Source organism: Pyrgilauda ruficollis, unplaced genomic scaffold (genome assembly GCF_017590135.1).
Source record: "Pyrgilauda ruficollis isolate IOZ18807 unplaced genomic scaffold, ASM1759013v1 scaffold55, whole genome shotgun sequence".
NCBI classification, from domain to species: domain Eukaryota; kingdom Metazoa; phylum Chordata; class Aves; order Passeriformes; family Passeridae; genus Pyrgilauda; species Pyrgilauda ruficollis.
In genome coordinates this window covers 6,208,615-6,766,828 of record NW_024527155.1, presented here as the reverse complement: position 1 = coordinate 6,766,828, position 558,214 = coordinate 6,208,615, and the positions used below count along the sequence as shown (strand labels likewise).

At 41.0% G+C, this 558,214-nt stretch overlaps 4 protein-coding genes across 7 annotated transcripts; 2 read left to right on the top strand and 2 right to left on the bottom strand.

The window, feature by feature from the left end:
• The first annotated feature begins 16,402 nt into the window (after positions 1 to 16,402).
• LOC121360931 (mucin-5B-like) lies at positions 16,403 to 49,393 on the top strand. Its single transcript, XM_041481115.1, has 33 exons — positions 16,403 to 16,466; positions 18,469 to 18,736; positions 19,147 to 19,261; positions 19,885 to 19,975; positions 20,803 to 20,912; positions 21,124 to 21,340; positions 22,253 to 22,378; positions 22,850 to 22,967; positions 23,824 to 23,962; positions 24,997 to 25,107; positions 26,314 to 26,383; positions 26,799 to 26,936; positions 27,021 to 27,185; positions 27,700 to 27,794; positions 28,558 to 28,684; positions 29,428 to 29,683; positions 31,225 to 31,277; positions 31,699 to 31,799; positions 32,552 to 32,703; positions 33,128 to 33,266; positions 33,354 to 33,467; positions 33,983 to 34,162; positions 35,406 to 35,645; positions 36,304 to 36,460; positions 36,618 to 36,746; positions 37,095 to 37,221; positions 37,920 to 37,963; positions 39,492 to 42,104; positions 42,990 to 43,210; positions 45,898 to 46,020; positions 46,120 to 46,218; positions 46,589 to 46,711; positions 49,256 to 49,393. The coding sequence occupies exons 1-33, from the start codon at positions 16,403 to 16,405 to the stop codon at positions 49,391 to 49,393; spliced, it is 6,963 nt and encodes a 2,320-aa protein (XP_041337049.1).
• A 3,249-nt stretch (positions 49,394 to 52,642) lies between these two features.
• LOC121360945 (toll interacting protein) lies at positions 52,643 to 77,880 on the bottom strand. 2 transcript variants are annotated; one of them, XM_041481145.1, is made up of 7 exons: positions 77,631 to 77,880; positions 70,782 to 70,931; positions 68,643 to 68,825; positions 67,451 to 67,603; positions 65,450 to 65,540; positions 61,686 to 61,706; positions 52,643 to 56,106 (listed from the first exon to the last, which is right to left on the bottom strand). In XM_041481145.1, the coding sequence occupies exons 1-7, from the start codon at positions 77,661 to 77,663 to the stop codon at positions 55,892 to 55,894; spliced, it is 846 nt and encodes a 281-aa protein (XP_041337079.1). In that variant the 5' UTR covers positions 77,664 to 77,880; the 3' UTR covers positions 52,643 to 55,891. The 2 variants fall into 2 exon arrangements, with proteins under 2 accessions (XP_041337079.1, XP_041337081.1); XM_041481147.1 differs by lacking the exon at positions 61,686 to 61,706.
• A 39,290-nt stretch (positions 77,881 to 117,170) lies between these two features.
• On the top strand, positions 117,171 to 417,945 carry BRSK2 (BR serine/threonine kinase 2). The gene is made up of 19 exons (XM_041481170.1): positions 117,171 to 117,264; positions 266,534 to 266,628; positions 315,003 to 315,088; positions 327,095 to 327,235; positions 337,472 to 337,588; positions 347,923 to 347,956; positions 348,836 to 348,904; positions 351,816 to 351,962; positions 359,213 to 359,244; positions 364,677 to 364,841; positions 365,578 to 365,675; positions 370,682 to 370,832; positions 384,523 to 384,583; positions 388,895 to 389,102; positions 390,244 to 390,292; positions 394,942 to 395,065; positions 396,990 to 397,170; positions 397,826 to 397,915; positions 417,408 to 417,945. The coding sequence occupies exons 1-19, from the start codon at positions 117,171 to 117,173 to the stop codon at positions 417,581 to 417,583; spliced, it is 2,118 nt and encodes a 705-aa protein (XP_041337104.1). The 3' UTR covers positions 417,584 to 417,945.
• A 15,973-nt stretch (positions 417,946 to 433,918) lies between these two features.
• MOB2 (MOB kinase activator 2) lies at positions 433,919 to 543,515 on the bottom strand. Of its 3 annotated transcripts, none has more exons than XM_041481151.1 (5): positions 543,282 to 543,515; positions 444,085 to 444,245; positions 442,783 to 442,876; positions 436,553 to 436,677; positions 433,919 to 435,243 (listed from the first exon to the last, which is right to left on the bottom strand). In XM_041481151.1, the coding sequence occupies exons 1-5, from the start codon at positions 543,296 to 543,298 to the stop codon at positions 434,933 to 434,935; spliced, it is 708 nt and encodes a 235-aa protein (XP_041337085.1). In that variant the 5' UTR covers positions 543,299 to 543,515; the 3' UTR covers positions 433,919 to 434,932. The 3 variants fall into 3 exon arrangements, with proteins under 3 accessions (XP_041337085.1, XP_041337084.1, XP_041337083.1); XM_041481150.1 differs by lacking the exon at positions 543,282 to 543,515 and adding an exon at positions 488,360 to 488,412; XM_041481149.1 differs by lacking the exon at positions 543,282 to 543,515 and adding an exon at positions 463,614 to 463,782.
• Positions 543,516 to 558,214: the final 14,699 nt, after the last annotated feature.

Genomic DNA, 558,214 nt, shown 5'->3' with positions numbered 1-558,214 from the left:
TGGTGCAATCCAGCCAAATCCTCCTCTCCCAGCCCCTTCAGCTGAAGCCAGAAGACTGGATTTGCACGGCCAGGACAAAATTTGGATCACAGTCAGCTTCAAAAAAAAAAAAAAAAAAAAAAAAAAATTAGCATCATTGACACTTGAAGAAAAGTCCTGCTTTATTTTAGAAATAAGTTTGAAGTCTTGCTTTCTCCCAGGACTTCTGTTCCACCATAAACACTCTAGACAATCAACATTACTACAGTGACACATATATGTTGCTATTTTTTTACTTCCTGTAGTGTTACATGTACATTTCACTACACTGCATGTAAGGCTGATATGCCAACAACCATGTTAAATTCTAAACAAGCACTTGTAAGCAGCAAGGGGCCTGGGTCTCCAGGGGTTGTTCCCAGCAGAAAAGATTGGTCCCTCTGCTGTTAGCATGGGTGTGTTTGGGGCTGTAATGGTTGCTTGTTGGCAGGAATTTGCAGGGTCCTCCACTTCTATCCAAGCATGTAATGTCATTAGCTGCTGGTAGTGGACAAAAAGATCTTCTAACTGGAAAAACTGCTTTGCCCTTGAGTTCTGCAAAGGTTGAGAGTAGTTGTCATTTTATCTCAGATAATAAATCTCCTATTCATTTTGACAAAGGCTTGGGTGTTTAACAGCGTCACACAAACTGAATCTATACAGAGCAAACAGTCAGACAGAGACTGCCATTGTGGATGAGTTGTATTGCCTTCAGTCTGGTGCCTAAAAATGTCCTTGAAGCATGGTCTTGACTCTGCCCCAACACAATGCACATGCTGACAGATCAGAGCCTTGTAAAATAATTGTTGGTAGATAAAGTAAATCCTCGTCAAAAATGTACTCTCTGATGAAAAGATCAATAGAAGTAATCAAGACAGGCTGTTTGGGAGCCGTGTGAAAGCTGTAGAAACAGAACAAGGCTTCGGAGTTTTAGCTGAAATATTTCTGCAAAAATCACGCAGCAGCATAAGTAACGTTTCTTTAGAGGAAAGAATGAGTAAAAAGGAAATGGCAATCCTAGTCTGTTTACTCTCTCTGTCTCTTTGTTTTTCTTTTTTTCTCCCTGCCTTATCTGGTGTATTTTTTTGTAGTTTTCTGATTGCATTTCATTAAGAGCATTTCCATTTCATGGCTGTGGGGTACTGGTTCTTAGGTGTCAACTCAGCAACATTCTTGAGAATTTATAAAACTCTAAACTCGTGAATAGCTGTGTTGGAACAGCTGGGATTACTGATGTCTGTAAAGTCAGATTCTATTTAAAACCCAATTCCATTCCACATACTTCTTCAGAAAGGTAATTTAAGGGCATAGGCTTTTCAGAACAAACTAACTGCGTGCTTTGGCATTAGCTTACCCTAACAGCTAAGACCTCCACTCACATGGACCAGAATTTTCCTGTGCTAAGCACTGTAATATCCTATGCTCTGAATCAATTCTTTGAAATATGCACCTGCATGCTTTGCCAAACTAGATTAGAGTTTAATTTTGTTTACGTCTCTCTGCATTGTCCTATTTTTTATTTATTCAGATATTTATTAAGCCATGGTGGTGCCTGTAGAAGAAGAGCATAGAATTACTCTCTGCTGTATTGTACAAACAAGAAATGTGAGAATTCTTAGAGATAAAAGGTAACATAAAGACACGGAAGAGAGGAGAAAGGGAACAGTAATAAGCATCTAATGTTACCTGTGCTGTTTATGAAGCTTAAAGGAAACAGACAACTTCTTGAAACCAGGATTTTGCTAGTTATTTCTGTAGTGTGTTCGCTGCTCTGCTAGTTTTCAGTTTTCAATAGTCACAGTTTTCATGGAATGAACAGTAGTCACCAAACAGAGGGAGGGATCAAAGTTGACTAGTGACAGAAATTTTTCTTAACCTCCAGCAAGCAATGTCATCTAAAGGAGACTCTGAGACACAAGGATGTCCGTGCACCACCTCCAAGACAAATAAAATTCAGAAGCATGACGTCCTTTTCATGGCTTGCCCAGAACAGCACAGAAAGCAATTCTTTATACCAAGTTGTTTAACTCTTTTAGTCACATAGGCCAGCCAGTATCTTTAATTGTAATTTAATTGTAATTTGATTTACTTTGTCTCCAGGATCTGGAGGATCAAATAGTGACATATCCCATTCACTTTTTCATTTGCTGCCATTTCATTTGCTATCTCAGCTTCCTCACTCATCCACATGCACCCACTTCCCTCTGACACCTTTCTACCTTCATTCATTCCAGCTATTCTCCCTGTATGATCCCCAAGGCCCACACTCTTCTTTTCCCCTCTCTCCCAGGCAGTGCTGCACTTTTCACCTCTTCTTTGCTTCTCTAAGAAGAAGCTGACACACTCATAATCCAGTAACAGCAACAGCAAAGGCCAAAACAAAAGGTGTGGTGAAAACTCATGTGCTAGCAACAGCTGAGCTGCAAGAGGAAGTCACAAAGAGCATGAAACTGGCCAGTCTGAAGGAGCTTTTAAAGCAAGGTGAAGGTCTTCTAAATTCCATTTTGTTTTCTTCTTCTCTACTGACTGCAACCATGACCCATATGCCCTTTGTAACAACAAACAAAACAATAACAACATCAACAACAAAACCAACAACAAGAATTCCATGGAGACAGTGCTCTCAAAAGAATCACATCAAGCTCCCCTGAGCAGAGGTTTGTGCAGTATTCAAGGGTGTTCATCAGAATTATCACTTTGTGCCTGCTCAGCTCTTTCCTTCATATTCTGTGGCCATAGCCACAGATGGGGTATTGGTTTGGATGGACATTTTCTCTCATGTACTTGTGGTCATGCTTATACTGAATCAGGGTGGAAGGAGTTCTCATCTGGTTAAAACCAACATCAATTTACTTACTGTTCTTGTCTTACACTAGTGTTGGGGTAAAAAAAACCCTTCAAACTTATTAGCAAAGCAAACATGTTTATCAGAAGGGTTTGATTCTGTTTCCCAGTGTCTAGTTTACTTTCCTGCTGAATTACAGAAAGGTTAAGAGTTTGATTTGGCATCCATTAAATGCTTTACTGCACAATAGAAATACCAGGATCTCTCTGAGCTAAATGTAACACCCTAGGATGGCATCAGCAGTTGTGTTAACAACTTGATTTCTGGTCAGTTCTAATGGAAAAGTGTTTGGTTTTTCAAGTGCAGTTGACAAGGCATGATTTTCACACATAAGCAAGTCCCCACCAAATTCCATGGTGATGCTTTGTTGATTTGTTAAATGTTGATTTGTTAAGTGATATATCCAGCAATTTATACTCTTTCTACATTCCCACTGAAGTATTTCCACCTCCTTCTTCATAAAAGCCTTGACGGAAGTGTATCAAAAGTCTATAAAGAGTCAACTTAAGAAATTACATTTTTAGAAAAGAAATTTCAAGGAGTTAAAATTTTGAAAAAGCCATACCATTTGGAAAGAGGGTCTTTGCATGGAAAATATTGTGCAATCTCATCTGGCAGTGCTATGAAGATATAAGAAACACTCAGTAGCAATTAAAAAATGGAGTCAGTTATGTTCAAGCCAATGTATAACTGCTTGTTCAAGATATTAAATCATAGCAGTAGATATGCAGTCATTCAGCTGCTGTGATTATACATTGCATTGTGCACTGCCTTGGGATAGGAAGCACTTTGCTCACTTAGTAAGGCAGCATGGGAAAGGATACAATCATTAATAAAGTATGCATTATTAAAGGATTAATAAAATTTATATGAGCTCCCATAGAAGTTTCATCATTGATTTCAGTGGGAGGTCAATAATGTTCTATGAAAATTAAAATCTTATCCAGCTCTGAAAAATAGAGGATAAAAGAGAGCTAGGAGGTTAATCACTAAAATACAACTGCAAATTCTTATGTTTTAGCAAATTAGCATGATTTAAGAAAAATAAAAATTTGCGTAGAACTTTGTCATGTCTTTCATTGTCTGGATTTCTGGACTACAGAAAAAAATACCCAAAGACAGTTCTTCTCCCAAGGCATTCTTCATTAAATCAATTCAGATAATCTTCCTGCCCGTAAGCCCATAGGAATAACTTTCCCACATTAACTTTCAAGGGCCTTTGAATAAAAAATAGTCTGAGGAAAATTATTTTTAAAATAAATTTTGATGTAGAACTGACTAATTCACATGCATAAATATAGTTATGTTCCTTTCACTTTATGAGCAAATATTAGCTATAATAGTGACTAATTAGCGGGTACACCCAAAAGAACAACCATGAGAGTTTCTTGACATTCTATTCAATTCTCCTTGGTTTCAAAATATAACATGCCAAAGGTTTTGCTCCATTCAGAACTTTCATATGGATTTGATCCACAAATACCCTAGTAAATAATTCCAGAGCCAGATGTCTTTTTGGGTACAGCTAATGTCTCTTATGTACAGAATGAGCTCATTCAGCTCTTTCATGACTGGTCAAACTGGAAATTCTTTCCCAAAGTCTTACTTGTCTTTGATCTTGATATGTACAGGATTTTGTTAGGAAATAAGAAGCACTAAATGCAAAAAACCACTGGATTGTCCAGGTGTGTATACAGCAAAGTCTGTTGTTGAGACCACCTTACCCCTTGCAATTAAGGTGGGTTTATTTTAATCCAGCACTATGTTCTATTACATACAAGAGTCCCAAGAAGCGAAACACTTCTCTTCCATGAGTGAAACAAGAGAGCATTAGTTACTTTGCTCAGATTAGGACAACATCAAAGGTATTTTAATTTTCTCCTAGTGTCAAGGTATAACGAAGTCACTGCAGGCAGAAGAGCCCATTCCTACCCTCAGCACACCAGAATATGGGGGAAAGGGTTTGCATTTAAAATTATCCATTTTCAATAATTAGGTTTTTTACTCAAGGAGCAACCAGCATTGATTTTCTGTCAGAATAGAATAGAAATGTAAAATTTGTTAATTTCTTCTTGAGACACTTATAATAAAAATATTTAGCCAGGGATAGAGACAGAAATCAGACACACAGAGACATTTTGCATTCTACATCATGAAGCTGATAGCAAATCCAAGGACTCCTGACTCTCAGCAGACTGCCATATCCACCTACTTGAGAGACAAAAGTCCTACCAGATTCCTGCCATTACTTTGAATCTGAATTGGAGCAAATTTATTTTGATACTTTTTCTGTTAACATTTCTTGCATTATACATCAAGATTATTACTGTAAATTGTGTCCTATCCACATCCAGACTCAGACTTTAACAGAAATGCCCAGTTTTTGTGTTGTTGTTTCCTAATTATTTCAAATGAGTTGGAAGTGGTTTGAAACAGTTCAACTGCTTTACCTACCCCATCAAGAGATGAGTTGTGGAGGATGACAGGTTGCTTAAATCACTTCATCTTAGTGCAAGGCACAGGATATATGAATTAAAATATTATGCTCAACATAGACACACAGCTACACTATCTCATCGCAGCTATGGGCAGTATGCAGTATGGGTATGGGATACCTTAAGAAAAATGAAAATATTTGTATCCTCCTTTTTCCATTATGATAGAAATTTCAAGCACTTCTATATGCAATGCAGTTTAATAAGCTACCTTGATATTACTCATTATTTAGATGCTCAAAAGAATAGAGTTAAGAGGTTTAAATACTTATTTCAGCTACCATAAACTGACTGCCTGAGATCCATCAACATTCTGCTTTGACTGGCCCCTAAATACCATATGCAGAATAGCAATTAATTTAAACCAAGTGTGAGTTGTTTTGCATGTTCTTTCTGTTTGTAAAAAACAAAACTTAAAATTGCAACTCACCTCAGCAGTAAAATAATAACAACAATCAGTACAGATGTATTGCTCTGGAAACCTCTTGTTGCAACTAAAATTAGTCAAGCAGTGCAGTCAAAGAAGCACCAAGATTCTTACTTTGAATTGTGTCCTGTCCATGTTTAAACACAGACATAGGCAGAAATAACCAGATTTTGTTTACTGAGTACTTTAAATGAGTTGTAAGTGGTTTGCAAATCAGTTCAACTGCTTTATTTACCCCAGCAGTGGCAGGCAGCAGTCTGCTGTCCTGTAATTCTTGCTTTGTCTTAAAATAAAGGGTGATGCCATGATCTGTGGAAAGCAGAAGCTTGCTTACCCCTGTTCCTGCTCTGCCCCTCTCACTCTGTTTGCTGGCTGCAGAGCACCCTCCGAGAGCAGGCGCTGTTCTCAGCCCAGGGCTCTCCTCCCAGTGTCCGGCAGTCACCATGAGAAATGGAGAGCACTTTAACAGGCACAGCCACAAGGGTCACAGTCCCTCTCCTTCATGGAAGTGGCAGCTCTTGTGTTGCCCTATGTACATGTCAATGCCGAGGGATTTGGAAAATCCTACTTTTAGGAAGCATTTTAGGGAAGACGACTATACGTAAGAAAAGGAATTAAACTAGAACACTGATTCCCTGTTCCTGAGCAGGCAGAAGCACATTTAGCAATCTCATGGTGACTTTTAACCACTAAAGAGGATCTCTGAAATTTAAATAGGAAAGAGTTAGGAAAACAAAGATGGAAACAGAATTAGTAAAGGCTGGTACTGCAGCATTTAGATGTGATACAAGATGAGTACTTGTATGAAGACCTAGAAGCTCCCTCCAAGAATTTTCAAGCCACAAATATGTCATCTATAAAACATACCATTTTAATGTACCCAAGAATTTGGAGGAATAATAAATCATAAACCACTTTTACCACTTTTTTTTTTTTCAAAACTATAGAAAAATAATTAAATTCACAATGGATAATCTTGCACAAAAAGATGATGAAATTTTGGAGCCAGGACATCCACTGACAGGAACAGACAGAATGATAAGCTTGGCTCCTCAGACAGAAGGTCAGCTGGGCCTCTAAACTCAGTTTGCAGATGAGAGTTAAACTTAGAGCCTGAACCTGCAATCCTCAGACTGAATTAAAAGTCACCTGCCAATATGGGCACATCGTAGTCTGTCAAGCTTTGAGGATATGTGCAGCGCTGATGAGTGTGCTGAAATCTGAACAGTTTTACGAAGAACATGTGCAGAAGTGACTCATCAAGTGTCACTGAGAAAGCATCACAAGGAAAAGTACACCAAAATATGTTCAACAGCAGATTCTGAAATAGGCAAAGAAATAAACATACAAACTCAAGACTAGTTTGGGAAACTAAAAAGTCATTAAAATGAGGGGTATATGCAATTACTGGGACAGAAGAAATAACGATGACAAGCTTGTGAAGAAGAAAAACAAAAGAAAAAATTGAACTGTATTGAAATCTCCCACCAAGTATTCAAAAGGTCAGATTTGGCTCATGTAAGTTATTAGTATACAACAGAATAAGCATTTTATGAAATAAAAAATATATTTCTTTATTTCCTTATGAAATAAAGAAAAGGCAAGGCAAACCCACAATAGTGCCAAATAGATAACAAAATGCCAAACAGATAAGAAAGTATTGGTGGTGATATTAGTCCAGAAAGGTCCAGAAATTAGTCCAGACCTCAACACTATGCACAAGAGGAAAACAAAGCTGAAATCCTGCCAGATGAACCAAATGAGAACTATGAACATCATCCTAATGCTGTGAGAACCAAACAAATACTGGAGGTGAAAAACCCAGCAGCTTTCATGCAATGGATATTCATGATATACAATGGAAAAGTTGTGCTTTCAGCTGAATTAAGTGCCCTGTTGTGCTGGCTTGTATGCCACGTGCCAGCAGACTCCTCAGCACAGGTTTCCCACAGGGCCACAGCCTTCTTTGGACATCCACCTGCCCTGGTGTGGGGTCCTCCATGGGCTGCAGGTGGATCTCTGCTCCTCCATGGATCTCCATGGGCTACAGCGGCACACTCTGGGCTGCACCATGGCCTGCAGGGGAATCTCTGCTCCAGCATGTGGAGAACTTTGTCCCCCTCCTTCTGCACTGACCTTGGTACCTGCAGAGCTGTTTCACATATTCTCACTCCTCTGGCTGCAATGCTTCTGTGGAGTAATTTATTTCCACTTCCTAAATATATTGTCCTAGAGTCATTTCCAGCATCACTGAAGAGCTCAGCTTTGGCCAGCAGTGCTGGCTGGAGCTGCCTGGCGTTGGCTCTATGGAATGTGGGGGAATCAACCCTATAGTCCCCCTGCTATGAAAACCTTGCCACACCAAACCAATACAACAGTGAATTTAAGGACATTCAACATGGTAAAAGTGATTAATCACATCTCTGGGCAGAGAATGCATCAAAAATAGCTCTGAGGAGAAGGACTTGGGGTGTTGACGGTGGGTGTGAGAAGCTTGACATTCCAGATGTCAAACCAATGGCATCCTAGGCTGTATCAAAAGCAGTGTGGCCAGCAGCTCGATGGAGGGGATTCATCTGGAGCACTGCATCCAGCTCTGGAGCACAAGAAGAACATGGACCTGTTGGAATGAGTCAAAAGAAGGGCTACAAAGATGATCAGGGAGCTGGAGCAACTCTCCTGTCAGGAAAGACTGAGAGGGTTTTTCAGCCTGAAAAAGAGAAGGTTCTGGGGAGACCTTAGAGAAGCCTTTCAGTCCCTAAAAAGGGCCTACAAGAAAGCTGGAGAGGGACTTGTACTAGGGCAGAAAGAGACAGGACAACAGGGAATGGCTTCAAACTGAAAGAGGGAAGGTTTAGATTAGATATTGGGAAGAAATTCTTTACCATGAGGGTGGTGAAACACTGGGACTGGTTGCTGAGAGAATCTGTGGATGTGCCATCTCTGTAAGTGTTCAGGCCAGGCTGGATGGGGCTTTGAGCAACCTGGCCTAGTGGAAGGTGTTCCACAGCAGGGGGTTGGAACTAGACAAGCTTTAATATAACCACACACACTTAAGGTGTCACTCTGTAATTAAGGTACATGGGCTAATATTGCTGAAAAATGAGGCAAGTTACTTCATTATTTCTAACCTTCACTGCTCTTAGCTCTCACCATTTTTTTTTCCCATTTAGACAATCTAATCTCCTTAGAAAGTTTTCTTCCACTTTCCACAGTACCTTGCATAACCAGTTCTAAAATTACTGTAACAAAGTAAAAAGTGATAGCAGTATAGAACACAGAGTTCATCTGCCATGCACTGCAAGAGTTTAACTCTCTCTGCACATGATTTTCAGCCTTGTTTTCTCTGGAGAAACCTCTATGATTTGGGCCACATTTTACTAAAAAAACCTAGACTGTATAATTTATTCTAAGAACCAGGGAAAGGAGCCCATGGCCAGAGAGCATCCAGCATTTTCTTCCACAGTGGCAGTGCACATATTTATTGTGGGGAAGTTAACAGAGCGTTGAAAGAAAGGGTGGAGAGTGAATCCCTGGGAAGGGCTGGAAAGTAAAACCCTGGGGAGTAACCTGTAGACTGATGGAAGGAAAGAATGACTGAGGCTATCAGACAGGTGAGAAAACTTCAGCAGGACAAGCTGAGGACAGCAACTAGACCACTACAGAGCTTGGGGAAAGGGCGTGCCGGATCCTCTGCTTAAGTTAATACCAACTTCGTTGACGCTAATTGCAGGCTGTCATTATCTTACGTTACTTTCCACTCCACAATGGGCTCTTCTCTGACCAATCCAATTCTTTCATTTTGCCAGTTGACATGGCAAGCAATGGCTTCACAGATCTGAGGCACAATGCCTGGGCACAAACCCAAGCCATGCACAAAACCCGGGTCCCAGCTGCCTCTGGTTTATCACACTTGTGAGGAGGTACAAGTTCTTATCTCTACAGGAGCTGTAATTTGAACACAAACGGCTTGATTTTTGTTCAAATGATTTGGGTTTTTACTAAGAGCCTTACTACTACCACTACCTAAATTCTGAATGCTTACCTTTGCCACCCTCATGTTACATGATCTACTTTCAGGTTGTAATTATGGTATATATAGTATATATGATATTGAAATTTTATCTGGCATTTGCTATTTTAGATTAAACCAGTATAGTCAATGTCACAAGTTTTGCCCCTACTTCTGTGCAAGAAAGCAAGAAAAAAAGGTTAAATTGGAGATGTTATATCCATCCTCAGAATTATTTGATTGATTGTTACAAGAGGTACTTTTAGTGATCAATCCATTGGTACAGATTTTTGAAACAAGACCAAAATGAGAGAAGAATATTTGTCAGCCATATCCTTGGCTGTTGCAGTCAACTTCCAATGACTGCCAATAACTTTCCTATAACTGGTGTCTGTCATCTTTACAGATCTATCCTGAATTAATTGCAATGGAATTAATACAGAGATGTCAAGACAAACTTCTGGTTTTTACACATGTTAAAACTGAGAAAAACAGACAAAAAATGCACTAAATAAATAAATGCCTTTGACATTTCCCTGAAAATTTCCTCTTGGCAATGAAAGTGCTTTGTTTTAGTGCCAGCCAATACCAAAAACTGTGGTCCCTTGGCATATTCCTGATAAAAGTTAACAGTAAAAACAGCTGCTAAGTTTCTGTTATTAAAGCACTTCAAAACTTGCTTCTGGAGTTTCTTTCCCCCATACAACTGTAGGTGAGAGCTTGTTCCTATGTAAACTCTTTTTACTGTGTTATCTGGGAAACTGAGAAGTCCTTGAACAACTGTTTTTTAATCTATGTGAACCACTTGAAGCAATTCTTGTGACCAATGAACATGTTTGCTTAAATCCTTGTAATTTTTGTGATACTTTCATCTACAGATGTGATTCCCCTAGCAACCATTAAAAAACAAAAAAACCTTAGAGCTTTCAAAATTTCATAAGCCACCTAACAGAGTGACCTGAATTTGGGTGGGACTCAAGGATGTTGAAGGTCTCTTCCAACCTAGTCACTATGTGAATTCTGTGAATTTCTTCTGCACCTGTTAATGTTATTAACAATTTCATCCACTCCTAGGGGAGGAGAGGGAGGAATAGAGAGGCTGTAAGGTTGAATAAGCTGAATACTGGAACATGTCTGACCATCCCTAGAGATCAAAAATCTCAGACTCAGACTGAGCAGTAGCAATCAAAGCAATTCCAGAATACAGATAGGTTTGAGCAAAATTCCTGGAGAATATCTTTTGAAGAACACCTTTGAGAACAACTGGGATAGCCTTCTGAATAACCACTGCGCACTGCTAAATGCTTAGTGGAATAACATATTGAAGGCTGACGCATTGCTTTGGTCACAAATAGTTATTAGAGTGAAAATTAAAAAACTGTCTTAGAAAAAGAGAGGAAGTGCTTGATAGTAGCACTCTGCCCAGCAACAGTCCCCATAAAAGAGACAGGGCAAAAGAGAAAGCAGCCTTGACCCCAGTGACACTCCTAATCATCCTAGGTGTGGACATCTTCATCACCTTTACCAGATGAGTATGAAAAGCATTGATTGCCCCTCAGAAAGCTCATCCCTTTATCATATTCCCTTGCTCTTATACAGCCAGTGGAAAACAAGAAACTCTCTCTGCATGTTTCAAAGCAGCACAAGAAGATCCTGTCTTTCTGTTATGCCCCTCGTGCAGAGGTGGGTGTAACTGAGAAGGGAGGCAAGCTCTGCTCCTCCTAACCATCACAAACAGCCTACTGCTAAAGGCATATGCACCTTGGTTGCTGAAAGCCAAGTTTGTTGGGTGGCTCGTCTAATTGTGTAAGTGAGACTAGAGTATATTTGTTTAATACAGCTAGCTGGTCACGTAAACAAGAAACCATTTGCTTTCTCTATGTACAGATGAATTTATATTCATTATGAGTACTGGCACAGAATAAAACAATGTTCAATGGGCAGGAAATGCAGTATTTTCTTTTCTCCTGGTTTGCTGAAGCATAAAGATACAGATTTAGAGTGTGTAAACAGCTTACTACTGATTAGGAAGATGTAACTTTATTAAACATCCTGGACATTTTGACAGAGAACATGTTTTATACTATAGCAGGCCAAAATGTTGACTTAAGTACCCCAACATTGCCATAGCAAGTTTCCACTGACTTCAATCCAGAAATCAAATCCAGATAGCACTCCATAAAAAAGCTATTTTTAATTCATTTTGTAGCACTAAATATGTGAGGCTCTGATCTCTTTAGAGCTAAACAGAAGTGGAAATAGGGGTTCAACTGGAAGAAATGGAAAGAGAATTACATCATTCAATTCAGTAACTCCTGAATGGAATATTGTATTATACACCCTATTCTTTTACGGAAATATTTTTAAATGTATAATTGCAGGGTAGGATTTTGGTAAGAACCCAAGGGACTTAGGTTATGGCTGTGATCCCATTTTACAATTAGAACACCTTCCCGAGGTTGTGTTCTTCCCCTCCTTCAGAAGAAATGATAAACACAAGCAGACATTGTTGAACTGAATCTTACAGACATTGTAGAAGGTAAAACTGTCCCATTTTACCCAAAGAAATTCCTTTCTGCCTCTCCACACATCCTAGTTTTTGTGGGTTTTTTCCTCCTTACTCCTGAGGCTCCCCCACCCCAAATTATATCTCCCAGATCCCTCTGGCTAAATTCCCCACTGAGCAGCAGCCTTCATTCCATTCTTTATAATGGAGGTTTTTTAAATCCATCAGCTACCTGCACTCTGGAAAACTGTGAGAAGGCTAAAGCTGAGGGTGAATTGAGGAAAAATGATGCATATACCAAGTGCTGGACTGGAAATTGTTTTTGCCAAACCTAGCAGTTTAAAAGAATTGTTTCAGTAACTTTGAGTAGTTTTGTCCATCTTTCACTGTTAAAGTAAGATCCATTGACCTAGGAAATAGACAGAAATCTGCTCGGAGCAACTCATCCTACCTCCAATGTCAAGCTAAAAAAGATAAAGTGACAAGAAGTAGAAATACTGTCTGCACTTATTGTAGTATGCATTTGTTTCTGCTTTTGAAATGATTGCCTGGTAAAACTGCAAAAAGGCAATGCTCAGAGAAAAAAGGTGTGTTAAACCTTTAATGGCAAGCCTTATACCCTTGATTCATTGCCTGTTTAACTAATTTGTAGTTCTCATAGCTCTGTGGATGTGAATGGAATTAAACAAGAATGATTCTGAAACAATGTAATCATGATCACAGACAATAATCAATCTTTTTAGTCCTAGAAAGCTGCCACGAGACTGGCTGGCTGGCTCCTGATGTTTTCTATGAGAAGACAAAACCAGAGAACTGAAAAGTAGATTTTAAGGTTTAAGGCCACCTCTAACAAATGCAGGACAGGTGTGAGTGAATCTTTCTCAGCTGGGTGTCTGATGCCTGTCAGTGCCTCACACAGGGGTTTCCATGGCACACACTGAGTGGCCACATGAGACTGCAGCAGCCTTCAAGGTTATTATTCTGTTCTTTTTACAAGATCAGCTGCCCCAATAAGCATGGAGGGACTTCTTGATGCTGGGTCCCCACATATTAAATATTCCACAAATTTCAGAAATCAGTGGGGTTTTCTTTTTTTGCCAAGGAGTTGCCTAGCATCAATTGTAGTACTGAAAAACTTGGAACACTTACTTGCCATCCATCTGCATAACTGTAAAGCAACACCAAATTAAATTTGTTCCAGGACCTGTTATTTGTGGAGGAGGAGTTGCATTTTATTTGCAATCATTTCTTTACTAGATAGAATCTTAAAATGTACATACGTAAATGTATTTACTCCTCCCAAAATGCAAATAGTGGCCAGTTCTGAGGAAGGAAGAGCATCCTCTGTTTACCTGTTCAATAGCTAAAATCCCCCAAACCTCACCTTTCTACACTCTCTGAATCAATCTGGGACTGAAGCCAAAGTCACCTACTATATAAGTGCTACAAAGCACAGGTGAACTGCAGTCCTGATCAAGTTTAGACCCAACATCCTTGTGCCAAACTCCACTCAAGATGGGGTTTGGCAGGGGGATATTGCTACCAGAATGGGCTTTCCTGTTAGCAGTTTGCTGTATCCATCAAATAGGTAAGAAATTTTCTTTTTTATTGGGAAAAGAAAAAATACTCTGTTTAGACCTAGTAATATATTTTAAACATCCGTACTAATTGATTCATATAAGAGGTGGCTGACAAAATTTCTTTATATATTTTCATTTTAAATGTCTGTCTATTAACTGGACCAATTTAATATTGCCTCAAACTTCTGTATATAACTACATATGGAAAGTAGCCTTGAAGATCAAATCCAAAAAAAACTCTAATTCGTGTCTTAAAATCTCAGATTTTCAGTGTCCCATATGCCTTAAAAAAGCATTTTATTCCTGTTGCATTTTGTATTAGAATTCATTATGAATGTTATGGTTCTTATGAAATCTAAACCACTGCATTTTCCAGTAGCTAGATCAGACCACTGGTCAATCTTTTTCAATATTTTGTCACCTACCAGGGGCTAACACCAGATTTTTCAACATTTCTTGCAACTTCTTTTACAAAAGAAACCAGGAGGGAATATTCATATGGCAGGGATTTTCAGTAACTAATTTATAATACCCTATGCAAAATATTTATATAAATTACAGATATTGAGTATGAGCAGGACAGGGACACCACAATCTATTACTTTGGGTGGGGTTTTTTCACCTGTCAATATTATAGTGATCAGGGCTGGTCTTGGCAGTTTTTATTATTATGAGTAACCCTGTTAAGTTGATGGGACCAATCAAATTTGGGCTACTTGCAGGAGTACAAGCTTGATAAGTCAGTCCTGTTCATGTACAGTAATTTCTGGCCTGTCAGCTGACATTTTAAGGTCTGCAGATTGCCTAGGTAAATTTATCTTGCATATCATTTTCAAAATATTGAGAAGTGCAAATATAATTTAAGACTGCTTTATAGTTTGTGAAATAAACACTAAATCACTGTCCAGTTGATCTGTATTGTGCTTGGAAACACAACGGTCTCGTAGAGTATAAACTTCTGTTTGGAGTTACGCAGTGTCGGTCAGAATGTTTTCAGCCATTCATGGAACAAGAAAGTTATTTCTCCTGTGCAGTGCTAATCTGATAAACTGCTTTGACAAATGAGTGGTGATTAGACAGTGCCCAGCAAACACCTCTTTATTTGAAACACACCCTGTGGGAAATATTTTCCGATATCCGGACTAAAGAATAATGGTCCCATCCCATGCCATCTCCGCAAACATTGTGTGACTGCCTTTATATTTTGTGTCAAATATTAACTTTTATAAACTGGTGACAACAATAAATACCAGCAGGATAGAGACTTTGCAGGATGCATCCAAAAATTCTTAATCATTAGGTTGGTTTCCAAATTATCAAATAGTAAATTTCTTACAACCGAGAGACATTTATTTTTATAACAGTAAACAACGTGGCATTGTGTAATTGCTAAACAAACCACTGCAGGTAGAATTTCCTTGGGAATGATGTATTTGCTAAGTAAACAAAGGCTCCTGCTGTTTCCTTGAGAAAAATTAACAGAACAAAATGCATATATAGATCTATTTTGCTCTGTTACAAAGGCTTCTGCACTAGAATAAACAAACCTTCTGTGATTCTATGCCTGCCGAGATTCCTATGGATGTGTAATGTGAAAGCAAACTTCAGCCTATTATGTAGAGTTAAAGAGGTATTTCTCTTACCTGATCTGTATCAATTTTTTCACCAATTATATTTTCATCAATTATAATCAGTATAAATTAAAATGATGTGAAAACATTTACTTAATGTTATTATCTATGATACTCAAAGATGAGCAGGAAATGGAAAATGGTTAAACGCTGTCCCACGTTACTTCTTTGCACATCACTAGCAGTCAAGCACAAAGTAAAATGAGAAAAGAATTAAAAGCTTCGAGCTGAAAGAAACTGCATGCACTGCAGCAATTTCTAGCTACGGTGGGATTGCCCAGAACCCTCTGCTCCAAAGCCAGTAGTCTCTTGGGGCTCTCTTTGTGAATTCTTCTCACCTACTGTATGAGGAAAAGGGGGCCCTAACGTAGGGAAAACTCCATAGGCAGTTCTGCTTTGACTGAGAAATTCTCTAGACACCTACAGTGCTCAATCACATAATCCAGGTAAGGATTCAGATATTAGTCATTTCATCTCTTAAATCCTGTGAGGATTTAGACTTGGCAGGTTAAAGGTACCTATTAGTCAATCTGTTAGAAGCACAGTTATCACATCCTGAGTGCATTCAGTCCTGCACAAAATAAAGTTGCAACCCTTCAACTTTTACAGGAAATGCCTGATATATTTACTTATAAAATCCAAGATCTTAGAATGTCAACCCAGGAGGTCAGGGTCAGTCTTTTTCTAGGAACCAAAGCTGTTCCAGAGAATATTTGTCAACTCTCAAAGTCTTTGCTTCAGGTGTTGTAGCAAGAACCCTTGGTCAAATAGCTTTACAGCATGATGCTTAGTTTTCTGCAGAGGTGAGTTTGAACAATCTTTGAGTGAGTAGATGGGTAGAACAGGAAACCTGGTTCATCAGGTTACTTCTGGGTTACTGCTCAGGCTATGGCCCTTGTACTGTCCCTCAGAGGCTCCTGCTTGTACCCAGCTGTAGAGCAGATCCAGATCCATGATGGAGGCTTCCCGTCTGCTCCCTGAGAAAAGGCCCTATGCTTAGGCACTAAAGAAACTCATAACATTATTGGATGAAGCTTGAAGCCCCTTGATTCTTTCAACCACTTCCATGCCTTTTCTTGTAACCTAGCTTCTACACAACAATTTTAATAAATGAACTCACCTGCATTTTGTGAATTCCTCCTGTATTGTTTCACATATTACTGAGATCTAGTGCAGCAGTGACATAAGGGGTGTTATCCCATTATTAGAACTCTTGCAGTGAGTTTTGAGAGAAACAAAGAAAGCAGATATATGTTATTTGGGTTACAATATGTTGTAAAGCATATTACAAAATACATATGTTATTTGGATTAGAAACTTTGAGTATTTGTAATAGAACGTCTCTTTCTATAATAACATTTTAGCTTTCTTGAGGAGCCTGTTTCATTTTTTCCGATGTGATAAAGGAGACTCTCCCCTGTGTTTTACAGAGTTGTATCTGGGTCCTTTGATCCTAGCTAAATGCTTTGCTTTAAAAGTTCAGGTACAGGATATTACTCTTAATATGCTTTTCACAATTTTTTCACAGGAGGTCATATTGGAATCCAAATAGGAAGTCAGTTCTCTGGGGGTCTTCTACAGAAAAAGAATGGTACATTTATTTATACTGCATATTTGTATTTATTTGCTACATCCATACTGAATAATAAAAATGCCTTAAAAAGACCCCTCCTTAGCGTATTGCCAGTGGTGCCAGATGAAAAGAAATGTTTATTAACATCTCTCTCTCTCTAAGAAGAGCAATATATTTACTAGACACCAGTTACTAAGTTCACACACACATATTACACAGTATGGCTATATTTGAATGATCATAGTTAAATAAGAAAACAGATGTGTTTGTAGAGGCTGAATCCATATCTGCATGAACATGTACATATAAAACCAAAGTGGTGCTTGGTTCCTTTTAAAAAAAGGAAGTGAGACCACTTTGGCCTGCTGTGAAATCAGTGGCTGATGTTGGGAAACCAAGAAGCCAACCCATCCTCTCTGACTTTTGCCATGTAATGATTTGTGTCTGTCCTGTACAACCAATGTGTGTCCATTTTGAAGAGTTTTCAGCCCCTTAATAGAAAAATATAAAACAGAGAAAAGGTGATAATTAAGGTTTTTATTCTCTCCTTAGAAAGAGGAGATGTAATGAGAAGGCAACTTTGCTTTTGTAGCAGTGAGAGGCTAATTTAATACAGCTTAGCCCTTTGTATTGTTCTATGTCTCTGAAGAATTCCAATATTCTAATGAAGCACAGTTTCATAAAAAGGTCAAAATTAACATGTAAAAAATGCAGAACATCACAGCTGAAAGCAATTTTCTTATGACTTAAGTATCCTGAGTTCAAATTTTATTATCTGCTTTTAACCTGTGTAAAATAAAACAGGCTTAACATTGTTTCCTTGGGTCTGGCATATTAACTCCCTAGTCCTTCCTGGGTGTATTCTACATGCAAATTTAGGTATTGTTGTGCTAGTTTTTGATTTCTTTCTTATTTCTTTTCTAGCTTCTTTCAAAATTTCAGCTAGCTTGAACATCTTTCCACCACTGCTAACAAATCTAGCAATAACACGTAAGTAAAGGAAACTAAGTGTATTCAGTAAGTGTTCAGTTTTAGGGGGTACAGACAGAAGACTTTAATATAAATGGGGAAAGGTACTGATAAAGGAAGCCATGGATAATTCAGAAGAGAAGCATGGTGATTAGAAATAAACTGTTGTCTTAGCTGAAGTGAAGGTGACTAATTAAGCTCTAGCTGAACATAACTGTAACCATTTGTAGGGTATATGAGTAAGAGATATGAGTGATGAATGCATACACAGCTGTACAGTGGTTAGATAGAAAACAGCAAATGGAGATAGGCAGGCAAAAAACATTTAGTGAGAAAATGAAGCTTTGGACAAGCTGATTTTCCCCATGTGGAGGCTGGGGATTTTAAGTAATTTTTAACAGCCAGTCTTAATTCACAGCTGCTAATCCTGCTCACAATGGCCGTGTGTGCAGCACGTGGGGCAACTTCCACTTCAAGACCTTCGACGGGGACATATTCACCTTCCCTGGGCTCTGTAATTACGTTTTTGCCTCCCACTGCAACGCTCCCTATGAGGATTTCAACATCCAGATTAGGCGTGAAGTGGTGGCAAACACTCCAACCATCAACCGCATCACCATGAAACTCGAAGGTGTTGTTGCTGAACTAACAAAAGATGCTGTCATGGTTGATGGCAACAGGTAAGTTCACTCATAACACTGCTTAGGTATCCACAGGCTTTTTTTTCCCAATTATTGCCAAGTACGTTGGTGTGTTTAGGGGGGAAACAATTATGTATTCTTTAATAGACCTGACAATTTTACCAACATAAATAATGAATAAAATGCTATTAATTCATGTCATACAAAATAAATCCTTCCCTTAAGGATTGCCTCAAAAATAAAATTTGGATGAAATGTTCTGAGAAGCTGGATCCAAATTTACATCCATATTTGATAATGCTGGACCATCTTATTTCATAATTGCTTTTCTTTCCCAAAAATACACTATTTTTGAATTCCTACAGATGGTGGACACCAGAAGACTTTCCCTTCTTCTTATCAAACATTTGGATCAGAAGCTAACTAGCATTCTTTCTGCCTTTTCCCAGAGTTCAACTGCCATATAGTCAATCTGGTATTACGATAGAGAAGAGCAGCATTTATGTAAAAGTTGGCAGCAAAATCGGTGTTGTGTTATTGTGGAATGAAAAGGACAGCATTCTGGTAAGAACTGCTCCTGGACCTGTTTACCCCTTCATAGAACAGAGCTAATCTTTGATTAGGCTTGGCTCTACCTGTTATGGGGGTTGCTACTGCCTTCTTATCTCACACTGTTGAGCAATTCTTTCTTAGTAAAGATAGGCTTGCATCCAGGTAGTCCTAAAGAAAATTACGTGAATTTATACCTAGTGGATGGCAAGCATCTGCTTAAAACAGGATGAAAAATCACTTTCATTGTATCATTAGCTATTAGTACTATTAGTATTATTATAGGGCCTAATTACCCCTTCAAATATATTTTTAGCAGAATTTCACTCTCCTATGCCTTCATTTTTTTCTGTGGATTTGATTTTCTTTCTGAAGAATCAATAGAAAGTGGCTAAGGATAGTATAGATAGTACAGTGAAATTTGAAGTGTGTGTCAATAGTATCAATAGCTTGGACTCAGCAGTCAAATCTAAGCTGTCTTTATTCCACCCTTCATGCTTGAATTTAATTGCTAAATAAAATTCCATAGATCTGACAAGATATACTAAGAGACAGCAGATGCAACTGTTTTCTCTGGTCTTGAATATATTTTAGAATATTTATACTAACTTCTGTCAACTTGCTATTCATCATTGTAGCTGGAATTGAATGAGAAATATGCCAATCAGACTTGTGGACTTTGTGGTGACTTCAACGGCTTTCCCATATACAATGAGTTCATTTCAAACAGTAAGTGTTTTAAATTTAAAAAAAAAGGTTTATGGGATCTCCAACGGGCTGACATCATCAGCATTCCTCTTTCCCATCCTGTCAAATGGTTTACTCATAAGATATGATTCAATCTCTATTTAAAAATATGTAGTAGAGAGATCAGATTATGTAAATTAATGCTTTGAGTGTAAATGTAGTACTGGTGCTAACAAATGATTGCATATCTCTTGCTTGCCACTGTTGTAAACCATGATGGTAAAACTAATCAGGTAACTCCATAAAAATGAGCAGACTTTCACTAATAAGATAATTAAATATAGAAATATATTCAATAAAACAAAAGGCAATTATATTTTCTAGACAGTACATTTCTAGTTTCATTTTTGTCTCAAAATCCGTATATCCACATTTCCCTGTTGATTTGCATAATCTTTGTAAAATCTTATATTTTTAACTATTCCCAGCTGGAACATTTTCCTAAGCCTTGTCTTACAACAATCTCCATTCTCCAAATTCTCATTTAGATCTTTTTTTTTCCTCTGCCCTGAATGGGCTCAATATAATCTGAATAGGGTTTGTTATTTTTCTGGGAAAAATCTTAGTGTGCATCTAGATGTAATAGGCTGAGAATTGTTTTCCAATGTTTGCTTTTTCCAGGGTGCTGTACAAAGAAAATTGAGGTAGTGATGTAGTGCTTCCTTTGGAAGAGGTGCTGATCACATTTAGCTTAAGGGGGCTAACTGTCTTGGCCAGCCTTGACCCAAATTTTGAGAGAAAAAAAAGATAACAGGCAGTTGCTTTGAACAAAAACCTCTGATCTTCATTATTAAACTTCTTTTCTACAGATATTAAGATGACAGCCTTGCAGTTTGGGAATATGCAGAAAATGGATGGGCCAACAGAGCACTGTGAAGACTCCACTTCTATCCCGACATATAACTGCTCTGATAATCTCGTAAGGATCTTTTGACTTTCCTTTTGTTTTTCTTTCAAATTTATCCGTTCCCTTCTACAACTTCATACAGGCCAATAGCAAAAGCCCTCAGGCAACAACAACTTAAAGAGAGCTATAAAATTATGTTACATAATAATTACAAAAAATAACAATACCAACCCCCCCAACTTCTTTCTATTTACTGAGATTTGTCTATTTTTTTCCTCCAAAGGATGACATATGCGAGAAAACATTGACCAGCTCTGCATTTGCAGACTGTAATGACCTAGTTGATGTTGAAGACTACATCAAGACTTGCCAAGATGACTTGTGCCGCTCTGCAGAATCTAAAAACAGCACATGCATCTGTGACACCTTTGCTGAGTACTCCCGGCAGTGTGCTCATGCTGGTGGGCAGCCCCTGGACTGGAGAACTTCAAAACTGTGCCGTGAGTATCGCTGGAGACAGCCTTACTACATGCTCAGTAATTAATAAACAAGCTCTCAAATAATGCTGAGGATGCAGGAGGAGTTACAGCCTGTTCACGACTGAATCCTTTAGAAAATTCTGATATATAAGTTCCAGCATGAAGACTTTGACAAAAGAGCTAAGGATTTTAATGCAAACTGAATTAAACACTACCAAAACACTAACATGGATACTCTAATGAGAGTCAAAGTGTAATTTAAGGAACCGGTATAGTGAAGGAAGCAAATAAAGGAGAAACAAGAAGGAAGAATGAGGCAAGCTTGCTTGCTTGCTTGTATTCCTGATTCTTTTCCTCATGATGGCTCTAGCACTTGTGGTTCTCAGTTAGCTGATTGGATCTTCACAGGTGTATGTCTAACTAACCACCTGTTTATCTCCTCTTGCTTGACAGTGATGAGTATGTATTAATTTAAACATATACTTGATTATGGGGTAGCTGTTTATAGTGTCATTTGCTCCAAAACAAAAGCCCATGAGGTGCTACTTGTCCTTCTGATGGTATCTCAAAATGCAAATATACTAAAGTTTTAAGAATTTAAGTCTTACATTTCACTAGGAGTACAGGTGTTCATACAGAAGGGAACCTTCAGTAGAAACAGACCTTGCTGGCTTTCTGAGGTTGTTACCTTGCCGTCCCCAGAAATCCAGTCATTGAGCCAGTTCAGCACCAGAGTAGTGGAATGCACATCTCAACTGTACCTCAACTGTAAAACAGGGTTAAACTTGCAAATTTTGAGAGCTAGTGGTCAATTGCAGTTTGGTGTGGTTTTTCTAAATCTAGCTTACAAACTTAGATGGATATAAATATTTACATGTATAGAGAACTAGAAATGCTTTAGACTGAAAAAAAATCTCTTCCTTTAAATTTCAGCCAAGAAGTGTCCTTACAACATGCAGTACCAGGAGTGCAACTCCCCCTGTACTGATACATGCACGAATCCTGAACGATCTCTGTTTTGTGAAGAGCACTGTATTGATGGCTGTTTCTGCCCTCCAGGCAAGTCCTTAAGTACTCACATCTCTGATCTCAAAGAACAAGAGCTTACCTGTAGGTTCCATGGGATTTAAGCCTCATATAGTTGCATTTTTCACAGCTGCAAGTGACAAGTGTTTGTCACGTGTCAGCTGAGAAAAGATGTGTGAATTAATTGCCAACACATGTGCAATATTCAGAAAGCAGGAAAAAAGAACAGCAATGAGATCAAGACTAATCTTTCAACCAGCCACCTATGCTACAACAAGTCCCTCTTTCAGAGCAGGTGGAATTTAAGAATACAAAGGTTGAATCCTTCCCTCAGCAGGCTGACACAGTCCTGCTGTCCTCAGCATTACTGTGTCCACTCACAACAACTGCAGATCTCTTGCTAAGAAAAGATTTAGGATTTATAACAAATAAAATGGTGTATAGGAAATGCGTCTTTAATTGATCAAGGTTTTGTCTTTTTTTTTTTTTTTTTTTTAAATTTAGGGACTGTATTTGATGACATCAACAACTCTGGCTGCATTCCCCAGCAGGAGTGCTCCTGTATTTACAATGGCAAAACCTATGCTACAGGAGCTTCTTTTTCAGAGCCATGCCAGACCTGGTAACCTTTGTTACTTTTTAAACTCACTATTTCCTCTCATATATTTAATGGGTTTAATAGTTTATTATATGCAGTTGCATCGCTGGTAATTGATGTGTGTATTTAACTGACCGCTTCATTTCCAAAGCACCGCTAAAGAACATTATTTGTTTTATTTAGCAACAGCCATCACTAGCTTTGCACTCTATCTCATGGTGATCAAAGCAAGGATTTACAATGTTTAGATTTCTCACCAGTCAATTAAAATGCTTCCTCCTTGTTTATTTTGTTCAAACATTTGAAATTCTCTGAGGGGAATGAAGTTATAGTCATTAATGTATTTGCAAATATTTATTTTCTCTCGAGAAAGCAAGGGATGACACAATACAAGCTCAATTTCACAATTATTAATCCTGTACCTGTGCTCTACCACATCAGCTTTGAAAATAGACACAGTCTGCATCAGGAGCAGATGTGGAGTTACCTTTTCTTATTTATTAGTCTATGATACATTTGTATTACAAAAAAAAAACAAAACAATGACAAAACAACAAAACCACCCAGAAAATATTTTAACTTGTCGTTGTGCTTTATGTTACCTGAAAAAATCCACACAATGATTTATCCAAAACCTGTTTTGGAGAGTTCACCTGTCCAAAGAAGGAAAACAATCAGATAAGCAAGGAGAATGGTTACCAGAGAAATTTATTTTAATACGATGCATCACAAGTTCACTGCATTTTGGAAACTCTTAAACCTGTGTATCAAACCACAGCTTGAAGGAAAAAGCAATAGCAAAGCAGCTGCACCTAACCGCACTGTATGTCCTCTTGTTCTGGACCACTCTTACTGATTCCACCCAACTTTATTCTTCCAGTACCTGTAATGGAGGCCAGTGGAGCTGCCAAGACAAGTCATGCCCAGGAACGTGCTCTGTCGTGGGAGGCTCCCACATTTCCACATATGATAAGAAGCACTATGATCACCACGGAGACTGCACCTACCTCCTCTCTAAGGTGGGACTCAGAGGATACTTCTAGGTCATAAAGCCTTATAGATTTATAGAAAGAAAACACTTACTAAACTTAGCACTTCTGACATACCGACATTAAATTCCCTGCCACTTAGCCAGATGTTTCCTACGCTGCCGTTTCACTGACAATCATCAGGTAATTATTAGGATGTCATGCAACCGTGTGCGGTGCTCACTGGAAAATGTCCAGTTCTGTGAGAGAGTAATTGAAGAGCACTGTCCTTTTAAGAATTTGCCTAGTGTGCAACCTTCAGTACAACTAATCTAGCTCTCTTACTGGGTTGCATAATTTTTGCCATGTTACTCTGTTATAAGGCATTTGGACAAATGGTACAACTCTAAAAATTACAGTAACTGTTCTTAAAAATAAAGATTACAAACCAGCCTTTTTTTTTATTTTTGCAGAGTTTAAATACAGAAAAACACTTCAAGTTAATTGATGCATTCCACTTAGCTTTTAAATGTTTTTAAACATTTAAAAATAACTCAAAATAAATAGAAAATTTGGAAATTAATTATAATTAAAATATTTAATTACAGACATGTAGGTGAAATGTTTTGATCTTTTTGGGGCTTTTTCTGTTTGTTGTTTGCTTTCCTTTTTCCCCACCTGCACCATTCAGTAAATGGAAATAAAATATTGTATGTTACTGTTCACCTAAAACATATTTTATCAGACATTTTTGTCTAGCATTGATACCAGCTACAGAAAGATGAGAGTTACAATAGAATTGAATCAAACATTGGAAGTTGTCATGAATAAAACCACCAAATACGAATATGGATCTCCATCTTGACATCCGTATGGATACAATCAATAAAATCCAGATTCTACATTTCTTGTTCCTAATAATTCAAACAGGGAAAAGTTGAATCTTCAGCCAAGAAAGCTCTAGAATTTGCTACAGTCTGTATCTTCTCCAGAAAAAGAAATACTTCTTCAGAATTGAGAGAAAATTTTATAGGGAAAACTTCTGTAATTAGTCTTCTGTGAAATAACTTGACTTTTTTTTCCAGGACTGTAAAGATGAAAAATTTACCATCCTGGCAGAACTACGCAAGTGTGGCCTGACCGACACCGAGACCTGCCTGAAGTCAGTGACCCTCAACATGAATAAAGGACAAACTGTAAGAATGCAAAATAAGCACAATAAAAATACGGGGAGAAAAGAAACTAGGGCTTAATCAGTCAGGCAGCTGCATTTCTTTGTCTGGTTTTCAGCATATGTATGATGAGTAGATGATATTTTTAATCAAGCGAGAAGAAGTGGATTTTGTTAGGAAATCAGATCAGCCATAAATTTGGCTTTGTGGAATTTCATTAAGAAACACATTGTACTCACAAAGCAGAAAAAAGCTATTTTCTCTGCCAATTAGATGGGAAAAGACCATGGGCTTCAAGGTTAGTAATTATTATTACAACAGTTTGTGAGGTAATTAATCACTAAGATGTGTTCAAAGAAAACAAGATAATGTAATCTCCTGAAAAAGCTGAAAAGGTCCCTTTAAAAGTATTCTTTTCTGGCAGGGAAAATTAGTAAAATGTACCAAGTATAAATAAGGGGGAGGTGATATCACAAAGATCTACCTTTTTATTGAATATTGGTTTAATTAATATCACTGGGGTCCTCTTCATTATTACTCTTTAGACTATAGTTATTTTTCACCCATGGCTGGCATGCCAGAAGGCCAGCCTGGGCTACATCCAAAGCAGTGTGGCCAGCAGGGTGAGGGAGGGGATTCTTCCCCTCTACGTTGCTCTGGGAAGACTCCCCTGGAGTGCTGCATCCAGCTCTGGGCTCCCCAGCATAAGAAGAACATGGACCTGTGGGAACAGGTCCAGAGGAGGCCACAAAGACTAACAGAGGGCTGGAGCACTTTTCCTGTCAGGAAAGGCTAAGAGAGTTGAGGTTGTTCAGCCTGGAGAAGGGAAAGCTCTGGAGAGACTTCTAGTCCCTAAAATGAGAGCCTTTCAGTCCCTAAAATGGGCCTACAAGAAAGCTGGAGAGGGCAAGAAAGCTCTTTCCTAGGGCACAAGGTGATGTGACAAGGGGGAATGGCTTCAAACTGAAAGGGGGCAGGTTTAGATTAGATATTGGGAAGAAATTCTTTACCATGAGGGTGGTGAAACACTGGGGCTGTTTGCTGAGAGAATCTGTGGATGTGCCATCTCTGTAAGTGTTCAGGCCAGGTTGGATGGGGCTTTGAGCAGCCTGGCCTAGTGGAAGGTGTCCCACAGCAGGGGGTTTGGAATTGGATGACCTTTAACAGTCCCTCCCAAGCCAAACCATTCTACGATTCACAGAGTTGCCTTTTGTTCCTCTTCTTTATCAGATCGTGGAGGTCAAACCTGATGGCGGTGTGTTTGTGAACTCCATCTACACCCAGCTGCCCATGTCAGCAGGTAGTTTTTTCCTCTAACAGTAAATTACATGAGTGCTTTTGAAGTAAAGTGGGATGTTTGGTGTCATGCTGGACAAGCACAGGCAAGGGTTCAAACAGTAGCAAACAGAATTTACAGTCTCCTGATTTGATTACTCTCAGATTTACTTCCTTCTCACTGCACAAAAGTGAAGGCAGAAGACATCTCTTTACCTCTTTTACCTCTTTTTTTGTTACTATCCCTGTGCTCACACTTGCTTAGAAATAAATTTTATTTTTGTTTCAAGAACTAAGGATTGCATGTGATATCTCTGACCTCCAGATCTTTGTTTCACTTCTGAATTTGCAAAAAATGCAATAGAATTTAAAAAGAACAGTATTGTGCTTTCAGCATTTGGCCTTGTTCAGAAAGTGACCATTTTGTTTCTCATGTGTAGCTAATGTCACCATGTTCAGACCTTCCTCATTCTTCATGATCATGGACACAAGCTTTGGCGTCCAGGTTGAGGTGCAGTTCACGCCCATGATGCAAGTGTTTGTGCGTCTGGACGCTTCTTTCAAAAACCAAACTTGTGGTGAGTGAATGAATTAAAGAACTCCTTGATCAATGTCTTTTTTTGTAGTCAGAGCAGTGTAAACTTTTCACTCCTTTTCAACAGGTCTCTGTGGAAATTTCAATAACATCCAAACTGATGACTTCAAGGTCATAAGTGGAATAATTGAAGGAACAGCATCAGCATTTGCTAACACATGGAAAACTCAGGCTTCATGCCCTAATATCCAGCAGAGTTTTGAGAATCCTTGTGCACTCAGCATTGATAATGGTGAGTGCTTCTTAAAATTTCTTCTGGTTTGTTTTTTTCTTTTTGCTAATCTCTAAGGAAAACACATCTGTTGGAAAGCAAAGATAAAAAAATAAAGACTTAAATATTTGATAAAAACTTACATCTGAAATCAGAAACAAATATTCAAAATGAACGCACTGAAGATAACTAACAATGTAAAAAAAGAGTGACAGAAGCATAAGTGAAGCAAACTGCAAGGTCACTGAAAATAGAGTAGATGTCCAAGCTGACAGCTTGGTGTCAGAGAAGTGGATTACAGGATCATCTTTGGAAATCTTTAATTCATCTCCTTCAGCAAGTCCTCTGCTTTGGTTTTAGGAACCATGACCCACAAGCTGAGCAAAAAAAAAAAAAAAAGAAAAAGAAATAGACAGAAGAAAAAGAGATTTAATGGAATGCCAGAACTGTCTGCTCTAGGCCAGGGCAAGCATGGGTTTGTGACTAATGACGTACAAAGAGTAATGTGCATTTTTATTGTGTCTTCATTTCACAGAAAAATACGCTCAGCATTGGTGTGGACTGCTCACTGACAGCACAGGACCTTTTGCTGCTTGTCACTATGCAGTGAATCCCGCTGTTTACCACACGGTACTTTGCCCGACTGCTTTTCCCTTTGGAAACAATAGAAATAGGAACTGTTCCAGACATGTCTTAGGCAATGCCTGTATCCCCCTGTGCTGCAGTACTTCCTTCTTTCAACATGTGTTTCTCTTTGTAACATTATTTCAGTTGTCAGTCTTGGCTTCAAGATCCTGACTTGTTTGCCGTAGAAAAGGCAGCTATTTACTCCGGGGTGGTTTTACACATAAGCCAGATAGTGTATTTAAAGGCATGTCAAATGCTTGTTTGAATATCAGTCAATTGTTACCTTATCAGCCTGGCATCTCATTAATGACTGCTTGGAACAGAAAGCCCATTACCTAATTACCATCACTCTGCTATCAACGCCTTGCAAACCACTTTTCTCACTAGGAGTCACCCTGGTGTTGACACTGGTGAAACGGGGTGTCTGGACTGCACGTTGTGAAAGAGCTTTGGATGCCCTTGTGCAGCATATCCGCTGAAAAGGTTCAGAGGACCAAGAAGCTGCAAAATGTATAACAAACTTTAAGACCACTATTTCCTAATTATAACTGCAGTAATTGACTGAATTTTCATTACCTGCATTTTCCCCTGCCAGGAACCTTAGACAAAGACTAGAAAGTGATGAAGCTGTCTTACTGTTGTCTATGAGTGAGCATATCTGAAGAAAGATTAAGACTTGAAAGATAAAGTTCACTGTTTTTTTAAAATATTACCAGCAATGACAATATTACCAGCACTGGGACCTTATTTTTTTCTCCATTCTTAGAACTGCATGTTTGACACCTGTAACTGTGAAAATAGTGAGGACTGTCTGTGTGCAGCTCTGTCTGCCTATGTGAGAGCTTGTGCTGAAAAAGGAATCCAGCTGCAGGGATGGAGGACTGATGTCTGCAGTAAGTACTCTCCACATTTCCTAAGAACACACATCAGTAAAAAATGCTGATCAGAGATTATTTTCTACTTATTTCTAGACAAATCAGTAAATGATGAGGACGGCATTTTGTTAAGTGCACTCCTGGAGTAATTCTCTGCTGTCCCCTTAAAATCAATCCATTGCTGGCAAGAGTGAATATGAATAGAAGGGAGATGTGGTTTGATTATGAAAGGGACTGTTTTTATGGAAGTGCCTCCACCTGTTTCTGTGCAACTTAAAGAGTTTCACTACAGCTTTACCAGTATCACAAGTTATTGCAGAGATAATGTGTTGTATTAGAATAACAGTACTAATAATGTCAAACAGAACACTTGCAAATTCATGTCTATGAAGCTGCATGCTGGGTTCTGCTTACCCAGTATGTCTGTTTTCAGCATAGCAGATGACATTCAGGAAGACATCTTGTCACATTCCTCAAGAAGTTTAGGCATCTTGGCAATGAATGGCAGCACCAAATGGAGGTTTCCTTCTGAACTTCCATTTGAAAAAAATCTTTTCTTCTTTGCATGCATCTTTTACTCCACATGTGCAATAGCTTTTCAGATCAAACTCTGAAATTATTCAGAAATACATTTACATGAAATATGCAACATAAGCAGAGGCGTATGTTTACATGTTATTTCTACTGCCTCTGATTTTTCTTTTTTCACATGAGAATTTACCGTCTGGAATTAACAATCTATTTTATTTTCCTCTCTCCAGCAAAATACACCACCTCATGTCCCAAATCCCTGAGCTACAGCTATACCATCTCTTCCTGTCAACCCACCTGCCGCTCTCTGAGTGAGCCTGATGTCACATGCAACATCAAGTTTGTCCCAGTTGATGGCTGCACCTGTGTAAATGGAACCTACATGGATGAGAGTGGCAAATGTGTGCCTGCTAATGAATGCCCCTGCTACTACAAAGGATCTCCTGTACCATTTGGAGAAGTGGTCCATGAAAGTGGGCGTGTATGGTAAGTAATCTTTTTTAAAACATTCAAACAATGTGTATTTTCTCATTGAAGTCTGGAATGTGTAGGATGGTTTCACCCTGAATTTCAAAAGAATGCTCTATTTTCAATTTCTTCAACTTCAAGTTCTTTTAACTTTATTTTCAACTTTTACAAATGGTACATATTCCTCTGAGTTGCAGGATGGGGACAGAGAACAGAATGGAGCCACTACAATGAAAAGTGAAATGGTTAATGACCTGTTACACCATTTATATGCACACAGCTCTATGGGCCCAGATGGGGTCCAGCCAAGGGCACTGAGGGAGCTGGTGGAAGTGTTCACAGAGGCACTTTCAATCATGTGTCAGCAGTCTGGTTAACCTTGCAGGTCCTGGTTGACTGGAGGTCAGCAAATGTGATGCCCATTTGCAGTGTGGGCCAGAAGAAGGATCTGGTGAACTGTCAGCTTGACCTTGGTGCCAGGGAAGGACACAGAGCAAATTGTCTTGAGTGGCACATACAGGGCAAACGGGATCAGGCCCAGCCAACATGGGTTTGGGAAAGGCAGCTGCTGCTTGACCAACCTGATCTCCTTTTATGACAATGTGACCTGGTTAGTGGATGAGGGAAAGGCTGTGGATGTTATCTGCCTGGACTTCTGTAAAACCTTTGACATTAGGGAAGTGATTGTCCCCCTGTACTTGGTCTTGGTGAGGCCACACCTCAAATCCTTTGTTCAGTTTTTAGCCTCTCACTACAGGAAAGGCATTTTGATGCTGGGGTATGTTTAGAGAAGGGCAGCAGAGGTGGTCTGGAGCACAGGTATTATGGGGAGCAGCTGAAGCACCTGGGGTTGTTTAACCTGGAGAAAAGGAGGCTCACTGAAGACACTCACATTCTCTAAAACTAACTAAAAGGAGGTTGTGGTCAGCCTCTTTTCCCAAGTGGCAGGATGGAAGGAAATGGTCTCAAGTTGCACTGGGGGATGTTTTGATTGGATGTTAAGAAAAATTTCTGTACTGAAGTGGTTGTCAAGCACTGGAACAGATTTCCCAGGGAACTGGTTGAGTCACTATTCCTGCAAGTATTTAAAAACCATAGAGATATGGCACTTAGGGACATAGTGTAATGGTGGACTTGGCAGTGCTGGGTTAATGGTTGGATTCGAGGATCTTAAGGTTCTTTTCCATCCTAAAGTTTTCTATGATTCTGTAATATTTCTAGATTGATAGGGCAGTTGTACTTTGGTGCATTTTTTATTTAATTCTATAATCTTTCAAGTATAAAATTACAACAACAAGAGGACATCTTATGAGAATCTTAAGTAACAAGCAATGGCATATACGCATTACAACCTATGAATTTTCCTGCTAAGCAACAATGGAATCATATGAAAGCAGCACATGTAGTGGTATTGAGACACGTTCTTTCCTGAGACTGCAAAACAGGTTTTTGGAATTCCTTTGAAAATTCTGAAACTTGACAAGGGATAAGTAGCTCTCAATCTCAATATTTGGTTTGAGAGGAGATAATAAAATAGATTGTTTTGCCCTCTCTCACAGCACTTGTGTCCAGGGAAGACTGAATTGCATTGGAGCACCAAATCCAACTTCAGGTAAAAATAATCTTCCACTTACTTTTTTATCTTTACCAGGTCTTGTACAGAATAGTTCATAGAATTGATTCTTCTTAATGGATTTTTAATAGAAGCATTTCTCACTTAATCATAGTGCTACAATTATCATAGAAGGCAGGAGTGAACTAGATTAATCATAAAACCTCTTTTTACATAAAGACTTTTTATTCTATTTTGTGGGTTTTTGTTTTTTGGTTTTTTTTTTTGTTGTTGTTTTTTTGTTGTTTGGTTTGTTTTTTTTTTTTTTTTAATCCAGTACTATGTAGTAAATCTAATCAGCAGGTTGAATAGGGACAACAAACTCTACTAACTGAAATAGGGAATTTCCAAAGAACTTATAGGCGCTTTAAACAGCTACAGCTGTGGAATAAACCCTGTGCAACTTTTTTCCTTCCTCTAGTCTGTGAATCTCCCATGGTCTACTTTGACTGTCAAAACAACACAGCAGGAACAACAGGAGCAGAGTGTCAAAAAAGTTGCCAGACTCTGGATATGCAGTGTGTAAGTGTTTCATGGCCCAACGAAACGGTGCTTCCAGGTTTTGTCTGTGCTCTTGTTGCTGAAGTCATTATCTGTTGGATCTACTCCAAACCTACAACACAGATACATTATTCTTGTAGCAGAAGCCCTAAAACAATGGAACCCTTGGATCAAAATATAATAAGAAATATCCAAATTAATTCTTAAGATTAGTGTCTACCTTTCTTCAGCTTCTGCAGGTAACAGTAACTAGTAGTGAAAAATCTAGAGCTCTACTGCTTATTTGCCTTCTTTAGGAAAAGCTAAAAATTGGCTAGGAGAAATGATTCTTTCTCATACCATACTGCATCTAATCATGTTACTCCACTAAAGTTCTTGGTAGCCACATGCCATTTCATGAGTAAGTACCATATGAGATAGATTTCAATACAACTCAGCTAAACTGAAAAAAATATTACTTGTCTTTCTTTTAAAAGAAGTTCATTCAGTCACAAAACACCCACTACAAAGTGCAGATCCAATGTGTTTTAAATTCCACAGGTTCCAGCAGAACAATCAGGATTGGTAACATTTTTCTTTGACAGATTTATATTTTATTAAATCTATGGCTAATAACTTTTTTGTTCCGTTACCCTTTAATTACTTTATAGTTCTCTCCTATTTAAGTTGGGCAGCAATAAGACCATATAAGGCACCTTTAATGAAAATTATTCTTCCTTTTTCTAATGTGATCATTTCACTCTAAAATTATGTTTTTCTTTTATCTTTTCCAGTATAGCTCACAATGTACATCTGGCTGCATATGCCCAGATGGGCTTGTGTTAGATGGAAAAGGTGGTTGTATTCCTGAAGAGGAATGTCCATGTATTCACAATGAAGCCATGTATCAGCCTGGGGAAAAGATCAACTTCGACTGTAACACCTGGTAAGTATATCTGCAGAAGTAGCATTCCTGATGCCATCATTTGCCTTTCTAAAGACCTTTTATAGTAAAAGATTTGGATTGCAAATCTTATCAGTTGATGGATTTTAGATCTTTTCGTTTTGGATTACACAGTATGAGAAGGTTGCCTTCTGATATCTGTCAGATGGCCAAAGCAGAGAATGGGAGGAAACCTTTAGGACTACAGGGTTCATTAAGTACCTAGTTTTGCAGTTAAGGTATTCAGGCAGCAGAACAGAATTTTCTTTAGTTCTTTACATTAAAAATGTAAAAGAGTGTTTTATTCCCAGAAAAAATATAGCATTTGGCAGGGATGGGTTGCCAAACAAATATTGATTGTTCAGATATGTCTACACAAAAGAGTAAGTTGTTTTGTTATTAAAATATTTAATTTTTTTTTTTCTAGTGTATGCAAGAATAGGAAGTGGGAATGTACCAAAGATCAATGTCTGGGCACTTGTGCTGTTTATGGAGATGGTCATTATAATACCTTTGATGACAAAAGGTTCAGCTTCAATGGAAACTGTGAATACACACTAGTCCAGGTACTGATAGCTAGCAGTAGCAAATGAGAGGTAATCTTGATCCTATCTGTAAAAATAATATATCTTTAAATGTTATTCTCTATCCAGGACCACTGTGGGAAAAGTGGCACAGTCAATGGAACCTTCAGAGTTGCCACTGAAAATGTTCCCTGTGGCAACACTGGGACAACTTGCTCAAAGTCTATCAAAGTTTTCTTAGAGGTAAGAAGGTTTTGCATACAGAGCAGTTTTGTTTTGTACCTGCTAAGGCTGAGGAGAAGCCTAGATTTCTACTGCTTCAAAGAATTTGGAAAATATTTTAAAAAGCAATTCAACTATTAAATTAAGTTTACATCAGGTTCAAGTGAAATATTTGGTAGATCTTCCTACCTTTCTATGTTTTCAACTTCCCACACTATCTTACATCATCCTTGGGAAAAGTAAAGGTCTAAAGGCAGAAATTTAGCCTATTGTGTCAGAAGATTCTTTTATTGTATGCAATGTAGCTCCTCCATGACAGTCAAAAGACACTTTTTAAACATACGCCATTCAAAATATCTGTTACCACACTTCCAGGAACCTGAGATTTTAATTATATTGCTTTGATTTATTGCATTTAGATTATTTGTTTTCATGATCTAAACTATTCATAGTACTCTTAAAAGCAGAAAAACATGTTTGAGAGCACTGCTGCAGCTACTGAGCTCATTTCTCCTTACCTTTTCCTCCTGTTTCAGAGCTATGAGCTGATCCTTAGTGAAGAGCGTGTCAGTGTCGTAAAGAGGGGACAGAATGACGAGGTGCCATACACAGTCCGCTATATGGGGATGTACCTGGTAATTGAGACCAAAAGTGGACTGATCCTCATGTGGGACAAGAAAACCAGCATCTTCATCAAGCTCAGCCCTGATTTCAAGGTGCGGAACTAGCAGTTCAATGGCAATTTACTGTCCAGGTTTGACTGGGTGTGAATCTTGTTGAGACCCTGCCAGGATCCCACATAGTGATGTCTCTAGCATTCCTGCCATTCATCCCACATTGCTTTCCATTCCACTGGTACCTCAGGAAGCCTTGTCATCATACTGCTGCCATTCTGAGCTTGGAAGGCAGCTTCCAGTGCCTATTTGGCCTGACAGAACTTCAGTTGGCAAAACACTATTTTGGACTTGACTTTGTTGAAATTACAAACGAAACCTTGTTACAGGTTATCAGACTTATTAAAATTACATAACTACCTGTGTATAAATCAGCTGAATAGGCTTGATCTTGAAAATAATCCATTGTTTCCAGTTATTGATACACAAATTACCACACTTCAAGAACAAGGAGTGTATAATGAGTAAAAGCCTCTTTTATGCCACCATGTATTTGTCAAGCATATAACTACACAGATGCTAAGGAAAATTAATTCAAATTGTCATACTCCTTCTCTTAGATTATGATATATAAGCACAAAAAACTGTAGTAAATACAGAAATTTCTATCTTAATGCATACCATAATGACATTTAAATTAGGTATTTAAACTAATCATAATTTAGAACCAACTTCTTTCAGTACCATAGGTTCTTTCCCTGCATCACTTACCAGCATTTTTTAAAAACAGAAGTGATATGGAAAGTGTGCACCTTAGTTTCATAGAAAAAGCATGTATTGCAGCCTCTCACAGTTGTACAGATCCATACATTCAGAATGAGGGATATTTCTGGATGCACAAGGAAAATGTAATTTCTTTATATACCTGTGAGCAGACTTAATGGTAAAGACTCAATTAATAGATTAGGTGTCTGAAGTGGTAATACTTAATAGCTGGAAGGTTGTTTTTATATGTATAGCTATTGTATAAAACCGGGCTTAAATGAAACTTTTAATCAGCTGAGTGAGTCCTCACTTCCTTGTTAAAAATCTACCTCAAAGACAGAAGGTTTATGATGACAAAGTTGGTTTTATTGTTCATATTTAAAAGAAAAAAGTTAAGAACAGTATCCTTCTAGCCTTAGTGGTCATATTCTGTTCCTCTATCCCAGAGTATGAAGATGTTTAGGACTGATAGAATGGAATGCCACCATTCTAAGAGATGGACTTCAAGTATTCTTTCAGTCTCAGATTTTGTTTCAAGTTTTCTCACATCTATTATTCTTTTATTTACATCCTTTTGCAGGGCCAGGTCTGTGGTCTCTGTGGAAATTATGATGGCAACAGCGTCAATGACTTTACTACGAGGAGTCAATCTGTAGTAGAGAATGTCCTAGAGTTTGGAAACAGCTGGAAAGTATCCTCTACATGCCCTGATGCTTCCAGTGTCAAGGACCCATGTTCTACCAACCCTTATCGGAAATCCTGGTCAGAGAAGCAGTGTAGCATCATCAACAGCAATGTCTTTGCTGCCTGTCACTCTCAGGTATTACCAGGGCAGACATGTACTGTGGGAAAACTAAGTCTGTGGGTTGTTGAAGGTGCTATTCTCAAAGGTTTTAACATGCATGCTTCGTTTATTAATATGTTTCACTTCAAATTGTGCCAGGAAAACTCCAGTCTGAATCACCCTCAATGGAATAGATTTATAGTTCCTACTTGTAAGAAATAAAAAGACATTTAAAAAAGAAAAATAACTACAAAGTAATAATAATAATTTCATAATTATAAGCATTTCCTTGCAACCTGACTTGAATAACAATTCTCATATACCAGGCAGAGAAGGCAAGCTCAATGAAATAATAATAACACAGGAATGAAGTATCAGCATAGCGTTTACCTGACACTAAATACATAACAAATGTTGTCAGGTAACTGTGCAGTTGCCTAATTTTTTTTTTTTTTAATTAATCTAATCTTACACCAGGATACAAGTCTAGGTTTCTAAAAATCTGTCAATACATTATTTGGATGTATCATTTGGCATCACATCAGGTGTCTTACAGTGTCTAACAAAAGAAAAAGAAATTACCAATGTAGGCCTTTCCTCTGGGATACTACAATTGTAAGAAAACTACTCTAGCAAAGGTAAGAAATCACTTAGAAGGCAGGATGCATAGTATTATATTTCTGTTTAATAACAGGTTGAACCAGCAAAATATTACCAAGCATGTGTGACAGATGCTTGTGCCTGTGACACTGGAGGAGACTGTGATTGCTTTTGCACAGCAGTAGCTGCCTATGCTCAAGCATGCAGTGAAGTTGGTGTATGCGTAGCCTGGAGAAGCCCAACAATTTGTCGTAAGTTTTGTGTCATAAACACTCCCTAAAGTGTAGCTAAGTGTACAGTATCTTACATATGTGCATTAATATCTCACTGTGTCAATTTTTCATGCTTAAGCTGTTGGCTCTTTTTTTGTCTTTCCCTGAATATGTTCAACTATCTGTTTCTCCTTAGCACTGTTCTGTGATTACTACAATCAGCAAGGAGAATGCGAATGGCACTATAAGCCTTGTGGTGCTTCCTGTATGAAGACCTGTAAGAACCCAAGTGGAAAATGCCTCAATGACCTGCCAGGTTTAGAAGGTAAAAATAGCTGCAAGTACCTCCTAGAGGGTACATATTGCCATGTTTTAAATTGTCTTTGATGAAGTATATTTCCTCCATCAGCTGCATTTGCACAATTGAATTTTCTCTAATATCATTACATGCACGTGAATGGAGGCAGAGTATGGAAACTGCAGTAAGATGATCTCTAGGATAAGTTCTTATGGATGGGCTCTGCTGATGCTAGTAACTCTGCATTTCTTCCTAGAGCTATTGCAAAACATAAAGTAAAAACATGATGACTATTAAAAACAAGACCTGCAAATGCATTTGGCGCAAATAAAACCTTTGCTCACTGTATCTCATTCTTACCTTTTCCACCTTCAGGCTGCTACCCTAACTGCCCACCAGACAAGCCATATTTCCATGAGGATCAGATGAAGTGTGTTAGTCTCTGTGACTGTTATGATGATGAAGATGGAAAGATATATAAGCGGGATGAGTGTAATATATGGTAAGACTTAACACACCAACGTCATCATATACAAGGGAAAAAAGATCAAAACTCCAGGGGGAAGTTGTATGTTCCTGTTACATGCAGGATCAGCTCATGATACCTGTGATGAAATAATGCCTTATGATCTAATGCTAGTTTTCCTACTACATTAATAAGAAGGTTTTATGTGATTTTATGTTTTAATGAATTTGTTCCCAATTATATTGTAAATCCTCAGCATTAAGATACATCAAGAACAAGAAGTCCTTTATGACTAGGCTATCTTTATTTCACATTCCTGTGGCAGGAAAAATGTTGTGCCATGAGTGAAGATATTTATTAGTGGCCTGCTTCCAAGGATTTTGTAACATACTTGCATCATTTGAGCATTTAGACTTACACTTTTAGCCTTCTATTTTAGTACAAAAACATTGCAAATGCAAGGGAAGTGTTATGAAGGAAAAAAGGAAAGTCTTCCTTGAGACTTCTACCTGTAACTTAGCATAATATTTCACTTCACTTCTATTTGTAAGTTTGGGTTTAATATAAAGGAAGATTTTGGAAAATAATGGCCAAAAAGGAGCCAAAATGAACAGAATACTCTAGGAATAAACACAAAGTGCCTTGCCTTTTGATGCCAGTATCTGTCAGAAAGATGACTAATAATATTACATCACAATCACAAAATATATGGGTTTTTATGCTTTCTGTTTCAGTGAGTGCACATCAGAAGGTTTACAGTGCAAGTTTGATGATAAAGGTAAGATAGTTAAGAAAAATTATTTAGAAAAAGAAGTATTGGATGCTATCTTTACACAGATGCATGAGCTGACAATAAACTTCTGAATTACAGCCTGCAACTGCATTTATGAAGGGAATAGCTATAAATATGGTGAACTCATCTACAACACCACAGATGGAACTGGATGGTGTTTCAGTGCAACATGCGATGTCAATGGAACGATAAGCAGAAACATCTTTAAATGTGGCATTTTTACAACAACCCCATTTACATTTTCCACAAGTCAGCCCACAACTACTGCTTCAGGTATGCATGAATAATCTTTAAAATTACTCAAAAATATCTGTAAGTAAAAATTACCTGAAAGGCAGAACCTTTTCATCAGTTAACAGGATATAATTTTACTTGAAACTATTGACTTCCACTGGAGCTGCCAGTTCACCTGGCAGCTTTAGTTGAAAAAGAATAGTTAAGGATGTAGAAATGAATACAGCATTTCTTACAAACTCAGTCTCCTCTGTTTTATCATGGTGATCCCAGGGGGAAAATTAATAGAGTTTATTAATCACTGCATCCTGGAGAATCTTCTCATTTCCTTGCAAAAAACTCCAGCAGTTCTAGACCAGCTTCTGAAAACATGAAAGACAGTTGCTGCCATTTCTAAAATTAGTGAGCACATAAGAAATTTAGTTTGAGGGAATGTTTAAACTATTTATAACCATTCTTTGGAACCTTTCATAATTGTGTTTAGTACCCAAATCAACAGTTTCCTTCTACATCTGGAGTACACTGCTGTATTATTCCTGCAGTTAATTTATTACAATGACCAAATTCTGAGTAATTGTGAGAAACATAACCACAAAATTATACTACAGCAAGAACTAAATATTCAAATTTAAGTCTTCTATTAAATAACCTTCATATTGAGAAAGTAGTATCTATTCCACATGGTTATCTTCATAGTGCCAGGAATATGAAGTCTTATTAAAATACATGGAAAATACCTATTAGATTATATATTTCATATATAGTATATCTGTATTCTCTATTATAAAGTACTATATATAAAATACATATATGTTAAGTACATATTTTATATTTATAAATATGTTACGTGTGGTAATATTGAACTAAATAGAAAAGTCATTAACTGGTCAAAATATTTTAAAATCTGCGTGGTTATGCAGTTAAGTGTAAATAAATACAGAGATAATACCAAGGAGAATAAAACCTCCTCTACTTATACCAAAGCAATTGTGTGATCTATTATCTAAGCAGTGACATACTGTGCAAAGGATATCAGATTACCTATATTTAGGTACAGATGTCAAAGAAACTACCTCTACAATAATAAGACAGGCAAAAAGTCAAAACCTACTTTAGAAATGAAATTTGAGACTGCCAAAGCAAGTTCATTAAAATTAAAATATTACCTAATATTAAAAAATTATTTACAACAAAAAGTGTATGGAAGATTAATAATTTCTTCCTGGAACTCTCTTTATTAAGAACAGACAAGACTTATGTTTCCTTTTTTAAATTACAGAAATGACAACTGCAACACCAGTGACAACTGTATGTGTGAAAAATGTCTGTGTGTGGTCAGAATGGTATGATACCACTCAGCCTGAAAACAAAGAGGACAGTGGAGATTATGAAACATATCAAAATCTCAAGGATAAAGGATACAGTGTGTGTACAAACCCAAGCGATATTCAATGCAGAGCCAAAGAACACCCAGATACTGAAATTACCAACCTTAACCAAACTGTAGAGTGTAGTCAAAGCAGAGGATTAATATGCAATAACCAGGACCAAGAATCTAAGCAGTGCTATAATTATGAAATCAGAATATCATGCTGCAGATACATACCATGTTCAGAAGCACAAACTACAACACCCACAACCACAAGCGAATTCACAACTACTGCTGTAGAATCAACACCATTTACAGTACAGACAACAATAATACCAACAACACAAAAACAAGAAAGTGAAGTAACTACAACACCAATGAGAGACCGAGAAAGAACGACGACTCAAACCGAAACATCAGTAACAGCAACAACATCACAATTCTCAACAAGAGGGTACCAAACCACAACTACTGCAGCAGAAACCTCCACTGTGGTAACCCAAGCTCCATCACCACCCAATACCATCTCCACGCTCCCTGAATCAACACTACAAACAACACCGGGCACCACAATAATCTCCAGTACTACTGCCCTGCCAACACAAGGCACCACTGTCACGACACCCAGACCAAGAGTGCCAACGCAAGCTACCACCAGTGCCAGCATCACCACAACCACCAGGGAAAGCACCAGTACATCTACAGAAGAAACTCTTCAAACTGTATTAACCACTGTTGCTATTCAAACAACATCAACAATTACTGCCTCCACCCCTGAAACAAAATTAAGAACCACCACAGGCACCACGGCTGGCCCCAGCACCACAGCCTCAGCCAGAGAGGGCACAACCATCATCACTACCACCACCAGCACCTCTCCGCCTCAGACTGAAGGTACAACCATCGTCATCCCAACAAGAGTGCCCACACCAGCCACAAGCACTGCCAGCACCTCCAGGACTACCGAAAGAAGTACAAGAGTTTCTGCCACCTCTGCTCCAGGAGAAACCTCCACTGTGGCAACACAGGCTACAACATCTCCCACAACACCCTCTGAAGTTAAAATAAGAACCACCACAGGCACCACGGCGGGTCCCAGCACCACGGTCTCAGCCAGAGAGGGCACAACCATCATCACTACCACCACCAGCACCTCTCCCCCTCAGACCGAAGGCACAACCACCATCACCCCACCCACAACAACAGTGACCATGCCAGGCACCACTACTATCCGCATCTCCAATACCACAGACAACTGCGTGGTGGAGAGCTGTGCCTGGACACAGTGGTTTAATGTGGACTCCCCTACACCAGGCAGCGAAAATGGAGATTTAGAGACATTTGAAAACATCCGAGCTGCTGGTTATGAGTTGTGTGCCAAGCCTCAAGACATCAAGTGCCGAGCTAAAGACTACTCTGACACAATTGTGAAAATAATGGAACAGAAATTTGACTGCAGTCTTGACAGGGGGCTTGTGTGCAGAAATAAGGATCAGACTATTAAGTACCCCACCTGCTTCGACTATGAGGTCTCAGTGCTGTGCTGTGAACGAAAACACTGCCAGACAACAGTACCAACCCCAGGAACCACTGTAAGCACCTCGACAACATATTTCCCAGCAGAAACGACCAATGTAGCAACAAAACCTGCAGCAACACCAACTGCTGCCGCCACACTTCCACAGCAAGAAATAACAACCACTGTAGGAACAACAAGTACCCACTCAACAGAAGGAACCACCATCGTCACCCCAAGATACACAGAGCCTATGAAAATACAAACCACCACAGGCACCACGGCTGGCCCCAGCACCACAGTCTCAGCCAGAGAGCGCACAACCATGACCGCTACCACCACCAGCACCTCTCTGCCTCAGACTGAAGGTACAACCACCATCACCCCACCCACAACAACAGTGCCTACCCCTGCCACCAGCACTGCCAGCACCTCCAGAACCACAGCAGGAAGCACCACAACAAGCTCTGCCACCTCTGCTCCAGGAGAAACTTCCACTGTGGCAACCCAGGCTACAACATCTCCCACAACACCCTCTGAAGTTAAAATAAGAACCACCACAGGCACCACGGCTGGCCCCAGCACCACAGCCTCAGCCAGAGAGGGCACAACCATCATCACTACCACCACCAGCACCTCTCCGCCTCAGACTGAAGGTACAACCATCGTCATCCCAACAAGAGTGCCCACACCAGCCACAAGCACTGCCAGCACCTCCAGGACTACTGAAAGAAGTACCACAAGAGCTTCTGCCACCTCTGCTCCAGGAGAAACCTCCACTGTGGCAACCCAGGCTTCATCTCCCACAACACCCTCCGATGTTAAAATAAGAACCACCACAGGCACCACAGCTGGCCCCAGCAGTACCGCCTCAGCTAGTGAGGGCACAACCATCATCACTACCACCACTAGCACTGCCTCCACTTCACCTGCAATAAGATTAACAACCACTTCTGGCCCCTCCGCTGTGTTCACTACCACTCTTTCTCAGTCCAGAAGTACTACAGGTAAATTCTTAAAACATTCTTTTGTCCTACTGTAGAAAATACCCCTCTAACAGTTTTCTTCAACACCACTGTCAGTCCTGGTATGTCCTTGTCTACTTTTTAAAATTTGACAAGCATCATTTTCTTTAGACCAACATTAATATCTGAATTTTGTGGCTTCTTTCCCTAAACCAGTCTGTGATTATATTAACCTATGACCATTTATATTTGTTAAAACGCATAAACAAATTTTAAATCATTCTCCCCCTTTTTTGCTAGTATTTATGTTTCAGCTTAGTTAACTTCCTAGTATTAATACTTCCTTAAAAAGTTGAAACTTTTCAAAACTTTAGAGGTAAATCTCGTCAGATTTGCCAAAGGTCAGATGTTATTCAATGTGCAATGAAAAAATTTCCATAATCTCCACTAGGTCAAATATTTGAATGCAAGAAACATGTTCACTTGGTTTGCCAGAATGTTGAATAGACTTCTTGAAGATGTTAAAATTATTCAATCAAAATTCTGTACCTGCAAAGTAAATTATTACTTGTATTCAACAGCAGCTTCAACTGGTACAACACAATCAAGTCTTGTTACAACAAGGACTCCTGCAACCTTCAGTTCTTCCACCAGCACATCTGTTACATCCAGCAAAATACCTCCATGCTTTTGTCATGTGTTTGAAACTTTATTTTCTCCTGGTAAGTGTCTGATTTTACAATTATAAAAAATTTCATAAGCCATATGAACTCCTAAGACTCTATTTAATTAAATGTAACAACTCAAAATCATCTAAACATAGAACATTTTATACATGAATACACTTAATATTTTTACAATATTTTCTTGTTTTTTCTCCTTATGTGTTTTCATTCTTGTAATTTCTCTTTCAATTTTCATCTGCAGGGGAAGTGGTATACAACAGAACAGACAGAGCTGGCTGTAATTTTTATGCACTTTGCAGCAAAGAATGTGAGATTGAGCCCTTCTACGGGCCATGTCCTCTGACAACTCCTGCTCCTTCAGTCGCCCCCTCAACTACATCACAAGCTGCCTCACCAACCACTGCAACAACTACCACAACTTCAGTAGAAAGAAACTGCACTGATGTCAATCCTGCACGAAAGGTGGTTCCCCTCCCTACTTTCTAATACACCACTGTTGCAAAACCGGACCAATTTCTGTCCTTTAACAGCCAATTGAAATCAACCTCTATGTAGCTCAATAACAAAGTTGGTCGTGTAACAAATGACCTGAGAGCACACAATTATTTAACCTGGCATTACCAGACTTTGAAGTAATCTCTTGGTGGAAAAGCTCACTAAGACCACGGCCAAGACTTTTGGTTTTAGTGAAAGTCATTTACATTTCATAGACATAAGTAGACTAGCTGTGAAATGTAAAATACCATTCTTTTTATGCAGAAGAAAATTTTGTGCTTATTCTTAGCATATCTGTTCTTAAATGATGTGCTAAAACAACTCCAATCTGAATTTTCTACTAATCTTGAGAGTATATCTTAGGTTAAAACTAAACAACTAGGATGAAGGAGCATTTAAAAATAAATAATTTACATATTTTCAGCCTGGAGAGGAGTGGATAAATGAATGCCAGATGTGTGTCTGTGACTCTCTCACTGCTACTGTGCAATGCCAGCCACTCCCATGCCAAACAGCTCAGCAAACAACTTGTGACCTAGGATTTGTTTCCATGGCTGTACTACCACAAAAAGACCCATGTTGTCCTGCATTTGAATGCCGTAAGTATTAAAAATACATGTATAAATAGCACTCCAGTAAATTACATTTGCACTTCTGTTAATACCTAAGGAAGTTCTAATGTATCACAATAACAGCAAAATATTTCTTAAATTTTTCTGTCTCAGTGAACACACAATGATTTTTGGCTAAATATGCATTGAAGCTTTGTTTAAAAAAAATAATGTTATTTTCATTTAACTTTGATGAGAGAATGGGTGGGAGAGCAGAAAAATATTTTGAACATTCACTGGTCTATGTAGTTCAACTATCTTTGTACCTGTAATTATAAATGTTATCAATGAATCTTTTTCATGTTATTAATGGAACATTGGAGCACATTAACATCAGCCTACATGCACCTAAACTAAGATGCATAAATAAGAATAAGACACTAAAAAGCTTAACAGTCAACTACAAGACCAAGTAACACGAAGCAATAGTACAAAGTAAATTGTAATCAATAACTGAATTGACAGTGTATGAAAAGTAATAATTATACTTACACTCTTGCCAGATGCTCATGAAAATAAAAAAATCCTACAGTTATATTAGTTAATTTATTAACATACACTTTTATATACACATATTTTATGTATGTATATTTGTGCAATAGACTAAAAAGAAAAAAGTACCCATAAATTAAGCCTGAAAAAGGAAAGTCAAAACAAAGGAACAGGCAAGTTTAAAGCAGTTCTGTGAAAGACATAGATGAGTTCTGCCATGTTGTCAGATTTACATTAGGTAGGAATACCTTTAGTAGGAATACCTTTTTCCACAGGGTCAATCTTCTGTACAAGCCATGTATTGAAATGTCATAAAGAATCAATAACTGAAGCATCTTTGTTTATCACTTGGAGGCTGAGGGTTCCCAGAGGAAACAAATAATTTAATTTGAATTGAACCAGATCTTGAAAGAGCAGAAAAGAGATTTTTCAGGCATAGCTTGTGTTTCAAGCCATTTCTCTCCACCTCTTCCAGCTGATTTTAATGATAAAGCTTTACATAAACATTCAGCTACACTACATATGAAGTCTAAGCGCATAGGGGGATTGAATTCAACTTTTCCGTACTCTGTGTTACTAACAAAACCTGATAACATCTTGACTTCTCAGGAAGACTCACAATTTGAGTTATTCTGGAATTTATTTTTTGTTTTGTTTTTTAGAACCAATACCTGATGTCTGTGTGATTAACGGAACATTGTACACGGTAAGAACGATATAGCAGTATATTGCTGGAAGTGAAAAGTACATCCTTTCTACCAAAATAAGTCTTTGAGAAAGTTCTTTACCCAGTACCTGTTTTTGGGGGTTTTTCTCTGTAGCCCTTAATGGGACATTGTTTGGGTATTTTAAAGTCAAAGTCAAATTTGTCACAGAAGTCTTCCTCATCGAGTAGTAGAAGAGTGTACCATTTTTAGTGATGTACTTTCTTTTTAAGCTTCCTCTCACTTCTGTAATTAATGACTTTACCAGACAATTTGATGAATAGCCCAAACTCAATTGCTCTTTGAAATAAGCCCAAAAGTTAACATTTTTGATTTAACTGATACCTAAACCCTTTTGCTAAAATTGGTACTTAGGTCATTAACTCGTAATTTAAATATTAGCACTGGAGTATTTGGGGATACATTTCAGAAAGACTAAAATCCATATGTAAATTTAGATGTCTGCTTATGTATCTGCATATGTAAAGACCTATTTTAATGCCTGCTTTTAAATTATAATTGTTTTACAACCACTGAACATAACTTATAGAGGAAAAAATATTCTTAAATGGAGCATTAAAAAGCTGATAAAAAATTAGTACAAACCAATCTTAATTTAATTAATTTACTGCTCTCTTTTACATTGCTTCATTTAGTTTCCTCTTAATATGAGCTTTCCTGCAAGGCATAAAGCCAAAAAACCTCTACATTCAAAGAGAATTTGAGAACTCTCATACTTGAGTTTCAGCAACCTTAGTGGTTCTCAGCAATGCTTTCAACTCTGCCTTTATATTATATAGAAATGTTGTCATTTGAATGTTTTTTTGTTTTTTTTTCTGTCTTGCAGGTTGGAAAGTCAGTAGTAATTGATTCATGTAAGAAGTGCACCTGCAGTTCTGAGAAGGATCCAGAGACTAATGCAAACATTATGCATTGTGAAACAGTTCAGTGTGAGACATCATGCCCGCTGGTGAGTTCAGGTTCTCTAGGCTGCCCAGTCAGCTACAGCAAGACTAGAATTCTCCATCACTAATTCAACATACTTTCTCCTTCATGCCTTTCTGGGTAGGGTTACCAATACATGACTGAGGAAGGAGAGTGCTGTGGGAAATGTATTGAAGTAGCTTGCAAAGTCAAACTCAGAAACAACACTGTTCATGTGCTCAATGTAAGTATTGCATATTCACATCTGTTAGGCCATACAAGGTAGAACAGCTAAGAGTCAACTCATGTCCCTTAATGGTAAAAATAGAATACTGAAATTACTCTGAAAAAACAATGTATCAGCTTTCTGAGTTGAACATTATTTAGAATCAAATTTTTGATTTTTGTGGCTAATGGTTTCTAACTTATGGTATAAGTGTTCAGAGCCAGGATTTAAACTTTCAAGCTAGCTACAGTTTGTAGAACTTCATTTTTGCCACTTGAAAGAAGTTCAGAAGCATCTGAGACTCTTTGAGGAGTGAGAACTTAATCAGCTCAGACATACCTGATCACAATGAAAAAAAACAACTTCTACTTTTCTTATAAAATTTTAGGTTAACGAGATCCTGCCACTTGATCAGTGCAGCCACTACAAATGTGAAAAAATTGAAGATCAGTTTGTTGCAGTCCAAACTAAGAGAGTATGCCCTGAGTATGACCCCGCAGAGTGTGATCCTGTAAGTTTTTATCAGTCTTTCATTGACTCAATTCAGTTTAAATGAACAAGGAGGGACAAGGAAGAATACAACAAATCACTTCCACTGAAGTTGCAGGAATGTCTTTAGAATGAAACTAGGCTTGCTCTATGATTAATAATAAGAAAAGCGTTGTATTTTCTTATGAGGCTACAAGTATTGAAGACTCCTATGGTGAGTACTATTTGTACTAATACAAATCCTTCTTCTTTTACAAAGGATGAAACAGAGATTACATCTGATGGCTGCTGCAAAATATGTAAACGTAAGTAATGCTGTGTTTATGTGTTCTGCCTGAAGAGCACTATACTCAACCTGTAACTATCTTTGAGTGAATGGAAGGATTCTTCACTCATCCTGTTTTCACATAGTCTATTTAAGATCCTGTGTTTCAATGTTTATTCAAAAGAAAAATGCAATTTTTTTTTCCTAATACTGAATAGTACAAATCAAACCAGCAATACTCAGGCCTCTGCATTATCTTCCAAATGCACTTTACAGCCAAAATCAAAGAATAATCTGACAACTCCATATACATTACACAGTACCTATCCCATCACATACTGCAGATTCTCAGTAATCAGACATCAAGCACTTTGAAACTGGTTTACAATTCCTTTAATTCAGAACTAAAGAACTGAAGTGTATTTTCTCTCCTCCCCTTTTTTTATGAAGCTAAAACCTGCAAGCCTTACACCAAAGAAACTGTGATCAGCCATGCTGACTGTGAGTCTTCTGAACCTGTTCAGCTGTCATATTGTGAAGGAACTTGTCCTGGCTCCTCAATGTAAGTTCTAAAAATTCATTTAACATCTCTATGGCTTCCTTTATCTGGTCTGTCAAGTTAATTTATCACCCAGGGGTACTGAGGGAGCTGGAAAAGGTGCTCACAAAGCCACTTTCAGTAATTTGTCAGCAGTCTGGTTAACCATGAAGGTCCCAGGGTTCAGGCCTGTCAGCCTGACCTTGGTGCCAGGGAAGGACATGGAACTAATTATCTTGAGTGTGATCACGGAGTACATACAGGGTAAAAAGGGGATCAGGCCCAGCCAAGATGGGTATGGGAAGGCAGCTGCTGCTTGACCAACCTGATCTCCTTCTAGGACAGGGTGAGCCACTTAGGGGATGAGGAAAAGGCTGTGGATATTGTCTACAGTTATAAAGTTTTTGACAGCACTTCTCACAGCATTTTCCTGGAGAAGCTGGGAACTCATAGCTTGGACAGATGAACTGTTTACTGCATAAAAAACTGTTCACTGCCTGGATGGCCAGACCCAGAGGGTGGTGTTGAGTGGTTACCTCCAGCTGGGGGATGGTCACCAGTGGTGTTTCCTGGGGCTCAGTGTCAGCCAGTCCTGTTGCATATCTTTATCAATAATTGTGTGAGGTTCAGTGAGGCTCAGTGCTGTGTCCTGCCCTTGGGTCACAACAGCCCCAAACAGTGCTACAGGCTGGGGCAGAGGGGCTGGGAAGCTGCCCAATAGAAAAGGACCTGGGTGCAACTGGACATGAGCCAGTGTGAGCCCAGGTGGCCAAGACGACCAAGAACATCCCAGCCTGGATCAGCAATAGCGTGGCCAGTAGGACCAGGACAATGTACTCAGCCATAATGAGGCCATGCCTTGAGTCCTGTGTCCAGTTCTGGGCCTCTCACTGAAGGAAAGTCATGCAGGTGCTGAAGCATGTCCAGAGAAGGGCAACAGAGCTGGGGAAGGGTCTGGAGCACAAGTCTTGAAGAGCAGCTGAGGGAGTGTTGGAGGTGTTCAACCTGGAGAAAAGGAAGCTCAGGGGAGATGTTCACACTCTCTACAACTGCCTGAAAGGAGGGTATAGTGAGGTGGGGGTTGATCTCTTCTCCCAGGTAACAAGTGAAAGGATGAGACAAAATGGCTTCAAGTTGTACCAGGGTTTAGACTGGATATTAGGAAATATTTCTTCACCGAAATGGTTGTCAAGCATTGGAACAGGTTGCCCAGGGAAGCAGTTCAGTCACCATCCCTTCAAGTATGTGAAAGACATGCAGGTGTGGCACTTAAAGACACAGTTTAGTGGTGGACTGGGTAGTGCTGGGTTAATGCTTAGACTTGATGATCTGAAAGGTCTGTTCCAACCTACACGATTCTGCAGAACAGCAACAAAGTTAGTATGTTTATATGATTCCACTGAACTGAATTGGATTCAATGGAAGCAAGAACAGTTTCATTATTGAAGACAATGAAAATCATAAGTGTGCATGATAAGGAAGAAAAGAGGATGTTAAAAAAACCCCCCAAAACCAAACCAAACACTCGCAAAAGAAAAATCACAGAGGGGGTTTTCTGTGTCTTTTTAACAAGATGCATTTTTTTCCCCTGGTGGAACACAGGTACTCTCTTGAAGCAAACCAGATGGAACACAAGTGTGGTTGCTGCCAGGAACTCAGCACCCAAATGAGAGAGGTGACCCTCACTTGCCAAAATGGAACCAGCATAAATTATACCTATCTCTACGTGGAAAACTGCCAGTGTGTGAATGCTTGCTCTTCAGAAACCACTGCAGCACCTGATTCCCAATTCCAACAATCTAGAAAATATGGCTCCCAACTGCAACAGGCTGTATCACTTGGTTCCCAATGGCAACTCAGCTAAGGATATGATCACTGGAAAAAGAAAGCAGAGACCGTAGAGAAGCTGGAATCATGTCTTCCCAAAAATAACTTGTGCTCCTACTTTAACATTCTTTTTTCATGTCTTACTTGTAAAAATAATTAAAAAAAAGGTCAATTAAATTGCAGTGTTTGGGGTTTTTTTTAATGTTACAGTATTGAAGAGTAAAAACAGATAACTGCAAAATACCACATGTAACTTACAGAAATATGCAAGCACATGCTTTACCACAAAACCTGTATTTGAGGTAAAAAAGAATTAAGGAGTCTAAAAAATAAAGCAAGAAAACATTGCAGCTACATTGCCCTTCTTGATCCTAGTGAAAGCATTATTGCATATCCTTTTTATAGACATAATAGTCCTAACACATCTCAAAAACAGGAACAAAGCTGTTTTATTTGATCAATAAAACTTTCAGTACTTTTCAGTTCTGGTGACTGTTCAATACCCATCTTCATTACTTACATGACACAGAGTCCAATGAATGGCATCAGGAAGTTTTCTGACTCAGAGGGGTATATTGTCTAGCCGTCTTTGGGAATACAGCCCTCTTCCAGAACTAGGTAAAATTCCCTCACCCATGTCCAAATAGCTCTTCCCACTGGCATAAGAGGTACAAAGATGAAAAAACTCCTCTTATTTGCTCACTTCCAATTCCTTTAGTTTGTTCCTCATGCTGCATGTACTGTATGTATTTCAAACGTGCTCCAGCATACTCACACATCACAGAGCACTGTGAAGGGTCTTGCTACCACTCCATTGGTCCAACACTGCTGTGTGGCCACCAGGTTTATGTCTAGCAAGCCTGGGTTTAGCCCTTTTCCCCTTCAATCCACTTTAATGCTCTTTCAGCGAGCACGGCACCCTCGTGCAAAGATCTTTGTCTGAGACAGGTGTGCCCAGCTGTTGCCACCAAGTATCGATCTGCTGGTTCTTGTTTCCTCCCTCACCATTCCCTGTAACTGGAAGGATAAAGGAGAACACTACTCATGCTCCTGATCCCATAGTAACCAGGTGTCCCAAGGCCCTGAAACCTCTTCTGATTGTCCTTGGCCTTCATATTGCAAACTTCGTAATTGCCTACATGAGAAAGAAATAATGGGTAATAATCCAAGGGCTGTACTAGAGCTGAAAGTTTCCTCATGTTATCGGTAACCCAGCCCCCAGGGAAGCAGATGACTTCCCTATGAAGTGGGGCTTGCCAGGAAATTGGACCTTCTGTTCCCCTCACTGGAACTATGCCAATACCTTATCTTTCTTTCTTTCTGGAAGCAGTTTCAACACAGTGCATAGGGAAACTTCACCTTAGTGAGTCTTCCTATAGAGATGAACCATTGTCCTCATCATTTGGTTTCCACTTGCAGAGCCTTGTACCTATCAAACAAGGGCACCTGGGAAGGTAGGGTAGTCACAGAGGAGTGTCCTGGCCATACCAGGCTGGAATTTGTAACCATTACCCCCATTACATACTCTTTTATAAATACTTAAAGAATAATTTTACAAATAGCTTTAAGCATTTTAAATCAAGTTAATACTCCACATTAAACTGATGACTATTACAGAGGTAACAAATTTAAACCAGAAAAACATTGTCCTGTGAGTGTTAAGTTCCTGGTAATCCATAGAGAAACATGGACCCCAAAGACCTGGAAAGTGTAATTCACTGGAGTTATTTTATAATTTGAGATAATTTTAAAATAAATTGAATCATCCTTCATTCTCTTTCAATGGTAAATATACTAAAACTTACAAAAATGGTCTATTTTTCATACACTGAGATGTTTTAAAAACATGTTCTAAGTGAACTCTTTGAACACTTCAAACAGTAGTACTTTTATAATTCTCTCATCCATGGAAATGCATATGTAGCTCAGATAATTTTCAATCTACTTGCTTTCCATAAATCCATTTTTCTGGTCTATATGCAAATTTTCCTTCAAAAGTTATAGTATAACCCAAGTATATCTTACAAAATTAATTATGCTTTTTGGCAAGATAGTAAAGAAAATACTTCTAAAATATACTGCTGCATAAAAATTTATTAACTTGGTTTTCTGACTAAGCTTACAGAGGATCTAGAAGAGAAAGCTCAAGTCTTCAGTAGGCTACAACTCAAAACTGCAAAGAAGATTGCTAATATAGGTTTTCATTTTTCCTTCTTATTCTAAGAAAACACATATGTGCATTTCTCCTAGAGGCCTTGCTCACCCTGATGTTCTGAAATGTTTTAATAATTTGAAATATACTGATTTCTCTTTATACCCCCACACATCATCACTGATTAACACTGAAATGAAAAAGCGAATAAAACTACAAAATGCTAAATGGATGCTTCAGCAGCCACAAGAACACCAACATTTTGTTTAAAGTAAACTAATTTTCACTCTTCCTATCTCTCACAGCAAAATGGAGAAATGTGAAAGCAAACTGTAACCTTTGAAGGTAAGTTGGGATAGAAACTGATATTCAAGGGCTAGAAAAAAGCACAATTTTAACATAGTTTTATTTCACAGTAGGTACTCAATACTTTAAGGAAATAAACACAAGAAAAACCAGCTGTGAAAGATTCCTCTCAACTATCATTTGTTAGAAAAAACCCCAAAACTCTTGATTAGGAGAAAAAGCACACTGTGAATGGACAGTAAATCCCAAAATGTTAGCTTGATAACAGTAATACTTCAGACTGGTTAATAATCATCACTGCACATGGTGATGCTGTTAGGTCAGAAAGGGCCCCAGATACCTTTACCATCACAGTACTAGAAAGGGATGCTATGCAAACCAAATCTTTCAAATTAATGTATCATATATTAGCACATAAAGCCAGCTCTTTTTGTAGCAGGAATAGCACACATGGTCCATTTCATAACTCTTCACTTGGACACCACTCCCATCCAGAGTCCTCAATCCTTCACACTGCAGCATTCCCTCCATACCCATGTGCTGTTCTTCCCTCCTCCCCTGCTCTCCAATGCTGTCCCTCAAACAATAGCAGTAGCAGCATCACTACTGCCTTCTTCTGTCCTCCAGACCTGCAAAACCACCATATTTCCTTGAGAAAGCAGCCCCAGAAGAGTCAGAAAGAGCTACCTACCTGTAGAGGAATTCTCAAAGTACTTTTGAGCATTTACTGTTACTGTTCCCATTAAGAAGCAGTGTAATTTGCCAACCAATGTTCAACACTGAATAGAAGACAGTAACCAATACTTGAATTTTACATCAATCAAAGACTCACACTGTGGTGCTCTCCAACAGAGACATAATACACTTTCATTCAGATGGTACATTTATTTAATTAGAATGAAAAAGTTAATGTACTTTAGAGTGCAAGAAACATATCTGGACACTGGACCTCAATACAGAGAAACAATGTCTTCAGAATAATTACAGCAACACAACATCCTCTGTAGGGTATTACATATCAACCGAACAGGCAGTAACGTTTATAAGGGGGGGAATAAACCCATTCAGTACCATCAGCAGATGCGAAGAGCAGTAGAGAAGTTGCAAGGATCTAGCTAGACAAAAAATGTTCCTACCTTTAGCAAGTTGAGGCTCTTGGCAGGACTCAAACTATACTGAGAGCACTAACTTTTAGCAGATGCCTGTCTTACACAGCTGGCTTTAGCTCCAAGCTGCTGGAAGCTGTTGAGCAGAGGAGCAGCATCAAACACAGTATTACCTCATTAGCATTTTCTCAAAAGCTACAATCATGACTGACGATTTGTTTTAAATAGAAAACCAGACTTTCAGTTCCAATACCTTAATTTCACAGACCCTAAAATAAGTAAACACTTCCTGTCTTTTTTCATTTCTCTCCAATTCAAACCTAACAACAAACAGCTCAACTGGAAGGATATGTATGCTGAAAAGCTGAATAGGCTGATCACTGTTCTTTTTAACAAGAGAAAGTAGCACATATTGATGTAAGAGTTTCATCTCTAATGCTTAATTAAATAAAGACAAAAAATCCACAGAACAATATTTAAGTATAGTGTAAGATAATGAAATCCATCTACTGGCCATACTGCTCCTACATATCCTATTTTCAACTCATATTTGTACCCTGTTTTGTGTAACATTTGCCTAGAAAAAGAAATACACACTAAAAATATATCTAAGAACAGGAGTCTCCCTCAGAGGGCCAGAGTCAGTTTATGAATAAACCTGGCTAGCTTAACTTTTGCACTTACCCCTCCTGGCAGTTAGGACTGAAAGGTGGTTTTGTTCTGCGCTTGAAATGGAGCTGTAATAGGATGCAGTACAATTTACCAGCCATTAAGTTGAACCATGACCACTTGCTTTTATGAAAAGCTGTATTATGAATCCCACCATTTTAATATAAAAATTTAAATATGTACATTTTCCCTGAATTGTTCCATCCCTAGCAATTCATGCTATCTATGTAAAAGAGCACAGGACTCTTCCTGGAGGTATCTAAGCATTAAATCCTCACCAACATTCATCCTTTTGGGTCATGATGTCACAAAACACTCTGCTTTTATAAAGACCAAATGCCTCTACACCTGATCAATCACAAAATTTACCATGATTGTAGGGAAGGGGCAAGACTAGTTTATTGAAGAATACCCATTTAACTTTAGAAAACAAAAGCATGGCAATTCTACAACTACAGCACAGAGAACTATAGCCTTGAATTTCATTATTCAAAATCCAACTGGAGGATGTTCAATGACAATTATGCTTTCAATGGGAAATTTAAGATGTTAAGGGATTCATAACAAAACTTAAAACTGTACATTATGAAAAGACAGCTTTAAAAGGTCAGAAACTGAGATGATTTTTGGTGTTGTATTTTAAGTTTCAGTATTACTTTTAACGATTAAAAAAATAAATATTCATGTTCTACTGACAGTGCTACCTAAAGGCTACTTGAATGTAGGTTGGGGGGGATAAAATCAGCTTTCCATCAGATAATAAAGAAAATATTTTAAGCATAGAACATAAAATAAATTTTGGTGAAGAAGACAATATAGGTTGTCATTCCCTATTCCAAAGCTGGCTTTAATGTTCTCATGAATCACTCAAGAGCCTAGATTTCAAGCATACATTCATTTCAACTCTTGAAAATATAAAGGTCTATGGCTATTGTAGAAAGTATTTGAAATCAAACATTAAAGAGACAAACAGCAACATTGCACATCACTGGAAAAATAAATTGGTGCAGACTATTTAAAGTGCATTACTTTACAAAAACAGACACCGCAGAAATTCATCCGACAGGTGTAACTGGTGCATAATTGTATGATTCTGCAGCTCCAAAATCAACTCTTACTTGAAAAAATTACTCTAACAAGAAATACAAACACCTCCTCTGAGGATCAGACTGTAACTCAGATATGTTAAATGGTCTCTCACACAGAATTTTATTTCCATCTGCATCAAATAATAATAAACTGACTACAGCAGCTGTAGTCCAACAAGTCACTGAGCAATTCATAATGCCATTCTAAGACCCTGAAGCTACTTTTCGTGCTTATTTCTTATTACAGGAAAAATATAATCATTTTCCCACTAATGTAAAGCAATAACTTTGCTGAAACATAGGTATAAAGAAAGAAGCTTTATAACCAGATCATAAATATCTGCTTTTTTTAATGCAAGACAACATCTCAAATAATTTTTTACGGCTTCAGTCATTTTCCAGGTATAAGTATCTGTACTTCTGCACTTAACCTTTGAAATAGCCATGGGAATGCAGAAGTAATAGAGTGCAATTAACTGTAGGAGTACATTAGGGCTTAGTCCTGTTCTCTGCTACAGCAATACATACTGTATGAGTTAAAAATTATCTCCTAAGATTTTACAGATACATAACAATACTAGGTGGGAGGACAAAGCCCCAAATGCACACCAGATAATATATTGCTTTAGTGCCCAATGACTAGATTGAATTGAAGATGTCCATTACAAATACTAACAGTACAACCTAAGAAATTTAACTTATTAAATTAAAAATCTTCCATCTAAAATATGTGAATATATCAGTAATAACTAAACACCACAGGATAAGAAAGGGTCGCTCCTTTAATTTCTGGGGGAAAATAGGCTGCTTGCTTAAACCTAAATACTTTTAACAAATCAGCTGTATTTAAACAGCAAACCTTCCATGGAAAGTTTTTTTTTTCCAATCTAACAAACACTAGTAAATCTTGTACTGCATAGAGTTACTTTGTAAAAGCCAGTTTATGAAAAGGGGGAGAGAAAGAAACAAAGCAGCATTATTCCCAATCCCATCAGAATATAGCCACACAGGGCACAGCTGATAGTAAAGATGCTTCACTGCTCTATGGTAGGAGATAAGCTAAACTGAGTATGTACAGACTGAGAAAGAAAGAGAAAAAGATCCAACTGTCCAAGGAGAAAAGGGGTACAATCTGTCACACACGATGCACTAACAGAAAGCTGTTGGGAAATTCTTCCTCTAGCTAAATCCCTGGCTTGGCAAGTAAAAATAAGTGGCATCGAGGACAGGGACTATACAGGAAGTGGGCATCTATGATTCTTCAGCCATCTGAAGTAAGGAGTTGATAGCTGCATCCTTGTTCCCCCTCTGAGCTTCTAGCACTGAGCGGATTACTTCCCTGTCCATGTTGGGAAACATGTCCTGGATAGATTTCAGGTCCTCTTCATTACACAGGTGCTGAGGGTTGACCGCAGGAGGTGGTATTGCCACGGGGACCATGCCTGGATTACAGACTGCAGGCATCCCTACAGGTTAAAAAGAGAAGAAAGAAAGCCACAAAACATACATGAGTGGGTTGGGGGGAAAAAAAAATTAACAAACCCACAACAAAAAAATCCAGTGATTTTGAAGACAAAAGCAGCTCATGACTTGTCCCAACCCACCAACTTCAGCATTTATTTATTTTAACATGCACTCCAGAGATTGCAGAGATTATACCTACACTATTGCAACTGGAAAATATTTTTCTGGAGCAGGTTCTCACCCCAAGGTTATATTCCAGATGTTATAAACTACAGTATGGCAACGGGTACTGTTCAAAATTAAGTACAACTTGCATTGAACAGTTCACACATAATTCACTAATCAAACACTAAGCTCATCACAGAAAGGTGTGGTTATATTTTATTTTAGTTCCCAGTGTGTTTATGTTGTGATGAAAAAATGGTTTTACATTAGCAATATACACAGCTGATATTTAGAAAGACAATGAATGTAATCTTCAGTGTATTCAAAAGAAAGCAAAGAAGACTGGACCACAGAAATAAGGCTTAAGTTCCATCCAGCCTTCAAAGTCACTACGTGGCCAAAGAGCAATACCTCCAGGGGCACACACTGCTTTGTTCATCTCTCTTCCAAAGGACAAAATTCATCTGACCTGTCATTTTTCATTAACTTCTTGTACATCCATGTAAAATAAAGCACTGGCAGTTTACAGAGTTTTAGAAAATGAGTATTCCTATTCCTGTTAAAAGAAATAACTAGACAAAATCCCTTTTTCATCACGTAAGAACATCTATCACTAAGACCATTGCTGAAAACACTACCTTTTGTTTAGTATAAAACTGAAAACAGATAATAGTAGATATCTACATTTTTTTGTTATCACTTCTGAAAATTGTGTATTTCACTTCTTCTCTGTGTAGTTTCAGATCCTTGATGATCTTAGTCTCACTCATTTATGTACTAGCTTCTGCAGTTCTCCTGTAGAATTTCTAAGGTAGGGCAATGAGAAGTACCTGCAGCTAGACAGAATAAAGTTCTAGTATCGGTTCTCTATTTGCTTTCAAGCATTTTATGCACTGTTTCAAAGACTATTCACCTGATATTTTTATAAAGTAGCCTACAATAATTTGAAGACCTTTCTGTACAGTAATGACAAAATTGAGAAATTGTCACCAAAGAAGTATTAGTTAAGATTAGTTAAGATTCTCCTTTACACATACTTTAACACCAGATTTAATAAATAATTTTATTTCCCTTTTATTACAATGAGATCCTTCTGCAACCTGTGGCCATCAGAGTGGCTTAGAAAACTGCTAAGGGTTCTTGTTTTGACAAATTGTCTTAGTCCTCTCACTTTTTTAAGAAATCTGACGCACCTCACCAAAGAGGTGCATCAGATTCAACTCCTTTCATTAGATGAATAATCATCTATTTTTATTTGTTCATCAACTTTTTTAAATGGATATTAAACCACGAGATTACCTTTATTGTATCAGAATATCACATGATAGAAAGAATGCTTAGAAAATAGCATTTTACAAATGCAGCTGAGAAGGTGATATACACAGACCACACTGTTCTTTCTTGTATACTCAAACACCTATGAATTTTAACATACAGGCTTTTCCTACACAACCATGCCACTTCCTCCTAAAGTTTACCGAGTTACCTGTTTGCTTCAAAGCAGGTCATTCTAGTCTTCCTGGGTTTTAATCATTCTACACAATAGAGAAAATGGCTACTTCAAAAATATTTTTAACTGAAACCTTACTTTGCTATCCTCCAGTCCTCAGAAAGCAAAACTTCCTTCACCTGTTATGGTCTCCCATTCCAGCTAGGTTTTCCTGAACTGCCTTACATACTTATATCTTTATCATTACTTAATTACATACATGATTCTAGGTTTTCTGCTTCTTTAAAATAAATAATTTCTGCTTCTTTTACGCATTTGATCTTCAAAAGCTTTGTTACTCAAGCTCATAACCAGTTTAGATTTAACATATAATTTAACACTTTCACATTCCCATATATGGGAGATCTACCAATTTTTGTCAGAAACATACTTTACTGCTTTACTTCACACTTTTTAAGATTCTCTGAGTGTTGGTTTTAGTTTTTTTTTAATTTGGTGCACATTTTCTTTGAACACCTAACTTCCTTTACAGTTTTCAGTTTGCCTGTTTGCTTTCTATATATGACCTTAATTACTTCTCTGCAAGTTAAAAAAGGATGAACTATTTGCATCATCACCATTATACATCTTCAAAATAAGATCTCTTTGAGAACCAGCTTTCATGTATTACGCAGGAGTAGATCAGAAGCTGCTTCTCTTCTACGGAATTCTGACTAACTGCTCAAAAATCGTAACAACAAAGCGTATGTATAACCAAGATAATTTTCAAGAGTGCCTCTTTGCAGCCTCAACTCTCTTAACATGACTGAAGTACCTATGTGATTGAAAATATTGCAATTATATTATACTACTTGTACTCAGACCTAACATCCAAAAAACGAGCAAAGAGCAGTTTCAATACTTACCTTGTCTTTTCAAGATTTTCTTCACTCTAACTATTCAGTCAGAAATGTCTATACTCACTTTAATGTGTAAAAATGTTTTAGCATCCCAGTGACTTGTTTTTTCTATCAGCATAAAAATGCTACATTATAACTTACATTCAAGGCTGGACGAGCTAAACATCAACTCTGGCTGACCAGGTACTCTGAATGAATATAGTTGGACTGCAAGCACTGCACCCAGGATTTCACCTGATACACTCTTTTCTATTTCTTTCCTCAACTTGGACTCCTGTCCTATCTGAAGGGATTCATTATTGATTTGTAAACACCTGTTTATCTATGCTTTTCAATTTTGATTTTAAAATTCCCCTTTTAATCATCCTACATATTATTAGAAGGAGAAAAAAGGAACCTAGAAGCTTTTAAGTCTAACAGACAGGTTGCATCTACTCAAAAAGGTTTATACCGAGTTATAATCTCATAAATTTGTTACCTGCACACTGGAACCATATTCCTGCCCAGCCATCTGCATCACACCTCTACCACAGGTATCTGTCACCTTTTCTGCACACCATAAACCCTGGCTCCACAGCTTTTTATAACCTTTGAACCATGGTCCCTGGAATTCTGTCTGGCACTTTGTGTTTCAACACACAGCCCATCAGACACCCTGGAGGCAAACCACTGTACAGTCCTCACCAGCACTGCAAATACACTTCACTCAATAGCAAAGCATCATTTTGCATTGCCTCTTCTAGAGCTTCAACAAACCTCAGCTCACTCCTCACGCTGCCTACAAACAATGTAGGCACTTAAAAGGGGCACAAGAAGATGAGTGGCCTCAAAAAAATAAAGTTGCAAAGCACCTAAAAGAATTGAGCAACAGAAGTTATGTTTTACTTCTAACAAACTTCCCAAGATTTTTTACTAAGTCATCAACACCCTAATATTATCCAACATTCAGCCTAAACAGTGTATGAACTATCAATACAGGAGGTCAGTTTAAAGTATTAATCCAAATTAAACATTAGGCTCTTTTCTCAAGCACCACAGCATTCTACAGCTTACCAATACTGTTTCAGTATCTTATCAGTGCCAAAATAAAATCAAGACTAGAACAGAGTTTTCCTTACTGCTTTCATCAAAAATAGGTAATCATGAAGTCAGACATCTGGACAGGCAGTACTCAAAAAGCAATTCCAATATAAATAATAAATTTAAGACACAAGAAATTTCTTGTCCATATTGGTTCTCACCAAGAATTTTCAAAACCCATTTTCTCAGCTCTTATAATTTTAGCTTATGCTGTCTACAACAAGACTGCACACAAATGGAGTTAGTATCACCGATTTTTAATAAATACCTCCATGATAAATGCTTACTTTTAATGAAACTCAACATACAAGCTATACAAATACCAATTTAAGAGTACTTTGGGGTTTTCCGCACTCAGGCTAAAAGCATCCATAGTTTCTGATTTACAAAACAGAAAGTAAAACTTAAGCATAAATTTAAAGAACTATGCACTGAAATTTAGCAAACAGATACATATATGCAGTCATTAGAGAAAGTTATAATAAGCTTCCAAATTATCAATTTTCAGTAAAAAGCTGCTTTAAGCTAAAAAACTTCCTATCACTGACAGGTGAAAACTGGAACTAAACAATGTAAGAATCCACTACCAGTGGAATTGTGAACTCCTGTGTTACTCTCAGATATTAGGTACATGTTATAAATCAGAAGAATGGAGCATTGTTTTCCAATTCAGTGAAATGGCAATGGCAAACATGCTGGCATAAGCAGTGACATTCCAATACATGAAACAACAGCAAGTCAGGTGCTACAAGCAGCAATGAAAGCATCAAAGCAGAATTAACAGGGTAAGCTTTTTCCAGCTGCACACAAGGCATTACACACTTGTAATTTTATTTTCTTTTTCAGTCAAGTGCCCTATATTTAATTTCTTAACTCATTATCATTCTGTCCCATCCACAGACTCTTTCAGAGTAAACTCAGGAACCTTCTCAGCATGAATTCTTTCATTTAAATGAAGAAATTGGTAGCTCTTTTCAAAAAAACAAAATAGGTCTTAATGATACTTGCTCTAGGAAAAATCTCACTAATAAAATATGCATACCATCTCATTTTTTAAAATGTTGCTTCTTTGCAAAGTACTGGAAAAAATAAGTGTATGAAACAACAGAAAAATGCTAAAATTTCACTGTTCTGAATAGACTAAATATGTTGTGACAACCCCAACAGTTTTATCTACAGCATCTTTCTGAAATTCAGGGCATCAAGAAGTTGTATCATATCTCACAAGAAGTCATTCTAAAATTTTCTGAATGTATTTGATTGAAGACCAATGCTTTTATGAGAGATAGAGGTGTCACAGCAACTTTGCACAATTCAAAACCAAAAGTATCACAGTAAAGGAAGTCTAAAATGAAGGAAAATTGATTTCCTGTAACGTGATTTGCCTTTAGAGGTCTAGTCAGGTACTTAACTTGACGTGGATGTAAAACAGAAATGCATGAAAAATATGCACTGATGAAAAAAGTGTCACTTCTTAAAAGGAAAGCTTATTGAAAGATTCAGTAATGAAATTAAGACTTAAGACAATTAGCAGGTTGTCTTCTCAGTGTCATTGCAAAACTCAGTTTTTTGCTTTCAAGTTTACCAAAAGTCGTGACATTACTGCTTTTCCACTAATGGTGCAGTAGCCAAACAACTGTAAGAATTATGTTTCTCTTCTAGAAAACCAATACTATCACCTAGTATAGCACGCTGACATACAACAGCTTCAGAAGAATATCGTAACATCACATTATATCTATTAACATTGTCATCAGCAATCAGTTTAACCATTATAGTCAAAGCTGAGCAGATGCCTTTAAAGACTTCCCAACAGGTTAGAGAGGCTTTAATAATTTGCAGAACAGGCATTAAATTGTTCTACTTGTGACAACCAAGTGGCAATACCTTGTTGTACAGTCTGCTGTAACAAAGCTGTTTAGGTGAGTTCATGCAAAGACTCTTGAGTCAATGAGGATGGGAGTGAGAAAAGAGCTTGGAAACTTACCCAGAGCAAAGTACTCAAGCCCTAAAGACAGGTGAAAATGAAGGGACAAGGGGAAAGGAATAAGACATGGGAAAGAAATATTAATCTATTTTTAAAAGGATATTAATTATTTACCTTCCAAAGGTGAAAGTTGGATAAAATGAGGCAGTTGGGTAAAACCTAAGCTACCTAACACTAAAAAACTAAATGCTAATAGCATCTCTCAGCTAATTTGCTTCAGCACCCTGTATAAGTTTCCTAAATGTGTTGTTTATGCAGAAGTAACAATCAGGGGAAATGCTACCAAAATTAGTAAGCCACCAGGTGTTTGCAGCAAGGATTATATTTTACAGACCACAAAGGACAACATACATCCATAGTTTTCTGAACAAACACCAGTAACATCACAAGCTAACCCATGATCCTCCATAAGGACACCTAAAGGAACAATGCACATACAAACACAACCATGCCTCAATGAAAAGTGATATTCCTGACTCTGACAAGGACTCAGAGACACACAGGTTTTTAATGTATTTTTAACATGGGAGTTTATAAAGTAAGTAAAAGCAAATTTCCTATTCATCCCATGAATATTTAGCTAATAAGAAATACAGCTTGCTTATTGAAATAATATTTTTTAGCTCGCTGTCTCTGGTACTCTTCAGTAAAAGAAGACACCGCAAGTACCAGTATATCAAAATAATCAACAGTTTAAATTAAGTAATCTTTAGAAAAAGAAATGGGAAGAGGTGGTAGATAAACTCAACTTCTGTAACAACAACAGGGTTCACAAGTTCGAATTTTTGCATACCCAATCCACAGATACACCACCTACGGTAGCTATAGTTTCTAAGCAACAGTTTGTGCTGTTTTCAGAAGCTTTCAATTTAAAAAATTTTGCAATTAATTACTATGGTGCAAGAATATACTATGTTCTCAACAGAGCTCCATCTACCACCACATGTGAGGAAACGAGCATTATTTGTGGTCATCTGCTTACCAGAGTGACTACCTGCTTGTTTCTACTGTTTACCTCAGCTTGTATGACAGAGTGTAAAAGTAATCAGATGCTTCAGCATTAATCAGAAGTCTAGTTAATTAGAAAGTTAGTTTTGAACAGAAGTTTTCTGTTACAGAAAAACAGCTTGGCCTTTGTGACACACCTAAATTTGACTTAATCATCTCTCTTTAAAGCACAGTTATTTTGGACAGTTAACAACTGTTAAAACTGTCTGGATAAGCATTTTAGTCCACCCACTCCATTTCCATCATAAATAAGGCTTTGATTCTGACAGCCTTCTACAGCAGAATCCCCTTCATCTCAAATATAATAAACTATTCAATGATGCTCTTCCACTCTCCAGAAGGAAAAGCAGAACTTGTTTATTGACTACATTAATTTAGCTGCTCAGGTAAAAAACCTGAACTACAAATATGCAAAGCAGGAACATACTGATGTCCACTACCCTTCTGGAAGCAGTCTCAAAAGGAAGAGAGCAAACACTGTACAGTTACAAAGAAAACGTGTAAACAGAGTGGACCCAGAAGACACAAACAGTTCAGTTGCCCAAGGAAGGCCAGCATCTTCCATGCACCTATCTGAAAGAGTTTACAGAATTCAGAAGGAGCATCTAGTTTAAGACACAGAAAGTATTTCAAAAAACCCCAAGATGTCTTCTAAGATGCACTATTGTTTCCTTTTAAAATTTGAAATTACTTTTATTAAGCCATTAAATGTATGAAACAGCAAAAGTATTATGCAGCCAAGTCACTTTCCAACTCCAAACCTAAACATCCATCTAATTATTATGAGTGGGTCATTGATTAGTATGTAAGTCAAAGCTTTAGAACTCACAGTGCTTTGGCAAATTTTGATGGTATCCACAGAAATTCTAGAACAGCAAACACAAAGCACAGTAATATTTAAAGAGAGTAAAAAATACCAAATGTATGTCAGAGGTGGCTTGTAAAAAGTCTGGCATTTATGAAGTCAAGGAAATACACTCAAGCTTTCCCAGAACAAAAGAGGAGTTCAAATCCAGGGGCGGAACTTGCAATGCTTTAAAAATAAGTCACAGATGCAGGAAGAATTTTGAATACAGAATAGCATTATAGCAGCAATTAAAACTAACATGCTGGATCTTGGTAGAAGGGCAATGCTCCACCAGAGACCCCAAATTCTTAGCTGCTAAAAGGTAAGACATTACTATCACTTGCAAATTATTAGTTATTTCTTCACTTGTCCAAATAGAAAATATTCTCAAGATAAATGATTTACAGAACATCATGATTTGAACGTCCAGTACTTGAATAGCAAGTCTGAAGGTATTCAGTAAGTTTTATCTGTTCAGTTCTACATCTAATTTCAATTATACAGGAAACTAGTCTCTGCTGCATTTCTTCTGTTTATACTCTGGCACAGAAGTTTTGTAATATGAATATTCGTATTTTGATCTATTGAAGAAATTTGTTAGCACTTTCTATCAGATCTTTTAACTCTAAACAAGATGACTGTGTTTGAAGCTCACTACAGAAGGTCTGGTTTACCACAACAGAACCACGCTTTGGAACGTGCTCCAGTTCAAAGCACTTCACTGGCAAGACTTAAAACCCGACAATTAAGCTACAGAAAAAAAACACCTAAAATGAAGCAAACTGCATGTTTTCATCAGGGAATAAAGTATGCAGCCCAACTTTTCCCTATTTTGCTCTAACTTAACCCTGTAAAAATGAAACAGGAGGTATGATTCCTAAACATACCCAGCCTTCTGTTGATGAGGTTTGTTTTTACGGTGAATGGAATTTTAAATTCAATCATCTCCTAGTCTTACAGAAGAAAAATAAAATGTATGTATTTGTTGTGTCATCCCTTAGCACTTTAATTATGTCCCACACACATTATCATTAATTCATAAACTTGCAGGCAAAGAAGTTAAAAATATGTGAATTTATCTCTTACTTTCCCTGGAAAGTACACATACTACTGAACAGACAGCCACAGAATAAGTGGGAGTTTTAAGAGCTGTAAATGAAACACAAACTCAACTGAACTAATCAGTTCCCTAAGTAGGACAAATTCAAACTTATTTACATACTTTAAACTTCTCATCTTTGACAGAAAAATAACAAAACATAAGTTAACACATCTTTTTCTACAACTCCAAAATTCTCATTGAATCAACCAAAAGCACTGACAATACCTGCTGTAGTTATGTAAATACATCAAAAAGGGCTATCTCAGAGCTCCCTAACATTTTTCATTCACTGAGCTGTGAATACTTCACATGCTGTGTAGTGAGTTCCCTTCCAAGAAAGCATCTTCAAAGAACACAGAAAAATTAATCCTGTTGTGGGCTACAGAAGCTGCAGCTCCAACAGCACAATTCATCTGAGGCACTTTCTCAAGTGCAAACAACAGCTTCAGACATGGATTGCCACCATTTGAGTAAGCACAACTTAAAGTGCAGCCTGCTAGACAACTATTCAGAGACCTGACTGAAGTATAAAATAAATACTCAAAAAGAGAAGCCTTCACAACTTGACAGATATTTTAATCCATTTAATCAAACTCATGCAGCTCTATTAAACAGGGTACAAGACTGAAGGCAGACCTGTACTTAATTTGTTCCCTCTTCTCATAAAAACATATAATGGGAAAAGTGGTTAAAGAAAAATCATTTACAGCTTCCTTTACATTCTGAAAAAACGGCAGTAATTTGGTATTTATTTCTGCAATACCCTTCATCTGTAAGGCTCACAGTCTTCAAGCAGAGAAAACATACCTGTTATAGGCACATATCCAACTCCTTGCTGATATACAGTGGGCATCAGGACCACTGGCTGGGGCTGCATCATCATGGCAGCTGGCAAAGACTTGACAGAAAAAGCACAGATTAGAACAACTCGGGAAGTAGCCAAAAAATGCCAGCAATTAAAAGTGTTTGCAAACAAGTCATCACATTGCAAATCCACATTCAAAAGTACAATATGACTATGCTGAGTGCTAATCTATATTAAGCAAATCTCTGGCAAACTAACTGAACTACCATCTTTCAAACAGCAATTACTTTGCCCACGAATCAATAAACACACATCATGTCAAACTCGCCTTTCAAAAGAGTGATGAAATGTTGTTATCAAAACGCATTATTTTAAAATACAGGTTTAATCAGCTTTCATACCTTAGTCTTGTGAAATGAATATACAACATATTCATCATAAATATTAGACAAAATCTGATTTTTATTCTTATTTACTTTTAAAAGCAGTACACTGCTCCTTAAACAAATTTTAGTTTAAATAAATTATTTTTGAGGTAAAACAGTCCTTTAAACAAAATATCAAATTAACTCCATTCCCTTTTACTACCACAATAACTCCAGTTATATTTCAGTTCAGTTTGATCCTTGAAAAATATTTAATATTATGAACAGTACATTAACAGAGAGATAGTTTTCAGGGTTAATTACAAACTCTTTTCTCCCCGGGGTAATGAAACAACTGTTCAGATCTGGGGCAGAATGTGAATTCAAACAGCAGGGAATATCTGTTCCCAGCTGTGCAATGAACAGCAGCTTGGAACTTCCGATGACATACAAGTGCAGTAGGAAGCATTCAGGGCTGCATGTGCTAGATGTTATCCAACAGGTACTTGAAACAAACGCGACAGATGAGAACACCCCAGGAGCTGCTAAACAAACCAGCGGAGGTCTGCAGTTCATGACCAGTAGCACCAAATGTATGAGAAAGGAAGTGAAAACCAATGTAATCTCAAAGAGCATTCCAACTACCCAATAAACACCCAAGATGGAGAAGGATTTCCATTATTCTGCTTTTAAACTGACATGAATTTTTAAAGATTTTGGGGAGAAAGTTATTGTTAGAGTCCATGAAGTTTTAAAAAAATTATTATTATTATTAAACTAGAAATAAGAATGTACCATTTAGGTGAGGATTTCTTTTTTATATGTGTAGTAGCACAATGCTACGGAAATTTTCCTGTCTGACCATCCAGGAGCCACTTTGGCACCGACTCCAGTCTGTAACTGCTGAGACCAAGGCCCCTTTGCAGTGGGTGGCTCCAGTGACCCCAGAGGTGTCCCTCTTGGCTCCCTGCACACCCCACACTCACAATCACACCGGGCTTCCTTACCAGCTCAGTCCTGGGTTTCCCACCATAGTGTCTCTGACATCTGGATCCTTAAAATAATTTAATCATGGTGCAGTAACACAGAAACAGCTCAAGCTGCTGCCTCTAGGGAGGGACCCCTAAGAAAGGAATCCCTGGGTTTTACAGTCTCACAGTCTGTGCACTCAGACAGTCTGGGGTCTCCCTGCTGCCTCACCAGCTCCTGCTGTGTCCCAGGGTCCAGTCCCCTGGCCAGTGCCAGAGGTCCCTGTGCCCTTTGTGGTGCAAAGCATCAGCACCACGTCATGGTCCCTTGCCTGGGGCTCCCACCATGTCCCCCAGCCAGGGCACAACCGGCAGCTCTCACTGCAGCTACACACCCAGCTACCTGCTCTCAGTGTACTCCTCAATAACAGGAATAAGCTGAATTTTGGTAATTGCAAAACAAGACAAATACCCATTTGCCACCTTACCACAAAGTATTTATTGTCTTTGCGAATATTTTGGACTGCTAACTCCCAGGGTTAGGTATAACTATTTTAAATGCCAAAACACACAAACACCAGTACAGTACAACAGATCTACTTCAGTCTAAAATATCTCCCTCCCACTACTTAAGAAGCTTCTCTCCCTTCCCACCCCAAACTTGGCTTACCGTGTATGACATAACCAGATTAATCATTCCTTCCTTGTCATCACCTTGCCTTCCACTCAAGCTATACCATTCATCCTCCACATTTCCTTGTTTCAGAGACTCAGGAATTGTAATGTGTGTCCAAGCAATGCGGTCATCCATTGAAAAGGCTCTCTGAAATATAATTTGAAAAATATTACCAAATTAATTCCCCTGAAAGAAATCCCAAACTTAAAATTATCCTTGACTAACACTTCCATTTTATGCTATTAACCTTGTTAATTTTATTCCCTTTGAAATTACTGAAGTGCCAATAAATATTTTGGCCGTCTCCTTTTCAACAAGGCTGAAGGACACTTTAAGTGGGATTATAGATTGATTGCAGATATTTAATAGCAAGAAACTGAAGACCTGAAGCAGAACACTCTAGAAATACAGCATCCTAATATCATCATAGCCTGTGTGAATCTCATGACATCACATCAGAGGCCATTACATGAGCATCTTCTGTTTACTATGATAGCCTGTGAACTCCAGCAGACAGAAGTACTTATCTGCCTCCCTGTAGCAGCAATGAAACAGACACTTGAACCAACCAACCAAGCCCTCAAAGCAGCATCCAAAAGCCTCACTTGTGTAATGACCTGCTGCAGTCATGCTTTACTACACACAATGAGAGAGGCAGCAAAAAACAGGCAAACCATGACTTTAGCCTTAGCTGTAGCCTCTTAGTTTCTCCTAATAAATCCTAGTGAATACACACACTCTGTAGTTGATAGTTTTATTCTCAGGAATTCCAAACTTGGGAAGGCTTTCAAGCTCTTCCTAGGTTATAACAGCACCAAAGAATTTCCAAGTAAAACAGCATTGTACAACAGGCTATTTTTAATAGGTACAGTGAAGGACACAAAGCTGCAGGGCATTCTGATAGCCAAGAGGAGCTTAAATAGCACTCAAACATCTTTTTCTTCCCTTCCTTTGCAGGCAAGCCTGCTAATGCCCCTTTATCAGCTACCAAAGAAAAGTAACAGTTCTGACACTCTTGGGGAAGAGGAAAGACTTGTGAATTGCTGCTTTTGGAATTCTGAAAAATTTTTATTATCTCCCAGAGAAAAAGTCTGTGCTAAATCATTCCTTTTTTGCAAGGTTTCACCTAAACCTCCATCCAAACTGGAGATGGAGAGGGGTAGAAAAATTATATAGCAGTTCTGACCTCATCAAATATCTCTAGATAAAAGGAGTCCACACCCGGGGGAACAGTGCATTGAATGACTTTGTTCCAGCGGGGGTTCTTGGCTCCATTATGTGCCGTTGGAGTTTCATACACAGCGTATCCCAGCCGTATTCGGCAATATGGATCCATGCGTGTCATGCCGTAATTCTTTGCCAGTTTGGCCTGAAAAGAAAAGAAGCCCAGGAAGTGTATAATACTGGCATTAACTTGAGAAGTTAATTATTATTAGTTCACAGTAAGAACCAAATATTGAACAAAGGAAGAGATTCAATTCTGTGACAGAGAGAGAAGAGTTAAAAAAACAAAAACAGATTAAAACATAAACCAGTAACACCATTAAGTGTCTGGGAGACCTTGAAAAAAGAACACCTTTTAAGCCTATTTATTGTAGAAAATGCACATCTTCACTGTAGCTAAAATAAATTACTTCATACCAAACCACAAAATACGTGATTACAAGTAAAAAGTTCAATTTTTCCCTGGGTATCTGATCTCCAACATACAATCGCAAGTGTAATGTCATAGGTAGACTGTCCTCTTTCACTTAAGATCTTTTAAAGGATGCATTACAAAAATCCAGCACCTTCAAGAATATCACAAAATCGAAAAGCACAACCTGCAAAAGCAGTTCAATTGAGGTAAACTAGTCGTAGTAGACCATACCATACATTTCAAAGTGATTACACACTTATTTTAGCATGTACATTTAACAGTAGTTAATTCAGTGGACAACTTAAGGCCTAACATCCCTATAAAAACAGATGCTGTATAGAATCAGAAGAGATCCGACATGCTTTTGCTGTAACATCAGAAGACTAGAAGAAAACAAGGTGACGACAGTCCTGAACACAACACTGAGTACTGCTGCACAGCTGTGCTCAAGCAGAAGTTAGGCTTTTTGCACGTGCTGTTTCTTTCACCTATACTAAACAGCCCATGATTCTTTATATAGTAAGACAAGTGACAAAACATGGTGCCCCAGGGCATCTCCCACCTAGAAGATATTTACAGAACTCGCAAGAGTCGAGGCTGTGCACTGTGTAACATTCATCACAAAGGCTGCACTTCAGGCTTGGAAAGCCCTTTTCTCCTTCAGGAAACATGCTGGTTCATCAATTCATACATCAGAGTTGGCGAGAAAGGTCTCAAACTGTTTATTGTAAATGTGGACTTAAAAGAAGAAAGCTGGCATCCAAACTGAGCACTATCTATACTCCTGATTTGTGGGATTAGAGAGTTTATCAAACCTTCATCAAAAAAACGGCAATAATCAGCTGTGCTTAGACAAACTCACCACCATTCCTAAATATTTGCAAGGAAAAAAAAAGCAACAAATTACCCCCCCAGAAATGTTTTCTGATCTTCCATCAGTTTATTACTAACAGAATTAAGGCATGATGTTTGATATACTTTATCAACACATTTAAATACAGTATGCTTCAACCAGATTTTCATCTTCTATAGATTAACTGTATCACGGCAAACCTTGTATCCAGAATGCAACAAGTCTCAATATGCAGCCAAGATTCCATAGCATTCCTGCATAAATTCCTAGACAAACAGAGAAAAGTACCTCTTGCCTGCTGTACTGCCATTCAGAAGGACCTTGATAGGCTAAGAGAAGTGTAGAGACAGGAATCTCAAAGTTCAAAAAAGGAAAAACAATATATATGACAATAAGACTTTGGACCAACTAGCTGGAGAACAATTTTGAGGAGAAGGATGTGGAACAATACATAAGGGAACTGCAATTCCCTATAATATCCTCAAAATTACTAATGTCTTCCAATATTAAGTACAGGAACTACAGGAAGCATCTGAACAGAAGTCTTCAGAGAAACCAGTTCACTGCAAAAATCCTCATGAGTTTATTTAATTATGTGCTATAATAGCAAGGTTTACAGGAAATCGCTGCATCAGGCAGCGATGAAACATTAAACTGGACAAAATGCTGATGTACAGAAAAATTAAGCACCAAAACCTTTAAGAATTACTACCCATTTACATGTAACTTAGTAACTCAAATTCCAACACAAAATCTTTTTGTGTCCACCAATTAAAAAAATTGCATTAATTATTTAAAATTACTTAAGTGTACACGGATGGCATGATTTATACCTGTACTACAGTAATACTGAGTCTTCCTACTGTACCCATTGCTCCTCCATACTGTAGCTGCTGAGCTGCCTGGGCATCCAGCTGGATTTGCTGTTGCTGCTGGGTTGGGGTAATGCGAAGAAAATCTTGAGGAAGCTCACCAACAAATACCTTAAAAAAGAAAGAGAAAAAAAAAGAAGACTTTAAACTTTTATAATAGGAAAGAGATGAATATAAGTCAAAGTGTAACAAATTAAGGAGAATTTAGTCTTGTTTTGACAGCATGAACAAAGAACTAATTAAATGACAAAACTGCCAACTCATGTAGCAAATGTTCTTCTTTTCAGAAACAATAATTTACAACATAAGCCTCTGAAAAAAAGTAGGACAGAGAGCCAAAGCTGCTCTGCAACTAAACATTTAAGTAGTCCATACAAACGCCACAACCACTGAGTTTTACAACGCATTCATATATGATATCTGATGGCATCCAGTTCTTTCAATTATTCATCACCCACGTTGTGTCCAATTGTTCCTATTCCAAGACACAGCACAGTGCTTTCATTTGAAAGGTCACTTCCACAGTCACCTTCAAGACAGACTGTAAAACAGGATTTCCTATGGACCAAATCCTGCAACATAATAAAGATGTCCTAATGCTTTTCTAGTGTTAAACACAGCCAGCCTGCAACTAACCTTGGAGACAAAACTGCACCCCATTCAAAACAACAATGTGGGAATTAAAAATCTAGTCTATCATGACAATGAGTCAGGAGAAAAAGTAGTAGTAGGGCACTTTTGTTACATGAGTCAATATGAATCAGCACTCCCCATGGATCTTCTGTTACCTTTACAGTATAAAGGAAAGTTTCTACCCATCACTTGTTAATTCCACAACTCAGGTTGTTTCTAGGTTTTAAACGCTCAGTGAACATTATGAATTCAAATACGCGTAGAGAGATTTTAATTTTAAAATAACAAAGGCCTGTAATAAAATTTTAAAAGGGAAAAAAGTGTCATAGAAAATTTATAATTTAGTTGCGTTCATTTCTGCTGTTTATAGAGTGGATGACATATTTAATACAGAACTGTCTACCTGATGAAGACAAAAGACAACACAATTTCTCATGCTGCAATCCTAAACAAGATTACTCAATCACGTATCTGGCAGATGCATGCCTACAGAACGTAATTTAAGAAGCAGGCAGGCCTTGAGGACATAGCTTTTCAAGATTACACAGCATTTGCATGTCAGCATTGCATTTTGGAGACAGAAATTGCAGCTCTTGCCAAATCACATGTACAACTATTTCGTATGATTATCTGGGAGCCTCAGGATCCTGGCAACAGTAGGAGACACATGCCAGAAAGGAAGTTTATGTGGAAAGTTCAGGAGGAAGCACTGAATGCCTGCTGCTAGGCTGTTGGGAAGCAGAGTAAAAAGGAATCAGTTTTCCTTACAAGCACCTTAAAATTTTATAACTAAAAACCAAAGCAGCTGAAGTTTTAAGAAGCGTAAAGAAAAAACGGGCTAGAAGTTAATAATAAAAGGAAGTTTATTTAACTTTGGCTGGCAATGAGACATGGTGTTATAACAGCCTTCTCACTGGAATACATATCACTTTAAAATAAAACATAATCTATTTAGGCAAGATCTGAAATGGCCCCAGAATTAGAAAGAAAATGGAATTTACAACACAGGAGGTCCCCCTCCAGCCCTGATCCTTAGGAAGTTTCCAATCTGGTACTATCAGCACCTCTAGGAACAGACATCATAAACATTTCCCACAGTCAGAAATGATGGCTGAAATCCTGAAATCCCATTTCCATATTATGCAAGCTCCTTCTGTCAAACTCCCAGAAAACAGGATAGCCTCTTTTTCCATCTTCACCTGGATATCAGAAAGCTGAAGTCATTCACAACAGAAGTCTAATAATAGCTTTCACTTTTGAAATTCTATTTCATAAAAATTAACCAATATCTGTTCTAAAATAAAATAAACAAACTGGCCTCTGTATTGAAGTCCAAAGGGAAAAAGCCCATGAAGGAGACTGACGTTTTCTTACCACAGCTAGGCTGATTCTAGGTTATTCAGTTACCTCACACAAAGCCACACTCCTATCCTAGAACTGCAGAACTGACATACATAGAAACTAAAACCATCTAGTGTTAACTAAGTTAGCAAAAGATCTGAGTGGTAAACCCCTCCAAAAGGGAAGAGTGGAAAGAGGAGATGCACACACTCGTATATTCAGTTCTGACTAAGATTTGGTTCACAGATGCTCATTGAAGGAAATACATTACTCAGTATGTTCTTACACTAATTATCAGCTGACACCATATTGATGGAGACAAATCAGTATCATGCAATCTTCTTATCTGTAAAGAAAACAGGTCAATTTACATCTTCCTCAAAGCATTTAAAAGCAGGTACATAATTGCTGCCTCCCAACCTGAATTAAAAATACAAAGTTACGTAACCAGAATTCAACCACAGTTTTTATTTCAAAAGCAAGGAAAACATATATGACAAGTTTGTGTCACTGATCCTACTCCACAACCACTTTGAAACAAAAGCACTTCCCTCTAATGGCACTTCAGAAAGAATGTGAAATGCAAGCGTGCTCTGTCACTAGCTGCAGAACAAAAAATTATTTCCATTTAGCAACAGGACAGGGATGGGACTACAATTCAGAAGACAAATTAAAAATAAGCCTGCCTTATAATCATTTTCCAATAAACTTTACTGACAGCATTGCATCTTAAAAACATGGATTATCTAGAAATAGAATAACATTGCCCCTCCCATCTGCTACAATCACCTAAGAGGTAGTTTTGTGGATCTTCATAGTAGAATGCTGCAGGTATAAAAACTGCATCTCAACTTCTTCAAACTGAACATGGTGTGATATTCTACAGCTATTTGATGTAACTGAGGATGGGGCTGTCTCAGTCTCACCTTCCTACTTCTTATGCAACAAGAAATGGTGCCAGAGAGTTGTAAAATGGGTCAGTGTAAAAGCCTGATCAGAAGAAACAAGGGTTGGAGGTAAAGGGAATGGGAGCTAAATTGTCAGAACCTTCAACTCATGGCCTGTGCAAGTACTGGCACCTGTGGTAAGGGAGGGAAAGGAACACAGAGCCAAACACAGTCACAAATGCCTCGTGTTACAGAAACATTTCCCTAGACACAATACACTCAGGGAACCATAATTAAGGTTTCCACACTAGCAATTACCATGGAAGTCTAACATGAAGCGTATTCAAAACATCAAAGAGCTTTAAACACCTAACTATTCAAAAATTTCTGACCATTCTCCTTTAAATGGTTTTACTGTTTTTAAGAAAGAAAAAGTGAATGACAGAATGTTGAACTATTATTCTATGCTTTGTACACTGAATTAAAAATTGGTATGAGATAGGAAGCATCCAGACATCCTGAAAGGGCTGATATTTGTTCATGGCTGCTCTTTAACATCTTTGAAAGGCCATGGAGATTAGACGAACTCCCCTACATCAGGAGAAAACAAATCTCATACCCAGCATTCCAAAGGGCAAGAAGGATTACCTGTGGAAGCACAGACAGGTCAGCTTCACCTCAGTCACTGAGAAATTCATGGAGCAAGTGCTTCTGGAAGACATTCCTTGACACATGAAGGAAAACAAGCCAAACATGGATTAGGAAAAGCCCTGGTAAAGGCAGGCTATAAAAGAATAAAAAGCTGATGAGCCATCTGCCTTCTCCAAAACAAGAATATATGACTAAAGAAAGCACAGAAGGTATCAAAGCAGGATCATTACAATGTGAATGGATGGACTAGTGGATGGATGAAAAGCTGACTGAAGCACTGAGCTCAGAAGCTGAAGTTCAGTGGTTAATGACACTGGAGGCTGGTTAAAACTGAAGCAGTTCAAGAGGTCTGTACAGAAACTAACTTATGTGTCTAATATTTTTCATCAGCAACAAAACGTGAAGACAAAAGGCATCCTTATCAGTTTTGAGGATGACACTAAATTTTGGGAGAAATGACTGGTATACTTGAGGACAGGACCAACTAGAGAGATGAAGAATTCACTGATAGGAATTGCATGTAATTCAACAAGGGCAAAGACCTGTACTTTGACCAGGAAAATCCGTGGCACCGGTACAGACAGGAGAACAACTGTCAGGACTACCTGTACCTCTACAGAGGCGGAGAGCAAGCAAAACCTGGATGAGCAGAGGACACTTGCAGCAATGAATCCTAACAGAAAACTGCACAGGATCAACAAGAACCCAGAGAGCGAGCTGAGGAAAGGAAACAATTGCTGGACCACACCTGGAGCACTGTGACCGTTTGGGGCCCAGCAGAACATGAAAAACTATGAACTTCAGGGAGACCAGCAAAGATCCACCAAGAAGGCCCATAAAAAGGGCTGGGTGCACTTGTGCAGCCAGGCTGAGGATTTGTTTAGAACAGAAGAAAGTTAGGATGCACCTTGTAGCAGCTTTCTAGTATCTGTGAAGAGGTCATTGAGAAAACAGACCCAGGCTGTCTTCTGAGATGCAACACAAAGAGAAAGGAGACCACAATTAAACTGAAATGGGGCAGATTTCACATGGAAAGAAAGAGGGGGTAAAAAATACCTGCAAAGTATGGCAGGAACTATGGTATACAAGCATGAGTTAAAAATAAAAGACAGGATGACTGTCCATATGACGTCTGTGTCTATGCCTGGAGAAGCAAAGGCTCCACTGGGGAGATCACAGAGCACCTTCCAGTCCCTGAAGGAGTCTACAAGAAAGCTGGAAAGGGACTTTTGACAAGAGCCTGCAAAAGTTTTGAAGAGTCTCAAGAAAAAAGCTCATCAGAGTCACTATTCATCAAGAGCAGTGACCATCAGAGAAATTAGGAGCAGAAGTCTGTGCAGCCCCAGGTTGGTATTTAATCAAATTTGGAGAGACCTGATGTATTTGCCAGAATGGTGGATAATCATGGAGAATAACCATGAAGAGTAATTTTGGATATGACTGGCTAGATAAGGAATCACAAATATAAAGTTTTGGGTGCTCAGTCTTAATCTAAAGCCTGGTCAAATTGTTTATTAATACTCCAACTTGTAAAAGGTATCACTTAGCAGTCCTTACATATTCAGCTATAGTTTAGATTTAAAAAGGTGTTTTGTTCATACAAGATTACAAAAGTGAAAACATGCTAATTCCATAACATCCTGGAAAGGATCAGAGATATCTATATTCTAGCAGAGTATTTGAAGTAACAGACAGAATGAATTCTGTCTCATCTAAAAAACTAAACAGCAATAAGAAATTTTAATTATACTCCAAGTACGCAGTGTCACAAATGAGAAAGTGCAGCAATAAGACTGGCAACAGGCCACTTTATTTTCTTACCCACATGAAACGACCTTGAATATTTTCTTGCTTGTTCAAACAGAAAGACTGAACTGTTCTCTCCGGCAGTAAAGATAAAAGTGGTTCCCAATCCTTTAGCACCATTTAGTGGCTATTCATTTGAAATGCAATTGTATACAAAAACTAGTAGAATTTTATCTTCCTCTCTGAAAAGAATCAAGAAAGGTTGGAATGTACCATATCAACACTCCCAGCTGTGAATGCCTGCTTAATATTGCATAATTTATTCATTCATTTGAAAACATTCAAATCTCTAAAGTGGGTAAGGAAGAAAGCGTGTACAACAATGTCAGCAGCACATTAAAAAAAAAACCAAAAAACCAAAACCTGAAGCCCATAAGGCCAAAGCTGCATGAGATAAATTATCATATGCCTTTTGCCAGGCTTCAGTCAAGTTTAGGAAACAAAAGATTCCCAGTAGATTATACAGAAGTACCTGGGAAATTCTAGAACAAGACATCTAGAAGAGTAACATTCAAGAAAGACCCGGCAGTTATGATAAATAAAACAAATAAGGCGCTCTAAAGAATGAAACTGACGCCCTATCATATTACTGTCATAAGAGAAGTGACAGCAGTGCAGTTTTTCAAGATTAGCAGTAATTCACCTCACTGTTCTTTCTACAAGGCTGCATAATTTTTTTTTAAAAAGTAGCTGTTTCTACAAAATAAAATACAGCAGTGTAAAGTTACTGCTTTTCAGAAACCCCTCATTTCACCATAAGCAGTATCATACTGTCAATGACCACCAGATCCTTTCAGACAGGAACAACAGCACATCTGTCGAAAAGCTGATGTTGTAACACCTCATATGTAGAACATCCCGGTGTGAGGTATGATTATCCCTGGGCAAAATCAGACACTAACATATTCCCAATAAACTGTCAGCACCACCTCCCAGAAGGCTGGTAAATTGGCTTTACGACGGCTCAGCTCTCGTCCAACGCGCACGCCTACATCCCACACTGGATGCGCCGTCCCAGCTTTCAGGCGGCAGCTCCAGGGACAGCGGCCCGACCGTGCCCCGCCGAGCAGCGAGCCGCGCTCTGCTTCCAAGGGAAAGCCGTTTAGCTCCGGCTCAGTCTAAGTATTTCCCTCCTTGGAAAGGCCTTTGGACAAAGAACAGGCAGGACAGCAGCCGCAAGGACTCCGCGCAGTTAGGAGGGACTTTCCCCTCCCCTTTCCCAAAGCCTCTTCGCAGGCGAGGAACCGGGAGACACGGCAGACTTCCCTCCCCCGCATCCCAGCAGCCTGCAGAAGATGAGAGGGCTTTTCCTCTCCCGCCTCCGGCGCGGCCGGAGCTGGGGCAGGGTGAGACACGGAGCCTCCTTCCCACAGCGGCGCCGGGCGGGCCCATCGGGGTCTCCAAGCCGGGCCTCGCCCGCCCAGCGCGGCGAGCGGTAACAGGAGATACCCCCGAGCGGGCCCCGCGGCGGCGCCGCTCCCGCAGCACTCACCGGGCCCCGCTGGGTGGTGACGGTGGTCGCCATGGCGCCTCGCCGGGGCCGCGGCCGAGACCCTTCCTCCTCCTCCTCCTCCCGCCCCGCCAGGCCGCCGATGCCGCTCCCAAGCCCCGGCCCCGCTCCCGCCGCCCGTCACTCAGCGCGAGCCCCGCGTCACCTGACGCGCCCGGCTCCGCCTCCGGGGCAGCGCAGCGGCGCCCCCTTGCGCATGCGCCTCCGCACGCACTGGGAGGGGCGGGGAGCCGTGCTGCGCGTGCGCTGTCCCGCGCTGCGGCCGCCGCAGCTGAGCGCGGCGCTGCAGGGGCGCTGCAGCCGCTAGGGAGCGCAGAGGCGCTGCGGCGGAGGCGGGGCGGGCGCGGCGCCTCAGGCCGCCATCTTGTGCCCGGGGCGCCGCCGGCAGTGGTGGGTGTGCGGGGCCGCGGGCAGCTCCTCAGCCCCCCTGCCAGCCGTGGGGGCCGTGTGGGACGGGGAACGACTCACTGCCTGGCCTGGCCCCGCCCCAGTGGCTTCCCAGAGCTTGCTGATCAAGCGCAGCCCTTTCCGGCAGAACAAAAGCAGCTTTAATATTCATCCAAGTGCTGCTTCGGGAGATAAAATCTGATTATTTCAAAGCCTATTTAAATAACATAACTGTTTCCCGTTGTTAGGGCTGTTTCCTGTTGTCAGGATCTGCTGTACAATTTTAGCCCTTAATTAAAATTCTAGTGTGGATTTTGGCAGCTGGAAATAGAACAGTGCAATTAGGAATGCTCCAAATATAGCACCAGTGCTTTTTTTTTTTTTTTCCCTTATTTTCCCCTCCACTCTCCACTAACATTTTCTTGCAGTGAGAACAGCGTCATCTTTTTTACTTCATAGAATCCTAGAATGTTGTGGGGTTGAAATGAGCCTTAAAGATCATCCAGTTCCAACCCTCCTGGCAAGCAGGGACACCTCCCACTATCCCAGGTTCCTCAGAGCTCCATCCAGCCTGGCCTTGAGCACTGCCAGGGATGGGGCATCCACAGCTTCGCTGGGCAACCTGTGCCAGTGCCTCACCATCCTACGGTAAAGGATTTCTCACTGATATCTAGGGTAAATTTCCACTCTTCCAATTTGTACCCGTTACTTCTTGTCCCATCACTACAGCTCCTTACAAGGAGTCCCTCTCCAGCTTCCCTGCAGGCCCCTTTCAGATACCAGAATGTTGCTGTTAGGTCTCCTCACAACATTTTCTTCCCTGGCTGAACAGCCTCCACTTTCTCAAGATGTCTTTCTAGGGCAGGTGCTTCAGTCCCCTTGTACTTTCATGACCCTTCTTTTGACTTGCTCCAACAGTTCCATGTCCTTCTTACACTGGGGACACCAGAGGTGTGTGCAGTACTCCAGGTGGGGTTTCACAAGAGTGGAGTAAAGGCTGAGAGTCAATTCCCCACCCTGCCGTCACATTCCTTTTGATGTGCCCCAGGACACGGTTGGCTTTGCGCACACTGCTGGCTCATGTTCAGTTTGTCTTCAACCATCACCCCCAAGTCTTCCTCTGCCAGTACAAAGTCTTGACATAATTACGACATTGCAGTCTTGACATCATGAGGGCAGGATGGAAGCAAAAGAGTGCTAACAAGCTTCATTGGTATTCTTACACCTATAACCCCACAAGCTACGAAATTAGTTTTGGGTGAGTCATGAGCAGTTACAGTTTTACTCACCACGGATTTCATTCCAAGACCTCATCTAGTCACAATAATTTCAAAGAGATCAGTCAGAAGACATTTTTGCCTCTATGAAATTTGTATCAACAGAGAAAAAAAAATAATATTAACTCAGAAATTCTTGAGATTTGTTTTCCCCATCCAGAGATACGCAGTGAATAAATTGAGCTTTGTCCCTTCCTGACGCTGCTGCCACGTTCTAACTTCATTTTTTATTTTCCTGTTTTATTATTATTCTCAGGAAACCCGCATAGAATCTAATAACTTACCTTTATTCACCATTTTAAGAATTTTTTGAAGGACTTGTTAAACAAGCTTCCCCGGCTCCTTGGATCGGTGGCCGGGAAGCGGCGCGGCGGTGGCGGCACCGCCACCTGGCGGACATCTCCGGAACGACAGGCGGGCTCCGGCCGGGGGCGGGCGGGGTGGATCCCCCGCCACCACCGCCGGCAGGCGGGCAAACACAGGCTGCCGGCGTGGTAATTACAGCGGGAATGTAAGCCGTGGGAAAGGTGAGAGAACAAAAAGTCATTAAACCCTCTTATTTGCAACATATGGGCATCGTTAAGAAAAGGTTGAAAGGTAATCAAAGAAGCTGTAAAGACAATAAATTGCGTTTATCTTGTAATAAACATTTAGATATCAGTTTCTCCTGTATCATTCTTTCATTCTCATTTCGAGTCTCTTCTCTGTTCTTCCCAGTTCTTCATCTACTCTTCAGATTTGTGATAGGCCCATTTGCTTCTTTTTATGAATTTTTAATAGCTTAGTATCTCTGAAGACATTAGGTAAAAAATGATTAAAACCAGACAGCTGGTTGTAGATGTGTGGAGGCAAACAAATACGCATTCACATAGTGGGATTGCTTGGAAGTTATCAAATAGACATTTCTCCCTAGGCTGGCTGATGAATGTGAAAGTGTAGATAGCACCTAAGCTTTTCTTCATAAAATCAGAAACCACTGTCTCAAGGTGGCAGAGGAGAAGAGTAACGCACATGATGCTGCCCTCACTGAGGAACAGTTGCAGCAGAATTCCTGCCAAATTAATTCTGAGCTTGTTCAGAAACCCAGAAGGGACACTTCAAAGGCTGAGGAGAGTCTGATGCTATGGGGAAAGTGAGGGAACACAAAGCTCAGGTGGATAATGTCCAACTTTCATTATGTGTTTATTTAGCACTCAGCATTGGGGTCTGAGTCTGAAACCTGTCAGATTGCACTTCAGACATGTAAATGGCAGCAATTACTGTGGTGAGAGAACTACAGTTGTACCTCTGTGAAAATAGTGCACTCTTCAGAAGGTCAGGCCTCCCAGTGTTTTGGGTAAGGTACCTATTGGAACCCTTCAGTTCGGAAGTAGACTTCAAACTCTTCGTTACTTCCTCTCTTCCTCAGGGAAAGCTCACAAGTGAGTTGAGTGGTTACAGTTTATGCCATTTTAAGTATCTAGCTTGATACTGGGGGAGTTTCCACAGTCATTTAACCCCATTGGCTTATTGTGATTTACAAACACAGTGAAGTCACAAGAATGTTTTAAAATATACTCTTAGCTGTGCAAAAGCTGGTGCATAAAAGCAGAGTAATAAATCAGAGTTGAGATTTGTCCATTTCAGAGATATTCACCTACCCTGCAGAGGATCTCACAGTGAACTGGTGAGTTTTGTAGGTATTATGAACATACAAGAATACTGTGGGATGGTCTGCATCGCTTCCACTACTGCCTTGGATCTTGGGCAGTATCAGCCCTTTTTTGCCATGTCCCTATAGGACTTCAGATGCCACACAAAGGGACACTTCTATTGCATGGGAAAAAACATCTTTTGTGAAATGCAGAGCCCAATTCCACCATCATTTCATACACAGTCTTGCCAAACTGTCTTGAAGTTAATTGTGGGCAGAGGTGGCAGTGGAGAAGGCCAAAGGGATCCATTGCTTTGTGGATCCAACCCATATCAGACCGCAAGTGCAGAAGAAGGAAAGGGATGTCTAAGGTTTACAGCTACAGAAAGTCCCTTGGAGTCCTGGTGTGCTGAGCACAGTTTTTTGGGATGTATGCAGACTTACATGGGGTCTGGACACAACACCGAACACAGAACTGGAGAATGCAATGCTAATCTTTTGTTCATGGTGCCAGATCAAGCTTGGTAATGTACAACTGAGCTGAAACAGGAACATGGAAATCCCAGATGGTGTTTGGACTGGCTGTAACAAACAATAATTTCCACTTCAATGGTATACAAGGTACTCACAGTGCATTGCAAACTTTAATTAATCCTCACAGTGCAGTTGGGATGCAGAAGAATTGCATCCCCCATCATGGAGGAAAGATACCTCCAGCATGAAACACGGCAACACTGGAGCAGCACACAACAACATTAGCCAGGAATTTCAGTCAGGATAGTACAGGATCTATCCTGCACTGAGACTTGAAGAGAATAAATTGAAGAGAGAAACAAATACAGACTGAAGATCAAAATCAGCACTGCCTCCCTCCCGACACCGCACCATGAAGCAGAGCTGTTAAACAGCAGGCAGCTTACCACCCTGACAAGCACTGCAGGATTTCATACTCCAGTGTTAGGGCTGCTGATTGAGCCAGACGAGTATTGGCAAACGTGTTGTTGGAGCAATTGTGGGGGCTTCTAGCAGCAAAGCCGAGAGCACTGCCGGGCAGATAATAAGTGGCTATTCTTCAGTCACGCTGCACTCAAAATAGCTTTCCAGCAGAGGAAAAGCAAATTCTATTGGCTTCAACACCTGGTTGAGCAACTTAATAAGGACAAAATTGAAAGTTAGAGCTGAATCATTATTTATTTTATAACTACATCTTCATCATACAGTTCATTCCAAAATGGGAGTTATTTCATTTCAAATCAGGTTTGTGCTAGGTTTTTCCGTAGGTTCATTCAGCACAGAGGTGAGGAGAAGGTTCTTTGAAAACAATTTCAGACACCAGCTGCTTCAGAGGAGGAGAGCAATCTACAGTCATAAGGAGACTTTTTCTCCTCTTTCCCACTGATATTTTTTACAGAAGAGGCACCAATTTTCTGTATGTAAAAAGATTTCTGCATGTTAAATGGCATGCTTTCTCCTAGTGGGTATTTCAGTTTTATGGATACTAGTTTTTATAATTAACAGTGAATATTATGAGGACTCTGCAATAACAGTGGCTTTTAGTAGTGATATTTAGGAGGTTCTTTCCCTGCTTGGCTCTTCCCCTATGTCTTTATATTTGGTGCCTAACTGCCTGCAAGGAAATAATTATTTTCTGTTAGATGTTTAATCACAAACCTTGCAAGGAAATCTGCTGTTTTCCAAACAATGCAGAACTAACTTCGTTACCACATTGACATGATAGAAACATTTCCCAGCCCTAAAGTCCCATCTTCTTAAAAGTCTGTAGCCTATATTCTCTTTGGAAAAGATTATTTTCAAATAATTCAATAGTCTAACTTACTATTTCCATCTTTCCTTCAGAGTATTTCTTGCTGAACGTGACAGGTTGTGGGGGACTGGGCAAGTTGCACAGAAATACTCTCGGTGCCTGCAGTAAGGTTTTTATATGTACTGGCTCTGTTTTCTGTGTGGTCAGATCCTCAGCCTGCTCTGAAGTCAGCACAGATGTACAAAGAGGGTCTGGAGCTCTGTCCAGGGAGGAGCAGCAGTTTTGCCTCTCTGCAGAGCTGCCTTAGCTCAGGCTCAGGGAAGTCAATAGGAGCTGCAGGAGTGCAGCACCTCTGAAAATGCAGCACATTCAGCAGCTTTTTACCTTGTTTCTTTCCAACAACTTCAAAGTTGTTATGGTAGTAGAGAGAGTGCAATTAGATACTGAGTCAGCTTGAGCATTCTCAAACATCAGGACTGGACGAGTTGACATCAGTAGCTAAATATTTCAAGCATTTCCCAACTTCTTCTGTTCACTGATTATTAGGTGTCACCATATAAAGTGTCACCTTAGTGTTCAATCATGTAAGTATGTGACTGAAGATGAAATTAATTTCTCTCTGCAAGGGAGACTTCTAATGAGGTATTTGTCTTTTTGTTTAAAGCTAATTGCTTTAAACACAAGAGAAATAGGCATCTTCTTAGAGTTGCTGAAGATCTAAGTTCAGTTTCTGTAGGTTCTGAGATCTCAGTAAATGGTTTGATCTCTCCAAGCTACCTCTCCCCTCCCAAACAAGGAACACTAATGCACCTGTTGAGTGTCACAATTGTGCATGCTCAAGGGCAGAGTTATCTGTGGCCATGGATAGCGTTTAGGACAAAAGGTCCTTTTGGTCAAGCTCTTCAGCACTTACTGCAACATGTAGTATGCATACTACATATGCAATGAATTGCTGCTCTAAGTGTGGCTTTAACCAAAGTTCTAATAAACTGTAAAGAAGGCAAAAGTTTGTAGGGCACACAGATATAACAGATCAGTGTCACACATATGCTCACGTACCTGTTTCAAGTCAGTTTTTGCTTGGCTTCCCTTCTGCTGCTTATAGCATCGTGTAGCACTTCCTGGCACATATTGGTTCCTTCAACACGAAGGTGGTGCCACCTGACTGTAATTATAGACATTTCCCCTGCAGGAATCCAGCCCTACAGCTATATTCAGAACACAAAAAATGCGTGAATTAAAAATACAACTTTGCTTTTTTTATGTGATAACCAAGCACATAATTTCCTTTCCTTTCCTTTCGTTTTTTTTTTTTTTTTCCCTAAAATAAAGATAGGGAAGACAGAAACATCATAGGATTATCTGAGCCTTTATACATCATTCATAAAGACTGCCAATTGTAGAAAGAACTGCATATGTAGAAAGTGCTGCATATGTGATTTTTCTTCATTCTTGTTCTTTATCCATGACTTACCAGAAAAAAAACTTATTTTACTCTGACCTATAAGTACTGCATTTGAAATAGTTTATCAAAATCGGAGAAAGATTTGTTTTCTTTCCCAGCAGAATTCACCAAACATTTACACATTATCTGAAGTAACAATTTCATGCTGTATAGTACATTTTCAAGCCCTAATACTTCTCTTGGCTCCTACAGAAGCCTCTGAAATTTTATGTAAGACACCCTCAGGTTTCATGTGTATTATGGATACAGGACAGCAGATGAAGCTAGTTGGGAAGATCTGTTGAAAAATGAGGGTAACAAACCCATCTACCCCACTGCAGAGTAATCTTCTGTGACTCTTCTCAGGGCATATTTCTGGAACTCCTGCTTTGTGATCATTTTTCCTTTTTAACTTTGACCCTACCGAGCCTTTGTTTTTCTTGTAGCTTTCCCTGTGGCACCAGGCAACAAGAATTAGGTACCATGAGTGTGTTGCACAGGTGTGATTGTCAATGAGTACCTGGTAGTACAGTTCAGACTACCTTGGCACAAATGCCTCTCTAAAGGCAGTTCATGTCTAAGTATTCCTATTATCTGATAACAATAGTACTTAAAGTCTCTATTTAGATTGGGTTCTAATTGTACCAGGCATTTTCTCTGATTAAACGATTTTTATGTGCACGTAAACTGTTCTGACTGATATTGTTGATCCAGTGTAAGATATTTCTACCCTCAGCCTTGGCCACAACTTCTTTTTACCCCCTCCACTTTGTTCTTTCAACATTTACCTTATCATTTCCTCCTCCAGTTCTGTAATATTTTACTAGTTTAATGCAAACAAACAAAAAAAATGCTCTCAACTATGAAAATAAACATGCCATTTAATATTACTGCTTCATTATACAGTTGGGGAACCAGGATATGGGGAGATAAGTGACTTGCCAGAGGAAAAGGAGGAAGGATGCAGAAAGAAAATTTAGCTCCTCTGAGTCACATTTAACCATCTTAAATTCTTTGTTCTGACTTCATCTTACCTCTGAGTGTTGCCCAATCTTTTATGCTCAAACTTCCCTTATCTAAACTGTATCTCTTCTGATTTCAAAGGGTGGCTTGTCACACAGGACAGGCACGGAAGAGATTAAGGGGTTGTTCTAGGATTTTCATCTCCAGAATTTTTCTCCCCTGCCACTGCTACGAGCTAAAGTGAAAGTGATGCACTGGAATCACAACTTTCCCTTCACCATCTCAGAATCTTTTTCCCTCTATCATATTTGTTCTGTGAACTGTTTGTTTGCCAGCTTCTGCCTGGCAAGCATTGTCTACCTGCTTTGTGCATAAATGTCAGGAATAACTCAAAGGTTCAGCATGATTGCCAGTTGGCCAGCTGCTACATTGGTCTTTAGGATTTAATGTCTCATCCACAGAAATGACAAGTATTTATTTATTTGTGTTTAAAAAGTTCTACTGGCTATTGTCTCTAGATGCACAAACAAAAGCTTTTAGCCAAATGGAAATGTGCACTGCCTGAATAAATGTTCACTAATGAAAGCCCTTCTTGACCAGCCTAAACTAAGATACTGTCCCACATCTTTAAGTTCCTCCATGCTCTTTCTCAAAGTCTGGAGAAAATATATACTCTGCAATCTGCAGTGTGATCTGTAAGTGGAAAAACGTAGAAGCTGACAATCTAGTAGGGAATTGGATTCCAGGATTCTGGATGAAGCACTGTACATTGCCCACTTTCAGTCAGATTAGCACAAACTGCATTTTTTTTGCCTCTTTTGCCTGAAGCAGTGAGTTCTCTTTTGGGTTTTTACTACATGTAGCTATCTACTATAAAATATATTCACACATAACAATCTAATTGAAAAAAACCCCAAATCTATGCTCAGAACCTAAAGTTAACTTGATTTCCAAAACCAGCCTACATGAACTCATGTTTTAATGCACAGAAGGGATGGTGTAATTTCACCCTGCTAGGCAGCTGAGCAACACACAGCTGCTTGTTCTTTTCTGCCCTAGTAAGGGTAGAATCAGAAGGATAGAAGTGGGAAAACTTGTGCCTTGAGATAAAGGGCATTTAATTTTTTTTTTTTAAGGGGATGGGGGGAAGAAGTACAGACAACAAAGAGAGGGGGCAAAAAAACCACGTTAAACAAAACAAAGTAAAAAAAGTGATGCAGAAGAAAACACTTGCTCACCGCCGACTGATGCCCAGCCCTGAGAAATGGCAGTTCATGCCAGCCTCCATCCCTCACTCCCAGTTTTATTGCTGAGCATGGCCTCATGAGGTGTGAGATATCCCTTGCATCGCTTAGGGTCAGCTATCCAGCTGTGCCCCTTCCAAATTTCTTGTGCATCCCCAGCCTTGTCGCTGGTGAGGAAGTGTGAGAAGCAGAAAAGGTCTTGACACTGTGTAAGCACTGCTTAGTGATAATGAAAACATCCCTGTTTTAACTGAAAATCTAAAATGTAACATCACACAAGCTATGTTTAAAAATTTAACTCTCTCATAGTCAGAATTTGTGCAAGGGAAAATTACTAAATGTAGACAGCTCTGCAAAGGCTTTATTCCTAAACTGGTAGTAGTCGATTTTAAATCCGAAGTATGGATAAGGATTTGCACCAGTATATCAAATATATTGCCACTAAACGTAGTGGAATATTGTTACTGATAAAATAGTAACTGGAAAGTCCAAAGCAAACTATCAGCAAAACCTTTGAGATATTCCAAATGTAACGGAAGACACTTTGAGTTTTAACCAAAGAGAGAATCTCTGGAAGCTTGGCTACAGCGTGCTTATGCAATAAGGGGCCAAATGCCCAGGATATGTTCTTATCACTACTGCCAAAATTGCATCTTTCTCAGCTAAGTCTTATAGTTGTCCTTTCACTTGCAGAATCCAAATCCTCTGAACTTCCCTGAGCTTGTAAAGTTCTTCTAATATGTTCCTTAACTGGCGGGCTCTGAGTTTTTCTTGCTCATACACTTTCAATCCCAGTGTCATTTGCAAGCATTCCAAATGTCTCAAATTTCCAAACCTATTTCTTGCTTCTAATATATTGATCTTTTGCTACATTTTATTTTCTTAGCATGGAAAAATATGGCAGGAGATTTCCATGATCTCTGCCTTCAGCTGTTCATTGATTTAATCCAAATTTTTACCCTGCAGTTCTAATTGTTTGACTTGTTTTCTTTGTTTTTCAGTGTGTCCCTGGCATCATCCACTTCTCTGTGTAGGTCTTCTACTGATATCCTCAGTTTGCACTGGCCTGCAGTCACCCAAACTCAGCCTTCAAATCTTCACTTTCTTTCAGTGAGTTCCAATTTCCAATATCCAGTTCTGCTACTGTTTCTCTGAGGTGCCGTCTTTTATTTTATAAGTTTTCATTTTTGAAAGACAATTTATTAACCAGAGAGGTTTTTATATTAGGGGAAGAAAGCATGGTCAAGGTGGCAGAACACTGCTGTGCTCTGATAGCCTCCACCCTGTCCAAGTGTGACATAGTATGGATGTCACTATTCCATGGTTCCAAATTGCCTGCTCCTACTGGATGGCTGTTGCTTGCAAGATGTTGTGGAAAAAATTATCAGAAGGTGTTTTAAGAAAATTAAGAGCTATGGGGTAAAACTACTTCTTTAGAAATCAGTTGAGAGTTAAACAGTGCACAGAAGTGTAGCATTTTTCAGAACAAGAAAGTGTTTAATGGAGTGGTAGGACTGATGCTTTTGGTATGTTTACTGAATGAATATTCGGAGAGCTGTTACCAGCAGTGAAGTGACCCCATTTTTAGATGACATAGCATTCTGCATGTTAGAGCAATTCCAGTTGAATTGTACATGAGATTCTTAGATAACAGTAGCCATTTAGGAGACAAACGTGAAAATCATGGTGCATAGATCGATAAAACAGCAATCCCCATAACATTAGCAGCAGCAAGGAGAATTCATACTGCATTAAAAGAAATGGTAGAGTGAACAAAGACCTAGTGGGGTGTTCTTGCAGGAGAGCTCCTCTAGCCTTCTCTCCTTGGCTCTCCCATCCATCTCCTGCAGCTATCCATGGCAATTTTTGTCCTTGGTTTTTCTCCAGCCTGAGTCTGTGGTTTTGTACCCCAGGTTGGTAGTGTATTTCTTCCATGGCACCACTGTGGGTATTTTCAAGGTAAGAAGCAGCCCAGAATCCTATCATGGTGCTTTTCATCACTCTGTGTTAAATACTTAACTCTTTTGAAAGTGATATATTTTTGTGCACTGTTTAACTCTCAGCTAATTTCAAATGAAGTAATGTAACCCTAATGTATAATAGCTGTATACAGCACTGTCATTGCTATTCTCACACTAGTCCCATCATCACATGCTACAATAACAAGACAAACAGAGCAGGCTGTGTAGGGCTGTCTACCCTATTCTCCAGTGGAGATCTCTGGCACCTTTAGAGCATCCATGTGTTGGAATAATAAATTAAGGTTTCCAAGTCCAGCTCATCAATCATCAGAGTTTCTTCAGTGTGTCTGTCAGCAATTCTTTTGCTTTACTAATCAGTGTCCTTTCTGGGGCAGAGTCCACAGCTTCCATTAGACCAGCACACTCCCACACCAAATCCTCATTGTGGTGTGTCGTGACTCTCCCAGCACTCAAATTCCGGCTTCAGTTTGGTGTGACTTGTAACAGGCTGAGCACATCTCACACCAAATGTGGGTTCTCATTCTCAGTGTCTGGAGGACATACCTTGTTCACAGAAGCAAAGGCAGACCTTCATTCAATGGAGCCTGGGTAGTAGAGGAGGATTTTATTCAGTTGCAATGTATACCTTTTTGTCTGAATGAATGTAGGTGAGCTGTATTAATACAAAGCTGCTTTTTTCCCCCCTGTTTTTTCTTCTGCTTTTTGGCAGTGTGTCTCCCCACCTTTTGAAACCAATTAGCAGGTGGATGGCACTGCAGAACCAGCAACTTTCCAAAGGATCTTCCCTGTCTCTGCTGATTCTCCTTCACTACTGTTACATAATCCTCTCCTTCTGGATGAGTTATTCTTCCATTTTCTGCTGTTCTAGCATGAAATTACAAAGCCCCATACTGAAAATTAGATTTCAGTAGGGATATCAAGTGTATCAAGAATGGCAATTCCAAATGGCCTCAAAAAATACCCTTTTTAAATGTCTCTTGAATGGAAGCATCCACTAATATTGTAGGAAAAACAGGGAGAAAAGGCAACAGGAGCAAGAAAGGTTGTGGTATATTTTGCATTGCACAGCTGGAGCTTGTTAGCATCATTTTCAGTGTGCAAAGTCTTTATTGTTTCAATAAGACCGGGACATGCTGCAGCTCTGTGTGTGGAGTGATTCACTTCTAGTGAAATAACTCTGAACAATATCCCTTTAAACCATATTTCTTTGAGAAGCAGAAAGGGTAGGGGAAGAAGGAAGGAGATTTGTGAATGTGCCATGAATTTCTAGAGAAGGGAAACCTTGTTAGGAGACATGAAATTATGGTCCAGCTTTTAACCCATCCAGGGTTCGCTCATCATAGCTGACCTTCACTGCAGCAGCACTCCACCAGCTGCATAAAACCAAGAGAGACCAAGGAGAGTGGTAAACACTGGAAAATCCTGCTGATGAGTTTCCACCCTCAGTGGCTTCAGGCTGCCTCTTGAGGACTCCATGTGGCAGTTTCAGAAGTGCAGCCTCTCTGCCTGTGAGGCTGTATATTGATGCAGGAGAGAAAGACAAACTCTTGTAGAAAATAGTGGGGAAATATTACAACGTGAGGAGGAAAAGTTCAGCCTTCAAAACTGAAAGAAGATGCTCATTGGACCACTGTGGTTTGTCATAAAACTGAAGAAGAAACATTTACATTCGACATCATTTAATCTATTGGTATTACTAGAAAATAGGTCCAAAATTCTAATTTTGTATTTGAAAGGAAGTTGGAAAGACAGAGTTATACCACAGCTAAACTGGACCTGGTATATTTAAGGATGTATTCAGGAGGTTTGGAGAGGGGATAAATAAAAGGCAGCAAAGAAAAATGCCATGTTGAATAACATGGAAATACTCTATAACAGCAGAAATCAGAAAGTTATCATGTATTTTAAATGCATTCTTTATTCAAGAGAATGATTGTTTATATCAAAAGGAAGTTGTCAAAGGAAGGAAATGAAAATTTGGCCTCAGCTTAATTTCATGCTCCCCTTGCTTTGGACTGATAAGCACCAAATTAACTTTGTGCTAATCAAGAGGTACAAAACATTATAGAGATGGATGATTTCTGCTGATTACAATAAAAAAATATATTTTGTCTGCACATTTAGACAATACAGCAATGCATTTCTCCTAAAATAATTAGTTTTACAGTATTTAAAACTTTTCACACACTAAAGTGGAGAGCCTTGAGAAGCCTTTTTTTCTCTTGTTTCTTCAGACCCCTGTCTTTCCTATCCCCCTTTTCAGTGCTTCTCCACTTCCATTCACAATACAGCAGGAGAGAGAATCAAACAGAAAATCTTGTTGTTCTGCTTTCCCTTTTATCATATTCCATACTTGACCCAAGAAATCAGAAGCAGTTAAAAGCTTCTCTTTCAACAGCCCACTCTGTTAAAATTCTTCCTCTCATTTTGTTTGCCTGAAACTTTGCTTTTTTACCAGCTTGCCATTGAGATTGAATGTGTGTGTGTGTACTTACAGACATTTCTGTGCCCTTGTTCTTTCAGTCAAGTGATATTACAAAATGTCTTTTCGTTTCTAATAGGGTTCAATCATTTCTATAATAAACATGTCCTTCAACAAAATTCTCAACCTTAATGCTTCTCAAATGTCTCTAACGATTTCTAATTTACTGACATTTTCCCCAAGCCCCTCATCAATTTAACTATTCAAATTGCTAACACTGTTAACAATTCCTCAGTCTCCAGCAGACCCACTGCAGACCTTGAAATCCCTCTGCTGCCTCTGCAGACAAGAACACATCTGGATGTGCATCCATACCATGCTGGATCAGAGTATTTATTAGCCTGGCAGCAGAGTCTCATCACCACACAGTATAATGATTAACAGCTTCATTCTCACCATTGCTATCCAGAAGGGCCTCTCATGGGGTAATTTCCTGCCCTTGCTTCTGTCTTACAGTGGGGTAATTTCACTTCCTTCAGCGCATGTGGAACAGCAGAAGCACAAGGGTCTGTACTGCTAAGGGTTCATGGGGAAGATTTTGAGAAACATTTGGAGCTGCATGCCAAATTGCCTTCCAATTTTCTTTGAAAAAGTCCAGATGTCTGTACTTTGGGAAAGATTTGAAGGGGAAGCAGATGCAGGCTGACCTGTCTTCAGACAAGAGCCCAAATTCTCAGAATGGCCCAACATATGCTGCACTGAGACATTTGGGCTGAAGATACTGAGATAAGCTATGCACGACCTTACTGCACACCAGCTGAACTGCTCTTACCCTGTGCTATATAAAAAGCATTTGTAAATGGCTCATGTGTAGGAGACAGTTCAGACCTTGGAGTGTTTTGACTTCCAACTTTCTAGACAAAGCTCCCATTCAGTGGCAGCCTGGACCCCTCAAAATTTCCTGGACAGAAATGCTCCTATCTGTGGTGGTACACATGCAGCTAGCAAAGTCACGTGTGACAGTTCCCTAAAAGAGCGCTTCCTGCTTGCACATGCAGAACAAAGAGATGAACTGCCTCTGTTGACACTGCCACAGTCAATGAAAATAACCAAATTTGGACTGGAGATGAGTGTTCTGCAGCAGATAGCCAGGAGAGCGGCTGTAAAGCAACAGTGCTTCAAGGGGGAATCCCTGCAGAAGCACAGCCCACTAATTAGAGCATGGTAATTAGAGCATAAATCTTTACCTGGTAAAGATTTTTAGAGCCAATGTCTTTAACCACAAATTTCTTGGTAACCAAGCTACTTAAACCTTCTGGGTCTTGGTTTTTTGTTTGTGAATTTATGGTTGAGATAACCATCCCTGGGCAATGTAATTAGCTGGTGTTTACAAAATGCTTTGTGGTACTGTGAGGGATGTTACTGGCTGCATGCAGGGAGTGATTTTTCCCTGGGATAGCATATGTGTTTTTCAGTCTGTCTTGATAACTGTGTGTTCCATGACACTGGGGTATTAAAAATTTCTGAGCAGCTTGAGTGATAGTCTCAATGCCTTTGGAATTGTGGATAACTGTGAAAAGTTGTCCACTGAAAACAGAAGTCTGCTTCTCTGAATTGTATTTGCTTCTTGAAAAACAATTTTGCTTCCATGAAAAACAAGGTTAGAAATGAGTCTAGGAAAATAATGGCAGAATGAAGTGTCAGTTCTCCACTCAAGTAGCATCTTGAGGAAAATAAAAAATATTATTTTGTAGCTCTGATGATTTCCTATGAGGACTACAAAGTTCATAGAATCATAGAATATGCTGAGTTGGAAGGGATCCATCAGGATCATTGAGTTCAACTCCTGGCCCTGCTCAGGACACCCCAAAAGTCACACCACATGCCTGAGAGCATTGTCCACACTGTTCTTGAACTCAGTGAGGCGGGTGCTGTGACCACTTCCCTCGGGAGCCTGTTCTAGTGCCCAAACACCCTCTGGATGAAAAACAGTATAAGGAAGCAGTCAATGTAAGAGATGAACATGCATTAGAAAACATAAGATCACGGTTTAAAGCTCTTGATGTTGCCACTGCATTAACATAAAATCTTTATTTGTAACCTTCACTCTGCCAATCAAAACGAGAAAATTAAGTCACATTCCCTGCAACTTCATGTTGACCACAATCAGATTGTTTCTCAAAGACATGAAGGAACAAAATCATAGAATCATTTGGGTTGGAGAAGACTCTTGAAATCATCAAGTTCACGTGTAATCCTAACACTGTCAAGTTCACCACTAAACTGTGTCCCTACACTCCACATGTACACACCTTTTACATACCTCCAGGGATGGTGACTCCACGACTGTGTTGGGCAGCCTGTTCCAATGCCTGATCACCCTTCCAGTGAAGAAATTTTTCCTGATGTCCAATCTGAACCTTCCCTAGCACAACCTGAGGACAGTTTCTCTTGTCCTATCACTTGCTAGCAGTTGCTTCCTATCACTTGGGACCAACCTCACTGCAATCCCCTTTCAGGCAGTAGAGAGCAATAAGGTCCTCCCTGAGCCTCCTTTTCTCCAGGTTAAACAGCCTCAGCTCCCTCAGCCTTTCCTCACACGACTTGTGCTCCAGACCCTGTCTCCTTATGCTTTGTTGTCCTTCTCCAGACATGCTCCAGCATCTCAATGACTTTCTTGAAGTGAGGAGCCCAGCATTGGACACAGGTTCTGAGATGCCACCTCAGCAGTGCCCAGTACAGGGGAAAATCTCTGACCTTCCCTGGCACCAAGGTTAGGCTGACAGGCCTGTAGCTCTGTGGATCCTTCTTCTGGCTCCTTTTGTAGATGGGCATCACACTTCCTAACCTGCAGTCAACTGGGACCTCCCCAGTTAGCCAGGACAGCTGACAAAATGATTGAAAGTGGATTGGTGAGCACTTCTACCAGCTCCCTCAGTACAACAGGTTTGTGTGTGTCTGAATGGTGTAGCAAGTCACTGACCATTTCCACTTGGATTATTGGGTCTTCATTCTGTTCCCTGTCTTCCAGCTCAGGGCACTAGATACTCCAAGAACAGCTGGTCTTATTATTAAAAACTGAGGCAAAGGTAGCATTAAGTACTTAGGCCTTATCCTTTGTCAATGTGTTTCTCCCTGCATTCAATAAAGGATGGAGTTTCTTCTTAGCCGCCCTTTTGTTTTTAATGTATTTATAAAAACATTTTTGTTGTCATTTACTGTACTTGTCAAATTAAGTTCTAGTTGGGCTCTGGACTTCTAATTTTTTCCCTATATAACCTCACAATATCCTTGTAGTCCTCCTGAGTTCCTGCAAAGTTGATACACTTTTTCTTTCCCATGTTCCAGCCCAGCTCATCTTTGGGCACATGCAAACAGCCTGCTCCTGTGTCTTTAGAATTTTCTTCTTGAAGATTGTTCAGTCTTCCTCACTCCTTTGCCCTTCAGTCTCCCAAGGGACTCTTAAGTAGGGTCCTAAACAGGCCAAAGTCTGCCCTCCAGAAGTCCAAAGCTGCAGTTCTGATGATGCCACTCCTTACTTCTCTGGCAATCACAAATTCCCTCATTTTGCGATCACTATGCCCAGGACAGGCTCAAACAACCACACCACCCACAACTTCTCTGTTCATGAACAGTATGGGGCACTATAGTATGTAAGCTACTCCATGAAAGGGGCAGAGCAGCTTACTTCTCTAAGAAACAAAGAGGAGATTGTCTGGTGCTCAGAAATTAGGCCATGATGCATAAAGGCATTTAGGTGATTGAGTTGAGTGGGTTGTCCAAATGAATCTTAATACATGTATATATATATATCTATAGATAGATAGATAAGTAGATAGATAGATAGATAGATAGATAGATAGATAGATAGAGCCACATGCATAACTGGGGGAGGTGGGTTTTTTAGAATTAGGAAGAGAAGTAAAGAGGCAATCTTATGACTATCTGCACCCCTATTCTGAAACCAGGTGACAAACCACCCTGTCAAATGGTAGTAAAAGGAAATAGGCACATTAGGTTACTGACTCCCAGCCACTCAAGGTGTATTGGAAAGATTGAACCTCTGCCTTCCTTTTTCTGGCAGCTATTCCTTGCAAATGCAGGGGAAGTACTCATTAATCTTCCTCTGTTTGATTTCTGTATTTCTGAAGAATTTTAAATAGACAAGTGGGGCCAGTTCACTTTCCCTTGCAAGGTATTTTCTCAATTGCTTTTTACCTTTGAGACCTTGTGCACTCAAGCTCTTTGCAACGTCTGCTTTAGAGCTCAAATCCTGACTCAGGAGCCCACATCTTAAAGCACAGTCCTCAATATTATGACTGGAAGCAGGAATTACCTATGACTTTTTAATTTTGTCTTTGGTCTATGCATGAAGCAGTTTCTTGTTCTCATTCTCTTCATATCCCTTAAAATAACCTTGGTTTTTTCTGGCTGTAAAAGAAGGACTACTAAGAACAACTTTAAAAAGTAGACTCTGCCTTGACATTAATAATTAGAAGGATCCTTGTAATGATTAAGCATCCTGAGCTATAAACATGCTATCTGCATGTGCCAGAAAAATAACTAAAAATACGGTATTAGATTCTGTACAATCTCTCTCCCTAAGAAACCACTTTGATGATGTGAAACATTCTTGTGTAAACTTCAATGGCAAGAGAGAGAGAGCACCAGTTCTGTTGCATGTGACAGAAGTGACAATGGCGACTTCAAGTTTAACAAGCCCAGTTTACACAGGAAACTGAAGTAATTCTAAATTAACATAACTAATTAGCAGCCTGAGATAACTTAATTGCTATGCAGAACTTCCCAGTTTTAGTTAGCATTCTATATTAACTACTATGTAATTATTAAGGCACCATACTCAGCACCAGCAACTTAATTATCATTAGTATTGCTCCAGTCTCAAGCTTGAATGCCGATGATTAATAAAACACAATTATTTACATTGCAATTGTGGTATTTTAATTAAACTGAAAATGCACTTCATTTGCTTTTTGTCAGAGTGTTAATTTTTTAAATTAAGGTCAAATCTTTTTGTCAAGCTTTTTTTTTATCCCTAATTGCAAGTTAGATAGACTGATTTCTTGCCATCTTAAGAAAACATTGTGACTGTTGATAACAAATGAGTCTGAATAATAAAACAGCCTCAATGCTCTGGAGTTAGGTAATCCCAGTGCTAATAAACAATACCTTGATATGTGTCTTCCATGACTCTTAAGTAACTTCAGTGTATATAATTCCCATTTAATTTTCTTTTAGAATTAGTCTTTGTAAGGGTCAGTTAGTTACATTATGACAGTATTTTGAAGGTCCTGTTAAGACCAAAGAATTTACAGCTGTACAAGACCAAGGGTGAGAGAGGAAGTGTTGGCTTACAAAAGTGAAATGATCTGCTCATTGTCACCTAATATGTTACTGTCAGAGCCAGGAATAGAGTCAAGGCCTCCCAACTCTTATTTCTGTGCTCTGATGTAGATCACATTGCTCCTCCTGTTAGTAAGTTTGGAAATGTCAGTTTTGTGGAGAGGAAGAGGCTTAGTCCCTATTTTCATAACAGTGCTTCTGGCCTTAATAATAATTAAAGATTTTTTAATGCATTTTTGTAACTCTTCTGATTTCAAGGGGTTTCTTTCTGATTTACATTAGTGTTAGATGGGTCAGGCCCAGAATTAATAGCTTTCCTCAGAATGTCTAAACACAGTAAGATTTGCTTTTACAGAGCAAGAGTGATTTCCCTGCCATTACCCAGAGAAATTTACTTTTTATTGCAGCAAGTTCTGCCCCAGTTTTTGCCCTCTGAGAGACTCTCAGCATTAACCATTAGAAACTTTATAGGTAAGCTTCAGTTCTTTTTATATAGCCAGAATTTAACTTAACTCAAAATGTCAATGTGTTTGCCTTGGGGGAGAATAGGAAGGAGAATTACCCAGTCTATTTCAGAGATTAGTCTTACTTGTGCTTGCTTTATTGCTATATCTTCCAAGTTACAGGACTGCAAGCCCAGAGGTGAAATGGCTGAACACTGGATCAAAAGCCAGGGGTTTGGGAGCAGAGTGAGAGAGGATTTGTCAGGCAGACTGACTGAATCCCATGATAGACAGAAAATGAAGACTGGAAAAGATCCAGAGGGGAAAAAATACCTGTCCATTTAGAAAAGAAACAGGTTATGGAAAGGAGGATGCTTTTAGCTGGGCTGCTTAAAACAGAAGCAAGAAAATAGCAGACTTTGGAAGCAGAAGACCGTATAGGAAGCAAACCTGGAAGGTGAGAAGGGGAAGAGAAGGAAAAGTTAAAATTGCAGTGCCACTTAAATGTGATCTAATCTCTGGCCTGGGCAAATCCTGGGCAAACCTGCTCAGCCCAGCACAACAATGAAATGAGTGACTGCCAAGAAAGGGGAAACCAATTGTCTGTCTACAGCGATAATGCAGATATCTCTGGAGCTGTGCATTAAGCACTTGATGAAACTTACACAGGTAAAAACACTCTCAGTCTATAGGGAAGAAAAGTCCATGTCTGCTATGCAGATTTACAAATATGTGCCCAACATTTCTAGTTTTTAGAAATGTCTAGTAAAAAGCCCTGCCACAAAAAAAAAAAAAAAAAATCTTTTCTCCTTATGAGATAAGAATAGGTAACTAAGGCATAAAAAAGAAAAACCACACAAAAACTGATGCAGAAGCAGATCAACAGCTAACATGAAGAAGCCTTTTGTGAGAAAACTCATGCAAGCCTTCCCATCCACTTCAAATTTCCCTTTTACATTGGAAAATCCTCATTTTAAAAGATGTAATTAGTAATAATTGTAGGGCTTTGTGCTCTTGTCATTTGATTCTTCTACTGCCATAGCTTCTGTGAAGCTGCTGTGGTCTTGTATAAGCAAAAGAAGATACAAAGCCCCTACTCCAGGGATCACTTGCTTATTGTTTTTGCTGCAGATCTCTTAATATCTGGAGATTATTTTTCAGTTACTTAAGCAATTCTGTCTGAATTTCAAGACATTGTAATAATGAACAGGGTGAGGACAGGGGATTTCTAGGCCTTAAGATGAGTATTTTTATTTTGTCCTGAAGCAGACATATAAAGTTAGGGATGGCAGCTTGATTGCTGAAGCTATTGGAGGCTTTGGGAATGACAGTGCTTGCCAATTTAGTGAGGAGATAACTGAGCTGATTTACTGCAGCTAAAGACTGGGCTCCATTCTCTAGTGCTGTACAGCCATCACAAAAGTGTCCTCTATGATGGCCTCATTAGCTTGGAAAGATCTCAGCTGAATTCTGCTGCTTAGATAAAACAGAAAGATGCTAAAGCTTTGCTCAGTCAGATTTATTATCAACAGTCTCATCTGTATCTGGTGAGGAGAGTGACTTCTCCTCCAGAGGTAATCCTTGCCAGAGTAATCCCTACTCCTATCACTTCAGGATTACTTGGCTGCACTGCACTTTATCTCAATGCCCCTGGGAAACTCAAGCTGAGGAACAATTCTATGACCAATTTTCAAAGCAGCATTGTGACAAAATTACTATTTCACCAATATTTTTGGGTCTGTAGCAGCTGCTACTAGGTTTCTAAATGGAGTTTAAAATGCTAGGATCAACCTGTAAATCCCTAAATTTATGGGACATAGTTACCACAGGGACTGCCTCTTGATTTCTTTGAAACTGTCCTGGCTGAGATTTCTGGAAACGCTTCAGTGGGAGTTCTCTGACTACAAATGAAAAGGGTCACAGTCAGAATGCTTTTCACAGGGATGGGTTAAGGGCAGGAGATACTTGGGATGAAATATGTATTTGGTAAAAGTGAAAGGAATCGGGTTTGTGCAATTTTACTATGAATTTCATGTATTTGCAGTTCAGAGAGTAGGAGTGAAGAGCATGATATGAGTCCCCTCTGCACAGGGACTTTTATGAACATATATCCATTTAATTACTCCTCTGTACTTAGTGCTTTTGGGGCTAGAGACTGAGTAATGATCTCAAAGTAATGATGCAAAGCACTGTCACCTGAAAAATTCCTATTTAGATTCAGTGGCTCTAGAGACCTATTAAAAGGAACAGCCATAGCAAAAGCACTTGCAAGAAATCCAGGCTAGTTAAATGCTAACTTCTGTATAGAATAATAATATTTTCATAAAGCAAAGTCACAAAACTATGATCTCCATGCAAAAAAATAGAAAAATCTTGAATGCTTTGCATGATTTTTCAATATTTTCTATTAATTTCATTTAAAGAGCCCTTTGTTATGACTATTTGCACCTCCAAATGTTGTCTTGCATATGATGTTTGGCATGTAATATACTTCTGATTTTTAAAAATTGAAGAACAAAAGTTGCTTAAAGCCAGAAGTAAGTTGTCCGTTACACAGTTGAACATATCCACCTGTCAATTCAAGGAGTTCTGTCAGAAGATGGAGCGCTGCAAAGATCTCAAGAGCTTTATTTCATTAAACAAGTTAATACAAAGACAGTCATATTAAAAATCATAAAAATCATAAAAGTAAGACTCATCCCACTTGAATATAAACAACATTTGATTTTGACGTAAACCATGACCATTCAGAGAAGTACACACAGTCCCATGTTTTTTATGCCCAGTTACTTTTGCCACAGCTCCTTTCTTCATAAATTTGTTTTTTTGGTGAATTCACAGGGAAGGTAGAAAACAAGCAATGTCCACCCCTCCACTGTTACAGTATTTGCTTTTGGGTTTTTTTTAATTAGGTTAAGTTTATGTTTATTTTAGTTAGATCTTTCCTAGATAGACCTAGGTAGATTTTCTTTTAGATTGTATATGAAGTGATTGGGGACTTAAGGAGTCTGTCTGTTTTTAAAATTTTAATAAGTAATCCCTCTGGGCCAATTTTCCCATTCTCTTTGTATATGCCAGTTTGAATTTTATGTCTGTTTCTTAGTTCCACATGATATTCTCCCCCTCATTGCCAAGGCTGATAGGTGACTAGCAAAGGAGCTGAGGGAGTTCAGAGCAGGACAGGATGGGCTCATGCTTAAGGTAATCATTGATACCCTGGGAAACTATATTTGTTCCTTGCCACTGTGGCAGTCTTCAGAAAACATGCTGCAAGAGAAGAAGCCACATATTTTACATGCATTCATTAATTGCTTCCTACGCCTTAAGTATCTGATCAGACGAGCTAAGAATTTGCAGCTAAAATTATCATCAGTGAGAACTATTTTCATTTATAATGCCCAACACAAAGTGAAGAAACAATTTGCACTCAATCACTCTGTCTCAATTTCCATCTGGAAAATGTGAACAAAAATAATTAAATTAACAAGACTGTTGTGGGGAAAAAAAAAAGTGTGAAGTACTGGCATACTACAGCAATGACTGCCATGGGAAAACCCACAGGGAAATTAAAAATCATCTCATTTTAAGGATTTGATCCATATTTAGAAAATAAGCAAGATCTGCTAAGTAAAGAGCAATGATACTGAAATTATTTTTATTGCTGGCTAATATTCATCCCTTTTTCACTGAAAGCGGTGTGGTCACCTGAAAAAAAAATTCTGGCATGAGATTGTATTGAATTACAACAACTTAAACTCAGAAACTTCTCAATTTTAAAGCTGTCTGGCCTTTTCACCTTAGTGATGAAGCTAGTGTTATTCATATGATAAACAGCAAGCCCATGGCTGAATACAATTCCAAAAAATTGATTTTTAAATAAACAAATTAAGGACACAGCTTCTATGTAGTACACAAATGCTCCATGGATCATCCCCAAACTTACAGCACATAAGCTGTGAGTGAATTTTCTGATAACTTACAAGTAAATCCATTAAGTAGATTAAGTTAAATTAATTAAAACCAGTGTCCTACCAGAGATCTGTCATCTGTGACACATTTGATTTTGACACGAATGACCTTCCCAACAGCATAGATACAGCCAACTTTTCAGATAGCAAAAAAACTACCATAAATCCCCTCTTTAAAGACATTCAAAAGGTTAGCAATTGTTATAATTATTTAGGCTAGTGGCAAGCTTGAGTCAAGTTAGCATGTGTCAGCATTTGTGGAGATCAAGCAGAGAAAAATTAAATAGGGGTCTGAATGTCTTAGTCTGATCAGGGAAAAGCAACTCTAAAACTGTTAGCTGGCATGAAGACTCAGGAGAGTAATGAACTGGCAGTTTAAATGATGATTAAGCTGAATAGTGTCTGCCAGGAGGACACAAAAGCTCTGTCACTAGGGAAGAAAACCAAAACCACAGCCTAAGAGACTGACAGCTCCTCATCCCAATATCCTCATATTCCTTTTTCTATATCCCCAGAAGATTTGGGAGGAATGCAGGCTTCCTCAGAGCACAGCAAAGCAGGAAAAAACTAAGTTACATGCTGTGTCTGAATTGAATGTCCCAAGAGGGACATCTAAATAGTGTTTGTGTCTGGAAATTGCTCTAGGTAAGCACTCTGACTACTCAATCCTTAGCTTACACTTACATGTGTGACTGAACTTGTGCCTGTGATTCCCTGGATCCTGAGCACTTTCTCATCCTGAAAAATTTTGTCTAATTTTGTCCTTCTCGGCAGTTGCTCCTTTAGGTGCCTTTAGACAAAAACACGGTGAAGATAATATTCTTTCTAGAAAGACCCAGGGGCTCTAGTTTGATTTATATATTATCTTCCTTTTCTTCTCTCTGTCCATGGTGCATCCTCCAGTTGTAAATCTTTGGAAAGCTCATGCCCTTGTGCCTAAGCTGCCGGGTGGAGCAGAGAGATGGACAGTGCCTCAGTGGCCACAGCAGGGAGACACCAGCCCATTGCCAAATCTCAGATGCTGTAGAAAAAGTGTTTTGTTCACATGCTGGGGGTCCCAAATAGCACTTTCATTATTTGGGGTTTTGGAGAGGTTTTTATGCGTAACGTGAACTCATGGATAACCATATATTGATATATTTGGTTATGGTACATTTAATAATGTAACATATTATTGACAGCTTGTTGTGGTTTAACCCCAGCCAGCAACCAAGCCCCAAGCAGCCATTCACTCACTCCCCAGGGATCAGGGACAGAACTGGAAGGGTAAAAGCTGCAAAATTTGTGGGTTGAGATAAAGGCAGTGTGATAGTGAAAGAAAAAGCAGCACACACAAGCAAAGTAAAGCAAGGAATTAATTCACTGCTACCCATGCTCAGCAGGTGTTCGGCCATCTCCAGGAGAGCAGGGCCCCATCATGTGTAGCCATTACTTGGGAAGGCAAACACCTCAACTCCAAAAGTCCCCCCTTCTTCCTTGTCCACCCCTTTCATATGCTGAGCATGATATCATATGGTGTGGAATATTCATTTTATCAGCTGGGGTGAGCTATCCTGGCTGCATCTCCTCCCAAACTTCCCATGCACTCCCAGCTCCCCTGCCAATGTGGTAGCATGAGAAGCAGAAAAGGCCTTGGCTCTGTGCAACCCTGCTCAGCAACAACAAATACTTCTCCACATTATCCGCACGGTTTTCAGCACAAAGTCAAAACACAGCCCCATACCAGCCACTCTGAAGAAAATTAACTTTACCCCAGCCAAAAGCAGCACACAGCTGCAGGGAAGTGGGGCTATTCCTTCAGTCATCACTGATTTGTTGGCAACAGGTCTGTCCACAAGGGATGGTGGAATACGAGAGCTTTGCTACAGGAGCATTTACAATATCCCTGTGTGCCCACTATTTTGGACAGTTGACTCTCTATAAGGAAGTCACTTTTGTACCAGTTTACAGACTGGAGCTGAAAGTATCATTTTTCTTCATGCAGGAAAAACAGAGGCCTGGAGGAAACCAGAGGGAAGACGGAGCTGGAACTCAGAACATGTTACAAATTAATTGAGACAGATGTTTTCATAGAAAAGTTCTAATCCACAATGTAAGTTTAAATTCCTGTAAATGGGAACAGTGGATGCATTGGTTCATAGAGGTGTACAGATTATTTCCCTGATTTGTATACAAACACTAAATCAATGGGATTCCTGTATATGCAAAACTTACTCAAGTCAATTATTACTATTGGGTGTTAGAGTCTGCCTGCAAGACAAATGGCACAAATGTTTACTGAAACCAAAACCAAGGCTACTGTGAAATGTACTTTGAAATCTAATACAACACATACTTCAAGAATGAGTTCACGTTAAAAAAAAGGCAAAATGACAAAACCAGTTTTCAGAAAGCACTGTATTGATAAAGATAACATCTCCCATTATTTGTCTGGCATCTGTGCACTACTGCTTGCATTGCTATTCTACCTCTGTTCCTAAATCATGGCAAAATGTAAGACTTCTATGCTTATTCATATTTCTAAGAAGTCTTGTGTGAGCAGCTGAGGATGAAGGAAAGTTGACTACTATCAGGCAACTGAAGGCAACTGATTTGTTAGCTACCCCAATTTACCTCTACTTGCGTCCTTTCAAGTAGTCCATCCTCACTGAACTTAAACTCCCATAAAGCAACACCACCACCTACAGCTCAAACATCAAACTCTTCACCATATGCTAATTGCACCCCTCTCTGTCCTGAGCTAAAAGCTTTATCAGATCTAAGAGTAGCAGATAACATCTTCTGTAATGCAGTATCACTTTAATTTTTATTATCCAAAATAGAGTTTGGTTTGGGAAAAAAAAAGTAACAAAAGAAACAAACACCTCAGCGCAGTATTTGTATCTGTAACTTTAATTTTTATTATCCAAAATAGAGTTTGGTTTGGGAAAAAAAAAAGTAACAAAAGAAACAAACACCTCAGTGCAACACCACAGTGCATCTTGTTTTAAAAAAAGATCCGTCTCTATGTCTTCATCCTGCATTTTGACTTCTGCATTCCAGGAATCACCATGAAATGTCTTTCTGCCTTGTAAGCAGAACATTTTCATTCCAGAGCAATCCAGGTTCCTCAGAAAATGGCGCTTCTGTATTTCTGTGAAAAAAAATACCTTTGTCAGCAATAGGAACTCATGAGGTGTATGCTACAGAGATTTCTTTTGCTACTACTAAAAATGGATACCTCAGTATAAAAATCATTTTCCTCCAATCGTTTTTCAGTAATTATTTCTTACTTTGGTTCTTTGTCTCGTGCTGCCAAACATGTCTTGGACAGGCTGAAAGGGATACTTCCCCCTCGGTTTCACAAAGGTGGGTGCAAGGCTGCATCGTACAGTTGAGAGAGCCATGGTCTCCGTGGTGACAGTGACAGAGAAAGCTAAAGTCTTGGTACTTGCAGATAATAGAAGTTGAAGGGAAGTAAGAGAGCCCACAGATGATATTCTGTCCCATGGTCTTTATCCATTCCTCCCCAAAGTAGGAAAGCCAATTTGTAAGTGGCTTTTGACTCCTTGTCTGCCCTAGAAAGCTGTGTTAGTGGTTTTTGTATTACCATAGTCTGGGTCTTAGAGAGAACCACAAAAGCTTCAACACAGAAAAGGACAGTGATTACCTGAATTTATTTTGTGTAACCCTGCCTGTGCCTATTTATGCACCATGTTTTCTATTGCCACCAGATGTACAATTATGCAGAAGAATGCATACAAATTGTTCTTAAGGTGCAATCCTAAGCCACTCACGTAGCTGTTTATAGCTTTCAGCACCAAGATATTGGTTTATAGCTTTGGCATTAGTCCAGTCAAGAAAGCTCTGTTCAAGCCTTTTGTACTGTGTTTTCACATGATTAACCAATTCATGTTCAAAGGAGGCTTAAATGTGTTGTTTAAATATTTCAAAATCAAAAAAAAAAAAAAAGAAAGAGTGTGTCAATTTACTAGCAGCTTTGTTTAAATAGAAAGCCAAAAGTTCATTGGAGAGGGGAATTTCTTTGAGGGAAAAGATGCAGAAAGCTTAATAAGATTTCACTTCAAATTTTGCAATCCATGAGGTCCATGGTACTGATAGTAATTTACACTAGCTGAAGTTCTGAAGTTCTCTTTTTCTATTTCCAGACCCTTACAGTATTCATGACATGCTATATATTATATTAATACTTACAGGAATTAGACCTGGTAGTAGAAAATGACTGCTGCCTATGCTGAAAAGTGATTTATCATTAGCTACTTCCATAGGGATCTGCTGTGCAAACACCTAAGCAGCCAACAGTGAAGACCAAGAAGAATTTTGAAAATGCCATTCACAGGTGCTCCATTCTCTGAGGAGCCACGGATGTAAGCAAAGTACATCATCTGTGGCCTGGTTTAGCATTAGAGCTCCTATTACCTGTAACTCTATAGTACCCAACCCACCCCTGCCACTTAGGGGAACCCACATGAGTGTAATGGATCTATTCCTATGTTTACAGGAATGCATTTTTAGGATGGATCTCGGCAGTATGAGCTGTGACACCTGCCTGCCCCCTGACACGAGGATGCCCTGCCCCAGGGGGTTCTCAGTAGAGGGACTTTTAACTTTGCCGTGTTGCCCACGAGAGGGCAACTGATGCACATTTGCACTCGGTGCCTCCGGAATGGGAGGCTGGAAAAGGTGCCCACGACAAGAAGGGAAACTCGTGTACGGGAAGGGGGTGACAGACCTCGCCAGTGGAAGTGCGTTGTGCCCTCCATACAGCTGGCGCTGTACAGACAATCGTTCACTCCTGCGAAGAGCTCAGATCAAGGATTATTGGCCAGCTAGGAGAGCCACCTATGAGATCCCATGTTTGAAACCAGTCATGTGCATATTTGTTTTGCCTTGGATGATAGAGAACACAAAGGCTACATGCTACATTATCTGCCACAGTTGTATGGGTTGCTGGGAATAACTTAAATGCATTGCAGTGTCACTAATGCTGGCAGAACTACCAGCATGACTTCTGCCTGACAGGGCAAGACAGTTTTGACTTGTAATTATCCAAATCATTACAGGTGAGGTTGAAATTTTTTAGACTGATCTTAGTACTCAAACATCTGACTTAGGCTGACACAGAGCTGACTTACTGTGGAAAAACTAGCCAGAAGTCTGCCACTTATAAACAAGTATATTTTGCAGAAGGACCTCTCAAACAGTAGGATTCAGTACAATTTGCCCATAAACCTAAATCTTCTCCTGTCTTTATATATCTTATTCTCATTTGTGTTACTCTGCATGTCCCTGTTGCTGTTATTCCACCTTGAGCTCTATCCAGGGCACCCAGGAGTAACAAGTGTCTTCCAGTTGTGTCACCGATAGCACAATTTTTGCTGTAGTGGGATGTATCTTGACCCTTTTGGTTTTCAACTCTTCATGGCTCTGTCTTTCAGGCAAAGTCTTTCTGCTTGTCTCCTTTGAGACAGTTTGATTTCACATCAGCAATAATCAGATCTCATGACATATCTTAAGTAGCTAAACTTTAGAATAAAGAATTTAGGTTGAGGGTTTGGGGTTTTTTTACTTTTGAGTGTCCAAAGATTCCATGGCTTTTGGCAAGAAATAGAGACAAAAAAAGCTGTATAGTGGCTGTTGAATTTGGATTCCAAAATCTGTTTCTGTTAACTGTTTTCAACCCTCTTTAATTGTAGACCTCTCAAATGATGCTGAGTAAATTATTTTATCTCTCTGTACCATATGTCTGTCTTGGTTACCTGGGGAGAGTCATTTCTGGGAGAGAAATTGTCACATTCTTATGTATGACAAGCACTTTGTAAGAGACAGGTTTTACCCGGGTTTGGACTGCTACATGAAATTGCAACATGAAATCTAATAATCCGTAAATGCTGACATGAACAACATATGTGCAGCATATTCCCTTTCGAAAAAATGTGTTCTCTCTTGTAAAATTGTCTACCAGAATGGAAACAGCATTAAGGCTAGGTTTTGATTTCACTACCACTCATGTTTAGTACTTGGTACATTTTTTAAATGTACTACTTTGGTACATTTTTTAAAATTCTACTTATACTTGCTGAGGGTCTGTTCTTTGGACTTTTCAGAGAAACATGTCACTGTTCCCATCTAAATCCATTACATGTATTTTGCCTACTTCTATTATTCCAGGTCAGGCCTGTTTCACAAGTATTTTTTCCATGTGAGTTGTGTGTTCTTCATTTTAGGTATATTTTGTTTTTCTTAATAGCAAGTGAGATCAATTGAAAACACAATGAAGTGTCTCTTCTATGGCTTCTCTTATCTTGTGCCTTGCAAGTTCTGGGATTGCTAATGTCAGTTTCTGTGATTTATCTCTTGGGGCGAAGTTGTTCTGACCTGCAGTAACAAAGTACATCATTGTTGGCTTGCATGTTATAAAAATGATGCACAATACTCACATCTAAAAGTCAGAATAAACCTTTTACACAGCTCTTTGTCAGTTCTACAAACGGTTGTAGTTAATCGATGCCATAAAACTTTCCTTCAGGCACTGGTATTCAGCATTCACACTGGGAAATGCAGTTTGAGTCTGACATTTTAAATACTGGTGGTATTTTCTAATGAAATAACTCAAGGTTTGAAAATTCACATCAGTAAAGAAGCACAAAACTACTGCCGAGTATTTAAAAATATCTATATCTTATGGAAAATTGGGGGAAAAGACATTATACAGACATTATTGTTTTGCTACTCTTTTACTGCAGACTTTTAACACTTTTTTAACACTTTTAACTTGGCCAGAGGTCTACTGGCTCATCAGTGCATCCATGTAATCATCATCAGCATTAATGGGATCCATGTGCATAAGCCCATGAGGGCATACATTGAAGACAAAATTCTTTTTTCCTTTATCAACATGTGTCATGCAATTCCTGTAATGAGAGAAGCCCTCTATCTTGCTATAACAAACATTGTAGATCCAGCAAGCAAGATTTCAGGATTTCTCCACAATATAATTTTTCATTTTGAATTTTACTGATTTGCCATTCCAAGGGAAAAACAGAATAGTTGCCCAGATGATTTCAAACTGTGGAAATTCCATAGGCTTTTATCTGACATTTTAATAATGAATCACTAGATCGACATTTTCTTACATTTAGGTGTATAAAGAGTAAAGATGGCATTTGGAATTTTGCTCTTGTAAGGCCCTCAAAGAAACAATGTGATATCTACTGAGGACATTTTCTTAGCATTTCCTTAAACTCTGGACACTCAAAAACAGGATGACATAGAGGAAAGGTGTAAAAATATCATGGTGGAAGAGGCAGAGGAAAAAAGAAAAGCCTTCTGTGACTCTCCTCTTATAGAAGGTGCTGTACTGTATTCAGGCAACCCCATGCCTAGAGGCCACAATCTCTCCTTAAGTGTATGTGACCTACAAACCACAGCGAAAAACAAGAGCAGGTGATCTGATTCACTGCTTTTCTCAGGGAATAACTTTTGCCTTGGTAGGGGAAAACTGAAGGAGTTACTCATGCTAATGTGTGCTGCTCCCAAGGGGTTCACAGACCATTCCTCAGAGAAGTTGTGTCCTAGCTTTTCAGGCATAACTGGTGAAAAGGTCAGTGCAAACATTCATTCACACATCCAAAAAAAGACAACCCTTCAGTCCTGTTGTTGGAGTATTTGTTTTTCTCATTTCTAGGCAGGTGGAAAAAAACACTAATGTGCAAAGAATTCATTTCTGATACAACTTTTTAAAGAATCTCAGATATTTCAAGAATTCTCCTCAAGGATCACCAAGTGTATCCTAAAAGCAGATGAGATGGAAATATTTTCTAAAGAGAATTGAAACAAAGAAAAGGAAGCTCAGGGCAATAATGGGATCTTAGACACGTCAACTTTGGACTGCCCTCTTTTAGCTAATCTTAATAAGACCTATGTTTAGGAGGTAGAGAATTTGCCCTTTTTTGTAACTAGGTCTCTGCCAGTGAAGTGGCAAATATCTGTGATACATAAACTCTGGCATGAGCTGGTCTGGCAGCTCGCAGTCAGAGTGATTTCCCCAGTCCATGCAGGCAATCAAAAGCAAAACCCAAATAGCAGGACAGCACCCTATTTTCCAAAGTTTGTTTATTCAACCAGTTTGTAACACTTTCTCCCTGTTCCAGCTGAATAATTTCATCATTACAATGCTGGAATTTGTTTCAGCTTTTTCCATTGCCAGCAGGAGGGGATTTAAAAAGCTCTTTGCTGCTCACCTTTCAGCCATCCTCGTAACTTTCATCTGCATATTGTTTTATTTTGCTAGAGGCTTTCCCAACAGACAGGCATTTTCTCTGAAAAGCTGCATCACCTATGGAGTTAGGAACTGCGACCTTCTGGTGCTTGAATGGTTCTATGGAAACTTCAGAATAGCCTTTACTTTTTCTGTAAAAGGAAGAGTCATTAAAATGGAGTCTTCAGAGAGTCTGAAATACGCTCCTACAATTCTCTGCTCTTTGGGGAGGCAGGGAAAGTGCTTCAGCCTCTATATTCTGGACTGCCCTGTTAAATACCTCATGGACTATGGAGCTGTTTTGTTCAGTTTTTGATGAATAGGAATTGCACTTTTAGCAGCTTTAGCACAGCTCAATGGTCTAAATATTGTTCTAGTATCTACTAACATTTTCTAATATCTAATAACTGTTGCATACAGTACCCAGTCCTTCCAGTCTGAATGCGTTTTGGCCCATGTGAAAGGCTCTGAAGAAAATCAGGGACGTATTACTATTTCAGTATATGACTTTTGTTACTTTTGTTGGGTTTTTTTTGTCGGTTTTGGTGTTGTTTTTGGGGGGGGGGGGTTGCCATTGGTTGTTTTTTTGGTTTTTTTTTTTGGTTTGGTTTGGGTTTTTTTGGGGCATTTTTTTTAATGAACAAATTATTGGTGCAGTTAAGAAATAAATTTTAAGGGAAATTATATTGATTTTACTTAGTGATATAAAATCAGAATTTTGCCCAGTAAAAGCAACCATTTTCAGCAATTCTGAGACCTCATCATGCAAATCTTCAGAACAGCCTCTGCCTTCTTGCCCGTGCAACTGGCACAGGAAAAATCCTGTAGTTCCTTTTCTTTTGATGAACAATATCCTTTGACCCCTTAAATTGTTCTTCACTTCTTCACTTTCTTTCATCAGATAAAACCCTTCCTAGTGCTTTATCCTTGGTTGTGCTGTCAGGAATGTTGGCTGTTGCTAACCTACACCTGCCTTGCCGCCTTCATTCCAACTCCTGTCCTAAGTTAGCAACAACCTCATGTGATCTATCTTCCTTAAAAGCTTATCTTTTGCACTTGCCACTGTTATATGTAGCAATTTGATGAATGGATCAGTTCTGTTCACTGGTGCATAGTGGCCTCAGGTTCCTGGCTCCTTTGTTCTATTTGCCTACTGCTTATCTTGGCACTCTTTTTGATTGTTTTCAAGTAATGCCTTTTGTTTTCTGTGAGACTGATGTGAATGCAAAGAACAAAGTCCTCCTTTTTCACCTCATCAATCTCTTTGCTCATCTTTTACCAAATAAGCTGGGATAGTGTATTTTTATGGAGTGAGGGATCTTTTATCGTTTCGCCATTCCCATCATTGCTGGCCTGTCTTTAAGTTTTCCTTCCAGCATTTTTGAGAACTTAGGGCAGGATGTCCTCTTCTTAAATTCCCAGTGGGGGCTAAATCTGTGAACTTTGTTATTTCCCACTGTGTGTCAAATGCCAGGTATGCCTTATCTTCCAAGGGACACAGCAGAAATCCAGATGACCATTCCTGTCTGAGGGTCATGCCTGTAATTCTCCCTGCAGAAGGAATGGCAGGCTATTGCAACCAAGAAACCAAGTGCCTCATGTAGTTAGGAGACAAGTTATCCAACAGCATAACATACAAAATTTCATGTAACAAAATCCCATGGAGGAGATCAGAGAGCCAATAAGAAGAGTGAGGTGCCTGAATAAGACCCTTCTGCCCTGCACCCAGGCCAGGGGCCATCAGCACATCTGGATGAGCACAGGGGCACAAGGGAGGCAGGAGCACAAACCAAGCACTCTCCAGTCAGCTTTCAGACTTAGGGGGCACTGCTGAGGAGTGGGACATGTTATGAGATGTAAGGGAAAAGCAGTTCCATATTGAAGAGGACTAATTATGGGATGTTTATGGGTGGAGCCAAATGTGGGGAAAGGGGGTATGTTAGGTGACTTGGGGAGGGACAGGAGTCAGAAAATAGAGGGGTAAGCAAGTAATAAGGTGAGTTACCACACTTGGCTAGTCATAATACCTGTCTGGTTATGCTCTGTGCCTGATCAGTGCAGTCTGACCTGTGTTCTTACTGAATTATGTTCTAATTCTTTGCTGGGTGGGGGTGTCTGTGCACACATGTGCATGGGGGTGTGAACCCAGGAGCTGGAGGCAGACCCCAGGCTGGAGGGCCTGTGTGTCTGTGGGGCAGTGACTGATCAAGTGTGGGTGTGTGAGTGGGTGTGATCCCTTGCACAGATCAAGCCAAACCAGATGGTGAGTAGGGAAGTGATCTGGGAGCAAGTGGGGTGAGGGCATCTCCAGGGGCCAGCCCCAGGTGTGAGAGCACCCCCGAATCTCTACCAAAAAGAGCACAAAGGGAGAAAGTGGGGAGTGGGGGGGTCAGATTCACTGGCTTGGGTGAGCAGGTGCCAGGAACTGTGAGATTTGTGACCTGGCTGCCAGCTACTGGGCAGACTGACTCTGTGGTCTAGACAATTCATATTTTTCCTTGTTCATCCTGATCAATACTTTTTAACCTACTTGAAATCACAGCAGAGAAATATAGGAATATTCTAGGATGTTGACTGAATATTTCACCGAACCACGTGTGGTAAAATCTACAGAATTTGCTTTGTTCAGTGTATTTGACATCATACAACTTCAGTGCATGTTGTTAAAGTGCCCATAAAACATCCATGATAGCAGCTAATATGTACTTTACAGTCACTTCTGTATGATAGCACCATAAAGATCATCAGTCACTGATCAGGGTGCACACGCATTTTGTGGCAAAAACTGAATGGATGGAATTGTTCTAAGAATTCCAGAAGCACAGGCAGAAATTGTATTTCTGTTTTCACATACCTGTTTTCTACATCTTAGACACCAACTGCTCTGAACTCTCAGCTCTACTATTTCTGGGCTTCTTGAGCGGCTGGAATTGCTCCCTACAGCTGCAGGATTTCAAGAATTGTGCCGCACACATAATTTTCTTTATTTCCTTTTTGGGGTCTTGAGCATTGATCAATGGACGTTACTTGTCTCAAGGATTCACTCTCTTCTGAGAAGCATGCTCATAATCTGAAGAGATATCTGGCCATCTGTCATGGTGTCAGGATTTTAAGGGAAGACAAAAACAAGCTCACGGGGGAAAAAAAATCTGTTGAGGCACACACAGAAACAACATCTGGTTCAGAAAGTCCCTGAGCTGAAAACAATTGGATCCTGAGAGAGCACTGCAGGCAAGAATCACATACACTTGCCTTGGACTTTTTCTTCCTTACGTTTGTACTCACAGGCACCACTGGAGGTACAGTATTAGGGTAGGTGGAGACTTGCTCTGACAACTGAAGACAGACATTCTTTTGGTCTCTTGTACCACAAAGACAGGTCAGTTACCACAGACCCATCCCCATACTAAAGTGTCTGATTTCTGTCAAGTTTGATTTCTGTCAAGACCCGGTCACAGCTCCATTTAGTGAATGTGAATGTGCCTGCATATTCATATTATTAGGAAACACAAAGCTCAGTGTATTAAAAAAAAAACACTTCATACAGAGGTTTTCACATTGCTGTATTAAGCTGGAAATAGCTTTTTGTTTCTTAATAGTTTAAAAATTCTGTGAGGCACAGGTAATGACAGCAGCAGGCTTGAGAAAATGACAGTAATATTTCCAAAGGAATAAAGAGAGTCCACGGTCCAGAGGAAATGATACTGTGAAAGCAGTTATCTATTTGGTTATTAAACATTTTACAAGCCTTTACCTTAATTCTGCTTGAAACAATGATGATATGTAGATAATAAGCTAGCAGTTCATTTTGTCTGGGTGAGTATTAAAAATTATGTACTAGAATATGTAGAACACCAAGAATCTTAATAATACTAGCTAAATTATTATTAACAAGAGTAATAATGGCAACAACGGCAAAATCTCCAGAGTCTGCCTAAATACTGTCATGGTATAGCTTTGCTGAGCAATATAGACCAGTTTTTAGGAGCTGCCACAGTGGGAGTCTGTGTGGAAGCACTGCCTTCCAGCAACTGATGTTAACTAATTAAGTTCCCCAACACTTGCTACAGTAAGAAAAGTGTCTGAACTCTGAGTGTGTTCTAAGAATTCGAAACACCACCCACTTACTGAAATCCAGTCCTTTCATTTCTTGCAGTCTTCCTTGGCTTCTTACAAAGGCAGTAGATACCTAATGCAAAGAACAAAAATTTTCAATTTTAGACTGTTAACATCTGTTTGGAGATGTTGCAAATTGATATAATTATCCTCAATAAAAAGATTATCAATTTGTCAGCAGTATTGATGACTAAATGTCCCTCAAACACCTGGGTGAGTTTCTTATGAAATATCTATACAATGAGGTTAATTCTCAAAATATCTAAATCCCTACACCCTTATCAAAGGGGTATCATGTGTCCATACATATGTGGATAGAACACACAATTCAGGATGTGATAATGGATCCTGACATTGCAAATGCTGAATATTTTTGTCCTCTTTATTATGTCCTTATCATAACCATTAGCTACTAGGTTATTCTAGTTGGAGACAAAGTCGTAGCTTAAATTCTTCTTACCACAAGAAGACTATTGATTTATTTTTCCATGCTAATTGCATAACTTTATTGGTGACTTTTCTTGGAAGCCTTACCCTTCCTTTTTTTCAGTACTAACTTCACACATATATTCAACTGAACAAGGGAAAAACATTTTAAAAAAAACTTCCTCATGGACTTGTTTTTTCCTGTAGCTTTTTTCATCATCTCATGATCCATCTTGACCCTGAAGGTTTTTATGGGTAAGAGGAAAGGCAATGACAAGCATCTAAAAAAACAAATGATCATAAAGACTTTCCTTAGAGAGAAGCTAGTGTCAATGGGAGTGGGTAAAAAATGCAAAAAAACCCAAAACAAAACAAAAAAGCCCCAATCCTTTGCTCTGCTTATTTTTTCAGAAGTATGATAAAACAGCAAAATTCGAAATAATTTCTTTTTTGTTCACTCCATACTCCAGCAAAATTTTTGCTGGGATCAGTGTTGAGTCGTTCCTGGGAGAAATTAAGTCCTTAAATGAGAATAACAAAAGAAAAATAACGGAGAAAAGAGTACAAAAACCGAAGATTATGCCAATATGCCAGATATACACTTAAGTTTACACTGCTTGTTCATTTAAGCACAAGATTATACAGAATAAGGTCAGGGGAAATCATCCCATATGCATCCCCAAAGATATCTGATATATCCAATGACAGCAGAGTCCTGTTTATTCAAAATACTTTTGGAACATCAAAACATTTGGATAAACAGGGCTTCAAATAATTGAGGGAGTTATTGTATAAGTAATTCACACCAGGGGGACATAACCTAGATTCAAAGGACTGAGTTTCAGATCAAAGGGGTACAGATAAATGGGATTTGGCTCCATATGAACAAATAAATAAAATTTTTGAAAAAAAAAACAAAACCCAAAACATTTGATTATTCAGTATCCAAGAAATGTCCAAGCATTTTTTCAAAAAGAGTTTAGGACAAAAGGTTGAAATTGTTGCAATAGGCTATACAGAAGAATATTCCAATGGAATCAAAATAACACAACTAAACAAGACCAAAATGATATTGGAGGTTTTTGGGTTTTTTTGGGGGGCGGGGGGGGGGGGGGGGGGGGGTGTTGTTTTATCTTCCAGTCAGGATCATATGAACTTCACTAAGTTTCTGACCTTATTCCATTTGTTTGTGTTGTTTTATCTTCCAGTCAGGATCATATGAACTTCACTAAGTTTCTGACCTTATTCCAGCCATGAAACTGACCCATATTTTGTAGCAGAAGGTGGGTATTTGTAACATCCATGTCTCTTAACCAACTTTCCTCAATGCCCAATAGAAACAAATGTGAAATACACAAGTTTGGACTTGTATGGACAACATTGTCTGATTTCTCACCTTTCTATTAAAACATCACCCACATGTAGTTCATCTACATACAGATATCATCATCTTGTATTAAATACCTTTTAAGATACAAATATTGGAATTAAAAAGATTTTGATCTATGCTGATGCTCACTCCCTCCATTATTAATATGGTGGATACCTAATTTATACAAATAGACAATATTTTCCTTTTTGAAGGAAAAAAGGAAATGCTCACATGCTCACATTGCCACAATTCAGCATTGTCCCTTACTGCCTGTTGGGACTTTTTTAAAATTGTGGGAGGGCAGATATTTAGAGAGGAGTAAAACATCAGAGACCACGACACATGTGGATTTCCCCCTGCATTTGATTTCTGTAGCCACGAGTCCATCAGGGAGCGTGCTCCTCCCACCATGGTGCCTCACCTGGAAGGGTCCCATCATGGCTCATAAGCCAGAGGGAAAGGAGATCTTCTGAGGGATGGGGGAGAACAAGGAGAGTTGTGGGGAGCTTGGAGAAATGGCAATTTGGAGTTGAGTGGAGTAGTAAGGGCAAAGTAAACACGTGGAGGGTTGGAGGGGGCAGGGGTTGCCATTGGAAAGACACAGAAGCAGCGCTGGGCAGGGAAGGAGTCCCGCTGGGTGCTCACACACGGCGGCTGTGGAGGGGGAGGCTGAGGAGTGGGGATGCTGTTTTGGAGTTTGCTTACAGGTTGCTGCACTGACACAGTCTGGAAGTGAGTAAAGGTGAACAATAAAGTACAAAGCAGGGTTGGGTTTTTTTTTCCAAAGCAAGTGTTAGGGTTTTGTTTCATGAAGAAATCTGGAAATTGTTTAAGCCTGATTTCCTCCCTCCTCCTCCCATCTTACTAACTCCTCTGCAACCTGCTGGATAGTCATGTTGTCTGTGGTACAGGTAATCAGCCAGTTTCTAGTTCTATAGCAATTTACAAGAGCATCTGCTGTTTCTAGATATAGATATTTTTAAAAGGGTAAATTTCCCTCTTCAAACAAACCCAAACAAACAAACCTAAGGTAGTCTTCTTGCAATGAGCAACAGATAATGATAAGGCTTGTAAAAGCTTTGTCCTCTCTTTACAGGCTCGTCAAGGTTACCTTCCCTGACTTGGGAATTCTTGCTCTGTTGTTTCTCAGTTGGAATTTGAGTAGCAATATCTTGGCCAGTTTTCTGTCTGAAATAGGGAAGAGAAAGTAAAAATGGAACCTGTGTGTGGGAACTTCTGCAGCTTGATATCCCTGGAGACTGGCTGAAACTGTTGCATGGTCCTGAATCCAGAAAGTACATAAGTTTCATATGAGCTTGAAGTGTCTGTAGAATTTCTTCTTTTGTCCAGCTCCCTAATCTCTGAAGGTTAAACACAGCCATACTTGGACGAAAACAGTGAAAGTTTTCTTACACAGCTAGTACGGTGTCTGTGGATCAGGCAATCTGTTCCTATTACCATTAATCCCTGGATTTTCGGTTGCAATTTTAATTAAGAGAGTGGCCATTCAGGTTTTGATCTGTTCATCTAAGGACCTGAAGGTTTTTGTCCCCACCTAATTCAAAAGCAGGTCTTTCACTGAGTTCAGTGGTTACAGAATTGTGCCTGTTATTTTTCTCTTCTCCCCCATAATCCCCCTTTTCCCCCAAGGTTTTCTTTAAAGGATAAAACCCCCAGGAGATACAGGTCCACCAGAACCAAATAGAATCAAATAATTTCCCAGGCTCATTTTTAGAAGTAGCTTTTCCCCCCCCTTTCCTATTTCCAACCACAATCTTGCCTTTTTTTAAATAATCTGGAACTGCAGCTGCAGTGGAGTAGAATTCAGAGGTTAAAAAAAAAAAAAAAAAAAAAAAAAAAAAAGAGAGAAGTGTATGTTTGGGTCTTAATATACATATTGAATTATATTTAATTGTGCCTTATCAATAGGCTGCTGAACTTAGGTGTTTGCTGCTGCCATTGGTCATGATGCTCTGTAGCAGGCAGAGGCAGCAACTGCTGCTGATGGAAAAGAAAAGGTAGTGAAGGAGGAGGGGAGAAGAAGATGGGAGGCGAGGGGATTGGCTGCTTTTAATGTCATTCACAGCTGCGGCCCCGGCTCTTCCGCTGCTCCAGCTCTGGCTCTCCCTTGAACAGCTCCTGGAGAGAACAAGGCGTGCGGAGCTCGGATCACCAGCATCATGCTCCTCGGGCTCGGATCGTAGATCCCCCTCTCTGAACACTGAAACAACTCCTTCGTCTTTCAGCGTCCCAAGCAGACCCAGCGAGAAAACAAGCACGTGAGAGAGAGAGGAAAGAAAGAGGAGGAAGACGAAAATCTGCATCCAAGGGGACTAAAGCAAAGAAAAAGAGTGCTTTGCTCGCACAGCTGCAAAGTGGGAATTTAAAGAGCTGCAGAGAGAGAAATTCCAGCTCATCAGCACATACACATTGCAGAATTACAGATCCAGGTAGAAATGACATCAACAGGGAAAGAAGGCAGCGGAGCTCAACATGCACAATATGTTGGACCCTATCGTTTGGAGAAAACCCTAGGAAAAGGACAGACAGGTTGGTTCTTTTGCAGCAGCCCCGGTGCTAGAGGGAAGGTGCTGTAGCAGCCGGTGCGGTGTTGGGGATGGGGTGTTCGAGGGTTCAGCTTCTCCCATTTGCTGTTTCAGTGAAGATAATATTCATAGGAGATTTTGGCCCTTATTTATTTTTAGTTTTCATTTTAATTCCTTCTTTTCTTACCTTTTTTTCCTTTTATCCTTTTTTTTTTTTTAAAAAAAAAAAAAAAAAAAAAGAAAATAAAAAGAAAAATATCCAGGATGCTTTATGTTCATTACTCCTGCTAATGGGTGTTGTTCTGATGACAGCCAGAGTGCATGCAGAGGAAAAAATAGATGATCTGCTGGTAGTGAATTTTCACATCCGTTTCTTCACTGCCCTACTTAGGAGCATTTTTCTTTTTAATCAAATTATATTGAAATTAAAGGTTCACAGCCTGTAGTACCGAGGAGGTGGTGGTGGTGGTAGTGGGGGAGTCACCAGCAGTATTTCATGACATCATGATTGAAAAGGGTGTAGTCCTTAAGGTGCAGTTGCGGGGGGTTGGTGGAAATATGTACAGTACGTCTCTGGCACTGCCTGCTGTGGGTATTAGCAAATATGGATGGATGGGCTGGTGGTTTTTGTGGGTAGGGTCTGAAATAAAAGAAAAATAGAGGATCGGTAGCAGAATTCATTCTGGTTGTGCTGTGTTTTTGTAGGAGGGGTTGGGAGGGGGGGAAGGGAGGTTATTTAATTATTTTTCTTAAGGCTTGTTTATGAAACTTGCCCCCAGCAGATTTTCCTGAATGGAACAATGGTAAGAAATATTAAAAAGAGGAAAGCGAGTGGAGGGAATTAGCAGAGAGCAGGTGCTTCTGCCCTACATGACATAATTAGATCCCCTAAATGCGTTCAAGATCTGGACTTACTGTTGCTTGCTTGGATAGCATATTCACTTCAAGGGCAGGGGAGTATTAATTGGAAGAAAAAACCCTTAAAAAGAAGCTCAAACGTCTTCCTTCTTAAAATATTTTATTTTTAGTAACAGGTGCAATAAGCAATGGCATCTGGTAAATTCATTGGGTTGGGATCCCCCCAAAAGTGGACTGAGACTTGAGGTTATAATTTAGAGAAGGGGTAAGATCAGCCATAGGGGGGCTTCTTTGGGCATGTGGGTGTTAAGTGTTGTTCATTATGGTGGGACAATAAAACATGATGCATTGTGGTGTATTTTTTTTTTATAACCCAGCCGAGCTTTGCCCATCTGTTGTCTAAAGGATTTAATAGGCGTTTCCATCCCCAGCTGCTGCCTCTGCTCTGCCTGCTTCCTCACTGCCCTGCGTGGCAGCAGCTCTGCAGTCCGCAATTTTCTTAGGGACACAGTCAAAATCCAGATCTTTCTCTGTAAGAAGCAATGCTCTTCTGAGATGATTGATTATAACCTCCCCCCCCACCATCCTTCCCCTCCTCTTCACAACCCCATAGCAACCGTTCAGAGACATGGATGAAGATGACATTGTCTTCTAGTGGAAGTGACTTTTATTTATATTTCTTTCTTTTTTTTTTTTTTTTTCAAAATCTCTTCAGTATTTCAGCTGCTGTAGGTAGTTCTCTGTCACTGTTTTGGTTACCACCTTTATCCTTTGCATAGCTCAGTGGATCTCCTGCAGCTGTGTTCTTATACTAAAATCTGTTGTGATGATGGTGATGAAAATATCCTACAAGAGAAATTATGGTATAATGTAAATAAAACTGTCCTATTTCTGCTGTTTTCCTTTTTAAACACACATTCCTTTCCTGAATACTCCAGGTGATCAAAGAGCCAGCTGTAGATGACAAATTCATTTTTGTCTTCATCACCATTTCCTTTTTTCTCTCTCTCTCTCTCTCACCTTCTCAGCACCCCTCCCTCCCCTTTAAATGCAATTGTGCCTGAGATTCCTGAAAATACAGCTGCATTAACCTTTTGCTCCATGTTCTTATAGCCTGACGTTGTGGTCCTAAAGGGTTATCTGCAGCTTTGGTTATGTTTTTTTCCTCTCTGCTAATCTTCCTATCTTCCTCCTAAGTGATTAGAGACGTGGGGGTGGAGAGAGAAGAACAGGATGTATTTAGAGGCTTGCTGCTGTTGGCCTCTGCAGTTATTCAACCAGCTGGACAAGGGTGAAAGTTTCCTTTTGCAGTTTTACCATATAACTGATCTTTATAGATAAGTCTCTGCTGTCTGCACACATGAATGCACATGAAATGCACAATACATGGTGTCATAGAAGCTGGAGGTGGGGGAAGGAGGAAGAGAGATCTTGAAAGTAGCTGATGTCAGTCTGTGTCTCTCTTTTTATACCCGCCCTTGATTAGTGGAATAATGCACTGAGGTGAAATCTTAACTCAGTATTAAACATACATGGCTAAATATGGAAAGATGCCTTCTGGTCTTCTCGCATTTTCTGTGCTAACCACATTTGGGTGCATGCAGAATGGTATAACCAGTGTGTGGCATGTAGCTCATCCTCATCCTGCTTGTTTTGGTGGGTGAGCAGGCAACCTGCAGCATTTTAGGGAGAGGACAAGCAGTGCAGTAAGGGGGCCTGATTCACCATAGTATATTGGGTATCTTGGCATTTGGGTTGCAGTGGCTTACAGATGAAGGAAGTTGTGATTGTAATAATTCATTTAGAGCTTGACTTTGAAGCTTGGAAGCTTAGGAGGTAATGTTTTGGATTTTTTTTTTCCAAGAGGGTGAGGAAGAGTGAGAAGAAAAATCTGGCAAAATGAAATGATGAGTAGAAAGAAGTGTAAGTTTTGTTGCAAAGTCCTGTCCGTTTTGCAGTGGTCTTCATATCCATCACTTTTATTTGGAATAAAAATTTTTTGACTCCATAAAGTTGTTTTAGATAGGCAGGTCAAGCTTTGCTCCCAGATACAAATGGGTGTATCTGTATAACATGGGTGTTATACAAATGTATTAATCACTCTTACCTGCCTTTACTGACATCAGAAGAAGGGGGTTTGGGAAGGAGTGAGGGTTCACTCATAGTTCAGAGCAGACTTAGAGAGGGTGCCATGGAGGGAGAACTTAATGGTAGGTAAAACTCTCTTTGGTTTTCTCTCTGTGAAGTGCATGCTGATTGCCACCTTAAAAGCTGCCAAAAAGTGTTTGCCAGCAGCCAGCAACCTACTGGTCCCTACAGAGAGGTCCGGTTGTGGTATCTGGGACATTAACGGGACCTGGTGACAGCTGGCTGTGGGTGGGCAAAACTGACAGGGGAAAGCCTTCTGTTCAAATTGGTGGGTAACCACTGAAAGTGTTGATTGATCAGATATGCAAAACTGGTCCTGAGCAGCCTTCTGGGCTGGTGCGTCACGCCTGCCGAGGGTGACCAATGCCACAAAGAGAGGATTAGGGCCTCTCAGGCAGAGAAGCTGGGAGGGGGCTCACGGGCCAGTGCTGAAAAGTGGTTGGGCTTAGGTCTTTGCTGCTAGTGGGAATGGTGGATGGACAAAAATTATTTTTAATAATGCAATTTGACATATCATTTGAGTACTGTGGCAAGATGGTTTGCTTTTGTGATAGGTTGAATTTAGAGCACCTCTTCTTGACGTCATCTGCCGGAATAGCATATGGAATCTCTATGTAAATGGTCTTGCAAGGATATGAGAGGCGTCAGAATTTTGATTGTTGTACTCAAAAAATTATTTTACAGAACTGCCAGAGTGAAAAAAATATATACATGGATGTGTGGGGAAAGGCTGGTTTATCTCAGTTCCATTGGTACGTTCTTTTACAGTTAATTATAGGAGGTTTTCATTGTAATTAACAGTAGTGAGGAGAGGATGTGTGTCCTGTTACAGTAACACACATGGAAACAGTGTGCCTTGAGAAGCCCCAGTCACACCCAATCATGAACCAGTGTTATAGCTTTAGGTACAGGTTTTCTTCATTTGCCACTAATTTTACATGAAACCAACTTCCTGTGTATTCCTTGGTCTATTTTTTTTTATTTTTAATTCCACAGTTATCTCTGTTCTTGTATTTCTTTTGGCCTCATTAACACCTTTTTCACCTTTGAAACTCTTAACAGTAATTCAAACTGACTGTAGTGAATATTTATTAATGAGTGCAAAGATGAGGAACTGAAGTATTTCTTGTGAAGGTCTTTAGCATTTTGGAGGGCTTTTTGGTATTTTCATTTGACAGTCACTGTATAGGCTTCAGCATCATTGTTTGCTGTAGAACCAATTCAATGCCTAGTTGAAATTTCTAAAATGCTGATTTGTCTACAAGCAATAAGGCATTGGTTCTATCCACATTGAGATAAACTTCATGAGAAGTTTAATGCTGCTCATTCATTTTGTTATGTTCCTTTTATTCTGTTTTAAGCCTGGTACAAAGAGTCGTGCTTGAAACTCACGGCACTTTGACCTTCACAAAAAGTGTAGGGGTTCCCTTTTCTGCCTTGCATCCCATATACAGCTATTTATTATTTTACAGCTATTTTGGTGTATAACATGTTCTTTATATATGAGCCATGGGCGAGGTGTTCAGCAGTGTGCTGTTGGGTTATGTAAGAACAGAAGTAATTAAATTTGGGTCTTAGAGAATTTAATAGCCTTTTATTCAGTGAGAGCTTAAACAGGTCATTTCTTTACAGCCTTACACATCTGTTTCCATGACACTGGCAGAAACTGAAATTTGTTAATTTTTTTTATTTGTCTCTGTCAAATTTTGTTGAAAGCTTCAGCTCTATTCAAGGAATGTTGGGTAGTCTGTGTGGTCTCAGAAGCCTGGTTTTCTCAGGTAAGTGGCTAAACAAAGTAAGTCCTCTTCATTCATACTGCTGTAATTTCTAACACAGCGTATTGGATCTAGAGATAATCTAAGGAGTACAGCTTTCTTCCATTTAGCTGTCTAGATGAATATATCGTTGTAAGAGGTGTAAATCATTGCAGTTTTCCTTTTTAAACACACAAGCAAACAACAAACCAGTATATATCCTAACAATATTTTCGTACATATACTTTGCTTTCCTTATGAAAGTTTCTTTCAAAGCAGTATGAGCCCACACTCTTCCTCATGATAGTCTGTGAAGATTTAAATGTTGAATTTGTAATAAATACCGCAAGCAATACTGGAGGTAGTAGGGATCTTAAGAATGAAATTTTTCCAAGAAAGGTTATGTCATAGTGACTCACATGTAATGGATTATCAAGTAATGGTTACGAGTTTTGAGAGATTTGGTCTTTCTTAATTTTGTATACCTTTCACTTTTCAAAAGTAGTGTTTGCCTGCTTTACTGACTAAAATAAACTAGTATTACCCTGTTACTTGTCTGAACTGGAAAGTTCAGCCATCCCTTTTATGACTTTCACTCTTTCTAGTTGTTTTGTTTTGTTTATTGTTTAAATTAGCAAATTCTTTCTTGCTAAATGGAGTGAAAATTATTTTTAATTCCATCCTTCTGAAAACTTTGTAGGGGCATGCCATTAGTGTTTTACCTCATTATCAGTAGCACAGTTATTGTGAACTTGTGGAAACAGCAGCAAGCACTGAATTATTGTTTTTCTTAGTACAGCACAGTAAGCTTTCTCACCCAAGAGTTGTTAAAATTCAGATGCTGTCAAATGAGTAGGACTCCATGACTATATATTTAGAGATGCCAGCAGGAACTGTGGAAGCCCTGGTTTCACAAATGGGGTTCTTGCACTGTTCAAGTACTTTTCTACTTTTTGTCATTGTTCTAATGTCATTTTGTTCTGCCACAGCGAGAAGGACTGCATTAGGGTGAGGAGAGAGGTTGAAGAAAGGAAAGAATCTTCTTGTTAAAATTCACCTCTTGAAAGGAATTCTTTTCTAGAAGTCTAGAAAGGAATTCTCTAGAAGTCTGTGATTCTATGAGAAGAACCAAGTAGGTTCTTACAATTTCTTTTGTAAACTGAGTGGAGCAGCCAGTGTATGCTTGGGACTCTCCAGCATTGAAGTGTTTCTCAGTATACCATAAGTTTACTCTGTACATTACATTTTGGGAAGTCTTTAGGATTGTGTGCTTTAGAGAGTTAAACCATAATTGTGATGACAATAATAAATTATGGTGGCAATAATAAATTAGCAGGTGGTTAATATAGAACAAATACAGGTGGTGGAAGAATTCCAGCTTTCAGAAAAAATGGAAAGGAAATGAGAAGTTTGGAAGTAATACCTTCTGAAGTAAAAGACGTTGCATGAGGACTGTGCTATGCACATAGAGAACAGTCACAGTAGGATGAGGTGGGAGCCTGGATGTAGATTTCCATGAAGGTACAGTAAAGGCAGAGACAAAAATGAATGCTCAAGTAGTGGTCCTCTTCAAATGCTAAGATATTGTAATTTGCCCTTGTGAAGTCAGTCCATATTTGAAGTTGAGCTGAATTCAGTAGAAGGATCATCAAGTCTGGGATGAATAGATGACGATGGATTTTTTTTTTTTTGTTTGTTGTGGATGGTCCTATTAAGAAATACCCCAAAGAAATTTTCTGTTTTGTTTTTTTTTTTTTTTTTAAACAAGCCCAAGATGTTTAGCAATCCTAGTCAATAACGCTGTTCATTCTGCTTATGGAATATGAGGAGATTGTTCCATTTCCAGTTCATGCATAAACATTATGTTTTTCTACAAAACAGCCATAATGATCTGTAGAATAACATGAATAATTTGTTGTAAATAGTGTTCTTAATGAACTTGAACCATCTTCATCTGCAGTGTCTGTAAATGCAGAGTGATTTCCTTTAAATCCTTATTTGTTTCAGATTTTCTGGCAAACAGCTATTTTTATCTCCTTTCCCCAACTGTCTTTACCTCACTTATGGATTGTTTGCACTTATGCAGTATTCAAAGATTTGAATTGTACTCTTGAATTTAGTCTGTTTTGTATATTGCATAAGAGAATTGCATTCTGCTTGTATTGTTGTGCAAGCACTTCCAACACAGATGTTTGCAAGTTCAAACCAAAAATTCAGTTTTCCTGGACAGTATGGACATGATTCCTATGAGCATCTATGTTTGGTAGATGTAAGTTTTCCAGAAAGTCTTTTTAAAAGGTACAGAAGTGTGACCAAATTAAACTTGATATAAAATGACTACTTTTAGACCATATTAATATTGTTCATCCAGTTTTATTTTACTTGTTCTACATTTAATTTTGAATAGGATTATAAAATTTTTATGAATTAATTATATTTACAGACTATAAACATTACTAATAAAAATATGTTAAAAACCACACTAAAAAATTACCCAGAAGATTTTTTTCCATTTCTTCATAGCTTTTGAAAGTTGGGTTTGAGCGGAGTTTAGGTGGAACAGCAGAATTTGTTTTGGTTCCTTTCATAGAAGTGCATTACTGGCTGCTGATGTAGCTGCAAGCATTTTGTTCTTGGATGTGTCATTTGTGGCAGAGATGCCGGTGAGGGTGCAGTTGTCCTGTGGACTGTATAGACGGGGTTGCACTCTTTCTTTTGCAGTGACCTTGGGATAAACTTTGTAAAGGCTATTAAATGCAAGCGTGCCGTGAGACTAAGGACAGAAAGCAATGTGGACAAAGCAGGTAGATGATGCTGTGTGTTCAGGCAGATCCAGGCACATGCTCTTGCTAGCTTCAGGCTGATGCAGGTGCCTGATGCACGCTCAGTGCTGGAGGTGGTGGAGTAGGACACTTCCCTTGAATTGTTAGTGCTCTTGGTTGTATTTTGAGGAAATGATTTTATTATTTCCTGAAGGCCACAGGGACATATCAGGCCAGCTGATATAAAGTAGCCCTACACAAGTCTTTCGTGGAGTTCTAATGGCCCAGCTTGCTGTTCTGCACCCCATGGCTGTGCTAAGCAGTTTCTGGCTTTAGACTTTTGTTGTACCTACTTCAGGGAATACTTTTTAAATTTTTGTTTTTTTCACATAAACATTTTTAATTTGGGATGGGGTAAGGTTAGACTGGAAAGGACTGTTCTTTGTGTAGCTCACCACAGGTAACAGGGTGCTTTTCGGTTTTTTGTCTAATAATCCACACACTGATAATCAGTGATTTCATAATTAAGGAGTTTGGAAGAAAGTAGGTAACTTGCCAGCCACTGACAAAAGGAGATTATTGCTGGTGAAAACTTTGCACTGAGATTTGTGAACCAACTGACAGCAAATGGGTTAATGCAGGGTGCAGGGGGATATTGAGGAGAGAAATCATGGTCAGCTGGCTTAGGGTGGGGTGCAAGTACTGTCTGTTTTTCTTTCTCATTTTAATGTTCCAACACTATGTGGGAATTATAGGCATGATAATATTTCCAGTGAAGTACTTACCTTTAATTTTTCTAAAAAGGAGAACTGTTTTCAGGCATCCATTTAGTAAGTGCTGTTCTGGCTCTATGCTTCTACTTACAAAACAACATGCTGTCTTTATATCCTGAGGCTTTTGCAATTTTGATTTGCTGTCTTTTGCACTATATGCTTAATGTGGGAGAAAGCAAATCAGTGGGGTAATGTGTATCTTTTTTAATACATAGGTAACGTCTGCGTTACCTATGTATTAACACACTCTGTTTTTGCAGTGTCATTGCTCTGTGTGTTCAGCTTTAAATACCATAAACTGACTCCCCTTGTATTTTACCTACTAAAAGCACTATTGACTGCAACAGAAATAATGTCTGGAAGAAGCAAACTGGACTGGACAAAAAAGATGTTAATTTTTTACTGTTTGTCTAAAGTCTGCTCTTAGAACTATTAAGTGTCAGTCTGTCAAAGTGGAACAGCAGCTGCAAATGAGAATGTGCCAGGTCTTCATACTGATCCAGCAGGGAATGATGATGAAATTGCTTAGCTCTTTATCTTCTTTCATTCTTTTTCTTAATTATTTTTAATTTAGAAAAAATTTCCTTAGTTTATTTTAAATAATATCTTAAATGTTAATTAATTATTTTATGTGTGGCTAGCAGTGCAAACACTAGATTTTTACACAGATACTCATGTTGGAGAAGGGATTGTTTTGTTGCTTTGGTCCAGGATGAGGCACACCAAAGCCCAGGTTCATAGTGTTGGCTCGTCTACCTTACAGGAATATAATTTATGAAGAAGAGGGACCTTCAAGAACATATTTGCAGCTAAACATGAGCTGGAGATGTGCAATTTAATTTTTAAAAATTCTGTTAAAAAGAAAATAAATGTCCTGCTCTGATGAAATCTGGGCTCATGTAGTGTAAGACTTTGATAAGACTAATGTTTTGTTGCATTTGCATTAAAGCACAAGTTTAAGTGGGAAAATAAGACTTCATATCCCAAATCTTTGTTAAATGTACTGTGTGGAATGCTAAAAATTTTCTGATGTCTTTTGCTGATTGTTTGCCAGGAGATGATTGGGTTACTTATGCCAGTCATTTGCCCTGGGTGAGTTTCATTTAGTGATTGTGTGAATGCCTTTTAATAAGTGTGACCTGTCCCTAAGATTAAGGAATGGATTTGACTGTTGAAGATTTTTACCATACTGGAATCCCTTAATCTCTCCCAGTATTCTATTACAAAGCTCTCTTCGTATTTTCAGATTCTGCATGATGGGTAGCTTGGCTGTCATGTTGAGAAAACCTGCTGGCAGCAGGTATAGGTTTGGTCTATGGTTTTCTTTTGAAGTCCTCATCTATTTTTTGGGGTTTTTTTGTGGGGTTTTTTGGTTGGTTGGTTTTTCTTCTGGTTGCTTTTGGGGTTTTGTTTGTTTATCTTTGTTTTAAAGTTTGGCGTTACCTTGTCTCTCCAAAATGGAAACTGATCCAAAGATTGTCATCCTAGTCTAGAGGCTACTAGACAGATACTTGGTTCTTTCTACATCTGTAATCTCTTAGAGGAAATTAATTAAGATGCTAGGAAGGTATCTTCAGAAAATTTCTGGGGATGTCACAGTTCCAAGGCTGAGACCCTTAATTGTTTAGGCCCTATTTAAATAGGTCCATGTTTACTGCTTGAAGAGCTGGTAGGAGTACTCAAGGACATAGCCCATATCTAAATAAGTATATGTTATTTTCAGATTTTTTTTTCTTAACTGTATGGTCATGGTAGACTGAAAAACAAGGTACTTTTGTGGTTGTCTCCTACTTATACAAGATGCTTTGTCTTTGGGAAATTAATACTGATGCACTGTATGTCCTTGAAGAATTATTTTCTCTTAGGTATATTTTTTTTCTTTCACATTTTATGTGTCTTGCCCAGCTTGTGAACTGAGGGGAAGGATAATTTGTGTTACATTATCTGCATGTAATCCCTTTCATGCTAAGGCACTAATCCCAGTCAGGCCTTTGTGTGTGAATAGGAAGTTCCATTTAAAATTAGGAAGAAGCTCCTCCACTATGAGAGTGGGTTGCACCTGGCACTGGTTGCCAGGAGATGTTGGGACGTCTCCTTCCTTGCACTGTTCAAATGAGACTAGACAAAGCCTTGAGCAGCCACTCGGGTTGGCTGTGCTTTGACCAAGGGTGTTGGTCCAGGTGATCTCCAGAGATCACTGCCAGCCTCAACTCTTCTGCTGTTCTGTGTTATCCTGTGCAGCTAAACCATGACTTGCTCAGTGAACTGTAAAAGTAAGGAACTCTGTATTCTCCAGTTTTTTACCCTATATTTCCCTCCTGCTCCTGCTCTTTCTCTGTCCCTTGTCTCTTGGACTAGGTGAGGACAATGTTTGTGACTCATTTGGAGTTCTCTGCTACTTATCCATATTTTTTCTTTTTCTTGAAATACATTAAGGATAAATCAGAAGTGAGCTTTCCATAGTGGGAGTGGTAGTTTGAATCTCTTCGTTTTTTCCCCACAGACATTCAGCACTTTCCATTAAATTTGTAGAATCTTGGAGACTTCCGTTGCTCTTTCAGCTTGGTTGGAACTTGATGATGGGTTCTGATGTTATGGGGGAATTGCAGATGGACAGCCTGAACATTTAAATTTTATTTCGTTTAAAAAATCAGGTTAACAGAAAGCTGTCCTAAACAGCACAGCTTCTGTAATCTTCACTTGGTTTTGAGGGCCATGAGATGCTGCTGTGGCAGATTGAGATTGCTGCAATTCAGATATTGCCCTCACACCTCACCTTGGCTAAGATTCTTATACCAAAGTTAGCAGGACAAGGTGGTGCTAACAGCACATTATGATTCCCCAGTGCTGGGGGAATCCCCATACGGCTTGGCATTGGATTGCTGCCTACTCGCTGCTGCTGCAGCGGTGCAAAGCAAGGGCAGCGGAGGCTTGAACTTGGTCATTTCTGTTTGCAGGCTGAGCGCAGTGCTCGGGGCCTGTGGGAAGAAGGGAGCTCTCTCTGCATTTCCTCCGTGTATCCATTTTGGTACAGTGGCAGTATTTGAAGTAGTCCTTTCCTGCAGAAAGCTGAGAGGAAGACTGAGAGCCGTTTGTGTGTTTGCAATGCCCGTCTGTGCAGAATGGTCACCAAAGACAAAGCCAAGTATTCTGTTAGGACTTGGCAGTGGCGCAGGCACTATCGCCTCATTAAACGCAAGCATTTGTTTTTTTGTAAAGGCACGGCTATGAGTGGCACAGCTTTTGAGATTCCTTACACTTTGTGAGCACCAGCCTTCAAGTTTGTCATTAGCCTTTGAAGCTAATTAAATCTACCCTTTTCCCCCAAACTTCCCACTCTTGTAAATCAGTAAAGCTTGATTAAAATCAGTAATCATCGTCAATAAAGAACAATCTGTCCTAGAGTTTCTGGGTTTTGTCCCGAGCTGCTTTTCTTCTGGGTCTGTGGTTCATTTCATTGCTCATATTTATGAAATTACATCTCTTTTACTTCTGGTTGTTTCCTGATTGCGATGAAGACATCACTTAGGCAAATTCCCCACTCAGTTACATCTGTGCAGTCTCAGTGACTTCAAGGCCTTCCTCGCATTCATCTGAGAGCGGAGTTTGACTCATGAGCAAGCTTCTCATTGATGGCAGCAGAGGCAGACCTCTGGCAGTGTTCTAGTTAAGAGCAGCCTAGGAATACATCTCTGCAGTGAATATTCAAGCAAATTAGAGCACTGAGTGGAATGATATTGTAAGGAAATTCAGTTCAAACTGAAAATACAGGCCCAGCATTTTACAAATTACTATATTTCATCCTTAAAGCAGAAGTCTGTCTGCTCAGCTAACACACAAATTAAGGCAAGGAAATGTTTTAATACTTTTAGTAGTAATTCTTCTCTAGTATTCCATACATACCTGTACTGAAATTACCTAACCAGTCTGCATTAAGTTTCAGGATGGAGAAGATGTCCTTACATTTATCATTACTTCATCTTTGCTAGGAAAAGGAGCAACCAGACCACTAGCATGATTGGGGCAGTTGCCATCTTTATTACCAGGTGCCTTGTCCTGCTCAGAAAAAATGCTGCAAAAACAAGCAGTGTTTCTGGATCTGTGTCCTTAATGCTGTCATCACCATTTCTCTTATCACCACTGTATTAGATGAGTTATGGCTGCAAAGCCTCTCTAGCTCCACCAGTTCTTATTTATCCTCAGTGCTTTGGTGCCTGTGGCTCTCTGAAACCAGGTGGGCTGTGAACTGCTTCACAAGAATTCGTAGCAGCCTTGATTAGAATAGCAAAATTAACATAATATTTACTGTTCAGGTGTCTTCTCTACCGCAAATTTCTGAAGAGTTCATCAGAGGGGAGAAACTCGTGTGCTCTAGGTCTTTTTTTTTCTCATTGAAATGGTGGGAATTGAACACATGGCAAGGCCAAGGATCTGGATCAAAGGCTACGTGTAACTTGCAGTCACAGGTGAAATTCTAGCCCTGGTGGATTGTGCTGTTCTCTTCTGGCACAAAGAGCAATGAACAGAGGGCAGTGAAGGTTGGAGAAGTGACCCAGAGCACCTAAGAGCGTTGCCCTGCATAGAAGTCCTGTCTTCCCCATCGTTTCCCTTATCATGTACTTGTAGCAGTTGTGCCTTTGTTTTGGTCTATGATAAACTCTGCATCAGCTAAAGGTCAATATGATGTGTCAGATGTGGATAAGCTGAGCATTTTTATACATAATGCATTGTACACTTTGTGTATGGGAGACTTCATTTCAGGGTTGGTTTGGGGTTTTTTTGTGTTTGTGTGTGTGTGCACGTACACAAAATGCCAACCTTCTGCTTGATCCTGTAGAGTTCTAATTCTCTTGTGCAAGATTATTCTGTGCTCTCCAGGCTTCTTGAATTAAAGGTACTGAACTTCTCAAAGGGTTGGATCACTATTTGTACTCTTGTGATCTCTAAAATGCTACAGGGTCTTAGCTGGGACATTTCTTGGCTTCAAGAGTAGTTGAGATGTGTACAATACAGGGTCTGTTCATGTCATTGTGCAGTTGTAAGGCAGATTATTCAGAAACAATAACTATGTAGTCTTCACTGGCCTTAACAGGCTTAGTCACTGACTTGGGGTGGAGCCTTTGACTAGTGAAAAATTATATCTTTTTTATGATGCCCTGGTGTAAAACTAACATAATCCTTGACTTGCCTTTTGGGATTGAGAGGGTTAGCCAGCTAGCATAGATAACTCTATCAGAAATAAAAAGCATCATGAAAAGGCCTGGGATAACCCTACTATTTAGGTCTAGTGATTTTTTAATTTTTTTTTTTTTTTTAATCTGAGGATGGACTGGACCATACAGCCTGGTCTGCCAGGTGATGATATCTGTTTATGCTGTATTTGTCTTCCATAGCTTGTCCTTTTGATTATTGAAATACTGATACATAAATGCTGAAATTTCTGTGGCTGCATTTAAAAAGTTGTTCTGACTATCTAATAAAATGGATAAATTGCTTTGATATTCCCATTTTGACAATATGTGCCTGTGCTGACTTTTGTTGCTTCTTTCCTTAGGGGCATTTGTCCCTGATCTCTCAAACAAAATGTCACTGAGTAAAACTGTGTATGATGCTGTGTGTTCTAGTTACAAAAGATTTATAACTTGGTCACTTTTATTTATGCCTCTGTGGAGCTGGTGGAATTCTACTGCAGTGTTAAAATGCAGCAGTTTCATTTTCCTGCAGGCAGCAGCCCTCTGGTGGTGTGCGCTTTTTTTTTTTTTCTTTTTTTTTTTTTTTCCTTTTAAGTCATTTTTGGCGATTCAGATAGACTGATAGAGAAGCCTTTAAAAGTGCCTGAAATTAAGCTGCCACATAGTCCCAAATCTCCTCTCTTTTCCATTCTAGTCCTCACCTCATCACCACCCCCACCTAAATTTGCAAGTGGGATGTAAAAGACAAAGAAAGGTTACCAAATTAACCCCGTGGATAATACCAGCAGTCTTATTTGGCAAGCTGATATTTACAAAATAGTATCTCTGTAAGTTTCAGCTCCCAGAACTACTGCCTGGAAAGGGTATAGGTCGGTGTGAAGTGGGTGGCTCAGCTCCCGGGTTATTCTGGAGACTAGACTGTCAGGAATGCAGGCATTTCTGAGGAGGCTGCTGATGAACTTGAAAATTGAAATATCAAAGAATTTTTTTAAGGGGTGACCTTAGGAGTCTGTTGCATGGGCGTTAAAGATAGTCATATTGTAAGTTACTGTCTGGAAAAAATATTTTGGCTAATGGGGAAGGAGAATCTTCTCATCAGTGCCCTAGGAGTGCAATTTACCCTTTTGCTAGTATGAGATTTAGCTAAAACTTGAGTCCCACTTAAGACCTATTTTGAAGCACTAAGTTATGTTCTGGGAGGTAAAAATGGGAGTTCAGAAAACAGATAAAATAAAATATTGCTCCTTACTGTTTTTGAGATAATAAGCCAGAGTTTTGTGCTAATGGATTTTGAAATTATTAAAGCTGTGCCAGGGATGCATTTGGCTTGTTTCCTTTCCAGGACTACAGTAAATGTCAAAATCATGCAGTATCTGTGACTGTGCTACTGCGTAAACACTCTGTAGGAAGACATGAGTTTTGTTAACAATTGAATGCTGAAGGGTTTAGGGCAAATAATTCCAGTTAAGATTAGTTGGTTTAAAATGTATTGATTTTTGAGTGTGATGTTTGAAACCTACTGAGTGTCTGTAAAGTGAAAGCAAAGTTACTGCTTAGGCTTCTGTGTTGTTTTTGGGGGTTTTTTTGGCTCATTTTAAGGAAGAATGGAATCAGTAAATAAAAAGCATTAATATGGAGAAAAACTTCTGTTCTTTTTAGTGATGGACTTGTGGCTTTTTAGTGATGGTTGTGGCTTATGAGCCCTTGGCAGTGTTTGGTTGGACTTGATACTGTGGACAGCAGATAATACAAATCTGAAACCTTACTTGATAATACTTTAGGTCACTTGTGGTATAATTGCTGAAAATTATCAAGAGACATTTATGCCAACTAGGATATATGATGCAAAAGTGTTGTTTCACCCATGATGCTTTTGGGTGTGGAAGTCTTGGCTCTTTTTGCTGGGTTTGCCTCAGTCAGGAAGCAAAGGTTTGGGGATAGATCTGACCCTTGGGGATAGTGCACAGTTTGGGGATAGATCTGACCCTTGCAAAGAACTCTCAGTGCACGTAACTTACATGTTAGAGGGGCAGTGACAATTTATGACCTTTAATGCTTGCACTTAGCATGGGAGAAAGGCATCACTCGCTCTTGCCTAACCCACCTTGAGCCCATCATTTTTTTTCCTTCAGCATGCTTGTCAGTTTGGCAGAGAGGACTAAAGTGAACAGCTTTCTGCCATCCAGTGGAGAGGGATACAAGTTTTTAAACTAAATCCACCAAATAACAGTGCAAAAGCTTCAGTAAGGAAATGAACTTTTTAAAATACCTGAATTTTCCCTGTTTTTCCACAAGTTTTTGGTAGTTCAAAGGTTTAAAATTTAAAAAAAGAATCAAAAATTTAATTACTAGGCTGTGAATGAGGTGAAAGTGAGTTGTATTTCAATTCAGAAAGCAAAGTTGTCCTTCTCCACTGATGCCTGAAGAGGCTGCCTAGAAAAAGGTAAAACTTAAGGCATCACTACCCCCATTGATTATTCCAAATACTTTTTTTTTAAATGAAAATCTCAAAATATGTTTGCTTGCAGTCTTAAAATGAATTCAAGTGGTTTATGGCCATTGCTGCAGGTAAGGTGACAAACTTGATAAGACTTTTGTGTTGGTCCTAACACAGGTGTACATGCATCCTAGGAGAAGTTAAATCAGCAAGACTTTAACCTTAACACAAAAGCAGGTGTGATTATAGTGTTGGTAGCCTGGCTCTAATGTGCAGTTTCTTTGGTTTCCTATTGTCTCTTAACTTGCAAAAATACTGAGATTTGAAAGGAAATGGTTTAAAACTCATTTGCCTTCTTACTGGTTCTGGTTTTGTGACTGGGTACACCTGGTACTGTGACCTTTGCAATGCAGTTCTTGGCATTCAGTGTTTTCTTGCTGTGATCTTGCATAGATTTGCTGTTTCTCCACATTTTGGAAGTTGTGTAAGGCAAGGCAATTCATATGCAAAATAGTATTTAAATAAATAGCAACTTAAACCAACACTGTCCTGTATTTTTGGGGTTCTTCTGGTTATAACAGGCTGTTTTGTATGACAGTCTAAAATTCTCTCTGGTCATCAGATTTGTACCATTTTTATTTTGTTCAGAGATTGTGTTTTACATGAAAACTCTCACATAATGATGGGTCATTATGTTCTTGCTACACTTTTTTTGTTTGTTTGTTTTGTTTGTTTCTTGTTGCAACTCTGGTGCTTCATTGACATTTCTTTGGATTTACAGCAATTTGACACAGCAGAGCAGTACAATATCCTGCCATGGACCTTGGTGTCTTCCATGTGTCCTTGCAGGAGTCACCATACTGAAGTCAGCAAATGGTGACTGGAAATCTCTGGAAATCTGATTCAAGTGAGGATGTTTTGTCGTTGCTCTCCTGAAACAACTTCAGCAAAGACTAGGCCATAAGCAGTAAAAGGTATAGATAGAAATATGAGTCAAATATGATTTGATTGTAAGCTATACCAGGAAAAAAACCACCCCATGATGCTTTCTCTTGTCAGCTGTGAAGCTTATTTAAAATGATATGTACTGCTGAAGAGAAGCATTTAGTAATTGAAATGTAAGTGGGTGACAAAGAAACAATACATATGCAATAACTTTTTTTTTTCCTCCAGTTTTGTGTTTCCATCTCTGTCATAGTAGCAACTATTGACAGTATTGGAAGTAACTTTTTTGGCTTTCTCATTTCTCTGTGTATTAAACCTTTATTCTTTGTCATTCAGCAAGTCAGTGGTACAGGATCATCTTACTGCTCACCCTTTGATTTTTCACTCTTCCCCTGTGGCAACTTCCCCTGCTGGATGCATGTGGATTTAGCTTGATTCCCAGTCTTGCCAGCAGCATTGTAAAATCGAACTGTAGCATTTGAAAATACTGCTCTATTGAAAAACAAGCTGAAGCAATCCAGACTTGGATTTCAAAGGGAATGGAAAGATCTTGATCCATGCTGCTTTGCAGGCTCAGCACTACAGAGTGTGATTGACTGTAAGCTCACTCATATTAGGGAACACTGAAGGATATTAGGTGTAATAACAGGCTGGAAAAGTGGGATATGTGAGATCATGAAGAAGCCCAGAGTCTGTCTCTCTCCACAGGCAAATTGGTGCTTTGCTTATACTGTTGTTAAAATGGCTTGATAGCTCTGAAGCTACGGAATCTTACTTTAGATTTCCACTACTTCACAGGAAACACAGTTTAACCATGGCTTCCTCCAAGAACAGCCTGAATTTGTATCCCATAATCTTAGTTGGAGTTGATTTATTTTGTAAGTGTAACTGAAAGATCAGATTTTGTGACTATGGGCTAGATGCTCAACTGGTGCTGTTTGGTTAAGAGCCTTGCATTCCATGCTGCTGGACTGACTCTAGTTATGGATTTGACCTTCTATGTAAGGACAGAAACTAAAATTTTAAATTTGGGAAAGGGTTCGGTGTTGGATTTTCTTGTTTCAAACATTGTTACTTGAGAAAAGTATAAAACCACATGCATTCTGAAAGGTTTTGGTGTCTGAAGTTTTAGATATTGCACCCTTTCTGCAAGGAGATGCATATTTGTTTCAGTCTTTGAAAAGGCCTTCTGTAACCTTAGCTGGGTTTTTTAACTTTGTGTGAGTGATCTCTGAATTTATAGCAACTGTATTTCTATAGCTTGGATATTGCCTCTGTTCTGAGATATCCACAAATGCCTACAATTCTCTTGGACAATTGACCTTTGGGCCTAGAATTGTTACACTTAGCCTCTAGTCCAGAAATTACTTCTTTTTGTCTCAAGAGATCTTGATAAAAGTCTCTATGATGAGGTTAATTTTGTCTGATTGTTGGCAGCAGGAGGTGGTGAGGAAGGGGAAGTCAGTAGTTCAATTCCTTGCCAGAATTAAATCCTTGAGTTCTCTGTTTGAGGTTTACTTGGTACCTTCCCAGTACTTAGCTTGCTCCACATCAGACTTCATAATTTTTGTACTTTATTTTCATTAGAAGGCCTATTAGAGTTATCAAAATTGTTAATTTTGCATTAATACCTGTTGATAAGGAGTCATGTGGTGAAGCACACACAGTTAGACAGAGGTACTTTTGGCTACAGGTAAGATTTTAAGTCTGAGGCTTAACCATCTCTGGATTTCGGGAGAGTGAATGTAGGAAAAGTGTTTTTTGTTCCAGAACTGTACATAACCACATAGTTACTACTTCTCTGAGTGAGATGCAAAACTGTAAAAGGACCTGTCTTTTAGATGTCTTGGACATTGTCCAAAATCTCATGCCATTTCACACTATAAGCCTAGTTCTACTTGTGTATGTCTATGCTGCAGTTTCTGACTAGGCAAGAAAGTTCCAGACTGCTGTGGTGCGTCAGGATGATACCTGGATTTACTAATTTAAAAGGGTCTTGTTTATCTGTATTCTGTACTGCTGTCAGTTTTAGGCAGGCTAGTTCTCAATGGGCACAACAGGGATGTTGTGATAAAACAAGTTTTTTTGTGTCAGACCAGTGTTCTCTCCTGTTACAGGATGGTGTAGTAGATTTGTTCAGTGGCCAGTTTTAGAAATGCTACAGCATTTGACTTCAGAATCACCAGAAGAAGGATTTTTTTTCCTTTTTTTTTTTTGCCCCTGGTATCTTGTTTAGTAATTGCCTTCTATCTGAATGTGTCAAAGATTACCAGTTGATTTTTATTCTAACATAGGGATATGAGTCTATTCCCAATAACTCTCTGTATTTTGGATTGATGTTATTTTATGTTGCCCCAAATGAATGGAAAGAAGCAACAAAATCCTTTACTCCTTTTCCTTCTTTCTTTGTTTAGAACTTTAGTCCCTTTTATTTAGTAGAGATAACACACATCCTGGTATTAAGGGGGTATTATTAATGTATCATCTCTATTTTCATCATCCTGTGTTTGTCTGACATTGTCTAGTATGTCTCTTTTTAGTCTGATCATCAAAACTGGCAATCTGGATCTTTTCATTCTGTCCTGGTATGATCCTCATGCACTCAGTGTTTTTGCTGCCGTTCTCTTAATGTTACCTATTTCTACTGTGCATATTTGAGGTCAGTATTCCAGCTGGGGATGTATCATTGATTTATACTTTGGCATTATCTCATTCTCAAGTACAATTTTAGATTTGATTGTTCAACATTTTGTTGTCAGTTTTGATTACCTCTGCACATTGAGTTGATATTTTTATTATGCTGTCTGAAGTAATGGTAACTCTTTTCTTGAATTACTCCAGCTAACTTGGGAGTCAGAAATGTATATTACTACTTCACATTAGTCTTTCTATTATGCATTTATTGACACTGAATTTCACCTACAGTTATGCTTTCTTTCCACCAGGTTTTGATATTTCATTATTTTAAGTGCTTAAGTGAGACTTAAGTGTTGGTCTAGTGCTATCCTACTGTGCAAGGGTAAATTTCACCCTTTATGAACTGATGCATCCTGTCACATTAATCAGGGATGTACTGTGGATTTCCTAGGGCAATATAAAGGATCAAATTTCCCAATTAACCCCTTCAGAACCAAATTAAATGTTGATGCCAGGCCTAGAATGTGTACCACAAACTTGATGTATCATGATCTGTAGTAGTGGTGGTCTATTTTAGTGTGTCCATAGGGAAAACTTGAGCAGTAGCAATCTGCTGGGTACTTGAAATTTCCCAAGGTTGAAAGGTCACAACTGATGTATCCAGGTGTTGAGAGATTTGTAGCATTTTCTTCTGTTGCTTCCTCTATTTGTAAAATAGCTTTTTGTCAAAGCAGGTCCATAAAAGTTCCCCCAAGCTAAAACATTAAGTTTGAAGGGACTCATTTATTCCCATCTATCTTTTTTCCCTTTTATTAAAAGGAAGATCCATTTCTTCTTTGCTGTTTCGTAGAAGAGTTTCTAAGTAGGTGAGAAAATGGCTGGACATGAGCAGGTTTGATTTCTTTAGTTATCTCTGATTTTGAGAGTTATTTCTTGACACTTCTGTTTTGTCACCTGTAATGTTGATAATGGGCCTTACACAAACTACTTTGAAAATTGAAGACTCAGTGTCTCAGGGAAGGATTTTTTTTAAAGTATAGTGTTTTAATGTATGACAGGGTCTGCTGATGTCTGATTTGGTTTTCTGTTGTTCACTGAAAATACCAAGAAACTGACAGACCAAGTGAAGCGTTTCTCCTCCATATCCCTTAAATGAGGGAGGAAACACTCTGAAGATGATTCTTCTTCCTGCTTCCCTGAACAACCCAAACAAAGTAAAACTGCAGTATAAAGGGTATAAAAGTGTGAATAGATGGAAGAATTATTTTCATCCCTTCAGGCTTATTATTATCATTATTGTTTTGGTGCTTCTGGTTTGGGAAGAGAACTTGTGTTCAGTGAGCACTGATTGCTGTGAAATTGGCAAACTGTCCAGCTGTTCAGTGGATGCTTGTCTGATCATGGAAATCCTGCTTATGAAGTAGAGCAGGGGGAAAACGAGTGAAACATGCTGGTATCTTAGTGGATTCAGTTTTACACAGTAGCATCTGCTAAACATGCAGTGACTCTTTTACTTAGCAATTTAGACTAAACCTCATAATTATTTAATGAGTAACGTCCCTCTTTCTCTCCCGTTTGTTTTGGTCCCTAACCCCCAGAAGTGCTGGCTTCAGGGTCTGTGTAAGGCATGGCTTAGGCTGTGTACCTGCTGCCCACCCTGGGTATTGTGAATGATGCTTTGATTTATTTATTAGCCTTTATTTTTTTTAATCCATGAAATTTTTGTAGGCATGGAGGGAAGAAACAGGACCTTTAAATGACAACCCACAGCTCCTCTTAAGTAGTGACAGATGCCTTCTGACGTGACATTTTAGAGACTTTGGGACTCCTGATAATAATATTTGTGGTTCAAGAATGACCTTGCATATCAGAAGGTCTTTGTCTATCCTGCATGTCATAATGAGTTAAACATTGTGGTGAAAAAGCACAAAACCAAAGTGCTGTGTCTGAGCCTCCTGCAGCCTCTTTATCCCCTTGTTACTTTTACGAGGAATATGAAAATGGATGCCTCTTTCTAGAGAATAAGGAAAAAATGTTGCTGAAAAGAAATAGCTGTTTGTGTGTGCTGCTTAGAACAGTCCAGAGGCTACACTGACAGAACTGCAAGAAAGCTGATAGGAAGCCTGTTCAAAACCTTGCAAAAAAACTTCTGGATACAATAAATCACTTGTGTCTTAAGCTATTCTAATCACAATAAATTTCTCTTACTTATAATTACCTTTTTATATTAACTTTTATTTATGGTACTAGATGGAAAGCCATCTAGTGGAAATTGCCATCTAGCCATCTATTTTCCAAGTGGAAATTGGATTTTGGTTTCTAGAAGCAACTTCTCCAACTTACTTAAACAGGTCATGCTCATTTGTGTCAACATTGCAATTAGTTACTCAGAGAGAATGGTTGTGTCATCAGAACTGAGAATCATGATTTAGATTCAGCAGTAGAGAAGAGCAGCATCTGGATTACGTGCTACTGCTCAGGAATGCTATTTTTAAACTAGAGATTTTAAGGTTGTAAAAATAAGATCTAACTGGACTGGTATATCAAATGATGCATTTGCTTATAATGAGATTCCAATACAACTTATTGGAGTTATTTCCCATTGTTGCAGTGTGAAGCTTTGTCCTGATCATGCTTCAGCTTTGAAATGAGTTCCCACCAATGTGAGCTCCTTATCAGAGGTGTGAGGCCACTCTTGTAGTCACCATGCTGGCTGAAATTTCCATGGAAACATGAGGCCAATGGAAGGGTTATATACGGCAAGTGAGCTCAGGAAAAGAAATAGGAAGGGAACATCCAAAATTGATTTTACTAATATATTTTTCTTTTCATCTTATCTGAAGTGTACCCATTATTAATGAAATCTTTCCTGCATATCATGCTGGACCTACAGGTCCTGCCCTTGGGACTTGCTAAGGCCATAAATCAGGAAGACTCTCCGAGTTTTGCCACTTCCTTTTCTTCCTTAGTAAGGATAAATGAGGGGTCTCAAGCATCCTTCTCTGGTGGGTTTGGTGTGAAGGAGTCTGTTTTCAGTTCTTTTTGCTCAACAGGAAAATTCCCTGTGGTAGTGAGAAGCCTCTGCTTCCACCAGTGGTGCCTCACTACTGGAGGTGGTTCTGAGCAGCCCTTGCTACTTGCATTGGCCTGGTATTCCATGCTCTAGAATAAAAAAGTGTGCTTGAAGCCGAGCTCTACCATGCCAGTCATTCATTAATACAAGGCCTCTGAGATACTCAGTGACATATGTGAGAACAATTCCTTCTCTGGGCTGTGTTATCCCAGAAAAGGTGCTGTAGCTGACTCTTCCCCGTGGCTTGATTTCCTCTCTGACTAGAGGTAATCCACAACAGAGAAGTTGACCTTCAAAACAGACACTTCTGTAGTTTCGATGATGATGATGATCTGTTTTTCCAAGAAATCTGTGTTGACTCCTTGTCTAATATGGAAAGTTGGCTGAATCATTCATTTCATTCAAGAATTGTTTTCTCTTGAAAGCAATTTGTTTATGATGATGCAAAATGGGAAATACATTTTTTCTTGAACCTTCCCTTCTATTCTCTTCTGTACTGACTCATGTTGGGAAATTCTCTTCCCCCCTGCTAAAGTCAGAAGGAAGTTGAGGGTTTAGTTTCACAAAAAGGTCAAACTAGTAGGGAGACCACGAGCCATACATTTATCTGATGCAAATGCAGTGTATCTCTGTTGAAGTTAGGATTGACTTCTGTCAGTACAGGATTCACTTAGTGCTGGAGTGGATGCTCCTTTCACAGAGGACAGTTAATACAGAAAGAACTTTCTGAGAAAGATGGTTCTGCTCTCCAGTTTTGGCACTCTAGTTTTTAAAGTCTTAGAGCTGCTAAATAACTTTGGCATCTTCAGTTGCATCTAAATACCTTTTTCTTGATGTTTTATAATACAGTAGGAACTTTATTTACTCTTTCTAGTAAATTCTCTTTTTAGTGGATAAGAACTACTCAGATTCCTGTAGTCTTCCTTCTTACTTTATGGAATTGTGAGTCTGATGGAGCCATCAGAATGCCCCTTCCAATCTGACACTTAAGTCTCTGTGAGGGATCATTGGTATGCCTTCTTTCTTTAGAAATACTGTAGGACAAAACACAGGCTTGCTCCTCATGTTGGCTGTGATTTCTGAACTGCATTGGGGCAACTGCTAAACTTGTAATTACATCTAGTCCTTGAATGAAGACCCTCATCACTTTCCTCAGTGGTAGCTTTTATTTGTTATCATGGCTTGACTATTGTGATAGAGTTTCTTTTTTGCTTCAGTTTAAGTGATGAAGGAAGATTCCTAAAAATCAAGTCATGCTCCCATCAAGTTTTGGATAGTCATGGGAGAGATACTGCTTTTCAATATCCATCATGGATCAGGGGCAATGGAGCAATTGAAAACAAAGAAAATAGGTGGAGGAAAATTATGAGAGGCCAGTAAGTCCTGCTTCCTGTGGTAGGTGTGAACTTATATTTTTGCCATTCTGGAGAACTTTATCTTTGCACCTCTGTAGACAGGAGCAAGTCATGTTGAAATGATAAGAGTGAAGTGTATTACAGCCCTGGGGCCCATACTGTTCACTGAATACTCACAGGCCTTTCTGAAGTGGAGTTATTTGGTACTCTGGAAATACCAGAAGTGAAACAGTTGGACATCTGTTTTTAACATGGCTACAGTACAGCTCTGTAAGGTGATTATAATAAAATTCCTATCAACTTTAGGCAACCTATAGAAAGATCATAGCAAGTCATACTGTAACATACTGTAACCTGTTTTTGTTGTAAAGAATGGTCTCTGCCACAGGCTGATAGTTTAAGTCATTACTTCTTCATTCATCATTCTTGAGCATTTCTTATTTTCTCAACTATTCAAGCAGCAGAGATCTAGAATCATTTCATTAAGCTGAGATAAACATCTGATGATTATTGTTACTGTTTTCATATTATATAAATACCTTGGGAGCCATCCTCTTAGGGAGCTTCATGCTGGCTGAGCAGTTGCTACCCAGAGAAACCCACATTCTGAATATTAAACTTCATGGATATTAAGTACTGCCAGAAGCAAAAGAAAAAAAAAAAAGTAATTTAGAAAGAAATGTATTTTTTATTCTTGAAAAACATGTATTTATTAAAAAAATAACACCCTTGCAAATTGATGCCCTCTTCTGCTAAGTATTTCCATAACACAACTGGGAAGTTTAAACTAACTTTCTTCACTGTCTCAGCTCACATATTTTGAAAAAGGGGTGTCAGTAGTCTGAGAAATTTGTTAAAGTTCCATGTGTATGCTGAACCTTGAGGCTTTTATTGCAAGGCATTATTCAGTAGTAATTGTTTTTGAATGGCAACAGCTATTCTGAGTGCCCAGTAGAGCACAAAAGTTAAACCTTTTTTGTGCCTTTGTCAATGTACAGATATCATCATGAGGCTTTTATTGCAAGGCATTATTCAGTAGTAATTGTTTTTGAATGGCAACAGCTATTCTGAGTGCCCAGTAGAGCACAAAAGTTTTTCACCATTTGTCACAGGTGATGCATCCTTCTCTTTGTTGGTCCCTGTTGAATACGTGGAGGGCATTCATACCAATTGTATACTCATGTTTGTTTAAAACTGATCTAAAGGTGCACAGTACAATTGAATGTGTATAGGGGTGACACTGTACATAATATTTATGATTCTTAACGTGGTGATAGGTTGCACTGCATGTTCCCACTCCCAGTTTTCTGGTGATGTTCTTGATCCTGAGGATTTTAACGACCTATGTAATTTTTTGCTGCAAGAAACTTATTTTTCAGAGGCGAGTCATTGTTTCTGTCAAACAGAAGGAACTGTCCAGCACTTTCCAAGCTGAATGTACTAAAACACTGGTAAACTTGGAGTGACTTTGAATGTTGTCTTTCCATGCTTCAAAAGCCTTTCATCTCTGCTTTTTTTTTTTTTTTTTTTTTTTTGGTACAAAGGATATGTGTGGTTATGCATCTGTATATCTGTCTGACTAGAGAGAACTGTGGCGAACCACAAAGATAAGCACTGTTTGTAGCCTGACTGTAGCACTTGCTGTTCAAAAGTGGTGCAAGCTTTAACTACTAAATTTCTTTACGAAACCTCTACAGACTTCTGAATTTGTGAAATAAAAACTGAACAAAATTGGTTTTAATGGCAGTGGTAAACTGATGCATTTAAGTATTCAGACCAAATGATAAAGAACTGTGTCTAAATTATGACACAGCTGAGAATGTCAATAAAAATGAAAACAGAGGAGAAGCAGGGCATAATACTCAGATTATTGATTTGCTTGGTATTAAAAAACGTCTTAAAAATTTCAAAATTAATGAGACATAAAATCTCCTCCTTTGCAGCTGATTCTCATCTGTTAGTTATACAAGAGCTATCACAGGAGAATGGAGCATACCATTTCCTGTTAGCTCAGAATGACTCTGCAAAATAGTCCTTAAAGCTCTACTGACTTCTTTCTCTGGCAGTCTCCTAAGGTCTCAGAGCTGCCTGTAGCTGCAGTGTATCGGGCTGTCCTCAAACCTGGGTTTGAGTTGTGTGGCAGAAACATCTCACCCTGCAATTTGCTTTAAAGCAGCAGTGTCTGAATGATGTGTCTTGGGCAGATAGGCCTCCACAGGGGTGTGCTGAGCTTTGTGTTGACTTGTGTAGCAGTGAGGGTGATAAGTTTATCACAAACAAAGTCATGGTTACTGCCAACAGCTTTATGATTTGATCTCTACATTTAATGTCATTTTGTTTGCTAAAAATGGATACAGATGTCCCCACTGTGGAACAATACTTTCTGGCAAATCTACTTTGTGACTTTGGGTATGCAGGCAGTAATGTGGCGTATTGCTCTTGGAAAACTTATTTCTTCCTGAAAATATCTCTAAACAGTGTCTAACTTTTAGCGTGCCAAACTGCCCTGCTGTCTTCTGGTGTGCAGATATTAATCACGGTGATACCTAACTTTTTATTACTGTCATTTTTTAATGTCTGTAGTTGCTGTAGAGAATAAGGGATGAAAGAAAGGGGATTTAAAAGACTGGAAGTGGTATTGCAGTGAAGTTAGGTATTGTAATTGTGTGTGCTACATGCAAATTATGTTCACTTGCAGTAAGCTACAGCTGGGTGAGAAAAAGTCCTTTTGAGTGCTCAACAGCATGTGATGAGTTGTCATCTTGAATGCTTTAAAACACTTTTGGAAACAAATCCTCTCCCCCTTCCCACTTACCTTGTCTGAGCCAGGTGTCATGAAGCCAGCTGGAAAAGCAGTTTCCATTAGTGCTTTGCCAAATGCACCACATTCTCTGAAGCATGATGAGCCCATTCTTTTGTGTCTCATATTTTTAGGACTGACATGTAGCTTGGTTTACACATTTGGATTCTTGATGTGTTTTTGAGAACAGCCTTCCAGTCATTCTGAATTACATTTGTTGCTTCGATAATAAGTTTTCCTTATAAAAGTTCCTTTGGAAAGAAATGTGTTTTCTACCCTCTGCAGCAAATTATAGCACCATAGAATGGTTTGAGTTGGAAGGGACCTTAAAGATCATCCGGTTCCAACCCTCTGCCATGGGCAGAGATACCTTTCACTAGACCAGGTTGCTCAAAGCCCTGTCCAGCCTGGCCTCGCACACATTCAGGGATGGGGAATCCACAACTTCTCTGGGAAAACTGTTCCAGTGCCTCATCACCTCACAGTACAGAATTATATATTTAATCTAAACCTGCCCTGTTTCAGCTTAAAGCCATTCTCCCTTGTCCTGTCACCATATGGCCGTGTCAAAAATCCCTCCCCGGCTTTCTTGTAGGCCCCTTTCAGGTGCTGTAAGGCTCCAGCTGATCTACTCCTGTTCTCCGCGTGCTGGGGCCACCGATGGATGCAGTACTGCAGGTGGGCTCTCACCAGACTGGTGTAGAATCACTTCCCTCACCCTGCTGGCCACACCTCGTGGTGCAGCCCAGAGCACCTTTGGCTTTCAGGGCACCAGGGACATATTGATGGGTCATATTGAGTTTCTTGTCTGCCAACACCCCCAAGACTTTGTCTCCAGTGCTGCTCTCAATCCATTCCCTGCCATCCTGAATTTGTGCCTGGGATTGCCCCAGCCCTTGTCCAGGACATTGTAGTTGGCCTTGCTGAGCTTCAGGAGGTTCTTGTGGGCCTGTCTCCAGCCTGTCAAGGCCCCTGTGGATGGCACTGCCACCCTTCAGCACGTTTGATGGCAGCACACAGCTTGGTGTCATCACCAGACGTGCCGAGGGTGCCCTCGATCCCACTGTCCGTGTCACTGATGAAGGTGCTAAAGAGCACTGGGGCCAGTACAGACCCCAAAGGAACACCAGTCATCACTGGTCTCCTGGTGAGCACTGAGCCAATTCTTTGTTCACTGAATGGTCCATGGCTTTCTGATTTAGAGTTGAGGATGCAGTGTGGGACTGTGTGAAATACTTTGCACAAGTCCAGGTAGATAATGTCAGTCACTCTTCCAAAATCCACCATAATGCAACTGTGTCACAGAAAGTCACCAAATTTGTCAGGCGTGATTTCTCTTTAGTTAAACCATGTTGGTTGTCTCCAATGACCTCCTTATTTTCCACATGCCTTAGCATAGTATCTTGGAAGATCTGCTCCTTGATCTTTCTAGGCCCAGAGGGAAGACTGGCCAGCATGTAGTTTCCCAAGTCTACCATTTTCTCCTGTTCAAAATGGGGTTTATAATAAGAAATATTTATTTATACCAAAGCAGTCTGTGAGGCACATTGGCTGCTTATTTAAAGAAAAATAAGACTCCTCAGTGAACTTAATGAAGAGTTGGGAACCTAAATATCATGAGTAGTATGAGTAAAGTCAGTGAGGAAAGCCAGCTGCATTACTGCTGCCACCCACAAATGAGTCCAGTGGCCAGAATGACTAAGGTTTTTTATTCTGTGCTGCCCTTTGGTACTGCTGATAAAGTGGGGAATCACCAAAGGCAGAGGGCAGTGCCACTCACGTGTATAATTTTGGGTCACAACAGTTTTTGATAGTTATCACAGAATGTTTCCTTAGTAAATGACAAGAGGCAGGGGGAGAGAGAGAAAAAGGTGACTGGAATGGTGGTGACATTTGAAACGGGAAGAGCCTTGTCAGAGCCTTGACTTTGTACAGATAAGAAATATATTTTCTGATTTTATGGAAGGTTGGGAGAAACTGCTGCACTGGGCAGATAAGAAGTGGGGTTACATGCTGGTTTATCTGTAAGGAGATGTAGTGTTCCTCTCAGACATGTGGCATATTTAATTTAGATCAGAAAATCCCGGGGGATTTACAGCTAATCATAAAGCAGCATAGATTAAGAAAAACCCTCTGAAAAATATTAGCAAGATATAATGTGTTGTATATAAATGGATGCAAGCAAATATACATAAACATATATTTCATGGGAATTAAAGGTCATTCTGCTATACTAGTGAAGGGCATTGTAGGTGTTTATTGTAGGAAATCAAATGTAGGTGTGCTAGAGAATCTTGCTGAATATGGAGCAGGGCATGCCCTGTGGCTGTAGAGCTGGCCCCTGCATGGGCAGCATGTTTGATGGCAGGACTTCTTTTAGTGCCAGGCTGGTCTGTGCTAGGAACTCGCCAGAACTCTGGGTTGCTCTAAATTACACCAGACCTCAGGCAGCCCTGGGCAGTATTTGGAATTCAGAAGATAAATATTTTTGCTCTACATGTTGTTTGTTGTACTTCGTGAATGAAATGATAATGGTTGATAGGGTTTTTAAATTTTCATGTTTTAACTCATAGTGGTTGTGACAGTTGTTCAGTGAATTCACCTGTGTTCTAAAGCAGGTACCAGATGGGCAGTAGCAGTAATTGCTTTGTCTGCTGTCCTTCTAGTATATTGAAGCAATCTGAAAACAAACAAACAAACAAAAAAAAAACCAAACAAAAAAGCAAGCCCAAAACAATTTTTAAACTTGTTTCCCTACCTGGAGTCTGCATGGACTTTCCATCCTGCAAATTTTGGGGCTTTTTCTGCAATGTGCAGTGCACCTGCCGTGCCATAGGAGCTATGGCTGCAATCTGTAGGCATCCTTACACTGACTTTCATCTGACTAGATCAACAAGTTATAGAATGAAGCCATGTCCTGAGAAGCCTGGGCTGAATAAACTTGCCCAGAACTGTAAATACTTGGATCAAAACCCTTCCAGCCGGTGCTGAGGTCTGTGCTGCTCTTGCTGCTCTTGTGGTTGTGCTCAGATAGGCAGATATCTGCCACAATATGGATGCAAAATGCAATTCATATGGTGTAACTTGCTAAAAGTTGAACTTTGACCACATTTTGAAACCCTGAAAGTTGACAAAGAGCTACTTGTGATGAAAGCTTTGGTTGGGTAGTCATAGATATGAGAGACAAAGGGCCCAAATGGTGCTGCCTCTTTGGAGGGAGACCTGTTATGCCATCCAGCTGCTGTTCTGGCAGAGCTTCATGCTGTTTTTCTCTCTGTGTGCTACATGGGGAAAAATTGTTTGGTTTATGTGAATATCATTTCAAATTATGTTTTGTTTTATTTCACTATTTGTGAATGTTTTATGATATAATACTTTTTCACATACTCATAGATAAAGGTTTCACTATATAGCTGTTTCCAGACTAATGAACCTGGTTGTGTGGAACTGTTGGAGCACAAGATGCACTCCTGATTGAATAAAACATCACAAGGTGAATAATTTTAGTAGAATCGTGGGAGAATAGCAACTTTGTTTACATAAAACCTGAATTTTGAAAAGTATGTGATTCAGAAACAGACTGTAGAAAGTTTTCATAGCATTGTTCCAAGTCAGCTGTAGCAAAACAAAGCAGTTTTTCAAACTTACTACTAAGGCACTGGTGTGAGTTTTTAAATGTGTACTTCTAAGTTACGCCTTCTTCCCAGTCCAAGCATAAAGATACGTTTTGTGCTTCCTTTTTGCAGTACTTGGTGGGTTCTGAACCCTCTGAAGAATTATCATGGAGAGATTAAGATGCCTGTTGAGAGTTTCATTTACTCTATTTTGGCAGGAGAGGGTGTGCAAGCTGGTCATTTTGCTGAGGCTTTGGTGCAGCTGTATTCCATAATGCTGCTGATTGGTTCAGAGTCAGCTGCTTCCACTATGTTTGAGGCACACAGGGTGATGAACCAACGTTGGTTCTTTGTGCTTATAAAAAAAGCAGTATTTTAATTTTATCCTTGGCATACTTCATAGACTTGTAGTGCTGTTGTAGCCTAGAAATAATATTAACCATTTGCCTTTTTAAGGAATTTATAAGCTGTCACCACAATTCTTATATTTCTGGGGCTTTTTTTAATCTCTTCCCCACCTGTTCTACCAATTAGTACAAACTCTGAGTTATCTTTTAAAATACTCTATCTTTGTAAGATAAATCCTCCTGGATTAAGAGTTTAGATATTTCCTTTGGCTTTTGTGGGAGCTTGATTTTTCTATTTTGTTTTTAAAGAGGTAAAAGGTTGAGGAGTAAGCAGGACAGGATGTTCTTGTGATGGTGATAAAAGCAGAAAATGTGTCTTGGAGGTTAAGTCACTATGTAAATATATTAATTTGCTGAATTGCAGAATAGCTTGGGGTGGCTGGCAGGATCCCCATCACATGAGCAAAGGTAGAGGGATTGTTCCTTCCTATTGCATTTCACAAACACTCTTTCACTTTCTAATTATGTGGGTTGCTTTTTGGTTTAAGGACGAGAGGAAAAGGGCATCCTGATTCCCTGCAATCTGCACTGTTGCTTGTTCCTTGGGACCCCACTAGTCAAAACAACGGGATTCATATGTTGATGGCAGCTGAGAGACCAGAGTATGACCAGATGGCAAGGGGGAGCTGAGCTGTCTGTTTCTGCAAGCGATAGGCACATTATGGTTATTCTCTTCTGGGGACAAGGGGGTGGAAAGGAGGGGGAGGGGGAGAGGGAAAGAGGGAGATATTAGATAAACAGACTGTAGCCTGAATACATATGACATGTGGGAGGAAAGCTTTGTTAAGCAAGAGCTGAAAGCCTCTCGCAGAGCATTAAGCAGCACCGCCTGTGCGTTGGGCTGAGCCAAATCAGAGGAAACAGGAGCACAAACCTGTAACTGCTCTAAGGCCACTGAGGTTCACCAGGCTCCTGCACAGGTGCTGGAAACAGTGAAGGACTGGAAGGATTTGCTGTTCCCTTAGCTCAGCTTACCTTTTTTAGTGGGAAGGAAGGGTGATTTAGCAGCATGTTTGCTGGAGGTGTATTTTCCTTTCATTCTGCTGAACTTTTTCATCAGCTTCATGTATCAGGGATGGCTTTTCTGGGTTCTGCTTGTCTGTTGTGTGCACCAAAGTCACTGCAGGTTCAGTCTAGCCATTGATTTACAGGAGAGCTCAGCATGCTATGCTGTTAGGGAACACATCCTTGATTACATCACCCTGAGCCTTATTTGGAGGCTGCTGAATTCTGTAAAAATTTCCTACTTAACTGTATTAGGGTGTGGATTTGTCTTAGCAATGAAACTGGTATACTGAAAATAGTATGCTTCTATCAGTTATTGATAACAGAGCTATCAAATCTTTCCCTACTGCCCTCTCTGGCTCAGCAGCGTAAGTCGCAATGTTTGTCCCATTTTCTTCTTCTATTTTTCTTACTGTTGTTCTTGTGGCATGTCAGTAAATGAGCAGTTAGAACAATTGATACCTGCATTGCATAAAAAGGATGAGGGAATTTTCATTATTTTGCTCATAAGAGTTTTTTAGACAATGTCTGACTGTCTAAAAAACTGATAAGAGCCTTAGCAATTATTTGAGGAGGGTTTGATGCTCTTTCCTATATGCCAGTAACTTTCGTTCCTTTTTTCCCCTCTCTGTTTTGGCTTTTGCCCATGTGATTTGCTGACCTTCGTTGAGTAGTTCTTTTTGAAGCAAGTGATACAAGAGCAGCCTCATCCTGTTGTTTTTGTGGTGAGCCACTCAGAAGCAGTCTGGTGCATGCAGGGGGGAACATAACAGATTTGTTGGATGCAGCACCTAACACCACAGCTCAATAACCTATTGGAGTGTTTGAACACGGTCACCAGCTTGGCTTCCCTGCTGCTCCCTAGATAGCTGCTTGTGACATTGATCTGGAGGGGTGGAGGCAGAAAGCTGATTTATAGATGTAGCCTATTGCCTGGAGGAGTGGGTTAGCTGAGATTGCATTCTGCCTGGTTTTGGTCACAGCAGTGCAAGGACTTTAGGGGGGTCTTTGCTACAGAGAGAGTGCGGCTAGAAAATTTAAAATGTTGGTACTCATGCATATGTAATGAAAGCCTTAAAAGAATTTAAAAAGCCGAGCAACCCAAAATCCTCCACAAAACCAAACAGAAAACACACCCTCCTAAAAAACACCAACAAATGGAAAAAAAACTCTCACCAAAAACTCCACCAAGGAAACAAAATAAAAACTAAAGAACAATCAAAACAAAGAAAACTAACAAAAACGTTTAAACTCTTTCTGGAAAGATGCTGAGTGTGGTAATGCCATTTTTTTATTCACTGCTTGGAAAACCTTTTGCAGTTCCATATGGGACACCATCTTTTAGAACTGTTATTTTAATTAGTGAACCAAAAAAAGCATTTTGCTAATTACTGTTGCTTCTCTGGCTTTGCAGAAGCTGCTTCTACTGTTTGATAGTAGTAGAACACCTATAACTGCAATATGTTGAGGACTGACTTTTTGATTTTTATGGTGATTACAATGCCTGAATCAGAAATGCAAGTAAGTTTTGTGGTCAGCCTCTCAGATCAGATAATTTGTGACCCTGTCTTTCTACAGAACTTCTGTCCATTGTCAGGGCTCATAAAAAACTTGGGCAAAACTGCATTTTGATTTGATGCAGATTTTCAATTTGTGACTTTAAAAGTTGCCTCCAAATAAAGGGAAAAAATAAAATATTAAATTGCTTCAAGTTGTCTTCTAAAATTACTGCAGTGGTATTGGAAATTTTTTAAAAACTGTAAGTATGAAAGCCATGTAAAAAGCTACTGTTTCATTTCTAATTTAAATGCTGTAGCTATTACATAACAGATAAAAGTGAGGTGTGAGGTTCAGTAGTAGCTGCATAATAAATGCCATTAGGATGGAGATACACCATGTTTACATAATATAAAGGTACACAGATACCAGGGAGAAGGCTGGAGATTTTCATGTATGTGTAATAATAGTAGCTAAGTCTTCTGCTTTGTGTAGCGTCTTGGACTCTCAAATCCATATTTAGCCATGAAAATTGAAACAGAAGCCTATTTATCAAAATATTCTAATTGTCAATGTGAGCCTGTCACTTCCGGGATCTGGCATTGCCAGGTCATTTTGCAAGTCTGATGGGTTTGCTTTTTTTAAAACAAAGGATCTATGTCTAAGGGGTATTAAAATACACAGTTTTGGAACTGGAAGAAAAGAAACTGGTTTTAAGCCAGGAAAGGTTAGCCAAAAATATCTAAACCAATGTGGTGAACATAAATTGTGTCATTATTTGGTAATTTTCTGTTCTTCTGGAATTAAGTGGCATCTTTTGTTGCTGGCTTTGATAAGAGCAGAGCTGTATCCATTCTGATTTTTCTCTTTTGGATGATCTATTACTAGTTTGGTATGGATAGTTTTTCATTGTGATCTGCTCTATTTGAGCTGGTGGGGAGGAACCATAATGCAAAGCTGAATTTTACCACTTACGTTTGTTGTCTGTTTAGCCATTCCAGTGTTCACAATCTAGTTGGTACTTCAGCCTCCAAGTCAAGGAAAACAACTGGAATAAAGATTCAAAAAGTTAATCTCAGGGTTTTATTCTTCTCTCTGCTCTTAAGTTTCTTTAATATTCTAAAAACTTCAGGCACAGAAGCCTGTATCATATCCCATTAACATTCAATTTGATTGCTGTTGGAGTACTTGTACATAGAATTAAATAAATGAAAATAATAGACCTTGAAAATTGTGCCTGATGTGTCTCAGTATCAATTTTCCATATGTATGAGAAAGTTCTACTCATCTATTTTACCCATATGTTGGATTGCTAAAGTGGAAATTGGAAAATGTTCTGCAATCATCAGAGCAGAGGTGCCCAGTACTTATAAAAATGACGGAATACACTTTGAATCTTGTCTTTGTTTTTCCTCTTTGCTTCTCTTGCTCTTTGAGTTTGCTGCCAAATACATTTGAATGTCACTGTATCCATGCTGTTATAATCTGAGACATTTCATCCTGTGAATAAACTGGCAGCTATTAGTGGCAATGGAGAGATGTTTTTATTTTCAGTTCTTCAGCACAGCACAAGGAGTTCTGAGCATTGACAAGTGCATTCTTGGGTTCATCCATGTACTGAGTAACCCTGTTTTACAGGGATCAATTTTCTATAGAGAAATGTCAACCATAATTGGAGCTTAAAACAGTTCTTAGTGATGGCCACTTTGATTAAAAAGCAAAGGAGTGAGATGTAGTAAGTGTCTGACAGGGCTTTTTTGAGCAAAAGGTGGATTATTAGAACCTTAATGTTCTGCATGTAACCTAAGTGCAGTAGTTTACTGGATTGAGTTTACTGCTACAGACTCACAGTTTCATATACCACTTTATGGTACATGGATCACGTATATCTTACAAGAAGACAAATCTATGTGAGATTAATTTCTTTCTATATTGTTCCCGAGTTCAGATAAGGATTTTCTGCTTTGTGCATGAATACTTAGTCATTAAATTTTCAGTTTCTTAATCAAAATTAATAATACGCCAGGTATGTTTCTACAGCAGGGATCTTAAAGCACTTTAGGAATGTTAGTTACATAATGCCACTCAGATAATGTGCATAGGATTATTCATATTTTGCAAGTGAGAAAACTGAATTGGACAGATTGAGTTACTGAAAGACATACAAAAATTGTTGATGGAATTAAGGCCATTATTTGGAGATATGATGTAAAACCTGTTGAAAGTGTTTGGATTGTGTCACTGATTACTGGTTCTTTTGCAGTGCTGTAGCCACAAAACTGAGCATCCTTCAGTGATGAGGCCACCTTGAATAAAAATTCAACTTTCCCATAAGTTTTCTGTTTTACCCAATCTTTCAGCTACCTACAGGTTTTTTTAAACAGTTGTGTTTCATGGTTACAGCTTTTTATGTTTCAAAAGTCACTTCTTGTTGGAGAATATCCTTGTGGGAAGGGAAAGAGGACAGGTAATCATCTGAACATTTCTTGTATTTGTTCCAGCTGTGCAGGCAAACCAAGCCCATTCTCAGAGAGCTTCTCAGAAAGCAGCTGCATTGCTTAAAGCTGGTGCCCTTTGTGCAATCTCATCGATTGAGATCTCAGTTACACTTGTACAGGAAGTGGTAGGAAATGGAGGCATCTTGTTGCTTTTTTTTTCTTCCCCTAATGCACTTATTTCTCTCTACCATTTTATTTGGATTTTATTTGCAATTAAAGCTATCTTGAACATTGCACTTCGGAAAATTATAGTTCTATCTGAACTGCAGTCGGTCAGCTTTGCAGAAGCAGAGATAGACTGGGACAGGAAAAAAGTTTTCAATCCCCATTCAGGAAGGACTGAATTCTCCATTTTCTGAACTGATAGGGATTTAGGTTTTGTTCTTCTTACTTGTTCCCTGCATCTCCCAAGAACTGCCCGATAAGCTAAAAGTAACCATACAGAACAAAATAAGTCTTTTACCTTTTTAGCTGAATGAAGTATCAAAGGCAACCAAAGAAATAATTTATTTTTAGTGTGCAGGTGGTATCTGTGGCCTATCTGACAAAAAGTTTCTTGCTTTTTCAAAATTCTTTCTCCTGCCCACTGCAAAACAAGGTGGGAAAGGCAGCATTTCTTTTGATTCTCTCAGGAGATCTGCAGTCTGATTTCCTCAAGCTGAGTTTGCCTGGGCTTGTCCATCATTCTGTGTGTCTTAGTTTCCACTCTGTAAAATGAAAGTAAATGAAGCTTCCTTTCTCTTGCTTTTCTGTTTTCTTAGTGACTAGAGGAAAGAAACTTGATCTTGACTGAAGGTTTTATAGTGTAAGAGAAATAATAATGAAATGGATGGAGGAAAATGAATCCTTTCTGGCTTTTAGTTTGCACCTTGCTCTAGTCATGATACAAGTTACACCTTTGAGCTGCTGCCTTCGTCTGCTGGAAGAAAGCAGGTGTTTTTTTTAAATTTTGGGTCCTTCAGAAGATTTCTCTATGTGTAAAAAGCTTCTTCCTTCTATTACTTAAGATGTAAGGTTACTGAGAGCCAGAGAAATAGAGGGCAAAATTCTGCGCAAGTTGCACCTTTGAGCTGCTGCCTTTGTCTGCTGGAAGAAAGCAGGTGGTTTTTTAAATTTTGGATCCTTCAGAAGATTTGTCTATGTGTAAAAAGCTTCTTTCTTCTATTACTGAAGATGTAAGGTTACTGAGAGCCAGAGAAATAGAGGGCAAATTGTGATCCAGCATAACATCTGATCCATCTCAGCAAACATTCAGGCAGTTGTTTTCTAAGGTAGTAACTGAACAGTTTATCTGATTGCATAATTTTGAATCTATGATGTGATCCAGGATAACATCTGACCCATCTCAGCAAACATTCAGGCAGTGTTTTCTAAGGTAGTAACTGAACAGTTTATCTGATTGCATAATTTTGAATCTATGAAGAATGAGACAGACGTTGGGATTATTTAGTAATGCCCACTATTTCTAGCACAGTAAGAAATGGTGTATACAAAGCTCCATTCTGCTTATTGAAGTTTGGGAGTTATGCCTGTTGGACAGTATCCAAATGGAATTCATGATTTTTGATGAAGGAAGGTCAGCAGTTGTTCTTGGCTGTGACACTTATTGTGTTCAAACGCGTAGTTAACCTCTGGACACTCCCAAGGAACTACAGGGATGGCTTGGCTTTTTGGAGATGAGTGTGGTGAGTTTGCAAAAATTGTCTCCCCGTGTATTTCTGACCTATCCTTTGAGGATCAGTGGTTGCAATTTCTGTTCTTGGCTGGCTGCAGAAAAAAAATATTTAAAAAAACCCCATAGTAGTTCCCTACCTTAATTAGTAAAAAGGAATTATCCATTAAGATCTTTTAGATATCTATTTTTACTACTGTAAGTGGGGGCTCGTAGGAGTGCCACACTGATGATGGGTTTTCGTATGCAAGTTTGCCAGTGTCTACAAGAACTGCAGGAAGAAGCTTGGCTTCCAACTGAGCTTTTATATGGGATGTAGCAATCAAACTTTGAGGGGCCAAAGAAAACAGATCTTTGCAGTTCCAAGTCAGCTGTGGAAGGCATAGTATGCAAATATGCTTTGGCAGGAAATATATGGAATGTGAAATCTACTTCCTGGCATCTTCACTGCAAATGCTCCCTGTGGTGATTTGGCTTGTTCATCTTTAAAAAAAACCAAAAAAAAAACAAAAAAACCAAAAAACCAACAAAACAAACAACAAACCAAAGCAGAAGGAAAAAAAGCTGAACAAAATGAAAAAGCCCAACCAAACCAGTTACCACTTCTCTTAGTACATAATACTGACAACATAATGCAGTATGGCCAAGGGATCTTTGTGATCACAAGGGTGGAAGTTTGCACTGGAATCAGGCAAAGCAGTCAGCTTCTGTGACTATTTGTGATGGTGGGGTGGGGAATTGCCTTCAAGCTGAAAGTTGAAAGCATGCTTTTCACCCAAGAAATGTCCTCATTTGTTAGAAGCTTCTTGTCTTTTAGTCTCAGGAGTTTCTGCTGTGTTTGAGGAGAGTACATTTTATTTAAATTCTTGCTGACAAAAAGCAGTGTTGTCTCCCCCCATCACATAGGCTACAGATATGTGTTCCAGTGCTTCACTGTGGTTACAAGATCTTTACCCTGCCCCAGTAATTAACAGGACAGATAGGACAGATCTCTGTTGCTCTGTATTGGGGTGAGATTTACAGAGCAGCCTGTATATATTCTCTGGCAAATTGCAGTTGCCAAAAGGCAAGACTAAAGACATTTTTCCAGCTGTGTATGTGACTGTGTACAGATTCATAGAGGAGATTATACAGATCTGGTGTTACAATTCTTAGGAAGTTTTGCAAAAGCTCTCTACCTTGATAAAACTACTGTCACAATGTTCATAGTACCACTCAGCACTCTGTCCTTTTTAGTGAAATACTCATACACTATTTTCATATGTTGCATCCTTGAAGTCTCCAAGAGATTTATGTTGCTAGCATGTACAGAAGAGATGGAATGTGTTCAAATGCAGAAATGGCGGGTGACAGGACAAAGCCAAATACAGGAGGATTGAGAACAGTGAATAATTGTTTCTAGCTCCTTGTTCGGATTGTAGGCTGACTGTTGTCAGACTGTACCACTGGCTCAATTTAGTATAGCAGTTATAATGTCCCCAAAGAAGTCACCTAGGTGCTACATGCTTTCTGCAGCCATAAAGTTATTTTACTCTGTACTCCCTTCAGCTGCATCTTAAAACAACTGCAGAAAAAAAAGTCAGCACTATGTGTATGAGTAGCCCACCAAACCTCTGTCCCTTTGCTCATTTACAGAATAAACCTGTGAAATTTCTTCAATTTGCCCATGACTGCTCTGTGATCTTGGGCATCACTTTTATCAGTTTGTTAAAAGCTCACAGTTATAAAATCAGCTCCTGGAACTTTAAACTTTACCTGGCATGGAGATTTTGTTTGGGAGTGATTTGTTTGGGTCTATGTATATGCAAAGGATGCAAAAGCTTTTTCATACTGAAGCTTTTTCTGAAGTAGAAAGCCAACCAACCTCTTGATGTAATTCCTGTATATAAATGGTCTGAACACATACATGTTGATTTTTCCTGAGGGTGTACATGTTTAAAAAGTCGTGATCTTACTGCAAATGTTCACATTTCTTCCTACCCACCACTTAACCATGACTAGAAGGTAGAACAATAATAAATGTAACCATGCAAGTGCAACTACAGGACTGATTAGTACTTTCCATTCATTTATGTCAGGATACTCAGGCATGAATGAGATATTACTTAGGACCATTTTGCAACTCTTAATAGGATCTTAGAGGGTCTGAACCAGCCTCTGATCCTGTAGAGAGCTGCAAACCATTTCTATATTGGTGAATCAGTTGTTTTGGGTTCTGACCAACCTACAGTGAAATAAAATGCCTTAATCATCTGTACAGTGTGGACATCAGGGGCTTGACATTAACTACTTCAATCTGGTTATCTATTCCTGTTGCACCAGTTTACCTGCAAATGTAAGTCTAGCTCAATCTGACCCACATCACACAGAGTAACTGTAGGAGTAAAGCCTCCACTGCCTGAATCTGTGTCCTGTTCTGATCTATGCATTCCTTCAGCAGAATGTGAATTTTTTGGGTCCTGGCTGTGTCTTTGTGTTCATATGCTAAGAAAGATTCCTCTCTCAGTCACACAGATTCAGTGACTAAATTGAAAACTGATGCATTTATCCAGTACAACTGGATTCATGTGAGTTTCTGGTAATTGCATTTCACACGAATAAAGCTGCCTTTTCTGTGACCAAGTACTGCTCTGGAGAATTTGTCTGTGGTTTTCTCTTTTGTCCAGGTTTTTGTTTTTCTTCAGTGGAGCCTTGCCATCAAAACTGAATGTGCAGGAGTTAGATGTTCTCAGTAGCATACCTTCATTACTAGAATAATTCCCAGAAGGCTGGGATTGGAAAGTGTAATATAATCTGCAGTGTCATGTTTAGGAGATTGCAGGAGGATTATTTTGATATCCTATTTATATAGAGTTTTGGGGGGTTTTTTAAATTTAATGAAAATGGAGGGAGACATTGATTTTTCTAGAGAAGGATTTAGAGGTTGCAGCCCTAGGTTTAAAGGCTTGCCTACAGCAGTTACAGGTGGCTGTGGAAAGCCATTGAGACTCTGATACCTGTAATGCATGCCATAGGGATTTTGATATCTTACCAGAAGAAATGAGATTTACTGGTATTTATTAAATTATTCCCAGTAAATACTGAGTTCTTTAAAAGCAATCCCTGAAACAATACTTGAGAATAACCATGGAAGTTGTATTTCCCTGTCTTTAAAATATCCCTGTTTTAAAATTCTAAATATTCAAAGCAAATACAGACTATTAAAATCATTGTTTTGAAAAGTATCCCTAGAGCTGTTTATCCAAATAGCAGGGAAGTATTTATGGTATTTAAGCAAGAATAATCTGCTGTATTATTTCAGATAACTCTTGCTGTATGTAATTTTAGGAATGTTTTGATCCTCCTAAAAATTCTTTATCCTGTTGTGGTATATGTCACCACCATAACTGTAATCTATTAAAGGTACATTATCTAATCTCTCTGTTAGATATCTCAGTATCTACATGAAGATTCATTTATTTCATATGTGGCTTCTTTCCTCTCTCCTTCAGAAAGGAATAGTACTGCAGTGTTGCTGGAAAGCAGGTCAGCTGTTGGAACGTGCTGTTTTTCTCTAAAATGAGTTAAGGTAGCATATCAGATTTGAATATTTTCCAATTTTCAAAGGCGTTATGTGATGGGTTGATTGTGGCTGGATGCCAGGTGCCCACCAAAGCTGCTCTCTCTGCCTCTCCTTGGCTGGTCAGAGGAGAGAAGATATAATGAAAGGCTTATGGGCTGAGATAAGGACAGGGAGAGATCACTCACCCATTACTGTCACAGGCAAAATAGACTTGACTTGAGGAAAATTAATTTATTGCCAATCAAATCAGAGTAGGGTAACTGGAAAATAAAACCAGATCTGAACAACACCTTCCCCCCACCCCTCCTTTTTCCCTGGGCTTGACTTTTGAATTTTCCTCCTCCTCCCCTCCAGTAGCTCAGCAGGACAGGGAACAGGGGCTGTCATCAGTTCACCACAGGTTATTTCTGTTGCTCCTTCCTCCTCAGTGGGAGCTCTCCTCACGCTCTCCCCCTGCTCCAGCGCGAGCTCTCCCGTAGCCAGGAGTCCTCCACAAACTTCCACAGCTTGAGTGCTTCCCGTGGGCTGCAGTTCTTCATGAGCTGCTCCAGGGTAGGTCAAAGTTACCAGGGAGCAGCTCCTGCCGCCGGGGGTGGGATCAGCCTCGGCCAGCGCTGGATCCACCCTGGAGCCGCCTGGCACTGGAGACATGGGGGACATTGGGGACACAGGGGACATTTGAGACACAGGGACATGGGGGGAACTTCTGGCAGGTTCTTTCAGAAGCCACCCCTGTCATCCCCTTGGTGCCAAAGCCTGGCTGCACAAACCCAGCAGAGTGGAGTAAGAACACACCAGTCCTCCCAAAAGGAGAGGGGCCAAAGGCATAACCTGTAAGTGACCTACAGAAAAACACACAAGGGCAACGACAAACTGCTGGTTGTTCAGAAAATGCTGTAAAGATGAGATGATTGGCTCAATTAAAAATTATTTTGAATGGGTTTGTGGTTGATGGTGGCTAGTGTGGAAGCTGTAGGAAGTAAATATCATGTAATTAAGGATGATACGAGGTTCTATACCTTAATTGCCTCAAGATATTTTGAACTGAGCATCTTACTGGATGATGTGAGGAGGCACACACTGCAGTAGGTGCAATTTTTTGGGATTGTTCTAATATTTTTTTTGCTGCATTCCTGGTTTTTGTAAGTAACATCTTGGAGTAGTCTTGGGGGGGTTTTGTGCCTCAACACCCCTCCTCCTGCCCCCCTATACCTCATCCCTCAATAAACACTGACAACTTTTATTTTTAATTTGACCATGTATAGTAGCAGTATGTGTTTTTTTCCTATTTTAATTTTTTTTCCTAAGTAAGGAAGATAGGAAGTAATAAGTAAGGGAACATGCCTTGAATAAAAATACATTGTGTCTAATCTTTCAATGCCTGGTGATGGGAAAACAAAGAAATTATTTATGTATGAAATTTCGGAATATGTAAAGACACAAAGGCTTGGAAATCTGATGTTGTCTTGTTGTCTTGCTATGTTAGTGAGGGGCTTTTAAATTTTCACACCTTTCACAGATGGCTTAACACCCTGCATTATTCAGTCTTTGAAAGGCCTGGTAAATACTTTCTATTATAAAGTGTAGAGGGCTTTCAGCAAAATTTTTTATATTATTAATGCTGTATTTGTAGTGTTTTGGTTTGCTTTTTACTGTATTTAAGAGGAAAACAAAGATTGAGAGAGAAAATATTTGCAATATTTGCAAAAAACACAGAATTAAAGTGAACAGAACTTAAGAAGTTGGTACAGATATTGGAATGTGATTAATTGCAGGCCAACAAAAGCAGAAACAAAAATTTTGATCCTGGATTTGCTCTTTTTGATAGCCTTGGAGGCTATGTCAAGTAGGAGTAATCTTGCTTCAGGAATGAGATCATCCTTTGTAGTGCTGTTCTGCAGCACTGTGTGAGGGCTGTTTGACAAGGGAGCAGTTTCCTGATGGATGCAAATCTGTAGGACACAATTTCTTTTTGTCATGACCACAGTTGACCTGTCCATGGTTCTGGCAGAGCATCAGAAATACTCAGTCTGCTTGGAGCTATTATTTTTCCCTGTACCATTGATCGAGTCTTTCTTCTCTTTGCTTTCCTATTATTGGTAATAATAATTGATAATCAATAATGGTAGCAATTGGAGAGAGACCATTTACAAGTGCATGTAGTCCCAGGGCAAGGGGGAATGGCTTTGAACTCAAAGGGGCAGGTTTAGATCAGATATTAGGCAGAAGTTCTTTACTGTCAGGGTGGTGAAGCACTGGGGCAGGTTGCCCAGGGAAGCTGTGGATGGCCCATCCCTAGCAGTGCTCAAGGCCAGGTTGGATGGAGCTCTGAGCAACTTGGGATAGTGGAAGGTGTCTCTGCTTATAGCAGGGGGTTGGAAGTGGATGATCTTCAAGGTTCCTTCCAACCCAGGCCATTCTATGACTCTACTGGGATAATGCTGTGAATGGATTTGTTTCCCTTTACCCCTTGTAGTGGAGAGAAAGGATAGAGCTGTAGGGATAAACCTTTGTATGCAGGTAATCTCTGTTCTGCTCCTACTGATCCAGTCAGTGGATGGCTTGGATCCATCCAAGCTATGGATGGTTGTATATCTGTTGAATTTGTGGATTTTTTCTGAGGAGGCCAACATGGTAATTTGTGCTGGAACTATTACAAACAATAGAAGAGCTTGTGATGGCCATCTTCAGGCTGAATGGCATTCTCATTGGCTCTTTTGGGAAGCCTTCTGTTTTAAAGTTTATATATTAACAGGAAATTCAGATCGGTTCTTAGGGCTCAGAAACTGTGCAGACTTGTTCAGTGAATTGCATTCAAGTCAGGGCAAACAATTTATTTCTCCCCCATATCTGTCACCCTTAGATAAGAGGTAAAAAGATCCATGTGTCCATTGGGTTATTCTGTGCACTTTCTATTTTCTGCAGTCCTGCTTGCTTCTGAAATGCTGGAGCAACATGTTATTAAAACAATACTTGCTGTTGGTTGTATTAAGTGTTGGCAGAGGAGATGCCCAATCTGCATCTTTTTACCTGTGATGTTTTTGTTTATTAAGTGCTTTTTTCTGTCACAACAGGACGATCTGAGGCTGTTTGTACGTTCTTCTGGCACAAACTGGGTTGCATTTTGGCTTTCAGGTTCTGCTGTTGGCAGTTGTGCTCCATGTTGGAGCTGTTGCTTCACCTCCCACCACCCAACTCAGTGCAGGGTCAGAATGATGTTTCCTCTCAGCCTGGAAATGCAGAATCATTTAGGGAAGCCTGAAGGGCATCTCTCTGGTCTTGCTAATTGATCATTCTTTCCACCAGTCCTATATTTTGATCACCTTGCTCTGAGAGGAATTACAAGTAGCTTTGTACAGCATTTTGGGAGGGGTAAAAAGCAGAATTGTCCTCGGTTTGTAAATTGATGGAGCCATGTATGTGCAAGACTGTGGCCTTCCTCTAGGCTTAATATTTACAGGCCATTATCTCCAAGTACTCCTACTATGTAAAATAAAGCTCCAGGCTGCTTTTTGGGTATACACAAATGCTTTTTGGATTGGTGACAAAACCACTTGAAAACCAGAATCTTCTGTAAGGTGAAGATTTTGAAAGGAGGCACTGTGTAGAGGGTTGAAATGCTTTTGAACATTGTGTCCATGGGCAATAGGTAAATTGGGACCCAGATACCAGGGATGAAGATTACAGTTAAGGAAAGTAAGTATCTGCTCCTGGTTTTGAATGTTTTGGTTACCATTGCTTGGATTTCTAATTGCATCTCTATTTAAGATTTAATTTATTAACTTTTTTAGACAATGACAAATTATAATCCCTTGGGGTTCACCTAACCTACTTCTAACTGTTGGTTTCTTGCCATCAGTAGGGATGTAGCTTTCCCAGAAGAGAGCCTTGCATTGATGCAAGAAAATGAAAAAGGTCTTATCAATTGCTGTCTATTTTGTTTAACTACTTCTTTTTGGGATTTCTCATGCTGAAAGTAAGACGCTATAATATAGGGACACTCAAAATCATGGAACATGCAGCTTTAAGGCAGCTTCTGTGCTTTTAAAAGACTTCTTTTTTTGAAAGACATTTCCTTACTCCAAAAGGATCATGCAGCAGTGTATGTTATTACTGTGGCATTTCCCCAGGGTTTTCATTTGTTCTATGTATACCTTCTTAATCTTGCCTTATAGAGGTATCTGGTTTTTTATCTATGCTTCCTTCTGTCCCTGTGTGTTTATAATGGAGATATATGTAATTTAAGGCTGGAATCATCTTCTGACAGTTTTTGTTGGTTTTGAGTGTTATTCATAGCTGTGACTCTGTGTGTGAATTCAGTCTAGCTACCTAAGGGACCCCAATGCCACCACACCTCACACCAACAATGGAGAAACCAATGAAAGACTGATTTTATTTTGTTGGGGTTTTTGTTTGGTTTTGGTTTGGGTTTTTTGGTTTTTTGGGTTTTTTTGTTTTTTTGTTTTTTTGTTTTTTTAATGAAGGAGCTATTAGTTCTGGATCATTTGCTTCCCCGTGTGCTATAAATTTTGCTGTCCTTTTGAATTATTTTCCTAACAGATTATTTTAAAGTGGCAGGGGGTTTGGAAGGCTCAGAAGTTACTGATGGATGTGTGCCTATTGTTGACAATTGCCTATATTTTTAATTAGGTTATTTTTAATTATTGGGATGTACTATGTTAATTCATTGCAATTGAAAACCTGAGCATGGAGAAGAGGGGAGATATTGTTGACATAAGTAATTTCTTAGACTTGCCTGTACTTGACAACATTTCTAAAAAGAACCATGGAGAGCGACTGCTGATTGAAGAGGCTTCTGAAGGAGGGCTGTTGGTATCGGTAGCAAAACTTCTCAGCGAACACAGGTTCTAAGAAGAAGATAATCCCATGTTTTGGACACTGCATGACATAATAGGGTCACATGCTCTTTGGAATGTGTGTCAGAGAGCCTGTGAAGGTCATAAACCAGGTTTTAAAAGTCGAGATGCTCGCAGGCAGTGTATAAGAAATACTGGGTTTTGTAAGTTTTGCCATTGCTTTGAAATTTTCCTGTGGACCTCTGTGACCAGATGTTACTGAAAAAAGTGAAGTGAAAAGTAGGAACATCTGTGTACTGTGCTGCCTGATGGTGAAGTTGTTCTGGTCAAGTGAAACAGATAAGACCTTTAGGGTTTAGGTCTTCACTTGTAGATTCCCTTCATCCCCATACATTCTTTCAGTACTGAAGAGCTCTTTGAAATTTACAGACTGAAGTACTGGGAATTACAGTGGAAATGCCTATCTGGTGGAAGAGAGACCCAGTCCAGAATCCTAATTTGCCCAGGAAAACATCCCTTGGGTAATAACTCATGCACAAAGGCAGGTTCAGTCTTTAAATTTTAGTGATTCTTGTCTTAGCTAAGCCTGTGAGATTAGGTTAAATTCCAGAAGCCTTTTCCAGATATTATTAAATTCAGTGGAGGGAATGGAGAACCAAAATGGTTTGGATTAAACCTCTCCCATGATAAGAAAAGCTGAATAATATGTATTGTTCCAGAGAGGAGGTTTCTTTATTTATTCCTCAGCAAGAGAACTTGAATTTGGAGTTGTGGATAGCTGACAGTAAAGAGAAGTCTAACAGGATTATGATTTTTTTTTTAGTGGTAAAGTATCTTTACCTCTATTTAAATATATCCTTTAAAATTTCCCACTTCTGTTCCCACTCAGTCCTGCACCTTTTCAATATTCTGTAGTAATGGCATCAACAATGTCATTCTTACTCTTAGCAAAACTTGAGAAGAGAGCCCAGAGTCTCAGTGAAGGCAAGTCTTTGAAAGTTTTGGGTGTGGGGAATGTGAGTAAGGCTTTATCACACAGGCTTACTAGAGCAGATGAATAACCTTGTTCCTCGCTGAGTCCCCCCTTCTTCCCCCTTCTCCAGATAACAATGCTTAAACTTTACATAAATAGCTAGAATACTGTGCAGGACCTGATAAGCGGATTCCTTCATCCATGCTGAGTCTCCCTTGTATCATATATCCACTCCATTATCTTGTGGAAATGCTCATTGCAATTTCTTCCATTTAGCCCCTGTATATGTTATCTATAATGCATAATGCAGTGTGTGTATGAATGAAGGACAATATCCCATAAAGCAAGAAAATTACTTGTAAGTTGCAAGCAATGGAGCCTTAATGGTATGATCTCATTATGTTAGAAAACAAATTTCTTAGCATCACCCTTTATACTACAGAGATTGATTTAGTTTTTGTTCTTTTTTAATCTTCCTGATATTTAATCAAGCTATGCTATAAAAGAAATAATGATATTGGACTCAGTTATTGGGTATATACCATGAATTCATTTTGTAAATTCCTATTTAAAGGAGCATTTTAAATTTCCAGTGCTTATACTACTTCGAAGTAGTATAATAGTGGTAAGAATACATTTTCCCTCTTCAAGAGTTGTGTTCTAAACTTTGAAATATGCAGCGTAAGTGTATTTGAATTTCTGAGCGCTTCAGTTTACTGTATGTAGATATTTTAAGTACTGAGGTTATTCAACAGCATTATTTTAAGAGGGATTAACCTAAGGTCTTAGCAAATACTAGTGATCAGTTGCATTTGTGTAGTCTGCAATGCTCTTATTTTCAATCAAATTGTAATCAGCAGATAGGTGTTAGACAAGCTGCCTTGGGTTATCCAGACAGCCCTCTGTCATTGGGGGGTTATGTTTTCTACAGAGTGGAGACATTTCTTCTCATAATTTAAACATTTTATTTGCCTACACTTGCTTTGAAGAATTTTGAATATTGGAACTTTGTTCTTTTCCTCTGGAGACTGTTTTGCAGTTTCTGTCTCTTTCCTAGATGTTATAGTTGTCTGCGTTGCCACATTCTTCTCTTCTCTTCTCTTCTCTTCTCTTCTCTTCTCTTCTCTTCTCTTCTCTTCTCTCCTACTTTTATTTACCACAGTAAATAGTTCCTTTCAGCAATTGGTGCATGTGCATAATTTATTTGTTCTTCAGTCTTCCTTTATTCTTCTTTCTTTCTTCATTCACTATTAGACAAGCTGTGACTATCCAGTCTTTTTGGTTTTGTTTAATTTTAAATATCCACAGAACAGTCCTTCAAGGCAGATAATGTTTTCCATTATTTCCAGTTGTACCAATACCTCTTTTAGGAATGGAGTGAGTGGAATCAAATGGAAGACTCAAGGCAGAATCAAACACAGAACCAGCTATGTTGCAAATCTCCTCGTGGGACTTGCAGCCCCAGGATGTGGGTCTGTAGGTAGCAGCAGGACATGGCTGTGCTTCCTCCCACCAGGATGTGGCTCTGTAGGTAGTCAGCAGGACCATGGCTGTGTTTCCCCCAGGATGTGTCTCCATAGGTAGCAGCAGGGCCATGGCTGTGTTTCCCCCCAGGATGTGGCTCTGTAGGTAGCAGGCAGCAGGACCATGGCTGTTCTTCCTCCCCCCAGGATGTGACTCTGTAGGTAGCAGGATGTGGCTCTGTAGGTAGCAACCAGCAGGGCCATGGCTGTGTTTCCCCCAGGAAGTGTCTCTGTGGGTAGCAGCAGGCCATGGCTGTGTTTCCCCCAGGAAGTGTCTCTGTGGGTAGCAGCAGGCCATGGCTGTGCTCCCCCTGTCACAGCCTGGCTCTGGCCTGGGGGAGCAGCTCGGGCAGTGGCCAGGCAGGGACACCAGCTGGGCCAGCAGCTGCAGAGGCGGCACGGCCCAGGCTGGGGCCTCGCCGGGAGCAGCCTGTGCTGCTGCCCTGCCCTGCCCTGCCCTCACCGCTGATGTGCTCCAAGCTTGGCTCAGTTTCCCCTCCTTGATCCTCCTCACGTCACCTTCATCCAGGCTGCTCCTTGCCCTCAGCTCTGTGGTTAGGTGTCCTCTTTGAGGTGAACACACCACACACCCCCTGCCTGCCCCGTGTTCCTCAAGGTGTCCCGATGGTTGCCATGCTCATTGTATGCGTCTTCAGCCTTTTCCCTGTCGTGCTTACTGTCTTCTGTTGACTTGGGGGGATCCCAGCTGTGTTGCAGTACTTGCAGGATGCCTAGCACTATAAGCAGATACTGTAACCATTTTTTAGTTAGCCTTTAGGAACTCCAAGCATAAATACAGTTGTTACTACTCCTGTTAGTAACATTGGTGACCAGTGTCTTTGGCTGGCTGCTATAGATTCAGCATTATGGCACATAAACCTCTCCCTTAGATGAGTATTGGAGTTTCCATTATCTCCTCAGTTCCTATCTGCTTTTCCTTTCTCTGTTCCTTCTCCTAAATTTTTTCTTATTTGGCAGTTTTTGATGTATTATTTCACCTTGACAACCCTTTTTATGGGTGTCAGTGGACAAAAGGCTTCAATGGATTTTTTTGCTCAAAACCCTTAGTTTTGTTTTTGTAGTTATGACCAAATATCTGTCAAATCTGTCCTTAAACAAACAAAGCAAAATACATTGTTGTATCATGTCAAATGTTATTAAATAGTTGTCAGGTACTGCTTCATATGCAGCAACATTTCTGTCCTGGGTGACAATCAAAATGCTTCTTGCATATGCAGCATTGAATTTTTAAAGAGCTTTTAGATACTTGGTGAAGTGCTAGTTATTTTTTATTTCTACTGGAATATAAGTGCCTTCTGCTGTGCCAAGTAGCATTGAAGGGGCATTATATTTTGAATCATTGCAAGGCTCTGTTCTATAGTCTTTCTTTCTAAGGTTTCTTAACTTCTTAAAATAGCTGTAGTAAATGTAATGTTTCCAATGAGTATTATTAGCTTATTGAACCTGGAACGTAAGCTTCTGGAGACATGGGAATTATAAAATCTTTTTGTAAATCATTAATGGCACTGCAGGTAAAATGTCCTTGTGTAAAGGAAAGCTGAGTTTTGTGGTGTGTATTTTCAGCCATCTCCCCCACACCTCCTACTTCGATGCATGCAACTTCTCCTAAAATTAGATTGAATTACGTGGTCCTATTTGATTGTGGGAGGACCCTGTTATGTCCAGAGCCCCATTCAGGTGACTGGATTTCTGTGTTCTTTTAAGACCACAGCAAGAAATGCACTGTAGGGCTTGCCTTCAGTGAAATTGTTATGCCTACATTGCTTTAAATGCTATGTTTGCTGGCTGAAATATTCAGAAATAATTCTGGAGATCTGCAGCAGCGCCTGATTGGGATTGCATATCTTTACCTCTCTGTATACTATCTTTGCATACAAAAAGATCTTTTTCCAAGCTGTGGTTGCTTCTTTTGAAACACCTGGGACTGTAATTAGGTGTGAAGAAAGGAAGTTGCTACCTTTGTGTATACTCCTGTGCTTGATTCTGGGATCCTTGGTGTGTATGGTGCCTAAGCATGAGTTCTTAAAGATTTTGTGTGTAATGAATATTGAACATGGATAAAATTTGTAGGAGTTCTTTCTCACAGGTGCTCTGGGAACTCTAAAATAAAATACAAAAATTAGAGGGATCTGTAATATTGTGCTGCAGTGACTCTCCTGTTTTTCTACATCAGTGTAACTGCAATACTGTGTGCGTTGACATTGCCTGACATCTCAGTGCCTGCAGAAATGTTTGAGTGACTGCATGAGTTAAAATGAGTGTATTTGTAAGCATTGAAACAGAGAGATTCTGGGAAGTGGATGTGGCATAATTTGGAAGGAGGTTAGGAGTTTTGAGGTTAAGCCAGCCAGCATCTATGCAATGGATTTAATGCTGCATGCTTGGAGTGAGAAATACAACTGTTTTTCCTCAATTCACCTTCTTAGCCACTGTTTTGCTGCTGTTTGTGTCCCTTTGCATTTGTGGTATCATGATGCAGACCACTAGAAGGACAAGCCAACAGCACTGCATGTACTTTTCTGGACATATTCCTTTATGCATCATCCCTCCTTCATTTTGGTGCAAAAATAGAAGGAGCAGGGTGGCGGCAAGGGAGCTAAAACTGTTCCTGGAAGTGAAATCTTTCCTGTTAACTAGGGTTTGCCATAAGATTTGTTCAAATACTTAGGTTGCTAACAGTAATAAAAAGATTAGAATGTGGCTGCCCATTTTGCTGAATAATTGCTTGGTTGAGAGAAAGGGGGAAGAAATGGATGTTCCTGTTCTTCCCTGTACCTGTGTTGCTTCTGGCCAGGAATGTTCTCTTAATTTCTTCCGCTGCCTGCATGGGCTGTCAAGCTCTCAGCTCCATTCTGTTATCCTTCATTATCCCCACTTCCACTGCAGTTATCTCACCCTGTTTGGATGTGGACTTTACAAACCCAGAGAAAGGAAAAAGCCACAGCCAGTGTCTGGTGTCAGTGTAAGCTGCTGTGTGAGGAAGAAAGTCTACTTTTGCTCCACAGTAATCGATTGCCTCCCCACCCAAACTTAGAAAACCACCTCGGGGTTTTAGGGAGGCTCTTGACAAGCCAGTGTGACAACTCTGTGTGGAGGGAATTGAAGGTTTTCCTGGGAGAATAAACCCACTTTAAGGGACTTAATCTACCGAGAGCCAAGTGAAGTGTGAAGCTTCCTGGGAGGTAATAATTACTTCTGTGTAAAACAAGGTATGAAAATAAACATCATTACAAAAACTTAGAGCAGTTAAATTATAAAATGTCACCTCTCTGGCTGCTTACAGAGTGTGAGAAGTTTTGAAGTGGGAAGCAGAGACTGGTGGTGATACATCTTATGGAAACACAAAGGTTAGGAAGCAGTCACGGCTGTGCTCAGCCATGAAAGTGTAACAATGTACCCTCATATTTGGCTAGAAGGGGGCTTTTATGCTTTGCTGTGTTTGAATTGGAGCAGTGTGTCTTTCTTACCATTAAAGTGGGTCATTAGTTGAAAATGGATTCAAAAATGTGTTTTAAGACACATTACATACAGCTCCAGATTTTTGGCTGCAAAGATCATCCAAGTATGGGGGCTCTCTCTTGCTGTTTTGGCGCTGTGTTATGATGGGATCAAAAACCACCACAATGTGACTCCAGCTGAGCCATCGAATGAGGAGAACCAGGGAAGGCTCCTTTGGTTCTTATTCCAAAGCAGAATCCTTTAGTCAGACTGACCTGCCATGGACACCTTTCAAATAAAATGAAGGATAAGGATCCCTCAGAGGTTACTGGGTATTTGTGTATCACCTCCAACAAGAAGCAAAAGCTTTTTTTGGGTTGGGAACTTGGGAGAAAATGGATTCCTTCTGGTCACAGTTCTTTCATGCATCTGCTCTGTTATTCAGGCATCAACTTTACAGTGATATACATCCCAGCCATTTTTTAGAAGATCAGTTTTCATTGTGTTTGGAGCTGGTACCAGAAATGTGTAAGAAGGAAATAGGAAGTCTTTATCCATGCGCCTCTTTCCCTATTTCTCTCTCTTCTGTGTAGATAAGAGCATAAGTATATGTGTACATATTTGTACATTTAAATGCACACACATACACCAAATCCAGGTATGTAATTAAACACATTCACCTAACATAAGAAGCTGAAAGATTTTTGTTTGTTTATTAATGGGGAACAAATTTGAAGCTCCTGAAAAGGAAGAGCTACTTTACTTAAACGAAACTGAACTGTGGAAAATAGCAATAGGCAAATGCAGCACCTTGTTTTTTCTTATTTTCTAAAGTTGTCTTCTGTTCCTAAGTGGTTTTAATTAAATACTGTTTTGAGGCATGTGGCTTACAAACAGCATTCAAAATTTGAGCAAAAACAAGGAGTAATTTGCTGTACTTACAGACTCTCAATTTATTTTCTAAATAACATTAAAGTAATAAAAAATGTGCTGTTTTGTTCACAGAAAGTTATTAATGAGCAGCACATTTAAGAATACTAAGTCTGTATAGAGTGATCTTTCAAAGCCGCTGTGTAATTAAAGTTTCTCTTCATGAGTTTGGAGTACCTGCTTTCTTAATTGCATATAGGAATGACACTTGTGTGTTGTTAGTAAGCAGGGAAGTACTGCTGTGTCTTACAATTAGGTGCTGGAGGATAGAGGCAAATGATCCATTTTCCTGTCCTTTGAGAGTATTATAGTAAATATGGTTCTGTTGAGAAAAGTAGAGAATGAATAATGGCATATTCAGGAGCAAGCATCGGCAGGGCAGACACTCAGGAAGTGTTTTGAGGGCAACCTAAATCATCATAATGTGCTCTTCTTATTGGGGAGATGAGAATAGTGAGAGTGGGACTAATAGCACCTCCTGGTTTGCTTCGTGGAGAGCAGAGTTCCTGAATGAGTTGTGAGTGTGTGTGGCTCAGATCCTGGGAGATCTTCACAGAGATGCCACTCTATGTGAGTTTCTCTCAGCTTCTTTTGTTAGTACATTGTGTGTCATTTCCTCTCTTTAAGTGACAGAAACCAGGTCATCTTCCTGGGTGTACTAGTGAATCCTCTGGAATCTTGCCCTGAATCCAAAGAATCAGTGGCTTTTACTCTTTATCTTTAAATATGCTTATCAAAGTTTCAAGTCATGTTTATGTGACGTAAAAGTAATTCACAAGCTTGTGCTTTGTGAGGAGTTGTGCCCAAATGTCAGTATCTTGCTGAGAAATTGGAACTATTCCATTGTTGTTTTCACAGTCGAAGGGAACTATTGTGTCAAATGTGTGCTATAATACCTGTAATGCAAGTTTATACCCTACTCTCTGTTTTTACAAGTATATGTTATATCTACTGTCTGCACTAGGTTTAAAGCCTGACACTGAATTACAGAAGAAATTTAATGCACTGTATTAGAAACATCATATGACTGCTCTAGTCTCAGAAAAGGTTGCTCCCTTGACATGGTGAGCTTCAGAAATTGATTCAGGTGCACTGAGAATTGATTTGAGGAGTCTCTCTGGCCCTGTGGGACTACCGTGTAAAGAAAGCTCAATAAAAGGATGTTGTAAAAGGAGTCTGGAGTACGAAGCAGATCCAAGATCAAGGAAACTGGAATAGGTGAACATTCAAGGGGCACTCTCACTTTGAATTTGTGTTTTAACTAATTAGAGAAACAACAGAAGAGTAAAGGACCATTTAACAGTGCAACTCAGATTATTTATTTATTTATTTGTTCTTTTCTCTTCAAAATTTCTTCTCTTTTAAGGTAGGTCTTTTAGGAGGATACATAAGCCACAATACTGAGGCAATTCTCAGGCCTACTCTTTCTTCTTTATTTCTTGCTGAAAAGTCTCGTCTCAGTTATACTGGTAGTATTTTTCACTAAATGATTTTTGGATTCCTAGGAAAAGACACACTGCCAAAGAGAAGGGTGTAGTTTCCTACACATAAAGGAAGTGGCTAAATGTGCCAAACGAACTGGAAAAGACAGGAAAATGAATTTTTAAATCACAAACAAAAAGATATATCTTTCCTACTTTCTCCTAGTCAATAATTTTATAATTACAGGAATAGGGATATTGCTACTTAAAAATTGATGCTGTTGTTTTTAATATCTTGGCACGCATGCTGGAGGTCAGTAGAAGCTTATTCTGCAATAGATTGTAGACAACATCTTGAGACAGATCCTGGGGAAACACTGTAAAAAAATATATCTTCAAATGACAGAGAAGTCCTTTGATTTAAAATGGCTAGTAAATTAGTAGATTTGGTAGATGGAAACTCCTGTTGTACAGGACAATGAACAAATTAAATGCATATGGCTCTTTGGAGGTAAGAAGTTATCTAAGGTTTTAGAATAATGGGTAGAAACATTGGCCTGTCAGGCTCACTATATTGATACGAGTTCTTATAGCTATCTCCTTGTCCTCTGGATATATCATTCTGTTTTGTCCCCGTCCTTAGACACCTTTTTTGTTTTTTAGTTCTCTCCTGAGATTGTTTTATGAAGTGATTTTCTCTACTGAGCATGCAAGCACACTTGTTAGGATTTGATATATGTAAGCTACATATTTTATTATGGTGGATGTGTTCTTATAGGATTCTTATTGATTTTCCTGTGTTGTAGTCAATGATGAAGTGAAGCGATAATAAAGCATGGATGTGCTGGGTTTGTTTTCTTTACCTCTGCTGTGACTTAGACGGGATGTTGTAATTTTTTAGCTATGCCAAGTGCAGCGGAGAATTAATCTTTCTCTCAAATGAAACAGTGTGGGATTACAGCAGTAACTGCTGATACCTGCTGCATTTATCCTTTGTAACTAGCTCTGTTTTTGCTGAGAACCCTCATCACTTCTGTTTTTCCTTTTAGACCATACAAATGTTGTTTTGGATCTTTGTTCACTTATTCCTGTTCCCAGCGAAGCCAGTGCTAGAACTGCATTGGTCAAAGGGAAGATCAGACACAACCACATAAAATAAATGCAGAGCATGAAATGATGTCCGAACACATTTGTTTTTACATGTGCGACAAAACGTTTACCTACTTACTGATATTTCTGAAGGAGTCTTGCCATTGTGGTACTAAGAGGATAGCACCTTGACAATAATTTGCTTGGCATTGGAAACTTGTATACCCAGGGGCATTGATCCTTCATTTCTTGCTCTTCTGATGACTGGGTGTTTCCAAATAAATTCCCTGTTTTGCTGGAGCACATCACTTTAAAATGTCCTTAAAAATAGAAAATAAAGTTAGAAATGTACGTGTTCTGTCAGTTAAAAGTAAATCTTAGAGGGACTAGTGAAGTTTCACAGGGTGAATGTGGATATAAACAGGCTGGAGGTGTAACACCTACTGTCACCAAACACCACAGAGAGGAGTGGAGAGGAGGGAAAATCATGTGATTAATTCGTATTTATTTGCAGACTCTGAGAGGATGCCTTACCTCGTATTAATTGAAACATTTCCGCTAATTACCTAAAAGTATTTTTGGTCTACCAAAGAAAAAACCAACTGCCTAAATCTGGAAAAAGAAAAATTTAATTTGACCAATGGAAGCTCATATATTGTCAAGAAAAAAACAGAACACATGAGGACAATGCAAGAAGACTGGTTGTATGTTATTGTTCTCTTGGGGTTTGTGTCAGTGTCCTGAAATACTGGCAGTGCAGCTGTGCTTCACATGAGTCAGAACTAGCTCCATCAAACAACTTTATGGAATGTTCTCCTCCAGCTGGTCAAAGCTGGACTTTGCACTTTCTGCCTTTCTTGAACCTATCTCCTTTTTCTTTTTTTTTTTTTCTTTTCTTTTACTTCTTTGTTTCGTCTCTGAAAGTTAAAAAATTAAAAAATGAACAAGACTTTATTTCCTAGTGAATAGAGATTGCATCTCTCCTCCCAGCGCTTGCTCAGGGTCAGTAACAACTTCTGCAAGAATGATTTATTGACTTTTCTGCTCTGACCAGAATTAAAACTGTCACCAAAGGGCCTGTAGTCCCCAGACACCAGCTTGGCCTTCTCAGTCAATCTGCCAGAAAGAGAGCTTTAGTTACATGGCAATTAAAAGACTTATTTCATGGTGAGTAACTAAAGGGAAGTGGAGGTCAGAGAGAGAAAGGTTAACATGCTGAGGCAGAAATAGTGCAAAGCACTAATTCTGTACTTATATATAGAAGTCTCTCCCATCATCTCCCACTGTTGTTAGTTTTCCACTTATACTTTGAATATTTCTGTTTATTTCTTGAACCAGCTTCGAGAAGTTTGGAAGCTTTATGAGAAGCTTTAAGATTACTGGGCTTTAAGTGCTACTTCATGATGTCTTAGTAGATTCATGAGGGATTAAGGCTTATGTGATCATGAACCATTTTAGCAAGCTTGTTTGTCTCCCATCATTTTCCATTCCAGCTATGGATCTGTTGGCCAGTTTAATCCAAATTTGACCAGAAAGGTAACAGCCTCCACAATGCGTGAGAGGGGGTTCATAAATGCTCTGCTGAGAAAAGAGCATCACAGGTATAACCTTTACTAGGCACCAGAGCTACAATTGAAAAAGCTCTGTTGTGACAATTGTAGCCTAAAGAAGATTTTAAATTCAAGTTTGCCCCTCACTGGAAACCAACTGTCACACAAACCCATAGGAAAACTGACTTCATCATTTCCTTTTCTTATGGTCCTGCTTGTTTTGCCATCAGCCTAGTATTTAACACCCTGGAAAAGAGCTGTCCCTGTGGAAATTAATGCAATGTCCATGTAAATATTAAGGGCATTTCATTGATACAGTCTTGTCATTGGAACAAAGCTCATGCATAATCAAAGGGTGAGGATTCTCTTTTGTTTTGCCTTTATGGCAGTTTTGGAGAACGGGTGTCTTCTCAGCTACTGTGATGTGCCAGGGAGGAAACAATGCCCTTTGGATGGTTGGTTGAAATGATGTGCTTCTCTTGCTGCTGTTGGTTTGTGGCTCTGTCCCTTGGTGCTTGGGGTATCCCATGACAGACCTGGAGCCCTCAAGTCTTACAGAGCTGCCATTCTAGATGCACTTGGTGAATTACACCTGGCCTATGGAGCTGGCACTGGGAATTTTACCTTGTCAATAGGATTTTATCAGGGAGTTGTTCAGCAGGGCTGAGTATATCCCTTTCTTACTGATAGGGCAGCCAGTTTTTAATTGGTTTTGTAGAAAGACACTTGCAGGTGTATTTTTTAACCACAGCTTCCTTTGCCAGCTGGCTTCCCATGGTGAGGAATTGGTGTCAGAGCTCAATACTGGCACTGTTGGAATTGAAATGTGATTCAAACCCTATTTTGCTAGATTCAGTAAGTGCATAATGGATATTATAAAGAAAATAAACTTCATTGAATATGTTGATCACAGAGGAATTAAATATCATCTCAGACTTGCTGAAGAATTCTGTGACACAGCTGTGAGCTGAAATTCATGTTTCTGCATCTCAGTGCAGGGTTTTAATAACCAGATCCTGCAACTATTTCACCAGGGAAATGTTCATCACCACAGCATCTGTATTGCAGACTGGCTTTAGTATTATGGATTAGAAAGTAGACTCTTTTTTCTTTTTTTTTTTTTTTTTACTAAATCCTCTTTATCAAATAAAATGTGGCTGGAACTTAATTCCCAGAAGTATTTTTGAGATTTATAGCAAATAGTGAACTCAGTATGAGTTCCTCCTACCTTAGTCTACCAATGCATGTTAGTGTGTTCATTGCTGAAGCAAATAGGTCTCGTGTCAGTGTTGAAGACTATTTTACCTGTCTGAGAGAATTTCATGTGAGGCAAGCAAAGACCCTTAGAGCCAGTTGAAGAGAACTTATTTAATTCAATGTGTGCACCAATAAATATGTGAAATATCTCCCATAAGGTTTTTTTTTTTGGTTGGTTGAATTTTTAAATGCACAACTTGAGACAACTGCAGAGTTCTTAGAGGAATGTCCATTTATTTCCCATTGGTCAGATTACAGAAAGCAAAGTATAAAAAATGTTCATGGCAAAGTAGAAATTTAGGGGCAGTGTAAATTAGAAGCCCTAGATAAAAATGTAAAATTTTGACTTTCATTGAACCCAAGTGTTGTCATTGAACCCAATTTGAAAAAAAAAAAAAAATCCGTAATTCTTCATTTTGAGGTTTGGACTAAAATCTTGGTAGCTAACCTTGCTGAAGATGAGGCAGAAGTGGTGTTGTCAAAACAGGCTGTGGATGATGCAGACAGTTCTTCTTATTCCAATTCACAGATAGCTGGATTTGCTGGGATCATATAGAAGACAGTAACTGGCCCCAAATTAAGCAGCTTGTGGTTTTTGTTAATGCTTGTTTATTCATTTTCACAAAAGGTGGGCATGGGCCCTCAAACATGGATCTTCTCAAGGTCTTCACTTACAGACAGACAAGAAAAGAAAGGACTTAGGGGGAGGAATTAGGAGGGAATTAAAAAGATTGATTCTGATCAAACCAGACCTAAAACCAAGACGAGAAGAGCTCTGCTTTGAACCTGTGAAAAGTACTGTTTCCCTTGTTAGCACTTTTCTAGTTTCTATAAACATAAATCTACCCAGCTTGTGATTTCTTTGTAGCTGCTGTCATTGCAGCTTCATCCTCAGGTAAGATGCAAGGTAAAGTCTCTCAAAGGGACCATACAATTTGCTAGTAAAGCTGGTCATACCATAAAGTTACTTTAAAAATAAAGACCTTTCAAATTGGTCCTTGAAGTGGGTTATGATCTTCTTAAGTGATCTCTTAATGAAATATGTTTTCTATTATATTTTTAAGGTTTCATCCATACTCATCAGATTTTAATTCATTGGAAATACAGTTTTGACTTCTTTGGGCAGTGGATGTGACCTTTAGTGAATTTTATGCTTTTATGAAACTCATGGCTCTCTGAATTAATGATGACATAAGAAAGCCAGGTCTTTGATTTGTTATAAATTTTACTCTGAAATTATATCTGTCAATGATAATCCTACAATGTACAGAAGTGTTGGCAGCAAACGATAAGAAATGTCAAGGAAAGGGCAGAAATGAGGAAGGGATTTTTACATACTGGTATCATGCTATGTCCTCTTTTTGATAAGCTGTCATGACAGTGGCTGTCAAAGCTGTCAGGGTACTGAAGGGCCCTTCTTGAAACATATCTCTCCTTTATCAACAGGTAAGGAAAAATGTCTGCATGCACCTATAAGCATGTGTGGAGGGATAGGGTCTCATTCCTTCTATTCTGGATCAGAAGAAAATATTAAATGCTAAGTGATATTCTGATTCTCATTTGTAATTAATGTATTCCATAAAGTCTTTGGTGCTGTGTGCATAGTAATTTCTCCTGCATCTGTGGTGTAATATTAGGGAGCTCATGTAATTATAGATAACGGATATCTGTTTTGTATATATTATGCAAATAGATATCTGATTTAACCTATATACCTGTGATGTATAAGAATCATTCATTTAGGTTGGAAAACCTCTTAAGATCATGGAGTCCAAGCATTAACTCAGTACTGCCAAGTCCACCATTAAACCACGTCCCTAAGTGACACATCTAGACACATCTAAATGTCTCCAGGGATGGTGGTCAGCCTGCTCCAGAGCTTGACATTTTTCCTAGTATCCAACCTAGACCTCCCCTGACACAATTTGAGGGACAAGTTCCCTGTCCCATTGGTTGTATGATTTCAAGGAATTTTAGTTAACTCTAAGGCTTTCTGAGAAAGGGATGAAAAGAACCTTTACTTTCAATGTCTTTCCAGAACTGCTGCTTTAGAGTGTTCCAAATGCAGATGCTCTAAGGTTTCTAATGACATCTAGGAGTGTTAGGTGTGTTAGCAGAGAAACATGCTCAAAGGACCCTGTCTTCATATTAGGTCCCAGCTTCATGAGACACTCGTTAATTATTTGAGATGTTGAAATAGAAGCAAATGCACACAACGGGATTGGTTTTGGGAAGAGGCTTTTAGACAAAATGGGATAAATGAGGAACAGAATTGTTGTCAAAATCTTGAATTCTTTGATAGGGTGGATTTGGCAGTTGCCTAGTATATCCATACCCTGCCTTTTAGTGGGTCTGTGTCCTTTGCTCTTTTGTTTTGAGAATAGTACTGAAATGTTCCCTGCTGACATCACTCCTTAGGTCCTTTATTTTTCAGTGATGTCAGTGAAATGATGTTACTAATCTGGAACTTAAACTTGCAGTCCTGTATGCATTTAACTTCCAGAGCAAACAATAAAGTGAGGAATACCTAAGCAGCACATGAGCAGAGATTGTAGAATGTAAGATGAAAGTGTCCAGCCTGTGGGGAGAAATTAAAAGGGTCTTTAATTTTAAAAGTAACTAAAAGGAAAGAAGGAAGTGGAACACAAAGCTATTGTATTTTCCCATTCTGATGACTTTAGTGGTGTTCAATTTTTGGGGTTTTTCAATGTTTCATCAGAAACCATCATATCACCTAATATGATGGATTATCCACTCTTCCTGCAGGTTGAGAAACATATAGAGATGTAAAAGAAGCAGTTTGGCAACATTAGCATTCAGGTTCACCAGTACAAACCCCTCTGAAGCATTCTGCTTTGATGGCTGATTAATCATTTAATTTCCAGCACCTTGTACGATTAGGTTCAATTTTTTTTTTCAGTTACTGCTGTGGCCTTTCCATTGCATGCTGGAACCCTAGCCAGAAAACTGCTGTGAAGGAAACATAGGAGTAAAAGTGTAGCATCAATACTGCTGGTCTGGGTTGCAGAAGTAGCATTTGAAGCTCTTAAATTACCAAATCGTTCTTAGAAAAGCTGGAAATGTTGACTCTAATGTTTTGGAAATATATGCCCTAAATCAGCACTCTATTAATTTTGCTGTTTGATGGATACTGTAATGGCCTTCCAGAGTGTATTTTTAATGGGAATTTTTCTGTCTGCTTCCCTGCCCTCACTCCTATTTTTTCCCCAGTGCTGTAACATAACAGTTTTGATGAAGAGCCTGTGGGACTGGATGGCAAGACTTACAGACTAGAATGTGTGAGAAAGTATGATGTAGCTAAAACTTGTGTGATCAAACATACTTCTTGTGTTTATGATGGTGGTTTGCCATATCCTCTGAGATATACAACTGCTATTTTAGCATCAAAGAATGACTTCAACTCTTCTAATCCAGAGGAAATAAAAATGCTGGGAATCATGATGAGGCCATTAGTGTGACTTAAGAGTTAAAGTCACACTGGTTAATCTACCATTTATTTCATTATTAGAAACAGGATTTCATTCTGTGATGATTTCCCTGAACATTTCTTTATCTTTTGAACTGTCAGTTGGTCAGCTGCCCTCCAGGGTAGAATCACTCAGTGCTGAGTGCAATCTTCAGCTGCAGTAACCTTGAGGGCACAGGGAATGAAGAGAGTTCCTCCTCATCTGCTTTTCTGTAAGGTAAGGCTGTACTGGCAAAGCAAGGGCTCCTGCTGCTTGCTCTGTAGCCTAGCCAGCCATCTTCTGCCTGCTGAAACACAAACAGATGCTGTACATCCAAGGTTCTCATTCTCCTGCTGCTGCTTAACAGTACAGCATGCTGTCCAAAAGCTTGGAGAAGCATTCAGGGCCCCTTCACTCAGCCCTCCTTCCTGCCTTTACATGACCTGCATATGCAGAGGTGAGGATCCCTGCATTAGACATGCAAAGGGCTTGGGGCCTTGCTAGCTATTAGGAGTGGGTGGTGTGTTTAAGGACATGGTTGTTGCTTTGCTGCTTAGTTCAGTGTGTTGTTACATCCCAAATTTGCAGTCCAGAGACTTGGCTGGAGTGCATTTTACTTTCCATTTTATGCAGCAGTTCATATCTGATGAAACTGAATAGTACAGGTATTTCTTGGTACTGCAGAGGCTCATGGAGCTTTGTCTGTGGATTCTAGCCTTGCTTCTGCCATTGATGTAGTGCTGTAAAAAGGAACAGGTGCCTTGAGTCCTGAAAGCACTGTGGTCTAGAAGGAGTTTTTAGAAACAAAGCCCTAAACCAATGCTGACATAAGCACATCATTTTAGAGGGAGTAACTAAAGTGGGTTTAGCAAGAAACTGCTGTTAAAGCTGAAGGCATCAGATTAAAAAAGTGTTTGGTGAGCTAAGGACATGTGCTGGAGAGGATGAGTCAAAAGGGATCCTCTGTCACTTGGAGTGCAACTTGTGAGTCCTAGAGATGATATTTTCATTGAAATGTAACTTCATGAACATTGAGTCCTGTCTCTCTTGAGACTTCACTCAAAGATCTTTGATTTGGTTCTAGAATTTTGGTTTATGTTTGAGGGGATGCTGGACATCTTTCTGATTACAAATTTACTACCATGACACAGCTTTTGAGAGGCAGTATCAAAAGTGGAAGCTTCAGAAGGGCAAGGGAACAGCTTTTAACCATGAACTTTTGTGTCCCTTGCTGCCAGAAGCCTTCAGTTGGTATTATTCCTGTGGTGTGTGGCAACTGTGCTGAGACCTAAAGTTTTAATCCTTAGACCTGTGAAATCAGTGGTCCAGCTTTCAGGGGCATCAGTGATATAGGATGAGAGCCTGAAATGGCAATTCCATGCCCTGCTGGAGGTGTCATCATGGCAGCCTCTTCTGCAGGGCAAAACTGGGTATCCTCAACTTAGGTCATAGTTGCTGAATTAAAAAAAAGCAGGACTGTCTTTCTGTTTTGCATTAGATTTGTATTTTTTGAAATTGCTATTGCATTCTTGTATTTTGGAAAAGTAATGCTTCAGTTCCTTTTAATAATGGAAAACATCTGTCTGAATCCACATCTAGATTTCATTTAACAAACAATTCCTTCTTCCTCCACCTTTTTTCCTTGTTTTGTTGTCAGACAGGCTACCAGGCTAAGGATGAAGAAGAAATGGTAAGCTATTGCATAGTCAGCCTGGGGCAGGTTTATGAATTAAAATGAGTGTGGATAAAAAGAAGTTACACCAACACTTTCAACATTATTAAAATAACAGGTTTTATTAGGCTGAAAATGTCTACAGTGGTATTTGTATAACTAACTGTGCTCGAGAGAGATCAGTGGCTGCTCCTGTGTTCCCATATTCTGTTCATTAACTCATTATAGCTTAACGAGGCATTTGTTACAATGCTGGGTGCAGTATTTTCATAAAGCCTATGAGTGAAAATGGACAGGCCCAAACACTCAGAGAAAGTCTCCTTAACACTCAGCGAATGCAGCCATTGCAGGATGAGAAGGGAGACTGTTTGCAGCCTCTTTTGCAGTTTATGACATAATTTGTTAAAGCAACAAGATTTTCTTGCTCTCTGTCTGACTGATAGGCCAGATAAATGAGAGACATAATAGCTCATTGTTTCCTGCTCTTTGAATGGCATTTCTTTATTGTCTTAAAGCCTCAGTGGAGTGAACTTCACATAGTGGGCTTTGTTGAAACAAAAGCACTTGTTCCCCATGTCACCAAGAGAGCTACAGTGGAAATGCTAATTTGATAGAACTGAAAAGTGTTTGAGGTGGAGCCAATAGGCTAAATGTGAGATCCTCACCATCAGCTATTTACAGTCTTTGGTTTTCTGTCCTGGATGAACAGCCTGTTTCACAGGAACATCAATTTTTGTGCCTTGTCATTTCACCAATTGCATCATGCAGTCAGATTTCAAATGCCTTAAGAGTAACCATAGTAACTGCAGGCCATTTAAATAAGCTGAAAGAAAAGGAATTCCCTCCCTCATAAAACCCTTCAGTCAAAGGTATAGCAAGATTCAGATTCTCCTCTGGTGCACACTGGCACTGCTCCACTGGATTTTGTGGTTCTGTGGATTTGCACAGGTTGCTCTGGTTCTAAAAACATCTGCAGAGCAAATCAACGTAAGTGGGTGTAGCTCCTGGAGGAAGACAGAGCAGTGAGTGCTGGCACAAGGATGGATTTGTGTCTTTGTGTGTGTGTGCCTGCCTGTCTGCTCAGGCGAGCGCAGATGTGGCCGCTCGTTCCCTTCCCCGCCCCTGAAAAATGTCACATTTGAGGCTGACACAGAACCACCGTTGCTCTTGTGCTCTTCTTACTTGTGGAGTGATGTCAGAGCCTCTGGTTTTAGCTTGAAAGTGTAGCTGTAGTCACTGTAGGATGGGCTATAAATCTAATCTTTAATGTTCTGAATCAGAATTTTAATGCATTTGGGTAGGCCCAATTCCAAGTGCAACATGCTACACTTGGCAATGTCACGGTGTCATCCATGCAAGAGCACAAGGAGTACGCCAGGTCTGGGTGTCTTTTTGTTGTGACAATGAGAAAAATCCAAATTTCCCTTTTACTCCTAACCTGAATTTATGCTTACCTATAGCTTTTACTTTTTGCCTATTCCCTTTGTTTCCTAAACTGAAAATCAGGGTGCTATATTATTAGGGAGACCCTGAATGTGTTATTGAGAAGATTTATCCATCCACTCACTGGTCATGGAATAATTCCCCCAGATTCATGCTTACATTGATTTCAGTGATAGATGGTGCTGGTGATTCTAAATGTCACTGCTTCTTACATCTCAGGATCTCTTCATTTTTCCTCCAAGTTTATAGTGCAAGAGGATAAATGCATTTAATTTAGATTAATCTTTAACTGTTAAGTTTTCTGAAAAAAAGAAAGACTAAGTTAGGTAAGTAATTCAAGTAAGCAATTGTTCCTAACTCCTAAGCTGAATGTGCTAATGAAGCATTTATGAACTGACTGGAGATTTTGGTGCTTATTAAGAAAACTGTTCTATCTGCAAAAACACTTTAATTGTCTTGTTGGGGATATCAGTGAGAATTAGAAACTAGGCTAAATTTGGAGTCTATTTATAGTTTTAATAGCAAAGAATATCTTTCAACATCTTTCATTCAGGGCTAGTATTTAAAATCTTGGTGATTTTAAGTTATTAGACTTCCAAAAACCAATTTGCTGTTAAGGAGTGATTAAGAAACTGATTTCAGTACTGGCTATTAGAAGCTTATCATTCGGCCTTAAAGCATTAGCATTCTCTGTTCTTTGAAGACATTCAGGCAATTTTTGAGGGCCTCATGCTTAATGCTTGTTACAATAGCCATACTGAAATACAGGCATTCTCATCTTTGTTGTATTAACCTGGGAGACAAGTTGGGTGTTGACTGAATTGTTTTTTAGTCTCTTTCATTTGAATTTGGTCACTACCAAAACAACATTTTTGGGTTTCATCATTCTTTCTCAAAATTCTCCTGGGGATGATTCTTGAAACCCCTTCCACAATCATACTTTCAGTTATTTTTCCTGCCTGAATTCCTCTGGTTGCGCAGATTTCTCCAACTAAGTTTCCTAGGGAGCTGTCATTGACTGTGGTACAACTGCAGAGATCAATATTCTCTGTGGCAGCGTGCTGAACAGGCAAGATTCACAATCATCCCAGGAAGAAAGGTGTAAAGCTTCCTGACCTTGTGGAGACAGAGAGGGAAGTGAAGGTGACATTTATACCTCTTGGCGAGGAAGTGAGGATAAAAAGGAAATCTAATATATTGAGACATCACCAGTTATAGAAACTCTGAATTTGTGTCTTGTTTTTCTTGTGTTAAATAATGTTGTCGTTTTTCTAGCTGAGCAGAAGTCGTGTTTTCCCTCCCCTTTCCACTTCAAAAGTTTGCTCAGTTTGTCATCAAGTTCTTTTTTAGGTTCACTGTTCTTCCATACATTAGAATTTTTCATCAACTTTTGGTTCATAACCCACTTGGAAAAAAATTATTTTTTGAGTTTCAGACTTTCAATTGTTAAATATTACCAGGAGCACCTATTGAAACCAATCCTTTTCCATTTTATTCTCTGTTTTATAACAAGATAGAGATTAAATAATTCATCCTTTAAGAGGGTACTTAAGCTTAATTATTGAGTGCTGCCACCTCTGCTCCCTCTCACTCCCAGATTAACATCAATATTATCTAAAATATCTCAGATTCAATGGTCTGATTTAATCTAGAGAAAAAAACCAAAAAAAAGTACCAGATGAGAGCTTGGGTAGACTTTCTGGAGTCTACAGATCCTGATCCACAGCCATTGCTCTCAGCAGATAGCATTTTACTGACTTCAGTGATTTTTGGAGTGGGCAGAGGTAAAGGTAGTAAAGTGCAGTGCAGTTTGGTGTGGGTAGGAGTCTGGAGTTAGTCATAGCCCAGACTGTTGTATAAGCAGTGCAGAGTTCAGAGGTTAAGAAGAGATTTAACTGTTTTGAGAAGTAGAGAGAAAGTAACATTTCCTCTGCTGTATTTCATATATATCTGATAGGATCATGACAGTTTGAGAGTTGAGGTCATCTGAAGTATTTCATTCAACACTTAGAAAATCTGAATCCATCTCCAGTCTCTTCCTTCTGAAGTGTGGCTTGCGTTTCTGACTGATGTCTGCAAGTAGGTACTGCTTCTCTGGGCTACTGGAGGTTGGCCAGCTGTTAAGCCAGAACATTACATGTAGAGCTTCTTGAAGAAGAAAATATTTGTACAACGGGCAGCAATATAGATATACCATGCACGTTTTGACTGAGAAATAAACCCACACATTTACACTTCCAGTCTGATTTTTTTTAAGGTGGTGATTTACAGCCCTATTACCACTTGGCAATCCAAGGTCTGGAGAATAATATCAAGCCATCTGCTTGTGCCCCTGTAGGGCAGCTTGTAGCCGTGATGCTGTGTTGCAAATGCATCATTGCAACTCACGTGCTGAAAATCTTGTTGCGTGTCTTGGATCCTTTTTTTTTTGTTTGCCTGCAGGATGGTGGCAGATGTGCCGGACACACATGTGGGTTTTGTGTGATTGACTGTGCTGTAAATAGTTGAAATTATGATCTGTAATATTTTTTGCTTTTTTCTTGTTACATAGCTGAGAAAATGGGGAAGGGGTCTTTGAGGGAAGGCTGGCATGCAGTAGAAACAAGATGAAATGCTATTCCTCACAAATGGTTTTTGAGCTAATTGCCTTGCTAATTCTTCTCTTGATATCATATTCCTCTCTTACTGTCATTGTACTTGGATACCACACAAACTGATTGAGAACTTACCTTGCTTTGGTTTGATTTCTTTACTATGGATACTATGCATACAACTCCACAGCAAATCTAAGTTTAGTTATGCCCTACCACTGAAAGCCTCTCCACTTTGGTTTTTTCCCTCCTCTCTTTCCTGCCAAATTGGTGATGGCTGATGCTGTTCTTCAGAGAAGAAGATGGGTTGCATTGAATGTTGGTGGCATGCAGGGTTGCTAATCAAGTTTCTGTTCCTACCACATTTCCACAAGCTGGTGAGATCTGTTATCTCTGGGATTAAGTTTTGCCATGCTTGCTCTGTGCCAAGGAGCATGCTATTGTGAAAAATCTGAGAAACAGCCTTTTCAAAGCCTGTGTGGTTATTGAGGTAGGTGCAGTTACAAGTGGTATTGCTGCAGTTCCCAACTGGAGAGCACTGCTGGCATTGCTGATAACTTCTGTTTTAAGCTGTGTGTCATTAGTCCTCTTGGCTCCAGGCTGTAGAAAGTAGGTTCAATGGGAATAACACTCAGGAGGTGACTGGGGTCAGCAGTGCTATAGGTAATAAAAGTGAGAAGTGGGCAGATGATATAGATGCCTGTTTTCTGGTCATTAATGTGATATACCATGTAATCTAGCTGCTTTTAATTATTCATTATGTTGGAAGGGTTTACAGTAACAGACAAAAAGACAGCATCTTGGGGCATAGATTTAGAAGCCATTCTGAACTGCAGACTGTGCAGGAATTCGCTCTTCATTTTGCCTCCTTGTGTTCCTCCATGTAATGAAGATTTGGTTCATAGTGTCCCAAAAGTGTCTTGTGTTACTGTCATTACTCATTCATAACCAACTCTATAAATGAATACATGGCAAGGAGAATATTCCTTGAAGGGCTGTGGACAAAAGCAGGAAATTTCTTTGGGGTGATTCTTGTTATGCTTTATTTATGCCTAAAATCACTATAAAAATATTCTGTTGAAAGTGGAGAGAGAGTTGCAGTAGCACTAACTGCACCTATTCAAGACTGATATGTGGATCACTTTGTGAAAAGTCATTTTAGGGGTAGTTTCCAATACATATATATACCGTACTATTTAAACAGTATATGATTTACTATTCATACTTCTAAAACTGGAATGTGTTTTTCCTGTTTGTCATCACATGTACAATCTTACATACAAAATGAAACTTGATTCCCATATTTGTGGTTTTTTACTTGACGGGAAGGTTTGAATTCAGATGACTTCTGTTTCAGATGTGGATGCTGTCCTTATGTCAGAGATGTAGTACATGTGGAAGGGTTATGCCAGCAGATTTTCACTTAGATTTGGGTCATGAAGAAACTTTGGATGTTGATGAGGTTTACCCTGGTGCTATGCAAAATTTTCAGGCTAGATCTGCCATGCTAAACTGTTCTGTTTTAGATACTTATCTCAGTGGGTCTTGTTCTCAGTTGGAAAACTACTCTGATCTTCTTGTCTTTTTCTGTAAATGTGTCAGTAAAGATATGGACATAGTCTGTTGAATAAATAAGGAAGGAATGACTTCTATGGAATCCGTGTGTTTTCAGGTATGCAGATACTGGATAGGAAAATAGGTGTATAATGATGAAATGAGACCCAGCAGAGACTTGGAACAGACCCTCATGAGACCATGCAACAAGTACAGCCCAGCTTCCCAAACTTGCTTCTGTAAAGTGGTTGAGTGTACAAACCATGCAGGATTTCAGCTGCCTGTGTGGAATCAATGCCAAAGGGATGGCTGTTCCTGCAGAGAGCAGTGTCTTCCTGCAGACTTGCTCCACGGCCCTATGGGGTGTGTTATTCCAGTGGTGAGCTTGAACAGAGGCAGGCAGTTGGATGCAGCTCAGGATCATTCCCCACATCTGTGTGCTTGCCTTGGCACACACAGCCACATGCTGACCATAATCCTGTATTAGTGGCATTGCCAGCCATTCCCCACAGCAGCAGACACTGATGTCACAACTGGGAGATTATGTCCTCTTAGCAGATCTGGCAGGAGAGGGAAGGCCAGATTAATGGAGCAGGTAGATGAGGAGAGGAGAAATTATTTATTACAGCCTAAGCCTTTATTTAAGTCACATTGCCTCTTTCACAGAAAAGTTCAAAAAATCTCAGACAAGATGTCATAAAAAATGGTTTTTCATTTATTTTTGCAAGTCTGGTCATAGGATTTATCTATATATGTCTACTGATCTTGCTTTCCCCTCCTCCCCAAACAGACTTGTTCTTCTGGAATTGTCTTCTGTGGATTCAAGGGATTCCTTGTTTTGTTTATTCCATGTAGATACAAATGCTCTCTTTGAGGGCCAGGTTGTGAGGAATATGTAGGAATCGCAGCAGTCCACATTTGGGTGGGCTGGAGGAGCAAGCTGCAAGATTTCTTTCGTATAAACTGTGTATTTCAAATTGACATCAGAGCAGCTGCATTGAGATGCACTGCTATTTTTTGGGGAAATGCTGTCAATTGATATAGAATAGTATTGTAACTATAAAGATTATTACTTTTATATAGCTTTATATTTATTTTTATATATGTATGCATGTATTTCCCTTCAAAATACTGTCTTATTTCCAGTCCAGTAGTTTAATGTGATCAATACTTCCTCAAATATTGCCGGTCATGAAAGATGCATTGTACATGTCACTCTCCAGAAGTTAAATCTGAGCTCATGGCTTCTCTACCATATCTGCAAAACCCCTCTGGATAACTCTGCTTCTTCACCAGTGTAATTGAGAGAAGGATTTGACTACATGTAGGATGTTTTAGGCTCCTGAGGGCGTAAGGTATCTGATCTTTTTGAAGGGCAATGGCCATAGGGTGCTTAATTTTCTTAAACTGATTTGAAAAATCCTGACCCAGTGTGAATACAATCATTTGAGCAGGAAATAAGGGTGAATTTGTAATCCTCAGTAAAGATATTTGACTAGCAATTTACCAAAAAGAGAGAAGAAAAAAAGAGATAACATAAGTCAATTTCCAATTAGTAAAGTTTGTGGCCTTTGTCAAAGCTGTAAAGATTTATACCATCAGTGCTTTGGTGTAGTATGTTTAGTTTTAAAATTAAAGGATATCCCCCATGGAGGCTTTTTAGAAATTAAGATAAGATCAAGGTAAGGGGAAGTATAAAGGGAGAAGGAGGCAAAAAAGAAAGGACGTATTGCTATTTTCAAACACTAGAATTAACTCCCATGGTCTTGGCTGGAAAAAAGAAATTAAAAAGGAAAACACAACAAAGCTTTGAATTTTTTTTTCTGTATAGTGATGTCCCAAAAACTGATCTCCAGATCTGGGTGTCATTTTAATTGTAGAAAAAGCTGTAGCTGTAATTTGTCGCTGTAATGCAGAAGTACAATTAGTTTACTGCACACTCGTGTCCCACCTCTAATGTTTCTGGCTTTGTGGTCATCACTCAGTGTGATGTTGTGCTGCTGATCTTCTGTTGAAAGGGTTGGTGTTGCTTGGGTTTGCCTCATGGTTTGGTTTCTGTTACTGATTTTTATTTTTGTTGCTATGGATTGGCAGAGTGCAAGTTTGGGATTTTCATCTGGAATATAAATCGTTCAGCTAGACTTTTTGAATGTCATTGTGTTTTGAGATGGGTCAAAGCCTGCTCCTTAATCTCAGATAGTTATGCACCACCCCTGGGCCAGCTCTGCTTCCAGATCAGTTGCGTGGGAGTAGCCAGCCAGCCATGGCTGTGTAGAGTAATCATTGGGACAGATATGCTACTTAATTATACAAGTATTAACTTACATGGCTAAATCAGCAACTTGTTAATCAGTTTGACCATGTGATTTTAATACCTAGATTTCTTCCTTTTTTTGCTGGCATTTGTTTTAGTTTCTTCTTGACTGGTTTCAAATTTCAGATGTTTTCATGAATGTTTATTACAATTTGGTTTTGCTTTTTAATGTTTCTTTTTGCATGTGCTTTACAAATACACATTAGGCTATTCAGTTTTGCAAATTCATGTTCACCAACAGCTTTTAGTAGAATCGTGTTCACAAAATTTATTCCCCTGCGCATGGGAAGGAAAAAAGGATTCCTTGTGTCTCATTCACTCATGCCTGACAAAGCAAAATAGATCCCATCCTAGATTTAGAATGTCAAATCCCAGGAAACAAAAGTAATGAGAAAAACACTGAATAGGCAATGAGCTTGTAAAAATGCAGACAAGAAGCGTGAACTTGGTGCAAGGTCTGCCTGCTCGCGAGCGCGAGTGTCTCATGCCTGGTGGATTAGGGGGCTTAAGAGGCTCCGGTCTCTCTGGAGGTCTCTTATCTCACGAAGGCAGCTCTTGGTCTGCTTTGTGTACCTGCAGGAAACTCATCTGCTCTAATGGTGTGACCACAGTGAAAAGGGTGCCAGTGGAGCAGGAGGCTACACAGCTGAAAGGGGGGAAATGGAAAACAAGCCAGAAAATGGGAATTGAGGACCGAGCACAGTAGGAGTGATAGTTGCGTCCTTCTGTTTGTGGTTTGTCTGTGTAGCCCTTGAAGCCATGGGGAGCTACATTGCTTTTTTATCCCCTTGTTACACTGCATCTGCAGAGCTGTAGGGGCAGCAGTGGGAAACCCTGCATCGCTCCTGACCTATGAGGAAATCGTGCCTTTGAACTGTTAGCATTTTTGACCTATTTTTTGAATATTTATTTCCTTGAAACCATTAAATGACTCTGAAATAAAACCATTTTGACTTCTCCAAGCTGTGAGCGCTGAACAGGTTAAAAAGGGAAACAAGCTAAAAGCTCTGTTTCCTTTGCCTGAAAATCCACTGATGCAGGATGAAATTAAAGGCTATAAATAGCTCCTGTCCCTTCAGCTTCATCATGCAAGCTTCGGCTGTGCGCAAGGATTAGAAGAAGACAGAATGGATTTCTGTGTGGCGTCAACAAGAGTCAAGGATTATGCCCACTGTGCACATCGAATTGTTCATTTCTCGTGGGCCCTTGCAGGGAAATTAAATCCCTTCTGATGCTCAAGGTGCAGGAAGCAGAGTCGGCTTTGAACAGGACGCGTGCATTGCAAAGCAGTTTTACACAGTAGCCTTTGCTTCCTGTGGGTCTGCTGCGTCAAGCCCTGCCTTCATGTCATGCTGTCAGACAACCCAGCATAGATCATAGCAGCAGGGGCTGGGGCTTCCCAGGCTTTGGGCTCAAGCTGCTATCAGTGAGGTTTATTGCCACTGAACACGTTTTGAAAATAGGTTGGTTGTATATTTGTTTGTCATGTTACCCCTTTTTCACTCTGTTGCCTTCTCTTGTGGAAATCCTGTGCTGCTGAGCGTTGCTCTGTAGTGCCAGAAGGCTTTCACAGAGTTAACTGCATATAGACCCTTGTGATAGGTATAAGCTCTTGAAGAAAGGATGCCAGTTCTTTCCTTAGAGGAGCACTCAAGGTTGCCATGACCTTAGCAGTGTGAAGAGTTATTTTATCTCTTCTCTCCTCTCTGCTTGTCTTTCCCACCCATACGTTGTGTGTGTCATTAGAAAACATTGCCTCAAGGAGGAATATTATAGTACATTCCTCTTTATTATTTACAAAAAATAGAAGCACAGAACAACAGTAATTGTCCAAAAGATAAAGAAGTAAGTAAACAAACAAGCAGCTCCTTTTTGGAGCAGTTTATAAAACATCTGCTTTTTCGTATTCCTGTCCCATGAGTTGCAGAAGCGCACTTGCTTGCAACTCCTGTATATTTAGATGAGTTTTGATAGAGCAAAGTAACTTTCAGTTTGATCCTCAGCTTTATTTAGAGCTACATAATGACAAGTACTTTTAATATCTCTGCTTTCTATATGGTAATTTCAGTGGGGAGAAGGGCAAGAGAGGAGTAACTTCAGACTGATGTTTTTATTGCTTTATAGCTGATGTCTGAACATTTAAATAAGAAAATAGTGGTAGTGTTTGTTATTAGCTGATAAAAGGATTTTATGTACATGCTGGGTTTTTCACATCCTAAAGATATCTTGGGACTGCAAGGATTGCGGCTTTGTTGTGGCAATGCTGTAATTCTTTCACTGAAATCTCCTTGAGTCAGCATTATGGCAGTGTGAGAACTTGCTCAAATACTCAAACCTCCCCCAAAAATCTCCCTAAAGAGAAAAATGGTTGAGGATGTAGAACTTGCAGTAGTTATGGACAGTAGGCAGAACTTATTTTTAGATTGAATAAAGCAGTTTTGTTGTTAATTATTATGGGTACATCTAGTATTAGAGTGTGCATTTTAATTTCCTGCTTCTAACAAGAAGTACGGTCATTTTTCCTGACATTGTAGTCCTGTTGACTCCATCTACTGATTGATGGAAACTGCATTTCAATCTCCTCCTGTAGTATTGAGAAGAACATCCATCCTCTGGGAATTCAGTAGGTATAAGGAAAATGCTATTCTTTCCTATACTCTGAAGCCTAAGCAGATGTGTACTAACCATTGGACTGTGAGCCTACCACTTTTGCAGAAATGTGATATTTTTGTTTTCCAGTGGAAAAAAATAGCTCACTGTGATGTTGGGACTTTCTTCAGGGAGACAGTGGATGTCTGATTAGAACAGGACTCACTGACAGGTGCATCTCAAGGTTCTGCAGTCAAATTCCAAAGGTGGCTTCTTTTTTCTTTAGGCACATCCTTTATAAATGTCCAGTTGTAAGTGTGTATCAATAATGGCTTTTAGAACATTAAGAACAAGAACAAATAGGAAAACAAAGAAAGCAGAGTTAAGGTTGCCTGTCCTAGAAAAGCTGGAAAAGCCACTCATATCCACTTTGAATTAGGAATTATAGGACTTAGAAGCTTTTGCTACTTTGTTCATTTGTTCATTTGTAATGTCACTAGAGTCCACTAAAACAAAAAACCCCTTGATTTGGGCTCCCTAGTTGCTGTGAAGTTGGGAAGGCTGCTGGATGCAGCTATTCCTTACAGTCAGGCTGTGTTCTCTCTCCCCCCTGAAAAAATGGAAGCGTACGAGGGTCCTGCTGACCTGCTCTCCCTCAGAAACCTTCTCATTGCAGTGCAGAGTAACCAAAATAGCATTTTGGTTTAATGGCTCCAGCACTTTGAGAAAGGTGTGCTTTCCCACTGAGGCAGGGACTCCAGTGGGGCAGATTCGAGTCTCATTTGGCTCTGTCCAGGATGGCCACTATTAAAGAGCTCTTTGCCAGCAGTGTAAAAGCCTTTACTGGTGCAAACTTGCCTGCACTTTGTACTTCAGATGTTCTAGTGATTGGACACCTTTGTGAATATTTTTGTTGTAATCTATATATTGATTCCTCTTCCCCATGGGTGAACGTTTTATCTCTGTGCTCCATGGCAAAGGGAAGTTTATTTCTCCTCTCCCAAAGTTACTGCAAATGTCCTAAGGGTGACATGTAATGCACTGCCTGCAACAGAAAAACAAGAACTGTGTTTTCAGGTGTAGATGGGAGGAAAGGTAGGAGGATGATTTTATGAGGCAGAATGATTTATTCCATTAGTTCTGAATTCTACCTGTTTCATCTTTCCAAATAATGTAATGCTGTAAACTGTGAGTCCTAATGGAATAAAGCAGTAAGTGCTGTAGCCAGAGGCACATAAGAATATCAATTAAACATACACTTGAAAACATCCATTGGGAAAGTAAGATTTAGTAGCTGTCATTGCAGCATTTTAACCTCCTTTACCCCTCCTTACCCTCATCTCTTTTCCAGGCTTCTCTTCCAAGCTCCAGGTCCTCACTCCATGAACTATATTGGCAGTTCTCCAAAAATGCCCCTCAAGGTTGTACTGTTTGAGGCATAATTCTGCATCAGTCTAGAAATCAGCCGGCCCATACTTCAGCTGGTGCAGGTTACTTACCACCATGCTGACTTCAGTGAATGGGAACAGACTGCAATCCTTTAAATGGTTTTACTACCCAAAGATAAGGGGGCGGCTACAGGCATGACTGCTCCTCGTGGGGTGGGTGCCCAGTGGTGAGGGCACTGTGGGCCTTGAGCTCATTGTGCACCAGCCCATTCTGCATGTCTCTGATGTCAGGATGTGCTCCTGAACAGACAGATGGTATCACCCACCAGGGGATTATCAGGTCCTCCCCTGTTGAAGCAAAAATCTACACTCAGCACTTTCTGGGGAGAGGGAGAAAGCACTACAGCCAAACTCCTGAAGGGACTGGCCAGCTGCTGCCTTGCCATTTTTGACCCTAACCTTGACGTAACTCTTGGTGAAACAAATGGTGAAAAATGGCATCACTTCTCCCCACTGAAGCCTTAGAATATGTAGGATGTGGGCAAAGGAGTCAGAACCATTACTATTCCTAGACATCCGTCCAGTCAGACGAGCAGATGGAGAAGCACAAACTGTTCTCGGAGAGAGTAAGAAATATGGACCAATGCCTATAGTGCAATTTCTATGCCAAATACCAGTGTGAAAGCAGCCAGAGTAGGGGTCCCAGTAGGCAAAACCACTAAATTTTGCTCAGTATAACATCTAATAGGGGAAAGACCTAAAATACATTGACTTACAATATAATTATATAAAGTTTGCCATCTGAAAAATCTCCCTTGCTTCTTGAAAAACAAGAAAGTCTTAATCTGATGGCTGTAAAATATTGACCTGTGCCCAGTTAGTAGAGTCTGTAATCAGGGGACTTTCATGACCAGAACGACTTGACACATCCTGTAATGCACCAGACTGTACATCTCGCATGTTTGTGAATTGCAAATGAGAGTAAGAGAACAGTCCTGTTGCTTGTATGTGATGTTATTAGCTGTGTAAAGAGATGGGAGATCTAATGTGAGGAGGAGATGACAGGCTAAAGATGAGTTGAGGCAGCAGCAGACATACACAAGCAACCTCAGTGCTTGCAGTTCCTGGAGTTAGAAGTCTTTGCTACTCTGCTTATGTTTTGAGATGCTTCTTAAGAGAACAGAGAAGGGGCAAGAACCAAGTGTGTGATAACAAGCTGTACTGTTAGCAAGCTGTGCTGTACAAGACGTAATGGAAGAAAAAGGAGTGAGGAAAGGAAATAAAGGATGTAGAATATAAGTGGAGGTTTAATAGGAGGCCATGGATTGACTATTGCAGACATCATATATTTGTGAAACAGCACTTATTGCATGGCTTGAATGAGATGTAATTAAAAAGAATAATCAATCTAGGTGGCTGAAGATACAGCTGGAGGAAAAAAAGGAAAGCAAGTATTGATGATAACTCAAACTACTGCTTTCTTACAGTGCTGATCACTGTCTTTGCAAGGTTCTCCAGTGAGTCTGCAGTGCCTGAGGAGATGGGAAGTTCTTGCTCCAGATGAACCATGCAAATACAAAAATTCATAATCAGGAACTACATTGTGCCAGGTGTATTGTGGTGCATGAGCATTGCCTCAGTGGAGTCAATTAGCAGGGCAAGGAGAACATACAGTGTGAGAAGGAAGTAGGAAGAGCTCACTGAGGGTTGTTTTACCACAGCATTATTTTCTAGATACGGCATAATCCAAACCACTGTCCACTTCCTCATACCAGACTGGAGTATCTGAATCTGTATCTGGCATGTAGTCCCATGGGAAGCAAACAAAAAGGTGAGGCAGTGTTAGAGAGGACCATGTCAGATCATGTTATGTGGCTCTTAGTGAGACCATGGAACTATTTCATGGAAAGGAGGGTAAAAAAACACATCACATTTTCGTGAGTGTGTAGAACTAATTAAAATATCCCACAAACTCAAATTTGGGCAGATGATGTCAAAGGCGCCTATTAGAGCTGACGTACAGAAAATTCTTCAAAACTGAAGCTTGACTGTAGGGTTAAAAAAGAAATCAGTAGACTTGTTTACCAGCAAACAAGTAAGCAAAGGCAGTCAGAATATTTACATGTCAACCTGACATAAACTGATCATAACATGGCATAATTTGATCATAACCTGTAAGTGCCTGAACTGAGCATTGCCAAAGTTACATCACAAACTATATTTTGGAGTAGGGAAAGGCTAGGATAATTCCTTCAGGCAATGGCATATGCTGCCTAGCACTGAGCATTGTAGCCTAGAAAGCTGACCTCTAAATGAGTAGCTTTCTTCTTTCAACTCAGTCATTCTTTCAAGAATCATTTAAAAATACTTGGCAAGAGTTAAAGCTTGATAATTTCTCTTGCATACTATCAAATCAAAGCCTTTTCCAGGCTGTTTTAAAAAACGTATTAGTATGTTTACTCAATATTTATGATTGTTTTACAAGCTTTGAAGTGGGGAACAGGGGAAATGTTAATAGGTACTGAGGAAGGTTACCAACTGATTATGTTGTAGAGGATGTCCTCTGCTGTGACTCCTTAAATCAGTCATTCATAATGTATATGTGTACTTCTGAGAGCAGCAGTGCCCCACCGTGAGACTGTTTTCCCTCTCTGTGACAGAAGGAAGATGTTAGGCAGGAATTCAAAGTCTCATCGTTCCCATTGGAGCTGTGCTCTATTTTTTAGGCTTATGTTTGAAGGAGCTACACCTTTTCATCTTGGAACAGAAGCTGGTCAGCACTCGCAGGAGAGCAAAACCAAAGTTTTTTGCAAATCCAGAGAACCCCTGTGCACATCTCCTTTATTCATACAACAGACCTAGAGTCTCTCATGGAATTTCCATTAGGGTTAAGTTCTTCTAGACACGCAGTGTCCAAAGGGAATAATTTATACCTCCCTCTTCCTTCCTTTATACATGCCATGTGAGGTAAAGCCACCCTGAGGCTAGATTTCATGGGATTCCTTCTTTCATGACTTGTTCTCCTAAAAAAGATACCTACAACACAAGATTCCAGAGAGGTCTTTGAACTTGCTTTTCATTTCCTTATTGGCCATACTTTTGCTCCTAGAATCTACGGCTGGAGAGGAGATACAGTATGTACTAAATTCTCAGGCTGCACTGAATGGTAGAAAACAGGTGAGACCTGTGCCAGTGGATGCGATGTGCACTCCCTGGTGTCCAGCAGATTCATTTTGTGATTTTTTTTCCCCCCATTTTTCCTCTTATTCATAAAATCTGAGACCTTGAAAGACACTTAAGTGGCTGTCACCCATGAGAAACAGTGAGATTGTTTCAGCTGGCTAAAATACTTCATTCCTCATCTGTGAAAGAATGATTAATTACTATTTCAGGTTTATTATGAGCATAAATGCACTAAAGAGAGTAAGGCACTCTATTTACCCTACAATTGCAGGAAGGAGTCCATATTTATTAGAAGAACAGTATAAGATCAGTAGCCTAGTCTCTTATACTGATTCAGCCAAATATTGCCTCAGTTCATAAGGGACTGGAACAAAGGACTGTCACAGGAGAGTTAATGGATCATTGACCTGCTATATGGTGACTTTTTACATTATTAAAAACATTATGTCTCCTGTATTTTGTGGCTTTGCTATTTGGATGCAGCATGCAGGTGACCTTTTGGGAATAGAGCTTTTCTGTATGTTTATTAAGGACATTTTTAGAAACAGCCTAATGTATTCTTATGTTTTCTTCTGCTTCTTCAGACACACCTGTCTACTTTATGTACAGTGTCCATTGTGTTCCTTCTGTTTCCTTTTTTTGTTTTGTTTTTTTTTCAAGTAACACATTTACCACTGAGTTTTTGCATATGTGGAAATGTACAAAACTCCCACTTGGAGGTTTTAAAGAGCCCATCAGGTCATTAATGAAAGAAGAGATTTTTAGACCCAGTTTTCTGGGCAGAATTCCAGACTGGGAAATCACATTTTTCTCTCTGTCTTAAGCAGTTTTGTGTATTACATCACTTTAGTAAAAAGCTATCACATTTCACCATAAAAGATGCTACATTTCAATACTCACCTTTTGAAAAGTGCTTTGGGATTTGCTCAGATAGTTCCTGTATATGTTTTGTCTCTGTAGTGGTTTGCTTCACCGCTTCTCCTTCAAATTAGAAAACTTGTCTTGTTTCCAAGAAGAAGTGCCAGGTATGACTTCAGGCTTACACATCCTACTGGATTTGAGATCTTTGTTCACTGACTAAGAATATATTTATGTAGGTTTTAAGTATTTCTGTGGCTGTGCTCTGGGATTATAGATATTTCTGTTGAGGAGTTGCAGTGGGCAGCTAGACAGAATCTAATACAAATTTGTTTGTTGTGTTTCCATATTTAGAATCATTGCTTTGTCTGTGGATTGTAAGCAATTTGGTGCAAGTATTCAGTATTCAAAATCTAATCAGGTTGTGGGATTTTATTTTGATTCTTAAATCACCGTATTCATTCTAGAGTGAGTTTTGTTGCGCCTAACTGAACATTTCAGTGGAAGTCAATTTTAAGCCATTTGTGTGGCTGCCGTGAATAAAGAGAAACATGGGAAGAACACGCACTACCAGAAGAACTTACAGGAACCCTCTAACAGTGAAGGGAAACTTAAAAAAAATTGTTTTCTTTCACCCTCACATTTGTCTTGTGTGCTTTGGTTGTAGGAGGCTGGAGTATTACTTTAAGAAATACCGGGTAAGATATTTTTAAACAGCATTGAGATTTTTAATGGGATTATGTTCCTTTAAAAAGATTTCTTTCCCTTCACTCACCTTTATTTGCAGAAATCTAAAAATCATTTAGATTTCTGCAAATAAAATCATTACTATACTCTTTCTGGTGACTGAACACAAAAGGATAAGGAACGTGGAAGGGCAGAAATCAATTTCTTTCATTTGTGTGAACGTAAAGGCCACAGCTCCATTTAGGTGTACAGCTGAAGACATGTTTTCTTTGCAAATAAACTGTGTACCTTGATGTCATTTTATTTTCCCACTTTGCCTGTAATTGTTTTGATTAAAGGGCGGATGCAGCCCTGGAGAGCTGGAGAAAGCAACCTCCAGGTAGGGATGTCCAGACAGTGGATGTGTGTTGTTTCCCTTACCATGGCGGATGACCAGAGGATAACATACTGCTGTAGCAGGTCTGGTTTCTGTGCTGCACATCCACAGATGTCTGAAATGCCTAAATCTTAATAGTTCAAGGCTTTCCTTTCAGCTTCCTGTCATCCTAATCCATTCTATCTTATAGCTGGGACAGAGACAGCAGCACTCCTGCATTAAACTTATTTAGGAAGGGGCATTTAGCTGTTGCTGTCCCCTCTAAACTCATTAATTCAGGTGAATAGCAAGCAGAGGGAAAAGGTGGCTTTGCCTGTGTTGCCATGCTGCAATCTTTCTGTGCTGTGGAGCCTGAATGAGGGAACAAGGGAAAGAAGCAGCTGTGTTAGCCTGTTGTCTCTGCCATCGCTAATAGAACACGATGATTTCCATCTTTCCCATCTGCCCATGGGGGGAGAGGCGCCGATAAGGCCCTGGGATTGGTTACAATCTCCTGAAATCGCCAAGCAGATGGATATTGAGCAGATAAGCGTTAATCTGTCCTGGGAGAGGATTAATCGGGTGAAAGATGGCAATCTATGTGTACGGGGAAAGGCGGGGGTGAGAGTGGTGGGCAGCTGGTGCTGCTGTCATCTCTTCTGGTCCTGCTTTTGTCTTGTGGCTGTGCCATGATGGCAAATAAGGTCTGTTTCCTACACAAGCCTTATTACTCTAATTTTCACCGAACTTTGACTTCAAAAGCTGGGGAGAATGTCTTAAGATTTTTAAGCAAGATAAGTCTTTCTTTGATTGTCCACTTTTCCTCTGTTCTTTTAGCCAGCCTACTGTTTCTTTGTAGCTTGTAAGCATGGTCTTTCCCCAAGACCATTCAATGGTTATGGGACATTTGACTTAAATTATTTTTCTGACATCTACAGGATTTTGTCTGGGAATTTTCTCTAAACATTTTACAGGCATTAGTTAATTAATCCCCACAACATCTCAGAGAGGTTAGGTAAGAACTAAAGACTTGTGATTTCTTAATTTGCTTGTTTGTTTTCCCCCAGAGCATTTGAATACCTGTAGCACCTGCTGCCTGAATTTAGAGTTACAGTGCTAAGCACTTCTGAAATTTGGACCTTATATCCATTATTGGTGAATATGCTGTGACACAAGGCAGTGAGATCAAAACTGCAGAAAAAAGTGTATCAAAGTCAAAAGTGACAAAGATGGGAATAAATGTATGAATTCAGCCTTTTCCTCTTTAATGTCTTTTTCTGACCACAAAAAACAGTGCTTTTCTGATGCAGCACATTGATTGGTAGTCTCTGGCATCTCTCTGACTACAGCTGCTTCTTTTTTTTCCCTCCCAGTTGTGGTTCACATGGTCCCTTTTTCTTTTCTCTGTGTCTCCTAATTTGCTTTTCAGTGTAGAAGAATATGCAGTAATGCCAGTGTCCTCTCACAGCTATCTTCTGACGTGCCTGTTCTTTTCATTGGCTTTGTTGCCAGCATCTATGAAAGATCTAGCAGCCTTGTATAAAGCTGGAAGGTTATAAAACTACCAGGGTTATGTGGAGTGCAGAAGGGCAAATTCTGTCCTGCTCTTCTGCCCTGGGGTTAGCTCTTAGTGTCTACACTTGCTTTACCAGTGAGTGGTTGAGGAGTTACAAAAGTTATATGTGAGAGGTGTAATTGCCTGCCATGGGCAGATTTTCTGAGGGGCTCTAACTCAGTGTCTTATTTTTTTTGTGCTCAGAACACTTATTTCCATGTGTAAATAAGCTTGATCAGAAGGACATATAGAAAAAGCCTTTTGCAGATTCAAAACTCAACCAGTCTGTCTATTTCTATAGGAGTAGCATGGTAAATGAGGTAAATTGGGTGGGTAATTAGGGGCTTCACCCATCTGTCACACCTGCACAGTGAAGATTCCTGCTGGAACTGGGGATCTCTATAAACAGTGAGACTGGAGCAGACCAAAGAGTGGACAGTGTCTTTGTCACCTGGGTTGGGTCTTGGGTTTTCCTTCTTTGTCCATTGAAGGTGAATATTCAAAGGAGCTTTTCCGAAGCACAGTGCAGGGATTTTACTGTCACAAGCTTGAGAAGAATGGCTGTTGTTTATGTCTCTGTGGCTAGGTGAGTGCTGAGGTCTCATTTAGTATTAATCACCTATATTTCGAGGCATTTGTGTGAAAGTTTTCATTTTGCCACGTTTTTATAATAAACCTGTTGCTGTGGCTAGGACAGGCATGTTTGTTATTTTTGTTCCATCTTACTGGGGGAATTGTCAAAGGTATGAGAACAGAGTCAGTCAGACAGTCATGAACTAGGAATAACATGCAGTTTTTATTTCTTTTTACAGTTACATTATCAGTGGTACGAATTGATGGGAGTTTCCTTCTTGTAAACTAAAACTGGATATCTTTTTAATCATATAATCTGTAGTCTTGACAACAGTTTGCAGGCCTGTTTAGTGGGACAAGATAGTTGGAATGGTATTTCTGGCCTCAAATCCTTTTCCTGAATAGCAGATCAGGGGTCTACAGGAAATGCTGTTTTGAATCACCTGCTGGTCTTTTTTCCACATATTGGGGTGAGGAATACATTCTTCTATCCTTATTCTTCCTGTAATTTGTAATCCTTGACTGAGTTTCTAAAAGGTGTTTTCTCCACCTTATGCTGTGCATTGAATGTCCTGATGTTGTTTTACAAGTTTCCTGTGGTCAAACTGTTTGCCAGAGCTTGACACATAGGGTAGAAAAAGGAAAACCTTTTCAGACATCAAGTTATTAAAGACAAGGGGACACACTGGGAAAATAAATTGCCACCATCATGAACTGAAGTAGAAATATTTGTTAACTTGCTGTCAGACACAGATTTTTTTTTTTTTCTATCCTGAGAAAAATTACAGACTCTATTTTTTCTTCCCTTACTGTTTTTTTCTTTACTTCCCTTACTGTTTTGTTCTGCACCCTTTCAGACAACTTCAGAAAGAGCTTTCTCCATCTTTTTATTATAATTTCCTTGGTTTGGAGTGCTTAAATATTTGGGAGCTTTTTTTTTGTAAAAGCCTATGTTTCTGATAGGTAAGAGGACAGAACAATATTGGATTCTAATAACAAATATTTGATATGTAATGTTCATCAGAGATACCTCATAAAGAGCCGGATCTATGAGTGCACTGGTCAAAGAAGAGAATTCTTTTTATTCCTGTGGCTTAGGATTAAATGCAAAATAGTACTCTGCTAATATTCCTTTTAAATAATTCTCCACCTTTTTATCAGGCCCAAAGTGAGGGCTTTTTTCTTTCATCAGGGCAAGACTTGACATCGTCTGGTTCACATACCAGAGGGAAAAAAAAAATTCAAACTTGAATGTATTTTCTTTTGTAATTTGTTCAACGAGCTTGGCAAACAAACAAAATTTTTGTTCTAGGTGAGAATGTGTGAGTGGTCTCAAATAAAATCTAAAACTTCTGTCATATTGTTCTAATGACAATCACAACAGAGTCAAAGCAAGAAAAAAATAAAATTAAAACAGAAAAGATGAATTTTCTTCCCCCGCCCCCTTCCTTTTTGCTAGCAAAATTCAACTGTGAGTGCTTCAGTTCATCACTTCACTCCACTGCAGAGCAGCTGACTGGTGGTAGTACAGGTGCCAGCCATATCACCTCTCATGATGTTTGCAATTCCCTTCCCACAATGGAATTTACTCTTAAATACCAGGCAGTAAAAATGAAGTGGGTGGAGGGAAGTGTTGTATATTATTATGTTGTGTAGATTAAATTGAGGCTCTTGGATTTGATAATCTGCAGTGTACCAGACAAGAGGTAGAAGGCGTTTTACACAGATGTTTCCATGACTTTATAGAAGCAGACAAAGTTATGAAATAAGTTAGTCCTTCCCACTGTATTTTGAGAGGATACATGAGTAGTTAGGCACCATGGGTATGGCAGTAAAGCTTTCAGTGTACAAATAGATGTTCCAATTCATCTCATTTGAGAAAATTGCAGCCTTTTTGGCTGTGCTGGGATCAGTCAAGAAACTGAAATATAGATTCTATCCCTACTTGCATGAAATGTTTAAATAACTTAGAGAGATGATCACACTGGGAAATACTTAATATGATGTGCCAAATCCTTAGCAAATATAAATTGACACATAGCTCCATTGAATTCTCCAGCCAAGGATTAGAGCTGATGGAAAAACAGGAAATGGCAATGAAAAAAATCAATCAGCTGAAAATGCCTACTTTAGTTTAATTCCATTCATTCCCAAAGTTTTTGTTTCATTTTTGTTTTTGTTTTACTTTTGCTATTTTTTCTTATGCTCTATGGCAGACCTGTCAGGTTTTTTTTCCTTCTTGAGGTTTGCGTTTCTATTTTTGATGATATAAAAGAGAATATGAAGGAACAGAGAATATCTGTGACCAAAAAGATGAGAAGAACTCACTTGGAATTTTCCTTTCTGTGAAAGTGTCAGATTCTTTTTGTTCCAGTTTTTTTTTTTTTTCAGTATGAATTCATTTCTTCTTGTGAACTTGCAAGTAAATCTGTTGACTGAGAATGTTGCTGAAGTACCTTAAACAAGTGCCTTTATCACTTTGACTGCTTTACACTAATTTTTCTGGCCCTTCAGGTGGTGAGGCAGTGGTTGGTTCACCCTTCAGTCCTGTTCTGTGTTATCAGAGTGGTTTTAGTAAGAGTGCAACAGGAAACTACTATTGAGGAGTACACTGAGAGCAGGTAGCTGGGTGTGCAGCTGCAGTGAGAGCTGCCGGTTGTGCCCTGGCTGGGGGACATGGTGGGAGCCCCAGGCAAGGGACCATGACGTGGTGCTGATGCTTTGCACCACAAAGGGCACAGGGACCTCTGGCACTGGCCAGGGGACTGGACCCTGGGACACAGCAGGAGCTGGTGAGGCAGCAGGGAGACTCCAGACTGTCTGAGTGCACAGACTGTGAGACTGTAAAACCCAGGGATTCCTTTCTTAGGGGTCCCTCCCTAGAGGCAGCAGCTTGAGCTATTTATGTGTTACTGCACTATGATGGAATTGCTTTAAGGATCCAGACATCTGGGACTCTGCTGTGGGGAACCCAGGGCTGAGCCAGTGAGAAAATCTTACCTGACTCTGTGAGTGTGGGGTGTGCAGGGAGCCAGAAGGGGCACCTCTGGGGTCACAGGAGCCACCCACACTGAAGGGACCTCAGTCCCAACTATGAAAGTCTGGAGTGGTGGGAGTATGACTGCCAGAGTGGATGGGCAGATAGGAAAGTTTCCATAACATTTGAAACATGGCCACTCTTAGACCTAGGAGTCCTCTTTTTCCCTGAGAAGGATGCAAAACTCTAACTTAATGAGGTTTTACTTGCAGCAAGATAGTTCCAGCCTGCTTTTCTTTTTCCCCCTTAATTTCTTAATGTAATTGTTTCTGGTTTTCTGCCTTCTCACTGTTAGAAATGTCATGTTGTTCAGTTATCAGCATGCTCATTTGGAGAAGTTTATTAAAGGTGACATAGACTTTCTGACATCCCAGTGGCAGAAAAGTAAAACGAATTTCATGGCTCGTTTGGTAAAATGCTCCTTTTTGAATTGCTAGATTTAATGTGACTATTATCTGTTGAAGAAATTTTTTTGTCCAAGAAACAGAGTGTTTTCTGTGGAAGTAGTAATTAATGACAGAGTGGGAAAGATGATTCAACTGAATAATGTTGCATGAAGTGATTTAAAGCAAATGAAAGGTTTAGTGTGTTACTGGAACCACATTGCACTTTGATTTGTGTTTTGCATAGTTGAACAGCATTCAGGTGTGTGGTCCATCTTAATTTTAGTTTAGTCATAGCTTAAACAGTTGGAAGTGACAAACTTTTCCTACATTAGTGACTTCTGCTTTGTCCCCGTTCTGTATTTCCCACGTGCAGCTGCAGTGAGACATGCAAGTACACACTGAAATGCATTATTAAAGTGTGCTCTCTGTCAGTGCTTTCTGGGATGTTCATCTCAGTCAAGAAGGAAATCAGCCAGCTTTTCTTTCAAACCAGAAATTCTCAGTTCAAAAGTTAGTCTTTCATTGCTTTACACAAATGACATTTGAGGTTAAGAGACTAAATTTATTTGCTTGAGAGCATCTAGTAAAACATATGGTGACGAGGTGGATGGGGGGTGAGGCCTAAATACATAATGGATTAAAAAAATTTAAGAATTGGAGATATCTTTTCAAAAAATGTCCTTTTGGAGACCTACCTGTTTTCTGGTATTTGTTATAAACCTTGTTTTAGTGGATGAAGTTCAGATTTGAAGGTGCAGGAGAGAATTGTGGTGTTGCTTGGTAAAATTTCACAGAGCATGATGTTTCTCAAGCAGAAGTTTCTCATCTTTATCAGAAACGCCCAAATAATGTAAAACAGTAGTTATTAAATTCCATTAGCTCTGTCCAGGGTTTTAGGAGAAAGTAAATACCACGAGGGACATTTTGAAGACCCTTTGAATTTCCCATGCTGATGTTAGCCCAGAATGTTTAAGAGAAGCACAGCGGCTGCCGTGGCTGACTCTAGATGCTGCTGGGGGCTGCCCTGTACACAAGGACTCACACTTAGTTAAGGAGCAATTTGTAACATGCTTGCATTTTTTCCCCTCCTGAAATAAATGACAACAATAAAGCAAAACACTTTGATATTTTTCTGGCACTGTTTTGTTGTTCAGTGTGAAGTTTTCTTTTGATCTCTTATTAGACTTGATGCAGTCCCGAATGAATTGGCCTTTGTTAGGGCTGGGAGAACAGTCCATGGTGGTTTGAGAGGTGCCTTTCAGTTCCTGCCTCCTATCTTTGCACTTGGTCAGGGTTTGTAAAAGTAGAAATAATAATCAAGGGGGGAAAGATATAACATTATATGAGTATTTTAGAAATGTGTTTCTTTTAAATAAATGCTGAAATATAAAGTGAATACTTTCCTTCAATGTTTTATGTTTTGAAGACAGTTGCTATATTTTTGTATCCAGACATGGAAAGTGATTAATAATCATGGTTTTCTGTAATTCCCATAGTTTTAGAGTTTTCTTTTAGGCTGAGATGAAGGGAGACATAGTGATAGAACAGACAAGTACAGATGGAAACAAACAAAAAGAGTTGCAAATTTCTGATCTCCACTGGTTTCCATGAGGAGTGGTGAGAACACAGTTTTATGTACAGAATGTGTATCGTCCCTTAGCACCCATTCTACTGTACAGAAAGTCTTTTGCATTTATAATTGACTGGTTGGCTTAAAAGCTACAATTGCTTTTAGAAATTATTATTTCTAATGTGCATGGTTCCAAGGGAATATATGCTGCGCATCTATACTGCTTTATCAGCTCTTTCTTTCCTCACATTACACAACTTCTTCTGCAACTGTTCACTGTTTTTTTAAGAGACAGAGCCAGCAAAACTAATTTTCTTGGAAGTGAAGTCAGCTCCAGTGGAACCAAGCTGAAAGGGAGCACTCATCTTTGTCACAGTCACTTTGTATTATAGATGTAGAAAATGCTGAATATCAGGGTTTATTGTGGGGTTCAGATAGTTGTGCTTTGTTTATTCCTGCCTGTGAGACAAGGTACTTTAAATATTGTTTTACTTTTGGGTGGTAAAGGTGTGAGATGATCTGAGGAAAGACACTAATCTTTTGCACCTGAACTTTCTGAAGTCACCAAGAAACGTAATGGCAGAATCACAAGAGGATTACAGAACCCTTGAGACCCAGTCTGTGGTTCATATAAATTATTTTCTTTGTTCAGAGTACACTTGAAGAGTGATAGAGGAGGAAATTCACACTCTGATTTAGTCTTCGTAGTCTGACACATAGCAGGCCACATATAGCAGTGGCTGCCAGTATTTAATGTTTGATCCGTTTTTTGTATGTATGTGACCTTTCAAATATTTCAGGATGGAAATAGATTTGGACTTGATCTGCATTTCATCTTCACCAAAACAAGTCTGAAGAATTTCAGCCTGCATCTTGCCTTTCCACAAGATTCTCTGTGGGATTTGGAGAGATGTTTGCAGAAGAAACTATGAGAAATGCAAAGTATGTTGGTGGAAGTTGTGACAGACATTGCATACCCAGGCCAGTGTTTCTGGAAAAGTCATTCAGCAATTTCTATGCTCTTCAACATAACAAAAATGGCAATAGTTGGTGGTGTCAGTGGCATCTGATTGAGTCTGAATCATTGAATCATTAGATGATACCCTGGCCACCCTGTGAAGTGGGAAGCAGTTATCTGCATTGCACAAAGAAGAAGCTCAAAGGTGTAATAAATTAAGCAAGTTTTTCAAAGTCACACAGTAAATTATTAACTGAAGAGGGCTTGAACTCAGGTGTCCTGAATCCTAAACCCCTTGTCTCATTTACTAAGCCATCCTTCATAGCAGTTCATTGTCTCCTGTCATAGAGGGGTTTGCCCTGAGGGCTTATAAGCACCAGCCTTTTTGTAACAAAGCTATTCAAGTAAAAAGATTATTTTTTCTTGGGTGAATCTGCTCTTTCTGTAATTAACTTTTCCTTTTGGACATAGGAAAGATTTTTGAGTTAGATTGATGCCTGTATGCAGGAGGAGTATGAGTGGAATACATGAACGCACAGAACCATCATAGGAAATGCATAAGTGCTCCATACCTTGCTGATGTAATTTAAAATAACATTACCCTCACTATAATTCATCTCATTGTTCCAGTGAAGCAGACTAGCAAGAGATCAGATTAATAATTTAGACAATCCTACCCCTCAGCTTTCTTCCTCTTCAACAGAAGGGTTAGGATTTAGCAGAACACCATCATTGTAGCTTTTGAAGACTTTAATTGGTGTTTCAAAGGGTGTAACTGTAGGCACACAGTTTGTGGTAATTGGGAGTGGGGCTGCAGCAGAGCCTCATCCCCAATGGGCTACAGCTGTGAGCAGCATTGACAGCAATGAGCCATGGAGTGCCCAGGGGCACTGACCAACCACCAAAGGGAACAGAGGGCACACAGGTGCAGTGCATGAACATGAGGGGTATAAAAGTTTGGGCTAAAGAACAAGAAGAGCAGATGCCTACAGCCTTCTGGTGTTGCTCTCTATGGACAGATGCGTGAAGCCTTCTGAAGTGGTATGGTGCTACTCTGGGCAAATGCTTAAAGCTTTCTGATGTTGTATGATGATGCTCTGTGTGTTGTGGCCATCTCAATGGTGACATATAACCCTATTCGCTCACAGAGCATTTTTCGTTCTTTTTTCTTCATCAGTTGACACAGTTCAGGTTTGCTTGTTTTTCAGGATTTTTTTCCCCCGAAGTATTTGTAAGTAGTTTGCTGTACAAAGGAATGAGGGGAAATCTGTGCTGTCATCTCTGTCATTCATTCAGGTCTAAAGCCAGTTGAAATAGCTTAGAGCATTCCTTTAGTTTTATGTAGAACTGAATTTCTCAACACTTAAAGAAGCAGTGGTTGAAGATGTATAAGCTAGTCTTTGATTCAGTCTTTTCTAGCACCTGTGTTTCATTCCTCCTTGTCACCTTTCTGTGGTTTTATTGTAATATCTGAATGGAACCTTTGCTATTTGTCTTATTCCAAACATTTATTGAGCAGAGAAAAAGGAAAGAACAGACTGTACAATATTGTGATAAAAGTATTTTGAAATCATTTCATGTAATGGACAAAATATAGATGAACAAAGATCCACTGGCTTGAAAACAGAAAACCAAATTCAGTTATGTGAGTTAGTATCTTTTAATGAATTTCAGACATGTAATCAGTGGCCTTACATCGTTAACAACCTTTCACTTTAATATAGAATTTCTTTTGTAAGGTAGACCATCCTTATAGCACCCAGGAATTTATTATCCTATTGAAAGTCAGTTTTCTGCTGGATGTCTGTTTTCTGATGTTTGCAATGTAAAGCAATAGTTTACACACTCTGACAACCACAGTCCTGCTCCACTACTCTGACCCTAGTCTTGAGTTTATTGAAGAAACTTTTGATGTCTAAAACCTGGGATTTAGAAGTGTAAATTAATTTACCGTAGTCCTCACTTTATTGGGGGAAACTTAACAACAGCATATATGGGTTTTGGGGAAATTTCATCCCTTTCCATCTTGGTATCATAACGTCTTCATAGTTTTAACAATCAGTATAATCTAGGTGCCAAGTAGTGCTCCAGTATTCAAAATGTGATGTACCTTCCAAATTGAAAGAACAATTCCAGCTTTTGTACCCTGCTGTACTGAACCTTAATAGTAGGTGTGAGTATAAGCTAGGTAACAGCTGACTATCCAAAAACTATGATTAAATGTAATAATACCTTTAGACACCTGTTTTCATCTTTCTTCTAAGAATCTGAGTTCTCAGAGTTCAGTAACAATTTGCACTTTACAGTACATAGTTTCAAACCTTAATTGTTAATTTTTGAGCATAAACCCAAATTGCTATAGCTGACCTGAATTTGTTATCAAAATCTGCCAAATATCAACTCTCCATATATGATTTTACATCATGAAAAGGGAAAGGATCACTTCAGCTTTGTAGTTCTTACTTTCCAAAATCCCAATGCTGACTGTAGGCTTTAGTATAACGTTAGTAGTTGTTGCTACTTGAAAATCAGTAACAAAGCATTCAGAGTCAAAATACCCTCTTCTGTTTTCTCTCTGCTGTCTCTTTGGTAGTTGAGCAATAATGCCACGTGAGCATCCCCTGTGATCTGGAATCCCAACCCGGAGCAGCTACTGCAATCTCCCTATGCTGGTATTTTGTTTTCTGTCACAACTCTAGAACAAAGCGTCAGTTTTCTCTACCATCCTAAGCACTAAGAGTTTGCAGTTCTGCCAGTTTTCAGCTGAAAAAACTGATGGATTTGTACCATACCTTTCTGGATTAGGAAACAGTAGTGTACATGAAGCTGAATTTTTTAATATTCGTTTTATATAATATTTATGCAAATTACTGGATCAGGAAGCAGTGGTCAATATAACCCAATAAGTACTATTCTTGTCTTTGTTCTAAAAGAAGTAATTTAAATCACAGTAACGTGATTAGTGCTTGTAGATTGCTTACACAGGTAGGGTTAGTAATGAACCCCTGGGAAGCAGCCTTGGATTCCTTTTCAGTAGTTGGATGTGAAAGGTGAGGAAATCTGGAGCAGTAATGTTAGCTCTGTTCTTCCTCTGCTTACTGGCTCAGTTCTTGCCATGCTCTCTGCCTTATTTACTCATGTCTCATTGTCTCACGATTTCTTTCTCCCCCCACACACCAATTTAGCATTTTTCTCCTTGGCTTTCACCAGATACCACTGTTGTCTCTATTTCACTCACTTCTTTCTGTCCTTACTTTTAACCTTGCTCACCAACTCCATCCCTGTCCTTCCAAGGAGCTGGACAGGAAGGTAGTGAATTCTTCCAATAGCTGCTGCTGCCAGAGATTTGAACTTGTGAAGAAGTGAATGCCTTCTGATAGGGCTTAGGGAGCAGGGCTGCAAGGACAAGGGAATGAGTGGAAGAGAGCTCTCTGCCTAGTGTGGAAAGGCAGGAGAGGTCAAAGTTTATGATAGAGGTGAAACCAAGCTTACAATCTGTCCTGTGCACCATGGTAGTGTTGGTTATGTATAAGGAAAGGGACCCTGCTTTCACTATTAGCTATAGCTCACTTGTATGAAATCTTTTGAACAGTATAGGAGTCCTCCCTTTGTTGGCAGTGGTCCTTGAATGACATCTGTGGCAGGATGGCTTTGGGTTCTGGTAGTGTCAAAATGTTTAAAATTTTGTGGTCATTTTTAAGAGAGCAGCCAGCCTCAGATTTTTTAAATCTGTATATTAAGTGAGTTTGCTTGAGGGCAGCAGTGGTTTAGAATATCCATCATGGAAGTAAGCTCTGCTTTGGGAGTGAGGCCAGTGATTCAGAAGGCAGCACTGCACACAGACTCAGTGTGACAATCCAATACAGGAGGCACAGAACTTTAAATGACAGGTTGAGCTGAGGCTCTGTCTATTCATGGGCATCGAAAGGTAGTGTAACTTTACTGTTGAGTTACTAACTTCAGTGTCCAAAGAGAGCCTATTATGCCTTGTCAGACTCTCTCCCCCAGTGTCCTGTGTGTAGGAGCCTTTGTTGCCAGTTTTTAAATGTCTGTGTTGTGTTGTGGCACAGTAAAAGAGCTGCCATGCTTCATCCCAGTGATGGGAATGTGTTGTTGTCTGGGGAATTGTATGTGTAGTGGCTGATAAACTAGTATGTTAATCCTATTAATGCTTGTGTGAATCCACTAATTCTGGCAGTGTTGCACTGTGACACAGTAGCAGGATTGTATGGGTGATGCAGGTCCATAGCTTGGAGTGAACTCTGTCATATCTTCAAAAGGTTGTTGCTATGGTTAACAGTTCCTTAATCATTTCCCTAGAAATTGTAGAATAATTGTGATTCTCCTTAGGTTGCAGATACTGTGTCATATGTTTTCTGCAAAAATAGCTAGAGTTGAAAGCCCAAGCACAGAGTCTTAAATGGAGTCAAGAATAGGATCAGTTTTGGTAGCAGTTCAACAGGGGAGCTTACAGCATCCTCAATAATAGCAATAGTAATAATTCTTCACATTTACATTAACATTTTTATCTGTAGTTTTTGAAGAATTTTATAAAGATAATACATCCTCCATTTTACAAATGGGAGACTAGAAAGCTTAATTCCGGAATGCAAGAGTGACTCAAGTAGAGAGATCTTGGTGGAAAAAGTATTATTCAAAAAATTGCCTTCTGTCGCTTTGTATTTTCTCTCACTCTGTAAAATATGCTTTTAGTCATCTCCACTCTAATTATGCAGTCTCTCCACACCCAGGTGTGTGTCACAGGTGGTCTAAGCTGGTGTAATGTCTCTGAAGTTGGTGGTTTTGCCTCTACCACTTATCTCTTGTCTATGTTTTTCAGTAAACTTTCCTCAAGGTAATTTCCATTTAATTTTCATCTTTATTTTGGCACCAGAGAGTGCTTCCTCTCTGCTAGGGCTGTTTAAACAGCTTGGAAGGATGGATTTTGTTTAGGTTCAAGAATCCCCTCAGTATTTGTTTTAGAGGAAGGGAACCTGTGAACATGCTGCCTTTGAATTGGTCCTTGCAACCATCTCACCAGGAACACGTGCCCTGTATCCCTTTTCTTTCCTCTGCAAGCTCCTCCAGAAAGGATCCCATTTGTTTCCCCCTCTCATGTCCGTGTGCCATGTTCCTGGTGCAAATGCAGATGGTTGATTAGTTAGTACTGCCAGGCTTTGCAAAGACTTCTTGCGATTTCACATGGCTTTAAATGCTAATAAAAGATTTGTTGTTTCATTTCTGAGTCTTGTAAGTAAGCATTTCCACCGTGGATGCACTCAGAGGAGGAAGCTGCTAATTATGTCTTGTGCCCCTCTCTCCCTGCTGGTACCTGTTTCTCCCTCATGGTTGGAGGCTGTTGACACAGTCGTTTATCCTGCTTGGGGATGGATTCATACATCTCTGGTTAGGTGGTGGAGAGAAGCACAGAATCAGGAAAGAGTGTTTTCTCTCAGTAATGGAAATAGAACATTGTCACAGAAGTGTTCTCTTTTTAAACCAGGCCTCACTAACTGTTGCCATTTTAAACAATTGCTTTAGTGTAGTCCAAAATTCAGAATATTATAGTAGCATTCTTAGCTATTCTTGCTGCTTAATCTTTTCATCAAGCTATGACAACCAGTAGTGAAGAATGAAATAGGAACCTGTGCCTTCTGTGTCTCCCTGTAATCTTTGATCTGGAAAGAGGTTACACAACAAAACCTTAATTATTTAATTTCCAGCTCCCAGATAGATGGAATTTAATTTGCCTCCTATTGTCTCTCTGCCACCTTATCTTCACATGTCTTGTAGTAAGTTGTTAGGCTGGCCAGATTTTCATGCTGGCATGTTGCCAATCACATGAATAGCCTTTGTATCTTTAAAACCAAGAGGGTTCAAAGAAAAAAGGTAAATATTCCAAGACTGTTTGATATATGGACAAGCTATGAAGCACCGTGGCAGCAGAAACATGTACTGAGCTCATTAAAGCTGTTCCAGTGAGACAAGGGGTCTTCTAATATCCTGCTGACATTAGAAATGTGCTTCAGCACTTCATGCAGAGAATTCCTAAATATAGTTAGAACAACGACTTTAACAGTAGTGCTTTTATGTAGCAGCGGTAAGAGGTAGATCTGAAAGCATTCAATATGTAAAGTAAAGAGTTTTAATTCCTTTCTTCAGACAGGAGAACTGATTTAGGCTGGGAAGGTGAAGTGAATAGCAAACATGATGCAGCAGACCATGGACACAAGCATGAAAAACTTGGGTCTCAAGTGTAGTGTCCTGTGCCTAATGACATTGCCATGTTGCTGTTATAAAGTACATTTTACTGCAGCTTGGATATTTATGTTTTTGACCCTGATCACAGCCAGCCATGTCAATTGTCCAGCCCCTTCTGCTACTTTCAGTTTGGAATTGGGCTGGGTAAGTATCTCACAGCATTGCTCATGAAGCTGTTGTGTACCAAGGCTCTGTCCCAGATTCCAGGATAGAGGCGCATGAATGCACAGAGATCAACAGCCAGCGTACCTCAGCCTAAAAATTCTCTGCATTTGGCCCATCCTCTTTAGTAGCAGAGCAGTGCTGCTGCTTGCTGTGTCAGCCAAAGGTATCTGTGCAGCATGTGAGGAATGGCAGTCTTGCAGTGCTTCAGCCAGGCTGGACAGTGTACTGTTAAACTGAGTGTATCAAACAGTAGGGGGAATCCAGCCCTTCAAGGGTGGAGTGCAGACACGTTATAAAGTGATCTATTTATATCAGAGTGCTACACTTGAAAGAGTGATTCTGCAGGCTACCAGTCATGGCTGCTTTGCTATTAAAGGCCTGTGACAGAGGTGGTTTCTGCTGTAATAATTTCCTCTAATCACTTAATAAAAATTCTGTCCCACACATCTTTCTTTTGGTATGTTTCAAAGGATCATGGTTGAATTTTGTTGTCTGAGGGTTATTGCCAAGTGAAAAATATTTACTGTAGGTCCTTGCAAGGTCAGGCATATAGATTTACGGGTAAATGCAAGTGCAGGTTCCTTAGTTTATTCTTCTTTCAAATGAGTACTGTCTCCTGGATCTGCAGAACACCTCCTGGTTATCCCATTTCCTACAGAGCCCTTCTGCTCTGCAGCAATAAGTACTCGCACTGAGATATATAGTGCTTCTATGGGAAAGAAATACCTATATTTCTATAGTGTTTACATCTATATCCCCAAGGGGGAATTGGAGTAGATGACCTTTAAAAGTATCTTGCAAGCTAAATAATCTATGATTTGACCACACCTTGCAGTCTGTAAGGTCAGATGAACCTGAACTGTTTTCCATGGCAAATTTGAAACCAAGGTTTCTATAACAGAAGATGGAAAACATTGAGTTTTCAGGTATTTCAGGGGTTCTGCTTTTATTATCAGTAAGTTGTGTTGATGTAGGCAATGTGGGGTGTGTTTGCGGTGCTGGTACACTCAGCATACCTGCTGGGGCTTGTGGGATAACTTGGTGTGTGATGACCTGTTCTGTTTTCTCCTCTGAGCAGTTAGAGCCTTATACAAATGTACTTGTTGTAGCCAGGTAGATCTTCATGGCCCTACAAAAGAGAATCAGATGAAACAGGTTGCTCATGGCAAAGGAGTCCAGAAGGTTTCAATTCTTTCAGAATATTACATGAGACTGTCTAATCAAGGACAGCAGAGCAGAGTTAGCCTTACTGGGTCCTTTCATGCAGTAATATGTTTATAATGATGTTGTTTGCAATGAAACAAGCCTGATAGTATTGAGAATAAATCTCTCTGCTTGACCAGTCCTCAAAGATTGCTTGTTTCTTATAATTAATAGGGTGGACTAAAGTAACTAATCATCAAACTTCAAGCTCAGTCTGATGCCAGTGCTTTAAATTAAATTACAGTTTTGGTGGCATCATTGGATCTCTCTCCAAGCTTTTGTGCATAAGGTGCTGCCTGCTCATATAGAGTGACAATTTCAGAAAAAGAAACCAGTACTCAGATGCTTACCCAGGGAGAAATATGAAGCCCTGAAAGAGCCAAAGCAAGGGACTTCACTGTGAAAGAACATTTCAAACTCTGTCACAATGTATGTAGTGGCTGCAGAGATACCTGGTGGGAGAATCCGTTAAAGGCAGGGGTGGTTGGAACTAAATGATCTTTGAGGTCCCTTCCAAGCCAAAGCATTCTGTGATTCTATGAATCTATTCTGTGCTGTGTGTTATGTTATGGTAGGCTAGAAGGGAGCTTATACAATTCCCTTCAGGAAGGGGGAATAGGTCAGCACTAGAAAGCTCTTCTGGTGAATTAATGAGAGGATGGGGCAGGGTGGGAGAGAGGCAAATGGCTTGGAATGAGAAATGCAAATGAGATTGGAAAACAAAATTAAAAAAGAAGGAACAAAAACAAGGCAAAGGCCATTGGGGGATTGTGTGCTGCATTTTCTCTATGTGTTGGAGTATTAAACATCTTCAGGCCGTACTAATGATGTTGATAACAAGCCTGATCTTTTGATGTTTCTGAAAACATCAAAGTGAAGGTCCTAGAAGGCTTCAGTTCATCAAAATACCAGACAAAAAGAACTTTTTTATTTTTGCTTTGGTTTAATAGGTATTGATATTTTATTACTCTTAATTTTATGTTTCCAGGGGCTTTGGGAAAAGCAAGGAGGAGATAGAAGAAAAATAAGCAAGAGTTTTGAGGTAGACATGAATGGAGCTGAAATGCAATTCAGAATAACACTTCAGAGAACAGTTAAAATCCTTCAAACTACTTTTTGTCTGTTCTGATTTGTGTAGAGAAGGCAGAAACTGTCTTCCATGGCTCTGTGTTGTAGTGAGGAGAGCTTTGTCAATTAGGAACATCAGTAGATCCCTGCAGCCTCTAAAAAAGGAATTATTTTTGCAGTTGCTTTGTGACATCTGCCACCCTTTTCCATTACTAAGAACAAGGAAGACCCTCAAGCAGTTTTAAGCTCTGGCTGCTATAGTCCTCCTGGAATGTCTACTTCCAAGGTAAATTCAGGTGTCCAGCGCTGACACTGTAAGCTGCTCCTGTGTCAGGGCTGTAAAGAAGTTATATAGATTACAAAAAAACATATGAAGGTGTTGGAATCAGGTAGTTTGGGTATTTATTAAGATTTCACTTAATTTTGGAAGCCATTACTTCTAATGATGTGAAACACAGGCAAGACATCCCCAATGCTTTTATTTCAAATACTTTTAGAACACTGGGAAATTATACTGAACTCCTATTTACAAGACTTCTGTAAGTGAAATTGCTGACAGGTATAAAAAGAGAGAGCTTTTCAGAGAACTTTAAGTAGAATAGATTCACTCTTGGGTGCATGAGGGACAGTAATAGGTAAGTATTTTTAACTGCTCTGTCAGAATGTTAAGCCCAAGTTTTGTACCTTTTGACATTGATGGTTCTTGTGTGACATCTCTCAGTTTTGAGTCAGGTATACATCTGTTTGATCACAAGCACTCACTTGGGCTGTAGTTTTCTGGAAATAGGCATGAGAAAAGAATTAAAATCTTTGTGACTAGAGTTTGCTGTGTAGCAAAATGGTACTGAATAACCTCTTCAGATAGCATTGCTTCTGTGCTCTGTAAAAATGGCTTTTGGTATTTTGAATTTGGGAGTTGTAGTGTAAATTAGGCGTTGTTTCAGGGAAACTAGAGTTGAAATACATTAATTTATCTAGGCAAAGTCCTGCCCATGGAAGGCTGTGTGCTGCAGTACATTTTTGAGGCTGCTGCAGCAGCTCAGGGTGAAATGCCAACAGTCTGTCCAATAATGTGTTGGTTTAGAGGACTTCCTATCAGGTTCAGTCTTTTCATAATAGCCTGCATGGCCATGAGAATCCACAAGCTCTGTTAAGGGTAATATAGTGGAGGAAAAAAATTATAATCACTGTTGATACTACAAGGGGGACTGATAGTTCAGTAAAATGCTCATTTCCTTGCATTTGGAAGCTGAGGGGCACTTTTTACTTTTAGTGGTACAATAATGTATGGCATTTTCTTTTACTGTTTAATTTCACAGATATAGATGGACATGTGATGGACTGCCCTTCTCCAGCAGCCCTTTGTGAAAAGGGATTTCTTCTGGTGCTTTGGAGTCCTTACATTGTAGACTGTAGACACAGGGTGCAAGTTACCAAAAGGAGATCAAGAACAATGTCTGCTGCACTTTCAAGAACCGTGGGGGCAGTGGATTTAGGGCCCCATTCTTGAATGGTGCAGTGTACATCTATACAACCCTGTGTGGAGAGGATGAGACCCAGCTTCATCTCACTCTTTGGCCAGAACAGGAGGGAATTGTGGTCCTCATCCATACTCTGACCGGGCGTTGAAGTTACAGTAGTACAACTGTACAGCCAAGGTAACAGAATTTAGTTGTGAATCTTTAGGGTAGGAAGTCTAGGAATTGCTGTACGGGATAGGAAGATACAAAGCAGACATTTTACCACTGACTCTCCTTTCTGCCCTTCTTACTGTAAACTTTCTACCCCTTTATATGTATGGTTGGTAAGCTCTCCTACATGGAGATGTAAATAATCACAATGCAAAGTTCTGCTCTTATCTCTTTTTTTTCTTTTAAGTATGAAAATCAAAGACTAGTCTCCTCTATTCCTCTATCAAAATGAATAACTTTTTTTTTTTCCTGTTAAGAGCTGGTGCATTGCTTCAGGTTTATTCTTGACTTTGCTGTGTTGCCACATCTATTCTGATGCTGTTAAACTATAATGTGTATTACAATCCAATTTATTCAGTCATGTCCTCTAGCCTCTTTCCTGCTGCTGCGATCTTTTCAAAATGCAGGCAGGCTTAACCAAGCTTGCTTTAATCCATCTAGTTTGACTGGTGGGAGCAGTGAAGTCACACTGACCACACTCCTGTGCTGTAGCTGTGTTCTCCTATCTGTTAGCAATGTGGACTGGGCTGTCTGAGTCTGGTCCTCATCCCCCAGTAGCTTTGAGCAGCCTGCTGCTTCCCACAGCATGAGGAACTCACTTCTTTTCTCCATCAGATACTGCTTAAAACTCGGGGCTGTGAAAACCTCCTGTTGTGGCTCTGTAGCCTGAAGCTGATAATTTCATGCTGGGTCTCTAATTTTCTTTACTGTAAAAGAGGGTGTAGACTTTGTTTTCCAGTGAGTGTGTCTGTACATAGCTAGGTGAGAACAGTGATAATGAAAAGTTCTCATGATGGGAATGGAAGCATTGTTGGCTGATCACCGTCCAGTAATTTGCATTTGCTTTTCTTCTTGAGAAGTGCAAGAATATGTTCACAGGCTCTAAATCCCTGTGGTTGTACAGGTGAGCTGGCTGCTTCATGCTGGAATCCCTCTCCATATGTGTTGATATTTTTTTGCTATTTTGTTTAAATGCCATCCCATCAGCAGTGTTAAAGGAGACTGAACAAGCACTCAGCACTGAAGATCCATGGTCATGGTTGGATACATAGATGATTGTGAGCATGACATTCAGAGATGAGTTTCAGAAAGAAGAAAAATAGGGTTTTAAAACAAATAAGTAAGAGATGCTATCCAGCAGTTCCAGACACATACCAGACAAGACACTTAAAATCACTGAGCTGTTAACAGCAGCTTTGCCTCACTTCATCAAATGCATCAAGCACAGTGCTTCTGAGAGAGAAAAGATCAAAATTCACACTGATCACCCTCGTGGAGTTTCTTTCTCTTTCTGAGTGTTTTGTTGCTTTGCTTTCAGGGGTTTGCTTTCTCTTTCAGGCTTTGCTTTCAAGGGGGGAGAAGGAGTGTTGTCTCTGATGAAGGAGGTTTTAATTTAGTGATTGACAACTCTCCCAAGTGAGAATCATTTAGCCAAATTAACAGATTAAGGAGTTACAAAGTCAGGAGGTAGTGGTTTTCATTCCAGAAATCTTAGCATAAAGGAAGTTCTTCCAGTGGATGTTACCAATTGACTCAAAAGTTGTTCCATGCCTTTAGAAATACTGGGATTTTTCCTGCAGAAATTTTACAGTGTCTGATAAGGGAGATGTAGTGTGTTTTAAAATAAAGAAGCACTAAAGGTGCCATCAGAACAGGAGAGGCAATCAGAAATAGACCATTCTGGATACCCTCTTGTAATAATCTCTCTTGAGAGATTATCCCTCTTAGGTCTATCTGAGGTGTCTGTGGCACCTGCCTATTCTTGCAAAATTCAGCATTACAGTTCTTTGATTTTTACACACTTACTGGGTCAGGGACTAACAGAACCATTTTCCTGGCAAATTCATATACCAGGAGAGAAACCAATGTTTGTCTGCTGGTTCTAGTTGTTGTTCATGTTCTATCACATAAAAACAAGAAGGGATTTAATGTAGTTGAAAGATCACAGGCTTGAGTAAAAGGCATTTGGTTTCTCACGTCACCTTTATGTGCAACTATTTGAAACAGTTCCTCACGTCTAACTTTATTGATTGAATTTTGCAGATTTTGTGCGAAGAAAGTAGGCAAATACAATGTCCCTGAAGTAGATAACTCTCTCATAATCTGCCTACCAGCAATTTTAGCTTTAAAGTTTTGCCTTTCTTAAAGCTTCTTAAGATGGTGAGGAAATCCTGACATAGAGAACTTTAAAATGCCCAGTAGTTGGCACTGAACAACATAATTAGGCAGATCCAGATAGCTAAACTCTGAGGAATACTTCTTTCAGCCCCAGATTTAACTCTGAGTATCTGCCTGTACTGGCAAAATTATAGGTCTGTTTTCTTCCTCATCTCTTCATAATCACAGAATTCTTGTCTTCATTGGTCTCTCTAAACACCTCTGTCACCTTAAATTTGGTCTATTTGTGCTAAAATATTCTTCATTGCTTGTAACTCTAATTATGTCACAGTCTCTTTGATTCTTCCAGTTACTGTTTTGTCATACCAAATTCAAGCTTCTGGTTATCACCATCAAAGCCCATTAGCTTGTCTTCTTTTGTGTTCTCACTCCCTCTCCCCCTTCTCTCCAGCCATCACTGTATTTATCTCTGTCTTCCCTGCCTGTGGCACTGTGTCCTTTATGCACCTGACATCATCTCCCCTCCTCTAAGACATCCTTAGGAGTGACTCCTGTTCAGTGTCTGGAAGCAATCAGCTTGCTAATGATGGCCAGGTTTAGCAGCAGACTAGGGATTGCTAATGGTGTTTATTTATTCATGCTCCTTGTGGAAGATAAAGCATCCAGTTGATTGTGATTAGCTGATTCAGATAACCTCATCCTTATTTTCATCTTTCCTCCCAGTCTCTATCCAAGTCTTTAATTTGTTTTGTGATTCAGTTCTGAAGTTTTAAAGTCAGTGGTTTGTCCTTTTCAGCTGCAGCTTGCACTGGGAGGCCCTCTTCCCAATTAGGAAGCTTGAACTTAATGATATAAATGACAGCTACTGCTACTACTGTACAATTTTACCCTGGGATTTTCAAGAATCTTCAGGAATGTAGATATGAATGTGATCTTTTGGAATCCTGAATAAACTGTAGCTGTAGTTGTTACATATAGTGGGGTTTTTCTTTAGAATTTTTCCAGTTTGTCAAGAAGATACTTGGGTAAAAAAAAACCCCAAAACTCTCATTTGGAGAGCTTGGTGGAGAATAAAGTCAGTCCTTGCAGTAGAGGTGAGGCTGTAAGACAGCACTAGCAGTGCATGCTCTGATCCAAGAAACTACATGGCTCAGCACTTCCCGTGGGTAGTGGAAACCAAAGGCTTGATTCCCTGATGTGTGTGCTGTGTGTGCTCATCAGCTGCTTTGGATTGGTTTGGTTACAATTTTACTGTTCCATTTCAATCAGAATGAAATCTGTTACATTCTAAATGTCTTAAACTTCAGTGCATGTGAAGGAGGTTCTGAAAGTGCAAATTGAGGTCAAGTATTTGGTCATTGCTCAGAACTTCCAACCCATACCATTTTACTGCTTTCCATCGTAGACCTTGCACAGGTCAGCTGCTAGAGGTTTCTTGAGAGGAACCTCAAGAGATACCTGTTGCATCCTTTATCCATACCAGCTCTTGCTTGTTCTGAAAGACCTCCCAAATGTGGAGATTCTGTGACCTTTCCACTATTTACCTGATCACCATTCAAAAAGGTTTCCTGGACTGTGATTTTTCTGTTGCAATTTAGAATCATAAAAGAAGCTTAAAAGTTGGGTTTTTTAGTACTCCCATGAATTCACTCACATGAATTAGCCTACAACCTTTTTGAAGTCTGGTCTGTGATGGTGCTGAGCCCTTGGCAATGTAGAATTGGCAAGAGTGTTGCTTAAAGGGTGTGGGTACAGGTGATTCTGGAATGCTGTCTGTGGGATCCAGTGATCAGTGACTCTGCTGGGCTGGACACAGCAGAGTCCTCAGCAGCCACATCTGCTTCTGGAACGAAATTTAAGCTTTCCTGAAAGAGTGAAAATTGTCCCATGTTGTGAAGTATTTTTTATAATACAGCTAAAGTTGCTGCTTGCTGCTGTGGACCCTCTAAAGATATATATGCCGTGAAACAAATGTGGGCTCATTTTCCATGCTGACTGTGTGGAAATCTCACTGGAATTCAGCAATCATCTGTGACTCCTAGGTGCTGTATGAGCAATGCTGATGTCATAAATAAGCACTAGTTCAGCTGAAATAGTTTCTGGAGAATGAAATACGTAGGCACTTCATTCTTCCCTCTGTCTGTGTCTGTTTTAAATATAACTCCACTGGTCCTGGGGCTCAAGGTGCTACTGCTCCATAGTCTCATAGTGAAAAGCATGTGGAGTAGTAAAAAGGATGCTTTGAATTACTCACCTGCTGATCTTTTGTTTGTTTATGGATATGTGTGCATGAGCTGCAGTTAACTGGCAGAATGCATTTAGTTATGAAGCATCTCTTTATCCTTCAGGTGTCTTTAGTGTTTGTGGTAGTACAAGTGGCAGAACAGAAGACAGCTACAGATTTTAGCAACTCAAGCAAGGGGAGAAAATACAATAGGAAGCATTCAAGATTTAGCCTTAAGGCATGAAAAACAACTTCTTGAAACATTTGTAGATATTTTTTAAAATATAAAAGCACCAATTGTGACTATATTTTATCTTAGTCAAGACATCAAAACTGCCATCTGCTGAATTTTCTACAGAAGGTTGATGGACCAGTTCTTTCCTTAAGAGTTCCGAGAGAGAGAGAGAGAACAAGCTCTTCATTTTGCATGATGGAAGAGTTAAGCTGTAGGTACAGAAATTTTTTGAGCACTTCTCTTAATACTTTGTTTATAAAGCCCTTTATGTCCAGGATAGGACAAAAAGGAAAAAATTGTTTGACACTTGCATACTTACTGATTTTTAACCTTTAAATGCTAATAGGATTTAATTTTGCACTTACTTCAGTTGACCCTCTCTGGTTTTGCTATGCTTGAATTATGCATTTAAAACAAAAACTTCCCTCTTCTTTTTTGTGTTCTTATCTATACCAGAAATTGCAATACCTAAATGCTTGTGTATTCTTACCAGTTCTTCCATCATTCTGCCATTTAAAAAATTAATGTTGTACAACTTAACACCTTTTTTTCTGAATGAAGATGATCTGTGTTATGTATCAAAAGACTTTTTTGTCATGGCAGGGTTTAAGACATTGTATCTTCTCAATAACAAACCTGCCTTTTTTGTTGTTTTTTTTTTTTTTTTAATAATTTGTGCTTTTATTTCACTATGATCATGCACAACTGATGTGTCATAGAAATACCTTAAAAGCTGAATTCTCAAGAGAAAATCCTGATGTGCGGTCCCAAAGACCCTGTTACAGTCAAGCTGCTTTTTATTGTACATGAGTGCAAATGTGCATGAGCTTGTGCAGTACATGAAGAAAGGCATTCTCTCCTAAAGTGGTCACAGCTGGACTCTAGCAAATAATGCAGTAAAGAGAAGAGTAGTGTTAGGCCTAGGTGAAAATATGACTCTGGAGAAGATATGCTTAAGAAAAATTTTCATGTGAAACCAGGCTTTCGGATTGCTAAGAAACAACAAAATGTTTCATCAACAGTAAAAATAATGAGAAAGGCCAAAGAATACACATGTCCTGAAACAAATTTCCTATGCCATTTAAATAGGTTTGTTTGTATTTGGATGGGACATCTTGTTCTGTGACACTGACCCTTCTGCAATGTCATTTGTACGTGTGGTCCTAGGAGGGCACTGAGCTCTCATACTGGAGTCAGTCTTGCAGGATCAGGCCCTTGGTAGTGGGGGAAAGATGGAGTGCAGGGAGGGGAGCTGGTAGAGCAGGGCAGGTGCTGACAATTAATTCACAAATTGGAAGGGGAGACTCATAAGGTCATTGTGTCCCCCACTGAGTTGTTCATATGCTTATAGAAAATCTTGCCCATCTCCCCCTGCTGATGCGAGGTGAAGGGAGGGAGGTGTGGAGCTGACAGGATGAATGATGAAGGCTTCCCCCAACCCATTGCCTCACTGTGATGGAGTGACATATTTAACCTCCCCTGATGCTGCTGCTGCAGGTGAAATGAATTATGCGACCCCCTGAATCCCCTGTCGGTGCTGTGCCGTCTCCAGGGCTGGATGCAGCTGCTATAATTTTGGAGTTCTTCCCCTGCTTTAATGCCACATACAAATCATGCACATTTCTCTGCTTGAAGACCCCAGGCTGCTTTGAATATGGAACTGGTCTCCCTAGGGAATGTGCAGGGGGAGGGGAGAGCAGTGATAGGAGACAGAAAACCTGCACAGAATCTCTAATCAGACTCTGTCCTGTATCTTCCCTGGCTGCAGATGGCTCCTTGCTGTGTTGTGAGCCTTGCAAAGCCAAACACCTTCATTGTTAGACTTGCAGAAAGTGCTTTAAGTGTCTGCTGCAAAGGGTGGGTGGAGAATGGATAGCTCAATTTTTTGAGATTGCTGGGGAAGCCTAATTAAGTTGGTGATTTTCTTGTTGGGGAAGTAGTCACAGGTAGCCTTGAAGGAAATGAAATATGTTAGTCTGAACCACTTTCCAACCCTCTAGAGCCATGGATTTTTCTTGTCAAATGGGCCATTGCCAGTTTTACTCTGGAGGATCAGAACTGCACATCTCTCTTAGCTTGATTCCCCTTTCTAAAGAGGCATTGTTTGCTCCTGTCTCTTATTTCCTTTCACAAAGAGCTGTGAGCTCTCCTCTAACCTGCATGTCTGGCTGGATAGGAAGATCATTCTTTGAAAAAAACCACTAAACCCAAAACCTTAACACAAAATGAACTTCACCACACTGAAGAAATAAGTACTGTAGCACTGCAGGACATTTTATGCTTTAAAGCACTGAGAACAAATACCTCAAAATACAAGTTCTGTGATATTGGATGATTGAAGGACCTGTGGGTGGGGATGCAGTGAAGGTGCTAATAGCATTCTCAGCATTTAATTATTAATACAGCCTATAAATTGCAATGGTCCATTTATACTCATACTCCTTTGGCTTCTCTTCCCATTGAGGTGAAGCACTCGAGCCAGTAGGGAGCTTTCCTGTAGGATGCCAGGGGCTGTGGGCTCCATCTCCTCTGCTACACAAACTCCATGGGGTGGAACTCCATGTAAATTATAGAATAAAAACAAACAAAAAATAGGAGTAAGATGGAGAGCAGGGAAATGCTCACAAATACTCTGGTGCACAAGCAACAATTTTTTAGTATGTGTAGGACCTTTTGTCAGTTATGAGAATTGTGTCAGATATTCTGCTGATTGCTGAATCATTTTCACTGTCTTCTGATAATACGTAGTGTAAAATGTGTATTCTGAATAAATTCAAGTATTGTTTTTTATAGAAAACATTCAGTGTTTTATTTTATGATTAGAGATAATCCATTAAAAAAACCCAGAAAAATACCTTGGTTGATTTTGAAGGACTTGTATAGGTCTAGGCCTTTCTTAATTTCTTTCAGGCTGTTTGTAAACATTTTAATAAGGCTGCCAATTGTCACACTGCCTGAAAACTTCTGCAAGCCCTGACATAGGCAGATTTTTTTCTTGCATTCAGTAATGTGTATTGGCTTCATTGGAGAAACAGTCAGCAATACACAATTAATAACTACAGAAATCCTAAGAAAAGAAATAATGGAGGAATTAGTTCCCCAAAGTTTTATTCATGAGCACGAATTCTTTTCTCTGAAATGTAAGATAGCTCTTTCCTCAACATCATCAGAAAATGCCATCAAAGATCATGCAACACTTCTGAAGTATGTTACTTTATTTTTCATGATTCAGGAGGCCTTTTTGTTCTTGTTTATCTTACTGCATACTGTTGCGTCCAATTCCATGTACACTGGATTTATACCAAATACCTTTTTAAAAAATTAGCTTATTTTAGTTGTTTGGTTTCAGTTCATGATGGAAGTTTATTTTTGTATTTTACTGGGTTATGTGTATACACTGCTGGTTACTTCCCTCAGCTGCTTGGCATAGAAAGAGAGATTTAAGTATAGAAATGTTTACTTGCTTGTCATGGAAAATAGAAGGGGAGAATACATCCTTTTGCGAGGAAAACTGGATTGTTGCTTTTGTTCCCTTACACTTCTGGCATTTCATCACGTTTGTTATGGGCTGCATGTTGCTGCTCATGCTAGATGATGGTTGGAGAGAAAACACAGAGGTGTCAGTTCTGTTTCTCTTCCCAGAGAAACCAGGGGCTCATGTTTGTGTTAAATAGGAATAAAATACTTTGAAGGATTGCTGCCAAATATCAGTTCTTTGTGTTTTAGTTTTCATGCCTTTCATCACAAGAGGCATTGTGCAAGTGTAGAGAATCCAATGGGTAAGAAAGAATAAACAGGTGCCAGTTTCAATTTTGCAAGTCTTTATCTCGATCCTATGAACTGTGTGTAGGGAGGGCATTTTTCTCTTGTCATGTTTAGGGAATTTGCTAGCTTAGTCTAGTCAGCATTTCCTTATGTTTCTTGATGAACACTGAAGTTACTAGATTACTCTTAGACATCCTTACTTGTGCAGTCTGTCTTCTGTGTGTGGCTGAGTGATACAAGTGGGTCTGAATGTGTCTCTTCTTCTGCATGTTTGGTCCCAGCTTTCATTAGTCTTAGGTTTTGAGACTACTGTTAAGAGCACCCCTTGTTCTTAAGCTGGCTGGAGGGTGAGCAAGCAGAAGTGAGGGAGACAGCAGCAATTTTCAAGGCATTGATATACAAACTTCTCAAAGAGGTGCTCTCAGTACCAAGTGCTGGAACCTGAATTTCAGTTTCCAAGTATATCAGCACTTCCAAACTGCCGCTCTGTCTTGTGTGTGCTGCGTGCCTTGCTTAGGCTGCAGAGCAGACTGGCTAAGGCTTTGTTTGGAAGGCGGGGCTGTTTAGCAGAAGGGACCAAGAGAAGATGAATGACTGAACAGGAAGTGTTTGGGATCAGTGGCTGCTGGTCAGTCCCCAGCTGTGTGTCTGTGCCCAGCGCTGGTGCCTGCCAGGTGGCCCTGCCGAGCTCTGGTACCCATGGGCTGGGTGAAGGCAGCTGCTGCCCTGGCAGAGCTGGGCACCACTTACCTTTTCCCTGGAGCTGCTGTTCCAGCTGGTATGTTCTGTGATGCTAACACAGTGCACTTCTTAACTGCACAGGCCTTAACTCTGTAACTCCTTAAATGCCCCAGCAGCACAGCTGGGAGATGTCAGAGCTGAGTCATCTCTCTTTGCTGTGTCTTCCCTCCATGGCTTTTTAAAAATCTCATCACCCATCAGGAGCTCTGCATATCTTGAATAGCACATGTCAGAAGACCACTGCAATATTTTAACCCCCAAGTAAGTATATAAACAGTAGTGAGTCAATATATAGTATAGCAGCATCCTTTCATCATCTCCAAAAAGTGAGTTGAGTTTTGGGGTCACTTTAAAAAGGACATTGAGGTGCTGGAGCATGTCCAGTGAAGGGCAGCAAGGCTTGTGAAATGTTTAGAGAACACATTTTATGAGGAAGTGCTGAGGGAGCTAGATTGGTTTAGTCTGGAGATGAAGAGGCTCAGGAACCCCATCACTCTACAGCTACCTGGAAAGGTATGGTGTAGTGGGGTGGGGACTGGTCTCCTCTACTGTGCCTGCTGTGAGAGGACCAGAGGAAATGGCCTTAAGCTGAGACACGGAGGTTCAGATTAGCTATTAGAAAAAAAAAAATCACAGTCAGGATAGTCAGGCATTGGAATAGGTTGCCCATGAAGGTGGTGGTCACCATCCCTGGAGGTGTTGAAGAGGTGTCTTGATCTCACACTGGGTGATGGTTCAGTGGTTTAGGAGTTCCAGTGCTAGTGCTGGGTTGATGGTGGGGCTTGATGATCTTAAAATTCTTTTCCTACCTCAATGATTCTATGATTTTTTGAGTGCTTGGCTTTATTTATTCCTATTTAGATTTCCTTCAGGTCTATCTCCTAGCTTTTAATGCTGCATTTGAGGTTGCACTGTGGTCTGTGCCATGTACAGCTTTCTAATTTTCATTACCAGTTTTTAATTGTCTTGCTGGATTTTTCTCTTACACTGTTAGAAAAAAGAGAGTCTCTAAGTAGGGTGTATTATGCTTTTATTTCACTGTGCAGAGTGGAGGGATGTGTTGAGATTGTATCACAAATGATGGACCAGAAGCAACTTCCAGCATTCTGGGGCACAGGTCAAATAAATTATCCAGATCCTTTTGAATATGTATGGATGGCCTCAAGCTTCCCATGAAAACCTTCTCCTGTGTAGTGTCTAAGGCTTTTTCTGTTTCATTAAGTGATGATTCCTTGTCTGTGCTGCTGCACTGAAGTACTGTGTCTTTTCCTGGCAACCAGATGGATTTGTCACTTTGGGCAGACACCAATGACTTTCAGGATTTATTGTTGTACTGAGTGTGTGGAAACTCTCTCATTGGTGTCTCTGGACATTGTAGGATCAGATCTTTACTGCCACATTCTTCATTGGGCCTTCTCCATTACATGGTTTTCAACAAACTGTATATAAAGAGCAACTTTGTGCATGTTCTGTAACATTTTGCAGTTTTAAGCTGTGGAAAAATGGATGAATGTTTTTGAGAGATTAGAGCTGCATTCCCAGTATGGCAATCTGGGACTGGACAATGGCTAAATGATTGAATTTGGCTCTGCTTTAGCACCTGTTCCTATGTGAGGTTTGTTTTGGGTCAAACAACAACTGTGGGGTGACTTGGCATCTCAGTACCTTATATTGTCAAAGAACATGTTAATAGGATATACTAAACTAATGAGGTAAAGTGGGAATAGAGACATCAGAGAGACTAAGTTCTGGTTAAGAGTTGCTAATATCATTGTTTCCCCTAGAATTTCTCTTTATGCAAGAAGAGGATTTCATGATCTATGAAAACCTTCTGCTGAGGTCAAGATTGTGATCATCTGTATCAGCCGGGCACAGCCCAGCTGATGCAATGAACTATGGCCACAACTACTTCCACTCGCACCCCTGTTGCCCCTGGAGTCTAGTATCAGGATTAAATCTGCCAAGCACTGCCTTTGTAGTATTAGTCAAGATGTCAGCTCCTGCAGCCACAGCCAGACTATGTGTTTATATTTTGTGCCTATGTATCTTAGCAGGTTTACTTTTATTAAACTATAAGGGAAAACAAAATGGCTTTCTGTCCATGTGATGTTGCAGTTGGATACAGGGGTTGTGAAGCCCTGGTGTTACAAGCCTCAGGGCTTCTAACAAAGGAAATAAAAGTTTAAAAAGAACCAAAAAAGCCCTAAGCTCTAACTTTAGAACAACAGTTCATTGGAAAGATAATAAGTATAAAAGAGCTGCATCAGGAACCTCACTGACTATAAAGAGCAGGAGGAGTCTTTTCTACCTTAATTTTATACTCTCCCGTTCCACACACTTGAATGAGCACAGTTTGATTTCATTTTCTTTTAATGGAAAACAAAGAACTAATGGTCTGTACCTTTCCAGCAACTGACTTCCTTGGGTTCAATGCAGTAGACAATTGCAGGTTATAAAGTGATGCTGGTAGGTCTGTGAAAATAAAGAAATGAAAGCCTTTGAATGAGTAAATAATTTCTGTGACTACAAGAACAACTTGCTGATTGCAAACAACAGTTATTATTAGTTCATAAGCTGAGCTGAGGTCCTTGTTGAAGTGAAAGTCTCTCATACCAACATGCCTTGCAGTGGGGTGTAAAGGTAAGAGCTGGTAATGTTCAGAATGAAGATTTTGTGATACCTTTGTATCTTCATGTAAGAAAACAAGTTCACTCATACTAGTGATTACTACTTGATTAATTACATTTCCTTAGGTTTGGCAAGCGGCAGGATAAAATATTACTTTCTACCATTAATTTTCTGTTTGAATTTTCTATTTGAAGGGTATAGTGGTAATACTCTGCTGAAAAACATAAAATTTGCTAGTTGAGAGTCTTTTCAGTTAGTAGAAATCACTTGGCTAACTTTTGTCTTACACAACTGAAAACAAAATTTAAAGAATCCAGCCATCCAAACCCCATAATCTTATTCTTGATAGTTTTTTGGGTCCAGGAGATAAAATTGACTGCATGAAGTGGATGTGGGTATGTCAAACAGGTTGTTTGGATGCCTTATTATTCAAGGGTCAGCTGTTGATACATTTAGTGTCATCCTGGGCTCTTTCTCCACATAGTAGGTTTAATTAATCTGTGAAGTATATGTACTGAAATGGGTGGGGGAAAGGAACATTCAGTTTGCCTCAGACAGTGTAGTTCATTCCATCAAAGACATGAGTCCTGTTCTCCGTATTTTTTCACAAGTATTTTCAGCAGGGCATCTTGCAGAGTAATGTGTTTTTCAGGTTGCCTGGATGGATAAATGAGGGATGGAGAGAAGCTGCTCAGGATCAAGGCCTAAGATAATGTATCCTCCTTCTTTCTGCCCCATGTTGCTTGAAACATTTCAGCTTTTAACCTTATTTCTTCCACCATGGAAGGGCCTCCCTTCCTATTATATTCTGTCTGTCTGCAGAATGATTAACAGTGCTTTAATAGCCCTCAGAACATCGTATCTTAGTACAAGCTCAGGTGGATTTTTCACACTCCCTCTTTCTCTCATCTCTTGTTAATGAGGACTTGAGTTTGAATCTTTTACCTCAGTCAATTACTGTCAAGTCGTGATGTCCAAAATTAAGGTTCCAGTTTTGGAAGCTGGACTTCACAATAACTAGCTAAGAGGACTGATGGACTGGGAATTTTCCTTCTCTGTAGCTTTCAGTTCCCTTGCTTTTCCAGTGGAAAACACAAGCAAAAATTATTTTTCCATAGTCAAGCAAAATACATGTATCGCTTGCTGTCTCAGCCCTTGTTGCCCATGGAGGAGAGAGGAGTGTTAAGCAAGTTAAATAACATAGTCGTAAAATAGTACTGAAAAAAATAGCCATAAAGTAGTACTGAACCCTAGCTTTATGCATTTTTTTCCTAAGGGTCCAGTGACTTGGATTTTGTTAATTATTTTGGCATCAAACAATTGCATTTGCAAATGAGTTATAACCAGCAGCCTTTGTGAAGTTTCTCTTTACACTGGTTTGAAGCCTGGGGGTAACTGGTGATTCATCCCTGAGCCAGCACTGTGCTCTCACATGGTGCTGACCACTGTCTTCTGTCTGTGCTTGGAGCGGAGAGCATCAGCAATCTCTTACCTCTCTTGGTTCGGTTTTCTTTGTGTCTATCTCTTAAAATCTTTATTCTGATATTAATTATGGATGCTCTAGAATTTTTCTGGCAGGCATCTTATTTTCACTGACTGTAATTAATGTATGTCTTGTCCTTCACACTAAAGAATGCAGACCCAACCCGTTTTAAGCTCTAAGCAGCTGAACAGGTAGGTGATAATATACAAAGGTGTCTGTCTTGATGACTTTCAGCAGAAATGTGGAAAATTCCTGTCTTGGATGAATGTCAGCATCTGGAGAGAATGAATGGTTCTCGTTGTCCCAAAAATTCCTCTGGAATTTTTGCAGTAGAGTCCTTGCAGAGCAAGGACAGAATTATATTTTCAACTTTATTCTTTTTACAGGACTCTGTAGTCATTACAGTGTCATAGCTTAAAACAAGACATTGGAAGGACTTTTCTTCAGACAGCAATTCCAGCTAATCTTTTTTCAAAAACTTCTCAAGCTTGAACTAGACAGTTGTTTGCCTGTTTTTTTTGACCACAACAGTGTTATGGGAAACATAAGTTTTATTAGGAAAACTAATAAAATAACTAATAACACACAACATTGTTATTAGGAAAACTAATCTAAAATTTTGGAAACTCTTTCCTTACATGATTTCAAACATAATTTTTCATTTTTGCTGTTCACTCTTATTTCTTTATTGCTCATTTATAATACTAACCTATTAAATCTGTTAAAATTTGAAAATATGCTAAATCATTTAAAGGGAAACTTGTACCTTAAGTATCCTAAAAATAGAGAGATCATGATGTCTTTAATTAAATATTCTAAAGTATCTTCTCAGGTAACTTATTTCTGCTGCTTTGCTTGAGCTGAAGTGTCTTGGTTTCTTCTTTTCAGTAGTGCTGCAATCTAAAAGTTGTATGTTTGCTTCAGGTCCTTTTCCTCTGGAGTGAAGGCTAGAGGGGCACTAAAATGTTGCCTCCAGTGAAGGAACTCTATCCACATTTTTAAAGCATCCTGTTTTAGTGAGGGAAACCCACTGGGAAAAGCCTTTGGAAAACAAATAGAGAAGTACACAGAAGAAGGTTATTCAGATCCAGGAAAAGGCAGGAAAGACACCGTCATTTTATTTTGGTTTTCTCACCAAAAGAAAACCAGCACTGAGCACTGGGTACAGCTGTGTCAGTGGGCACCCACATGGAAACAGCAGGCAGTAAATGCCCTTGGTAACCTCCCCTTACCCCAGCTCTCGGAACTGGTGTCAGGACAGCAAACATGCTTGAAACAGTCTTATGTGACTGTGAAATAATAAAAACCTGTTGAGCCCTTTTTCAGTTTAGTACAAAGCAGTTTGACGTTCCTCTGAGTCGGAACAAAAAGCATTTGCAGTTCAGTAGGGCTGTGCTGGCCCTGCCGCTGTTGATGTGGGCTGCGCTTTGCCTGCGTGCCACGGTCCCTGGGTTCCTCTGCAATTCCCTTCTCCTCCCAACATCCCAGAGCAGTTGACCCACCACAGTCCATTTGACTTTTCTCTGCTCCCCGCAGTCTGCAAGCACACCATTGTTTCAATTGGAGGTTTTTTTGTAAATAACCAAGAGTGTTTATACAGCACAAGGCCTGCGGTGATGGGAGTTCTGAGGGCTCGGCTGCAATGCAAGTCAGGATTGCTGGCTGCAGGAGGGCAGATTGGAGGAGTGAGAGTGTTTGTTAAAGCAGAATTGCAGGAGGGTTCTGACTCTGCACACTCTTCTTTCACTTACAGAACTGTACAAATATTGTCAAGAAGTCTATTTTGGGTCCTTATTCAAGTGAGGAAAATCTTTTTAAAGCCGTCTGGAAGTGACACCTTAGACAACAGAAACCTATATTAGCAGCAAGCACTACTTCCTTATTATGCTGTTTCTTATTTCCATTAAGTTCTCTTTGCTACTTTGCAGTATCAGCTGTTATTCTTAATTTCGTAGAAACAAACCTAACAGAAATCTCAAAAAAACTTACTAAGAAAAAGATTCCTAATGAATAAAAAAAAAAAAAAATTGCAGTAAGATAGACCCAAAGCGGTAGGAATTGAAATCTTTCCATATGAGGAAGGAAGATTTTAAAAAAAAACAAACTTGGAATTGTCACCCAGCTCTATGGTGAGCAAAGACAGCTTTACTTTGGAGAAAGGAACAATTCTTTATTAGTGCATGTAGCATGTCTAATAGTGCTAATGACAGTGTCTATGTCCTGCTGAGTTTTACCATATTAATATTGGCATGCCAACAGTTCTGGATCCAAAATACTGAGTGTTGTTAATGTGCTACATCCAGCCTGTAAGTAAATAGTAAATCTCCATGGTTCCTGCTCTCACAAACATGCCATATGAGCACTTGATCTCATTCTCCTTAAATATAATCTGGAGGTCGCTTCAGATACTCGTAGTATTGACATTTCCCTTTTGAAATTTATGTGGGGATAAAATTCTCTCATGTGGGGAAATAATGCTTTTGGGTTTTTTTTGAATCATTGATTAGCAAAGAAATGAGTGGTTATGTGTGTCAGTTCTACCTGACTCAATCTGCTTTCTCTCCTCACTCAGCAGCTGCATTATCATTTCATTACAGTCATGCTGTACCAATGTATTTAAGGTTAAGATGGCATTTTCATTGGCAAATTTGCGTTCTCTTTTGTTTAAAACTTTCTCAGAATGATATCTTTCATGCTAAAATCTCCATATTTGCTTTCTGCTAAGAAGTCTGAATGGGTAACAAACTGTTTTTCCTTTAAAACAGCAATGGTGTTTTTCTTTCCTGTGAAAGGGTTTGACTAACACAGAAAATGTCAGAATTGTAATTCTAACAGGAACGTGATTATAATTCTGAAAGATGGGCATCTTTTATGTGTAAAAATTGTTCAGAATCAGATCTTGCCTGGTGCTGCACAGCCTTAAACACACAGAGCAATGAGTAAGGAGTTGCACTGCACTGCCTCTGGTCCAGCATTTTGTGTCGAGGTTTTGCATGTGTGGAAGTTGCTTCCAGTGTTGAGCCATAAGAGGATAGGATGAAGAGTGCACAGGAAGGCCTGTGCCCATGTGTGCTTGCCACCTTCACCTTTGGGATGGAGCAATTTCTCAGATTGGGGATGTATGTGAAAGATCTGCTCTAGCTCTCTATCAGTTATTTTCTGTAACATTTGAGCTCTTCAGTGAAAAGGACAGCTAAGTACAGGCTACAGGTCTGTGTCTTTATCAAAGTGTTTTGCTGAATGAGGTCTTAGTACCCACTAAAGCCTGGCAAAATTTTTCCTTTTACAGTAGGTTTGTCACTGAGTAAATCAAAAGAGGCAAGGAGCTGATGGAGAAGGGTAGAATAGTTTGACCTAACAGAATTTCAGATCAAAGAACTTTGTGCAGCCTGATTACATACTTACAGATCTGCTTTGTCTTACTACTTAAAAGCACTGTGGCTGCTCTTTAGAGGTTGGGCTCCACCACCCATTTGTTGCCTGACAGATGTCAGTGCTTGAGAGGTGTGGGCTGCTCCAAGTGAAAGGTAAGAGCAAAAGAGTGTGACAGAATGAGATTGTGGTTTGAGCATCTCTGGCTTCTGTTAGCTACAAAAAAAAAAGCACTGTTTGGTCCAGACAGTCCTTGAGTAAGAAATCTGTAAGGTTTAAAAAGGAGTCTGTTTGTATATGTAGCTTTTGTTCCTGATCTCTTGTTTGCAGATCTCAGAGATCTCTTGCCAGGGAAAAAAAAAGGCTCATTTTTCTTAGTTCAATAGGTCCCTTTGCTGCTTTTCAATTCATGAGTCATGGTTCAATTTCTTGCTGGAATAGATTCTTTACAAAGAAGAATAATCCTTCATTTGATTTTATTTTCTTGGTTACCTTTCAGGATTTTTCTCTGTCCAAATCACACTTTACCATTTTTATCTTTTTTGGATTGAACAAATCTAATTATTACAGGTTTTCATTATGGTTATGCTTGATTTGACATTGTAATTCAGAATGTAGCATTTCTGTGGCTTCAACCAGTCCAGCACAAACACTTTGATGTCCTAGAATTTTATTATTCTTCTCAACAAAAAGATGAGATAGTGTTTCCTATTTCTATTTATTTTTCAGATGCTGGAAAACTGTTTTCTCTTTGGTGAAAGTAAAATCCCTTATTTTAGCTTATAAATGCTAATATACCATAGGATAGCTGTTTTATTCTGCAATGACAATGCTGATTTTTAAAAATCAATCTCACAGATGTCACAAGTACAGCTTTTTTCTCCCTCAATTTTAGACATCAGCTTTCAAGCTTGGAAGGTGCAGAAAATTAAGGCAAAATAAAAAAGCATAGAAAAGCCTTGTTTTAATGAAAATCCTGATATTTGCAGTATTAGTTTGACGTTGGGACCACAACAGGACAGCTAGAGAGTCTGGTAATGGGAGAGAAGTTAGCTAAAGCTTCTAGTTCAAAGGAGGATGTTAAACCTGTACAAAATGTTGATTAGGCTTTGTTGTTTGGTTGGTTTTTTTCTTAATCAGGGAAATTGAAATGCCCATGGCTGAAAGTGTACCATGTGCAGGTTCTGAAACTAAGGTGCAATTAGTGTTTTTATGCCAAGATTGGAATTGCCAGTACAGTGTACCAAATCTTTTACTTTATGGCTGAGCATCTCCAAATTCTCATTCCTACTCAAATTTGCCATTGTACCAGCATGAAAAAAACCAACCCATATGTGGTTTAAATACTGATTTATAAGTAAGTTTTCTGAAGTCCATTTCTATTGCAGGTGCTGTTGCTTCATTTCTTTCCTCATTCAAAACTTGGCAGTGAATTTTGCCTGTTGTTGATGTTGATTACTGATTTAGGAGTGTTGTGCCAGGTGGTAACTGGTGCTAGACTGTGGCTGCACAACTCAGTGGTTTAAGTTGGGAATGGGGGCTTGGATAGATGAACTGTAGTGGATGCTGACTGTTGAGTGACCTCTTGTACAATTAACTGTGGGAATTGGGAGGGACCAGATCACAGAGCAAGCTATGACTTGGACGTATGCCTTGAGGTTTCAGGGGCCACTTCACTGTGGCCTCATTGTCACCTAGAGCTTTGTGAAATGTTTGTGATGGTACGAGGTTGAAAAAGGCAGCAAAGCAGCACTTTCTTGCCTTTCCCCAAGCCAAAAAGGTGATTCAGAGGACCAGAAGGGATGTGTTTAAAGAGTGGGGTGAGAGAGGGGGTGGTTCATTCTTGCAGTGCCAGCTGTGTATGGTATAACCTGACTAAAAATGCTTCTGAGAATGTGATGTATGGCCATCCCTGCAGGCATTTCTAGCATGTCTGTAGGCCTTTCTCCCTTTATCAGCAGTTAGGAAAACACCTAACTGCACCTCTGGACGAATCTTAATGCTATTCCTGTGCCATCATTACAGCATGAAGTTACTTAAGGTTCATTACTGTACTGAGTGAAGCTGTGGCTGCTTCCCTAGACCCAGCTCATGCCATAGGATATATATTGCAACATTAAAACATCAAACAGTTTGGTGTTCTGTGAGCTATTTGCTGAAGTAAAAGGCTTAGAAAAAAAAAAAAAAAGTGTTTCAATACTGTGTAGTAATTTTTGTGCTCCATACTTTAGTTCCCAGAGGGTGGGAAGTGGTGTCTGAGGCACTCTACAGTAGCAAGCAGAGATCTCCCAAAGTCTGTGTTGTCAGTTTTCTGTGCTTACCCTAAAGACAAAGAGAAACTGTAGGAATGTGAATCGACTAGATGCACCAATCATGCAGAACTTGGTAGCCCAGGTTTTGTTTCCTCTTGAACTGTAGAAAGTAGCCAAGTGGAACGACAGACTTAAATAAACTGCTTGGAAACACATCTTGGATTACCACTTACCTGTCCCTGTTGCTTCAAAGCAATTCAGTAACTAAAAGGCATGGCTGTTAACAGCACAAAATAATCTGGTATGTTACAGAGATAAGAGGAAAGACTTCAGCCTAAATTAGCTTCTTCTGCTAATGTCCTGTGGAACTGTATTTCAGCATCATCTCTTCCCCTTTTCTGGTGGTGTTAATTCTTGACTCAAGACTGGTTTTGCACAGTTTTATCAGCTAAGTTGGCTTCATTCTTGTACATGTTGATGCCTTTTTGGTGAAAAGTGCTGTTAGAGAATCTCCAAGAAAAATCTCATTGACTTCTAGACTGACCCATTTAAGACAGAAAAAGAAAGTGAGAGAAAAAGAAAGAAGGAAATCTCATAGGAAATGAGGACTATGAAGGTAAGAGCTGTGACTCCAGGGGTCCAAATTCTGTTCTTGCCTTGAGCATTGACTCCCCTGGGTGAGTTGCTTTGGCCAAGTCAGCGTATTTCTCTGTGTCTTCATTTCTCAGCCTCTGTAATGGTGAAAGTCACAAATCCCTTCTGATGGGAAAAATACAAGGATTTATTGATTGTGAGTACTGTAAGGAACTGAAATAGCATGCTCCTGAGTGTAATAAAAACATAGATAGAAATAAATTAGATGTGCTCCTAACTACACATGGATCTTTGTTGCTAGCTATAGAGCATGGGCTTGGGCAAATCATCTAATCTTTGTGAGCCTGAGTTTTCTCACCTGTGAAATGAAGGTGAAAATTCATGTGGCTATCTGGAATTAGTTAAAATCTGTTGAACATTTTAAGTAGTTTTGCATGCAAAGTAAAATATTATTTTGCTCTGATAGACTACTACAATGTTTTCTTTTAGATGTGGTTTTACTTGATTAATGAAATTCTTGGGAGTTTGAAAAAATGTTTTTAGTAGACTCTCTCCTTCAATTAATTGGAAAACAGAAATGGCATCTACAGCAAATAACTGCTAAATCATTTGATAATAATAGTAACTTGAGTAATCATTTATGATATATATATCTTCCATGTATATGCACAGTAAGTTTTTCATGCTATAAGCTGCTTATACAGAAGAGCCCCAGTTCGGGAGAGCTCAACAGGAAGTTTGTCTCTCTTTGGTGCAGAAATTAGAAACAAGCTTAAGATGAATATATAAGTAAACATCTGCAATTTCAGTAAGTTTGGCTCAGATCCTTACATCCATTCATGGCCTGGGCAGTTTTCCAGGTTGACTCCTAAAACGCAGGAAGAGCAAAATCAAAATGCATTTTCTTACTAGGGTTCCATAAGTGTTGGTTTGCTGATGCTTGGGCTGTGACTGTTTGGCTTTTCATGTGACTGAGGTGGTGTAGAATGTGTTCCCACAAGAGTTTTGGCTTCAGGTTGTGAATTGCTCTGAAGGGACAGGAATGGAAGCTGTTCTAGGTCATTTTCTTCTCTCAGGTGATTCCCTGTGTTATATGCTCCACTGCCATCATCTGTCCTGTTTCAAAAGGAAGTGAGAAAGATGCCACCTTTTCTGCAGGGAGGTTGTTTTTTTAGTCTGATAGATTTTGCTGTTAGGAAGTGGTTCCTGCTACTTAACCTACATTTTCTTTTGGCAATTCTATTACATTAAGCTGAGTTATTACTCCAGGCCATACTAAATAATTATATTTCTTTGCCCCCACTTTGAGCTGTTATATTTGAATTTGATTTACAGATTATTTTGAATACAAATAACTGTAAAATGATAAAGTTATTAAACAACTAGGCATCCAGTAGGAGAAAATAATGAAAGCAGAAACATTTCTAAAGCCTTCTGTGTTATTAGGTGCAATGGCACAGGGAGAATGTAATGGGAAACCAAGCTGGAGCCTTCTAATACACCTCAACAGTTTAAAATAAAGATCTTTGAAGCAGAAGGGGGTTAATATAACTGCAAATTGTTGGCCTTCCTCATTCTCCTTTCTTTCCTTGAGTAATGCCTATCATACATCTCCATTCCTTGTGATTTTTCCCTACTTCCCACCTGTTCGAAAGCTAAGCTGTTGAGCTAGGAAGAATTTACTACCAAGTATAAAATATTTTCTTGTCTGCCCTACTATTTTATGCATTTGTGGTTTGTCCTCTCATCTCTGTAATATAAATAATAAGGTTGCTGCTGTCAGTGATGCTTTGTGGAGAGCTTTTTTCTCTATAAACAGGATATTGGACAGTTTATCTGTACTAACTGATATGAGTCAAGGCAGGCTTTCACTGTACCTACGGCTGTTGGCTCCCTCATGTCCCACTAGGACAACTGTAGATGGAAACCTCAGATGGTATGAAAACCTTTCTTCGTCATGTTTGGTAAAGAGTGTATTTTAAACCTCTTTGCACTATACTTTGGGTGTTTATAATAAGCTCAGGATGGAAAAATCCTTCTAACTTCATTACAGTTAGTTCTAGAAGGTAAATAAAAGATAAATATAATAATGAGAAATAATATTTCCTTTGGAAACTTTGTCTGTCTTTGGCTTTCTTGTATTTGTCTTGACAGCTGAGGGTATTGACATTTTTGCTGTAAGCAGCACGTTGCCATTTCAAGTGGAAAGCCATAGCATCAGGTTTTTCCCCCATTTTGAATGAAATGGAGCTAAGTATCCATCACTAACAGACATAGAGAGGGAGCCTGCTTTATTTCTGGCTGTCACAGGTTATCTGCCCTCTATGACTGAATGAAATGGTGACAGTGGATTTCAGCCTCACCTCTAAAGGGCAGAGATTTCAAAGCATCCGTTTGAGTCTCTGTGCTGGCCTTCCAAAAGTAGCATGTGCTTCCACTGCTGGAAACATGGTGTGTGGTGTGTAAGGCTTCTGTGAGAAGTACAGCTGTTATTTCCATGTCCAAACTCTCTGGCCAGGGCCTGGAGAAGTGCAGAGAGCTCAGGATATGAAGCTTTTCCCACTCCACCCAAAGAAAGAGACCTTTAGTAGAAACTGGAGAGTCTGAGATGTGGTCTCTACTCTCTGTACACGATTTTTAATCACTGTAACCCTTGTTTCTGTTTTGGTTTTTTGTTCACAATGATGTTCTGCCCTATGAGGAAGTGTCACCCCAATGACCTATTTCATTCTCCATCTAACAGCTATATGATTTCAGCCTTGGCTGGAATAGCACTGAAATGTGGAAAATATTCATTAATCAGGACTTTATTTAAACTGTACATGGCTAATTATAGCATGACAACTGATGTACTTATTGCAGGATTCCTATTACTGTTTCTAGCTGACTGCTAGAGTAGTTTTTTATAGCATGGCAATGTCTCAGTGTTCACGAGGGGAAAGCAGGGCTGTGCTGTGTTAGGTGCTGTGTGTGTTTAATGTCCCCAGTCCTGCCCACACTGAAGTTCTGCAGCACTTTACCTGCACTTGTCTTCAGCCAGGGTAGGATTCTCCCAGAGAAAGGCAGATGAAAGTTGTGCTGGACTGATGATGACTCCAGGGGTCCTTGTGTGAATGAGCAGATAGGCACTGAAGTGTGAATCCCAAAGCTATCTGGATTTGCTTGTACATGTTTTGCTTCTCTAAACAGTGTTTATTTTGCTGAAGTTGTTAGGATTTTGGTGTTAATTCTGTTTGGTTTAAAGCCTGATTGAAATGAGTTTAGCTTGACTCTGGGTATGAAGGTTGTCACAATGTGTCAGTCTCTGTGACACTGGTGGAGGGGAGCAGCACAGAGATACTTGCTCAATGACTGGCACATCATATTTGCATGGCTAACCTGTCAAAACTAGTTTCTGCTACCCTCAGCCCTGAAGCACCAACCTGGCTCCTGGGAACTGGGCTTCTGTCTTTCTGCCTCGTATTCCATTGCCAAATAGCCTAAGGACAAGCAAAAAATAATTTGGGATTGCAAATCGTAATTGCTGATCAGGATATAGGAGCCCAAGATTTCAAATATCTGTTTGAGACATTGTTGTTTGAGACAATAGTCCTACAGGAATTGCAGGAACTGGACAGAGAGCTCCCATTTTCTGAAGTGTCCTTACAACTACTGTGGGAATTTTTAAGTTAGGATACTGGATTGAGTCTGGGAGGGTGTGCCCTTGGGTCCCGGGCAATCCAGATGGGGTTGATCCAGCAATGCTTTCTAGAAAGTTGCTTTCACGAAAGTAGTGCTCACCTTTTTGCATGGTAGGAGGCGCAGTAGAAAAAAGAGCTGTTCTGACATCATGAGAGTTTTGTCTTCACAGTAGGGCGTTCTTTTAGCATGGTATAGAAAACATTTTGTAGCAGAAATAATGTAGATTGACTAAGCTGCTGCTACTTTTCTCTCTTCCCCTTCCCCCCTAGGAAAACTAGTCCCTTTGCCTTTCTTAGATTTATCGGAACCTCCTCTTCCTGTGAGAATGCCTATGAGTTTTAAAAAGTGAGCCGTTATTCCTTTCTTGTAAACCAAAGCCATCCCAGAGTGCACATACAAATGCCACTCCTTTGTCTATTCAAAGCAAGAAATGCAAGACAGTTCATTAAATCAAATGAGAAGTTGTATCTTGCACTCATGCACTCACCCCTGATCATCCCAGCTAATGTCACACTGTTGCATTCTACTGACCTCAGAAGGGGTCAAAGCCAATTGCTCACTTGAATTGTTTTGTGGCCATGGACTTGCGCATGTTCCTGCATAAACATGTCTAAATGTTTTGCTGAATCAGGAACTGAATGCTTTCTGCATTTGCTGGGTCCAGGATCACAGATTTTCAAGTGCCTGTCACTTATGAATTTTAAAATTTGCATTTAAAGATGCTTAGCAAAGGGACTCCCCAGCTCTTTTTATCCTACCATGTCCAGGTGTGTATTCTGGCATAATTTATTTGGCACAGTTTTAGTGACTTATATGACTTATATGTAAGTTATATATAAAAGTCTGAAATAAATTATTTACAGTGAAAGTAATTTTTCAAAATTATTCAAAATTTAATATAATGAGAAAATTATATTTAATACAATTATAAAATTATTTTTATAATAATAAAGGTCCTGCAGCAGGAAAACTGCACTGCGCTCACGTTGTGTTGGAAGAGTTGCGCTTGAGGAGCTGGCAGAAGAAGTCCCACTGTAAACTTCAAATTGTTCCTCCTCTGGTTTGTGAATATCTTTTTGAAGAGGAAAAAAGAACAACACTGCTACCATAAATGTAAATTCTTGCAGTGATAGCAGAGGTCATTAAGCCTCCAGTGTATTCATTACTGTAAAGAAAAGGCAAAATGTGCATTTATTTTATTTTTTAATTAAATTTAGGAAAGCATACAAAAATTGTATTTTTGAGTTCCTTTGAATGTTCTGGACTGATCTGTGTTCATGACTTCATCATACATGTATAAAACCTTTTTGGGGTTAATCCAGGAAGCCTGAATCTGTCCTGTGATGTACAAGTAAAGATAAATGGAGCAATTATATACATTGCTGTTTATTTTATATGTATGAAATTTGTTCATGTGTAAGAAAGCAAGGAACAGTGATGAGAAACAGTTTGAAACTATGTGTTTAATTTTGCACCTAGCAGATCCTCATTGTTTTAAGTGCCTGGAGGTCTTAGGCCATGTGGGCATGATGGTCTGTGAGCAACCCAGAAGCTCGCAGGAAAACAGTCACTGTACTTGATTTGAATTCCTGGTTCTTGTCAGAGCAGGGGGAATTGGGAAAACAGTAGTTACACTCCTGATCAAGGCTGATTCATGGGATTGTTCCCAGAGTATTTTAGCTAATGCTGTCCTTTCTCTAAAGGGCTCTTAGTAGCATAAAGGTGCTGAGCCTGCAGGAGCCCAGAGACACCCATCCCTTGGAGCAGTGTTCCTGACCAGACTGGGAATGCTGCAGGAGAGATGGCTTCCATCAGGTGGCTCAGGCCTGTTTTGTCCATCCTTGTGCCCCTGCTGCTCTGTACCATCCTTGTGGACAGAAAATGCTGGCCATGTTGGATTTGACATGGGTGTTGCTCCTGAGGGAATTGAGGGGGCAAACTGGGGAATTTTAGCCTTGCTGGCTGAAGCAAAATTCAAAAGCAGATGGGTATGCATCCTGTGATAGCTCAGGCTTATTGCAACAATGGATGAGCAGCATTGCCTAATGTTGGCAATGTAGGATTCCCTGTGCTCCTTGAGCATATGGCGGAGAAGTGGAATGTGTTTTGGATAACAAAGTTGGATTGAACAAAAGTCAGTATTCAGAGGTTTCAGGAATTTTCTATGGGAAATATTAGAAAGTGCTGCATGCACTAAGGAAACACCTGTTTATCTTCAGTTAAATGATTTCTTGGCCTTGAAATTACTATGGGCAAATTTAGAAGCTTTGCTTTCATTTGTTCCTCTTTCTTTTTTGTTATCGTGAATTAAATGTGTGTAGAACTGCAGAATATTGACTTAACGTGCTTCCTGTGTTTGCTCAGAATTATTTACTCAAGTGATATGCTTGCTGTGGGACAGGGAATAGTGAGATGATCAGCTTTTCCAAACCTGGCACAGGTAATTAATTGTGCTAGACAGCAGCATGAGCAAGAGTGCTGTGTCTGCCCAATTAATTACTTTGTGTCTCTGGTTGTAATGATGACAGAAAATAACAAACCAATAAATTTTAATAGTAATCTACATGGCAGAGCTGTGCACAATGTAGTGGTTAGATTGAAGTTCTGTGGGAGACTGGCACAGAAGGAATTTAATGGACATATCAGTGATACAAAAATACCTTTGCAATTGCCCAGATATGCAAAGTGATTTTGACTGCAAGTTGCAAGAGGAAAAGCAGGTCTGTATTCTTTTTTGGTTGACAGCATCTTTCAGCTTGGTGGTTTTTAAGTTCATGTTTTGGGAGAGGCACATGTGACTAAAACAAAAAAAAATTGGTAGTACTTTTAAATGCCTAACATGACATGTTCTCCTACTTCATAAAGTTCTAGATTTCTGTGAGAGGTCCAAAGGCCCAGACTTTTCCTTTAGATCTTCTAAATTTGAAAGCAGTGCTCTGCTGATTGGGGAAAGTAAGGTATTCTTTTATAGGGGATCAGCTGATGAGGGTCTAACTCTTGAGATAAACACAGCTAACCAATATCTGTGGTTTGTGTATTCAGTACAATTTTTATTAATTGTGGACTGATTAAATCTCTCAGAAATTATCCATAATAATCTGATGCTGATGTCTTTGGTGCTGTTTTCTTACCATCATCCATGAAGAGATGTCACCAGGAATCCACTGAGGCTCTCAGTGAGGTGAAAAATTAATTCACTGTAAGACTGGCAGCTTGGCTTTTTGGGAATAACTAAACAAACAACAAATTGGAGGGAGCCACAATCTCCTCTGAAATGCTGTGATATTCTATGATGTGGTAGGGAGGCTGAATTTCTCAAGTTATTTATATAGGTGAATGACTCTGACCCAGTGACTACATGGTGATACCTTTAGTTTCTGGGTCAAGTAGTCATATATATGCAGGGTGAGCAGGCAGGATCTGTCTGCATATCTTTTTCTTTTGTGTGTATATATTTGTTTACAATCTCTAATGAATTTATATCCTTGGAAGAACTGCATCCAAATTGGATGAGATGGGATTATGTGACCTAGATGTTTTCCAGTACTACACTGTGAGGTGGTCAAGAATTGGAGGGCTTGTTTTTGAGTCAAATTAGTCAGCTGGCCCTGTAACCTAGAAGAGAAGTACATCTTTCTAGGGAGACTGTTAATCCTATTGCATGTTGTAGGGTAAAAAAAGAAAAAGCCTTCTATCTGAATTGCTTTTATTTTATCAGATGCTCTACTAGCAACCTAGATTTTTTTTTCCTTTACATCTATTATTCTTTAGGCTTGTCAAGCAGAGGAGAGAGCCAAAATAAAGGAAAAGTAGTAAAATTAAACACTTTAAATCATGTGAAATGTCAGTGGTACTGATAAGCATGTTCTGGGCAAAAATAAATGTAAAAATAGATTTCAGAAAGGACAAGTTTTTCAATTTATTGTTTTAAATAATGTTCTAAACTGTTTGGCAGAAAGATGTGAATTTGAAAGTGTCTTATTGTTACCAAATCTGCAGACTGGATTGTGAAAAATAATCTTGACTGAAATGTGTTGTCCATCATTAGCTAGAGAGCTCCTTCTTTGTTCTGATTTTAGAAAAGCAAAGCTATTAATTTACAGGACTGCTTATCTCCAAGTGCCATAGATTGAAATTTGGTTAAATGTATTGCTGAGTTCAGCTCGCATTTATTCATTGGTGGGTAGGAGTCCCCCAGCCATTCTTCTTAACATCAGGTCAGAACAGGGAATAGATTGAGAATGCTGATCTGCCATTATCCATCACCTCTGCCTCATACAAGGGTTTCGAGGCACCAAGTCCAGAAAGAGAATTTTTAATCTAATGTTTGATTCAAGTATATGATGTGGTGATTTGACCCCCTAGTTCCTCGATTTTGCATCTCCACCTGCATAACTCAAGTCCTTGTAGGCACTTTCTGATACTGCAGGTCCCATTCATCTTTCTTTGTCAGCATATTTGGAAGGAGGCTGGGAGGCAATAGAAAAAGAACATCCTCCTTTTAGACAAAAATAACTTTTATTCATAAGAGATTTTAAGATATCTCTTTGAACAGCTACTGCTGAGTTCTTTTTATTTTTTTTTAACCTCCAGCCCTTGGAGCTACTTTTTTTAGTTTGGAAAGTAGAATCCTGAAAAGTGGCTCAGTTGGCCATTCATCTGTCTGGAAAACTGAACTGTTTCTTTCTGGTTCTCACCCTGCTTATTAGTTGGGTTTCAGGGTGGGTTTGCACTGTTACATGGCAGGCAGTAGACACCTTGCCCTCTTGCTAGAGACAGATCCTTGTTTTTCTGCCTTGACTTGTAGAAATCTGAGTTTGAGGCAATATATTCTGATTTGCTCTTTTCATCAGGGTGTGTAGCACCACTTCCGTTCATTGGTATGATTTAGAAATTTAAATTACATCCCTTTTCTTTTGAGGGGACCTTCAATCAGCTTTGATAGCATCCAGAGTATAACTTGGGCCAAGGCAGTTGTGTTAGAGTGTAGTGGGGAAGCCTGGAACTGTTAGAGGTTTGCATTTGTAGAGGCTGGAGCGAAGATGTTTAGAGATGGGAGATTGAAGAGACTGGATTTTCCTAAGGAAGTACAGATATGCAGCCCCCATTTCAGAACAAGGGAAAGGGAAGGTTGTGACTCCTGGACCATTTTTCATGCTTTTCACTGTGGAAACTGTTTTCATAGCTGCTTCTGCTGCTTATTCACTGGCTTTATTATTTAGGCACTTTTATACAGAAAACATTGAGCTTGGTAGACTGGCCAAAAGATGTTGAGTGCTACTGAAGCCTTTTAGCTGGGTTTGCCTGAAGGGAGGATTTCCTGCCAGTGTGATTTCCATGGACTGGACATAGATTTAGTGATGCTTCTGTGTGCAGATCAAATGGAGCACTCTTAAGTTACTTTAATATCTGGCAGTCTTTCCTGGTGCTTGACAAGTAGGAGGACATTGCCAGAAATTTAGGTATTTTTTTCTTTCAGGGTTTTGTTGCTGTTGTTAACAGGTTTTGTTGTTTTATTTTTTTAGTGTAAACATTTTGTTGAACTCAGCTGAAATTAAAGAATTAGTGGAGAATTAGATGGTATCTAGAGTAGTGAAATGCTAGACGCATAACATTGGTTTTGATGGTAACCTCCACCAGCAGATTTTCTTAGAAATGAAATGTTCACCTCAAGGTTATTGGTTTGGTTTTGTTTTAAAGATGCTCTCTTATAATACTTCCTTACAAATGTTGTTCATTGAGTGGGACTCAATGTTTATTTTAGGTTTTTTTTCATCAAGTACACATGGATCTGGACTGAATTGTGAATTTGAGACAGAGAACCTCATCTACCTTCTGTAGGAATTCAGAATGTCTGGTGCTTTACTCAGTGATGTATCTTACCTTATGGGCCTTAGGTTCATCTAGCTTGCACTCAAAGTGTTGTTTGTGCCCAACCCTAATAAAATTCTCAGGAGTCCTGTCCAATTTTGACAGATTTGAGACAGAGCTACTGGGCTGAAACACTTCACAGCAGGGACCTGATTCCTTCCATGAAGCCAGATGCTGTTGAAGTCAGTGAAGAAGGCTCCTAATACATAAAGGACTTTGAATATGACAGCTCATAGCTAAAGAAGTGGTTTAATGAAGGGAAACCCTGCATAAAACTGGTACAAAACTATGAGCTTAGTCATATGCCTTGGGGCCCATTAAGAAACCACTTCATGAACAGCTGCAGCTACTTTCATTAGCACCATGTCATTAAAACTTCATGGTACCTCAGGCTTGAGACAGGTGGCATGGACAGTTCAGATTTTTGCACTATCTCAGCCCATGAGAAACCAGTCTGCCTACTTTCAAGAGACCTAGGGCTGGAGAGGCAGGTGACTTGAAGGCTCAAAAGCCAGAGAATCTTCCCCAGACCTTTCCCTGAAGGGAGGATCACTGATAATGATACAAGGAGGTCACAAGCATACCGTTCTTAGTGTTATAATTTTGATATGAAAACCATTGTGAGGGAAATAGGAAAACCCATGGTGCTGTAGACAGTCTTTGAATAGGTTCAGTGCTGCTCTTCTGCAAACTTGGAGTTACTCTTGCTTTACACTGGTGTAATGGATAGCCTATCATGGTCCTTACTTTTTCATGTTTGGTTGCAGCTCTGGTGAAAATCATGCTGTGGTAAACAGCCTTTAGAGCTGTGTTTGCAAGTTGGTTGAGATGGGATGTGTGTGTAGCTGTAGGATCTCCTTCAACAGCTCAAAAATGATGAATTTATTTTTTTTTTTAGATTTGGTGAAAATTGGGTTTCCTGTGGTGTGTGACTGTCATAAAGACTAACATGAACTTGTGTGTAGTAGAGTAATTTTTGTTTGCATAATGTGATGGGTTTTTGATTTGCATAATCTTTTGTGTGTATGCACTCCATGTCCTTCAGAGAAGGCTTAGAGCTTGACTGTCTCCAGTAAAGGGATCCTAGTCATTAATTGGTGATGCTTTTCTGCTCTGTAGACTGAAATGTATTTCCTTAGGATTTTTTAAAATTCAAAATAAGCTTAAAATTAATCTGTAGACTGAGCAATAGGGAAGCAGAGGTCTAAAAGAGGATTTCCCATTCTGTAAGTGAATGAAATATATGCATTCTTTAGGCCTTTGGCTTTCTCAGCTGGTTGAAATCTTTGGCATAGTTTCCTTCCACTCAGAAGATGAGTTATCAACTTGTCAGGCAGTGCAATGGTAGATTGTGTTCTCAGTTGCTTGCAAACGATGATTGTAGTCCTCCCTTGTTAGAACTGATATAACCCATAAGTAGTTCCACTAATCTCAATTAGTCTTCTCCTTGTTCACATGCTTTTAACTGAGATCAGATTATCTGTTTTTTCACTTGCATCTGTTTTGTTTATTGACTTGAACTCACTTCTTTTGCTGCTGTTTGTATCTCGAACATAAATGCATGGGTTGCAAAGGCTGATACATCCTTCAATACATAGCTATAAATTCTGCTGTGCTGTTTGGACAGGAAATTGCTGATTTCCTGGTATGATGGAGAAGGACTTCTGATACAGACAATAGGAATAAATGGTAAAGGACAAATGACAAGAACATTTGCTGTCATAATAACTTGCACAGCATGGTTATGGTTTATGTAACTGGGCATCTCAGAGCTGGGTCTGAAGGACAAAGGAATGTTTCTGTCTCACGGTGGCATGTGCTCAGAGATGCTAGCCACCACAGACTAACTGCTGTTCTGTGAAATAGACATTTATTTTTAAGAGGCAGCTTTGAAAAGAAACACTGAAGTAAATAATCCATCAATTTAAGCAATTAAAAGTGGCACATGTGGGATTAGACTGGATTTAGCTGTGTGCAGTCTGCCTGTTACCTGAGTTTGAAAGGAGAGTGGCTTGCTTAAGTGAAGGTATACATTTTTGCAAAAACAGACACATATGCTTACTCCATTTGCTGACCCATTCTAGTATTAAAGGCCATAATACATTCTGAGGGACGTGTTATGTAAAGATGGCATTATGAACTTGGGGTGGACGTGGTGCAAGTGTGGAGCTGTCACTGGGAATTGATGGGCTCTCCTCATCTACTGCTGTACGAGACTTGGAAATAGCAAGGTCAGCAAATTATCTCTCCTGCACAGCTCTAAGGAGAAGGAAAAGGAGCCTTTATAGAAACACCTTAGAAGTACTTCTGACATTTCACCAACCCTTGTACATTAATCCTTAGTATTTCTGGGTGGCAGATTTATATTACCAGTGGAAAAAACAAAGATGTAGGAAGATTGAGGCCTGAATTCAAAAAGACTTTGGGGTAATTAGGTCCATGTTGACTGATGCACTTGAATGAGTGTTCCCATAGGACATTTTCTGTGAGTTTAAATTGTATGTAGAACTACAACACATGACCCTGTCCAGAGATTAAAGCTGCTGAGTTATTTTTTCTCTGCTTTATTAACTGTCTTACATACTGAACTACCCATCCTTCATGTCAACAGGCACTTGATATCAGTAATATTCACTGACATTTTCACTGGTGCTGAGGATCACCCAGCTAATCAGGCTGTGAGACAGCAAGGATGTATGGAGAAATTTTAGTTTTCTGCCTGTACCCATCATTTTGCATGTTCTGAAGGTACATGCTACCTCCTTCCCGTCCCTAAGTGATAATTTACAGAGAACTCGGTGGTGGAAAAAATCTCTTTAAATTTGAAGAACTAACCATTTTAAAATGAGTCCCTGAAGCTTAGTAGTTTCACAAACAAACAAATTAACCTCTTATAAACACCTACAAGAGAAACACCCAAACTCCTTAATTACAAAAGATGCCTTTATGCATTCAAAATCTGTTCTTTGTTTTCCTGTCAGGCCTCATTTCCACAAGGGACCTCTTTTCTAAGGCCAGCAGGACTGCTGTGATACAGGAGATAAATATATATGACAGTGGATGTGAAGTGGCAGAGCCCTGTCTTGACATTGACACAGATAATTGCATTATTGGGGAGTTAGTGTTCAGGTTGACTGTTTCTTGGGAGAGATGTCATATGGCATTTTTGTGGTGGGAATAATGAGTATCCCGTAGCAACATTTGCATTTGCTATTCTAACCCTTTCAATTAATGTTTCTAATTCCTTTTGGCACTATTTTCAGGAGCTCCAGGATAGATGTTTAAGGAAAGAGATTCTACATATGTTGCAGTGTATGTCACCTGGTGACCTTGGTAGAGGTCATTGGCAGATGGAGTCCTTCAAGTCATTGCTGTTTGTAGCAAGAAAATCAGTTCTATTCACATATGTTTGTGCCAAATAGGGTGCCAAAATTTAACCTTCTCTCTAGACTCTCTCTAGAGTACTTAGACACTTAAACCAGTGGTTTAAATGGAAAACTGGTATTCCTATATGAAAGAGAAAAAGATTTTTTAGCTATGAAACTTGCATTCTTTGCATCTAATATGCATGAAAGTGTAGATATAAATGTCTGATGTTGTGAGAAGTGGCATTAGTTAAGGAATAGTGTTGTACACCAGTAATTACAGACATTAATTATAAAGGAGAACTGGATTATGACTTTGGGTGCCCTCATTAGGAGGGGATAGTGTGTAAGTAGTCCTGGGAGGCTTTGTTAATTGGAGAAAACTTGTTTCATAGCATCTTCCTTGCCTGTTTCATCAGGAGGTAGTAATTTACTACTGCTTATACAAATACCAAATGAAACACTGTTGCTGTAGGCCAGCGTTGCTATTCGGTGAGAGGAGAAGTGAATGTGACTCAGCTTTGTTGGTTTTCTCCAGCCTTTCCCTACCTTTTGCTTTATTCTGCTTCACTTCTGCTTTCCTGGATTTGGTTTGGGAAGTTCATGTGGGAAGTCCATGTGAGGGTGTGCACCCCAGGATGCTTCATCAGAGACTCCCTTGCAGGACCTAATGCTCCCAGGGGGCTGCTCCTCAAGGATGGAGTATACCTCTGGCCACTTCCCATGTTGCCTTGGGAACACAGCTGTGGATGCACACACAGGCACCTGTGATTCTGGGCAGATACTTTGGGTGCAGTTACCTTGCAGCCAGGAGGGCTTTTCACTTCAGGAAATTTATATAACTCTTCTATTCTAGGAAAGTAACCACGGGCTCTCTGGAACTCTCTAAGTTGCCTCTGCATGCAGCTAATTCGTTTGAGAGTGAAATGGCACCTTTAAGGCATGTCCATGAAATACATAATTCAAGTATCTTGTGTTCGATCATACCATTGGACAGCTAATTGAAAATCACATTGTGTCTCCATAATGAGTCAAACAATAAATGCATTTGTGTGCCAGTGGAATGACCCATCCCATAGTCTTTTCCCCCCTTTAATTGCTTTGATACCAACTGGCAGAAGAGGACCACATGCTCAGCTGTCCTTGATCAGCAAATCCAGCAGACACACACCTGCTGTTGCGGAATCCTATGAGCTCAAATGAATGAGGCTCTCAAGGATGGGACTGACAATTAATGTACAGGTGTGTAAATCAGGCAGAATATGTTGGGTTTCCTGCTGTCTAGGAAGTCAGTGGCTAGCACAGCACCTGCCTGGGCTTAAGAAAGGGGCAGAGCATATGTATTTATGGTGAGGCATGAGATGAGTGGTTGTGGGCTGTCTGATCATGCCATTCAAGACCCTTTGTGATGCCCAGTTGGCTCTGATACAGCAGAGGGTCCCTGCAGAGCAGCTGCATTTCAGGAACAGAAAGTCTGGGACTTCCCAAAGTCCAGGTAGCATCTCGAACTCTTGCAAGCAGTGACTTGTCCTTAGCTGGTCTCCTGGGAATCTGGTGGCTCAACAAGTATTAATAGCAAGGAGTGCATCCCTCTTAGTCACATCCCTTGTGTGTTTTTTAATCTTTCAGTATCTGTCCTGCTCTATGTGGTAGGGGAAGTGCTGTGCTATGTTTTATCACCATGCCATGAATATATTTCTTAGAAGGTAAGAGCACAGGAAGAATTCCTTTGCTCTCCTCTCCACCATATGTTGTACATTTGTGAAAGACAGACGTAGCCTGATTGTTAAAATAATTGTTTTGCTTATCTTTCTTGCTGTGGTTTATAGATACAGGGAAAGAAAAGATTGAGGGTATTATGCCATACAATTATACGTGGGACCCAAGGTTGCTAGAGAAGAAAATCTATTTGATAAACATAATGAGGAGAATTCCAGGCTGGTCCTACCCTGTGAAATGCACTGATGGCAGTAGCCATAGAAGGGAGGACTCTGGGATGTCACTTCTTAGAAGATTCAGAGCTGGACCAGTGCTCAGCTACTGTGGTTCTTATGGTCTTATTTTTACAATGATGACTTGCATAATCTCCTCCTCGTCACAGCAAGAACAGCCTTTCAGCTTACACGGTCATTCATTTGGCAGTGGAATTGCCGGGGAAGAACTAGTTATTTCAGGTTAGCATTTACACATATGTATGTTCATGAATATGCCCTTTCTGTGAAATAAATTAAATAATTTTCCTCAGCCTACAGTCATGTAACCAATCATAGCTTTCCTCTGTAGTTCTTGTACTTTCTGACATCTCAAAAAATGTCATGGTGCATTAGTGCTAGGGAGACAAAGACAAGTAAGGAGGTCTGCTGATGCTGCTTTTTACATTTAAAATCATGCAACATATCCAGGGGTGTTCAGGATGCATTTTCTCAGGAGGTTCTTATGACCTGAGTTCCCTGCTGTTTATATTTTGCAGTCACAGTCTTCTGATTACATTGCCACAGTTTTGAGAAAGGTTATAGATGCTTCAGCTAGCTTCAAACCTTGCATTGCAAAATTATATTCTGCTGCTGCTGGACCTTGGCAAAGGTCTGGCTTCCAAACAAAGGCAAGAGGAAAGAATAAAGCAGCAGACCCTGCAAGAGATGGAATATTGTCTGTGTGATTAAAGCTCTTTTAGGGTATGGTCTGTAATGGGAAAGAAAACGCGTGATCTCCTCTGATCTGCATTTTAAACAATGTTGAGGATTAGCAGAGGGGCAGCAGATGCAGCTATTGAGCTGCAGAGGAAGGGGTTCAGAGCTGTGTGCTGCAGATGGAGATTATTGCCGTGTACCTCCCCGCATGTGCCGCTCGGTGCTCCTTGTCCCAGCGCTCGGCACGGTGAGCGCGCCCGGCAGCGGGAGCCTGCTCCTGCCAAGGGACACAAACTGAGCCCTGGCAGCCATGCTGCTGCTGCTGGGGACATCATGGCACAGGCACTGATGTTTGTAACATCCTAACACAGCCAGCTTAACCCTTTCCACTTGAACACCTTGGTCCCTCAGTGCTGCCTACCATTCTGCTACAGAGCCGTCCTTTTCCTACAGCAGAACGAATAAAATGCTTGCACAGAGGAAAGAGATTTCCCTGCATGGTTTTTTTCTGTTCTTTCCTTTCTTCCAGGAATCGGCATCCTTTCTGCTATCCTAAAACGCTGTATTTTAATACAGTGTTGCAATTTTGTTATTGCTGTTTTCATAAAATGGATCATAAATTTGAAGCATAGAAAGCACCCCATTTTTGCTCTCAGAATTTTTGCTCTAAGTCAGGAACATACCTTGTGGTACAAATGGAATTATTCTCCTTTTATACTCCTGTAGCAGGAGGTAGGTATGAGGTTTGTCTGGAATTTTATTAAAATGGCAGTCTGCTGGCTAATTTTTTATGTTCTAGCATATAGTTTGCATTTGAAAATGCATTTGTGGGGGTTTGTAGCTTTTTTGCAGCCTTCTCCCACCAACTTAAAATGTGATTGTGGCATGTGCTTGGCTTCCAGCTCTGCCACAGGGTTTCTGTGTGACCTTCAGCAAGTTTCCCAGTTCCTTAATGCCTAAAGTCTTTATCTTCAAACAGAGAAATAGCAGGTAATTAGGTGTACTCTGTGACCGCCTTATCTGTTTGGATCATAACCATCTACCCCAAGGCAGGGCCAAGCACCTATTCCATGGTGTATGCATTATGTTCACGTATAGGCCTAGTGTTGAGTCTTCCAATATAAACAGCAATAACAATTCCATCAAGCTCTTGCTCACATATTTCTATGTTATGTTATGTTACGTATCTTCTCTTTAAAAAAAATTTTCTCTGTAGTCCTGAATTATGTTTGTGAGGCCTGAAAAAAAATACTGGAGAAAACTATTTTCTGCTACATCCTATCCTTACTCGTGTCATAAAGCTGGGCTTTTCCAAAAGCAGCCAGGGTGTTACCTCATGCTTTGTCTCTTATATGTGGGCAGGAGAGAGAGGGCAAATTGTTCTGTATCTGCAAACATGACTATTTTTTTTTTTGCTTCTTGGTTAGCGTGGATTCTACCTTGTTTGCTTCAGTAGCTCCAGCACTTTGTACAGTTTTCTGGCTTTGTCTTTAAGCTGGAGCCCATCTCAAGTACTAAGGTAATTCCTTATGTTCCCCCATCTTGGAGTTCCCGCACTCAACAGCAGATTAGGAAAAGTGAATCTCAAAACACAGAGCAAGGCTCTAGATGCCAGTTAAGTGCAGAAGTGCTGAGGACGGTGCAGAGGAGGCAGGGTTCTTGTTAAGCTCTGACGTTGGGTTTAGCTCACAGCTGTGAGAAGAAGTATTATCTGACAAACAGATTTGATGAATTTATGTAATTTATATTTAAATCAAGGCAATTTAAATTGTGGATTTTTATTATGGCTTGAATCAGCAAGGGCAAAATCTTGATTTCATTTATTGATTCCATCCTTACTTTGTTGTTTCTACATTTTAGATATTTTCCAAAGGAAGGTTCATTTTCAAGTTGGTGGCCATCCAGTTATGATGATTTGCAAAATAAATTTAGCATTTCTTTTCTGTGGTTAGGAAGACATTCTTTTCTGCTGCCCATTCATTGAAGTCATAAGGTAGTTAATGTGCATTTACTTGCATCTTTTATTGAAATTTTTTTGCTTCATCATAGATTGATGGCTGGTATTTTCAAATCACTGTAGATGACATATATTCTTTATAGGCCATTTGCATCAACCACTATTTGAAAATTGAAATTAAATTTATTTTGAAATGAAAAAATAATTTTTTGTTATCCAGATGTGCTGATTCTGTTTATAAATAAGCATAAAGTTTAAAAGATTTTAAAAGAGCTTGTTTTGACCAGGTGTTACAGCATGTGAGGTGCCCCTAGGCAGACACTATGCAGAGCTCTTTCTGCTTCCCAGGACACATCACTGACAATTTCAGGGCTCTGGAAAACAGACTCTGTTGTGCTGGGATCCTCACTTGGAATGAGAATGAGAAGAACCAAACCTTAAAGCCAGGTCTCTGGAGGAGAAAGTCTCAGCTTTGGTTATGTGGAGTGTTGTTCTTCTCCCACAGTGGCTCCTCCCTGCTGTGTGGGAAGAATTAGAGAGCAGTTTGTGTGGCTGGGCTTCTTCAGAGGGTGTGAAGCTGAAAGAGCCAGTAGGAAGGTTAGGGTGAGAAGAAGTCTTGTTTCACACATCCAGACAATAAAAGCAAGAATTTACCATGCAGTGGCCCATCCACAGCATTGTCTGTAGTCAGAGAGGAAGCATGTGAAGTTGCCCTTCAGTTATAACTTATCCAGTGCTTATAGGACTCCTGAGAATAAACTGTGGTACGGCTGAAGAAAAACAACCAGCTCATTCACATCTTTGCTTATGTTTTTTTCACTCTCCTTTTGTTGTACAGGTTCTGGTTTTGTTTCCTTTGGGTTGTCTTGTACTAACTAGAAAATGTTAGGGGACAGCTTCTCTTTTAGGATAAAACATGTAGAATTACTTGAATTCAGATAATATTCTTTAAAACTGCTGCAAAGCAGCATTGTTGTTCTATTAAATATCCTTAAAACACTCTGGAAGTGTTCTTTGCTTGCTAATATCTACAGAGACTCAATGGAACAAGCCACTGAATAAATCAAATTCAATACACTGTGGTTTTGAGACCAAGACTAGTAGGAGTGTCTGATGGACCAGGTGGTTGTGCTGCCATCCAGAGGTACTTAGGCTGGAGAACAGAGCAGGCAGGACTGTCACAGGAATGCAGAGTGCTGTTCTTGGGAAGGACTAACCAAGGGATCAGTACACACAGGGCACCAGCTGGCTGGAAGGCAGATCTGCACAGAAGGATCTCAAGGTCCTGGTGGATAACAAGCTGACCATAAGCCAGCCAGGCACTGGTGTGTTAGTGTTCCAAGGGTGTTGGTGTTCCAAGCGTAGGAAACTATCCTGGGCTGCAGGATCAGCTGAATTGAGGGAAGTGACCCTTTTCCTCTGCTCAAGCTCACAGCTGGAGAGCTGCATCAGTTCTGGGCCTCCACAAGTACAAGGAACATGGACTTACTGAATCCAGGACAGGGACACAAACATGGAGAAACTGAGGCTGCTTCTGGACGATTAGAGCTGGATGATTTGGTTTGCTGAAAAAGCATCTCATCAATGTGTATAAATACCTGTTGTGAGGGAATAAAGATGAAGCTGATTCTTCTCACTAGTGGCCACTGAGGACAGAGAGACAATGGGCACAAATTAGAACAGAATGTATCTAAACACAATAAACCTTTATTTACCGTGAGGGTGGTCAAACAACGGAACAGGAATCCACAGAGGAGTCTTATGAGAGTCTTACTCTAATCCACTTATGGAGTCTTCATCTGTGGAGATACCCTAATTCCAACTGGACATGGTCTTGGGCAATGTGCTCTAGCTGTCCCTGCTTGAGCAGGGGCTTTGACTTGATCATCTCTAGAGGTCCCTCACAGCATAATTCTGTGATACTGTAACTATAACAGCAAATTCTAGATTTTTTTTTTTCCCTCCTCAACAGTGAATTATGGACTGCTAGCACAAATCAGAGCAGCATGCTTAGAGAAGGCCTCATTTGTTCCTTTAACTCTGTTGCTAAATACCTGGACATCTGCCGCCCTGATTTTCTTTATGCTGTTCCCAGTGCACTGCCACCAAGTGCAGTCTGGATGTTCCTGCTCTTGTATTCCCTCACCTGGTTGCCTCTGTGGTTTCAGAAGGCACCTTCTCTGCCCACTTATGTACTGTTCACAGCAACACTCTCATGCAGCTGAAGAAGATGATTTTCAGAAGAGTACACTGCAAAGAGAGACCAAGATTTTTAAAATAACCTTTATTTAGGATTCTTCATGTAGTTATTAGCGGGATTTACAGTTGATGCTCTGGGATAAGGGATTCTTCATTGTGTTTAACAACTTGTAATCACACAAAAGCCACAGATTTTCCTTAATTCCCTTTAATGTGACCTGAGGGGAGCACCTCTGCTCTTTCTCAGAAGAGAGGTTAGCTTCTCTCTCTAAGAAGTAAGCTTTTCTTTCTGTGTTTGTCTATCTCCTGGAGCTTGCAGGGGCTTATATCCCTGTGAAATAGAAGGGAAGAGTTAACGTCTTGTATGTGCAAGTAAAAATGGTCCCTCAGGAAACTCAGATGAGGTCGTTCTGCAGCTGAAACCTGTGGGGCTGCATCTGCTGCACCCTGTGCTGCTGGTAGAGCTCACAGTACCCACATGCCTTCATGCACTCCTGTTTCTAAGGTGTGTAGCCAGTCTGCTTGTGCAGGAAGCCTCACTGACCTGGCGGCAGCTCAGGAAGCAGATTCTGTGCATATGGCAGGGCTGTTCCAGCATTTTGTGACATTTCACAGGTCACTGCAGCTCACAGTGTTTCCCAAACTGGTTTTGTTTGTCCATCTGACCAAGCCAGGCTCACTGGTTTGTGTACTGAGGTCCCAGAATTAGGCTGTCCAGGTCTGAAGACTGAGGCTTTTCTATATTCGGCCTTTGAGAGTTCCTGATTCTCTTCTAAAAGTCTTTTTCCATTCTGGCTGAGAGGGTTTTTTGTAATTCTCAACCCCAGTGAAATTTGGACTGCAACCTCTAACTCTTGGTTTTAAGCACAGAGGGTCACACTCAGTGTTGCTGTGGATACCTGTCCTGCCAGGTCTATAGGCTATTTCAGCTGCTGATTTTTGTGTTCAGGGAAAACCCTTCATATCCAGCTCTGTGCAGCTTGGCCATGGCCTGAGCGTGCAGGTGGCCTGACCCTGCAGTATGAGTGAAAAATATCATAGCAGTTTCTAGTTGCTTAGGAGCTCATAATACAAAACTAAAGAACTAAAGTGCATGTAGTGTTCATAAGGACAAAAGAGTATTTTCTGTGCTCTGTATTGGCAGTGTCCCTTAAGGCCAGAGGCTTTTCAGGAAGTGATACCTGATTTGTCTAATGCCATTATTGCTGGGTAGTATTGTATTATTTTAGCACGTTTATCCCCTGTGTATGTTGGGACATTGAACAGGCAGTCTCAATTATTTCTGAGCTGCTTTCTCTTCTGAGCGTGAGTGACTCTGAGTCAACACTGAGCTCCTCTGTGGCCACTGTTTGTAGCCTGTGCTGTGTTGTGTCACCTCCTTGGAGAGGCTGGGAGTGCTGCTGTGGCTGTTCTTGGTCACAGGGAACTGGGAATAATTCCAAGGAAGCCAATGGGGTCACAGTAACGTACAAGTAGGGAAATCTGGGTCCTCACGTGGGAGTGTTGTTTTTGAGGGATGATATTTTAACTTCTGCTCAGGTTTGTAGCCTGTAGGGACAAGCTGCTTGTTGGTTGTTTGCTTATTTCTATGTACTTTTCCAGACTTAAAACTTGTCCTTCTTCTTAAGGGGAATCTTTTGATTGAACCTCCCTAAGTCTTCTGATGCTTTTTGATAAATGTGTTGGGGCAAGAAATAAAATCATTAATAGAATAGAAAGCAATCAGAGAAAAAAGCACAGGGTGTGAGACTCTAGATTGACTTCTAGAAAGTTCATCTACTCTTTTCTTTATTATGGCTCTGGCCTTGAAGTAGTGTTTGTGGGAAGCCTAATTTAAGCTTTTATTCTGATACTAAGAAAATACCAGTCTGATTAAAAGCAGAACCCTTTCCTGTGTAGGGAGGTGGTGCAGTAAAAGATGTTGAAGATTAAAGAATAACTGTGCCTGCAGATTTGTTCTACCTGAGTGGTAGTTAACACAGGGAGTTGTACAGTTTGGTAACTCTGAGAACAGTTCTGGAATAAGGTCTTCTACAGCCAGATCTGTAGCACTTCAGTGTCATTGTCTGCAGCAACACCTATTAGAATAAGCCAGGTTTTTACAGCTCTAAGCTGCTGCTGGAGAAACTGATCTGCAATTTCCTAAAACAGATGAGCCTTTGCATTGACTTCAAAGGCTTTAGATCAGACCCATGGAATCGTTCCAGAAGAGAAAAATTCACTGTGAGAACTTCCAGAAGGCCAGGCTGGAGCTGTTGCATAGAAATCCTGGAGCAGAAGTATGACACAAAGAGGTGTTTTGACAGCACAGGTCTCATCCTTTTATAATCACTGGTTCCTGCCTGAGTTTGAAATTGATGTCATATTTCAGGACATACTTAGCCTCAGACACTGTGGCATGAATTCCATGTGATGAAACTGGGTATCAGAAGGTGGGCTGTAATGTTCCAGTTTATCTAACCACCTTCCTCTTGTAAAGAAATTAAATTCATTTTGTTTTCTTTCTTTTTATTGTGGAGGCACAGCTGACCGTGCTCTGTAGGTATTGCATTGTTTCTCATACCTAAAATTAACGAGGTGCTTGGGCCTTTTTATGTTTTGAATATGATGCCCTGCTTTCCTCTCTTTGTGGGGAACATAGTGAACCAGCTGTAGTGTACTTGGTACTACATGAGCAGACAGCTCCTGTTCTTCTTGGTGTAGGAGTCAATAAATCCTTTCAGCTCCATGCTGTGACCTTAGCCATTATTCTCAAATTAAAGGAAATACTTTTTAAAGTTTGTTCAGTTTGGGTTTTTTTAATATGCCTCTTTCTATTCATTAAAATTACAATAGTCTGATTTTTCTTACCTTTTATTCTGTTTCTTTTTTTCTGTGACTTTCCTGATTGTAAATCAGAATTCAGTTTCCAGATGGTCTTTCTTCCCATTGTCCTAAACCAGAGGCTTGGAGTTTCTCATACCCAGTGTAATTAAGAAAATGTGCTCTTTCCTGCACTTTTTACGGTGACCATGTGCTCACAAATCTTGATTGGCCATGGCATCTGTTGTCTTTTACACAGGAGAAAGAAGATAATAAAGTACACAGAAGGAAACTGTACAGCTGGAAGGTGAGCTGCAGGACAAATGGGTAAAACTATGGAGGGCATTACTGCAGGAGGCATAAGGAACTAGTGTCAGGGGGATGGAGGTGTGGGAAGGAATTGCAGGTGTTAGGACACTGGAGGAGAATGGAAGTAGGATGTCCATAGATCTGGTGAGTTGGGACTGGAGGAGGATCCAGAGTTTTGTGGTGGATAATGAAATGAAATTCAGGGTGTGGATCTGCAAGGGGTCAGCCTCTGTTAGTTGTACTGGATACAGAGCAATTTGTCCTTGGAGCAATACCAGTATCTGTAGAGCAATCTGCATGCAGTGGCTCTCCAGTGCATTTCTCCTCTGCCTGTGCATGGGCCATACCCCACTGCTATCAACAAGCCCTTCAGGAATTCCTGGGAGCTGCCTGAGCTTGTGGCTTGCCGTTTGGCCCCTTGTCCAAGGCATGGGTGCAAGTGTGGTTAATCCCATCACTTCTTGAGCCCTTACTGAAGGGCAGCATATCAGCACTCAGTAAAAATCCTGTTAGGAATCTGTCAGGGCGTGATTAAGGGATGTCAGGGGGCAGACTAAGCTGTATCAGCACTGAGCTGGGTAGATGAAGTGTTCTGTGGTGAGCCTAATCTTGTGAAGAGCATGACCTCTGCCTGCTCTATAAAGGTTTTCCATGGTAACCCCCCCTTTTAATTAGGTTTTTAATATACATATAACCTAGCTGAAACAATCTTGGCTGATGGGAGGGTCAAAAGGGTGTGAGGAGTTCTTGATGGAGTGTGGAAAGGTGTGGTAAAGAAGGGGAGATGTAAGAAATTAGCATGGAAAATGGGATTAACATCAGCTAAAAGTACATGTGAAGAGCAGTTTATCTGCTGTTTCCCCTCCTCCTTCCTCACCCTCTCTTTCTCTGCTGCTCACTGTTCCCTCCTTATTAGTGCACCAGTGCTTCTCAATAGATCACTGGACCAAGTGGGGATGTTGTGGCTCATTACCCAGATGTTACCTAATTACAGCAACATGTTTTCCAGAAGATACCATAGGCAGGATAGACAGACTTCTGCTGGCCTCCTGCTATACCTGAAAATGGCTGTCTTTGGTCATCTCCTGACAAAGGATTAATGAAGTCTGAAGGGGAACATGGCTCTCATCATTCCTCAAGAGGAGCTTTACAAGGAGATGTACAGCTCTTGGAAAGAGGGGAAAAAAAAGGCTTCTGACTAGGAAAGTTGAGTGAAAGCAGAGTTTTCCCAATACCCATCCAGAGATGTAAAAAGAGTTGGGCTTTTTCTCCTGGTGCATCAGTGGAAAGATCTGTTGTATCTTAATTTGTTTTTCAAATTTGAAAGCAGTGAAAGCACTCTTCTCTTTCCCTGTGTGTAGGGGTGGGGTGTTGCTCTGACACTTTCAGAAGTCCACATTGGAAGCTGAAGTCTGGACTTGGAGCAAAGCTTAGTCTCCCAAGTGTTCTTATACAGGAACAAAGACTTGATCCGAAATAGGAGCTCAGCCCATAGACATCACAAGCTGCTGATAGATCCCAGAGGACTTCAAGAGTTGGTTAGTTTGGCTGATGAAATAGTGGTATTTTGCAAAAGCAGCATCAATGTGCCAATGAAGGTTTGTGTCCTGGTTCCCTGAATGTGGGTGTGTCTGGTGAGATGGGGGGAAAGAGAGCACATCAAAAGGGCTCAACACTAACATTCTTTGCTACATTCAGGGGCCATAAAGGTTTTCTGAGAAGTATTGATTTATGAAATATTGCAAGAAAGAGACCAAGATAGAAATCAATAGAGGTGATGTTGGTTCTGTGTGTTTTGATCCTGCTGAGCTTGGAGGATGATCCTACCATAATCTCTGAGGCATCCACTGTAAAACCTGCTCCTGCTGAGCTGCTGTGTGTGTATATATATATCTGTGCGTGTTTGTGCTTCTTGTTCCCTGATATCAGGCATGTGGATCCAGTCACATCTGAGCTGATGCAATGTTGTCACCAATCTCTGAGCTTAGGAGTGTGTCTCTCTGGCTGGCTGAGCCAGCAGACATTGACAGTGCTCGTAGCTCAGGACAGTAAATCTGGGCTGTGCAATTTAGTGCTCTGAGCTGAGGCATGTGGACCTCAGCACTGATGAACCTCTCCTTCCATGCTCCTGCTGAGCATTTGAACTCTGGCTTTAGTCCCACCATAATTGCAGTTTATGCAGTTTAAAAACAATTAATGTGTGAGATCTCAGAACAGCCTTTTAGCACTAGACTGTCTCTGTAGAAGAGTCCACAGTCAAAATATTTCATTACCAACCTGGGTAGCTCCATCCTCATCCTTTTAGATTTCTACATTTCTCCTATACCTCCTTTTCCCATTATGCAATTATAAATTGATACCATGCAATTTGCTTGTCACTTGATATAAGTTTGTTTGTTTTAAATGCAATAATTAGAGATAACCATTGCTATAGAAAAATAAACATCTCTTCAATGAGAAGACTGAGTAATTAAGGGCAATTATTGGTTTCTGTAAGTAGGATGCTCAGTAGCAAAGTTCTTTCCAGTGCAGCTAAGAGTAGTATAAGATGTGCATCATTGGAGACCAGAAATTTGAGCTCCAAAAGAATTGGGATGTGAAATGGAAGCTAATAACAAGAAATTATCTAGAGGTTTGTTTCCAGATTGTATTTAGAATGCAGTTTTCCTGGTTGTAATATGTAGAACTTGGGTAGGATTTATATCCCTTTCCAACATTCTTTGTAAGGATTAATCAGTTAATCCTTCTACAGCCCTTGCAAGGTAAGTAAGTAAGTGTTATTATCCCTATTTTACGGCTATGGAAATCATGTTGCTGTGGGCCAAATTTTAATCCATTTTCCACTGTTGCAGATCTAAAGCAACTTCACTGCAGTCAGCAGAGTTAGACACTGTAACTGAACTGATTTAACCCTAATTGAAACTGCAGTGTTTGTGAAGATAACTGTGGAGAATAAAGAGGAGGAATATTACATTTTAAGATTGTCCTCCACCCTGCTTGAGATGTATTAATGCTACTGTTTGCTGTAAGGGTTGATTTTCTGGACTGGCATGCTTGAGGTTTTGCAGGTCTTGCAAGTGTTAGTGCATGTAGTTTTCAGGAATGAGCATCCCTAAATTCATTCAAGATTTACAACAGCAACCTCCAATTTGTGGGGATAAATTAAATTACTTGTATATAAAGAGCATGCGTACAAGGTTCATGTGCAGCAATACTATATACACATCAAGCTTTTTGAAAAACAGTGTACTGGAGTTTGTCAGCCTAGAACTTTTGTTCCTTTTCTAATCCAGATAGTTTGTTGCCAGTACTTGAGCCCTGAAGTAAACCACAAATGTTTGTTTTTTGCAGTGCCTAGATTAACATTTGCAGAGTGTTCATTGACTTGAATTAATTGGCAATTAGCTAACTCAAGTTAAAAGAGGAGTGATATTTCTCTCTAGACGTTCTTTTAATTGCTCATCCAGCCAAAATAGACACTTCTGGCCAGACCAGGGCTTTCCGCTTGGATTTTTTAAGGTTTTTGATAACGTGCTCTGAAGTGAAGAGCAAGCAACGTGTGTGTGCAGATGATCATCTGAAATCAGTGTCTAGTTTTCTACTACAGAAATTTATTTTAGGTTGGTTTTATTTTAAAAGAAAGCAACAGACTTCCATTTATCAATGGGAGAAATCATATGTGTTAAATATAGCAAATGTACCTTTATTTCTTTGAGTAGTTATTTGCTTCATGGTTAAAAATCAGGATAACAAGTTACTTGTGTTTAGCATTTCTGAAAGACTGGGAACATCATCGACAATGAATATACCCTAAGTGCTGTATTTAAACAACAGTTGTGTTTCATTATTTATTTATTATTTATTACTCTCTCTTTCTGGCTCAAAACGATAATTTGTTTCAGATCGGTGTCTTTGCCAGACTTCAGGTTTGGATAGTACTGAAAACAGTCTTTCTTGTTCCTAGAATGTTTCTTTCTCTAACGAAGAGTTGTAATAAGAGGATCATTAGAAAGATGCTACCATTTACACAACTGTAAAGTGCACGTCAAATAGCACTAGCTCCAAACTCTTAATGCTTTATTCATCTCTGCTAGAGAAAATTGCTACACAAAATGCTAGGCAAAAGTAAATTAGTCTCTTCTGAAATCTTGTCCTTGGCTGAAAAGGCCTGAAGGTCTAAAAAGGCCAGTTACAATATCGGCCACTTGTTGTGGTCATGGATTCACAGTGAATATTTTGACTCAGCTGGAGGGAAGCTTTCGTTTCTCCATCCCCACAGAACATTTTTCCTGGATAAAAGAAGAACCTTCTCTCTGTACTGCTTCAGGATGGGCTGTCCACCTTCCCAGCTGATCTAAATCTGTCCATTGTTCATCACATAAGCGCCTGTCCTTTTCAAAAACTATCTGTGTATCTGTAAGCATCCACAGAGTGGGAGCTTGCCATCAAAAAAATGCACAGGCGTGATTATTAGCAGGTCACTGCTGCACTGGGCTGTGTCTGACCTGCACACTTCCCTTTGCTCTTCTTCCTTCAGTGGCATCTTCATGTCATCTGGGGTTTCTCATGCTCATTGGTTTCCAAATTGTGGCTTTTAATTATGATGAAAGGACAGTGTTAACTTACACATCCCCTTGCTTTCCAGTGTGTTCGTGCTTTCTCCTTTATTCCCCAGCCTGCAATTATAGGGCTGGTTCTGATGCAGTTCAGTGGCTAAGATCAAAAGCAGCCCAATGTTTGCAGTTCATTGGATGCAACAACTGATTGTAAAGCCCCAGGATGTCAGTGTCTAGAGTCCCCAGGAATGACCTCGAGATGGAGATCTGAGGTGTGCCTGAAGCAGTGAGTGTGTGACAGCTGTGTGTGTGGTTGAGGGAAACTTCAAGCAGTTGATTCCCACAGCATCTTAGATTTTCTGTCAGGACAGACCAGAGTTAACTTTAGCAGTCACAAAGGTTATTTGTCTGCATTTGAGGGGTTAATTACTCATGAAGCAGACAAGTTCAAGGTCTATTTGTTGCCCGGCAGACTTGCTGTGAGCCAAGCCAGTGCAAAATATCCTCACAGCAGCAGCCGTGTTTGTTTTCCTTTGCAGAAGACACAAGTACCTGTGCTGGCCTGACTGTGTAGATAAGCTTTACAAATAAGTACCTAACTGATTGACCCATCTGTATTGGAGGAGGATTTATATAGTTTTGAAGTGCTCATTAACAGCTGCATATACAGAAGAGGAAAAAATGGAAGATGCGCCACCTCTTCCACAACTCTGAAACAAGTGCACATCTTGGGCACTTGTTTCCAAGCAGGCATTTCTGCCACTTCCATTATTTCAGTTACAGCCTAGCAATTTATTCACACAGTTGCTTTTCTCTAAGGTCTGTTATTATGTAGATAAATAATACATCTTGAATGGTTTGTGTTCTCTGTGTCAGTGAAAAAGGGCTCCTTAGGAATCAGAAGCCCACAGGATCTCAAATCCACATTTAAGTCATCTCATCTCAATTGTGTAGTTCCACAATTGACTGAAATTACAGGACAGAAACAGAAGTCCTGAGGACAAACCCTTTCTGCCTCAGCTCAATTAGGCTTTCCTCATAGTAGCAGGAGAGGAGAGTGTTATCCTACACATGGACTTGCCAAGAGGGACTTTTTTCTTTTTTTTTTTTTTTTTCTTTTTTCTGCTTAGGATGGCATGAAAATGTCAAAATGAAGTGGCCAGGAGAGAAGGGAGGAAGCAAGGCATAGTGATGTGTTTTATTTTTTTATCCGAAAATTACATTCAGTGAGTTTAGTACAGTGAAAAGTCCTGTCTTGGGCTGCTCAGAGGGTTGTCTAAAATTTCTATCTCCACAAAACAGACAGCAATTACAGTGCATTTCTTTTCTTGATTTTTAAAATGCAAATCAGGAGATGAGGAAAGATGCATTAAATCTCACATATGTTTTCTCATTCTGTCCTTTGATACCATAGCATAAATCAAGAATGACTTCTTGAGGTCAATGAAATTAATTCAATATAAAATCAGTGTAATTCAGAACCAGTTTTATTTTTGCAAAGTGTTTGGTGTCTTCTAACAGTTAGTTAACTTTTTATTGGAGTAGCTTAATCTTAATTTTTGAGTTTCTGTGGTAGGTTAATAGCTACAAGGACAGAGGACACTGTGAAGATACTGTGCAGGATGACAGTGCCCCAGAAGTTCATGGTTAAACTCTTCTCAGGCTCAATGACAGAGTACTTCAGGGAGGACAAAAGAAAAATAATTTACAAATCAGACACATTCAGTCAAGACAGATGTCTTGATTTGGGAGCAACAAGATTTGAAATCAAATTCTGAAGTGTGAGATATGTCTAGTATATAACTGGTGAAGAACCAGTTAAAGAGCAGTTGTTTCTCGCCCTTATTCACCTCTGAAAATAACTGGTCCATGCCACATCACAGTACAACATGGTGCCACAGATCTTGGGAGTCTAGATATAAAGGACTGATTTAGAAGTTCTGCTGAGGTTTGAAAGTGTAACTAAGAGCAATGTAAAAAGTGCTGTCATTGTGCTGCAAGAGTGATGTAAGGTGGTGGTTTGTCCTAGAAGCAGGAAGGAAGCAATCGGCACAGATTGAAACGGTGCACGCTTTCAGCAGGGTGGTGCCAAGTAGCATCTATCCAAACACACAACAGAGCCAAAGGGAAGAAGCATAAGTAAGGCTGCAGGTGCTTTGAACAGTGAACATAGAGCCAGAGATGCTTTGGTTAATATAACAAATAGAATAGAAAAAATGCAGACAGAAGAGTGAGTGTGGATGGACAGCACCTTGCCCCGGCTCTGCTTCTCAAGTGCTTCAGGCAGAGGACATGCTATTGCTATACACAGCTTCAAATGGATTTGTCAGTGCACTGTGTTCTTAATTTTTGTGACTTGTTTATGTCGTGGCTGAAAGTGAGGATGTCAGCATTTAACTAGATGAGACTGAGAAATTATGTGACCAGAAATATCCAGAACACTTGAGCATGCCATAAAAGAGATGTGACTGGAAGCAAGTTGGGAGTTTATTTATCCACACAATAACCAGTGATTAATAATTCCAAATTTAAGTTTAACTGCACAGCAAAAGGATGGACAGGTACCTGCAGAAGATTGCTGAAGTCTCTGATGAAACTCTAGTTCACTTAATTTGGCCCAGTTTGTCGTAAGGCAAGAATCTATTTGCCCCTTAGTGAGGTGTGTGAAGTCCTGTGTTCAGTGTTTCACTGGACTGAAAAGCTGTTGTGTTCAAATCCCACATAAAGCAACGTGTTTGGCTTTGCATTAGGGGGTGGGGTTTGCTTCTTAACTGCAGCCTATCCTAGGAGCTGGGAACTAAGTCTTTTTTCTACTGTTTGATTGTTCATAAATGGCCTGCAAAACACAGCAGGTTGTACTGACACCAGAGAGGTGCCATTTCTTTTTTAGTTCCGTTATAACTGAGTTAACCTAAATGGCAATTTGGCATGTAGTGTGTGGAGTGGGATAGTATCCAGCCCATCAGGTGGTGTGCTGTATGTGCATGTTAGACAAGAGTAAAACCTGAAGCAAACAAGATCTCACTTCAATAACCTATGAAGTACAACTTTTCCAGCTACAAATTTTCTAAATGGCAGTAGATGGTCAAGGGACCATCTTAAACTCACCTGTGGGAGGTATTTCAATGTACCTTCATGTAAGTCACCAGACCTAGATGGAAATTTTGCAGAAGGTAATGGCTCATGTATGTTACTTACCTCTTTCTTTTAAGTCTTGGTGTTCCATATTTTGATGATAGTTTAGACATCCTAATCCTGTCAGGGATATCAACATCCTTTTGCCAGTATAATCAGTTAACAGCACTCTATCTTTTTTGAGGACAAGAACATAGTAAGTAATAACAAACAAAAGCTAAGAATTGTAGCAGCGTATGCTGATGTTCCTGTACACCGCAATGGCATTATTCACAGTATTAACTTTATGCAGCAGGGTAAATTAAAACAGTAAGGGAAGCCATAATTAAGTGTCTTTTTATTGTGATCATGGAAGCTTTGGAAGGAGCTAGAGAAATGTAGAAGCAAACATTTGACCATCTAGTTGTGCTGGTTTCCAAACTTTTGATGTCAGGAAAAGCTCTTAGTCCAATGTGGTTCAATTGCCAGAACTTCATACTGGTAGAACACACTTTGAGTGGTGAGAGCTGGGCTGCAGTGCTTCAACAAAACCACAGTTTTAGTGGCAGAAGCTACAGGAGCATCAACAGTGTTGATGACTTCACTGCTACATGGTCAAACTGTGGGCTAAAGGATTTGCTTTACTCACAAGACCTTTTCTGGCTGGAGGAGGTACTAATGGGAATTTGTTTGCATATAAGCTGTCAACAGCTCGATGGTGTTCTAAAAGGAAAACCCTTGACAACCAACCTCAACCTCTAACTAATTCTTCCTTTCTATTTTGCTTTGTTTCTCCTGCAGGGCTTGTGAAGTTGGGGGTTCACTGTGTCACGTGTCAGAAGGTCGCGATAAAAATTGTCAACAGAGAGAAGCTCAGTGAGTCGGTGCTAATGAAGGTAATTTTCTAATGGAAGATTTAAAAAAAAGATTAAGTTCCTGACTCTGTGTCTTCTGTTCCATGCAAAATTAATATCTTTAATTATGTATAACAAACATCCCTGTCAGTACTAGGATTGTGCGGAGCATAATAACAATAATTTAGTTATGGGGGAGGTGAGGGCAGCTGAAATGAAATGGGAGAATGCTTGTGCTTTGCACAAAATAAACAGTCAGCTGCAGAGTTGGTGCTTCTCTGCTGGGGCCAGTGTATGTTGGGCACCTGACTTTCAGCACTACAACAGTGTCATCGTGGTACACTGCAGGCTGAGGTGTACAAATGTCAGTAAGAATAGATTTAATGGGGGCTGGTGGATCCCTTACTTGAGTAGTCCTACTGCTTGCTCTGCTGCATGGGTTCTCTATGGTGGCTGATGTGCCAAGGTCCATGACTGCTTAAAGCTGTTGTAATTCAGTTTACAATCCACAGAGCTGTGCCATTGAAAACCCTCAGAGCGTTTGTCCCGATGATCCCAATGACTGTTAGTGTTCAGAAGAGCTTAGTTTGTTTTTTTACCTAGCCTTGTGATTCTCCTCACATGAATGTCATTGATTGATCTTGGAAACCTAAAAATAAAATAAATGTATGCATAGCAGTTTATTCATGTGATTTGGTGACTAGAGAGGCTAAATTCAGCTTGATGGGAAGGAACACAACTGCAATGCAATCAACAGAATTCCGTCACACTGTCACCTGCAAATTACGCTAACATGTTTGCATGCAGTGTTGAGCACTTTATTGAGGTGACTTCCCTGTATAAGCACAGAGCTTCTCTATATAAGCTCATCTTTACACTCCTGTTTCCCATAAGGACTTCTATGTCAGCCGTTTCCCAGCACAAGTAAGTATAGCAACCTTACTCAGAGCAGAAAGAAAATGGAGTGGAAGCTAATATGCAGTCAGTAAATGTTACACAAAAAAAATGTAAATTTACTTTTTTTTTCAGACAAGGATTCTGGAAGTTTATACTCAATTGTAACACATTCAGACTTTACCTTTTTGGAATTTCATTGATGCATTCCCTCTCCTGTAGTACTGTGGATTTAAGCAGACTTCTAATGTAGACCAAAAGTTAGAATGTGAAATAGGTAAGAGAACTGTATAAATGGTAAAATCTGAATGGGACACTAAGCACTGAATATATTCCAGAGCAAAATAATACAAATATTTTTGAAAAACTTGAACATTCTGTTTGGTGAGAGAAACTGTCTGGTATTTATATAAAACACTTCATTTACCTCACTGGTTTTCAGAGTAAGAGGCAGATCACTTAGCATGGCAAAGCAATCTCTCTGCTTTAGCTGTGTTGCATTACCTCCGTTGTAGTATGAAATCTGAGTAGTGAAATGGTGTGTTAGGCCCTTGTTTACACAGCCACATGCTGTGCCACTTTTCTGTAAGATTGTACAGCATCTTTTTCAGGAGGAAATTACACATTGCATCATAGCTCTCATTTTCAGAGCCTTCTTTGTGAGATTTTCAAAGATTCTGCTCTGTGCTCAGGAGGTTGGAATAACAGATGGGATTGAAGTGGTTTGCCCAGTTCTTACATAAATTCAGTAACCAGATGTCTTTTCAGGAATGCCCTGTGCCTGGTGGTCACAGACAGGCTCTGAGACTTCTATGTGAATTTAGAATACTGATAGCCAGTTTAATCCAGTCTGGCTTGGAGGGGAAAAGTGCTTGCAGCTTTTGGCAATCCCAGTGTGGCCACTGTGAAGCATCCAGCTTGCTGTGTGGAGCCAGCAGCCACAGGGAGATAGCCAAAAGTGAGGCCAAGTCATTGTGGTGTGGTGGCATTCCTACTTTGTAAGTCTTCCCACCAGCTTATCGGTTCCAGTGACTTTCTTTGCCAGTGGGCCATGCAGAGCAGCACCCAGAGCCAAATGATTCAAGACCACAGCTACTCTTCCAAGCCAGGCCCAGATTGATGGATTTCGTTTTAATCCCTCCTTGGACAGAAAAGCTGGATCTGACAAACATGCACACCTGCCACACGAAGCTGTAACAGTGCAGTGCTATGGCCATTTATCCTAGAGCATAAGGAAAAAGTCTGCTCACAGTGCTTTCAACATCTAAAGTGACAGGCAGAAGCATATACAGCAGGCTGCTTTCTTTGTCATCATTATTCTGTTGTGACTTGCTTCTTGTAGCCTTCATTTCTCCAGTGTTTTTGCAGTGTTTTATTCTGTATATTCAGGGAACTGTCCCTTCTCTCTGCAGCTGCTCTTCATCTGAGCTGTGCAGAATTGAGAGGCATTTGGTAAAGTGCTTTCTAATCATAACGTTGTAGTATCGATATTTCTGGAGAGAAGAATTTGGAATTGTAGCAGCTGGTCTCAATTAGCAGAACTGCTGCTATGGAGATGATACACGGGCAGGCACAATGCAGCACAGGCTGCAGTAAATGTCTCATCCAGGCACTGCCTGCCCTGTCAAGGGATGGGGCTGCTCAGTGCACACACAGCCTTTTGCTTTGTCATGCCCTGACTGCTAAATGCAGGCTGGGGAGCAGTGTTCCCTCTCCAGCTTAGACCTGTCTGGGATCCTGGCTTTGGGGCAAAGCTACATATGTAATTTCACAGTTGAGGGAAAAGTTCTGTTCTGTTCTCACTCCTGCTTTCCCTCAACTGGTAAAAGCTTCACTGGGTTTCTTCAGCAGAAACCCCGCTGATGTGGAGACCTGTGTCCCACAGTACTTCTGGCTTGCTCTAGCACAAATTGGCAGGAAAGATTTCAGAAAGCAGTGTGCTACAGGGAGCGTCTTGAGATTGAAATATGGTTCATTAATTTCCTTGAATTACATCTGCACCACTGACAGGGAAATTAGGCCCAGAATACCAAAGTTGTCTATAAAGCAGTAACGTTTCCTGAGCAGCAAGGTTCACTACTGATGGTTGCATCTTCAGTACCAATACAAGCATTTGGAGTTTGACTTCAGAATATAAAGGATAAAGCATGGTATGGCGAAAGCTCTTTTGGAAAACTGAGGTGTCTCATGGGATACACTCAGAAGAGTCCTTTCTCCTCTTTACTGTCTCAGCAGTTCTCTTCCACTCCCGCCTTCCAAAGAATAAACAACAACAAAAAACCTACTCGTTGGTGATCCATCAGACAAATCATTGTTTGGACAGGCAGTGGTAGCAGAAGCAATGGGAGCATAAAGGGTGAAGAATGAGAAGGGGACAGCTGGCCTTGGTCTAATTACTTGAACATGCAGGCATCCTCAGGAAGCCACAGATGTCCCAGGCCTGATGACTGGAGCCCAGAGCTCCATATGTGTGCTTTGTGTCAGTGTGCCTTTTGTTTCTTCCAGTGACCTCCGGTGCTGGCCTTGAAGCAAGGCAGGTATTTCCAGGGTAGGGGATGGGAAGAAAAGCAGTCCCACTGCTGTGGAGCTCAGTTGTATCACAGGTGGTGGGTTTTGGGGAGGCTAATGAGCTCTGCTTCCAAAGAATTCTGCACACAATTCTCTGTGTTCTTAACCACTGAAGGTCTTGCAGCAGTTGCTATTGGAAAGCCTTGGTTGCTTGAAATAATTGAGGGGAAGGATAGATAGGAGAATTTAGTGTCACTTCCTCTTGGAACTGACAGGATCACTTATGGAAGCATACTTGTAAATAACTACTGCTTTGCATGATCTCTTCATCACCTCTTCCTTCGTCCTGATCTTCTACTTCAGTAGGTGTTTATCTCTCTTCCTACTTTCGAGTCTTTCCTTCCCTTTCCATTTTCTTTCAGTTGTTCTTTTGTCTCTTTTTAAGCTATTCGTTCTTCATTCCCTTCCATTCTGTGACTTCCTCCTTTTTTCTGCTTTCCCTCTTTTGCTACAGAAAGTCATGTAATAGCTGTCATTGTTTGTTGCAAAAACTGCTGAAATGCAGCATTTCTGGTTAAGGTGTTTCCTTGAATTCCATAAATCCAAGGAAAAAAGTTTCGAAATTGTGCACAATTTAGAAAGTATCTGAGAGAGTAAGAAAACAATCGGAGGGCATGTTTTATAAGACTCAGGGGAATTAGTTTATTAAAGAGAAAGCTAAGACATAGCTTAATTGTAGTCTGTAAATACTGATAGAGAGGATAGGCATGTGATAACAGAGGATATTACAGTCTGGGGTATAAAAAGCTCATTGGAAACTAATAGTTGTAAGCTGTAGGTAGATTACATGTAGAAATACTAGGCCTGTTTGACCACTGGATGAAGTTATTAATTGGAACAAGCCACCCAGAGCTCTAGTAAGTTTTTCTCCTGAAAGGCAATTAAACTTCATCTTGCCCTGCAGTGTTTGTTTCTAAAGACCAAGATCCTAGTTCAACTTCAGATGCTGGACTTGAAGCAGGAATAGATGGTTTCCTGATCTGTGCTATGCATTAGCTCTCATCAGATCAATGCAACAAGCCTCTCTGGCCTGAAAATCCATGGAGCTGGGAATTTCAATCACACACTTGAAATCTGTGAGAGGTCCCATATCTCTGTCTGGGGCATAAAGAGATGCACTTGTGCTAGTTGTCTGTAGAAGCAGAAATTTAGGCTCCCCCAAATAAACTTAAAGGCAGTACTTGATAACAGCAGCTTCTACTTGGAATACCTTACTTTCAGACTTTTAAAGAACAGACTGTGATATTGGGTGACCTAGCTGTCCTCAACTGCTGACTGCAGGCTGGTCTACAGAAGTCATTACTAGAATATCAGAACAGTATCAGGGAGAAGTTAAGTCTGAGGCAGAAGTGGACTGAAGTTGGTTCAAGTTCAGCTTTGATCACAACAAGGGCAGTTTCCCTGACACTAACAAAGCCAAACTCACCAACACCAAACCTCAATTCCACCAAATCAATATTTTTTCTGATGTATTCAATAGTGGCCTAATTATTTCCCAGCTGCAGTATTTAGGAGTTTTGTTATTGATTGCAGTGGAAATGGTGTTAAGGTGTTGCTGAATCCCACCGAGTACCTCTAGCATTGTGTACAAATGAACAAAGAGGCAAGGCCTTGGGATATCCTCAGTGAAATTAATTTAAAATACTCTAGAATATTGGCATATGAGATTTTGGAGGTAGTTATATTAAAAATAGCAAATGGGAGGGAAATTATTTCTATTTTTTTAAAAAGAAGTACCAAGGAAAAGGTTTTAAAGAATTCATCAAATTTTCCAGGACTTCCTGATTAAGGAGCACTGTGCTAACTTGCTGACACTCATCTATTATTCTTCTAATTGGCTGGCATATTGCTGTGAGAAGAAAGTAACCCAGAGGACCTTGTACTTGTGGCAAAAAAAAAAGATGAAAGGATAAAGGAAATTAAATCTCCCTAAAGCATGTACATGCTCATATTTTCACTTGCTGTTGAACATGTAGGTTTCAATGTATAAAGGAGTACCTTCACGCTTACACACTCTGGTTTATCTTTAACCTGGAGCATTACCACATGCTTGCCAGCTTTTAGCCCTGGAAGAGAGCAGATTAGAAGTGTGTGACATGCACAGGCACTGAGCAAACTGCAGGAATGACTGGCAGCCATCAAAGACCAGGAGTGCACAAACGCAGGCTTAGCCCCTGTGTCTATGACCCTTGTTCATATTCTAGTAGCAACCCAGTTAGCACAGCATCCTGTCTGCAAGTCTCTCTTCTGAGTTCAGTGAGATAAAAAAAGCACCTTGCAATATGAAAAATACAGGCAAAATAAAAGGGACTTTTTTTTTTCCCCCTGGCTTCCTCCTGCTACAGGGAGTTTGGGATTAGGGGTCTGTTACTGAATGTATAATGCAGAGTGTTTTGTTTTAAACTGGAGCTGGTGGGGAGTATTGAAAGCCTGTTCACTTGTCATCTGTTTGAGCATTTAAAGATGGTGGGTAATTGTGTTTTCCTTCAGAGAGTGACTCTCCGCCTCCACTTTCCACCACACATACAAGGAACACAGAGGTATTCTTAAAGAAGGAAATCAAATGGGAATCACGAGCACATGGTGTACTTGTCAGAGGAACAAACCTGTCAAGTGTGCATAGTGCCTTTTGCTTTCCAAAGTTAGCATGATCAATTGAGGCATTTGGGCAAGCTATTAAAATAATTGGCCTTTTACAGCAGTCTGGCTCAAACCTCTATTGTACCCAACATGTTCTACCCAGGGCCTTGTGTGTGCAAACACAGAGACACAGACAGTCTACCACCCTAATGTGGTGGTGGTCGTGCAGCAGTAAATGTCCCTCATGAGCCCAGACCAGAGCTAGCTGAACTCAAGGAGTGCTTTTTATATTCATTTCACTTGTTCATAACCATAATGCCTAGATGGAAAGTAAGTCCTCCTGGAGATGAGACATCTAATTGTGCACAGCTTCCAGTCCTCATCCACCTGTCAAGCTTCTGTCAATAATTAGCCTGTGAAATCCCTTTCTGTTCAGCTTTGACTGTTTCCACTGTAATTGCACTGTCCTTGCACTTGGAGTGAGACTGACCACAGTTTAACTTCACATTGCTTCTTCTACTAAAGCTTCTGTGAATTCTCTTCTTCCATTGCTAAAGCTTAGTTTTATCAAAAGATGTTGGTTGGCTGAAGTGTTTTCTCTGAAATAACTTTGTCTCAATGAACTCCTGATATATCAAAGTCTAGGTTTCTTTTGAACTGTCTCTGTATTTGTAGCAGGCTGTTGAGGAGTCCTTTGCTTTTTCCCCAGCAGAGACTCTGTAAGTCCTGCCAGTTCAGGCCTCCCACTGCCTCTGAGGCCGACGTTATCATGCCAAGTTGTTGGAAGCCTTGAGACAGGCTCCAAGAGTCCACAGCTTTGGGGCAGACCCACCATCCCCAGCTAGAAAGATGTGTCCCTACACTACAAGTGGGAGTGGTAGACGGCACCAGGATCCTCAGCTGTTGTCAGGCTTGAGGTTCATTTTTTTGGGAAGGACAAGCAGTAGGAGTTACCCTGAAAGGCAAGGGGAACTGCAAGTGAAAAGACTTCTCACCCCATTTTACATTGGTTTGCATTTCACATTTCAGAATCTTGTCTGGAAGGCTTTTAGTTCTTTTTTTTCTTTCATCTTGGAAAGAGAACCAGTGGCATCAGAACAGTTCTAGCAGTAATGGGACATAAATCCTTGAGTAGATTCGCTGAGACCACAGTTGGTTCAGGTATTTAACCCTGCATCATCATGTAGAACAAACATCATAAATATCAGTAGACTGATCCATGCCAATCCAAGGGGTGTAGTCCATTTCTGTATGTAGCAGGCAAACCATTTGAGTAAAGATTTTGTTCAAAGATTATCTTAATTTTTTTCTGAAACCAGCACTACCTTTCTGTTACAAGCATTTCTTAGCACTGCTTAGTGTATGAGTTTCCCAGCTCAAAAGAAAAATGTCCCTTAATGCGTGTTTAACTGGTACAACTGAGAGCCAAGAAGTGCCATTGCACTGTCATTTAGGGGATACAGGCTCTTCCTGTTTGCTTTGCACGCTTCTGTCCAACATGAACAATTTGCTGATCATTTGTTAAGTATAAACCAGGCCTTACTCAGTCTATTCCCTTCAGTTTGTGCTATTAAGTAGTTGGCACAAATTTAGGAAAAATCTGGGAAGGCCCAATCCCAGTGCAATGAACTGTTAATTCCAGAGCTGTCAGATGGAGCTCGGTACACTGTGCTGTGGGTTTGCTCTGCTGCTGTTACAGCATGCTGATCTCTGTACTGGTGAGTTTTTAGGTATTTGACCATTTTCTCTTTTACCAAGTGCTATTTTTAAACTTGCTGCCTTGCCTTCTGGTGTCCTGAGATGCTGTATGCACAGCTGGCATGGATTTAATGCACTGGTCTGTTCATGAAGAGCCCTCCTGTAGCAATAAACCACTGTTTGCCTTCCCCTGCTGTGGGTGCAACACCACACAGAGCAGACTCCCGAGTTTTAGTTCAAAATGGTGTTTCACGTCCAACTCCAGGAGAATTTTCCAGGTGTGCCAATACTGAGAGAGCCCAAGCCCAGCTACCACACAGTGACAAAAATTGCAGTCATAGCATGGTTTTTCTCCAAGGTAGGAGCAGAAATCGCTGCTTTTTCAGAACACCTGCTATTCTTGAATCCTGTGGTCTAATGGAATGTGTGCTCAGCTGCATGGGGAGGCAGCAGCAAAGGCTTTGTGTTGTGTGAGGGGTAATGGAGATGTTACCTTAATTCTCTACAAACCATAGGGAAGGTGAGATTGAGTTTAATCTTGAACTTGTGCATCTCTTGCAGTCTCTCAGCATGCAGCAATTGCTCGAGAACTTCTCTTTTATAACATCATATATTGTCCCTAGTGGAAACAGTGACTTTTAAAAGTGGCAAGAAATTCTGGGGTGCAGGCTGGCTTTTTCAAGAACACGGTGAAATCTCAATCAGGCAACCAAAATCATTACCCTTTTAGGAAATTTGGGACTGGTGCTCCAGATTATGCTAAAATGAACACCTTCAAAGTCTGGTTTTAGAAGATTTTGGTAAGGCAGAGGTGAATAGCTGTCAACACTCAAAAGAAGGATCTGGCCTTGTTCCTGGCATATATACCACAGACACAAACATTCTTATGTTGCAGCTCTCCCAAGTACCTCCTCTTCTGTACACTGAGTAGGAAACTTGTGAGGAAATGTCACTGGTGCAAGGTGTAACACAACAGAGTGCAGCTCTGTAGTTTTTTTCTACTTTTGGGTTTCCTGTTGGTCCAAACTCCTGTTGGAGCCAAACATTCTTTATCACCTGTAAGTTTCAAATGCAGGCATAGCTACAAATTGTAGCATTCTGTATAAACCTTGTTTCATCTCAAGTCTTTCCATAAGGAATTGGGCTGTGAATCTTACCTTATTCCTCCAGTTCCTAATAGCTTTTTGCGCCCTTCTGTGCAGCTCTATATATCAACTGTAATTAAGGCTAGAAGATCTAAAATGAAGACGAGTCACCAGAATATGCAAAAACCATTATAACATATGTATCAAGAGATGGGGATTGTGTAACTAGTTTTCTTCATTGTACCCAAAGCAGATTTCCAACAGTCATTATACAAAAACACAGTTGTCTCATAAGAATTCCTGATAGATTACATTTTACAGTGTTCTGGAAGTCTGGCTACACTGTCAGAAATGTCACCATGGATCCTTGTAATAGACTGGAGTTTATTATTGCTCTATGGTCAAAAATCTGGTGTGCCTTTCTAGGTCTGTGTGTGTAGATGGTCCAGCAGAAAAAACTTGCTATCAATAGAGGGAAATTTCCTCCATCTGTAAAATACTTTAACAAAGTTCTTTTTTAGAGATCTTTCTTCTTATATTTCCTTCCTAATACCCTGAAATAAATCCCCTCAGTCTAATGTTTTTATCTCTTTTCTTTGATGAATTTCCTCTCTTCACTCCTGCTCCCTCAGCTGCCCCTGAATTTCCTTCCTAAATCCCTTCTGTCCTTTGTTAACCTCCTGCTGTCCCCCACCATCCACTGCAGCACTTCCAAAGGAAAGACACACACAGAAAGAGAGTACATATTATCCTCTAGGTATTATGGGTTCATTTTATCCTCATTTCCACCTCTTAAATCAATCCCTGATTTATCAAATCCAGAAAATAAAAACATTTACTTAAGAACAAATGGCTATGGTCATTGGACAGAGGGCAGTGTGGCACACAGCTGTTCTCACAGTCATTTGAGGTTGTCTTTTCATTTCCTTTTCCTCTAGGAGTGTAAGCTGTGAGTTTAGCAGCCACAGAGGAACTTGGGCTAGGAAGTAGTCTTGTGGAGATACCTCAGAGTACCAGCCCCCTTCTGGCCAGCAGTGCAGTCAAACTGGAGAGTTGGTTGCTCTGTAGTACCAGAATATCCCCAGTATAGCAGACAACGTACCTGGGCCCTGCTCAGCTGACTGAATTTATCTATTTATTGGAATAAAAAAATGTCTTTGAGAGGGACTGACATGGAAATCCAGCAACTGGTAGAAAGAGATCTAAATACTGCCTATAACAGTAAAAGAAAACCTCTCAGAGATCTGTTAACATCAAATCCTTCATTTTTGAGGACAAATGCTGTCCTTGCCTTCCTGCAAATCTGATAGTGGTGAGAAAACTTTTAGGAAAAAGCAGCACTTTGCAGTGCCCAAGGACACGGTACGTGCTTGGTGCTGGGCAACAGCCACTTGCTGCTGGTGCACCAGGAGGGTGTGTTTTTCATTTGGCCATCCTGCTAAATGACCTGGTTTTTTGGCAGACACCAATGATTTAGTGTTTCTCTGCATTTGTTTGGCTGCGGACGCAGCTCAATACAGATTGAGCCAGGGTTCAGACTCTCAAATGTCAAGTCTGGGGCTGATGACATACTGCCTCAGGAAGAGAGGAGATATTAAGAATGAAGAAATCTAAGACAGATTGTTAGAGTGTGCAGGAGTGAAATATTGGACAAATGTGCAGAATCATAGAAACAAGAATTGGAAGGGACCTCTGAGGGTTTGTGTAGTCCATCCTCCCACTCAAACAAGGACTGCTGTTGCCATGGGTCAGCTGTAGCTTTGTCTGTCTTGGTTTTGAAAACCTTAAGAGACTGAGATTCATCAGCTTCCCTGGGCAGCCTGTTTCACTGCTGCATTGCACTCCTAGTGGTTTAATTCATCCCTAATATATAACCTGAACCCCAGTGCAGATGTGAGGAGAGATTGACCAACTATTGTGGCTGTTGCTTCCAGCAATAAATAAACTTGTGTCAGTCATCAAATAAAGACTTCAAGCAATTTTTTAAAAAAAAATCTATAGGTGCTGAAAGAAGAAACACTTTGGACCTGTGGAGACAGCACTGTATATTGCAGCCTTATGGCAGAAACAACGATCAGTGAAGTTAGGAGTCATGCCACAAAAATTTAGTATGAAAAGGGTCGGCAAAATCAAAATTGATGTGTAAAACTGAGAATCAACAGGCCAGCATGCAAAGAATGGGGGTCTCAACAGCTGAAAATAAACATAGCAAGAGGTGGATTTAGGACTGGTTCAAAGGCTGCTTTACTGAGGGGATGCTGAGGCTTAAGCAGCCTAAAGGAACTCATGGTAATGATCACGTTTCATTTTTGGTTTGAATACCAACAAGAGAGCAACCACATTAGCAGGCAATAGAGGAATACTGTCTTGGAGCCTGCCTGGACACTTGAGAGGTGAGATCTGTGAGAAGTAACACTGGAAGTAAGATCACACGTGCACTGGACTGGAATAAAGGACATGACAACTGAATCTCTGTGATTTAAGTGTTAGATACAAATCAAATTCTAGATATAGACAAGCTCTCTGGGTATCATTTGAGGAACAGCTAGCAGACGATAGATGAAATAATTAACATATTGACATACCTTCTCTGCACTTCTAAAGAGGTCTCAGCTATTTCTGACTCTTTCATTTCTCTCTCTCTCAAATTGCTGGTTCTCACAGAGACTTGACCTCCATCATCTATCATCCCTCCAGCTGTCCCTTTCATTACAGTTTCTATTTATCTTCCACTTGTTTTCCAGGTGCAGATCATTAGAAATGCTTGGTTTCTGTCCCCTTATTTTTACACATTTTTTGAACAGCAATACCATTCATACAATTCCTAATTTCTTCCTTATTGCTATAACTGTCTGCTACTCCTGGAAATACAATTTTCTTCTCCTGTTTTGATTCTGAGTTCTCTGTGTACCACTCCTTAGATTACCCCAACCCCACAATCATCCTTCTTTACAGCTATAATCCCCTCTGGTAGTTCTGTATCCTCAGGCCTTTAGCTGTGAGATACTAATACTCATATATATGCCTTAGAAACTTTCATTCATCTTTTCTTCAAAAGCTTTTTAAACTTAAAGAAAGCTAAGGGTTGTGTGCATCCTTAACCTGAAATAAGATGCTACAATCCTGCCATCATTGTCTAATAATCTGATACCTGCTCTCTGACCTTTAGTAGGGCAGAATTTAACACAGCCTCATTTAAATAAAGTGCTGTAAATAGCCAGTCAGAATCACCAGGTCCTTTATTTGCATATGCAGATATGGTTTTTTCAAAGTTACAATGTCTCAGCCAGGATATATCAGCACTTGAGGCATTATTTTTATGGTCAGGAGTACTAATGCCTAGACCTGCAGCACACAATGTAATGGGAGATTTGGGACAGCCAAGCAGAATTCAGGGCACAGCAAAAAGGTTGTCTTGATAGATTTAATACATATATTGATGTTTAGATAACCTAAGCTTAGAGCCTATACTTAATCCATATAGAAATTAAGAACGTATTTCAGGATTTTATGGGCCAGGCATGTTCCTGAGAATATGTTTTAATGAATTTGTTTTCATTATGAGATTCAGGAAGCTAACAATGTAGTTCTTAAAAGATGAGGATTGCTCCTGGATGCATCAGAATGTATTGGTGGGAATTTTTAAATGGATTTAGTAAACAATAGATGACAGGTATTTATTGCCTGGTAAACAAGTAGCATATGACATCATTCTGCTACTCATCGTGGAAATAACTTCCATTAATTTTCAACTGAGACTTCTGTGGCTCAAAATGCATATAAAACATTCTAGTCTAATCTCAGAGTTATCATAAGAGGATTCTACTCCTGTTGGATTCAGCAGAACTGCAGCTAATTTCTGCAGGAGTTCTTTTTATGCTGTGTCATCCCTGAGATAAAGCTCAGAGGCTCCCTGATCCTCTTGCTGTGATAAATAATTTTTACTCACCCACGGGCATTTTCACTCCACCCATTTTATGCATTTTCCAAGCCATAACCTCCTTCTTCTCAAACAGATGATTTGATTTTAGTTCATTTTATTTTTAAGTGATTTCCTGCAAATGAGACAGATTTCCATGCATACAGAATGACTGCTAAACTGAATCCTCATTATAGTAACATCAAGTGGCTGGTTTAAACTGCTGACCACCCATCTGAGTCATTATGCTAAATGTTCTTTGCTCCTGGGCACCTCCCTCTCCGTGCATGCCACAGTGATGTGAGAAGGAGCACAGAGCTTCCTGTGGGATCTTGACATCTCACCCACAGCACCAAGGGGCATGGACTGCTTGGCTTTGTGAGTTAATCTCTTCCCACAGACTTGAATTCACCCCATGGGCCTGCTGGTGCAGTGCAGTCACAAAAACACACAGATGAGAAAACTGGAGTAGAACTGGAATAAGTTGTAATCAGTTGCTTGTAAACGTGTATGTATAGTTTAGAAACTGCACCTTTGAAAAAGCAGTGTGCACATAGCATGGACCATAAACGGATTCCTAAAATATACTGCAGCATAGAACATACCCAGTGTATTATACCTGATGGTACCTGTATGGCTTCAGTTCCCATGGAGGATGTGTGACTGCTTCATGAAAAGCCAGCTTCGGAGGCAGCAAAGATCACAATATAGTGTCAGAGGGACTGTTGTCCTTCAGCCATTCACAGCTTCAAAACCTAAGGTGGCACGTTTTTCCCCGTTTGTGTAGTAATTTGCCTTTCATTCCTCTGTGCTGTTGCACACACCCTGGTAAGTCTGGCACTTGCTTTGGGATGTGTGCTGGCCATCTGCTATGAGGTATGTGTGAATATGTGCATACAATGCTTTCAGCAGAGCTGCCTTCTTTCGGGTCTTGTTAGGTACAGGATCTGAAAGGACCCTGCACAGGTACAGACCCTTCAGCTCCTCAACATGTTAGGCTGCAGTCTTAGTGGATTCCCAGCACTTTCAGGGAATTAGCTCCACAGAATAGGTTAGCTGGAAAGTATATTTAGCCTAAAAGCTAAGTAGGAAACCCAAGGGAAAACAGACTTTGTGGCAGCTGTTTTCATCCCCTGGACTGCTCTCTTTTCACTTTGTACTGTAACTCTCTCTTGCCCTCAGTTAACCAGTCCTTGATACCTGCCCAACTTTGCAAAATCAACCACTTAATCACCGACAAAGGCTGAACTTTCTTCTTCCTGGAACAGTTCAGCCTCTGAGCCCTTGGTTTTGTGTCTTTCTCTTCACCTGCTTTTGCATTTCCCCAGCTCTGCAATCAAACTTGTTTAAAACATTTTAAAGCTTAGTGCATTTCTGTTCTATATTATTTCCTATAATGATGAATTAGCATGAGTGGGAAATGGGGCCACTTTTCTGGTTTCATGTAAGGAGTCCTAGGCTGCAACATTATAAACTATTACTTCAGAAAACCTGGAGCTGCTGGTGGGGAGAGACCATGCAGGTTTCAGCTCTTAAGCAGGCTGAGGCTACTTTTTGCCTTGCTTTGTTACAGTATTCATACATCCACAAGAAACAGGGAAAATTCTGCTCCCTCTCTCACCTGTGCTCTAGTTCTAGTTTGATAACATATCTGCCGCTCATTTCCATTATTTTCCTTTTCATTCACCTTCCACTACAAGTTGAACAAATGATACCCTTAACTGACTCTTTCATCCTTTTCTGCTAGCCTTTTTTTTTTTTATTTTTTTTTTTTTTTTTTTTTTTGTGCAAATAACAGATCAGACTTTTCAAGTAGTTCTTCATGTCACTACAATGTCAGAAATCCAGTGAGTGACTAACTGGACTACCAAAAGCCTTTTTTCCTGTTTGGGCTTCATGTGTCAATCCCATCTCAGCTAAGACTTCCAGTGTTATGGGAAACTATTCTCTTGCAAGGTTTCATAACTATTGATTTTCCTGTAGTGAATTTTCTTTAATTTGAAATTTCTTTAATTTCTTTTAATTTCCCTTCTCATTTACTAACCTGTGACCAGTCCCTTCTTCCATTCTCTTGTATCCCAGGGCTCTGTTTCAAGTGTTAAGCACCTTGGGAAGTCTCTGCTGGGGATGTTTTCTGTCAAAGCCAGTCGACAGCTGAGTAACTGCAGGTTGCATGACTCGCAGTCTGGCCCGATGTGCCTTTTCATAGGAAAACAAGACAAAGCAGATGCCAGAAACAGGTCATTGTTTTTGATCTGCAGAGCTTCCTACTGTCTGTAGCCACGCTTTATGTTACTGTAGCACAGTGCTCTGTTTCAGAGGAGTCCTGAGCTGGAGAAGGTGAGAGAGGTGTGCTGGGAGATACTAGCCCTGAGCTTTGGGAGATCCCAAAGCAGTAACTTCCCAGGTACCTTCTGCCTTTTTACTGGTTCTGGTTCTCATATGGGGCTTCAGGAGTTTCAGCCAGAATTGTGTGGATACATGGGCAGCATCCACAGTGTTGAGAACTCTTCTCAACACGTTCTTCTATTATTCTGGTAAAGCTCTTGTAGTATGGAGCCAGCAAGAGCAGCTTGATGGAAGCAAACTATAACCAGTGCTGCCTTCTGCTCCTTTTGTCTACCGAAATGGGCATATAACCATGCTTTCTTATCACTCAGTTATTTTGGGGTCTTGAAAGCTGGACTGAACATAGTTTCCCAAAATAAGAAGAGTAGGCTTGGTGTTGATGTGTAGCAATTTGTCCAAGCAGAGCAGTGACCAGCTTTCCCATTTCAACTCTCCTGCTGTGTATGAATTTTACAGACAGGGCTCAATAAAGCTCTTATTTCTGTACAATGTTTATCGTTTGCTATTTGATTTAGGGATCTCCCAGTCATCTCATCTGCAATACAAGGCTCTGCTTTGCAGAGTTTATCACTACAGTCAGAAGGCAGCTTCTCTCCAGAAAAAGCTTGCCTGTGACCTTGAGCGTTCTTGCAGTTGTTAGATGCTTGTGCAGGTTTCTTGAGGAGCTGGAAGAGGCAGTTTTGCAGTATGATTCTGCTTCTAAATGTGTCTGTAAAAACCAATGGTATTTGAGGTTTTCCTGTTTGTTTGTTGTTGGGTTTTTTCCCTCCATGCTTTGTGGCTCAAATTTGTCCAAGCTTGCAAGTGGGAAAAAGGATTTTCCACTTGCTTGTTTCAGAGACTTACTTACTTGGTAGAGGTACCTGGAGGTAAAGCTTTCACACCTGAAGGTTAGTTGTTTAGGAGCCAAAGCAGGTATTACTCCTGTCATGGCTGTGCTTACTCTGCAAGGATGATAGGAGTGTTTAAACCTTGTTTGTGTCATTTGGCTACGCAGAATTGTCTATGAATGCTCAGCAGGGAGCAAGAGGAGGTTCTTCTAAAGCTGTGCCAGCCGCACTGTAAAAATGCTTACGCAATACCAGCTCAGCACTGCTGTTGGGAATAGAACCTTGCTCGTTCCTCTCACCCTGCGCCAGGCAGGCTGAACCAGTGAAAATTGTGTTTTCCTGCTGTCACTGCATCGGCGGTGGGGACTTCTGTGGCTGTGGCTTTTTTTAGTTCCGTGTTGTCATGCCACTGTCTGAATATAGTCATGTTGGCAGTCCCCTGAAGTGCAGCCACTTTTCTGGCTGTAAGGATGCTTTTAAGCTAACCTGTTATGGAAAGGCATTACCTACCCCCTCGGAGCAGGAGACAGATCTTTCCTGATTTTCCTCAGACTACCAGAACCATTTAATTTGAGGAAAGGATAATCAAAATAAGACACTGCATGATAATCAGAAAATGTGGTCCTGCAATGCAGCATTATGAAAGAAAGAAAAAAAAAAAGGCAAGAGAGAAAGAGGAAACAGAGCGGTTTATCTCCCTGCACCATACTGGGGAATTCAGAGCAAGAGAACTGTGTATTTGGGTCAACTGAGTCCTAAAGGAGAATTGTCATGCAGTATTTTCAACCCATTTTCATTTAGGGTTGTTGAAGATGCCAAACCTTAAAGGGGCAAATATTAATAAGAAATAATCCTATAATTGTGAACTGCCTGTTCTGTTACTGCTGCTATAAAGCAACAAAGCAGCTAGGGTATGTCTGCATGATGCAGTACAGGGTCATGCAGAGACACCTGAGTTAGCTCTACATGTGCCCATGCGGGGACAGAAACATGAGAGTTGTATCAGGGCAGCACTCAGCTTGGGCTCATTAAACAGCTTGTTTGGAGCTAGCTGAGACATCTCTGCCCAGCATGGAAATTTCTTAGTTCTCCTCCAAATGAGCTTAGGCTTTATGTAGGCCTGCCACAGCTCACTAAAATTCTGAGGAAGTCTTGCCACTGATCTCAGTGGATTTTGGAACAGACCTGGACATAATTTCAGAAAGGTGTTCCTCAGCAGGGCCATGGTTGTGTCTGGCATGCCAGGCACCTCTTCTGCACAGGGTTCTGCCGGGTCAGGGGAAGAACTCGCAGTGGGAATGGTCAATACAGAAAAGCATCACATTGTAAAACATAACTAGTGAGAAAGTGTTTAGCATGAAGTAATCTTCTGGGAGATTCTGTGTGAAATAAGAGCAAAGCCAAATATTCATTCCTCCAAACATCTTCATCCAATTCCTGTTACTCTGGTTTCACTGTGTAACTTCTGCTTTGATGCTTTTGCTCATCTTTGTCCTAGGCACTTTACACTTGTCCAGGCTGCCCTCCACTCTACCACTGCCAGGGTCAGTTCAGCCTGGAAAAATCTTCTCCAGATCGAAGTTTTTACTCTAAACGAAGAGATTCAGAGAGAATAAAGGTTGCCCACATCTGTGCTTGGTAATGACCACTTCTTATAGCAAGCCTGACCAGGACCCCCTTGCCCCTCAGACTCTTCTTCAAGAATATGAGCATTTAAAAGAAACAAACAAATATTTTTTACAGGAGTAATCAAAACTTTATTTTACTGTGTGAGAATACTGGAGAACAAATTGACAGCTGAATTTAGACTGAATTTTCTAAAACTTGTGTATTGTACATCAATTAAGCAGTCTAGCCTGTGTGTGTGTTTAAGGAAAGGTGACTTGGTTTCTTCCTTCTTTTAAGATTCAGGGATAGGAAAGGATATTAGAGAAGATCTCTCTGATGTCCACATCACAAGGTCTTAAACCAGGGACATTTTTCAAGAGATATAAAAGCTCTTACAGTGTTTTAATGTGCCAGCTACTGATTGGCCCAGAAAAATTTCATTTGTTTACATAAAATCCATTGTAATGGTACAAACAAGAATACTTGTGCTTTTCTACTCAGAATTTACTTACTGTAGTCACTTTGAGCTTTTGATGTAGACTGTAGTTCTACCTCTTCCTGAGGCTCTCCATGGTTGCTATTGCAGATATATTTAATCACCTGGGTTTAAAACAGGCTCTGCCATGTCTTTTGCCTGATGATTTATTTCCCATCTTTGTTTTCACAGTGTCTGAGGGCAACACTGTGCTTTGTCTGCTTTGCCAAGTATCCTAACATGAAGTGAACACGAAGCAGCTGTGAGCTGGTGCTGGACACTGTGGCAGTGGAGTTAGGAGTAATGCATGTGTGTGAACTGCTTGCGATTAATATCAAGTGTGTCTTTTTTTAGCAAGAAGCTGTCATCTTCAAAGTTGCCCCCCCACTTCATCTTCCTCATTAATTTTAATTTTTTTTCCAGTCTTCCTGTTAAAAATGAATGCTTAATGAGTGCTTCTGCTATTTAAAATGCCTCAAATTCCCTCCGTAATGATGCCTCTCCATCAAACTGAATACACATTCTTTGTAAACAAAAAACAAGACCTTGTGGCATGCAATTTGCATACCTTCTGTGGCATCTTTTAATTTATAGTATTGAAATTTATTTTTAATTCCTTTCTATCTGTTTCATTCTGGCTGTGCTGTGTGAACACATAAATGACAACTAACCATCAACATTATTTTTTTTACTTGGCCTCTGTTAAAAAGCTGTTCCTATAAAAGCAGCATTTGTAGTCTCTCTGTTTCAGAAGTTTGAATAAAGTTTGACTTCTTATCAGCAAATGATTCTTCTCTAGCCACCTGTGTTTTGCTATCATGTTGAGCTACAAAGATGTGGAAAGATATTTCAATAACTGCTTTTGGTATTTTTAAAATCTGTTCCTGTGCTTGGACAAAGTTTTAATCCCATTAACATGGGCAGGAATTAATTAATTAGCCAGTAAGTTCAGGCCAGATTGATATCACAACAAGTTTTGTAGTACTCAGCTTTTTATATGAGTACATACAAAAGAAAATTAGTCCCTTTGCAGTAAATTTATTGTGTTTTTGCATTAGCCATGATAGCCAGGAGCTGTGGCATGGAAGCAGGAGGCAAAGCTTGGGAAGAAAATCCAGCAGTGTATGGATACCTTTCAATGCAAGAGCTGTGGCATGGAAGCAGAAGGCAAAGCTTGGGAAGAAAATCCAGCACCTTTCAATGCAAGTGAACTTCATAGTGAGTGCAAAGGTGCACTGTCAGTTCCCAGTGTATGTGTTATGTGGCAGAGGCCCATATGGTGGTGGCCAGCTCTGTGCAACAGCGTTGAGAGCAAAAACAAAGACACTGAAGGCAGGAACACCTTCTACAGATCTCTGCATTCCCTCTCTTCCTATGCTGGTGCCAGCTCAGGTGGCACCTTCCTCCTCTGAGGTCAGCCTTGGAAGCCTGACACCTCTACAGAAGCTGTGAGTGTTAGGTTTCAGTCACACAGCCTAAAAAATACCTTCTTTCAGGTCTCAGATTGGGGGCTCAATTACAGCAGTCATTTGTAAAAATGCTCTGCTCCAACACTGAATCACAATGTTGCCTCCTTAAATGGGTCATTTGCCCTCAAATCTTCAAGGGCAGCTGATCTTGTGAGACACCAATGTGTTGCATAGCAAAGAACTTTTTAACAGGCATTAAAAATTACCTGCCAGTTGAATGAGTATGCTCCAAGCTTCTGAGTTGCTTTCCTCACAGCCTCTGCCCCGCAGCTTGCAGACTGTCCACACAAATTTTACCTGTCTTAATTTCAAAGAGCCTTAGGAACTAAAACCAGTTTATCTGAAAATCGCTGCTTTGAGCTTTTCAGTTAGATGCTTTGCAGGGGAAGGAGCAAATTTTCAAATAGTTTTGTTTCTATTGTAGCCATGTTTTTTACTCCATTTTGTTATTGTTAACTGTCTTTTCTTGACTTTATAACCAGCTGCTTCTTGACACCAAGGGTGTAAACCAAGACCATTAGGGGAGAGAGAAACTGTCTATGTTATAAAAGAAGGGACATTGTTTGTACATCAACAAACTGTGACAGAAATTGAAAGGCTTCCTAATGGAAGCCAAACAATTATTCATGCAGCAGAGGAGGATGTAATTTCCAATCTGAAGCACTTTAGGGGCCTCCATCTACCTTTTGCTGTGTGCTGGCTAGCATCTCATTTCCAGGAGTTATTCTGCCTCTATCAGCACAACTGTAATCTGCACCCACTGCTGTGCTGGCCTGTAAATCACTGCAGCCAGTTACGTGCTCCAAGTTATTGTGCACAGTCTGAATGCACTACAAGGTCCCTTCCTGCCAGCACTCAGCTTCCAGGAAAGGCATTTCTGTTTTCCCTTGCTAAGACTAAGTTCTGGTTTCCATCTTAATTTCAGACATCTGCAGCCTGGTATAGAGAGCTCTGTGCAACCCAATTTCCTCCTTGCTTGGCAATCAGTGAGATACAAACAATATACTGCTTTTGTTATAATAAACCCTCTGCAGTATTTAGTGTAGATTATACCCATGTCTTTAAGTTGTGCTGGTGATAGATGAACTGTGAAATGGGAAATGCCTTTTTAGTATCTTTTGTCTTTCTTGCTGACCTAAATGCAAAGTTCCCTGGAGCATATTCCTCAGCAAATTTGGTTATTACATTAATTTCAAAGGAATTTGGGAGGGGTTTCTGCTTCCAGGTTCACTATCAGGATGCTAGTTTGTGAACTCACTGAAGCTTCCATGAATCTGTTTGTCAGCATTACAGTGATGCATTTGGGACTCAGCAATTTTTCAGAAACATGTTATTAGCAAAACCATTCATATTAGTTGCTGGTTTATATTCACTGTTTCTAGTTTGTATCCTTTGTTATCTTGGTTATATGGGTTACCCCCTCCTTAGCTGACTAGGTTTTTTAAGCAGGAGAGAGAAGAGGTAAATAAGGAACAGTGTTTGTCCCTCTTTTCACATAAGTAGTGGATATGCACAGAAAATAATGCAATCCCTCGGACAATGAGAAAATATCTTGCCTGGTGGTCTTTAGAAAGACCAGATAGAAAGGGGCACAGACTTAGTGAACAAAGTGATCAGTAGGGTCTGCACAGACACTGTCTTGCTTCTTTTTGATTGTTTCTCTTATTTTAAATTGTTAGCAGCCAACACTGAGGAAATGAAATAATAATCAAATGTGCAGAAATAGCCTCGTAGTGTGAAGGATGAGGGTGGCAATCAGAAGGAAGGGCTGGAAACTCTCCCTCACAGCTCATGGACTGTGCAGCTTAGAAGGAATGAAGATCTCTTGCTTTTTGGTGGCACTTGGCTTTGGCCTGCGGCTTCTCAGCTCTTCTCTTTTTCTCATGGGTCCATAATGTGGTAAATCAGTTTTTGGTTTTTAGGGATATTCTGCCCAAGACAGGGTGGCTGAGTGTGGGAGAAAAGAAACGTTCTCCAGATTTTTTACCAATAATTCAGATTACTAAACAGGAATCAAAGCCTGCTCTTCATTGTCCCACCAAGTGGGACTGGGGGCTCTGGTCTCCTGCAGTGCTTTAGAATGTTAACCTCCTTTTACTGCTCTTTACTGCTTCTATCTCAGAGCTGGCAGAAGAGAAGCTCCATCAGGCACATTAGCTTTTAAATTAGCACTTTAAATTTATATGGACAATGAATGGGAGAGGCTGAGGGGCAGGCACAGGGTTCAGTTCTGTTGATTCTGCTGAAGGACTAAAAGAAGGAATCAAGAGGGTATGTGGATGCAAGAACAGCTGACAGACATGGGGAGGTGAGAGGGAGTTGTTAGTAGCCTAAACTTGTTATGTGCCTCAATAGTGGCTGGTTTGGGGAAGTTTAGGCGGGGGGGGTTTCTTTGTCCTTTCTGAAGGTCAAAAAAGGAACCTGTCTAGAGTCTTGGCTCTAAGGTCCGTATTTTAATCACTGTTGTTCACAGTGGCGAGCAAGAATAGTATTTCTCTTGTATCTCGTTTGAAAATTTGTGAGGTTGCCGATAGGACTTGTGCAAATAAGGAAACTGTCTGGAATAGCTGCTCAAACAGAAGCTTCTTACAGCACCTCAGAACTGGACATCTCATTCTGGACCAAGAAATTTTTTTTTTTTTTTTTGTCATAGGATGTAATACCCTTTCAATTTTCTGATTTTCTGCTGAACAGGGAATGTTTTTAGTACGTTTCCTGTGCAGAGCAATTTGAGAATGCTTCTTTTTTCTAAAATTTGCTTTTTTTTTGTGTAAAGAGGGAACTAGACATGTAGATGCGAGGAGAATGTGCTTTATCCTGTGAATTCTAGAGGAAAAAGAAAACTGCTTTACAAAACTAAATCCAGCCCCAATAAGAAATCATAGGAAAATCCAAAGGTACAGAAGTGTAAACTCTACCAATTGCAAGTGAGTGGCCTTTTATGGCAAGTTTGAGAACCTGATCTTGTCACGTTCCCAGTTCATAATAAATGCAACCCTGTGATTGCAGCTACATCATGTGCCTGGGAGCACAGAAGGCACACTGGGAGGTGCTGATCAGGTGAGGCTAAGTGTTAGGGCTGCAGTTGCAATTACAATCCCTAGTAAATCTACTCCTGGTTTTGGGCCACAAGATTCTTTATCCTAAGGAGAGAATAGGCTGTTTTCTCCAATGTGTTGTGGGGCTGGGGAATAAGGTGGGAGAGAGTGCTTTTTTAAGCAGAGTAGGTTTGGCTTTAGTTTGTGTGCCACCCTTCCTCATATTTATTTGACAAATTTTGTTCTATGTATTTTAAACAAATGGAGGACTGTATTTAGCTGAACTTCTCCCAAAAAGCACAAGTTTCTGAGTACAATCTGTGAAGTTTTCTCTTCCAATATCTCTGTTGCTAATAAAACCCATAACTGCAGCATGATGCAGTTTCCACCTCCCTCTCTTTTCTGTGGGAGCTACTTTTCGTGTGAACTAAGGTAACCCATTTGTAGAGTCCCCATCACAGTCTAAACCTGTTTTCCCACTGAGGCTTTCTGGTTTTGGGGGGGCTGTGGAAGGCACATCTTTAGCAAGCTCCATGCATCTGCCTGTCCACAGCTCTGACGTGTGCTTAAGTGCCATTCTTACCAAAGCTGATCAGTTCCAGGCTCTGTCTGTCAGCAAGAGCAGCTGTTTGTTTCCTAAAGGAGAATTCCCACACCTGCTCCATCCCCACCACACTGCCTCTTGCTCTTTTCCCTCCCTTCCAGCACCTCTTCTAGCTGCAATCCAATGACAGAGATTGCTGTGGCCTGTAGGTGTTGTGTGCCATAGGACAGCTCGGAGGGGAGCCTCGTGGTCTGGCGGCTGAAGGAAATGTCCGCAGGCCTGGCAGCACCCGGGATGCAGGGATGGCTGAGCAGCTGACTGCTGGCCTTGGGCGAGCCACTTGACCTCAGCATGCCTCAGTTAACCCAGCTGGAAAATTGGGTAAAAAGCAGAAACCTTAATGCTGTCTCTGAGCTGAGTTCTCCTGGGGAAAGATATAAATGGCAGGAAGGTGGGTGTTTACTGCTTTAGGCTTATGAATTATGTGAAGTATTTGGATGACTGGAAGTGCCAACTGGAACTGGTGTAAATAGCTAGTGCCCAGGTGCACGTAGAGAATGGTGACAGAAAATGATGGCCCTGCTCCCTCAGGAGAAGCACACTCATATTTTGACTCAGGCCAGGAACATGCCATGTTTGTGTGGGAGGTAGTGACCAGCTGTGACTGGAGTTTACTGAATAGCTGCTGAGCTCAAAATGCTTTTTCCTGCTGTATTCTTTAAAGATCTGGTATTCCCTATCTGGGGCATCACAGATTTGGCTGAAATACTAGGAGATTAGGAGATGAATGAGAAATATAATGGGCAGAATTCAGCAGAAAATTCTCTGTGATTTACCTGTAACTGTGAGGTAAAAACAGGAAGAAAGGAAAGAAGGGGAAGGGATTAGATACTACAACTGTAGATGTGTAAAAGCAAATATCAGGAAGAAAAGCAAACTGAAAGGAGGTTTCAGACCCAGTGGCTGCTATTTCCTTTGAAATATTGTGGCAGATTTGGTTAGCTTGTGATTTAGCAAAAGCTAAGTACACTAGTCTGGGCATTCACAAATTGGCTTCAAAGAGCTTCTCCTATGGCCTTGAATTGGACTCTGGGTCAGGAACCTCTCTCTACGTTCAGTCTGTAGCTCCAGGCTGTCCTTTACCAGCCTACCACGGTCCTTCCCACTCCTCATTGAGGTCCTGGATCTCCCGACAACTCACACCATGCAAATTTTTCTAGTAAATTAAGATTAGGGCTCTTTGCATCTTGAAAATAGCTTGGCAGATGTATCTTAACCTGTCAGGAAGAATAATAGGTAAGAAAAGATCTGTCATGTTTGAATAGTTCCTCTCTCCACCCACGTTTTCCTCCACTTTTTTTGAGCCTCATGACCGACTTGAATGTGCCATTTGTTTGTACAGCAGGGAGGTGTGATACCTGGTCCCAAGAGAAAAAGTTGCACAGCATGAAATTCAGGCATAAACAAAATTATTTAAATGGCAGTAAAAATTCATCCCCCACCTCCCAGGTTCCCCAGTGCAGTCTGAGTGGCATTTTTCCCAGTTACAGTCCAGAGGGATTCATATTAAGAGTAAATGTGAATGTGCTCTAAAGTAACATTAATCATTGGCCAAGGTCAGCAGGACAGAGCCTGCAGTAGTGAAATATGTTTAGTATGTGTCTTCCTTGTCATCTTTTTTTTTTTTTGCCTGCCCAATTTGGTTCACCTGCATGTGTTCACCAGCTTGTGCCACCCCCACCGTCCTTCCCTCCTCGTGACATTGCTGAATTTGGAGGCAGGCACTTTGTCTTGGTGGCTGGCTGCCAGTTCATCTAACCCAGGGCTGATGCATTTGACTTCAGGCTGTGCTGTCACTTGCCCCTGAGCTGTGCACCTGTCTGAGGTGTTCTGCCCATCATATTTGGACTCACACTCCTTTGCCAAGGCTTCTTGCAGGTTGTCTGCTATGGCTAAAGCAAGAGGTGGCCAATGGTAGGAAGCGATTGCATAGAGGGAAAAGAAAGAAGAAGAGCAAGGAATGGTTATAAATTACTAACAGTCACCACTGTGTGCCATCTGCAGAAATCCCCATGATAATAAAGACACTGGGGATATTGCTTGTAAGCAGTGCTGTTAACACCTTTTGCAAAGGAAAAGCTTTGTGAACACCCACTGATCCCAGAGAAGGCACCCACTGGAAGCCAAGTTTGCAGCAGGCATTAATAATCCCATAGAACAATATGTGCCAGTTAGAAATAGCTGAGCTATTTATCTCCAGAGCTCTCCTTGGGCAGCTGCAGAGGGGCAGGCTTTCTGTATTTCTGACTGACATTTTACTAATCTAGTATATTTTCTGCCTCAAACACATTAACAGAATTACACAGGGTACAAATAGTCTTGGAAATTATTATTTGTTATTTTGCATAGACTTGGCTGAAGCGTGAATGGGGTATTGTACAGATAAAAATAGGAAATCCTTACTCCGAAACTTAATAATCTCAATAGTCAGTGAAAGGACACATCAAGTGAAGTGATGTACCTGACATCACATGAAAGCTAGATGACAAAGAAAGGCACCAGGTCTTGTCCCTGGTGTAATACCTTTCCCCTGTACCACCCTGAGTGAGTGCTGGTTTTCACTAAAGAGCTTCACAGTCCTTGCAAGAAATTGTGAATGAATCTCCACCAGAAACCCATGAAGAATTTGTGAATGAAACTATATCACAGCACTGCAAATTAAGCATTATCATTTCCAGTTAGTAGGGGGCCATGAGTGCCTAACCCAAAGGTGAAGAGCAAGCAAAACCCCAAGGCTTGCACATCTGATCTTTTTTAGGTATTGCTTAAAATATTATTAGGTGATGCCAGACATATCATCCCCTTTTTCATGTGAAAGAAATCAGTCAGGAATAGGCTGCCGTTACTCACATTTAATGCGTTCTTCCTTGCATGAATAATTACCTTATCACAAGATAATGGCCCAATGACCAGGAGACATAGGCATGGTGTGGCTGGTGTATGTTAAATAAAACTTCTCCATCCACTGAAACCTTCCCTAAGACTGAAACTGACTTTGCTTTTGCTCACCTTCCCTCTTGTTTCTGCCCCATAAACCCCAAACTCTTGTGGTTTGAAGCTGCACACAAGGGTCCAAAATTTATGGGGCATTTTGGCTTATGAAATGTCATAGAGCTCTGAATCTGAGCTCATCAGGTCAGCTTGGTCTCAGTGTCTGCTGTTAGTGGATGAAGGCAAACCACCAGCTGTCACTGGGGGACATGCAGGACTGAGGGACTCCTGCTTGGGGACAAAAGGGGTACATCCTCTCTCAAAGAGCATTCCTCATAAATAAATAAATGGTGGCCAAGCTTTCCCAAATAATGCAGCCAGCAGGTGGAAGAGAGCAGGGTTGGTGTCTCCATTTGCATCAGTGAGTGTTTCTCCAAATGGACTGACTTTCCAGGGAAAAATGCATGCTATATAAAACACCTGACATCTGCTGAGTTCCAGGTGCCTGCCAAATTCTGCTGTGTCCCAGGTGTGCTTATTCCCTATGAAGTTTGCTGCTGCCAGCATAGTGACAGCATGTCAGAAGGGAAGATAGTGATGATCAGTCCCCCCGATAGCCATTTTGGCTGAGTCAAATTGTGTTGCCATGCACTCAATCCCCTGCTTATCACAGGATGCAGCTGTGTGCTACTGGAACCAGCTCTAATTGTGCTTGTGGCAGTCTCCTAGAGGATTTTAATAAGCTCTGCAGAGTATGTAGGAATTAGACAGTGTCTCTTTAAGCAATTTGTAAACCCCTGGGAGCACTGTTGGTTTTTCTTGAGGAAGCCAGCAGAACCAACCTGGTTCACGTAGGTAGTAGGGCTTTGCTTATTTAGCAGAGACTTGAATTTTGAATGGAACAGTGGCCATGTGACGTCTTCATATTTGTGACATTGTATGAAGAACAAATACACCATCCCCTGGTGAGGAGTCTGGTCTGAAGAGATCTGTCTGTACAGCAGAGATGTGCAGTTCCTCGAACACACTGCTGCTGTTCAGCCGGTGGTGGCCCTTGATGTTGGCACGGGGGCACCTCCCGCTGCAGCCCTCGGGGGGCTCAGCAGAGAACTGACCTTTGGCAGATGGAGCACCCTGGTATTGTTTTCATTTGTCTCAATTAAAGGAAGAGCAAATTTTCGTATCATAAAGAACAGGTTTATTGCGAAAAGCAAACATAAGCAGCAAGTAGTAAAAATAACTAATTCTTTATTGCCGAGCATCTGAAGTAACAAATATTTACCAGCTTAATTCACTGGCGTAATATGAACTCACTTTTCTTCACCAAGCCACTTCTTCTATCATGACATGACATTTACCTGTTACCTGTCCATCTGCCAGTGATTACCGATTCTTCTTTTTTTCCCCCCAATGGTTACTTCTCTAGAAAAGCATTAGTGAAGAGAGCTAGCACATTATCATGTAGGAATTCCTTATTAATGAATAGGAAAGGAGTTATTTGTCCTTACAGAGAAAAAAAGAAAGACAAACATATGCAGTCATTTATAGTGCAGTTTCACTGAACAGGAAACACTGCTGCTTTTAGTGAGTGGAATTCTTGAACAGAGCTAATTCCTAGGGGGAAAAAAATAGAATGAAAATGGTACTGGAAGGTAGCCTTCATTTCTTTTCCCAAATACTCTGAAGTCTGAGCCCTTGTCCTGGCTACCACTGACCATAGACTTATCATGAGAACATTGGTTTTAAGAAGTGAGAGATCTGCCAGAATGACTGGGAAGTAATTACTGATTGTTTTAGTGGAGGATAAAATGAACAAAAAGCACATGGTGAAACTACAGAATAATGGGAAGCCTAAAGTGTGTGTAGGTTCAAGAGTTAGAGAGCTTTTGGACAGACATTCCGGGTCAAGTGATGCTCACTGCTTGCCAGAAGGTGAGAGGGGCAGATGCACTAGGGAACACTCACTCCTTAGTTGCTCTGTTTGCCAGCATGTTTCCATAAGCAATAGGTACCAGCATCTCAGGAAACTTCTGGACTAGCTAGACCCCTGCTCTAAGCTCCATTCCTAACTGCTTTCCCAGTCTCAGTAAGGCTGGAACTGTCTGGTTTGTACTTACAGGTATCAGAACAAAGACATGATGTTAAGTGGGGTCTTAACAGAATATGAACAATGAAATTATAATTGATAAATGTAAAAAAAAAAAAATTTTTTTTTACCAGCACAAAGAATTGAATTATAAGACCAAACTCATCTGAGTGAATAAATCCTACTTTTGCATAACATTTGCTAGTACGAGGCCAACTTCACACATCCAGGCTGCACGTGGCTTTTTTTGGCCATTACCTGAGTCCTGTTTGCCTGTTTAGAGGTCTCAGAGGGATGGCCTGGGATATCCCAGTGAGCTAAGTAGCTCCAGCTGTGAGGGTGGAGAAGGAACCATGTATCAAGAAGATTTATTTCTCTGGTTTTCCCTGGCTTGGTAGAACAATACAGACCCTCACCTGGAGCGGACCGAGTATTGGGTGCACATGCTCTTCACCATTAGGAAAATGCCCTTAGGAGCATTTAAAGTTTCATAAAATGTGTTTGGGGTTTGGTTGAATGGAAAATGAATTAATTGCAGATCAGCTTCCATTTCTAGCCCTTTTTTTAAGCTGTTAGTGTATGGGAACTGAACTTTGTGTGTTAGCCCCGTTCTCTATGAGAGCTCATTGGAAAAACTAAAGATGTGATTTCCCATATTTTCCTCATTATTGCTTGGAATGCTGTATCTCTGGTGATGAGGCTGAACTCCCTGTGTGCCTGGACACAGACTCCCACAGCTGATGTTTCGTCAGGCTGGGGCTGCACTGAGACCTGTACATGCAGAAGTCAGAATGCAAACACATGAGGGTAGTAGATCACCAAAGCCCTTTCTCCTGCTTTCCATATTTTCCAGGTTTATTCCTGTCATTTGCATTGGGCAAACCCCAGAACAAACAACTTGGCAATCAGTTGCAGAGAGAAGTATTTTGATTCCCACACAGTGATGATGTGCACTGTTTGAAGAGCAGAGAAGGTGGCTCTGTGAAGGGAAAGGGAAGGCCCTTTCACAGGGGCTGGGGCACTCCTCAGTTCCCATCTCACAGTGCTCAGCTGATGGATGCCCCAGCTGCACATGCACTCCTGGCTCTCTCTCTGATAAATTGTTACATTATTAGCCCTGTTCAGGAGAGCAGGAGCATTTAGGATTGGGCAAAGATGCCTTTAGGATGAGTGTTTATTTGCACAAAAAACAGGAGGCATAAGCATACTGAAAAGTGAGGGAATGGGAATTGGGCCAGACAGAAGCTTCCAAAAAGCTCAGCTTATTTGGAGAGTAGAAGAAGCAGCCAGAATAACAAACCATAGGACAGTGAAATTGATTCCCTGTTCCCTCTTCATCATACCCTCCTCCGGGTAAACCTGTTTTGGTTGATAGTGAATATTTCATGCAGTGCTGAGCGTTTTCTGAACTGTGGTGTCCTAGTTTTTCCACCTCCAGCCCCAAAGGAATGTTTTTACATCATGGAGCTTTATTTTTGGGAAGGGGAGGAGGGAGCGGAGGCTGCAGGCTTGCGAAGAGACGGCAACAAAGGGTGTTTCAGAGAACAGCTTGGCTCTGATGTCTCGGCTAGGAATCTCACCTCTGCTCCTTCACTCCCTCCAGAAAACTCCATGAAAAGGGTCACATCCCGAGGGACTGGAGTACAGTTCCAATCAGAATAAATGAACCCTAAAAATGCCACCTTGGGTCTTCTCTCGGCAGACTGCCGTGGTGGGTCTGTGTTAGCTGACAACAACAAGCTGCTGTCACTGTCAGCACTGCAGGTCCATAGAGCTACCAAGGAGAAGAGCTGTGTCTGTCTTCACCTCCCCTCGGCGCAGAAAGACCAGCTTAGAGTTTGCAGGTGTGTCAGTGGGAGTCCAAGAGCCTCACAGGTTCTGATCCAGTGCTCTCTGAAAACACCACAGAAGAATAAACTGCTCCGTTGATCTGCCAAACAGTTCAAAGTCTTGCATTAGACACCATCCCAGAAAACTCCAAAGGAGGCTGGTATTCCAGATCCTGCTGTGCATTTGCGTTTCACAAGTGCGTCTTCCTTTTAGGATAGACAGAACAGCTCTGAAGGCTGGAAAAGTCCCAGAGCCTCAATATGCTTGCTCATATTAGCCTCCTAAAAGCACGCTCTACCTGACCAGCTGAATTAGCATCTGCTGTAACTAAGATAGCAGCACAGCAATTCAGAATCTGACTCACCCCTATAACAGACTGCGAAGGCCAGCACTTGCACAATTCCCTGGATAGCCTGGTTTCTCCTGCCTAGTCACACTTGCCCTCTATGCTCACTGCCCATTATGAAGTGGCAGAGCTTGTTCCTCAGACCACTGAGCTGCAGCTCTGGATCCTCTGGTTCCCTGATGTTAGTCCCCAGTGTGGAGCGTTGCTGTGTGCCTTGTTAGTCTGCAGAGCAAACTGTGCTCACACACCTTGAAGGACGTGGGGCAGGAGCAAGTGCTTAGTTAATGCTTTAGATTTGCAAGGTTTTAGTGAGTGGGAAAAAGGCCTGAGGAAGGTGATGGTACACCTTTCTGTCTTAGTCACTCTTGTCCCCTTACGGGAAAGGAAGAGTGAAGGGAGGAGAGAGAAAAAATGGTTCTTTTGTGTGTGGTGGAGGCAAGAGGAGAGCAGTGGAATATCCCCAAAGCGTGCTCTACCTCCACTGCATTACAAAACAGCAGTTGAGCAGGGGACACAGAAGCACTTAGGGAAACTGCAGCTGAAACTAAGTGAACCTTTCAGTCTACTTATCACAGCATTTTCAGTCTCTGCTTCAAGGAGAAACCATAATAAATAAATAAAAAATCTTGCAAAAAGATCTAGTATCCATCTAGAGAATTGGATGAAATAAAAAGTGACAAACAAAATCACCAGCTCCTGTTTTAGAAACTGTTGTTAAAAATAAACCATCATTCACTGCTGCAGTGCTGCCAGCGTATTTCCTGTCTTTCTGTTCCCTGTGCATGTTGTATAGTTTAACTCCTCTCTCTGTTGTCATGACAAAGATTCCCTGCTTTTCAGCATGAAGCTTGCTCTGTTATTTCTAGTCCACCTGTAATGCTGTCTGCCCTCCCTCCCTGCTTTTGAGGCACTGTATTTGCCTGTGCTCGCAGGGTGTGCAGTGCCTCTGCTTCCTCCTGACTTACGTGAGCACATCTGAATTACCGCTGACTCCTGATGCCGTGTATGGAGCCAGGGCAGTAGAGAAGAGCCCCAGCACCAACCACAATCGGGTGCTGAGCCATGGCAGCATGCTTTGAACTTGCATTTTGCTCCATGTGACATATTGCAGATTTTACCCCCCACTGCTTTGTTCTCTGCAGGCTCAAAGTTGAGTTAGTGGTGACATTTGAAATGTCATTTCTTCATTTGTCAGAGGGTGTGTCTTAGCACGTGTCCTGGCATACCAGATACCATAGCTGTGTTTAAAGACAGAACAAGGGACCACCTCTGGCCTGAAGCATTTATATCTAAACAGGCAGTGCAAGTAAAAAGGCAGGAAAATGTGGGTAAAATCCAATATCTGAGTGTCTGCCTTCTCTGGATACTGAACTATGACACAGATAGATTAAGTAGCCCATGCAGGGTAGAAGAAGCTATTAAGAAAATCAGAAAGTGAAGCTAGAGTCTGAATCACAAATCAGTACCTCAACCTCACAGCCTCCCTTGTATATCCTGTCAGAGCAAGCCAATATTGATGAAGGCATTTGCCAGAGTCTTAGCAGATCCAGCGAATCCAGACTAAGTTAGGAGACCCTTAGACAGCTTTATGGCTTTTTTTGGATATCACTTCAGATAATCATTCCAACTTTAACCCCACCCCATGAAACCTCCAGGGCTTAGGTGGTTATGATTTTGGAGGATGTTTGAGGTATGCCAAAGGTGGGTTTGGATGCACATGTTATTCAAATTCAAGTTTGGAACTATATATATTTATGCCATAGAAAGCGTTGCACTTTTTCTTTCATTTTAGTGTTCTCTCTGGTTTAGATGTGTATTTATGCCAAACAGTATGGATGTGTCCTGTATTTGGAGTTCTTTTCTTGAGAAATATGTCAAAAATATTTGCTGTAATGAGACTGACTACTCCTACCTTTAGTGGAATCCTGCAGCAGCCTTTTATCACTTCCAAAATTTAGGCATTGGCATAGACTTTTCAGAAGGGCTCAGCTTCCATTCTTAGACCAGATTTTCATTACAATTATTTCCACTACAAAGTCTGAAAAACCTGGAAATCTAATTTTTATATTGTTCCTCATTGGAAAGGGGATTCTTCTTAATATCTTAACTGTGGGTAGTGTAACAGCTGAAAATCTGTCCCCAGGGACAGATTGCAGAGAACCTCAGCTCTCAGTGCAGAGAACCCAACATTACTGGACCTTTTGAAACTGTGGGCATTACTTGCTGCTGCTTCCTGCAGGAGAGCAGCCACAGGGGAAACATCCTTCCTCAGGGGCATTCCTGATATGGGAAGTTGTCAGCATCTGGTGAAGCTTCCACTGACAGAATGTGAATTCTCAGCAGGAAGGAAATACTAACTGTAAGAAGTATTACAAAAAGCTTTTTAGTGTTTCTCAATGGTGATTTTAAAAAAAATTATAATGGTTACATTTTGGGGGGGGAAAAAAGAAAAGCTCCTTTAAGAAGAGATGAAAGTTTCTTAATTCTAATGTAAGGAAATCCCTGTGCTCCAGTTTGAAGAATATTTTTCTTGGGAATGAAAAGGGTGCTCCCAGGTATCAGGGGCCTGATCCAGGTTACCTTAGCACCAGGAGGTGGCTTTACAGTGACTGGCAGCAGTCCCTGGTGAGGAAGATGTGCCAGTGAGGTGTTCAGTGCTGATGCTTCCTAACACAGCCTGCTGCTCACACGTGTCCTGCAGGTCCTGGGGCTGCTGTCCATGTGACAGTGACAGTGCTCTGAAGTGACGGCTTGTTCCAGGATCCCGAAGATAATTTGCTTGGAAAGGACAAAGGAAGAAAATGCAAAAAGAATGGTGATCATTCCTGAACAGACTACCTGGCACCTGGCCACTCCCAGAGCTGTTGAGGGCTGGGAGGGGGCAGGGAGCAGGAATGAGTCTCACTGAAGGGAAAGAAAGGTGGAAGTCACCATTAAAGAAACATTAAATCCTCTCTCACTGGGTTTAAGTGGAACTGTTGTACTGGCCAAGTCCTGTGTGAAGGTAGAAGTGCCCCAAGGGCATCTGTAGAAAGCAGTTCTTTTTCTTTTTTCTTCTTCTTCTTCTTCTTAAGTTTTTTCTTAATTTCTCTCTGGATTCCTGCTATTTGTCCTGCAGGACAAAATAACCACATTGTAAGGGGTCACCTGTGACAGTGAAGGGGTTGTTGTTTGTTGTTTTTGTTCAGCCAGTGCTGCAGAGGGGACAGAAGCTCTGACATCGCTGCATCTGCTTTGCACCAGCACATCAGGTCTTGTGCAGCTCTCTCATTTTTCTGTTGGTAAGTTGAAAAATGGGATTGTGCCTTACATTTTGGAAATGCTTGGCAGTCCTGCTCTGGCTGGTGGCTGATCTCTGGTTTGGAAAAGCTGTTACTGTAAGGGGACTTTCCCTTCAGTATTGCATAGTGTGTTTTGCCAAGCAGTTACATTTGTCAGTCACTTGAAGGGCACAGCCAGCTTTCTCAAGTCTCTCTGCTGCATTAAAGGCACTAAAGTCACCTGTCTCTAAGGGAAAGATAGAGGGGCCTTACAAATGCTCTGACTTTTGTTTTGATTACCATGATTTTACACTCCAGGGACTGAAGGGGAATAGCAGTTGTGCTTCATCCAACAGCTGGTACTTACATGTATCCCTGACATACCTGGGTAGGAAACTGGCACAGAGTCTTTAGTCCAATTCTGCAGGAATTTCAGTGGCCTTTTGTGTGGGAGGTTTCTTGCAGGCATACCTTTTCATGCTGTGACTCTGCTGGAACATCAGTCTAACCGAGAGCCAGCCACAGCCACTGTGTTTCTCTTTGAAAGCAGTCGGGGAAGGGAGAACAGCCCTGTGTGGCGAGGAGGAGACAACATCCTCAGTCTTCAGGTGTCTGCAGCTGTGGCACAAGCAGTCCCATCCCAGATGATTAATGAGCAGGCAGGCTGGATGTGAGGAGCAGAGCTCAGGGCCCCTGGCAGAGTGGCTGTGGGGATCCCCCAGGGAGAGGTGGGCTGCTCCATGTGGCAGAGAGAGGACTGGGGGTGGCTCGCAGAGCTGGCTGCACAGAAGGCAGCTGCTCCTCGTGGTGCTGATGTTTTAATCACTGGTGGCTTGACAAGGACTTATCTCACGCCCCCATACTGTTTAGGTGAAGAAAGGACTCGAGAAACATAGCTTGACCCCTTGGTATTAGGTGGGTTTGGGGCTGGGGAAAGCAACTCTATTTAAAGAGGTGTCACAAGGGGAAGGGAAAAAGGAAAGAAGGAAATTCTCCAGCCTCAGTTAAAAATAAAATACAATTCCTATTTAGACCCCTTGCCAGATTAGTTTTGCTGGTTCAGGATCACTCCTGTAAAATGCAGGTGGCATTTCAACCAAAAGGAAGGTGTTGCTAGAAGGGCACCCTGGTTTTCTGTAGCAGAGCAGCAGTATATGCCCTCCTAAGCTGCACAAGGAACTGTCTGGCAGTGCTTGAGGCATAAATTGATTGTTCAACTATGTAGTTTGTGCATCTGCTGGATCCCTGGTGTGCTGGGGAAAGGGAAGTTCACACAGGATTTGGAGACTGCCAGAAGGCCAAGAAAAGCAGCACGCGGCAGGAGCAACAGAACCAAAATGCTTACAATAAAAGCTATTCTGCCAAATAGGACTTCTGGTAAAATGCACACTCACCCATGAAGGCAATCCCCTCAGGTCATCTGAAAATCCTTTTGGTTGAATAAACAGTATGAGGGAGAAAAAATTAGGCTGGGCGGGCTGCTTCTGGCCTACATTTGAAATTCAAACTCATTCATTCATGTAAACCCTCTGCAGATTCTTGCAGTCCTGTGTCACCTCTGAGGTCCTGGGTTCTCTTGTAAGATCAAGAGAAAGAAGGAAGGTTTCCCAGAAGGAAACTTGCTGCAAACTGGGTGTTCAGGTCTAAAGGAGATTGCTCCTAAAGGAGTGATCTCATTAAAGTGCTGACTTCCATTTGGAGTCCTGAAGAATATCCACACTTGCCATGGAAAAGCATGAGGAAGGGCCATTACAGTTAAGATCAAAGAAAGGACACAGCTATGTACTACACATTTTCTTTCTCTCTCCAATGAGCATTGCGTTATTTGAAAATATTCAGAGCACTTTTGAGGGAGGGCTGTTTGATTTTTTTCATCTTTTGCTTATTTCAGATATAAAGAACTGCTTTATATTTCCTTAATAAGAGTGTATCAGAGCTTTCTGTATATTTTCTGTGAGTGAAGCTTTGCTCGTTTGTTTGAAGGTAGAGCTGACAAACTTGGGCCTTCAGTAGGCAGGCAGCAGCCTCCTCTCCTGTGGGCTTTACATGACTGATCCTTTGCAGATCATGAGCAAGATAAGGGATCAGAGAGACACAAGAGAGCTCCAGGGATCTTGGCAAGCCTGGAGAGTGCTAAATTATACCCTGTGGAGACATCTCAGGTTTCTCAAACAGGTCACTGTTCCCGTAGAAGGAAGAGGAACGACAGTAAATGAAGACATGTCCAAAGGAATCTCGTCAAAAAAGTAGCTTTGTAGAATGCATGTTTAATGGGTCAGAAGTAAAGACTATCCCCACTTCCTGGCTGGCCAGCAAAAACATTCACATTGGCCACCATTTCTAACTAAATGAGTTACTCTCCAATAGGTTTGCTAGAACTTGCAAGGTGATTTTTTTCTCACTTTCTTTCATCACTTCTCTGTCTTTTATTGCTTTTTTTGCTATACAGTCATGGTGTAGACTAAGCATGCACTTCAAACATTTTCTTGAAATGGAAGTAAAACATTTTCTACAACTTTCAAGTCCCTAGCCATCCTGAAGGGAACATGGAAAATGTGTGGAGAATTGCCAAGAAAATCACTCTTGCCTTAAGAAAAAATTGGTTAACAATATGGAAACCATTTGGAAACGATAGCAAGAATAAGAATGCAAAACCAGAGGAGAAATAGTCAAAAAAAAAAAAAGGGTTCTCACAGTCTCTAGGATTTCACAGAATGTGGTTGTTTTTATGTGGCTTCTGTGGTAGCATAAGGAATGCAATCTAAAATAAAGAACAGGCTCCCATTTTGGATGTGTAACATTTCCCTACTCTAAATACAGGAACATGTGGGCAGCAGAATAATACCAAAGAACAGGACAAAACTGTGGATGACCCTCAAGTTGTCCACTTGGCATGGAGTAAGACTGTTACCAAGGAAGGGAAAAAGAGCTCAACAGTTATGTGTAGATCCCTGCAGGGAAGAGGGATGGCCTCCTAAAGTCACCACAATTCCTTACCAACTGCTGATGCTCTGAGTTCTGTGTGGTGCAAGGATAGAATCTCCGTGCCACTTTCCTCACAAATACGTTTGCATAAGCCAGGATTCAACACGTGAACCTCACAGCACAGGCACTGTTTCCTCATATCTGAGGTTACTGCTGTGTTTCCTCAGCATGGCATCCGCCTCAGCAAGATTTTGGTTGCTTTTTTGTCTGTCTTGTGTTTGTGTGGGAGGCAGTATAAGCTTGGGGAAAAGGCTTTCTCCATTGGAAAGAAGGGAGCTAATTATGTCCCCTATAAAGAGAGGTAATTGGTTTTCCTTTCTGTAGAGAGAGGATGACATGAACAGCATCCTTTGCCTTTTTATTCCAAAACTCTGTTGTGACCATAAGGGTGAGTACTGGAAAACTCTCCCATTCACAGGTTGTTTTTCACATATTCCAGACATCTGGGAACAAGGTTCAGCTGACTGATGAATATGATCTCTTGAAGAAAACACTGAAAAGTTGGGGTGGGAGGGGGTTACATCTAGCCCAGCTGTCCATTTCAAATATTGTTGGTTTCAAATTTAGCCTGCCATTTTCTCAGCAAAATGTTTGTGAGCACTTTTCGATCTGCACATATATATATTTAAGTATTTGGCAAGTGCAAGGGAGTTTGAATTGGATTGTGAAAGGAGGATTCCTTTTTGTGTGCCAAAGCATCCCAAGGTGTACAGGCCTAAGGTGGTATGATTTAAGTGAATCCCAGTTTTCAAATTCTCATCTTTTTTTACAATGCATTCTCTGCCACTTTCAGGAATAAGTGGAATAAGCAAGTCCATCCAAGTCCATTGTCCTCAGAGAATTAAGCTAATTTGCTAAACTAATTTGCTAAAGTTGGAACTTTCCCGTTGCTTTAGCTATGTAATTTTTGAGTCATTAGCACTTTCCTAGCGATGTGTTGTCACCTGACTTACCAAAGTGTTGCATCCTATCTTTGCTCTTCATCAAAAGCCAAATAGCTGTGAATTCTGTGTTAGATGTGATACGTAGGACAGATACAAAGGAAGGGGAAGAGACTCAAATAATGGCACCTAAGTTGACTATTTGAAGATATACAACCACAACTTCTTCAGAAATAATAAAAATACCACCTTCTCAAATTTAAAATGCCTTAATTTCATTGCTCTCCCTGATCTCTGTGCAACAAAGCTGTGTTGGTGGGTGCATCTGCACTGCAGTACAACACTTCTCACAACAGTATAGGTTGTTTTGGAGTGACACAGGTAATTCAAGACCATTCTGCAGAAGTGATTGTCACTATGTGGAAAAGAGGACCTGTTTTAGGATAGGGAATATGTCTGGCTGTGTCTTAGTATGGTGAAGCTGAAGAATTGGCCATTACAATTCAGAACAGCTCTGAAATACTGCAGCATCTGAGAAGTAATGTCTGAGGCACAGATTCATAAATAGAAAAGCAGGACTCATATTACAAGACCCTTCTCTAGAGACCTAGAACTTAAAGATGGAATTTGCCAATCATTACTGGCTGGCTCTGGTCTCAATTAGTAGTAAGTGTCCCAGGAACTTTGATATAAGGAGATAGGCCAATGCCAAGTACTTCTGAAAGTATGACCTGACTGAATAATGTATTGGAAAACATAATGAAGATGTGAAAAATCATTGTATTCCGTGCCAGAGTATACACTGGATATGGCCAGAGGTGTCTTTAGTCCTCATTTCCTAAGTAGGTTCAGACAATGAGGAGCTGGAATGACTGAGCTTATCCTCATCACTTGTTTTGAGATGCTTGAGAAACTATCTTTGCAATGTTGTTTGTAAACCTTGCTTGCCAAGAGGCTTCTTGATCCTGATATTGATGTTGATAGTCTGCAAGATGTCATCAGCACCTCCAGCAATAAGGGACTGGTGTGTGATGAGAAGGATATGAGAAGAGCAGAGATAAAATAACTGAGAAACAAAATGTTCCTTCGTTGCTGTCTTTGATCTCTTAACTCCCAGCTGTGAGAGATCCTGGTTGCTGATGGCAGCAATGGACTAATTTTCTGCAGCTTCTGTTGCTTGTACAAAACAGAGGAAGATGTTGTCTTCACTGAGGGGAGTACAAGCCCTGCTGTAATGTCTTCTGTTGCAGGCTGAACCTTAGGAGAGGCAGGGAGTCAGCACAGGCAGCGTCAAGACTGAGGCAAAATAGGCAATTTTATTTCCTCTTCTCCTCTCTCTTTCTGCCTCTTGCTTTGTTCTTCAATTCCTGCCTTATTAGTCATTCTTTTGAAGATTAAAGCCCAGTGGAAAACTCCCAGACAGTGCTGCTGTCTTTGCTGTATCCCTGATGTGATGGAAGAAGTGACAGGCACCACGGACAAAGCTGTTGTGTCAGGGTTAGCATCATCGTGAAAGCTTGTGGCTTTTCTCCAAACTGAGGTGCAGTAGGTGAGGGAGGGGAAAGTTTTATGACAGCCACTTAACTGTCCACCAGTAGTTTACCCCTGGCCTGGAGCTGAGGCTGAGGCCACTAATTTTGTTGTGTGAGTCACCAGAGCTGAGAGAACAGGCTTTGAGCTCATGTGCTGTTGGCTACATCCAAACAGGTAGCCCAGAAATAAAGATATTAAGAGGTCATTGCTGATTTCCCATACTGTTCAGCCCAGTTTTGCAAGATATGAAAAAACATGCTTGTGGTTGAGGTGGGTCTCCATGAAAAAGTTTAAATCCCACATCCAGATCAGTGGGCAGGGATGGCTGGAACTGAAGCACTGGTTCGTGTCGTTACAAAGACACACCAGATATGGCCATGTCACTAGAGAGACACACTGGAGGTAGAATTATGGACAAAGCAGACTGATTTCTTATCACAGATAAAAATAAGTAGTTCTTGGGATCGGGTGTCCCCAAGAAGGAATGGACGTGGAAGTACCAGTGTAGAGCTGGTGCACGTGAGGCAGGAGCTGCTGTTTATGCTGCAGGGTGATAGAAACCATTGGCATTCTTCTGCTGGGGCAGAAGAACAGGGCTAGAGGGCTGCTTGGCCTCCCTGAGTAGCCACTGGCTCCACACTTTGGCAGGAAGTCAGCTGTTGGTGCCTCTGCCTGCAGCTGCCAGGCCTCCCCTCAAGGCTCCTTCTTAATTGCAAAGCAAAGTGCAAACATGAACTCTGTGAATATGTGTTGCCCTGGGCCTCTTCACAGTTCCTGGATGAGGTCCATGCTGCTGTTTGTCTGGGATCATGTCCCTCTGGGAGGTGCAATTGTGCTTCAACATCATGTTTTGGAAACAAAGGGGCGAGCTGTGGGTTGGTTCAGACTCTGCTTCTGTCACAGTTGTGAGGGACTGCTGGGCCAGAGGATCCCTTCTAGACATCAGCTGTTAGTATCTCACTAAGTTTATTAATTCAACTGAAACGAGATCCTGATAGACAAATACTTATAAATATCTGTCTAAAGAGTTAAGGGGCAACCAAAAGTGAATGACGGGAGAATATAGCAGAATAACAAAAATCGTATTATCTGTTTTCCACTCCTTGAAATTAGTGATGTTGTTAATCTTGTTGTGGAGAAAGGTAAGGCAGAGATGGAGTCTGGCATTCTGCCTCCAATCTCTGCAGAGCTCCAGCTGTTCTGCCCTCTCCTGGAGCATTTGTTACCTGCCTTATTTCTTATTTCTTCTTAGGGAACCAGAGATGGCCATTAAGGAAAGATGTAGAGAAGGAAATAGCAACCATCCCATTGATTGCTTCTGGAAAAGTATTACAGAAAATGTAAAGGACATTTGTGTAAGACAATGCCAAAGAGCTACACAAGACCAGTGTGACTAATGGAGAAAAAGAGAAAGAGGGAGAAAGAGGCTAGTTGAAACACATAGGAAATGGTAGAGAAATCATCCTTTGAAGCTTTTCCAAAACAGTGCTTTTAAATTTCTCTTCCTATTGATGGTGGACTCCCTCAAGGATCCAGTCCATGGTACAGTCAGCATCACTTCACTGTCTCAGTCCCATTCCTAGGTGCTCTTGGGAACCCCTCTGCCTTATCATATCCTCAACCAATGCTCTCATAAGCTCTGCACTATATTTTTGGCAGAACATTTTGCTGTGCTGTGCTATACTGACTCCTTTGTGCTTGTCCATATTTTCTTAATGGGATTCAGCATCTTCTACATTCTCCACACACTCTTTGGCTCCAGCATTCCAGTGTTGTGTTCGGTATTGCCCATATTAAATCTGTGATGTCTCAAATAATACAAGAAGTTCTGCACCTGTATTATTTGAAGCTGAACTCTCCATACCCTTAATTTTACAGCTTATTTCTCTGTGGGGAGTGACTGTTTCTCTGTAGCTTAGCATAGCAGCCCAAGAGGCATTAAATGTTCAGGGCTGCACCTTCTCTCTTCAGAAGTAACTTCTGCTGGGGGAAAATTACTTACAAATTTCACTCCCTTCCTGCACAGGCCACATACACCCCTGTGTTGAGGTGAACACCCCATGTGTGGAGATACAAGGTTTGACTCTATTTCAGAAGGTTGATTTATTATGTTATATATTATACTAAAATACTACATTAAAACTATACTAAAAGAACAGAGAGAAAAGATAGATCAGAAGGCTACAAAGATCAGGAATAGAACAGAATGCATAACAAAATCCTGTGACTGCTCACAGCCTCGGCATAGGTGGCTGTGACTGGTCATCAATTGAAAACATTCCACATGGACCAATTGAAGATGCACCTGTTGCATTCCACAGCAGCAGATAGTTATTGTTTACATCTCTTTCCTGGGGCTCCCAGCTCCTCAGGAGAGGAAAAATCCTAGGAAAGGATTTTTAATAAAATATAGCTACACCCCTGAAATGAGCCCAGTATCCATTTGTATACAGACTGCCCAGAGAGTCTGTATACACAGCACCAAGCCTGACAGAGTTCAAGAAGCATTTGGACAATACTCTCAGGGACATGGTGTGACTCTTGGGATGCCCTGTGCAGGGCCTGGAGTTGGACTTCATGGCCCTTGGGGGTGCATTCCAACTCAGGTTATTCTGTGGTTCTTTGATTCTGTGCCTTGCTAGAGGCAGTAGACTTACAGCTCTACATTTGGGGTGAGCACGGTAGATGTGGTGTGGCAAGGAGGGCTGCACACACGACAGGGACTGAGTGTGCTGCTTTGGAGCAGTGGTTACCAGCGTTCACACACACTTGGCTGTGGCTGCTGCGTGGGGGTGGCAGGTTTCTCATAAATGCCAGGCTGGATGTACATGAGTTATAGAAAGCACTGTGTACATTAACATTAAAGACCAGGATAAGGAGGGAAAAAGAAAGGCAAGTGAAAGATCAGGTTATTTCTCTTGTAGAGTGGCTGCAGGTTTGTGTCCTGCGCTACTTGGCGATGGCAGCCAGGATGTGGCACTCACTGAAGGTGACAGGAGGCACAGGGAGGCTCTGCCTTCCAGTGAAAGGGACCCATTCTGCTGACTGCTGGCACAGACTTGTGTGTCAGTCACTCGTTAGCTGTGTACCACCGGGCAGCAGATAATCTCAAGTGCTGAATGAATAAATCCACTCCTTGTCAGCTCCCATCAGTGTCTTGCATGAAGCCCTGATGCTCCTTAAAGCAGCATACGCTGCAGATAAGTCAAAGTGCCAGATTTACTTGGGAGCTGACGGCAGAGCCCTGAGGAGCACGGCAGGTGTTAACTACAGAGTTAAACCGTGACGTTCCTGGGTAGGATTTTCCATGGCTGGATAACCTGTAGGATCTGTCCCTTCAAGACCTTGGAATCTATGTGTCAGGCCAGGCCATGAATCCTGTTGTGGAGGCGCAATGGCAACAGCAGAAAGGATTTACAAGAATATTAACGCAATATCTGTCCAGGCAACTTCATACTCTCAGACTTTATGCTAAATTTTGAAATTCAGTGGAGCTTTAAGAGTTGCAGTTTTGAAGGGACTATGGAAAAAGACAAGCAGAAACTGACATTTTTGGTATAATACTAGTTTGTGGAAAGTAAATTTCCCTCCTAAAGCTTTATGGTATAGAAGTCTACACATGCAAATTTTAAAATCAAATATGCATCTCACTTGCTTCTCACACATACCTATTTTCATGTATGAGGAAATAGCTTTGAGAAGCACACATGCAAACAAGAATTGTGGTGGAATAAGCCCATAACAGAGCCCTCAGTAAAATGAGGAATTGCTCAGCTTTCCAGTAATTTTGCCTGTTTGTTGTAAGTATTTTGTAGAGCATTGTCTAGCTGTCTGATTCTATGGAGATCTAAGTCTAGTTTTCCCCCTCATTTATCTACTTTTTGTAAAATCTTCTTGTAATTACTAGTACTTAACAGAAAACCTGAATTCATGTTAAAACATTTAATTAGTCAAAATTGTGTAATAGAAGAGTTCTTCCAGATACCACTTAATGATCATTAGAAGGTCTGATTCAAATCCCACTTAAGTCAATTGATGTCTTTTGTTGACTTCAATACATTTTGAATCTGGCTCAATATATTCAGAAATGTGAGGTTAATGGCTATGATAGCAACAATACTCCCCACAGATGCACAACTTTCATGGTCCTCCATTTGCATTCATAATAGACTACTGAATAAGTTTTGGATAAAGGTAATGAAAGGCCATTTTAAGCAAAAAATCAGCCAAATTCAGAGGAAGATAGTTTAATCATTTAAACCCTAATATTTTTTCCACTTCAACTCTATTTAGGCTCCCATAGAAATTGTGGATGGAACTCATAAAATGCATTAGATGTTTTGGTATTGCTTAGATCTGGTAATGGCTTCATCTGTTTGGAGGAATGATGTCCCATCACAGCAGTGATGACCCTACAGGGCATAATGGGCCTGCAGTTACTTGTTGTATAAAGCCATTTATGCTTTAATGCTGCTCTCTTCCGATTTTAGGAGTAGCCTATTTCTGTCATTATGGGCAAGAGTGAACAGGTGACCTAGACAGTCTTCACCAAAGCCAGGCATTTTCACCATTTTTAACTTTCAGTCCCACATAACATGAAAGCATAAGTACCAAATTAATAAAACCCCGGGTATTTTGCTGTGATATTTCTGCTATGGCAGGAACACAGACTTTTCAGAGAACCTAATATTAGTTTCTTCCTATGAGATGCCTTTGGTTTTGCCACTTCAACTCAGTGAAATACCAGAGTGATTTACTCTGCTTTCTGTGCCCTCATCATGGAAATGCAAATTACTGCATAGCAGGCCAGACATTAGAGAAAGTAGGTGCTCTGGTACAAGGCTTCCAACCTGAGTTCTAGCCTGAGGAGTAGGATAAGCAGCCAGATCTCTGCATCCTTTGAAGTTCATTCTGTGTAGAGAATTCTGAATTCAGAAAAGGTCATGTCCTGGATGAGTTTCTCGTAATTGAGGGACAGCCATGAGTTCTGAAAACTATTTCATTAGTTACCTCAAAGTAGGGTCATGTCCTGGATGAGTTTCTCGTAATTGAGGGACAGCCATTAGAGAGAGGTCAACATTAGAGAGAGCTTGATTTTCACAGGAAAACCTACCACACCTTCCCTCCCTGCACCATTTTGCTCTGTGAGTAGGGAAAACAGCATGTTATGTTTGCATCCTGCAGGGTTTTGCTGCCCTTCACCATTTCTGCACCTCCGGAATTCTTTCTCAAGCCCGTGTTTTGAGCCATATGGGAGCTCCTGATGCTACTAGAGAAAGAGAGGGCTTTCTGGTGTGCTGGTGGTGAGCTTCAAAGCTTCCAAGAAATCTGCTGTCCCCCAGCTTTTTGCATGTAGGTGTACTTTGAGAAACTGCTAGCAATGGTTGTTGCAGTGTTTGCACAGGTTTGGTAGATAAAATACAGCCTGGTAATATGAGACAGCTGAGAGCTGCATTTTTCAAGGAGCAGATGGGTCATGAGTGACCCAATAGTTACTGAGCTAACGAATGCAAGAGGAAACTTTCCTTCTACACTGAGACAAGCTATCAGACTCCCTTGACCTGCCCTCCTTGCCTTCTAAGTGAATTTACACCCTGTGTGCCTGACTCAAAAGGCAAGACAGCAGAGCATTTGTTGCCAGTGCAAATTTGCTGATAAGATAGGCCTAAACCAGAGAGATGTGCTTTCCTCTGGGGGAGAATGACAGTGAAGTAGAGATGGAGGAGAGGGATGCAAAGTATTGCATGATTCCTCTATGGGTCACATTGCCCCCGTGTTGCACTTTGTCATTAGCTGAATCACTGGAGCATCCTGTCAAATCAACCTCCTGCACAGATTTTTAGAACCTCTAATTGGCACCTGCTTGGCACCTGCACAGCTACACGTTACCAGTGCGTCTCCTTTTGCCCTGCACAGCCTTTCACAGCTGTTTCTCCCAGTTTCAAGGCACAGTTAGTAGCCCACCATGGCATGAGGCAACCCTGGCTTTAGTTGGGATCCTGTGATGTGACCGAGCATTCGTGAAACAGAAAAGCTTTGCTTTATTCCTTTCTCTTTTAACCATTAGTCAAATGTTTCTCCATGTTTCCTGTTTATCACAGGCTCTGAGCCTCCCTAGACAGGCTATTCTGAGCTTGCCCTGCTTTCTGATAATTGCATGTGCATTAAAGCAAACACCCCTGCAGGGTTTCTCCTCTCCCCTGTCCTTGCCAGCTCGGAGCTGGACAGCATTCCATGGCTTGCAAACGCAGGACTGTGCAAAAAAAGGCATGCCAGGGGCTGGGAAAGCTCGGAGGAGAGGGCAAAGCTGCATGCTATTTCAGGCCTCTCTTATTTTGCCAATGAATTCAGATACCTCTCCTTTCCTAGTGACATGATGGCCCCTAGGTCCTCCTGAGCCATGCATCAGTGACCTCGCTATTGAGATCTACAGTCTGTGTCCAGCCTGTATCAATTGCTGCCTCCTTTGTAGGCATATAAAAAATTAACAGGATCCAGGGGAGTCACCCATCAGTACTAATTGCAGCAATAATTCTGAGAAGGTGGTCTGTTGCATATTTCTCCGAACTCTTGCTTTAAAAGAAGAAAGGGGCAGGACACTGCTGTAAGATTTTTTTGAGGATGAGCTTTATCAGATTGCTGTGTAGAGAACTGGGAATCTCTAGATTCTAAAGTAATACAACCATTAGTGTCTTGTGCCTTGACGTGGGACAAAGTCCTGAGCTACAAGAAGTACAGTAATGACACTTTTCCTTCATAAAACATCTCTCTTGAGATAAGTAGATCAGTTTTGTCCTTGGGTTACGGATAGAAGAGGTAGCAGACTGTAAAAATCTGACCAGTGCAGACAACACACCACCAAGCTGAACACACTGCAGTCAAATGCTGCCAGGCACATCAAGACAGATGCTCTCTACATACCTGGCTTGAAATTGAGACTTCCAAAATTGTATTTCCCCTCAGGATATAGTTCTCAGGAATTTAAAAATATTCATAGAACCTTTTACACTTGCACACTTACAGTGAAAGATAAGCAACTTGGGTTAATTCTTTTCAGCTGGTTCCTAGAATAAATCTGTAGGTCATAAGTAGATATTGCCTTTCTATTCTGATTGTCTGTTACCAAACATAGGCCACACAATCCTGTATCTGAATTCCCTCCTGCAAGTGGTAGCTAAAAGTCACTGCCTGTTCTCATGCTTTAGGACAGTAACCAAGCTGGACCCTGACTGGATGCTGCCATCCACCACTCACTTGATCTGAACTTATGTTGCCACTGAACCAACCAAGAGGTTTCTCTGAAGTGAAACACCAATGCAGTTACACAGCCCATCTGCAGGAAGTTTGATTTTTCATAAGAATGCTGGGGTTGGATTGTCCTTGTCATAGCTAGTGCACTGGTCACATTCCCCATGAAATACCTGTACTTCCCCATCCAAAAGGAACTTCACTGGAGTTGCAGTTTCTGAGCAGTGCAGTACATGTTGCTGATGGTGAATCTCAGTACTATTGGGAGAATGTCGTGAGAGTGGGTGCTTCTTCTGTTTTGTTTTTCCTCATTTTTGAAACAAATCCAACTTTTATCAATTATAGGATTGAACAAGTATCTCTGCAAGTATCAGTGCATATCTTGTAAGACAGAAGAGTAATGGGTCTTTTTGAAGACAAGGCAAAAATAGAATAAACTAGCTACCTCCTGGGTCTGGGGTGAAATAGCTGAACAGTTGAAATCTCCCCAGCTTTTGTTTCCTGTTTGTATAAGTAGCTTTCATCAGAGTGCTGGTCATGAGTAAGTTAACACCCACAGACCTGTCACCATCAAGCACTGTGTATCACTGAATTCCTAGCAGTTCTGGCAGTGCTGAACTGTGTACATACGTGTTTAACTGCATTCCCCACTTCTCTGAAGGAGCTATTTTCAGAGATCCCAAGTGTGGAAGTGGAATCTCTCAGATGACTTTTGACTCTGCAGAGAGGAATAAGTGTCTTTGAAAGACTGAGATTGGCACATGTACAAATATATTTCTTCCATCCTGGTATGTGAGGAAGGCTAAGGATGATGCAGTGCAAAAGTTGCTTTTGCTGTTTTTATGTGATGCTATACAGGAAGAGATCTGGGGTGATAACCAACGTGCTGGGAAATCCTCCTCTGCAAGGTGCTGCAAACTATCACTTTCTAATTTCCTGCAGAGGATCTTACTGGCATTCAGGTAAAGTTGTCTGTGTTCAGGGTTAGCAGAGGATGTTCTCTCAGGAAGTTAAAGGACATCAAGAACTAAAGGTGTATTGGAGCAAGTTCCTAATTACTCATCTGATCTCTGCAGGGGATGCATTAAGGGATGGTTTTGTAGTTTGTTCATGGTTTGTTTGTCAGTATAGCAGCTCTGGGACAATCACTTATTTAAAGGACTGGAAATAATCCTACCTGGTTGTCCTTGTTTGCTTCTTTAGGTCTTTTTCCTGCCTTTGTGGATTCCTTGAAATTTGGCACGCCCGACTGTGCAATGCTTGCACTGCGTCTTGTTGCAGAGTTTGTTTCACACACCCAGAGTCTCCACAGTGCTAACTCCCTTCAACTTGGCCTAGGTCAAATCAGAGCAGTTACAGTGTGGTTTTGAGCAGCAGAGCAATTTTGCTAACGGCTGAGGAACTGCACTGACTCCATCTCTAATGAATACCCTTAGTGGTCATGATAGGAATTTTGGGTGAGAACACGGCTTGCACTAATTACAGGGACTTAGTCACAACTTGTTAACTCAGCACTGAAAACATGCTCTTGGACGTAGCCACACTTGGGCAGCCTGGGAATTGAGGGAGAGTGCAGTCTTGCACTTAAGGCTCTGAACACTGCATCTCCAGTAATCTGGTTTAATTTCTTGTTCTGCCTTGTACTTCTTATGTCACTTCTTATATTTCTTTGCCTTTCTGCACCTCATTTCTGGAGCTATAAAATCACACTGCTGTATGTCTTCTCCCCGACATGCATGGCAAGTTCTTCAGGATGGGGATTTTCTAACATTAATTGAGTATGCAGTTTGTAGAGCAGCCACACCTATGGCTGTGGGAGGTCAGGAGAGCCCTACGTGACATCTTAGAGTTTCTGTACTTTGAGAATATGTCACTGGCTTTGGATTGTGAGGCAGGAGCATCCTTGAATGCTCATGTAACTCCCACAGCTAATTTTCTTTGGTAGATTTGGGACTTTTATTTCAGCCTTGAAATTTTGCTGGTTTTCAGTTCTGCAGGGCAGGGAGTGCTGAGGCTGAATAAATTGAATTTTTCTTGAATTATGTAAGTGCTAAATAAGATACATTGTTACAATTTTCCATATCCTCTGCATATGAGGAGGAGTGGAAAATGGATAAATAGGAATAAAATGTGTGACAATACCTAATGCATTCTAAGACCAAGCTTCTAATCTTCTCTGTTTCTTTTTGTTTCTTCCAGGTGGAGCGGGAAATAGCCATCCTGAAGTTGATAGAACATCCCCACGTTTTAAAGCTGCATGATGTTTACGAAAATAAAAAATATTTGTAGGTATTATTGGCTTTTGCCAGAGGAAGGGGAAGGGAAGGAGAAAGGGAGGGAGGGAGATCAGGGGTTTGGAACTTGGTAACGTTTCTGAAAGAATGGAACAGATGTGTTTTTACCCTCTGCTGGTGTCTGTGTGATATTTGGTATTTGGATGAAGAATGAACACTTGTTATTTCCCTGGCTTTTCTCATGTTCTTTTCTGTACTTTCATAGAATCATTAAGGAAGTGTTATCACTGTCCAGCCATTAACCTACTGCCACCATAGTCACCACTAAATCGTGCCCTCAAGTGCCACATCCACATGTTTTTTGAACACTTCCAGGAATGATGGTTCCACTACTTCCCTGCATAGCCTGTTTCAATGCCTGACCACCCTTTCAGTGAAGAAATTGTTCCTAATATCCAATTCAGATGTTTCCTGGTGTGATTTAAGGCCATTTCCTCTCATCCTGTCACTTTTTAACTGGGACAGGATACTGACCCCCACCTGGCTACAGCCTCCATTCAGCAAGTTGTGGAGAGTGGTGAGATCCCCCCTGAGCCTGCTCTTCTCCAGGCCAAACATACCAACTCCTTCAGCCACTCCTCACAGGACTTGTGCCCTAGACCCTTCATTGTCCTTCCCTGGACCTTCTCCAGCACCTCAACATCTTTCCTGGAGTGAGCCTTTACTTATAAGAAACTTACATGCTGTCTCTTTTCCTACTTAAAATAGAGGAAAGAAGACATGTCAGTGTTTTCTCTAAAACAGCAAGAGAGAAGGAATGTTTGTACCTGTAAGATCTGGAACCATTTTGAATCAAAGCTGTAACAGACTTAGAGTGGATAATCTGGATAACCTCCTTTGTCTAACAATTTTCATTGAAACCCTCAACTCTCACTAAAGGTGTTTTAAATTTGTCCCATCAGCAACAGATTTTGGTTTTGAGGGCCACTGATGGTTCTGCAGTGACAGTTATGTAGCAAAGCTTTTTTTGGTAAGGTTTTTTTTTTTTTCCTCCGGATCATTACCAGTGCCAGACAGGGATGTTGTCCACAGACAATCACTTTAGATTGATTTAGGGCACTAAATACGTTGTATCTGTTGTCAGACAAACAGGCCACATTAATCATGGCACAACAGGACAAAAAACAATGTTCTCCAAATAGAAAAGGGTGACCCAGTAGGCAGTAGGGAACTCAGCTATTTCCAGCTTTTTATCAGATTATTACAGGTAGAAGAGAGTGGTTAAAAAGATTAAACAGTTTTTAAAAGCCAGCATCCACTGGTGACCTCTTTTTAGTGTCTCAACACAAGAAAGCAATGACTGTTTATCCAAAGAAAGTGTGTTAAATGGAGGTAAAGTCCCTCATGGACTATTCATCCAGTCTTGATACTGGAGCAATGAATTCCTACTCTGAGAAGCGAGGCCTCTCTGCCGAAGGGTCAGCTTAGTAGAGCAGGCAGTAATTTCCTTTGGCTTCCCCCTGCTCCTTTGGGGCAGAGCCTGCCATCCGTGGTGGAGTGCAGTTGCCAGAAAGAGCTCGTGCAGGCACTGGGTGGAGGCTGGCTCAGATGTTTCCAGAGCTGCATGCTGAATGCTCTGTCCTCAGTGGAACAAATGGTCATGGCTCCATGAAGCCCTGTTTGCCACAGATGAGACAGAGGCCCAGATCTGCTCTGTGTGCAGACAGGCAGCAAAGGGAAAGCAGGCTTTACTGGGAGTACGTTCTCCTTTAATCCTGAAAAGAGAGGCAGAGGATATTTTCTCTGTATTCAGGTGCAAGGGGGGATGAGACCCCTTTTTTGATTAAAAGAGAGGGAATGTTCTTCTTTGTGATGTTGGTTTCTGTGTTGTGTAACCCCGGGTATACGCACACAAGTACACACTCCTGCACGAACAGAGCAAACAGCTGATGGTGGCAGTGGTGACAATGTATGAATACATGCAGAAGAAAGGCCACGAGGGGATGGGCTGTAGAGGTGCTGAAGCTTTCTTCTTGTTCTTAATGCCTGTGAAGTCAGAGCTTTCCTTCTTTACCCCATAAGACTTGGGGGCTATTTTGCTCCTTGTGAAAAATATCTGGTGCTCAGAGGAGTGGGAATGGTGTTACTTTATTATTAAAAAAATACTGCATTTATTGGCAGGAAAACATCTTCATGAAAATCACCTTGAAAAGGAAAGCATCCCATATCTTTAAGCTGTGGCTGGATATTCTGGCTTCTAAAAAACGCTGAGCTCCAAAGCGTGCTTTGCCAATGGCCATTTAGCCTTTAACAATCACTAAGTCTGCTTTGTGCTGTAGCTCCTCTGCCTGTAAGATTAAGCTGTCTGCATCCCCCTGCAAAGGCACCAAATCCCTCTGCTGAAAGACACTGACTCTGAAAGAACAAATGACTGTTAATTAAGTTTCATTTTTTATTAGTCACTATTTTAAAGAAAGAGCACAATGCAGAGCTTCTGCCAAGCCTCCATGTTCAAAATTAGAAACAGCTGTGGCCTTTGATAAATCTGAGAGGTGGAAGAGAGAGCCTGTGGAGGGGTGAGGTGTTACAAGTGCGTGGGGGCTGAGAAGTGTCTATGCATGTACCTTCCCAAATAATAAGACACAATGACCTCTGATTCTCACCAGCATCAGGAAAGGGATTGCTTTCTGGTTGTGGCAGCACCTTTCCATCATGCGTGCCATGCCAGCACTAGCAGTAGTGGCATGGTTTCAGAGAAGCTCATGAATTATGGGTGATATTTCAGAAGCCAGAGTCTAATCACAGTGCAGCACTGGGGAGCATTTCCTCGATAACTGTTAATTTCACAAATCATGTTTGACTTTTAGTTTGTGATTTAATTTGTGACAAGGGGCTTTGGTTGAGTAGATTCCTAATGCAACCATGAATCAAATACTTTTTCCAGTTTATTTAACAATGAGAATGATTTTTTAAAAATAATAATAAAAATCTGTTAGCATATGTGTGTTAGCCAAGCAGTCTTTTCCTGTTTATTTTGGTAGGGTTCTTTTTGCCAAGATAGTTGGAGAGGTGGAGATAGCTAAGAAATCTATTATTCCATCTCTTTATTCATCATTTTAAGTTGTCTTATTTAGTAAGACTGTGGACTACACATCCAGGTGTGAGGGAGCAAACAGAGGGCACTGTGGCTCTCTGTAAGTGACATACAGCCTCAGATATATATTGTGTTGGCTAAACAAGCAATATTACTGACAGTTGAATTATTTCATATTTGTTGTATGATCACACTGATGGCCTCCAAGCAAGACTGGGAGTCCACAGTAATAGATAATTTAGAAATAGCTACAGACAATCAATGCCTCCATCTCTCCCATCATATAATGTCAATAGACAAAACAGCCAGGATGGGGATTCGTCCTCCTTTTTTTAAAGATCAAAATGAATCAAAGTGGCCTGGTATGGGGAATGATCAGTGGGCTACCAAAACTTGTGTGTGCACCAGTCAGTTTGACTAAGGAAGTGCAGACAGTCAGGAATTTTAGGGAAATACAAATCATAGAATCATCACAGAATGGATTGGGTTGGAAGGGACCTTAAACATCATCCAGGTCCACCCCTCCCCTGCCATGGGAAGGGAACCCTTTGATTAGATGAGGTTGCTCAGAGCCCCACCCAAGCTGATGTTGAACACTTCCAGGATGGGGCATGTACTAAGAGAAGGAGCAAGGCAGTAACAGATAATAACAAAATTTTGGTGTGTTCTGTAATAAATACTGGAGGGACACACTCCTTTGGTGATTTCTGCATTGCAGATGAGCTGTGTGAACCTGGGGGATGATCCTCTCTTCTCTGTGCCCTGTATAGAAAAGGTCTTTCCTGAGCTGCCTCTACACAGAGTTTTATTTACTGTGTTTTATGTGGTACATTCAGCTTTTCTTTGGCTGATGGAAAAGCAGTTGTCCCCTATTGGAGGAGCTGTTAGCATGGCAAGCTGAGGGCCACCAGACAGTCCACAGGAGATGGAACTTCCTCTCCAGAGGGGATTGCGTTGACTGATACAGTTCTGTTGCAGAACTCCCAACAGGGGTGGCATTATCTGTTTTGATCTCATTTGATTAACTATTTCGTTTCAACTGTCAGGGGCTTGGTGGGGAGTGGAAGTAAAATAGAAAAAAAATACATACTACAACCACTCCATGCACTTTTCTTTCAGATGTAATACTGGTATTTCTTGATTCCCTTTCTATTGATGTCTGTGTATATATATCTGTAATTTTCTATGTCAAGATGCATACAGATATTTGTGTATAGATGTGTGGATTTATGTTGAATGATTTTCAAATTTTCACATTTAAGATTTCAAATTTCAGATTTTTGGCAGCATTTATTTTACATCTCTGTCATCCAGTTTGATCAGCATTTTAAGCAAGAATCTGTTTTGAATGGAGGAGTAGACACCAGACAATTGTTCTCTGAAGTGTGCTGTGCATTCCTCAGCATCTTTTTCAAATATAACTGCCTTTCTCATCTTTCATCAGTACAATGCTATCACTGGGCAAGTGCCCAAATCTCTTTTCAATGTAAACAACACACCACTTCCTGATTTCAGAGATGAAGGTGCATCACAATGAGCCAGGTAAGAAAATTAAAATGTCCTCCTAGCTGTGCACAACTCACATTTCTGGCTCATACAAAATCAGGTGGCAGCAGGAGTCAAGGACTTACAGCTCTGGTGGTGTCTGCAGAGGCCTTTTTCCTGCCTGTCCTCTCCTCTAGGGTTTTCCTGTAATTCTGTTTATTTTTGTTGAAAACTAATTGTGAGGTGCCAGAAGATGCAGAAAAGATAAAAAAAAGGTTCTGTGTGTTCTTGTTAGTGGTAGGCCAAGACTTTGCCATTCAATCCATCTGCAGGGAAACCTGTCTAGAGCAAGAGTTCAGAAAGTCAGAGTGGCTCTAAAGGCTCAACACTGAAAATTAATTTTGTGGTAGGTGTGCACCTTGGGACTGAGGCTATGGGGTGTCAGGTGCTGTGATACAGGGAAAGAAAATAAAACAGGATTGGAAGGCAGAATAGCATTCTACCCGAGTCTTGATTAGAACTAAGGAAAATATTTGTAACCAGCTACTTTGACCCCTTTTCTTCTGCTGTTGACTTGTTTTAGGACTGTCTGGAATGACAAGTATGTGTAGCCAGAAGAAAGCCAGTGAGTGGTAGGAGTGGAGGGTGTCACTACTCACAAGAGGGACACCAGCCTGGCACAAAGCAGGGCCTGCAGAGCTGCTGGTGGGAATTAATGCTACACCCTATGCAACAAAGTCTTAATAAGCTCTGCCCAAAAGCCTGACTGCATCCTCTGCTCTGCCTGACATGTGTGCCTGGATACCATCCAGCCATGATGCTGGGCTTGGGGAAAAGTGAGCCCATAGTGGAGCAATTCTGTGACATGAGTAATTCTGTGAGATGTTGCTTCAGAGCCATAGTACATTCTCATGCCTGACTTCTCTTTTAGACTTTGGTAGGCGGTGTTGTGTGTGTCTGGGCTCTGGTTGTTACAGCAAAGGCCACTTAGCTCTGAAGAAGAAAGCCCTGAAGTACAGAGTCACTAACAGAATTGCAGCAGTGACCTGATGGGTGTTGTCTCAGCTCTGCCCATCCTGTGCTGAGGGTCCCTCTGGCTAAATCCATTCCATATCATGTGCCCATTTAGGATGGATGCTGCAGTGCCTTGGCATCCATGACTACACACCATGAGGTTACTGCTCAAAACACCTTTCATCCCAAATTAATCAAAAGTACAGAGCACAACAGCATAATCTCTTACTACCTCTTTTCCCCAAAAGCTCCAACCTGTTCATGCCCAAATGTAACCAGCAGTCAAATACAATATCCATTCAAACATGCAAACTCGAGTTAAAATTGTCTTTTAGAAAACAGAAATCTAACACATGCACATTTTCTTGCAGGCAGCGGGGAAAGAAAAAATACAGAGCTCCTGGCCCAGTGCCAAATAAGGGTTTAAAAATTCATGCCCGCCATAAGAATTTATATAACTTCTGAATAATTTATAGGCTGTGCCAATAACAAGGGGCTTCATATCTGATAGAGATTATTTAATCAATAGAAAACAGTGCAGAGAAAAAGCTGTCAAAGAATTACAGAGCATGTCAGCCTGGGCAACTTTTAACCTCTTCCCTGCCACATATACATTCAACCATATATACGTAGGGAAGGACGTTTTGCAAGTAGGGTGGTAGCCTGGAAGGAGAATCACCATTTATTTTTTTCTTCTAAAGGCTTTTCTTTGTTGGTCTGTTGTTCCCTAAGACAGGTCCCTTTGAAATTTAGTGAGATTTCTAGCTCTCAAATTAATTTGTTACAAGGAGTAGCAGTTTCTTGTGAATCATCTGCCAGGATTGCTGTGAGATGGCCCATGGTTCATCAAGGTTGTGGCAGTGCCAACCCTACCATTTGTGGTGCAGCCATTTCAGTCTGTATTTCATTCTGGGGCAAAAGTTAAGAGAGTTTTACAGCTGTTGGCACAGTAAACATCAGGACAGAAGGGAACTAAAGACTTATCTGTCTTTATGATGGAGTTTCCCACCTGATGTTTTATGTCTTTGAGTGTATCTCTTTCTATATAACTGCAGCTGGGTTTTGCATCTTGCTGGAGTGCATGGCTGAAGCCATGCATCTTAAAAACTAACAAGTGCCACATGGATATCTAGTCAAATTCTAGCATAGTAAAAGCTCTAGGACAATGCCCAGTGATGTGTAGTAGTACCCAGTGGTACATTCAGGCTTACATAGAAGAGCAACTTGAAAATCTACTTTTTTAGGTTAAACAAAGTTGTGCTTTATATGTGTAAATGTCATATCACTTAATAGAAATAAATTATCAACTGCTTCCCCAGCAGACAGCTAATTGCAGGCACTGATGGACAAACCTTCTATTCCTAAAACAAGATGTGTGAATTGACTTCCATCCTAGAGCATTAGAGAGTGTTTCTAATTTCCAGGTCCATATAATACTTACCTGAAATACTTACCTGAAAGCATGAGCTTTCATCTAGAGATCTCTCCATTTAACACTTTTATAATAATAAATACATAATTGGTGTAGCTGGTAGTATCTTGTAAATTGTCCTGAGAAAAAAAGAGCTGCATGCCCACTAATGGGCTGCTGCAGGCAATCCCATCTGGCAAGAATTTTAGTATTTCACACCATTTTTGCTACTGGCTAAAAGACAGCTTTTTGTTCTCTACAGATCATAACTGATGTGTTTGTTTGCATTTGGGGTTTTTTGTTGTTATTTTGCCAGAAGTATCTGGTAGTGCATGGTTCTGGTGTTCTCTGTGCCAGTTAGTATTTCTTAAACAGCGTTTTTCCTGGCATTGCTCAGAGCCAGCCTGTTTCTTTAGTTACAGTCCTGATTTGGAGGTAGCATGTAGCTGCCTTGCCTCAGTGAGGGCTCGCTGAATTATTTCTCAAAGCTCCCTAGGGCATGGGCAAAGGCAGCTCTTAAGAAATTGTGGCATAGTCCACCAGATGGAAAGGAGAAGTGTCATGAGAAGTGTCTTTTTTTTGATGTTTTAAGTGATAGGAGTGTAGTGCAACAGTAATCTATCTTATAATGGAGAAGTCCTTGCTGTGCTGGCACTGGACAAGAATGGGACAATAACAGTTTACAGTCCCACACACAAAGCAACTGTTGGGAATGGAAAGTCCAAGCTGCTGTCAAGCATCTCAGCAAAAATCAGCCTTCAGATAGGAGCTGATGAAAACTGATTATGTACTATTTTGGTTCCTGAAAGAATAAATAAAATGAACCAAAAAGAAAGAAAGAAAAAAGCCTTTGAATTAAGCTTGCATCTCTGATGATATGTAATGGATCATTTGAGGTTAGGAACTCAGAATCTTTTATTGAGAAGGTGGTGATGATGGGATGCAGATGGAAAAATGGCAAAGGGAATAGATAGAATGCTGCTGGATGCAATCTTTCTGCTCCTCTCCAATCAACACAATTATTCTCATATTTATCTTTGCTTTTAAAGAGCAAAGTCTTGTCTCCTTCAAGCACTGAAACTCAACCAGAGAATCTTAATTTCATGTCTTGGCTTGTAGCAGGGACGTGAGAAAATAATGCAAGATGCGGACCTTGGTGTGTATGAAAGTGAGCTGCAGCTTGTGAGAACATTTGCAGTCTCCTAGAGAATATATCCAGTGAGGAAAAAGTAATTGAGATTTTTTTTTTTAACATACACTTGCCTTCATATTGAGTTGCAGAGGCCTGCTGTTTTCTGGCTTTTTCAGTGTCCTGGCAGGCAAAGGAGAAATTGATGGTGGAGACAGCAAGGAGTAGAAGGCACAAGGGACCACAGGTGCTAATCCCAGCTCTGATACTGGGTGATTGTAACCCTGGACAAGTCACTTGGCTTCACAGTTCCCTATCAGTAAAGAACAGGAGGTTAATGCTTGTCAAAACTTGTTTCTTCCTGTGAAATGCAAGGATTGGAAGAGTTGGGGTTTGTCCAGAGCACCCAACATGTGAGAACTAGGTGCTCTTGCAGAGTCTTTTGTCCTAACAGAGGTCCTGTCTGTATCATCACAGCATGTAGTGTGCACACTGCCTGCCAAAAGGTGTCTCCTTTCCCTGAACCTCCTTGCAATGGCTATTGCCAAACAGGTTTTCTTATGTTTTTACAATGGGAAGAAAGACTGATGCTGTCAATCTTACACAGACACAATAAAAAAAAAACCCAAAACTTCATTCACCAATAAGTTGCTTTTCATCTCTAAATGTAATAGGAGAGAAGTTCTGGTTACTGTTCTGGGATTTTCACAACTTGCTTGCTTGCTTGCTTAGAATAAATTGGAAAAGTAGTACTATAATGAAGTGAAAACCTGTCATATCTGGGAAAGATAAAAGGGAAGGGAGACTCATGAAAATGCTTCTTAGTGTTTTTTTCTCCCCTATGGGCTATGTGTTATTTACCTTCTCCTAGATCCTCCAAGAGCTGGCATTAGCATACCTCCAATCCTATAGCACTTTGCCAAAGTAAAGGATTTTAGATGCTGATGTGAACACAGAAGATTTGCATTCTTTTCTGTGCCATGGATTCAGGAAAGATGTGTCTGTATGCCTTATTTTCCAGCCCAGGGAATAATGTTCTTTCTTTCCTTTGCTTTTGCTGTTTGGCTTTTCAGAGTGTTTATTCTCTTCTTCTGTGGAGTCATAGGCACGCTCACACACACATGGGTAGATACAGATATGCAGCACTTAGTGGGGTTTGTGTAGCTGTCCAGTGGTGCTTAGAACCAGTGCAACACTTGGAAATATTTAAACCCCTCTTGTCAGCCTGTTTGGAAAGAACAAGTGTACTACTACTGTGCCATGTCACGTGCCAGCAGAATGTTGGCTTGCACGGAGATAGGGGCAGGCGCTGAATTATGCCCTTGTTTAACAGAAAATCTCCTAGTTGGGGGCTCTCCTAAAAAAAACCCACAAGGTACTGGAGGGAATAGGGCTGGCAGATGACAACCTGAGCTCACAAATCCTAGCTGCAGCTTAGCCACGCAGTGCTTGTGGAATGATCCCTGCAGCATTTCTTTCTTGCACTCAGCCACTGAGGAATGTGTTTGTCGTCCTTCTCACTCATGTCACGTTGGGGGCTTTGTCAGATCAGAATACATCGTCTCTTGTGCTTCTCCATGTCCCTTGACTTGTCATAGGCACAAATCTTTTTCAAATGCTCTCCCCTGTTCATTTCCATTATTATATCTAGTGCTTCTAGGTGGCAAGCAAAAAATGAATAACCTTGTAAATGTTCCCTGTCTTTCAATTTCTTTTATTTTTCATACAACGTGTCAGTGCATTTTTGTTGAGTGTTTTTAATAAGATGAAGTTGATGAAAATAAATTGCTTCGCAGTTCCTGCTGTGGGTGACAGAAATGCTGGGTCTGTATTTTTCAAAAACTGTTTGTTTGAAGCCAGTGTGGAGGGTGTTCTGTATCTGTAACTGCAATCATCTTTGTAAGATACCTCCCAGAAAAAGAAAGCTGCTAGCAATACGAATTTTGGGGGCAAGATACACTGCTGTATCCAACTTCTGGGCACAGTGAGACAGCAAGCTGTCAAGAAGAATTTTAGGTTTGATTCCATGCCAGAATTGGGTCTGCCATATTGGATAGTTAGCCAGACCTGTCTCTAATATGAGAGGGAGAATGAATTCTACAGCAAACCTTCTTACCAGACTGTCTGTTAGCCAAGGCTTAGGAACCAAGGATTGGGACTTGACAGTGTGGACACCCCAGTGCCTGTGGCTGCTGCATATCAGCTTTCTGCTGTGTTTGAATTACTTGCTCAAAAAATGTCATGTCTATAAACACTGGTCCCCAGATTACCATGGTGTACCCAGCAGACAGTTGGGCAACTACCCATCTGTTTGGAAAGGAGATAACCCACATATTCCAAATGGGATTTTCAAGTTAAGATTTTTTCTCTTTTTAACTTACTTTAATTTAAAAAAGCCAATATTACTATGTTTCTTGTAACTGTTTTGACTTTGATCAAAAAATGCAAAAGTGCAATTTTAATTCCCTCAAGTTCATAATTGTATTGTTTTGTCCATTTTTCCTGTCCTTTTAGTACTTATTTAGCTGGCAAGACAATACCAATGTCTGTCTTTCTGTAAGGCAGTGAAGTGCTTTCTGCTTCTGCTAGCTGGGAACTGAAACATGGAAGTTACACAGAAGATGATGATGGACCAGGAGCTCAGGTCCCACTTTTGCAACTTCAAGGCTAATGCCATTATCATTGAGCAAGCTTTACTTTCCTCACAACTGCTTCTATTCCTTCTATTGTCCTAGCTTTTTGGAAACATTGAAAACAGAACTAATTAAGACCCCAAATTTATATTAATCTTCCCCACTTTGCATTTCAAATTCGGAAATTTCCTTGGAGATTACGCTGCTTGAGATACAGAAAAAACAGTATCCTGGATGAATTATTCTTCACTGTCCACTCAAATTTGAGGAGTTGGATTAATTCTGGTAGTAAAAGTGTTCTGCTGTAAAGCAGAGGCCTAAGGGATCATGCTGCACATACAGTTCAGTATGGTCTGCTGCACTGTTGGGAGGCAGGGACTGAGAAATACTTTAAACTTGTTTGTTTTTAAAGGATTCTGTTGATAGGGTTCCTGCCACTTCCCTGGGAAAAATATCACTCCCACTATTAGGCAGCATTTCCAGAGATTTATACAGTTTTTCTTTGCTTGGCTGCCTTTGGTTAGCCCTTTTTAAAACAGCAAGGTGGTCCATCCATGGCAAGTCCTTTCCTTCCAGAAGGTTTCACTCTTCACTCCATGACTGCCAGGAGTGCTGTGTGAGGTCAGGAGTTTCCTCTCCTGCTCCTAGGCCCCCTTTGTGCCACATGTATTCACTCAGTGCCACATTTTTCACCTGTGAGTTCCAAGGTCAGGCAGCTGCTCCAGCCAATCACTGCTGTTCAGCAGCAAAAGCTAAGCTTTTATATAGGCTGCACACACACGTAGATTTGGTTTTTGGTTTTGGTGGGTTTTTTTAATAATGTACATTGTTCACCTTTTCTTAATTCATTCTGTTTGTTGATATCTGTCTGGTTCTGCCTGACTGCAGCTTTGCCACAGCTGTTTATAAAAGAATTGTCAGCTTGGTTAAAGGACCTGAGGCTTCTTGGTACAGAGTCTTACGCCACTGCAGCTTTGAGACCTGCTGTGGAAACTCATACTTGATTATTCCCTTCTTACCATCCTGGTCTTTGGAGTAATTTTTAGCTTCCTGATGAGGTCTTGCTATGCCATTGGACACTGAATCCAACAATGGCAGGTCTGAGTTTCCAAAACCACTGTTAAACATATTAATCGCTTCTGATTTTAAAATTCCAATTCTCTTCCACTGTTATTTCTGGAAGTGTTCCCCTTGACTACGTATAAACAGAAGTGTTTGTCTATAGCTGTGTGACTGTGAGGGGGTTGGTGTGATCACATACTTAAAAAATCCTTGCTTTCTGTTTTTCTAGGTATTTGGTGCTAGAACATGTGTCAGGTGGGGAGCTCTTCGACTATCTCGTAAAAAAGGGAAGATTGACACCAAAAGAAGCCAGGAAGTTTTTCCGACAAATCATCTCTGCTTTAGACTTCTGCCATAGTCATTCAATATGGTGAGTACAGCCATTTCCAAGGGGAGTTTCCTGCTACAATAAAGGGATCTTACCTTGATACTTTTAATTTTAAGTAACTGATGTTGTAAAGCTCTAAAAGCATTGGGTAAAGTGCTGATGTATTTTTGAATTCTTGTCCATGTGTGAGACAGTGTACCAGTCATAGACAGACTTCCCATTTTTGAAGAGACTGTCATTTTTCATGGGAGAAGAATTAATTTTCAGGGAAGGCTTTAAACAGGAAAACCAAAACCACCGAGGAAAAAGAATTTCATTTCCATAATTTTTGTGGCACTTACTAATAAGTAAGAACTCCATACACTGTGTCTAAATGAATCCCTGAAGAAACCTGGGACAACTGCAAATACAGCGAAGTCATTTTATTCCCTTCAGTTTCTGGAAACCTGCTGGCTTTTGGCAACCTTTACTGAGTCCCCTCTGGGCATTTGAGTCACTGTTGCCTTTAATTTCCTCTCCAGTAGGGAAGAATTTTCTTACTGACTCCATCACATTTTTTAACCATGGAGTGTGGTTTAACCTGTGCTTTCAGGTACCGTTTTATATTGGACCAGTTTCTCTTTCATCTTCAGCAAGTTGAGATAATTTAAATTATACTGAAATCAAGTTGTTGCCGTCAGTCTGAGCACAAGAGTTTCTGTACAGCTACTGACCCATAACTGCCTGCTCACTTCTCACAAATGCAGCTCCTTGCATTTGGATTGGCTGGGGGAGAGCATTTGCATTATGTCTGCATGGCTGCTTCTCCAAAGCCACAGCCAGCCACAGATCCCCCACTCCAGGAGGCCAAGGGCCACTCACAGATACCGCAGTAGCTGGATTTGCATAATCACTGTGTGGTTACTTCTCAGTAGCCACGCAGGGATTTTCTGTACCCCCAGTTCTGTGCTGAAAACTCACAAACCAGATGGCCACAGCAAAAATGAATGTTTAAATATTTAACTTGCTCTTCTAGCCCCCTCCCCCTACATCTCTGAGTCATTTCAGCAGGAAATAGTGATCTGTAGGAGAACATATTTCTAATAAATGGAAAGGGAAAGAAGAGCCTTTCTTGAGGATATATTAAGAAGAGTATACTGTGTAAGAAGAGTATAACAGCATACTCTTAGCAGAAGAGGCAGTTCAAAGGTGGTGGATCTGGGTGAGAAGGTCCTGAGGACAATGCCTACCTGACACAGGAAGGGTTATAATAGTCAGAGAAATTCCCAGAGAAGCCAAGAGCAGGTTGCATGCCCTAACTAGAGGATCTAAGTTTTCTCTGTTGGCAGTGACCTCTGACCAGTTTTATTCTGTGAATTCCACAGTTTTTCCTCCCTGCTATTCAACTACACTGAGCAATCATGACCTCCTTAGAACCAGCATGATCCTTGGCAGGTTGTAGACCTGTTATTTTTCACATACACTGAGCAGTGTAACCACTGGTGGATTGCATACATATATACATTCTGTTCCCTACTTGGCTTAATATTAAGGGATCCAATCCAACAACACTCAAAAATGTTTAAGGTGCGGCTGAAGACAAATTATTTACGCTTCCAAATGAATATTCCAGAGGAATCAGAATCTCCATTGGAAGATTCTAATACTAATCTAATACTAATACTAAAGATTAGATACTAAAGATTCTGATACTAAAGCATGCATGTATGCACAGACATACTGGTCCTTTGGACTTGCTATGGATCCCTCTGGATTTGGGAGACTTTAATAAACTAAGTTAGGGTCATGGTGAGGCTGTCAGACAGACAGACAAGCACCTCTACAGGTTTAACACTACGTGGTATTTTCTAGGCAGATGCATGTCTCTCTTGAGGAATCCATTTTCCTCTGTTAAACATACTGGGCTGTGGGCAGTAGTCTCCTTGGACAGTAAATCCCATTTCTTGCTAACTCCCACCTGACGAGCATCTAGTGCTGGCTAAGTTAGCAGTAAATCATAAGCTCTGCCTCCAGGTTGCTCTGTGACTCGTGTGGTCTGTGTTCTATTCTGTGCTGTATTCTGGACAGTTATCAGAAAATCAGAGCATGCATAAATATATATGTGAGTGTAAAACTTAATGTGCTTTCCTAAGCAATGAAGCCTGACCTTGTCCTGTCGTGGGGCAGTGAAATGACAAATCATCTCATCAGCCAGGTTATCCAGTTATGACCACAGTGAAAAATGAAGGCTTCTGCTTTGCTTAATGACTAAATGTGGGTGCCTCCAGCCCACTGGCAGAATAGATTGATAGCCTGGTGTCCCCAGACCCATATAATAGTCCCATATTCTTCCTGTACATCCCAAAACACTGGGAAATACCTGTGGCTTATCTTAACAGCAGCATGTAATCACATTCAGCATTCACTGCTCAAAATGCATTGATACACCAGCATTCCTGAACCAAAGATTCAGAAAGATTCCCCAATCCCCCTCCCATCAGTAAAAAGCTCCTGCTGCTACCATGTGGAGAGATCACCTTTGTCTGAGAGGTATTTTCAAACAAGCATCTGAGAAAAGGAAGCAGAATAGGTGTGGAGCTTGTGTCTGCGTTTTATTTTTAAAATGTTATGTGCTTCCTGTTCTTACTTTATTTACTGGAAGCAGCGGGGGAATATTTGGTGTACTTCACTGTGTGGTGCAGTCACTTACAGGGTTTTGTGATGCAGGTCGGCCCTGGGGGAACGCTTATGTGTAAGGCACTGTCGGGTCCTCTGAGGACTTTTGTGTGGACATGGCACCGCGCCACGCCAGGGACACACGGGCACGAGTGGCACCACGCAGGGATATCACATGGGATCTGTGCTACCCCTCTGCCTTCCCCGAGCTGGCACGCACTTGGCTCAGTGATGCGGCATTCCTGCTTCTCCTCCCAGCCCTTCCCTGCGCTCCCAGCGCTCCGCACCGTGCTGCAGTGCCTGGAGCGGCCGCGCCGAGCAGGGAATGGCACCGGGAACTGAGCTTCCCCGGACATCCATGTGAGGTCATCCCAGCCTGGGAGGTTTTCTTTGGACATAACCGATGGGTTTTGCCCAAGCTGCCATTCACCTCGTACTGGGTGTCTGCTCTCCTGCATTCTGGGCCTTTCGGGTATCTCCGCTGGGTGCCCCGAACCAATAGCCCCTTTTAAATGCGGGGCACTCCGCCCCTCTCTGCTGCTGGAGTGCCCGGCTGTGTTCTCTGCGGGACTCCGTGTGGAGCCGGGTGCCAGGCGCTCGGTTTCCTGGGGAAGAGCCGGTTCCCTGTGTCTGTGGGGAATGCTGCAGCGCCGGGCGGGGCGGGCTGGCGGCCGCCTCATTGGCTGGCCGTGACATCACCGGCGCGAGCCGCCATTGGCGCCGCGCGGCCCCTGCCCCGCCGCGCGCCCGCGGCCTGGCCCGGCTCGGCTCCGCCGTCTGCGGCTCGCGAGCTGACAAATAAAAATATGATTACAGAAAATGCCCCGTGGCAAACCTTATTATGGCTTCAGAGATAACAGATAATGCCAATTACTGCGCAGGGCAGTGGTGACATTGAGAGGAAATCCCCTGCGGTAATGAGCAGGGAGATGATTATTTCATTTTATTTTTATTTTGGTTGCGTTTCATTTCGTGTTTCTATTTTTTTTATTTTTTTTTCCCTGAGCGTGTACAAGAGGGGCTAAGGCAGGTCCTTTATGAATATTGATAAATGACAATTATGAGGGCCCTTTCTCCTTTCCTTGCCCGGGGCTGTGTTCGAGTGGGGCCGGGCAATGTCGCTGTGCGCTGCGTGGGCACGGCCGTGTGGGCCTGGCGGGGCTGCGGCCGGGAATGGCGGCTTGCTTCGCCCTTCCTTCCTTCGTGCTCTTCCCTCCGTGCCGGGAGGGAAACGCTCCCCGCAAAACAGCGCTTCGAGATTTCGCAGCGCTGCTGCCAAAATCCCTGGTATATTCCTGCAGGCAGGAGCTGCGGAGCGCTGTCAGTGAGGGAAGCAGGCTTTTAGGGAGAAATCTGGGGTGTCTCTGAGAAACAGAGCTGAAGAATGACAGCTGCCATGTTCTGCCATGTAGTGCCACCCTCCTCAGAATTCCTGCTCTGCCCTGCTCCATTTATAAGGAGCGTGCTGGGGTGTTCTGCAGGGAGGGTCTGTCAAATGCTGAAGACTGCAGAGGATGGACACTTTGAAATCATTACTCAAGGCCTCCAGGTGTGAAACTGGTCTAGAAATGGTGGAATTTAATAAGATTGTATTCTGGTTTGTTGTTTTGGGTTTTGTTGGTTTTTTGGGGTATTTTTTTTGTTTTTGTTTTTTTGGTTTTTGGTTGGGTTTGGTTTTTGTTGGTTTTTTTTTGGGGGGGGGGTTGTTTGTTTGTTTGTTTGTTTTTCTTTTTTTGTTTTGTTTTGGTTTGGTTTCTTTTCTGGTACTTGAGCGTTCAAATTTTCTTTCAGACCATCAGAAGTAAGAAAGGTGTATTTTTACCCTGTTGAAAGCTCACCATTCATTACCTGAATCCAGGAGTTTTGGTTCTGTGCTCAAGACTCACTGTAAAACGGTGAGGAATTTTCAGCTATCCCTTGTACAGAGAACCAGAGAAAAGCCATCAAATGCAGCAGCTGCAGTGCCAAAGGCAAAGTTACCAGCTCGGCTAAAGTCAGGGAACATGTATTTTTGTAAGTTTTCTTCTTTATGTAAGCCACTGGAAACTCAAAAAGGGCATAGTCTTACTGTAAGCATAACCAGGTAACATCTTCTGGGAAGTGCAGCAGTGGTGATCAGACCTGACAGGCTGTTCTGGCTTTGAAATACATGAATATATGCTTTGAGGAGAGGTTGGCAGGGAGAAAAAAATATATTTTAGTGGATCAATGGAAATAATTGTTTAAAAGCAAGCAATGTTTTATGCATACAAACCCTTCCCCAGGCTTCCTGATATGTTTATAGGTGTTGTCCTTTTTCCTAGCTATAATTATATTTACTTGTTCTGCAGAATTCTGTGAAAACTTACTAAATTTGAGCGTAGCAACCATGGCTATAAACCAAGAATCTTCTGTAGGTAGATGCAACTTACATGTTTGGATCTTATTTGCAGAAACAAGAGAAAATAAGATCAAAGGGGGTTTTTTGCTCGTGAAGTTTAAAATAATGCTTCTCATGCTATTAATTGATAGTTACTGATAAGTTATTTGCATCACATCAGGCACTTTAAGAGGCATACTGCAGAACAATTATTCTGTGGCCTGGCCCTTCTGGGAGTTTGAGGTCAGTAAGAAAAGCATTTGCAAAGTAGCCAACAATTTGATTAGTACAAATGACCTGCATCTACTCCAATTAAGAGGTTTCTCGGGTTAGAAATCTGTGACCTACAATGAGTTGTCATAGAAACTGATACGACGTTTCAGCTCAAACATCACTTTAAAATAATGGCTTCGTTTGTCATCTCATGCCAGGTGACAGCTCCTTTGAATCCAAGATCTAGAGTCTGTCCCTACACCAGAATTCTTCTGGCAGCCCTGGGTGACAGGCAGAGCATGTTTCTTAGCAGTTGCTGCAGTACAGGTACAGGGATATTCTCAGAGCAGGAGGATGGACTGGAAAAGCACCGGAGCGAACTAAAGGAACTGTCTGAACAGCATCTCTGGCTGTGACTAGCAAGCAAGCATGGCCAGTGTGGAAGTGGGAAGCTGGAACATGTTCCTACCTATCTGTGCCTTTCATTTTCCATGCACCATCTCCAAGAATGATGCCCATTTCCACGGAACAATTTTTTCTGAGCTCTCTCTGCATCCATCTTATGCTGCAAGGAAATTGTAAAGCCTTTGTTGCAACTTGTGAAAGAGGGATGTTGCAGAGAGTCTGACAGTGTGTGCTTCCCCTGCCACGCCTTGCTCCTTTCATTCACATACTCTCCCTTCAAAAGCCCAGTGGATGCTGTCTCCAGAGGCTGACTTCTTGTGCTGTTGTCTTGGTTGAGGAGCTCTGAGAGTCCATGGCCACTATGGGTCAGGGTCACACTGACTTCTTCTGCAGTCCTGCATTTCTCTTTCTCATTCCTTCTCAGCTTATGGAGGGCTCAATTGGAGGGTTTGCCATGTTTGTCAGAAAAGAAGCTGCTTTCTTCTCTTCTGATTTTCCAGCCATGTGATAAAGCCCCTACAGCTTTAGACCCTTTAGAACAAGGAAAGGGTAATGAGTCCTCTCTTCACCTGCAGAGAGAGGAGTTGGTGCAGTTGTGTAAGACATGGAGAGCCAGAGAGATCAGCTGGAATGAAACCAAATTAAATGCATTTACTCTGCACTGTTCCATTAATGCCAAGTAATTACCACATACAGTGGGATTTTTGTTTTGTTTTGTTTTGTTTCATTTTGGCACAAGAGAATTCTCTTCAAATGTGAATGCATTAGACAGTCCGGACTTCTGGGCTCTTAGGTAAATTATAACAAGCCTTCCCTATTCCCATATGTTTCTCTCCCTTCCTCCTGGCATTTGAAAAGCTGGCAGCACAAGGATGGGAAATGCAAATGCAGAGAGGAAGTCTCTTTCCCAGTGGCAGTGATGCTGGTTCTGCCGCTCTGGTGCAAACTCCTGGCCTGACTCCTATCCCCAGGATGCTGCCTTGGCCAATTCAAAGTGGCCCAAAGATGAGTATCAGAGAAGTGCTCCAGCTAGAGGAAAATTTTCACTGGGGCATATAATTCTCTTGTGGGTGAATGTGTAAGTACTGCTTGATCCCACTGGCACCCTGATCTCTGAAAGCAGTGCTGCCAAAATACAAAATTTGAGTTCAGGCTGCCATGAAATTCCTAGGCTAACCATCCATACTAGCACTAGTCACTGTCTTGAAAAAGGGATGGTGAAGGGTCAGAGAGACACAAAACTGCAGTATCAAAATTATTCTTGTATTTTGGGAGCCAGGCAGCCGTAAATCTAAGAATTCTCCTCTCTGCTCAGTGAAGTGATAACTTCTATCTTGAAGAGCTGATAAGTTTTCTTGGTTTTATTTTGATGAATATCTGGAGGAAAAGAAAAGAAAATAAACCTATTAAGGTCTGTTGCTCCTCCAGTTTTACTTTCACACATACTATCCCAGTCCCACAAATCCCCAGATCCCATCTTAAGGCTTTCAAAATGCTCACTGGGAGCTGGGTCAGCACCTCTGCCTAAAGACCTCCATCAGAATGATCATTCATGGAAAAATATTGTGCAGCACAGTGAGGTGAAGCTTACTCCATATTTGGAATGTGGATGGTGGAACCCCCTTTTTCCTCTCTTTCTTGCAGTGACTCTCAAAAAAATCCATAATATACATGCCAGCTTATAGGAACCTAATTTCCCCACTTGATTCTCCCTAAAAACTCAGGCTTAAAGCTGTGTTGTGGATCCCAGCTGTTGGGAAGACAGGATGACACAAGGAGAAGGAGAGAAAGGGAGAAGGAGAAGAGAGGGAGAAGGAGACAAGGAGGGAGAAGGAGACTCCATGATTGAGTATTGTCCCGATTTTCAAAGATGTTGTCCCTTCCCTTTCACTGTCTCTTAGTGGTCGGGAAGTGGGGCTCGTTCAAGATTCACATACGTTGTGCTCCAGCTGGGGCCTGTGGCAGATCTGCCAAGGCTGGAAGCGTTCAGCCATGGAAAGGGAACGTTTTTGCATTTCATTTAGCTGCACCATGTTCCTGAAATAAGTTCCTGAATATTTTGTTTTGAATGTACATCTAGGCCTGTGGACATCCTGTGCTTAGGTCATGCTCCACCTTGGTCATTCCTGCTTTCTAAATGAGTAACGCAATTTGAGGATAAGCAAAGGATTCAATTTTTAGGCACAAAAGTCGCATGTCAGCAGTATGTCTGCTATAGACTGTATACATGAATCATACCATATCATGCAGTGCATAAGCTGTGGAACAGGCACAGGCAGCAGCACCCTCAACTTCTATACCATGTATGTGTTCAGCAGTCAGCCAGGAGCAGTTGCCAAGACTGAACGACAGCTGTAGCTGCTGAAAAACTCTGCACAGCAGGACACACACTCAACTTGAGCTGAGGGGAGGTTTCTTGTTTCATAGCATCAAACAAGCAGCACTCATTTTACAGGGGCTGTTACCTGCCCCTGGGCACTGGTCCTCAGACAGGGGAAGTGCAGCACACCTCCCCAGCTGGGTAAGGTCTTCCCATTAACGAAAGTACTTGTAAGACGAGAATTGTCCCGAATGTCTGCTGGAGGAAGGATGAAATCACACACTACTGTCTCGTTAGCATCCAGCTTTCCTCACTTCCCATAGAACCATGGACTCTTCACTCCATTTCACTGCTGGAGCTGGAGTATGTTAAACTTTCACAGGTGTTGATCTTGCATTTTGTCTGGTGCTGTCCTTGATGATGACATTCAGGGGTCCTTTTCCTGTCCATTAACTGGTCATTCACTGCCTTTGGAACCTTTCCTTGTCACTCATCTCCTGCATTTTTTGTCAACTAGTTATGACTATCTTGATGGTTATTATAAAACTAATAAGTCTTCTGTCTCTGTTATCTCAAACCTTGAATTTCTATGAGAAATACAGATTGGATAAAGCACCTTTCACATTTTCGGATTAAAATGTGCACAAATCGGAATCACAATTATTATCCACAAGCTTGTTTTCTCATTGTTAACAAGACCATTGTAACACACAGGGTTCATCCTATTTATGCAAGATTGGAGACTAAATTTTAAAAAGAAAGAGAGAACAAATCATAGGTCTCAGTGTGGTGAATGACCAGTAACTGCTTTGAATGTGTGCTGTTTTGTTGGGAGTCTCCTTTGGAAATAATTGTTACAGTCCCCAGGTATCCTATTACCGTGTGCTCTGGTTTTACATAGAATTTACCTGCATTATTTACAAGTTGTCTCTAACCGATCATTCCTCTTCTCTTCAGATCAGAGGATCTAATTTCCAGGGCCTTGTTATGCTGCTCATGTTGCTCTGAGAGGGAAGAGACTGTCCACCTTTACATTTTTGTAAGGGTAGAATTACACTTGCATGCATGAGGAGTGTTAGAGGAATGTTTTAAAGTGAAGAGGAAATGGCACAAAGATAAGCCTGCCTTCCTTGATTGGTGTCACTTGACTATTCTGACACCTGGTTCTTTTGCTGAGTTCAGTTTCTGGTCAGAGGAACTGCTTTTAGTTGTAAGTTTTTGCAAGTGGGTGTTATTTGCCTGACACTCAGTGCTGTTGGATATCCATTTCCCACAAGTTTATGTTCATCCTATCCACAGAAGCTGGCAGTCCTGCCTGTTTGGGTGCTGCTATTTAGACCTTTTATTATCAGAGTAATTTTACCTACTTGTAAACAAAAGCAAGAAAAGAGCTTTTTCTTTGGTCAGTCCAAAGTGCTTCTCTCATCTCTGTGACTTTCCCAGAGCTGCAAATAAAAAAGGCACATTCATCACAAATTTTATTGCAAGATTTTTGTCTTTGGATATAAAATCGAGTGAATGTTATAGTTGTACAGAATCTCCTGAGTACATAGATTAATGGGTGCACGGTGGTTTTGGCTGTGAGCAGTGGAAATTAATAAATTTGTCAATATATGATTTGGAGCAGGAGTTGCCATCATGAAACTTGTGGTTGCCTGGCTCTTGCCATGTTGACAGATAATAAGAGAATCAATCTTTGTTGGGAAGGAGGGAATCCTCTCTCTCCTTTTCACTGCTGACACCCTCAGTTAAAAGCACTGCTGACTTGAAGGGATTTCTCCATCCTAATTACCCAAAATGATTTCAAAGTCTTATGCCTGTGTAAACAACTCCTAATAGGAGCTTTTTGCAGTAGCATTTACATCAAGAAGGTTTTTTCTCTTTATATCACTCGTCTTGATATACGAGTTGTTGACAGAATATATTGTTTTCTCTTGTTGACAGAATATATTGATGGTCTTGCCTCCTACCTTAAGGACCTGTCATATGACAGAGTATACCAGCCCTAAATCCAGGCTGAAATTCTCCTCCTTCTATTTCCCTCAGTTTCCCCCTCATATTGTGTTGGTTTCACTGGAAGTTGAAGGTGCTCCTTTCCTGTCAGGACACTGCAGGCCTTGCATTCATCAGCAGAGGGCATCTGGGATGCTCTAGAACACTGCAAGGATTGGATCTTGGATATGTGTGTTCTCCTGCCTGGGACAGGAAAACAAATTAAATTAATTAAAGTAAAACAGGTTGGATGCTATTCTGGATCAAAAACAAGTCATGGAGTGGGAAAGCTGTTACGGATAACTTAATTTACATTTTGACCCTTTCTTTACAGCCACAGGGACTTAAAACCAGAAAATCTACTGCTGGATGAAAAGAACAACATCCGGATAGCAGACTTCGGGATGGCATCTCTGCAGGTTGGGGACAGCTTGTTAGAAACCAGTTGTGGGTGAGTGTCTCAAAGCATATTACAAAACTGAGGGGCCGATTCCAGACATAGAAGTTGTCTATAGAAAGGGTTTCAGTAAAGACCTGCAGTCCTGCACACTGCACTGGTGTTTCCCAGCAAGACAATAAATTTATATGATGCACGTAGTGTAGAAGAAAGCTGAAAGAAGGGGGATTTAGTGCTTTACAGTGTAAAGCAGGTCACTGCAGTTGTCACATACAGATATAAAAATCAAGGCTTTCAGGTTTGGCTTCATCTGCGTATGCTGGTGTGTTTGCATTTACTGGCCGTGTAATTTTTGAGAACTGAAAGCAGTGGTTGACTGTTTTAAAAAGAGGCTTTGAAAAAATATTAAGGGGTAGAAAAATGTTCTTAAATGGAATTTGCATGTCCTGTGTAGGCTGTCTGCTTGCATGCATCTGTTCGTATTCATGCTCAACACTGCTTCTGCCAGCTCCCATGCAGGAGTGACAGGGAGAAAGCAGGGTCCTTTGCAATGACAGGCAGGCCATGAATGCAGGTACAAAGAAGCCTGTCTGGAGGAGTATTGCAGGGGCAGTCTAAAGACATTTCCATGCAAATTCAGTTGCCTTCAGGCACCACTGGACCCTGATTCCCAGTGCCAAGGTACTGTGCAGGGGCTGTGGCACTGAGCTGTAGCAAGAGCAGCAGCTGCATTGAGCTGCTGCAGCCTGGCACCGCTACACCAGCTTTTAGCTGTGCTAATTTGTTTTAACAGCAAGCACAGAAACCAGACAGTACCAGCAAATTTCCACTTCCTCCCATGCAGACTGTCTTTTCTTGGCCATTGGTAGTGTGATTCTGATGACTTCAACCCAGGTCCATCCTCAGCTGATTACAGTTCATGGTTTTTTTTGGTGTCTTCTCTGGACCAAGGCAGTTCAAGGTAGACATGGAGCCATCATGGTTGCCTCTAAAGCCCAGCCACTGCCTCTCAGTCCCAGCTTTTGCCTTCCAAGTCATGAATAATGGATAGCAAACGTATTTGAAGTTCATTATATGATAGAATGCTGATTGGTGAGTAAACCAAGACCCACCAGTTCTCTCCTGTCCATGTCATGTCAAGACATGAACTCTTAGCAGAACAGATGAAAAGCAAGGAGCTGTGATGCCAAGGTCAACTACAAGGCCCTGCGCTTGGGTAGGGAGACACTCAGTGTCATCAATGCATGCTGAGGGATTGAAGGATTCAGAGCAGTGCCGCTGAGAAGGGCTTGGGGGGTACTGGTGGATGAAAGGCTGGATGTGCAGCCCAGAAAGCCAAACGTGTCATGGGATGCATCCAAAACAGCGTGGCCAGCAGAGACGGAGAGGATGCTGCCTCTCTGCTCTGCTTTGCTCTGCTCTGGTGAGACCTGCACTGTATCCAGCTTTGGGGGATCCCATAGCATAAGAAGGATATGAATCTCTTAGAGTGGGCCCAGAGGAGGCCATGAAGCTGGTTGCAGGGCTGTAACATCTTCCCTGAGGGCAGACTGATAGAGCTGGGGTTATTCAGTCTGGAGAGAAAAGGCTCCAGGAGACCTTGTTGCAAATTTTCAGTACTGAAAGGGGGACTATAAAAAAGATGAGGACAGACTTTATAGCAGGACCTGTTGTGGTAGGACAAGGGATAATTGTTTTAAGCTAAAAAAGGGTCAATGTGGATTAGATACAAGGAAGAAGTTTTTTATATTGAGGGTAATAAAACACTGAACAGGTTTCCCAGAGAGATGGTAGATTGTTTAGATGGTAGATGGTTTTGATGGTAGAATGTTTCCAATCCCTGGAAACATTCAAGGTCTGATTGGATGGGGCTCTGAGAAACTTGATCTAGTTGAATATATCCCTGCTTATTGCAGGGGCATTGGATTAGTTAAGTTTTAAAGATCCCTTCCAATCCAGACCATTCTGTGATTCTGCACACCTCTTACTTGCAGCTTCTTTCAAACTTCCCCTCTAGATCATAAAATGCAGTCCTCCCTGCAGTTGCCACAAAGCCTCTATACTCTCTAGAGAAAATTGTTCCACTTCCTTCCATGAGAAAAATAAAGAGGAAGTATAAAATCCAACCCACCCTCAACTGCCTTGTAGGATTTTTCATACTCCTCGGGAACCTCTCGGTAGGGTTCTTGTTCTTGTTAGCACCGAGCTCTGTTATCCGTATCTGGAGTCTCAAAGGGAGGCTTCCTTCCCAGAAGCTGTGCTGGAATTCAAACCTGCATGCTTCAAGCAGATCCAGCCCCCACATTGTGGCCTTAAAATGCACTAATAAAGAAATCAATGGAATGGAAGAGATTGCCTGTAATAAACAGAACACAGCAGCAACGCTATGATCTCCTGCCTTGCAGATGCATTTTAAGTGCGTTGCCAATCACTAGACCTCCATGTGAGCTATTACACCACTTCATTAATTCTCCTGGCATGCAGCCCAGCATGGCTGATACTGGTGTTGTGTGATCTCTTTGGTTTTGGGGGGGAAGGAAGGAAGGAAGGAATATATAACAATATGCCACACTGTTCACAGAGAAAGGTAATCCAGTTATGACTCCCTTTCCTTTGGAGCACACGCAGTAACCAACCTCAGAGCTTTTCAAGGCAACAGTTTTACCTACCCATGCAGTTGGTACTTTCAGCCAGCATGAAAAGGAACAAAACAGAGTGAATCATGGCTGAGATATTGAGCTTTAATGAGATGCTCCTCCGTGCACCCATAAGTTAATTTCGAGAATGGCTTTTCCGTACTGTGAACACTGATAATGAGATGAAACTGTAACATTTCCATTGACAGTCATGCAGGGAGTCTCCAGGTATTTCTGTCAGTCAGAGTGGGAGGCTCAGATGGGGTTGAGCTGTGTGATACAGCTAACTTTGTCAGTTCAGCGAAGCGGGGAGACTGCAGTCAAAAATTCTTTGCTATCACAAGTGAACTGCTAAGTTTAGTCCAAAGTTTGGGTAGTCTTCAGGTCACCGCTGAGTCTTGACTGGCATCATGAAGAGTAGCCTCATGTAGCCTGAGGTGTGATGTAATTGCATATCTCAGAGTCACTGTTTTCTGGGAGGTACTCCTTAGGCCTGCATGGTTTTCTGTAGCACTGATAGCACTGACAGACTAACCTGGAGGACACAATGAAAGTTCTATCCAGATGTGTTTGTGTAGGAGGAGGCAAGGATGGACTTGCTGTTTCACTGACATAATTTGTCATTGACAGACTGCACATTCAGCCTTAATTGTAATGAGTCCACATTATAGAAACGTGTATTATGTGAATCCTGCATATGCACAGTGCAGAGGACTATGCTGTAGTTCTTTTTAGTGTTTTTAGACCCTTAAGGGGAAGAGGAACTGTGTGTAGGCTCTGCAGGACTAATTCTGCTTATGGCAGAAATTGCGCTGCAAGGCAGTCTTACGGAGAGATGGTCCTTGAAATGCCAGAATAACAGTGAGTCTCTTCATCCCTTCAGAAGCAGGGAGGGTCTGTCAGCTAACAGCAGACAAAGAAGGAAGAAAAAGATGTGATAGGCTGCTTCTTCTATTATTTTAGATTTCTTCAGCTCTTCTTCCTCTTTACCCATCCAGGCAGTGGCATGCAGAGACACTCCCCATCTCTCTCAGTGATTCTTCCTGGCATGCTGCCTTGCAGTGTTTCAGAATTGGAGAGGTTGTCCAATCCATCCTGGGTTGTCACTAGGCAAGAAGAGTGAGTGCCTTTTGGTTAAACCTTGGGTCTCAGGTTATCTGAGCTTGATTTCTGTCTCTGCTGAAGGCATTCACAGTGGTCTAGGACAAGATGCATTGCCCTTCTCTGTTTCAGTTCTCCATCTTAGCAAGACTTTGGTGTATGAGCAGACCTGTGGTGAGCAGATAATTCAGAGGGCAGATACACCTCCTTGTCCAAGCACCCTTTCTGATTTTAATTACATGACATGATGCTGCACATATTCTTTTCCCCTTATAATAAACATGTACATATATCTAAAACTTAGGCAGTCATTGTTAGGGTTGCAAATTTAAGTTCTTCAATTTGGAAATGCCAGAATTAGTGCTTTTTACCTCATCTCATGAATAGCTTCCATTTCCAGCACTCCATTCCTATGCCCTTCCTGATTTGTACCACAGTCTAGCTGACTTGTCCCATTCATTTCTGCTCCATATTTGGCCCCAAATCCCAGATTGTTTTCTCTTTTTTACTAGGCTCCAGCTCCAGTTTTCATTACCTGGTTGTGTGAGTCAATTGCTACCAGTCCTAGATTTACTTCATTAGTTTTGCACTCAGTTTGTTTTTAAGTTTGGCACCATGTGGTGACCCCACCCACAGCAGCTCAGAGTTTCAGATAAAAAAATTACTCTGTGAAGTGTTGCCAGTGCAGGTAGGATTTTGATCCTAATGCTCTAGAGAGTTTATGCTAGTAAATGCAAATTGCAGTTTTCTAGTGAAATGCAATATTTCTATGATATAATTTCTAGAGAATGCAAATAAGTACTCAGGTTTTCCCTTTGCAGGGGAGGATACTAGAAATTTTTCTCTTTTTTTATATGGAAAAGCATTTATTCAAAATTAGACTTAGATAGTGGAAGTGCTTCAGCCCAATCACAGCATGCATGCATACAAATGCAGGAAACCAGTCTGAGACAGACAAAAAGCAAGGAAAATTGTTGTTAAGTTGATAGTGAGTTTCAAGGAACTTAAAATGAGGAGTATAAAGGGAAATACCAGACAACCTTATTAATGACCATTGGTACCAGCATCACCTATAATACATCACAAGGTATGTTAAGAGCTTGGATTCTGCAAAATCAATCCCTGATAATTTGAGATGTGCTTTTCTTCAGCTTGACAGTGCAGCATTTACCCAGCCTGTGCACATTAGGATATGCCCATTAAGAACAAGCTTGTACAAGTTTTTTTTCAACAAATCTTTGCCTCATTTGATGATTGGATGTTGTGTTTTTGTGAGTAAACAGCTATTTAATGTTTGGGTTTTCCTCATCATTTATTTTATGGATCCATTTATAACTTCTGCTCACTGCATTCGAGCCTTGCTGTGAATGCTAGGTAGGATTTCATCATTGTCTTAGGTTTCCAAGTATTAATTATACTATTTTCGTGTTATGTTTTCCATATTGATCTGGTTATCTCTATTTTTATGAGGACACAGGATTCTGCAAAATGAAACTCATTTTGAGTTTTGAGTGTACAGTTTGATGCTCTTGGGCCCAGTACCTCAGGATACTTGGTGCTTGATAACAGTCCTTTACTGGGAGAGCACAGTGCCTACCAACTGCACCTGCTGCTCCACGTGCTTATAAATGCTGGAAATTAAACTTGGATGTGTAGCACTGTGATTCTGAGAACTGGGGAACATGCAACTCATAATTAACCTGTGAACATCTCAGTTTAAGGCACCTGTTCACTTTCTTTCACAGAAGGATTCTCTGGCAAGGACAGAGGTTTTGATTCTCCCACGTGTTAATCAGCTGCGTGCTCGCAAGCTTGTCATTATTGACACTAAAGTTCCCTCACATTGCTACTTTCCAACAGTAGAAGTAGAAAGAGGCAGTCACAAGTAGAAAAGAGGCATTGGCTATACATCTACCTGACTTACCTTCAGAGCACAGTGTAACATTTTCAACCTTTTTTTTCCCAGTTCTTAACTTTTGGGTACCTAATTTGGTAATCTTTATGCCCTTTTGATACAAGGGTCTGGTTAATTTTTAAAATTAAAACCTCTTAAAGGTTCCATGATTTAAAAATTTGAACTGATAATTAATGAATTGATTTGCAGATTCCCCAAAAATGTAATTGCACCAGAGGAATAAACAGCTGTAAGATGGCTGAGGGCTAGATGCTGAGTTTTCTCATCCAAAGGTAAATGACTGAGTTGAAGCTTTAATGGCAATATAGCACTCAGCCTTAACTACACCTACTACCTTAATTACAGCCTTACCTGCAGCTCCTGCCTTCACTGCAGCCTTGACTACCCACTGCTGCTGGAGCCTTTCGTTAGTGTCTCCCTGCCTTTCTTTTCTCTGTGATCTGCCACTGTCGCTTTCTCTACTCGGAATGCCCGTGTCCTTCTCCTGAATTGCCTTTATCTATTTTGCTACTCCTCTGGTCTTCCCCTTCATCTCAGCCCTTTCCTACCCAGCATGGGGGAAAAGCAGAGGCAGCCTTTTGCTCTAGTGGGTAACTCCTGCCTCTGAAAGCCAGCTTGGAGACAGTGATTAAGAGAGGGGAAAGAAGGACTCTAGAATCCAACAACAGCAAAAACAGCCAGATGTGTGAGGATTTCTTTGCAGCTGTACAACATCCTGTATTAAGGTAACTTCATGCCTTGAAGAATAAATATAATAATAAAACAAAATAACAGCAAAAACAGAGGAGAGGAGGCTTCTTGTTCCTCCCTTTCTGCAGAAACTCTGCATCTGTCCCTCAAAGCAGCTTTTCTTCTTCCCCAAGTAGTACCATCTTAAGGCATGGGACCAAAGGGCTGAGGCATGGGCACTCATCTTTACTGGGACTTGGGAACCCATCAGGCAGTGTAACACACGATTTGTCACACTGCGGAGTAGGAGCACACAGCTTTTCCTGTCCTTCTTGATCAACCAACCACTTCTCTGGCAAAGCAGTAGCAGTGTGTTCCCAGATAAACCATACGTGCCCAATGGATTTATGTGTGCATAGGGCAGGTCTCTCTAACCCACGTAAAAAACCCTGTAACTCACAGGCACATCACATCTGGACTGAAGATATGGCCCTGGTTGTCTCAGATTCACTGCATCTGCACAAGATATTGATGTGCACAGATCAAGAACTACTTTCTGGTTTCTCGGGTGAAATTCAGAAAAGATACATCAAGGATATATACATTTCTTTCTGCATGCCTGACTTAACTGTCCAGAGCTGTCCTGGATTTCACCATTGCTCTCTTATTTCCACTGGTTTAAATCCCATGTAAATGCTGTAAGGTCCCCTAAGATCCTTAAGATTATTATGTCCTAGAGTCACAGCTGTGAATGACCATTCAGAGATCCCTTCCTGCCCGGGGCAGACTAGCCTTGGAAAATCCTCATCACCCTGGAAATAAACACTGCCAACATCACTGCTTTTTCTGCAGTGGTACCCGCAGGCAGCAACTGTTTCTTGATCTTGCTGAGCGATATATTTATTTGTTATCAAGGGCAGACTGGGGCTTTTGCTGCACAGAGATGTAGCAGAATGATGAGGAGGTGGCCTAGGGGAAGAGACAGGGAATGTTGCTCTTGACACATCTATATTGAATAATTAGTGATAAGAGCCAAAGAAATATTCATGACTCTGTAGAAAGATAAATAGATTTTTGATTAAATTTGAGTTTTGTCTTTACAGCAGTTGAAGTTGCTGTGTGATTGGTAGCATGGAAATGAGGTTTTTATGGATTCTGGCTGGCTGGAGGATCCCTTTTAAAGCTGTTAGCCAAGATAATGCTGCAGATATCTAGCTAGTGTGTGCTGGCAAGAATTCAGAATGGCAGTGCCAGAAACCTGTGCTCTCTGGGCAGTTGCAATGCAGCTGTCGAATGATCAAATCAATCCAACTTGTTCAAAGGATTTATTATAACATTTTCTCCACCCAGACTCTTAGACTTTTGCAGAATTTCAGTGATGCCTTTTAAGATCGATGGCACATTCCACTGCAATTCAGCAGACCTCAGGAAAGAAAGCACTTCAAGGGCATTTGCTAGTGGGACACATAAATACCTATGTACCTCTCTTGAGTTCTTCACAACACTTATATTCTTCTTTTCAAGGATGTTAGCACAGGAGGCTTTCAAGGTGGTTGCACTGCTCAGCACCCACAATTAAGAGTTCTGGAATCCTTGTTGGAGTCATAATATACAAATAAAAATTCAGGAGCACTCTGCAAATTGAGATACTAACTCTTCCAGTGCACTCCAGTGCCATTGCCACCCAAAAAGGATTGTGTTGAAGGATATTGCTGAACTGTATAGGATTCCATGCAGGATTTGAGAAGTCTGGCTAAAGTTTCTAGGTCAGCCACAGGCACCACCTGTAGTAGCCATGTAATGTACTGTGTGTGTTCATGACTCACACAGAGGCAGCTGTACCTTGCAGAACCTAAAATACATGCGAGAGTAAGAAATTCAAACATGCTAAAGTGACGGGAGCTTGACAGTTACCTGGAATGTGTCTGCACTCCTTTTACCCCCCCTATATCTCCCAAACTTAATGTCACGTACAGAACATCTTAGAACTGGCCTTTCTGTCCTGAGGTGACTAAGCTGAGCAAATATCCTTAATCTGTGTAAGTCCTGTGCTCTTTTTGCTACCATGCATTTTTTTTCCAAATTCTAGTTGCATTACTATGTTCCCTACAGTTCCCACACTGCCCTCCTTCAGTGTTCTGTGTAAGCAGTCCAGCACTAGTGAGAGTTGTACTTGTCAGGCCTGGGCTGCAGTCCCACTTGTGGTGCTGCTCCTTACTTGTGCTTTGTGTGTGCCTTAGGGATGGCCTGTACCTTCTACAGCACTGTTAGATTAAAAAAAAAAAAAAAAAAAAAAAGACGAAATCACTAGTCAAGCATTCTCTCAAGAATAGTTTGTCTTCTAAAAGCTTGCAAAAATCATGTGTTAGTCCAGTGTTGTGACTTTTCATGGTTTAGACTTTGGGGTTTTGGAAAAAATAGGTGTAGTCTTGGTTTGCTGTAAAAAGGCAAATTCACAGGAAACAATATATTTTGGAAGTTTGGGAACTTGTACATAACATTAAGCAATTCAGTTTCTCACTCTGGCCTCACTTTCTCTCTTGTAGTGTGAAAGCTGCAGTGGCATTGCTCTTGCTTTAGTCAGAAGAGTAGACTCATAGTGAGGTTCTGGTCACTTTTTCAAACAGGCCAGCTGCAGCTTTTAAAAATGTTAAGTAACCGTGTCCATGTTTCCATGGCTGTCAGGGACAGAGCCACACAGAGAACCTGGGGTAGTCTGTCCTACCCACTAGACACAAGACTGTTTTTCTGGTCTTCCAATGAGCAACTCTAGCCAGCTCTCTGAGGGAGGCTCTGGCTTTCATTAGCTGTTTTGAGTCTTGAACCAAGGTTTTTGAAATGTAGTCTGAACTAAGTCACTGCTGAGCAGACAGACTGGTTAGAATACCTGTGAACAGCCCAGCTCTTAAATGGACCTAGGATTGGTGTTGTATTAAATATTGGATTAAGCTGCTGAATTCCTCTTTTCCTGAAATTTGTGAGGGATCAACTGCATTTCTCTCTCCTCATGGAAGCTTTGCTGTCAAGGTAGCTGCACTCACAAGCATACCCTGAGTTTATTGTCATGCTCTGCCAAAAGCTGTGATACCAAATCAGGGCATTCCGTGCCCATGGGATGATATTTTGCCACAAGATAAGTGTAGTGTGTATGGAAATTCAATTAATGGGCTGTCTCACTGGGCATTAATATAGCATCCTAGCACAAAGCTAACCTTGCTGTCCTTCTGGTTTGCTCATTACTTTGTGAGACAGGTATTGCCCAGCCATGATTGCATTTGTCACAAGAAGCACATGCACAAATGAAGACAGGCTCAGGGACTGCTGGGAGGTGTCAGTATAAACAATAGCATGATTTGCACACGGGTTTCAGACAGTTTGCATCCCTTTTACTTGTCAAGTTACTTTAATGAAGGCTATAAAATAAATAGCCATGGCTATAATCTTTAGGAATTAAAATTATTACCTGGCAAGTTGAAGTAATTAACTCTTCTCAGCCAGGAATCAAACAAGAGATATATGGGTAGAAGGATGTGAAAAGAATATATTAACTTAACCAGGTAATAGTGCTACTGTCCATCCTTTTTTGTGTTTTTAAAGAAAACAAAAAGGAATGTTGCCATCTTGTATTGGCAGCTTTTGTGACCACTGGTGTAAATGAGAATTATCTTAGCAGAAGAGATTCCAGACATGGTTTGGGGATGCATCTGTCTTTTTTCCTGTAAAAGGCTTTGCAATGTGGGCCCTCCTTTTAGTTAGATACAAGGCCAAGTTAAAGGGTGGGATTAGAGAGCTGGAATTTTACACTCACAGAATGTACCTTGTCCCCTTCATTCCTTGCTTTGAAGAGATTTATAGCAGGGCCATAGAGTTTTAAATGATGCTGGTTCTTAACCATTTTCTGAGCTTGTTAGAATATGTTCTTGTTGAGGTAAGGAAAAATGTGCTGGTTTGCACGGTTGTATTCTGTATAAGCAAATCTATCATCATTCTACTAAACAAAATGGAAATGCAGATAACCATAAATACCAGGCTGTTACATGCTCATTTGACTGTATTTTGTCTTTCAGATCACCACATTATGCTTGTCCTGAAGTCATCCGGGTAAGTTGGTTAATATTAGTGTACATAAATACATTTTTTGAAGTGTCCCCTATTGCAACTACACAGATAGATCCTCTGTACAAGGAATCTGCTCAATGCAGAGGGAAAGAAAAGGACCTAAATAGAGTTCTGTTTGTTTGGCTCAGCCCTGAATCAAGCCACACTGGGAAATAATTATATGTTATTCTCACAGTACCTTTGCACCATGTGATCAGACGGAAGTACAGGAGCCTGACTTAATTTGATCTTGTGGCCCAAGGGACATAGTCCCCTCAGCTTTCCTGTCTCTGATGTAGCTGTCATCATCAGTAGAAAAGCTGGGGTTGACTGTCAGTGATGTTGGTTTCCACTAAACCATATTCTTCCCCCCTGCTTTCCCTTTGTCCTCTGAAAATAAGTATCCAAGATTTCAGTGCCCAGGATTGCCCTCTTCCAAAGCATGTCTCTACTTGTAAAGTCAAGCAGGAAGCACACAGGAGAGACTGTCCAGACAACACTATGGGTTTGCAAATCATGTGACTGGTGACAAGCTCCCTGAAGAACCAGGGCAGAGAAACACACCTTCTTGATGTCCTTAATGCACCTGTTACTCTGTTTAAATGCCAGATCTGATAATTTGTGAATTGTCAACCATTCCTGCCCTGCTCCCACTTCTGAACCTTTCCTCACAGATCCCAGATAAGATTGCAAACTGATGTTCACAAAAATTCATTTAGCCAGCTGTGTAGTGGCTTCCTCCTAGTTGGGAAGGCCAACTTGGGAAGCAGGTAGCTGAACTGAAATGTGGGGTTTCCCATTCGCCCCTCTCTCATTCCTCAAGGATAATTAATTAATTTACTAGTGATCAGTCTTTTGAACCTGTGTGTCATTGCTGCGCAGGGAGAAAAATATGATGGAAGGAAAGCAGACGTCTGGAGCTGCGGAGTCATTTTGTTTGCGTTGCTAGTGGTGAGTCATCTTCCTTGCACTAGCCTTTAAAAGAAAAGAAAAGTCTGAAAGTGCTGCTGTATTTAATGGCAATTCTATTGACATCATGTACAGATGGTTTTTTTTAGTCCTCTATTTTTGTATCTCCCAGTGGCATCCTTTGCTCTTATTTCTACATCAGCCCCAAAGGAAAAGCATGAGGAATATTTCACTGCTTCTTTGAAACACTGTTGCCCTGCACAGGAGAGCATAGGCAGCCATCAAAAACTTGTCTCTGTAAATGCTCTTTGTTGTGTTGTGATGTTGCACCACGTTTTTTGATGGATAGGGATGTGTAGGGTTACAACTCCAGGATACAGAGAGTGTCAAACAAGTTGTCCTTCACGGGATCAAGATATGGCTGGGTTTGGGGTGCATTCAGTTTTTTCTGCTGTATGTGTATGTGTGCGTCAGCAGGTATGTGCATACATTAACTGCAGTGTTTTTTCAAGGAAAGACTTAAGAGCCTCATCTTCGTTTCATGCAAGCAGTGAGCTACATTTTAATTTGGTACACTTGGGAATATAAAACTGAGCCAGTAGTACAAAGTTTAAATTAGTTTCCATCTGGCTCAGTAATACTTGAAGTGTTCAAAATGTGGTGTCTTCTAACTTATCCTTCTTTTGATCAGAGTTTCAATTCTCTGTGGAATTTATTCTAAAATGAAGTTCTATTATAACACTTCTAAACTTCCAACAAATGGGTGTCCAGCTGAAGGCAGATAGGTTTGGCATTTGTTATCAATTTCCATAGTATAATGTAGGAAAATATAGTTCATGTTAATACAAGCATATACTACATGGAGGTAAAATACTCTATAGGAGTATAGGTTTTATGTGCATGTTAAGTGCTTTATATCTGTAATAGTTCATCTGATAATCTATAATTATAAAAGTAAGAAGCCTGAAGTAAAATTTTGATGTTTTTGTACATTTATCAGTAAACACAATTGCTTCACTTAAATGTTTTATCAGAAAAAGCACTTGTACAGTGTAAAATGAGATAAATTCTGGATATTATTTTTGTTTCAATGCTTCTAAATTTTAGAGGTGTTTTGTCTCAAGGGATATGCTGATTCTTTTTTAATGGCTCAAATCAGAATACCTTGAAGTAATCTCAGTATGATGCTTTAATTCCCCTTAACCAATCTTACTTCTTTTTTCTTTTTAGTCATTACAATTCACTGACATTTTTGCAATTTTAATTTTTTTTTTATCTCGATGTTGCATTGGAAGAATTTTAACTGTCACACTGGATAGCAACTGGTCATCCCTTACACTTCTATTTTATCAGTTACTTTCGTAGCTGATAAAATAGAAGTGTATAATGAGCTCTTAATATAACTTCTTGAATTTGTAAGAACAGAAGAGAGAATGTGTCAAGATGGTTAGGATTTGTCGAGCAGGCTTTTCATTTTCAGGGGGATTCTTTGTCAAGCTTGGGTGTCTGTTGCTGCATCTTCATCTGTTCCTACAAACACACATGAGCCTGAAAAATTATTGAAATAAGTCTATTATTGATGGAAAGTGCAGAGCTCGCCAGTTAATTATGTCGGGACAAGCCCTGCAAAAACTATCAACATATGATAGCAGATGGTAGTAATAAAAGAGATATAGTTGTTACCTTCAGGAAGTGCCACACAGCGTCCTTTCTGACTCCATCAGGGCTTAAATTGCATTAGCCAAAGTACTGAACTATCAGAATTGATTTTTCTTTAAGTCTGGAATGGACAGGACAAACGCAGGTAACTCTGGAGGTTGGTTACAGAAGGCAGGGAGAGGCTCTGCCTTCAAGGCCACTTGAATGAGCAAACACCAGTCAGCAGTGCCCAGTCGTGGCTGCCATCAGGTGGCTTCCTGAGGCTGCTGTAAATGGAACTGTTGTTCTGCCTAAACCATAGACACAGGATTGCTTATACAGATGCACTACTCACTGTAGTAAGAGCAGTGCCAGAGCTGACAACTTAAAACTTCATTATCACAGCAGCTGACAGCTTGCAGCTTCCCACAAACCATCCTGGAAATCAAGGAAGCTCGGCACCTACTAGAATTAGGCAGTGAAAGAAGGAGGTGAGAATATCTAGGAAGGTGCAGACTTGCTATAAAAGGGTATCAGCTTCAGTCAGTAGAGTTATCCTAAAGATTTCAACTTCTCTTTTTCCTTTTTGTCCTTGCAGCAAGGATAGGTCTTTTACTGCTTTTTATGGCAAGCTGATGATCTATTCAAAATGTAGTTTCAGCTAAAAAAACTTCAAGCCATTCATGTAAGTGAGCTACAGTAGGGAAGCAATAGGAACTGATGACCTGACCACAGCATGGGAACTGGATGGAGTATATTAAACAGGTAGAATGTCTGCTGCTTCCAAAGGCTAATGTTGGTTGGGGTTTCTTTCAGCTGTGTCATTTTAATGCTCCATCAGAAAGAGCATTCTTTGCTGAAAGTCTCTCAAAAGCTGTTCACCTCCTTTTCAACGTCTGCAATAAATGTGTCTCAGGAAGATTAAAAATAAGGAGACGATAAACATTGCTGCTGTGAAAGTATGCCCAGGAGGAATACCAGCAGATCAAAAGCTTGAGCTGAATTTAAGTGAATCCACGCATCTTTGTGAATTTGCCTAGAAAGGCAATTTCATATTTTGTATTTTACTTTATACTGGTAGGTCTAATTAAAGGTCTAATAACAAAAACAATGCCCTCAGTTTTGTCTCATGTTAGAGGAAATACAGCAGCACTAAGAAATTGTGTCTTTTCAATGGATAAGAAGTTTTTTCACTCATAATAATATATTATGAGCTGACTTCCTCTTTTCCATTCTCTCACCTTGTTTATCCTGGCTTTTCTCCTTTGGCCGTCTCCAGTTCTCTCCCATTGACTGCTCTGTCCCATGCCTGCAGGGTGCCCTGCCTTTCGATGACGACAACTTGCGGCAACTGCTGGAGAAGGTGAAGCGTGGAGTGTTCCACATGCCGCATTTTATCCCCCCTGACTGTCAGAACCTTTTGCGGGGGATGATTGAAGTGGATGCCTCGAAACGTCTCACGGTAAGGAGGCTTCATAAGCAAGGCTTCATTTCTCGCCTTGTTGCAGGAATGGTTGAGCAGCTAAGGTAACTTGGTGATCTGGAGGCATTCCTACGTGTTTCCTTCTGAGCAAACGAGTGGAATTGGTAATTACCGTCTCTTTTGAGCCTTGAGGACAGATTGCTTTTGTGTTTCTTCTGTAGCCTCATGATTCTCTTTCGTATGTAACACTGGCCATTTAGGAGAAATCCGTCATAGCTCATCAAAGAACTACTGGCCCATTCACACCTTTTGGAGTCCACCTGAGTTGTCTGATTCTTCTGTGTGATACAGCAGTTTGCTGGGGGCATGATGTAAGTATTTGAAGGTCACAGGTGTTAGGGCTGGTATTTGAAGCTTTGCCATTAAACAGAGTGTGATTTTCCTACATTTCTGACAGAAGTGTTGGCTTTTCACTTCAGACAACATAAGCTGCATTGTATTCTATCCAGCATTTGCTCTGCATTATCCTCTAGCAGCCTTCAGAGCAAGTGTCTGCCAGTCTGCTCTTTCATCCTGTGCCCTGTGGTCCTGAGCACTGTTAGTCCCACAGTGTTAAGCTCCTGGCATTCAGCACTGACTCTGCATCTAGGATACATCCCATCACTACAACAGAGGCCCTGCAAGGGTGAGGACTGTGTAGTGATTGTATCCTTCACTAACGTTGTGTTAATGTTTTAGGGAATTAAAAAACATTGGCAATTGAAATAATTTTGGAAAGTAAGATTGCCTGCTTGTCAGTGGAGGCGTGTGCCTTTATGAGTACATTGCCCCTGTAAATCCTATTGTCAGGCCTTGGTGATGATTTTATACAGATTTACTAAGCTCACAGATTCTGAGTGGGAGTATGTATAAAGAAATGTAAATTTAAAACTCCTCCTGGTTCTTCAGTCTGCTAAAATATTTATAAATAAACTCTCAGATCACTGGTTGGCCTCACTGCTGAGATTGGTAACAACAGCATCAGTGTGTGCCAGCTGTGACGGTGCTTTTGGGATGCAGACACCTCTCAGCTAAGAAGTTAACTGAAACTCCCTTCACAACTCCCTACAATATTACCTGACATCTGGGTTTTTCTTTTATTCATTACCAGTCCAGGTCATGCTTTATTTGGTAGCATAGGGGCAAACTCGTGTTATTTCTAGTATTCCTACTTTTGCAAACCCAGTAGCCATCATATTTTGCAGTACATAAATAGCACTGATTGCAAAAAAAAAAAAAAATAGGCGCCTTAAAAGACCTTTTTAAAACAGATTTTTGAGGAAAGGAGTAACATTTTCACAAGTATATTCACAGAAAGAACACTGCAGAGGTTAGGGCAATATCCTGAGAGATGAGACAGATGTTCTTCATGGCCAAGAAAGTCACAAAGTCCCTCTCAAGCTTAGCTTCCTTTCCATGATGTAAATATACTTGGGGGTTTTGGGTTTTTTCCTCAAAAAAGTGCCGATGGTCTAAGTTTGTTAGGGAGCAGATCATCAAGTGCTAGCTCCTTCTTCAGATTGTTCTGAATTTTTCCACAGGGCAGAGACAGACCCTAAATAATTTGAGCTGTGCAATACAGCTGGGAATGTACATGCATAGGAGAGAAAGCAGTTGAGGTAATTCAAGGTCTCAGAGTGACACTCATCCCCCTCCCTTTCTTGATCAAAATTAACCTCTTACTTCCTTAGGGAGGGAAAAAACCCAGATCAGGTAGTTATTCGCACACACTAACCATTGAATTATGAATAAGAATTTGAAATAATACATATTAAAGAGCTGAGAGCTGGGAGGAAAAAAGGTTGGCTCTTTGTTATTAGCTGCAGTCTTTTTTTCATTATTTGAGGGTCTCTGGGTTTGCTGTCCCTGCTGCTGTCACACTCCTGTGCTGTTAGTGAGCTGCTTGCTTTGACTGCCAGGCAGAAGGGAGCTCTTTGTTTACTGCACAGGAGCTGGGAATATAGAGTTCATTCTGAGGAGAGAGCGGAATTCTATTTTAGCTGTGTCCTGTGAAAAAGGGTATAAACATGGGTTTATTTGGAAGCCTCTATTCCTAGAAAATATCTCACTTGAATCAATTTGCTATTTATACAAAGATGTGAGCAAAATTGCAGCTTGGGTACAGTAAGTACAGATGTAGCTGTTACCATTGCTGATCATTTGCTCAATACCTCACTAGTGAATTCAGGAGAAAAATACAGCGAAATGTAAGGTGACTGAATTTTTTTTTTTTTCATTTTTTTACTTCCCCTCTCTGCTTTTTTCCTCTTTTTTTGATTTGTATCTCTTTTCCTTTTCATCCAACTGCATTTCCCTCCCTGCAGTAATTGCCATTTCACAGCACACCCACACCTTCCCCAGTCCATCTGTTAAAATGATCAACAAAAACAGAAGCAGCATTCACGTTTAACTGTCATCATTTGCTTCAGTGTTGGAGCTTGAGAAGATTAATGGAGGGGAGGGTACTCAGAATTATTGTTGCTGGCCCTTTCCAGCCTTAAGAAGCAGGCATTATCTTTCTTGGTATATGATTCATTTGTGGGAACAAGTCTTTATTATTTCTTAGTGGAATATTGTTCGCACTCACCATGTGTTACATAGCCTCAAATACGGTTAATGGGACATCCTTGACCACTGTCATTTATTGGGCCTGTTCTACTAAACATTCTGTAAAATAAAAGAATTTGTGTTTTTCTTTCATTAAACATAAATTTTTCATTAAAAGTTGATCCTAGCTCCTGGTGGTGGTATTTCTGACCACCCATATTTATGAAAGATGAAGTCAAACAAAGAATGAGTACTAAGGTGATCAGCATTTGAAAGAGTCTGTCTGAATAGTATGGCCTAAAAGAGCTTCAGTTAATGTACACAGATAATGTCTAACAAAGGTTGTACTGGTTATCTGCATATTCATTAGAGGTAATTACTAGGGAGAGAAGCATTACTTAAGCTAAGGGAAGATACTGGCACAAAAACAAATGTATGTCTAATGGTCTTACAGGAAAGTGGGCTAGAAACAAGAATTTTAGGCATATCAGTGGGGTTCTGGGACTGCCTTCTAGTAGGAATAGTGTCAGGAGGGAAAAGTGAATTGTAATAAAGTTTGAGAAGGCTTATGGGATGTGTGCTCTGAGTGTCTGAAGTCCTGCAGGATGTGGTTTCTTTTAGTTATGTGCTCTTGAAATGATTCAGCGTTGCTACAGCAGAGAATTACAGCTCCTGTAGTAGAAACCAGTTGCATTCTCAGCCAATATTTTCTTCTCTAGAAAGACAAAGGGCAGAGGCACTTTTCTTTTAAAGATGGATTAGCACTATGGAAAATTTGTTTCTGGAGCAAGGTGGATCAGAGCAGATATTGCAGAATACGCTATTCCAGTAAAGCTGTTACTGTTCTAGCATTGACAGCTTATACTAGAGTAGAAGGACTTGTTTTCTATGTTGAGTGTACACACAGGTGGAAATACCTATCCCTGAATATTACCTAAAAATTCCTTGAATTGCACATATTTTCAGAATCTCCTATCGGCTTTCTGATTGTGTTTTTTCTTGATCTGATGCTAATGATGCTATGCAGAATCTAAAGAATATTAAGAAATGAAGAAGGGAAAATTCACCTGATTAATTTCTGTAGAAGGTCTTATGATAATATGCCTATTCCATAATTTAAATTTTCTCCCTTTACAACCTGTAGAATGGAGGTAATTGTCCAGTTGATGTATTTAGGCTGCCAAGGGCCTGTTCATGCCCCATGCACATAGGACAGTGATACTTGCCCTTGTCAAAGTCCCTGGAGGCTGCTTTAGAACAGCTGCTACTGCTGAAACGGGTAATGGTTTAGCCAGTGCTGTTTGCACTGCCAGCCTGAACCCCGTGGCCAAGAAAAGCCTGTGTCTTGACATTACACAGTAGGTTTATAGCTCAGACAGGGGATTTTCTGGATGGAGAAGATTCATTTGAGGTGTGGGTGCACAGACTGGTTTGAGGCTGGCCCCTTTCCGGACAGGGTGGCTTGAAATTTGACATGAGTTCAAGACCAGAAGGCCTCATGTATATCCACAGACTTTGAGAAAGTTTTTCTTCAGGGCAGAACTTTTTAGCTTGGCAACTGCTCTGCTGAGATCAGTGCCGAGGATGTAGACAGCGCTGTCTTGTTTTCCATCTGCCTGTCTGTCTCCATCTGTTGTTCCCTGCCTTAGAATTCAGACGTAAGCTCTTTGTGGGAGGAGACCTCTTTTCCTGATGAGCTTGTGCAGCTCTGTATCACAGTGGGTCTCTCATCTGTGAGAGAGGCTCCTTGATGCTTCTTCAGTGTACAAGTTTAGTATTTGGAAGTATTTTTACGTAAAGCCATGATAAAGGAATTCTCCTTCTTCTTCCATTACAGCATCTTAGCCTGCAGAAATCTCTCTGACTGTGCATGTGCAGTGGATCTGAGCATGTTTTGTTATTTCAGAGATGATGTCATGAGACAGTTGCCTGCAGTGACTAGGAGACATTAGGAAGCAGCATTTTTACAACTTCCATAAAATGGTATTAAACTTGGCAAACTCATGTGCAAACAGCAAGAAAAACCCTCTGGGAAGGGTTGTTAAATGCCTTCGTCACTTAAATGCATTTAAACATTGTGTTTAAATGAAGGCAGGAGTGAGATTAGCTCCCACTGTGTGTTTCCCTCCCCTGCACTGCACAGTAGAAAGCATACAGACTTCTCCTTGTCAAAACCAATCGCCCTCCCATAACCCTCCTGTCACTTTAATGCAGACAAAAAGCAACAAAGCATTAATTAATTACCTTTAAAACAGTAGTGAAGATGTTGGCAGCAGCAAGCACACTTCTAATAACATTTCAATGCAATTACATTTGAATCAGCGTAGGAAATGGGTTTGTAGAATACTTTTCATATCTGGAATATCCCGACGTATTTCGCAGCAGTGGTTTTGATGTGGATTGAATGGCAGATGTGTGGGTAAACAGCAGCCATGAGATGTGTCATGCACCTTCAGATGTGTATCAAAGTGCAGTGGGGTGTCTCTTTCAGAAAAATGCTGTGTGTTCATTAGTTTGAAGGAGGTTGATTAGCAGGGATGGGCAGGAGTCATTTGACATCTTCTCTGAAGGAGCCCAGAGGCTCTGTGACTAAGACATGGACTGGTGACCCTCTTCTCTTTCCCCACTCTAACTCAGAAATTGAAGTGCTGTTGTCTGCTTTGCTGTGGCATTTCTGCATATCACAGGCACACAAGAGCACAGTGTCCCATGGAGACAAAAAATGCAGCAGGAGAAGCAAGCATGAAAGAGACTTGGACATTGCATAGCTGTATCATCTGCATCTTGTCTGAAATCATTAATCTCTCTAACCCTCCATGTGGTGTATGGGAAATAATGAATAGATGTGGTTTTACCAGCACAGGAGGCACAGTCCACCCCTTAGAAGATCCTCACAGAACTATGCATCTGTTAAGGAACAATTCTAAAATCCTGCCCCATGGAAGCTGTACAAAATAGGCTCTCCTTATGTTCTGTGATTGTACCTCAGCTTGCACAGAACCAGAAGGAAGAGGGCTGTGTCTCCAGGCTGTTGGGGGAACTCCCAAATCATATCTTTATCTCAACGGGAGATGGCAGTGTGTCAGGAATACTCCATCTTGCTCTTAAGAGTGCAGGGGTTAGAGGACTGCTTAATGCAGGGGAATTGTGATGAAGGGGAGTTACTGTGGCAGGCTGGTGCCACGGCTGGAAGCTGTGCCAGTCTGCCTGGGCCGGTGGATCTGTGTGCTGGGGGCGTTGGTGCTGCTTAGAAGACAGATATGTGAGTGCCAGCTGCACCTCTGGTTGCAGTGTTGATGCAGCCTGGGGTTTAAAGGAGGCTGTTTGTTTCCCACACTGTTCCCTCCAGGCTCCTGTCGTACTTTCCTAAGCTGCATTCCTTTGTTTCTTTGTTTTCAGGAAAAGCCCTGACTCAATTTTAAGAAATGGTCTTATATATAGCCAAACTTATGTCTTAGTGTTTCCCAGACACGGAGCTGTCGTTCCATAGCACAGAGGTCTCTGATTCCTTGCTGTGGCAAACATGTTTTATCTCTGAGATTTTGTTGTTTGCCTGTTCCTTATTTTTTCTTTTCTTTTTGTTTCTTTTTCTCTCTGATTCTAATTATTGTGGAAGTGGAATGTAATAAGAGCAGGACAGCTGTCACCATTATTCCTGACCATTGTAATGGGTCTGTGATTTCCTCTCATACAAGTTTTCTTCCAGCTCTCTCCTTTCTTTCCCCTGAAAGTTGCACAAATGTGAGCCCCTATGCAGTGAGTATGCATTTTGTTCTGCACCTACAAAGGTGCTGTGTAATGTTGAACATAAAAAACATTGTTCACGTAACAAATAATCCCTGGACATCTAAGAAAAGTTACTTTATGCTGTGATGATTAAAACAAAACGTATTTGGAAGGTTCTGCTGAAAGTATGTCATATGAATCTTCTGTTCTCTCTGCTGTGAAGGGTTTCTCTTGGAAAAACCGTGTTGCCTTCTTTTCCCGCGCTTGTGGGAAAAGATATCATCGTAGTGTTTGTGGAATCTGCCTTCCATAGGTGGTCATGGCTACCTTCAGCTTTAATAAGTCCTTCATTGCGTAGTGAAATTCTCATGTGTGGAACAGGAAAGAGGAAAAAACAAATTTGTGGTCTCATGTTCAGGTGCAGAATTAGTAAATTGCATAGAACCTTATTCTGCTTGGTCCTTAGATTTTGATGCTAAATGTGAAGCCAATCTAGAATGTGTCCTGTATTCAGGAAGGTCACGCCACAAATTATTTTGTTTATTATCTGTTTGAACCTATTTTCTTCTTTCTTCCTCTCTCTTTTCCTCCAAAACAAAACTAGAAGTGCAATTTAAGTACAAAAGATAAATTATTATGCACATACAAAAAGGAGCAGTTAGATTACAGAGGGAAGGACTTGGGAAGGAAAAAGCTTGAATTTCCAAAAGTTACCTGTGAAGCCTCGCACTTAGCATTTGCCTGGGATTTGCTCCTGACTGATGCATTATGTCTGGAATTAAAGTGCCATTTCCAGTGGGATGGGTGTTTATTCCAGTAGGATGAGTGGCTCTTTATGCAGTATAAAGTTCCTGTTGTATGCATATGTCCATCTCTGAAATTTTGGATTTATCTGAATAAGCCTTGAGTAAGGATGACTTGTAGAGTTACCTTTTCTATTTTACAGCGCTAATTCCTTGTTTTCTTTTCCTTTACAGCTAGAACATATTCAGAAACACATATGGTATATGTAAGTAACTTTTAAAAAATTTTTTTGCATACATTCATTGTTGATTCTGGTATTCTAGTGTTCTGTGAAGAGAACACTAGAAGAGTGAGACTGGAGTTTGAAAACACGTTTCACATACATGAGAAAAAGAGGCAGAGAACAGAAAAACATCTACTTTTTTTATTTTTCTACCCTTTGCTACTCATATAATTGCATTTATATGTACCAACCCAGGAACTTTTATTGTACAATGGCTAACAACTGTTTGAAATAAGATATTCAGTCCAGCAACTTGCTGTGTTAAAGAGATACCTGCAGGTGATCAGCAAAAAAATACCCACCTAGCAACCATATTTAGTTTGCTATCCGAGTGCTACAGACAATCCCTTGTAATACCTTCTTGACAAGAAAGCTTTCATTTGTTCCTTCTTGGCATCTTGGCTGTTCTCTGAAGTAGAAACAAAAATGATGATATTGATAAGTAAGCACCTGTGAGCAAGAGCTTCTCTGTCTCATAATCCCCACTCCTTTTTCATAGCAAGCTAAGAGACTGTTTCTGACCTTGAAACCTGTTGATGTGAGAGTACTTCTGTGACTTGATTAAAAACAGCAGTCCTGACAGTGAAACAGGAGGTCTGTGAGAAGAGTACATGCTTGTCTGGTGGTTTGGGTGTAAGGAAGATTGATGGCTTTTAAAAGTGACCTTGCTTTTTGTGTAGCCTTAGTAATATTTCAAGAAGCCTAAGTAAATAAACTTTTTATACTATGATATTCTAATCAAATTAAGGAGAATACTCCACATGATAAACAAGGAAATTATGCTTGGATACATTTCCCAGGGTCAGCATTTCCCAGGTGGGTGATAAGGAAAGTCCTGCCTTCATAATCCTGTCATTACTCTTGAGAAGTACTCGAGGATGATGTGAACTGATATATAAGCCTGTCACCGTGAAAAAAAACCACTTTTTCTTTATTTGTTTTGTTTTCTGTAATTCTGTCTCATGGGCCATGTTCACCTCTGGATTTGTATGACTTCATTAAAACCTGAGGGGGTTCAACATTTTGTTGAATGGCTAAGAAAAGAATTTGAACTAAGAAAAAACTTTGTTTACCTGAAATAGTGGCAGCGCTCTGCCCATGGCTTTTCCATGCTCTCTTCAGTTACCAGACATGGCACCTTTTTAAACCAAAGAGGTACTGGAGGTTTCCTACACATACTTTTTTTTTTTTCCCCTTAACTCTCATGGGTAAATGTAGAACAAATGGAGTGGGGAAATATCTAATTGTAATCTCTAAAATCCCTACTATAAGGTCTTGCTAGCAGTTGCAGAAGTAAATGCTGTTTACGTCAGACTGGACAGATAATTCCCCTCTGTTTCTTCATGGAGTGAAATCAGCTGACACTCTCCAGGCTTTTATCAGAACTGAAATAGGAAATAAAAGGAAAAGCAATTGATCATTTATATTGTTATTTTTATCCTCCTCAAGATTTTTGCCTGGATCTTTTCACTTTTTGAGGGACTGTTGTCCCAGGCTCACATACACAATTGTGCAGATGTCATTTCATTACATTAGTCTATATTTAGAATTTGAAGATTTTTTTTCTTTGGAGACATAAACATTTGAACACTTTCATGTAGCTCTCAATGAAGGTCTGACTCTGTGATGATTGACACAGTAAACTGCATCTGAGGCTGTTTTCAGAAGTAGAAACTGAGTTTTGCAAAAGCAAGTCTCCTTTGGACTCCCAGGGTAGTTAGTGCAGAAAGGTTCTTCCAGATGTCTCTTCAGATTACCTAAAAAGAAGTTTCTGCTCAAAATAGCTTTTTTAATGAGTCTCTTTCTCATTTTCTCTGTACTGGCCATGGATTGACCTCAGGAGGTTAACACCCTATGGCTAATTTTAGTCAGTTAATAACCTTGCTGCCTCCAAAACTCGACTGCTTTCATCTGGTAATGTTTCACAACCTCTTTGCATTTATTTTGCCTGGAAATACTCATGCTGACAGAGAGGAAGGGGTTGTTGTGTTTTATCCTATGGCTCTTTTGCTCACCTCTTCATTTTTTTTCTTTATTTTATCTACAATTCTATGTAAAATTTTCATCCTTTGTCATCTATAGGTTACTGACCTGAAAGTTGTACTCAGAACATCGAAGCAGTTTCACTTAATTCTTCAAATAAATATTGAGGCTACTATAAAACTGGAGAAAAGATTTATTTGCAGATTTAGGCAGGCAGAGAAAGAGGTCTTGAAAGTTGAAATCATGATTCACAAGCCTAAAAAAGGAAGAAAGAAACCTAAGTGAAACCTTTTGTCAGCAACCTCCACTTCTTGCTCTCCCACCCAAATTAATTCAGTGAGGTTTCTCAAGTCTTTTTAATTGAAATCATTTATTTTTACCTCAAATGCAGGTTATCATAAACCAGAAAATCAACAGCAGTTATTTTCACATTTTTTAATAAAGTTAGAGGGCAAATAAAATTACCTATTATGGTAAATACCCACTCCTATAACACTGAGTTATTGCCTTAATTGTGAAGGTACCAACTTCATAAAACAAGAAAAAGAATAAATGTACTGGTTCTGCTTTGCTTTGCACTGATGCAAATGGGCATCTCGGTGAGATTCCTGAGAGAATTTCATGGAGAGACTGAAAAAGTCCACCCTGATCAGGAATCACAGCCATTGTATCCACCAATCCTCACAAAAGAGGGTGGGTTTTAAAGCAGCAATTACATTCATGTGGGTCTTTAAAAAAATATATGTGATTTGCAGTAGTCACTGTGTGACATTGTTTGATGTCTGTGTGGGCTGCAATGCAACAAATTTGTCACTCTGCTAGACTGAGAATGGAACAGGCATTGCAGTCATGCCAATCACAGCCCAGACCGGTGATTTTCGTTTCCTGAAGCTCTGAATTGCACTGCCAAATGACAAGACACCTCTTTGCAGATTTTACTTGTACCTGATGAGGAGGTGTGAAAATTCCTGACGGTGTATGAGGCTGACCAGGTGCAGGGCATAAGGAAATGCCACCCTGGAGTGCAGGGAGGATGGCAAGCTGTGCTCCCTAGAAATGGCTCCTGTGCTGATTGATACTAAAGGAAATTGTACATTCTATTCAGACAAGGGCAGCTAGTGGGAAACCCAGGTTTCCTGGAAATTTTCAAAGACAATAATTCTTTTTAATCTCTTTTAATTACCTTAAGGACATCTGCTTGTAACACAAATGATTAATTAAGTCAATACTTTTCAGAAGTGAACTGTAGATCATTAAAAAGCAAAAACACTCAGCTGCTGTTCAAAGGTCTATCCTGCAAGAATTTGTCTTAATGACAAGGTCATCACTAGATTTAATAGTGCAAGGTTATGAACTAATCATTGCTTATTACCTTCTGAGAGCTAGATCTTGATTCTAAGAGGTAGCAGTAGTGACCTCTTAGAAGGAATAAGATGTTTCTTTAGTTGAACAAGGATTTTTGAGTTTAGTTCTTAGATTCAGAACCATGGTGGCATTGCAGAAGATACAGATGCTTCTGTGAGACTCAAAGGGAACATCAGAAGCTGTGTTTTAGTGGTTTGATACACAAGAACAAATCCCAAGGATCAGATTCTATGTCCTCTGTTTACTTACAGTGCCCTAAATTGAGTAAAACTGAACAGAGTGTGTATTAGAGCTCCTTGTAAGAGAAGTGGGATCTGACCCATGTTGTCATGACCCATGTAATGAACACTGACTCCATGAATGTCTAACTCCATGACATCCAGGTAGGACTGAGCACATTTTCACTGCTTCAGAAGAAGATAAAATGAACATTTGTGAGGAGTCTTTTTGCAACTGATGTCCCACAAACAGAGCAGATACTCACAACTGCATTTCAGCTTGCTTAAAAATAAATTGCAAGTAGCACTCAGCAATCTCCTGTGATTGTCCCAGCATGTGACTGTCGTGTTCTGGATACATTGACTTAGTATTGCCTTCTTACCTTGGAGGAGATAATCTGCATTGATTCTTTTTAAGGTGTATGGTCTCTCTCTTTGGTACACTGGCTGAGACCTTGGGCTCTGTATGTGAACCTACCAGAGCTGATTTCTAAGTTACACAAGAAAAACTAAGGACATTTGGATTGGAACTCCTTTTTCTGTGTAGATACTTGGATAGCTTACATTGAGTCAGGAACATTTTAAACTGTGAGAGTAACTTCATAAGTTGTGGCTGCCTTATTTCTTCCAGCATCAAAAGGAAGGATCTCTAGTCCAAACACAGCCCCATAAACAGCAAATGGTGACATCTGATGCAGTTGAAATATTCCTGATTCCTGTTGCCCATGCTGGCAGCCTGGACCCAACAGTCACACATTTGCACCACATAAAGGAAAGAGAGGACCCCACTGATGGAGCAGGGAAACTTCAACATCGCATGAAGCAGCCACTGAGAAATAGCAGAGGTTCAGAGTAGATAATTTCTCTGACCAAAACACCGACACCACCACCAAACCCACCTCTTTGAGTGGATAGAGTTTACATTAATTGCTCACTGCCTTCCAAAATAAAATCAAAGGATATTCAGGATATCTGCAATACATGTCATTAGTCCGTTATATATACCCTGACACCTTGACCCTGTTTCTTGCAGTCATGGCCTTTAAATGCAATGAATAATCAATATTTCCTGAGCCTAGTGAATGGGATGAGATAATTGTGCAGAAAGCCTGTGTTAACTACATTTGAAAGAGTAATATGTTCTGCTGCTAGTGGTGTGTTCTGAGGTCTGCCACTGATCTCGGGCATTGCACTTGAGCCAAAATTTTCAAATTTGCATGTCTTAAGAGAAGCAGAGATTGTCATGTTTGGGTGTGTAATTAAGCAGCATGGTTTTCCCCCAAAACCCTTTAAAGTGTGTCGAGTGGGAGCCTGAGCACTGAGGTCTCTTAATCACATTGGAAGTGTTAACGAAAGAAACTGCTGCAGTGCCGGTTGTAATCAGAATTGGTGAAAAAGAGTGATGGTTTGTTCAGAGCTTCTTCTTCGAAAGGAAATCATTCAGCTTGCACTTTTCAGCCTCATAGTCTGAAGTCTGGCCAGCTGAAGAGACAACATCTCTAAAAACATGTAGTGTTTTATAAATGTTTGGCATTAGGATGCTGAACAGCTGCTTCTATTACAAGGGCACTGGTAAGTGAAGTTCCTATTGCCTTGCTGACTGAACACAGACATTTCTCATTAAAGACCCAAATCCACGACCTGCTGGTCAATCTTAGCCTTCATGACAGTTTCTTATGAGCATAATATCTGTCTGGTTGGAAGCTCTGGTCTCTCAGTGGGAATTTAGCAAGCTGTTTCCATCTGTTGCTGCAGGCTGTGTTTCAGAGTATGGGTTCATTTGTGACTCATGTTTCTTTTCTCTCCTTTCCCTCCCCCTTTCTCTCTCTCATCTTCTTTCCTCTGCAGAGGGGGTAAGAATGAGCCAGAACCAGAGCAACCAATCCCTCGAAAGGTGCAGATTCGTTCTCTGCCTTCCTTGGAGGATATTGATCCAGACGTGTTAGATAGCATGCACTCGTTAGGCTGCTTCCGTGACCGAAATAAACTCTTACAGGACTTGTTGTCGGAAGAGTAAGCACTTGCTCAGTCTTCATATCAGTTGGGTGTCCAGGGGCTGGGATGCTTATGAACCTGGGGAGAGGTAGAGAGCACTTTAACTGATGTCTCTCTCTCTGAATGACTGGTAAGAACTTCTCCCCCTCTGGCTGCTCATTTGCTGGTGAGGTGTTGGGGGCAAGCACTGAGCCTTTCTTGCTCCACGGGTCAGAAGCTCACAGCCTGACCAGCAATGGAGCCACTGTGCTATTTCTGCCATAGCTGCCTGGCCAGGTCATTTCATTAAAACATGGGCTGCACAGTCCGCACAGGGAGGTATCATTGCTGATGTTTGTGTTGGATCTGCCTTTGTTGCCAAATTTTTATTTATTTCAAACTTATGCCTAAGAGCTGGTGTATCTCCTGAGGTGTTAAGAATGACAGGTGGTAGAAAGAGCACTTAGAGGCTCAGGAGGCCTGTGTGGCTGCCACTCTTGGTTTGGGCTTCCTGGGGACGCATAACCTTGACTGTCTGTGCCTCTGTTCTGTGTGTGGCGCAAGGGAATCTTATTTCCTTTCCTCACTAGCTGTTTGTTTGAGACAGCAAGGATCTCAAAAGCTTTGTTGGGTTGTGTATCTAACTGTCATGTACATGACCACTTCCAACTCATTTAGAATAACTGTGACTGTTTATTTGATGAGAAAATTTTATGTACATGTTGACCTTTTCTTTTCTAACGTAAATGGCGTTTTTTATTATCTTTTTTTTCAGAGAAAACCAAGAAAAAATGATTTATTTTCTTCTGCTTGACCGGAAGGAGAGGTATCCTAGTCATGAAGATGAGGATCTTCCCCCTAGAAATGAAATAGGTACTGCAGATATGACCTCAGTCACCATGAACCCATCTGAACTAGTGCCTCTTCACTTTTTTTTTTTTTTAATTCTGATTTTATTTTAATTTAAACCCAAACTCTAGCATTGCTGTTACTTCCCAGTGAAATGGTGTACACAGCACTGGTGAGAATCCTCAGCCTGGAGCAGGCAGGTCTGTTCTGTGGTTAAACTAGAAGGCTTCATCTTTCAAGACATGCCTGTCTCACAATGTAGAAACATCCAAGTAGGTCTTGAATGGAATCTTAAAAAATGAGCTGTGAACCCACAGGCTGACTCTATGCAGGCAGATGAGGTTTGACAGTATAATCTAGGGGCAGAATTTTCTAATTACAAGTCTCCTTGCAGTGTTGCAGATAGGCTGCTCATGGACTTCAGTTAGTAAGAAGCTGTGTAGCTGCACCCCTCTGCAGTTACATATGTGCATATTCTCTTCTCTGTAACTCTATACATGCACTGCTGAAAGTATGAATCATATAACTTAGCTGTTTTATAGTACATAAATCAAACTCCCATGTTTTTAGACTTAGAAAGATTTTAAAAGCTTAATGCACAATAAGATTATATATCTTACAAAGCTCTTGTGATACCACTTTATTCCTGTTTATTCGTTGGTTTTTTAGGGTGCTGCTGATCACCACTAATCCAGACAACAGGAAAAGTGCTCCCCAAGGAGCTAACTATATAAGTGACTCTTGATGTGCAGATAAGTTTAATAAAGGATTAGTCACTTCTAGCAATGATCTGAAACAGAATTTTGCATAGAAGTGTGGAGATTTTCGGGTATTGTACTTCAGCACTTTGAAGACTAGAAGCAAAGTGCCCTTTATTTTCACTGGAAAGCCTGGAATCTCACAAGCTTACAAGGCAGTGCTGTACTGCGCTGCATTTGTTAATGCTTCATTGAACTATTAACCTATCCAAGTTCCAGTCTCCAGGCCCTATAATTTTGCAGGGAAATCTCTTCTGTGGGAGAAGAGATGAAAGTTCTTAGTTAACACAGCAATTTTTAAACTCCTAGCTGGATGGAGCTACAGAGAGCATGTTAGCAGGGATCCTGATGAAGATGGGTAGCTGTGCCAGCTGCAGGTCCTGTGGTCAAAAGCCCCTTGCTCGGTGCAGTTTGTCATCTAGCACTCTGCTAATCAGCTTTTGACTCAAACAGATTATCCTGCCATGTAAGGACAGCGTCAACTTGTTTTAGAAATGCTTTTGTCATAAAAAAAGAAACAAGGTGACTCTAGAATCTTCAAACCCAGCATGTAAGTGAATATGTAGCTATGCCCTAAATGCATCTCATACCTCTTCCACATGCCAAAGTATTTTCATGGTTTGAACTGGAATATTATGGTCCACTCTTGTATTTTTTGTGCAGGGGGTGAAAATGTTTCCTAACAGGGAAACACTGACTCTATCTATGTGCCTCACCTGCACATTTGAGCATTATTCTTTGAGTGTTTGTATTTCCTCTTCCACAGGGGGTTTTCACGTCCTCTGTTCCCAGCGGTATCTCTGAGAACACGGGGCAGGGTTTAATTAGGAGCAGTCATGTGTCTGATGAATATCTTATCATTAGCCATTAGCAATGGCCTTGCACAAACAAAGAAAAGAACAAGTAACAGTTTAATAATAGCAGCTTGAAGAAACCATGTTCATGAGAGTTTGTCTGAGCTCTTGCCAAAAAAAAAAGCATCTGAGAGTATTTTGCCTTTTCCTCTTTTTTGGCATATTAAGTCTGAGAAACAATGGATGCAGGTAAAAATATGGCCAGCTACAGGTTGCCCTTTCTTCCCTTTGTCTGTTTCAGCTGTATGAAGTTTCTTCCAAGAGCCAAGGAAGGGCCACTTCCAGCATTTTTCACATGCAGCTCCACTTTCTTTAGAAAACATGGGAATGAGAAACTTCTCAGTACAAGAAATGAATGTCAACTAATGTCTCCTTGAGAAAAAGGATTTTGTGGGGTGAAGTTTCTTAGTAAACTAGAGAACAAAAGATTGGGCCATAATAGATATAGAAGATAGAGATGCCTCATCCAAACTCAGAAGGTGAACCTTTATTTCCCACCTTCTGTGAGAAGGCAGATTTACAATTGGATCGTTACCTGTATGATTCTATCTTCATATGTAAAAATCCTTAGGAATGGCTATGCTTTTCTGATATGAAATAAAAGGAAAATGCATCCTTATACTGTCACTGGGCTATGACTTGATTTTTTTTCACCCTGTCCAGAGAGTTAAAGAAGAGAAGGGCAAATACTGGAGATTTTCCTATTTTTAATTCCTGGGCTTGTGCAAAATCTTCTACAGCTTTTGTATGACACCACTTTAGTCATGCTGGCAGGAAGGGTGTGTATATAACTAATTCTTTAGTATCTTTAGACTTGACAGTGATGGTGCCCTGTCATTTCTTAATCAGACCTTTCTAAGAAGTATGTACAATACTTGCTACTCTCAGGCATGTATACTGTAGGATTGTAGCCAATTTTAAATAGGCGTCAAATACCTTTATTAGAAGCTCAACCACATTAATGCAAGCTTTGGATGTATTTTCCATCCAACTTTTTTGAATTGCTGTTCCTGGATTTATAGGTGTGTTTCACCACCTGTTCTTTTTGCTTATTGTCTGTCTTTGATAACTTAAAATATAGATTAGAAATCAATTTCTTCCAGCAACTTAAGCCATAAGAGCTGATACAAAAGAATCATTTAGCTTGTTAGCAATATCCTTCTCCTCCTCAATTTTCTGTTGATTCCCTCATGGCCCCTCTGGCTAATGTCCTTCTCTCAGGTTTTCTCTTTCTGATGGCTGTACAAAAGACTGTCATTCAAGTTTTTAGCTAATTCCTCTTCAGATTTCTTCTTTGCTGTCTTTTAAAGTCCAGCTCTTAAGAAAATAGCATGTCACTTTTGTAAATGTCACTTGGCTGTGTGTTTCCATTTCTGTTTTGAACATTCATGGATCAAATTGACTTTTAAAATATCTGTTCATAAAATATTTTTCTTGTGTTTTTCTCTTTATTGTTTAACTTCTCTTGTTTGAGCTTATTCATCACCGTTCTTTAGACATTTGATGCTTTCTTCATTCATCTTCCTTCTTCCTTTCTTTTAAACTGCACTGTTTTACTTTCCTTTTTTATGTCTGATATCCTGCTACAAAACTTGTATCCATTTTGTGTTATATATACACTCTGAACATCGTTGTTATGTCTTACTATGCTGTAGATACACTCCTAAACCACCATTTGTTCTGCATGAATTCTTTCTCATATTTTGAACTTGCTTGAAGAAGCAGGAGTTTGAAATATCTAAACCTTGTCCCAGCTTACTTTTGACCACTTACACGTATGCAGCTGAAGTCACACAGTATGAATGCTTTATTTGTTTTATCTCCCTTTGTTTTTCTGTCAGCTTTATGCACTCTTTTTTTTTTTTCTTATCTGGAGGTGATTGCCTATACCATTTTCTACTATCTTTTTATTGCTGGATAGAGTTTGAAACGGAGTGAGATACAACTGCACTTTTTATCTAATTAATTTTTAAGCAGAATATTATTACTGCTAACACAAAGAATACTTGGGTTATACTGTAATGGGGTCAGTTGTTATCACTAATCCATTTGCATTGAACCATCTTAGCTTATGCTCATTGTTTCAAGGATAAGCTCTGCCTCAAAGAGATCTTGTTCTAAAAAACATGATGTTAGAGAAAGAACGAGTACACGGTGGGTGTGAGGAGGGCAGGATAATAAAGAGCAGGCAGTAGAGGTAGAATTGTCAAGTGTGGTATTTATGGTTTTGCACAGGGATCCTGGCAGAAGAAGAAGCCTTAAGAACTGGGCACTGTGAGCTTCTTTCTAACAGCAGGGGTGAAGGATGCCTTCTTTTACAAGTGGCCACTCTCCACTAAAATTAAAAATGTGTCCATAAATAGAGGCAGGGAACTGAAATAGCCCAACCAAAGGAAAGAAAATCCTTCTGTATTTTTTCCTACCTTTCTCCTTTATACTGTTTGCATGCCATGTGCAGTGTTAGCTATAAAACATCTCAGCAGGTGTTTATTTGGTTCCCTGCCTCACCAGGAAGGTGTGGATGATTTGGCAAGTCACCTTCTGCAATGCATTTTGGTATCTAAAGACTCTTCTCAGAACAATTTAAAGGCTCCTCAGAACCAACATCTTTAGGAATGAATTGCCTTTAAATATCTCTTATATATCTTTATGTATTTTTATATGTCTTTAAATATTTCTTATACCTCAGTTTTCACTCTGCAAAGCTAAAGTAGCACTTTGATACCTCATAGAATTGTTACACAATAAAGTGTGTATAGCATTTCATTTACTATGGTAGTAAAAGCTGTATGGTGTGGTTCTCATTGAAAGATTTGTCTCAGGTAGACAAGCATGTTTAATTTGTAACGCTTCTGAAGGAGGAAAAATATAAATCAGCAGGAAAAACCTGAAATCTAATCTTAAAGATGCAAAAAAAGGGTATTCTTTCAGAGCAGCATGTAATTCTGAATTTAGAGTGTACTCCTGTCCCTGTGTCACATTTAATCTGGCTTGCAGGGATGTGGAAGGCAAGCTCTAGTAACCTGGGTACATACATAGGATCCCTAGATGGCTCATGCTCTGCCTAACAGCTTGTGCTATAGCCCATGCTGTCACCTTGTATCATCCTGTTTTTACTGTTATCAGCTTTGTAAGCTAATTTCTGCAAGCTGTGGTATAGTTGTACCTCTATTTTGCAGTGCTCATAATACCTTCAGGGCAGTGGCGGGGCTCCTTCTCTCTGCAGGTGGATTGCAAGTTACGTCTTAATGCTTGCAAATTTGGAACAAGGGAGAGACTACAAATGTCCACCTCCATCATGAAGAGATCTGTCTTTGTAGGGGAGGTGGGAGAGTGAAATTCTTGAGAGAGGATTTAATCCACCTGCGTGAGGTAAGTCCCAGCTGAATTGAGCTGACAGTGTTTTCCTTCCTGTCAGATCCCCCCAGGAAGCGTGTGGACTCCCCAATGCTGAACAGGCACGGGAAGCGGCGGCCGGAGAGGAAGTCCATGGAGGTTCTCAGCGTGACAGATGGAGGATCCCCAGTTCCTGCTCGCAGAGCTATTGAAATGGCACAGCATGGACAGAGGTGGGTCTGTGCTTCACCCAGGAGCCCTGCCTGCCTGGGTCTGCTCCTGCACTTTGTGTTGCACATACAGAGGAGCTGTGGGGCTTTTGTGTTCATACCAGCACTCATTACACCCTCCAGTCAAATCTGCAACATGATCTGGCAGCCAGCAGTGCTTGTGCACACAGGACCAGAAGTCCTGCCAGGGCCTTAAGGGTTCTGTTTGCTTGCAGCTATTCCTCAGGAAGCCACCATGTTCTCTGAAATGGGCAAGACCTATTTCACCTCTTTTTAGTTGTTGAGGACATGGGCATGCAGTCTAAGCTCGCAATACAGGCTGACTGGGCAATGGGAACATGTAAGGGCTTTGGGAGGTCTCAAACACATGTGTCCTGTCAAACAGGATAAATTACCTTCTGCTTGTTCTTCTCTGTCTCCAGAGCCTACAACAGTAATCTAGGTGACTATCTAGGATTGGGTTCCTAGCTTTTGGGTGCCTGAAGTTAAAAGAACACTATGCTCCATGTCATCAAAACAACTTGAATCTGAAAAGCCCTGTCCAGGCATCTTGTAGATGCCTCCAAAATGTGCTGTCAGAGCCAGAATGCATCTGAAATGGCACATAAATCACCACATGCTTGTAAAGTGATGGAATATGTATAATTTTCCTCTTTTCTGTCAAAGAAAGTGTCAATCTTGTGGAGAAACAGCAGAGGAAAATGGTGTCTCCTCAAGGCAAATTCTGGGAGAGTAAGTGAACTGTGGAAATTCACTTATGTGAACCATGGAAGTTGCTTCCTCAGTCCCTATGACTAGCTTAAGGGAAGCACATGCATTTGGTTTCACACTTGCATTAATCAATCAATATAAAAGAACCCTTTCCATATATGAATGATGATTATAATGATGCTGCTGTACCTTCTGTTTCAATTTTTACATAATTTTTTATTTGTTCAGCTCTCAAGATCTGTTAAAAAAAAAAAAAAAAAAGCCTGCTGTGCCCAGAAGATCCCTTTGCTGACTGAGAATTGGGAGAAGAACATGAAATAATTTCATAGATATTCCAGAGGCCCCTAGAACTGCTGGAAACTTTTCCTGGCAATTGTTAAAGTTCTATCTGTAGTGAAGAAAGAGTGGTGATTTTCAGAATCTGCTAGGACTTACTTCAGACTGGATATGTGGCCTTGAGACTGCCATAAAGACTTCTTGACATATTGTAGGTTGGAAACCTGTCTCAAATGTCTGATTTGGTGTGAGGTGTGGGTGAAGGAAGTGTTCAGGACAGGGTGTGCTCAGTGTTCCTAACAGGCCTCAAAGGAGTAAGGATGAGCACAGCAGTGACTCCTTGTTCTACCTGCAGTGTTTACTCTGCTGCTGGGAGATGCATGGGACATGAAGCTTCCAGACCCAGGCAGAGGTAAATCACTTCTCCCCACCACAAAGCTCCTTCACAGGGAGTGTCCAACTGAATGGAACAATGAGGAGGCGTTAAATTGACCACAGCATTCTCTGAGAGCTGAAACCTTTTCTTCCAGCTCTGAACTTTGAATTTGGGTTCAGAAGTCTGCAGAGGCAAAGCTGTGTCTTGCTATCCAAAGTATTTCTTTTGCCTTTGAATGTCTCACTCGATTCTGCACATGAGGAAACAGTTGAAGTCAAAAGGTCTGGGATGAGATATATCCAGACTGCATATCAGTAAGGAGGGCTGTGGCTTAAGGAGGAAGCAAAACCTGCAGGCACAAAAGAGATATGGGGCAATGCATACGACAGGTCAGGAATGGACATAAAAGTGTGATTAAGGGTGGAGAAAGGGATGTAATAACACCATGATTGATGATGATGAGCATGGTAGTGCTTGTTTTCGAAGGGGTTAAAGGGAAGATGTTATTTTACTCCACGTGTGAGCTTCCATAATTCATCCCATGCACATGCAGAGATGACAGCGGCACATTTCGTGTTGCTGGCAGCACAGTCGTTTATAACACGAACTGGCTTCATTAACGAACCCCACTGCATGGGGAGTGTCTGGGGACGATGCATTGCTGATGGGGCACCATCTGTCAGAACCCTCAGTAACAAAGTGACAAGTGCCTTCCACCAAGAGTGGGGATTTTTAATGGCTAGTTGCGTATTATATTCCATGAAATGACCCACTGACAGTGGATTTTGCAGGAGTAGGGTTTAGATCTCCAAGGCGTATGCTTTTTTAAGAATCACTTTTTTTTGGATCTCAAGAGACAGCTATTCAGTGCTTTTTATCCTACAATACTACGAAGATTGACCATGGAATCAGATCTCCTGTTTAGACACAGATGACTTGTATAAACATCTGGAGACACAGTGCCATTGCTTCTTCCTTGAGCTGGCAGAGATACACTTCTAACCAGTGGGCAAAACACACCCAAGTGTCTTGTGATTTATTCCTACTGTCCTCTTTCCCAGTAGTAAACAGATGTTTGCTTGCATAAAGAGAATTTATGTTACAACCTCGGGTTTACATGTCTGTATCATGATCTGTGCTTTTGGTAACCATGTGGGGGCCCTACAAGTGTCTGGTCTTGGCTTGTTTAGGGCATATCTTTCCACTGAAATTTAAAACTTGGCAGCCTCCAGCCTCCAGGCTGAGACAGTATTAAGTGAAAAAGATAAATCCTTCAGTGATTTGGTTTGGAATAATGGACGAGGAAAACTCACACAAAAGCTGCTTGTGGAGCTTACAGGCTCCTTCAAATGCTTGAGCCAACCTCTCCAGGTGTTCTCCAGTGGATCTTTGTGAATGGCAAAGTTGGTTTGCACAAACTCTAGCCCTTCTAAAACTGGTGACTAAGTTTTGTTAATTCTTGGGCTTCCCTGCTAGTTGTCACTAAACTGGGTTCATAATTATATCTTAATTACTTCTGCTGTTCTGGTATCCCCACCTCTCAGACTATCTGATATTTCATTGAAATGTCAAAAGAAAAGAAGTAGGTTCTGAGCTTAGTTTAACATTAGCTAATTTGTCCCATGTGCTAAAATCACACAGACTAGGAAGAATTCCATGGGAGCTAGAATCCAGCAGGGATATGGCAGAAATGTTCAGCAGCTTTGCTGTGAGAGTCCAAAAACCATTCTAAAATGGGCTTCATTAACTATTCATTTTCTTCTAGTTTTTGAAGTGGAGAGCTTGCATGAGAGATCAGCTAACATTAGGGAGCAGTGTTCTGAGAAACAGTGAAGCATATCACCAGTGAAATATATTTCAGGGAGATGCCCTTTTAGCAAAGCACAGGGAATTTCACTTCTAAGCTGCAGGGATTGAGACCCAAGATGAGAAAGAAGGGCATTTCTCTATACACTGAGTATAGGGAGGAGGGTTGGGAGTTAAATGGTAATGGACCCTACAAATTAGAATACAAAATGGATTACTGTTCCTCTAAGAGGCTCTATGGTCTGATTTTAACCTTTTCTGAGAGCATGCTTAGTGTTGAGGTCTTCTGGAAAAGTCGTGAGTAATGAATGCTTTGCAATTAATGCTTCAGGTGTGTTCTGTTTTCCCTGGACACTGTGACAAAGTAGGTGGTACCTGGGTTTTAAATTGAATAAAGGAGAGCAGGGTTTACAAATATGCATGGGAGGAGTCATCTTAGACCTCAGAAGTCAGGGGAAGATAATGAATTTGAGCACTGTGTAGGTGTGAGCCATGACTGTAAAGTAAAAGAAAGGTTTTTCAGAGCATTGCTTAAAAAGGGGAGGATGGGTTGGGGGACTGGGTGTCCAGCATTGCTACAGGTTACTCTCTTTTATAAAAATGTCCACACTAGTAACTGTGTTTTCTCGCTTTGTTCCTGCCATAGTAAAACAATGTTCAGTAAAAGCCTGGATATCTCTGAAGCCAATCCCAAATTCAACAAAGAAGAAAGGTATAAACACTGACAATATGTTCCTCTCCTCTACCTCACTGCTGAGACCTTAAAGATGCAGTACTTACCTTCTCTGTGTGGGGACAGAGCTGTTCTCTCTTTCCTCTTTAGAGAGAAGCAAAGAGGGTGGGATATTTACAGCTCCACACTATGTATCTTTTTGTACAGTACCATTCATTTGAGGCTATCCCCAATGCAGCCTTGGACTGTACCAATGATTTCCCCACTAAAGTTTCATCCTACTGCTATTTCTGGTTCAATTCTGCCATGAGTAGAAGTTCTGCCCAGGGTAGAAGATGTATTTGCTTAAGATGTCTTTGGGAAGGATTGGAATATAAAACACTGGGAAAGCCCAGAATGTTCCACTCCGAGCATTAGAAACAGCAGCACAACTGAGTGAGTGACAACAGTGGTAGGAAACTTTGGAAATTCAGTCTGATAGACAAAATATAAAGGACTTCTGGCAAGAGACAAACTCTTTAAGACTACCCAGAGGACACAGGAGGAAGACGTGATTGAAAACAGGGTTTTTGGAGGATGATTCTAATCTAGCAGTTCAGTGACAGATGCTGAAGAACAACAGAAAGGGTAACTCCCAACTGTCAGCAGAGGCACAATGGAAGACAGGTAGGCCACCACATTTACAGACTTTAAGTGGACTTGTGTGGGTCCATGAACACAAAAAAAAAAGTTCATACTTTTGTGAAGGTTTTTAGGGTACATGTTTTTTCTAAAATTTTGGTCTCAAAGGAAGAGAATTTTTCTCTGTGTTGAAAACTGGTATCCCAAAGGATAACTCTTCATCAAAACGTAATCCTTAGAAATTTTGGACAAACACTAAGCTTACCCAAAGGTTACAAGTGTGGCATATGATTCAAAAAGGGAGAAGCAATGGCTTCCTTAAAGGAATCAATGGATTTCACAAACCATTCTTATTTCAATTTCCCCTTTTCATAGAAACATTTCTGTATAGAGATAAAGATGGCCTTTAAGCCCCAGGAGATTTGCAGGATGTGTGAGGGACTGTTTTGACCTTTTGCAGTCTGTCTTCTGTGGTCAATGTTTCAAGTCCTCAACCTGCCACAGTGAGGAACATGATGCATCTGCAGGAGAGACTGTGCCTCATGTGGTGTGTAAAGCACCCTCTCTAAGATGCCAAAATACCAACAAGCATTGGATTGGATCTGAATTGTTAGCAACCTTGTAGTTCCACAGCCATGAAGAAGTAGTGGTTATACAGCCTTTAGTGGCTGGGCTTTCCGGGACTCTTAGCATAGACATGGAAACTCCTGTTCCTTTCTCTGATACTCCCTATGTGTAAGTTCTGCTCTTGAACATGTGGCACTTCTTGGCACTAACAAAAGTTAGTGTAAGGTTACTCCAAAGAAGAGCTTTTTCATAGTAATTAGGAATCAAATCCATTTAAAGAGGTGCAGAAATTTTATCTGTGACAGAAGAGGAGTCTTTTAGCAGATGTTCTGAGCACCATTCCGTGTCCCTCTGTCCTTCTCTGGCAGCTGCTACAACTGTGTTAGGAGCAGAAGAAATGACACTTTTATATCTTCTGTGTGAATTTCTTAAATCCACATAGGCATTTTGTGTTCCCTCTCAAAGGTGGTATTTTTCAGAAAACAGGAGGAGAAGGTTAGAGCACTGCATGAGGATCACCCACAGTCCTGCTCATTCAAGGACCAGGCTGAATTTCTGAGGACCACATTCACTGTGACCTTACCTCCTTCCCACTTCTAAGAGTTCAAATGAAGGACCTCAGTGGTGGGAATGTGAGAGAACCTGGATTCTAGATCTGTGCACAGCCACATGAAAGGAAGGGATAGGCAGCAAAGAGGACCCCAGAAGAGTGGGGTCACATAAATCAGGGTGGCCATTAAATTTTTGTTCAGTGTTTAATTGTCCAATTTTATGATACCTTTTTTAAAGGAATACTGCATCTTTAAGGGTCCCTTCCCTCTAGATGCACATGGTTGTCTTAGTAGCTGAGGCCACTGTCCCTTTCTTTTTCTTTTTCTTTCTGACTTTCTTTCACCCCCTCTTTCAGTGCTTCTCTTCTTCTGTATCTGGGTTGCCGCAGCTCCGTAGTTCACTTGCTTCAGTATTATAGGGAATGCACATGTCTGCGCTTCTGGGTCTATTGTGTCCTGGGATTGTTCATTTTTTTTTAAACCTCATTTCCCCTTTCCTTTACCCTGTTGTCAATTTGCTTTCCATTCTCTTTGTTAACCTCTTCAGTGCCTTCCCTGTTGGGAAAATGACTTGAAAGAAACATTATTGAACCTTCTTGCACCCATTCTATTTACATTTGACTATTCTGCATGTGTGAATATGGGTGTATTTTCTGTATAAATATCCACACAGGTTCCAGTATATACAATGGGTGTCAATTTGCTCTTCTCAGTTACATCACCGTAGATAGATTGGTACAGGTACAATTGAAGACAGCATTTGTTCCTAAATATATATATATATATTTGTGTATATATATATATATGAATTAGATCTTACCCAAATTTGCACTCCACAGGCTGAAATATAAATGGAGTGTCACTCAAACACATGAAAAAGAACTTACTGTAATGCTTCTTTCCACTTCTCTATCAATGCATAGCACAACAGCTTTTTTGTCCTATTCTGATTACATTTTCATTTTAACTGTTCTCAAAACTGCCTTGGTGGCTCAGCCCAGCACTTGCAATGTTGATGTAACTGGAGGCATGGCTAGTTGCACTGAGCAGTAAACTGTGAAATCTACTGAGCATATATTAAATTTGGCGTTTCTGTCTTGTGGCGAATGGATTTTCCTCACCCAGCCAGAGGTAGCTCTGGCAGCTTGGGAGCCTCTTATTGAAAATGGAGAGAATGAGAGAGAGAAAGTGACAGAGAGGAAAAAAAGTGTTGCATCCAACTTGAAAATAATTTGGCTTAATAACACCAAACCGGTTTTTTTATTTCTAATCTAATCTTTGTTAATGTGAAAAGGTGGTGACATTTTCCTGAGTTTGCATACCTGCACCCCTGAAAACTTAATAACCTGACTATTCTATTTCCATTTTGAATGCCTTGGTTAGTAGATAAAAATTAAGAATACTGATGTTTACAATTGTCACTAGCCTTCAAAGTCAATGTGCCAGAGATTCAGTCTGCTTTTAGAACTGCTTTTTCAGACTCTTTTCAGCACAGCATTGATTTATTCTCCATTCACATTTGAAAGATTTCCTTTGCAACCTACAAGACCCAGAGAGTGAATTTATTTTAAATGAAAAATGAGATCCTGGAGCACAAGATGGCATCCACAGAGATAAGTGCTGGGTTGCTGAGCTGGTACCTTCTAGCTGATCTGAATTCCTGACTATAAGACCATCATGACTAATAAGGCAGTATCAAAGCAGATTCACAGCTTGAGCTACAATCTTGTACCCTGGGCTCCCAAGCTGGCTCAGAAATGCATGCTTTAATAACCAATACATTTCACAGTTCATTCGTGGCAAAAAAAGAGTACTTCTTACCAGGCCAGCTTGGGGGACAGAGGGACACTGCACTGAACAAAGTGGGGACAAAAAGAACAATTTCCTGGATAACAGTGTGATATAACTGTGCCTTATGTAAGAGGCAGAGAAGAAATGCAGCATGAAGTATTGAACCCCATTGCTCTGCTGACTGCTTTAATTGGGATTTGGCTGGGAATTTTTTTTTTTTTGCAGCCTTAGTATGTGCCTCTCCATATTTCCCAGTGCCAAAGTTGGATGTGTCTCCAATATGTGAGTGGGACAAAAGCTGTTTTCTGGTCAATGAAACTGTCCCCCTAGTGTTCCTGGTCTCTGGAAAGACTTAGGCACCAGTGGCAATGATTATGACCGTTCAGTTCTCCGAACAGTATTTCACTCTGCTTTTCCTACTCTTCTCTCCACCTGCCTCCACACCCCTCTCTCCTTCTTTCTCTCTCTCCCTCTCTCTTTATTTTCCCTTTCCGAGGATGGCGAGTGCTGATCCATTGGGGTAAGCTCTAGTTTTGGATTATTCCTCTTGTGGGACCTGTTGTAACTTTGTAGAGGAACTTTTCATTTGCAATTTCCAAACACAACACAGGTTGATATGCTTCAGTGGCTGAGGCTTTACAGCAGGGAGAGAGAGAGAGAGACGTGGGAAGAAGCATTTTTTGTGCTTTTGTGTGTGTTTGTGTGCTTTTATGTTGGAGTCACACTCCATATAATTTACTATTGGGTTCTTTTTTTGTTCTCTTATTTGTCCCTCTATTTCAGTGTCTGTGGGCACAGAAAACTATCCTCAGACACTGTGCAGATACCAGACACCTTCTCAGAAAGAAACCCATTCTCTGTTTAGCACTTTTGTATCTGTTTGGTATTTTCCAGTTAATTTGGATCTAATTTATCCAGTTTTCTTCTTTTTCTTTTTCTTTTTTTTTTTTTTTTTTTATTAAAACTGAATCCCATCTGTGTTATTAAAAAATGCTGGGTATTCCCTCTCTTTTTAGAATATGTTTTCTTAAGAGGTGAACAGATGGCCCTAGAGACAGATATACCTTCAAAGCTCTGTATTTTCAATAAAGGCAGTATAGGTACAGCTAAGAAGGCAGTCATGCTTCAAATTAAAGTTCCATTTATAAATACTTAAGAGAAGGAGAATATTATATTAATAAATTATTTAATAAAACCATTGTAATAGATCATTACAGACTACAGTAAAAACTTGTTGAGAGGGTACACATTGAGAAAGCTAATTAGCACCAGTAACATTTACTTCTCATGTTTGCAGCATGCTTCAATATCTGTTAATTCTTTCTAAACTATTTATAGATGGAACTTTAATATAATTGGCCAATTAAGGAGGGTGGTGCTGTTCAACATCACCATCTGTATGGGCTGAAAAGAAGAAGAGGTGTGTTACCAACACCTGCACTTCTTCCTCTGCACTCTCTGTAAGGCTTCATCTTACAAATGGTTGTTAGCATGAGCAGACCTTCTGACTCAAGCATGAATATTCCCAGTAAGAGCTGTCACAGTGTTATTTGCATGGTTGGGACTGTAAGACAGTGGAACATCGAAGGTATTCTATACATATTCCCTGAATCAGAGGGTGAGGAAGCACAGTTTGTACCTTTCAGACACCCAAAAGTAAGAGTGTTGAAATTTAACACAGCCTGACTGCTCACTTGACTGCTCATTGCATGTTAATTCAGGTCATTGTCAGGGGTCTGATACCCTGAAGTTTCAGTTTAGATTTTATTGGCTTTGAGTGAGCAAGGAAAGAGGAGTATCAAATTCCACCCAGTTCATGCTTGAAGCAAATAAGAGGTTGGCTGGGTATTTTCTGGAATGAGTTTCAAAACCACACATGGAATCAAACCAATTCAAAATTTCTAAGGCATTTCACCCAGGGACACAAGTCTGATGCATCAATGCACGCTGCATGCATGCTGCAGGCTCCCCTTCTTGGAAGCATGGCTCCAGCTTGACCAGCTAAGAGGCTGTATTCAGCACCCTGGTAAAACTGTGCTATGAAAGCAAGTTCTGCTGGGACTGCAACGGGGTACCAAACTTGGATTGTAAGAAAAAGTTCTAGGAGATGGTTATTCGAAGAAGAAACAAATGCCAAATCTGACCTAAGTGTTCAATTCATGCTGTGAAGCCTTTATGTTCTACTGGTGTGTCTCAGGAGGGGCACTGTTTAAAGCATTTGGGAACAGATCTGAGAGAAGGGTGATGGAGAGATGTGCTGTACATGTGCTGCATGTGCAGTGCAGTTACCAGGCCAGCTGCACTCTCCTGTCTCCTGTTTTTCTCTGTCTGCACCTCAGCAGTGTCGAGCTTCAGCTCTGTACCTCTCAGGAAATTCTGCATTCTCTGAAACCAGCTGGAAACTGGATTCAAGCCCCTCAGTTTCAGAACACTGGTCTGACATGAGCTGGGCCTTGCGTGGCTTCCTCTTGACAGCAGCTGGCTAAAATGAGTATAAAATTACTTTAAAATGAAGGACCTTTCAACTTGGATACTCTGAATTATCAAATAGATTGAATAAGGTATAAAATCATCACAGCTACAAACTCCAGCCCACACACGCACATTTCGTTTCAGTCCTTTGCCTCTCTCTTTCATAGCTCAGCTGTCTCCAGGTTATTGTCAGTCTGTGGAATGGGGGGAATAGCCTGCAATGATCTCAGTGTCCACCTTATGTTTAGAGTGCCCTCTGCATCTTCCCCCTCCTAAACCTTGGGTCTGCTTCCCTTATGATTTGGGATTTTTGAATTCCTCCCTCCAGGCTTGTCAAAACATCTGTATCACTAAAGAGTCTCTTCTTGGGTCTCTAAATCTGGCAGTTATGTTTGAGGGAATGCTCCTTATCTGAGCAACTGCACTGTCTTTCCAGCTTGTATTTTCAACAAGCTTTAGATGACTTCCATTGAGTTAATGCACAAGCGCACAGGAATGCAAAACACAGAGCAAAATGAGTCACACACAGTGTTCACAGTTTCCTGGATTGTTGCATTTAGTATTAAGTTATTGGAATAATTATAGATTTAATACTTCCAGTAACATTTGATGCCTATAAAGACTCTTAGGAGGTTACTCACTAATAAATACATCTCACTGAATAAATTTATTTCATAGCCATGGAGACAAAATGAATGGATGTCATACCTCTTTCCACACATAAGACGTAAGAGTCTGCCATATTAATGCTGCCTGTAGGGCCTCGAACTTTCATTTTCTGGTGAGAGGGCTAAAAATTTAAATTCCTTTTCTTTTATTACAGCATTTCAGCATAATGCAACGTTTTCATTCCTTTCTTTTGGCCCTGTCCCAGTTCTGTCCACCTGACTCTGAGATACAGGAGCAGTGCATGTGATTGGGTTTTTTTACAAACTGAATTACAGCATTGCTTAGCTGAAATGATCTTGATGAGAGGGATGAATCTGTCATTTTTGCTTGTTAGCACTTTTTGTACTGGAATACAGAACCACGTAGTAGGGCATGGTACTGAGTTTTTATAGCTAGCTTGAGAATCATATCCCATTTGTAAAGGTAAATTATGGGAGATCTGTTAAATTGAGGAAGTTCTCCTCAGTCTTGGTGTCATATCCTGTACTACCACTTTCTGGTAAAGGAGGAAGTCCTCTGAAAAGTCTAGCTTTCTTTTTACCCCAACACTTAAATGAACAGAGGCTTTTTAAAATTCTTTCCACTGCTCCTGTATACAATTTCCAGTGTGGACAAACTGAAGCTTGCTATAGGGCCTACTTTACTTCTTACGTATTTTGCATGTAAATCAGCAGCAGAAATAAATCCTGTTCAATAGCAATCATGTGGATACTGAATGCATTTCTAGGAGGATTTCATACTAACTCTCTCTTATGTCCCCTGCCTCAGGCTCCTAGGCTGGATGAAAGCACAGTACACAACAACTATTTTTCAAATATTGCTTCCAATAAAAAACTGGGATTTGGGAGGTGGGGACTGCCATATTCTGCCCTACATGTGTGTGATCATTTTTGTAAAAAGATAAGAGGCAATGGGGTTGGGAAGTGAGAATTCAGGACTGTTGGAAACACCTGATGGCAAAAAGGAAATAGCAGAGTGGAACTTTTAAGCAAGTGTCCTGGAATTCAGGTGAGTGTCAGAGAGGATGTTCCCACCACAATTAAGAGTTGGTGGGAGCATCTCCTTTAACTCTAAGTTGGTGTTTAACTGCATCTCTGGGCACCTGAATGCCTTCCACATTTGTCCAAAATTATCTATAGACTCCTCTTGTAATTCATGGTTTGGAAGAAGCTTTTCCTGATGATTCATGCAAGGAACATTTTAACTAAATGGATGTCCCATCTGCACGACACATCTGTGGTGCAGTCAGCTACTTCACTTATAGGAAAGGCACATACAGTAGTCTTTCAAAAGTGGAGCAGATAGTTCTCCCCTTAAAATTACTTTGCATAAACCTTTGTGAGTGCCCCAGATCTCGATGGTACAAATTTAGGCTTAATCTAGTGCAAAAGAATGCCATGAGTGAGCCTCTAGGTTTTTTTTTCTGCTGCACTATGATGGGCAGATTACATCAGGGTACAAGAAAAAAACCTATGTGGGAATTTTCTGCATAGATTGAGTGCTCCAGATTTTCTTGGTGCCAGTTGAGATTTAATCTGGCCAAAAAAAGTGATGTGAGTGAGCTTCTGGTTTTCACCTACTTGGTGTGATGGACAAACTGCAGTGGGATACGAAGAAAACCATCAGGGCAGAGGGTACAAGTAGAGAAAACAGAACCTGCCATTGTGTTCAGTTGTAGCTTATTCTTTCCTTGGAAATACTTCCTCTTTTGCAGTTCACTTATTTTTAAAGAATTCTGCTACTCAAACTTGTTTAATAATAAATGTCTAGGAGACCAACTTAGAGACCATTTTTCTGTTTTGTTCTACAACAGCTGAAGAGTAAACTGATACAGTTTATGGTCTAAATTTGTTTTATATTCTTATGTATAAGCTGACATCACATATCTGACCTATATAAATTCTTAATATATAGGTGTGTAAACACAGACAGACACATACTAAAACACATACACTCATCCACTCAGTTTTCTACAGGAATTTCACCTTTTCATGTTTGTTACCCGAAGGCAAGTAATTGCTTTCATGGCTCTTGTTATAGGTAGGTTATTATAGGTAGGAAACATTGGTAGTTTTGCTATATTGACATATTGCTGCATGGTGGTTGTTGAATAAATAGGTTCTTAGCCAAATGCTCTCCTGTAAAATGTTTCAGTCTTCAAGACAACTTTCTTTCTTGTTAAAAAGTATAGAAAGCAGCTGCCTCTGGGGCTCACTCATGTACAGTCACACATAAGGTGTGGGTTTTTTTCTGCAGGGTAGATCTCCTCCTAGGAACTTCCTCTGCTGAAGTGTTTGTGCAGTCTGGCCTGTCTGCTCTTCCACCACATTTAGCATAGCACTGCTGCTTATTGTCAGCAGCTGACATTTTCCATAGGTGGCCTTTGCTGGAGAGCATAAGACCATTAACAGTATAGGTGACCTTGTCAGCAGATAGGACAGTTCACTCTCCCTTGACTGGCCTCTTTCTGACGGCACCTGCGTTGTAATTTTGGTATTAGTAGAGTCATCAACAAAAGCAGAACTCGTTATCCACAGAGAAGACCTGGCTTGCTTAATGCATCAGCAAGAATTCTCACTGGAAAGCAAAGATGTGAAATCCATCAGTGAGAAGCTGGAAAGGGCTAAGCCAATGCAATCTTTGATTTCAGTGGGAAGTCATGACATAAGAAATGATTGTGTGCTTGAGTCAAGGAGACTTGGGGTTTTAATTATTACCTGGAAGAACTCCCTACCTTTGTGCCTTGTATGCATGGTGCTTTTCCATGTTGCTTGTGACAGAGAAAGTTTCATTTTGTAACCGCCAGCACTGTGCAAAACAGAATTCTTAGCACAAGTTTGAATGGCTTCGCCATCTCTTTGAATTGAGCTGTTCAATTTGCACAGAGCAGACCTAGTAGCTTCCATGTGCTTGATGACTAAAGAGAAAGTAGCAACTGCCTTAATTGAAAGGGATTATAGTATTCTCCCTGAGCAACAGCATTACTTTGATTTGGGGCGGAGGGGACAACTGAAAAACGTGGCAATAGTGAAAGGAAAGAAAAGGAAAGAGTTATGTCCTTTTCCAGTGACAGCCTCCCTCCTCCTCCTCACTTCATACCTGTGCCTGTGGTGGCTGGTGTTCAGGGCTGTTACTTGTCTGAGTTTCCTGAGGGATGTTTTCCTTGTTGTGTCCATTCAGGTCTCGGTCAATCAGCGGAGCGTCGTCTGGGCTCTCCACCAGTCCTCTCAGCAGTCCAAGGGTAAGTGGTGCTGCTTCAAGATCTGTTGGTCCAATCCACTCACATGCTTGATGCTTTTTGACATCTGTTGCGCCAGAGCTGTGGCTCTTAGCTGGGATGTTTTGCTTTTCCTTGGCAGCTTGTAAATTTTCATGGGTGGTGAGGGAAATGTTACCTACAAATGCAGGTGGAGAATTTCTCTTACATGTTCCCTGCACTGTTAGCAGGGGTCTCACTGTGGCCCTGCCCTTTTTGAGTCTCTTAAGCACACAGAATAACATTGCTATGACTAAACACTCCATAGCCAGCTGAGGTCTGCCTATAGCCTGGTTTGAGACCAAATGATCAGGAGCCATTTCACAGCTGCCTTCAATTAGATCAGTAAAGCACCAAAGCATGCTGGTTATCTTCTGTTTGCCTCAGAATAGCTCATATTAGAAAGTCAGATAAAATAAATTACACAAATTTGAGGGCTAGGAAATTTAAAAGGAAAGTAAGAAGTTGACTGACTTGGATAAGTAAAGAACATTCACATCCCTATAAACAAGGTACTTTCACATGCCCTTTTTAAGCATGCAGTCAACTCAATACTGATGCTCAACTAATACTGATACTCAGCCAGTACAACACATGCTTGATAGTACATTTGTTGTGAAGTTGTAACAGTTTCTAAATGCAATGACAGAGGCCTCCCTCTTCTTGTTAACTTCTTTAGGGATAAAAGTGAGTATTCCTAGTGCTTAAAAGGTCAGCTAAGTCACTTTAAGACTGCAGTGCCTAACAAGAGTCTAGACTCATCAAAAAGTCTGTTGGGCTGTAATAGTCCATGCTACCTAAGTGTCTGGCCCAGAGTCTCTGGAGGATTTCTACATACTTCCCATGACTTCATGAGAAGATGCTGTCCCCCACTAGAAATTGATATAGTCCATGTCTTAGGGTATGGATACATCAGTGGATCTACTCTCAGTTTTGTGAAGATAACATCAGTATTCCAAGTATTTGAAATCGCAGTTCCACTCTAACATTCTATGTAATTCTTGTGAATAAAGACACACTGTCAGCTCTAAGTTTATAGTCTAGTAAAGCTTCCAGCACTTTGCTTGATTGAATTACTTTCTGAAACCTATTTTGGGCTCCTGCCAATTGTCATCCTGTTTTGAAACCAGCATAAATGTTCTTGTGGTCTCCTCTATGTCTTTAAAGTCCTAGGGACCAGTGAAAATCCATTTCCTTCTTTCTGCGCTGGGATTCCTGGTTGCCAGTGAAATGGAGCAGAGGTCTGAGAACTCTTATGCCGCTTCAAAATGTACTGGAAAAGAGCGTGGAAACAGTTTTGTGCACAAAATAAGCATGCAGTGAAGCAAACCTAAATCTTGATTTCATTAATTGATCTCTTGGGATCAATTTCTGATATCTCAGTAGAACAACATCAAAGAATAAGTTTGACAAGATCCCATAGTCTCTGTATCCTACCATTACTACTTAACAGGCAGTTGATTAAATAGTCTTCAAAGGGATTTAGCAATCAGGTGGCATTTTCAGCAGATCATAACGATATTAATGCTGGTCATATTTGAGGCTTAAAAGAAAATGTTGGAATAAAAATCATATTTTTTTAAACGTCCTTACCTATGCTTCTAATAGCACCTTAGATTATTGAAAGAGAACATACTTTAGAAAACAAATACACCTTTCACTTTTTGCACTGCTTAGGTTCAGTTCTATGAGGAATTGAATTCAGCAGCAAATAAGAGTTGTTAAATTTCGAAAGATCTTGTTAATGGTGTTCCACATTGCACCAGCTGAAATTGATACCTAATCTTGTTCTTCATTTCATTATTAAATATGTGGTAATTAAGGGTGCCTCTTCAGATTCTTAATGGCTTAAGAGGGAGTTGAATTGTACTTTAGTTCTTTCAAATCTGCTTCTCAAGCCATCATACGTGTAAGATAGGAAAACTGAAGGAAATAATTGCAATTAACAGTCTTTGAGTTTTATCCATTGGTGTCATTTGCAAATAGCTAATAGTCAGATGCCAATAGTGACTTACACAAATTAAACACTTTCCTCATCTTTTCTTCTTCCTTGCCCACTGACAATGAGAATTTAGCAACATGACAGACTTAAGTTTAACTTTACAATCCTAATAGTAGTACAAATATTTTGATGTACCGATTTTTCTTTAATTTTGGTGGCCTAACCCTAAGTTCTTTGAAGTAATTGCAAAACTTTGATGCAAACAACTTAGAGACATAAGTCTTAAATACATTTCTGCAGTTTTTAAAATATGGCAGCATTGTGCTAATCCATTACACCCAAGAAGGATCTCCCTAGTGAGCGTGTTCACCTGGGACTGAGATTTGAGGGAAGGTTACATGTACATGGTATATCTGGTTAGTTCTTGATTATAGCTTTTAGGTGTCAAGTATGGATAATAATAGTAATGGTGATGGTGTCATTTTTCATAGGTAATACTTCTTAGAAATAAAAGGGTGCCCAAAGCTGAATATCTTGAGTAGGGATTTCTATTTCTACAATTATTCCAGTACTTGTAATCTAAGGTGGTAATAGCAATGATTTGTAAGGACTTTTTTTTGTTTGTTTTGTTTTAAATGTGATTTTTAGCTTGCTAATATCCCTTAAAAGGCTTCTACCCTTCCAAGTCTGTCTATTGCTGTTTGCTGTCAAAGTATGAATGGTTTCCCAAAATACCTCTTAACACCTGTAAATGTTACTGTTTGGGAAAAAAAATCAAAACCATAATCCCATTTTGATACCTCAGCAATGGATTATGAACTTTGCTTGTCTTTTTTCTTTTTAAACTGTGTTTTGCAAAACAATGGCTTCCCCCACCCTCTTCTTAGGCTTGGGACTTAATGGCAAATATTGCTGAGACTTTATGACATAAATTCCAATTATCAAGCTATCCTTCAATGCAATGAGGGATATTGGAGGAGAAGCATAAAGTCTGATGGAAAGTATCATCTCTTCCCAGATAAATAAATTTACCAGACCTTACTGAAGTTTTTGCAGTAGCAGTTTAAAAATCAAACACCAATCTGAGTTCCTATATTTCTCGTGGTGTTGTGTGCTCTGAAGCTTCCAAGTGAAGACTGAGCAATTTAACCTTCCAGATCAGGGGAGGAGAGTGGGTGCCCAGGTGGCATCACTCTCCCTTTTCCCCCTCTTTCTGCAATGGGTGGCTGCAAATGGTGCATTACCCAGCCAGGGGTAAAGAGGAAGGAAAGAGGTTCTGACTGGTGTGTGCAGTAACTGTGTGTATCCCCTGCCACTCTGTATGTATCACACACCTGTTCTGAGTTTCATCTCTATACTGGGTTTGCATATGGGCACATGGAGCTGAAAGAGGTGGTCCCTTTCTTGGCACATCTCAATTTGTCTGTGGCTTGAGTGGTTCTTCTTCCCTTTCCTCACCTCCCTACAGCATCGTGCTTCTCTCACTGCAGGGCAATCAGAACAATCCCAGAGAGATGGCATTTCTCTCTTCTTTTTTTCTTGGTTACTTTCCTTTTTTTCTTTTTTTTTTTTTAATTTTTTTTCCTTGTTCCTTTGTTGTACTTTTCTTTCTGTTGTTTTCCTTTGCTGACACGTGGTTGGTTAATATGATGAAGCCTGTTATGACACTGTTGTTCTTGCTGCTGCCGCTGCTGCTGTTGTTGAATATGCTGTGTTCCCAGCTAACTGCATGTCTTTTTTTTGTTTTTTGTTTGTTTGTTTGTTTTCGTTTCTTTGCAAAATCCCTCCCCCCCACTACCCCTTCACCTCCATCTCCTGTGTGTCCTTGTGACATGGTGCATCTTTGTGACTCGGATGGATTTTATTCTGACTTTCCTTTCTCTGCTCGCCCGCTCTTTGCGTATTTCACTGTTTTTGATGTGCATGGACACTCTGCGTCTGTCTCGTAGCCTATCAGAAAGTTCTTCATCCCCCCTCAGACCTCCGACCTCCCTTTCTCTCCCCGACCCCAAGTCTCCTTGGACCCTGATGCTTGTAGGAACGCCTCCAGGCCTGGACATGTACTCCAACCAAAGCCAGCACTTCAGCCCAACCCAAAGACGCAGACTTTGCCATCCAAGAGCAAATTGGCTGAAAAACCACTCCAGTCTACTAAATCCAACCCACTCCCTGCCAGCAATACCAGCGCCCCCTCTTCCCAGAACAACCCTGTGCAGAATGCTCAGGGCCGCTCGCCTGCTGCCGGCTTTAACCCACAGCTGGCTGTTCCTAAAGTGCAGACCAACCCTATGTCTCCTGTTAGATTGCTCCCTTCTAGTACTGACCCAAGCACCAAATCTATCCCCATCATACAGGTCACCCCTCACCCCTCTCCAAGGGGAAGTCCCCTCCCTACCCCCAAGGGGACACCTGTTCATACGCCAAAGGAGAGCCCAGCAGGCACACCCAACCCAACACCACCATCCAGCCCCAGCATTGGAGGAATGCCTTGGAGGACACGGCTCAACTCCATCAAGAATAGTTTCCTGGGGTCTCCTCGCTTCCATCGTCGGAAATTACAAGGTGAGTACTCACCCAAACGTACAGGGTGGTTCTGATTTGGGAAGACATTCAGCAGGAATTTCATACCTGTCTGTAGCTCTGCAAACTCTCTGTGCCAAGGACTGAATATTGGTGTGGAAAATGAGAGTGATAGCATCAGCCAAGCCCTAACCCGCATGTGAGCAGGCTCTGTTGTGCCACTGCCCCTGCTTCAACAACATCTCCTGAGCCCACTTCACACTCCAGCCATGCAGCTCTTACTGTCCCTGTTGTGGCTCTTAGACCGCAAGAAAAATCTGTCTTCAGTTTTTTCACTTGCTTTTCAAGTGAACCTAGGCTCAGCCATTTCCCCTGTGGCTGTGCTCCACTGCCTTTCCATAGCCACAGGCCGAGCCTTATGCTGAAAAAAAAAAGACAGCCAGAGGCAATAGGCTGAAATTGTCCTTCTGAAGCACAGTTTTTTTGATCTTGGTTAATGCTTTTTTTTTGCCTCCTTTGGTAATTGGTGCAAAAATCTCCTTAATACAATCAGTGGTTTCATATCTGCTGGCCTACTTCAGTTTTCTAAGTCTCTAGAGTGTTGAGATGTGCAAAATTTTCTTCCTCAGGCTCCAGGTGGCTTTTTTTGCGTGCCAGCAAAGGGCAGCCAAAGTGACATGCCTTATCCTTGGATGTCAGCAGTAGCTATCCCAACACCCTGTGGTTTTTCAGGGTACTGGGATGTGATCCCATGGGAAAGGAGGATTACAGCCATGATATAGTCAGATTTTGAGCTGTGATGGCCAGTGCCATTGTCTCTGAGGTGGTCAGACAGCTGCAGAGAATTGCAGCAGTGACTGAGCTGCATCCAGCTGGGCTTTAAGGCAATGGCAGCAGAGTTATTGGCACAGTGTGTTTGGGTCTGCACCAGAAACCACTGAAGCCAGTGCAAGATTACCTAATGACCTAAGGGTAGAGTGAGCCTTGAAATGCAGCACTTGTTTAGATGCAAGATCTAAAGACATATGACCAGCATTTAAATGTCAGAATTAGCCTGCAGAGGCAATGAGCAAATGCAAGCAAGGGCAGAATTGTTTCATTGGTCTACAAGCTGAAAATGGGAGGTATACTGAATCATATTTCTTTTCTCCCTCCCTCTCTTTGGCTGTCCATGCATGAGCAGTACCTACACCAGAAGAGATGTCTAATTTAACCCCAGAATCATCCCCAGAGTAAGTATTTTGCGTTTTTTTCCACCACATACCAGTGTGATTTCCTGGCCTGAATGTCATAAGCTGACATATTTCTGTTCTGGATCAGTATCTGTTTGTAACCTGTTGTCCTGTGGGTGGGACAGAGATGTGAAAGGATTATTTTGTTGAGGACCCTGCATAAAATCTATACCTCAGTAATGGCAGGGGGTCAATAGATGATGAAACAGTCTCCCAGTAACCACCTCATTTTCTCACAGCTTGCTGAATTTGCTGGGTCTGTAACATGTTTCTTCTCTCTTTGTTCATTAATTTGGTTGTCAAGTAGATCACTCTTTGGGACTGGAGAGGCTAATCAGTGGCTTATACTGGCACTAACTGTGCACCAAGAAGTCTTCCTTTTAGTACAGGAGAGTTTGCATCCTCAGGATAATGAGCAGGAGGCTCTGCTAAGATGATTCAGAGGATCTTTGCCTGCCAGAGTAAATGCAGTGTTAATTCTAGGCAGCAGTACTGGGACATGGAGAAGCTGTTTCATATTCACCAGGCTCATTCCTAAAAGTCAGTGTACATTTCAACCGTTTCACTGCACAAATGTGCATCACTGCATGGCAGGTTTGGAAGTCCCTGCCAGAGTGCTGCTCCAAACACTTCCTAATATGCAACAGATGCCAAATTATTCCTTTTTATTTTCACAGCTTGTGTTTGTGCACCCAATGCCCATAGACTTAGCCTGCCAACCAAGGCAATTTGGCCTCTTGTTAAGAGACTTGTATGAAATATTCATGAGTCTTGGATAGGAATTTTGAGCTTAAAGTTTTGTAAATGGTGACAATGGTATTGTCTTCACAACTTGCCACAGACCTGGCTTTTGTCTGGTGTGAGATGGACACTCTATACGTAATACTGCAGAATGAGGGATAAAGAGGGATAAAGACTTCAGGAGAGGGAGAAGTAGGGATTAGTAAAGGTATCCAGGAAGAAAAATGGAATATACTGTGTTTTCAACACTTTCGAACATTTACTAATAGAGAGGCATGAGAGAATGTCATAAAATTGGCACGTCGTTATCATCATATTACAGAAATATACAATACTCCATCTCACATGTTTTTAAAGCCATTAAAACAGAAAACCTTTAGAATTAAATTTCTTCTCTTCATTGCATGTATGTTGGTAGAAGTTTTCCTGTTAATTTATTGCCTTCCCTGCTTCCCACTCACTCTTTAAAAGCTGGTGGAGAGAAGTAGTGCCTCTTATTTGAGGCAGTTTGGATGCAAGTCAAAGCCTAAGGCCCTCTTTTCTTTTTCTGTATAATTGCCAAATTAATGAGTTCAATTGGGCTGCACCCTGCAGTAAACATAATAAAAGTCATAAAAAATAATGAACTAGATTATATTTTAATGATAGATGTCTGTTGCTCAGTGCCCACTTCCACATATCTTGTTTTTTCCCATATTTTCTTCTTTTCTGTAAGAAATAAGACATCCTTATCAAGAGCTATATTGACCTCATGAGTTGAGTGATAAATACATGTCCTAGCTCTGTCTGGTGCAGCAATACCTGCCATTCATTTGACAAACCTGATGATTAGGTAATACACTTTGACATGTCTGGGTAATGCTGTTCTTTCTCATGTGAAAAAGCCCTAGAAAATGTGTTAGGGATGACATTTAAAGAGACTCAGCTCCAGCTGCTTTAAACCTGCAAAGCTCCATTTGCTTGAGTAGAAATGCTGCTATTTATGCCAGGCAGGTAAACCTCTGGTTACTGATCCATGTGCTCAGAGACAGAGGGGGAACACAGAAGGCTACATGGTCAGACACTCCAAAAGTAGGAAAAGGAACAATATTATAGGAGTGAGAAATTTGGTGTGAAGTAATAAAGCACCAGCCTCTATTTTCATGCTACTTTCTTTACTTTTTCATCAAATGGACACCTGATTGGATCCCTTAGTGTAATCTACATACCCAGCCTCCCCCACATATCTGCTATCTCACTCCCCCTTTAAGAAGTTTGCCTTGGTAAGAGAAGATTCTTAATTTTAAGTACATTTTGTTCTGCTTACAACCTGATCTTGAGAGATGCTAGAGTGTGTCATTCAGGGTGCTGAGGATTCATATACATTTTAAACCCAAGTTAGTAGCACTTAATGCCCTCTAAGAGGAGAAAAGGCTTTAATGTGTAATTTTACTCCAAAACTATTCCCTAGCTGTATGAGTACAGCTAGTTCTGCCTGTTTCGGGGAGAAAAGCCAGTGCATGTGTGCTGTGTCTTGATTCTGCTCATTACAGAAACAGGAAAGGCCACTGGCATCTATTCTGTCTTATGTGACACCAGCAAAATTATTTTAGTGAATTCAAATGATTTACAAGCTGGAGCATAGCCCAGGCTAGCAGTGAATCTTCCAGACTTGCTATTACTGGTGATAACCTCACCAAGGAAAAGAGCCCAGATGGATTCTGGAGGCTCTAGACCATGTTGAGCAGGAAAAAAAAGTCCCAGTGTTCTGGGCCCTTGTTACCTGTGCTTGTTAAGATACCTATAAATGAAGGGCCAGCAAAACCATTAATGAAAATACAAAAATGAAAAGCCATATTTTAAGATGGCAGACCTGCAATTAAATAAGCACACTTTTCCAGGCCCATGCTTCCCCTTGGCCCCTGGAGTCCATCCAGCAGCCCTGGTTCAGATGATGATACATCCAAGCCTAGGACAAGCAGCCATTTTAGATGGATAACCAGGTGCTAATTTACTAATGAGCACAGACCCCTTACATGCAGGGAGCTATTGCCCCAGCTCTCCAGGGGCTTGCAGAGTTGTTGTGGTGTGTGAGAGACACATGAGCTAATTAGTATGTAATTTTCTTTCTCACTCTAACCCTGGCTCCTTAACGACCATTTAAATGAGAGGCCCTTTCTCTTTACTGCTCCCTATGCTAATCTCTGGCTCACTGGCTTATTTACAGCTGCCTATGAATATTTTAGGGAGTGACAGTTTTCCAGCCCACTTTAATTGAGTGGGGGGCACTGTTTTAACCAAATTGCAAGTGAATTTTTCTCTACTCTTATTTTTTGTTGCCTGCAGTAAATGAAGCAAATCATTATTTGCCCAGCTGAGCACTCTTCCAGTTGTGGTCTTTCTGCTGTGTGCATTAAATGGGCAGTGGGCCCACAGCTGCACGATTCATGGAGCACTCTGGGATGGGGAATGAGTGCAAATTGCTGGACACTGCTGAGGTCAAGCTTTGTTCTTTATCCTGAAGGCCTAGACTTCAAATTAGTTTCTTAGTTTGCTCCTCTCTCTCTTAGCCTCTGTCCTTCCTCTCTGCCTCACTTTACCACAAAAAGTGAGGCTGCTAGCAGCCTGCTACAGCTGTTTATTGCTCTGCTGGAAAACTGGTGTGTAGCAATCCCTTTTGCAGATGGCTCTCCTTGTCTGGAGAGATTGTCTTCTTCCACTGAGTGATGGATGTCCACCCTGTTGCTTGCCATACTGCAAACTGGATTTGGTGTTATAAAGTATGCTGTAGAGGGGGAAAAAAGGCAGTCTCTTGGTGGCAGGTCTTTTAATTTCTGACATTTTCATTATGAATTCTTTCCTACTGGAATATGGCTGATTCAGGTGTGGTTTTCCCTGGGTTTAGTTTGGTCCAGCAAGTCTTTGGCTGTGTCTCACAGCTGACAGCCTCTTTTCTCCTCTCAAAACCTGTCAGAGATGCTACTTTCAGGTCTCTCATTAACATTCACGTCCCTGAATTCTTCCTTTAGCCTAAGTTTGACTTAGAAGCCAGTGTCAGTGAAGTGCATTGGAATGGTTAAACAATAAGCAAAATCAAACGTTTACTGATACAATCACTGTGAAAAAACAGAGCAATTTCATTTTGTGATGAAACCACAGTCTGCTGCTGGACCAAACTGAGGGGCTGGACTGCTGTCAGTGGAAAGCCTGAACTGTGTCTTTCATGGTGTTGTAATCTCCTTTCTTAATACTGAAAATTCCTTCCTTTGCAGGCTGGCCAGAGTTCACACATGCTATAGACACCCTGAATGGAGCTAATGAACAGGACAGTCTTTGTCCTGGCCTTGTGTAATTGTGCATTTCACTCACTGGTAGATTGGAGCTCCAGTGAAATCTACAGCTTGCTTCAAGAAGCAAGCAGGATTGTACAGGACACCTTCAGAAAGCATCTTTCCAAAGGAGTTGAAATTGGGTGGGAAGGAACCAAAGGAGTTGAAATTGGGTGGGAAGGAACTTAAATCTTTATGTTGCCAGGGTCTGCATGTTGTCACAAGAAATGGAGACATTCCTGGAGACAAACGAGAAAATTGTCCCCTGATGTATATGTATGTTACATATGCAGTATTCGCTGGTATATTGGCTCAGTCAGAAGAGTTATCATTGCTCCTGATTTTTCAGTGTCACATGCTGCCAGACCTAGGCTGAGGGGTCTGTCATGTCATCAGTTTTCACCAAGTGAAATGTCATTCTGGATGAACAGTATCTGTATTCTCTGATACTATTTGCCAGTTATTAGTAGTAATATCATCACACCTGCAGTGTCATCAAAACTTTTTCATGTTTTTTAATATTTTTTCTACCTAGGGGCAGGTATGAAATAAGAAATAGTGTTCCATATTCTAAACATCTCTTTCTTTTCATCACATCAGGCTTGCCAAAAAATCCTGGTTCGGTAACTTCATCAACTTGGAGAAAGAAGAACAGATTTTTGTGGTCATTAAGGACAAACCATTAAGCTCCATTAAGGCTGATATAGTCCACGCTTTCCTCTCGGTGAGTCACCCCAGCTGCCTCTTGGAGGCATCCCTCACTGGTCATTCTAGGACTCCATGTGCCAAATGTTACTGGACAGGGGCTCTGCTCCTTCAAAAGCATCCTCTGTGGATTTAATTTAAGTGGCCTGCACTGGACTGTGTGTGAATTACTAACTTAGGTAATGTTCTCTAAGGTGAGAAAAGATTTTAGCCTTCTTGGCAAGGCCTCCAGGTTGCCAGAGTTTGGGATTCCACAGCAATAGAGCACACTGCTGGCACAGTATCAAGACAGTGATTTGCTGCTTTGTCAAATCAGCCTTACAGTCTCCGGCTGGGCAGCAGATTGGGTTTTCCTTTGATGAGTATGCCCTCCACCACTTCAGTCAGACAAAAGGCCTGTCTTACATCTGCACTTGTTACTTTAAATCCCCACTTCAGTGCTGTATGGCAGAAAGAAGGGTAATTTCTTCCAGTGTCCAGAGTTTCAGTTGTTGCAGATGTGAAGAAAGCAGAGGGAAATTGTCTTTTTTTCCTATAGACAGTTCTTGTTCTCATTATCTAGAGGTACCAGTGATGAAAAAGTCAGCACAGCCAAGGTAATTCAAGAAGTTTTTCAGTTCAAGGTAGTCAACAACATAATTAGACTTTTTCCAATAGAATTAAGAGAGGGAAACTTGATTTCTTATATAGTTTGTTATATTGATTTTTTTTCCACAAAATACTGAACTCCATTTTAGTCTTTGTGATTCTGCAATGAACTTCTTCAAAAAGATAGCTGTGACCCTTGTTACTGTACAGGCACACAGGGAGTAAGTGCGTTACAGTAGTGGGCATCAGACACTGGTGTCCATCCCAGGCTGGTTATAAGCAGCCATGTTACTGCATCAATTTCATGCATTTTGCTGTGCTTTTGGGTTTGTATTGCCATGCAGTGTGTTCCACTGTCTCTGCTGGTGATCCTGGTACCCCATGTGTGGTTTAGGTGTGATGTAGGGACTTGTGTGCAAAAGCAGTGAAGTGTTTCTTACAGCAACATCCAAACTTAAATGCATTGTCATAGCCTGCTAATTAACCCTTTAAAGTCACCTTCTCAAAGAACTCATCTTCATTTTTCCTCCTAGAGATTAGAGACTGGTTTTCCAAGTAATTTGTTTGGGGTTTTTTCAATCTGGCCCTTTATGGAGCAATAAATAAAATATTGTTGTTAAGTTTTGGAGGAAAGTGTGAAAGGTAACTGCTTGAAAATTAGGAAGTTAGGAAATTCCACTGTGGTTCTGAATATACAGATGATGTCACAAAGCTTCTCAGAGTTCTTTTAAATATTGATAGAAGTTTGGGTGAGTTATTTGCAGGTGTGCTTTCCCTGTGGATGTCCCAAGCACTTCAAGTGTCCTGATGTCTATCTGACATCACAGAATCACCAAGCAACTGAAGTTGGAAAGGTCTTCAGGAGGCCTCCTGCTCGAAACAGGTTCAGCTGTGAGATCAGACCAGGCTGTCTTAAAAACACCAGGCTGTATAAAAAACACCTTACTTAGGTGTTTTTTGTATTCAGTTTTATATCCCACTGACTTTTCTGCCCACTCCCTTAATATTACTTTTTGCTCAGCAAAAGGCATTTCTCAAAACTGGTGGAAAAGAAAGACTGACTGTATGAAGTTGAGCAACATCTGTAAATTCACAAGTGCGTTGGGTATTCCACCAATATTCAACCCTTAAATTTAGGTCAGTCCTGTAAACAGCAGTGCATTCTTCTGTGGTGCTCAGCAACCTATGCTGTTACTGGTTTCACAAGAACACTCTACATTAAAAATTCAAGACCAGAAGCAAATCTAGCAAATGTTACTCATTCTGGAAATGTGTGTTGTTATAAACAGAATTTTGCAAGTCTTTTTTTCCCTTTAGCACTGGTTCTACTATCTGCTTCTACCAACCTCTTTCAGATCCCAAGTCTCAGTCACAGTGTCATCTCACAGACAAGTTTCCGTGCAGAATATAAGTCCACAGGAGGTCCTGCTGTCTTCCAGAAGCCAGTGAAGTTCCAGGTGGACATAACATACACAGAAGGGGGAGAGGCGCAAAAGGAGAACGGGATCTATTCTGTCACTTTCACACTCCTATCAGGTAACCATGGGAAAGCTCTCAAATGAATGTGAGCTGGCTTGGTCCTTGCTGATAATAGAGGCCTGCAAATTGCTCTGCCAGAGGAAAAAGTATAACTGGCTTGACCTCAGGAAAATGCAGCCAGAGGCAAGGAGGACATCAGGAACAAAAATGGTGTTGGTGGTGATGGAAATGCAGGAAGGGAAGGGGATTCCCAAAGAGGTGAAGTTGGCACTGCCATGATTAGTGCTAAAATGGCTGTTCTGTGCACCAGTTTTGGTGTAACTCATGGTACTGGCTCCCTGTTTCATTCAAAAGTCCCAGAGTCTCAGCTGGACACTGTGAGGCCATAGTTTCTTCCTTCTGAGTGAAACGTGCACTCACCCTTTTCTTCTGGGTGGCCACATGCCCCCAACAGGGGTTGCAACAAGGAAACAGACCCCCCTCACCTTTTCTGTCTTTACAAAAGGAGCCCCAAAGCCCCAACTCTTCCTGTTGGGAGGAACACCATGTCCAGCACACCATAGTCCCTTTGGCTGAAGGACAGACCCACAGTCAGGACACTTCTGGGGACAAGACTGAAGGGAGGATGGTTGTGATCCTTCCCCTGCAGCCTTGTGTGTGGGCTTGGCTCCCAGTGCTCTCACAGCCTCTTGTGCCTCTTCTCTCCTCGCAGGTCCAAGCCGTCGCTTTAAGAGGGTAGTAGAAACCATTCAGGCACAGTTGTTAAGCACACATGACCAGCCTTCAGTGCAGCAGTTATCAGGTAAGTGGCTTCTACTGTCCAGCACTTTCAGCAGGGACAGGAAGGTGAAATGCCTCTCATAGCAGGAGGCTGAGGGAGGCCATCCCTCTGATTACAGCAAAAAATGAGCTCCATTCAGACAGAGCAGTAACTCCCTGCTCCCACCCTACTCCTCCGTTTCTCATTCCCTCTCCAGACCTCCCGGCGCATTCCCCAGTTGAACAGCTTCTGCCCTCTGCCCGCCCAAAGAGCCATTTGCCCACTTCTCCATCAAAAGCTGCATCATCAACAGATCTTCCAGATTTTCTCCAGTTCCAGAATCTCCCAGAGTAGGGACATGCTCTAGAGGATACCTGATTTTCAAACCCTTCAGGCATACTTTAGAAACCTCCAACTTCAGTGGGTCCCCGAACAAACTTGAGAGGTACTTTTAACTTAGCCATTAACATGTGGTCAGAAGGTGGCTAATAGTCTCCAGCAGTGTGATCCAATTCTCAATACTGTGGTAGCACAAATTATATACTAAGGTTGTGCAGAAGCTATATTTTATCTATTTGAAAAGTAAATTTCAATTCCTCGTGGTGGTAGAGAAAGCCTGACATGTGTGACCCTGTGCAATGACATCAATCTGGATGTGCAGGCAGCCTGAATTGATAATACTGAAACTGGCCTCATCCCATCATTATGTAGTAGGTGTTCACTCTGAACACTGTAGTGGTTACACACACACACACAAAATCTCTGTGGTAATTCTTCTATCCTCTAAAAGGACAGAACAAAGAGGAAGGTGAAAATTGAAAACTTAAGGCAGATAAGCTATTGGGAATGCATCAAGGAAGGAAAAGTAGGGAAAAGCAGAAAGAATGTGCAGATACTGGAGATAAATAGGGGCAAGGTGGGGAGCAGAGGCTGCAGCAGAAGACAGTGAGGCAGAAGGAGTGGGAGATGAAAAGGAAGTAAATAAATACTATGCTTTAGAGCCAAATTCTGTTCTTGACCCTTGTGTGAACAAGCCAAGACAAAAGTGTGGGAGTTAAGTTGGCATTGCATCCTCCAATTAAGTCCCAGATGTCCTCAGCTCACTGCACATATGGGTTACATCCTTCTGGTCTAACCGTGGCTTCAGAATCCAAAGATAAATTAACTGCATCTAGAAGCGTGTATGCCTAGTACCTGGCAGAGAAATATGCTCAGTTCAGTGTCCTCTTTGCTTTTGGCCTCCAGCACTGCCTGATCCTTCTGCATGCTGGAATACAATGGTGCCCAGCACATGGGTTATTCTGTTCAGGGGTAGGGAGAATTAGGACACTGTAACTATGGTTGATTCAGGTTTTTGCTGGACTTTTGAAATTAAATCAAACTCAGGGAAGCAGCTAGAATTTTCTGCTAGCCCTTCCTCCTGGGAAATGCTAGGGCTGAGTGGGAGTGAGGGGATTGAGATAGGAAAGCATCCTTTAAATGTATTTCATATTACTCCTGATGCATGGACAACATTTGAGTATTCCTTGTTTCTTCAGGAATGAGGTGTACCCTTACTTTCGTGTGAGGAAAAAATGGTTTATAAAGTATGTAACTTGATGATCTCTCTTAACTTCTTCACCCTAATATGTGCTAGCTACTGAGGCTCTATAGAAAAACTTGAACCCTCTTGCACACTTGCATGTGAAGCAGGCTATCTCCCTAAGAAAGCCATATTATAGCTGGAATAAAAACCATTCATCTGACCAAGACTCAGGGAAATGTTGTGGGCATACTCTGCTATGGGAAATGTATCTGACTTAGAGTTTTGCTCTGGTTCTGGAATGGAAAAATCATATTATTTCTACTGCCTGAAGCTACATGACAGCATATTGTTCTAGCAGGGAAAACCCAGCCTGACCCCTAATGCCAGGCTGGAACAGATAACTTCACATGGAGCAAAACCAAAATTAATGGTCTCTTGAAATTATAAATGATAGTTCCCTTGGCTGGGGACTTACCCAGGCAAGACAGCTCACGAGACAGGGTGCCAAACTGTTCTGTATCACACCACCTAACCTGATCAGGAATATGCAAGTCTCTTGAAAATGAGAGAAGTCAACCTGAAAATGTTAGGTTTGAGCAACATACAAGAAGGAGAGAAAAGGAAGGGAAGGGAAATATAGGAATTGTTACCAAAAAAAGAGACAACCTTTGCATCAAAGCAGGGTGGCCCAGTAGTTCACATCCCCAGCCAAGTGAGAGTAAGGGGAAGTAAAAGGATAAAGGACAGAAGAGTTCACATTCAGCACCTTGCTTAGCTGGGTGTCTGGTTGGAAATGTGTGCAAAATCTTCCTAGAAATTGTCATGGAATTAATCAGCATTTCTCACTAGAAACAAAGCAAAGTCTTCTCTGTTTCCCTTCTCCTCTCATACTGCCAGCTCTGCACACCATAGGGATTGTGGTGGTTGGGTCCTGTTCATGGTTTGAGGACCCTCTGTAGGCAGTCCGCTGCTGCAACAGATTGAGCTCACCTTCACTTAGACTCTCTTCCTCCATGGCTCTGAGCATGGTACTGTCCCCTGACCAGCAACACTGGTTCAGCACTGGAGCTTTTCCTAGCTCCTTGTGCACAGACACTTCCGACGTGTCTTGTCTCTCCTGCTTTACAGAGTTCTGATGCTGTTACAGGTGGGATGATGAAAACAATCAGTGAAAGGTGCATGCATGTAAAGGGAGACCTACAGAAGGGGAAGATTTAATGATTTCAGTATAAAGCAGAACAGCAAGGTCTAACAAACATATGGCAGTGAGAGTCATTCTCTCTGCTTCCCCTCTGATGTGCTGTGCAGCATTCCAGCCCCCTGAGCCGGCCTGCCTGGGTTTCAGAATGCATTTTCCTCTTTTTCATTCCTCCAGCTGACAACAGTGTTTGTAGATGTCATGTTGCCCATGCATCTCTGTGTGTGTGTAAGCCTGTTATGTACCTGATTTAGGCAGATATGTTTCTGTGTCACACTTGAGCACCTTATAATATTCCTTCTTCCATATATCCCTCTCATTCACTTGCATTTTTCCTTTCTAAGACTGGCTGTGCATATTTCTTCTGGCATACTCTGAAGCAGGAAAATAGATTCCCTCCCTTACCTTAAAGAAAGTGTAAATAAATTAAATGCATTCCATAAGTTAATGTAATGCTTCTAAAATCCACTGTCTCATGAACAAATTTAATGCAACATACCAGCTTTGTATCCTAATGTTTCAGGACCTCTGTGCCATAACTGCTGAGACAATACCAGGTCTGTGACTCATGCCTTGCACAGAGCAAGTAAATAGGGATTGATTGTTCCTTTTTTCTTCCTGATGAAAGAAACTAGAGGCCAGCATAAGATAGTGGAAACTGAGTACTAAGAAAGTCATAGGAAAACATGTCTTTGTATAATCTAGAACTGGTGGAACTCCTCACTGAAACAACTTCTGAATGTGAGGGGCTTACAGGTGCTCATCTTCCCCTGAGTACTTCTTACTCACAGAGTGGTTGGATAACTCCCTGCAGAGAAATCTTTATGGGATTGCTAAACAGAGAAACTACAGCAGGTTCAGGAAATCTCCAACCTGACAATGGCAAGTGAGGCAGGGGTAGGAGAAGTGTTCTGTATGCCTGGCCTGCTCTTGCACTCCTGGGTGTCTGTGGAGCTGCTGAGGGAGACAGAGCAGCAGATCACAGAATATTCTGAGCTGAAGGGGACCCACAAGGATCATCAAGTCTGACTCTCAGATGGTTTTGGCCTTTGATCTGAACCAGAATAGTTGTCCATGTGTGCTTGTTACTGCTATCACAAAAGCCATTACGCTCAGTGAGACCATGAAAGGGCCCCTTTGGGATCAAGAGGGAGTCTCACTGTCTGTGAGAGCAGTCAGCCTTGTCTCTTGTCCATGAATGGCTCCATCCAGGGCCCTTATACTCAGAATCTCTACTTAGGTAATCCCTGGGCAGACTGCCCTTTGCTGGGATAAAAAGATCTCTCTCCATGGAGGACAATATCTCAGATTTGTTCCTTTGTTTCAGCCCAGCACTCTTTCCATTAAATCATGATCTGTTTTTCTCTGATGCCTTTGCATGAAAGTAATAGTAGCAGCTGGTGAATAGGGGCATGCAAAAGCCATCTGTGATCATTCACAGGGTAGCAATTTTTATTTCCCTAATATTTTCTTGCTTCTCTGAGCTTTGGTTTTAAGTGTGGGATGCTACATATTCAAATTTTTTCCCATTTTCCCATGTACTGGGCAATCAGCAATACTGAAATAACCTTTACAACTTCTTTATAAAAGGTTTTCTGTTTCCTTATTATATTTATTGTCTTCATATCGAATTTTAACTATTGACATCTCCAGGTTCAGAACATCTCACTGTTACTGCTGGGAGTGCCTTTCATCAGCATAAGCAAGTGTTTAGAGACCATATCCATCTTCAAAACAGAGCAATGCAAATTCTTGCTAGAGCACTGATCTGTGAGTTCCAGGTATTTTATGGCTCACAAGAGCTGCAGGCTGGCAAATTGCCACCAAAAAAGCCAAAACTAAGAAACCTACAGTTTCCAAATGTGTGAAGGATTTTATCAAGATGGAAAAGGGGGTAAGGAGCAAATGAAGTGCTTTGCAGGTAAAATTCCAGCTGCAGATGCAAAAAAAAAAAGGACTCTGCAAATGCCAGTTGAGAATTGGATTGCATTTTGGCTTTTTCTGGGGATCATTCAGGTCCCAAGTTTCCTGCAATCTTCTGTGACCCTTTATGTCTTACATTCTTGTAGTGTCTAGGGTAATTACTTCATCTTGCTATCATAGTTCCACCTACAAAAATGCCCTGTAATGCCTGGTTGGATTGGCAGAACACTGTGTTTTTGCTAAACAGCTTTAGTATTATTACTGAACAGCCTTCATTAAAATTAACTGAATTAGTTAGTGGTAGTCCAGAAATAAAGCATGTAGAAAAAAGTCCAAGCTCTCCAGAGTTTTGATAGGAAAACAGGGAATTTCAAATAAGCACAAAAACACTGGGGAATTTCAATCTGCATGATAACTGCCTTGGACCAGAGGAGCTGGTGGCTGCTTTGACATCATCTCCTTAGTGGAAGTGTTTCCTGGGGACTCTGAGCATCTGGCAGGAGCTGCTCAGTGCTTTCTGGGATCCATCCCTGGATTTGGAGATCTCAGAGGAGCAGCTGTTTGGGCGAGATTTCCTGGGCTGGGATGGGTCTCAGAGATATCAGAAGCATCACAAACCAGGCAGCTTCCTTGTGACATCTATGTAGGATAGAAATTAAAGAATAAAGAAAATTGGGAAAACAAAATGAGCAGAGCACTAGTAGTTTTTAATGGATTCAGAGCTTGTTTGGCCTTTTGAAGGGAGGTCTTATTTCAACCAAAGCATTTGCCGTCTGTTAGTGAACTGAACTGGGTGTCATTTGTGCAAGAGTCTAGGTCAAATCCAAAGTGTGAGTGACTTCCAGCAATTCCTATAAAATAAGGGAATGCCTTATCATCAGAGGGATTGAGAGCTGACACTGCCACTATGTTTTAATTTGAAAAATAAACGGGACACATTAAAAATGTAGTTACATGACCCATCAGTGCTTCTCAGACAGTTAAAAGTCTTCGGACCCTGACTTTATTCACTTCTCATAACACCTGGATCCCAGTCACTGGATTGTAGGTTACTATCTATGAGGAGAAGCTGACTGGCAAGAACCTTATGACTTCCAATTAGAAAAAACATTCTGCTTTAAAATGATGGAATGCTTTATCACATAAAATATTTACTAAAGCAGATGTTACAATATGATGGAAATAAAAGAATTATTAAAGTAAATACTCTAAAAGAGAAGCTGAAGGCACATTAACACTGTGTCTTTCAAGTGATGCAGTATGAACTCTGGCTCTGCCTTAGGAATTGGGGAAAGACAATCTGATCAGGTGTTGGAAAGACATTACAAATAAAAATAAATTCCTCTGCAGTTCCTGGGACTAGTCCTGACAATATGGAGAATTCAAAGCATAGTTGTGCAAAAAAAGTTTTGAGAAAGACAAATTAGAAGTTTTATTAGTGTTAGTTTGGTTTTTTTCCCATGGTCTCATATTTCAGAAAATTTTTCTTATCCATGAAAACTAGTTCTATAACATGCAAAATTCCTTTTTTTTGGGAACCAAATGGGGTCCAGTGCCCAAGATATTCAGCTGTCAAAAAGCCTCTGTTACAATCCTTTTTTTTGTGTGTAGGTCTGTCAGCTTGTATTCTAATCACACAACTAATGTGTGTAGACTTGTGACACAGCTGGCTTTAAGTACCAAAGAGAGCTGTGCTGACTGAAAATTACTTGGGAAGAAAGGCAGTGTTAACTTAAGGAGACATGATTACTTTTTAATTTGTTAAAATAAAGAATGAAACAAATGCCAATTTCAGGAGGATCTTAGTAACCAGACACAGTTTTCCTGCTCTGACGTTATCCAAATACTACTTTTTTGTTTCCAGATTTCTGGTTACTGTGTGGCCAGTCAGTCTGGGTACACTTGAGGGGAAAATTCCAGGTGTTGGAGGTGGGAGTCAGAAACCGTCTTCTGGACATATTTGAGATTTTCTTTGCTCTTATGTGTTCTTTCAAAGCCAAGTTCTGTTAATGGTTGTGTGAATGCTCTGGGGTCTACCACTGTAGATCTGCATCACTCTGCATTGCAGCAAAGGATTGGTGACTCTGAGGGGGCTGGACAGGAACACGTAAAAGGCACGAGACAACAAAGTTCTCCAAACTAGTAAAGAAAAAAGATTATACAGGCCCATGAGTGTGAGTTCTGGTCATTGACTTGATCAGCAGCTGTAGGCACTTCTCGAACCTGCTAGGCGTCTTCAGGGAGAAATGCATTGAAATTGTATTGTATATGAAATTGTTTTCCTGCCAGACCAAGCAAAGAATTTCAAAGGCAGGTAAACTCCTGGCCTCTCTGACACCTCTTTTTTTCTAGATCTTGAATGTTCTCTTCTCCTTCACATCATCAGTCCTTCTTGCCCTTTCTCCCAATCTTGTGGCTTTCTGAGAGGACTTCCATGGGTATCATCTCCCACTGACCTCTGCCAGCCCACCTTTAGCCTCAGGGATGGAGAATATGTGACCCCTGCTTAGATGCTTTGACCAGTGTCACTGGACCAAGCAGCTGCCCTCTCTACTCCATGCTTTCCCAGATGATCTGTACAGCACAAGCCTGGCTGCCTCAGAAGAGATGCATATCCATGCTCTTCTAGCATGAGTTCAGCTCACCCTAGCATATTCCTCCTCTTATGAAATTACTTTTCTCAATATTTAAGGGAGGAATGCTGAGAAATTATCTTCCCCTCTATCCTGCCGACTTCATAGCAGACAGGGAGTAGTTAGAGCTTCCTGGCAATTAGGGATTTTCAGCATATGTGTGCATTTTTCCAAGAAGCCTATTTCTTGAATACCCAAGTGTTCATCAAGAGCCCAGGCAAGGGAATATCTGAGACTGATCTGAATGCTTTAACTGGTAGCCACCTGCTCAGCAGTGAGTACTCCACATTCCCCAGGAACACATTGATTTAGATCCCAAATGCAAGGGAATCCTGTCTGACAGCAGCAGATCTGGCTTTGTAGCAGGTTCCACATGGAAGTGTCCAGCTGGGCTGGGCCTTTCTGTTTTAAAGCTGGCGTATGGAGCTCTTTCTGCTTGTTGCACCTGAGTAAGAAACACCCAGAGTCTGTGGCAATGGGAGCTATACACAAAGTGGACAGTAATGTCTTAGGGCCAGATTCTGCCACCCTTTCCAGAAGTGCTTCTGTTGCCTGTGAATACTGACCTTGAAGGCAAGAGCAGTAAGAGATTACACCTGAATGAGAGGGTTAGATTGAAACTTTGACATTATCCTTTGGGATTTAAAAGATGACTTTGAGCTGTACAAGTAGCCTCACTCCATGTCCAGCAGCACAGGGCTAGATTTCTTCCCTCTCTCCAGGTTTTTGATGTAGATATATGAGCTGGCTGAGCATTTCCTGGCTGTTGCAGGCTAATTTGCAAAACTAGCCAGGTGAAACGCTGTATTCAAGGCTTACATTCGCTAATGTGGTGGCAGAGTGTTTCCCACATCTCATGAATACCTGTAGCTTCGATAAACGGGTGAGTGGAGGCAGCAGTACTGAAGCAGCTCCACTCTCAGTCACAGGACCAGGTTTGCACTGGTATAGAGTTGGTGGCAGAATTTGGCCTGGGTTGTGTAAACAGGAAGATGTGTATGTGTTTCCTGCTTCAGGTAATAATGTGCTAAGTTACTACTTTATGCACAGAGGTATGGAAACCTTTTTTTATGTTTTTCCCTCCCTCCCTCCTCTTTCCGTTCTATGATCCAGACACCACTAACTGTATGGAGTTGATGACTGGCAGACTTTCCAAATGTGGTAAGAACTTCCTTCCCTTCTGCCTTTTCACCTTCCCCAGCCCCTGCTGAGCAACATAATAATGCGCCGTCCTGTCCTGTTGCACCTCCTCCCCTTCCCTCTCCCTGCTCCCCCACACTCTTTTTGAGACTCCCCACCCCAAAACAACCCTCTATGTCTTTCACTCACCTGGAGGACACAAGCACATATCCCTTTTTCTGTTCCTCCCCATCCATGCACAGATGCACAGGCTCCACCACAGCTTTCCCCTTCATGGCACAAATGTGTGGTGTTACACTTGAGATACCCTCTCTCACGGTAACCCAGGCCAGTGATTTTCTTTTTCTTTCCTGATTTTTGTTTCCTCTTTTCTTTACTTGCTGCTGTTGATTCATGATTCTTCAGTCCCTTTTCTGCAGTGAAGCTGAATGCTGCCCTGCTAGCTGCTGTCTCCCTTGGTTTCCTGCTATTTGTTGAGACAGGAATGCTGTGTTGTTTAACTCCATTTTGCATCCACCCCCTTCTTCCCCAGATGTCCTTGGGGCATGACACTTTTAAATTCTCCATAAGACACATGGCATATTATGTGAGACACTTGGCTAGTGTAAACTGTCTTAGTTATACTCTGGACTTGGGGAAGGATGTTGTGTCTCTAACTGAAGGAGTAGTGAACCTACTAAAGGTTTGGAATTTTGCTAGGAATAAGAATAAAAGTTTCCTGCAAGCCTTTCAGCTCAGCTTGCTTGGGCTTACGTGAATTTTGGTTAACTTGTCCCTAGCCTTCCCTCCCCTCCCTGCACACATGGACTTTATTCTTTCTTTCAGTACTTGTGCCTCTACTCACTGGTCCAAATACAACAGTGGAAATGCCCAGATACTAAGGGAGATGTTTTTGTCTTGTACAGAAAGATTCTGTATGAGAGAACTCTGTTCACTTTAGATTTCCATCCTGGTATCTAGGTTGAGTTCAAATATCTCTGTGGAAGGGAGGACAAGATGTTAGGGATGTGTTCACTAAGCTGGTGCTGCTCTCCAGCTGGACCTGCAGCTCCCACACTATCTCTTCGTTAACTGAAGAAAGTTGTTCTGGAGTCTGTAACCATAAAGGGAATTTGTCGTGGTGGAGATAATATTAGGTTTATGCATATGTGACTGAGGCAGAATTTGGCCTGTGTTTCAGGCAATCTCTTTCCCTTAAGTTGCAGCTTTGCTGGTGGGAGTTTTTCCTTTGCCCTGATAGGAGTTAATTTGATTTCGTAGGTGACTTTTCTGATCTTATGAAGACTCGTTTCAGACCTTTAGCTTCTTGAAGTCATCAGACAGCAAATTCCTCTTCTTCCTCAAGACTTCATTTTTTGCCTGGAATCTGGCATTCACATCATACAAAAATACTGAAATGCCGATCCTGCTGATTGCTTGCAAGTTAATTGAGCTATAGAGATAACAACCAGGCAGCACCCTGAATTCTCTAGACAGGGAGATCACTGCTCACTCACAGTTCATGCAGGCCCTCCAGCTGTCACCATGTCAGCAGCAATCCAACAAGGGACGCAGAGGACAAGGTGAAGGCCAGCAGGGAGACTCTTTTGTGGCAGCTACGGCACAGAGAGAGAGGAGACAGGATGGCCTATAGGAGTTTAATGGAGCTGCTTCCTTTGAATCACATTCCTGTTGGTGAGCTCACAAACAGTGTAAGCAGTGGTGGCTGCACCATGCTGAATTCCACCCTCCTGTATGAGTGAGGAGCTGTTTCTTCTGCTGGAGCTTACCCATGGTTCAGACAGGGGAGTGAAAGGGAACAATGTGAGCATTTAGCCTATTTTTGGCAAACCATTCTCTGTGGTTCTGAAGATGAGAAACACCCCCCCCCCCCCCATGATGTTGACACAATGTTCATCTAGTAATAACAAATATTGTATGAAAAACTGTATTCTCTGAGAGTTTTGACCTCAGTATTGTTCCCTATTCTGACGCTGAGCACAGGAGGTCATTCTTGCCAAAAGAGTTAACACTGTAGCAGGAAGAGCTAATCAGGTTCTTTTGCCTGGCTCAGCAGCCATGTGAAAGCTCTGGTGGGAATGAGGAACATGTTTTCACCCACTATAAGCCACTGAATGCTGTAATTAACAGCAAGGCAAATTTGTTTAGTCCTTTAAAAGTTATCTCATCTTCTGCTAGCAGTGGTCATCAGTCTGAGAAGTGATTTTGCATACAGTCACTGGCATTGAGAAACAAGTTAATGTTGAACAGCCAAGGTTTGTCATAGGAGCTACCAATATCCAAATGACACAAGTGCTACTGTATCAACCCTACCTGTGCAAACTAGAAAACTGCTGCCAACTAGTATTTCACAATATAATGTGGCTCATAATAAATTGAAATGCATGCTGGGGTAAAATATTTTATTTTATGTTTCCACCCATCTTAGCAGGGGAATAGTCATGTTGTTGTCAGAAAGACTAAATTGGTTTCCATGAAGTCTTTTCATAAGATTAAATTTACCTTGTAAAAATTAAAATATTTACATATAAAATGCAGCTGTAACTTGAAGAACATCTACAGGAGTGATATTTTAGCTGATCTATTCCTGTGTGTATTCTCAGCCAAATCAGTTTAGTGACAAATAAGCTTTACCACTTTATGTGCTGTCGTTAAGCCTTATAAAATCAGCACAGCTGTAAAAGGACAAGCTGGATTCTGTTTCTTTTGAAGCAGGATTGAGAGAACTGTTTATTACCATCTAATCTGGTATTTATGTCTATCTCACTGAAGAATAGGTTGTATAATTAAGGTTCTAATAGGTTCTGCAGAGCCTTTACATTAAAAACAAAAATCAAGATAATACATAAACTGAAAAGCCCTCCAGCTTCAACCACAAAGCTGGGAATTAGAAAGCAAGTATCATTCATTGTATGCGCTGCACGTTGGATCTGGCACCATTGATACACACTACACAGAAGCTCATGGTGCCATTTCAATAGTTCTTGGTCAGGAAAGAGTCTCTATTCACAAATCTTAGTGACTTCAAGTCCTTCATGTAGTGAGCTGAGAATTTCTTTGGGTGATTGGTTTCACATAGGGCTGGTGTGTAGCCTTTGATAGCTCCCCTTCCCAGCCATTCCCAGTTTTTTGGAGTCCTTGGTAAGTATGTTTTGCCAAGGTGCTGGCTGCTGACAGGATCTCTGAAAAACCTGCCTTATCCTCCACTTTACCTTCTGAGATTAACCCAGAAAGACTAAACTTCCCAATCTTCACACTGCCACTATCTGAGAATGAATTTTACTTCTAAGTAAGGCAGTCTTTGCTTGTTATTCTCCCTCTCTGATGATTCTCAATAAAGTCTTCAGTTACATCAGTGGCACTTCCATGGAAAGAAGGTGATGATAAGAGGAGAAAGTTATTATGGATAACTGGTGCAGCTCCAGTCAGATCATGCTGTCATGTTAGGCACTGCAAAACCATACACTCCTGCAAAATCTTGGACCATAACCCTGTGTAGGCTGGAAAGAAGGCCTTTTGTTTACTTTTAAACATTTATCTTGTATTGCTGCTTACAACTGAAAACCTGGATTCCTGGCACCAGAGTTAAACAAGAAGCTTTTGGTTCCTTGTTGGTACCCGTGGCTATCACCAAAGTGATCTGTTCAAATCATAAGCACAGCAAATCCACTTGCCTTTCATATCTCACCAATGCATCTCTCTCAGATCTTTTGCTTCCAGTGTTTAGGACTTGACATTTTTCCTATTCAGAGCTGGCCATGGCTAGGTGTCCTCTGCACACAGAGAACCACACTGCAGTAAAGGCTTCTCTTTGTAGCTCCCAGCAGTCGCAGTTTGGTTCATACAGACACAAGCCCATGCCAGTAGCATTCCAGTCTTCTTAAGAAGTTAGGAAACATTTTGTAGTTTCAAACCAGTTACATCACCTTTGGGTTGCAACTGCAGCCTGTATCTTTGTGAGTGCTCATTTAGAGTCTGATTTTGTGTTTAGTAACAGCAGCGAATACCTGTACTTAGTGTTCTTGGAAGTGATCCTGACCTATATTGGCATTAATTAGAGTAATCCCACTTGTGAAAGTAGCTGTTTGATGGAAGAGGAGGTTGGTAATTTGCAGCCAAAAAGTTGCAACTGTTGGCAGAAATATTGGGTGTCAAAACCTGCAGAAAAAAGCACACACTGCCCTCCCAGCTGAAAGGCTCTGTTAGCACTGCCACGCCGTGAGGTGGTCAGAACAGGGGGGTTTTATTAACATTCCTGAAAAATCTGCTGGCTCCTGGTTTTTCTGAGCATGGCTGACTCTCCAGTTCAAATTGTGACCCAGCTGAGAGACCAAAGGAAGAAGGCCCACCTGAGAGATCACATATTCATTCAAAATGGGTGGATCACAGCAAGTAGGATAAGTCAGTGGTTCTAAAGAGTTCAAGCCAGGTTACCAGTTATCCCTGCCCATTCTGCCAGTATCCTTTTCTGTCCAAAGGAATTGCTGACTCCCTACATACTGTAATTGTATTTCTTCAGTCTAGTGTTGTGTTGGGGAGACATTTCCAGTTCATACCTCATGTTTTTGCACTGTAGAACAAGGTAGCCACAAAGAAAGCAACTTGGCACTAAAAGTTAATCCAGATATCTTGAACCATTTGATTCATGTCAGATCCTATGTTGACAGCTATGGTTAGGTTTTTACTATGCAGTACAAGATCTTTTTCTCTGTAATAATATCTAATACAGAAAAAACAGATATCTCACTCAATTAAAATCACAGTGCTTTATTTATGATAGCCAGTGTTCCAGTAAACTACATGGAAATGCTTGCTGGACTAAGCTAAGTTTGAGATGGCCTTCCCAGAAGATTAAATTATCTTTTGAAGTGATTTATTCAGTGGAAATGAGGAAGCAACATTTCACCAGCTTGCATAGGTCATCTATCTCCTTAGGAACAGGTTGAAGAATTTGAAACCCGTAACATAATATGTGAACATCCATCTGGCAGGAAAGATCAAAATTGCATTATTAACTGCCAGTACATTCCTGACATTTTAATAGGCAGAAAAGATAGGAACAAAGCTGCAGAAATCTCTGCAGAGAATGGGTAGTAACAATACTGTCATTTGCTGTGGCTTTATGGGCGTGGGTCATCAGTTTCCCCTCTCAGCACAGACTTGTGCAGGCAGATCTTTGCAAAAGGACAGGTGGATACAAAAAATTCATGGGCTTAGACCTTTACTAGCCAATTTTCCAGAAGAGCATGATTCCATAATAGAACTGGGCATCTCTTCATCCCACCACTATCCTTGCCTGCTCTTTCAGTGCCACCAGCTGTCCAAATGAATGTATGATTCCCTCCTCTCCATCATCATGTCTCCTTTTTTGAGTGTTACGTGGTGGTGCTGGATTGGCCAGAGCTTTTCATCAGTAGCAGACATGTTTGGTTTCTGATTCCTTACTCGTGCCTTAGCTCTGCAGAAGGCAGCAGCAAGCAAATGGGCCTCATCCCTTTGGGGCTTTGCTGCCTGTGTTCACCATTCCCTAATTCATTATTCCAGAGCTACCTGTCTCAGTAATACTGTGAGGAGAGGCTGAACTGGATCTCAGCTTCTCTGTGTGTTTATGAGAGTGAGAGAAAAAATACGCAAGACAGAGAATGGACATCTGGATGCTAGACACAAATATTGGGCCACCCTCCTGCAGAGGAGAATGGGATGTTTTAGGGGAGTAAGAACAAGAATGGGTTATAGGGCATTTAAATCTCAGTTTGGTTGTTCAGGTCTGCCCAGAAGAGTAGCAATTGGAAGTTCCCACCTACTGGTGGCATGGATACCTGTGCCAGTGCTGTGTGATAGCTTGAGTAGTTTCTCAGTTCTGCAGTAGTTCTGCAGTTTGTTCCTGCAGACACCATTTTCGGTTGGCATTTTTACTGGCAGAGTCTAAGGACTCTTGAAAGTAAATCACCTTTTCCAGCTGCAGTTCAGGTTTCCTGCCAAGAAACTGGGAGTTGTTCCCTGGACTTTCTGTCAGTAGTTAGTGAGCTGAGTGAGGTATCTGCCTGATTTGGATTTGTACAGGCTGGGGCCTTTTCAGTCTGGAGGGAGACTTCTACATGGTCTACAACTAAATAAAGAAGAATGGGCCACTTTATTATGCTGTCATCCCTTTCACTGCACATACTCTTGGAGTGAGTTCTATATTTTAAGTAATTTGTTTCTGAAGGCAGAAGGTACTCTGCCAGCAGAAACCAAGCAAACAGAGCAAAAAATGCCTTGTCTTAACGAATAGGGCTAGAAGTCTATAAAAGTAGCAAAATTTATTTGAAAGGAAATGTATTATCACCCATTAAGGAGTGTTTTAATGCTTTACGTGAAAGAAGTTGGATTTTTGGTACACGGTTCACTGAAACCACAGCTGCTATCAAAACAGAGCAACCTAGGGATGAAAAAGACAAGGGCTAAAGAGTAAGGAATGAGTATAGGGGGAAAACCTCAGTAGCAGAGGCAGGCAAAAGACAATCATGAAGGATGTGAAAGCAACAGGGAAAGAGGTAAGAGAAGTCAGATTGAGAAAAAGGTGTCTCTTCCCACTGGAGACCTATGTTTTCCCATTCACTTTCTCCCAAAGCCCAAGATACACATGCAGAAATGCAAAACATCTCAGGCTATGCAGAAAGAAGAGATAGAGGATAATCCCACCGGTGGTATATTTGTTTTGTGCAACTTTTGTGTTCAGCAGCGCAAGGATTAGTGCATTAACAGTACATTGACTTCAGAGAGATGGTTTCACAGGAGAAGGAAGTGCCTCAGGGTTTTCTTCTGTGAAGTCAGTGGGAATGTTGCTATTTGCTGCAGTGAGAAGAGGGCCAAGTGCTTATGTGGCTGTCTTAAAAATGTTACAAAACAGCAGACTTTAATCAGTAACTGAAGCCTCCAGGCTTGTCCTGAAGCTGCTTGTTCGCCATCTCCTGTTATGTTCTGTGGAGGGCTGTGAGGTCTTCACAAGGTGAGAGCAGGGTTTTTGTAAGGTGCATCCTTTCCTGGTGTCACTTGTGGTGCCTGGAGTGATTGCCCTTATTTTCTCCTTCCTCTCTTACCTGGGTGCTCCATTTTCACTTGGCTTCTCAAAGTGGTGACACCACTGGGGCTAGGTCAGTGTCAGACAGGCTTCCTTAGAACAGCAGATGAAATACTGAGGACTGTGAGGATTGGTGCAAACTGCCTGCCCAGCTTCCTTCTGTGTTTTTGTGTCTATCTCTAGCCCTGTTTCTTCCTTTTAGCGCTTGTATTCAAATCCATTCACAGTTTTGACTTCTTTCATGATATTTGGCTGTGACAGTGCTGCCCACAGGTGCCCCAAACCAGTTCCTTCTCCATAAATATATTTCTCTCAGCACCCCTTCAATACATGACCCTTTCATAAGCTTCAGTGCTTGTTTTCAAACCCATTCCCTTTCCCTGTCTTGCAGCAAACAGCTCCTTGGTCTAACTCAAAAGTGCACATATCCATCTCCTCCTAACAGACATAAACCTAATGCTCTGAGCCTCCCCTCCTGCCTCTGATCCTTCTCTCAGTTTCTCACTCTTTCTACCCTTTACACTTTCTTTGCTCTGTGCTGATGAACATTTGCTCTCAAGGGGAAAGAAGACCTTAGTCTGTGCATGAAACACCAGGGATGTTCTGAAGAATCACTGAGCCAAACCTTCATCCCTGTCCAGAGGAAATGGGATGTCATCTCACTTTCTGAAATGAGAAAGGCAGCCTTTTTGAGGCCCCCTGATGGACTTACAGGTGTAAAGGCCTATGACACATCTTGTGCTGAACACTAGGCATGGAAGATTGCTGCAAAAACCTATTCTAATCCATCATCACCTGCATTTTCAAGTCTTGTTTTACTGGATTTATAACCTCAAAGGGAACTGTGAGCTAACAGGAACAACGCCCTGCACCATTTTCATGCTTCCAGCACAGCTGACCCATTCTTGGGTATCTCCAGAGTAAAAGTGTGAGGACTCCTTGTCTATCCAAAGAGCAGTGTGAACACCAGCCCACCATCAGTTTTTCCTTGACTGCCAGGACAGGAGGGCATTATTACCTACTATTTAATACAAGTACAAAAGGCAAAGGAAGGAAAGAGTTAGTGAAATGGCCTATTTTAGTTTTGAGTAGCTCTCTAAACATCCCTAAGGATTTTCTTACCTCTCATTAAAATTTTAACTAAAAAATGATGATTGTAAGGAATCCAGCAGTGATACAGGCAAAGAAAAGTAGACTGTTAAATACTTTTGATGCAATAAATCTCCAGGCACTTGAAAGCCGGTAGGGCATGGGGAGGAGAAAGGGTAGATGAAACATGGGCTGCATATTTTAGTAGGATGACTGTAAGTCCTGTGTCAGGACTCAACAAATACAAGATGTATAATTTCTGAAGTGTTTTATTGCTCCATTCTTGCAAGTTGTACTTTTGTCACTGTTCCTGTCTATATGAAAACAAAAAACTTTCCCAGTTCCTGCAGAGCCCTGCTTACTCTGCCCTCATCTTTCCCTCTAAGCTTGTAAAATAAACTGCTCAGCTGAATAACTAGAGATATTTCCCTACTCTTTTCTCCCAACCCAGAAGTCTTTTCCTCTCCAGCATTTTTTTCAGTGCTCTTTTTCATTCTCTCTGCTGACTCCATTTGCTTATGAAGATGAGGGGTCCAAAGCCACCTGAGAACCAGATCTGCCCACATTCCCACATTCAAGGCTGAGTGTTTGCTTTCTTTTTTCTCTTTTCATTGAAAAATGGTATCCACCTAAAAGAAGTGGAAATGAGTCTGAGTAGATAAAAATGAGTCTTTACAATGTGTGTGCCCACAAACCTACAACAGTTCTAGGGAGGCTTAGGGAATCTCTGATGTAGAAGTCACAGATGTGGAAGAGATACCCCCTTTCCCAAGCATTTGCATGCATGTGGAAGGAGCAGGTGGAGCTCAGGGAGGCCTGAGCCCAAAGTGACAGAGTTTAATGAAAGCCTTTCTCTTCTTAGTTGGAAATTGAGTTATGTGCTTTGCCTGGTTGGTTGTTTTGCCCGTCACTAAGGCTTCAGTCATTTGGGTGAATTATGCCCTTCCAGAAACTCACAGCCTGTTGCTTTTAACTTTAGTGTAACTGAGTGACAGAACCAGGGCCAGCAGAACACTGACCACAAAGCAGCAGGCACAGGAAGTCAAGGAATTAATTAGATTAATAAGATTCTTCACTGTATTTGCCAGCCATTGGATTTTTCTCAATGCCCATTAACAAGCAGGGGAAAGCAGCCACTACCTGGTTAGCATAGGGCAGGCAAAAAAAGAGTAACACATTCAGTTTGGCAAAGCACAAGTACTATGCATTTCCTCTTTCTCTGTGTAAGACAGTGATGTCTTCTCACACTTTCCATTAGAGAATGAGAAAGTACTCAACAAGCTCTTCAGTCAAATTGCTGTGCACAGAAGGTACTTGCCTGCTCTAGTTACTGGGTTGCTTATGTTTGGAATTAAAGTGAAGTGCATTATGACCAAGCCACCAGTGTCCAGCAGTCTCTGCTATGAGAGCCCTTTGCTCCTGACAGAATGTTCCCATCTTGGGGATGAAAGGTTCCACTCCTCACAGCATTCTACCACATTGGAAGGCAGATACAAGGGGCCCGTTTCCTTCCAGGAGCTGGAGATAGAAATTATTTGATAGAACGGCAGAGCCAACAGTCCCAATATTGAGAAAACCATCATGGGGTTTTAATGATCATGAACAGGCATCACCTCCATTGTGTACATCAGATAAAAACCACCTTCAATACCTGTGTTCAAAGTGTGACCCCTCCTATGTTGGATAAAGATTAATCCCCCAATCCAAAAAAATGAAAGGGGGCTAGAAATTCCCAAAAAAAGAATTTCCAAAAAAATTTAAACAAAAATTAAAACAAAAAAATATTTTCAGAACTAGCTGGTCCCTTTCCCTGAGTAGCCCAGAGCCTTTCCTGAAGTATGGCCTTCCACACACCCTCTAACACAGAAGTAGATTAAGAGCATATGACCATGCTTCCTGGAGGCCCACATGGCACAAAAGGCTGTATTCATGTGCCCAGTCCTTGTTAACGCTGCAGCCTGATCTAGGGGCTGGCTGAAGGAGATGCCTGTTCCAGCAGCACACAGCTCCACCTCCCTCTCTGGCTCCTAACCGCACTGGAACGCATGCCAGTGCCATGGGAGCTGTGCATGGAGACAGCATTCATTCAGGACAGTGAGGTAGTAAGTCTTGACCCTGGCAGAAGCAGGCAGATGTGTAACAGCCTGCTTCCATATACAGCATCTTCATTTCCAGGTACCTGTTTTGGGAGGATCTGAAGGATGCTTAGAAGCCTGCGAGTGCAAACCACAGACCACGCACTCAGATGGCAACGCTCATCTCAGCCATAGCTCATTTTCCAAATGATGCTTCCCTGGGACCACTCAAGTGCTTCAGGCTTAGTCATGACAGGGTAGCAAGGAGAAACTCAGAATGAAATAAAATGCAAGGAAGGAAAGCCTGATGCCTGGTGTAGACAGAGAGCTTAGCAAGGCTGCAAAGTAAAGCATCAATGGGCAGCCACATGGAAATACCCCATGTCTGTAACAGCAGGAGTAGGATGGGATTTGCCTGTGTCCAGCATTACAGTCACTGACATCTCCATGTGAAGTGGCCAAGTGAATCCTAGTAATGGACTGACCTATTTCAGTCACGTGGTACTGTGTCCTCCTGCCAGGTGAGACAGCAATGCTTCCCCACTCAGGAAAAAACTAGGAGCTTCCCCCTAGGTGCTTTATGCTCCCAGGTTCTTTATTTCTGTAGGTGTCCCATCCTAAACACTCTTCCTCTTCCTGCTCATTGTCTTCATCCCCCACACACCCCCACGCACGTGGCTCTGGATCTCCTCATCATGTTCTTCTCGTTAAAAACCCCATTGTTCATTTGTTTGTTTGTTCTCTCTCTTTCTCTTCTCTTTTTCTCTCTCTTTCCCTCTCGTTTTTTTTTTTCCTTCTTTCTTTCTTTCTTTTTTTGTCTCCTCTGTTTTGTGTACCCAGGCAGCCCATTGAGTAACTTCTTTGACGTAATTAAACAACTTTTTTCAGACGAGAAGAACGGGCAGGTGAGCCATCCCCCCGGCACGCCAACCAAGCATAGCGCAAACAGCAAGCGGAGCGATTCCGGTTCTAATGACTATGGGTCTAGAGGAGACAATAAGTACCCTGCTGGCAAAGACAAGGCAAAGATGGTCTCATCAGTCGGCCTACAAGACCAACCTTAAATAAACACATAAAAAATTAAATTAAAAAAATAAAAAAATTTAAAAAAAAAAAAAAAAAAAAAAAGAAACAGAACAAAACAAAAAGAAAAAAAGCAAGAAAGAATGAAAGAATATTCCTTAGCAAGCTAGCCTCTAAACTAGAAGGATGTATATACCTTGCCACAACAGTACAAAACTGTCTATAGACAAATTTTGTATGAAGGAATGACTGTATATATATACATATATATATTTATATATGATATATAATATATATCTCAGAAACAAACACAAAAACAAACGAATGAACGAATGAAAAGAAAAGAAAGAAAAGAAAAGGTAGCACAGATGACAAACCCAGTTCACCAGATCTTGGGTTGTGGTTTTTTTCGATTGTTTTTTTTCCTCCCTTTTTTTGAATGTTTTGCTTTTTTTCTCCTTCCTGATTTTTTGGTTTTTTCTTTTTTGATTTTTTTTTGGGTTTGTTTTGTTTTCTTTTGTTTTGTTTCTTGTTCTGTTCATGCTCTCTCTGTGTTTCTGACGACACCACTTGTTTCCGCTCTGCTACCAGGAATTATCCCGAAAAGTTAACATGTCAGCCACGGCTTCACCTTCTGTGCTCTGCGGACACTTGTTGGCGGAAGGCAACCGATGTAGACTGTCCAAGGACCAGTCCTGTTTGAGGTTCCCAGCCTCCCCTCTCCCTTCAGGAAGTGGGCTTCTCCCCCACTTCTCCCCAGTCACCTCCCCAGTGCACGCCTGGTTTTTTTTCTCCCCTCTCTTTTTCTTTTTTGGTGCTCCACAAGAGAGATGTGCTCAGTTATGGGATTGCAGAGTCTGGGCTCAAAGGAGGTTGCAGATTGTTGGAGTGAATTATTTACCCTTGGCAACTTCTGTCCGCGCAGGTGAACGCAGCCCGGAGAGGGAGGGTGTGGGGAAGGAGACGGGTGTAGCGGGAGCGCAGTGTTCCGTGAATCCAGAGCGCGTTCTCTTCAGAAACCAGCCAGGAGCAACTCAAAACTAAGCGTTGAACCAAGACAATATTGGGGAGCTTCATCACGGGATTTTCTTACCTTTTTTTTTTTCTTTTTTTTCTCTCCCCACCACCTTTTCCTTTTCTTTTGCCCCCTTTTTTTATATATACATGTATATATGTGTGTATATTTATGTATAAATATACATACATACATATATATATACACACACACAAACTAATTGGTTTTTTTATACTGTATCATTTTGCTTTTTAACCTGCTGGAAGGGGAAAGGAGTAAACATAGGAGGGAGAGGGGGTTCAATGAATAAACACATACAAACAAAACATTAAAACTTAGGGAAAAGGCAACTTCTGGTAGCAAAGAAGAGGGACAAGACTCTGCCAAGGACTGTCTCTCCCATCACCAGGCACAGTTGCCACTGCTGCTACTGCTGCTCCTCCTTCGACACCTTCCTTCCCACCTGTCAACTCCCTGCCACTGTGCCACCGCGCTGGGACCTTCTTCAACCAGCTGGATCCTCCACCACACCCTGCATTTAGAGGCAATTGTTGTGTTGCTAGTGCTGCATTGATATCAGTATTATTACTTCTTTAAGTTACCAGTTTCATTTGTTGGCTTGGGTGGTTTTTTTCTTAAAAAAAAAAAAGGAAAAAAGAAAAAAAAAAGAAAAAAAAGAGAAGATGAAGAGGAGGAAGAAAAGAGACTTATATTGGGTTTTATTTCCTCTGTGTGTATGTGTGTGTGTGTGCAAAATCACTGGCACTTGGTTCATCAGAGCAAGACAAGGTGGAGTCAGGGCGATGGGAGACTTAATCACGAAGCTACTGTAAACTTTAAAATTTACTGCAAGATATTTTTATAAAGTTTTTGGTTTGGTTTTGGTTTTTTTTTTTTTTTTTTTTTCCTTTTGAAAGGGAGGAGGGTGGGATTGGGTGGATGGGGACCTTTTTTTTTGTGTTTCAGTTATTAGGTCTTGGTTATTTATATATACATATATATATATTTAAAAAAATAAGCTGTTAGATATATCTTCTGTTTAATAACTGTGTAGAGGCAACATTGATTCTTATTTATTTTGCAGAGGAGGGGGAAAAAAGACACAGAAACCTTGTAAGTGTTCATTTTGTGACTTTGAGAAAGAAGAATTGCCACCTTTTTTCCTCCTCCTCAAGAGTTATGTGACCAAGTGTAACTTATTCTGGCCCAAGCTCAAAGGTTAAACAAACAAAAAAATGTGGTTTTACACGTGGAAGACAAAACACAGTGAGAAGTATTTCTTGACTGAGATTTTAAGAATGTAGGCTTAGCATTAGTGTTCAGCTCTTTTATGACCTTCGATTGCTGCTCGTTGGGTTCCTATGGGTGTATGTTGTATCGCAAGATTCTTTTTTTTTAATGATAATGTTGGATGAGTTCATTTTTGTTGTTGTTGTCGTTGTTGGTTTTTTTTAATCATTTTTCCCCTTCTTGGACCAGTTTTACTTGTACATAGGTTTGAAGATTAAAAAGAATTTTTAAAGACACAACTGGGGCAAAGACCTTTGACTTCTGCCCTGTTTCCCCATTCCCCCAAATGGGAGGGATTTATTTTAATTTTTTTGCTTTATTTATTTATTTATTTATTTTCCCTATTCTTAAACTTTTCTCTCTCGTATTGCTGTGTGCATGTCAGACACCAGGGAGTGATGGCTGGGGAGGGGGGGAGGCAAGGGTGCAGGAGAGGGGGGCAGTTTTAATTGCATGACATTGCTGTAAATTAGTCTCTTTTGCTTTCGTTGTCTTTCCTGCCTCTGCCCTCTCTCTACTTCTCCTCCAAGCTCCCCTCCCATCACCCCCGTCCTTCTTTTCCCTCTTTTCTCTTCCCTTGTGTATAGATTTTGATGCTTCTGTTACATTGTACCTCTACAAAAGGCTGGGATTTCAATACAAGATAATAATAATAATTTAAAAATACCTATATCAGCAAAACCCATGTGGTACAAGCAGGAAGGGGATTACTCACACAAGATATAAGAATAAATGAAAGCAATACCTCTTGTTATCCTTCCTATTTTGTACTTTGAAGACACACACTCGCGCACACACACATATACAGACACAAACTGACATTATTTAATGGTTTGAAATGGACAAAAAAATCTGATGTATCCCTTGTTAAATAACTGTGAGCAACTTTAGTTCAAAAACCAATAAATTCATTCAGTAAAGATACCAGCTGTTGAGTGTCCTGTTTATGTCCGTGAGAGCGATCTCCTGGCCGGTGCCAGAGCCAGGGAGTGCCGTGGCGTGGCCTCCTGCACTGCAGGAGCTGGAGATGGCAGCTGAAGGAAGGCAGCGTCCTCCTGGCCGTGGAACTCACGCCAGGGCCCGAGGAGCAAGGACAGCTCCACCCTGCAGGCCTGGCTTTCCGCAGTAATGTGTTCCAAAAGCTTCATCCGAATTTCGGAGCAATCGCACCCCCACCGAGGTCTGGTCTGGATAGAAACCTCTGTACCAAAAGCTGTGGCTGCTTGTGACTGTTCTCCTCTCTGACCTGAGCTTCTCGCGCTGCTTCCAGATTTAGCTGTAGGAAGGATTTCTGCACCTCCCTGCTTGAAACACTCAGTCACGTTTGAAAAGCCTGCTCAGGTACGTCCCTGGCACGCGTGGGTCCAGGCTTTGTTGCTGGTTGGTTGGACGGCCCGTGTGGCTGCTGCCTTGTCACCCCTCGCTCTCCGTGCCCTTCCTCTGGGTCTGTCACTGTGCCCAGCAGTTCCCCTCCTGGGCTCTGCCCTGGCTGCCGCATCCCCAGGAGATCCAGGTGCTTCCCACAGGGCTGGGGGAGCGCGGCAGGCCCGGGCTCGCAGCAGGGCTGTGGCGCTGGCCCTGGGCACGCCCCGGCCTGCTGCTCACCAGAGCCCGGCCAGCTCCAGACGTGTCCCCCTCGTGTCCCCTCTCCTGTGCCCTCTCCAGAGCTGCCCTGGCCAGGCCAGCCAAGGTTTCCCACCACGAGGACGTGAGGGGCAAGCACCGCCCGCCATGGAGGGGAGGCAGGAGGAGACCTTCTGGAAGGTTCCGTGATGCCGCCTCGGCCTCGGGAATGCTCTGGCGAGGTGAGGGTGGCTGGGGGGCCTCTGCCAAGCAGCAGCCACACAAAATACAGTCTCATCTAGGAAAAAGGCAGAGTGTTTATAGGATCTTTGGGGGATTCACTGGTCTGCTAAAACTGGAGGGGACTGGAGGAGCTGACAAAGGTGAAAAGATGAGAATCACAAGTGCTGCAGGATTTGGTCTCTGTGACACTGGAAACCCAGAACTGGGAAGTAGCTGTACATCATTTGCATCTCTGTAAGTACAAGGATGTGCTGGGCTGCAGTGTAAAGGGAAATGGGATTTAAGTGCACTGTGGCAGCAGGTGTTTCCTGCTTCTTTTTCTGTTTCCCTCTCTCTACTCTTTTCAGCAGTGTTAATGAACTTCTATGATCTGTTCATGTCTCCAGCACAATTAGCATCCCTAGTACTGCTAACTATGGTCTTCAAAAGCTTTAGGAAGAAAATAACAATTTTGCAAAGTGGAGGACCTCCTGCTTAGGGCCTGCCCACATTTATTCTGCCTTTCTGTCTGGCCATGTTCTAACACAGTCACTTGCTACATGGTGTCATATTTGTAGTGCATAGGAGGGGCTGTGCTTCTGACCAAATTGAGTTTATATTTAAACTGTTGTCCACAAAACACCCTTCTTATTTTATACCTTATATCTGAAATCAAGTAGTAAATGTAGCTGGGGATTTTGGTCTGCCTCTGTGACTGAGGTAGTTGAATTGTCTCTGCTGCCAGGTGGGGGCTACTGCCCTCATCCAAACCCCATTCCAGGTGATGGCTGATGAGATGCTGTGAGCTGTGCCACCTGCACTTCATTAGCTGAGGTTCTGAGCTCTGTAGCTCTTTGGTTCTCTTGGAGACCTGAGCTCTTTGGACTCTAGCTAAAAAACTTCCTATGTTTGAAGTTCATCTGTGTGATTTTCTCTGGGTGAAGCAACGCAGCGTAGGACCTTCCAGGAGCAAATTGAAGACAAGGCAAGTGTGTAATACTCTAGCTGGCATTTTCTGTTTGTCTGTTTAGCAAGTTGATGTTAGTTTAGATACATGTCTACATTAAAAATATATTTGTGCTTAAGGTGAACCGTTTTTGAGCCAGTATCTGACGCGTGCTACTTAAAGCAATAGATGGTGCATATGCATCAAATGAGCAGCTGAGCCCATAGTCAGGAGGGTAAATCTCATTGCCACGTGTCAGTCTAGGGGCTGAGAAGGAGGTTGGTTGCGTTGGAGAGCACTAATGCAAATTGTCCAAGCTTTGCAAACAATGTGTGACAATTCCCTCAGTAATCAGGCTGGCTTTAATGGAAGTGATCGGATGCAAATGACTGACCTTTAATGGCTCTCACTGGGCATAGGCAAAAACAGCGTTTGTGAGGACAATGACATTGTGTGAGGCCGCCAGGCAGTGCTAATTGTGTGTCCTCTATTACAAGGTGTGCCTTCTTTCCTGGTCATTCGGACAGTGCGTTTAACCCGCCAGGCTCGGACGTTGTCTTAAACAGCGCACAGAATGCCCGCAGGGATTGTGGTCTGTAGGGAGGTCTGCAGAACCGGTCCCCCTGCCTTTGCTTCATTTCAGCTGTATGCAACCGACTGTACGTGAGCTCCTCTTAGAAGGGCAGTGTATTGGTGAGGATGAGATTTAGCTCTGAGTTTCTTATTATAGAAAACAACAGGGCGGGAAGAGAGACACTTGTCTAAAAACTGGAAAGTATCTTAGTTCTTTGTTGTACCCTTTAATCTTCTTATTTTATTTAAAACCACTTCAACAGCTGCAGCTCCTGCTTAATTTGGAGAACAAAACCATAGTAGTTCAACTGTCTGGGGATACTTGAGGCCACAAGTGGAAGGGAAACCCACATTGAGGGCAAGTCCTTTCTTCTTCTAAATGCACAATTTATTGTGGGGGTTATTTTTAGTGCTGTAATCTCGCTGAGTGCTGCTGAGAGAAACTGTGCCAGGCAGGCTTTGAAGGGCTTGAGAAATGGGATTTCCTGTTCCACCGGCTCAGCGCTGACTCTTGCCATTGTCAGGAGCTATTATCGCCTTCTGGCAGCCAAAGGAGATAACACAGCTTCAAGGTCAGGGAAGACACAAGCTTTCATCAACGGCATTAGCAGGAGGAAGAGTTTGCTTGCAGCCAGGGTGGGTGTTTCTGGTGTAGCCATCGACCTCTGCCCGGGCAGAGAGGTCCTCCCGTGGGTGACAAAGCGAGGCTGAGATCAGGCTGCTCATCGCTGTGCCCCTCTGGGCTCTCAGTGCCTCCGAGTGGGCACTGCACAGCATCTCTGGGCAGCGTGTTCCACAAACAGCTGCCTGGCAGAGGAGAGACATTTATTTTTCTGCTCCACGTTGACCTGCTCTTTGTTGAACACTTCTGCAAAGTGTTCTCTCTTCTGTGGACATTCCTGGGTCCTGGAAGGCAGTACTTGGCCCAGCCCTGGGAATGGGACACATTTCTCTCCATGTTGCCCAGTAGGAAAAGAAAATAAATTGGTCTAGGGAAGTAGCAAGCCTTGGTATAGGAAGCACTTCTAGGTTCTAGAAGACCTGTCAGAAAAAGCAGCTGTGTTTACTGTAAGGCCTCATAGGCTGTTGAAAAGTATTCACATTGAGGCAGCAGCTTCAAATGGCAGTGTCTGTTCTGGATAGTTCCTCTGTGGGACATCCTTTTTCTCAAAGGAAAATCAGATTTCAGAGTGGATGAAAACTAAGCTGAAACAAGGCAGTCCTGACTCACACTGGAGTTACCTGGAGTTAGATTTTGCTGTTTTCAACAATTGCCTTGGTCAAGACTTGTTGTTTATGAGATGCACAGTTGGGGTAGTGATTTCTCTCCTGTCTGGAGCAAATGACTTCAATAGTCCTGGTCTGGTTTATTGAACTGTGCTGCTCAAAATTGGGTGCAACGATGTATCAGGGAATAGGTATTGGAGCTACCTACATTCATGAGGAATGCTTTGGTCATATGTGAAAAGCCAGAGTTATACAAAAAGTACAACAAAAAGTCCTATTTGTAGGACTAGGTAACAGCCGGCCATTACCAGGTAATCCTGGCTGAGATCTCCCTTCATTTTATGGGAATGCTCATGAGCTCCAGTTCACGTTGGGTTCTGATCTAAACTCTTGTGCACAAGTGCAGTGTAGGAAGGTGTTATCTCTTCCCAAGAACCTTCAGTTTTAGCACCAAGTTGCACAATAAGAACAGAAATGGGTATGGAGTAGGTAGAGCTTTGTGTTTACAGAAGAGCTTAAAAAAAGAGGCCTTGGGACTAAACTCTGGTCCTGGTTATGTGCAGTTTTAATTAAGTTTGATGCACTAGCTCTAGCTTTTATCCTGTTGCTAGCCTGTGGGGCTTGTTCTTGGTTAGTGACCCAAACAAGGGTCAGCTGCAGCCGTTTACTTTAAAAAATATTGTTCTAAAAGCTGTTCTGCCAGTATATTTGGAAGTGTGTGGACAGCTGCAGCCGTTTACTTTAAAAAATATTGTTCTAAAAGCTGTTCTGCCAGATATATTTGGAAGTGTGTGGACTGTGGATTCATACGGAGGTGTGAACGTCGATACAACCCTGATGTTCGGTTTCAGTAGAGTTGTACTGCAAACTCTTTAGCTTTAGCAAAAGGGTTGAAAGAGGAGAGCTTGACAGAATGTTAGGCAGAATGAGGAAAACTGCTGGCAAAGGATCTCATTTGGGAAAGGGGAGCAAAGAGCTTTTGTCACCTTAAGGTGTGTTGCCCTGGAATGGGAAGGGCTCACCACTTGCTGAGCCATGTCTGTAGCTGAGTTGGTCTCTGGTTCACTGTCCCCAGGCTGTGTTAGTGTGCGGTTCCTGCTTGCATTTTCCTGCTCCATCTCTGCGGGGGAGGGACAGAGTCATCCAGAACACAGAGCAGCACTGGCCACTCCAACCCAAAAGCTTTACCACAGCCCCCGAGGCGCGAGTGGCAATGGGTAGAACCAAGTGCTGTGGTGTCACTTGGAAGTACAAACTGTGTGTTTTGCATGGATTTTGCACAAACATAAACTTCCCAGTCTGCCTGTTCTGTTGCTGCTGCTCTGCTTTCCACAAGAGAGAGGCGGAGAAACATTTTGTAGTATGCAAAAATCCTATAGAGAGACAGAATATGGTGTCATCCACTACATGCTGTGTGAGGTGACAAGGCAGTTGTGCTACAGAGCTTTGGGCCTTGTACAGTGCTCTGCTGACTGGCGTGGAGAACAATGTCTAGAACACAGGCCCTTCCTCGGAGAGGACAGGGCAGCAAAGACACTGGCTTTTCTCTTTGCTTCCCAAGGCTTTTACAAGCTGTATCATGTGCCAGCTGTCAGTGGTGCTGTGCAGAGGCAGGAGAGGAGGAGAGAGAGGGGTGGATATGCCTCCCTCCAGCCTGTGTAGCTTCCATGTAGCTTTGCAGAGACATGACAGCATTCACTTGGTGTGGCAGGGTCACAGCTAGACCTGCGAGTCTGCAGGAGGGGAAGGACAGGCACAGCCCTGTCCTGCTCAAAGGGAAAGGTCAAGTAGAGCCCACTGCCACAGCAGCCTGGACGGATAAATACTGTGGCACGTTACTGAGGTGTGTTTCAACAGCACACAAAAACCAAGAGTCTGTTCTGGTACCTGCAGCAAGGGATAAGCTTTCCCCCTGTAGATGTGACAGACAAGGAGAAGGAAGAGAGGTACCTGTTGTCCATGTCATACAGCTTCAGGGACTCAGATGAAGAGCAAGTCAGGGATTCTCCCAAAGGAACTCAGTGGCTCGGGCTGAAATTTGCATCCAGATCTTAACCTGGCAACAGCACATTGCAGTGACCAGGTCTGCAAACCTCCTCAGGGGCCTGCCCCCAAAGACAGGGTCTTTCATTTCTCAGCACATCACTTGAGCTCTTTTCAGATACAAAGGCTACATTTCTATCTGTGTTAATGAAAGGAAAGTTGTTCTGGCATTTCTTGTCTTTCTTGTGGGATAGCACCAGGATCCAGTGTGGTACCTGCCAGCTGACAGACTGCAGAGGAACTCTGGGTCATGCAGGCTGTCCCAGCTTCACAAGCAGCAAAGCAAGTGCCCACCTTTTGGAAACCAGAGTCACACGATTTGTGATTTGTGGGTGATTCTGAGCTCTCTGTCCCTTTGCCTATGGGAACTTATATGAGTGTCTGTTCTTATGGGGGCTCTTTGACATCGTGTAACGTGGGAGCACAGGCTGCAATTCTTTCCTTACCTGGGAACTTAGGGGTCCATTTACAGGCTCTTTCTCCCCTCCCCACACTTGCTTCTTCCTGCAAAACTTGTGAAATCTTTCTGATTGACTCAAAACCCCTACCTGTCTTCCAGGCTGGTTGAAATAAGGCAGCAGCTCAAAAATTTGGGTTAGACAAGAAAAAGGGACAGGCAGATGGAGTCTTGCTTAAGCTTAATTTATTTTTTGACCCCTGGCTTTAAAAAGAACCCATGTTTTCAGTTCTTGGGCCAGAAGACTTTCTCTGTAAAATAAAGCAGTGCTGTTATGAAGTACCTGAGCTCTTTATCTGAGAAGCACCTGGATCAGAAATGAATGTTAATCCAGTAATAATAGATAATTAAACAGTTCTAATGGGGGCTTTAATCTCTGATCTCCAGATGTAGTTTTGCTTTTGGCCTTCATCAGGGAGATTATGATGGAACACAGAGGGCTTCTAATCCAATCAAAATTCCTTGATGGATTGGAGTATTTGTTGTGATTTCACATTTCAGCAGTGGTTACACACAAGATTAACTTCATTCACAGGGTTGGTATCTTGTTACTAAATTCAGTGTATGCATCAGGTTTGATGCAGGCAGAAGAAAGATGGGAGGGCAGGATACAAATGTGTCCTGGATCTCTGTGCTGCACAGAATTGCTTGGGACCAGGCTTTGGGATTTAGGTGGCACCTTGCAGTCTTTTGGTGCCTCGGTGCTGACTTTGTGTGAGCTTGAACTGATCTGCCTTAAGCCTGCAACTCCAGTAGTGGCTTTGTAGCTGAAAATCTCTTGTGGAAGGAGCTTTACCTGTCCAGCTGGGAACTGTGTGTCTGCTTTCCTTTGCCCTGCAGATTGTGCAGAGATTCTTCCCAAGTGTCTTGGCTTCAAACTGAAATTTCTGCTTGGCAGCAGGATGCTGACAAATGCTGGCTTGCAGTGCCTGACTGCCTTCCTGCTGTCCACTTCCTAATGTCGTCCTCTGGGAGCGAAATGAGGGAGTCCACGCACAAACCTTTTTGGGTCAATAGGTGCAAATTCAAGGGGAAAAAAAAAGCTTTTTTGCTTTTCTGCAGACCATATCACTGGTATAATAGTGAATCACCAGTGATGTTTTTGAGGTCTTGATGCACATCTTGTTTTAATATTTGCTCAGAACTGTCCATCCTCACATGCTGGGTCTGTGATGCTCTGATCACATCACAGCACCTGCTCTGTAGATTTTGTTTCAGCCAGTTTAAATCAGTTTTAAACTGGCAAGATTATTCAAATATGTGTATTATTATTTGTGCTCTCTCAAAAATGTTTTTAAAGTAGCTGAAGTTTTCACAGCTGGTCTTCAGCCACAATTTGTCTTCTGCTTCTTGTATTCACTCCTGCTAAGACAGGTTTTATAGACACAGAGGATTCAAATGAACCTTCCTAAATTATTGAGTGTCAGTAAACCTGGTTGTAAAGGACAGAATTCTTTCTGTTACAGGTTTCACATAGATTTCAAGTAAATATATTGGGTTATCCAATGTCACTTTCCGGTTCTGGATTATCTTTTTAAATAGAGCCAAGCACAGGGGTGTCCTTATGAATAAAAGTAAATTGTTTAGTGGGATTAATTCTGTATTAAGAGCCATTTCATTGTCTGCCAGATTTGACGTGAGAGAGGTAGCTCTTCTACCTACGTTTTGATGCTAAGGAACAGAAAGAATATTCCTTGAGATTATTTTGAGAATTAATCCTATGGAAATCAGGTTTTTGTGTTTGATACTTTGTCAAGTGCAATTAAGAAGGGAGAAACAAGTAATTTAGGAAATTTCATCTACTTGGAATTAGGGCTGTCAAGTAAAGGCCTTTCCTAAAGGAATTCAACACACACACAAAGGATCAGAACAGGGCTCTGTAACCAGTGTGTGTCCTGGCAGGCTTGGATCAGTCCGTGGTGCTGGAGAGCTGTGCTGCCTTTCTTCTCTTTCCCAGACTGGGGATTCACCTCCAGCTCCTGCACTGCCATTAAAGCTCTTCGGGGGGAGTACTCCATTGGTTCAGAGTGGGAGTTCAATTAGTGGCTGGTGCCCAGGACCAGTTTGTTTTCCCTGTTTAGGTTTCCTTTCCAAGTCCTTGAGGGCAGCAGTTGCTTCAGGGCAGGTGTCTTCTAAGCCTTACTGATGTCAGGTTGAAGCAGTGGTTTCAGAGAAGCTGAAACCCTCTGTGAGGTGCCATTTGCCCTTTCTGTATCTGAGCTGATGTTGCAGAGGGCTGCTCTCCACTGAGCACAAAGCCTGTCTAGCCCAGGCTCTTTCTACTCTTTCTTTTGAATTATCCCACAGACCATTAAAAGGAGAAGGAGGTGGTTTATGTGAAGGACCCTGCACCACCTTGTGAGAGAATGTGAACTACCTGCACTGGTGGTGTGTGGGAAAGTGCCAGAGCATTTTAATGCCTCCTTTTTAGAAAAAATGAAAATAATTAGCAGATGACAACATAAAAACAAGTTTAGCTAGTGCTGCTTTTTTTTTTTTTTTTTTTTTTGGCTAGACAAAGCTCTCTGAGTGTTCTCTCATCTGAGCACTTGGCCACAACAATTTCTGTTTTCTGTGAATCACATGCTAACCTAGCTTTGAAAAGTCTTATTGTTCATGTCAGCTGTCACAACCACAACAGTTCTGTCCATGAAAAGAACAGAGACCCCATTAGGACACTGAGGGTTTTCTGCCAGCTGTTTGCTGTTTTTCTCATGTAATATCATCAGTTCATTTGGAAAGATTTCGCTGTACTGCATGCAGCTTATCATGTTAAGATACCAGATCTGTCTTGAAATCCTTCAGGTACTGGGTTCATATTCAGGCACTGGTACTGGCACAGCACCATAGATAACTCAGCCACACTGAACCCTCTGCTGTGACTTCTGACAGCCACTGGGCAACAGAACTACATTTAAACTGCCTGCTGTTGCCGTTTGTGCTAGGGCACAAACGTTGCTTTCATTTGTTTAGTAGGTTTGAATAGAACAAAACAACAACCTACTCCTCTGTCTGCAGTTTAGATAATGGAAGAGTATTTCTGGATTTGAGTTCTTTCTGTTAACAGCTGAAATGGTGAGCTAAGGATTGGCTGGGACAAGTTCCACGATGGATGTGAGCAAAGGCTTGTTGGGTGAAGCGTGGCTTTGATGAGATCAGCATGCTTAGCAGGCTTCATAAAGCTGGCTTGTTCTTTTATGGGATGGCTTGTTTCTGTGGCAGTCCTGGTCTCCTGCTGATGTGCAGCTCATTGTTACCTGGCAGCATCCATCTTTAGCCCCGATCATTTCCAGGAGCACCCTGGCATGCACATTTGGCCAGAACTGGTTGTACCTCAGAGCCATCTCCTTCCTCTGATCATCTCTGCAACAAAGCTTTCTTTTCTGGTTGAGTTTCTTAACGCTTTTGGTTAAGAGGTTGTTACTCAGGTGTAGAGTGTGCTCTGTGGGATCTTACACTTATAATTTTCTGCAATTCCCAGGCAAGGAAGAAGGGCATAGCTCTGATTTTGCTGGGTTGAAGTAGAAGATGCCTGACTCAATTTCCAGTGGACCTTTTTTAGTGCTGGGGTGATGCTGCCCCTTTGATCTCTACCCAGCTTCATTCCCTTGAGGTTAAAGCTGCACGTGGCTGTTTGTGCAAAAGATGTGGTGGCACTGTTCCTGTGTCTCTTCCCTGAATGGCCAGAGGTAGCACTTGTGACAGACACAAGCTGCTGACTTTGGTCCTTGCCTGCCTTGCTTACCTGCTGGTGTTCACTCCAGATGGAGTTAAAATTATTTTCCTCCCGTTTTTAATTTATAGACACTGAGGCTTGATCTCCTATGGATGCTGCTGCCTCAAAGATTCAGGGATAACGACAAAATAGGGGAAAGTTTCAGCTTGATACCCTGAAAAATTCACCCTATAAATTTATATATGCTATAAACTTATGCAACCTCAGCTCTTCTGCACATCATTTGTGTTTGCAGAGCACCAAATGTCAAGAACAGGATGCCCCAAAACACACACAGGACAATTGTTGGGTTTAAGTGAAAGACTTCAGCCCTGTGACAGCTTTTGCTTTGCTGTGGTTTTAGGCCTGGAAATTGGTCAGGAATTTTGCACTGGCAGGTGTAAAGCCAAGTTTGACAAGGTAAGGCCTGCCAACGTATGGCAGGATGAGGGTGTGTGTGCGTAGATGGTTCAAGAAGGTGTTTTTCTAGTAGTATATGGTTGTTTTTCTGTTTAGCAAAACTCAAACAATGGTATGGTCTGTCATGATCTTTGGGGATGGGGGGAATTGAATGTAAGGTAATTAAGTTGTCTCTGTTATTCTGACAGCACTTTAAACAATTTACAAAGCATATTTAAAGCAACAAAATTATAATTTCATCAGTGTCAGAAGGCCAAAGCCTGTTAGTCCCAGGTGAATTCGGGCGCAGTGCTCACAGTGTGGGCATTGGTGACATGTTCCAGGCATGGCAGGAAGTCACTGACAAGCTCTGAAGGCTTAGTGGCACTTCTGTATCTGAAGTTTCTACAGTGTAATTCAGTAACCACTGAAACACTCTCGGATGCCTTCAGGCTGAGCTTTACAGTAACATTTAGTCCTGACAAGAACATTGGTGTTGGCGCCATTTCAGTGTTTTCCTTATTCCCACTGCTAAACCCAACAAGACAGGCCACACTGAAACAGGATTCATTATTTGTGTTCTTGTTAACTGCTTGTAAAATATAAAGCGATTACCCCAGCAGATGAAGCGCCTGTGCTTTCAGGAATAGCAAATGCCTGCAGAGCGAGGCCGGGACAGCTGCCATGAGCAACAGCAGGCTCCTCCAGAGGTACCCTGGGACTGCACTGCTCTCCTGGCAGCTGAGTTTTGTTTTGTGGGACTGCACTGCTCTCCTGGCAGCTGAATTGTTTGCTGCTTGGAGCCAACACGTGCGTTCCCAGACTTGCTACGAGGTTCTGCCAGTTCTCCAGTGGGAAGCTAAGGCACAGTCCCCCTTTTGTTCAACATGGACATCACCGTGCTGTGATTGGAAACTCAAGAGCTGGAGCCAGTCTTTCCAGGGTTGAACTGCCTCTTGTTTAAGTCAACTCTTTCTCAAATGCTTCAGCTGTAAATGGTCTTTTAGCAAATACAACTGCAAGTGCATTTTTACAGGAGGATCATGAATTACCAGAAGTCACTTGGGTTTGAGTGGTTGTTTCTTGCTCTCAGTTTCTTGAACTTTACTGTGTTCTCAGGGCAAGCAGCAGAGGGGCCTTACCAATGGCACTGTTCCTTCTGCTGATACCTGCTTTTCCCTCCAGACTTTAGTGCAGGGAATTGTCATGGAAAGGTTCACATCAGCATGGGGACTGAATGGGAGTATTTGTCTGGACACGGAGGCTGCAAAAGGAGAACATGATGGGAAAGGAGAACTCTTGACCACTACACTAACAGCAACTCACCTGAGCAGGTCGGTGAGAGGTATCCACAATCCAGAAACAAACAATACAGGACAATATAGGCATCACAAGTTTTGAGGTTGTTTTCAATCCCTCCAACCAGCCCTCACTCCTGCTCTTCCCTTCTCCTGTGCTCATGCCTTTTTGCTGTTCTTTATGTCACTTTTATGATTTAGTCTTTTTCTTACTTACACACTTGTCATTATCTATTGTTGCTATTGCACTCTTCTTCACAAGCTTTTTTTCTTGCTTGCACTCTTTTTTTTTTTTTTGATCCTTTCATGCTCATGCTTTTTCTTTTTTTTTTTTTTTTTTTTTTTTTTTTTTTTTTTTTTTTTTTATTTCACACCTTGGTTGTGCTTTTCCTTTGTTTTTTTCTTTGCACTTGTTCTACCTTCCTTTTCTCTTCCTACTGTCTTTTACTACAGGTACGAACTTCATTCTAGAAAACCTTCTCAGATTTATGCCAGGTCAGTTATTAATCATTCACAGGCCTCAGGTAATGACCAAAACCAGTAGTAAACAATTGTCACAGCTTTGACAGAAAACAAATACAAGCAAAATCTGGCATTTCCCCAACTGGAAACAATGACTGCAAGAATTCAGTGGAAACTTGAAGGAAAGAAAGGAATATCAATGTCCAGATACAGTACTGATATAATACTGTATCCAGAGATGCTGTGGTACAGTATTGGCTTCAAGTTATCCAGGAACCCACTGCATTACCAGAATGGATACCTGCACAAACAGGAAACCTGCTCCTCTCCAAGCAGTGCTTGTCTTTGTATTTCTTGGGGAGGCTGTTCCTAGGCCTACTGGAAAAGCAAGGAATTCCTTATAAATGTAAGAACACAGGGTGGAAAACAACCCATTATTTATAAAGCTGGCAGCCAGCAGCATTCAGTGGTGGAAGGGAGGCTCTAGGGGTGGTTTTTTTTTTTTTTTTTTTTTTTTTTTTTTTTTTTTTTTTTTTTTATTTCACCCCTTGGTTGTGCTTTTCCTTTGTTTTTTTCTTTGCACTTGTTCTACCTTCCTTTTCTCTTCCTACTGTCTTTTACTACAGGTACGAACTTCATTCTAGAAAACCTTCTCAGATTTATGCTAGGTCAGTTATTAATCATTCACAGGCCTCAGGTAATGACCAAAACCAGTAGTAAACAATTGTCACAGCTTTGACAGAAAACAAATACAAGCAAAATCTGGCATTTCCCCAACTGGAAACAATGACTGCAAGAATTCAGTGGAAACTTGAAGGAAAGAAAGGAATATCAATGTCCAGATACAGTACTGATATAATACTGTATCCAGAGATGCTGTGGTACAGTATTGGCTTCAAGTTATCCAGGAACCCACTGCATTACCAGAATGGATACCTGCACAAACAGGAAACCTGCTCCTCTCCAAGCAGTGCTTGTCTTTGTATTTCTTGGGGAGGCTGTTCCTAGGCCTACTGGAAAAGCAAGGAATTCCTTATAAGATCACAGGGTGGAAAACAACCCATTATTTATAAAGCTGGCAGCCAGCAGCATTCAGTGGTGGAAGGGAGGCTCTAGGGGTGGGGGCCTGGTGACTTCTGACGCTGCACACATGAAAACAAACCTTGTGGCTGATAGATTTGTTTTTATTATCATAGAACAGATGAACTAAAATAAGCCAACAATATAATTTTATGCCAACAGCCATCTTTCTAGCACAGGCGGTGACTGACTCAGTATACCCTTCTCCCCCTTCCCCGGGCCTCTGTTCAAGGGAAAGCAAATGGTGGTGACTCTTGCACATGGTTCTGGACTGCAGTGATCCTACTCCTGTTACCTGTGCAGGTGTGCCTGGGAAAAGAAGAGGCAGGGGAGCAGAGAAAAGAGTATATATGTTGTAGGAGCAATAAGCAGAAAGGTTTGTGGATCCTCTTGCACGTTCACACCTTGTGACCGAGTAGATGGGACAACTGGAGAATCTTGCCCACTTTCAACATGTAGCAAGCCCCTAGTTGCTACTCTAGTCAAGCCAGGAGTTTCTTCCCATTCCAAGCTAACAAAGGGCAAGATGCACTCAGTAGGGGAGCTTTTGGCAGGGTAAGGGGCAGTCTATGTAAAACCAAACCAAAAAACCACCCCCATCCCACCAAAAAATCCCCCAAACAAACCTGCATTTTAAGCCACTTCAAAGTAAAAGTTACTTCTTATAATATAATAGATACTTTTTAAATGGCAGGACCACCATCCTAGAAAGACCAAAGGGCTTGCACTCAAGACCAAAGAAAGAAAAATAGAAAACCAACCAACCAAACAAAAGGAGAAAAAAAACCAAAAAACAAAAAACCAAGAGTGGCCCCACTCTCAAGCTTGGCTCTTCTCTAAAAACAGCACTCATCATCCATCTGAATAGGTAAAAGGAGGAGTGGACAGAAAATAAAATAAAATTGGTGCAACTTCTCGCCGGCTGGCGCATGAACCCAAAGCTCCGTACAGCCCCGTACGACTGCGCGTCCTGCGTGGCAGCATCTCTGCGGTCAGCTTTCATCACTGTATATGCCGGTATGTATATCTGAACATATACATACACATACACACAATAGATTATACTGTTTGTAATGTTAGTGTGGGTCCAGGAGGAGGGCTCATCTCTCTTTCACGTGGTTCTGTGCTCCTGCGCTGTTGCTGCTCCCGTTGCCGCTCCCGTTACTGCTGCTCCCGCTGCTGCTGCAGAGGACCTCCGTGAGGTCATCCATGATGGTGGTCTCTTTAGGGTCCACGAGGTTGAACTCCCTGATGAATAGGATAAAGTGTGTGTAGAGTGTGTTTAAATGTCCGTGCAGCTCCAGTGCCAAAGTCTCCTTAAAGTGTGAGGAGTAGATATGGGCCAGCACATGGAACAGGTACTTGCAGATCTTCTTCACTAGGGACTCGAATGAGTTTGGGAATTCCTTGCCTGAAAGGAAGATGAAGAAACACCATGATAGCACCAGCTCCTCACTGTCAGCCCCACAGCAGCAGCTGGGTAAGAGCAACCAGCCCAACTTACACAGCAAACAACCTGAGGGCCCTGTGGCACATCACCCTCTTTTGACAGGAATATGGGGGACAAGGCTAAGGCAGTATTATGCATTTTCATTTCAAGTTAAATTTTAAACCTTAAGGGCTCAAAAATCAGGCAGCAAGCGTAGTTGTTCTCTAAAGCCACTACCTTTTTTGTTACTAGTTGTAAAAATGAGAGGTTCTTCTATATCCTTATCTATTTTGTCCAGGAGTGGGTTTTCCCCTGGAACACTAATTCAGAGATCCTAAAACGGAAGCCAAGCCACATGGGCCTTGGTGGTGTATGGCAGTTTGTACATAACTTTATATAACATGTTCTCTTGAACATGCTGAAATTCTATCAAAGGGGAAAGAAACTACCTCCTTCCAGATCAAACTGCTTGTAAGCAAAGGCTGCTAGCCTAATGCTTTCTGTACTGTAATGTCCTATATTGTAATGTTCTAGTTTCCCAATTACCTCTTGAAGTGGCTCCTGAAGCTAGCTGCTTTTAGTTCTGATTAAGCCCACCTACAATAGTTTCAAGTTTCTATTTTCTTCCCCTTAACCAAAGGCACTGCATGTAGCAATCTTGTTAGGATACAAATTTGAGTTAAAATTACTTTGCTATTGCTTTTCAGCTCTAAAAATCACATTCTTATTTAATCTTTGTATGAGAAAGGAGACTGCAAACATTCTGAGAGAATGCAGGGCCTTGGCAAAGAACGCAAGCCGCATTGCTGCAATCCAATTTATTACCCACATTTCTTAATGCATCGAGGCTCTAATGGAAATAGGAAAGCCACACAAAGGTTGAAGTTTGCTATCAGCAGACTGTATTGAACACATAAATGCTGACTGTTTTCAGAATTTTATCCTCTATAAATCCAGGCTAGATCATCTCAAAATGCCTGAAGAAAAAGGGGTACAGATGATGAGATACAGGCCAAGGGGTCAGGTTTGTGAGACTTTCACCCCAGTTCACACACCAAGAGGGTAAGTCTTCTTTTACTGCAAGAATCAACCAAAGTTATAATCTTCCTTAAAAAAAGAAACCCTAACAATCAAAACTACAAAAGAAACATGCAAAGAAAGAAAACTATATTTTAAAAAGCCAAACTAAAACCCATCAAACAAAAGTGAGAAATCTGTCTGGTATTCACACACGAGTGCCAGCTTTCACTTGACTGATGGCAGCCCCAAAGAGCCCAGGCAGCGGCCATACCGTATTTTGTTGGAAAGACGTCCTCATCTGTCACTAGTTTCTGCACCGAGCTCATGACGAAGTCAACGTACTGAGGAGCAGTGCACTTGATCTTCTTTCCCCGCTCATCATACCAGTAGTACTGTCTGTGGAGAGAAGGGACAGTGTCACCACATCACACTCTGCTCCTCAGCTACTCCTCCAAGGGGCTGTGTCCAAGTAATATAAAACAGCTGCTACAGAAGAGATTCACTTCTTTCTGCATGGAAGAACTTGAGCTTGTGTTGGCTGATTTTGTCTCCCTGTCCCTGATTTTGTCTCCCTGTTTCTGTCTGTCCCTGAGTGCAGGTGGCAGTACCAAGCACAGAAAGCCCTGCTGACAAGACTGCAAGGGGAGGAGCTCTGCTGAGAGAGTGAGAATATCCATGACAGGTTTACATACAGTCTGTAGAACTGTACAGGAAGGCATTACTGAGCTATATTTAAGGGGCAACAACACTGCACAGTGACAAACTGGTAAACTTCTGATGCTTAACATCAGAGAGCATAAACAAGTTCTGTAGTGCAATACTGTGAAACAGTCAGACGGTGGCTCCAGAACACCACCTTTCCAGCCTGGGGCTCTCCAGCACTGGCAGTGATTTCAGGTGCTCCAAATCCTCTTCCAAAATGCAACCAGGGGGAAGTTTTCAGGCCCCTTCTGCACATCCATACCAGTATGTGTTTGAACTCTGTTCCTTATGTTACAGTTACAGACTCCCCCAAACACCTGAATTTACACGTGATTCTGCCACCAGTGAATATTCCTGTTGGATCTTAACAGGAGATACTAGCCCTTCAAAAGCAACCATAATTCAATCAGTTAGGCATAATAATTTTGATTAACTGCAGCCATCCGTCAGCTGACAGACAATCTGAAGGCTACAAAACAACTAAATGTTTGTTCCTTTTTTTAAAAAAAAGTCATGGTTAATTAAAGCATCTCTAACTGTTACCAAGACCAGCTACCCACTTGATTCGGCAGTACAAAATGTTTTACAGATAAAGAATTCAGGAAAACACTTTTTAAGTTTTTATTCCTATGTCACATTAGACAAGCCTTGAGTTCCAGTTTATGAACTTTCTTCAAAAGGCTAAGCTCAAGACACAGTCCTAGATCATGATAGGGCTGATAAGAAATCTGTTGTACTGGCCTTCCCCAATGACACTGTTCACACCCCAAGCCGTATGAAAACAAGAGGAAGCTGCAGAAATAAGTAGAGGAGTTCAAGTTAGGAGAGGAAAGGCAACTGCAAAGTAGCTCTGCAAACATTAAGGTTTTAGAATTTTTCTTTCAGCTCCTTTTCACTATGTAGTATTTGGACACTCTGTCCTTTACTAGAGAGACAAGGATTGACTGCAAAATTTCGTAAAAAGGTGAGTGGGTGAAAACAGCAGGAGTCAAAAGTTCTTTTCAGAGCTATGTCAGGCATCAAACCCAGCACTTGGGCCCTTAGGCACAGACTGTGCTCTTCACCACTGCTCACTTCCTTTGTACAATCCACCTCTAAGGAATTACACAATGCAGTGCACCAACACAACCTTGTTTGCCAACTCCTGCAGTGAGAGACAGACCCAGGCAATTCAGCCTTATTTTGGGTCTTAAGACAGTGCTTGTCACCAGGAGCAGAGGCATGCTGCACCGTTCTACGCCACCAGCTCTCTCGTGCTCCAGGAATCCTCAACTGCAAGACAGGAAGCACAGTTTAGAGCTGCCCTTAGGTGCAAAACTGAGTGTTGATAATTGGGTTTTAGTCAAAAGAAACAATTTGGCAACTGTGCAAGTTCACTTATATTCTCATGTAAGTGAATAAATCTGCTCTAGCATCCCACTGCCTAGCCTTTCTGCCTTTCCTTGAAAATTAGCAAATTATTATGCAAAATTGGAATTAAACTGAAGAATCATTAACAGTAAGGGGATAACTACAAGGACTGTCCTGTTGATTAGAGTAATGTGTTTTCCTCATGTTTCAGGTGCTGTTGAACAGATTTCACAGCTCCCAGGGGAAGAGAGGAGTGAGCCCCTGACGTGCCATGAACATCTCGCACCTGGTACATGGCCTCCACCCACGCTGCAGTTATCTCCATGAGCAGGATAGGAGCAGTCTGGGGCCATGGAAGGGCTCACTTGGGCACAGAAGCCTAATTGCATTCCACCACTGGCGCTGTGACAGCACAGTCCCATATTAGGGAATGGATGGGAAGCAGAAAGGACAAGAGGATGAGACTTAAGGGCACTTTTCAAAAATTGCAGATTTAAATCTCCCCAGTATGGAGAGTATGAGGAATCGGCAGCTCTGTTCTAAATCCCAGGGAGAAATTACTATGGGTTTACCAGAGAAGAGCCTGTGATGCAAATAATGAAGCATAACACATGTGAAATCACAATACTGCATCTTAATATATGTATGTACTTTATCCCTTTTCCTCTAAAACATTCTGGGCTGGTGTTGATGACACAGAATCCAAGACAGAACAGGAGTTACACCAATATACAGGAAAGGCTTTTGGAAAAAGGGAAAAGCATATACAGTGGAAATTATTTTGCCTGGAAAGGAAGGAGAGACAGTCCTGGTAGAAATACCAAAAAACAGGCAACATGAAGAAAGAAGGATAGGAAGCCAGAGGCAGGAATATACTGCTTGTGAGCAGCTGGAATAGCTTTGATGGTTTCACAGGGGCTAAGCAGTGTTTGGATGGCAGAGAAGAGAAAGGAGGCATCATGTAAAATCATATAGCTGAGGGAACCTAAATGTAGGAAAATGTAAAACTTACAAATTTGAATTAAGCACTCTAGGAGGAAATCCCCTCCCTATGCAGAGACATTAAGGGCAAGGTAAACATGAGAAAGGAGACTAAGATTAGAAAAAAAGAGTGATAAGAGTTACCAATTAAGGGATTTCACTGGACAAAAACATTTTGGAAGGTGAGCTTCCTGAAAGTTTGCATTCATTTCTGCCTCAGGAGTTTTGTAGACTTATCCTTTTATGTACAGCACTTACATAGGTTCTTATTTATTATACTCACTGCAGCACTGAGGAGTTTTACCTAAATGTCAGCTAGAAAACCAGTTTATAGCTCAGGGTGCTTTAAAGCTGGTTTGTGTAATAATAAGCTATAAAGCATACTAAATTTTAACAGTAAATACTGTGTTAAAATATAGTACCTGCTTTACAACAAGTGATAAACACATTAATGAGCAAAATTAAGTAATTCCCAATGTTGTATTCATTCACCCTCATTAAAGTCTGAGGATAACTGGCCACTCTATGGTATTTCTCTTGGCATTATCCCACCTTGCCAGCAAATGCTTCCATCTGTTCTACACTGAGACTAAGTTTTGGTCAGATGTCTCCTAGTGACCGTAAGCAGAAATTCTCCTCCTTGCTGTGTGCAGATGGCTGTGCTATCTCATGTATCTGACAGAGGGCTGAAAGCTGCATCTGTCTGCAGTTTGTCACTTGGCTGCAGCTTCTCTCTGGTGTTAAAACCTTACCTCAAATATTTAACTTCAACCAGTGCTTATTGTGCCAGCAAATACTTTAAATTTAGGACTGGGTACTTGCAGTGCAATTTGAATGTCAAGTAACTTGACAAGCAACCAGTTCTCAGTAGTTACTTGAACATCTCAGCCATAAATAAAAAAGCCCTTCTTAGGCATGACCAGAATGGTGTGATCCAAAATGTATCATAAAGAACTCAGCAGGGAAAATATAAAAGTGGAACAGAATGCACTTTCATATGGAACTACCCAAGAAATCGGCGTGGGAAACAATGGCAAACTGCACTTCAACTCCAAGGTACTGCAATTCTATGGCAATCTTATAAAGCCAGATGGTATTTTATTCCAAAGGAGAGCAGCAAACAGATCATGGCCACAGAAGGCTAAGCCTGCAGTGTCCATCAGGTTAATCAGGAACTGACACCAGCGTTGAGGTGTCTCTATACACTGGAGACAGGTCCAAGGCACAACAAGCCACAGCAACTGGTGCTTCTCCAACACAACAAGCACATCGTCAGCTTACCAGAGCTAGGAAAGGCAGAACAAAAAGATCAGGATCTGGAGAACACAATTATGAAAGGGGCCCACAAAGCTGAACTGTGCTGAGGTGTGTAGGCAGCTGATCTCACCTTGGTGGCTTTTTCACAGACCCACACACTTGCTAGAAGCAAGCAGCCTCCAGTTTGCAAATGTGAATCAGCCACCTGCCCCCAAGTACAGGAAGGTACTGAGGTTGTTATGATTTAGCTACACACAAGACATTTCAAGTGCTTCACCCAAGTGTAGACATGCTTCCTGTTATTCCCAAACAGCACAATTTTTCAGTTTTCCAAAACAAAGGATAGGAACATTCTGCTATCAGTCCCTACCACTAAAAATACAGGCTACAGCTGCAGTTGCCTACAGGCAACTTCCTCTCTTTATTCTGCAGCACAAGGTGCTTACAGAGAACTCTTGTTAAAGGCTCACTAGAGCAGAATGGAGCAACACTAATGCAGGTTCCCAATCACCACCTCCTTTTAGCCACTATTTCCCACCAGCCAAGTGGATAAACAGTTGAACTCTGTGCTTGGGACTGCCAGTGCTACATCAGGAATTTAAACATGAGCATGCTTGGGAACAAGAATCAACAAAATACTCATCTTACTGCTCACCATTTCTTATTTGGAGACAGGCTGTCTCTGTTTGATAAAATCTGGGTCCAGCAGAGATTTATTACTTTCTCTTCCAGCTTGGTTTCAAAGTCTCTAGCATGGCATTTAACTCTCTGACAGTTACCATTCCACCTTCTACATGCAAAAATACCCTCCATACACTTTGCATGTTTTTAAGTGCTCTCAAAGAAAGCCCCTGATATTCATTTCAAGTCTACAAGATAGGCCAGTGCATTAAGCAAGGCTTTCCTTCAAAGAATTATGTAATGACTGCCAGAGATACAATATAGAGGTTCTGTTGCATACATTCCCTGGGACGTTGTTTGATGTACTATGACTTACTGCTCAGCTGTCTCTTTTAAAATCCATCTCAAGTAAATTAATCCCAGGAAATGCAAGAGGAGGGAAGAAAAGGACTATCAACACATGTTGGAGGGAAAAACCCAAAACACAACAGGCATATTCATACCTGACTGGACTGTGCTCATCAGGAGCAGAAGTTTATTTTAACTTTTTTTATATTCCCACTGTCCAGTAACACTACAAAGCTTCCTCTCAGAACTAACTGCTAGTCAGTGTTAAAGTCTTCAAAGTTCTAGAGGCAGAAAAATGCCAAACCAAAAAGTTTTCCTTACTCTTGCAAAGCTGCCACTTGTGTCCTCTGTGCCCAGGGGCTCAGGCAGAGAGAGCCTGTGGCTCATGTCAGGCTAGAGGTTATCCACCAGCAGCCTGGAGCTGTGTCAGCATTCCAGCTCTCAGAAGCACTCTCTGAGGTTTTCACAACTCACCTCTCCTGCCCTGCTGTCCCTGGAACCCCAGCACTGTAACCAGAACGGACAGTCCTGCCCTGCCCTAGCTCAGGAGCACACTGTGCAGGTACTTCAGGGCTGAGCTCTGCGTGGCAGGGGCACAACAAAGGACATGGGGACCTGTGGCTCAGCCAGGTGACACTCAAGAGAGACAGCAGGAGCTGACAACCCCAACCCCGAGGCTTTTTCAGCCATGAGAGTTTGGGGCTTTGTTTGGGGCCCCAATTGGAGGCACTGGATTGAGCTGTTAGGAGGTTATTTAGTTACTGTACCAAGTGAATTTTGAGGATCTGGATACCTGGGACTCTGCTATGGAAAATCTGGATCAAGCCAGTAAGAAAAGCTTGTCTGAGGGAGTGTGGGGTGTGTAGCTGTGAAGGGGCCCTGGTCCCAGCTCACGACTGACTGCCATAGTGGTTCCTGCATGGTCAGACAAGGAAGGTTCCTTAACACCCTCCTTTCCCTCTCCCCCAGGCACACAAATGGTCATCTGCCCCTCTGATCTGACCTTATAAAGCCAGCTTAGAGCACTCAGAGATTCTCATCCTTCTAGTCCTCCACAAAAAAAGATTTCCACCACACTTCCCTGCTGAAGAAGAGAACAGGATGCACAGCTGACGCATTCTCAACAAGTAGAGACCTGCTGTAAAACACTTGCCCGGTGCCATCCAGTACCAATATCCTCCCCCAGGAGACTCTGAAGACATGGAAACCTTGCACATGTAATAAATGAAAATACTGACTTACGTATTGCACACTGCCATGGTCTGACATGACTCTCCTGTACAGAATTCTGAGATTGTACTATACTGTAAGTTGATGTGATGAAAGAAAGTTGTTGCTGAAAAATAAATGAAGGAAAGAAATTCAGAAGTAAAATACTTTCAAACTGGTTATCCTCCAGACAATTATTTAAATACAGCAAGTGAAACAACCTCAGTCTTCAGCTTGCATACAAATTTAAACATGATTTAGCTAAATGAGCCTAATGATGAACTGCAAAACAAAGAGGTACACAGAATGAAAGCTCTTGTTTTGATTTAACATGAAAGCACCATGATGCATTTGCTCTTATTACTCACAAAGCAGCAAGACTGGAAAGTGTCTCCGTCATCAGCCTCACCTTTACAGCAGAATACTCTCCTATAAGCTGAAGGCAAACAATTTGCTACATTCTTTTGAACTCAGACTTAAAATCCACAGTGGCTAGAAAACAGCACTATTAGTTTTCAAAACACGTCTCCCTGTAAAAACAACCAGCATGAAACCTAGTACACTTCCACTTTTTAAAAATCTCCTGAGATAATTTAGCTTCTTAATACTTCTCACGGGGCACCTCACTTTTCTTAATGAGTCTCTATAAACTTTCCCAGTGTGCAGTTTAAAGTAGTTTCTTGCTACTACCACACACTGTTGAAAACATAAACAAGAGTGGGCCATAGATGCAGGTGAGGACAGGCAGGAGTAGCCCAGGAAAGTACAGCAAATCAGGGCTGAAGCGCACAGGTACAGCATTCAGTCACAGTAGCTGGTCACATCTCTGAATTTCAGCCTGTCTGCTGTTGAAATCCACAGTAATTCCACCAAAATTTGGAAGGAGTGGGGAGGAAAAAAATCTGACCAAAATACTTCACAACTTCTGGCTTTAGGCGTAAGTTGCTTTACATATAAGTCTTTAGAAACTCCTTTTTTACAATGCTTCTGGAAGATCAGTAGCTGGAGTCAGAAACATGCAGAACCAGCCAGTTTAGCAAGCAGTCAACGGGCATTTTGATGGTTCTGCAAAGAGCATCCAAAACTGCAGTGCCCTCAGTGCCACAGGGAGGGGGCTGGAAGGAGGAAATGCATCAAGGCTTTCATGCTGCTGAGCACAGCTGGGCTGTGCGTGAGACAGCTTAATTACCACTCAAGGTATAATGACATGCATTACACAGTAAGCATAAATAGTCACTAAGTGTTTTTCTAAGCACTGGAAACAGCAAAAAGAGTGAATGAATGGCCTCTTGAGGATGGGCAGCAAGCTCAGAATTGTACGAACATAATACTCACTGTTGCTGGCAAGCCACTCGTTGAGGTCTATTTCCCGTGGTAACATCACTAGTTCCTTAAATTCGAAGTCGGTAATTCTGGATTTTGTGTATTCTGGCTCTAGGTAAAGTTTCTTCTCTTCTGGTGCTGGCTTCTTACCATTTGGCTTTCCCTTGGACTTCCTGCAAAAGATTAAAAAAAAAAAAAAAGAAGTGGGGTTAGTTCTACTGTTGAACAGCTACAGAAACCTGAAAGCAGCTGGTTCGTCTGAACTCCTGTATTTGCCTTTGCACTGCTCCTCCTGCATTCCCTTCCCAGCAGCTTCATTTTGCTGCTCCATCCCTCCTGCCCTTTGGCCAGATGAGATTGCAAACTCCTGGGAGAGCACTGGTCTCTCCTCAGGCCTGCGAACAGTGGTGACAGCAGGACAGCTCTGTGCCTGAAGGAGCCAAATGAGGACCAACAACCTGCTGCATCACACAGTTCCTGGTCACCTGCAGAACAGGAGTCTGGGAAACAGCAAACCTGGCTGCTGCAAAAGATAGCTGGAAAAGCTGGTGCTGCTCATTCAAAGCCTACAGCATTCCTTGCTCTCTAGCCCCATCAGAAGCCTTCTTAAGTGAACATGTGTGACTCCAGCTAAAAGCAGTGATAACCACAAAAATACCTGTTTTCTCAGTTCTAGGGTTACCTGGGACAGAACAAGCTGAGTTCATGTTTTTCTGGAAACCCTTGGAAATGTAGTGCATTTATGAAATAACCTTCCATTTGGATTTAGAAAAGCACAGAAATCACATTCCATAAAAAATGCTTATCTCCATGGCATATTGTGACTTTTCATCTCCCATCTGTAAAGTGTTTGCTGTAATCACTAGACTGTACTGCTCCTCTCTCTTGTTTTTTAAATAGGCTCTCAACCCAATCCTGGACCAGGGATTCAGTAGGAAGGACAGTGGGTCAAGCACTTTGGTCTTTTAGGCTACGTGGTCAAACATCCATGTGTTCCTACAGTTAAAAAATCCACCTAAGCAGAGATGGAAGATCTATTTAATAATGGTGAGGCACAATCATAGGACAATACTTGCTGTCCATTAGAATATAAAAACAAGGAAGAGATGCCAGCTCTTTTTTAATGTCAGGCTGTTTTCCTTGAAATGATTTTTAAGGATCTGTAAAGCCAAGACAAGCCCACCTTTGCAGATGACTGCATAAAGTTTGCTGTCAAAACCCATTGAGATCTCATCCAAAGGAAACAGACCTCACACTTTGGCTCTTAACACACTTAAATAATCTTCCAACTGTGTTCCTGTCTGAGACACATGCAGGCTTAATTTTTGTTGTGAGGATATGATACACATCTTTCCTGGAATGGTGTTTGAAGTCTCAGTGCTCTTCTTAAAGGAAATACGATCACTCCGTTTTCTCTCTTCATGGGCTCTTTACTGATCTGTTTATTAAACCCATCTTCAGAAAGATTAATAATCCACATAATCCCTTCTGGAGCAGGGAGAGACCGAGATGTGCCTTCCGCAGGAAAGCAGCACTTTAACTTTGGTCACCAGCACTGCCAGTGCTCACTGTCTTAAACTTGTGTCACATGTCTCTCTAAACAGTAAATTAAGACTAGAGGGACGTCAGAAAGGCCAGCATGAAGGAAAACCAAGGAAAACTTGGTGACAGCAGCACAATATACCCTTACAGCCTCAGGATGTATTTACAGAGATGTGCAGAAAGCACTGCAGCAGGTGTCTGGCAGGGAGCAGATGGTCACACCTTTTTTCCTATGTTAATGAGAAAGGTGGGCTTCATGGTTTAAGAGGGGATGCCTGTGACATATTTTTTAAATAACACAACATAGAACATCTTTCTAAAGAATACAAATACAGAATGAAAATAAAGTAAAGGACTAATTGTCATAGCTGCTCCACAAGGGGATGTTTTAGGACATGAGAATCAGTTGTTCCTCGGTGCAAGGCTCTTAATACAGAGGGGTTACTTGGTTAGATAACAGTTCCTGGTTGTCAGACTATTTCTGTCTTCAAACCCTTGCATTTGCTACATTTAGTGGTTTCTGGGTTTAGTTAGGCTGGGGAGGGAGGGAGGGAGCCAGAAGGCAGGCATTCAAGGATAAATTGATTGTTTTTTTTTTTTTTTTTAAGTTAAATTATAATTCTAGTAACAGTCATGCAGAAAATACCCTCAGCTTCTGAGACTGGTTTGACAAACCACATCAACCACAACTGGGGAAAAAAGTTATCAGTGAGAAGTAGTTTGGATAGAGATTCTGTCTTTGCTGTAGTTCATGATAATTAAACCAAGGGCCCCAGGTTAGGGCTGTGCCACATCAGCTAAGAGCAGTCTTCTGTAAGGAGGAGGAGGAGGGAAGAGAGACAAAGAGGTCAAAGACAGTCTGTCAGATTCAGGCTGTGGAGGGAAACCACAGAAGGAAGCAAGACACACGAGACTGAGGCAAGCCTTCCATCACATGGGAATGGGTGGGGTGTACCTCATCCTCACTGCAGCATCTCTTCCCTATTTCAAGAGAATAAACAAAAATTCAACACTAAATATATTTCACAAGTTTGCTACTGCAAACAACTACATTGTCCTCTCATTTTCACATAAATGTCAATTCTCTGTTAGATCAGTACACGCAGCCACTTGGAGTCTTTTAAATAGATTGTCTAAGTCTTTCCACTTGCCTTGTGCTGGAACTGAAGCACTTCAAACAAAAGCTTCCTGAAAAATCCCATGCTCTGCCCCTTTCCAAAGCTTTGGCTTGGTTTAAAAAGAACTTCTTGGGTATCACCACAGAACTTGCAAAATACCCAGAATCTCTGCTATCAAAGGATTTATTCACACCACTGAAACCTGAATGTCAAATTGCCACGTGTAGCACAAACATCTTCTTAACCTTTTGCAGCTTCTGAGACCACAGCAAGACCACAGAAATTGTTTACACCAGCACATTTCCATTACCTGCACGCAGTGCAGCTGGGACACTACACGGCCCCAGTACTTTAAGTACAAACTAAAAAAAAAATCTAGCCTTAAAAATGTCATTTTGAACTGGGCCAGGTATCCCTCTCCAATTAGGCAGAACTTAGGTTCTAGTGACTTATTCAAATTAATTGAGTCATGCTCAGTCTAGGCTTTAAAACTGTGGCTTTAGTTTGGGAACTATCAATACTGGCCCATAGTGTAAAGCATTTTCTTTTTAAATTTACATAGCTGGAGCATACAACAGTATGAAAAAAAAACTGGTTTAGAAACACAATTACATATTATTAAGAATCAACCAAGAATACTTCCATATTCCTGATAAACCAAAGCTCATTAATTCACAATCCCCAGGATTACAAAATAGTGCAAAGTTTAGGAATAAACTTCCTTCCCCCTGCTCAGGTCTACATCCAAGCTCACTGCTGTTTCAAAAACCTGTTAAGAAAACACCAGCTGGACTCAACTCCAGGGGCAAGAAGTGAAACATCCATTACCTCCTTTCTGTGAGTTCTTCTCACCCAAGAAGAACTTAATCTTTCTTAATCTTTCACTTTATGTTTAAAGTACACAAATACAAAAAATTGTCAAGAACAGTAGTTTTACTGTTCTATTCAGGAAACACCAAAATTCATCACCTGCAAATGACTGTTTATTGGAAAACATAACTAAGTGTCATCTAAGACCACAAAAAGAGCAGAATTTTCAAAACACATCTATAGGCACTTCAAGTCCTGATTCAAGTTTACACAAGTCTTTATTCAAAAATCAGAGAATTCTGTTAAATTTGTCTTAACATGTTCATGCCACATCAACTGTATCACCCAAGCAGCTGCAGAAGTAGCTGTTATGCAGCAGTTTGGTGGTCTGTCCACAGCTTAGACAAGTCCTGCCTATCAGTACTTAAATACTAATTAAGGAACGAAACATCTTTAGAGATGAGACAGCACTCCACAGTTTTTACTGACAGGCAAACCAGAGTATAAACTAATTCCGCAGACAATACCCACGCTATGTCTGCCTCTGGTTTTAGGCACTCAATTGAACGTGGTGCCACGGGCCAAGTCACACCCAAAAATAAATTTCAGAGAGGGAAAAGTGATGGGAAATGGCAGAAGAGAGATGGCTTGCCTGAAGTCTTGGAAGAAGGTTCAGCAAACTGGCACCAGGCCAAGACTGTACAACACTAATGCTCCTGTAGCAGGGCTGCCATACTCAGCCTTGTGTCCAGCTAGAACACACATCAGCTGCAAGTTTGCCTGGATTTCGCTGGAGACAGGTAGAAGACACTCCACCAAGTGCCAGCCCACTGATGATTTTTTTTTCCCCCTAGTCTAACTGCTTTGTTAAGATCAAAGAAAATTGCCGATTTCCCAGCTTGCTTTCTTATCCCATGTCAGTTAATAAAGATCCTCCTCTAATCTTTCTCTGTCATTTCCTTCTTGATCAGATGCTCAGTAGTTTCTTGGTTTAAAAAACCCTGCACTTCAGAGCATCTTCAAAGCACCATCAAGGTTTAGTTTTAATACCACCAGGAAGTGTTATCCCCATTTCAGAGCAGACTGGCTGTAAGGTTCGAGGCTGATTCATGGTACAAATGCTAAAGATGTGCTTCTGTGTAAACCAACGTGGTTTGCTTGGAAAGAAGCACACATGAAGCAGTCTGATTTACCTGAAGGACCAGGGACTTAGTGTCTCCACATCCCAATGTGGATGTGCTTCATAACCTGATGTAGTTCACATCACTTAGGAGCTGTACCAGGCATCCATGGCTCTGGTCATGCACAGGATTTATTCCGAGGCTGATCACACAGAGGGAAGACAAATGATTTATTAAATGCCAAACTTCCCTAAACTGACCATGCTATTTTAGATTATCTCTACCAGTTCAAGATTCCTTTTTTTTCAGAGGAAACCAGCACAGCTAAAATAATTTCTTGCTGTCCCCAGCAAGCTGTGCAGCTTCTTAAATTGCATCTGAAACTGAAATCTCTTCAAGGACAACTGATAATACTTTGATTCCCCTTCTCCATCCTCCAAACCAAACTAACTGTCCTTTGGGATGAATGGCTGTTTACTTTTTCTTTTGGAAGTACATGTAATCAGTGGGTTTTCTCATTTTAGTCTGGCATATTAAAATGGAAATAAGAGTAACTTTAGAAAGTTAAAGAAGTTATTTTAAAAGCCTGTAGTGGTGATGACCAGAGCTGCAGGCAAAACTCCCATCACTCCCTCTGGATCATGCACCAGTTTCAGATTCCAACCAAATCTCAAACACTCCAATTTCCATTGGAAAATTTACAGAACAGGTCTGACAGGTCTCACACGGCAAATCTGTCTCTGTTTACAAACTTCTAAACTCACAAGCCATCTCAAGACTGTGAGGATGAAAATCACCATGGATCATGAACCTTACAGGCCAAAGACACATATTTTTGATTAATTTGGTGGGATTTTGTGGGCTTTTTTTAGCAACTGACCCTATGCCTTACACAAGGTTAACTGCTATAATCCTAGCAATCCCCACAAATTCAGAAGAGAGCAAGTCTCCACTGTTGCCACTCCAGCTGTGACATATTCCATTAGTGCTGATGAGAGTACAGCCCTGCAGTCCACAGCAATGCATGCAAAAAATTACAAAAAAAGAAAAAAACTGTTTTAAGGAGCATCAAAACCAAAGATGCCCACAGAAATATTATAAAATTATATTAAAAACTACACTCAAGGGTATGGGGGTCATTTTCTAGTAACTTAGCTTGCACTTTACGATTTGTATAGTTCACAATCTAGAAAAGTCTGGGTTTAAATGGTGCACTCCCAATCAGAACTTTTTACAGAGATTACTGTCTGGAACAGCAACACCATATTCCAAGTACACTGAACTAGCTGATACCTCAAACTATCTGGGGCTTTGATTTTTTTTATCCTGCAATTTTTTTATTTCTTTTTGAAGTGGTGTGTTTCAAAACATGCACCACTATATGAAGTGCTATAAAGTGAAGTAATCCTACCAAAACCTACTGTTTTAGCACTCTAAGGATGGGGGTTAGTTTCTTAAAAGACAAAATTAGAGAGGCAGTAAGACAACATTGTAGCAGTGTCCTTCAAGCCAAGCTTTACGAACACTGTTTTTACTCTTTCAGTGAATAAGGGCTTAGAATGCAGAATTAAAGCTGTACTGGATGTTTGCATTTTAGCTTCTCTCCTCTTCCCTTCCTTGGCTAGGGAGTCAAAGGGGATGTGAGTGGAACAGAAGAGGGAGTAAAACACATTAAGGCAAAACAATTCCAATATTCAAAGTCTCTCCCTCTAATGTACTCCCTTTTGCAGAAAGGAAAAACACAGTGATTTCAGCCATGCACAGAAGGCTACAGCTTTGTAAGGTAAACCAGGTCAGCTGCTCACAGACATACTTTTTACCTTTATAGGCTTTTTATGTGGCCCTTTACTGGAAAGAAATTATCAGTTAATTTCTGGTTACAAACATTCTGCGTAAGCAGGGGAGTCCTGAACCCATTCATAGCAGGAAGGAAACAGTTTTATGAGCTGAAATTTACGAGTCCAAGTGACAAGAACAATGAAGAAGCAGGTTACGCCAGTTCTTACGGGTCAGGAACAAACTCTTGAAGGCTGTCCAGTTTCCTACCCAGCAGCCCACTGCCTTTTCTCCTCAGTTAAGAGCAAGAACTGGAAACTTAGAAGGGTTACGGAGTTTAAATCCCTTCTTGGTAATTCAATGTCTTTGTTACTTGTACAGCATGCACAAAAAGGGGAATAACAGCTTCCTTCAAACATCAGTCAAGCTGCCCTTTCTTTGAGAACACTGCTAGAGATAATGTTTGTATTTCCCCTCTTTCTTTAAAACAGCACAAGATTAGCACCTCTGGAGGCTTTTTCTGCAATCCCATGTCCTGTTTTAACCCAGATCACTGCTTAGTCTTCAGCTGGAAATGCCACGTGACAGCACACCCAGAACACAAATCCTGGATGTACACATCCACGTTCAGGATTGGGAAAGAAAAGAACATCAGCATGGGAAAGGAAGCTGTGCAAGGTGTTGGAAAGCAAGTCCAAATCCCAGTGCAGCATTCAGTGCAATTGTTCACAGATTGCTGCGGACAGTGCTTTTCTCCAAGGCTGCAGAAGGGAAGGAGACCAAGCTTTTTAAGGCAGTCTCCATTCCAATCTCCTCTTGCCACAGGTCTCTGACAGACCCCTCTGACCTCAGCTTCATTCTTCCCCTCTCCTGCCCCGGGTCAGCTCCAGGGCTTGGTTGCTGCACAGGTCTAAGGGGGCTGTGCAGCATAAAGCATCTTTGGCAGCATTGCTGGCCCTGCTTCTTCATTTTTGTTCTGTTTTTAAAAGTTACTAATAGTTTATTTAAGAGGAGGAGGAAAGAAGAATGTACCCTACATGCCAGGGAAACTTTTTCTTCGGGATTCTCATAGTGGCTCTTTGCCTTAAAAGGGAATCTTTGCTTGGCCTCCGGATGCTCTGCTGTAAACAGTCGGTGCCAAGGCATGGCAGGCATGTTAAGGATGACAAGTGCCATAACATTATTTCATAATGCTGCTTCTCAACAGAAAGCCCAAAACATTCTGTAAGGCCAGACTGAGCTCCAGCTGGTGCTGCTGGAAAAGCAAGGAGAACGTGGGGCACCTGCACCATGCCACGTCTGGTACATCGGGCCTTTCTGTGCCCTTTTGTAGGACTCCCCACCCACGTGCTGGTGAAGGGGCTGGAGCACAAGTCTTACAGCGAACAGCTGACTGAGCTGGGCTTGTGTGACCAAGAGAAAAGGAGCCTCAGGCTACCTTACCACTCTACAACTACCTGAAAGGAGGTTGCAGCAAGAAATGGTCTCTTCCTAGGTCAAAATGGACAAGACAAAAGGAAATGGCCTCAAGGCTGTGTATTAGAAAAATTTCTTCACCAAAGAGTTATTAGGCACTGGAGCAGGCTGCCCAGGGAACTGGTGGAGTCACCATCCCTGGAAGTATTTATGACATGTGGATATGGTTTAATGGCAGACTCAATGACCCCAAGGGTCTTTTCCAAGCCAAGCAGCTATGATTCTTCTTACCTCCCTGGTACATCACCTCCCAGCACAAGCTGAGTGTTTGCCCACAGTGGTGTGTCAGAGGCACACTACCTCCCCTGCTGAGACTGCCAGGGTCCCCCACCTTGTCTCCAATGCAGCTCTGGGAAGAATGGCTGCAGAGGCAGGGCCAGGCACGCCACAGCTCAGCTAACGCTACAAAAATGTGCAGAGTGCATTCTTGTGGTAGAACACGCTGCACTGGAGTTCCCTTTCTTCCCTGGGCCTACCTGCCAGAACTCCTCCCCCAGACTGAACAGAGGTTTCCAGCTTCCTGACTGCATAGTCCTTGCCCTCTCCAGGTTCCCCTCCAGATAACACAACTGGGACACCAGGGAAGCCATGTCCAATGGGAAACAGATTATTTTTTTCTAGGAGCCCGTGATGTAATTTAAATGAAACAATTCACTAGAAAAAAGAAAATTACCCAAGCAATATGCAGTTGTTCTTCATTTTGAAATGTTCTCTTTTACCTTGGTGGCAAAAAGCCCTCACATATCCCAATCAGGAGGTACCAGCACAAGGGCTCAGCAAGATTCTTTTCTTCAGCAATTTACTACAATCCAGATTTCTGGTAATTTTTGGAATAGGAAATAAAAAGGACTAATTTTTCCTATTTTCAACATCTCTACATGGAGCCAAATAAAGTCTGTGGTAACAGAGATTCAGCAGGTCACAGACTAAGTGTTGTAACAATTGATTTACTCAATGCTTAGAACAAACCACACAGCAGAGCGCTGAGTCAGAGGTGCCCAAGTCCTGAGCCTGGGAATGACATGGAGTGGTGGCTTTTGTTTTTGTTGTTTTTAAGTCTCCAGCTGGCAAACTGTCTGAAAGGAAGCCAAAACTGAGCAGAAAGAGGGCAAACCCCAAATCCCTGCTTGAGAAGGCATCTCACAGTATATTCTCCTGTGCTTGTAATTCCTCCTCCCCTGGAATGGCACTCAGAGCAGATCCTGGTGTGGAGACAGGAGAGGCCACCCCATGCTGACTCTTTAGGACATCTCTGCCCAGCCATTCATCAGCTGAAAATGCAGGCTGGAGCTCTGATCTGGGCTTTGTCTTGTTAAACACACAGCTCATTTCATTCCTAAGGCAAACACTCCAAACCCATCAGGCCCATACACAATACCAAGATAAGGATGCTCCGGTATCCTTGCCGCCCTTAGAGGAAAAATGCCATTAGTATTCAAGCAACACAAATGCTTCCTGATCATCCTCCACTGGTAAATATACCCCCACACTACAGCCACACAGCAGGGCCCGGATTCATTTCAGCACAGGTATCTGCACATGGGAATGTTTACGTCTCAGCTAGTTCTCCAAGGACCTTTGGAAACCAGAAAAGATAAATAGTTCCTTCTCTAAAACAAAAAATACTGCAGTCCAAGGCAGGGATCTACAGCATACCTTACATTTCTCTAATTAAAACACACGGAGAAAGGAGAAAATTGGCTCTCAACTGAAAGCAGACCACGGCAGAGCCTGGTTGTTACATGTGCTGCAGTAGAAAGGTCACCCACAGAGCCTTGAGAACAAGTGATCTGCACCAAGACATGAAAGCAAATTTTGGAGTGGCTTTTAACACCTTTTTCACTCTGGGGAAGACAAATATAGATCTGTCAGGTATGTTATTATATTCAGAGCAGTATTTTTTCAGCAGACAATTTGAAACTCTGAAGGCCAGAAACGCTACCTGCAGAGAACAAGGAAAAACAATGTAATGGAAAAAAAAAGTTTTATCTCTCATTTGAAGTTGTTAAACTCTCCAAACTGAAATAAAAATTTAATGTACTGTAATAAAACCACAAAAATTTCTCAATTAAAATCTACTCCCTGTGTCTCTTCTGATACGTCTACTAATTTAATCAGTGATTTATTATCCTCTAATCTCCTATTGGAACACAGAGTTATTTTGACTTTTACGTCATTATTAAATTCAGGTTTTGGCAGCAACTGCTCCTCCTGGCTACTGTGATGCAGCCCTGTTATCTCCAGATGAGCACATCCAGTACCCTGTGGTGCACCTTTGTGGGGAGGGAGTTCACCACCAGAGCACATAAATCACTGAAGGCACTGTTATGTCCCAACCCTGATGAAGTTTGTAGAGCTGGAACACTGCAAAGCTACCTTTTTATTTCTAAACCAAGCAAATTTGATTTGGAAGCCTCACGGCCTTGTAAATGTGGGATTTCACAACATGGCTTGCACAGAGTTGCTTTTCAGGATGGAACTGCTTTAATTGCTGGGAATTATTTCACCATGGCAACCTGGCTTCAGCAGACTTCTTGCTATATAGCCCAAGATATACAAATGCAGACAGCTCGTTCTGTTCAGAGAGTACCAGGGTGCAGACAAATTTGTCTTTGTAAAAAATGGTTTCATTTCCTCACTGCTGTCTTGCCTTGCAAGCTCTCTTTGTCTCACAACTACCAAAAATTATCTGACAATACAGACTAGTCTCATGCACCACTGTAGCCTAAAGAAAACCTGCAAGAGCAAAATCACGGTAGATATGGAGGTCAAGCTTACCCACATACTGTGTTTTAAAGATGGGTCCATATAGTGTCCTGTACTTGCAGTGTGAAATTACAACTATTTAGGCACAAAAGGTGTCTTGTATCAGAAGGACAAGTTAGTTATTTCTGTAGGGAAGAGACTGAAAATAAGCTCAGCACCTGCCTTCCTGCTACAATTCCAATTGGAAAATGACACCTATAGCACACAGTAGGCAGGAATTAAACAGCTGAAACCTTCACATAAACTTTGTCTGCTTTCCATCTAAAAAAATGTGCTTTAATGAGACAGAAATGTGCTATGGCACACCACAATTCAGAGTGCACATGGAAACACAGGTATCAACACAGCTACTTCAAACATCTCTGCTTTCTTTGCAGGAACCTCAGTACACAGGATAAACTCAGACAGACAGAACGGGGGGAAAAATAAAAAACCTAACTCGTTTTTCACTCTTCATAAGCAATTTTGCATGCCTGCACCTGTTGCCTCACTTTTAAAGCGTATGTACTAGCACACACATGTGCATCTTGCTGCATCGAGACACAGCTGGGGGGAATTCAATCACCCACCAGCCACAAGTTATTGAGCAGGCTGGGCAAAGAAATACCAATGTGCAAAAGCAGCCGCACCTAAAATTTTCATCCTCTGTATCAAGCTCCACAAACTCATCTCTTACACTTTAAATTAACCACAGCATTTTAATAAGGAAGGATGTTTATTCATTAGGAAATATTATGGGTCAAGGTCAGTTCTCAATGGCAGAGATCAAAAATTCTTTTCCCCCCTTTTTGTTAATATTTAGGCTTTAATTTAATCCCAAGTCAATTCAGGTAAATCCAATCTCTCCTGGCATGTCTTAGACCAGATCCTGAGAGGAGAAGCAGGGCCTTTCAGTTTTAGTGTGAACTATCTTGTTAAACTTAAAAATTGAAGTCCATAGAAGGCATAAACTGTATGTCTCCTCATAGGGTCAGAAAGTCAGTGGGAAAAGGAATCAAAGCATTATCTTAACTAGGTAACTTTCATTAACAAATGATACGTACAAACTTTCACTAGTGTAACCATGCAGTTAATTTTTAAAGATTTTTTCAGAGAATGATGCAATGCTCTGTTCAGTTTTGTCAACAACAGCACACAGCTGTTTCAGAATTTCTTAGAAAACATCACATTGTAGCTTTTCTGTACAACAGAGGAAGGAAAAAATCTATTTAAAACACAAACTATGGATTCATAGGCTGAAGTAAAGAACATCTGAATGACTGATTGAAAAAAAAATACTAGGGTGGGAAATAGTTTAATTACTGGTACAGTTAGATCACTGTTAATTAGCTAGTGGGACAGCAGTGATTCCCAACCCTAATTTATTACTTTTCCAAATACAGCACAGGAGACTGAAAAGCAAGTAGAAACACCTTTACAGACAAAACCCATAGATATAACCAAACTTGTAGTGTTACCTCCAAGAAGCTGTTAAAATAAACATGCAGTCTTCCGATTAAATGCTGAAAGCACAACCAATGAATTGGTTAAAGAAAACTAGTCTTTTCAAAAACAAATACTAAAATTAGATGCACAGTTGTGCACTGATGTTGTTTCATTCCCTTGGCTGCATGAGCAAATGACAAAAGGGATCTTTAATTGTTCATGTGGGATTTGCAACTGATAAGTTCACAGAAGCTGAGACCAACACCTGAGACATTCCTCAAAACCCAGTGTGAAGCCACACTTCTGCCCCAGCTTTTGCATCTCAGTCATTCCTCCAAGCAAAGGATGGTTATATGTGGATTTTAAAATGTACTGATTTGAATGATACACCTAGACATGAAGAAACCTTTCTATGCTGCAAAGCAACAGAAAAATAACTATTTCAGTTGAGAGATAATACAGCTTCCCCTCTGTCCCACACAGAATGTGGTCTCACGACCTAAGCTTTATCTTTACCCTGCATAATTCTAAAGAAATTTATCAGTCATATCAAAACTGGGAACTCTGTAAAAGAAGGAATCAGCAAAGCCTCTTTATCAGAATTTTCCTTTTCCCTGTTGTGCTAAATGCATCTTGCTGACAGTCAGCACCTTCCCTGTAAGGCTTTGGTGTTCTGAGCCTGGGATGTGTACACACATTGGACTGAAGAGCAGATCTGGCTGTCTGGGTGTGAGTGGAGCCAGCAAGGTGCACCTCATGTCATCCCACCTCTGTGAGAAGTTACACAAACCAACAATGAAGAGACCCAAGCTTCCTTCTTTAGTAACTCCATGTACTTTGGGTGGTGTGCCAGTACTACTTTTTCCAGACACTAAGCTAAGAATTTTAATATTGTGCCACTACCTGCCCTTCTGAGGACAGCTGCACTCACTGCTGGTTTTTCTTTTTTTTAAAATAAAAGGAATCATCAGACATCATCAGACATCCACAATGTTCCTTTCACCTGGGGAGCATCTGCTACCACGTGTTCCTGCTGTCTGAGCAAAAGCACTTCTAAACTTATTTCTGTACCAGACACAAAAGAACTTGAAAAATTAACAGAGCAGAATTTTCTGACGAACTCAAGCAACCTGGCTTCAGTGCTAATGGGCTCCACTCACTCAAAGAAGAAGATTTGTTCTTCAGAAAGCTGGAATAAAGGGTTAATCCATATATCCAACCCCCTTTCCAGAAACTAGGTGCTGGCAGCTCTTAAAAGAAATGCAACATCTCTGCTCTGACAGCAATTTGCTGGAGTTTTAGTTAAGATTCTTTTGAACCCCACAGCACCAGGGATTAAGAAAAGAATTTTAAAATTCCCCTCAACAAAATAACGTTTTAACAAACTCAATTTCGGTGTAGTCACAGAGAGATGTACGATAGAGGAACAGATAGATTTTGCCTTAGCCATCTTAGAAAGAGGACAACTGATAGAAGATCACATTCCTAACACTGCACCTCTTCAAAAAAAATCAAGAATGGCAAAAGAAAAGCTCTTCTACAGAGGACTTTTTTTTTTCCTCCTAAAAACCTACCTGGTAAAGGTCTTGGGAGTGCACAGACATTTGAGATCCCAGAGAACAGCAGACAGAAATTGTGTGAAATAGATAACTTTCGCAAAAACAGCAGCACCAGAAACATGGGCTATTGCAACACAGGAAAAAAAAGAGACAAAGCAGGAACTGTAGTCAACTCCCAGAAGGATGAATGCTGCACACTCATACTTTGCTCACATATAAATGAAATAATTTTCCAGACTGAAACAAGCAGCTAAAATCTGGAACAAATCCTATATGCATACCAAGAAAATAAGATAAAAGAAGGGTGAATAATTTCACAAGTCTGAGGATATAGTCAAACCTATTCTTTGTAAAGTGGCCAGGAGGCATCTTCAGTAAAAAAAGAAGCAAGCATACTTTTACCTCTGAACAAGAGGAAAATGCTATTAAACCTTGGCCAGGAGCCCTTTCTGTACGAGCTCTGGAGACACCTTCGAGGGCTGTTTCGACATAGAGAATTTTAGCAGTGCTCTCCCTCTGGCTATCGCTTCACAGGATGTGGAACACATAACCTAAATACAACTCCATGCTGTAAATACCTCTGAAGAAAGACACCAAGTTCTTCATTAAGGTAATACACTGTACATGGTTCAGCGACGTTCACAAAGGTTTCACAGAGGATTATCCCAAAAAAACAGAGGAGTGCCTGGCGTGCTGGACCCATCTGTGAGACACAGCATCTTTGCAGAGCACAGCTCCAAGTCCTGAGCTCCAGCAAGAGCCCCAGTCAAGACATGGCTTTGCCTGAGGTATCTGACAGCTTCCTGGGGGACTGAATGTCAAGCAGAGTACTACAAGTTTTGTGTCTACAGCCAGAAGAGACTTTGCTACCTATGTATGCTGGGAACACCCAGCACACACAGGGAGAGCCACCTCTCCAACAGGAACATCCCAGACAGATGAGTCCATCAGGCTGGCAGTGCCACCCAGGCCTGCCTCCTGTCACCAGCTCTGTCCCGAGGACAGGACACTTGTGTCAAAGAGCAATCTCCACAAGCACATCCATGCTCCCATTCACAAAGAAGAGCCACCAGAGTCCCTCCTGCCTGGTCAGCCCTTGCCAAAGCACAAGATGTTACTGCCCCATAGTGTCACCAGTCCTTTCCGAGCAGCTGAGAGTCCCAAAAGGCCATCATTGTATGAGGAATCAGCTCCTGTTACAGAAATATTCAGCAGGACACAGCGTGACAACTAGTGATGTCAGTTGCCCTGAACCAAACATTTTGAACTATTTTGGTACAATGGAAAATTGTGGGAGGGAGAAAGAAAAAGAATAGGATAAAAATAGCCAACGTGGCTCTGAAGAGCATTTTGCCTACAAGTCCCTTTGCCTGCATACTATCCTCTTCCCTTCTTAGCTAGTGTTAAACAAGGCTCCTCTAATTATGTTCTAATACTGTGAACCGGACTAAATTATTGAAAAATGTTTCTGCCTAAATTAGAATAAAACAGGATTGATTGTTTAAGTATTTGCTTTAGTCCTGCTGATACACACAAGCATTACTGACAACAACTGTCTGCAGCCAAGGGAGTCCAAGCAGCAGAGAAGAAGCTTCTCTACTCCTACCCAACTATGTCCTGGTTCATGAACACAACAAGACAACCTTGCATGATCATCTGAAAAACAGAATAAAATGTCAAAATCAAACTAGTTTCTTCCTCATCTTGCTATGATTTGAGAAATAGAGAAGGAATCTAATTTTTCAAAAACTTTTTGAGTGCTGGCTATAAAAATACATAGCAGCATCCAGAATGCCAACTCAAACTTGCTAATTTATCCAAATGAAACAATCATTATCACCCTATCACTGAAGACAAGTAACTACACTCTTGAAAAGCGCTTACCCAAAAAAGAGTGGGGTTGGTTGTTTTATTTTTAGTTGGTATCCAAATCAGTGCCCATACAATTCTGAAAAAAGGGAGGCTCTTATGAGAAAGTGGAGGTTTAACTTATCTATTTCCACACTCATCCAGGACAGTGTGTAGATATAAACCACAATGTAATTTATCAAAAGACATTACACAGTGACATCACAACTCTGTAGCCTGCATCATTCCTCCTTCCTACCTCTGTATCCCTGATTAAAAGTCAACTATCCCAGGGGGACTCAGTTCCACTGGAGACTTAAAAGGAAACACACAGACTAGGAAGCTGCACAGGGAACAGCCTCTGAAAATTGCCAGCACAGGACCCAAAGTGTCACAGCACTGCAAACACACTCGAGCATCTGCACCAGGACTCAGGCACTGACACAGGCATCGAACATTTTGTCCTGAACTCAGCAGTGTGTGGCTCTGAAAAATGCTTATGGCTGGCTCTGTTACCCACTGGGAACAAAGAAGAGAGAGATCCCAGGAACCTGAGTCTTCCTTCCACTTGTGCTGCTTGAGGCCAGTAAAACACAGACCTCAGCAAGGAAGCTGACAGGAATCCATGGTGCCACAAGAAACTTGGACAATTAATTAAATAATGCTAAAAAATAGAATAATATTCTAAGTTTTGACATGATACTCTTCGCCCTTTCTCCTTCCATGTCTCTCAAGAAACCACTAACTCAAAGAAATCAAAATAACAAAAACCAAAAAAACTGCACCCATTTTAGGTTTTTCTTCCTCTCTAATTACGGGCTAAATGATAGCACAATTCATTACAGAAAAGGGGGAAAAATAACATTAACATATTGCAAAAACATACAAAGTGAAATGAAATTAAACAGCCCTAATTAAACACCATGTTAAAGGACTTCTCAGCTATGCTGCAAATAATTTAAAGGGGAGATGACACTTTTCTACTGGTGTCTCAATTTTTTTTAATCATTACAAGTGCACAGCCTTGGTCCCATCCCTGAAGTGTTAAACACAGTTTACTAACCAATATGATGAAAGATACAAGCATCTCCAGAGTTCTTCATAGCTGAATCACTAGTAATTTAAAAGAGCAATAAACCTAACCGTGGCTTTCATAAAACATTAATTAGAAAGACTGAGAACACATCTGTTGCTTTTGTTACATTTTTTTCCCCCTTTCTGGTTCAGCTGTCTTTCCCCCACGCTCTTTGAAACTCTTCTCAGGTTCTCAGGACTGCTCTTCTCACGAAGTCTCTCTGCTTCCTCACACCTCCCTCCTGGTTTCCTCGGTGTATTGATTCCTCTGGCAGCTGTTACTGCTAACGTGTGGCACACACAGCACCCAGCAGGCAGGAGGAGCTGCACCTACTAATGAGAGCAGCCTGCACATTAAAAGCTTCGAGTGTGAGTTGTAACTATTCACACTCAACGTAAATAGCTCAACAAATCTGCTATGCAGGAAATCAAACTGATTAACTATTGCACAAGAACTCCGGAGCTTTGTAACTCACAAGCAGGAGAGGGACGGAGTGGAGGCAGTTTAGAGTGAACACAGGCATTCTATCCCTTGTCCATTGTGAATTTCTGCAATTCTCTAGCGGGCTGTGGAAGGCTGGGATGAAACTGCGACCGTGACAGCTCCCACTTAGGTCTCAGAAAAGGGCCTAAAATGCAGCAGGGGCTGCTCATAACAGCAGGCTGTGCACAAGCAAGATATCCTCTGATCTCATCACCAAGCCACTGGCAATGGCCTGATCAAGAGAAGAAAAATTACTCCATACAGAGTTTAGCATTGTATAGACTGCAGAAAGCTCAATCAGGAGTTCCAGGTGGCCAAGCTTAGAAGTGGTATTTGATATGTTTCCTCTGAAAGAGATGGCAAGATAATACAGTAATTTGGGATGCATCTCATTTAACTTCTTATGACTGTATTACCCCGTGAGGTGGTCACTCTAGCACTGCAGGCATTGCACCTCTGCATTCAGACAGAGGACATTTAAGGGCCCTGTTCTTTTCAACTAACAAGGTGGGCAAAGCTCAGCTGTGGGTGCCTCTGTTCAGAGAAATCCCATCCCAGCTGTCACCAACAAGCCACCATTTTTGGCCTAAATGAGGTCCCACGTGGCTCCTTCTTCCACCATCCCTGACTGGGCTCACACTTGCTGAAGCACTAATATCCCATTTCTGCAATAAGGAAACTTTGACCGGTTGTAGTTTTTACCTGGCTCCTCACCAGTGCCTGTGCTTTCACACTGCCTGAGCTCTTCACAGAATAGGATGAGGTTATATTTTACAGAACAAAGCAAGATGACGTAAAATACATAAGGTCAGATAAGGCATCTGAAGCAGATTCAAGAGAAGAAATAAGAGAACCAGTATGGCATCTAAATAAAATTTTTGTGATTTCACATTTCTCTCTAACCATGAGCAAAGGAGATAACCCAGAACAAAAAGACACATTAAAGAACATTTAACTACAAAACAGTAATCACTCCCATCTAGCTCAACAGCTCAACAAAATAAAGTTGTGCCATTAATTCATGAGTCCAAAACATTTCATAATGTGTGACAACAATATTTTCCTGTTTTCACAGCAGTTTTGTAGTACACATCGAAAATCAATCTCAGAAGAAAAGCAAAATTATGCACAATTTCTGCACGTACTCCAGTAAGAGAAGAAAGGCTGAGGTTAATGTTCCATTTTTTAAAAAGTGTGCACTGATCAAATTAAAAATATATGTTTCACTTTTAAGTTCAGAGGAACTTACCTATAGTTTAAAATAAACTGCCATAGATGCTTAACAAAAGGATTGGCACTTCTTCCCTACAGAGGCTCCCATCTATTTACATCTGGGAGTGCTGCCAATAGAACAGCTACCAAAAACTTCAAAAGGTTCACATCATGAATAGCAAGTCGCTGGCCAAAGGATTTTATGATATGACCAGCTGTGTAACACCATATTGAATTATAGACACGCTGCCCCCCAAAAATGCAAAGAAGGGACGTTAAACTTGTTAAAAAGCTGAAAGAGAAATCTCAATTCTTTAAATTAATGTTTTCTACGGGAAAGTATTTTTAACAGGGGAAAAAAATCCAAACAACTGCACTACGCGACATTTTTAAGAGCAAATCTAAGCAGCTGTTCCCACCAAGGCTGCTTCAAGCTCAGCGAACTCCTCTAGCTGAAGTCCCAGCAACAGCTCAGCCGCTTTGTGATCAGAACATTCTGCTTTAATAAATGGCTCCCTTAAACTTGCTTGGGGAGAGACATGAGTCAACCGAGGAAGAGAGGAATAATGTTTCTGTTGACAAACATTTAACAATTGGCAACAGACAGTAGGAAACGGGGAGGAACGAAAGCTTGCCAAATAAAGTTATGCTGGAGGAACAAGGCTCCTTTTTGGAGCAGCACTGCAACTCTCCACACATTCCAGAAAAACATCTGAATACAACCAAAATAAAAAAGCTGCAGTTGTTGAAGAACGAGGCTCCTAATCCTAATATTTGTGGTGACGTTTTTCCCTACCAGCCAGAACGGGTCAGAACTCCTCCGAATCAAATTACTGCATATCCTTTGCCAAAGAGTCTGGTTTTGGTCTCAGTAGTCATCCACGTCTCAGTGTTCACACAAGCCCTTCTGAGCTGCATGAGCAATTTTTCCCCCTCATCTTACAACATTTCTGTAGAAGACTTGCCAAAGCATATGTAGCGTCTTGGTCAGACTCCTTATTCAGGCAAGCCAGGACCTTCACTGTCTGATTACGTCCTGGAAACTCAGTTCTCATGAAAGCGCAAACAAAACCTGACTGCCGTATTAAGGGTGAACAAATGCTCCTCTCCAAGCGCTTATTGCTGTTCCAACTTCCAGCCTCCCCGATGGCTGCACAGGATCCAGAGGGAGCCAAAAGCAGCCTCCCTCCTTCCTCCGGAGGAGCGGGGCTCAGGAGCGCCCGTCGCCCCGGCTGGAGTTTTCACTCCAGCTCCCTGCTCCGCCGGGATGCCCCGCGGGCAGCCGCCCTGCCCTGCCCGGCGCCACGGCCACCGCCGGACCCGTCCTTACCGCAGCACTTTGCCCACCGCCTGCAGGACCATCTTGCAGCTTAATCCGGGCTTGGGACTCTGGGCGAGCACGGGCCGTTCACCGGAGAGGCTGCAGTGATCCCCCACCATGGTACGGCAGTGCGGAGCGGCGATCGCGCCTCGCTCGGCCCGGGCCCCCCGCCCCCGAACCGGCCCGAGCAGGGCCCGGCGCCGCCCCCGCGCCCCTCGGCGCTGCGGCCGCACGGGGAGCGCGGCCCCGCCGCGTTACACAACCCCGGGCAGGGCCGGCACGGGAGAGCGCGGCTGCCCGGCACCGGCACCGGCACCGGCAGTGCAATCCTCCGCCCCTTTTTTTGGCAGCCGGAGAATAAGCAAGGCAAAGTAGGACGGTGCCTGACGGAGCGGGACACGGGGCAAATGTTCCGCTTTGCTGTCTGCACTACGGGCCCCGTCCGCAGTGGGGCTAGGCTGGACTCCCGGTGGGAAACGGGAATAATGATGCCTTTTGTGAGCAAGGTTCTGGCACTGCTCTCGGTACTCTGTGTGACACGCACGGGCATGGGCTACCAGAGCTACAGACAGCCTCACATAGTGCATGGCAGCCCAGCAGAAGAAGGGTGAAGAAGAAGGGTACAAACAGCAAGAGATGACTTGCCATTGTGACAAGAGTTAAGAGCAAAGCACTTGGGTAATGCTCCTCAGAGTATGAGTGATTAAGCAGTGTCCCCAAACACAAGGTCCATTGTGACCCACCTTGCCTGGATAAACCACTTGGCCATGCGTTTTCCTAACAGACCTTAGAAAGGCACTGTATGTCCAACTCCTCAGCCATGCCACGGAAACACCAGTCCACCCCTTTTGGATAGGCAGCTCTGCCCACTGGTTGCAGATGTAGCATTTAGAGCCAGATCACAACAAAAAATGTGACAGGTGTGTGGCATAACGTGACCTAGAACAGAAAGTCTTGAGGACATTACTTATTCTGACACGCTGGAGCCTGGCCCAGGACATCTCAGAGAAAACTGTGTGTTTGCCATTTTATGTACACCTGCAAGACTGGCTGCAATCGGAAGGGGCAATTCCCCATTCAGGGTATAGCCAAGTGTTCCAGTTTGCCTACTGAACAGGCATCTTCCCCTGTAAACAGAAGGCAAACAGGCTTGTTGAAGTCAGCTTAGCACAAACTGTGACATTGCTGCTGCCACCAACCTGGCATCACCTGGTCAAAGCAGGCCGGAATGTGGCTGCTGTTTGCACAAACCCCAGAAACCGCAGCCCCGTGATGCAACCTGAAGGAGGAATGTGCTGCTGCTCAGTCCCAAAGCATCTACCCAGTCAGGGGTGTTTGTCAGCTCTGCACTTTTAGTTCCATGTCCAAGTTAGGCCTCCTCACCCTTGTGAAGCAGGAGGTATTTTGATTCCCACTGTACAAGCAATCCACTTAGGATGGAGTTTTAATTACTTCACTGATAGTGCACAGGAAGCCTACAGCTGAACACAGCTCAGTTTTCCACACTGAATCCTGGCGCTTCGTACAGGAGATAATCCAACCTGCAAAAAAATCTGATGCTCTGTCAACCTTTTCACCAAGTAAGAGCAACTTGTGACAGTAACATTACAAAGCAAGAGTCCTGGCAAATGGAGGATGGGCACCTGCCAAAAGGGCAGCTGCCCTTGCTTTGTCCACCAGTGAAACCTGCAGAGAGAATTTAGTTTTTTAAAGAACCACCTTAAAAACAACAAGCCTGTAATATAAAGCAGCTTAAGTTTTAATAAAAGTCTGTCTATCCAAAGTAAATTAAAGAAAAAATCCAGGGGTAAAACCAAAATAAATACAGCTCTGTGGTATTACAGTTGTATTAGGAAGGTTAGCCTCTCCGTGACTCCGACTGCAAAACAGAGGCTCTTCAGAGATGGAGGTTCAGTGATCTCATGCAGGTTATGAACTGATCCTCTTCTGGTAAAACCAAAATATTGACTGAAACACAGCTTTCAAACCTGATCGCTTTTTACTTTGGTGCAAATAAATGGCTTATTTCTCTCTTCTGCTAGCTTCCACATCAACTCAGCATTTTTCTTTCCCTTTCCTCAACCACATGTCTCTGTGGCACCTATCAGTTTTCCTCTATTCAAGCAGTATCCTCTGTTTGGATCAACTACATGCTACAGTTTACCTGTAATACAGATTTTATGCAAGTTGTGGGAAAACCTAGCATCTCTAAGTCAATTTTAAATGCTTCAAAATAATAAAAACCACATTATCATAGGAAGCACAACTTAGGCACGCACACTTTATTTATATGGCACCAACATAAATAATTTAAACCACATGTGCAGTACAGATTCTTACAACTTTTCACAAGATTTAGAACACACAAATGGGTTTATTTGAGAGCTGCTTCATCCAGAAAGAAGAGTACTCTGTCTACAAGGAATGTTTATTTGAACGCAGCTGCTGGTCTGATCTCCACCTGTGCATATTCGGAAGGATGCATATCTACACTTCCTTAAGGGTGTGTCTGCAGCCATCTGAAATTCTGCCTATTTACATTCATCAGAAGCCTCTTTTTCACTTGCTTCCTCAACATCCTCTGCATGTAACAACTGTTGCACCTTAGCCCAAGTGTGCTTCAGCACCGGTGAACTGCTTCTAGCAAGTGCCTTAGCCACCAGACAGGCAGCGTTGTGTATTGAAATCATCACTAAACGTTAAGAGGAATACCTGTGAATGGACCTACAAACAGCTTCACCGCTTGTATTGGATCTACAGACACATCAGCAAAACAGTGACATCACCAGAGGCACGGAGAAGGGCACAGCAGGGCATTGGGAAGAGAGGAGCCCCATTTCTGCTCACTTACACATGACTATTTGTGCTAGCAGCACACTGATGGGAGGCTTTCTACACTGATCCCAACTATTAAGTCAAGGAATTATATTTATAAATTTTATGAATAATGCTTTGTATTTATAATGTTGTTATAAGCAGCACTTAACCATTATATACTTATTTGCCCCTTTTACCATTCCATAAAAAGTACATGTAAAGCAGCCACCACAGGGATGTATTCTGGTACTTGGAGGTTGGCAAAGAAAGTGAGTTGTATTCAACTCAGACAAACAAACAACGTCAAGGGAGAAAAAAAAAAAGAAAGGTACAATTCAGCATTTATATGCATAGAAATGAAGCCTTGTAACATCAGACTGCAAAGTCCTGTTTTAAATTAAGCTTAAGTTTATTGTGTGTCCCTGCCTGACATATAACATTTCAATTTTGCAAGCTCATTAGCCCTCGTGTTTGACTTTAGTGTGCCCTGATACCACCAAGTACCCTTTCCAGTTACCTCACAGGGTTCTCCCAGGTGTCTGGAACCACTGAAAATCAGCAGTGAGAACATTTTATCCTTTAGCTTGCCTCTGAGCTGTATTTATATGAGATTACGTTTGCTCTCCATTTTGTCATCCTCACACAGCAGCAGATGGCACGAGCAGCTCTGCTCAGTATCAGCACTACAGGCATGGATTTGGGGCAGAAGACAGCCTGAAAATAAGTTGTCTCAGTCTCAGAAAGCAGTTTGGAGTGGTCAGAGTGAAGGGGGAAATAGATTTTAAAGGTATGTGTTCAGCTCTACTCTTGAGATAATAGCAGGAGCAATAGGTCTTCCTGGCCACACACAGTGCAGAAAGTTTGTGCATAAAAGACTGAGCTTAAAAGCAGCATATTTTTAAGTGACAAAGTGCCTACATTTGCTGCTTTACTGAAAACTCTGAAAAAAATGACAAGTCAGTGTCTATCCTGCAATCATCTCCAGCTTCATCAATACTATGGGGTGTTTTTTCTACAGCAGGCAGAGAGAAAAAAAAAAGGGTACACAATATTCTCACCTCATCCATAACATGACAAACAATCATTTGCAGCAAGAAAAGCAAATCAGCTCCAAGTATGAGTAAAGCTCCATTGGGAACTCAAAAAAAAAAAAAAATTATACTAAGGCTTTTTGGAAGGGATGCACAAAATGAGAAGAACCAAAGGTTCATCAAATACCACTTTACTTAGGAAAAAAAAAGAAAAAAAAAAGAGCAAAGGTAAAGGAAAGAGTGCTGCTGTATGTACCGAACAGAGGAATCGTGATCTCAAAGGTACTGTATTTCTGACAAGTGTGTAGGTGCATCTATTGTTCTAAAATCCCAAATGTCAAGTTAAGCCAGGTTCAGCAAGTGTGTATGGATGAGAGATGAAGAACATGAATGTGCTGAAGGAAGCAGCAATAAAAGCAGCTCAACAAGAGATACTCAACTCCACCAGCACTGAACTAATACCTGAGCACTATAAATAAAGGATGGGATGATCACACTCAGACTCCACATGAAGAGGTAATCTGAAATAGAGCACAGAGTTAATTTTTATCATCTGCATTTCAGCCAGTCCTCCTGAGTCAGCCCACCTAAAATGACAGAAGCCCTCTGAAAACACACACTGAGAGGACCTTTGTTTCCTGTGCAGTTCTTCAGGCAAGTTTGTGGCAAGCAGATTCTGAGTCAAAGAACTGCCATGGAGTTGGAGAAGAACATCAGATTCAGACATCAGTTTGTAGAAACCCTGAAAACATACCACTATATATAAAAATAATTTCTCTTATTTAGTTATTCTGAATCCTAGGCAAGTTCTAATGTTAGTTCATTCTGCTTAAAGCTACCCCTGCTTTCAACTGCAAAGGTTCTTTGCTTTATGTATTAAGTTGTTGTACACCATCCTATAGCATCCTATAGTTTCAGTGAGGATGAAGCAGTCCCTATACACTACCTTTCCTACAGAGTTCATTGCAGTGGAGTAAAACACCACCACGGCACAGCCTCAGGAGGCAGAGGGTTTCCCTCGTCCCAATTTGCAAAACAATACACTTGGCACTGCTATATACAGGAACAATAAACTGGAAAATACTTGCAAATAAAGAGCTCAAATCCCTCACCCTCATAAACTGTCTTCCATAGAGACAAAGTGTGCTTAGCAAAAGCCTAGTAATAGCTCCAGGTGACACTGGGACTGGAGTGACACACAACATCTGTGTCAGCGAGGGTGAAATCCCTTTTGTTTTTTCCTTGGGGAAAAGGGTGAGAAGAAAACACAAATGACTGAAGGTGTGTCAGTGAAGCTAATGCATTTATCATTCTGAGTGCCCAAAAATGTCTTTCAACACATGCATCTCACCAAGCAAGTCAAAGGAAGAATCCTTATAAAGCAGAGTACCTGCTGATGGGCTGCTAGGGTGCTTACAGCACACTGTAAGAATTGAGATGCTGAATTTCTACCACTGCAGCTGCTGTTAGCTCCTTCCCAGAGATAATACAAGTGAAAATTTCATCTCACATTTTACCATTCCTTTTTTTTTTTTCTTGCCCTAATTTTAAAGTTTAGCTAGGCTGCACTCCAGGGAAGCATGAATGCAATATGCATTTGATACAGAAAAGCTAAAATGAAAGACTCCTGTTCTTTCTTTTCCTCCCCCAAATACACTGGACCTCAAGTTTCATATAAAGAGGTAAAACTAAAACTTGGCTAAGAAGTTCTCCCCAGGGTTTGTTTAACATTCAGAACTACTTGCTACATACATACAGAACTCTCCCTGTAAGTTTTACAACACAACTACTGTTTCTACAGACTTGGGTAAATATGGCATGGAAAATTAAATCCTAATTGCAAATTGGCACAAAACTCTGGGCTAAGGAGTCAGAGGTGTAATCAGCACAGGAAAGGAGGGTATCTGTGGCAGCAGTGTTATTGGTTAGGACTATCTATGCTTGGGTGGGAAAGGCGCAGAAGGAAAAAGGGGAGATGCTGGGAGTGAACTTGCAGAGTTTTCCCAGACAGATGGAGAGACACAAAGGAAATAAAAGTTTCCCTCTTTTTTGGTGCTAGGAATGGCTTAATTTCAATAGAGTAAATGATTTTATCTGGTAATGCCACATTTAGATGACAGCACAAGGAAAAAACAATTCATGAAATAAGCATGAAATTTATTCTATGAGATTTTTCCCCAGGCATGCATTACAAAATATAACACACAGAGCTTACATTATGTAATGAGAAACTATTTGTTGTAATTCCTGGCATTTACAGGATAACTCCTTAGCTACTACTTCTGAAGAGCAGGACCACAAAATCCAGACGTCACAAAATTAACTTGCTTCACGCCCAGACCGGTGCAAATTTGCATTCCACATTCAACTCAACACAGAGAGGCTTCATCCAAGCTAACTTGATTTCAGGCCCAGCACAGATTTAGCCATGTAAACAATATTGTCATAAAGTTCCTAACCTACAAGCTGAAATAGTTCAGATTTACTGTCCCGGTGAAGAAGTTTCCAGCCGGCGCTCAGTGAGGAGCAGCAGTGTCTGTGCGGGGCAGGAGGAGGGGCCCCTTCCCAGTAAAACCTGTTGGGTCGGCGTGCCAGCCAAGGCATGTGCTGGACATGGACACTGGGATCACTGGGATCCACACACACACATGCACACACACCAAGGCTTTGGCACAGCTCAGGTTTCACTGCTGCTGTTTCAAAATAGTTGTGGAAGTGAAAGCGTGAAGATCTTGCCTTTGAGGAATCTTCAAACCTCACATACTGCTAAGTATTTCAAGCCACTTGAAAACATTAACAATTCTTATTCAGCGTGTTAAATGAGAGATGTGCAAATTTACTGGGAAAAAAAAACCTGAAGTTTTATAGGCAATTCCTGACACTTGGCTATAGTAAAAATCTTGTACACAAGAACCCCTAACACCCTCACAGCAGAGTCTTGGCTATGCCTGCAAGTGGGCATGTGGGACATAAATACTTACATAGCGACGGCCACACAAAACTGCATAGCATGAGTAGCCTGCTTAGTGTTTTCCTAAAACTTCTTACACAAATACAGCCTAAAGTTTTAATGCTCTGATGGCTTCAGAGCTATTCACTTACCCATTTGATTTGAATACTTTGATGGTATAGAACTTCCAGCATTTTACAAAACCCAACACGATCATATGTGGTCTTGAGACCAATCCCCTCCTACAAATTCTGGACAGATTTGGACAAAGAGTGGCAGAATAATACAATATAAAGTTAAGGCTACCATACATGTTTTTTCAGGCTCTGCACTAATATATTCTGGAAGCACACTGGCCTAGTTTAATGAGGAGCTGGTAGAATAGAAAAAGCTTGTGTACACAGTATTGTTGGGTTGTATCATGTTCATTGTTTCTAACATTTCTCCAAAAGCAAGCTAAGCCACTGAGGGAAATCATGGCAGTAGTGAAAAACCAAAAAAACCCCACCACCCGAAAGGGGAAAATCTGTGGAAAACATCACTTTTTTATAAAAGATAATACAAAACAGAAATACTTGAATTATCTCAAACTATCACAAGTTTCCATTTTAGGCTCAGAATATTTGAGAGCTGTTTTTTGAAGTGAACCTCCTGGAAGCTTCCAGAGGTCATGAAATGGTCGACTTATAACAGAATTGCCTTCCAAACTTCAGCTAGATTATCACTCCTCATGACATAAGTATTCTTATTACTGTGACAGGCTTTCACTGCTGAAACACCATAAATAAAGGAAATCAACCCAACTCTCATCTGATCAAGGAAGAAGTTAGAATATACAGTGGAATAGCCCTGAGTTTAAGCCAATCATGGAGAGACACGGGTTGAAATTAACACCATTAAGCACACATCTGTCATTGAGCAACACTGGTGTATAGGACGCTTTTCTGATGCTGTCTTGCTTTAAATTGCCATTTTGCCTAGAATTTGTTCTATGGCTACATTTTCACCTTTCCCCCCATAGTCCATTTCAACACTTGAATGAATGTTTATTTACTAGGAAACAAAAGCACTGGCTGACAGAAAAACTTTGCTGTTCTGGTTAGACAAGATTGTCATTTGTCATGTTTTAGTAATGCAGTAAGAAAATTAGCCTTGCCTGCCCTCAGACAAAAGAAAAGTCACATTTAAGGTACAGGACAGAAACTGAGGAGAGGATACTACTGTGTCTACCAAGAGTGTTCTGTATGAACTCTGCCAAAAAAGTCTCTCCTCCAGTTCCACAGCCAAAACCAAAGAAATTACTATAATCTACATTTTGCATTTCTTGCTTTGCATACTCTTCCTAAATTACTTGCTTTCAGGACTTTGACTATATCAATATATACTGAGACTATAGGGATCAATGGGTAATTATGTCAAAATACCGTAATTCCTACTTAGCTACTGAGAAATACCATTACTGTGAACATAGCAAAGACATCTTTTGCAAATGCTTGATGAAAATTGCTTTATGATTGGGAAGCGGCATGGAAGCTGCAGTGTTACTGCAAGGATGCATAGGCATCCTTGGGCAGGTAAGATAAAAATTATACCTAGATTCAGTGATAACACAGTACTTAAAGTATTTTCGCATTTTTCTAGGCTTCTCAGTGGGGAGGGGAGAGTGAACACTAGGAGATGTATTCATCCTGCATCTTGAGCTACTTCTACACTTTGAAGGAACACTATGTGCATCAAGGAAATGTGCTCCAGCACACAGTAAGTGAACCTTTCCCTTTCAACGTTCTGCTCTAAAAATTGTTTGAAACTGGGGAAAATACACAGTGTTCTACTATGCAAATAGCAACTTCCCTGTATAATTATAGTGCATTTTGCTGAGAATTGCATCATGACTAGAATACTACCAAGAGGGCAAACATGTAACCACTATTCTTAGTTTGTTAGAAAATTTTTCCCACATTATATAAACACGTACACACCCGGACTTGGGCAGCGCCATCAATCTTTTCATTGTCTTTAGTAAAGGAACAGCTATTTTTCATTACAGTAGCTTTATTTTTATTAATGTTATGAAACAGATATTAAATTTTCTTCTTTAGCTTTCTTCACTGTTATTCTTGCCTTGTCTTTACCACAGTTGCCTAAACTTTCTGTACTGTTATGCTGGTTTAAAAAATAAACCTTAAAACTTCAGTAAAAGAATTCACTTCTAAATGGGCATTGAACAGAAGAAGAGTGTCAAGGAGTCTCCTGATGTTTTGTTAAAATGAATGTGTGCACAGCTGACAAAAGCATAAATAGGATGTATTAATAGGATCACACACACTAACCAGAAGCAGCAAAACTAAAACTTAGCAGATTATTGAAAATATCATCAAAACTTTGCAAGCTCTTCCAATGTTGACCAGAAGTATGCAAAATTCCTCTGAACAGATGCAGCCTTATACAATTTTAATTCTAGACACATCTCTGACAAAGAGTCAGCCAGTTCAGGGTAACCACACCTGTGCAAGTCACGTTAAAAGAAGAGACGCAACAGCTAAGAATGAAGCAGCTCAAAAGCTAACATTGGTATACTGAGTCCATATTCAAGCATCTGACTGATTATATGTCAGAATTCAGTTTTTCATTTCTTGGCCTGAAGGGTGCTAAAATACAGAATATATTCTGCTTCCAAATGTTCCCCTACAGGCTTAGTGTTAAAACAAAAAGGGCATGGTATTCTATCTAACTCTACAAGGTAAAACAAATTCCTTATTTTCTTCCCAATACATGTTCCATTTTTATGCAAAGAACAAATGGTCAACGAAATGAAAATTTTGAAAATAATTATTTTATCATAAAACAATATACTTGCTGTATTTAATGACACAGCATTCAAAACATTGCTACTGCTGCCTCTGAATGTAGTAAAATATTTTATTCCACAAATTAGGCTTTGCTTTGTTTTCATATGCAAGGTGTTCATGCATATTTGGAACCTAACCAGAGCTATAGCACTTGTATGGTGATTCTTGTATGAGGGATGTTGTTTCTTGTCTTTTCCTGTGAACAAATTCATAAAGAAAATGAAAAAAACCCACCTAGCTGAAGTCAGTATTCATACCCATCACAAAATCACAAAATACGGAACAGACAGAAGTAACACCAGTGAGAAGTCACATCCTGCTGCCAGTCCAGGCAGGGACAGACACCCACTGCCCTGTAACCCCAGGCCTCTCCACAGTCCATCAGATCCTTTTTGTGTGCCTGATGGAAGAGGGAAGGTCAAGTGTTAAATGAAGATGTTTACTTCCCACCCCAAAGGAAAGGGACGAGTAACTATGCTTCACTATCCAAGGATTCACAGAGTCTTTTGGAAAACAAGCCTCCTCAGCCAAAACTTTATCTTTTAAATAGCCAGTTGGAGAGGGGATGATGTAGCATGGATTCAGCTGGTAGCAACAAGCAGGTAATGTACAACTCCTCTGATCTTTCAGCTCACGTGGCTATTGCTTTGTCTTCACCAATAATGGTTTGTTGGGGAACAGCAGTTTTCAAGACAAGACAAAAATGTGCAAGACTTAGCTTAAAATTCGTATAGAGACAAGATCTGTCAGGTATAGTCAGCATTGCATGCCCCTTCTTGTGGTTGAGTTGATCTGTTTTAACCTTGTAGATAAAATCAAAAGTTGTGTCCCCGCTATAGTTTTTACAGCTTACATATTCCAGTTATTTCACAATGAAAAAACACACTTTTTTGATCGAAGAAGGTATTTGGCCTACATCAACACAGCAAGGTGGCAAAGAGCTGCTACTGCAGACACAGCACTTCTGAGGAAACCTGTGCTCTGCACACACGTTTTAGAGTCACCTCTCACCCATGCCTCTGAGCTGTCCAAGTAAAACAAGCTATACTGGTAAAATAAACACATTTTGCCAATAAGTACACTTGACTTTGTTCCAGTGCAGGTGTACTCTCAAAAACCTTCTTCATACCCCAACCAACAACGCCAGAAGACATTTGGAGCAGTGACAAGACTTACACGGGCAACGCCCAACTTTTCCACCCAGTGATTCACACGTTTCCTCCAGTGGCATGCCATGCTCCTACACCACAGAACCTACCCAGTGCTTCCCTGAAAAGCCTGATTTACTGGGATTGCACAAATCAAAGGTCCTGCACGTGCAGGGGATGGTGCAGCCGCCTACCTGCTGCTCCGGAGCCCACAGAAGTCGGCAGCCGAGGCAGGGTGGCTGCCCCATGTCCAGAGGTTCTTTCAGGAGCCCTTGGGCAATCAGGTCCAGGCCACAGATGGAGCTCCCACACCGGGGATGCTCGGGTACACTTATGCCAGCACACCACAGCGACCAGAACGGTTCTGGGCTCAGAACCAGCCTTCAGTTCTTGTCTGCCTTCCATCTAGTTACCCCTGCAGTGAACCCAAAGCTTCATTAGCCTAAAGCACACCTCCCAAAAAGGCATCTGGCTTCAACTTTTTTACCTGACAAGGAAAAAAAATCAGTTATTTTTGCAGTAATTTGTTTCAATGGCTGATCACATCCATTGTTAAGCCATACATCCTTTGAATATCTGAAACCTCCTTATTTTAACCTCCGTATTTCCAACTATGATCGCCATCCTTTCTCTGTTACAGCTTTCTTCTCCTTTTCTTTAAACTTCATTAGTTAGATATCATACTCACCTCTTGACCTTCTGAGTAATTAAAAAAAATCTCCTTATGCCTCATTATTAGAAAGCTTTTTTCCCAGACTTTAAATACTGCAGGTCTTTTCAACGTTTCTAATTTAGAAGGTATTGAAGTGCCTACTCAAAACAGTGAAAGCATAACTGCTCAGAAGATCTGGAGCTCTCCTAAAATCTCAATAGGGATGAACAAGCACACAAAATCTCATCTGGATCCCCATTCCCCAAAAAATTAAATAACTTGTTGCAAGTTTTAAATATTTCAAGTTTCTAACATTGAGAAGTTCAGAGAATATTTGAATCCCAAGTCAACAGAATGTATGCTACTTCTCATTATTTCATCAAGGAAAGAAAAAGCTATTAAATCATCAATTTATTTACATTATCCAGAGAGAAGAGCTATAAATATAACTCTTGTTTTATAAATATTTAATCAGCTTAGTAACAATTAGAATAATTTCATCCCACATGGGTTATGCTACCTTTGATTAAAAACCTCAAGGAGCAAAAAAAAGGTTGTTTTTCTTGCAATCCCTTTTTTTTTTCTTTCTGACCCACAACCATAGGGATGGAAGCCACAGCATGGTCATTCAAAATTAGGTTGTAAGAAATAAATGGAGAGCACATGGCAAAAATGTTATATCCTCCTTCCATATAAAATTATCACTGTGCTGCTTCCACTGTAATCCTTGAATACCCTTGAGCAAAGAGCAGTTATTGATTTGAGCCAAATTATCTGACCCAAGAGACCCAAGTGTAGAAGGAGCTGAGAACATGATACAGCCTAAAACTTGAATGAGTTGTGTCTTATCTGCTAATGTGACCGTTAGTGGAAAGCCACTCAGCTCTACTTTACTGCCCACTGTCCCCACCGCCTTCCTTATTCTTCCTTTCTTATACTCAGGGAAAATGCTTTCTCCCATCCCTTCCAAGGAACATATTTGGAGTGCAGCAGTGAGAGAACCCAAAGTCATGCCTCCTGATTCCTCCAATACTGTTCATTGTATCACTTTAAAAAATGCTATTTTAATGTAGAACTCAGGAAATATGACCAACCATATCTCAGCTTGCTGAAAAACACGACCCACCCTCACCCTCCCCCTAAACACACTCCATATACTCAATATCACTGAGGTACTTGATGGATGAGAAACCCAAGGCTTTATGCAAGTCAGAACTTGCAGACATTTCCAAACTTCAACATACTACACCTCTACTAAAAGCGAAAGCTGCAGTTTACCCTCTCCAGGGCTTCATTTACTGCCTCATTTCTAATTCCAGACAATCAGTTTCCAGCAAAACTTGAAAGCCCGTGCTCTCTCACCATGCAACAAAGGAAGCCAGATTTTCCTCCTGTACTGTAGACATGTGCTTTTGTACAACAACTTCTATTAGCAGATTGTTGCTTAAGAGAAACAGACTGGCAGTGAGAAACAGCTCAGCAGCTTGGCATTTGTTCTACTTGTGTAACCCTTCACAAACAGCCTTGCATTTCCATGAAGGCAACAAACATCTGCTCTGTACACATACAAATATTAAATAACCCAGAAGCTGCAATGCTGTTCAAAAATTGGCTGAGTGGATACAGAGAAACAAAACCTGATTCACATTCTCATGCTTTAAGGCCTAAGACTGAAATTGAGTGAAATTCTTGCAAAGAATTTGCAGAGATGTAGTGCCCAGTGTGGGCAACTACATCAGTTCCCACAAATGAGAGTGCTAGACCATACACAGAGCAAAAGCACACGTAGCTACCATTGTCCCAAAGTGCCAGGACATGGTGTCAAGTACTGCTGTTGGAGGAAGTCAGAAGTGCTCCAGAACACAGGAAAACACTTGGAGAAATAGAAGGCTGTGACTTGAGAATGGAGAGGTGCAATCCAAGCAGAGCTGTTCAGTGCACACTCATCAGAGTATCAGAGAACAGCAAGAAAACACAGTGGTTGTGGCTCACCATGGTTGATGATTACTAAAAAACAATAATCTCCTCAGTCTTGCAGTTTTCTGATCACCCTTTGAAAGTTCACTCTAAGCAGTAAAAACAAAGAAAATCAAGCCTGAGCATTAAGTCTGAAACTTGAATTGTACAGAAGTCTGAAGAATATATTTGGGACAACTAGGGAATTACATTCCTATGTATGAGATGAAGCACAGTCTGAAACACTTTGTAAGTATTTTTTTAATCCTCAGAGAGCTGTCTATTTTGAAATTGCATTGCCATATCCCAGTATGCACTTACAGGGGAGCAGACAAATTACAATTAGTTTTCAAGAACACGACAGTAAAAATATTTAAACCGTATTGCAACATAGTTTGTAACACACACTGCCTCATCATTATACTTATTCATGCTATAGAACAGATTTACTATTTATATTTATCAGATTTACTATGATGTTTACTATTGATAAACTATTCTGTGCATACAGAAGTGGAAATTAATGCTTTTTATTTCCTATTGAGAGTGCCATGGTAGCAAAGTTGAAAACGTATTATTCTATCCAGATTTTCAATACATGTAAAATATAGAAAGCTCAATTTATTTATTCAGTCCACTAAATTTCTCCAAAACACTAAAAGACATTCTCCCTCCCACCAAAAGTTCTTCAGAACTCCTATAGTCAGTGCACATGCTGATGGCCTGAGGAAACTTACACACAACTTAACTCCCTTCCAGAGCAAAACAGAAAAATGGGAACTGATGATTCCAAAACCACATTCTGAAAAACCCAAACCCTCTTCCTGAACCATTTTTAGAAGAGCTTATTCATAGGACTTCTCTAATACACAGTGACACACTACTGTTTGCCCTTTATCTGACCATTGTGACTCCATCTGTTGATCACACACTGCATCACTGACTGCACAATTCACCACCAGAGAGCAAAATCATGTTTGTTTTTTTTTTTTTTTTACTTAAAAGGAGAGCCTCAAGAAGAGATCTGAACACTAACTTGGTTGAAATCACCTGAAAGTAAAATTTATTCTTGTAAACACCATAGCAGTGGATTTGACTTTAAAACACAGCAGCCTCAATTTGTACTATTTTAAACTGGAATGCTGAAATAGGAATAATGTTCAAAATTTAAGGTGGGAAAAGGCTGAACCTACTCTTGTTCACAGAATATAGGACAGAATTAGCACAGATATAAAATCTAACCTAGTTGACTTGGTTTTGGAGAAACATGATTACCACACCTACAGATATCCTTCCAAGTCAAAAGAAGAATCATTCTGTTGCTATCCTGTACATTTCTACTGTCCATGCAAATTTATAAGGATTACAGTCAGAGAGGGCTACAGTTACTTTCTATGTGGCTTAAGCACATGTTTCTCCTCTGCCACTGTTCCTTGTAAAACTTACTCTCAAGCTTAAGAGCCTGTGACAAAAACTAATCCATAAAACTGAAAACAAGGGATTTGGGAAAAGAGCCTGGAAGAAAACGGGGAAAATAATGACAATTTTTCTACATTTCAAAGCCTGGGTCGAAGTGGCCTAATAAAAACCACACATCTAGCTCTTTCTGTCACCTCTTGGCTGGTTTCTGTCTGATACAACTGGGCAAGTAGCTGCTGATGGGCTGGGCAGTGGGAGAAGGGGCTGTTTCCCCAGGCCCAGCCAAGGGGCTCTCAGGAGGCTGCAGCTGCAGTGGGCACACAGTCACTGCCCGGCTTTTGTTTTTCAGAACAGGGAGAAAACACATTTTTCCCCTCCCTTGTCTGGGAAACAGGAAACACATTCTTATAAAGACTCTCCCACATACAGACTGGGCAGGAAAAAGGTGGAGTTTGGCAACATTAAGATTTGTTCTTCAAATGCAGACCAGTAATTATTGTAAGGTAAGTGACAGGATGGCTGGGCTTACTAATGTTTACTCACCCTGGTGCTGCTGTTTTCAAATGTATTTATATTTCATAGAGACTTACCCATAAATGTAAAAACCAGTTATTTTTACCTGAGTTTTCAGGTGGTGAGACCCTTGCACAGACTTTATTTACCTTCACATAAATGCAACAAATGTAAATAAATGTATTTTTCAATAACTGCACAAGTTAATTTGTTCTTATGAGCCCTATAAAGTGGCTAGACATTTTTATCCATGTTTTACAAAGTATGCTGTTTCAAGTGGAGAATACAGCTCTCCAGAGCACAGGAAAGTTCTACGCTTCCACTTCAGAAACCATAAATCAGTAGTAATATCGTCTTTAGCGCAGGGGGAAAAAAATCATTAGGACAGAAATATGTGAGGGTTTTCTAGGAGCGTCAGTCACTTGTTAATAAATCTGTGTGTTTAAAAGGACAGATCTTGTTGATCAAATGTGCATCAGGAACACCTTTAAAATAAGTAACAGAAAAAGAATTAGTATGAACAGAAGGAAAGTTCTCCACTGGAAAAAAACCACCAAGATGTTGGTTTGACAGGATTTTTTATGAGCTACCCAAGAAAAAGGTCCTAAAATAGCTTGATTGCATCACATACTAAGTTTGAGATGTTACTCACTTTCACAGGAAGCACCTAATATCCAGACTGCTCAGTATTAAGAGTGCTAATCTGGATGGGAATCCACTTCTCTTTTTTCAAAAGTTGCATTCCAGCCATTGAGAAATTATTTTTTTTTTAGTGAAAAAATTAAATGAACCTGCAAAAAAATCTGATTTCTTTCAGTTCATACACACATACCTAGAATTGTGCTTGTCAAGGTCACACTCAACAGCCTTTTAGAGCTTACAAAAAGAAAATCAGTAACGTAAAGTGCAGTGTCTTGAACATATTACAAAACACAGCACTTAACCCCATAAAAATATTCAAATATATACTTAGTGTAATACCTCTTCAGTGTTCTGTGAGCCATCACTCATTACAAAAATCCTCTCACAAGCTCCATGAAATCAAATTATAATGAAAAAATTATTAAATGCCCCAGAGAAAATGCCTTGTTACTGTATCTTGAATTCATCCATAATTAAAAGTGACTGGGAAGGCAAACACTTGTCTTGAAAAATAATGTGTTCAACACCTTTGAGTAATGAGCTGCACAACTGCTGTGAAATAAAGCACCCAAACCAACAAACCCAAGAGGCACAGTCAGCAGCAGTGGTGCTGCAGCTCCCTCCCATTCAGCAGGAGCCTCTTGCCAATGCCTGAGGTTCCTAATCCTTAGCACCCTGTGGCATCACTGTTGTTCTCTCCCACAGAGACTAAGTGAAAGGACTCCCATTTTCTTTTAGCTAAGCCGGCAGCACTAAGCAAAGTGATGGTGTATGCTGCATTGTTGGCAGGACACAGCCCTGGGAATTGGAGACTTTAAAAAAAAAAACATTAACAGGTTTTGGTTTTGCTTTTTCTTCCTTAGCTTAGAAGGGGGCCATATTCAAGAGTCCCCTCAAGACAGCTACAAGGAAAGAAACTTCAATTTACATCATCATTATTATAGGTATGGTTTGACAGTGGGCATGGAAAGAAAGCATGCTCCCATTCTCTTTTAATGGAAAGCCTGAAATCACTGAAAAATGCTTTTAAAATGGCTACATTTAATACAATTATTCAGTATTCTTTCACAGAACAACCCATTAAAAACCTCTAGTCCTCAGAGCATCTTAGGGAGAAGAAGCAGAAATAAACTGTCCAGTGCATATCAAGCTTTTGTATCTGCAATTCACAGTAACTGGTATAAAAGCTGACAGTTAATTTATTGCCCCTAGTTATTACTAATGAGCTATAAATTTGGCTGTTAATAGTTCTGGTGTAAAAGAGATAAATTATATGGCTAGTTTGAGTGGGCACTTCTTACCCTGCATACAACTTTCATTATAAGCCCTAACCACAGTATGTACTCCAGAAAGCAGTTTACTTGTAGGAAGAGAGGGAAGTGGCAGAGAAGATGCCAATTTTTTTTTTTTTTTTTAATTAGGCATCTGAAGTGTTTAGTTGTTCCCTGTTCTGGTCCCAGATTGTTAATGGAACATCTCTGTAATACTCAAATCCTAAGATGAGCACTTCCTACCACCTGAGATTCTGTATAAGAGCAAGGATGACAATTCTCATGAATTTACATGACAACATTGTTTTATATCAAGAGGTGAGACATTCTCTTTAAGTAAGTACATTCACTATGGGGGTTTAAAAAAAAAGAAAGAAAAAATAGAGGGAGGGAAGAATACACACACACACAAGACCTGCAACAGCACATTCTGGTGTTCTGAATTAAATCTTTGCTTCTGGCAGAGACTAATAAAATATCCATTAAGTTGCTGTTAGCTGCATGTAGATAAGCTGTGAGAATTAACATATATTCCTATAGGTTGTTCTTTGATTTAAATTTTTCCGAAATTTGGGAGAGAAACTGATCGGGCCTGAGGTTTTAATAATATATACCAAAATGAGCATACTTCTGTGCCACAGCCTGAGTCTTAATCACTTTTTCACATTAAAAAAACAAAACAAAAACTTTTCTAATATGATACTGAAGTATCAGCTGGTATAGAGTACTGCAGTTTCAGAACTACATTATAAAATTATTTTACACTATATGCCCCAGTGATCTGGATAAATGGCTGACAAAGAGGTTACCCTCCCCCCCCCAAATTTGATACTTAATGTAAATACTTATTTTCTGTAAGTCATCTGCAGCATTCACCATGAAGGAGACCCAGTTCCAAATCCATATTTGGGAATAACACTATTAATATAGCACCAATGACTCACAGTGCAAGTTCTAATGAAATCTTTTATTTAGAAGCATTACATTTATAATACTTTCCCCATATAAGGCTTGCAGTTTAAGCCTTTACACATACATTGTTAGCAAATATAAAAATGCTTAAACTACTTTTGAATATAACACATGCAAAAAAAATTCCAAAGAAAACACATGTGAGATCATAAATCATGTGTTTTAGGAGAAATCTTACGTGCACAGCTAGGCTGAATATAAAGGGCAGTAGAATCACAGAGTGGTTTGGGTTGGAAGGGACCTTAAAGGTCATCCAGTTCCAACCCCCCTGCAATGGGCAGGGAACCTTCCACTCGACCAGGTGCCTGAGAGCCCCATCCAATCTGGCCCTGAATACTTCCAGGGACAGGGCATCCACAACATCCCCATAATCTGTTCCAGTGCCTCACCACCCTCACAGTAGAGAATTTCCCCTCTTTCAGTTTGAACCCTTACTCCTTGTCCTGTCACTACAGTTCCTGATAAAGAATCCTTCTCCTGCTTCCCTGTAGGCTCCCTTCACATACTGGAAAGCTGATATGAATTCTCCACACTACCTTCTCTTCCCCAGGCTGAACAACCCCTGGCTTTCTACAAACTACTTTGTACAATTTTCTCAACCTGAATAGTTTAAATAGTTTAAAGAAAAAACAAAACAAAACAAAACAAAAAAAAAAAAAAAAAAACCAAAACAAACCTCCCAACCCTCTGTAAAACAAAGACCATTCCTGAAGGTGAAGATTCGCTCAAAGAGCCAGAATTACAGTTCTAGAAGTGGTTTGGTATTTTGCACTGCATTTCAAACTTAGCAAACATAGAGCAAGATGGACAGTAGCAGGAGTGCCCAGGATGCATAAATAATGCCAAAATGTCATGGAATTGCTGCAAATGGTAAACTGTTGTCACCACAGGGTGACAGGGTCCTGCTGTTTGCTTTCAAGACCCTTACATTCATCGTCACCCTCTTTCTTCAGCTTTTGATGGCTCCATAACCTCTCCATTCTGTTCCTGCAGTAGAGCCAAGAGGAAAACAAATGGGGCCTCTCTCAGGCAGAGCACAGGGAAGGGCTCAGGAGGCAGAACCTGCAGGAATGAACCTTCCCAGCACAGCGGGGCAGCAGTGGTCAGGAAGAGCCAGGAACCCTTCCTGCGTGTGGGAAATGGTGTGAGGCTGGAATCCTGTCCCCATCGATTGGCTGTGTCACTGTGCAGTAATGGAATGGCAGACATGGGATGCAGGGGAGTGGAGTGGGAGACATGAGCAAAGTATTTTATTTATAAAGGAAACTTCTGCTGTTTATAGCATGAGAGTATTTGCCACATTTTGCTTGTCCTCAGGGGCTGTTCTCCCTCTGTACATACCCAGCAGTCAGAGCTGCCTTACATGTCTACATCCAAACACCATCCCTGCATACACTGCAGCAACCCTCCTTCTCCAAAAAACAGCAAAATAAGGGCATTTCTATGACATATAAGAAGCCATCTCACTTTGTAACTGAGGCACATGAATGAAGATCACTGTCAGCTTCAGAAAGTGTAGGGAGTAAAGCTGTAACTGAGTTACAAAAAGGAGAGAGCTATAGCTGACCAAGAAAGTACTAAGATACCAGGCAGAGCTCAGCCAGGAGTGCTGGCATTTTGTACCTTGGCTTGTATTTTCTCACACCATAAAGCATTCTAAAGACTACTCTCCAAAAATGGATTCCCAATCAAAAAAATCTCTGGAGTGGATAATCTACGTTTTTGGTGCTAATCTGATAAATTTGTGCTATGCTTTCCAAGGACAACAGTCTGTACTGCTACCCTTAGATTTCCCCTTTTTTCATGACAGAAAATGTGGTTATTTGGGAGGACTGTAAAGAAGTTCAAACAGCTGCTTCTCCTCAGATAAGATATTTGGGTGTTCATACTACCTCAGTCTGCCAGACGAGCTATTTCAACGAGCTTTCATGAGCTGTTTGTCACATCCTTCAAAGATATTTTTCCTGCAGTTGCAATAAGACAATAAAAAGGCCTTCTGAAGCAGACTTACTATGTTCTTTCCCATTCCTACTTTTTTTGGGCAAAACAAACATAAGATACTACTTTCTCTCCTTGGCTTGCTTTACGTCAGTACAAGACGGAAGCACACAAGAAAAACAAATTCTTTTTCAATTTCAGTACTTGGCTCAAAATCAAAAGTCATTAGTTTAAAGCAGTGGCTTGGAAAAGAGGAAACATCTTGGGGCCAACAATATTTTTTATCAGTTAGTGAGCATCCATTAATCATTAAGATATTCCAAAGTATTTTGTCCCCATCCAACTTGAATTTGTTTCAAGGCAATGGTTAGTTCTGATTGTGATAATCACCTTCGTGCACACACAGATCCAAGATGAATGCAGGAAAAAAAAAATCCCTTCCATGCAGAGTGGAACTCAAAGAACATTTTTCACAAGGACCCAGGGCACTGCTGAGTAGAGGGGAGGTGCCCAACTATTTGAACTTTCAGGTGAAACACTGATGCAACAATGCCACAAGTTAAACACAGACTTTTTGAGAAAATCGAGGAAGTGCTCCTCAGCAGCACAGGCACTGAGGTGCTAAACTGCAAATACTGCCTTTTCAAAGCTTTCACCCCCACCACATTTCTGAATGCATGATGTAGCTATGTCTTCTTTTGGTACTTAATGTCCCAGGAAAACATGCCACACAGCAGTTATTCATCAGTGGAGAGTCAGGTAGGGCAATGATGAGAAGATAAAAATTGTTTAATTAACACCTAAACGTTTTAAATTGTGCTATGTGTTTGTTTCAGCAAATAATCTCTTGCACATGCTGTTCAGTTCCATCACTATGGTTCAGGATGGCCACTGTGGAGGAGTTGCAGAGATTATTGCTCAGATTTGACAGCCATCAGTTGACAAGCTTCTGAACCTGAACTTTCAGGCCAAATGTGGTTCACTTGGCCTTGTCAAAATTACCATGACAAGCAGAAGAGAATCATCACATGGCTCTCTTGCCAGGGTCATCAGAAAGCCCAGTGTGGGTGCAATTTTTACCTTGTAGGCTGTAGGTCAGTATTCCCCATGGTATTGGGAGGGAAGTCAGCAAGCTGCCAGCTGCCCAACAGAGGTGTTCACTTGTACAACTGGACAACTCACTTAGCACTGCAGCAAAGCCTTCCTGCAGAGGGCATGGCCTCTGTGCAGGGACACCAGGAGGACACAGCTCTGTCTGCACCCCTGTGAAGGTTATAGGAATGCACAGGCCTCTACATTATGACCTAAAAGACACAGGAAGTTTGACCTGTGACCAAAGTTCAAGCTGTGTTGAGGTCATATCTTGTGAAATGCATGCTTGGATTTATACCCTTCCTTAAACTCAAGTCATTAGGAGAAAAAGAGGAAATAGATGTGTAGTAAACAATATTTGTTATTTGACACCCTAACAGCCTGCAAAGACTTATACAGAGTATCACTAATTCCAAATGATAAAGGGTCAAGAGAAGACAAAAGAAGAAATAGCAATTGCAAAGAGAAAAAAAAATTGATGCTGCAATGATTACAGTGCCAGTGCATTTTTCAGTGTCACTGCGTCACAACACAGCACCAAGCAAATAAATTAGCATCTCCCAAGCCAAGATGACCTTCAAAAGAGATCATTTATACAAAGAAACTTTGCAATGCAAAGAAATACAATCAGCATATGGCAGGATAGCACACAACAGCAAAGCTGACTTAACAACATGGTCGAGGAGATGCTGGCAGGTAAGATTTCTACCTCAGTCTCAGCAAGATAAGTGGGTCTTCTAACTCAGTGTCCTGAGATGAATCTCAGCACCAGATCCCTGTCTCCACAAGCCTAACAATTACCCACTTCAACAAGCAAGAGCAAACATGCCCGTGTCCAGTGAGACCTGCTCAAAGAATACCTATAAATCACTGTTTCTAAGTGAAACTCTGGATTTTAGTTGTGTTTCCCGTTTATGTTTGTACAGTTCTTACACTGGTGTCAAATGAGGTGCGATGGAACAGCAGAAAAGCGAGGCAGGGGAGACTTTTTGCTGGTATTAGGTTGGAAAATATCTTCAAGTATCTTAGCTCCCCTTGTAATCTCTCTCCCCCTTTATGAGTTTACAACTGCAATCAGAGCCTGAGCAAATGATACCCAATGAAAAAACCTTATTATCATGATGACTTTTGCTACAACATCCTTGTTTACAACCCCCCTTTTTTCTTGTTTAGTTTTGAGGACATTTTTGGGGGTTTGTTTTGTTTGTCTGTTTGTTTTTGTTTGTTTGGGGTTGGGTTTTTTGGTTTGTTGTTGTTGTTTTGGGTTTTTTTTTTTTGTGTGTGTTTTTAAATTTTTTTTGTTTGTTTTTTTTTATTATAAAGTTTTCATGCACAGCACTGTAAAAAGCACTCCCACAGTAACTATCTGCCCTCCAACACTCCATCCCAATGAGCTCCCCTCTCCTCAAGTGACCTGCACAACAGGGTGCCTCTCCACCTGACAAGTGGAACACGCTGTCCCAAACAAAAACCCTTGAAGATGAAAACAGGCTTTTCTGCTGACATGGCAAAAGTTTAGGCTAAACAGGAAAACATACTTGAAGCTCTTTTTCCATTACCTGGCATTATTAAACCATCTAGGCAAGAGATAAACATAAAAGGAATTTCTTTAATTAGATAAATCAACTCCTCAGCATCTGTTGTTTAATAAAGTAAAGCAGATCAGCATGTTAGAATCAGATAATACTGAAGTCTCCCACAAACTCACAGCTGAAGCTTCTTTTTCATGCAAGCATTTGGGTGCCCCTGGTTTTACTCACTGTAATACAACACTTCCAGTTAAATGCTCAGTGTAAAATGTAATGCCAGGTACACACTGGGACACAACAAGTGAAATTCCTTAAAAAGATTATGCATCATCTTGCAAGTTACAACAAGGCAGAACAGATGCAGAGGGTGATCTTGCACAATACATTTCCCTGAAGTTCTATACCAAGCATTCATTTTTAATAAAACTCAAATCAATGAAAGATTGTACTCCTTGTAACTAAAGTCTAAAATAATTCTTTTAACATAAACAATATCCATTATCTTTTGCTTTTCAGCATCATTTCTTAATTGACTGTCTAAGATAATCTCTCAAAGGTCACAAACCTCTGCAAAAAAGCCAAGTTAATTAGAATACATTCTTAGCCTCTCTCTACTACAAACCCAATCCCACTGAGGGACCAATTTATCAGCCTAAAACCAAACACTGTAAGATAGTAACCTTCAATTATGTTTGATCTTGTATGCAGTTGGATAATGGCATTTTTATTACAGTCATAAAAAAATGTTAAGGATGTGTCACAAAGATGTTAACACCCATCTACTGTGACATTAAGAAAACCTAATCCAAATCAAATTGTGGATTTTTAAAAATCAAATGTAAACGTATTTTGGCAAAGCAAAAGATCCTTCCAAGCTGCATTGGGCAAACCAGTGCAGGCAAAAACCAGTGCAGTCCAGCTGAAAAACATTGTCAAAGTATTCCCAATCCATCTGGGCTGGGATCTGCCTCTCCTGTGCAGAGATTGCCACTGGGCTGCAGCCTGGACTGTGAGTCTAAGGCACTGCGGGGTTGGTCTGCACACCTGTACTCTGAGGCACATCCAGAACATCTGGGCTTTTCAGGAGCTGCACCATGCAGCACTTACCTCAGCCCTTGCTCATTACAGAGGGCTAAAGGCAGCTCACTCCAAGGCTAACAACTTTCTTCATTTGTCAAGTCACCTGCCAGCTGCAAGCAAATAGTCACCACTGCACAGTGGAAGTACAAGTCCTCTTCAGACCAGCTAAGCTGTGCTCAGAAATAAAACCTACATCCTATGAAGACACACAAGAATCTGCTTTAGTAAAAATCGAACACAATTATTTTTAAAAACCCATTCAACTGAAAATTCTCTCTTTTCAATTTTTATAAAATTCCTTGAACAAGGAATATTTAGTTCATTATCATCTTTCCAGTTATGGTATATTCTCTGTTACTGAGAAGATGACACAGCAATTAGAGAGAAATAAAATCAGTATTTTTAAAACCACAAAGCTAGTAAAGTAACTCAGAGTAGTAGTTTCAAGTAGCAAAAACTTAAACTAATTTTTTAGACTGATGAAATTTAAAGTAATTTATATTCCGTGTCAGGGACCATCACATTAAATGAGTTTAGCTTTTTTGTATCAAAAGCTGGAAAATACTTAGAATAATTACCACAGGCACTTCTTCAGGAATGACAGAGTTTCTAATGTTTCGTGGCTTTACTGGGCAGATCCACCTCATTTTAACATATGGACAACTCTAACCCGCCCCCACCAAATGCATGACTATAAAAGCAAACCCAACAAGACACAGAAGAAAACAAAGCTAAATAAGCTGCACATTTCCTGCACTGTCATCCTCTGTTCTTTTTGAGACAAAAGACATGGCCATTATTTCACGTACCCCGTCACTAGAGAGGAAAATAAAGGCTTCTGTTTTCACGTGGTTTTAATGATGAAGTTTCAAAAGAGGATGCAGGCTGTTTCTTACCCGTTCAGCGTGTATGACCCATTCCTCCTGAGTCTCATACTTGCAGATAAGAATCTTAGGGAAAAGTCCAGAATGAGGTGGTTTGTCCTCTGCAACACCAGAACACAGGCACCTGTTTGGTGGTTGCACTTTTTGTTCACCAGGGGATCTCTTTCCTGTTTCTCTGAGTCATCAGTGGGGAACAATGCGAAACCACCACTAGAGCCACTGAGCAGGAAGCCCAGAGGAAACTGCCTGCAGCCAAACAGGAGTCTGGAGGTGTAAAATCTCCCCACACACCTCACAAAACCTTGGAGCCCACTAAGGAAAAGCAGCAAAAACTCAGAGGAGTTTTTTATAAAGTATCTAAAGCTCTCCCTGCACGTGCAAGAATAAATTTTGTAGAAAGCTGTAGCTGATTCTTCCAAAAAGCCTGAAAGCAGCTACAGATCTGTTCCCTTCTGCTCACCAGCCCTGCTGCAACTATTACTCAAGCACTACCCTCAGAGCACAAACTAAACAAGAAGCCCTAGATAACAAATACTCAGCATTTTTTGTTTTGAGGTTTTTTTCCTCCCCTCAGTATGAAGTTAGAAATTACACATGTGGAAAGGGACATACGATTAGTGGTTAAAAGGCTTATCTTCCTTGTAGTAGGTTAAAAACAGGCAGATCTAAAGTCATGCTCGAATGCTGCAAGGAAAAATATCCTCTAGCAGTCCAGTGAGGGGCAAGCTGCCCTGCATACATCACAGCATGGCAGTGTCTCTGATGAGGCTGTTTTCCTCCCCTTTCTGCTCACCCTGATAGCTGTGAACCAAAGAGCTGCACAGCTCAATGTCTGCTGAGTCTACCACACAATGCAAAAATCACTCCAGGTAGCTGTTGATCATTTACTGCCTGTGAACAGATCAACAGTGACTTAAGTAATAAATCACACGAAAAATATTTTTATCAACGGATGTTGAAATGACCATCACTTGTGGCCCAGGTGAAACTGCTTTAGGATAATGGGAAAACTGCACACTAGACAAATATAAAGATTAAATATTCACTACCTAAAAAGCAGAAGCAATCAATCCCATAGAACTCTGGCCCGAGTAAAACATTATTCTAATGGCTCAAATGTCTAAAGACAGTATGCTTGTCAAGCTGCATTTTTATTTTAAGTAGTTTAACAGTTATAGAAAACCAGCCTAAAAAAAAAGAAAATTACTTGAATTCTTTATAGGTGCCTCAGATTATACAGTTAGATATAATCAATAATACCTATATAGGGACTATAGATCACAAATGTTGAGAGAAAAAGAGATACACTGAATTATAGGCTGAAGAAATCAATGTGGTCCTGCTGATAAAAGGCAATGAGACTGAGCTGTATGAACATGCTGCATCTACAGAACAGAAATTCTCAGCATCTATCTGGCCTTATCTGGAGCACTGTGCTCAAATCGTGGCACCCCAGTTGAAGGCAGATGTAGAATTAGCTGTAGCCCAGAGAGCATCAAGAAGATTATCTGTCTTACAGATGCGAAAACTGAGGGAGAAAAACAAGACAACACCTTCCAAGAATGTAAAGAGAAAGGAAACAAAATGTTCTTCCTGCTCTGTCCATCACAAAGGCATTCGAATTAAGCAAGAAACAGAGCAGGTTAGGATTATTTTGCTTGGTATGTCTATTTGGGTTTTAAGTACAGGAATAGATTACAGAGTCTTCATTATTGCAGGCTTTTGAGATGATCTTGCTCCAGAGCTGGGGACTGACTAGGTGACTTCTGCAGGTGTCTCTCATCCCTACCTTTCTATGATTTTCTCCCAGTTCTAGCTGGTAGAAAAAAATTAAAACTGTGCTGTGTAACCATGAAACAAACTGGCTCAAGTCAAACCAGACTAGAGCACGCTTTAGAATTTCCTCCTCAAAATAAGACAGAGTGGCCAGGACTCCAAATAGGTCCAACACATTACAAGCACAGTGTTGGCAGTGCTCTGTTTTTATCATATACATTCTGGGAGAGAATGATACCTCATGTTCTTCTCAGCTTTACAAAGATCCTACCTATGTACTGGCTGGCACCAGGGGATGATTATTCCTGTTGCTATAGTCAGGCCCCACCGTCCCTCAAGATTCCCTATGGCCACGGAACAGCTCGAAGTCAGGTTCCTGCAAGCAGCTACCTACCTACCAGTGCTGAGTAAAGTACAGACACATTCTTGGAAGCTTATCAAAGTAAACTAGGATGATTTATTTTGCTAATAGTTTAGAGAATAAAAAAATAAAGTTAATAAATCAAAAATGCTACGCAAAGATAATTTCTAAATGCTCTGCATACCCATCTCAAATGAAAACTTGTACTCAATGTTCTTCTTGAAATATGAGATTTTAGAGGTCACCTTAAATCCAGGCTCAGAGTAAAATCCAGGCTCTGGTGTGTTTGCAGCTTTACTAGAAATAAAAGATACATCTGACAGTACAATTGAATCATATATGACACTGGCCTTTCTTTGGGTATCTACTAATTTGCATTGCAGGTGCACCAGCAATATAGAACATGGGAGCTGTCATGAGGTGGTGTCTGATAACTATTACTTAACAGCAATTGACTATTCTAAAACAGGAGAATCATATTTTTTTTGTAATAGTAATAATAAAAAGTGTAGTAGTAATAATAAAAAGTGACCATTCCACAGCTTTTTTTAAGTGCCTTTCTGGAGACAAAATTTAAGTGATTTATGAATTTTCTGAGCATTTTGCTTTCACTGACTACCTGATTTTTTAAAAATTAATTTCAGAATTCTGCTGCTGAAAGCAGATGCTGGTTTTTTCATAACTCTACTTTTGCAGGAAGACATCAATTCCTTTTTTTTCTTTTTCACTCCCCCATGCTCTTTCAGGATTACAGCAGCAGAAGGGTATGTGTTCTTTAACATCTCCATCTGAAAACTATTATAGGAAACCAGCAACTAAATATAAACTGTCCAATCAGTGCCAGAGTCAGCCACATCGATGCTGGGATCCCAAAATGCTATCACGGACAAAAGAACTTACCACAGGAACACAGCTAAGCCTACTTGCCAACACAACCACTTCAAAAACAACGAATTCCTGCTTCAGAGAGGTCTTCTGGAGAAATGTGTTTTGTTCACAGAGATTAAAAAGCCCCTTATTTTCAGTCAACATAAAGATGATAAACTTGCTGAATAGGCAACTCCATAGTGAGGCAATATGCTATAGACATTATCTCCTACAGTATTTTCTATTAGCTGCACCTAAAGAAATTCTCTTCTCCTATTTCCCTACACATATGCATTCCAGAGACCATACACAAGCTGAATCATCCTCACTGTGGTGAAGGCACAAGGGAAAAGGGAAAACATCTTTATGTCTCCTTAAGATCCCTTCTGACAAAGTGTTTGTACAGCCCACTTCTCTTTTATTCCCTTTCCCAAGCAGAATCCATAAACTTTAGCATGGATTTTTTTGTTCACAGGCTAAACATTCATCCAATTACTGCTCTGCTTCCAAGGGGAATTTCAACAGCACCATTTGGCCTAGTTATTCTGGACATTAGCTCAAAGAGCAGTTCCTTAGATAACATAAATTAGCATGGATGATTTACCATTTTCAACCATGTCCCAGCTACTCTGAGCTTTGAAAACATGATTAAAAGATCTATTTCAATTCCTATTAAATAAATTCCCATTTAATAAGGAAATGTACAGGCTGAGTACAGAAGAGAAAAGCCAGCTCTCCACTACTTGGACAGACCTACAGTACACTCAGAGCTTAATTATTCATCCAGGGGGAGCTTTGCATATGAATGAAACATCTTTCTACATCTAAAAAGAAATATTCACTAGCAACCTCAGTTCTCTGCATCTGGTCAGGAAAGAGAGGAGACAGAGTGCCCATATGTACCCTATTTGCAGAGCCAAGGTTTTCACAAGTGTTAAAAAGTTACTTCTACAGTATATTTATCATTACTTTACAGGCATATTGTTTGTCCTCTTTTGAAAAATCTACTTGAATTCGTCTGTTTGACTACTGAAGAAACAACTTACTCTCTTTCTCTGGAAAATACCCACTTACTGCTTAACTTACTGCTTAACCTTGTTTTCTACTGTCTTGCATCATAACTTGTATTTAAGGACTGTCCAAGTTAATTCCCAAGATAATCAATGAAGTACTGAACTGTTACAAGAAACAAATTTAAGGCTGCTTTTCTGGGCTGATTATACACTTCTAGCACTGCACCAAACAGTGGGTCAGCCATGCTCACTTTACTTCTACCTAAATCCTTACATAATTCAGACTTAATTTAAACACTGTTATTAGAGGAACAGCAATCTTACATATCACTATCAATTGTTGCTTGATAGGGAATGAAATAGTAAAAGAGGAGGAGAACAGGAAATCTGACTCTTAAGACATAGCTAGATGTAAATGTTATCCCCCAAATATTTCTGATTCATTTGGCATGTGAAGATAGTGCTGCCTCAGCTTCAGAGCTGAAGAGATTTCTTTGCCAAACTTGTAAAGAAATCCCATTACACAGGAGATTTTGGCTTAGTATTGAAAAGGAAGAAAAAAGCCCTGTGTGGAGACACTACAATGGTCAATATAAAAATGAAAGCTGTAATAAATTTCCTATAACCAAAGAGAAAGCCATAACAGGGGAGAAGTCTTTAATCTGCTTTTTAGGACAAGATTTTTGCTTTGGTTTGGTTTTTATAATGAATACCAACAGGCAGTCCTGATTTAAAGCAAAAAGGACAGCAGCACTGAAAGGGTTATTGCAAGCTGTTTATAATAAGCAAAGGAGGACAGTGTTGGAGAAAGTTACAGAACTGTAATAACAGAACAGCAATCCGCCTGGAAACGGAAAAGGGTGGGTGAGTGGTTTTACCGGACCAGGGCAAAAGCCAGGGTTTATAAATTTAGAAAAAAATACACACCCACACAAAATGTCTCAATCAAGAGGATAGGGGACGAGGGAAAAAAAAAAAAGAAAGGAAAACACACAGAACATTTTACAAGGCCTTTATATAAATTCTGCTTAATCATTCTTAGTGGACATCTGCCCATGGCTTTATACAGGAAAGACCAAGCTTTCAATGTGAGCCAAACTGTCTGAAACACAAACCTCTGGCACACTGCCTGCTTTGATCCCCCACTTGGGGCAGTTTCTGGGAGATGGGCTTGGAGCAACGAACACAGACATCGCTCTTTGGAAGGGCCAGCCAAAAGAGTTAATGTGATGTGAAGTGTGGAACTGGACTTCACGGTACTCAAGTGCATTCTGTTCAATTTATTTTAAATGATTTTTAGGTTTTAAAAACAGAAGCTGGGCAGAATTCAGTAATTAGTTTTGGTGTTAGAGAGAGGTCCTTACACGGGGTTAACAAAACTACTGTGGCAAAAGAAATGCTTTAGTGGGAGGTGAAGGCTGCCCTGATTCCTGCAGATGGGCACAGGGACAACAGGTATTTATAGAACTCTGGCAAAGGGCTGCAGAGCATGAAGACCCCCATTGAGACCAGCCCCTAAAACCCTGTCCATCTCAAAGGAAAGCTCATAAAGTAACATAAAAAATAGTAAGAGAAGATTGATGTTCTTGGCAAGAGCAGTGAGCAGGTAATTTAGAGCAGGCACTGCCCCTTCAGCCCAAGAACAGGAAAGAACTGTATGAGTTACCAACATGCTCCACCCAACAAGTCCCAGTCGGTATAAAAGTCTCTGCTGCAAAATTTAGCTAATGATACAATCCAGGAGAAGTGTGGAAGTACCACAGAGGGAGAACAGGAGAGATATTTCTGAGAAAGAGACTTCAGCTAAAATTAAACACGATCAGGCACATAGAAATCCCTGAAGCCTGTACAAAACAAGCAGAAAAATAGTTGTTTTCTATGGCACAACTAGCTTCTTTCCTTTTATCCTTTCCTTTTTTTTTTTTTTAATTTAGCCAAGTGGTCTTACAGTGAGGTGCTAAAAGCTACAAGCAATTTTTCAACTAAAAAAGTTTAAAGCTAGACTGATTTTGTTAATAGTGAAACAGTACACAAATTCCAATACAAAAACCTCATTTCTAAAAAGTAAAACTTTTTCAATAGAGAGCCCTTAAGAAAGCAGAGGAAGGAAAATTCTTTAAATACTAAGAAAAGGCTGTAATTTTGGTCAAATACAGAACAAATCATTAAATACAAGAGGAATCAGGAAATAAAACTGGATAACACACGTATAAGTTTTATAAAACAGACCACATGCCATATATAGGTGAGTACAACAGGTATACAATATGTGCTCAGTCACTCTAATATTTTAAAATTGAAACAAATTAAAAGTACCAGGCCCTCACTATGAATCTCCTTTTAAACTTGATCATGAGCTTGGTCTTGCACATCCTCCCCAGTATCCTGAGAGATTAATTAATCTCTTCCATTACCACCCTTGCTACTGCACAGACACACTGAAGGGACTCTGGAATGCCCCTCTCACTTAAGGGTAAAGGAAATTTACTTCAATGCCAAATCCAGACTGCTGATATAGATGCTTACTGCCAAGTATTATAAATTAAATTATTTATTCAAGGAATTTACCATTTACAGCTGTAATGGTAAATTACAGCTGTAATTTACCATTTACAATGGTAAATTTACCATTTACAGCTGGCAGCCAGTAAGTTGTTATTTTGCAGTTCCTAATTCAGAAGGGTCTGTGCAAAAAGTAAGTAAACATGCTTCCTTGGTAAGGGACACACTGAAGAGCTCTCTGCACTTCAGTAAGCGGTACAAACCTCAGCAAAGGAACACTTCTGCACCCATGGAACAGGGTTGGCTTTGACCTAAGGAATTATGTGCGGGAACTGGGGGTGGGACACCAATGATTAGCAACAAGAATGTGTAAAACCAACACATACATTACAGGAAAACAACTACAATCAGAAGCTTTAAGCTATCTATCAGTTGCTCAATGGTATGAAAAAGCAGACAAAAGTGGAAACTTGAGTATATCAGGAATAAATTCTGATCATAAAAAATATCATCCTGCATTTGTAGAGTCACTTATCAGACACCTATTATGCTTTACCTTCAGAGAAAAGCAAATTGACTGTCTCAAAAGAAATAAATACAATATTATTTTTGCAGATTATTCTGTACTTCAAATTAATGGACATAATGAAACAGCTTCTCTGAAGTGCTAAGTGAAACATCCTTTGTGTGTCAGGCAAAGGCAGCAACATAAATCATTTGAACACTGGCTTTTTTAGGTGATCCTAACAAAGCCCTTACCAAATTTGACTTTGGCTGCCATTATTCAGAGTTTTGCTAGATCCTAAATGTTCAACAAAAAGTCTTTGTAGACAAATCCCAGGCATAAGCCCAGTCATCCATCCTTCAAAGAAAGGCAAGAACACTCCACCCCAGTCAGAGTTTGGACCTCATATTTGAGAGCATCAGAACATTAACTAACATTTACATAGCACTTTTGGAAATTTTAACAGCACTCTGGAAAAAAGCCCTCAATCCCTGCAACCCGTGTCGGTGATTGTTAGAGTCATTGCAGTGGAAAAACCCAGGAGGAAATGGCTATAAAGTGAAGCAGATAAAAGGAAACTACTTGGAAACAATCAGAAAGTCAGTGCTGTTTCTGTCTTCCCCATTACTGAGGATAAGACAACACAGGGCACCATCCACACGCTGCCTTTTCAGTGTTTGCTCAGGAACAGCACTGGATGTGAAGTAGAACTCTACTGGACTGTCAAGATCAGAGAGCTGCTGGCTATAAAATACTCCCTAATACCTAAACAATTTACAGCCAGGAATGAAAAATTTGCTACATTTGCCAGTTGGCATCTTCCACTTTGGTATCTCTGTTCCCAAAGTGTAAAGCAGCAATAACAACACTCTGGGAAACACTTGGGAAGTCAAAATACAGAGTCTAGGATTTAGTGGGATGAAGTGACTAATGCAAAGCCAAACATCAAATGAAAGAATAATGTAATTCAGAAATCTTCAGCTCTCTATTCAAACCTCGGTGCCTCGGGCTCCTGCCTTTCCAAATGCCTCTTGCATGAGAGAAGCTGCATTTGAGCTCCCAGTAACTGCCCTTCATTCTCCCATCTCTGGGCACACACATACCTTTTCAAAACATTTTTCCTGAGCATGGAACTCAGCTCTCAAGGCAATCTGGTAGACAAAGCCTCTAAGATTCTTACTTTATATGCTACCATTCTCAAGTGGAAAAAAAAACAAACAAAAAAACAACAACAACAAAAAAAACAAAAAAAACAAAAAAAAAAAAACAAAAAAAAAAAAAAAAAAAAAAAAAAAAAAAAAAAAAAAAAAACAAAAAAAAAAAAACCCCAAACCAATAAAAAATTTTACACCCACCACTAAATTTCATCCAAACTTTGCACAACTGCTGCCTGGTCCTGCTTCTGCTTTTACAGGCTTCCAGTGACATGTAGTCCCTTGAGTTTACAATGGGAAAACCTACAATGCAAGGCAATCCCCAGCTCCTCACTTACATAATGCATGCCTTCCCAGTATGCAGTGTTATATCATAAAAGCATTTAGCCTAGAAAGCTGGTCTTAAATGCTTCAGAGACACTATACTTGGCACTATAATGGCACTATACTTCTTCAGCAGCAACAGATGATCAGGGAGAACAAAGCAAACAGTCCTATCTTGGGAATGAAACATCTTCCTCCTGGCAAAAGATGGAGTAATTAAACATTAAAAGCAGAATTTCTAAGCTGCCAGCGGAATTCTTACCTTTTTACTGTGCCATTTTACCTACATGAAGGACAACTTAAGGGAAGTCAGTAATCTTGAAGACCCAAGTTAGATGAGAACCAGTTTTGGCTGAAAATCAAGGAATGACTCAGTTTAAATTTTAAAAACTAAATTCCAAATTAATGAAGCAAAAAAACTTCATAGGACAGGTTAGAGTTGCCTGAAAGCATTTCATTTTTTAACATCCTTTCATATGACAGGTTCCTGGAAGATTTTAACCATCATCAGTTTAGGCCCACATGCAAATACAATGAACAAATTCCTTTTCTTCCTTTAAGCATGACTAAGGATACCATCTCATAGCCCACTCTTTCCCCACAAAAAATCTCTTCCACCTACGTATCTTAATTAAGACTGCACTCTTGTTACACTTCCCTTCTTTACGGATTCCATTTTTACTTCTTCCAAGATTTAAAAGGAATTCTTAGAGTAGAGTCATCTGCTTTAACATTTCTGGTTGTATCTACCCATCTATTTCCACCAGAACACAGCTTCATTAACTGCAGTGGGTGAAACACAGACATGACAGTCACAGAGGCTGGGACTTTATTTTCAAGAGGAGGTTGGTTACCTGCTTGAGCCATTCCTTCTATACTTATAAAATAGAATTCTTATTACAGAATTTCAACTTACACACTGGGGGTTTTAGATAAATCTTGAGTGTTTAAAGCTTGCTGTTTGGGGTCACAATGACAAGGTTGCTAGTTTGCAATCATGATCCAGGAGAATTAATGTCCAAGTCAACCATTAAACCCACTCGAATTTTTTATTCCCATCAGATGGGCAAAAGGGAGCCTGTACAGCAGATTGAGAAGGGTGATTCTCCTTACATGCTATTTTGTAATACCTACGATTTATCTCATGTCTTATTATTGTTGCTGTTATTTACTTCCTTTGGATTTTTAGTGCAAGTTCATGTAATTTTGCTTAAAGTCACTAAGCTACAGTAATCAAAGCGGTCTTGCCTGCAGTGCTGTGAACAGGACAAGCAACAACTACGCTAATTAGTATGCAATTTTCAAAGGTCAATTACCACATCATTAGCCAGGCCATTTACATCTCTGCAATGTGGAGCATTCTCCAGCTTGAGACAGGGACAAAAACGGATTAAATTGCTTAGGGTCAAATAGTACAGTGAGTTGATGAGTAAGAGTTTAAACTCCAGTAGCTTGAGTAGCTCATAATGGGCCATTTTCACACTGTGCCCTCCTCCTGCTGACACTATCTTCTGTCAGATGCTTAAAGAGACAGAGCAAGCCTATCTACCAGGAAATGTTAACATCCGCTTGCACTGAGTAAATCTCGTTTCTTTACTTTAACAAAAAGGACCAATTAGCAAAAAATGTGTGGCTGTATGTCCAGTGACATAATTTAATAAAAACAAAGATTAATCAGCACCTATAACAATCATGCCTAGAAGCAAAATGGAAAAAACAAACACCCCCTCCCAAAAAAAAAAAAAAAACCCAAAAAAAACCAACCAAAAAACCATACACACCAAGACACAGTACAGGTTGTCCTAAACTTGCTTCTAGATCAATAAGCAAAACTTCGGAAAGTATATAGTCAGAGCAACGTTTTAAGAGATACGACTAGGGCAATAAATAAGGATTTTTTCTGTCCCCTGGATTTTAGATGAACATGTACATTAAGGTGATTTTGGGCATGCAATGTCAACCAAACTAAGTTTCCAAACCCAGCAGCCCAAGGCTGCATGCCTGCTGCACACCCAGATTGCACAGGCACAGTTTCAGTGCAGGACACACAGGCATCTTCACAATGGCATCTGCTCTGCTAGCCCAGACAAGCAGCCAGCAAAGACTGCTGGGTTCAGCTCCAGGTGAGGAGAGAAGGAAACCTCTAATAACTGGAATTCTTTCTGCCTCCAGCAGAGCTGGCATTTCTTCCCCTACCTATCCAGCTTTCTCCTTATCTATAATTTGCAGCCATACTCACTCCATGATTGTGTTAAACCTTTATATTAAACTCTCTTTCACATCAAACACCAGCACAAGATCCTTCAGGTTTTCACGTGCCCATGTTACAATTGAAAGGGCCAATAAAGAAATGGTACAAAGCAAATTTAACGTTGCATGGCTTCTCCAGCTTTGACCTGCCTTTCACTCCAACCCTCATCTCTTTTCTCCAGATACTCCAAATATTAAGAAAAATTGTCATTGTTCTTCAACTCCACACATCATCATTACAAGTCAACTTGCATACAACCCCCCTTTCTTACTTAAAAATGTGGGATAGATCATAATTCAGAAAAACACTGCTATTTTTTCCTTCTGACAGCTAATTCAATGAAAAGTTATAGTCCTTTGATACATATCGCCAGACTCTCCACATGCTAGAACAATAATGGATTATCTGCTTGTTTTAGAAACAAAAAAGCCTCACTACATTGATAAAAAATAAGATAAAGCTCAGCTTGATGCAGTGAAAGTTAGAAAGGGATATTATAATACTTCTGCTGATAACCTTTAAAAATGCACCCATTTGAAGTTTAAGTGAAGAAAAGCTTTATTCTTCATAAGTGGTAAGAAACCCAAGGCTCTTCAGTTTTCTATGAAGCATTACTAGTTTTGGTCCTGCAACAGCCATAACAATTCTTATAAAGCTTTGTTGCAGGTTGTTGGCATTTTATTTCATTTTGGTTTTTTTATTAACAGCATTTAGTTTTCCTCATACACTGCAGTTCTGTAATAATATATACATCAAATAATTCAGATCATCACAAGAGATGCCTTATCTCTACCTCTGAAGATATAAGTGCCAAATCAATTATTATGGAAGTACCTGCAAAACACACTAAATCCAGAATTCTTGTCTCGTCCTCTTTTTCTTTCTGCCCCTTCTAGTTCCCCCATCTCCTAAAGAGCAGTTGATATTTTGGACTCATGACCTGGCTTGGGAAACAGCAGTGCAACACTTGATTATTTGCTAGCAGAGGTCACCATTTTTATTAACTTACTGACAAAATAATTTCAAGTCCACATACTACAAGGTTTTTCCACTTACATACATTAGAATCAGGCTTGCTGTCAAGGCCATCTTTTCATTCCTTTCCACTCCCAGTTCACATATTTTGGTGCAATCACAGAAACCCCAGTTAGCTCCCATCTGTGGGACCAGCAACTCTGCTATTGCAGAGACTCCATGACAACATAGAGACAATTCATACTACAGGTCAGGCAGAAAGTAAAAACCTCCTATACAGAAAGCATGTGGATTGTGTGCTTGCATGAATATTTTGATATAAAATTCCACCTTTAACCTGCAGGCCTTTTTTTTTTTAATTCAATCATTGTGCTCCCTAAAAACTCCTATGACAAATTTGACAAACCCCACAAAAGCAGAACAGCAAGGGCTTGAAGAGGAAAAGTGACTACAGTAAGTTTTGACTAAGCATATTAGAAACAATTATGTGTCAATCTTTATGCTGTGTTTTGTCCTTCTCTACAGACAGTGCCCATTTAAAAGGTCTTATCTTTATTTTTCCTTGTGAAACAAAGGTTTAAAAAGACTGCCATGAATTCAACCAACTTCTTGAGAAGACGGGATTTTTTTTGTTGATTTTTTTTGCCTGACTCAAAATTACACTAAATCATTAATGTGTTCTTTCTTCATACCCAAAGACCTGCCTTATCCAGATTGCACTATGCTACAATTACACGTATACCATAACCCAGGAAAGGTTATAACATTTCTAAAATTGCTGCAGAAGTGTCCACCAGCAACCTAAAAAATAACAGGATTTACAACAAGATGAGATATGCACAACAGAAAATACTTTCTTTCAGCAAAGAATCAGTAATGACTCATGTAAACACGGACAATCTACTGAAATTCCTTTTCTGGCAAGCTGCTGCTCTAAGGAAGGACTAATGACATCTCGGAAAAAGTTTGCAAATTAAAAGAACATGCCACACAGCTCTCTCAGCAAGGAATCCAGTTTATCCCTATTCAATACTAAGACATTTAAGAATTCTGGATTTTTTTTTCTTCTCCAAACAATCATATGAAAAGTAATGAGCTGGCACAGAGATCATGCTATCCACTATGGGTTGTTGGTGTTTGGTTTTTTTTTTTTTTTTTTTTGGTTTGGTTGGGTTTTGGTTTTTTTTTGTTTTTAATCAAGAACAAGATGGATTTTAACCTATAAATTGGTATTTCACTTTGCAACACTATGCAGTTCTACTCTGTGCTATGCAGTTGGAAATGCATCCTCCAGCTGGAGAACAACATAACCCTAAGCACAGAAAGCCTGCACTCCCCCTAATTACAGATTCCAGTGGTGGCTGTGTGCGGAGCCTCTGGAATAATTACAGTCCTTACTGGTACACTCTAAGGGATGATATAACAAGTGATTTAGAGGGAAACAAAAATAGGATAAACCTTCTAGCAGTAAAGATATTGCTGTGGAAGAATCTACTTTTTCCATTACAATAAGTTTATAATATTCATCTGGTTTTCAAATATGGAAGTATTCATCAACATTTAAATTAGAATTTCTAGAATAAAATAAGATTTGTCTAACAGGCTTTTATTTGCTGAACAAGTACTGTGAGGAACCTGAAAATTACTGTTACTGCATTGACATGATCCTCATTCCAAACCTGCATCTTCTACTCTTAGGTCTCGTGCTGTAATTGCCCCATTAATTTTCAATCAAATAATAAACTACCTGCAGTGATCTTACAAAGAAGGCTGCCAGCACATGTAGCTGATTAAATAGTTGCTCTGGAAACTTGCTCTCTTACCCAGAAAAGACTTTCAGTTACAGCTCAGTTCTAGTGGGCCAGTGAGTGCTGACACTTGATGCACACTCCACTGCCGAAGTCAGTAATAAGAAATGTACCACCACCTTCACATGGGATATACAGTAAATATTTGAGCATATGCTCATTTTTCAGTTTCATTTCTCAGAAGCATTATGTGAAGGAAAATTGCTCAGTTAAGCACAGAGTGTAACTTTCTCTAGCATCAGTGCCTGGGCCTCCTAAGAGCATCCTCTAGAGGATAATGGCCCTGAAATCTCATGAAGAGATGTTTATTGTGTGCATTGAAAAGCTCAGTAATAGGAAGGAGCTGCTTCCACGACCACATTCTTTGAAACATCTTGAGAAATGAAAACTTACGTCATTTCCACTTAATGCTCAGAGGCCAGCACACAAAGCAAAAAACATTCACAGTTACCTGGCTGGTTCCCCTTAAAAACTGCAAAGCAGGTGATACAAAGAATTCCCACTCTAAGGTTTCTCTGGAGGTTTAAGCGGCTTTTATAAGAAGAAAAGATGTGTGATATGATTAGCTGACATTTCCATTCTGAGAAGAATACAAAGGCTGTGCCACCCTCATAACTCAGAAAGGAGCAGCATTATTCTCCAGTATTACAACACTTATTAAAGCACACTTAAGGAATAAAATATCGTAGCCCACTGACTTTCCTACATGAGAAAAATAATTCAGGGGAACATCATTCACTTATATCATCTAACCTGACTGCAACAGACCCCACCAAAAACCACACTGAAGCAACACAGAGCTTAATGACAACATCAAGATCAAATTTCAGAGTGGCTGGCACCACTTTATCTTTCTATAAACCTGTCCAATTTCAAAGTCCCTTGTGCCAAGGGCTACAAATTTAAGTGAAATGACCCGTTGTACGAGGGAAAGAGATTCAAATCACTCAGATGAACCCCAGCAACAAACAAGTAAGATGCCCTCAAGTATAAAAGCAGTAAATGGAGGGATGTTCAGGGCTTGAAGGAAAGGCTGTGCACCTTCTAAAGCAGCACAGCAGCTCTCCTTATCTGCCCCTCACCCTTACCAGCACCGTGACCCCCAGAGCAGCTCCCCTCCTCCAACCCTCCCAGTCTCAGACACTTCCTGTCTCCAGTGGCATTTATTTTCAGCCCTCAAGATTCCTTTCTATACGTTCCAGGAACCCTCTAGCCATCCTCTGTCCAGATGGCAGACTACAGATGAAGGGAACAGGGTCTTGGAGATTCTTTTCTTGGCCTGCTTCTCGGCAGCCTGCTGGAACTCGGAGGCAGGCTGAGTCTTGCACAGACAAGGCTCTGTTGCGCTGCAAAAGCCCTTCAATCCCTCTCCACAGTTTTCCTCAATGCCCTCTTTGTCTTCAAACAAATTTGTCTTAAACCTTTTAACGGCCTCTGCTTTCCAGGGGCATACTTTACACAATCTACTCCCCACAAAGCTGCAGAAAGCCAATAAAAGGGCAAAGGAAAGGGGTCTGAACAGACAACCTCCTCAGAGCCTCAGTTTTTACTACAAAGCAGATGCTACTTTGACAAGCAGATGCAGAAGGAAAAGGTAGATGATATGTCTGAGTCCTGTTGATCCCTGTCATCTGCAGGAGATTTTCTGAAACGTGACAGAAACACAAGTTTATTATTCACTTTCATTACAGATCATCACCCTACAATGAACTATTCTCAAACTCTGACTCTCCCAGATCACTAGTCCTTATCTCTGAGACAACAGAACCACATTATTCTGTAATCACAAAGACCAACGGAGTGTCTCTCTCACCAACATTATACATTCATGTACAACATTCAGAGAATGCCTGACATCCCTTGAGAAACTAAAAATTATACCAAAATAAATTTTTAAAAACTTTAATACATTTTTTTCTTTCCAACTGAAGCTTCACTGAACAAGTTTTATAACTTTTAGTAAGATCTATTCATGACTGCTTTGACTCTATTCATATCAAAGGCTATGACATTACTTGATTTAGTGTATATATATATAATGAAACACTATTTCCAAGAGCCAAGAGGGTTTAAATCTGAAATAAAGCTGGATTCTTCACAGCAGAATACATTTAGGCATAAACTATTCTAAAATCAAATGCAGTAAGCAAAGCCAGTTCCACATTTAAAGACTGGAGCTGTCAGAGAGGCTCTAATGTAGCTCTTGGCTAGAAAGATTACTTTAGGAAATGAACTGCAAGAGAAAGAACAAATTGTAGAACTTCAGTAAAACCCAACAGGGGTAGCAAAGGAGAAGTTACAAATGAAGTGCCGCAGCACAAAAAATTCCCCCATTTCAGACAGGACCTTAAAAATCCAGCACCTAAAAGGAAAAGAACAGAACAGTGAAGTGGTGGCAAAACACGTCTTTGCCTTTTGACGGTCAATACTTGTGGGAGAAAAGCAAAAGTCTAGAGACACTGCAGTGCCCCTATCACTCTGGCAATAGCATTTTTCAGTCTAAGACTTGTTCTTTACCACTGATTTTGGAAGCTAATTGACTATGTCCTTCTATTGCTTTCATCATTTGCATGTCATAATACTGCCTATGAGATGTTTTAGTCTCATTTTGACCAGAAAATAAAAAAACCCATACAAAAACTATCTTGAAGAAAAGTCACCATTCCTTTATAGCACACTTTGAAAACAAAATCCTATAAATAAGCTGTATGAGTTACCCTGGCTAGATTTTTATCACATATACGATGTTTTTATTCTTTTTAGCATTTGTACATTATTAGAAAACAATCTTTTTCAGAGACATGCATAAAAATTTATAAGTAATTGCAAAATAGTTCAAATTGTTTTCCGAGAACTCCTTTCATTTAAGGGGTGTGGTCTATTTGCTTGTTAGGATAATATACTAACTGCATGATAATATCCACAGCTCCTCCCACAAACATTTAGGATTGTCTCACTGAGATTTATCTGCTGTTATGAAATATCCACTGTGTGATTTACAGTCATCTACTGTGTAATAGGTGTAGCTGATGAACTGGTTTTAAGTTCCTGTTTTATCTCTTCCCTTCTTAAGTTCCTCAACAGATTAAAAAAGGTGCAGCTTCATCAGAAATTATTTGATTCAATATATACATCCACAATCAATGGCTGGCTACCACCTAATTACATCAACTTAAAATCTGACCTAGAAATTATGATATATAAAACTGAAATCAGTTACCAACCACCCACAAACCTTATTTAATATGAGTGACATAAACCACAGGTGGAATGGACCAGGTACTAAAATCACAGAAAATTAAGTCCATCAGCTGTAGAGTCAATGCAATGTAAAAGAACACAGCAAACTGCTCCCACCACGATCCAATGATCATGGAGCCATGCAAGTGGCTCCCATCCCCTTGCCACTGGGAAGATGGATTCTCTTTATTTAAGTCTCGTTATTTCAGTTCATAAACCAGACACTGGGATGAAAGCTGGATATGTGAGGGTGTCACTCTGGCCTCTGATCTGAAGCCATGTCATCTGATGACACTGTTGGTGTGAGCTTTCATACCAACCTTTCCCTAGTTGACCCTCTAGCCAGCATGTGTCTAGAAAACTTTATGGGAGAGTGTGTGGAATGAAAAAAAAAAAAAACCAAAACCTTCTCAAACTCGTACAACTAGTAATCCTTTAAAGAAAACCTAGAAAAAACCATACAGAATTTAAATACCCAGAGAAGGACAAGGGAGCTAAGTGACTGAGGGAAAGCAGAGAAGCCAGTGACTGCCTGGACACCTGGACAGACAATCCACCAGGATACATCCACAGAGCAAACGAACAAATACAAATGAACATGCTGTGATTAATGGAGATGACAACTGCTTTAGCTGTTAAATTCTACATGTTGTGGCTTTTAAAGTAGGATGACAAGTTCACATGCCTGGTCCAGCAGCTACAGCTAAGCTAACAGCCCTAGGGGCAAGTAAATGGACAAATAATATTTTGCACTGACTATTTTTGGCAAGATATTAGGAAATAAGAAGTTGTTGCCTTGGAAGTTAAGCATTACTTCCACATCCCTGTTTTCAATTCTGTTTTTCAAGTTAAGATCAGTCTAGCATTTAACTTGCAATGACCATTCTCCTTGCATCTCAGCATCATGGAACTCAGCAGAAAAAACTCCAACAGACTGACTGCAAGAAGAGCAGGAACAAAAGGCTGAAGTTTATATTGCTGATCTCGAAGTTTTATGAGCATCTAGGCCTACCTGTGTCATGAAAATAATGCAAGATAATCATACAGAAGATGAGACACAAACCCCGTGGACTAGTAAACTACTTGAAAAAAGGAGATGCTAAAGCCACAGGCAATTTTATTAGAGCATCTATCTTCCCAGTAATGATATTTTCCACTATCACCCTTCTCTCTTTGTAAGCTGCAGAGGGATTTCTCACACTGATTATAAGCTAAATAAATGGCTACACAGCATTTCTTTCACATTCTATACTGAAAATAGGACTTACACTGAAAACGGACCATAAGGGAATCCAGCTAAATAGCCACCAACGGCCTATGCCATTCTCCAAGGGTTAGGCTTCACTTAGACCCTTTTCCATATGTATTCTCTGCCTTAGGTTACTATTTCAATGGCTTCACACCAAAGTGTTTTGAAATAAAGCAACTGTGATCTTTTGGCTAAGAAGTGCTAAGAAAGTCTTTGGTCTGAGACAACTGTACCCTGTTACCAACACAGGAATGCCTCTGAACTGTCAGCTTGGGGTGGTTTTGTCAATAGAGTATTGGCCTGTGTAATACAGAAAAAAATAAGTAATTACCCCTAGTAAATATACCCTCAATATCCTTGGTTTTATTAATTCAATTTGCCCTGGCACTCCCTGTCAAAATCACCATTTCTTTGAACAGGAAATGAGTAATCCCATATCCAACTCCATAGACAGCCACTGGCATTTACAACTGACTGCTATGGGATCATTCATTGTTACAAAACTATGGATTATGCAAAAGCTTGCATCTACAGTATTTTTAAGTGATTGATACTGCTATGGTTTTCAGAAAATAAAGGTATTTTCTGCTATTGCTGATAAAGAGAATGGGTGGAGTACTTAAGATCCTTGGAAACCAGACAAACTACACTGGCAGAAGCAGCAGGAGACAACAGCAAGAATTCCTGCCCATACAACATGTCAAGTAACATTTTGGGGGAAAAAAAATCTCCATGATTTCAAGCTCACTCCACCACCCTACTCATATTACTTAATTTTTTTTGCAAGCCTAATGTCTGTTCTGAGGTTGTGGCTCAGAAATTTAACCTAAGATTATATTACAGAGAAGGGGTTTTCAAACTGCCAAAACAGTCCCCATATCTTCCCTACCAACAGCTACATCTACTCAGCATGTGTCAAACTAATACTTGAATATAAAAAATTAAAAGGATACCTGGGCGGGGGGGGAAGTGGAACCTGGAGAAAACGAAATTTTAGACAGCTTTCAGTATCTGAGCATCTGAGGAAAACTGAAGCTTAAAAATTTGGCTCTGCCACAGATCCAGCGAGATGCAGAAGCATTACAGACTGGCTCTGCCACCAGTCTACATGAAGTCTAGAAATCAGGTGCACTCAGTCTGTCCAGAGACGCTCTTAACTCATTTGGCATAAAGCACACTTGCCTTTTAGTGCATTTGCCATATACTATTTTCTGTGCCTAAAACTGGAGAGAATCATCAGATGGGGCTGTAGTAACATCAGAGAGAGAGAAAGTGGATTCCTGATATGCTGTCTCTGTATGAAGTTCTTAACATTCCTACTTCCTAACCTAGGGAGATTCCTGAAACACAGATTAAAAAACCATAGTCAATTTCTCATTTTCTCAATTTCTCTCAATTTCTTGGCAGACATGACCTGCAAAGCATGAAATAAACAACATGATTTAAATTGAAAAAAAAAATGTTTCACAACTTCAGCTGCTACTCAAGTCAAGCAGAGTGACAAGATAGATTCTGCAGAAAGTACTAGATAAGTCTCTTGGTCTAAACATAGCCATTTACTCAGAAAGGTTAGAGGGAAACAGCACTTGTAATGAGAGTTCAGTAAACTTCTCCTATCCTCAAGTTTTGTTTCATGCAAAGAGATGAGGCAAAAATAGATTACTAACATCTGTTATCATCAGGAAAGGCTAGCCTGAAGTAGAAAAGCCTGACAGGAAAGACATTTGGGATTTTGATTTTCTCCCTCTCTGCTGCTACCCCCTCCATCCAGTCCTCCTTTCCCTTCTTCAGCTAAACTCCTTCCCAGCTTCTGTATGCACAGCACCAGCTCATGTCCACACATGTCTGTGCTAGTTAATGTATAAAATTGCCTTACCAGCAGCAGCGCAGCGAACAGATGATGAATTCCATTCCAACAAAATCAGCAGCAGGGGATTTCCAACAAGATGGCAATAGAGTAAAACACAGTTCAGATACTCAAAGAAACATGGGAAGCCCAAGATAACTGATTACTGAAACACAGCCTGAAATACCAGTAGCACTTTTCCAGAATTCAGCAAGATGCAACTTCTGGCAGGCAGAGTGAAAACCAGAAAAAGGTGCTCTTCTAGAGAACAGGCATGCATAGCTCATTCTTGAAAAGACAGCTGTACAAAAGAAAGAAAGAGGCTTTCTGCCTTACTTTAATCTATCAGAATAGCTTATCTATAGTTTCCTCCTCTTCTTTTAGGGTAGGACTGTTTAAAATCATAAAAAGCCTCCTGCCAACAAATGAAAATTTAGCAACTATTTTGATAATGCTTTTCTCTATCTAGTTCTGCCTACCTTTCAAGTCAGTTTGGAAGCAAAGAAACAGTAATACCAAAACAATAAATAAGTAATGAGAATTATTTTTTCCAACCCTTCATTTTCTCTTTCACAACATTAATTCCAGTGACTCAGACATATTACAGTCCAAAACATCTGTTCTGTTTGTTGCTTTTTCTAAACCTTACTCTCTTTCCTGAAAAGTGTTGAAACAGTTGGTTTATACCTATTTTGTAAGATTTCACAAACTCCATTCATCATTCTGCTTATTAGACAAGTGGGAAAATTTCCCAGCCACAGAGTTTTAAAGCTCCACCTTGTGGAAGATGCCTAGAATATTCCAGTAGGCTTCAGGGGAAAAAGGACTTCAAACCAAGCTTTCAATTAATGTGATATGCTTGACATTGGCATTTTTCATCAATCCCACAGTAAGATAATCTCTTAAATGGGTTCTGCACCAGCAGAAAAACAAGCAATGGGGGACTACCAATAAAACAAAAATAAATGGCTGTAACTTGAGTCCTGTGTCCAGTTCTGGGGCTGCACTGCAAAAAAGACACTGAGGTGCTGGAGCATGTCCAGAGAAGGCTACAGAGCTGGGGAAGGGTGTGGAGCAAAAACGTGATGAAAAGCAGTACAGGGAGCTGGGGTGGTTTAGCCTGCAGAAAAGGAGGCTCAGGAGTGACCTTATGGCTCTCGACAAGGACCTGAAGTAAGGTTGTAACCAGGTGAGAGGCCGGTCTCTTTTCCCAGGAAAAGAGCGATGGGGCAAGTGCAAAGAGCCTCAAGCTGTGCCAGGAGAGGTTCAGGTTGCACATCAGGAAGAAATCCTTCACTGAAAGGGTGGTTGAGCATTGAAATGGGCTGCCCAGGCAAGTAGTGGAATCAGCACATCCCCAGGGCTGTTCAAGAAATGACTGGACATGGCACTTCGTGCTGTGGTTTAATTGGTATGGTGGTGTTTGATCTAAGGATGGACTCAATATCTAAAAATATTGAAATATTGAAATACTCTTTTCCAGCTTGAATGATTCTGTGAAAAGCTGGTTTTATTTTGTGGCAATGCAAGTCATCCTGCACTGAACCAGCTGATAGCACCAGCAATAGTCCAGAACACATCTTGCTATCACCTTGTTTGCTGGTTCCTGCACATTGGACTTACTCTCTGTGCAAGCAGGAAAACAGGGAATCACAGACAGGCTCACCTGGATAAGGAACCGACAACCAAAGAATACACCAACCCTGCCAGCAGGAATGGGTAAGTGGCTAACAGAACTTACCTTGCAATACTGCATTTACTAATGCAGTATTTTGTAATTTTACACAGGTGTTCCAAAATCTAATCACAGTCCCCCTCCAGCCACCTATTACAAACTCACTCAGCTGAAAGCTTCTGCTGAGACCAGCTTGGTGCACGCACATCCTGCTGCTTGTGATTGTGCCGTCCCGGGACATTAAAGCACAGAGCTGGTACTGCCCTCTGCTGAAAGAGCCTGCATGGGAAAACTGTAGCAACATTTAGTCGATTTTTACTGCATCATATATGTACCTTGTTTTTCCTTCTTCCTGCAAGCCTTTACAATATCCAGGGTTCTGTTTTATTGTCATTTTTTTTCCTGTTGCTTCTTCCCCACGAGGGCTACAGAAATGTCCCAGAGGTTTCCAAGTTTACATATGTGATACCAGCACACACAGGCTCAGAGATCAGAGCTGCTGCACTAAAGCACTGCACACACAGCTCATGTCTTCAGCAATGTAAGCACAAACAGATAAAAACATTAAAAATAACAGAAAGTGAGGCATTCAAAAACAGCCCTATAAAAAACTAATTTTTTCCTTTGTCATATGCACTACAGCAGTCATACAATAGTGTCATCAGACGTTCTTCTGTGTAGTAAACCCAAAATACTTAAAGAACATATATCCATATCCATTTAATACTTGGAATTAGTAAGATTACCATAACCAGTAACTAGCTATGAAGAGTAATCACATTCCTTCCTCTGATACGAACTTTGCAGTGTTTCTGTTTTCGATCAGTTGCTCCACTTTGAGATTTAAACATTCAGAACAATCTGAAAATCTCAATACCTTAAGCACTGAAATACTGTACCAAAACTCAAAGTTCAGTGCTTTTAACAACAAAATAACATCTGGCTGAACTATACCTTTGCTTGGAACACAAAGGAGCACGAGGTTTGGAGCGAGAATTGAAGCGTGGCTCTCCAGACAGAGGGAAGCGGCGCAGCCCCGAAGGCAGCGGAGCACGGAGCGGCTGCCGGAGCGGAGCTGCAGAGGGAGCCCGCTGCCCGCGGCCGCCCGGCTCCGAAAGGCGGGGACCGTGCTGTCACTCACCGCAACCACCGGGCTGCCATCGCTTCCATTTCTCAGCAATGATCGAATCGGAACAAAGTAACGAGTGATTACTCAGCAGCCCAGGAGGAGAGGGTCTGACGTGCTGCTGCACGGTACCCTTTGAGTCGGTATGTTAAAAGAGGTGTTTGTTTTAAATTACACTCCATATTTTATTCTTCGTGTTCTCTGAGCTATACAAACTCCAACTCCGAATGACCTTACCCTTCACACAGTGCTTCTGTGGAGGACATCCTTGGTTGTTCAGTTCACATCCTGGTTGGCCCCTTTACTTAAAAAAAACCCCAGCCTTTTATGGCAAGAAAAATGTTTGCAGCATCCATGAAGTCCTTATAATTTTCACTGTTGATGGCTGTTACCAAAAAAGAGCCCAGATACAGCAGAACAAAATATTAAGTTTATTAACAGATTTTAAAACCAATGGAAGAGATTAAATATACCCCAGCACATAACCAGAAATAATGTACTTCACCTTTGCCCACTGTAATGTTTTGGATGAAACTATCAAGTCTTTATTTTAAAAAAGAAAAAAAACCCCTCACTTATACAGTTTTTCTTCCAAAATGCAGAAGTATATTTAAATTTTGTATAGTTCACGGAACAGGACCAAAATCACTGATAATAAAACACTATGTGTGGATGGGAGGCCAAAAGCCCAATTGTGTATTAACAATTACAAAGACTTTTTAAAAATTATATTCCACGGCAAATGTACCAGTAGTACCTGTCATCACTGACATGTGAAAGCTCCTTGTTTAAATTTAGCTTTGATTATTAGTCTTCATGAAATTCGAGCTAAAAATGTCTAAAAATGACACGATACATCGAAGTTTCAAAGCCACTGTCCTCACTCTGAACCCCATATGAGCCTCTTGAAAAGGAAATTAATATCGAACTACAATTCTTTTACCCAATAATCTCCTGTTGCCCCCCTACCTTGCTTCAGCTACACTTGCGTGCACGTATTGGGTGCAGTGGTTTGGATTAGTTTACTCAGAGCACTAATCACTGCATTCAAGAGGAGACAAACCCAGTTTAACTTATGTAACCTCATTACCAGCTGACTGAAAGAACACAGTGAAACTGAGAAAAGAAGTGCCTTTTGTAAATTGGTCGCAGGTTTGGGTTTTTTGAAGGAAGATAATATACACACCTTAAAAAAAGAGATGCAACTAAATTGTTACTGTAACAACAGAAGCAATAACACATCTAGCCTAGTCCAAGTCAGTCTTGTTGAGATAAAACTGTATCGTGTTTCTAGCAATTTCTTCCTTAGAAATCAAGATCATTACAGCTAGATTATCTCTTGGAAAGCCCCAAGTGCTGCCACTTGCTTTGTCTCTACAGCACTCTATCTTCCTGCTTGGCAGCCTCACCATACATTATCATCTCTTACTCAGCTGCCATAGGCTCCGTTGTTTGGTGGGGAGTTACTGTGCCTGCTGAACCACTTAGTCTGCAAGCATACAAAGAGCATCAGAAGCATCAAAGGGCCGGCAGGAACTCACTTTTTTTTTTTTTTTTTTTTTTTTTTAAATCCACAACTTCAATTAGATTTATCAGCCTACAGACTAAAAATACATTCAATTCCAAAGATCCCTTCAATAAACCACAGGAGAGACCTGTCTGCCCATGGAAACACACCTTCTCCATCATTAATAATTAAAACAGCAAAACTTCATAAAGGCAAGGCTGGACTCAGGCTGCCCAGCTGTACTGGAAACTACATGCAAAAGGAATAATTACAGGAAGACTGTTCCAGGCAAAGTACAAGAACTGGGCAGAAAGCTCAGAACCATGAGAAATTCATGCCTGTTTCATCTTACAATAATAAAATGAGACAAGTTTATTCATCTCCACTTTTCACAGAAATTACAACCCGCAGAGACTGGGGACATGGAACAAAATGCATCAATTTGCCATAATAATGCACTCTGACAGCAACACACATACCGTGACCTTTAATCCATGTAGGCCTCTTCTGGACATTAAAAGGGACGTTAGAAGCATGGACTGCAATGACAGATTACATGAGCATCGTTGACAAGTCTTCCTATGTGTTGCATCATTTTCATCTATTTAATAACCAAAGACATCAAATTATTCTGTTGCTGCTTTCCTGACTGAGATTTCATGCAAAGTGCAGTTATGCTTATGGTATCCACAGCTCTCAACTATATTAAAGGAGGAAATTCCAGCAAAGGAGGTGATTAAGCAGTTAAAAAATATGAATCCTTATTTGTAATACTGTGACAAAATTTGACCACTATAATTTAAAATAACCAATCAGAGCAAACTTCCTAAATGAAAGGATCTGGACGGAAAACTCATTTTCTTGGAAACTTATATCCATGCAATACACAGAAATTATAATAAATGTAATGGAAAGTATTTCTGAATTTATTGATATAAGAATGTACAGAAAGAAAACATTTTTCTCCTTAATTAGCATGCTCCCTCTATCTGACCTCTGAGATGTTTTTTAGGAAGCCTAAGAAGACCAACATATTCTGGAATGTTGTTCTTGCCCAATGCTAGAGGAGATTTATAACACAGGCAGTTGAACAGGCAGGCTAGTCCATGGTTTGTCCTTTCACATCTACATAGGTAAAATAACTGAAGGCAGCTGAAGAAGATCTGACAACACTCAGTTTCCTCTTAAAGAACAGGAAATCCATGTTTTGGTTCTCTTGAGTCAAACTGTTCAGAAAGACGTCAACACACACACAAAAAAGGTAAACATGTGGCCTGCAATGATATGAAAAATTTAATATTCAGCCTTTTTATGCACTTGGAGAATTTAGGTATTCTTCTGAATGTACATTCGCATTTATTTATTTCCTGCATTATCTACAGCATTGCACGTAGGGAAGCAGCTGGACTCTGGAAATTCAGCTTTTCTCTGCTGCTTTTCATCTTAATGTTATATAATGGACCAGCTTTATAGTGTGACTGCCACCCTTGTCTTCAGTGTCCTTTTTACAGAGTTCTCTGTTTTTTCTACAGTAACTTACACCACAAGATCAGTATCTCATCATAAAATCTCTTGTGTCTAGCTAACTGGCAATGTCAGCATTATATCCTTAACAGAAATGACCTAATCCATCTTATTCTGCATTGAAAGTAGAGGACTCCTCAGTTATCTTCAAATATGTGACTTTAAACATACTGCAGTTATCAAAGGCAAACACACACCCTTTGGGTTGCTGGGAAACAGGACTTTTCTAGTTTGCCTGGTTTAATACAGGATATACACACCTGCAGTACAGCACAATGACAGGAAAATCAAGTTGATTTTCCCAAAGTATTATTTTCTCTGATAAAAAATTCCCAGATGCACTAAGCTATTTTCACCTATGGTTCCTTCCACCCCCCATGACTACAGTATATTTGATTCTCTAAGTTATTTTACTTGAGTGGTCATTATGACCGTTCAAAAAAAAAACAACCAAAACCAACCCAAAAAAACATTATCAGCCACCAAGGTTGAGCTATTTAAATCTGGCATGTGTTACTCTTTCTGAAAAGCTCTCTCACTGACCAGCTGACCAGCATAGTAATACTTCTCATCCACAGACAAAAAAAGGACCTTCCAAAATGTGCACTTTCCAAGGTACTTCTCCTGCTACATAGAGAGTACAAAACCATACCCCCACAAAGGCAGAAGAGAAATACGCCTCACTTCTCCTTACACCTTAAATAAATGTCTCACATACTGGCCTCAAAATCACCCTTCAACCCTACAGTAAAGCTCATCGAGGTCCCAGGCATCAAAAAACAAAACCATACAAGCAAATTTGCAAGTTGAAAAAGAAACTAACATTGTACATGGAATAAATAGAAAAAAACACTCACTAGAGCCACTGTAAAGATATTACAAAACAAAATACTGAACAGATAAGCATGATTAACATGTACTAGTCATCACCAAAAAGTCAATAAATAAAATACATTCAGTAACATTTCATCAATTTGCTGTATAAATCCATAGTGCAGGAGTCAAATCTAGAAATTAGGTAGAAGTAGTTTGGATGTTTCAGAAGGGAATTTAAGAAACTATCTTCCCTCCAGCACACCATGTATATCCCAAGCTTTTTCCAAATAAAATGAATTATTTCCACATTTAGAATATCTCCCTTTCTTGCTTAGAGACCTGTAAGAGGGATATCACAATATTAAAGGTCTGCCATTATGGTTTTTTTCCTCCTAGCTTGCACAGACCCTTTACTTACATAAATAATTAGTTTACTGTGGAAATTTTTCCCAAAGGGGTAAATTGTATTTTAATAACGTATTCTAGCACCAACACATTTTGTGGGAAAGCAGTTGATTTGAACAAAATACAGAGACAAACAGCATACTCAGTGATTACTGCTGCTGTTCTGACTTCCAGGTTAATAAAAATTTGACCACTGTGCATGCAGCACGAAGAGGAGGTGTATTAGTTCACATCTCAGGAGACTTAGCCCAGCCTAATGTAACTTTTATCTGTTGTGCAACACAGCTGCAGTTCAGACAGCCCCTTCACACAGCCACAAAAACTAATGCAGGAAGTCCTCCACTTCCTCTCATTATCATTACACTTCCAGAATTATACTTGCAATAGAAGCAGCAGCATCCTTCTTATGAGCATGTGTCTTCTCAATTTGCTTGAGGCTGCACAATGTTCCTTTGGAAATGTGTTACTTAGAGATCCAAAGCACAACACCCTCCATCTTCTCTAAGTGTGCCTGGGACACACAATATTCACCTCCCAAGGTCATTATGAGGAATACCATTTATAAATTGCTAAGCTTAAGAAGCTGCACAGTTCTGCATAGCTGTCAGTTTAGGGCAGCTGCTTAAACCCAGGGCAGCAGCAGCGAGGGCAGAGCCTCCCCTTCTTAAAGGTCTTGGTTCCCTCGCAGAAATCTCACTGCCTAATGAGAAACACCTCGCACATCAGGTGACATTCTTACTTGACAGCAGAAACATGGCTTTAAATTAAAAAAACTGAATGGCAATTCATCGATTGGTCAGGAAGAGATGAATGCATATTTCAGATCCTTAATATTAGTGGTGGCCTTCCTCTTAAAGAAACTCCTTAGGTGGAAATCACTTCTTTAGATAATGGAATCTTTCAAATTATTTCCTTCTCAGGGACTGCAAAAACTGTTTGTAAAGATGCAGTAGTCCACAGCAGAGGGAAATCACCCTTGAAAACTCTCAAGTCATGAATAATACATTTAAAACATGTATTACCTAACAGGCAAATTGCATTACGGATTTAAAAGCCAATAAGTGAAATTAGAATGTTGTTTTTTTTTTTTTGTAATGAAAATCAGGGCACTGTGTTTTCTGGTGATGACTAAACACAAGTGACAAACTAGCTTTAAATACGAAGTTTGCTGTTATAGACCTCTTCACAGACAAGCATGTCCCAGACCTCTGCAGAAAAATTATTAGTGAAAAATGTGTTCATAGTTATCATGTTACCACAGTAAAGAAACAATAAGAAACTCAAAGCCTGAGCAACAACGTAGATGGAAATCTAAGCTGAAGCCACAGAACCCAGGAGTGTCACATTTCCTTCCCTCAGACTCAGGCCTGGATATTCTAGGCAAAATAAACCCATCCAGGATGGTAAAGCATGCCTCTTTGACAAACCTGCTGCATCACTGCTGTTTTCAGAGGCTTCCTTGAAAATGTGGTGTAAGGAGGAGATCTATCTACCCTGAAAAGTAAAGTACTCAAAACACTGTTTAGAGCTCTCTATTGTAAATGCTGCCAGAACTCATTTAACTTATTGTAATGCCAGATGTATCTTAAATTCCTGGTAGTGTTTCACAGATAACTTAGAAACAAAATACAACAGCAGCTCTATTGCCAACTCTTGCTTACTTTTAAAAAATGTATAAACAAGCCAATCTGAATTGAAATCACTGAGTTTCAAAACATCGTCCTCACTACCACTGTCACTTATTTCATGGGCTACCACAAGTGTTATTTCTTATTAACCAGTCAGTCAAAAGATAAGCATTTTTGACAGTGCAGCTTAGTGAAAATATGACTTTTTTCCCTATTTCAGGGAAAATATTCCATTTATGAAGTATAATTTTTCAGAAACCCACATAAAATATCTGAATGGTACAGAAATGTCAAGGTTGTTTCTTTAAATGGTTTGCTGGTAATTTTTCCTTTTAGCTGGAACCAAGAGTGCTTGAATTCTTCACTACTATGCACAATACTCATTCTGCAGGTTAGGCTAATACCCAAGCAAAAATTTTCCTGTTAGACTGAAGAGTATGAAATGTACACAGAATATCCATTTTTAAACCTTTTCAATGTGATTTGCAAGACTCCTTCTAGCAGCTGAAAACTTTAAGTAATTTTTCTGACTCTTGGTCTTGCTTCAGCAGTGCTGCTGTAGCAGTGGATGTAGGTTATCAGCCATCCCTGAGGTGCTGTGCTAGCAATCACTGCAGAACCTACACCTACAAAGTTTCTCCAAAATCAACAAGTGAGAGCAAAGCTCACAGAGATAACTATATCCATACTGCCCAATGGAAAACAAACTGCAACCTGTGTACCCAGTCTTACACTAGGGAGAGAAGACACTCTGAAATTCAAGCACAGCCTGGAGTAACTGGTGGCAAGCCATTTCCTATATTCAAGGTGTGCTGATTTTCTGGTACCAGGGTCTGTGTGCAAAAAAAAAAAAAGTAATCCAGAGGAAAGAACTAAACAAAAAAAAGTTCATTTATCCCTTAGCCTATCTCCATATTTATCATATTTACCAATGCTTTAATCCTATCAGCAGCTTAACAAGATGCAGACTAATTACCTCAAGGATACCACTATATGTGAGTCTTTAAAATATCAGCAGTTCTCTGCCTGAAAGTTACCATTTTAGAAATGGGAAGTGAAAGACAAAAGGGAACCAGAGAGAGGTCTGAAGTCTGGCATGCTAATGGCCAAATTCAAAATAAAAATCCATCTCTCTTGGAGTCCTAAACAAGCTGTCTGTAGAGACAGCAAGAAAATCTGAAATCCAGTTAGTCACATCAAGAGCAGCTCCACTTGTTAAGCAAATAATTTTATTCCATGTTCTAACCAGCATTTCTCAGTAAATTCTCCTAGCAAATATTTATAACAATATGGACACAACAGAATTCTCTCCCTTGCCCCCTCTGGAAATATCGGAAGACTTAACTGCAAAGAGCAAGTTTAGAGGTATTTTATCATCCTCACCAGAAATGGTTCTTCAAGGACTCAGAGAGGGTAGAGAGCAGATAACTTTTCACAGTCCTGTCTCTGTGATAGGCCTATAGCACATGTTCATCACAAACAAATCCAGACTTTGGAAGGCTTTGGTGGAGTAGATGCACAGATGTTCCTCCAAGCAACTCGGGCAAGAAATAGACTGATTCATCATCAACAAGAAACTCTAAGCTAAATAGAACTTAAAATTCAGGAGTTAATCACAGCACCACCATTATAAACCCTGCTGAAGGACCCTGGCTAATGAAGAAACAACAATTCTCAACACAATACATAGTGTATTTCAGGTTTCTCTCTTGAGCTTGACCAAGCAGGCCAAGGGATGCTGAGAACAGTAGAAAAAGCTATGTGGCTTGTCAAAACAGGGATTGTTGTCCTTTTTCACTGGCTAATGTAATCCTTTCCCTCCAATTTTAGTTAGCAAGAAGGTGATATTTAAATAAGCAGCTCCAGGCAGTCCATTTCTCTTAGAATTATCATCCGGCATTGATTTGTTTTTGGTAATTGCCTTTGGACATTCTAGAACAACAGACATCATGAAATATACATTGATGAAAAAAACGAAGAGTTTTTCAGACAGCCTAGTGCACACTTATCTGGTACTGCAAGTAATTTGTCCTCTTGTTTGTATCTGAAAGCAATGTTCAGCTGGGGGAAAAGCATTTCAGAGTAAATGGGAGGCCTAGCATAATCATAGCCATTAGCATGAAACCTGCACCATTAAACCATATTTATGGGGAAAGGAAAAACGTGTCCAACAGTTTTGTGAGGTTTGTAAAACATTATCAGTAGGAATTTAAGAGCCACAGGTTTGAATTACAAACATTGGAAAACCAACACACCAAATCTTACAATGTACAGTGATTTTGGAGCTTTTTCATTTTCAATGTGAAAATAATGCAGAACTACCTACCATGCACTCACCTGCACAGAAAAATGCTCTGGTGCAACACAAAGTTTTTGAAAAAGTTCATGTTGTGAATCTGAAACTTGGCTCAAACTCTGGTAGGGCAACAAAAGACACTCATCCAACAGCTGCTGGCTGTTTTCATCACAAGGAGATGCCTCCAGTTTGCAGTTGTGTTCTTTCACAGCTGCACAATCCCCATGAATCCATACAGCAGGGCATAGCACAAACCTGTAAGGCCACAAATATTGGAGTTTCACCTCTCCCTCTACACTCCTGCACTAGGGCATGCAGATGGCAGGTGCCTGCACACTGGGAGCTTCCCTGCTTCACAGCTTTGGATGGCTCTGGAGATAGCACTGGCTTTAAACACCCATTGGCCTCAAGTGAGACAATCTGGTTTGTGCTTTGTTATTCTAACATATGGATTTGCATAGCATTCCTGAAATATTTTGCTAAAAATTGACTACTTACACTTAGTTTTCTAAACAGCACTGTCCTCCCAGTCATTAAACACCTGGTGGAAATCACACTTCCAGCTTTTATATTCCATCACTCGTGAGGAACAATTTCTTATCAATCATCAGGAAACACTGAATTACCAGCCTGCATTCCACAGTGTAAAGACTGCATTGTAGGATTAGGTGAAGTAGTTCTCCATGTTTTTCCTAAAATTATTTCATCCCACAAACATGAACTATTCCATCTCCAGATTTGAAAACAACATGTGACACTAATCACAGATTTTCCCTAGTAGAAAGCTACAAAGCATCATTATCACATCCTTCAATTAAGGACAGGGTGTTCTACTTCCCTACCAGTGTCAGATTTTGCCCGATAAATAACTACAAAGCATCATTACTGCATCCTTTAGTTAAGGTTACAGGAGTTTGCTTCCTCGATGGTGACTAACCAAACAGTAAGTAAGCTACAGGAAAAGAGCACCATTCCTCTCTCCTGCTACCTGCAGATTTGATTAATGCTAAGAACCTGTTATTGTAATCAGTGCTACAGACAGCAAACTGCAAGACAAGCTCAGATGTGTGCCTGGTCTTGCAAGAACCAGCACATTTCTTCTGCCGTCAGTCTTAATACATAAAATACTCACATCCCAGCTCAGAATTTGGGAGTGCAAGTTTCTGCAAGAGTGCTACAAGGATCTTTCACTTTAATTGCTTCCTGAGGCAATTAAAGTGAAATACTGACCACAACAGGCAATACTGACCACCAGAGCTCTACATACATATATATATCACACACATATATATATATATACACACACACAGACACACACATATATATATATCTAAACCAGCAGTCCCAAATGCTCCTGAGCAACAATATTGGTATTTGCAATACCAGAAGCATTATGCCACCATCCTTGAAAGCAGAAAGCCAATATTTTGCTGGCAACCAGAAGATGAGTAGAAAAACTACTCTCTTCAGGTGATGCCTGTGCTCTGTTCAGATGGGATACTGAGCTTTTCTGAGTGGCAAGATACCCGAAAAAGAAAAGATATTATCCTTAAAATAAAGATCCCACTAATGTTTGCCTGATGGAAGAATTCAACTTTTCTTCTTAGCAAAACGGTTGTTTTTGGAAGTACATAAAAACAGTTCTAATTGATGATGCACTGCTTTTTAAAGTTAGCTTCAGTTCCAATTAAATCACAAGTGGCATGGCTGGGAGCACAGTATTTTCTGCTCTGCTGGGTGGCTGGGGTCCAGGCCATCTGCGTGGAATGCAAGGCAGGACATTCCACCCTTCCGCCAGCATGTCCAGCGGTGCCAGCCGCTCCTGCAACCCGCCAAGGGGACAGGGAGGGATCTTCTTTTGTTTTCCTTATTTGTTTATTTGCTTTACTCTGGCAGCAGGCAAAGGGCTCTTCTCTTGCCAAGTTCATTACTATTGTAAAGTGTTCCCAATTACACTGAGTAAAGCACTACAGTGAGGAGGGAAAAAAACAATTTTAAAGTTTACAATTAAGCTACAGAACTTTTTAAGGCCTGATTTCAGGAAACAGGTGGGAGCTGGATTTAGCATATCTCTCCCAAGTGCTCAAATCCACACACATCACTCATTCAAAATATTTCTTTCAAATTTTTCAATAACGTTTTTTGTTAAATTAAAGAAGCATGCAAGTTCTATCAGTGTCTTCATTTACTGGTCTTCTGCACCCCCCTTCCAAACAACTTCCAAAACTTCAAAGTTTTATGCTTAGATGTGGGAGTTACTCAGCCATAGGTGATATAATAACTACTATTTTCCAAAATGATGACCACTTTGTTATTATCAACATGAAAAGGCATGCCTGTATCTTTTTGGCCCCCATTAACTTTCTCCCTCATCCCACAAAATTCTTGTCCCCCACTCACTGAGTACAGACAGAAATTGTTGGTGGAGCATCTTAGTCTCCTAAAGATGACAGACTAATCAAGCTGCAATATTCTACTACTGGCATAACAGATTCAGGAGAATCACATCATCATTTTTCTCAGTGGCACCACAGCCTAAATCAGCCTTCTTTGTATGACTGTACTCTGAGGGAGTGAAAAGTGCTACTTAAAAGCTTAGAAGACAAGATTACAACCTCCAGTTTTATCACTCCGGACATCAAGTTGACTGCCACAGCCATACAGAGTATATGCCATACAGAGTATATGCACAGACTAAGTTCCCTCTCACATACAACTCAGTTGTTCTGTGTCTACTCTGCAATTAAAATGTCACATGTTTGCCTTTGAAGAGATTTTATTTACTTACTTGTCTCTTATGTCTAATTTCCAGTCCCAGAATTTATCTATCATTCTCCCACTTCTCAGATCAGTCAGTACTATATCAGCCAGGTCTAAGCTGCAAAAGACAGGGGACCTTCTTCTCCAAGAACAAGGAATCCATTCCCATGTAGTAACTAGTTCTCCAAGCACAGCAAGACACACTACAGAACTGCACTGTATCATGCAGAAGCAAGGCTGCCCCTTCCAAGATAAAGATAATCAAACAAAATACAGCACTTGTTTGAAAGGCGTTATTTGCAAGTCCCTTCTGCATAGCTGAAGAGCAAAGCATTTGCTTCATGTATTAAAGAGGTAGAAGACCTGAGCATGGCAATAACTATTATATACTAAGGGAGTCCTGAACATCCCACAAAATCCCTGTTTCTCCAAATACATGAAGTTCCAGCAGCCAGGAATTAAATCCAGAAGTCTTCCATTGTTCTTTCGCTGTGAAAAGAATTCACAGTTACACTTTAATACAAAAGGAAGCAGTTAAGATCAGCAAATCATTAATGTCAATGCTTAATCGATACCCACTGAGGAAAAGAGATGAGAGAAGCAGGAGAATAGGAACAGCACGAAAAGCAAACACACATCCTCTGCTTCCTGAAGTGAAACAAGAGGCACCAAACCTAACCAGGCTGCTGCAGGCCCTGTGCCCAGCTCATACCTGCCATGCAGCTCCTGCCCACGAAACACGCCAGACATGAGCATTTCAAAGATTGAACAATAGCCTTCCGTGAGATGTCCCCACATTTCTTAGCAGGAAAGGAACAAGAAAATGGACTGCTGTCTAAATCTGTTTACCTAAAATAAGCCATCCTTACTTCAACACTCCCTCCCTACCCCGAGGGATTTAAGAAGCATGCACTGCCATGATCTGACAAGATCCAATAAACCGGACAGCCTCCCTCTCGCTTGCACAAGGACACAGCTGCTCTGATGTCTCATCTAGACCTTGTGTGTCCAAATGTCGCCTGTACCAGCTCAGCCAGATCTTTATTTCAGTAGCAAGTGTTACACATTCCTCTAACGAAGGCTGCAGTTAGACCCACAGGCAGATAACCAAATCCTGAAGGCTTCTTCTCACACAAAAAGATCAGTAGCGCTGGCGCACTGTCCCTTTCCAGATCCTCTCTCTTACAGTAGCTCTGCTAAAACCTGATGCACTTCCCAAGCAAAACTGCCACCAGCTAATCTCTAAAAGCCACCAGCACTCTCCCCCTCCCCCCTAATGGATCCATCCACAGAACAAAACCAGCTGCTCCTGATAAACATACATGGCTGCATTTCACAATACACTGGAGACCTCTAAAGCACTGTGCCTGAGCACAGCATGCTTGGTCCTGTAACAAGTGTATTAAGACACTGCCCCTTGCATGCTGGAAGCACAAATATTACTGGGAAAATGTGCACAAAATCAGAAATTTTAAGCATGAACTGAGTCACAAGAAATTTACTCTGAATGGCAGCTAGGTAAATTCAGGGTGAACAGAATTAGTCATCTTCAGTGAGTCACACAAAACAGTACAATTTGCAAAGAACGCAAATTAAGAACATTCTGTTATAATTGATTTTAGTGAAAAACTTGATGTAATTTCATAGTAAGTGCATATATTTTGTAAGTTCCATGCTAGATTTTTACATACCAAAACATCTGGCTGAGCATGTGGCAATAGACAGTACGTGATGCACATCCTACTTCCTAACCTCCCTCTGGTGCCCTGGCCAGCATGAGTTTGCCATCTGTGGCACTAAGAGAGGGAGCACATTTACTTTATTTGTCTATAATCACATATTCAATAAACAGGATTTCAGACCTAACAGCTGCCCCCAGCTGTTAGGGCAATGTGTTATTTCTAAGTCTGTCCCTTACCAAATGATTGCATATGACTATCCACAAAGGGAATCCATGCCTGTCCCCTGGACACACAGCATCCCAGAGTACCAAGTGTTATGTCAGCACAAAAAAAAAAAAAAAAAAAAAAAAAGACAGGCATAACTGAGTTTTTTGCCGTTACCATAGAGGGTGACAGAACACAAAAGAAATTATACAGAATTACTCCAATTTGCATTCACTTTGCCATGGCAAAGTAACTTGTATATAAGAGAACCAATCTAATTTTAGCAAAAAATATGCTGATGTACAAACTATTCTTCAAATAATGATAATCAAGTCAGAAAGGCTAAGTCTCAGTCAGAAACTACATCTACGGAAAGTGTGCTAGAGCATCTGTTGAAGCATATGAACCACATCAGCATGCCCCACCACCCCATAAAAACACACACGTACATACAAACCATCACCACAAACTCTCGTGAAACCTGCAACAATTAAACAGCATAACCAGCAAGCTGACATGCAGCTTGTTTCTGCAACTGCCCTGGCCCCTCTAATCTTCTGTTTACCAGCTCTGCCATCCTGACTGATTACACTTTGGTACCAGACTTGAAGTTACTTTTCTCCCACCAAACAGAAGCATGTTCTGTCAGTGACATTTCTGGCTCCACAGTTGTAGCAAATGTGAAGAACAACTTCACAGACATTGGAACAATTATTTCTCAGAGGATATAGTACTTAACTGAAAATGAATTATTTTAGCCTGTTTTATAGAAAAAAGGCTTCATCTTGTCTAGCACATAACAAGTTTCCATAGCACCTAATGACACAGTTCCACTAATACATCAAGCCAGCAAACTGTCACTACCACCCTTACAATTGATCACACTCCCCCCTCTATCACTCCAATCTTTCCTCTGTGCCTCTCCCATGCAGAGGTACTTGTGCAGCTGTATAGTGAATTGGATCAGGAATTGATCCTAACTGAAATAAAATGCTGTTTTCTTTCCATTAGTTTTAAGCTGCATCACTGGTAGCAGGATCCAATTCCCAAGCACTCAAGCACTTGAGCTGGCAAAGAGAGGAATAAACAGCTCCAACAGCGAGAGGAGGGCACTTCTCTCAGCAGTCCCAAAGTGCTCAGGGAACTATAGCATAAATTGCAGTGTCTTTGTGTGATAGCAAGAATTTTGTTATAGGATGCTGTGGTGCTTTTTATAAAGACCTGCTCCTCCTTGTAAAACTATATCTTAAGTTCAGTTCCACAGAAAATCTTTAAGGCTGTCTTTAGAGAGTCTTCACTCATTACTTCAGCTTCAGTTGTTTCAGTTGCTTTCTCTCTTCTGGAGTGAAAGTAAAGCATATGTATTAGAAAATTATGTAACGTGTAGTAAGCAGAAGATACCAGAGAAGATATTTATGCCAAATTTGAAAAATTTAGGAAGTTTGACAGTTCTTTTCACCTCTCTTCTCACCTTTTCCAGAAGAGAAGGTTTTAAAAACAGAGGAAGGATCACAGTAGAAATGATGGGGCACAACTCCTGGTGTTGCCAGAGCTCCTGGGCTGAGGCTCTTCCAGCCCATGGCTGTGACTATGGCAGGCATGGTGGTACCAACATTTATGTAGGATGGCCCATTATTGCAACTGACAAAACAAATATATGCTTGTTTTGTCTGGCGAGGAAAATTCTCCTTCTCCTCCAAGTGATCCACCTCATTTCTCAATTCTCAATATTATAAAAGCAATTTAATGTTTTTATATTTTCAATTCCATGTTGAGAATTCGACATTTACCTCCTCCAGTCTCAGTCATGAAGAGTAGCAACACATTTGTTAGATGGTGCTTTTTCTGCCCAGCTGGATGGATACACTGAGACAGGGAAAAGCCATGTACGTGAGACATTTTATTGATGTTGATTTTATGCTATAATTTTATACTTTTCATACTTCAGTGTGCTAATGTTTTGTTCAAAATAAATCTCAATGATACAAAATGACGAGCTAAACCTAGCATTTAATTTTCCAAATAGTACTTGCACATTCTGCATTTTGATACATATGCTAATACCTACTAATTAGAATCATAACAAAGACTTTAAAGATAGGAATTAGGGAGAGGAACTTTCCAAACCCAAATTGATTCGTTATATGACAAAACAAACATTAGAACCACTTCTTCTGTATAATGATGCAAAATATTCTCACAATATGAGAACTGGAGGAGAATTCTAATAGGAAAAAAAATTAAAAACCTACATGCTATAAATTTGCCTTTTCATTATGTTCAGCCTCAAACACTGCTAAAATTAAAAAATATCATCTATATTTTGTCATAGCTCAAAAAAACAAGAGATAGCACAGATTCTGTGTGATACAGTACAAAGTCTAGGTAGGGTATTAGAAATTAGACAAACACCATGCAAGGACTTACTGATAAAACCAGTACTGCAGTATTATGGTTGAATTCTCTATAGCAAAAATTAGACTTATTGTTTTAGAGCACTTAAAGGACCAAGGAAGCTTTTACGTTCATGTGCTTTTTTACAAAGATGAAGGCATATTTTACTTTTTATCAGCACTGCAACTACATTAGCTTAAGAGGCTGTTTCAAAGAAGCCTACAAAAGATGAAGCAATATGATTTCATTGAATGGGAAGATCCTAATCAGTACCTTGTATTAGCAATTTAATACTAAAGACCACCGAGACAGACCTAGAAGTTAAAATCCATCATCTTTCTAGGAAAACTCCTTTGATACATTCTAAAAGCTCCTGCCTTTGTAATAACAATAAAATTCTGTCAATCATTCTGCTTTTAGATTAAACTTATAAGCAAAATTATGCTCACTAGAGATATATTCATATATGCTGAAATTCTGAGAAGTATTTCAGCATGGCAGGAAAACGGTGTCACACTATTAGAATTGCAGATTATGTCACCTTTTAGCAAGTGACCAGGCCACTCAGAAGTGCTTGGCAATAGAAGGAGGCTTGTTTTCACAGTAGTTAACGCTTACTTTACGGCTAATCCATCTCAACTTTGCAGGCTTGCTTACCTCAGCAATCTGCACCTTTGAAATAAGTAATGGGAGAAGTTTATATTCCTGTTCCAGACTGCTGCTTTCAGTGTTTGTGCGAGTTCATCGGCGGGTACACTGCTCAACAATGACAGGGTGAGCATTCAAACTGCTACCACACTGATTACCTTCTTACTATGAACCCTGAGAACAACAAAAAAAACCCAAATCCTGAACTAGAATTTAGCCTACTTAGTTATCTGTAGTATACAAAATGCTACTCAAAAAATGACAAGTCCACCCATCAGTTAAAACCACCTTGCTCATCTCTTACACCATGTGTTGTGCACTTCTCTAATTAGCAGTCCCCACCTTGGTCACACACAGAAGATATCCTCAGAGCCATATTCTCATTCACACTGAAGGAAATAACACCATTTGAAAACAGGATGTGCACAAGAGGGTTTTTTTTTTTTTGGTTTTTTTTTTTTTTTTTTGTATGCACATTCCCAACTTACATCTTCAAGGAATATTTGGGCAAGGGGAGAACAAATTCAAGCCGAGAGCTTTACATAACTGGCAAACAAATAAACAGCAACAAGAGGATGGAACAAGATGATGCTCTGAATATTCTTGTCTAACTATGAGGCAAAGCCAAGAAGCCCTGAAGAACACAAGCTAGAAGCAAACTGTCTTATTTCCTATTGCTTCTGTCTTTAAAAACATCCCCAGTATGCATAAATCAAGATGTCACTGGCAGTGAAAACAGAAGCCCAGCTTAACTCCATAGCTACAAGGCTCCATTAATCCCTCTCTAACAGTCTCACTAGGGTCCCCAGCTTTCTTTTGTTCTCATAATATCAAGCTATGACAAAAAAGAAAAAAACTATGGCAATGACGCATATGGAAGAAATTTGTATTCACTTGTCAGATACTGGGTAAAAATATCTCCCTCATAGTCACAGTAGTGAGAATTAAAGCAAGCAGGGGCTACTGGGGCATATGGACAAACATTCCATTTTTTTTAAACATAAATTTATTTACAAAAGCACCCGAAATACTGAAGCAGCACAACTGTAGTCCAACATGGATCAACATAAACTAGCAACATCATTACTTGAGGGCTTTTTTAAGATAATCAGTTTTCAGAAACATTCCTAGTTCGTGCTTATGTCAGCTCTGTTTACTATTATTGCAAGGTAAGAGAAATGCTGTCCTCAGTAAACTTACTGGAAAGAGAAACTGGAGCAATAGAAAGCAACAGTTCTCCCCTGTAGAAAGGGAACCTCCTGCTTTGTCACAGCCATGCTAAAAAACCAGCGAGCTTTTCTTTGGACAAGGTGTAACCCACTGAAGTCTGTCAGGAAGGTTACAGATGCTGCTGTCACAGTGCATCTGAGGAAGCAGGCACTGCATGTTCAACTTTTTCTTTTGCTTTCCTTCCACTCCCAGATGTGAACTATTTTCACAACTATCCAAAGAATTTATCAACAACTTCTTCACTGATTTATTTTGGTAAAAGCTATACCTTCTAAAGAAAAGAGGACAAAAGAGATAGCACTTAAAAATCTGCACAACTTTTCATATTAAAGGCTTGTAAGAGCTGCTACAGCCTTGCCTGTTCCAGTGGCATAGGACAAGGTCATTCTTTAGATGATTCAGGACTTAATCTTCTCCAAGATATTCTGGAGAACGTAATACCTGAATGAGTCAAGTTCTACTGTATTTTAAAGGAAATTGAATCTCACCAGAAGTGCAGAGGTACAAAACTCAAATGTTGGACACTGCAATACATACTTCAGTTACCTTTTGAACAGAGTTAGCTAAACCAATACAAATCCTTGAGAAATCTACATGCACAATGACCTGTACACAATATTTTCATAACAACTTGATTAAAAACCTACTAAAGAAGGAAGCCAGGGAAGAGCAGTAGGTTTTCATAAGCCTAAAGTGCAAAAAATTCCCGGGAATGTAAAAAGGTCATTTCCAGTCACTACACAAACCTGATTTATTCTCAGCATGATACCGACAAATCACAGGTAGTATTTAACTGATCAGCTGCTTGAACTGGCTTGGTTATATCGCAGTCCTTGCAATACCCAGCAGAATTCTTTCTTCTTCCACATACTTAGTCTTTATATGTCTCCTGATCAAGACTTTCTCCTCTATTTATACTAATTTACTATAAATAAAGGTAGGCTTATTTAAGCTAGTGCCATAGAACTAACAGAATTGAGAAATACAAAGTGTATTTAGAACACATACTGAGATCTCTTGTGCACACACAACACCAACAAAATCCCATCAACGGGAAAGCACTCATCTAATGAGAAAAAAACCCCAATCATTATTCTTTTTATCACAGATCCTCACGCTAAGCATTGTGTATGAAGAAATTTCAGTTTGGCATTTACATAATTTTAAATGGCAATTACATTTAGGGAAAGCACCTTCAACATATGATCTTTTTATTTCCTATTTCCAGATGCCAAAATAATTCCTACTGAAAGATTATAATTAGCAAGCTGGCTTAAACTTTAATATTGTAGTGCATTATTTTGTTTTAATCACAAAAAATTACCAGACTGAAAACAATTCTTCAGATTGTGACAGAAGTTTATATAAATTTAAAAAGCTTAAGCTCAGAATAACCAAGAGGAATAAGCAAGTTTCAAGTATTTAAACTGTTCGGGAAGAACTGCAGATTCAAGACCACCAAGGCCAGTGTACCATCTAGCTTCTCTGAAAACACAAGTAGATACCTGCCTTTGAAAAAGACCTTTCGTAAGAAAAACAACCAAGTGCAGATTAGAGAAACAACAGATCAATAATACAACTCACATACCAACCAAGTGGTCTCATTGCCAAATTTGCATTCTATTCTTGATGGTGTTAAAACAGATTCTACCTTAATTCTTACCTCCTTCTGGGGAGGAAAGAGAAAAAGTGGCATATTTTCACCTCTAGAAAACTAGAAATAAAAGCAAGAGCGCCACCATGATTCAGTATTAATATCTTTAAAGTCCATAGAATTTCAAATCTTCTCCCCTAATAACTTCCATCTTCTTCTCTCATTATCATTGCATTATCAAGATCATTAAATGTTACTGCAAAGATTAACATTTGTCGAATGATAGTCGCAGTCCCAAAGGTGACATTTCAACAATGAACAGCAAATACCAGAAGAAGAGTGACTTATGTCATCCTTCAGAACCACATACCATAATTCAGGGCCCCTAAACAAATGCAAGAATGAAATATGCTAACAAGACAGCTGACTTCATGAATAATAAATCTGAAAAAATGGGCCATAGTCAAAAAGGTGTTAACTTAAAACAATGAAAAAGAGGTATCAATTTCTTAATCTTTCTGTCAGACATCTTGGAGGTGAAAATGTGCTTAAAGTGACTTTAAAATAATGAGGAAAGGCATTCCATGAGTACTTTAAGTTCTCCAAACACAAACACCAGCTTTTTTCCCAAACTTAAACACCAGTACATTTAGTGCTTGTTTAAGAAGATAGAGATATTGAAAATGAGTGTTACAAGAGGTATTTTAGAAGGGAGTTACATTAATTTCCCTCTGTAGCAATCAGATTTTTGTGAAGCATTTCAACTTCCTGTACATGAAAAGGGGAGGTATTTGCAAACAAAATATTAGGCTTTACTGTGCTGTTAAGCAAATATGTTCTGAATATCTACCTCTGTATCTCAGAACTACCATAATGCAAAACAACAGTCTACCAAGACCAGAACTCCATTCTGATAATAGCCAACACATAAATCACTGGAAATGCAGCTAATTGCCCAACACCATATCCCAAGAGAAATTTCTTCCCAACTGACTGCTCAGCTTTGATGCATGGACTGAAAACCAGCATTATCCCTGCTAGGATTCTTGCTAATATCGTTAATCTTTACAGAAGTGTAATATTTACCTTAGTGAATCATAGAATTTAAATCCTCATCTCAACTATGGGCTGTATACAAAATTTCTTCCTATTTATTACTATTGCAACCTTCTTGTGTCATGCAATACACCAAAATTGTTCTTTATTGTCAAAGTAGGCTGGTAAGTCAATTGTCTTTAAACCCACTTTTGCCTTATTCTCCCCCTCATTTTTGAAATTGGCTGCTGCTTTTCCATATTATGAAGCAGAAAAACTATTTACTGAAACCCAGCTAACCTGAAGCTCTTCTTGGTTTGATTCTGTAACAAGAACATATTGGAGAACTCATTCTTTCTTTGAAGTTCTGAGTGCCTGCTGTGAAACTCACATTGTCATTTTACTACTAAACCTCGAAAAACTGGCACAAAAAAAAGCAAATCCAAAATGAGATTAAAAAGTAAGAGTTTCATGTCAGTAGCTGGCTGTCACTCTAGAATAATATTTGTTTTAGGAACCACGAGTTAATGAGTAGCCCATGGCTACACGATAACCATTGTCTCCCTTGGAGATTAGACTGCGTTTTAGACAGGTTTATCACACAGGATTTTTACTTCATGTCCTGTGCACTCCACCCACACCACTATTCTCCAGGGATCTTAGGGAAACAAGTCATGGGGAGAGTTCCTGTAAGCAGAAACTTTATTACTTTCACTGGGAACATGGATCCAATTTGCATCAGTTAGTCCCACAGCTCTTGCGTCCTGCCTTATTTTTTTTTTCACATGTAACACGTCCAGATACTTTGGCATATACCAGCAAAAGGATAAGGGGACAGTTGATTTTACTTAGGCTCTTTGAGAAACTTCAGATTTGCAACACCCTTTGGTAACAATGCATTATTTTTCATCCAAAAACATACCAAAGTTAGGAAGTATTATTCCTGTTATTTTGTTAATACTGACCAATCTACTCTTTGTTTGGTCAGCAGTACCAAACAGTTTTAATCAACTTCTCTCTGTAGAGCTGCTAGAACTTTGTGCCATTTTAAAAAAAGCTTAAGAAAACTGTTAGTGAATTGGAGAATTAAGATGAATACAGGGGGGAAAAGTACATCTTCCTATTTCACTTGGCTAGGGACAACAAGCTCTGGGTGGATTTGCACTTGCAGTTTGGCTCCCCATCACGACATTTGACTTTCTCCACTGTTCCACAGCTTGACTATGTCTAGATTGACTTCTACAGTAGTTGATGGACCCAGTAAGAGCAGAAAACATGGAACAGTTACTGAACTTAGTTTCAAAGGTAATAGCGGAGGACAAAATGTTGCACAAAGTTGCGTATTTCACCCTAATCACCTTTCATTTTCCATCACACTATCAAACTGGGCTCTCCAGAAAGCAGAAGGTTCTTTCCCACTCACGTTCTGTGCAGTCCACAAGAGGTGCACTGACCTGGTAGTTGGTGCCCTCAGGTTCAAACCTCACATCATCACCAGTGCTTCCCTGCCTTAGCCCTTCAGACTGGTCAGCACCATCTTCTGCCCTAACTTGTGACGCATCAAAGTGCATACACTGATTTTTGGCGTAACTGGGACTAGACCCTTTGCCTGCAAAGTCACAGACCCAATTAAACCTCAGACACACCTCCGACCCAGGAGAAGAAAATATTATATACAAACCATAAGACAAGAACTATTGGCCGGGGATTGAAGGGCAGGCCATAATTTTTGCAGCCACAGGCAAGTGAGAAGACCCCACAGACAGGAACACAGTGTCCTGTGATACCTGGTAGCCTGCTGCAGGCCTCTGCTTGCTAAATGGGAGCACGTGACAAACCAGGCCACAGACATTTATCTGGATGAACGATAAATCACTCCTTTAGGTCAAGCATGGACTGGAATTCCCCGGATCCAAGTTCTTCAGGCATTTGTTTTGACAGCTAAGGTTCAATTACCAACAGTGATTGTACATAAGATACTATTGCGTGCAGTATCCAAAAAAAAAAAAAATCAAGCTCTTAGTAATAATGGAAAATAATTATCATTCCTTTATTAAACCCAGACAGGAAATGATGATGTCTACTAACGAAGTTTTATTACATGTATAAACACCGTCCTTATTCCTATATTTGCTTCCTCTTTGCTCAAAATCTGCTTACTCAGACAGCAAGGCTGTTTTTAGCACTGGGGGCTATCAACCTGGGGATATTTCTCATGCACTCCCAGGTTTGTTTTTCAAATTGTTAAATTTTTTTTTTTCTACGTTTGTCACTGAGAGAGTGCTTTGGCACTTCAGAAGTCAAAGGAATGAATTTGAATTGCATCTTTTAAAACACATCAAGACCTTCATGGAAGTTGTCCTTCAGAAATTAAGCAACCTCCACGTCAGCTTAAATCGTTATGCCTACTGAAATATTTAACACCCTTTTATTTTACATTTTCAGCTTGGCTCAGAAATACTGTGAATAGATGACACACCTAAACAAGCAGAACCAATATGTGTTTAAATTTGTTTGTCTTTATTATAAAGTTACTTCCTTCTCATTAAATTCTTGCCAACTTTTTATTTTATAATAACGCCCCCCCCCATGTTTCAGAATAAAACTTACAAACACGAGAATTCATAAATCTACTATGTAAAACTATTTCTTCTTTAATTATAGAATGGATTACAACTAAAAAAAACAAACAAACCAACCAACCAAAAAAGGCCCAGCAAGTGATTTTGTCCTGCAAGATAGTGGATTGTATTGCATGTGTTTCATGATCTGCAGAAAATACTTCTTCATTAACAAGATGCCTCCTTGCCAGTATTCCCAAGGAGGCAAACAATGAGAGCTGGTAAGTCTTCACTCCATCTAAAACCAAGAGGAACTCTATTTAAACAGAAACATTGATTCTATTAACAATAATGAGAAAATACAAGTCTTTGAGCATGTAAATAATACCCTGCCCACTTAAGAAGTTATACCACATATAGCAACAACTGCCTACATTTTAGTGGATGACTGTACACATCCTGTCTGAAACAAGCCTGGAGAAATACTTATAAACACTAAAAAAACCAACTAAAAAACAAAAACTACCAGCTTATTACAGTACTGTGTGAAAACAGAAAGGTCCCCTTTAAAAGGCAAACCAACCACATTACCTACAAACTTGCTGTTAAATATCTAAATTCTTGTACATTACAAGCATGAACCCACACTCTCCCCTTTCTTAGCTGAGTTTTCACAGCACTTTACTCCACTTGCTCAAGCCTCAACAAGCTCAAGTGACTCAGGCCAATACCTTCATATTCATCAGGGTGGGGCAAGGGAGAAAATCTCAGTACAGACACTTTGGGGTTATAAGAATGCAAATCACCCAATTCAGCATTTTGAATAGCACCCATAACTCAAAGCTAAAACCTGTGCTACATCAGACCACATGGTAAAAGCCTATCATATGCATAATAGGAAACATTCATAAATACATCCAAAAAAACTCAGAAATTTCAGGTTACTCTTCAAAAATTGCTCATCACCAATGGCAGCACAATAATCAAGTGAAGAAGGGACAAAGTAAGAACAACTGCTGTTAGATGCCTATCCAAAGAGGGATCCAAAGATGCCTGTCCAAAAGACCCAATGTCTTGCAAGATTAAGGCTAGTATTGCAAACAATCAGCTACAGTCATTAGGCTGAATTACTCCTTTCACTACTTCTTTTGTTCACCTCTTAACAGTCAGATTACTCCCAAACCTCAAAACTCAGCTAATTAAAAAAAAAAAGGCTACAACAATCTGGCTACAACAAAAAGGAAACACAGACAAGACCATAAGAACATCAGAACTGCAGGTTAGCTCAGGCATCCCAAACAGAAATTACCAGGAAAGAACCAAGAAAGGTTGGATCACAGAACAAAGACAACATTGGAAAAAATTAGGGCCATCTGAGGATTTGTACACCTTAGACAATACTTCCATTTCTAACCTCTTTCCCTTCCTAGAAGACATGCAGATAACCTTAAATAGCAAGACCAGTGCCCAAATACAGCTTTTTGAATGTAGGCTGGTCAGCTCCTTAAAAAGGAGCCAGTCCCTGGCTAAACCAGCAGGTGAGATTTCTCCAGCTGATATGGAACTGTACTATTAACATGGTTTGCTCAAAACAGTCTATTAACATAAACAATACAAACAAGCACGCCTAGAAGCTTTTTATTTCTTTCCCAAGTACATTTGTTGGTATGATAAAAGTTATTAGTCCTCCCTACAAACCTGGTTCCTTTTATATCTGATGGAAAACAGCTACACACTAACACTATAGTAAATATTACAATCATGAAGGTTTCATAGACTGGAGTTCCAGCAACACCTGGAGATCATCAGACAGAAGACTGACTGAAAAAACAAAAAAAAAAAAAAAAAAAAAAGAAAAAGCTATTCATCATTTACATGACACAAACCTGAAACCACAGAGTTAATCCTGTAACCTGAGTCCATCTGCAAAGTAGACACCTCCTCATAAAAAAACATCTCCATCCAGTTTTGCATAACTTGTTAAGTAGGAACAAAGCCTCTCCTGAGCAACTCCATGCTGGTTTATGAAGAACAATGTAAAAGAAAAGTTCTCTAAATGAGGAAATTCTAGACTGAAGTTTATTAACTGAAGCAGTCAGGAGAAAAAGTAAGAGTCAAGATCACCTCTATGCAACTTGTTTCACACAAATTAAGTTCATTATGTAGAAATACCAGGAGAGTTCTCAGGTAGAAGTCCCAAGAACTTAGACATTTCAGTGTACAACACTATAAGAGGGACAACAATGTTCCAGTCACTGAACACTGATGATAAAAATATTCAGGGACCACCTTTATAACCTAAGCAGTGTAGAAAGGAAGGGGAAAAGAAATTAAAAAGCATGCAGATATATTCTGAAGAGCTCAAGTTACCAGACCTGGATCATTTAAAGACACAGTTTTCTGCAGGCTTACGTTCTAGCTTAACAGCTTTACTCTTTCAGTGTTCAGAGTAAGAAGGAATTTGATCTATGACAGTCATCCCTGTCTTGATTCCAGTTCAATTTGTGCCACACTTCATAAAATTGTATCTAAATTCTGGTTTGGGGGTTATTTATTGTGTACGTGCGCATTCAATGCTCTTTTTCCACAATCAGGGACAGAGGTTTGCTGATTGTGTGAAAAACTTGCACCTTGACCAGTTTCTCTTGGCTGACAGAATAAAAGGAAACTAACTTTTGAGAAAACTGCCATATTTTCCCCTCCAAAATTATGGTACTGCTGTTTAGGTATTTAGTTACATTCATCATGGTAGCTGCAAAATTAAATTATTTAAAATTACTGCACAAACTCTCAGGAACAGGGAAGCTCCTAGACTACTGTTTGAAGTGTCAGAACAAGGCCATGAAGCAACAATTCTTCCTCAAGCACTCTCAGTTGATGTAACACTTCCCAGTACCACCATAAACAACCGAATTGCAAAAATACATTTCAATAATCAGATTTATTCATTTCAAGTACAGTTAAGGACACGGCTATTTTTTTTTTTTTTTTGTAGTTGCAGAATAAGATGAATAAAAAAATTGCTAAGAAGGACTTTGAAATAAAAGAACCTAGCAAGCAAGCTTCACAACCTTATCACCAACCATAAAAGCCTAAACATGGCTAAAAAACAATGGACAAGATCACTTCAGTAGTATTCCACTAGCAGAAACACATATTAAAGTAGTTTGATTGGTCATCAGTGATGGCAGAATACGCAGATCTGACAATACTGAGTTCAAACTTGTATAAACAGCTATCTAAAAATTGCAGTCTCTTATTAATTTTACTTTTTCAAGTATGCTTTCCCTGGGCCCACATCCAGCAGATGTAACAGATGGAAACTGCCAGTGAAATATGGCAAAGTCACGCGGGCCATCATGCGTGAACCAAGCTTCCTGAACCGCTCTTGAATCAGACTGCTGGATTCAGCCAGGCACCCAGAATCCTACCTAGCTTCACATCCACACCACAACACAGCCAGCACTTCCACTCAGGTAGATGAAACATGACTTACAGCCAATTGTAAAGCCTGAGTTATTCATCAATATCCAGTTCACAGTGAGTATATTTATAGTTTACCCATAAACTGAATGTGACACTGTGACAGTGCTCTGATGCCATTGCCTGTGCCAGGGTACCAGCCTAGTCATGGCATCTCCTATTTTCAGACATTCTGCAGTTGTTCCCAGCGTTCAAGCAGGATACATCACCAGAAGAGACATCACTAATTATTTTCAGAGTAATTACCACTAATAATCACATTACTACATTATTTAATTCAGCTGATTTAAGTCCTTGCTGCCACCAAAGTAAGTGTTATCTAAGCTTTCTGTTCTCACAAAGACCATCATGCTGTCAACATTATTCATGTAGCCACACAAACAGGCTGCAGGAACTCATTTAGCTGAAAACTAACCTGAGGAGAGGAAACAAGGCAGAAAAAACCAAAAAAAAACCAAAAAAAACCAAAAAAAAAACACCCAAAAAAAAAGAAAGAAGATTTGTTTTCATTCAGATGAGCATCTTAACCTACCAGTCTTCCTGAATCCTGATGCTGCTGCAAAGGAGAAGAGGGTAACATGCAGAGACATGCAAGGAATGAGTATTGCTACACTTTAAGAATATTCAACTCTTTTTCTAAATAAAGTAATAGTACCTTTTACTTTAGGAACCTTGAAAATTATTATATTACCCTTCTTGTACCTCAGCATATTGGAAAAAGAACACTAAAAAGATAAAACAAGTATTCACATGCACTGTACTCACTAAGGTAACTTACTGATAAATTCTGTGGTTTGCTAAAGTAACAAAGGGTTTAAAATGCAGGATTTATTTGGCATTTTCTCCGAGAAATCAATAATTAACTATACCAGGACTCTTCAGGGAGCAAGGCTCTGCAGTTATTTGCAACCTGTTCTGCACTACAAAAGAAGAACCTTGGCAGTGACCATCTCAGTAATATAACAGAGCACTTTCAGAACCAGGGAGACATACGGGAACAACACAACTGGAAAATTAAAATTGCTCCCTTACAGTCATGACTCCTTTTCTACAAATCTAATAGCCCTTGAAATTCACATTTCAAAGTAACAGCACATTTCCACTACCATTCTAATGAATATTACAAGTTAATATTTAATGGAGATCTAATTTTACCTGCAGAGAGCATTATGTAGTTGTTTCACAGTTAAGCTCTGGTTTAGCAGAGGCACTGCTCATGTCTGTTAAGGTTTTGAAGTAATATTGAAGTCTCATCAGTAAGCAGTGAACGGAGTGCCAGTGGCTCACAGACAGACCTAGATTTACCTGGGGAGAGCAACCTGGGACCCCACAGGTAATGTTACACCTATAAATAGAACAAATAAGGAGCATGTGAATATTTCGTGCCTAATGGGACCATACATGTCTGATTTACCCATTCTGAGTTATTTTCAGCTCCCTTAAAGTAAGGAAAATGGCATGTGAAGCCAAGAATCTGCAGGGAATGGAATGCAAGGGAAACACCTGTTGTGAGGTCAGTTGAAAAATGGAACAAAGACACACACCATGTAAGCTGTGAAAGGTGAGAGGTTGCAGCAGTTTCTAGAGGGAAGACTGCCTTATAAAGGCAGAAGAGTTTCTTCACTGGAAATGACTTAAGGGAAGAAAGGGGAAAGCATTCCCTACAGCTACAGCAGCTGAAGAATGTCCAGTGTTATTCCTTTCTTTCTTTTAATAGAAATACTGTCTATAATTAGGAAGTTTTGAACAGTACCCAGAATAAAAACCATTACCTACTTTTTCTATAAAGGTCTGCTAGAGAAAGGCAGATTCAACTATATGATGCACCAGCCATACTGACAGCTAAGCTTGCTGGATGATTTCTCACTGCTCCCACCACAAGATGCACTCCTTACAATTAATGGACTTGATGATCCTTATGGCTCCCTTCCAACTTGAGATATCCTACAACAGTGCACCCCATTCAAAAGCAACAAAGGTTTAGCCTAACAGGTGACAAACAGCATATTGGGTTTTACTGACTCAGAACTATAACACTGGTGTGCTTTTTTCACATGTAGTCCTCAGCTGTTCTGGCTCAAGGTTAGGACTTCTCTGCATAGCAATATTATTCCTATTTCACCATAGCTCATCTTGAACTGGACAGTGTCTTAAGGCCTTGTGAGGGCATTTCTTAAAAACCCCTCCACAAATGCAGAATGGAAGACAAAAAAAAAAAAACACCAGTATGCGTTACTTTTCTTCTAGCCTTTAAAATTACCACAGGGGTAATGTGGCAAAATCCTATATCTGGAACAAGTGAAAAGACTGCCAGCTTAAATTCAAGTCCCTGACAGTTATAGCTGAATAAAATAAATGCATGACATACAAGTCTCCTCTACAAACCAAATCTAGCAATGTGCTGACCTTGAGAAGTTCTCTTACACTGTTTTTTAAAAATCACCAGCATATCATATACTCAAAGAGACTGTATTTGCAAAATTGCTGTGTTATTTCACTACAACATACTTTCCAATGACCCATGCCAATGAGATGAAGACTGTGCAGGGCAGCATATATATGTGGTGTTTATAATGGATTAACTGACATGACAAAGTAAAATCTGCAAGTGTGAGAGCTGTTGGTTTCTATTAGATATTCTTCAGTTTACAGCTGTAGCCACTTCCTCTGCCTTGCAGACCACAGATCACCTAAGAGGACAGAAACAGTCTGTGCTGTCTTCAGGCACAAATGTCCTGACCAGAAGTTTGCTTCTTCTGCCATCTGTATTTTCCTTACCTTTCCAGGCCATTGCTTTTCTCTAACTGTCCTCAAAGCTGAAGATGTGGAATATGAGAAATGGATAGCCTTCCACCATTTTTAGGCCCTTCTGTTCAAGTCACTAGGTCAACATATGAAAGAACAATTAATTGAGCAGGGGATAATGTGACTGTATGGATAACAGGACCTAAAATTTAAATGGATAAGCAAACCCCTCTTGCAGACAGCCTCTCTCTCTTTATTACTCTTAGACTCTAATCAATGCTGGGAGAAGGAGCTGTGAATCTTTATTAAATCAGTGTAAGCATCTCTCTCAGCTTCAATCAGTACAGTCTATTAACCTACTAAACTACAAAGTTTATAGTACAGATGAAGCTCAAATTATGATTGTGTCTAACAGATAATTGTTGGTAGAATACTTGGTTTCTCTCTTCCCTTATTACGTAACAGTTCACCAAAACCATTATAGTACCCAATACTCCTCTCCTCTGAAAAAATGCATTACAGCATCAGACAGCACTGCTGAAGGTGAAACCACATCAGGTTTATTAGCAGCTCTAATATGTTTTACTCCTAGCCAACTATGATATTTTAAAACAAGTTAAAAAGCAAGTTTCATAAGTGAAGGAACAATGCCTGCCTTGGTTGCTAATTTGAACTTCAAGAGCAGATCAATGCTATTTGTAACACAAAAGTTTGGAATCTCTTCCAAAGTGGGTAATATGGATCTCTGGTAAATGCTGCTGAGCAAAGCAATTAAGCAACACTGATCTCTAGTCAAAATTGGACTTAAAATATATCCTCTGTAAAACAAGCTCAAAATGTTTTGTTTTGGTTTTTTTTGGTTTTTTGGTTTTTTTTTTTTTTTTGAGAGAATGCACAGAAGAAACCATAGAGTTTCACCAACATCACTATTAATGCTGCATTCAGTGGAAGGGTCAAATATACTAATCAACAGAAAAGACTCTGGCTTTACTTAGGTGCTAAACTAAGCATCGTACCATGCCAGCAGCTCATTCTTTTCAGCTTTCTTCCTTAGGACTTGACTGGATTTTGAAGCACTTGACTGAACAGCAGGCAGCACTCAGAGAAGTTTTGCTGTGTGACCACATAAGTCTGTAGCTGTTTGTTAATCCGTAATAAATTCACTATTGTTTGTAAGCCTCAGCTTCCGTTTTCTTGATTATTAAGTACTCTGAGGCGATCAGAGACACTTGGGCTGCTGCTGTTTCTGGTATGATTAGCACTTACCCTTGCCCCTTTTCCAAGGGACCACAAGAGAAGGGGAGGACCAGCAGGGAATAAAGCAGATCTCACTCTAAACGTTTATCATATAATGCGACACCAGCTCGAAGGGTCGAGATCTAGAACAGGAGCAACTGTTACTGCTGCCTAATTTAACACACTTGCACTCCAAGGATCATTTCTCCGTAATACAAAGTCAAACCGCAGAGGGTGGTTCTCACACCAAAAAGTTAAGAAAGCACAGCCAGTAAGAAGACATAGAAGACCTTCTGCAGGGGTTGGAAAAGTGCATGAAAGCTGAAACTGCAAACCAGCACCTTCCCAAAGCAGTAAAGAATAAGAAAGATGACAATGGTTTTATTAGTGAGGACACTTTGGAAAAAGAGACACCACCAAGAAGCAGACCAATACATTTTGCTTGCCGGAGGCATCAACACCAACTAATGTGTTACTGGGACAGACCTGTTTTCCTGCTCTTCTGCAGGTTTTTCTTCAGCCCTGTTCTCCTCACATCAGAGACCCAAACACCTGAAGCTCCCACTGAAAGAAAGGCTCAGCAAGTGGCATTACCCAAACTTCTGCCTGGGCAGACAATTGTCCTCAGTTTCTTTGTCAAGCAGCAGGACGGATGTTTCCATTTACAAACACAGTTGCTAACAGCAGGCATAACTTGGCTGGGAATAAGAATGGGTCCCCCAGGAGTTCTAGCCTTTCCCACTTCAAAATATCAATGTTCCCCCTTCCTGCCATAATCACATACAAACACCCCCCCAAATGTGCACAAATAGAACCAGCGTTTTAAGGGAGAAAACTTTAAGAGCATCAGTGGGACAATACTGGGTTTGGTCAGGAGTGAAACATATCAGGAAATAGCTGAGAACAAGCGAGTAACACACAAATGACTCAGGATCCATTCCCATTACAATGGGGAAAACAGGCAAGTCTTTTCCACACATGGACGGATCCACCCACCCTGCTAAAAAAGTACAGAACAAAATGCCAATTTTTTGTAGTGACTTCAAGAAGCCCAAAATATTTTTCATTAGAAAACCATCATCCCAATATACTGAGAGTGTGGCTACAATATACCTTGATTATTTTCTGCTTTACAACGTAATTTGCACAGAATAAGTACAACTGTTGTAGTGGGGCATGTAGTATTTTGAGTCATACAAGTAACTTGCAAAAATCCTGGGACTGACCTTTGTTTGTAATTACAGTAACACTCTCTGACACTCCAGCTTTTACTTTTACAAAGTCAGTGTAACTGACCAGCGGTGCCTCCCGGTTGTTACAAAACACATCAAAACAAGATCCTCATTTCTATTTTCATTGACACCGTGTAACAACAGAGCGCAGCCCTGTGACTTACAAGACACAAGGCTTGCAGTACATGGCACCCAGGCCCCTTCACATGCCACAAATACTGCCCTTCCACTGCTCAGCCTGCTGGAGGAAAAGCCAGCCATCCGTGTCTACCCCACAGAGATTCAGCATTCCCTCCATCTGAGCGAATGAGGAGGGGTCAGACTCACAGTGAAACTTTGTGTTGACAGCTGGTTCCAGAGTTGGATGCGACCCGTGTGAAGGCGAGTAACAAGTGCACTCTCAGCACCAAACAGATCAGCTGCAGACAAAAGGCAGCACACACACGCCAACGACCCTTCTAAACACACCACGTCCACCAGCTGCGACAAAATAGTTTACCTTCTGTTCTAGGCACATCAGTGTTAGGAAAGGAGGCAACCTAGATGGCAAACAGCACATTCAGGAGCGGCTGTGAAGAACAAACTGAGGGTGGCAGGTTATCACTGCAGCGCTAGTTTTGCTGGAGCATAAAACCAAGTGCTCGTGAGATTTTGAAGCATAATTATTCACAGTTCACCTGAGTGCAGGTCGCCAGCGCAATTCATGCAAGAAGTAACCGAGAATATCTCGTTTGGGATACTGGTAGTATATCAGGTCACCCTCATCAACTGCATCTCCCTCTCCTGCACTGAGGTTTCCAGACCGAAAACCTGCAGCAAGCAGCTCTCTACCTTCTGTCTCTGTGTAATTAGCACAATTAATCCCAGGCTATCCAAGCCCCCTGGCGTGGCTCTGATTTGGCGTTAATCTCTGCCGAAGTCTCTTCTTCCTCCCTACAGAAAGCCATTTAAACCTTGGCACGCCTTTCGCTTTAGAGCGATGTTCTGTCGCAGGGGGATTAGCCGCACACTGTACGAGCGGGAAGCCCAGAGAGCTGCCACACCTGGCCTGCCTACACCGCAAGAAGGGAAGGAAAAGTTACTTTTTCAGAGAGCCACCGCTCGGGACAGGACAAGGGCTCCGGTGCAGCCCGGGGCTGAGCCGCAGCCGCCCTCCCGCTCCCGCCGGCAGGAACTGATTAGTCATTAGCGCCGCACGCGGGGCTCGGGCTGCCCGCCGGCGGGGCCGCCCGGGCCGGGCGGGAGAGCTCCGGAGGGCCGGGCGCGGAGGGGCCCCACTCACCCCATCAGCCAGTCCATGGCTGGGTCCCGCCGCGCCGGGGAGCTCCCGCGGCCGCCGACTCGCCGCTCACCGCCCGCTCATGGGGGCCGCTGCGCGCTCGGGGCTCCTCCCTCGGCCGCAGTGTCCGTCGGTCCCTGCCCCGGTCGGTCTGTCGGTCGGTCGGTCCCTCCCCGGCCGCGGGCGGGGCGGCCGCCGGGTGCCCCCCCCGGGCTGACACTCGCGCACTGGCGCGGCCGGAAGTAAACACACCGCGCTGGCCAACCCGGAAGCGGCCCCGCGCCGCCCGCCGCGCGGGGCACGCCGGGAGGTGTAGTCCGGGCGCGGCAGGCCCGGGGGTTCTCCGGGCCGGGACCCCCGCACCGCAGGGCTCTCCTTCTCGCTAGGGCACGCCGTGCCGGGGCTCTGAGGCAGCGCAAATTAATGTGTTAATTAGAGACGGTGATGAGAAGCTGTAATTCCCACGGGGTCGCCCGGGACTGACCCAAGACTGTCCTGCAAAAATGAGCAAACAGCTGCTGAAGGGGTGGTGCCTATCCCCAGACGGCCCAGCAGTGCACTCTGAGATTTACACAACCCTAACTTTTAAAAGTAAACCCTTTCCACGCGGTTCGCTGGTGCACAGCAGTTCAGAGGCTCCGTAAAGTGATGGCCTCTTGACCGACCGCCCGATCGCGTGGGGACGGTCACAGGGGACGGTCACGGGCCACAGCTCTGGACGCGACACCAGGCCCTGGACACGAGTATTGGTTAAACCTGCATTATGGAGAGCGCTGGTGATGTCCTTGGGCCCCTGCACCCGCCCGTTTTCCAAGGGAAGGGCCTTCTCCCAGAGGCTGAGCCATCATCACCCTCCTTCCCTCCCCTGCTTCCTGCCGTGCTGTGCCAGGGGCTCCAGGGCCATCCCAGCCCCGTGGTGCTCTGAGGGCCAGGGTGCCCAGGGACCCTCGTCCCACCTGTGACCCCGCTTTTCGGGGTGCGTGAGCCAGTCCCAGCCACCACACGGGCTCCGGAGTCAGCTCCACCAAAGCAGCGTTATCCTGGGGCTATACTGCAGTGCAAGGGGATGCCAGGGGTCACTTAATGTTTCTCAGTCATAGTTGTTTTGTATCTCTCTGTGGTAAGGAAAGGCGGTAGAGTTATTTTGTATTAAAAAGCATATAGTGGTGTAGTTTTGGGAAAGGACCTTCCCTTTGAAATCTGCTGGGGATCCCTTTGCACAACACATAACTGCTTTATTTTGCCATTCTCCCATCACAAAACTTCAGCCTGAGAATTATCTGGGTATATGGCAGTGTAACATAGGAACTTGAAAGTGTATGTTGCCTGTGTTCCAATTAAGTGTTTATCTTTAATACATTTTATCTTCTAATTGTCTTTAGTTTTACTTATTTTTGTATTAAGGAAATGTAACAGAAGATAGGAAAAAGGTCTTACAGCAAAACCCCCCCATACTTTCCTGAGTGGCTGGGGCAAGGATTTTTTACAGTGTTTGAAATACCAGATCAAACCATCTGCAGAAAATAATTATCCTTTATGCAGACACTCGATCCAGTCATTATCTGCAAACATTCGAGAACAGATGTCCCTCATTTGAATTATGTTTTCTTGTTGCCCTTTGTTATGGGTATTTTTAGCAGGGCATTTGAGGATGAGCTCCATCCAAATTTACTGTGGGGATGCATTGTACCAGGAGTAGGGTGCTTAGTCATATGACACAGGTTTTAAGATGACTTCTGATACAATAAGTTTGTCATGTCAGGTTAGCTGTTTTCTTCCTGATTGTATCAAGGAGAATATACAGCAACTGGCACTAGAAAAATTACTGGTGAAAAAAAAATATCAGACAAGGAACATCTATTTCATTTATCTTTTGTATCCTACCTTCCAAGGGCACAAGGCCTGTATCTACATCTCACCTAAGGTGATTATTTTATGGTTTTTTTCCCCTTGACATTACACTTCCATTGACATTACTGTTTTGTTTGGGGTTTTTTTGTCTTTTTTTTTCTTCTTCTTCCTTCAGCCACTGGAAACCACAGAAATCCCTCTGGCAGACCGAGCATTTCCCGTTCATTCCAGTACAGTCAGCCCCTCCGTGAGCAGCTCTGAAGAGCAGAGGATGTGCCAGCCCCAGAGCAGCGCCCGGTGGCTGTCCTGCAGCTCCCCTTCCAAGCCCCCTATAAAATGCATCGCAGCGATTATTTATTTGGCAGCAGCAAGCCTGGAAGGCTGCAGGGCTCCTTTGTGCTAAGCCCTGTGCACATGGACAAAGAAAGGGCGCTCCCCTGTTGAGAGCAGGCCCTGTAGGACACGAAGATAAGGTGCTTAAGCAGCGCTGGTCCCCGGCATACAGATGTGGCAGGGAGCGCGGAGGATCTGTGAGGTTTATAATGCTTGACGTTGCAGGGTTTTGCATTGACTCTTCCCTGGATTACTGTTCCACAGCTTACTCGTGCCTAACAGGATTTAAAATGTGAGATTATTGACTGGCAGTCTGGGCAGAACGTGTGCCCCGTGGGCTTGTGGGGCCTGGGCTGTAGGGCTTTTGGCCTGTGGCACAGAGCAAGAAATGCTGCATTCACTTGCTGCTCTCCTCCTTGTTCTGCCACTCATATCCCCTGGCCTGGCCGGTGTAACAGGAATCCAAAAAAGTGCATTGCTGCTCCTCCTGGCCTCCAGGCATAGCGTGGCTTTGGTTCCAGATGTTCCTCAGCAGCACCAGTGCTTTTCAGAAACCGATGGGAGGCTGGAGGGGATCCCATGCAGCCCAGAGCACAGGAGTTGGGGCGGACAAACATCTCGCATGAGGATCTGGCAGTCGTATAAAGGTCTGCAGGGCTCAGTATAAAAGCCAAAGTACAAGACAGCGTGGACCTGAGGGCTGTCCCTGTCTGTCAGAAGGCTCTGTTATGTCCCATAACCCTGAAGAAAGACATGGCAGTCCCAAAAGTGACTCAGTGCTGTCTGAGAACTGCCTTGAAATAGCAAGTGTGAACATTTACTTCCTTTATTTTGTCCCACAGTTCTCATGACTAGATCTGTGTGAAACAGGTAGTTTTATAGCCATCCAGACAACAGCTGTCTTATCTACCTGATTTTCATGTTCCCTTTTAGTCAGCTTGCTCTGCCTGTCTGATAATAAAGTGCTACCGCAGAGGGTGAGTGGCTATGAGGAAGTAATCAAGGCACCAGTCTCTTTGCAACTGTCCCTTTACCGCCTCTGATTTAATTGCCACTACCTCCTGCAGTGGGAAAAGTGCAGCGTGCAGGTGGGCAAACACCACCTTGCAGAGCCAGCACTAAGGAGTGGGAGTGAACTTTGCTCCTTTATTGGCTTATTGCACCAGAAACACCTGTCCCTCCTTCACCACCCCGTACTGATGTGGGGCAGAGCAGCCTCAGGTCTGATACCTGGACACCAGCCTTGCATGCTCCCTCTTCTCTCCTTGCTGGATAGGAATGGAGCATTGTTCAGGGCTCTATGAGTTTTCCTCCTTTGATCTGAAGCAGTGTCATTCCCATGGAGCTCATCTTACCCTGGACAGCTGAGAGGCCTCAACAGGCAGAGATGTGAACCCATTTGCTGAGCTGAGGCATTTCCAGTGGGTGGCAGGGAAGCAGAGCAGGTGATGGCTGCCCTGACACAGAGGGGGTGTGACATTTTTCAGCTCCGATCTGGGTCTTCAGCAGCAGAGGAGATACACCCTGTGCAGTGTAACTCCAGGAGATGTGGCAGGCTGATGGGCTTGGGTTCAAAATGGTTCTATTTGTGAAGCTCTGAATGCAGCGCTGGCTCTTTAAGTCAAAAACATCCACACACTCCTTCCCTGAGACAAAACCTCTTTGTCCCTAAGCGTGAAACATATTACGGTTCAAATTCCTGCAGAGCCATTAGAAAAAGAAAAGTGCATGAGTCTGACAGCGTGGGCCTGCCTGCAACTCTGAATATGACTATTAATCATGCTAGATATTAATAAAAGCATCTCTTCTTGGTTGGAACCTTTGATTTTTTTTTTTATATATAAATAAACACTGTGAGTGGCTATAAATATTGATTGCTGCCAGTAATAGTAGGACCTTTTACATATAGTCTTGCAACAAGACAATCAATCCTGCTGAGGACCAGATTGGAAACAATAAATGGCATTTTGGGTCCTACACTGTCTGGGAAATATGGCTTTTATTCTGATGGCTGAGAGAGGGGAGAAACTCTAGGGAAGAGGGCTGCAAAATCTGTCCTTGGGGGTCTGCATTTCTAGAGATGTTGACTAGGGTTCAGTTTCTCTCTCCAAGTCACAGAAGAACAGAATTATTAGGTATTTCCTCTTTCAGACAACTTATGAGTGGTTGTCAAAACATGAGACTGGTGGTGACTGGCTTTTAATTTCCCCCCCACTAATTAGGTATTACTGTGCAGCGTCTGCCTTTTGCCTCAGCTTCCATATCTGGGAAATGAAAAAAAATCCCACTTCCCTCTGCATCAAGTCTTGTGAGAGATGATGTGTAAATGCTCAGAAACCTCCAGCTTGGGAGTGCTAAAAATTAGGTGGATTTCTCTGTTCCTTGAAGTGTGGAATACAAGAATTACTCTAAAATTAATTGAATTCATTGTAAAGAAGAGGGAGTTTTAGTTTCAGCTGGGAAGCTTGGGAAATGCCACTCATGGGGTCAGCATGCCTGGGTTGATCTGCATGTGTCAGAGAGCTCTGTAAGGGGATGAGCAAGGGTTTCCTTTTGTCCCAGTGCTGGCAGTTCTGCGTCATTGTGGACAGGCTGTAACCAAACTGACGCTCCCAGCACGCCTGACCAATACCAGCCCATTGGAACGGCCCCTTGGAAAGGGGAAGCAGAAGACACATGCCAGCTCTGTGGGGCTGTTCCTCCTGATAAGCTCTTTCCTGAACATGTCTTAACCTACTGGAAAAAGGGCGCAGGATGAGAAGTGGGACATATATTTTTAAGTTTGGAGAGGGACGTTCAGTGTGGGGTTGGGATGTAGGCTACCCATAAGCAAAAGATGTCACATGTAACTGGAAGCCAGGGCTTGTCCATCCCCACTGGTTTTGCAGGAAGATGGAGACAGTGCTGGAAATTGTTTGCATTATTTTCCTAATTCTGCATCTCTCTCACAGATGGCAAAACTCCCTCTAGGCCTCCTCCTTGAAAAAACCCAGCAGGCTGCAAAAAGCCTGCAAGGCTGTTTTTTTTAGAGTCCTGACTGCTTTTAACCACTCCTTGACATTATTTACAAAGGTAAGGAGCAACCGTCTGGCACGTCTTGTCCTCTGGTCCAACTCATGTAAAGCAGTTCACCAAATAACCTTTGAAGCACCTCAGAGCCTGTGTCACCGTCACGTCTCCTGCAGCCCAAGGAGCTGGGCAGCTCACCTGTGCACACACAGGGCACATCTCATGCAGGGCAGAGTGTGCCTCCCGCAGCCAAACACCCAGATGGGAGCAGCTGGATTTGCAAGAGGATGGTCAGACCCGTGCCAGGATGACACCCAGGGTTTGCTTTGTGGGTCCTGCGTGCTCTCAGAACGAGGTGTGTGAGGACGAGCAGTGCCTGGCTGCAGCCAGCTGCCCTCTGCCCCCGCTGCCGGGGCTCAGAGTCCCGCGGGCAGCGTCCAGCCCGGCGTGGGGCTGGTGCCTGCAGTACAAATGAGGCCTCCAAATGATGACTGCATTAAAGGGTTCCCAGCCCCCACCGATTACAAAGGGTGCCTGGCAGAACAGGAGTCTGTTTGTCTGCTGCGCTCTGCACAAACAGTGGCTTCTGTAAATACATCTCACATGAGCAATTAGCCCCGACAATAAAGAGGTCCCATCTCTGCTGAGCTGTTCAGGGAAGCTGCTCTTCACCGGGCACCAGAGAGGGCTCAAACAGCAATTCCCCACCTGCTGCCTTCCCTGGGAGACCACAGCTCTGGGTCTGCAGAGCATCCCCTCCGTTCTGCTCCAGCCCTCTTGGCTGGGTCTGGTGCCTTGGCATGACAGCTCTCAAAACAGCCCCTGGGTGATAACTGAGCACCCAGCGGCCTGGGGCTGCACAGGGAGGGGGCACACATTGCTCTCCAGCTCCTCTGACACCCTGGGGGCAGGGAGAAGTTATTTTAAGGGTGCAGGAAATATTATGCTGTGAAATTGAAGCTGGCTTCCACTGTGCTTGGAAACCACCCAGCCCAGCTCAGCAGCCATTCTTATCACTGACTAAATGCACTTGTAATGATTTCTCCTTTCCCTCCCTCCTCACGTTACTAGCATTTTTCTCCTCTTTCATCTTGCACAATTAAATATGAAAACCAGCCCAGGAAAAGCACTAATCAGTTGTTATTCATGCATATTTGCAATGCCAGGTAGAGGCCTCAGCTGGACAGCAGGGCTCTCCGTGCCAGGCTCTGGTCATTGCAAAATCCACAGAGAATTATAAGAACCAAAGCCCTGGAAGTCCTGGCCCCACATACGGAGGGGAGATGTCAGATGTGATGAGCATATTGTAGGCAATGTGCCTTGATGCCTCTTCTTTTTACAGTGCACTCTGTGCTAAAAAAAAAAAAGTAGAGAGAGGAGGCAGGGAGAGGTAGAAATGAGACAGTTACCCCCAGGCATCGGGCAGCCTGCTGCTTGCTTCTAACTTTCCAAGGAGGGCAAGTCCTGTGTACTGTATATCGCTGTTGTGGAGGGGAAAGGAGCTTTTTCTAATGCTGCACCCTCTTGGAGCAGAAATTGAAGTGCTCCTATACAGCTATGCTGGTTCCTACACTGGTATCACTGGAGTCCAACTCCAAGAAGATAGCCAGTCCTGCAAAACTTGTGCAAAACAAACAAACAAACAAACAGAAAAAAACAGTGAGTCATATCCGTGTTAATTTATTTGAGAACACCAGAATATTTCTGTATCAGTGCCTGTTACTGAGGAATAAAGTGCTGTTCCCTGCCTTTGCAGTGGAGCAAGAAGCCAGTGTGATCCCTGGTGGCAGCCTGCTGTCCTCGGGGCTCCACATCCTAAGGAGACTCAATGGCACCATCTGATGGCTGAGAGGAAATATTCATATTCACGGACACGCCTTCATTCGAAGTTATTCCCAGTCAGTAACAAGACTCTAGCTAGGTGCAGATGGGTTAGTGGTCTTTCCAGGAGGCTTTGGGAGAGATCCAGGAGTGTTGAGAGGTGGGAGTATTTGGCCTGCATGGGGGGAACTCTGCCCTCTTCCTCACTTGGCTCCTTCAGTGCTGACACAGGGGAAGCAGCAGCACCTCTGGAGGAGATTTGTGAAAAACAGGTGACAGTGAGCTTGCAGGGCACAATCACAAAAATGTAGGATGCTGCTGAGGCTCCCCAAAATCAGCACAGAGCAGAGTGCTAGTAGAAACAAAAAAAACCCTGCCACAGCAGCCCGGACGAGGGAAAGCCGACCTGGAGCTGCTGGAGAGGATTTGGTGTGCACAGATGGCCATGTAAGGCTCTGTTGATGCAGGTGGTTCAGACCAATAGGGATTTGTTTGGTAAGTGCCCTCCATTGATTTTTCTATGTATAGGAAGTGTTGATTTCTCCAGCAAAGGCTATAAAGGAAGGTCAGGTTTATTCCATGTCTGCTTTGCAGCGTTAGCAGTGGAAGGTGACCTCTCCTCTTTGACTCTGACTGCAAGGGCAGTAAGTGCAAGGAGTCAGCTAAATTTTGCCCCCTGCTCACAGTAATCTGCTACTACATGAAATCCAGGAGGATAGGGTGACAGGGAAGAAAGCTTTGCCCAGGGCAACTTCCTCAGATTTCTTGGGGTACAATGCTGCCATGAATGAGTCATCCCTTAAAACAGATAGCACCATTTGCTTCCTCAGCATGATTTGTGTACGTGGAACCAGCTGAAAAAACTCCCTGGAGTTTATCTTTCTGGGAGTATGGAAGTACATCCATTGGTCTTTTAATGGGATCAGGTCTGTGTGTCTCATGTGCAAACAGGGGCCACATGAGCAGCTTTTAAAGGAAGACATGAAAACTCCTGTGTTGGGCACGCTGGGGATCTGACTGAGTGTGGAAGTTTCCTCACGGCATCCACAGGCTCTGTTGTCCGCAAACTTACCCAAAAATTAATGACTTCTCTCTGCTAGTCCTAATCCACCTGCAGGGAAAAACATGTCCACTACCAAATCCCTCCCAGGTCTGCAGTGGGGGCTGTAGCAAGATATGAGTTTTCCTCCATCTGCAAATGGTCACTCCTGCCCACACACTGCCTGCCTGGGCTTGCCTAGTTCAGCACGGGGCAGTTGTTGTCTGCCTGTTGCTTAATCTGGCTGTTGTCAAAAGGAAGTCTGCTTCCTGGGTGGAGCCGATGGATGCAAGGGAAGGCTTGATCTCAATCTGCTTCTGGCAGCCAGCACCAGTGCTAATGCTTTAGATGGCTCATTAGTCATTTCTGGAGTGCACCAAGGCACCTGAAAGTCTTCCTGGGGATGTGGGGAGAGTGAGGCAACACATTTTATAAGGGGCTGGGCAGCAAGTTGTTTGCATCATACCTAGGAAATCAGCCCAGAGCAGATATGTGGTTTCTGGCTGTGGCTCCACCAAGTTTTTTTGATGCCCCAGCTGCCCAGCATGGTTCCTCACCCTACCACCTGATTGCTTGGGCAAGGTGAGCCTGAAGGGGTGGGAGAAGCAGCCCGAGGGGAGGGGTGTAGGATTGTCCTTCAGGAGTAGCAGGATGCCACTGAGCTGATCATTACCATAAGTAATTTTCCCAGCAGACTAACACACCTATCTGCTTGTGCCATCGGTGTGAGTCTGCACAGAGATGCAGTCACGTGTTAACCAGCTGGTACAAGCCATGCTGGCAGCCCTGAAATATGGAGAGGGTGGAAGGGGCACTTCCATGGACACAGCCCCTTCAGGAAGTCCATGCCATGGATGAGCAGAGACCATGGAGGTTGCGTTCCCATGAAAGGCACCAAGCTTTCCCTCCCCTGATCTGCAATCCTAACCTAGGGGAAAATGTCCTCCCCTTCCTCCACTGAGGAAGATGGAGATGATTGATAAAGCACACAGCCAACCCAAGCAAACAGGCAGTTCTGGCCAGGCTAAATCCCTGGCCCTCTCACTGCAGCTCCTGTTACTTTTCCCTTAACTCTCAGCTTCAAGGTCCTCCAGAAAAGCATTCCTGGAGGTTGCGGAGAAGAAACAAGGAGAGGACAGGCACAGAGATTTCCTGAAACCAAAGGCCTGAGGGGGACATGTAAGAGGCATGGATCAATAGCTGCACTTCTGAGAGCCTCCAGGCTCCCTGGATCAGCGATAATAGCGGGCTGAGCTCATTGCTAATAGCTCTGGTGGAGAGAGCCAAGGGCAGCCTGTCTGCTTTGGAGAAAGCCTTGATGCTGTCTCTGTGCCTCTGTCAGCAGCACTGCCTAGTGCAGGAGGAAGCAGGAGGATCCTTTTTCATTACTTCTCTGTACATGGATCCTGTTTTTTGGTGAGGAGGGGTATCAAGACTTGATCTTTGATGGGGTGCTATCAAAAGAAGAGTAGAACTGGCAAAACCGCAGAGGTTATCTGAACTAGATTACTCCCTGCTGTGATCTGAGTTATCTTGCTGGTTGTATTCCCTTTAATCCACCCTGATAAAAAAATACCCCAAGGAAAGATGATTACCTTGCACAGGGAAGTTATTCTTCTTCCTAAGAGATCTCCATCCTCCCAGTGCTGCTCTGCCAGGCACCAGATTGCCTGGCTTTGAAGGAGTACAAGCTGCACACTTGTGGAACTGGGGTGAAACCAATTACTGTCAGGAGTCTAGGGCCTGTGCAGAAGGCACTTAAGCTTCATCGTTCCTGTTTACTGCCTGCTCCTGCTTTGCCTGGCAGGGTTTTCCTCCTCTGTACCAGCCTTGCACCCAGCGCTGCAGCGTGGAGAACCAGGGTAATGTGGGTGATAGGATTTTCAGAGGAATACTGAGTTTTCCTTTTCTTTTCCTTTCCTTAGGTTTCCACAGCTAAACAAACTCCTCAGGGATAAAAGCCCTTCGGGGGCCCCTGAGTGACCCAGAGGACTAATTATGGGGCCAGGGGGGAAGAGGAGAGGGCAGAAAGTTCAGTCATCAGAATGCCATCCTGCTGTGCTCTCTCAGTGACATTATGGCCTCAGCTACAGCCCTCACAGGCACCATTTAGCCAACCAGTGCCTTCACCCTGATGGAAATTGCACTTCTTCCAGCTCCAACTTCTCCATACCCTCTGTGCCCTGCTCTCAGCCTGGTGCCCAGGGCTGAACCCACAGCTGTCTGCAGCAGGGTAAGCACCACAAAGCCCTGAGCGCCTGGGTGTTTTCTCAGGGGCTAAACAACAAAAATATCCTGATCATCTGTGCCATTCTGTCCCAGAGGTTTGTAGCAAGTGAGAGGCAAGCATGACAGGTGCCTGTGGGGAGCATCTTCTGCACATCCTGGCTGTTTCTCCCTAATGGATGCTCTGGTCAGCAATTAACAGGGAAAGCAGAGCAGGGAGAGGCAGCCCTGGCAGCGCTTGGACTTCATGATGTACTTTTGCAAGTACAAGCAAGGTCTGAGGAATGTCTCTGGTGGGGGAAGGTTAATGCTGCCTGGCTGGAAACAGGGCAGTCTGGCCCTTGCTCGGGCACCACCAAGTCTGCTGGGCAGAGGCTGAGGGGGGGTTCCCAAATGCAGACGCTTCGTCACAGCACAGTGCTCAGGGGACGTCAGGGCAAAGCCAAAGCCAAGCCTTGAAGACAGGCTGGAGGCAGCAGCATTCCTGCCCATCCCACAATGATGTGCTGAGCCAGAGAGGATTGCTGCTGGGCATTTCTCACCTCCTGAGGTTTGGAGGGGACTGCACACATGTGTCACAGCTGGCGCGTGGAATCTGTAAGGCAGTGGTCACTTGTCACTGACCTCTCTAATCAAGGAGACGTGTCAGTAAAAAAAAATAGGTTTTGGGGTGCAGAGCAGGGTCTCCTAGAAGTGGACTGCAGCATCTTTTACAGCCATCTGTCAACAGCCCCACAGCTGGTGTCTTGAGTTTATCAGTGCTGCAACCCAAATCTGGTCCTCAGTGGGCTCAGAGATGTGAAAGACTTGAACCACATGGCTCGAGTGAATGGAGCACATGTGGCTCTTAGGAGCACATGGAGCCCTTCCCTTCTCCAGTACCTTATGTAGCTTGGAGATGAGATGGGAGCTGGATACTGCAAACATTAGAGTTGATATGTTCTTCCCAGCCATGCTGATGAAGGACAGGCTGCTTGCAGAGGCACTGAACCTCCCCAGCCTTGCTCTTGATGCTCTTAGTTTGCACTGTCAGTTGCAAGAGATTTCAAAGCTGAAGTGCAGAGTGGCACCAGCCCTTCCTCAAGTCACAGCCGGGCTGGGGGCTTCTGGCAGACATCTTCACTCTCCAGGCTTCTGCATCGGTCCAACAGGATGTGTGAGCAGCTGTTTGCCTTCGTCCCTCTTTCCTCTCCTCCTCCTCTTTGTACCAACACCTGCAGCAGTGCTTCAGCACCCTTGCAGAAAGGGGTTTGTCCGGCACCGAGTGTCACACCGAGCTAACCTGAAGGATATGAAAGGAGGGTGAACTTCCTTCCCTGGTGTTGCACAGACAGACCTGCGGTGCTGTGAAGGCTCCCAGCAGAGGCCAGTAGAGGCTGCTCGCTCGCCTCGCTGCAGGGCCAGTGCCCGGTGCCTGCGATGGTGCAGCTCAGGGTCCCCCCTCCCCTCCTGAGCACGGTTCAGGTGCCAGGGAAAGGTGTCCCACAAAGCTTGCTTTGAGCTTGCCCTCTGATACGGTCTGGCTTTGCTGCGGCCTCAGCTCCCAGGCTGGAAGCAGCCCTCGGCACAGCGATGGATGCTGTGGGGTGCCATGGGGTCTGTAAGAAAGGACCGAGCTGGGCAGGTTGGTCCTGCTCTCCTACAACACCATGCCCCCAGATGGCCCCAGGGGTTGTTATCTGGGGAGTCACTGGGATGGAGCAGCACACAAATATGTGTTTGCCAGGACATGCAGGACCCCAATTTCCAGCCCATGGTGGATTTTCAGGCTCCTGCTTCCTTCTGTCCTGCATCCCTCGCTGCTGCCAGCCTTGACTGAGATGGAGACACCATCTCCTGTGAGGAACAAGCCCCCAGCTCTCCTGTGCTGGGCTCTGGGGAGAGGCACTGGGAGCCCACTCATCATGGATGGATGGATGGATGGATGGATGGATGGATGGATGGAAAGGCTGCCTTGAGGTTTGCAATTAGCAGGCCAGAACCTCAGCATGTGTTATGTGGAGACCCAGGGCATGGTGGTGAGAAGTGCCACAGCCACAGCCCAAATCCGGATCAGCTGCCCAGTTCCATGCAAGATGGATCTATTTACACCCAACACGCATCTCTCCAAGACACAAAGCACACCTGGCTTGGGATACTCAGGTGTGCCTCTCATGGAGGTTGTGCCTGCCCTCAGGAAGCCCTCTAGGTGCTGTTGAGGCTTCGTGAAGCATCTTGGAGCAGAGTGCTGGGATCCCTGATGACAGCGGGGTTGAAGAGTGATGCCATGAAGCAGCAGGATTGGCAAAACTAGAAGAAAAATCTGAAGAATGGCAAAAAAGGAAAACTATGGGGCTGAAGTACCAGAAAGAGAAGAAAATGCCATTCCTACAAACCTCCAATTCCTCTGCCAATGCCACGCTTTCCTTATCCCAAGCAACCATCCCTGTGTCCTCCCCTGGCAGTGCCGTCAAGGCAGTGCCTCGCAGACACAGATGTGCACTGGTCAGGATGCAGCTCTGCTCCCAGCACGACTGGGACTGTGACTCAGAGGATGCCTCAGGGGAGCAAACCACATGAGGAAGATGCTGCCTTTTTGTTGCTTGGAAATGAAGCCACTTTTTTAAAATTGAGGCCTTTTTTAATTTGCTGAGGTGCTTTGCCCACTGGGCAGTGACACACGCTGTGGAGAGGAAGGAGGATTGCAATTAGTGTGGGCTGTGGGCAAGACAGGAGCAGCTGGGTCATGCCGAGGGCATCTGAGAGGCCAGCTGGATTTGGACACAGTCAGATCCACACTGGTATTCAACACAGATGGTTCCTGCAGGAGAGAATTTTTGTTTTCATTGTTACCCTGGTGCCACGAAATGCAATTTTGGGAGGCATTATCATTTGCCTTGCTCCTGCCGGCACAGCTCCTTCCTGGCAAGGTAGTGAGAACGAGAAATGCTGGGCTGCCAGTGTGATCTATAGGGGTTGCAGCATTTTGGGTCAGGGCACACATATTTAGAGGTAAATCTACAGCAGGAAAACTACCTCTCCTTGTGCATGGTGGCTTTATTAAATAGAAATAAATAAAGTATCTTTAAAGGAGAGGCGAACGAGAGACACAAACCCCATCCTTGGGGCAATGCAGACAGATGAGTAATGGGGCCCTTTGAATAAGTGCCTGCCTGGCCAGCTCTGAGTCACTGAGCAAACAGCACCAGCCTGGAGCCAGAGGCAGGGCTATTCTTAGCGCTCACTCACTTGTCAGGAGATGCTGATGAGGGAGAGGAGGCAGGTTAAGGGGTGTCAGAGGGGGGATATATTTGATTTCCAACTAGAAAGCCCCCAAAAGCCAGCCTGAGGCTCAGTTGCAGTAACACTGACTGGAGATGACAAGAGTGAGGATGAGGAGGGTGACCACTGCTGTGCTGGGGAGCTCAGCACAAATTTCTCAGGGAGTTGAAGGGAGGTAAAAGGACACCTGGAGGGACAAGTGCTCCTCTGCCGTGTGCATTGCCCAGAGGGAGCTGGAGATTCCTCTGCACGGGAATATCTGGTAGCACACACTAAGCATCACCCTCACCTGCCCCTAACAGCATCTCCCTTTCCCACCTGCCTGGCAAGGTCCCATTTTGAGGTTCCAAGAACCACCTCTTCTCAGGCATCCTGATGTCCCTGCTGCTGATGGGATTGCATCAGCAGGGAAGGGAGGTGGCAGAGGGGTGCTGCAAAGACCTGGACTCAGTTGCACTTGGGCTCCTTCTAAATAAAGAATCTCCAGTCATACTGGCTCGAGCTGCTGGCTCAGCCCAGAAGCCTGGAAAACTAAATGACATCATCTGGGTACTGCCGACAGACAATGTTTCCACTGAGACACTGAGTGCCTGGGTTTCAGCTGAGGAGTGTGGCCAGGGAGCATTGATGGCTTTATGGAACCCCTTAAAACTGCCCTTCCTCTCTGCAAAAGATGCAGGGAAGCAGTTGAGCCTCATTTTGGTCTACACTTTCACCTGGGGCATCCTAATGCAGACCCTCTGTGCCCCTGGAGGGACCCCAGCAGCACGTCAGCCCCCTAAGCCAGCCTTCTTCCAATGCCACATGGCTGGGACAAGCCCAGCGACCATCCCATCAGCTCCTTTCCCCACCTGGGGTGCTCTGGCCACAGCTGTGGAGGCCACTAAAAACACACTACAACAACTCACCCAGTGGCTGAGGGCTGGAGGGATCTACCACACATGGCAGCAGGTCTGAGCTGTAATTCCAGAAGGGGGGAGTCACATGTGGAAATTTTGTGACATGCTGCAGTGGTGCTCCAAACCAATATGCTCATGAGCCTTGTCAGCACCTACTGCCATGGAGGGCAGGGTATCTCTAACCACCTTGTGAAGGGACATTGTGGACAGGAAGGTAAGCAGCAATACAGAACTTCTGCATCCCACGGGGATCCTGCAGGTGAGGACCTGAAGGGACCAGAATTCCCCTGTCAGTTGTGGAATTATAGTCTGGTGTGTAGGAGAAGGACTGGGAGCAAGTATTCCCCCCGACCCGTCACTCCACAGAGGCTCCAACTCTGCCTTCCTGGGTGGCCTTTGGCAAATAACCTGCCCCATCCTGGCTCCAGGTTTCCTATTTGTACAGGCTGGGATGAGTGGGATTCTTCTCTGATTTCCAGAGCTCTCAGGACTAAGTA

Excerpts from the sequence above, each read along its gene's own strand:
- BRSK2 (XM_041481170.1), top strand. The coding sequence starts at position 117,171 with ATGACATCAACAGGGAAAGAAGGCAGCGGAGCTCAACATGCACAATAT. Across the intron at positions 370,833-384,522 it reads ATGGCACAGCATGGACAGAG|GTCTCGGTCAATCAGCGGAG; the intron begins GTGGGTCTGTGC and ends GTGTCCATTCAG. Across the intron at positions 397,171-397,825 it reads CACTTTCACACTCCTATCAG|GTCCAAGCCGTCGCTTTAAG; the intron begins GTAACCATGGGA and ends CTCTCCTCGCAG.
- MOB2 (XM_041481149.1), bottom strand. The coding sequence starts at position 463,723 with ATGGTGGGGGATCACTGCAGCCTCTCCGGTGAACGGCCCGTGCTCGCC. Across the intron at positions 444,246-463,613 it reads GCGGTGGGCAAAGTGCTGCG|GAAGTCCAAGGGAAAGCCAA; the intron begins GTAAGGACGGGT and ends AATCTTTTGCAG. Across the intron at positions 435,244-436,552 it reads CGTCTTTCCAACAAAATACG|GCAAGGAATTCCCAAACTCA; the intron begins GTATGGCCGCTG and ends TCTTCCTTTCAG.
- LOC121360945 (XM_041481145.1), bottom strand. The coding sequence starts at position 77,663 with ATGGCGACCACCGTCACCACCCAGCGGGGCCCG. Across the intron at positions 67,604-68,642 it reads ATCTAGAGATATTTGATGAG|AGAGCCTTTTCAATGGATGA; the intron begins GTCAGAACTGCT and ends ATTATATTTCAG. Across the intron at positions 56,107-61,685 it reads GCTTGAGTACTTTGCTCTGG|GGATGCCTGCAGTCTGTAAT; the intron begins GTAAGTTTCCAA and ends TTTAACCTGTAG.
- LOC121360931 (XM_041481115.1), top strand. The coding sequence starts at position 16,403 with ATGGCCCTTGTACTGTCCCTCAGAGGCTCCTGCTTGTACCCAGCTGTA. Across the intron at positions 16,467-18,468 it reads TGTAGAGCAGATCCAGATCC|TCACAGCTGCTAATCCTGCT; the intron begins ATGATGGAGGCT and ends GCCAGTCTTAAT. Across the intron at positions 31,800-32,551 it reads AGACTCTGGATATGCAGTGT|TATAGCTCACAATGTACATC; the intron begins GTAAGTGTTTCA and ends TATCTTTTCCAG.